The sequence below is a fragment of the Heterocephalus glaber genome, unplaced genomic scaffold (genome assembly GCF_053883595.1).
Source record: "Heterocephalus glaber isolate CG9 unplaced genomic scaffold, H.glaber_assembly_v1.0 deba00001606, whole genome shotgun sequence".
Classification (NCBI taxonomy): domain Eukaryota; kingdom Metazoa; phylum Chordata; class Mammalia; order Rodentia; family Bathyergidae; genus Heterocephalus; species Heterocephalus glaber.
The window spans coordinates 18,272,842-18,691,203 of record NW_028258377.1 but is presented as its reverse complement, the minus strand read 5'-3'; the positions used below and the strand labels follow the sequence as shown (position 1 = coordinate 18,691,203).

The 418,362-nt window shown below is 36.4% G+C and overlaps 2 protein-coding genes and 1 pseudogene across 5 annotated transcripts; all 3 read left to right on the top strand.

Annotated features, from left to right (window-relative positions):
- Nucleotides 1-13,128: 13,128 nt before the first annotated feature.
- Nucleotides 13,129-14,988, top strand: LOC110344726 (tumor protein D52 pseudogene; annotated as a pseudogene).
- A 12,919-nt stretch (nt 14,989-27,907) lies between these two features.
- On the top strand, nt 27,908-376,359 carry Ranbp17 (RAN binding protein 17). Of its 4 annotated transcripts, XM_021239677.2 has the most exons (30): nt 28,111-28,748; nt 35,769-35,874; nt 36,995-37,141; nt 40,663-40,753; nt 48,528-48,694; nt 51,328-51,393; nt 62,160-62,264; nt 64,177-64,342; nt 67,234-67,307; nt 69,907-70,026; nt 71,890-72,036; nt 72,634-72,806; nt 75,138-75,331; nt 99,450-99,555; nt 109,957-110,092; nt 249,448-249,507; nt 257,754-257,827; nt 258,818-258,898; nt 269,012-269,075; nt 269,167-269,275; nt 284,625-284,728; nt 290,627-290,715; nt 298,171-298,278; nt 308,941-309,023; nt 330,296-330,510; nt 332,832-332,970; nt 346,482-346,648; nt 371,986-372,084; nt 373,916-374,043; nt 375,949-376,359. In XM_021239677.2, the coding sequence occupies exons 2-30, from the start codon at nt 35,809-35,811 to the stop codon at nt 376,043-376,045; spliced, it is 3,375 nt and encodes a 1,124-aa protein (XP_021095336.2). In that variant the 5' UTR covers nt 28,111-28,748; nt 35,769-35,808; the 3' UTR covers nt 376,046-376,359. The 4 variants fall into 4 exon arrangements, with proteins under 4 accessions (XP_012933888.2, XP_004836445.2, XP_021095336.2 ...); XM_013078434.3 differs by lacking the exons at nt 28,111-28,748; nt 35,769-35,874 and adding an exon at nt 27,908-28,062; XM_004836388.4 differs by lacking the exons at nt 28,111-28,748; nt 35,769-35,874; nt 249,448-249,507 and adding an exon at nt 27,908-28,062.
- A 9,382-nt stretch (nt 376,360-385,741) lies between these two features.
- On the top strand, nt 385,742-388,634 carry Tlx3 (T cell leukemia homeobox 3). Its single transcript, XM_004836387.3, has 3 exons — nt 385,742-386,351; nt 386,716-386,959; nt 387,892-388,634. Exons 1-3 carry the CDS (start codon nt 385,790-385,792, stop codon nt 388,100-388,102), a joined length of 1,017 nt encoding a protein of 338 aa, XP_004836444.1. The 5' UTR covers nt 385,742-385,789; the 3' UTR covers nt 388,103-388,634.
- Nucleotides 388,635-418,362: the final 29,728 nt, after the last annotated feature.

The following is a 418,362-nucleotide window of genomic DNA, read 5'->3' as shown; positions in this document are numbered from 1 at the left end:
TATAATCACCCGGAGACTCATGTTTAAGGGCACATCCTCCACCTTTGTCTCAATTTCATTCTATTTCAACCTCATATTTCCTTCTCCTTTTCCATCCTGTTCCACAAGCAGCAAACTAAATGCTTTGAATTTACATGAATATCACTGTTCCTCTGATTTTTCAGGTGTCTTTTGCTTTTCAAATGTTAATATCTAAAATATCTCAGATTTATATACTCCTTTACATCTTACAAAAGGGCCTGCATGCACTTAGTTCATAAAAATGAGTCATTTCTAGAGAAAGAGAGAGTGAAAGGGTAGAAAAAATAGATGGACTTGGAAGTGAAATTCACCTGGGTACAAATCCTGACTCTGCTAAGAATTCAGTGTCGGAAAAATTATTATTTAGCTTCTTTGTTTATATTTTTTTGACCCGTCAAATATGGAGTATAAATAGCTGCATCATGAGCTACCTATTTAAGTTAAGCTTGAGGTTGTGGGGTTTCAAATGAAACTGACTAGCCAAGACTTGGCACCCAGAAGATACTTAATGTACCTTCCCCCAGCCTCACATGTAGCTGTTTCCTCTAATCTTACTTCACTGAGCCTGGATCTCTCAATGCACTCTGTCCTGTGATCACTGTCCTTTTTCAAGATGGCAAATGACATCAAACGCTACCTTCTCTTTTTTATCTCTAAACATTTCCAATTTTTCTGTAAAACCTGCTGCTTTTGTGAAGCACGCAGTGGTATTTGACACTTACATTTCAAGTGATCAAACAAGACCTGATGACAAATCTAAGAAAAATGATACCAGCCTTTCAAAGAAAACCAAAATCAATTCCCTTTCGCCTCTCTTCCTTGTGCTTCTCTCTTTTTCCCTGTGTTATCTTACTTCATCTATCATACTTAGACAGAAATCCATATGTGTAGTTTAAATCACTGTTTCTCAGGCAACAGCCAGGCCACTTAGCAAGAGTCTAAAGCAAGCCAATATAATATTCTGCTCAGAGTAGTATTCGGCCAAAGGTTACTGTGCCAAAGTAAGTTAATTATTCCAAGAGGACTTACTTTTACTATAATTATCGATCACTATGAACTAATAAAAAAAAGCTGCTATTTATTAAGTGTCTCTTTCTCCCCAAGAAGCTTTTACATATGTATCTCATTTCAATCTCCACAACTATTATGGCTTATATCTGGATGTTCCCCCCAAAGCCACATGAGCTCATAGGTGGGGCTTTTGGGAGTGACTGGATCATGGGTGTGATACTGGATTAGTCCACTGACTGGTTTAGCATAATTCTAGATGTGGATGATGGACTTACTGAAGAGGGAAGACCCACCCAGGGTGTGGGTGGCACCACCCAATAGGCTTGGAACCTGGATGGAATAAAAAGGGAAAGAAGAAGGAAGTCTTTCTGCTTCCTACCTGCCATGCTCATCTACTGTGCTGCCTTGCCTTGGAGCCAGCTGACTACAGACTGAAACCTCTACAAACTGTGAGCTAAAATAACTTTTCTTCCTTTAACTTGTGAGTCAGGTATTTTTGTCCCAGGAATAAGAAAGTAAGACAACAGCATTGCAATGTATTTTCCAATTTTAAAGGAAAATCTAAAATCAGTTTGGTAAAATTAGAGAGGTCACCAGCCAGTGAATTGCAGAGCCAAAATTCAAACCAAGCTAAAAGTGATTATCTGGTATTTCACTAGCACTTTTAATTTAAAATTTGCAATTAGCCTAGTAATTTGCACATGAAATGAAGGCTATATCTCCTAGAGAGGTCAGTTTCAGCCCGGAAGGGTCCCCCAGTTTCTTGGTTAGGAGATAAAACCTGGCTGCCAGCACTCTGGTCGTCCAGAAGGAAAATGGGCCTGAGGTCTCCCTGTTCAGTGGGCTATAGACATTGACTTAATCTCCTGGTACAGCAACTTGCCCCTGGCCACAAGTAAGTAAATATTGTAGATATTAAATCATCACTTTTCTTTTTTTTTATTTTTAATGAGCTACCCACAGAAGGCTCTTACTTTTTCTATAAAGTCATTTTAAAGCATCTGTTTTCAGTTCCATTCCACAACACCGTCTCCACGGGTGGAAAGAAGGAAAAAGGGAGGAAAGAAGGAAGGAAGGAAGGAAAGAAAGAAGGAAAGGGGGAGGGAGGGAAGGAGGGAAAGAGAAGAAGAATTGATGGACTGTCATTCTTTAAAAGAATTTTTAATCACACATAATAATAAACTTCATATTTTACATAATTTTTCCTCATTAATACTTCTTTGGCTTCACTATAGGTAGTAAAGAACAATTCTATTTTGACACAATAGCTGTCTTGGGATTTGGCTTCCAGAACCATCCAGGAGGCAAAATTACAATTCCACTGTCAAGTGTATAGTTGCTTTTAAACACAAAAGCTGTCCTTATAAAAGTTGCATCCCACAAGAACATTTGTGGATTCAAAAATATCCTATTTAGCTTCTCTGGACTTGGAATAGGATATCAATACTGGCTTAAAATTATCTGTGGCAGATTTTTAAATGTTTTGGAAGAGAAAGTGAGGAGAGAAGAAAAGATGAAATGGGGACTTTTTTCATTTGGCTTAAAATCAATGATTCAAGACTGGTGTTCACTGCCTGGGAAATGAAGCCTCTGGTGAGCATCATGGTGTATGTAGTCCAGCTACATGTGGTTCATGATTTGCACAGGTTTCCCCACTTTGCATCATGAGCATTGGCTGAAATTATTCAGGGAGATGTGCTAGCTATAGAGAATATGATTTAGAACTGTATTCCTGGCTTGCAAACTCCCTATCCAAGATTGTGTTGGATTGATACAACTGCTGCTTGGAACCTAGGAATGTGATTGAGAACAGCCATGTCCATGGTCAGTGTGGGCACAATCTGGCATGGTCTTGGAGGCAGAGGTGCTGACAAATGGAGAGCCATGATGCATTTGGACAAACCAGGAAACCATCTGTGGGCCCAAAGAAAAGACCTATGAGAATGCCTGCCCATTCAAGGAGCTAAACTCTCAGATGACCACCAACTTCGATCTCTCAGATGGGCATGAAACACAAAATGCTTTGTGATTCAGGTAATGCAGAATGCACAGCATTTAATGGAGTACTTAAAGAATAAAAGATATACGTCTTGCATATGTTTTTCTGTTTCTGTGAGTTAAAATGGTCTAAGAGCCTAATATCTACTTTATGGTCATAATCTGATTAAATTTCTGGATTGTTCTAGCTTTAGCAGATCTGAAAACTCTGGTGCTGTCCAGGGTTTGATTCAGTGCTCCATAGTTAAAATTACATAAGGATGAAAAAATGAACTATAATAGGGTGCAAATGTGACTTTATCAAGTAATAGTAAATATTTCTATTTACATATTTCATAAGAATAACAGAATTGTCTGTACCCCTTCTATAATTATCATGCAAAATCAGTTAATCTTTAATGATATCTAAATGGAATTAAAAGTAATAAGAAAAATACAAGGTTAAATAGCTCAATAAATATGAATTATATCTATTCTGAATTTATATTTTTAAAATTATGGACACAGTACATAATTAATTGAATGAAATTTTGCTTTGGTGTGAGTTTAAAGCTTACATCCTTTGAATGAGCCACATGCATACAGGTTGTAAATCTACATTACTTGATAAGTGAGTGAGTAGAAAAGACTTGCTATGTCAATGGGAAATCATTTACACTTATTTTGGTGCACTAAAAAGCTATAACAAGACAAAATAAAGTTCTTCTAAGGCTGCATTTTCCTTGACAGGATAAAGCAGCTAATGTAAACATAAAACTACTATATTCATTGGGAAAGATGAAGAAAAATAAAGCAATTACAACAGCAACTTTCACACAGAGTTTTACAGTCTTGTATTAATATAATTCATTCTTCAAAAACAAATAGTGCCCATTTCTTATAGATGTTCCAAAGTCCTAATACATGCTCTGTGGAGTTTCTAAACTGATTATTAAACCTTTCAAAAATTGTTCTGAAGATAACTGTTAATGAATAGGGTAAGCTCAACAGTTAGCTTGATTCCTAGACTCTACTAGGTGTTATCACATGTGCACACTCTAAAGACACATATTTCAAAATAAGGTCATTCCACTTAGCTTTCAAAAGTCCATTGGTGTAATTTTCCCTACTGTATTTCTTCTGATGAGCAAAAATTTGAGATCTCAGGAAGCAGATTTCCAGAATGAACTAAGACTTCACCAGCAATATCCCCATTATAATAACATCAAGCCATTTTAATACAGTGTTAGAGTTGTATAACTAAGCACACAGGTCTTTCAAAGCATTGAGGTACTGATGTAATAAAATTCAAAACTCACAAGAATTACATACTTTAGCAATAAGAATGTGCTCAAGATTCATGTGTTCAAAACAATATCTCAAATCAACTCTACCTATTATTATGATGGTATTCTGTTGCAAATGAGAAACAAGAGCCATTTTCTTCAGAGAAATAGAACCACAGTGACCCTTAAAGTCCAATGTCCCTGATTTATTGTCATATTTATTGTTAATGATTACTCATGAGACTAAATTCTCCCTCCAGTGCCACTTTTTCTTTAATTTTTAAACTTACTGTAGCTCTTCTGTTATCACCTTGAAATCATCAATGCTAGTTTTCAGAAATTTTCTGTATCACTTGTGTTCATTGATTTGTAACTTCTCAGTACAATTTTTTATTTCCTTGGACTGAAAAGATGGCTCTAAATGATGGATGGGTACCAATTATTTGGGAGAAAAGAATCTTACCATTCTTGATTTGGTTAACTCCTCCACACTTTCATTTCTACATGGATAATAATAGCACTATTTGCAGTTAAAGTAGAAGAAAATGAATGCAGTGAATAGGAGTTTTTCAGAATCTTGTGATAAACCTTTTTAAAAATCACATTTACAAAAGCATAGTTAACTATTACTCTGATAATTTATGTTAATACCATCCTGTAATGTTCTGGATTCACATTCATTGCAAAATGATCAATTTACCAATATAATTATGATTTTCCTGCATTCATATGAAATAATTTGCAGTTAAACACATATACACATCGGCAACAAGGTAAAATCCTTAAAAAATACTTTCAAGGCTGTATTTTATTTAAATCTGGCTCAGTGTCCTGACCTAAATAATACAAACATAATGTAGTTTAGCAGTCCAGTGGGTCCAATTTTCTTTGGGGTTTTGGCAGATACATAATAAGATAGATTGGGTTTGAACTTTTTCATGCTGAGGCTATAGAAAGTCTGTGAAGCCTTTTGTGGACAAGACAGGTAGATTTATCCTGAGTGATTTGAACACAGGTTATTATGAATATATTAAGTTTGTGAGATAAAGAGAAACCAAAAGACCAGCTTCAAAGATTATTATGTGATATTAACAGGAACAATGAAGTCAGTTCTGTTTCTTCTATCCTAGAGTGACTGATTTGTCAGCAATTTAGGATAAAGACAAATACCTTTAATTCATTTAAATCAAAGAAAAGGCTATTATTTTTAGGAATCACGAAATATCCCCCAAAAGAGGAAAAACAAAAACAAACAAAAAAACCTACTTCCAAATATTTGGAAATTTTAGCACCAATGAGGACAAAAAAAAAAAAAAAAAAAAATGGTGACTAGGAGAGCTAGGCTAACATCAGTCCTTTATGAGTTTCTTGGTGTAAACTGTACTCCCCAGTGCTGAGAAGCAACAATTTTACACCAGTCTACTTTTGTTTTATTTCTTCTCCCATTTATTTTTGATTGGATATGGACAACCTAATATGTTCAAGGCCCAAATATAGTAGTTTTGCCCTTGAAAAAGAAAATCTATGTGATTTTTGGTTTTTTATTGGTACCCTTGGCCTGAACATTCCTGCTTTCCCATGAGAAAAACAAAGATTACTTTAATGTTAAATTGACTGGTGCCCCATTCTGATATCCTGAGATTATTATTAATGAAAAAATATTTAAAAAGAAATAGAAGCTCTGGAATATAAAATTTATAAAAGGTATCTAACTTCACAGGATCTTATCAGTCATGAAATAATTATACAATGTCATCTTGTATCAATTGTGTTGTAGATTATAACAAATAGTTAAATAAGCAGGCAAGACAATTCATAGTTGGATTAAATACAGCTTGTATCTTTTTTAACCTTGGGGCATAGCAAAGTCAATTTCCAAGATATTGTATCACTTGAGATAAAATTGAGCTATGTAGCATTGATATTGCATTATTTTCAGGAAGCATTTTTAGTATACATAATTAAATATTAATTAAATACATGCATATGCATATATTTTGAATTTTGTCCTCTAAATGGATAAAAATCTTCTCTGAGGCAACTGGTAGAAGTTTACGGCATTTTTAATGTGATTTTTTAAAAGTAAAAATAACACTGAAATATAACTCACTATATTCTTCATTATATCTCTTTTCTGAATAAAGCATCTGTTTTAGATTTAGTTCCATTATTGAAATGAAAGTATAAATCTAGTTATAATACAAGGAACAAATGGTGTAATGGAAAAGTATTTTCCTTGTAGACAGACAAACCTTGTTTAAATTTGGGCTCTGCCACTTAAAATACAGTGGACCTGGGGCAAGGTGCTTAACTTCTTTGAAGTCACCTGTAAAATTAGAAAATACTTACCTTGCCAGCTGAGAGTGTTAAATAAGAAATGCACAGAGCTTAATGCATAAGTATTCAAAAATACTTTTCCTTTCTCTCATCCACATAGTAAAAATATGATCCTAGAGTAGTGACTATTTTTATCCTATACATTATGTTATGAAGAATATCCTGAATTGTTTATATGATCCTTTTTACAACAGCTTTACTGAGATAAAATTCACATGCCATGCAACTCACCAATTTAAAGTGTCCAATGCAATGACTTAAAGTATATTCACAGGGTTATGTATCCATTACCACAATCAAATTTATATTTACTACTTCCTAAAGAAACCTTACTCCTGTTAGCCATCACCCTTTAATCCTCCCATCTTGCCCAGAACCACACAATCACTAATCTACCTTCTGTCTAAAGGTTTTCCTATTTCAAACCAATTAGGTTTGGATATAGTTTGATTATGTGCCCCAGAGCTTCAAGATGTGCAAGCTTGGTCCCCAGTGTGATGATGTAGAGAGATGGTAGAACCATTAAGAGGTTGGGCCTAGTGACAGCTAATTAGGTCATTAGAGCCATTGCCTTCAGAAATGGTTAGTGCTGGTCCCAATAAGAGTTAGAATGAGTTGTTATAAAAATAGCTAGGCTGATTTCTCCCCCATCTCTGACTTCCTATCTTGCCATGTTACTTTTCTCTCCCTCTCACACACAAGATACCATCATGATGCCATCTGTCATGTTGTGACATAGCTAAGGAGGCTCTCACCAAAGGTTGAACCAGTGAGACCACCCAATCTTAGAATTCCAGCCTCCAAAACAATGAGCTAAATAAATCACTTTTCTTTATAAAGCATTGGGTATTTTATAAAACAATGGAAATGAATTAATACATGCACATTTCATATAAGTGGAATTCTATAATCCTCTGTGAATGACTAATTACACCTAACATAGTTTTACAGGCTCATGCATTATAGCATGTATCAGTACTTCATTACCTTTTATTGCTGAATAATGCTGTATTGCATGGACATCACACATTTTATTTATCCATCCATCAATTGATGGATATTAAGAGTTGTTTGCCTTTTTGTCTACTAGAAATAATTCTTCCATGAACACTCATGTTCAAGTTTTTGTTTGGACATATTTTTATTTCTCTTGGGCATATAACTGCAGGTAGAATTGATGCACTGCATAGTCACCTTAATCATTTGGGAAACTTCTAGATTGTTTTTCTTATACAATATTTTACATTTATATCAGCTACATGAAGATTTCAGTTTCTCAACATCCTCATCACCATTTGCTATCTCTGTTTTTGTTTTGTTTTTCTTCTAAGATCCTTCCTGAGGCTCTTTTCATTTTAAGATCCTGTCTGAAGGATATTTCACTGCAGTTTTGATTTGCCTTTTCTTGACTGACAAAATTGAACATCTTTTCATGTAGTTGATTATTGGTCATTTATATATCTTCATGGGAGAAAGATCTATTCAGACCTTTTGTCCATTTTTTAATTGGATCATTTATCCTTTTATTCCTGAATTGCAATAATTCTTTACATACTCTGGATCAAAGTCCTTTAACAGATATATGATTCATCTTTTCACCATTGTTTTCCTGGTTTTGCCCCTCTTCAACATCCCCAACAATTTGGTACAACATTCTTCACAGCCTCAATTTTTAAAAGGTCTTTTGGAAATTTTAACAAAAAAATTCCCATTCAAGATCATTTATATTCAATTAAATCATAGCACCTTTGATTAAAATTTGTAATATAAAGTTTCATTGTTGTTGGCACTCTCCTTCTCATGCTGCTTTTTTTTTCATGCTTTTCACCTCACTTTTTGTAGCAATTTTGGCTAACAGTCTACTGACTATTTGTGTGAGTACTGAAAAGCCCCAAATTATTTGTGCCAATTAAATTTATAAATACACAAATTGTTTTCAGATATATTTCTTTGGACATAAGAACCATTTTTGACGTCTCTCTTGTAGCTCCTGTTATTTCTTTGCCTGCTCAAAGTACAGAGAACTTCACTGGAATTAAAGTCACATTTGGTTGTGATGTTTCTGCCTATTCAATACCACATTTGAAGTGGAAGGAAGAGATAAAACATTCCTTCCTGATGATAATAGGTGTACTTCAATGCAAGTACCTGAATCATTTGCACAACATGCATAGGTATTCAATGTACTTATTAATTATGCTGATGAAATCTCTCTGCTAAATAACATTTTATAATACAAGTTTGAAATATTAAAATGTTTCCATTGTAGTTATGTTGGACAGATTATTTATATTTAATCTCATCAACGAAATCTAGAGATCTGCAAATGGTAAAACATAAAAAGAATGAAATGAAGTTATGTGTAGTATGAAATGAAGCTTGGTGCTGTGTTTCTCAGAGTGTGGCTCAAAGATTGCATGTCCCAGGATTTGATCCTTTTGATATCCTGGGAAAAAAAAAAACTACAGGGTTCAAATGCAGCCAAAAAGGATCAAGATTCAGAAAGCATGCCTCAGGAATCAGCACATTAAAATAACTGTTCCAGATAACTTCAGTTTACCCTAAAATTTGACAACCACTGGTATAAACAAAGAGCATAAATCCTCAATATTGAATTCACTGTTAGAAAATTATTTTACCTCTTTGATTTCATTTTTCATCTTAGAAATATTTTAAGATGGTTTAGTAATTAATATATGTCAATTACCTAGCACAGTTCCTTCCCAAGATTAGGCACTCAAACTGTAGTTATTAATACCAGGTCTTTTTAACCATGGCTCTGGCTTGTTCTCAGAATAACGTTTGAAGAGGACATTTATGTGGAGGAAACACGTAGGCAAAGCAGCAAAGACAATTTTGCTACACTAGTCATTGCAACCATGTAAAGTACACATAAGTGGAAATCTTAGTAGGTAAAACTTGAAAAGTAAGATGAGACTGGATAAGATTTCTCAGAGTATAGAGTTTGGATTTTTCACAGTAAGCTATGCAGTCATCAAACACTGATTTTTATCATAAGAACTGTCAAGCCTCCTCAAAGATAGAATAGTATCACGAGGCTCTCTATATCCATCACCCAGATCCAGTAGTTATCAGCATTTTGCCACATTGAGCCAGTAATCCTTTATTTTATTTTTTCTTTGCCAAAATATCTGAAAAATATCTCCAGCTTCTGTGTCCACAGAATAAAATGTGAAAAATTTTTACATAATCTAAATGCTTTTGCCGTATCTAAAAACCCCATTCATGATCACTTTCCCCCAATTATCTTAAAAATGTTTTACAGTTGGTTTTTTTAGACATCAAACGCTGTCCACACATTACAGTTGGCTATTCAATGTCTCAAGTCTCTTTAATCTAGAAAAGTGCCTTTCCCGTCCTTGTTTTTGTTTTATGTAATTGAGTTATTGCAAAATCCAGATGACTTGTTCAAATCCTAGACATTTTAGATTTGCCTATGGTCTTTAGGAGTGGAGTGATCATTTATCTTGTTCTCAGCTCTCTTTCTTACAAGTGGATGTTTGCTCTGGAGATTTGTTTAGATTCAGGTTCAACTTTGGGGGCAAGAGCCCTTTCTATATGGTGCTACAGGCTTCCTATTACATCACAGTGGAGAAGGCACACCAAGTCCGGCACTTCTAACAATGGTAATTAACACTGACCAATTGTTCCAGGCAGTGAAAGACTGATTCCTCCATGGCAGAACTCCCCACCACATTTCAGCTGATAGTTTCAGTCAGCTGATGATTATTGCCTGAATCATTTTTTTTCACTGGGAATTACAAAATAGGGAAGTTCTAATTCTAATTCTAATATCCCTTCCATGTTGATGAACTGGAATTTTTCTGTAAAAAATGCTTCCTCATCCACTCTGGCTCCTCAGTAACCCTAAATACAGTCCTTATAATAAATGAAGGATAAATACTAAATTATTTCCTTGCAGTGACCAGTTGTCAGAGGGGAGAGTTAGTGCTCTTAGTTAGTGAATGAACTAACTTGCATGGACTGAAGCTTCTTGTGGGTATCTATTTAATACATTGTTGCTGTAGAGGAGCAATGTGTATAGCATACTACTTTTAATCTGAATAAGGAAGTAAATTTTAAAAAGTAGTAGAAGGGTAAACCTAAAATGACTGGGAATTTTGAGCTATAGGGGAATAGCAATGGAATCTTTGAATGTATCTTGTTTCATAGTTTTGACTTTGGAATCATATAAATGTTAAACATAACAATAGAAACAAAAATAAAGGAAAAAAGCAATCTTTAAAATTTGAAAATATAATTAAATAAATTACTAAATTACATGCCAAGTTGGTAACTTAATAACACCAGGAAGGGTAGTTTCGAATGACTTTAGGACAATAATTTAACTATAGGGCCGGGGATTTAGCACAGTGGTTCTGGCACCTGCCTCGCAAGTGCAAGGTCCCGAGTTCGATCCCCAGTACCCAATAATAATAATAATGATTATTATTTAATTATATACCTAGTAGGCTATATCGTAAGGGCAAAAGGGTATAAATAAATATTATACTGTATTGAACATCATAATGTTAGTATTATAGTTTTGAAACATTAAATATATGTTATATGGTGAATCAATAGTGTTATTGGAAATGAAAAAATACCAATATAAAAGAGATATGTAAAAAACCTATAACCTTAAATTTGAATTGGAGGTATTAACATAAATTCATAATATAACTTTATCTTGTGAGGAAGGCGGTGGAACCACTGAGCTAAATCCCCAGCAATGTAACTTTATCTTGGAGTATTTCCTAGCACTGAGTAATGAAAAGATCTTGAAGTAATGGTCAACCTTAGCATAATGCAAAATCCCAGCACCCAGACCATGGTTTCTAAATATAATTTTCCACCAAAAGGAAACAAATAAATGGCTGATTTCTGTTCTAGAACAGGAAAAAACAAGTTGAGTCTAAATATCTTGTCATTTCAGAAAGTAATGTAATTATCAGTTCAATAGAATCCTATCAATAGGACATAGGAACCAACTCAATGGACTTCACTGGCCAAAGATGGAATGATGTAAACACTAGAAAAAAAATAAGGTCTGACATGGTCTATAATATAGCAAATAAGTTAAAAATTCATGCATTCATAAAGATACTAATACAGGGGTTAGAGAAACATGTTAAATGACACCACAGGGATATAATCAGCCGGATATGAAATGTGGGAGATTTGAGGGGCAAATAACTTGCCTTCTTCAACAGATACATTTATCTGTTGTCAAGAGAAGCAAAAGCAGGAAAGACTGGAATACATTAACAGAGACTTGAAAATCATATCAATCAAATGCAATAAGGAGATTTAGTTTGAAAATTGATTCAAATAAACCAGTCAAATATGAACTAATTGAATAAACTTGAATACTAACCAACCATTAGATATTAAGGAGTTGTGAAAAAATTTAGGGGGCTATGATAGAATTGTATTTTATATATTTTTTTAAAAATCCTTATCTCCTAGAGATCCATACTACAGTATCTATAATGTCTGGGAAATGCTTCACAATAAGCCAGGCTAAATCCTGGTGTGTTAGTCAGCTTTCCATCATTGTGCCAAAATACCTGAGAGAATCAACTTAAAAGGAGGAAGGGTTTATTTTGACTTACACCTTCAGAGAGTTTCAGTTCATGGTCACTTGATCCTGTTACTTTGGGCCTGTGACAGCACAGTACATCATTGCAAGAGTACATAGTAGTAGAAGTTGTTCACTTCTTGGCAGCAGGGAAGGAAAGAAAAAGAAAAGGACCAGGGTCTCAATATCCTCTTCGTGGGCACACTTCCATATGATTGGAACACTTCCAATTGTCCCTCACCTTTTAAAGGTTCCACCACTTCCCAACAGCTCTATGGGCTATGGCCAACTCTTTAACACGTGGGCCTTTGGGAGATCCTTAACCAAACCATAGCACCCACCTAAATCAGTCACCTATGGATGTAGGCTATGTAACCAATTAACCAATTCTATTGCCAAATCCTCCCCTGTATAAATAGACTTTTCTCCTACCTGGGACCTGACAGCCCTTTGAACCACAGCCCCCCCCAACCTTTTTCCATACTTGTCAGACTCTGACTTCCCAGGCTTAGCTAGTTCCTATGTACCCCTGAATGGATGCTTTTCTCATTCCTGTTGGCTTTCAAACTCCTGCATCAGGCCACCATCTCCCCCAACCCCATACTTGGTTATACTCTTTATACCAGTTTGGGTCCGAAAACCCACAAGAGGTCAAAATGCTGCATGAACACTGTCCTCCCCTGGTTAGCTTCAGATATTCTAAGAAGAATCATTATTGTGTATGGAAGCTTTCTTCACCCTATTGAGACTCTGATATCCTTGCAAACTGGCCCTCCACAGAAGTCTTCTTCCCTGTTTGGGCCATAGTGTTTCCTCCAACCCTCTTTTGCCACAGTTGGATTACTGGATTAGCTTACTGGATGACTTTAGGACTAGATAAAATATGTATTAATAGCTTTCCTCTTTCACTATCAAAAGTGTCCTTGGTGAACAGTAAGTTAATCTGTGTATAAGCCGACACTTAAAGCCTTTTTAGAACCAGTTTTAAAAAAATATATGCTCTGATGGTATAACTTTTATCATTTTCTGCCTCTTTTAGTTATAGAGAATACTGGTACTAGGGCCGGGGATGTAGCTCAGTGGCACTGCACCTGTCTGGCAAGCTCAAGGTCCTGAGTTCGATCCTGGGCAGAGGGGAATGCTGGTAGTTTACTTAACATTGTTCCTACACACATTATTTATACTAGTGAAAAGAATCAGACAAATGTAAGTTTCTTTCAGTGGAGTATTGATTAAAAAATAAGTCATGGTATAGCCATAAAGTGGAATATAGTGGCATTCTTAAAAATGAATGAAGTAAGTCTATAATACCGATGTGGAAAGATATTTAAAATATATTGTCAAGCAGAAAAGGCAAGGTGTAAAGTAGTATTGTAGTGTAACCTGTTTTGTTAAAAGAAAAAAATGTGCAAATAGATATATGTGTAGAGATAAAGGTCTGGAAGGAGAGATATTGAGATTTCTTATTTTTGAGGGGCTGCGTTTCTTGGTAACTTTTACTTTTGATTTTATACAATTCTGTAGTATTATATTTTATACAAAAAATCTTGAGTTTCTTCTATAATTAGAAAAAAATGCTAGAAATACCTTTAAAAAACAAGTTTCTGGAAGACAGTCTCAGTGAGCTTGCAAGGTGGGGCAAAGGGAATAAGGCCAAAGGGGCGAATGACTGTGGAGGGAGCTTAGGCAGCCATAAAGCCATGCACTCTGCCTCCGGCTGGGATGGTGGATCACAGAGACACAGACTTATATGAAGACTACCAGTCCCCATTCGATTTCAATGCAGGACTGAACAAAAACTACCTCTACCCATCCCCTAGTGGGAATTCATCTCCACCCAGATCACCTACTGAGAAACTTGGTTTGCTGAGGACAGATCCAGTACCTGAGGAAGAAGATGCTGCAGCCATCCTCAGCACCACCGAGACACTCTCGGAAGAGGAGCAGGACGAGCTGAGAAGAGAGCTGGCAAAGGTGGAAGAAGAAATCCAAACTCTGTCTCAAGTGTTAGCAGCAAAAGAGAAGCATCTAGCAGAGATCAAGCGGAAACGGGACTGGTTCACTACAGGAGCTAAAGCAGAACATTGCCAAAGGGTGGCAGGATGTGACAGCCACGTCCGCATACAGGAAGACCTCTGAAACCTTATCTCAGGCCGGACAGAAGGCTTCAGCGGCCTTTTCGTCTGTTGGCTCTGTTACTACCAAAAAGCTGGAATACTTAAAGAACTGAGATCCTTGTTATGGAACTGCTGATGGTCTGCTTTTCTCAACTGGGTTTGGGTTCATGCCTGAATTCTGCCAGAAATTCCCCAACTTTCACGTCATTTGAAGAAAAGGTCGAAAACTTAAAGTCTAAAGTAGGAGGAACCACGCCTGCTGGCGGTGATTTTGGAAAAGTCTTGAATTCAACTCCAAATGCTAGTGCCACCGCCACGGAGCCACCTCCAGAACAGACACAGGAGAGCTTGTGAGATTGCTACCTTTGTTCCACTACCCACTGCCAGATGCTGCAAGCAAGATCCAAGCACATCTTGTCAACATTCATTGCTATGGATTTCTACCAGATGTGCTTTTGTCTAGCTTTACATATTTCTTTGACCAGTTTGTGAGTTAAACAAAATGAAAATATCTTTACTTCTACTCACAGGAAACACGCTGAATGTGCATTCAAGGCCCTTTATTTAGGGAAATATTATTATACAGACAACAGGTAGTACCTGGAGACACTTGCTAGAATGATCTGAGAAGCTGCAAGTGATCACAGTTGCTTTCCTTTCAATTTTTAAAAAATTCCTCTGTATCTGAGATGCTACTTGGATTTTTGTCTTCTAGATGATTTTTTTTCCTTTGACTCTGTATATTTGATTCCTAACTCAAATTATTTTTTTAAATTTTCTGAGTCCTGGTTATTAAAAGTTTCTTTACCATTTTATTTACATTTAAGGGAAGAACTTAGCTACAAAAACTTTGTTTTTGAATAAACACTGTTTTCATATAAGGTACATATCTTGGGTGTGTGAAGATGTCAGACTAAAGTAAACAGCTTTAAATCCAATTTGTTATAGTTGTGTAACAGTATATACAGTAATTGCAACTACTGGGTGACTTGGGAGTGGGATCTCCCCATATCCTTGTTAACTGCCATTTGTGACTATAACCATTTCAGCATATTTGTTATTATGTCACTTATATCAACTTTTGACAATATTAAAATTTTAATTTCAGAGTAAATGAACGGTTGACCAAATAACAGAGTCTAGCATATCAGATTGAAATATAAGTGTGCTCATCAATGTTCAGTTCAAACACCTGAAGTTTTAGGTCTTGATAGCTGTAAACATGGTAAGATCAATCACATTAGGGGAAGCATTGCTATCTCCATTTAATCCATTTAGCACCTTTTAAAATAAGCACGCAGCTATGATTGATATAACTTGAACATTTTTATACTAAGGTATTGATTCTAACTCCTGAGGGTGTAATTTATTAATAAAAATGAATTCCTCATTTAGCTCAGTGGCTCCACTGCCTGCCTTGCAAGCGCAAGGTCCTGAGTTTGATCCCTGGTACCAAAAAAAAAAAAAAAAAAAAAGAATTCCTCATTCTCTACTTGTTTGCAATGTTAGAAATGATACTGTAGACATTGCTCCTACTTTGAAAACTGGGTGTCCAGGCTAGTGAATCAAACCCTCTGCATAGAGGCCAAGGTACTCTAGTAATTTAATAACTACTGACTTACACCACAATTTCCTTATGCTGTATGTTTATGGCCTACAATATTATCTGTTATTTATCAAATTGTGATTTTTTTTTTTGTTTATGCCAAATGTTAACTGCCAAGCTTGGAGTGACCTAAAGCAATTTTTAATAGCATGACTAGATTTACTTGAAGATAAATTCTTCTGAAAACCAAATTTGAAAAGCTACAATGTTGATTGTTATAAAATGACGTGCTGCCATTCTTGATTGCTAGAGTTTTTGTTAGCACTTTGGATGCAAATGAAACTATTCTATTACGTGTGCAAAGCTTAATAAATTCTACATATCAGTAAAAAAAAAAAGTTTCTACAATTGAAAAGGAGTTGGTTAATGTGGACATTATCATTAGTTGACCTCTCATAAGCTCCTTGGCATGCCTTAACCTAATCTTGGGGAAGGTGAGAGTGTGTCCAGCGATGGAAAAGTTTGGAGGCATGAGAGGAAAGGAGAAAGAAAAAGCTAAAGACATTGTTTTTCTTGAGCTCTTCTTAGGCTCTGTTATGACTTTTATTTAGATGTTTCCCCCAAAGCCTCACTTATAGGTGGGGCTTTTTGGAGGTGGCTGGATCTTGGGTGTATGAGTGTTGATTAAAAGAGTGATAACTAAATTAGCCATCTGATTGGTTTGGCATAGTTCTGGGTGTGGATAATGGGAAGGCCCACCCTGGGTGTGGGTGGCACCATCCAATAGGCTTTTGGCTGGATTGGATACAAATCTGGAAGGCTTCACTGATGTCGCTACCTCCTGACTGCTCTGCCATGGACTGTTTCTTCTCAGCCCTCCTCTTCCATGCCTCCTTGCCTTGGAATTAGTTGACGGTGGACTGAAACTTCTACAAACTGTAAGTGAAATAAACATTTTCTTCTTTAACTTGTAGGGGTCAGGTATTTTGTCCCAGCAACAAGAAAATTAACTAAAACAGGCTCCTTCAACTTTTTCTTTACCATATAGACTTGCCCAGTTAGCTATATATTCTCACAGTGAATCTGAAACATAACAATTAACGAAAGGATTTAGTTCTTAAGAAATGATATGCTTTTGCCTGCTCAAGTGTGTGAAGAACCTAACTGGATTTTTAACTCAAATTAATTTTACTTAAAAACAATTAAATAAGATTGATCTTACTGATAAGGCCTAAATGAATTTTATAGCAATCCTTTAGAAAAAACTGTTTGAAATACTGACATGTCCATTTCTGGGAAATAACAATGTTTATAAAATGGTGATTGCTCTTTTCAAATGCTGATTGTTCTTTTCACTGATCCTATTCTCTCCTACAGTTTATATATTTTATATACTCTATTTTAATTTAGTCATAGTATTTTTTATTAAATTTTAATTTTTATTGGTACTTTCTGTAGTGCATGATGATTACATTCCTCATGGGGAGTTTATGCATGTACAAAACACATCTTAATTCTTTTTTTTCTTTTCCTCTCCTCTTCCTCATCTGCCTCATCTCCCCCATCTCTTGGTCCACTTCTCTTTTTCAGAAGATCTCCCTATTTCCTATTATCTATCTTTTATTTTGCTCTTTATTTATATTTTTGGGTTTCTCATATAAGAAAAACCATGTGATATTTAAGCCTCTGTTTTAGATGTATTTCATTTAACAGTATGGTCTCAAGGTCCATCCATTTTCCTACAAAGGACTCAAGTTTATCTTTATTAATGGCAGAGTGTATAAATACTTCATTTTTTCATCCACTCATCTGTTAATGGACACATAGGCCACTTCCAAGATTTAGCTATTATAAGTTGTGATGCCTTTAACTTTTTTGGAGAGATACCTAGAAAGGGAATAACTGAGTTGGGTAGAATTTCTATTATTAGCTTTGAGAGAACACTCTAAATTGATTTCCACAGTGGTTGTACTAGTTTACATTCCCACCCACAATGTAGAAGCATTCCTTTTTCCTCCATAGCCTGACCAATATTTGTTATTATTTGACTTCTTGTTACTTGCCATTCTTTCTGGAGTAAGACGGAATCTCAGTGTTGTCTTCAGTTGTATTTACCTAATGGCCAGAGACATTGAACATTTTTTCATGTGTTTATTGGCTATCTGTACTTCTTCTGAGAAGTGTGTATTCAGTTGCACATTTTTTTAATTGTGTTTTTTATTTTGGGGGTCTTACTTTTGAGTTCTTTATATATTCTAGATCTTAGTCCTCTGTCTGAGGAATAGTTGGCAAAATTTTTTTCTCATTCTTTAGGTTGTCTCTTCATTCTTTTGGTTGTTTCCTTTGCTGTGCAGAAACTTTTTAATTTGATATTATCTCACTTGTTGATTCTTCATGTTATTTTTCTGTAATTGGGGTTTTGTTCAGAAAGTCCTTGCCTATGCCTATGCCTTCAAGAATTTTGCCTGTTTTATCTTCCAGCAGATTAAGTGCTTCTGTTTTAACATTTAGATCTTTGATCCATCTTGATTTTCATTTAGTATACAGTGAGAGACATGGGTCTAGCTTCAATCTTCTGCATGTGGATATCCAGTTTTCCTGGAACCATTTGTTAAAGAGGCTATTTTCCTCCAGTGTATGTTTTTGGCCCTTTTGACAAAGATCAAATGCTATTTGTGCCTGAGGTTGTTGCTTCATCCTCTGCTCTGTTGCATTTAACCACATATCTGTTTTTGTGCCAGTACCATTCTGTTTTTATTACTGTAGATTTGTAATATAACTTGAAGCTGGCTTTGCTTTTGTTAGCCATGATTGCTTTTGTTATTCTGGGTCTCGTTTGGTTCCATATAAATTTTAGGATTGTTTTCTTTAGTACTGTGAGGAATGCTATTGGTATTTTTATTTTTTATGTGTCAGATTTGGAAGTATGACCATTTTCATAATATTAGTTCTGTCTATCCAGGAGCAGGGGATATCTTTCCATTTTCTGATGTTCTGTTCAATCTCCTTTTTTGAGTACTGTAGTTTTTCTTGTAGAGGCCATTTAGTTCCTTGGTTAGGTTAATTTTTAAGTATTTAGTTTTTCTTGATGCTATTGTGAATTGTATTGTTTTCCCAATTTCTTTCTCAGTGAGTTCATTATTGGTGCACAGAAACACTACTGATTTTTGTGCATTGATTTCATATCCTGCTATCCTACTGAATTAGGTTGTTAATTCTAGGACTCTTTTGGCATAATTTTGGGTCTTCCGTGTTTTAAAAAGCCTTCCATGAATATATTTTTCTTATTATTTTATTTTCAACTGACCAGTTATAATTGACTGTACTTATGAGAGACAAAGTGATATGAATGCAACGTCCAATAATTAAATTAAGCTAATTAACAAATTTGTCATTTTTGTGGTGGGAACATTTGATATTACTCTTTCCAGAATTTTGTTTGTTTGTTTTTTGGAAAGGGGATCGGACTTGGGTCTGTGCACTTGCAAGGCAGGTGGTGTAACCATTGAGCTAAATCCCTGGCTCTCTTTCAGCAATTTTGAGCTATACAATACACTAGTATTAACTATATTCACCATAATGTGCAACTGATCTAAAAATAAACTTATTCCTGTGTAACTGAGATTTTGTACCATCCTCTTCCAATCTTCCCACCCCAGGCTCTGTAACCACTACTGCACTGTCTGCTTCTGTGAGTTTTAGTTTCCACATATAAGATTAGATTATTTTAAATTCTACATGTAAGAACTTTTTGTGTCTTTTTGTGTCTGGCTTATTTTACCTAGTATACATAAACACAATTCCTAATGCCTATAGGAGATCCTGCCATATGCTTTACCATATTGCTTAATCTTTTTAGCTTTTCTCTATTGTAAAGCAGATGAGTCATATAGAGGCACCAATAGGAAAAATTATATGAGATGTGATAAAAATAAGGTGAATGTGAAAAATTTAAAAATTATTACTGTAAAAGACACATTGTCATTAATCCCCTTTCAAAATACACCCCCTTGCTTCAAACACATTTGTTCCCTCATTCTTGCCACTTCCAAAAGCAATGCTGGAAATCTTTCATGTCTTTACACTGTTGTGGTTGCCTCAGTGTTCTGAATTGATTGAAAACATGCAGCTTTCCCAGTCATTTTGACTTTAGGGAAAAGCCAGAATGGCAAACCTGATTCTCTTGTTTTTCCCATGCTGGCTGGAGGGGACTGTGTCTTGCCAGCAGCTGTCATTCTCCTCTCTCGTTACCCTTTGGTCCCCTCACCATCATCCCCAGTGGACTGGGATAATTTGCTTAGGGGGTCCTCCCTGGCTATCTAGCAGCCACTCACTCTCTTCCACTCCACTGCAATATGAGTGCAGCTCAAATGTCAGCAAAGTGCCCCTCCTCTGCTCCCACCATTTCAGACTGAACTGTTGCCTTTTTAAAGCAGGGATGGGTACACTGGCAGGGCCAAGATTAGAGAGGGAGGGATGTGGACCCACTGTTAATATCCCCAACCCCCACAGCAAACCTTCCCAAAGATGCCCTGGTTTCAGCCCTGCCTCCTCACTGGATCACCACCATGACAAGAGAGGTTGTCCTGGAGCCCTGCACCAATCATAGGCCTGTACTTGGACCAATCACAGGCCTGCATATAAGCACCAGTTCCCCCCACCACACACATTTCTCAGGTTAGTCTAGGAGGGCTCTTCCTAGTGTACTGACCGCATTATGTTACAGCACAGGCCCTGTTAAAATAAAGATTTGCTTTGGTGGTCCTATACACCTACTCATGATATATTTCTCAGGTAATGTGGGCTCCAAAAGTCCTGTAAATCTACTTGGGATTCTTATCCGAGTAATTTGGACCCAGTGGTTGATTCAAAAAGAAAGAGCAATAAACAAGAGGGAGGGGCTATTAGCACTAAAGAGCTCCAGAGACCAGCAGCCAAGACTAGCACCTGACAGAGTCTACCTACAGTATCAGGCAGTGACCAGCAAGTGGCTGTGTCAACTGTTGGCACCTAGCATTATTCAGTCTCATCTGGCGACATCAGTACTGTTAGCAGTCTCGCTTTGCTGATTCATGATTTCAAACTCAGTTTACTAAAAGACCCAGAGGCTGATTGTCAACAGATACACCATAAAGTTTTTATTTGACAGAAATTGCCATAACTATAAACTTGTTCAGGAAGGGCCAGAATGAAGGAATAACTATGTTGAAAGTGAGGGGGACTATCTAGAAAGGGATTAATGTCAATTTGTCTTTTACAGTAATAATTTTTAAAAATTTAAACATTCACCATATTTTTATCACATGGTGGTGTATAAAGCAATATACAGAATGAGAAATGTACTCAATTTTTATTTGTCAAAATACCGACATTACTACATAGTAGTATACCTTTACTATTGCTGGTAAGTTAAAAAAATAAAACTATCTAAAAATCTTCAGTATATCTGTAATGCTCAAAATTGTGAAATAATACATATCTATATTACCAGTGGAGAAGAATTTTTTGTTATTGTTATTCTGGTTGCATACTTGATCTTGAAATAAATGGTTTCAGGTTAATCTCTTGGCAAAACAGTTGAACTCAATCAATATAAAAGAAAACCATGCAAGTAAATATGTTGTACAACTGTTGCATTTTTAAAGGGTTTTAAGTGAGTTTGAATTTTGGGGATGCATTCTCCTCCTGTTTCTCTCACTGTCCTGCTCTCTGCTGGATTCCCAAAACTTTCTGACATTTGAAGCAATCTTGTTAAGTGTATTTAAATGATTGTAGGCTTTATATTTTAGATATTAATAAAGAATTTTAGCTAGATATTTTGAAGTTTCTGTATCACAATTTATGAAATGGAAAAGCTGTTAATGTAGGTAATGTTACAAGCTTTCAAAAATTTCCCGGTTACAGAAATTGGGTGGGGTTGGGATGGGCGATGGAGAAATATTCTGCTTGCTGATAAATATATAAACCAAAAAAGCATAACATAATTAACTCTGATTAAAAATATAGTCCCATTCCATTAAAATATAAATATTATATCCAGAGAATGGTATGAACTTATTTGATAATACAGTAACAGTATTTGCATAGCACCTATTATTTGCCAGGTATTTTCTAAATGTTTCATATACATTAGCTCACTTATCCATCATAGGAAAATTATAAGATAGGCATTAATATATTTCCATTTTACAGAGGAGGAAATAGAGGTGAAATAACTTTACCAGCTAGTAAGTGATGTAGCCAATTACATCCAAATTATTTGGCTGCAGTTAGTTTTTCTAACCACTGCACTCAATTGCCTCATCTCACATTATGGTTCATAAAATTTGTTGTATTATAGACATATTGTCATTTTGATCTTAGAAGTAACAAATCAAAACTCAGAGACATTAGGAGATTTTCCTAAGGTATGAGAATTACAAATGTTAATTAAATCCCCTGAAAAAGTGCAAAGATCAAAGATCCATCTGTCTTTCTTAGAAAGTGAATTGCCATAAAGGAATATAATTCTGTAATTCCTAAGGGCTCTAAATGTCCTTCCTTTAATTGCGTTTTGTGATAGAAATGAATTATTTGATATCCTGGAGCATTTTCTGTGCTAATTTTAATAGCTGTAATGACATAATTCTATCTTTTATTAACTGGCAAAAAGAAGATATGGAGCTAAATGTGTACTTTGTTGACAGACAATCATGGGAGGGTAGGTTAATTGAAACTGAAATCTTAAATGATCACTTAAATTTGAAAGGAAAAACAATTGGCTTCTCATTTCCAGAATTACCTGGTGAAGTCACAGGATAGCAATCCTTGCCTGGTGTTTTGATCACCATCCTACTGTTGCATGTGATAGAAGGATATTCTGGAGTGCAAAAAACATCAAATGTCATTAAAAAACATCAATACTCAAATAACTGTTCCTTCCATGACCTAAGATTTGACCTGACAGAAAGGTGACTATAAAACAATATTTTTAAAAGCTGGTTGGGATTTTGAAGTTAGTCAAAAGTAGTAAACAATTATAATAATGAGGTGTTGCCCAGGAAATGTAAGAGTAGTTTAGAAAGCATCAATATTCTTTGGGATATGGGAGTCCCAAGTGTTGGAATGTGGGAATCACAGTTTAGATTGAGTATCAAAAGGCTTGAGACCTGGAAATAGAAATTAGAATATATGAATCAGAAACTTCAGGTATAAGATTGAAAAGTGAAAAGATGAGAGTATTGAAAATTTTAAGGTTTAGGAGTTGACTTGTAGGGATGAAGATTCATGGAATTTGGATAAACTATAAAAATTGAAGAATGGATGTTGCAGACCAGGTGTGGTGGCACCTTCCTGTAATCCTACTCAGCAGGCTGAGGCTGAAGGAGTACAAATTGGACACCAGCCGGGGCAACTTATTGAGACTGTGTCTCAAAATAAAGATTAATAAGGGCTAAGTTTAGTAGTAGAGCACTCTTTGTCTAACCTCCAGAAAGAAGAAGAAGAAGAAGGAGAAGGAGAAGGAGAAGGAGAAGGAGAAGGAGAAGGAGAAGGAGAAGGAGAAGAAGTTGTTGCAGTCTGGTCATACTTAAATATATTAAATTGGATTAGATTTACCATTGAAAATAATTATAAAAACAGGATAAATTGTGTGTATATTTTTATTACATATATTAATTTTATAAAACAACTATAAATAAATATATATTTAAGAGCAATTATGAACAACACACACTACATTTATATTTAACAACTAAAAAACAACTAATGAAGGCACAACTTAATTGGTCACAATCCTTGAGAGAATTAAAGCACAAGAGGCAATATCTATATTCACCTCAGGTCTTCCCACCCTGCTAAACATTTTCTAAGTGGCAGTAAGTAGTAACAGAGGTAATTAGACAGTAGCAGCCTTAATTGGCTAGAAGCAAAGGTTGGAGTTTGGGAACAAATACAGTTGGGATTTTCTAGACAGAAAGAAAAAAACTATAGACATGTGAGCCCAAAACCCTGTTTACAAATTCCCTGCAAATCATTAGCTCATGAGATCACTGGCACAAAGAGACTTCAAGAAAGCCAGTAGAACAGCAGCACCTAATGAGTTGATCAGACATTTTAGCAGGTTCACTTTGCTGGGAAGACAGAGATTAGAGTACAAGCCCCACAAGACTGAGGGGTCTTGGTAACATCTCACATTTTTAGTAGTAAAATCCAATAAGGGCCATGACTAAGAGTAAGGATAAAACTGAGATAAAAAATAAACCAGCACTCACTGAAAAGCCTAAAACCAAGCTTCAAGGGGATTGAAGTGATTTATTCTTTCTGCCTACTAACATAAGAAAACTTAACCCATGTTGAAGAAAACTGGTATTATCCACAGCCCTTCCTGCCACACAATCTGAATTCAATGAGCATGGCAGGGGGCCATCAAACAAAACATGGCCAAATACCACATACCTGAGGAGGACTCAGATGATGAGTGTCCTATTTACTTTTCTCATTGCTAAGAAAAAAATACCTGATACTCAAAGTTTAAAGAGGAAAGGTTTAGTTTGGCTTATAGTTCATAGAGGTTTCTGTCCATAGTTGGCTGGCTCCAAGGCAAGTTGGCATGGCAGAGGGGCATCACAGAGAAGACACAGCTCATGGCAGGCAGAAGATAGCAAAAGCAAGCAAGGGGGAAGACAAGCCCTTACACTGTATCCAGGCTACCTGGATTAAAGTGGTGCCAAACCAATCAGTGGACTGATTTAGTAATCGTTCACCCTAATTCTAGCATCCTTAATCCTAGCATTGCACCATGAATCAATCACATACTCTAGATTCAGCCACCTCTGAAAAAGCCTCGCCTATGACTGCATGGGGCTTTTGAGGGATATCTAGATACAAGCCATAACAATGAGATATTACAGTTATCAGTCAGGGGTGTTAAATAATAGGATTGAAATTTCAAGGAAATATAGAAAAGATAAAGAATTTTACAGGACCTTGAAATCTATTTAAAAAACAAAAGGTGAAGGGTCAAATGAGAATTCTGGAACTGAAAATATAAGTAAAATTAAGACTTCAAGAGGGATTGTATAGTAACTCAGGCACAGCAAAGTAATTCCTACCGAATGGGCAATAGGTTAGTAGGAAATATCAAACATAAAGAACAATAGGAAAAAAAGACAAGCCAGGTGTGGCGGCACATGCCTATAATTACAGCACTTAGGAGGCTGAGGCAGGAGGATCACCATGAGTTCAAGGCCAGCATGGGCTACATAGTGAATTCAAGATCAGTCTGAACTACATAGTGAGACCCTGTCTCAAAAAAAAAAAAAGAAAAAAAAAGAATGTAAGAGGTATAAAGATTATAACATAAAGTTCTAACATACATACAATTGGAGCTTGAGAATGAGAAGAGAGTTGAGAGAGAAGGGGAACAGAGGGTTAAAGAAACATTGGCCAAGATATTTCAAAAATTCACTAAAAATCAGATCACACATTTAAGAAACTTTATGAATCCAAGCAGGATAAATACACTACACACACAGATTTAGTGACATCAAACTCAGACTACTGAAGACAAAAGAAAAAATTTTTCTTCAAGTAGCCTGGGGTGGGAGGAAAAGACACATTATTTTCAAAAGGATAATGATCAGACTGATGCCTGGCTTCTCAAAAGAAATATCAGAAAATCAGAAGGCCATAGAAGGACATCTTTAAAATACTAAAGGATTAAACAAAAAGAAAAAAAAGTCAATATGGAATTTTATACCCAGCAAAACTATCTTTTCTTCCTTAGTGGCACTCCAATGGGTCGTCCAGTGCATTCACAGTGGTTTTGCAGGGTGGGCATATTCTGTATAAAGCCAGCCAAGAGGTTGAGATTCTCTGGTCATCACAATACTGTTTTAGGATAGAAACTGTGGATCTCATCACTCAGTAAACTCTTATTCATTTGTGAGAGCTTAAAAGAAAAGGAATTCCTGTCTTGTGAAAAAGTTCATCTAGATTTTGAAAGATGGATTCTGAAAAAGTAGCTCTTCTTATATTTAATTCCAGCACAGTCAGAATCCCCCCATTCCAGTCACAGTTACTATGGGTCTAAGTAACACTTGAAACTTGTTAAGTTAAAATCTATTAAGTCCCATGGAATAAATATACACTTGTGTGTTTTGGGGACCAGGCACAGGTTTCTTGTGAGGGACACTTTTCTTTAACTTATTCCTGGGATTTGAAGGGCCACAAATCAATGGTTGATAACATGGCTTCCTCATCTTGAAGCTTTCATAATAGTTTAATTTTACATGTGTTACAGGGAGAAACCCAAGTTTTGCCTCCAGAACCTTTAGCTTACCATAGCTAGTTCAGTGCGTGCTTGCCACTTTGGTTCAGGGTTTCTTGAATGAAAAGGGAAAGAAGGATGGATGACTCCTTTGTGTTCATCATCACAATTTAATGCTCTGTTCAACTCCACAGGCCCATGATAATCCACAGGTGCGGTAGAAACACACCAGTCGATACTTAAACACATGTTACAGTCTATCATTTATCCCATCTTATCCTCAGTTTTCACTCCTTTAATGGGAACTGGGAACTCTCACTTTATGTGTCCCAACTGGCAATAATAGATCCTCTCCCCACCCAAAGAAAATGAACTTTGAAAGAAGAAAGAAGCGCTGTTTTGTAAACCTTGCTGCTGTGATGGTACAGGGAAGGAGGAGGCAGATCCTTCTCTGGTACTAATTGATGCATCTCTATATTCAAGCTGTTGATGTTCATGATGCAAGACACATGCATTCCAGGTAAATTATTTTCATATAATGCTGGGCTATCTACTGTAAATCAGATGACAGCTGAGACTACTTCCTAGGCTGAAAGAAAATAGTTGTATGTACAATAAATAGGGGTTAATTTTGCATATTATTTTTGTGAGGATTTTTTTCCAGTGTAATCATTTTTCTTATGTAGAACTTCATTGAAACATAGTAAAGTTCAGGCCCAGTCACAACCAGACAACTAGTGTGAATCAGGAAAAGGTATAGGAAAGCATATGTAGCAGATAATTACACAATAGTTTAAATATAGCTACTGAGCCATTTCTGATAGGCTTTCACAGTTTAAACTTCAGTTGTAAAGATATTTCTAGTAATGTCTATTCAAACACTCTTGTTAATTTAAGTCTTCATAAAATTCTGAGAATTACAAAATATACCTATAATGGACTTGGATATAATCAGCATACCAGTGATCATACAAATAATTTATATAATCCAAATTATTATATTGAATTAAAAGCTTAATATTCATAAAAAACTATCTTTCAACAGTGAAGGTGAAATAGATTCTTTCACATTAATAAAAGCTGAATTTGTTGTCAAGAGATGCATACCATAAGAAATATTTAAGGAAATTTCCTCCTTAAATATGAAAACACAATCCCAAAGGGCAAGTGTGGAAATTCCAGAAAAATGAAGAACACCAGAATGGAGAGACTTTGTCTTCATTTAAGCGTCAATAAATTATCATTCCAATGGAGTAATCTGGTGTAAAATATAAGTTCATATTAAACAAAACTGTAGACAAGGTGAATTGAACAAGAATTTTACACCACCATGTAGACACTGTCAGTTTAATTTTAACCAAAATATAAACTTTTAGAAAGAAATAATGGAAGTTGGGCTCTGGGGGCTCAAGAGTAAAGGGCAGTTGGCATGTGGGGATCAAAGAGTATCAGTGACAGCAAAATCTGTGGAGATGCTGGAGCTGGGAGCCATGGGGGATATTGGTGTGGCAAAAGTCAGAAGTGAAGAGAGCCTGAGGTAGATTTAAGTAAAAGTTGGGGGCCACCGCTGACAGTTGGATTGGGGTAGTTGGGGCGAAGGACTGAGGTCGGAGGTCAGGACATAACTAGGTGGCAGCGGTTGAAACTCAGCACCAGGACAGTTGATGCTTGGGCCCTTGAAGACCCGCGGCCTCGCGGTCCCGCGCGCGCCGCCTCCTTCGCCCCGCCCCTCCATCCCCGCCCCTGGCTCCTCCCAGAACAGCGCTCAGAACGCGGACGCTGAGTGGCGGCGGCGCTGAGGAGGTAGCGAGTCGGCGGCGTGGGGACCCCGTGGCCCCTGCCTCCCGGGCGTCCCCCAGGGCGCTTTGGCCGGCGGGCCGGCGTCGCCTCCCGGAAAGATGGCGCAGCACTTCCAGGTCAGTGCGCGGTGCGTCGCGGGCCCTCGCTCTGCCGCCCTGGGTTCCGGCGGAGCGCTAGGGTCTGGAGACCGAGGGCAGAGGAAGGCAGCGGAGGCCGCAGGGCCGCGTGCCCGCGCCCCGACACCGAGCTCCAGGGCGCGGGTCCAGGCTGCACACCCCTGGCCGGGGCTGAGCCCGAGGAAGGAGCGGCTGGAGCCTGTGGAAGGAGGAGCGGGCGCCTTTGGCGCGGGGCTGAGCCGGCGACCGGCCGTGCGGGGCCCGCCCTTCCCGGCGCGGCGGCCAGGCAGTTGGGAGCCCGAGACCGGCGGCCGCCGAGCAGAGGAGCAGCCTTCCCGCCTTTCCGCTCCGGACTGTTGACACGGAGCTCGCGAGGCGGTCTGGGGTTCCGGAGGGAGCGGTGGCAGCGGAGGGACTTCAATTGGCCGGAGGCGGCTGGAGCTCTACCTGTAGGGAGTTGCGGAGGAGGAATCCGGGGCTGGGCGAGCGCGGGAGCGCAGGGCTCGAAGGATGGGGCGCGAGCAGCCGGAGGACGGCTCTTGTGTCCCCAGGCAGCTCTGACCACCTTCCTTCAGTTATTCACTCCACAAACATCTGCTGAGCTTCACCACTGTCTGAAATACTGTGCAAAGTTCTGAGACTAAAGGGTGACATCATCTTACTATCCCTGCCCCCATAGCTCAAAGGTAATTAATTACACGTGAAAAATGTTATGGTTGTCAGGGAAGCACAGAAAGGGGGCCAGTCAAGTATGTGAGTTGCGTGAGGAAGGAGTGGAGCAGAGAGCCGCTATGCTTTTCCACGCAGATTGCTTCTCGTTTCCGTTTCTCTACTCTTTAATTGGTTATTTAGTACTTACTGTGCTGGGGAGAGCTCCATGATTTCTTCTCTGAGGAAACTTGCAGTCTAGTGGGCCTGGGAAGAGTCGTAGATATTGGCCAGGTAAAGGGAAATGGAAGACTGTAGAGGCAGGACAGTGTGAGGCAAGGCAAAGACTTGCGAAAGAAGACTGTATACTGCAAAAAATTCTATCTGATTGGAGTATGCAGTTCATAAGAAAGGAAAGAGACCAGGGGAGGCTGTGGATTGCTTACCTTGGAGAGGTAGGCAATTTCAAAATACGGTGACAGTGTATCTGAGTATCACATTCCCTTTGTAGACTTTGGATCCCCTGTGGTCACACTAACTTATTACTTTCTTATTTATTGATTCTTCCAAATGATTTTTTCTTTCCAAGCAACCGCTTTTCTGTCACATAATTGACAGAATCAGGATGTTATAGACCAGGAGATGGTGAGGCCCACACATTACCTTTTGACTTCTACCATTTCTAAAGGTCCCCAGGTCAAAAATAACATTTATTATTGCTTTAGTAAATATACCCTCTGGGAAATTTTCACAGGAAGAATCTCACTGGGAGGATTTATGGATTGTAAATAGGTAATCAGATGTTTGTAGTGTAGGTATCAATCTTGAGGATAACAAGTATGGGGAAACTTTGGAACTTTTTAGATTTGGAAGGATGATACATAATGTATCAGCAAGTCCACAGAGAGTGCTTCAAACTTAGATACAGTTTTGGAAAAATTACATGCTAATGCGAAAACCATCCATCTCGGTTTTCCAAGATGTACTTTACATTGCAATACTATGAATACTTTAAAAGTGGAGTTGAACAAATAAAAGATCAATTGTGGTGACCAGCAAATAATTGAAACTTCCTAGTTTTTTTTTTTTTTTTCCTTATCCTGGCACTGGGGATTGAACCCAGGGCCTTGTGCATGTTAGGCAAGCACTCTACTGTTGAACTATACCCTGAACCCTTTCTAAATTTTTATTTTCAGTCAGGGTCTCACTAAGTTGCCCAGGCTGCTCTTGAACTCACAGCCTTTTGGCCTCAGCCTCCTGAGTAGCTGAGATGGCATGTGCCATCACAGCCAGCCTTGAATTTCTTTCAGCATATTGTACCATGTTGTTAGCCATTTAATTCTAGGAGCATTAATTAATAGTGTTAACTTATACCTAGTATTTTGAGTTTTCATATGCTCTTTGTAGAGTTAAGCTGTACCACTGAGGGTGTGTATATGTATTTTATTCCTTAAAAAGTTTGCATTTGTTATTTTTTACTCCAGGAGACATTGAATCTTACAACAACTGCAGTTGTTCAAGGTTACACAGCCAGAGTAGGTTTAGTAACTTATAAATTCTGTATTCTTTTCACTACCTATATCTAGGATAGCTAGTTAAAAGTTATGTCATGAAGACCACTCATAAAGCAGACTTCTCTAGGGTGAGGTTAGAGCATTGCCCTATTATCTTTTTAATATCATGGTGGTTTTGTGACTCATGACATAAAATGCTTGCAGCCAAAGGTTATCAGTGTGGATGTTCCTGTCTTAACCCTTGCTCTGGCTGCCTAGAGGGCAAGAGGTTGGACACATTCTGTGCACAATGCATTCTAGCTAGAAAATTTTGATTAGGGCATTCTGTTCCAAAAGAGATAATGGATCTGGATTATCTTTGGGGAGGCAGTCCATGTAGAGGAAGAGAGTAATGAAAAAGAACTGGGATCAAGCAAACTATACACACTTAAAGAGAACTGAAGGATTTTGATGATAATCAAGAGATAATATTAGACAAAATTTAATGGACTTGGTTGAATATTTCTGCTCTCAGGATGGTTCTAAAACCAGAGACTGGCCATACTTTTAAATTCCCAGTCAGGCTACCTGCTTTGACCTAGATGTGATTGAAAACTATAATTTTTGAACATAGTGGTAACATGATGAAAAAGCTGTGGGAAAAATTGTTTTGGCAACATAGATTTGAATGAAAGAAACTGTAGAAGATCGATACTGTCTTTTATAATTATCACTAACCTAACAATAATTATTTATAATGTATTGGGGATCTGATGTATAGCAGGCACTGAATTAATCTTTCTTTCCTGTCTTTTTCTCTTTTCAGTCCTCACAATTTTTTTTAGAAGGTAGGTCATTTCTGTCTTCAGTTTCAGCAGTGAAGCTTAGAAAGGTTAAATAATTTTCCCAAGGTCACCGAATAAGTGAATGATAGATTCTAATGCTTGTGTCCACTCCATTGGAGTATTGTTTTTAAAAATCTAACCATGATGCTTTTAAGGTCCCACTGCCCTCTATTCTCATTACTAAAGAACCCCCTGAAGAAATCCAGGATATTGCAGGCCACAGTTAGAAAATATTGTTTGATTGCTTCATTGTCTATTAATAGCATGTGGAGGTGTTGATTCTGAGTCTATATAGAGAAAGAATTGCTAGAATTTAATGACAAATTTAGTATGTACCTAAAGTTAGACTACAATTTAAGAATACAGGTCATAGGACTGTCCTTATACCAACTGAAAGTTCAGGGATTTCCCAAAACCACCCTCAGTTTTGACAGTTTATCAGCAGGATTGCTGAATTCACTGAAAGCTATCAATACTCACAATTTTAGTTCATTATAGGGAAAGCATATAGATTAAAATTGGTAAAAGGAAACAGGGCAGTTAGGGAAGGCTCCAAAACAAAGCGGTTGTTGGCCTCAGGACATGTTATTCTCTCCACATCAATGGATGTCAGTGTGCCCCATGGGTATTGAAAACTAGGGATACTCACCTGAGTTTCAGCACTCAGAGTGTTTATTGTAACTTCATTACTTTGCTAAGAGTGATTGATTGCCTGTGCGGTTGATCTTGATTTCTAGTTCTACCGATACCTTGTGACTCAAAGTCACCACCCTAAAACATATAGTTGATCTTTCTGATATGGCTAGTCCCCAATTTATGCCTATCAGTGTCTCAGTTACTTTCTTATTTCTGGAACAAAATACCTGACCCCATAAGTTAAAGGAGGAAGGTTTATTTTAGCTCACGGTTTGTAGGGGTTTCAGTCTGTAGTTGGCTGGCCCCAAGGCAGGGTTGCACGGCAGAGGGGCATGGCAGAGGAGAAAGAGTCCATGGCAAAGTAGAGCAGGCAGGAGGTAGCAAGCAGCAGCAGCTGCTAGCCTTCCTTTCCCTCTTTATTCTATTCAGGCTACAAGCAAGCCTGTTGATTGGTGCCATTCACACCCAGGATGGTCGTCTGTCTTCAGTAAATCTATTCAACTGTGAAGCATGCCAACCCAGTCAGTGGACTAATTCACTTGTCACACACCTGTAATCCATATTCACATACCGTAGATCCAGCCACCTCCAAAAAGCCTCCCTATGAGCACATGTGGTTTTGAAGGGACGTCTTAGACACAAGCCATAACAATCAGTTATGGCCAGCCTCCTAAACAACACTTCTATCCAGTATGACATAGATTATCTCCTAGAAGCCGAGGGCAAGACCAGACCTCTATTTTGGCAAGACCAGATTTTTTACTTACAGGAAGGACTAAGGAGAGGGAAAAGCAAAAGATAACATCAAGATTGTAAATCTAGATCCTTTGAAACCACTGAAAATGAGGGGGCACTTGAAATAGAAATCTGTGGGAAACACATTCAATTCAGTTTCTCATATTTGGGAGTCATTTTTAACATCTTTCTGGATTTCCAGAAGGAGAACATTTGTAGACACTGAAGATGGTGAACAAAGTTACAGTAGGATTAGGATATCATCTGTAAGTAAATCATGGCTGAGATAAAGGGTGGCAAGATGGCAGATTGTAAGGACTGTTTGGAGCATGTGTTTGTAGTCTGTAGACTTGTATTTGGTGCAGAATTGACCGTTTACATTTGATGTTGAGCAACTTATGTACATTTGAACTGTCAGCTTCAGAATTTTCATCTGTAAAATGATCATACCAACAATATATACTTTGAAGGAGTCTGTTTTTCATGATTGGTTTGAGAAAAGATAGAAATACTTTTGTAAAGTGAAAAGCACTTAAATGTTACCCAGTTTGTCACAGAAGGAAAAGTTCCAAGAGGCTCAATAATAAGGCTTCAGGGATACTCAGAAAAAGGTAGTAGGAAGAGGAAGAAAACTTGTTTGTTGGAAACGAGTAACCACAAAATGAAAGCACTTTCTATTAATAGCAGTTAAGCCTAATTTCTGAAGGCAGGAAAGATAGGGGTAATTGAAAAAACATTTAAGTTCAGTTGAAATGGGATTTTTCTGATTGGTTTGTTTTTATTATTAGAGTGTATATATAATATGTATATATTTCCTGGGACAGAAATCTTTATTTTCTTTTATTGAATATATAAAAACTTAATTGGTGTATAATTGACATAGGGAAATGGATGTATTTAAACTGCAAGGGAATGAGTTTGGCATTATGTATACATCTGTGAAACTCACCAAAATCAAGAAATTGAAAGTATCTACCACCCCCCAAAAGTTTCCTTGTGTTCTTGTGCTCCTTTGTCATTCCTTGTGGCTTCCTCCCTGTTCCCTACTCTTCTGCTGTATCCCCTACCTCCAGCCAGGAAACCACTGACCTGCTTTTTGTTACTAAAGAACCACACACTATACTCTTTTTCTTTGCCTTTTACTCACCATTCTCCTTCTAATAAATATATGTGTGGGCCAGTTAGTTGTATGTCAAGTACAAGGCCAAAAGTATGTCCAAAATAATTAGGAAGATAATCTTTATTTAGACTGCAATCAGGATTATATCATTGTGTACTAGATTATGGAAGTTGGGTGTTGTCTGTTTATATTTGATAGTTACTTTATGGGAGGTATGTGATCTCTAGTTCTCCTTGTTCTGCTTAGTATGGGCTTCTTATGTTGATAGTAAGTCTTATAGAAACTTTAATAACCCAATCCTGATTTGTCAACAAATTGAGACATCTCATGTTAACCATATGTTTAGACATCAGTCTAAGATGCAAATTTATCAGTCAGTTGTGAAAAAAAAAAATCTCCTTGTAGATAGATTCTCTGGAAAATCATGCTAATCAGAAGATTGCTTGATTTGTTAGCCTTGCCTGGATAATACCTTACCACCAGGGTAAGGGTTTTTATGTATGTATCCTTTTCTCTAAAAAGGTTTAATGTACTGGGCATGTGTTTGTTACCATTATAGTGAAATAAAACATTTTTTTCTTTATATCTTTTGTAAAAGGAAGTTCAAACTTTTCCCTTTAATCTTGTACCACTTTTCATTTGTTAATAAATTTGAAATACCTTTGGGAAAAAGGTGTGTTTGCTAATATTGTTGACTTAGATACTATTTAAATATATTTTAGTCTTGTTCTATCTTGAGGTTCATTAAATCAGTATTTAAAAAAGTTTCCACAGTGGTTCTCCTGCCTGCCTCCCAAGCACAAGGTCCCGAGTTCAATCGCCAGTACCCCAAAAAGAAAAGTTTCCAAACTCTCCCAGAACCTGGAGTACTCTACCACTGACTTATGTCTCCAGCCCTTTTAGAACATTTTTTATATTTTGAGACAGAATCTCACTAAATTGCCCAGGCTGGCCTTGAATTTGTGATCCTTTTGCCTCCACCTTCTGAATAGCTGGGATTATAGGTGTGTGCCACCACGCCCAGTTTACTTGATTTCTTTCCCTTTCCCTTTCTTCCTCTCTTCCTCTCTCCCTCTTTCTTTATTAGTTTTATCAGTTTTATAAGGCTCTTGCAACAGACTACCACACTGCATAGCATAAAACGACAGATTTATTCTGTGTTGTTCTAAGGCCAGAAGGTTGAAATCAGAGTGAAGACAGGATTGGTTCCTTCTGGAGGCTCTGAAGGAAAACCATTTTATTCATTTTCCCTACCTTCTGAAGACTTTTTTTTTTGGTACTGGGGATTGAACTTGGGTCCTTGTGCTTTCGGTGGAACCACTGAGCTAAATCCCTAGCCCTGCCTCTGATGACTTTTAACAATCCTTGACAGTCCTTACTTTATGCATCACTCCAACCCCTGCCTCCTTTTTTTTTTTGTTATCTGGGATTGAACTCAGGACCTTGAGCTTTGGAGGCAGGCCAGGCCCTGTGCCACTGGGCTAAATCCCCAGCTCCCTGCCTTCATCTTTGTATGGTCTTATCTCCTGTGTCTCTATGCATCTCAAATTTCCTTCTCTTTTTTTCTTATAAGGATACCAGTAATTGGCTTCAGGGCCCACTGTAAATGGAATCATCTTGAGAGCCTTAATTTAATTAAGAATTTGTAAATACGGTACCTTAGTTCCAAGAAAGGTCACATTTGTAGGTACTGAGAGTTAGTACTTGGACCTTTTAGAGAGATATAATTCAGCCCTTTACAGTGTTGTTATAAGGTAGCAATAATAAACAGTTAACCTTTATAATGTGTACTATATACCAGAAGTTACATGACATTAACTCATTTAATTCTCCAGACAGTCTTGTGAGGCAGACACTACTATTATTCTTTTCTTTTTGCTGCCTTTTGTTTTGTTAAACAGGTCTTGTGAGTATTTCTGGTCTACTTTAAAAAATCTTAAGGCTATATTACATTATTCTGGGTAGCATGAGTTCTAAAATTTTGTCCTTAAAATTTAGTAGATAAAGACTTCTGAAGTTTGTGAAGAGGGAAAGGATAACCCTTTTTTGTATTTCTCACCCTGGAAAAATATGAGAATTCATGAACTATGTATATATTTTCTCTGCATTTTAATATTGTAAACAATATGTAGTGGTAATTTGGGCTTATTGTGACAGTCTGGGTAGAAGGAATGTTTAAAATGTTGAGGTCCTATATTGTGATTAATCTATTTGAAACTTTACTTTTAGACTTTGATTTTCATGCTAGCAGAAAATACCCAAGTCTGGAATGCTGGGCTCTGAGCTGAATAAGAAAGTGGAAAATAACTATGGAGCAGCTAAAGAGGAGAGAGAAGTAAAAGCATATTGAGAGCTATAGGAGAGCTCATTTCAGTGATACTTGTGTATTTCTATTATAAGATGGTACAGTTTATGCATTGAGGGAATGTGTGGACCAGTGTAGCTATAAGGCTGCCACATAAAAATTCAGGCCAAAAAAGTACCAAAATTGGCATTTCTTTAGGATAGGATTTGCCTATCACATATTGAAGTCTGCACCAGTATTTTTGTCCTCTAAGGGATAATTCTCTAATTCTAGCCCAAAATGAAGTAATTTGTTCTAGTAAAATGGCTTTACCAAAAATTCTTTTAAGCTGAGAGGAATACTCATCTCATTTTTTAATTCTTTCAGATTTTTCCTATGTGCTGTATATCTTCAGATGACATTATATTTGTAAACAGAATGAATTAGTCTTTCTGCTAATTAGTTATGATTATATAGAAGCCTATGTACTAATTAGTTATTACATTGCTACAAAGACCATGAGGTCAAAAATCATGACATAGTTCACCTACAGCACTATGCACCATTAGTTTAGAAGCTCCACATCAGTATATATTTATAATTATCAATATTTTTTGTAGATGGAACAATTGAAATTTTTACAATATAAAAAGAATATAAATTGAGTTATCTTCAAAGCATGTATTATTATTTCCCCCACCCATTTCTAACCTCATCTGGTATCTCCTCCTTGCTATCTGTTTACCAGCAACATGACCTTTTAATGCCTTAATATGGCTAAATTCCATTTTATTGCAAGGCCCTAGCAAATGATATTTCTTTGCCTGGACTACCTTCTAGTCTTTTTTTCATTTGGGTCACCCTTTTAGGTTTTAGCATAAATGATACTTCTTCAGGTATACCCTTTCTAACTCCTTGGATTAGGCACATTTCCTCTTTCTGTACTCACATTTCCATTATATAACTAGTGGTTTATAAGTAAGTAATTTGGGAAGTAAGAGATGTGTCTGTTTTGTTTGCCATGGTATCCCCAAGTAAATAGTTGTGACTCAGTAAATATGTATTGAATGAATGTATGCAGACATGATATTTTCATCTCTTATTTTCTGTGGTTAAAATATATATACATCTTTTTTCATTCAAGTAAAATGTTAACTTTTTTCTTCTCAAGAGTTTGGCCGAATTGGAATTGTTATGTACTCATCTCTACGTAGGGACTGATCTTTCACAAAGAATAGAGGCTGAGAAAGCACTCTTGGAACTTATTGACAGCCCAGAATGTCTCAGCAAGTGTCAACTTTTATTAGAACAAGGAACAGTAAGTATTTGATAACATGAAAGATCAGTGTTAATGAACTCCTGTGTATTAGCAGTGATACTAATGCATTTTGCCACTTTTTAAAAAAAACTGTATTATTTCAGTGTCATAGAGATCAATCAGGGAAAGAATTGGAAGTCCAAATAAGCATATTTAGGGAAGACCCAGGAGGTAGAAGTGGGAATTAATTGAAAGAGTTTCTTGATTCTTCTTTGCCTCTTTTTACTTCATATTAGTGGGCAAAAATTCTATTTTAGAAACAGCTTTTTAGAAAACTAGGTGGTAGAGATAGATTATAAACAAAAAACATAAAAAGATTATTCAGAAGAATGCTGACTACCTATTGTCTGTCTTCTAGATAGTTGTAACTATTCATTAAGCTGTCATTTAACATATACTGTACTTAAATATAAAACCAGGCACTATACTGCTGACTTGGTTTATGTGTATGAATGAATGTTGTTCATTGTTTAGTTGCAGGGGCATAGATGTGTAAGTAAAGAGATATGAGATGGTATGGTAAGTACTACAGTAAGACTGTATGATTTAGAGCAGAGTTGGCAAAGTTTTTCTGTAAAGGGCCATTTAGTAAATATTTCAGGTTTTGTGGGCCAAGAGGCAAAATGGAGGCTGTTTTGTAAGTATGTTTATAACTAGAGAGAAAAACAAATGTCCACAAAGTTCTATTGGAAATTCAAAATATAACGATTAAGTATAGTTTTTTGTAATACAGGTCTGTTAATGAAAAGAATAGAACAATTCTGAGGATTTGGGGAATTAATTGGAGTTCAAAGTTTGTGTTTCCTATCAACATGGGTTGCAAGTTTTCATTTTAATGCTGATCTGTAATGAAATTATACATATTTCATCTTTCAAATGTCTTATGTAGATACGTACTGCCAAATACTAATATTAATCTATGAGCATATGATTTTAATTAAGCATATTCATCACTTAGAAGGCATTTATAGAATTCTATTAAATCTTCTCTAGATACTTGCCTTTCAGCATGTCGTTACATTACAGATTAATGACTTCCAATTGAAGATTAGGTGGAATCGCCTCAATTGCGCAGCTAAATGGATTTTGAAATATAGAAATTTCCTTTATACTTGCATCAAGGTCTAAACAGTGCTGCTGGAACTATAGTTGGAAGTCAGAAAATACATTGGAGAGTAGAGATCTCACCACTTGTTTTAACTTTGACAGTATAAGAAATGTTTAAAGCAGCTTGACATTACTTATGATTCAAACAATGTTGGTATTGGAATGACTTTACTGTAACATTAGTCAATTATAGTCATTTTGTATATAAGTAGTACTAAGCACTTTGTGTTTTAGGTAATTTTGTAATTACAGATTGAATTCATTAAGAAGGATTGTCAAGTTTACAGCTAACAGCAATTTCCAAAGCCATTTAGTATTGGAACAATAGAGGCTTGTTCTTTTTATCCAGAAAAATTTTATTTTCAGCCCTGAGCTAAGAGACTTAGTTTTAGCTCTGAGAAGGTATTAAGCCACTGTATGAAAGGTAGAACAGGGCAGGATAATCAGCTTCTGTATCTCACAGAAACTCACAGAACTGAAGATAAGGTAAAAAAAAAAAGAATAAAATTCATTAATAACACCCTTGATTTATTAATTCATGATAGGTTAACATATTTGCTACATAATATCCATTAATGAACAATACTAATTTCTAACAAGCTGTGTAAATTTCTCCACCTAAGCCCTTTTCGGTGTATCTACATATATACATATGTAAAAATATATGTATATATGCTGTAGTTCTGGTGATTGAGCCCAGTGTGTTGTGCATGCTAGGCAAGTGCTCTGTCATTGAGCTACATCCCCATTCCTGCTCCTTATATTTTTTACCACCAGTGCCTAGCAGATTCTACTTCAAGTTATATTGAATTAATTTTTCCTCAATTTGTTTAAAATATTCTGCTTGTAATTCCACACAGCCTATTCACAGAGGGTAATTCCTTAGTTGCCTCATATTCAGCATTGACCTGTACAATAAAATGATAGTAAATATTGGTAACATTAACAGTATGAGCAATATTAGTACCATGTGTCCACTCATTAAAAGCTAAAAATACTCTTTCCAGATCTTTGTCTGTTTTTAAACTGACTTTTGATGTTGCTCCATTGTCATCACTTCTTTGATTTTCTTTTCTTTTTTTTGGTATCGGGGAAAGTTTATTTTCTCTGCACATATAACTTTAGGTGCTACAATAGACTAAGTGGTTTTCCTTGCTTAGCTAACAAATGAGCTACTTGTAAACTTAACTTTGGTTGCAACCTCATTTTATTTTTGTAAAGAAATTCTGCTGTGATGACAGTCTGTTTCAAATTTTCTACCTTTTTATTGTCTTTCTGTGAGTGGAGAATATTGTGATGAGTACTTAGTTTGATAATAAGTATTCTTTTAGGACAGTGATAGTATACTTGCAAAAAAAAAGCACATTGCTTTGCCATCTTATTCAGTACTGTGCTTTAAAAGTTAGACATTTGAAGTCCACTTTTATCTTACTTTGTTTTGATATGATGGCTATACATTGGTAGAAATGAAAAGTACATGTCATGTCAGGGTGATACACATGATATTGTAGGCACTAGGGAGTTGCTACTATAGCACTACTGTTTATGGTGTACCAAACAGCAGTGGGAAGCAGGGAGTTCCACATTTGGTCTGTCTTTTAACTATTCTGTTCTGCCGTCATAGCTTGACAGCAACTGTAGATAGCATGTAAATAAATAGGTGTACCTATGTTTTAATAAACTTTGTAGGTGCTAAAATTTGGATTTTATGTATTTTTTTACATGTCAGAAATATATTTAATTTTCCCCAACTGTTTAAAACTAAAAAAAAAAAAAAGCCATTCTTAGCTCACAGGCAGTGCAAAAACAGGCAGGATTTAGTCCATGGACCATAGTTTACCAACCTCTGGTGTAGAGAGGGGAAAAACCAAAAAAAAGGACTATCTTGGTAACAAATTCCTAGGAGTGGAATGAATACCAACTGAATTTTAAAGGATGAATATGCATTTAGAAAGTTTGAGTATGTGATTCAGCACATTGACGGCCAGAGAGCACAATCAGACACAAGTCTGAGTATTACAGAAGTCAGGGTGGGAATGGCATTTAAAGGAACTGAAAGGTTATCATGCTCAGTAAAGAAAGGGACTAGATGAATTTGAAGAGATAGTGAGAGGCCAGGTTGTACAGAATTGTGTAAACCATGATAATATTTTATCTGAACCTGCTCGTACTCATTTTTTGTTCATTACTTTCTGTTGTTGAGATGGCTATCTCCACCTCCCTCAACTGATGATTGTGTGTGTGTGTGTGTGTGTATACATCTGTATATAGATAACTGAAATATGTTGTGCTCTTTATAAATCTACCAGTTTAGAAAACCAGAAAAATTCTCATGTTTGCTTAGAAAAAGGTTACTAACATATTTTGATTAATCTGATTTTATTTGTGATAATAAATTTAATTATTCTTTCTAGACCTCCTATGCTCAGCTCCTTGCGGCAACATGTCTTTCAAAACTTATCAGCCGAATCAGTCCTTTACCTATTGAACAGAAGATAGATATCAGTAAGTGGTTTATTATGTTTTTTAATAAATTGTGCTTTAAAAATAGTCTTCTCCTTTTACATATACTAAACTATTACCAAGCTTGCAAATTATTTGATTGTGTCATTTTTTTTTTTTGGGTGGGGGGGATACCGGGGATCAAACTCAGTTCCTTCCACTTGTGAGGCAGGCAGTGGAACCACTGAGCTAAATCCCTGGCCCTACGATTGTGTCATTTTTTAATGATAAGTAGTTGTGTCTCATTTAATCATACAGTGAAATAAATGTGATATAAAGAGCAATGTATAATCCAAAAAGTATTTGTTAATTTAATAATAATGTGCACTTTAATGTGTTTAATATTTGCTAAGGTTTGCACTCATTTTATCTTCAAAATAAATTTATTTATTATCCTTATTTTGCGAATGAGGAAATTGGATTTGATAGGCACTGTAAACTGCCCAAGATCAAACAGGTGGGAAATCGTGGAACTGTCTTTCAGACATACTCAGTCTGCCTGAAGTTCATGCTCTTGACATTATCTTAAGTTGATATGCAACTGAGTGACAGGACAATGTCAACTTTACAGCATTTCTCAGGATGCTACATCAGAATCAATTGGGATACAAGTAAAATCAAAAGCAGACTCCCACTTGTTAGGAAGATAATTTGTATATAAACAGTGCTTTGAGGTACAGAATTTGTTTTTCTTTTTTGTGTTCATAATTCAAATTGTTGACTCACTTTTGTTCTTCAGCCTCAAGATAATATAATTTATACTTGTATATCAGAAAAATTTCAATATATATTATGGATCTTTAAGCTCAAATTTGAATGATTAAAATCATACACTATTATGTCATTTGCCTCATATATTTGACTGCTAGTTCCCAAAGTACCTTGTGTCTTAGATACTTCAGAAAACCTAGAGAAGGATTTGATTCATACACATATCAATTTATTTGTTTTAAGAAAGTGAAAGAGAGAAATTCAGTTTTTAAAGTAAGTGTTCAAATAGTAAAAACGTAAGTTGTGTAACTTGTGATATTGTTTATTTGACTTTTATACACATTTTAAATGGACCTAATTTTTTAGAGCACTTTGGGTTCACAGCAACACTGAACAGAAAGTACAAACTTCCTGTATACTTCCTAACTCATGCATAGACTTCTGCACTATCACCATCCTCCTCCAGAGTAGTGTATTTATCACAACTGAATAACCTATATTGGCACATAATTGTTATTCATAGTCTGGAACTTACATTAAGGTTCACTTGTGTTGTTTATTCTATGGATTTTGACAGTGTATAATGACACATCTGCTAATATAATATTTTTTAAGAATTAATTTTATTGGAAATGTGTATATCTTTTTTTTTTGGTACCAGGGATCAGACTCGGGACCTTGGGCTCATGAGGCAGGCGGCGGAACCACTGAGCTAAATCCCCAGCCCTACCAGTATAATATTATACAGAATAATTTTACTGCCTTAAAAATTCCTGCTGGTCTGCCTCTTCTGCTTTCTTCCCCCAACCTCTAATCTTTATAGTTTCTATAGTTTTGCTTTTCCAGAATGGCATAGTTGGAATCCTATAGTATGTAGCCTTTACAGATTGGCTTCTTTCTTTTACTAATGTGCATTTAAGTTTCTTCCATGTCTTTTTATGTTTGATACCCTCATTGTTTTTTAGTTCTGAATAATAATATTTCATTGTGTGGATGTACCACAATTTATCCATTTAAAAAAGACATTTGGTTGCTCCCATGTTTTGACAGTTGTGCGTAAAGCTCCTATAAACATCTATATGCAGTTTTTTTGTTGGGACATAAGTTTCCAATTTCCTTGCATAAATACTAAGAAACATGATTGATGGATCATAAAAGATATTTTACGTTTTTAAGAAACTGTCCAACTGTATTCCAAATTGGCCCCACTATTTTGTATTCCTGCCAGCCAATGAATATGTTTCTGTTGCTCTGTATTCTTCCAACATTTGTTGCCCATATTCTGGATTTTGCCATTTAATTAGGCCTTCTTTTATTTCTTTTATTGTAGTTTTGCCATTTTCAAACATAGGTCTTATTCATATTTTAGTAAATTTATACCTATTTCATTTTTCAGCTGCTATATCAATGATACTGTTTTTTATTTCAAGTTACACTTGGTTATTATTGGTATAAGAATTCAATTAACTCTGGTATAGCAATGTTATATCCTGTAACCATGCTCTGTAATCCCTTATTAGTTCAGAATTTTTGTTATTGTTGATTCTTTTGAATTTTCTATGTGGATAAGCATGTCATATATGAGGAAAGATAGTTTTATTCCTTCCTCTCTAAATCTTAGTTACTTTTCTTATTGTTGAGACAAAATACCCCAAACACCCAAAGTTAAAGGAAGAAAGGTTTATTTTAGCTTACAGTTCGTAGAGGTTTCATTCCATAGTTAGCTGGTTCCACAGCAGGGCAGCATGGCACAGGAGCATCACAGTTCATGCCATGGCAGGCACAAGACAGCAAGCAAGGAATTAGCAAGGAGCAACAAGTGACAGCAGCAGCCCTCTTTCTGTCCTTTATGTTCCATCCAGGCTACCTGCAGGTTGTACTGACACCCAGGGTGAGCCATCCTTAATCCCAGCATCACACACCCCATATCCAGCCACCTCTGAAAACCCTCACCTATGACCGCATGAGGCTTTGGGGGCACGTCTAGGTATATGCTATGACATTCTGCCCTTGGCCCCCTAAGGACTCAGGCACATCTCTTTATGCAAAAGGCATTTAGTCCATCTATGAGGGTTGCCAAAGTCCTAACCATTTCAGCATTTCTTGAAAGTCCAAGTCTAAAGTCTCTTCTGAGATAAATTTAAGGCAAACTCTTAGCTGTGAGCCCCTGTAGAAATGAAAAGAAAATTAAACAAAAATTAAAAATTTTTGAAAATTTTTTGAAATTAAACCTTCAAAAAGGTACAAAGTGAGGGATAGAAATGTTATACTAAATCATGTGCTACTACAGAGAATCACCACCATTGTGAGCCAAATTTGAGTCCTTGTATTGTCAGCTGGCATTAAAGAGTGGCTCATGCTCAAAAGCTCTCATCGAAAAGCACCTTGTGGGGTTCTTTTAAGCATCTCATTTAGTTGGGGAGGGCTCGAGGAGAGGGGGAGTGCAAGCGAAATTTTACAGAAGCAGAACTTTGGTAAGTTAGTGGGGGGTCAGGGGAAGTTTCACATAGTTTAGTTGAAACAAAATATCACACAAGTGTGGAGTGTTCTGTTTACAAGGTTATAAAGTTAAATAGTTGCAGACTACTCTAGCAAATGGGAAAGTCACAAAAATAACATAGTTGCAGATGGCTCTATCAAACAGGATGTGGTGGTCTGTCATGTATTAACTGAGGGGACTCCCAAGGTGGGAAGAGGGAGGTGACGACCCGGAATCACTTGACTTTACACAAATGGAGTCAGGTTGGCTATCACAGAAAGAAATGGGAACAAAGCAAGACCAAAATCCAGCAGGACAAACATTAAATCCCTTAGTTCCATGTCCAGCATCCCCAGCAGTCTGTGGCAATTTGAGAACTCCAAAGAGTTTGAGTGGCTCCACCCCTTCGGAACCACTGGTGGTAGTAGCTTCTAGGGCTTCTCTCTTTGATTGGCCCCTGCACCACATAACCAGGTGCAGTCAGACAGCGACCCCACTTCTCTGGTACTAAAATTGATCAGTCAGTGCTTACTAAAGAAGCAGATTTAATGCAAGATATACAAATACATAAGAATTTACAAGATTGGCTTACAGTGGCCGCCCACAGAGTCAGGTGTAGAACAGTGTAAAAGGTCTGTGTGCACATTGGACATCTGAAGGATCTAGTTGGAAGTTCTGTGGTGACAGACTGAATGGTCTGTGCTGGAAGACTGAAGGGTCTGTTCCAGAAGCCAGGAGATGACATTCAAGCTGAAGGCAAAGACTGGAGCTTCTCTGAAGAAACAGAAGCAACCTTCCTTCTTCATTTCCCTTTTATACCATTCTGGTGACAGTCCTCTCTAGGATGTGTCTTCCACACCCAGAACTATGCTGATCCAATTTAGTTGGGTGTTTCTTACTCAAGTTGACACAATCAGTTAACTATCACACTTACATACCTTTTATTTCTTGTAGGGCTTGCAGTATATGTTGAAAAGCAGTAATGAGAGGGAACATCTTGCTTTATTCCTGATCTTAGGACACCTTCAAGTTTCTCACCATTAAATAGGATGTTAGGGTTGTTTTTCTTTTTTTTTTTCCAGATGTTCATAAAGTCGAGTAAGTTTCTTTCTCTTCTTAGTTGGCTGAGAGTTTTTATCATGAATGGATGTTTCATTTTCATTAAATGCTTTTCCCTCATTTATTGATACCATTATGTGATTTTTATTCTTTAGCCTGTTGATGTGATGTTAATTGATTTTTGAATGTTGAACCAAGTTTGTATACCTGGGATAAATCCCATTTTGTCATAGTGTTTACTTCATTTTTTTTTTTAATTTTTTTTTTTTTTTTGGTACCAGGGATTGAACTTGGGTCCTTGTGCTTGCACAGCAGACGGCGGAACCACTGAGCTAAATCCCCAGCCCTGTTTACTTCATTTTATACATTGTTGGGCTCAGTTTGCTAATGTAGTGTTGATGATTTTTACATCTTTGTTCATGAAAGCTAATTGTTCTGTAGTTGTCTTGTAGTGTCTTTGAGTATTAAGGTAATGTTGGCTTCATAAAATTGGAAGAATGTCTTCTTCTATCTATTGGAAAACATTATAGAGAATTAGTATAATTTCTCACTTAAATGTTCGATAGAGCTCAATAGTGAACCTATCTGGGCCTGTTGCGTTCTGTTTTGGAAAACTATTAAAATTATTGCTAGTTTCTTTAATAGATGCAGGCATTCAGACAATCTATTTGACTTACTTTTTTTGCGTAGTGGGGGGGGGGGTACCGGGGATCAAACTCAAGACCTTCCTCTTGAGAGGCAGGTGCAGTGCCGCTGAGCTAAATCCCTGGCCCTTGACTTACATTTTTTTAAATGGAAACTTTTTTTTAGAAGTAGGAGTACAAATGTTTCCTGCCTTATATTGACTTGACTTAATGATTTTTTTTATGTTACTATGAGGCATAAGCAATAAGCATTCAGTGGAAACCATACTTTGAGTTTTGATATTTTTCTGGGATGGTGATATGTGATATAATATTCTTTTGTGATACTGGGCAGCACCAGTGAACTGCAGTTACCAATCAGCCACGGGATTACAGGGTTAAATAAATGATGCTCTACAATGTATTGTGTTAAGCTGTGATGTTTTTTGGGTCAGGTGTATTAAATGCATGTTCAGCTTCTGGTATTTCCAAGTTATAATAGTTTTATTGGGATTTCACCTCATAAATTGAGAAGCATCTGTACTCTGAACTCTTAAAAAAGGATTGAAGTTTGGTTGAAGAAAAGAAACTAGAAACATACAAGATAATTTCAAACAAGAAATGATGGGTTTCCTTTATTGGTTTATTTAGTCTGACTTACCACTGTCGTTTCTGCAAATAGATTAGATGGTATTATACTGACACATGTCACTATAATAGATAGTGACTTAAGCAGAAAATAGGAAGAATGGCCTTAACAGCCATATTGCTTTTATCATGTCAACTTCAAAATCCTCAGTCCTTCACTATAAGGTCCCACTCTACGTAGCTTAGAATTTCTTTTCATATACTCTGTTCCTAGGTTCTCTGTGTCCATCACACTATTTTCTAACCTTATTAGTATAATTAACAATGGTTTATGATTGCTCATTTAGTGAAATCCCATTTTCTGAGCTTAGTTTTGAAATCTCTTCATGAGATTGTCATTGATGCGCCACCCTTGTATGGGTAAACTTGTCTTTGTTGGTACTCCCTGTTCGTTGTCAGAAGGTCTTCCCTTCATGCATCTCATTTCTGCATTAGTTCCCTAAGTTACTCCTCCAGAGTAGAGTGCTCTCCTTTTTATCTTTTGTTCAAGTGATAGTATAATTTGATTGTATATATAAATCTATCCTTTCTTCCTCTCTTTCCTCCTTTCAGACAGCTTTACCTATTGAGGTGTAATATACCCTACCATAAAATTAAATTGTCTTAAGTATGTAAACAGTGACTTTTAGAAAAGTTACAGTTGTATGAATATTATCACAATTTTGATGTTAGAACATTTTCATCACTCCAAAAAGATCCTTTCTGTTTATTTATACCCTGTTCTGCTCCAATACCTCCTACCTCTAGTGTGCTTTGTTTCTATACATTAATTTTTGTGGGCACTTCATACAAATAAAATCATAATGTGTAGCCTTTGTCGTATAGCTCCTTTTACTTAGTAAAATATTTTGAGTTTCGTTCATGTTGTAGCTTGTGTCAGTATTTCACTCCTTTTTATTGCAGAATAACAGTCCCTTGTGTAGCTATATGGTGTTTTATTATTCATTCATTGGTTGATAAACTTGTCAATTGCTTGACTTTTCAGCTGCTATGAATCATTCTCTTATGAACATTTACATGGAAGTCTTTACCTGTGTGGACCTATTTTTCATTTTTCTTGAATAGATACTTAGAAGTGGAATTTCTGAGTTATAAGGAAAGTTTGTGCTTAACTTTTGAAGAAATTTCTGAACTGTTTTTCTGAGTGCCTATCCCATCTTGCATTCTCATCGACAGGGCATAAAGGTTCCAGTTCTTTGCTACATCTCCACCTTATAGCCTTATCTTGATCTTCTTGTGGTTGGTTCCTTTTGGTCCATATTCCTTCTTTGTCTCTCTCTTTCCTCTTCTCTTCTTGGTTTTCCTCCTTTCTTTCCTCCCAGAGGATCATAAACTACTCCAGGAATAGATGATAGCTCATTTTAAAAAGTGCTTTTGGAATTTGGAGCCATTTCTACCAAAGCATATTTTGTTAAATAGGTCAAAACTGAATTTGCTGTAAACTTTATTCCAAGGAGTACTATTCTGCTCATGTGAGCTTTAATTTATGTATTTATTTAACATACTGTACTATTTATATTTTTATTCACTTAAACAGGATATTGTTATAGTCAGTTTCAGTATAACATGTCATATGTTCCTTAAAGTGACTTAATATACAATGTTACATAATAAAAACTACAGGTCTTATGAGAGAAGTGACATTAAAGTATTAAAATTGAGAACTTTGTTGATAGATTTTTATAGCTAGAAATTTAGTAAAAGGATAGTACAATTTCACACACATTAAGAAGTTAGGAAATACTAAGTAGTTCTGCAAATATGGTACTTTTTCTTGATAAGATCTGAAGTTTGTGCAACCCTTCATAAGAGTTACAGCTTCTGAGTTACTGTGAAGTGATGAAAGGGTGGTTATCTGGTATAGGATAGAAAATTATAACACCAGGTAAGGATGGATGTGTCTGATAATACATGAGATGAAATGAGGTAGCTAATAGATGTTTGAGACTTATGCACTTTGTGTATTGCTTGGTTCATTTGACCTGTTTGCAATTTTCTTTATTTACCTGACCTTTTTCTGTTAGATGAAATCATGCAGAACAAAGTAATGTTCCTGTTATACTCAAACTATTCCTAATTAATCAAATGCAGTGGAACAGATTTGCTCTTTGAAAACAAACTTTATAGAAGAATCAGAATGTATCTTGAGGAAGAGAGTTTACTCTGTCAAAGAGCATGTCATTGCTTCCCCTTTTTTTTCACAAGTCATGTTATGTTTCTTGAAAGTCCAAATGATCACAGAATATTTTCTCTATAGGAAACTACATTCTGAATTATGTGGCATCACAACCTAAGCTGGCTCCCTTTGTCATCCAAGCTCTTGTTCAAGTCATTGCTAAAATTACTAAATTGGGATGGTTTGAAGTTCAGAAAGACCAGTTTGTCTTCAGAGAAATTATTGCTGATGTGAAAAAGTTTCTTCAGGTAAGAAGACATTATTACAATGTCACCACTTGATATTTTAGTTTAGAATACGGCTGTTCTTAAAGCTATATGGTTTGATTTTTGGCTAAGAGTGCTATATTTAGTTAATTAATATTAACAATATAATATAATTAATTTTAATAATTATATTATATATAATTATAATATAATTAATTTATTATTTATCCTTAGATCCTTTATTATTTATTGTCAGTAGATGAAAATCATGCTGTTATGTAACTTTCACACCAGAAGGATGCAAATAATCATGTTTTCTAATTTCAAAATTTTATATTCTTTCATTTATGACAAGTAGATATATATACTCGGGTCCTTGCGCTTGCGCAGCAGGTGGTGAAAGCACTGAGCTAAATCCCTGGCCCTTCATCACAACTTTTAAAGTGAGTCTCATTTTGTAAATGAGAAAGCCAAGGTTTAGAAAGGTTAAAGAATTTACATAAGGTCACACAGTGATTTAGTACAGAAGTAGCTTTTAAAGTCTTCCAACAGGTTTAAAATAATTTTTTTTCTTTACCACATTGACTATATCATTTTCTCAAGTATTTTCAACCTAAGTTATTAAAGTCGTAGCCTTTGCATGTTTACTATTTAACTTACACAAATTCAGATATGTGGACTGGAAGGAAAGACAAGAGGAGATTAAATTGTGCCAGGGATTCCACCTGACATTCCACATAGTGATTGTATGTCCTAGGATGATATAGGGAATTCCGAATCTCCACTTGGTTCCTATATGGATCTTTCTAAGGATGACTCATATTTCAGGATAAATAATTTTTTCATACAAACACAGTTGCTAATTGCAACAAGAGTACTTTAGCTTAGTGTCCAGCTAAAGAAACAGTGATCAGTTACAATTCTTGAGGAAAAACTGGCAGTTGGTAAAAATTGGTTCAGTATTGGCTATTAGTGGGGAGGGGCAATTTGGACTTTCTGAGATTTTGTTTCTCATGTACTACAGTAATTTAAAAATTTAACCCCTATGTAAGATGTGACTCAATTCTATAATGCAGTGCAGAAAACCTGCAAAATAGTACTACATAGTTAATTCCTAATGGCTTGAACTTTTGAGCGTCCTTTTTTTCCTATTGTAGTTCTTGTGGTGTCACACTCCAAACATACTTAGGTCTACATATATACCCAGGAGACTGTCATTTAATGCAATGAGTGCTATTCACATTGCTTGTGTGCAACAAGATAAGGAGTGTGTGGCTTGTGAATGAATTTGATGCTTCATCAGGAAAGAGTTGGTATATAAAAAATGCCATCTTGACTAAACAGTATACTTAGTGACTTAGCTGTGATATACTCTGGTAGATATTTTTTTTTCGTACCACGGATCGAACTTAGGACCTTGTGCCTATAAGGCAGGTGCAGTACCACTGAGGTAAATCCTCAGCCCTGGTAGATATTTTTTGTTGCTATTGCTATGGGCCAGTACCAAAGCATTTTTTTTTTATATAAGAATCAAACTAATGGACTGCCCATGGTTCATGGATAAGTAGTTGGTCAGGGCAATTATTGACCTAATGTGCACAGAGGATGGGTGCTTCAGTGAATAGGAAATTAGGAGCTTAGTCAGGTACCCTGTTTATCCCAAAGGGTCATAAAGAATTGAAATACAGAAATTCTGGCACTATTCTTTCGTTGTTGTTCTGAGATAATTTGAACTTAATTATATCTAGTGAGAGCAGTGTTATTGGAATTCTGTGAGAGTTGAAGGGATGATCTTGAAAAGTGTATTATCTATTAATGGTTTTGTATAATTGCACTGTAATTTGATGTTACATTTATTATTTTTATACTTCTAGAGTGATTTTACAATAGGGAAATTTTTTAGTGTTGTGCATAGGAAATCTGAATTTTAATATTCAGGAAATTTTTGAGATTAAATTAGAGGATGATTAAATTAAAACATGGTAGAGGCTATGAAATTGTTCATTATATTGATAGCTATGTATTTATTCTACCGCATTGGATCCTTTAGAAGCCTTCATTATAGGTATATAACAAATCCATACACGTGTATGATTAAATAAAATTAAAAGGGCCTATGTGATCTTATCTATGACAAAGGGATTTGAATTAGTTTGTAAGCTATTTATTATGTATTGAATGCAGCTATTACAGTAAGTTTCAAGCATATTTATACAACTAAAAAGCATGTTTTGTTTGTTCTTATTTATGATCTTATAAAAACTTACATTTTGAAGGCTGGGAATATGGCTCAGTTGGTAGATCACTTGTCTGCCATATTCAGGTCCATAGGTTTCATCCCCAGTACTGCCACAAAGGTGGTGTAAAAACTCTTACATGATTTTAAGTTTAGTTTATTATATGTCTCAGGTTCTGGAAACATTTTGTAGAGTATCATGTAGTTCTGCAGGAGCATTTTTCCATTCAATTCTGTACTCAAATTTATTCTTCAAAAGAAGCTTGAAATTCTTTTACTTGTAGAACTCATAGTGATTTTTCCTACATATTTTAAAAGATAGTAAGTAAATGTGATACTTTGGTATTAATTTTTTTTGTAAATACTGTATTATTTTGTTTATACATTAAGAACCAATCACATCTCCATTTAGGCTTAAATTTGTTTATTTTCTCCAAAGGGCACTGTGGAACACTGTGTAATAGGAGTGATAATCCTTTCTGAATTGACTCAGGAAATGAATCTGGTAAGCCCTCTGTCTAATGGAGATGTGAAGTTTGCTTAAGTAATGCTATTCCTTTTACTTGTGACAAAATATGTTGTTGTCTTTGTGTAGGATAAAACTGACTAATCAAGTTTTTTTTTTTTTGGTGTGTTATCTGTTTTTTGGGGAGGATAATTAAGTAGTGGAATACTTTCATTGTTATTGGAAATAGCAGTAGTAGAAAGGACTACAAGGAACAGGGAATGAGACATGGTCCTTGTTCCATGGATGCTGGGAAAATTTTCCTTTCATCTATTGTATATATAGTAACAAGAAGACATAAATGAAATGCAAAAGAGAAACAAACCTCTGTTTACTTACAAATAGAAGACAAGTGGTTTGGTGAAGTAATTCTCAACAATGGATACACAGCAACTTTATGAAAAAACAAGCCTCTTGGCACTTTGCCACCTTCTAGCTGGAATTTTCACGCTGTACAAGGAGTGTTTTCAAAAGCTACACCACCCTCCAACAGTACTTTTATGAGCTAAGCAGCTGAACACATTGTCACCTGCTCCCATTTGCTTTGTGCATGAACAGAACCACAGCAGAAGTTAGGTTCTGTGTGAAATAGTTTTATGATAAAGGGGATTGTAGTATTTAAATTTAAAAACTCATTGTCCTGAGTGGGATGTGTGTGTGTGTGTTTGTGTGTGTGGAGAGAGAGAGAGGGAGATCTTGTATCCTTAAGACCAACTTCATTTGGAGTCACAATATAGTTATACATATCAAAAAACAAAATCTAAAGTAACTATTTTTCTATTTGTGTTCAATCAGGAATTAGAAAAATTTTCTATATTCATATGGGGGATTTCTAAATTTTTTTTATTAAATTCATTTATTGGTACATTGTAGGTATACAAGACAATTACATTTCTCATTGGGAATTGTACCTTTACATAATGCATCTTGGTTCTTATTTTTTCCCCATTCCTAGCCCTCCCTTCACCCCCTCCACCCTTCCCTATTTACAAAGACTTTATTTCCATTTTTTCCATTTCTCATCATTTTTCCTTTCCCTTCTTTCCTTTCCCCTGCCCCACCACCCCTACCCCTTTGGACCTTTTCTTCCTATTGTACATTATTGATTATTCATTCTAATCATTGGTACATTTTAGGTATACAATATAATGACATTCATCATTGGAAATTTGCACCTTTACATAGCCTCTCTTGGTTCTTATTTTTCACCCTTGCCCAGCCCTCCCTTCAACCCCTCCAGTCCTCCCTATTTACAAAGATTTTGTTCCTAGTTTTGCATTTTCTCGTATTAATCCCATTCCCTTTATTCCTTTCCCCTAGCCCTCCCACTTCCTTCCCCTTTGCCCCTTTTCTTCCTATTTCACATTACCTATTATACATTGTAGTCCTTATTTACACTTTCAGTTTCTCACACCAGAGAAACTATTCGGTATTTACACATGTGTGTCCTATTTATTTCACTTAAGAGTATGGCCTCAATGTGCATCCACTTAGCTATAAATGGCTCTAATTTCTCATTTTTTATGGCTGAGTAGTACTCCATTTTATAAAAAAGCCACATTTTCTTTATCCAGTCTCCAGTTGATGGGCATTTGGGCTGTTTCCAAGTTTTAGCTATCACAAACTGTGCCCGTATGAACATGGGTGCACATATATCACTGTGGTATGATTCTTTTAATTCTTTGGGGAAGATCCCCAGCAGTGGAATAGTGGGGTCAAATGGGACTTCCAGTCCTAGTTCTTTGAGATATCTCCATACTTTGAGGACTTCCACAGTGGTTGCACCAGTCTACACTCCCACCAGCAGTGGAGCAGGGTTCCTCTTTCCCTACAGCCCCGCCAGCATTTGTTATTGGTTGATTTCATGATAGCAGCCATTCTTTCTGGAGTGAAGTGGAATCTCAGCGTTGTTTTCATTTGCATCTCTCGAATGACCAGTGATGTTGAACATTTTTTTAGGTATTTATTTGCTATTTCTACTTCTTTGTGTGAGAAATGTCTGTTCATTTCAGATGCCCGGTTTTGGATTGGGTCTTTAAATTTGGGAGGTCTGATCTTTTTAAGTTCTTTATAGATTCGAGATAGTAGACCTTTGTCTGAGAAACAAACAGCAGGTGAAGATTTTTTCCCACATTGTGTGTTGTCTCTTCACACTGCTGGTGGTTTCTCTTGCTGTGCAGAAGCTTTCTAATAAGAAGAGATCCCACTTGTTGATTGTTTGTGCTAGTTCACGGGCAACTGAGGTTTTGTTCATAAAATCTTTTCCTACACCGATGTCTTCAAGGGTTCTACCTAACCTGTGTTCCAACTGGTTCAGAGTTTCTATTTTAATATTTAGATCTTTAATCCATTTTGATTTTAGTTTAGTGCATGGTGAGAGATACAGGTCTAGTTTTAATCTTTGGCAAGTTGAAACCCAGTTTTTCCAGCACCATTTATTAAAGAGGCTATCTTTCCTCCAGTAAGGGTGTTTGGCTCCTTTATCGAAGATGAGATGGCTGAGTGTGTCTGGCGTTGTTTCTGCATCTTCTAATCTGTTCCACTGGTCCTCAGGTCTGTTTCTTTGCCAGTACCATGCTGTTTTTATCACAATAGCTTTGTAGTATAGTTGTAGGTTGGGGATTGTGATACCCCCTGCCATGTCTCTGTTACCTAGAATTGCTTTTGCTATTCTGGGTCTCTTCTTGTTCCAAATGAATTTTTGGGTTGTTTTCTGAAGGTCCATGAAGTATGCTGCTGGGATCTCAGTTGGAATTGCATTAAATCTATATAGCAGTTTTGGAAGTATGGCCATTTTCACTATATTAATCCTTCCTACCCAGGAGCAGGGGATGTCTGTCCATTTTCTGATATCATCTTCAATCTCTCTTTCCAGAGTGCCATAGTTTCCAGAGAAGAGGACTTTGATTTCTTTCGTTAGGTTGATTCCTAGATATTTCAATTTTTTGGATGCTATTGTGAAAGGAATTATTTGCCCTGTTTCTCTCTCAGTGAGTCTGTCATTTGTGTAGAGGAAAGCTATTGATTTTTATGTGTTGACCTTGTAACCAGCTACCTGACTGAATTTGGTTATTAAGTCTAGAAGACTTTTAATGGAGTTCTTGGGGTCTTCTTTATAGAGTATCATGTCATCTGCAAATAATGACAATTTGACTTCTTCATTTCCTATCTTTATTCCTTTTATTTCTTTCTCTTGTCTAATTGCCATGGCTAATGTTTCCAGAACTATATTGAACAAGAGTGGTGATAGTGGACATCCTTGTCTTGTTCCTGATTTTAGTGTGAAGGATTTCAGTTTTTGACCATTTAGTATGATATTGGCTGTTGGTTTTTCATAGATGGCTTCTATCAGTTTGAGGTAGAGACCATCTATTCCAATTTTTTGTAGGGTGTTTATCATAAATGTATGTTGGATTTTGTCAAATGCTTTTTCTGCATCTATGGAGATAATCATATGGTTTTTGTCCTTGGCTCTATTGATATAGTGTATTACATTGATTGACTTGTGTATATTGAACCATCCCTGCATCCCTGGGATGAATCCCACTTGATCAGGGTGTATGATCTTCTTGATGATCTTCTGCATTCTGTTTGCCATTATCTTATTAGGGATTTTTGCATCTATGTTCATTAGTGAGATTGGCCTATAGTTCTTTTTTTCAGTTAAGTCTTTCTCTGCTTTGGGGATCAAGGTGATGCTTGCTTCCAGGAATGAATTTGGGAGTATTGCTTCCCTTACAATTTCACTGAAGAGTTTAAACAGTAGTGGCAGCAGTTCCTCTCTAAATGTCTTGTAGAATTCAGCAGTGAAGCCATCAGGGCCCGGGCTTTTCTTAGTTGATAAGTTTTTAATTACATTTTCCATTTCATTGGTTGATATTGGGTTGTTGAGAATTTTTAGGTCTTCTTCATTTAGCTTTGGTAATTCATATGTTTCTAGGAATCTGTCCATTTCTTCTGTGTTGTCCATCTTAATTGGTGCATAGGTTCTGGAAGTAGGTATTGATGATCCTCTGCATTTCTGCTGTGTCCATTTAAATTTCACCTTTTTCATTCCTAATTGCATGGATTTGGGCCTTTTCTTTCCTTTTTCTGATAAGTTTGGCTAAAGGTTTGTCAATTTTGTTTATTCTTTCAAAGAACCAAGTCTTGGGTTCATTGATTTTTTTTGTATCGTTCTCTTAGTCTCCATTGCATTGATTTCTCCTCTGATCTTTATAATTTCCTCCCTTGTATGAGCTTTGAGGTTGTCCTGCTCTTCTTTTTCTAGAAGCTTGAGGTGCAGCATCAGGTTGTTTAATTGGGCTCGTTCTGTTTTCCTAATATGCATATTCACTGCTATGAATTTCCCTTGTAAGGCTGCTTTCATTGTGTCCCATAGATTCCGATATGTTGTATTGTCATTGTCATTTAATTGAAGGAACTGTCTGATTTCTTCTTTAATTTCCTCTGTGACCCATTGGTTATTCAGAAGTGTGTTGTTCAATTTCCACATGTTTATGAAATTTTTTGAGTTTCTTTTGCTATGGATCTCCAATTTCATCGCACTATGGTGTGATAATATTCAAGGGATAACTTCAATTCCTTTGCACTTACTTAAACAGGTTCTATGTGTGAGTATGTGGTCTGTTTTTGAGAAGGACCCATGTGCAGCTGAGAAGAATGTGTATTCTGATTTTGTGGGGTGGAAGACTCTGTAAACATCTGTTAAGTTCATTTGTTCAAGAGTTCGATTGAGTTCTAGTATTTCATTACTTATTTTTAGTCTAGTTGATCTATCTATTTGTGACAGTGGAGTGTTGAGGTCCCCCACTACAATTGTATTAGTGCATCTATGACTTTTCATGTCCGTTAGTATTTGTTTTATATAGTTGGGTGCACTAGTGTTTGGTGCATAGATATTTATGATTGTTACCTCTTCCTTTTGGATTGTTCCCTTTACAAGGATGTAGTGTCCTTCTTCGTCTCTCTTAATCAGTGTTGGTTTGAAATCTACTTGATCTGCAAAGAGGATAGCTACTCCTGCTTTTTTTTGGGTTCCTGTCGCATGGAGTATTGTTTTCTACCCTTTAACTTTCAGTCTATGGGTTTCCTTTTGAATTAAGTGTGTTTGTTGTATGCATCATATTGTTGGATTTTGCTTCTTGACCCATTCTGCCAGTCTATTTCTTTTGACTGGTGAGTTGAGACCATTAACATTGATGGTTATAACTGATATGTATTGAGTTATCATTGTCATGACTTTTTCTTTTTGTTGCGTTCTCCCCCTTTACCTTTAATTTCTTGTCATGCCAGATGGTTTCATTCTGCTTTGCTTCCTGGGGTTGTGATCCTCAATGTCTGATCCTAGGATATTGTGTAAAATTCTTTGGAGTTCTGGTTTGGTATTCATGAAGTTCCTAAGGTGCTCTTTGTCATGAAAGTATCTTATTTCTCCATCCATTTTGAAAGATAGTTTTGCAGGGTAGATCAATCTGGGTTGGAGGCTATTTTCTTTTAGGGCTTGGAATATGTCACTCCAAGCTCTTGTTGCCTTGATGGTTTGTGTTGAGAAGTCTTCTGTGATTCTGATGGGCTTTCCTTTGTATGTGATTTGTTTCTTTTCTCTGACTGCTTGGAGAACTTTGTTCTTCTGTTGAGTTTCTGGAATCTTAACAATTATATGCCTCTGTGTAGATTTTTTTTTGATCAAGGCTATTTGGAGTCCTATATGCCTCACTTATCTGTATGTCAAGCTGTTTTCCCCTGCTTGGGAAGTTTTCTGCCATTATTTCTGTGAAGAGATTTTTATGTCATCTGCACTCTCTCCTGTTTCTTCATTGAGCCCAGTCAGTCTTATGTTATTCTTCTTTGCATCATCTAGCAGCTGCTGGATTGATTTCTCATGTTCCCTTATAATTTTGAAGCAATTTTTCTTTTCCTGATCACTAATTGCAATCTTATTTTCTATATATGAAATTCTGTCCTCACATTGGCTCATTCTGCTGTGTAGACTTTCAATGGAGTTTTTCATCTCCTGCAAATCTATTTGCATCTGTTTTCTGGATTCCATTTGTTTCTTATGTTGGGATTCCATCATGTTCCTGAGCTCCTCTCTAGATTTATTAATCATGTCTTGCACTAGGGGCAGAATTTCTCCTGTTATCTGAGATATTATTTCTGATTTCATTTTTTCCAGATCCCTTCTGTTGCCAGTTCAGTGGGTCCAGGTGTTTGAGTATTAGAGTGTTCCATCTCATTTCCCTTTGGGATTGCTGTAGGTGATCTGGAAGTCTGGTTTTGCGACTTATTTACATGTTTTCTCATTTCGACTGGGGTAGGGGGCTGTTAGCACCTGCGTGGATTACCTCCTCTGAGCTGGGAGAGGTGGGACGGGCTGGGAACTGCGGTAGGGATGGTGGCCCTAAAGCCCTTTCCTGTGGGCTAGGAGCAGCCGGAGGGATGGTGGCTGGGAAGCCCCTTCCTCTAGACCAGGAGCAGTGGGATGGCAGCTCAGAAGCCCCTACCTCTGGGCCGGGAGCAGTGGGCCGGATGGTGGCCTGGAAGCCCCTTCCTCTGGGCCAGGAGTAGCGGTACAGAAGGTGGCCCAAAAGCCCTTTCCTCTGGGCTGGGAGCAGCATGAGGGATGGTGACTGGAAGCCCCTTCCTCTGGACCAGGAGCAGTGGGACGGTGGCTCAGAAACCCCTACCTCTGGGCTGGGAGCAGCGGGACTCAGTAACTTGGTCTGGTGGTCTGATGTCCTCTGTGCCTTTGTATTGTGGAACCAGGTGGCTGCCTGTCTGCAGAGGGGTGATTTGGCATCTTCCGTGCGACTTGGGCCCTCGGTAGGGCATGCACAGACCTGCCTGTCTGCAGTGGGCTGATTCCCACAAAGTGTTTCTTATCTGTAGTACCCAGGTAAAAGGCCAATCCTTGTCTTTCCTTGGTCCTATTCTGGATCTGTAGCTGCCATTAGTGAACCAAAAAATAGACAGTCAATGAAATGAAAGTCTCCATTTTTCAGTTGACCAACATATATCATAGCCTTCACAAAACCATACACAATTAACCTCTTTCCCCTCCTCCCTACAGCCTTTGATCATAAGAGCACTCCCATATCTCTACACAGGAACTCTGCTTCAGATTCAGTTTCCAGGGAGGCTGATCTGTGACAGATGAAAGGTGGTTTCATCCCTGAAGTAAACAGTAAATAGTATCAGGATTTCTAAATTTTAAAGTGATCTCATTTGCCATGGTCACTATCTCCTTGACTTCTCTACCCCAGAGTAGCTGATTTTTCTGCTGTATGTATAATTCAATCAGGTCCTTCCTCAACCCCTTCAGGATGAATACCAGTACTGTGTTGGCTCAGATATTATGACAGACCTTGATGAATCCTAATAATTCTGTGAATATGTCTAATGAACTATAGATTTCTTTTTAAAGTATTTAATATAGTTTTATTTTAAAATTATTGTCATTATTATTATTGGTTTGAGACAAGGTCTCATTATGCTGTTCAGGCTGGCCTTGAACTCACTGTGTAGCTCAGGCTGGCCTTGAACTTGACGATGATCCTCCTGCCTCAGCCTCCCAATTTCTGGGATTACAGGCATGTGCCACCATGCTCAGCTTAAAAATAGTTTTAGTATAGACATTTTATCTCATAAAAGTGAAGAGAATATTGTGGTGACATCATGTGCTTATCATCCAGCTGTAATACCTTTTGCTAATCTTAAAACTGTAAGTTTGATTCATTTTCTACATAGCAAATATAGGAATATAGCCTGCCATGGAATTGAGAGTTTACACTGTTTAGTTTGTTACTGAAATATGACTGAATTTAATGTGGAGTTCTAATGAAAGTATAGTTTAGAGATCAATTAATTTTTTTAAACATAAACTTCAGAAAAGTTCCAAGTATGGTATAAAGAAATTTTATCTTGACCATTTGATGGTAAATTGCCAACATAATCCCCTACCTCAGGGATATTTAGTATATTTCCTTCATACTAGAACATTCTTCTACATAATCACAATACTACCATTAAAATACAAAAATTAATACTCACATGTTACTATGACCTAATTTCATAGTCTGTTCAAGTTTTATTTGTTAGCTGCCAAATGTCCTTTAGAGAAAAGGGTGCCACATTAGAATCAGGCATCATACTTAGTTCTCATGTTTATTAATCTTCAATGTGGGAAAATCCCTTGATCTTCCTTTTATTTTTGTAACCTTGATACTTGTAAAGATTAAAAGCCAGTTGCCTTGTAAAATATTTCTCATTTTGAGATTGATGTTTTCTCATTATTAGATTATTAGATTATTTCATTATTCAGATTATGTATATTTCTAAAGAATATCACAGAAATGATACTGTGGTCTTCTCATTGTATAAGGAAATGTGTGATTTGATTTATCACATCACTATGATATTCACTTTGGTCTCTTAATTAAGATGGTCTCTACTGTGCTATCTTATTGTATATTCTTTTCCCCTTTGTAATTAATAAATATTATATGGAGAGCTACTACTTTAAGACTAAAAATTCCTGTTCCCCATCAGACTTAAAATTTATCGATTTGTTTGTAGTAATACAGATTCCTACTTTCTAGTTTTACTTAAAAGGTTACAGTTCATTACTGATATTATTTTGATGCTCACCTTTTCCAACATTTGGCTATTAAGAGACTTCAAGCTGATTTTTGGTGATTCAACATTACCTTACATTCTTTGAATACTTTTGTTTCTTCTGGCACAAGATGTTCCAGGATTACCTTGCATAGAACCAAGTATCTTTGAAGAAAATCTCTAAGATCTGAAGTTTTATTTGGCTTCATATGGTGACAAAAATGTGGCTTCAGTGGAGATATTTTACTCAGCCTTAATTTTATGGCACTTTTAGTTTCAAGTAGCATTTATTAAGCATTTCTGAACCAAGCATTCTGGGGGAGATCTATAGTACATGAGCAAAATCCAATGTTATAGTTTTCAGATGTGCGCCTTATAAATTCATTCGGTGTCAGTTAACAAGATGTATCTTTTAAGACAATAATCCAAAATGTTAGAAGAGGAATATAAGTTTTCCTACTTTTTTAGAAGCCTGCTCTACTGTTGCTGGAGTATATACAGTATACAATTATCAGCAACTAAAATATCCTATGCCTAGTTGGTAGGAGGTGTAAGTGTACAGTAGAAAATGGACATGCAATTCCTCTTCTCAAAATATTGGAGATCTAAATGGTATCTCCAATTAAATAAGCATGCAAGCTTTGACAAAAACTTTGAATAAAACAGATTTGTGTTTTGGCTCTATTGCTGTCTCCTTTGTACATAATATTTCTTAACGTCTTCAGACTTACTCTGAAAAGTTGGGATGACACCTGCTTACATAGATCTCATTAAGGTCAGATAAAACTGCTAGCATAGCAAATAGTATGTAGAAGGTACTCAGTAAATCCAAGCTTTCTCTCGATAGTATGGATATGGTGGTAATAAGAGGCTAGTCTAATTTTCTCAGGTGTTTAAAAAAGGATAATATGTATCTCAAAGGTTAGTTTTGAGGATTAAGTGGAATAATATGTGAAGGGTACTTTAAAAATTGGAATTATGGTGCTGTATGCTCTTACTAATTTGTGTTAAAGAGAATTTTTCTTACATGTGGAGGAAAGTATTGTAGGAGAGACAGACTTTGAAATTTGATTTAAATTAAGGGAGGAACACTGAAAGTGCTGATTCTAATACTATATATGGATATAGATTCCAGTTACTACTCTCTGTAATTCAGACTGGTATTATGCTTTGTGTTCTATAGTAAATGAGGCATTTAAATATAATCTAAATTCTGTGTTGGAGCTTAGGAAGTGTCAGATAATCAATTTTTAGTTTACTGTTTCTTTCAAATCAATAAACATTAGCAAGGAAAATGGTTTATTTCTTTCAAATAGCAAAAAGAATAAATAATTCTGCAATAACTCTGGACTCTAGAGTTAATGATCATATGGGTATCAAACCTCAACGTTGTTTGCTTTCTTCCTATTGATAAATGAAAATTTATTAGTATTGGTATAATTTTGAATGTTATATTTTAGATGGACACTCAAGAGTTAGTCTTTTAAATTTATTCTTAAAAATTATTTGCCATTAGTTAATATATCCAGAGAGAATGTGGTATTTCTTATATAATAAATCATATTTATAGTTTCTGCTTTTGTTTCTTTGCAGAATATTAATGACATAGTATTCAGAATACCAGTGACATGAAACAGTGACATATATGGTATATATAAAAAATGTCACTTTCATATAGAATTTTTCTGTAACTTAATTCATTTGGCTGATTTACAAAATGTTAAAATATGAAGATTATCTTAGAGAATCCTCATTTTACAGATGATATCTAAGGAGTAGAGCTGTTACAGGAATAATGGGAAATATGGTGCATAGTTCAGGAGTTGTTGCTTATTTTTTGTTACCAGAGTAGTTTATACTGCTATGCTGCAAGTGTGATCTGTTCAGCCTTTTATTTTTGGTTAGTATGGTTTGTAGGAAAAAAGCTGAATTGAAACTGTCCAGAAACTTGGTTTCTAACTCTGACTCTGCCATTAACTCTTTGAGTAATCTTGAGCAAGTTACTTATCCTGGTGGATTTTTAAAAGCTCTTAAACAGTTCCTTGCAATATGATTCTTTAATTATTATTTCCTTTCTTTTACTTACTTAGTAAATTTTTGCTTTGCTTCTTGTTAGTTCTGGTTAAACTAATTACTCTTGATCTTTTCAGGTTGATTATTCTAGACCTTCAGCAAAACACAGGAAAATAGCTACCTCATTTCGTGACACTTCTCTCAAAGACATATTTGTACTAGCATGTTCTCTTCTAAAAGAGGTAAATAATTTAATAATTCAATTTACTGGTTAGAGTATTTAGGAAATTTTAAGGGGTTCAAGATAATTTAAATGGATTCTGCCCCTCAATTCTGCCTTTAAAATAATTATTATGGACAGTCTTAAATATAGTAAATTTGCACAAATCTATAAGCAGTTTCAGGAAATCGACATTTACTTACTGGGTATATAAGGTGAAATCCAAAGGAAACTTAGTAAGTTATCCTTAAATAGTAGTTTCATTGTCTTCTTACTATAGATTAATTGTAAAATCTAATTGTCTTAATTCTTTTTGCCTGCCTGCCCATACTTTGCATATAAAAAATTAAATGATGGTAAGTTTTCATAATTCATCAGTTGTCATAATTTATTCATCATTTAGCCAGCATAGTTGAGTTGATTATTTTCTTTGGGAAATGAGAATTCTGTTTTGGTTCCATATGTCCTATTGAACAGTAGTGACTACATGATTCACAATTGTTTCATGTTCTCTTACATAATACAGGGATTCCATCATACTGCTCGAGCTTGTTAGTTGGCATAATACAGCATTTCCCAAAGTATGTTCCACTAAGCATTAGTTTCTATGTACAGTGGTACCTCAGTTCACAAACTTAATTCTTTCTATTATTCTGGTCATAGACCGAATCGATTGTGAACCAAATCAAAGTCAATGGTTAGGTTCAGTGTTGACCTTATGGGGAAATTTGGTTCCGTTTGTGACCAACTCAGTTTGTGACCAGAATTGTGAAAAGAATTAAGTTCAGTGTATTTCATTTCTGTGGTAGAGCTTAAGTCTTCCTTATCCTAAATAGCTGGAACCAGATGTATTTCAGAGTTTGGAGTTTTTCAGTATTGGAATATCTGCATAGACTTTATTGGTTGAGCATCCTTGATCCAAAAATCCAAAATCTGAAATTTACAAAAATTGAATCCTTTTTGAGTGGCATATGGATGCTTAAAAGTTTAGGATTACAGTGGATTTTGGATTTGAGGGTTAGGGATGCTCAATTTGTACAGTAACATAATACTTGCCACATTAAATGAATCTAAAAGATCTGGTCTTAAAAATTTTCTTTTAGTATGGAAAAATTTAACTTGTACAGATATAAGTAGAATAGTATAATTGACGCCCTTGAAACTTTCAACCAACTGAACAGTAACAACTCATGGCTACTCTTGTTTCATCTCTATCTCTACCTACCCACTTTGTTTCTTTTTTTTGTTTTGGGGGGGTTTTTTTTGGTGGAACCGGGGATTGCACTCAGGACCTTGCACTTGCGAGGCAGGCATGGTGCCATTGAGCTAAATCCCCAGCCCCTACCCACTTTATTTCTTTGCATATTATTCTAGGAGAATCCCAAGTTTCATATCACTTTCTTTACAAATATTTTGTGAGCTATCCTTAAAAGGTATAATCTTTTCATGTTGTGGCAGAATGGACATTATTTTGGTGGTCAGGATTGTTCTTCAGAAGCTTGTGAGTGTTCTTCCACACACAGTTTTGACAGCCTTTGTTAGTCAAATATAGGTTATTCATACATAAAGTTAGCCAGGTTTTCCTTAAAGAAAGTTGTATTTTCAGTTTGTTCAAAGCATTTGTTGAATTAACAAATCCTGTAGACATACATACATGGCTATGTACGAGTATTTGTCCTCAAGTCGCCTCTTACAACTTTAGGTGACCTGCACTGCATAGTTAAATGTAAACATTTTCAGTCTCACTTTACAAAATTAAATTTGAAATAGTCTGTCATTTAAAAAATTCACCATTTTTCCTTAATATTTGGGACAATATAACTTTGCTATTCTTTTTTTTTTTTTACTACTTTTTGGCATTGAAGTTGAATATGTCAAGTTAACATTTACTGATACATTTCATAATGTTTTATTTTATTTTGAACTTCTTTCAGGTATTATCTAAACCTTTAAATCTTCAGGACCAGTGTCAACAAAATCTGGTGATGCAGGTCTTGAAATTGGTCCTCAACTGCTTAAGCTTTGACTTTATTGGCAGTTCAGCAGATGAATCTGCAGATGATCTTTGCACAGTGCAGATACCAACAACCTGGAGAGCAAGTAAGAAATAATTTTGCAACAGGGATAGTCAATATAAATGGTGCAGAAGTAAGCAGTATAGTTGCTGTGTGTATAGTCATCTCTGTTTTTTCACTAGCAATCAAAAGGATCTCAGGAGGATTTGTAACCCAAAGTAGCTGTTGTTCACAGTGTTGCAAAGTTTTCCACAATTTATAGCATAGTAACTGCCATATTTTGATTTTGAACAAAAAAAACGATTGCTGTAGAACTAGGTAGGAAAATCAAGAGCTCTTTAAATTTTCAGATAAACTGAGTAGGGAAGGATCCAATAGTTAGCAAGAAATGTCAACATATTTTTCAGGGTTATAAGGAGAATGAGTTAAGAGTAAGTAAATTAACAGAGGTGAGTTGGAACTTACTTTCCTAGAGGAGAAATACTAAGAAAAAAATAACCTGATTTATTTCCCTCATTTCCCAGAAGAATGGTAGCACTAGGGTATCTCTGAAGTTCGAGTTGGGGAATCAGTCTGAAATGACTGACAAAAAGATTATTTTTAACTTGATCTTTTCTACCACTTGTGCAGCTAGGTGATTGCCTTTTCTTATCTTTTTCATGTCTGCACTACTCCCTTGCTTCCCAAGACCAGAGCTTTTTTCCTTAAATTAAAACTGGAGATGCTTCAGATATAGGATTACATGATACAGTAGAGCACCACAGATTTTATGAGAACCTCTAATATGGAAATCAAAGACTAAAACAACAGAGACTTAGTGTTCTGTATCTTGACTGCTGATGGTTTCATGAATCAACACGTAATAAAAAATTGCAAGACTAAAAACATGCATGTATACACACATAAGTACATGTAAAATTGGGAAATTTGAATAAAATTTGTGAAATGTATCAGTGTACACTTCTTAATTGTACTGTAATGTAAGTTTGCAAGAAATTACCATCGTGAGAAACTGGATGAAATGTTGAGTCTATCTGTATTTGTTGTTGCAGCTACATTATGAATCCGCAGTTATCTCAAAGTTTAAGCAAAAAATTAAGGAATTAATATAAACAGTCAAGGTGGAGTAGAATTTTTTTTTTTTTTTTTTTGGTACTGGGAAGGTGGAGTAGAATTTTCAAAGGATATAATAATGATCCCCAGAGAGGTAACAAAAGGAAGTACATCCCTGAAATAAGAACAGGTTTTAAAAATGAAAATTCAGAGAATTGCTATATTTAAGAGACAGCTGCCAAATACTGCACACAGTAGAAGAATTAGAAGAGAAAGTTAATGAAATTTAGAAAGAAGAATAAAGCAAAGAGATGTTTGATAAGAGAAAAATTTATACATATATAAAATTAGAAGATGAAACAAGAGGTCTTGGCTCTGTTATGTGTTCTAAAAAGAGAACAGAGAAAACAAGGAAATTTGCAAACAAATATCAAAAAAGTTCACAGCACTGAAGGATATATTTTTGGATTGAAAGGGCCCCTTAAGTACCTAGCATAATGAATGAAATGTGATATGCACTGAGCCTCAGGATCATGACATTTCAAAATGTAGATACAGGAAAAAGCTGTACATTATACAAGAAAGAAAAAAGTATGTCACCTACACTGGATTGAGTTCAAGAGTGGAATTAGACTTCTTAATAACAGTATTGAAGGCCCGGGGATTTAGCTGAGTGACACCATGCCTGCCTCCCAAGCACAAGGTCCCGAGTTTGATCCCCGGTACCAGAAAAAAAAAAAAAAATAACAGTATTGAAAGCTAGAAAACAATAAAGTAGTCCTCAGACTTCTGAGAAAAAATTATTTTTAAACTAGATGCAAATGGCCAGGGATTTAACTCAGTGGTTTCCCCACCTGCCTCACAAGCGCAAGGACTTCAGTTCGATCCCTGGTACCAAACAAACAATAAAACCACAAAACAACAACAACAAAAAAAACTAGATGCAAATTATTGAGTTTAGGATAAAGACCTTTTCAGATATGCAAGTCCTCTCAAAATTTATCCCTCATGCACTTGCTGTCAAGAAGCTATTTGATATAAAAGCCAATAAAGTAGAAGAAGGGGATTTGGGAAAAAGACAAGACAATGAATAGATGTAAAAAGGAGACAGTTATATGACAAAGTTAGGGAATAACTATTTCAAGTTGAAGCTTCTGAGAGGTTTGAGTAGGAGAATGGAAATGGTAGGTTATTTGATGTTATAGATTTTGCGGAAAGGTTTTGAAGAACATTTTACAAATCTGTCAGCATTTGGAAACATTTAATGGCAGATAAATGTACAACTAAGCACTGAAAAGATGCCGTGATTAAATTCAGAGAGTGTGTGATATAATTGTACCATACTCCTAAGCTGTTAACATTCTTTACATAGCCATAGTAAATGTAAATACTTTAGAATTGATTTAATCACAAATTGTAATAATAATAGAAGGAGAAAGCATGTAGAGAGTGGTATAGATGTAATTACAAGGTGAGTGATTAGACAGCTAAAACCTCATTTACCTGAATAGGAATTCAGCTGATACCTAAAATAAGGAAAAAAATCAAATGAAGAAAGTAGTATAAAGTATTTGGAAATACAGGTATACATATTGAAAGGCACATATTTATAATGGACTATGATACAGCTTTTGTATTACTTCTTAGTACTTTTTACTTTTTGAATTTTTAAATAATGTTTATATTATAAATGAAATAGAGTGTCTTATTAAAACTGTAGATTCTACGTAGAAATAAGGACCATCTTAGCTGGTTAATTTTTATCTCTATATTGTTTCATCTTTTATGGGAAAGTGGCTAGGAATTTAATTTAGCCAAAACTAGAGTAGCTATATGTGGAGATATTGGAGTTCTCAGTTTGTGTGATAATGTCTTATCACTGGATTGAAAGTAATGGTATTAGAATATAATTTTTTTTTTCAGTTTTCCTGGAAACAGAAACATTGGATCTTTTCTTCAATTTGTATCATTCACTTCCACCACTACTGTCTCAGTTAGTAAGTAAAAGTCATCCATTGTGCCATTGAAATTATCTGTGATCTTTAATGAAAGCAAGGGGTGATAAGTATTTACTGTCAAGGATTCTACTTATGTATTCGATTGGTTTGATCTTTCACAAATAGTTCTTATATTTTCTGGGATGTATATTGCTTCAACTCTTTGTCAGATTTTATTTATTTTGTTAATAGTCCATCCCTTTTTTGAATATTGAGCTCAGAATCAGTAACTGTTGATTTTTTTTTCCTGCCAAAAGCCAAAGCCAAGACAACTTAATCAACCTCCATGTTTCTTCCTAGTTAGTTTCCACAGGGCCCATGTGCAACAGTCAGCCACACCATCCAGACCTTTCTTTCTATTACTTCTCTCTAGTACTTCCTCAACCCTATCTGCCTCCATGTATGTTTTAGGCTTGATAGCCTTCATCAGATATCTGTGATGAGAAACAAAGCGGATCTTCTTATTTGACTTGTGCTCATTACTCTTGTTCATTTATTTATTTATTTATTTATTTTTGGTACTGGGGATCCAACTCAGGACCTTGTGCTTGTGAGGCAGGCAGCAGCACCACTGAGCTAAATCCTCGGCCTGTTCATTTATTTTTTAATCAAATTTTATTGCATGCTCCAAAATTCTTAAAACTCTTTATTTATTTATATATATATATATGTATTACATTAGAGTCTGTGGGCTTCGTCTTTTTAGCATCTAAAATATATTGGCAACATTAAAACAACTGTAAGTTTAGTATCCAAATTTTGAGAAATAAAGGGGAATTCTCGTGCTATTTTCTGAAAAAAGATGTTTCAGATTTAAAATATGTGTCAGTGGTGTGCTTATATGGGTATGTTATCACTTAGAATAGAGGAACAAATTCATAAAGCTATATCCCCTTTTAAAAAACATGTCCATTCTTGAATCAAGAGTTTAGGGTAGTGGTAGTTAAACTGAATTTCACTGGGTACTCATGTTTCTAGGTGATGTCATAGCCTGTCTTTCAGCCAGGACAGTGTTGCTTTTAATTGTTTTAAAACCATAGTTTCTTATAATTATGTTTTAGAATTAAACACAAAAGTACCAGTGAGTGAAAAATAAAGTAGAAAACATCTGCTTTGTTCTCAAGATAGTAACTGACATTCATCATACTTATCCTATTACGTAGTGCTTAGTCCATAGTGGCCATGCAAGGTTACTAACACTGCCCCTAGTAGGTTGACCTAGTAAAACAAAAAACAGACCCAGAATGGCTAAACAGCCGAATGTAAGGCATCAGGCTAATATTGGGATTAAAACCCACATCTTTTGGGACCAAAAGCCCCCTGGTGTTTTGCCTTTTTTTTTTTTTTCCTTGGCAAGACTGGAAATTGAACCTAGGACCTTTACACTGAACTACATCTTCAGCCTTCTTTATATTTTATTTTGGGACAGGGTCTCGCTAAGTTGCCCAGTGGGACTTGAATTTGTCATCTTCCTGCCTCAGCTTCCTGTAAGAATGCTGGGATTAGAGGAGTTCACCACCATGCCTGGGTGGTGTTTTGCTTTTACTTTTAATACATTTAGTAGTTTCTAAGCCTGCACATCAGAGTTGACTAAAGAGGTTTTATTTTGTTTGGTTTGGCGAGGGTGTTTGGTTTTTGTTTTTTAACTGTGGGGGCTGTGGCAAACTGGACTTATCTAAAAAAGGAAATCTTTTGATTTTTCAGTTTTCATCCCAATTTTTTTTTTTCTTCTGGTACTGGGGATCAAACTCAGGTCCTTGTGCTTGTGGGGCAGGCGGCGGAACTACTGAGCTAAATCCCTGGCCCTTCATCCCTATTTTTATCCTTGTCAAAAGAGCCAGACATTCTGTATGAAGTCTCCTAATGGATAATTTAAGTGTTGACAGCTGATTTTAATTTTTTTTAAGTGGGCAAGCAGTATGGATCAAAACAAAACATAGTCTAGTTTGGCTTAAAGTTGTGAATTTTGGGCTTCTCACTTAATAAGACAGACTTCAGTAGGTACCATTAGAATTAAGAACCCAAGGAGTGAAATTGTCTGGAAACTTTAGGAAAGTAAGTATACCACAGGTACTCCTTAGGAATTTAACTCTTTTAGCAGCATTTTCCAAAATGTTCCTTAAGATACTGATGTATGATGTGAAATAGTCCTTGACCAAATAAGTTTGAGATGTGCTGGATTAAGTCAAATTATATGATTTTTACCCCCTTTCAGGTTACTACAGTGCATAATTTAGAGTATTTGAAAAATATATTATATCATAAAATCATCTTTTTGCTAGAACACTTGGTTCTTGTTTTGCAAGAATGAGACATCATAAGCAGTTGGGAGCTTCTGAACATATGTATATGCAGACCTTGCTCTGCAGAACTAGTGTATGAGAAAATATTGGAGGGGAAACAGAAATAGGAATTTTAGTGGTGGAGTAGAAGGGTTGTAGGTGGTTATAGTGGTTGATGGTATTTAGCTTTTATTATTTTTAATCTATAAATTTTTTTATCGTGAAAATGAAATGCATTGTAAGTTAAAACTTAGTAATTTTTATATGTGGCAATACCTACTTTTAAATTTGAAATGAATTTTTCTTATTGTTTTTAGGCACTTTCATGTTTAGTGCAGTTTGCTTCTACAAGAAGGTCTTTATTTAGCAGTCCTGAACGTGCCACGTACCTTGGTAATTTAATTAAGGGAGTAAAAAGGATACTTGAAAATCCTCAGGTATTTATGAAGTAATTTAATTAATACTTAGCATATAGAAATAGTATTTCTGCTCAAAGGCACATTATGAACTCATTATGAATTTATATGATTTTGGAAGAAAATATTTAGTATCTTACTCATCTTTCTTAGGTCTCATTTGTAGTAGAAATGGACAACTTTAACAAATGGGTATTTCCATAGAAGACTTCTGTGTTTCTTCTCTTTTGATTCTTTTTTTTCTTTTAGGCAAATTAGAGTAGAGGACATATATTTTATTATGCTTCTGTCTTTTACCATCGTACGGCATTTCGTTGCTTGCATTTGTTAATTTATTGAGGCAATTAATTCAGGGTTATATCTACCTTCTGAACTAGAAGATTTGATATAGTTCTAAATGAGGATACTGGAGTGACTTTAAATAATGGAATACTGTCTTTTTGCCCTCTTGTGGACAAATAAAAGTTTATAGATTTAAAAATCTACTCTGCAGTAACTTCAGAGCTTCCCTAGCAATATTCTTTTGAGAGAATTGCAAAGCCATTATTAATGAGTGATTTTGAGTGTCTAGATTAATATTCTGTTTCACTGTTTTGTTTCTGGTTTAAAATATCTTTAATTAAACTACAGATTTAAAAAGGTTATATGGTAATTTAAAGAGCTATATCTAAGCCTCTTAGTTATTGATAACTTCGGAGGGGCAGATTATATCCTTGTACAGAAATAAGGCATGATACAAAGTAAAATATTCTATAGAAAGCAGTTATTTTGTAGGTTATTCACAGAAATATCTTAATAGGTAATGCATTTGTTTTATCTTTTCAATGTTAGTATATTTATTAGTTTTATTGGTAAATAGAATTTTACCAGTATACTTCAAAATTTTTAGTTGAACTCACTGTCATAAGCCTATATTGTGGAAGATACTATGCCAGTCTCAGATAATTCTCTTAAATGACTTTCCAACATCCTCATATTGATGTTTCGCTGTGAAAGTTATATTATTTTAGAATCTCAACCATGTTATTCAAAATGTCTTCTTGGCATTTGTTCTTAATAATTACATATTATTATGTATTCTTTTATGGAGCTCCCTCAGTATTAAACTGATGCTCTTTTGAATTTTATTTTATGCTAACTACAGTATATACTGCAAAATACTGAAACAATAGTGATGATAACACATTTGCCCTATTTTCCAGGAGCTCGCAGACAACTGGAGAGAGACACTTTTTTGGTCTTTTCTTTTAAATGTATCCTCTCCTAAAAGTTACCTGTGTATCTTTTAGGTATTTTATTAAATACTGTTCCCTACATTGCAATAATTTGAATGACTGTCCATTTAGAAACAGGGAATTAACTTGAGGGCACAATGACTGTAAGTACTTGTAAGTGTTTAATTAAAAGAAATTTCTATTATGTGCCCATACACACAACACTTAAGTCTAGTTTGTATTGCTCATTTCTAGCATCCCATTCTTATTTTTCATCTTAAGTATTTTTCAAGTCCCTTGTTGACTTCTGTTTAAAGCACGATTCATTCTTTCATATTCTTTCCTTTTCGCTCTCCCTCTCCCAGTCTCCTTCTCTAAAAGGTTTCCAAAACATTATATTTTAGTCATTGTGGTCCAAAGCTTCTTTAAAACTGTAGTCTGAGTTCCTTATTTTTAATAATTGATGACAACATTTAATTTAGCAGGAATCACTTGTTTGCTTATATTGTTGTTTACCCAGTTGATCCAAAGTGTTTTAAATACCCATTGCAAACTAGGCAACATAATGAAATACTTTGGAATTTTGTTGGTTTTTATTATCAATAGGTTGGTTTGTATTATCAATAGGTTGGTTTGTATAAAATGCTTTTCTTTTTGTCTCATAATTTAGGGTTTGTCTGATCCAGGTAATTACCATGAATTTTGTCGATTTTTAGCTCGTTTAAAGTCAAATTATCAGCTGGGAGAATTAGTCATGGTGAAGGAATATCCTGAAGTTATCAGACTGATTGCTAATTTTACTATCACTAGCTTACAGGTAAGTAAAAATATAATTAATGTTAAACTGTAGTTTTAAAACAATTTTTGGCAAAGGATAGTACCACTGTTCTTGTTTTGATATCTATTAATTTGACTACTTTGTTGAATTGTGCTTTGTAGAGATTTAGGTAAAAACTTCACTGCAGCATTTATAAAAATAATTATCGAGCTACCTAAATGTCTAATAACTGAAGAATGACTTGAGAAGCAATAGTGAAATCTATATGAAGAAGAGAAGTGATAGTTTTATAGATTGTTTTATGGGAAAATTCTTTTTATAAGTTTGGGGGAGAAGTTAATCCTGTTTTCCATATGATGTCAACTCTATGAAAAATATACTCATGGAATGATTAAACGGAAATACAGTATTTTAAAAAGGTCATATCTGTGTGGTATAATGGTGGAAGATGTTGGTTTCATTTTTTGCATCTATAAAATTTGCTATATGAAGTGTTAATTACCTATATAATCAGACTAAAATTTTATTTATGTAATCAGAATTTAAATTTAAAATGTACAGTTAGTAATTTTGCTCTGTATTTCTTATTCTATAAAGGTATGATGTCATTTTGAATAACTTTTTATTTCCTTGTAGCATTGGGAGTTTGCTCCCAACAGTATTCATTATTTATTAACTCTGTGGCAAAGGATGGTAGCATCAGTTCCTTTTGTGAAGTCAACTGAACCCCACTTATTAGACACTTACGCACCTGAAATCACCAAGGCCTTTATCACTTCTCGGTTGGAATCTGTGGCTGTAGTTGTGAGGTATTAAAAAAACTAAGTGTTTCTGTTATGTTTTCATCTTTTGCATCTTGGAATTTTTTTCAGATTTGAGTTAAAATTTTAAAATTTACCCTCTTTAAAGTACAGCTCTATGACAGTATACACATCTGTATATGCTAACTACCATCACGATAGAATACTGAATGGTTCTGTCACCCCAAAAGAGTTTTTGGATCCCTTTGTAGTCAGCCCTCAGTTCTGATGATGACTGAGCTGTTCTGTTTTTCTGTAATTTTTGCCTTTTCTGGAATGTTGTAAAAATGAAATCATATAGTATGCATAGTTTTTTTTTTTTTTTTGGTACCGGGGATCGAACTTGGATCCTTGTGCTTGCGAGGCAGGCGGCAGAACCACTGAGCTAAATCCCCGGCCGTAATATGCATAGTTCTTGAAGTCTGGCTTCTTTCACTTAGCATGATTGCATTTGAGATTCCTCCATGTTGTATCAGTAGTTATTTCCATTTCATTGCTCAGTAATACTCCATTTTGTGGATATATTAGTTTGTTTATCCATTTACTTATTGATGGACATTTGGGTTGTTTCCACTTTTGGCCATTTGAATAAAACTGCTGAAAACATTGCTGTACAGATCTAAGTTTTCATTTCTCTTTAGTAAATACCTAACTATAGGATTCTTGGCATGATAAATGTGTATTTTCTAAAAAGCTGCCACCTGTTTTCCAAAATTGCTAGAGCATTTTTTTATTCTAAGATCAAATTTTTTTTTTTTTGGTACTGGGGATTGAACTCTGGACCTTGTGCTTGCGAGGCAGGCGTTGGAACCACTAAGCTAAATCCCTGGCCCTAAGATCAGATTTTACTCTGACATTTCTGAAGTGTATAAGTAGAACCAGAGTTGCCAGTATTAGCTATAAAGAGTTGAAGTGGAAATATTTAGGAAAATGTGAATCATACAAAGTGGCTATAAAATTTTGCCGACTTGCTTGACATGTAGGAAAGATCTAGTTGTTCTGCATTCTCACTAGCAGTTGATGATGATATTGTCACTTCTCAAAAATTTTAGCCATTCTAGGATATTATGATGCTTTATTGTTAATTTAATTTGCATTCCCTTAATGAGAATAATGTGGAGCATCTTTCATGTGCTTATTTACCATCTTTATATATTCTTTGGCAAAGTGCCTATTGCCTTTTTTTTAAAAGCAGGTTATTTTCTTATTGAGATTTGAGTGATCTGTATATTCTGTTCACAAGTCTTTTGATCATATATAATTTTGTCTTTACAGTATATTTTCTCTGCGTGTATCATTTTTTTCTTAAGTCTTCAGAATAACAGAAGTTTTAAATTTTATTGAAGACCAAACTGTCTTTTTCTTCTGTGTATCATGTTTTATTGTCATATCTAAAGAACTTTTTACCTTATCCAGGGTCACAAAGATTTTTTTATTCTAGAAGTTTTATAGTTTTAAAATTTATATTTAAGTCTGTGATCAATTTCAAGTTAATTTTTGTATAATATATGATGTAAAATTCAAGTTCTTTTACTTTTATAAGAATGACCAGGTAGTTATCCAACACTATTTGTGAAAAAGACTTTTTCCCATTGAATTTTCTTTACTTAGTTATAAAAATTAATTGACTACATATATGTGGTTTTATTTTTAGATTATTCTGACTAATCCATGTGTCTTTTCTTCCACTAGTACCCTATCTTAATTACTATCACTTTACAATAAATTTTGAAACCAAAGAATGTGAATTATCTAACTTAATTTTCCCTTTCAAAATGGTTTTGTCTGTTCTACTTCCTTTGCTTTTCTATGTAACTTTTAGAATCATTTTGTCAATTTCTACAAAGAATTTTCACAGGGATTTTGACTGTAATTGCATTGAATCTGTAGTTTAATTTGGGTGAATAATTGAGATGGCATCAATATGTAGTATTTCAGTCAGTGAGCATGTCTGTCTTAGCTCTTTTCTGATTTCTTTCATCAGTGTTTTATAATTTCAACCTTCAGATATTGTATAATTGAGTTAGATTAATATTTTGTATTCCCCAGAGCCTTTGTATGATACTTTTTTAAAATTTAAATTTCCAAAGTTTATTTCCAGAGTTGATTTTGTATATTGACATTGTATGCTGTGGCCTTAGCAGATTCACCTGTGAGTTCCCATAGCTTTTTTGAGAAATTTTCTATATACGTAATCATGTCATCTTCACAGAGAATTTCTTACCTTCTAATCTTTTATTTCTTTATCCATCACAGAATTATTTAACATAAAGTTTATTTGTGTGAATAAAAGTATATCATATTCTAATGTTAACTGAAAACTTTTTTGTGTGTTTGCAGAGATCATTTAGATGATCCGCTAGATGATACTGCTACTGTATTTCAGCAGCTGGAGCAGTTGTGCACCGTCAGTAGATGTGAATATGAAAAGACATGTACTCTTCTTGTACAGTTGTTCGACCGAAATGCACAGAATTACCAAAAACTTCTGCATTCGTCTTCTCGGATAACTGTGGACATGGCAATTCAAGAAGGTTAGTAAATTTTATGTGACTATTATGTGAGTAGTATAATGAATATTAAGTAGTATCATGACTCACTTTAATAATCTTACTGAAAATTGTTTATATGTATTTTCCCCAATTTCTGGTTCCCTAGTAAGCTATTAATTTTATTAACCTGGTGGGTATTTTGGTAGCTTCATAGTTGATTTTTAATTCTCCTTGATAATTTTAGGAAATACTTCTCTGTGGCATTCATATCAAGAAAAGCTGATAATGATCCTTGAGCAGATAGTATAGCATAACTGTCTTTTTGAATAATCATATTTCTTTCATTTCTATAGTTGCCTGATTGAAACCAATGCCTCACATATGCCACACAAACACTGTACCACTGAGTTACATCCTCAGCCCTTGTTATTTTTATTTTAAGACAGTCTGAGGTGCCCAGGCTAGCATTAAATTTGTGATTATCTTCCTTTCAGGTAACTAGAATTACAGGTGTGCAGTACTGTGCCTGTCCATTTTTCAACTTTTAAATAGGTATTTTATTATAAGAATGAAATTTTATTTATCCAACAGTTTAATATAGTTCCAGAATTTTTTTTCATGTTTGTTTCTTTTATTTTATGCTGGAAAGTGAGCTTGGTAAGGGATAGAATTCACATTTGTTTTCAATGACGTCCCATTCTCACATGTTGAAAATTATTAAATATTAAATATGTAGATGTTATATATATTGAGACATACAGAATAGTAGTAAAAAGAGAATCATCTATCTTAAAGAGTAAGTCACTGCCAGTATCTTTGCAGCATCCTTCGTTCGTCTTTCTCAATCTATTCTCCTTCCTGCCATCAGAATACTTAACAATCATTTCATGTTTATGAGTAGATACCTTTTCTTCAGTTTTACCGTACATCTGTTCTGAAAATAATATATGGATTTGCATATTTTTGATCTTTAAACAAATGTAATCATACTGGATCCTTATTCTTCTATGACTTGCTCTATTAGTATTTCTTAGTAACACATATGCGAGAGCTTATATTGATGCATATTCCATAATTTTTACTGCCTTGCACTTTTAGGTTGCTTAAATATGAACAGTTCATTTATGAATCCCTTTTCAATGGGTATTTGCTATTTGTTATATTTTTTGCTGATACTGTATAGTTATAGTCGCTGTAAAGATTGTTGTGCCTAACATAATAAGCTTTAGTAGATAATTTCAAACTATTTTTAAAGTAATTTTCTCTACATCTACCAATAGTGTTCGCACATTTCCATTGGTATCTATCAGGAATTGGCAACCTTGTTCTTGAAGTGTTTTAGAAGTTTTAGAAGAAGCTCTGTAAATGTTTTAGAACTCTGTTGCAACTCTTCAACTCTACTTTTATAGCTGGGATGGAGCCACATATGTATGGCTGTGTTCTGGTAAAATTCTACTCATAAAAATAAGAGACTGTGCCAGAGACTAGGTTGCTGCATTAACCTAGATTCTCACCAACTATCTCAGATTATTAGACTCAAATTTTTGACAGTATAGTTGAGATAGTATTTTAACTCCCCTGATTAAGTCAGCATTATTTCATACTTACTGTTCATGTGTCATTCTCAGTGGTATATGTGGATCTCTTGTTCGTTTCCCCTTTACTATTGGATTGTATGACTTTCTCTTACTGATTTTCAGGAGTGATATATGTAAGAGAAAGACAAACATGTTTGGGTTTGTTTCTGTTTTTGTTTTGTTTTTGTTTGGTAATGTTGGGATCAAACCCAGGGCCTCATGCATGCTGCACAAGAACTCTACCACTGAGCTATACCCTCATAACCTTTATATAGTTTTAAAACAAATCCCTTTTTTTAAAAATTGTAAATAATGTCTCCGGGTTTGTGACCTTTTTTTTTAACATATCTGCTATCTTAACAAATCACATATCAAACTTGATTTGAATTAATTCATCTAAGTTTTAGAAAAGATAATATATTTGTATTGTAAAAAAATTGTGTTCTGTTCTAGTGCTCTATTTTTTATCATCATCTTAGCAAGTAGCCATCTGTACTAGTTTTGATTTCCAAACTATACACGTATAAAGACTTATGAATGTATAAATTCTTATCTCTTCATTATTAACACAGACTTTGGCATACCACATTTACTGTTGTACTCTTTGCTTTTTTTCATTTAACAATGTGTTTTAGAACTATTTTCAAATTTGTATATAGAAAACATATTTTTTGTAGATACAGAATATTTTTAATGTATCATAATTTACTTAGTTATTCCCTCCACTGTGATAGTCATGAGTTTTTTATCGTCTTCTTAAATATATTACTGTACAGATTAACCCTGTATATATGTGTGTAGGGTTTTTGTTTTTTGGGGGCTTTTTGGGACCAGGGGTCGAACTCGGGACCTTGTGCTTGCGAGGCAGGTGCCAGAACCACTGAGCTAAATCCCCAGCCCTGTGTGTAGGTTTTTAACATAAGTTTCCAGAAGTGGAATTGCTGTTGGATAGAGGGTCAGTATATTTGTAATTTTAGAGATATTGCCAAATTGTGTTCTATGAGGGCTACTTTACTGGTTCACCAGTAATCTGTATCTGTTAGATTATTTCCATATAGCTTTCATAGGGCAACATTACCAAGCTTTTGAATTCTTGGGAATCTTTTGTGTGAAGATGATTTCTCAGTATAATTGAAGTTTAAACTGTAAGAACCAGTTGGTTTTCCCTTTTTTAAATGAACTTCCTTTGTTCATATTTCTCTTGAGTTGTTGACTTTTTTCCTTATTGGTTTCTAAGAGCTTTTGTTTGTGATCAAAGTTGCAAATATATTTTTTTCTTATATTTTGGAGTATACAATTTGATGAATTTAGCAAGTTATGCATAGCTGTGAAATTACACTACATTCAAGACAGAAAATAGTTCCTTTGTTCTAAATAATTTTTTCATCCTTTTGATTCCCCTCTTCCAACTTCTGCCCTAGATAATTACTGGTCTGATTTCCGTCACTATAGTTTTATCCTTTTACATATTGATATAATGGAAACATAGGTAGTCTTTTGTGTTTGACCTTGCTTAACATAATATTTTTGAGACTCAAATATGTTGTGTGTATTAATATTTTGTTCCTTTTTATTGCTGCATAGTTCATAATATGGCTTTACTACAGTTTGTTCATCATATTGTGAACCCTTGAATTACAATTCCAATTTTTAAGCTATTATGATGTTGCACACTTATGTGGACAAGTCTTTGTATCTAAACTTTCATTTCTCTTGGGTAGATAGCCAAGATGGATGCTCAGTCATATAACAAACATATATTTAGTGTTACATAATATTGCTATACTGTTTTATAGAATATCTGTATAAATTTGCATTTCCATTAACTGTAAGAGTTTCAGTTGCTCCACATGCTCAGTGTTATTTGATATTGTTTGCTTAAGTAGCCATTCTACTAGGTATCTAGTGGTATCTCCCTGTGACTAATTTGCATTTCCCTAATGATTAATGATGTTGGACATCTTTCATGTGTTTTTGTGGCTGTTTGTGTGTTTCTTTGTTATTTTCTCATCACTGAGACATAATACCTGACACCCACAACTCTAAGGAGGAAACGTTTATTTTAGTTCACAGTTTGTAGAGGTTTCAGTCCTTAGTTGGCTGGCTCCAGGGCAGGGTGGCATAGCACAGGGTCATGGCAGAGGAGAAAGAGCTCATGGCATGGTGGTGGGAAATAGAGATCAAGGAAGGAAGGAGGAAGCTATATCCTTCTAGGCCACATCCCCAGTGACCCACCTCTTTTGACCAGGCTTTACTTCCCAGCATCACGTTTAGCTATAAACATTTCAGTGGACTAATACACCGATTGAGTGTCAGAACCCCATGATCCGATCACCTCTTAGAAGCTCTACCTATCATCACGTGAGGCTTTGGGGGAGACATCTCGATATATACCACAGCAGTGTGCTTTTATCAGAGGGGTGGTGTGTGTGTGTGTAGTTTGTTTAGGTCTTTTGCTCATTTTTAGATTGGGTAATTGGCCTTTTTGTGTTCTTATTATGGAGTCTTAAGATTGTCTTAGAGACAATCCCCCTTTTTTATATGTTTTGCAAATATTTTCTGTCAGTCTCTGGTTTTCCTTCTTAATTGTCTTTTAAATGCCAAATGTTTTTAGTTTTAATGTTCTGTTTTGCTATTATGTTTAGGTCTGTGATCCATTTCAGGTTAATTTTTTTTGTTTTTGGTACCGGGGATCGAACTCGGGACCTTGTGCTTGCAAGGCAGGTGCCGGAACCACTGAGCTAAATCCCTGGGCCATTGCAGGTTAATTTTTATGAATGTTGTAAGTTAAGGGTCAAGATTTTTTCCCCATGAATTTAATTCAGTTGTTGTAGTACCAGCTGCTGAAAAAGACTTATCTTTTCCCCATTGAATTATCGTAACACCTTTGCTGAAAACTAATTACCCATAAAAGGCAAAGGTCTGTTACTGGAGTCTGTTCTGTACTACTGCTTTATATGTCTGTTCTTATGATCGTACTACGTTGTCTTGGTTATTTTGGTTTTATAATAAATCTTGAAATCAGGTAATAAAATTCCTCTAATCTTGTCTCTTTTCAAAACAGTTTTAGCACTTCTACATCCTTTGTCTTTCTGTATTAATTTTAGCATTAGCTTGCCATTTCTTAAAAAAAAAACTCACTGGAACTTTAATTGAGATTGCCTGATGTATGCCTTTTTGTGACATAACTTTGCTAAATTTATTAATTCTAATAGATTTTTAGAGATTCTTTAGGATTATGTATATTATCACATCATCTGCCAGTAAAGACTGTTTCATGTCTTTTACAGTCTACATACCTTTTATTTTCTTGCCTTATTTTGAGTAAAAGTGGTGAAAGTAGATATTCTCACCTTGTTCTCTGAACATACAAAAAGCAACATTTATTGAGTATGTTGTTATCTGTAGGTCTTTTGAAGATGTTAATGATAAGTTTGAGGAAGTTTTCTTCAGATTCCTCAGGGTATTTATAATGAATAGCGTATTTTTTGGTTTTGGGTTTTTAATTTTTTTTTGCACTTATTGAAGTGACCTTTTTCCCCCTTTTATAATAAAGTAAATTATATTCATTGATTTTTCACTGTTAAAGCCAGCTGTGCCTTCCAAGTGTAAGTCCTACTTGGTCATAATTTAGTGTTCCATTGTATATCATTAATTTTTAAAATTGTATTTTTCATCAGTGTTTCTGATAGATAATTGGTCTATAATTTTCTTTTCCTGTGATGATTTTGCCTGGTTTGGGTAACAGGTAATGCTGGCCTTATAAAATTAGTCAGAGTGTTCCTTCCTCCTCCTGTATCTTCTGAGTTTATGTAATACTGCTGTTCTTCCTTAAGAGTTTGAAATAATTTATCAATGGAGCCAGTGGGCCCAGAGGGTTTATAATTACAAATTTGGTTTCTTTAATTGATACGACTATCTAAACTTTCTGTTTCCCATTGGGTCAAATAAAATCATTTATGTCTTTCAAGAAATTTGTCCTATATTTAAATTTATTGGAAGAAAGTTATTCCTAATATTCCATTATTGGTCTTTTATTATCTATAGGATTTGAAGTGATTTTCTTTCATTCTTGATATTGGTGATTTTTTTTCCTCTTTTTTCTTTTCCTCTGGTTGACCAAAGTAGGTATTTATCAGTTTTGCTGTATCTTTTTATAAGATTGTAGTTTCATTGATTTTCTTTATTGTTCTTGTTCTTTTTCTGTTTCATTGAAGTTTATTCTGGATTTTCTTTCTCACTTTGGATGTTATTTAATACTCCTTTTAATTTTGGGTGGAAACTATTTTTGATTCCTGTTTTTTTCTAGTACTTAAAAACTAGAAGTTTTCCATTATGCAGTGCTTTTGTCATACAGATTTTAATGTTTTATTTTCATTACTATTTAGTTAAAATATATTCTAATTTATATTGTTACTTCTTTGTTAATTCATAGATAATTTAAAATTGTTTTTTATTTACAGATACTGAGGTTTTCCTAGTTATTGCCACTCACTTCTAATTTAATTCTACCTTGCTGAAATGTCATTTTGTTTTTCAGCTTTTCTAAATTCATTGAGTCTTGTTTTATGGATTAGCATGCGGTCTATCCTGGTAAACATACCATTTACACATGAAAAAAAATTATAGTTTACTATTGTTGACTATAGTATTTTATAAATACAGATAGAATTAAGATTTTAATAGTTATTCAATATTATGTATCTGTCTTTGCTGATTTTTTATGTCTATTATTTGCAGATTGAGGTATTAAAATCTTCAAGTGAGATGGAATTATCTGTATTACTATAATTGTTTAAATTTTTGCTTCATGTAGATATTTGTAATTGTATGTCTTTCTTATTAACTGACTTTTTTCTTTTGAAATCTCTTATATCACTGTAGCCACTCCCTTATATTTACTGCTTAAGTATATCATGCTCTATCAATTTGTTTTCCGTTTTGTGTATATACCATAGTGTCTCTTGTAGTCAGTATACAGTTCCAAAAAAATCTGTTTTGACCATGCCTGTATTTTTTTTTTTTTTTGGTACTGGCAATGGAACTTGGGACCTTGCCCTTGCTAGGCAGGCGCCAGAACCACTCAGCTAAATCCCCAGCCCTGTGCCTCTATTTTTAATGGGAGTGTTTAGTCCATTAACTATACTGGGGGAAAAGGAGCTAGTAACTTAATACCATTTAAATTATTTCCTTAGAATGAGGTTTTTCATATCACTGGTAGTCTATTTAGGCCACAAATCATATTAAGTCTACTTAGGAATTTCTTTCCTCCTCTCCACCCAGCAGTGAAGTCTAGTCAGGCATTTCTGCATTGCTTTCTCTGTCTAAGGCAGATCCTCCCTCATCCTCAAGTTTACATTTTTCACTAAGGATATAATTCCTTGCATCAGTTTTATGAATGAGCTTCTTCTTGGCCGTCTTACTTTGAGTGTATCCTGGGCTTTCTCCTTTGATCATCAGAGAAGGTCAAGCTTTGTAGTTTCTATGCCTGTTTCTGAAATTTAGCCCTTAAATAATTTTTGGCCATTGAGGATGTATTTTACCTTTTTGCCATTTTAGTGTAGTATATTTGATTCTTTTGTTGAAATTTAAAAAAAAAAGTCCCTGGGCAAGTTTAGTAGCACACTAGGTTGAACAGATTGGTAAGTAGAGGATAGGCTAGTTTTCAGTCTCTTCATTGAGTACCTTTTTGTAGATATGTGGTGGCCCTTGAGGCTTGTGTTTCATACTGTTGTTTTTGTTTTGCATGATGATACAGTCACAGCACTGTATAGTATCTATTCATATTTAAATGCTGTGTGTAAACTTCAATTATATGTTATATATACAGTAATATTGCAATTTGGATCATGTTTAGTCAGCTACATGTAAAATCATGTTTTGTTTTGTTTTTTAGTTGATCTCACGGACAAAGTAGTATTTGTTTCCTTAAAAGTAAAGAATAGCTGGGGGTAATGAGTGCACATGGCTGTAGTTCCAGCATTCTGGGAGGCTGAGGCAGGAGCATGGCAAGTTTGAAGCCAGCCTGGTCAGTGTAGCAACTGAGACCTTTTCTCAAAATACTGAATACAAAAGGGCTAAGGATTCAGCTCAGTGCGGAGGGCCTGAGTTCAATCTCCAGCATGGGCAGGGTGGTGGGAGGAGTAAGAAGTAACTTTCACTTTTGTATAGTCAACTAGGTGCTCTTAAAGGCCTTTCGGCTGTAAAGCAGTCAGATCCTGAATACATTTTAATGCATTGTTGAGCTTACAGTAAGTACATGACATTTCTTAGTTTTTTTTTTCTCTTCTATTCATCTGCTTTATACTTCTTTTCTTTGCCTCCTCTTCTCTGTCTCTGCTGACCATCTCACCTTCTCTCTTGGTCAAAAATAGAACTTCAATCAGAGTAGGGCTAGTCAGCAGGAAACGGAAGCAAAAAGCAAGGTTACTGTCAAAGGTAAATCATCAATTTCAGTAATATACTTGATGATAGATCTTTAGGCTAGTAGCAAGATAGATGTATTAAACCTAAGATTCTTTTTCAGTTGAACACTTGAAAAGAGGATAAAGCAATCACAAATTGATAGATCCCTAGCTTAGAGCAGAAGCAAATTAAAATCTCCTAAGAGTGGCAGCTATAATTTAGGGCCTTGGGAATCCTGTAGATTAAGGTCAACCAAATAAGTGCTCGTGATAAAAACAAAACAGAACAAAATAAACAACAAAAAAAAGACTCCCTCACCTTGTGCCCAAGAACCTTAAGCTGTTGAAATTGGATGGGAATATAAGATAATTATGTATGAAATATTTTTTAAAAAATGGAATCATAAATGAGCAGAGAATGGGGATATGCAGATTGAAAATGACGCAGAACATTTGAAAAAGACTTAAATAAAACTTTCTTTATTGAAAACTTTGATCTAAAATGTAATGGATATATCAGACAGTAAATTAGGCCAACTGAGGAAGAAATTAATGAACTGACAATTATAAAAAAAATTTCAAGGATGCTAAGGAATAAGGAAAACAGAAATATTAAAGGAAAGATAAAGACTGGTATGAGAATATCTAATGTGTCAGATTGATCCCAGAAAGACAAAATAGAGAAAAAGTGATAGTTAAAGAAATTCCATTAGAGAATATTTTTGAATGAAGGACGTGAATCCATGAATACAATTAATACAACATATACCAGTCATAAACAAACCATTTGACCATTTTGATCAAACTGTGTAACCCCCAATCAGAAAATCTTATAAGAAGCTAGAGAGGAAAGATGACTTAAAAAGTACTGTAAAATATACTGACAACTCACTTCTGAACAGTAAATCTGGAAACCAGAAGATTGTGGAATACCATTCTTAAAGAGTGAGACAAAAATAACTTGTATCCCATTATTGTGTATCACCAAATGGATCTTTAAAAAAAACAAAGATGGACAAAAGAGAAATGGAAGCAGAATATTTACTCCTATTTAAAAACATACCTTCAAGTAGTTTATAGATAAGTTAAGTCATTGTTAGGGAAATCTGAAAATAGGAGACAGAATTAGCAAGTAGAGTGAGCAAGCCAGGAGGTTGTGTGGCCACATCTAAGTCTGTAATACTTGCAGTGTGGCTGACCAACTGATTGAAAAGTTGATTGCAGAGTTCAAAGAGGCTTTTACTCTTTGGCAAGGGTGGTCAAAGAGCTGTACCAACGAAGGAATTGGGAAATGTAATGAGGTATCTTGGGCAGAATCCCACAGCAGCATGTATGATTAATGAACTAGATGTTGATGGTTTATGATAATGACACAATTGACATTCCTGAATTTCTGACAGTGATGGCCAAGAAATGAAAGACTCAGTGAATAAAATATTAGAGAACCATTTCATGTCTTTGATTTTCCTCCTTTATCTTATTACTGTCCTTAAACCTTATTTTAGAATATTGATTAAATAACATGTTATGTGTAATTTTCTGCACAGCTAAACTTAGATGGATGGACTATGTCAAATGAAGGAACATCCAGGTTATCCCTTTTTAACATATTTCTTTGGGAACTATCAGTACATTGTTACTGAAGTATGGAATTGTAACTCTGGACTGTGCACAGTTGACAGTATGTATTTAAAAGTACCATTAATATCCCTGGTACCAAAAAAATAAAAAAAATAAAATAAAAGTACCACTATTACTATTATTAAAATGAGTATATGATCCAAGTACTTGTACATTACTTTTTTCCTTGCTGGTCTTGTAGCAGAAACATTTTCTGTCAATACTTGCTTTTTAAACTTTGTTTAGTTTCTGTCAGAAAATCTGCTTATGATACAGTTTGCCTCAGCTGTATTCCAAGTTTTATATTGATTTTTCCAATTTAAAAATTATAGTTTAAAAAATAAATTTAAATAGAGCTATGCAGTAAGAAAAGTACAACATTTTTGGAATGCAGCAAGAGAGGTTTTTTTTTTTTTTTTTTTTTGGTACTGGGTATCGAACTCGGGTCCTTGCACTTGCGCAGCAGGCGGCGAAACCACTGAGCTAAATCGCTGGCCCAGCAACAGAGTTTTTAAAAAGAAATTTGTTGAAAACCAAGCTTGTTTAGAAAAGAAGGATGGCGATATAGCTCAGTGGTAGAGCACTTGCCCATGTGTGCAGTCCTCAGTTTGATCCCTAGCTCCATAAGAAAAAAAGAGAAGAATAGAAAAGAATAAAAGATTGTTGACCCAAGCATCTAATTTGAGAAGTTGGAATGAGAGGAGCAGATTTAACCATGTAAACGGAGAAACAAGAGCAAAAATTAAAGAAGTAAGAAACAAAGAAATCAGTCTTCAAAAAGACTGGTGAATTGTCTAATCTCTCATGAGATGAAGAAGAAAAGAGAATTTGCAAATAATATTAGAAACAAAAGGTGATTTTGGATGCAGTAAAGATAAAGATAGTTAATCATAGTATTTTCTGAGCTCAGTAAATTAGGAAACTTATAGGGGCCTGGGATATAGTTCAGTGGCACCGCATCTATCTGGCAAATGCTAGGTCCTAGGTTTGATCCCTGGTACTAAAGAAAAAAATTGAATAAATTAATAGGTATAACCTACTAAAATTGACTCGAGTAAAAATTTTATAAGGCTAGAACTGGAACAAGATATTTGCAACACACACACACACACACACACAAATCAAGAAGGATCACCATCAAGAAAAATATGGAAAGAATTCATGCAAATCAATAATATAAAAAATTCCTTAGGAAATTTTTCAATAAATCAAGCATCTGGCAGAAAAACAAACAAAAATAGTACATGTGTTTGAAAGAATGCTCACCTTCATTTGTAATACAAGAAGTGTATTTTAAAGCTACATGAAATGAGATTTTAATCCTGCTAGACTGATAAAATAAATCTTAACAGGTGAATATGCACCAAAGAGAATTCTTATACATTTCTGGTAGGAGTATAAAAGTAATCCATTGGAAATGGAATATAATTGAATTTGGCATTTCTTATAAAGTGAAATATGTAAATACTCCATGATCTGGCACTTCTATACTTGCATGTGTAAATATTTAGCATTGACAAATGATGTTACCATATTTGCAATAAATTTATATCATTGTTGTTCATAATGACAAAAAATAGAAGTAATTTTAACTCCCATCAATCTGAAGATAGATAAACAGATCATAATATAGTTATGCAGTGGAGTACTATACAGCAGTAAAAATAGACAAGGGTGAATGCCAGACATAAGATGTTTAATGAGGAAAATAAACTTTCAGGAAGCTATATACAGTAAGCAACTTTCAATAAAGATTCCAAACAAGACTAGAAACATGTTAACTAGGAATACATGTATAAGTGATAAAATGTTAAAGGAATAGTAAGCACAAGACATATAACCATGGTTATATCTAAGGTAGGAGTAGGGAGACAACCTGAAGGAAGAGTTCAGAGGTAGATACGACAGTAATACAGTGGTTCTTAAATTGGATAGATGTTGATTACACTTCATATACATTACATATATACTTTCCTATCAAATATTACGTTAAATGTAAAAAGATTCAGTTGTAAAAGATGTTTTTCTTCAGAAGGACATCGAGAATATAATGTTCAAAATTATGCTTGAGTTTAACTGAAATGATATAATTTAATAGTATTAAATAGGTCTGCATTGAGTGAATTAAATCAAACCTGATTCTTGATTAATATAAACTGAAATTTTCATACATGCACACTCTTAATTTTTTTATAGAATAATATTTCAAGATATCTAATATAATGCCTGGTACATAAAAAGTATTGGTAAATATTTGTTTTCTTTTAGTCAAAAGGTCAGTGAGAAGAAAGCTGACTGTCTTTTAAAGGTAGTGTGCTGAAAAGTAATTGTTTTAGATTACAAAAAAATGCCTGATATGGCTCTAGTTTGTATATTGTGTGTGGCAGTATTCAATTTCTTTGTGCAGAACTAAACACTTCACTGTTGAACAAAGAAAATTATATGCTCTTGTTATGTGTGCTTTAATTTAGATGCTTAATGGCTTTTAATGTTACAAAATAAGTTTATTATTATGATCTCATTTGTGTTATATTGTCTTGCTCTTTCATATTTGTGGTGAAATGGTCATGGTTTACAAAAACAATATTCCCTAAGAAATAGGTCATTAACAGTAGTTAACGATTACTTGTGATCTATGGTAATGACTGATTTCTTTGGGATTATTGCAGTTATAAACCATAATTACAGATTATTACAGCAATAATTATTTTGTTAAGGAAAAAATGTTCTCTGCTTGAACAGCTGCTAAAACAAGTGCCTTAGACATTTCAGAATAGAAAAAAAGGAAAATTATAATGAAAATTTAACCTTATTATAAGGAGATTTTAAAAATTACAGATATAAAACTCATGTGTCAGACATTTTTCATTTCTATTCCATTTCCAATGGATTATTTTTATATTCCTGCCAGAAGTTTATAAAACTTCTCTTTGACCCACATTCACCTGTAGGATTTATTTTTGCCAGCCTGCTGAGCTTAAAATCACATTTCATGTGGCTTTACAATTCATTTCTATTAGAAATGAAGTTCAGCATTCTTTCAAACACATGTACTATTTTTGTTTTTCTACTTGTTTCTTCTTTTTCTGCTTTGTGTTTGTCTTTCTGCTTGTTTGTATCTGTTGATAATTTTCCTAAAGAATTGTTTATTATTTGGAGGAATTCTTTACATATTCTTCTAGATCAGTGATAATGAACCTTTTAGAACTTCCCATGATAAACAGCCTGCTGCCACATGCCTGCCGCAAGTTCGCCACCACTGTTCTAGATGGTGATCCTTGAAATCTGTGACTTGAAAATTGTTGAGGTTTGAGGAATGATTTGCTATTCAGCAGAATAGCAAAATTATATTTGATAACTTAATGCTTTTATATTTCATTGCTCTTTCTTTTGGGTTTTGCTGTGTAGTCCAGGCTGGCCTTGAGCTCAACTGTGTAGCCCAGCCTGGACTTGATCTTGTGAAGATGCTCCTGTCTAAGCCTCCTGAGTGCTGGGATTACAGATGTGTGCCATCACACCCAGTTCTCATTATTTGTATTAAACACTAATTTTGATTCACTGAGCTTAACTTTCTAAGGGTTGGGAATACTGTGCCTGCATTCACTTGCTTTTTCAATAGAAATCATTACTTTCTAAAGCAAGGAAAGAGTAAAAGTATGTACTCTGTTTCTCAAACCAGTTTTAGAAAAATGCTTTCAGTTTATCGTGATACTTTTCAATGGCTTCTTTGATATTAAAAGTTTAATTGAAGGTTAAAATAAATGAAATTTTAAATTTTGAGAAATTCATGCTTTATGTATAATATTATGGTTTAGTATTAGACAGTAGTACTCATTACACAGCGTTCCAAACATTACTTTTTACTGCAGCTTATGTCTCTCTCACTAGGTTCAAGTCCTTGGACATGAAATCTCTCTGTCCTTTTGTCCCCGTCCCCATACATGTACATATTGAGTTATTTCTATCATGGAACATGATCCCAATTAGGTATTTAGCAGATGTTTTTCTGAGTATCTTTTACTTGGAAATTTTTTTTCCAATTTAAAGGTTTTGTTTATTTTCCCAGCAGCATTAAGAAAGTGTATGTGGCTGATTGTAACTAACTTTCATTTTAATAAGCCTCTTTGATGGAGAGGGAAAGAACATAAAAATTCTTAAACATTATATGGCTTCATTTTTTTTGAGCATCTTCTAAAGTGAAACACAAAATGAAGTCCTAAGTGCTGTATATGTTGGTATGTTTTTTGAGGTATGATACAAAACCACATGAGAAAGGGGATAGCTATTTAATAAATATATAATAGCCAACATTTACTGAGCATTTACATTATTATACATACTCATAGGCATTATTACGAATACATTACATACAAAATATTTTAGTGGTCCTCAGAACTGTATAAGCTGGATACTATTAGATACCTAGTGTAATAAATGTTTGGAGGCAAGATTTGAACCTAGGTTGTGTTCTAGGGAGGTAAATTGTACTGCTTCCAGCTCTTTGAATAAATGTCTTCCAAAAGAGAAATTAAAAATTACGTACATGATGAATCTTCATCTGTTTTCAGATAGTCTAGCTTTATTAGGAGCTAATTGGCAAACATTTTTGTTTACATTAATGAAAAGGCTCTAAAGTAAGTGTATTTTAAATTTAGCTACTTGATATCCATATGTTAGATATTCTTGATTTTGCATTAGGTGCTTTGTGAATCAAAAGAAATGTGAAATTTCTCTATAAAAATGGACTTAAAGGCTATTCCTTCTGTGCCCCAGTTTTGGGAGACAATTCTGGATTAGGGATCCAAATTCCAAATGTATTAAACACTTAAGAGATTATGGGATCAAACATACTGTGTCGAGGCCTGTCAGGCTAATTGACCACTGTGTTATTTGAGAATTTCCTCTTGCCAGGCTTGAGAGAAAGTTTAACAATAGTTTGAGAATGTACTCCTGGAAATTTTCTTTCTTTAGATTTGAATCATAGCTCTGTACTTTTTAATAGTGATTTGTGGAACAGTGCCTAGTGAATAGTTACCTTATAGGTATTTATGTTTATTTTTAGCAGTAATAAAGCTTGCTTTAAGAAAAATCTCAAAATCTGAATTGGTAAAACATAAGAGAGGAAAATATATATAAATAATATTTTCCCCTTAAACTATATACATAGTTTATTGTACGATTTTGGGGTAATTTGTTAGTATGTATTTGAAGTACAGATTTTAGTATATATTTTTTATTTCTTTTCTTTTTTGTACTGGGGACTGAACTTGGGTCCTTGCGCTTGCACAACAGGCAGCGAAACCAGTGAGCTAAATCCCCGGCCCTATTTTTTATTTCTTTTTTCTTTTTTTAGTGCTTATATTAAGAGTCTAGGCACTTTATAGAAGCTTTATTCTTTTTTTTTCTTTTTTTTAAAAAATTCTTTTATTGGTACATTTTAGGTACACAACATAATTACATTTCTCATTGGGAATTGTACCTTTACATAATGCATCTTGGTTCTTATTTTTTCCCCATTCCTAGCCCTCCCTTCACCCCCTCCACCCTTCCCTATTTACAAAGACTTTATCTCCATTTTTTCCATTTATCATCCTTTTTCCTTTCCCCTGCCCCTCCCACTATCCCTACCCCTTTGGACCTTTTCTTCCTATTTTACATTATCGATTATTCATTCTAATCATTGGTACATTTTAGGTATACAATATAATGACATTCATCATTGGAAATTTGCACCTTTACATAATCTCTCTTGGTTCTTATTTTTCACCATTGCCCAGCCCTCCCTTCAACCCCTCCATTCCTCCCTGTTTACAAAGATTTTGTTCCTAGTTTTCCATTTTCTCATATTAATCCCATTCTCTTCTATCCTTTCCCCTACCCCTCCCACTTCCTTCCTCTTTGCCCCTTTTCTTGCTATTTCACATTACCTATTATACATTGTAGTCCTTATTTACACTTTCAGTTTCTCACACCAGAGAAACTATTCAGTATTTATACATGTGTGTCCTATTTATTTCACTTAAGAGTATGGCCTCAATGTGCATCCACTTAGCTATAAATGTCTCTAATTTCTCATTTTTTATGGCTGAGTAGTACTCCATTTTATAAAAAAGCCACATTTTCTTTATCCAGTCTCCAGGTGATGGGCATTTGGGCTGTTTCCAAGTTTTAGCTATCACAAACTGTGCCCGTATGAACATGGGTGCACATATATCACTGTGGTATGATTCTTTTAATTCTTTGGGGAAGATCCCCAGCAGGGGAATAGCGGGGTCAAATGGGACTTCCAGTCCTAGTTCTTTGAGATATCTCCATACTTTGAGGACTTCCACAGTGGTTGCACCAGTCTACACTCCCACCAGCAGTGGAGCAGGGTTCCTCTTTCCCCACAGCCCCGCCAGCATTTGTTATTGGTTGATTTCATGATAGCAGCTATTCTTTCTGGAGTGAGGTGGAATCTCAGTGTTGTTTTCATTTGCATCTCTTGAATGACCAGTGATGTTGAACATTTTTTCAGGTATTTATTTACTACTTCTACTTCTTTGTCTGAGAAATGTCTGTTCATTTCAGATGCCCATTTTTGGATTGGGTCTTTAAATTTGGGAAGTCTGACCTTTTTAAGTTCTCTGTAGATTCAAGATAGTAGACCTTTGTCTGAGAAACAAACAGCAGGTGAAGATTTTTTCCCACATTGTGCGTTGTCTCTTCACACTGCTGGTGGTTTCTCTTGCTGTGCAGAAGCTTTTTAATAAGAAGAGATCCCACTTGTTGATTGTTTGTGCTAGTTCACGGGCAACTGAGGTTTTGTTCATAAAATCTTTTCCTACACCGATGTCTTCAAGGGTTCTACCTAACCTGTGTTCCAACTGGTTCAGAGTTTCTATTTTAATATTTAGATCTTTAATCCATTTTGATTTTAGTTTAGTGCATGGCGAGAGATATAGGTTTAGTTTTAATCTTTGGTAAGTTGAAGCCCAATTTTTCCAGCACCATTTGTTAAAGAGGCTGTCTTTCCTCCAGTGAGGGTGTTTGGCTCCTTTATCGAAGATGAGATGGCTGAGTGTGTCTGGCGTTGTTTCTGCATCTTCTAATCTGTTCCACTGGTCCTCAGGTCTGTTTCTTTGCCAGTAGCATGCTGTTTTTAATCACAGTAGCTTTGTAGTATAGTTTCAGGATGGGGATTGTGATACCCCCTGCCATGTCTCTGTTATCTAGAATTGCTTTTGCTATTCTGGGTCTCTTCTTGTTTCAAATGAATTTTTGGGTTGTTTTCTGAAGGTCCATGAAGTATGCTGCTGGGATCTCTCATTTGGAATTGTATTAAATCTATATAGCAGTTTTGGAAGTATGGCCATTTTCACTATATTAATCCTTCCTACCCAGGAGCAGGGGATGTCTGTCCATTTTCTGATATCATCTTCAATCTCTCTTTTCAGAGTGCCATAGTTTTCAGAGAAGAGGTCTTTGATTTCTTTCGTTAGGTTGATTCCCAGGTATTTCAGTTTTTTGGATGCTATTGTGAAAGGAAGTATTTGCCCTATTTCTCTCTCAGTGAGTCTGTCATTCATGTAGAGGAAAGCTCTTGATTTTTATGTGTTTGCCTTGTAACCAGCTACTTGACTGAATTTGGTTATTAAGTCTAGAAGACTTTTGGTGGAATTCTTGGGGTCTTCTATATAGAGTATCATGTCATCTGCAAATAATGACACTTTGACATCTTCATTTCCTATCTTTATTCCTTTTATTTCTTTCTCTTGTCTAATTGCCATGGCTAATGTTTCCAGAACAATATGGAACAAGAGTGGTGATAGTGGACATCCTTGTCTTGTTCCTGATTTTAGTGTGAAGGATTTCAGTTTTTGACCATTTAGTATGATGTTGGCTGTTGGTTTTTCCATAGATGGCTTCTATCAGTTTGAGGTAGAGACCATCTATTCCAATTTTTTGTAGGGTTTTTATCATGAATGCATGTTGGATTTTGTCAAATGCTTTTTCTGCATCTATGGAGATAATCATATGGTTTTTGTCCTTGGCTCTATTGATACAGTGTATTACATTGATTGATTTGCGTATGTTGAACCATCCTTGCATTCCTGGAATGAATCCCACTTGATCATGGTGTATGATCTTCTGGATGTTCTTCTGCATTCTATTTGCCAGTATCTTATTAAGGATTTTTGCATCTATGTTCCTTAGTGAGATTGGCCTATAGTTCTCCTTTTCGGTTGGGTCTTTCTCTGCTTTGGGGATCAAGGTGATGCTTGCTTCCAGGAATGAATTTGGGAGTATTGCTTCCCTTTCAATTTCATTGAAGAGTTTAAACAGTAGTGGCAGTTGTTCCTCTCTAAATGTCTTGTAGAATTCAGCAGTGAAGCCATCAGGGCCCAGGCTTTTCTTAGTTGATAAGTTTTTAATTACATTTTCAATTTCATTGGTTGATATTGGGTTGTTGAGAATTTTTAGGTCTTCTTCATTCAACTTTGGTAATTCATATGTATCTAGGAATCTGTCCATTCTTCTGTGTTGTCCATCTTATTGGCGTATAGGTTCTGGAAGTAGGTATTGATAATCCTCTGGATTTCTGCTGGGTCTGTTGTAATTTCACCCTTGTCATTCCTAATTGCATGGATTTGGGTCTTTTCTTTCCTTTTTCTGACAAGGTTGGCTAAGGGTTTGTCAGTTTTGTTGATTCTTTCAAAGAACCAACTCTTGACTTAATTGATTTTTTTGTATTGTTCTCTCAGGCTCCATTGCATTGATTTCTCCTCTGATCTTTATAATTTCCTCCCTTGTATGAGCTCTGGGGTTGTCCTGCTCTTCTTTTTCCCATCACATGGAGTATTGTTTTCCACCCTTTAACTTTCAGTCTATGAGTTTCCTTTTGAATTAAGTGTGTTTGTTGTATGCAGCATATTGTTGGATTTTGCTTCTTGACCCATTCTGCCAGTCTATTTCTTTTGATTGGTGAATTGAGACCATTAACGTTGATGGTTATATCTGAAACGTATTGACTTGTCATTGCCGTGACTTTTTCTTTTTGTTGGGTTTTCCCCCTTTACCTTTAATTTCTTGTCATGCCAGATGGTTTCATTCTGCTTTGCTTCCTGGGGTTGTGATCTTCAATGTCTGATCCTAGGATATTGTGTAAAATTATTTGGAGTGCTGATTTGGTATTCATGGAGTTCCTAAGGTGCTCTTTGTCATAAAAGTATCTTATTTCTCCATCCATTTTGAAAGATAGTTTTGCATGGTACATCACTCTGGGTTGGAGGCTATTTTCTTTTAGGGCTTGGAATATGTCACTCCAAGCTCTTGTTGCCTTGATGGTTTGTGTTGAGAAGTCTGCTGTGATTCTGATGGGCTTTTCCTTGTATGTGATTTGTTTCTTTTCTCTAATTGCTTGTAGAATTTTGTTTGGGTTTCTGGAATTGTACATATTATATGCCTAGGTGCATTTTTTTTTTTTTTTAATCTCAGCTAGTTTGAGTCCTATATGCCTCACTTATCTGTATGTCAAGTTCTTTTTCCTTGCTTGGGAGGTTTTTGGCCATTACTTCTGTGAACAGCTTTTTCTGTCACTTGCACTCCCTCCTGTTTCGTTATTGACTCTGGTCAGTCTTATGTTATTCTTCTTTGCATCATCTAGCAGCTGCTGGATTGATTTCTCATGATCCCTTACTATTTTTAAGAAATTTTTCTTTTCCTGGTCACTAACTGCAATCCTGTCTTCTGTATCTGAGATTCTGTCCTCACATTGGCTCATTCTGCTGTGTAAACTTTCAATGGAGTTTTTAATCTCCTGGAAATCTGTTTGCATCTGTTTTATGGATTCCATTTGTTTCCTGTGTTGGAGTTCCATCATGTTCCTCAGTTCCTCTATGTTTTTTAATCTGTGTCTGATTTATTCATCATGTTTTGCACTGTGGATACAATCTCTGTTATCTGAGAAATTATTCCTGATTTTATTTTTTCCAGATTCTCTTTCATTGCCAGTTCAGGGAGTCCAGGTGGTTGCCTATCAGAGTGTTCCATCTTGTTTCCCTTTGGAATTGTCTTAGGTGATCTGGAAGTCTGTTTTTGAGACTTTTTTACGTGTCTTCTCATTTCAACAGATGCAGCCTGTTGTGCCTTTGTTGAGGAAACTTTTTGCTCACCCAGTGGTCATAAATTCTCAGCAAGCCACCAAACTGCCTTTTCTCTGCTGCTCACCACTGTACTAATTCCTGGTTTCAGAGTGGTGGCCTTCTGGATCCCTGTGCTGTCCTGTTGTCCAGTTGGGGTTCTGACTGGGGTCTGTGCATACTTGGGATTGTATCTAGACATGCCTCTGGCTAGGGCCTGCCCTCCTATGTAGCTATTGTCTGGGAGGGCCTTACCTGGCATCTGTGCACCCCAGTCTCTGGTGTCTGGGTAGGCTTCTGGCTAGGATCTGCGTGTACCAACAGTAAGTACATGGTCCAGGCCTCTTGGTGTTGCTTGTGTGCCTGTGCAACTCTTTTCCAGGCTGGTCTTTGGCTGTGGCCTGTGGGCCCAAGGGGCTGGGTTTGGGGTGGGGCCCTGGGGACCTGCCTGCAGCCATGTTCCTCTGGTCCACACCTCATTTTGGGTGTTTCAAGATAGCTACTCTTGTTTGCTTTTGGGTTCCAGTTGCATGGAGTATCATTTTCTATTCTTTCGTTGTGAATCTGTGTGTTTTTTGTGGATGAAGTATATCTCTTGTGGTCAACATACAATTGGGTTTTGAGTATTACTGTTGAAAAATATTTATGGAATTTTGTCATTGAATTATTTTTCCTGTGCTGATTCTTTTAACTACTCTTCCAGTTAGATATATTCTTTCATTTGGCTACTTGGCTATATTGGCCTCACTGTCTTTATCTTGGATTTCCTTGAATAATTTCTGCAGTGCTGATTTGGTGGTTATTAATTTTTCGATTGTTTTTGTCATGGAAAGTATTTATTTCTCCATCAGTTTTTGTTTTTGTTTTTGTTTTTTTGGGTTCTGGGTATCGAACTTGGGACCTTCCGCTTGCAAGGCAGGTGGTGGAACCACTCAGCTATATCCCAGGCCCTCTCCATCAGTTTTGAAGAATAATTTTGCAGGATGTAGTAATTTTACCTGGCAATTTCTTTCTTTTATAGCTTGAAAATCTTTGTTCCAAAATCTCCTGGCCTTTAAGGTTTATGTTGAGAAATCTGCTATTAGTCTGATGGGTTTGCCTTTATAGTTTACTTAATGTTTTTCTTTAACAGCTTTTAGTCTTTTTTTTGTTTTGTTTTGTTTTTTCTTTGCCTTGAATCTCTGGGTTATTGACTGTGATGTAGCTTGTAGAGTTCTTTTCTGATCGTGGCCATTTAATATTTTGTATGGCTCTTTACCTGGATAGTGGGTTCTTTCCCTAGATTTGAAAATTTTTCTGCTATGATTTTGGTGAATAAATTTTTTATACCTATTGTGTCATTTTGTAATCTTTCCTTAAGTCCACTTTTTTTCAGTCATCTAGCAGCTGTTAGAGCCACCTTTCACATTGTCTTGTTTTTAGCATATCGCTGAGTACATGATATACTACATCAATCTTTCTTCAAGTGCCAACAGTCTCTCCTCAGATTGGTTAATCCTCCTGCCCATACTTTCATATCCAGGATTTCTGCTTGATTCCTTTTCACAAGCAGTAATTCTTTACTAAGGTGGACATTATGTCTTGCATTGTCTTCTTTTATTTAGTCTAATTTTTATTTATGGCTTTTTAAAATGTGGAATATTTATTAAATCATTTATCTATTTGTTTGCATCCTCTTTGAGCTCACTGACCAACTTATGCATTTGCTTATTTCTTCTTTGATCTCTATAGGCATTTTAATCATTTGGTTTTTTAGTTCTTTGCCTCAACCTTCCTCTGCTCCAGTGCCCATAAGATCAGCTTTTGGGGAGCTGAGAGTTTGTGGAGGTATATTGTTACCTTGTTTTCCCATGTACTCATATTTCTGTACTGAGAGTTGAAGATGAGTTAAGGCAGAAAACCCTTTCACTACTGTGGAGATCTTTACTTAGTGTATGTGACCTTGTTTTTAGTTACGTTTTGGTGTTCCTACACCTATTTAACCTATTCAACATAAAAGGATCAGTTCCTGTGATTGCATTGCAAGGAGAGACCAACTACCAGTTAAATCAGCATCTACAGAACCAACTATATATCAGTCATATATGGTTTTTTTTTTTCAATAACCCTGGGCAGACAATGAAAAAGGATTCATGATAATTAAGCATGATGTAGAAGACAAGGGAAAAGATAAGGAGAAAAGGCAGAAAGTAGTTGAGAAAGAAGGAAAGAACAAAAACAGAGACAGCGGCAAATGAAAGAAAGAAAAGAGATAGGATATTTATTTTCATATCTGAAATGGAGGCAGGGGAGAGGGAGATGGAAAGGTTATTTGCTGGGGCAGGAGAAAAGAAAAAGGGGAAAGGAGTTATAATTGAGGATGGAGGGAAGTTGAAAAAAGGTTGGAACCAATTAATTCAAACAAAGCTTGTGTTTGAATCTTTATTATACAACTTTTGTGACTGTTAACCTGACATGAAAGGTGCTGTATAAACTAAACCACTAATTAATTCTTATTTTCCATTTCACATATATAAACAACACACATACACACCATTTGAAAGGAAAAAACCACACACATAGACAAAGACTACTCTGGGGCTTTTTTATACTACAGTAGAAATTGAACCAATCTGCTCTTCCAACTTACGTAAAAAATAGAGAGAGACTTTGTTTGTAGCATTGGTGGGGACTGAGCTCCAGTCCTCTGGTTTGAGTGTGTCAACTGGTGTTTGAGTGGTCCTCCTTCAATGATTTATTCTCTTGCCTACCAGTGAGTGAAGAGACTGGGAGGTCTGGATGGACACTTGAGACTGTTTTTCATTCCCTCAGTAGGCAGAGCTCTGCTAGATTTCAGCTGCACTTCTTGTGAGCAGCTGGGTGTTTTTGCCTGTCTTATGATCAGACACCTTCAGTTGTATCGGAAGTGTGAAAGGGCATGGTGAGACTGGTCAAGCATCCAGTCTTCCACTGATCTCTGGAGGGACATCCTTGAGAGCTTGTTCGGAGGTTCTAGCAGGGGAGTGCAGCTACTCGTATACCCTTGACCGAGGAAACAGTCCTCCTCTATCGGGGTTGGTCGTCCTCTTCAACCGACCGAGCGCGCAGCTTTGGGAGGGACGCACATGGAGTGGTGAGGGAGGAAGGGGACACCCGCCTAGCCAACCAGATCAGCCGAATCAACCCTGGCGATCAATGCGGTGACAGATGTCGCAGCCAGATCGCCCTCACATCCTGGAGGGACATCCTTTGTCTCTGTCCCCTATTCCTCTACCTTCCATGATAATCCTTTAAGCTGCTTTTGTCTGTTCTTATTATGCCCATCTGGGGGAGTGTCCTACGGAACACCTTCTGACCATGTCTCTCCTCTTCATCTTTCTGTCTGCCTACACCAAACTTCTCTATTCACACCTCACGAAATCTATCCAGCCTGAAAAATCAGTGGCATTTAGGGCTCAGGGAGGGCCCTCTTACTTGGAATTCAGTAGCATTTGAGGGACCATGAGAGGGAGCTCACATGGGCACAGATCTCAGCAGCTTTTGATAAGTGATAGAAGGGATCCCATATAGGGGCCCAACAAGTTCTGAGATGTTTGGAAGGAGGGAGGTGGGTATGATATCATGTGGCTCAGAGGTCAACAGCTTTTGAAGGTAGGTGGGAGAGTGCCTACTCTGGCACTGCTCTAGCATCTTTTCTCCACCTTGGGTCACATCGGTCACTGCTGCTGCATGCCCTGTAACTCACTGTCCCATAGATCTCTCAGTGCCTAGTTCTGGGTCCCTGTTTCTTTGTGTCCCTAGGGCTCACCATCCTGACTCCATCACTGCGCTTTGAATAATTCTCTGGCTTGTGCTTTTCTTAGTGCCCTAATCTGAGAAGGTCCTCTCTTCAGAATATCTCACTCACTGGGCTCTTGTTTCTCAATGGGAAGAATGGAAGGACAAGTGGACACTGGGCCATGGCTACTAGGCCGGGCATCATTTGCAGCAGCCTGGCAGCTGCTGCTGCACTTGGCTTTTTCCTTGGGGGCTTAGATCTTTTCCCAAGGTGATGTGTTTGGTAGACCTGGGTTATAAGCAGTGCTGGGATCAAGAAGGGGCCCTGCTGGTTGTTCTAAACACCTCTGATACTGGAGTTCATCTGATGGCCAGCTGCTTCAAGTTGTCTTCCTAAGTTTGGTGCTCCACCCCAGCCCCTGTTTTCTGAGTACCTACTGTTTTTGGTTAGCATCTTTCAAACATAAGCACTACTACCTCTAGCCTGACATGATGCCTCTATTGTACAGTCTTGATCAACTTAAAACCCATTCTCTAATTTCTGTCAAGCACTGTGTTCATAATAGTTGGTCACTATTTGGAAGAATGCATCATTTTGCTAATTTTGGGATTTTTCTGAAAAATAAGCTTATTTATATCAATACTTTCTAAATATGTTTCTTTCTTGTTCTATATTATGTAGGTCGCCTTGCATGGCTGGTATACTTCGTTGGAACAGTGGTAGGAGGAAGATTAACATATACCAGTACGGATGAACATGATGTTATGGATGGAGAATTGTCCTGTCGGTAAGTAACAGTCATGTAATTTACAAAAATTTATGTAGTTCTAAAGAAATTTAGTTATTGAATTACTATTACAAGCTAAAGTACTGTATTTTATATGTGACCGTTTGAGGTCACATTTCCCTTTTTCATTTGGTAAGTTATTTTTCCTTGGATTGATGAGAAAAACCAAGGCTTAAGAATGATTTTAGAAGTTTAATCTCCAGTGATAGGCTCAAATATGTTTTAGATATTTGTGCAGATGATGTGCTGGAGCTTTACTTTGCTTTATATTGCTTAGGATCTGATTTACTTGTATTGGAGTGGTTCCAAAATTGGGCTGATAAGACATCTAATGTAATAGGTAGTCAATTCAGTAAAAACTTTATGATTTTTCACATAATAACCATAGCCTTATGTAAGAAGTAATTGAATTATTCTCTGTATGTTTCTGTTCTAAACTCAAGAAAATTGCTATATACAAATAAAACAACTGAGTTGATCTTCCGTATTTTATTTTTAATGACATTGTTCCTTATTACAGAGTTGTGAATGTTTTTATTGAAATCTTCAAAATACAAATGAAAATAAAAAATGATTAATTTGCTGATTACTACTGTTGTTCTGGTAGATTCTTTGAATGTTTTTAATTAATGTATGTAGGTATATGTACACCAAATGTGTGTTTATAAACTTTTATTGAAACAAAAATTATTATATTGTTTTGTAAACTAACATGGAGATAATACCTGACTCATTTGGAGATATTACAAGAATCAAATGAGTTAATAGGCTTCTTTTTTTTTTTTCTTAGAGCAGTGCTTGGCACATAGTAAACAAGTAGTAAGTGATTTATCGCACACATCTTTTTTTTTTTAAATCAAACATAGTACAGTATTATGAACATTTAGCCTAAACATGAAATATTCTAAGCTTTACCATAAATTAACTAGATCCTTGCTTTTGAAATTTTAGGTTCTCAGTTTTTCCTTATTACAAATTGCCTTTGAGTGAATATATTCTTTTAGCTATATTTATTTAAATTGAAAATTTCTGTATTTAGTCATGTGTATGTAGTATTTTAAAGGCTTAAAAGGAAGAGTTCTACCTATTGAGCATCCATAATCTGAAAACCCCAGATCCAAAATGCTCCCAAATCTGAAACTTTGAATTCAAACATTACAATTAAAAAGTTTTGGATTTTGTGTTTTCAGGTTAGAAATGTCTATCTAAATATCCTCAAATCTAAAAAAACTCCCTGAAATCTGAAGTTGTTCTGTTTTTAGGCATTTCATGTAAGGGATACTCAAGCTGTATCTGTTTATCCTCCAAATCCAAAGACTGTGAGAGTTATTTGTTTTTCAGCAGTTGAATACTAGATAATAGGATATATGTATATTTGCTAGGGGTTATTTTTGGTTTTTTCTTTTTTTTTGGTACTGGGGATCAAACTCAGGACCTTGTGCTTCTGAGGCAGGTTCCGGAACCACTGAGCTAAATCCTCGGCCCTTACAGTTGCTAGTTTTAATTAACAAAAGTCTTGTTTCATTTTATAATTCTTCATTTCTAGTGGTATTAAACAGTCTTTTCCACTCTTATTTTTAACATTTATGATTTTTCTTGTAAGTGATTTTTATATCTGTATGATTATATCATTTGGTTTTGTTCTGTTATTTTCTTCTAATTTATAATAATAGCTCAGTATATATTAAAGATGATCTTATATTTTGTTATTCAAATTGTTAATCATTTAACATGTTCTAGTGATCTGAAATACCACTTACACCTTACATATCATTCTAAAGTCTTTTTCCAACCCTTTCATACCTTTCTATTGATCTAGAAGTATGTTGTTTCAATGCTATTGTTGGGGCAAGGGAGTCGAAATGACCTTCCAGAGACAAGAGAATAGGGTAAAATAAAAAAAGTTTATTGCCAGGCAAGGACAGCCTCAGGAAACAAGTCCTTCTAGGCTGACCATGAGTTAAGACAGTTTTCCCTTTTTATATCTCTTACAGGGTAGCTTAAGTTGCGGTTTCATAGCAGAATGTGGCAGAGATGTGGTAAAGCAGCAGTAGATGGCAAGGGTAGCTTAGATAAACACACTTCAAGGATGGTTTTTAATCTCTCCAGGAACAGGCTGCCCCACAAGAGGGGGAAGGCCCACCCAGAGTTTTCGAACAGGGACAAGTTTCAAACAGGGTTTTTGGGGTAGCACACACAAAGTACATAAGCCCACACAAAGTGTATAAGCCGTGCATTATTAAAGCTGATACAGACTTCATGAACAAATATTCCACAATAATTACCCGTTTTAAGTTATGTTTGGCAGCTCTTTCCACATCACTGTCACCCTAATAATTCTTTAAAATTATTATATGTAGCTGTAATATTCTCTCTTATTATTTGGAAATATATTCCTAAGTTTGATAAACTTACTATAATTCTGAATAGAAATTTTCTTTTCATTTTATACCCTTTCCCTTCTTTAAAATATATTTTAATAAAATTTGAACCTGAATACACATAGTTTTAGTTTTTTGAAGATTTATTTCATATGTCAGATTAAATTTCTTAAAGATATGAACACTAGGAACTTGGCAGTCTTAATTTGTAATCAAGCGAAAAATTTGCCTTTATACCATCTTTTAGATAACATGGCCTATTCAGTGAAATAGAAATTAAGTATTCTTTTCATTTTTTTTAAACTTTGTCATTAAGTAGGAACATATATACTTCCTGAGAAAACGTAGGGAATAAAAACAGTTATATATTTACCAATTAGAAAAATTAAACTCATCTTTTCTGTCCTCTCCTATCCCTGACTCATTAAACTCATCTTTTCTGTCCTCTCCTATCCCTGACTCTTTCCATGTGTCTCATCATGATTCACTCAATTGCCCAAGCCTGGATCATGAAAGGTATCCTTAATTTTTCCTTTTTTTCTTTCTCCAACATCCATATACTCTTCAAATCCCATCAGATCTACCTTGAACTTATCTTACTTATTTCTATCTCCTCTGCCAGTTTAGTTGCTGTCATCTTTTACCTGGACTAAAGATTCAGCTTTTAAATGGGTGCCTTGCTTCCTCTTTGTAGCCAGAGTAATCTTTCTCAGGTACAGATTTGATTATGCCATTGCTTTACTTTTCTCTGAAATGACTTTCCATCGTTTCTCATGTTTTTTTTTCTATGAATTAAAATCAAAATGGCTTATCAGGCTCTTCATGATCTGACTCTTCTGCCTTTCTTAATGGCCTTATCTCCTGTCACTGCTTGAAAGCTATAGTAAATATTTTTGAGTTCATAAATGAGCCAGTTTTATCTTCCTTTTCTAAATGGACCCACATGATGCTTCTTCTTGACTCTGTATTAGTCACTTTCCCATTTCTGGGACAAAATACCTGTGACATTGCAGCATAAAGGAGGAGAGGGTTTTTTTTTTGTCTCGATTCTCACATGATTCCATCCTTGGTTGGTTGTCTCTAAGGCAGAAATAACATTGCAGAAGGGCACGATGAAGGAAATCTGTTTGCTTGATCAAAGGCAGCCAGGAAGCTTAGAGAGAGATGAAAAGAGCAGGGGACAAGGATACACTTTACCACGTCACACTCTTAGTGACCTCCCACCTCACTTCTGAACATGAGACTCTTCGGGAGTATTTTAGATCTAAACTATATCTTTCAACCCTAGTCCCCAAAAGGCTCATGTCCATCTCATTATGCAGAAATATATTTAGCCTATCTAATGGTCACCAAAGTCTTAACAGTTCCAGCATTGCTGAAAAGTCCAAGTCCAAAGTCTTTTCTGAGACCTGAGACAAACTCTTCGCTGTGAGCACCTTTAAAAACATGCAATATACTGGGTATACATTCTCATTTCAAAAGGGAGGAATAGGGGATAGAAAAGAATGGGACCAAAGCAAGATGAAGTCCCTTAGGCCAAACATTAAATCTTGTAGCTCCATGTACAAAACCCAAGGTATGTTGTAGTAAGATGTGAACTCCAAAGGGCTTAAGTAGCACCATCCCTATGACCTTACCACTTGCCTCTCACATATTGAGTAGGCTTTGCTTGCCGCTTGCAGTTTTCCTCAGCAGACATTCCACATTACTGGCATCTCTAACTTTCTGGAGTCTCCATTCCACCTTTTGCATTACTCACAGCTTTATACATTGCCCTCCCAGGGGCACATTGCCTGATCTCCCAGGCCTTCCTTTGAAATTTGGGTCAAAGCCTCCCTGATCCCACAACTTGAATATTGTACATGCCTTAAAAACCAGTGACATGGATGACATCAAGGACTGCCACCAGCTTGAGCAGCCGCCAGGCTCCTTTGGACCATGGTCTGCAATAGCATGGCCTCCTTCAACTGTGGCTGCAGAGGCCTCTCAGTGCTTGGATGGGTGTACTTAGGGAAATAGGTCCCTAGGTGATCCTGAATAAGCAGTGAACCCTGGGGCTCTCTTCTGAAAGAAAGTCTTTCAAATGAGTTTATGCTTTTCTGCCTTTGAGACTGCCATAAGTGGCATCTGGCCAATTCCTGAGATGCCTTCAAGTCATTTTTCCTGTTGCCCTGATGCAAACTAGTTGACTTCTTTTTAATGCTAATCTTTTCAGCAACCATGCTCTCTTTGACCCCAACTTTACAGGTACTTCCTTTTTAAAGAAATCATAAACTTTTAAATCATTCAGCTCTGGTTTTGCTTTTCCTCCTGGTTCTCACTGTAGAACTGGCTAAAAGCAGCCAGCAGTACAGAATGCCATATTGAGCTGCATTCAAATTTTCTCCACCAGATCAATTAGTCTGCCACCTTTATTTATTTAGTTTTTGTTGTATGTTTTGTTTCTTCCCTTTTTTATTAGTATATGTTTACAATACATAATAAATACATTCATTATGGGGAATTGATACATATATATTATCACATCTTGATCCTCTTTTTTTTTTTTTTGGTACCAGGGATCATCATCTTGATCCTTTTTACTTGCCCTTTCCCTTCCCTCTCTTTAAATTCGCCCTCAATCAAGTCTTAGGGCATGGACAAAATATAGACATATTTTTTGCCCGAAATAAACCTGTCCTGGGTTTTATACATGGAGCTACAACATTTAATGTTTGCCCTGGCCTCTAATCCAGTTTCCAGTACAGTCTTTATTTCCACCTGAAACCTGAGCCTGGTCTTTACTCTCTGCATTCTTCTTGGCATTCTGGCCTTTTGAGCTCCAAGCAGATCAGTGATTAAGCTCTGCTTTCAGCGTTCTGTGCCTTTTATAGCTGTCATCACCAAACCTTCCCAAACTCCTCCCACAGACTAGATCCCAAGGCTTCTAAAGCACATGCTCAGATACTGTCTTAGGAACAGCCGTACTCCCAGTACCAGTTTTCTGTATTAGTGACTTTTCTGTCACTGGGACAAAGTACACAACATCTGCAACTTAAAGGAGGGAAAATTTATTTTAATTCATACTTTAGAGTGTTACAGAAAATAATACTGAAGATGAAATATGAAATATTATATCTTCTAACCTGTTAACTGTAGGATACGCTGAGTTCTTGTTCTCTAGAAATCAAAGAACGAGTCCTAGGAACAATGGAGGTTAAGAGTAGGAAGATATTGATAAGAAAGCTCCTGAGGGGCAAGAGGGGAACAGAGTGGGTAGCCTGGGAACCCTACTTTACAGAGGAATTTTATAGGATGAGACCCATATAGGTACAATGTGGGCCACAGCCATGATCCTCCAGTAAGGTTACAAGTATAGTCATGTAGGTAATAGTGGTCTAGTTGGGAAACAAGTCACGTAACAAGTATGGATGGAAAGAACAAAGATTCTCCTAGGAAGTGGTGGGTGCAGAGGTCTCTGGTCACCCACCAGGGTGGTTGATGTCTATCTAGACTTCTTTAGGTTCAATGTTTGTTGTTTGAGAAAGTATGTAGATCTGGTCATCTTTTCTTTATCTTGAGGCCTGGTTTCCAACCAGTATGTCTCTGGTGCAGCTGTGGTGAGTTTCACCTTTATCCTAACCCTCTGGAGGACCTAGCCCTATCTGACTGCCTATAATATTTCTACCTAGCTCATCTGTCTGTAATAAGAGGATTCGGTGCTTGGTTGGTTGGCTCCATTGCAGAAACAGCATGGCAGAGCGGCATGGTGGAAGAAAGCTGCTCAATTAATGACAACCAGGAAGCTGAGAAAAAAAGGGAGAAGCCAGGGACAAGAGCACCCCCTTTCAGGTCACACCTTGTGTGACCTTTCCCCTCTGACAAGGCCCCACCTCTGAACCCCTGACTTTTAGGGTATATTTAGATTTAAACTAACAGTCTCTTTGCCAGGTTTCGTCCCAGGATATTAGTAATTCTTGCTATTTTCTGTATGACATTTACTATAGAACTTGTAATTCTTTATTCTAATTGACTTTTAAAATTCTTTCACTTGATAGATTATAGATTTCTAGAGAATTGAGTATATATATATGTCTTGCTTCCTCTTGTATTCACCTAATATACATTTGGCATATAGTAGGCCCTCAAATATTTGTTGAATTTATGGATATTTATTAAATTTAGAAGACAGTGAATGATTTGATATACATTTCTTTTTATTTGAGGTGATGTGCCTGTACTTGGATAAAAATTAATGGCTTGTCTTTATACCAAATGCTTTTTACCAAAAAATGATTTAATATAAAGGAAAAATAGGGGTAGGGAAATAAATTGAAACTGAGAATATTATGTGGGGGTTGTGTGTGTGTGAACTACACTGGTCGTAAGCAGTTGTTAGAGGTGGCTACAAGTCTTTGGAGGTCAGTGTGACAGAGACTGCTAGTTATCCACCCTTAGCTCTTCTTCCCTTCTGTTGTAGTAAAATACCTGATTGTTTTGCTGGGCAAATGCTTACTGTTAATAAAGATTACATTTACTAGACTGTCTTGTAGCTAGGTATGATTAAGTGATTATATTCCGTGCCATTGGATATAAGGGAATGCAATATATGCACTATATGTAGTATGAATAAGTAGAACTGAAGAAGCCATCTTAGACCACAAAGTGACTATGCAGACAAGTCTAACAAGATACAATGAACCTGAACCTTTGATACACCATGGAGTACCAACAAGCCCTGGAGCACTGACTTGGATTTTTGCTTGAGAGGAAATAAACACCTGTATTGCTTAAGCAGTTGTTATTTTGGATTTCAGGCACTTGCAACTGAACCTGTACAACTATCAAAACTTCTTTGACAGATGGATCATATACCCTGCTGGGAATTCTTTCCTACTCTTCTGCTGGGATATCATTGCTTCTTAGGCAAATGCAAATCACCAGCTTAATATGAGTTGTAAAGGTGCCCCAACAAACTGTTTTGATTTCACATCTTCATTGAATTTGGGAATGTGTGCTCTAAAAAGGAAATAAAAGTAAAAGAAAGTACATAGAATCAGCAAAGAACCTGAGTAGGAGAAGGGAGGTCCTACTCAATAAAGAACTTAAAGCTAGATCTAGCTTCTTTAAGTCACTTGACAAATCACCTGGATCCAGGATGAAGTTTGATGTATGTGTCTATTTTATTTAAAATTGCACCAACAATCTGTTAATTGACTAATACATAGACTTTAAAAGTCAGCTTTGTTCCTACTCCCAAAATTAAATGATAAAGACATATTCCTTAGAGAAATAACCCAAACTTGGTTACAGTAATCTAATCCTTAAATCTAATTCTTCAGCAAGTTCTCTTTCATAAATCGTAATGGTATCAAAGATACTTAGTAAGTGAAGGGTACTTAAAAAGAGTATTTTAATATAAATAGGAAATAATTACTGGGGCTGGGGATTTAGCTCAGTGGTTCTGCTGCCTGCCTTCACAAGTGCAAGGTCCCGAGTTTGATCCCCGGGTACAAAAAAAATAATAATAATTACTATAAAATGGTTGTCAAAATATATGTTCTTAACACTGACAATATGTACCTTAAAAAAATGCTTATTCTGTAATAGATTCTGTTTCTAGATGAATTTGTAGGTATGGAAAATGATAATAGGTTTCATTTAGAAATAAGAATTTATATTCAAAATGAAATCATTAAATTTGACATAGCCTTACTATACAACCATAAAAATAATACTATGGAATAATAAAATTGGCCAAGATAAATGGAAGATAAGTAAGTAATCTCAGTGCTTAAGTGAATCTAGTATATGTGAAAACAGTTATTTTAAAATGGTGAATAAAGATAGACTATACAAGAAAGAAATGGTATTGAAGCAACTAGATAGCCATCTGAAAAAACAGTATTGGATTTTTGCCTCACATTGTGTATTAAAATAAATCCAAATGTATCATAGAGTTAGATTTAAAAATAAAAACAAAACAGTGAAATAAAATCCAGGTTTGGTGACACACCATTAATCCCAGCCTTCTGGAAGGATTTTAAGTTTGAGCCTAGCCTGAGTTATTTAGCAAGACCTTGTCTCAAAATAAAAATTTTTTTAAAAGGGCTGGGAATGTGGCTCATTAAGAATGAGGATTCAGTCCCCAGTACTGCCAAAAGAAAAAAAAAAAAGGAATGCAAAATTAAATAAAATAAAAACTTCAGATTCAGATGAGAAATTACTGTTATGGAAAATCCATGAAAGTACAAAAGAGATAAAAATTTTGTACGTAAGAAAACAACAACAAAAACTTCTGGTTGGAATTTTTTTAAAAGACCATAATCAAAATTAGGCAGATCAAAAAATAAGAAAAATTATTTAAAAGGTCAAATGTAGGCAGAGTTCCATTCTCTACTGTATAAAGGACTGGAGAAATCAGTACTAAAAGGACAATCCTTTAGAAAAAAATCAGCGAAAGAAATGAACAGACAGGTTACAGAAAAGGACACACACATGGCGTAAAATATCAAAAATTTTACCCTTACATACATCAGAGAAACAAATTATCCTACAGAGAGATACCATCCCATTTTTCAGATTTCCATAAATCCTAAAATTTCATGTTATTGACCTTGTCTGTGTGTATAAACAGGCACTGTTGTGGGCTGATGGTAGGGATATATTGTTTTAATTTCTATGACAGGCAATTTTTAAATAGCTATTAAAATTGTAAAAATACATACTATGAGCTACTACGTTGACATTTAGAAATGCATATTGTAAAACTACATGTGTGAAATAACATAAAAGATTGTTAATCGTAGCATTTTTGTCACAAAAATGTAAACAACTTTAGTGTCAATAAGAGAATATTTGGAAATATAAAGTAAACTCATATAATCGAATATTATCAGTTGCAAAAGAGAGTGAGGAAACCGTGTCTGACACAGAAAGATTTTTTAAGATATATTGTAAAGTGGAATAAACTAGGCTTTGAACCATGCAAAATGTACTTCATGTATACATTAAAAGAGTTTGGAGAATATATAGCCTTATATACCTATATTATAAGAATATATTTTATAAGACTATATGTATTATAATTTTTCACCTTGGATCTTTAACTATCTTTGACTGTCTTTAATCATAAACTATTAATGATGTTTATATATTTTCAAGTATGCACCCCTAGAAGGAATGAGGTAGGTCAGGGCTGGCTAGGCACAGATGCTTTTGTGCAAATTAAAAAGGGAGCTTGCTTTTGGAACAATTTGTATTTCAGTATCTTAAAAAAATCAGTGTAATATTTGGATTTTTTTAGTGCAAAGCACTTGGCAGCTACCCACCAGAAAATTTTAATGAAAATGTTGAAGGATTTCTTTTTAGAAATTCAAGACTGAGATTTTTGCTATATTGAATTAAGCTTTTTCTGTATGGAATTTTACTTATCCTTCATGTCATTTCTGATTTTCTAATAATTAAAACAATAAATAGAAAATTTATGATTTTATGATAACTATAGTTAAGAGTTTAGTGTCAGAATGTTTGATTTTTATTAAGATTACTTGAATTTTTAGGTAAAAATTTTATAACTCATTAAGTGATTGATGTAACATGATGGGTATAATTCATGATTTTCTTTTGAATTTTGAGTTATTTGATCGTAAAATATTTAGTTATTTAGAAATGTAAAGTTAGTGATATTTCACTAAAAATACATGCATGTATTTACTTAAATCTATGTACACATTCTATATTTAAATGTATATTCCATTTGTCTACATGTTTAAAATTTTAGTAAAATATATGTATGTTTGTATACAGGGTTGTATTCATATATGTATATGTGTATATCTTAGAAAAAAAAGACTGTAAGGAATTAGACCAAATTGTAGTATCTTCCAGAGGTAGGATTTCAGACGATTTAAAAACATTAAAAAATTTTGTATGTTTTTGTTTTCCCACTTTTTACAGTGATTATATATTTTTGACAAATGTTTTAATTTTGTTTCTCTAAGTATTTGTACTGAAGCATTTTTTTCCCCTTCATGAAAAGAGTTTTTCAGCTTATATCTTTAATGGATACTGGATTGCCTCAATGTTCTAATGAGAAAATAGAGCTTGCAATTCTGTGGTTCTTGGATCAGTTTCGTAAAACATATGTTGGTGATCAACTTCAGAGAACCTCAAAGGTAGGTTTTTACTACAAGAGATTTTTAAAAAAATGTTATTAGAGATCAAGAAAAATGTACACATATAGCAACTGTTAGCTAATATAATTATCTCTACAAAGAGAAATTTAGTTGATTAATTGAACTTGATTTGGTATTGAAATATAATGTGAAATTAATTTGCTTATTTTATTCTTACATTTACCATTTTCTTGAAAGTTGATGGGAAGTAGCAAATAGTTTTTACATGGATAGTTATTAAATAGTTGAAACTGAACACTTTAATGGATTTTGCCCTTTATATTTCAAGATTGGAAACAAGATTTGCTCTTTTAGTAATTCTGAGAGGGTTTTTTGGATATTTATTTACGTGGTTTTCAGTATTTTCCACTCATTCCTTGGCATTTTTACATGGTAAATAAAGGATAGGACAATTTGGTTGTGTATTTGACATGCTGCAATCACATAGGGAAAACTCATAATATGATAATTGAAAATTTAACATCAAGAAATTTAGATGAGTTGATCTTGGGGCAAATGAGAAATAATTGAGGATATTTATATGAACCTTAAGTAAATACTTAGTTGTACACGGATCCACTATTTTCATGAGTTCTACATCTGTGGATTCAATCAAGTGTAGATCTAAAATATTTGAAAATAAAACTTCATTTGTACTGAACTTGTCATTCCCTAAACAGTGCAGTCTAACAATTATTTATATAGCACTTACAGTATGTTAAGTATTAGAAGTAGTTGAGATGATTTAATGTATTTGAGGGAATGTGTGTAGGATATATGCAAATACTACACTATTTTATTTAAGAGAATTAACCATCTGAAGATTTTGATAACAGATCCTGAGAATTGAGTATATTTATAGCCCTAAGATTTGTGAGACTTTATTGTTATTGTTTTCTTCTTTGTAGACTAGTAACTGTTTCTAAAACCACCTCTTTTTAATCTCATTTAGATTTGTTTTAATGATGTTAAAGGATTTTTTAATGGAAAATTCTAAAATAAATGTTTTATTCTCAGTTGAGCTTTCTTAATCCTAAGAAATTTAGCTTAAACTTCAGTTTACTTAAAATCTGATAATACATAAAAGCAGTAAAAAAACTTGGTTTTAAGATTATCCTTTAGTTTATTTCAGGTAAAATTTTCGTTGGTATATGATGAAGTAATATAGCTTGATACTACCATTGTCAAATACACTGACATTTTATTGCCATTTAGAATTAATATCAATAAACTCCTAGAGTTTAGCTGCTGTTGAATGAGATAATTAGAAAGAAAAAGGAGTAACTAGAAATATGTGTTTTAGATTGTCAGGACAAATTAAAACCAAACACAAATTGCATAGTGTAAAATTTATATGAAATACCTCTTTTCAACTCCCAGATGTGTTACTCGAAGATTGAATATAAATCAAATTATGATTGATTCTTACTTAATGTACTAAAAGAATTTGTTATTTTTCTTTTGCAAAAACCAACATTCTCAAAACATTACTAATCCAGAATTCATTAGTCCTGAGTCTTAAATCGGAACAATATCATGTAGAATAGAAAAGCTTTCTAGTTACTGTCCTTAAAATATTTGGGAAGAAGTATATAACATGAGACTAGTTGTTTTAGAGCAGTGGTATTTAGGATTTCTTTTTTTAAAAAAAATTTAATATATATATATAAAACTTTAAGATGATTGCAAAAAGTGAATTTTAGATGATTAGATTCTCCTTTTTTAGAAAAAGCTTATATTTGAGTAAAAGTAAACACATCAGACTGATGTTGATTCTCTTATTTTAACACTTTATAACATTATAAGATGCATGTATCTTACCCTCTTATTAAAAGTGTTTATTACTGAGATGACTTTATTTCTAAGGTAATTCTATTGCATAACCCTGAAGTAAAAATTCCCAGTTTTCTGGTTTATCTTCTGATTTCAGTTGGAATCATTTTGGGAGTTCTTAATATGTGACCTGTCACTCAGGAATTCTGTACTCTCTTTATTCCTTACACTAAGCTTGCAAGATTGGTATTACTAGTTCCATTTTACTAAAGAAAAAATAGGTTCTAAGACATTTAATCAATATTGTATATCATCAGCCAGCCATTTCCTTGGGTTCTCCTTTCATGAGTTCAACCAATTGCAGATCAAAAATACTCAAAAAAGAAAATTGCATCTGTACAGAACATGTAGACATTTTTCTTGTCATAATTCCCTGAACAATACATTATAACAACTATTTGCCTAACTTAATTGTATTAGATATTAAAAGTAATTTAGAAATGATTTAAATCATACAAGAGGTTGTGGATAGGTTATATGCAAATATTTTGTCATTTTATGTAAGTTACTTGAGCATCTGCAGATTTTGGTATCCACAATGAATCCTGTTCCCTACACATACCCAGGGACAAAAATGTACTCTGTTTTACTTTTTTTTTTTTCTGGCAGCTAACCAAGGAAGGGTAAGTGGGAATGATTTCTTAGTAGGTGTATTGTCTGATTTCAAATTGTGGTAAGAAAGAGGATGGTATTGGATAATAGTAAGTGAATAATATTTAACAATTAGAGTGCACTTTTTTTGTACTAGAAACTGTGCTAAACACTTTAAAACATTATCTTAATTTTATCATAAGAGTGTGATTTAAAAGGTTCATCTCTTCTGCATATTTTATCGGCTTTCTATTTCAGTACTTCATTCTTGCATTGCATACTTTGTGTAAATTAAACTTTCAATTTCTTTGCACAGATTTATTCTTTAATTCTGGGTATTAGAACAAAATGTTCCCTGCTTTTATAAAAAGCACTTTAAAAAAGATCCACCTCTAGCTTCTCTGCCTTGTTCTGTTAATTTCTCCTTATATTTCATATCAGATACTTTATCCACTCAGATTTCTGGGAGAATTCCTTTTGTCTGTGGTCTGTAGCACCAGTATATCCCCTATTTTAACATTTATTACAGTGCAGTATAAATATTTGCTACTGAAACATGTATGGACTGTAATTTTGGTTAGAACTGTTTTGGCCTTATGTATTTTTATCCCCAAGGTTCTGGCATGTGGTTTGTATGTTTTTTATTAATTTGATATTTAGTATATAGGAAATGGGTCTAGATCTCATGTTTAGCATTTTCAGCGTGTATTCTTGAGTTAGAATATGATGTTTATCTGAGTAAAATAAACACTCAGATATATAAATATGCTATGATATTAGCGTCTTAAAAATTTGATTAAAATCTATACATATATATATATAAATAATATAATTTATACAAATACATACTTCATGAATGAAAGTGGAATCCCTGAAGAATTCTCAATGATGTGTGTTAGAAGTATATCTTATAAGAAAGAAAATCCATAAGTAGGCATTTATTGAATAGTTTGTCCCAATAGTTTGTTCAGAATTTGACAAGCATTATCTGATTTCATTCTCAAAAAATACAGTCCAAATTGTTATAATATTTTATTAATCCTTTCCCTTTTTTAAGACATTGATGAGGCTTTGAATCATTGTGTTTAAGTGGTTGATCTTGAGTTTGAACTCAAATACCTAACTCCTGAGTCTGTGCTTCTAACCACTTTACTATATTGCCTTCCTATTTTATATTTGATTAGGAGAGGGTTCACTGGCTATTCCACTGAAATTTTGAATGAGCCCTTAAAACTCCACAGGTTCTGAAGAGGAATTTCCTGTTTAATCAACTCTGTCCCTCTACTTTTTTTCATATTGCTAATGTAGTAATCTTTTCTTCATTAGAATGTAAGAGACTATGTACTGCAAACAGGTACCAATAAAAATTTAAAAAAAAAGTAAGAGAATAATATAATGAATGATTATATACCTATTATGACACTTTGTTAACTCTTAATTCTTAATTCTGGGGCTATGTTTGCCCAGATGTATTTTTAATTGAACATTAAAGATCCTTTCGGTGTCCTAATTTTTTCACATGTTGCTCAAAAGTAACAACTATCCTAAATTTAGTGTTATTCATGATTTTTTTTGTGTGTTTCTATATATTATAAGCAAAGTATGCTATTAACTCCATATAAAAGTGCTATGCATTTTGGATGCTCAGGAACTTTTTTTGATCAGTACTTCTTTTGTGATTTATCCATGATGGTACATGTTATGGCTTGTATCTACGTCCCCCCAAAGCTTCACATGCTCATAGGTGGGGCTTTTCAGAAGTGGCTGGATCTAGGGTATGTGATGCTGGGATCAAGGATGTGATGCTGGATTTCAAAATTTTTAATTGCTCTCTTCGTTTCTATTTTGCTTTTCTCCACTCTATTTTTTCATATTACTAGTGTAGTAATCTTATCTTCATTAGAAAGTAAGAGATCCTTGAATTTATTTGTGGCGCAATGCTAGGATTAAGGGTATGAGTGCTACCTCTCCTAAGGGTGGATAGCCTGGATATAATATAAGTGACAGAAAGAGGGATGCTGTTGTTGTTGCTTGTTGCTTAGTGTTTCTTTGCTACTTCGCTTCTTTGATGCCCTCTGCTGTGCCACCTTGCCTTGGAGCCAGCTGATTATGGACTGAAACCTCTAAAAACTATGAGCCAAAATAAACTTTTCCTCAACTTTGGGTGTTGGGTATTTTGTCTCAGCAATGAGAAAAGTAACTAAGATAGTACATGCCATTCTAAATAATTATTTAATGGTATTACAATATATTACTATGCCATTTTATACTCCATTTTTTTCTGATAGGTTATTTCTAGTTTTTCAGTTTTCCAAACCATACTACAGTAAACATCCATGCATGCATGTGAAAGAGTTTTGTGAAGATAAATAACATGAATAGACTTGCTAGGCCATAGAATATATATATATCTTTAGCTTTATGAGATTATCAAGTTAAGCATTTATTTTCCCTCCCCAAGGTATGTATTTCCATTGCTCTGTATTGTCATAATACATACTTTTATCAGACCTTCAGTTTTGCCAGCCTTTGGGAAACACATTTCATCCTGTATCAGTGCTTAAACTTCTTTGTTGGTGTCACATTATTTATGAAAAAACTCCTATTTATGGTCACACTTTGTCTACCTTTATCAGCCTTTTCTTTTGATTCTTCATTCCACTCTGTAACTGATTTTTATGTACTGTATGTGCTGCTGCCTTTTCCTTCTTGTTTATTCCTACTCATTATTCAGTAGCTTTTACTAACTGCTATGTATTAAGGCCAAAAATATGAAAGAAAATAGTACGGTCCATCTCCCTGGTAAAGTTTTTAATAAAGAGGAACATGGGCAAATAAAATGATTATAAAAATGTATCCATTTATGCTTTCAAATAGAATGTGATAGAAAAGCAAGAGACAAACTGCTCAATACATGCTGGTAGATTTGATTTTCTCTACATAAAAATTTGAATTATGACTTCACACCTTACAAAACTGAATTCTGGGTAGGTTAGAGGACTCTAAATATAGAAAGCAGGAGATTTTATAATACAAGGGTAGGGAAGAATTTTTTTTAAGGTATAAAAAGCCCAAGCTTCAGATCTAAAACTTGACGAGTTGTACCCATATTAATAGTTAAAGCTCCTGTGGATTAAAATTCACAGTAAAGTAAAAGGAAAAGTCTTAGACTGGGAAAACATGCATGTAACTTGATTCATTATTCATTTATATAATTTCTATGAATAATTTCAGAGCAAACTATCTGGTATGCAAGTAGGATAAGAAAAAAGAGAGATTTCAAAACCAGTCTTAACACAATGGAAAAAGAAGAAACTGTCCCAAAAGCAAGTAGAAGAAAGGATATAATAAAGACTATGAAAATTAATGAAATGGATTCAAAAATAGTAGCACTAATCTACAAAACTCAAGCTTTGTTCTTTGTAAAGATCAACAAAATCGCCAATTAGCTGGAGTGAGAGAGGAGGAAGAGAGTGATGGAGTAAGAGAGAGGAAAAGGGGGAGGGATGGAGGAGAGAGGGAAAGAAAAATGAATTCATAGTACATGTACTGCTTGTTTAAAGACCTACCTGGTTAACGACTTGTGACCTATCTCTTTTTGTTCATTTCTATACATCTTGTTTATAGACCCCCCAAAGTCTTTTTTTGTGTCATACACCTTGTTTATATAGTACTATACTTTTTGCTGATTGTATGTACAGTACTGTAGTTTTATGTTATATATTATAGTACTGCATGCAAAAATAAAGTATAAAGTTTTATTTGCAGTACTGCATGCAAATAAAAGCATAGTCATCAAGTTGGAGTTTCCTTTGACCAATTTTTTGTTCTGAATATTGTAATGTACATACTATATGCAATTCCTCATTTAGCAGCAGATTGATTTAATGACCTAGTCACAGGAATGGAACTCGATTGTTAAACAATTAATGTCTATTAAAATTAGGAATAAAATAATGGTCATTACTACTGATCTTACCAGAAAGAAAAAGATTGGAATGGGTTGCCATAAGCAGCTGAATGTAAGTAAATTGAGTAACTTAGATGGAATGGAAAAATTCTAAGAAAAAGAAATTCCTGAAACTGACTCAGGAAAATACAGAAATCTGAAAGACATGTAATACCTAAAGAGATTAAGTTTCTAATCACAGACTAACCACAAAGAACTCCATCATTCCACATAGCCCTCCTAGTGAATTCTATTAAACACTTAAAATAAATACCAGATATTTACATGTGCTTTCTGCAAGTAGGAGAGAAGGAAGCACTTTGCACTTCATGTGCTGTGACACCAGTACAGATACATCACAAAAGATGAAGCAGACCAATATCTCTTGTTAATATAGTTGGAAAAAATATTAAAAGCTAGCAAACCAAATCTGACATCTTATAGATCACTTCTCTACTGTCATGAACAAGACAATGGTGTCTACAGTTTTGACTTCTATTAAACATTGTACTTGAGGTCCTGCCCAAATAAAATAAGCAACAAAATGAAATTAACAATCTAGATTGGAAAGGAGGAATTAAAACTATTTCTGTTCACAGATGACATGACTTTGTATGTAGAAAATCTTAAGGATCTATTAGAACGAATAAACAACATCAGTAAATATGCAAGATAAAACAACACCAGTAAGAATGCAAGACAGTAGAAAGCCAGCCAAAGTGGCACATACCTGTAATCCCAGCACTTGGGAGGCTAAGGCAAGAGGATCACTGTGAGGTTAATGCCTGCACTACAAAGCAAGAACATGTCCCAAAAACAACAACAACAATAAAAAGATAAAATGTAAAAAAAAAAATTAGGTGAATTTTATGAATTTGAAATGAACAATCCCAAAATGAAATAAAACATTCCATTTACAATAACATCAAAAAGAAATACTTAAGAATAAATTTAACAAAAGAAATGTATTCTTTACAATCTGAAAATTACAAAAGATTATTGAAAGGAGATCAAATGTTGGAAAGCAGATCCATTGATCATGGCTTAGACTTAATATTGTTAAGAAGCAAATTGATCAGTATTTTTGACACACACTTTAACAAAATCTTAGCTGTCTTCTTTGCAGGAATTGACAAGCTTATCCTAAAATTGATATGAAGTAAAAGGACCCAAAATAATCTAGTCTTGGGAAAAAAATAACTTGGAAGAGTTCTACATACTAATATCAAAATTCTTTGCAAAGCAACAGTAATCAAGACTGATTTTTTTTTTTTGGTACAGGAATCAAACTTAGAACCTTGCACTTGCGAGGCAGGTGCAGTACCACTGAGCTAAATCCCTGGCCCAGGGATTTATAACCTAATAACGTAAGAACAGGAATATATATGAAATAAATGAAATTAAGAGTACAGATATAAATCCTAATACATACATCTAGATGATTTTTTCACAAGAGTGCCAAGATAATTCAGTCGCAGAAGAACAATCTTGAGTACATGGTGGTTGGACAACTGGATATTCCACTGCAAAAGAATGAAGTTGGAACTCTGGCCCATGCCTAATATAAAAATTAGTCAAAGAGAATAAGCCTAAATATCATAATTAAAAATATAAAGCTGTTAAAAAGAAACATAGGAGCAAGTCTTTGGGTTGAACAATACTTTTGGGTTTGTTGGTTTTGCATACATTACCAAAAACACAAGCAACCAAAAAATAGATACATTGCACCTTATTAAAATGTAAAAACCTTCTGTGCTTTAAAGCACAATTTGAAGAAAATGAAAATACAACCCTCAAGAATAGGAAAAGATACTTGAATGTAGAATATATGAATTATTACAACTCAATAATAAAAATGAAAACTCAATATAAAAGTGAACAAAGGGTACTGTGGAGATGAGTCTCAATGGTAGAACACTTGCCTCATGCAAAGCCCTATGTTCAATCCCAGCACTGGGGGAAAAGAAAAAGAGAAAATACTTGAATAGACATTTCTCCAAAGAAGATACACTGGTGGCCAATAAGAATATGGAAAGACTTTAGCATTATTAGTTATCAGGGAAGATTTATGTCATACTACAGAGAGATACTACTACCCACTCACTAGGATAATTTTAATAAAAACACATCATAAGTGTTGGTTAGAATGTGGAGAAATAGGAACCCTCATATGCTGCTGGAAGGAATAGAAAATAGTCTATCAGTAATTAAAAAGTCAACTGTAAAATGAAATGATGTTGCATACCTATAATTCCAGTGCTCTAAGAAGATAAAGCAGGAGGATTGCAAGTTTAAGCCAAGCCTGGACATCTTAGCATTTTAGTATACCCAAGGCAAATGAAACACACACTTATATAAAAAGTTTACACAAATATTCAGAGCAACATTATTATTCCTAACAGCTATAAAGTGGAAAAAATCCGAATGTTCATAAACTGATGAATAGGCAAAATTAGGTATATTCTAAAATGAAATGTTGTTAATTCATAAAAGGAAATGAAGTACTAATGTATGCCATAGTATAGATGTTTTAGGAAAATATTATGTTAAGTGAAATAAGCTGGTCACAGAAAACAAATGCTAGATAATTACATTCATATGAAATGTCTAGAAAAGGCAAATGTACAGAAACAGGAAGTAGATTATTGGTACACAAGTCTAAGGTGTTGGAGGTTGGGCATTCATGGGTAAAATATATGGATTTTTTGGTGTGGTATTGAAATACTGTAAAATTGATTTTGATAATGATTACATATGTATGAATATATTAAAATCATTGAATTATAAATGCACAAATTACATAGGAGCAAAATGTTATACACACAAGTACCACCAAAATCTCACTTTTTTTTTGTACTGGGGATTGAACTTGGGATCTTGTGCTTGTGAGGCAGGCAGCGGAACCACTGAGCTAAATCCCTGACTCATAAACTCACATTTATAATGAACAAAAGACTTAAGCCCATTGAAAGAAAGCATCCAGACTTAATAACCAAATTCAGTAGAGTAGCTAGCTGGATACAAGGTCAACACACAAAAATCAATAGCCTTCCTGTACATGAACAACAGACTCACTGAAAGAGGAACTGCAGAAACAACTGCTTTCATGATAGCATCCAAAAAATGAAATACCTAGGAATCAACCTAACAAAAGAAATCAAAGACCTTTACTCTGAAAACTACAGTACTCTGAAGAAAGAAAATGATTGAAGAGGATATCAGAAAATGGAAAGACATCCTTTGCTCCTGGGTAGGAAGAATCAACATAGTGAAAATGGCCATACTTCCAAAACTGCTATACAGATTCAATGCAATCCCAACTGAAACTTCAACAGCATACTTCACAGACCTTGAGAAAACAATCCAAAAATTCATTTGGAACAAGAAGAGACCTAGAATAGCAAAAACAATTCTAGGCAACAAAGACAAGGTAGGGGGTATCACAATTCCCAACTTGAAACTATACTGGAAAGCTACTATGATAAAAACAGGGTGGTACTGGCAAAGAAACAGACCCAAGGATCAGTGGAACAGATAAGATGGAGAAACAACTCCAGAAACACCCAGCCACCTCATCTTCAACAAAGGAGCCAAATACCCTCACTGAAGGAAAGATAGTCTCTTTAATAAATGGTGCTGGAAAAACTGGGTTTCAACTTGCCAAAGAGTAAATCTAGACATGTATCTCTCACCATGAACTAAACAATTGAAATGGATCAAAGATCTAAATATTAAAACAAACACTCAACTGGCTGGAAGAGAGTTTAGGTAGAACTCTTGAAGGCATTGGTGGAAAAGATTTCATGAACAAAACCTCAGTCGCATGTGAACTAGCAAAAAGAGTCAACAAGTGGTATCTCATCTTATTTAAAAACTTCTGCACAGCAAGAGAAACCACAATATGGGGAAAAATTTTTACCAGCTGTCCCTCAGACAAAGGAATACTATCTAGAATATGTAAAGAACTTTAAAAATTCAGACCTCCCAAATTTAAAGACCCAGTCCAAAAATGGGCGTCTGGAATTAACACACGTTTCTCAGAGGATTAAGTAGAAACAGCAAATAAACATGAAAAAATGTTTAACAGTACTGGTCATTTGAGAAATGCAAATGAAAATGCTAAGATTCCACCTCACTCCAGAAAGAATGGCTGCTCTCAAGAAATCAACCAATAACAAATGCTGGTGGTGTTGTGGAGAGAAAAGAACCCTTCTCCACTGTTGGTGGGAGTGTAGACTGGTGGAACCACTGTGGAAATCAATATGGAGATACCTCAGAAAACTAGGATTAGAGGTCCCATTTGACCCAGTTATTCCCCTGCTGGATATCTTCCCAAAAGAATTAAAAGAATATACAGCGATATATGTGTACCCATGTTTATAGTGGCACAGTTTGTAATAGCTAAAACTTGGAAGTTGCCCAATTAATTGCCCATCGACCAGAAAGTAGATAAAGATTTTTTTTTATAAAATGGAGTACTACTCAGCCATAAAGAATGAGTAACTGGAGACAGTTATAGCTGAATGGATGCACATTGAGGCCATACTGAAGTGAAATAAATAGGACACACTTGTGTAAGTACCGAAGTTTCTCTGGTGTGAGAAACTGAAAGTGTAAATAAGGATCAAAATGTATAATTATGTGATATAGGAAGAAAAAGTCCAAAGGGGAAGTGGGAGGGGTAGGGGAAAGGAATAAATATGACAAGGGCGGAGGGGGAGAAAGCATCCAAATTGTCAATATATGTAAAAAATGTTTAGTAGTGTTTATCATCCTCAGAGAAATATTAAGAACTAAATGAAATATTGCACAACTGACAAAATGGCTAAATATTAAGACTGATAAAACCAAGTCCCGATGATGTGGAACATATGACTATCCTTCATTTCTGTTGAGAATGTAAACTGGTACAGCTATTGTGGAAAACTATTTAATAATGTCAGCTAGAGCTAAACATAGCCTACCTTATGTTTCATCAGTTCTCATAGATGTGTACGTAGGAGCCAGTGAGTTTATATCTCTACCAGATTGAAGAATGTTCTTAGCAGCTTCATTTATAATGTCGAAGTACTAGAAACAACCCAGATATTCAACAAATGGATAGATAATTTATAAGCATCCAATGTAATGTTACAGAGCCTTTTTTTTAAAAAAAAGAAAAAATGACAAAAAATTTGGATGAGTTTATGATGATTTATTTATCAATTTAGCTATGATGATGAATGAAAAAGTCAGACACAAAAGTGTACATATCTTCTGGTTCTATTTATTTCAGGAACAGTCAGAACTAATTTATGGTAATAGAAATCATGATGTGGTTACTTTTGAGTTGCAAGAATATATTGACTGGGAAAATAAGAGATCCTCCTTGGGAGCTTACAATATTATGATAGGGCTTGTGTGAGTGTATACATATGTAAAGATTCATGAACTCATGATGTATGCACTTTATATTATATCTCAGAAATTTTTAAAGAAGAGTTTATTAATAGAAGCTTATTGTGTAATTGTAGAAAAAAGATAGACTTGCTCATCCATAGGAAAATGGATACATTATCGTATGGCATACAATGGGATGTTGTATAGCACTGAAAATAAATGAACTAAAATTACATTGATTTTTGAATGAATCCAAGAAAGCCTCCATGATATTGTGTGAAAAAGGTTATGCAAGGGTACACTAAATATATTCCATGTGTCAAATATGTTAATATTATATGTTCATGAACTCTTGTAGTAAAAATATAAAGATCTACATAGAATTGGTAAACAGTAAATTTAGGATAATAGCTATCAGTGGCTGAGAAAAGGTTTGGGATTTGGGATTAATGCCCATTTAAACTGTATCTTTACTTTTTTTATTCTGCATGGTGAGTGTGTGTGGATGTTGATTGTACTGTATTTTTTGCCTTTTTCTGTATTTGAAATGTTTAATCTACAGAAGATGTAATTATAGGAATTTTACTTAAACATAGCAAATCCATTGTTTATATTTATCCCTCATTGTCTTGAAACTAAAGAGAATAAAGGAATAAAAGGAAATGTAACTTACAAGGAAAAAAATGAAATATTAGAAGATTCAAGACTAGTGAAGCTAGCAATTATATTTCTAAATGATATCTATCCTAATGAACGTGAGAGAGCTGAACATTAAATTCTTGTAGTGAAGAAATCCAGTGATTATCCAGATGATTTGCACTAAGAACTCTGGCAAAGCTGAGAACTTGGATACACTAGGTACTTTTTAATGCTAGGGTTCAGGATGTAGCTAAAAATAGAACTGATTTTAAATGTGTGTTAAGATTAATAAGATTCCCAAAGCCCTAACCTAATAGAGCATAGTCAGTCATTCCTTCTGCCAAGTTCTAGTAGGAGACAGGAAAAGTGGTTGTTTTTTAATGAAAATTTGAACAGCTGGGGATAAGAGACACAAGACTAAAAAACCTCTTAAGATACTTTGCAACTCTTGCCTATTGTAAACTGTTAGCTAGGTTTAAAATTCCAAACCAGAAGTTAGATGAAATGCTATTGTGAAAAGGAAACTTATTTAGAATGAGAGATCTATAAATTAAAATATGTGAAATCCTCAATTCAAATATTTTAAAAGAGTAGGAATCCTGGGAAAGAAAACACATGGTTAAGTGCAGCCCACCTTTTGACTAGAGCACTAGAAATCAAGAAACTATAGCCAATTCAGGCTACTGGTTTCTAATCCAGTTGTGTGGGTTCTTTCTGAGATACATAAATTTCTACTCAGGAGTTTTACTAATGTATAATTACAGTTAGCCAGAATTACCAAGGGATAATAAAATATAATAATTAAAATGTGATTAGTAGTTAAATGCATTTATCCTACTCAAAGTATTAAGATACTGTTTAAGACATTAAAATTCTAATATATATAGTAGAAAATTCTTAGGGTGATCAGACTTTCCTAGTACTTTTTCTTTCTTTTTGTATCCACCAGTTATTCTCTGATAGGTATTACTAGTGCTTTTTATTTCATTATGTAGTATTGGCTGCCATTTACCTTAATCTTAAATATTCTCAGTTTACTGATTGAGAACAATTTTAAATAATTATATTTTGACTAGATACACATTTTGACTTCTAAATATCTATCAAATTTGGAAGTTTTGAACTTTATTCTTAAATCCCTTTATTAATTCAAGCCAGCCATACCTTGAACATCAGTTTTGCTTTGGTTGGAAACAAAAGCTTATCAGCAAGTAAAATTTCAAAAGTTAGTTAAAAAGTGGTTTTTTTAAACCTTGGAATATATTTTCCTTTCAAAATATAGCCACTAAGAGCTATTTAATCAGTGACACTAATAAAACATATTATTAATAGAATTTGCCTAAATTCTAGATTCCCAATTCAGGATACCAGAAATGGAGAAAGAGACAAATCCGTTTTCCTTTTTTGGATTTAAAATTTTAAATAGAATAGTGTTAGAGATAGTCTCTCCCTTTTTTCACTACTGTCTTGACATTCTGTTTAGTCTGTTACCCCTAAAGGAGTTTCCTTCTAAAGTGATCTGAATCTGTTTTTTCTGTGACCACTCAACATACAGCAGCACACACACACTCTCTCTCTCTCTCTCTCTCTCTCTCTCTCTCTCTCTCTCTCTCTCTCTCTCTCCTCTCAAATTTGCTTTCAAGTACCTGGCATCTACCAGATGTCAGCTGGAAAACATTCCTTCCAGTTAAAGGACGTCATTCTAATGTGTGACTGAATTTTCCTGTGAAGGAGTTACTTTTTCAAAAGAATATATTGCTTAGTACCAAATTCAAGTGGAACAATAAAGTGAAAAAAATAAAAGGCTTTGTTGAGGTAGGCATTGGATAGGAACACTGTCTTCTAGGAGTATATGCCCATACTTTATTTTGCCTTCATTTTCCTGAATTTATTTCCTAATAATTTTCAAATTGCTTGTCAGGAAGATTCTGAAGTGATTGGGAAGGTTATAATGTCAGAGGGAGTTAAAGCAGGACAATAATTTATAAAGGGGATGCTTGTGCATCCATATTTGCCAAAGAGTTACTTGCTCACTCCTGGCAGAATTCTTAGTTAATAGCTTCACCTTCTGCTCTCAAAAGTGTACCTGTTTGGAGGATAAATTATATAATCACTTTATGTATAAATCACATTTATAAGTAGGAGATTGTAAAAATTCATAAATAGGAAATAACTGTGTTAAGAGCAAGCAGGGGATCCTCTCACTCTTTTTTTGGTACCGGACATTGAACTCGGGACCTTCCACTTGAGAGGCAGGCGTCAGCACCACTGAGCTGAATCCCCAGCCCGGGATCCTCTCACTTTGACTGTCTCCCAGTATCTGAGTAAAAGTCTTGTTTATAAATAAACATTATGAACTTGCGATCAATAAGTTCTTTGTACCCTCATAATTCTGTAGAATGACTGCATTAAGTGCCTGTTGATATATTTTCAAATTGTTTGAAATAAAATGGTAATTATCTCAATTTTTTTTTGTATTTGGACTTCTAAGTTGTTCTGTGTAATTACTCTTTCCTGATATCCAGCTTTTCTCTTACTGTTGAGTACACATATGAATCAGCAGATGGCATTCTCTCCCTACAATTGTTAGGTTTCCTTGTATACATGTTACTAACAGTTACTGTTGAATTGGGTAGAAAGCACTCAAACAATGAAACAAAAAATACAATAGTAACTTAAACAGACTGCTGTCATCATAAGTACAATCCAATGTTGGAATAATGTGTTAACTGCTGTTCCCAGGTACTTGGATATATTTTGATTCTGGATAGAACGTATCTCTATACAATATTTGGGAAGTGTTGAAGAAATTGAACTACCTGAAAACTGTTTTGTGCGTGGAATTTTTACTTTGGTGAAAAATAAGCAGCAGTTTTAAAACATTTTAAATAGTAAATATTTGAACATTTTAAATATTCTAGTGTAACAAAAACATCTTGTAAATTATAAGGAAATTTATCTGACATTGAAGATTGTATTTTGAATATTGGCTTTGCTATTTGGTTGAACAAGGGTACAGAATGTTTGTGGTTTATATATTATCTGGTAGGATGAATTAATTGGGAAGGGATGTAGAGAAATTGTCTTTGTATAAAGGACTTATCTGAATGTTGATATAAAAGATCTGTATTAGATATAGTATATGATTATTAAAGGAAAAAAATCTCTGATCAAGGAGTTTAGCAGTATAAACATTAATGGATTATAAATACTAACCATCAGGCTGGGGATTTAGCTCAGTGGTTCTGGTTCCTGCCTCGCAAGCGCAAGGTCCCGAGTTCAATCCCCAGTACCAAAAAAAAAAAAAAAAAGAAAGAAAGAAATACTAACCATCAAGAATGAAAACCTAACTAGATCAAATAATACTCTATCACAAAAAAATCTGATAATTTATACTGTATATTGCAATCTGAAAACAGCCCATGAAGAAAGTTTGAAAAGTTTTAAAACATTTAACAGAAAATCCCAAATCTTTTTGAACATTATACTTTTATAGCCAGTCTTATATTCTTCCTATCCCAACCACTATCCTGGACTCTGGAAGAATACAAAGATGATTATTCTTTGTGTTTGCTTGATAAAAGGCATGCTTAGATGAATCTTTTTAATTTGTATTTTATTTTATGACTATAAATTCTGAAACGTTGATAAAAAATAAGATGTGTGTAGAAATACACAAAGTAAAAATCCTATGTATATACATTTTCATTTTAAATGCCAGTGTTTGGATTTTTCTCTTAAATAATTAGTTTGATAATTAGTCTAAAGAAATAAAGTGGTAGGTAATAATATCTTGTGATGAAAACTTGTAAATTTTGTTGCATGTGTATTTATTCCAAACCCTAATGTTTAAAATTTTTTATCCTAAGAAATTGAAGGAATAAGAATAAATGAAATATGTGTATGCCAGTATATCATTTTTAGTTTTTAATACTAGAGAATATTCTCAATTTAAAAAACATTTTAGTTACTAAATTTTACAAATCTAATCACTGCCCTCCTTGGTTTGTAATTTTTTGTGGTATTTATTGGGTCTTGTGGAAATCATATAGAAGATAATCTTGCCCTACCAATGAAAAAGTGAGACATACAATGTACAATCTTTTCCTTGATAAAAGATTTTCTGTAATTTAAATTGTATCCATTTGTATTTATTTGATAACCCTTTCTTCTGGGGACTAGATATTCTTAAAAATTCAGAGACTCTACCAAATACCTTATTGACCTATTTGTAAGGTGGAAATGGGAAACTTTGAATATTGAAGTATTGGGGTAGACTCTGCTATCTTAAAAATATTCAGGTTGATTAAAGGAAGGTCATGTGTGAATACATGTCACTAACTTTGGTGTTCACTGTGATGCTGGTGCTAAAATTGGTTATTTTTATTATTAATGTTAAAGTAGTTAGCATTGAGAAACTCATACTGTATCTCTGAAAGTATTTTCTGTTTTTGGCTCACAATTGCTTTAAGTAAGTTGCTTGAAGGAGATCAAGATGAGAATGAATCCATCCTACTTCTGCTGCAGAAACTCTGAAGCTACTCAGTCTGTGTAAATAATCCAGCTTGTGTAAATAATCCATTTTATGTAAATAATCTATCCCATGTCTTTGTTTATTCTTTGTGATAGCTTAACCCCTACTATAAAATATGACTTGATGATTGGAAAGATAAGGAAAGTCATACTAGCTATTTGTTTGTAAATGAATATTTCCCATAGGAGTTTAGGCTTCATGATAGTGATCCGTGGGAATCAATTTTACCCCAAAACTGAATGAGGAAGATTGTGGATTATTTCATTTCTCATCATTTATTTTATAATTCTTTAGTACTTCTTATATTTGTTACTCAAGATTTTATGTACTAATATGTTGTAGTTTTTTGGTAGGATAAGTATAAGATAGTCATAGACACTATACTCAAGGCACGTTATTATTTAAAGAATAAATATAAGGCCTAAGAACCTGATATTAAGTAAACATTTTAATATGTTGGGGAGTGTTTTTTAATTCTCAAATACATACTGTTCATTTCTTATTCATGTTCTTATCTAATATCCAGTAAGAAAAATTAACAAGTTAGGGTTATTGAAAAATATATGGGGATGTCAGGCCAGAATTGCAGATTGCTTATTAACTTACATGTATTTGATACGATTCCAGTGTTGTAAAACAATACAAGCTACATTATTACCAAAAAGAATAAATATGATAAAATATTAATTTGTTGTCTAGTATTAAAACAGTGAACAATTATTTTGTTTATATTTTCAAATTTTACTGGTTATATCATACATATTGGGGAAGTTCAGTAAAGTCAGTTGGAAGTGCTTAAATATAATTATCTTTTAAGTTTAAATGGTGCCTTTGTTCAAATGAACTTTTAGGCAACAGTTTATAATATAGTAAACAGTTTATTGAAAGAATTTAAAAATGTACATAGCAACCTAGAAGACCCTATCTCAAAATAAAAGACTGGGATTTAGCTCAGTGTAAAGACCCTGTTCAATCCTCAGCACCTCCCCCACTCCAAAAAAGTACATTGTCAGTAATTACTTTCTATCTTATATTCAAAAATCTTACAAAGTTAGGCTTCATACACATAAATGTCTACAGTGTGCATTTGATTTCAGAGAAAATTGTGGTATGATGTGCTTTTTATATTTGTGCTTATTGTTTTGAGCTAGCTACCTCTAGTTAAGTAATGCCTCTTAGCACTGTGAGACAGTAAACCAGATAAATAGAAACTTTAGGGAAAGGAAATATAATAGTTAATTTTTATATTCCATCTGGTACATTTATTTTTTCTTTCCTAAAAAAAGCCCCCCCCGCCAATTTTTTTTCACCTAAACAAAGGATAAATGAGCATTCGGAATAAAGCTTTTACTGTCCTAATGATTAATGATCACTGAACACTTTTGAAAGATTAGCATTTTTCAGAGCTGCTAAAAAATATACTGTTTTATTTAATTACAAGAAAGTAAAGGCTCTTCACACTGACAGGTGGTGGAAATTAGCAGGCAGTTTTGAAATTGTGCTGTGCACAAGAAATTAGATCTCATTTTAATTCTGCTTTTCTCAACTAGCAAATGAGGTTAATGCCATACATATTCAGTTGATATGGATGAAGAAATTGATATAAAGTAGATCAACATAGCTACAGGGCTAGATTAATTTATAGGTAAAGAGGCAGTGATAAATGAAAGTAATGTAGTAGTGGTCACTAAACTCCTCTGCCATGAGGGATTCAGTAGCGTTAGTTGCTCATTAAAGGCATTGTCGGGGTGCATCAAATAGAAATTTGAAAAGGAATAGCCAACTAACCCCTAATTATCAAAATACAGAAAATACTAATTATGCCTTAATTAGCTTTTCTTTTAATGTACTGAAATTTGTTACTTTTTGTGTGGCACAAATGGATAGTTATATCAACAATAAATAGGTTGTTTTAATAACTTTCTCTTACCTCTGGGAAAACTACACTCCAATTTTTAATATGCAATAATGCTTCTCTCTAGCCTGTAGGAGATGAAAATTATTAAGTAGCTTTATTTTTTTTGAAGATTTTACAGTAGCTTTGGGAAGAATTATTTCACCATGCATCAATTACTTTTAATTGAACTGAATATTTTTCAGATTGTACCAAATGCCTCTCATTTAAGTTTAGCAGTTAGAATTTAAGAAAGCTTTATAATGAGAACTGCATATAACCTCTGTCATGTATTATAATAAGATAAGGATGGTTATTCATTCTGCATTTTGTAAAAAGCAACCTGAGGTAGGAATTATAAAGATAGTCACCTTATGTGTTCTAGTCAGTGTGGTGAAATACAGCCTATATAGTTTAGAAACTTTGGCTTGTGATTTTCTTCCCCAAAATAAAGTAGTTATCAAGAATCCAGTTAAGAAAGGATTCGTCAATTTAGAATAAAAGTGCAGCATTGCAGTGGGAAGCAGCTTGAGGTTTCAGTTTAATAGACCTCAGGGCGGCTCTATGCTCCTTAGCAACCCTTAGTAAGCTCTTACTACTCTTGGAAAACCCATTAACTTTTCTGAGTATTAGATGCCTCACCTATCAACAGAAGTGGTACCTGTGGCATACAAAATATGATTTAAAACATACAGTATGTGTTTAAGGTTTTAAAAATTTATTATAGTAAAATACACATTACCATTAATCCCCCTCAAAATATTCACCCTCGGTTCTTTTCAAACACATTTATCCTCTTGATCTTGCCACTTCCTGAAGCAGTTCTGGAAGACCTCTTTTGTGTCTTTAATTGCACTGTTGTGGCTGCTTCGATGTTCTAAATTAATTTAAAATATGTATTGATTCAAACGGTCGTTTTTATTTTGGAGAATAGCCAGAAGTTACATGGTGCCAGATCCAGTGAATAAGGTGAATGAGAGCACACAGTATGTTTTAACAACCCTGACTTTTACCTTGTTTGGCAGCGGGCAGAAGCATTCACCATTATTCTTGATCACGCTGTGTAAAGACACTCACAATAGAGGACTTAAAGTGGCAAGAACAATGGGATGAGTGTTCAAAGTTAGGGGGAGTATTTTGAGGAGAATTACTGTACTAAATGTTTAAAATTTTAAAAATATTTACCATATTTTTATCACGTTTTGTAGATATGTGTCTGTTTAATAAAATATGGCAAGTACCTAGCATTGAATTTAATACAGTGCAGATGCTTTTTACAAAAAGCTGATGTTATTGGTAAGAATAACAAGACAGAACTTTTTAAAAAGAAGTATCTGCCTATAAAGTAATGGTAAAATTCTCTTTGAGAGCATTGCATGTAATACAAATTTTGGAACATTTAATATAATTCTCAGTACATCAGTTTAACACAGATTTATTGATGATTGATTATAGGCAAATTTGTAAACCATTCATCTTTGGGGCAGATATTTACAGTGATTATAATACTAGCAGATAATCTAAGTTCATGTTGTTTCCTTACGCCAGGCCAGCCAATCTGAATCTTAACCCAATGTGGTAGAAAAAGACATTAAGTGTGACTTCTAATGTAATCATATCTGTAATTTATTTAAAAGCTTTTACCCCTACCCCTCTAGCCCCTGTTACTGCAGATTAAACTCAGGGCCTTTGCACTGAGCTACATTCCCATCTCCTTTTTAATTTAGAGACAGATTGTTGCTAAATTGCCCAGGCTGGGCTTGAATTTGGAATCTTTCTGCCCCAGCCTCCCAGAGTGCTGGGATTATAGGCCTGGGCCACTGCACTTGGCCTATTCCTCCTTTTATTTATTTTATTATTCTTTAGGGGAACAGTAGGCCATTAACTAGATCTGTGGCACTAACCCTCTCCAATTGTTTTTCTTGTCAAATAAAATAAAGAATAATAATACTCATTGCTCTTTTTCATAATTGCATCGTTATGCTGACATTTTTCATCTGTTATATTGTATCTCAGTTTTTAAAAATAAACTGTTTGAAAAGGAAAAAAGAAATGGATTGTAACCAGCCCCCTGTAGCTCTCTGGTCCTTGTTTGATGGCAACAAAGATTGACAATATGTATTTAGTGGAAAGAATAAAAGGAAAGGGCCAGGGATTTAGCTCAGTGGTTCGGCCACCTGCCTTGCAAGTGCAAAGTCCTGAATTTGATCCCTGCTACCAAAAAACCCCCAAAAAACAAAGAAAGGGGAAAAGCCCCCATTAGTCTGGGAGGCGTTTCATGAGGTGGAAAAACGCAGGATGTTTAAGTCCATTGGCATTTTATACAGTTTTGGGGCCAATGAGCAAGCTGCTTCATTTGCATTTCACTTCCTCTAGAGTCTTTTCTATGTATTTAGGGACCTTTCCTTGTCTTTTGCATTCTATCAAGACTTGATACTTTGCTTATGTTAATTTTTCAGGTCCTCTGGTATGTTAACTCACTTAAGTAAACTTTTAGTTTACTTTAGGTTACGATCTTAGGACCTGTATCCTATCAGCCTAACTTCCCCTTATGTCCTTATTTCAGAATCATCCAGAGAAGAGAGCAGAGGAGGTTTTTATAATTTATCAAAATTCAGATACTAGTACTACCTTTAAAATAAGAATTGCCCACCTGTAACAGATTATGAATGCTAAATAAATACCTGTGGAAGTTGTAAATCATAAAGCATTATACATACTGCCTTCCACCTACTTATACATTAAACAAAACATTTAAAACAGTGATTTCAAAGAAAAGAAAATAAATGATTTGTTTTTCTGAAGGGTGTAGAGGAGAGGGGTTGGTGAGAATATAAGAATGGAAGAGGTAAGAGTTTTATGTTCATTGGAAGAAACGGGGTTTTAAAGGATTCAAAATACTGAATTAGAGCAGTGGTTTTAAATTGAGGTACCAAATAGTCAGCAGCGTTAATCCTCCTGGATAAATGTTACAGATTGAAATTCTCAGGCTCTCCAGGGAAGCTACTCAGTCACATGACCTGAGGCTGGGCCCAGCAAGGCCTTCAGGTGATTTTGATGGTGACTGAAGATTGAGACCACTAAATTAGTTGATAAATACAGATTCTGTGTCTTTTTATCACGTGGCATGTGTTTCAGGAATGTTCTGTAACTCTGCCCCTTTGCTTCAGTGAGCATGCTTGCCTACCCTGTAGATACCTATATAAGGAGGTTCTCGTTTCAGGTAGAGTGCTCAGACTCCTCATCCTGTTGGGGCTCCCTGGTGTAATAAAGGGTTTTTTTTTCCCACCTCATCAACTGACCATCAGATTCTTGAGTCTTCAAATTTCCAGAGCTGTGTTCCAGAACCACCACACTGAGCTGTAAAGGTCAGCTGTCCCTCAGAGCTGTGGCACTTCACTGGAACACTGAGTTGTAACACTCAGCTGTGCCTTTGAGCTCTGACACTGAGGTGTGACACTTGGCTATAGCACTGAGCTGCTCTGCTCTGCAGCAACAGTATAAATCTCTGCCAGGGATTTAGCTCAGTGGCGCTGCACTTGCCTTGCAAGCACAAGGTCCTGAGTTCTATCCCCGGTACTGGAAAAAAACCAAAAAACCTAACCAAGATAAATCTCATTCTTCCTTTCTCTCTCTAGAAAGTAGGAATAATAGTATCTACCTTTTAGGAAAGCTTTGAGATTAAATGAAAGCATATATAAACTAGTTGGCACCGTGCACGACACACAAATGATAAGTGTTAACTGTTGTGATGATGACATGGCTGACACTTCTCTATGTCAATTTTGCCAATATATACTGCTTTTAGAGTTATAAAATAGTAGAATCCAGAGAGTATTTTAAAGTAATTTTCTGCAGATAACAAGGTCCCAACAAAGAAATTCAGTAAGTTAATAGTACTTTAAAAAAAAAAGTTATAGTTATAACAAGAAATTTTACAGATAAAAACAGTGAAAACAGATTTCAGAACTAGCTCAGCCATACTGGTTTTGTATGTACATTAGGTTTAGGTTTCTAATTTCCAACTAAGATGTACTGTTTTGGTTATGGAAACTTTTTAAAAAAGTATATCAAGTTACATTATCATTGTTGCTACTTCTTATTAGCAAAAGATAATTATTGTCTTATTTTACTAAAGAAAATAAGATCTCAGCACTCTGAGAGAGTGAGGCAGGAGTATAGTAAGCAGCCTAGGCAACTTAGCTAGTGACTTAGACCTGCTTCAGAATTTGAAAACTTTTAAATAGGTCTGGCATGTAGCTCAGTGTGAAGTCTCTAGGTTCATTGCCCAGCATTGCCAAAGGGGGCAAGAGATAGAGATGAGGTTTTCTCTTTGTGTTTCTATTTATTTTACAATAATTTCCAAAAAATTGAAATGGATCATTAGTCAAAAGAGAAACAACAAAAAATGATGACAGTTACGTCCCTAGAAACTGCATTATGGCCCTAGATTGTCAATGTGATGTGTCTAGAGAGGTGGTATACCTAAGAATCCTAGGGTTGCCAGGAGAGTTTGTTAATTAATTAATTTATTATTTATTTATTTATTTTTGTTAAATTCTTTTATTGGTACATTTTAGGTACACAACACAATTACATTTCTCATTGGGAATTGTACCTTTACATAATGCATCTTGGTTCTTATTTTTTCCCCTTTCCTAGCTCTCCCTTCACCCTCTCCACCCTTCCCTATTTACAAAGACTTTATTTCCATTTTTTCCATTTCTCAGCATTTTTCCTTTCCCCTGCCCCTCCCACTACCCCTACCCCTTTGGACCTTTTCTTCCTATTTTGCATTATCGGTTATTCGTTCTAATCATTGGTACACTTTAGGTATACAATATGATGACATTCATCCTTGGAAATTTGCACCTTTACATAGTCTCTCTTGGTTCTTATTTTTCACCCTTGCCCAGCCCTCCCTTCAACCCCTCCATTCCTCCCTATTTACAAAGATTTTGTTCCTAGTTTTCCATTTTCTCATATTAATCCCATTCTCTTCTATCCTTTCCCCTACCCCTCCCACTTCCTTCCCCTTTGCCCCTTTTCTTCCTATTTCACATTACCTATTATACATTGTAGTCCTTATTTACACTTTCAGTTTCTCACACCAGAGAAGCTATTCGGAATTTATTCATGTGTGTCCTATTTATTTCACTTAAGAGTATGGCCTCAATGTGCATCCACTTAGCTATAAATGTCTCTAATTTCTCATTTTTTATGGCTGAGTGGTACTCCATTTTATAAAAAACCCACATTTTCTTTATCCAGTCTCCAGTTGATGGGCATTTGGGCTGTTTCCAATTTTTAGCTATCACAAACTGTGCTGCTATGAACATGGGTGCACATATATCACTGTGGTATGATTCTTTTAATTCTTTGGGGAAGATCCCCAGCAGGGGAATAGCGGGGTCAAATGGGACTTCCAGTCCTAGTTCTTTGAGGTATCTCCATACTTTGAGGACTTCCACAGTGGTTGCACCAGTCTACACTCCCACCAGCAGTGGAGCAGGGTTCCTCTTTCCCTACAGCCCCGCCAGCATTTGTTATTGGTTGATTTCATGATAGCAGCCAATCTTTCTGCAGTGAGGTGGAATCTCAGCATTGTTTTCACTTGCATCTCTTGAATGACCAGTGATATTGAACATTTTTTCTTATATTTATTTGCTATTTCTACTTCTTTGTGTGAGAAATGTCTGTTCATTTCAGATGCCCATTTTCGGACTGGGTCTTTAAATTTGGGAGGTCTGATCTTTTTAAGTTCTTTATAGATTCGAGATAGTAGACCTTTGTCTGAGTAAAAGCAGGTGAAGATATTTTCCCACATTGTGGGTTGTCTCTTCACACTGCTGGTGGTTTCTCTTGCTGTGCAGAAGCCTTTTAATAAGAAGAGATCCCACTTCTTGATTGTTTGTGCTAGTTCACAGGCAACTGAGGTTTTGTTCATAAAATCTTTTCCTACACCGATGTCTTCAAGAGTTCTACCTAACCTCTGTTCCAACTGGTTCAGAGTTTCTATTTTAATATTTAGATCTTTAATCCATTTTGATTTTAGTTTAGTGCATGGTGAGAGATATAGGTCTAGTTTTAATCTTTGGCAAGCTGAAGCCCAATTTTTCCAGCACGATTTATTAAAGAGGCTATCTTTCCTCCAGTGAGGGTGTTTGGCTCCTTTATCGAAGATGAGATGGCTGAGTGTGTCTGGCGTTGTTTCTGCATCTTCTAATCTGTTCCACTGGTCCTCAGGTCTGTTTCTTTGCCAGTACCATGCTGTTTTTATCACAGTAGCTTTGTAGTATAGTTGCAGGTTGGGGATTGTGATACCACCTGCCATGTCTCTGTTACCTAGAATTGCTTTTGCTATTCTGGGTCTCTTCTTGCTCCAAATGAATTTTTGGATTGTTTTCTCAAGGTCTGTGAAGTATGCTGCTGGGATCTCAATTGGAATTGCATTAAATCTATATAACAGTTTTGGAAGTATGGCCATTTTCACTCTATTAATCCTTCCTACCCAGGAACAGGGGATGTCTGTCCATTTTCTGATATCACCTTCAATGTCTCTTTTCAGAGTGCTAAAGTATTCAGAGAAGAGGTTTTTGATTTCTTTCGTTAGGTTGATTCCTAGGTATTTCAGTTTTTTGGATGCTATTGTGAAAGGAATTATTTGTCCTATTTCTGTCTCAGTGAGTCTGTCATTTGTGTAGAGGAAAGCTATTGATTTTTGTGTGTTGACCTTGTAACCAGCTACTTGACTGAATTTGGTTATTAAGTCTAGAAGACTTTTGGTGGAATTCTTGGGGTCTTCTATATAGAGTATCATGTCATCTGCAAATAATGACAATTTGACTTCTTCATTTCCTATCTTTCTTCCTTTTATTTCTTTCTCTTGTCTAATTGCCATGGCTAATGTTTCCAGAACAATATGGAACAAGAGTGGTGATAGTGGACATCCTTGTCTTGTTCCTGATTTTAGTGTGAAGGATTTCAGTTTTTGACCATTTAGTATGATATTGGCTATTGGTTTTTCATAGATGGCTTCTGTCAGTTTGAGGTAGAGACCATCTATTCCAATTTTTTGTAGGGTTTTTATCATGAATGCTTGTTGGATTTTGTCAAATGCTTTTTCTGCATCTATGGAGATAATCATATGGTTTTTGTCCTTGGCTCTATTGATACAATGTAATACAGTGTATTACATTGATTGATTTGCGGATGTTGAACCATCCCTGCATCCCTGGGATGAATCCCACTTGATCATGGCACATGATCTTCTGGATGTTCTTCTGCATTCTATTTGCCAGTATCTTATTAAGGATTTTTGCATCTATGTTCATTAGTGAGATTGGCCTATAGTTCTCCTTTTTGGTTGGGTCTTTCTCTGCTTTGGGGATCAAGGTGATGCTTGCTTCCAGGAATGAATTTGGGAGTATTGCTTCCCTTTCAATTTCATTGAAGAGTTTAAGCAGTAGTGGCAGCAGTTCCTCTCTAAATGTCTTGTAGAATTCAGCAGTGAAGCCATCATTGCCCGGGCTTTTCTTAGTTGATAAGTTTTTAATTACATTTTCAATTTCATTGGTTGATATTGGGTTGTTGAGAATTTTTAGGTCTTCTTCGTTCAACTTTGGTAATTCATATGTATCTAGGAATCTGTCCGTTCTTCTGTGTTGTCCATCTTATTGGCGTATAGGTTCTGGAAGTAGGTATTGATAATCCTCTGGATTTCTGCTGGGTCTGTTGTAATTTCACCCTTTTCATTCCTAATTGCGTGGATTTGGGCCTTTTCTTTCCTTTTTCTGATAAGGTTGGCTAAGGGTTTGTCAATTTTGTTGATTCTTTCAAAGAACCAACTCTTGGCTTCATTGATTTTTTTGTATCGTTCTCTTAGTCTCCATTGCATTGATTTCTCCTCTGATCTTTATAATTTCCTCCCTTGTATGAGCTTTGGGGTTGTCCTGCTCTTCTTTTTCTAGAAGCTTGAGGTTCAGCATCAGGTTGTTTAATTGGACTTGTTCTGTTTTCCTAATATGCATATTCACTGCTATGAATTTCCCTCATAAGACTGCTTTCATTTTATCCCATAGATTCCACTATGTTGTATTGTCATTGTCATATAATTGAAGGAACTGTCTGATTTCTTCTTTAATTTCCTCTGTGACCCACTGGTTATTCAGAAGTGTGTTGTTCAATTTCCACATGTTTATGAAATTTTTTGAGTTTCTTTTGCTATGGATCTCCCATTTCATCACACTATGGTCTGATAATATACAGGGGATAACTTCAATTCCTTTGCACTTACTTAAACATGTTCTATGTGTGAGTATGTGGTCTATTTTTGAGAAGGACCCATGTGCAGCTGAGAAGAATGTGTATTCTGATTTTGTGGGGTGGAAGACTCTGTAAACATCTGTTAAGTTCATTTGTTCAAGAGTTCGATTGAGTTCTAGTATTTCATTACTTATTTTTAGTCTAGTTGATCTATCTATTTGTGACAGCGGGGTGTTGAGGTCCTCTACTACAATTGTATTAGTGCATATATGACTTTTTATGTCTGTTAGTATTTGTTTTATATAGTTGGGCACACTAGTGTTTGGTGCATAGATATTTATGATTGTCATCTCTTCCTCTTGGATTGTTCCCTTTACAAGGATGTAGTGTCCTTCTTTGTCTCTCTTAATCAGTGTTGGTTTGAAATCTACTTGATCTGCAAAGAGGATAGCTACTCCTGCTTTTTTTCGGGTTCCTGTAGCATGGAGTATTGTTTTCCACCCTTTAACTTTCAGTCTATGAGTTTCCTTTTGAATTAAGTGTGTTTGTTGTATGCATCATATTGTTGGATTTTGCTTCTTGACCTAGTCTGCCAGTCTATTTCTTTTGATTGGTGAATTGAGACCATTAATGTTGACGGTTATAACTGAAACGTATTGACTTGTCATTGCCGTGACTTTTTCTTTTTGTTGGGTTTTCCCCCTTTACCTTTAATTTCTTGTCATGCCAGATGGGTTCATTCTGCTTTGCTTCCTGGGGTTGTGATCCTCAATGTCTGATCCTAGGATATTGTGTAAAATGCTTTGGAGTGCTGGTTTGGTATTCACAAAGTTCCTAAGGTGCTCTTTTCATGAAAGTATCTTATTTCTCCATCAATTTTGAAAGATAGTTTTGCAGGGTTCAACAATCTGGGTTGGAGACCTTTTTCTTTTAGGGCTTGGAATATGTCACTCCAAGCTCTTGTTGCCTTGATGGTTTGTGTTGAAAAGTCTGCTGTGATTCTGATGGGCTTTCCTTTGTATGTGATTTGTTTCTTTTCTCTAACTGCTTGTAGAACTTTGTTCTTCTGTTGAGTTTGTGGAATCTTAACAATTATACGCCTATGTGTAGATTTTTTTTGATCAAGGCTATTTGGAATCCTATATGGCTCACTTATCTGTATGTCAAGCTCTTTTTCCCTGCTTGGGAAGTTTTCTGCCATTATTTCTGTGAAGAGTTTTTTATGTCATCTCCACTCTCTCCTATTTCTTCATTGAGCCCAATGAGTCTCATGTTATTCTTCTTTGCATCATCTAGCAGCTGCCGGATTGATTTCTCATGTTCCCTTACAATTTTGAAGCAACTTTTCTTTTCCTGGCACTAATTGCAATGTTATCTTCTATATCTGAAATTCTGTCCTCACATTGGCTCATTCTGCTGTGTAGACTTTCAGTGGAGTTTTTCATCTCCTGGAAATCTATTTGCATCTGTTTTTTGGATTCCATTTGTTTCGTATGTTGGGATTCCATCATGTTCCTGAGCTCCTCTCTAGATTTATTAATCATATCTTGCACTAGGAGGACAATTTCTCCTGTTATCTGAGAAATTATTTCTGATTTCATTTTTTCCAGACCCCCTTTTGTTGCCAGTTCAGTGGGTCCAGGTGGTTGAGTATCAGAGTGTTCCATCTCATTTCCCTTTGGGGTTGCTGTAGGTGATCTGGAAGTCTGGTTTTGAGACTTATTTACGTTTTTTGTCATTTCGACTGGGGAGGCAGGGGTGCTGTTTGCCCCCACCCCAATTACCTCCTCTGAGCTGGGAGAGGTGGGACAGGGGCTGGGAGCAGTGGTAGGAATGGTGGCCCAAAAGCCCTTTCCTGTGGGCTGGGAGCAGCCGGAGGGATGGTGGCTGGGATGCCTCTTCCTCTGGACCCGGACCAGTGGGACGGCAGCTCAGAAGCCCCTACCTCTGGGCCAGGAGTGGCGGGCGGGATGGTGGCCCGGAAGCCCCTGCCTCTGGCCTGGGAGCGGCGGGACAGAAAGTGGCCTAAAAGCCCTTTCCTCTGGGCTGGGATCAGCAGGAGGGAAGGTGGCCAGGAAGCCCCTTCCTCTGGAACAGGAGCAGTGGGACAGTGGCTCAGAAGCCACTACTTCTGGGCCGGGAGTGGCAGGACCCAGTACCATGGTCTAGTGGTCTGGTGTTCTCTGCGTCTTTGTAGTGTGGAACCAGGTGGCTCTACAGAGGAGTGGGCGGGGGACGGGGGTGAGAGTTTGTTAATTAACAAATAGATTCTTGTACAGTAGATCTGTGGTAGGGCCCAGAAATCTGTATTTTAACAAGCACTATTGGTAATTTTGATACAAGTGATCCCTGAGTTCAAAAGTTCTACCTTGCACTCGAGTTACTACCAAGGGATAAAGGATGATATATACAAAGTATTTCTCACAAAAATACTTCTAGCTTGTTTGATTTAGTGTGCCATTTACCTGTTTAGCTTAGTGAAGTCCTGTGTAACCCATTCTTTCACTTCCTGAACGCTAGGTGACTAAATAGCTATTTGATATCCATTTCTTTTATTCCAAACTGTTAGAAAAGCACATACTAATCTAATATTGCTGTTAAGATATTTGCTACATATAATAGGAGCCATAAAAATTTACATATCTTTTGATCCCTTAATGTCTTGTCTAGAAATGTCTTATCAGGAAGGAAATTATCCTCACTGCATTGTATTTGTAAGTAGTAAATTTTAACTAAAAAATCTATCATTACAAAAATTCTTTTTTTAAGACCATTTTGTTTGTTAGTGCATGTTTGCAGTACATAATGTTTACATTTTTTGTGGGAATTGGTACATGTACAGAACACATCTTAATTCCTTTTTTCATCCCCTTTCCCTCCCCTTCCTCTTCCTTCAGTCTATTGATCCCCTTCCCGTTATGAAAGACCCATCTCCCTAATTCTGTTATCTTTTACTTTGTTCTTTATAATTTGAGATTCTCATATAGTGAGAAACCATGAGATATTTAAGCTTGTGTGTGATTTATTTCACTTAATATTGTGGTCTCAAGGGGCATCCATTTTCCTTTACAGATTCGCAGAGTAGTATTCCATTGTGGATAAATGCCACATTTTCTTTATCCATTCATCTGTTGATGGACATACAGGCTGTACCAAGATTTAGCTGTTATGTATTGTGTTGCTATAAATTGATATGCATGCACCACTGTAATATGATGGGTATCTTTAACTTTTTTGAAAAGGTACCTAGAACAGATGTCTTAGTTACTTTTCTCTCATTGTTGAGACAAAATACCTGTCACCCAAAGTTAAAGGGGGAAAGGTTTATTTGGCTTACAGTTCGTAAAGGTTTCAGTCCATAATCAACTGGATCTAAGGCAGCGTAGCCGAGGGGCAACAGTTTATGGCAGTGGAAGTGAGCAAAAGCAAGAAGAGATCTTAACAGCATCTTTCTGCCCCTTTTGTCTTATTCATACTACTTAGGGCAGGGAGCACTCATACCCTTAATCTTAGTACCGTTGGTCCTAGCCCCACTGTGAATCAATCACACACTCCAGATTTAACCACCTCTGAAAAATTATGAGGCTTTGAAGGACATCTAAACACAAACCATAACAACAGGAATAGCTGAGTAAAACAGAATTTTTAGATACAGTTTTTTGAGGAATCTTAGAATGATTTCCATAGTGGTTGTACTAGTTCATGTTTCCACCAACAATGTAGAAGAGGGATCCTTTTTCTCTGGATCCTTGTCAGCATTTATTATTATTTTATTTCTTGATGATTGCCATTCCTTCAGGGGAGGGGGGGCGGGTAAGATGAAATCTCATTGTTGTTTTAGTTTGCATTTCTCTAATGGCCAGCAGTGTTGAACATCTCTTCATGTATTCATTGACTGTTTGTATTTCTTCTTCTAGGAAGCCTGTATTCATTTCTCTTGTCCATTTTTCAATTGAGTCTTTATATTTTAGAGGTCTAATATTTTTAGTCCATTTTATATCCTAGATTAGAGATGGCGAACCAAGTGCCCACACTGCAACCCAACACCCACTTACTTATGGTAAAGTGCCAACACTGTGAGTAAACCTGAATACTGAGGTTTTAGTTTAGAAAAAACAACTGTTATCCAATGCTTGGCTGCTGGAGTGACTTGGCCCATGGGTTGGCAGTGAGGGCTCTGTGTGTCTGCTGTGGCACATGTGGTATAGGTTTGCCACCACTGTCCTAGATTATTAGTCCTTTGTCTGTGGAATAGCTAGCACAATTTTTTTTTCCATTTGATAAGTTGTCTTTTCACTATGTTGATTGTTTCTTTTGCTGTGCAGAAGCTTTTTAATTTGATATGATAACATTTGTTGATTGTTGGTACTATTTCTTATGTATCTGGGATTCTGTTCAGAATGTCTTTCCCTATGCTTATGACTTCAGAAGTTTTACTTATTTTATCTTACATCAGATTCTGTTTTAAAATTTATTTCTTTGATTCATTTTGATTTTCATTTAGTACACGATGAGAGATATAGCTCTAGCGTTAGTGTTCTGCACATAGGTAGCTAGTTTTACCAGCACCATTTATTAAAGAAGCCCTGTTTCCTCTGATGTATGTTTCTGACACCTTTATCAAAGATGAAATAATTGATTATATTTGAAATTGTTTCTTCATTCTATATTCAGTTCCACTGATCTTCATGTCTGTTTTTTTGTGTCTATAATTGTATTTATGTTTATCTGATCTCTTATGTGCACTACTACTTATGTTATAAATTTGAGCAAGCCATTGTTCGTATGTAGTGACTATTTGACTCTTTCGGTCAGTTTTGGCTTGAATTACACTTTGTTTGAATGTAGGATAGCTATTCTTTATTTGGGGGGGTTTCTGTTGCATGTAATATGTTTTCCATCTTTTGATTTTTAGTCTGTGAGTTTCTTCTGGGGTTAAATGTGTTTCTTGTACAGAGCATACTGGATTTTTGTTTCTTGATCCATTCTTCCAAGCTGTGTCTTTTGATTAGAGAATTGAGGCCATTCACATTGAGTTATTACTGATAGGTATTGACTTATTTCTCTGATTGCCTTTTTTTTTTTTCCTATTGCTGATTTCCTGTCGTTTCCTTCTATTTAATTGCTGAACCTACCTGGCGTATTCATTTTAGTAAAGTTTTTGGCCTTGTTAGCTTCATTGTCTCTTTTTAGGATTTCTTTCAGAATTTTTTTAAGTGATGATTTGGTGGTCATGAATTTCTCTAGGTGCTCTTTCACAGGAAAATAACCTATTTCTCCATCAATTTTGAAAGAGAGTTTTACAGGATATATTGGCCTGGGTATAAAAATGTTTTCTTTTAGGACTTCAAGCATGTTACTCCATGCTGTCCTGGCATTTAAGGTTTGTGTTGAGAGGTCTGCTGTGATTCTGAGTTTTTCTTTATGCCTTTCTGAAGCCATTTTTAAGATTCTTTTCTTGGATTTTGTTTTTGTTGTTGTTGTTGTTTTGTTTGGTTGGTTTGGGGTTTTGTGTTTTGAGACATCGTCTCACTTCGTAGCACAGGTTGATCTTGAACTCACTATGTAGCCCAGGCTGGCCTTGAATTCATGGTGATCCTCCTGCCTCCCAAGTACTGGAATTACATTACCAGCTCAGGTTTTTTTTTGTTGGCTGTTTGAAGCTATATGTTTCACTTATATACATTTTAAATTCGTTCCCCTTATTAGGAGAGTTTTCTCTTATTATTGTAGTAAACATTTTTATGCCATTTGTTCCCTCTTCTGATTTTTCACAAATTCCAATTAATTTTACCTTACCCTTTGCATCATCTAGGAGCTGTTGAATCCGTTTCTCATGTTCTCTCGTGTTTAAGGAATCTCTCATTAATTAATCGCGAACACAGCCCTGTCTTTCAGGTTTGACACTCTGTTTCATATTGATTGATCTCCTGGATTCCTATTTGAAGCCTTTTTATGGACTCTTAACTTTTTTCTGCAGTGCTTATTTTATGCATCATGTTTAGCACTGCTAACTTTTTGTTAGTGTCTTCTGTAGACTGACTGATAATTTTGTTTATTTGGCCCAATATTTATTTACTTATATTTTTTGTGAATTTGATCAGTTCCTTTGTTATCTCCTCAGGTATCAGTTTGAACAGTTTGGCTGTGTGGCTTTTGGTGTCCTCCCCTTTCATACCCCATGGACTAGCTTTGGGGGAATTGGGAGTTTTTGGAAGGATTTTCTTGCCTTGTCTTCTCCTGTCTTGTTTGTTTTGTGTTGAGGCTTGTGGGTTGATTATAGCAGAAACTTTGTCACTAGTTTGGAGGCCTTTTTATGTCTGTTTTTCACTAATGACCTAGTCAAGGTGTGGCTATTGGCCTTTTCCTATGTCCCAGGATCGAGTCATCTTTGTTTACTTTGGATGGGAGGTGGTAGCATGTTTGGTCTAGTATCCAGTTCTCCAGTAATGGGCTGAAGTATTTTTAATGATCCAAAAGCAATCCAGGGATTGGCATCCCAAGAAAATCAATTAGTAGAAGCTACTCTGTCACCTTGGCTATAGTAATAAAATCAGCATTAATTATTGGGTCAGAGACGAACAGAATATTGACAAACCTTAAGGACCAGTAATATACCACCCTTAACCCTCAAACATATCTATAATTATAGTATGAACACTGAGACAAACCAAATATTGACCTACTACTGTTGACCTACAGCAAATATAAATATCTACTAAATGGAACAACTTTACCAACAATAGAACAATACCAACATTAGTAGTGTAAAGTTAACTAGCTATCTAGAAATTCATACAGCTTAGTAGGTAGAGTAGTACAGGTGTAGGACCTGGCAAATGAAAAAAGTAAAATTTGAAAAATTGATCAATGGGATATGAGAAGGAGGCAATAAAAGTGTGTGAGGTGTCCTGTTTAATCATGTTAGACAACAGTCACAGGAAAGAACACACAAGGAAAACAAGAAAAAAGTAAAACAAAGAGCAAAATAAAGGAAGAAAAAAATTGACAAAGAGAAAAGAGACTAAAAAAGAAGTCAAAAAGGGAGAAAACAAACTCCAAACCCCAAAAAAGAAAAGAGAAAAATAATAGAAAATCAAAGAAATGATAGAGAAAAAAATTCCTCTTTTTTTGAATGAGTAGTTTCTTTGCATGATCTGAAATCTGAGAATCTATAGCCAGTCACAATTTTCTCCACGTAGTTTTAGAGCCTGCTGTTTTTTGAGGTGCTCTCCCTTTACCAGAGGCCCCTCTCTCTGTTCACCCCAGGTTGTGGTTATCATCCAAGCCAAAGCATGTCCTTGCTCACATAGGTAGATGGAAAATACGATCAGCCCTCTTGTTTCTGCTGGATGTAGGTCGTGAGGTAGGGGTTCAAGTAGACTATTGGACTTAATGTCAACACTTGTGGGGTCTGATTGCTCTCTATGGAAGGCAGAATTTCTTCCTTATTTAAGGCTGCATGATATTACATTTTTTATATATACCACATAGTGCTTATCCATTCATCATGGGATAATGCTAGTATGGATATGATTGTGCAAGTAATCTTCATATAGTAATGTCATATTTTTATTCATGACACATTATACATATACATATATATATTTATGAAGTATAGGTATATTTCAGTAAATATAATGTGTAACAATCAGATAAGGAATTGGCATATTCACCTCAAATGTTTAGTTTTTATATTGGAAATACTTGAAATCCTCTCTACTGGCTGTTTTGAAGTAAACAATTTTTATCATCCATAGTTATCCTATTATGCTGTAGAACATAGAAGCTGTTGCTCCTATTCACCTCTATCCCTGTACCCACTCAGTATCCTTTCTTTGTCTTCTCTTTCTCCCACCCTTCCCAAACCTCTGGTAATCACTAATCTGCTCTCACCTTTCAGAATAACTGCATGAAAGAGATAATGGGTTAAGAAATGAAGCATTTCAGGGAAAATATGAAACCCCTGTTTTAAAAAAAGCAAATGAAAATCCTAAAATTGAAAATTAGAATATCTTAAATAAAAAAATACATCAAATGGCTATATGAAAAGAATAAGCACACATGGGGCCAGGGATTTAGCTCATTGGTTTTGCCACCTGCTGCACAAGTGCAAGGACCTGAGTTCGATCTCCGGTACCAAAAAAAAAAGAATAAGCACACAAAAGATTGGGCCAGTAACCTTGTAGACTCATCAGTATAAAACTTAAAGCACAAAGTAAAAAAATGGGAGAAAAGGAATAAACAGCACCTCCATGACCTAGGAGACAGTGTTAAGTAGCCTAACATATGTATAATTGAGTTTCTGTAACAAGGTAGAGAAGAACAAAATAATTCTGTTTCAGGAAATATTGGCCAGGGGCCAGGGATTTAGCTCAGTGGTTCTGTGAGTTCCCAAGTTTGATCCCCGGTACGAAAAAAAAAAAAAAAAATTGGCCAAATTATTCTACATTTGATTTTTTAAAAGAAACCAACCCATGAGTCTGGGAATTTCAGTCAACTCCACGCAGCACATTTATAGAACACTACACTGATCTATTTCAGAATAGACCATTTTTCTTTAAGTGTACATAGAAACAAGGTAGTTTATGAGTTTGGGCAATGAAACAAATTGCAATAAATTTGTGGATGAAACTAAAGCATTATTTACATTATAAAGGAAGAAAAATTAAAACATAAAGTGTATTTCTACCTTATGTCGCAAAAAAAAAATGAGGAAATTAAACACAAAAATAAGCAGAAGGCTCTGTTTGCCTGCAGAGCCTACCAGTGATAGCAGAGACACAGCTTGAATTGGATGTTTTTAGTTTTTTTGTTTCTTTTTATTTTTCCTTTTTCTTTTTTTTCCTTTCCTTTTTTTCCCTCCTTTTTGGCTCTTGTTTTGTTTTTTTCTTGATTGACTGAATACAGTTTCTACTTTTCTTTTGTTGTTCTGTTCTGTCCTTTTAATTCTTTTCCTTTTATTTCTTACCTGTCTTCTTCACCAGTTTCTTAAAGTTTGTCCTCCAGCCTTGCTTCTGATCTCTTCCTCTTCTTTTTGTTTTCTCCCCCTAGCCCCTTTTAAATCTTCTCTTTTAAGGGTAAAATTGCCATATTAAGTGGTTATTTATTGCATACAGTTTGTGGATTCGTTCTAGATTTTGTTGTGTAATCACAAATTTAGTTTATATTGTTAAAGATAGGAAATTAATAGTTACCACAGTTTGTCATTCTCTAGGCTGTATTTGATGTTGTTGTTATTGCTGATTATACCACTTTAGCTAATTTGACATAATTGTGCTACTCAGTTGTTCCTCCTGGTGTACCAAGACTAAGATTGCCTAAGGGTCTTTAACAAAACAAAACGAAAACCTATAGGCGAGTGCCAAAGAACTGGTAGCTGGGCCAAGTAGGTAGAAACTTCTCATACTCAATAAACTGAAGAGGCAGGATCCTGTAACAGACTCAAAATCCAAAAGCTAGGTACACCTGGAAGACACTTCTAAGAAGTAATTATTTCCTAAGGATTTTGAATACTGGCAATAAAACTACTCACCATAAATAATTTACAAGCATCAATCTAGGAATCAAGCTTTAAAAAAAAGAAGAAAGAAAAGAAAATGAGAAGACACTTTTAGAAAATACAACCCCTGCAGACTTTGAGCCCACAAAAGGCAAACCCAGGGGGCAATGAGGTAGAACAATCTGAAAGCCACCCATCTGGACTGACTGAAATGGTAACAGCAGAAGTAACAAAGCAGATGAACGAGGCTCTAGAAAAAAATCAAAACAGAAATAATCTCCCAGATAACTAGAGAGATGGTGACCAGAAGGAAAGACATGCTTAGTGACTCTAGAGCAGATACAAATTTTAAAAAAAAATAGAGGAGCTCAGGAATATAATGGAAGCCATGTACACCCAGCAAAGGAAAAAAATGGAATCTATGAAGCAGATTAAACACATATTCAGGAGATTAAAAACTCTATTGAAAGTTTACACAACAGCTTGAGCCAGTGTGAGGACAGAATATCAGATCCAGAAGACAGAATTACAGTTAGCGATAATGAAAAGAGAAATTTCTTAAAAATAGCAAGGGATCATGAGAAATCAATCCAGCAGCTGCTAGGTGATGCAAAGAAGAATAACCTAAGATTGATTGGAGTCAGTGAAAAAGCATGAGACAGTGTAAATGATATAAAAAAAGGCACAAAACTTCCCAAGCATGGAAAAAGAATTTGACATAAGATAAGTGAGGTATATAGAACTCTAGTTAGCCACGATCAAAAAACAATCTATACCAAGGCATATAATAGTCAGTATTCCAGAAATTCAACACAAGAGCAGAATATTAAAAGCTGTTAGAGAAAAGAAACAAATCACCTATAAAGGAAAGCCCATCAGAATCACAGCAGACTTCTCAACACAAACCCTTGAGGCAATGAGAGCTTGGAGTGAAGTATTTCATGCCCTAAAAGCAAACAACCTCCAACCCAGGTTGATGGACACCACAACGCTGTCCTTCAAAAGTAGGTGGAGAAATAAGATACTTCCATTACAAAGAATACCTGGAAAAATTCATGACCACCAAACTACTCCAAAATGTTCTGAAGGGTTTTATAGAGAGATAAAGAAGATTACAATTCCATGAACCTCAGTAAAATGAATCCACCAAGCAAGGCAAGAAATTAAACAAAAAAGGAAAGAAGGAATCCAACAACAGGAAAATAACATGACAGAGATAAGACAGTACATACCAGTTATAACCATCACTGTTAATGGTTTCAATTCACCAATCAAAAGAAACAGACTGGCAGAATGGATCAAAAAGCAAGATCTAACAATATGTTATATACAAGAAATATATTTAATTCAAAAACAAATTCATAGAGGAAAATTCAAAAGATGGAAAACAATATTTCGTGCTGTAGGAACCCAGAAAAAGCAGGGGTAGCTATCCTATTTGCAGACAAAGTGTATTTCAAACCAGAGTTAATTAAGAGAGACAAAGGTCACTACATCCATGTAAAGGGAACAATCCAAGAGGAAGAAATGACAATCATAAATATATATGCACCAAATTGCAGTACACCCAACTATATAAAACAAATAATAATGGACATGAAAAATCATACAAGCACTAATACAGTTGTAATGGAAGACCTCATTATCCCTCTGTCACAAAAAGGCAGATTAACTAGACAAGAAAATCAACAATGAAATATTCAAACCAAACCAAACTGTTGAACAAATATACCTAGTAGATGTCTACAGAGTATTCCACCCCAAAACATCAGAATACACATTCTTTTCAGCTGCACATGGGACGTTCTCCATAATAGACTACATACTAGCACATAGAATATGCTTAAGTAAATGGAAAGGAATTGAAATTATCCCATGCATATTATGAGACCATAGTGCAATGAAATTGGAAATCAAAAGAAACCACAAGAAGTTCATAAACACATGCAAATTAACACCCTCCTGAACAACCAATGGGTCACAGATAAAATTAAGAAATCAGACAGTTTCTACAGTTAAACAATAATGACAGTACAACATACTAGAACTTATGAGATGCAATGAAAGTAGTCCTATGAGGGAAATTTATAGCAGTGAATACCCATATCAGGAAAACAGAGCAGGCTCAAATAAACAATGTAACGTTGAACCTCAAGCTTCTATAAAAAGAAGAGCAAGTCAAGCCCAAAGCTCATACAAGGGAGGAAATTATAAAAATCAGAGCAGAGATTAATGCAGTGCAGATTAAAAAAAATTACAAAGAATCGATGAATTGAAGAGTTGCTTCTTTGAAAGATTAAATAAAATGACAAACCCTTAGGCCAACCTTGTCAAAAAAAGGAAAGAAAAGACTCAAATCCATGCAATTAGGAATGAAAAGGATGAAATTACAATAGACCCTGTAGAAATCCAGAAGATCATCAATACCTACTTTGAGGACCTGTATTCTAGTAAGATGGAAAATACAGAAGAAATGCATGAATTACCAAAGATACACATGAATTACCGAAACTGAATCAAGAAGATATAGAAATTCTAAACAAACCAATATCAGTCAATGAAATTGAATATGTAATTAAAAGCCTACCAGCACAGAAATGCCCTAGCCCTGGTGGATTCACTGCTGAATTCTACAAGAAATTTAGAAAAGACCTAATGACGCTACTTCTCAGATTCTTTAATGAAATTGAAAGGGAAGCAGTACTCCCAAATTCATTCCTGGAAGCAAGCATTACCCTGATTCCAAAACCAGAGAAAGGTCCAGCCACAAAGGAGAATTACAGCCTTGTCTCCCTAATAAACATAGATGCAAAAATCCTCAGTAAGATACTGGCAAACAATGCAGGAAATCATCAAGAAGGTTATGCTCCATGACCAAGTTGGATTCACCCCAGGGATGCAGGGATGGTTCAACATATGCAAATCAATAAATGTAATACACTATATTAACAGAGCCAAGGAGAAAAACTATATGATCCTCTCAGTAGATGCAGAAAAAACATTTGACAAGGTCCAACACCCATTCATGATAAAAACCCTAAGAAAAATTGGTATAGATGGCCTTTATCTCAATCTGATAAAAGCCATCTGTGACAAACCAACAGCCAACATCATACTAAATAGACAAAAACTGAAAGCTTTCACTTTAAAATCAAGAACAAGACAGGCCAGGGATGTAGCTTAGTGGTGCTGCCACCTGCCTTGCAAGCACAAGGTCCTGAGTTCAATCCCCAGTACCAAGAAATAAAAAAAATTTAAAAATAAAATCAAAAACAAGTTGAAGATGTCCACTGTCACCACTCGTGTTCAGTATAGTTCTGGAAACACTAGCCAGAGCAATTAGACAAGAATAACTTTATGTCAGTAAATTTGGGAGCTTAGAGAAGGAAAAAACCTTTTCAAAAATAAAACTTTTCAAAACTAGCAAAATAAAATCTGAATAGTTTATATATTAATAAAAAAATGAAATATGTAGTTAAAAATCTTCCTATAAAGGAAATTCCAGGCCAAGATGGCTTTACTAATAAATTCTGTAAAACATTAGATGAGAGGGCCAGGGATTTAGTTCAGTGGCACCATGCCTGCCTCACAAGATCAAGGTCCTGAGACCAAAAAAAAAAAAAAAATTACATGAGGAAATAACACTGTTCTTACAGAGAGTTTTAGAAAAGAGAAGAGAATTAACCTCCAGATTTTTTATCAGTCTAATAAATCTCTTATATCAAATCTTGAAATGGATATTTCAGAAAAGAAGACCATAGACTATGATACAATATTTCATTAACATAAATACAGAAATTCCCAACAATTTTAAACTTTAAGCCAATTGTTAGATCTGAAAGAAAAAAATTAATTTAGGATTAATTCAGTTAATAATAGATAATGTATTATTTTTTTTCTTTGGTTTACCATTATGTAAGAATGTGAATAAATATTGATGTTATTGCACACTTTATAATCAGAAAACTGTCATATTATAAAAGGACAGTCAGTATAGTTTATGGCTTCTCTGGTATCCATTAGTATTTCTGAAATGGGCCGTTATTTTTCCCATTATCTTTTTTATTTTCACATGAAAGGAATTGAGGTTCAGTCCATTCTTTTGTAGTAATTACAGAAACTCATTTTTTCAATTACATATTTTGAAAATTTTGAAGCCTACAGAAAAGTTTAAAGAATAATATATAAGAAATGCCTTTATATGTTACATATTTCTGCATTTGCTATGTTTGTGTATTCATCTACACATACATGTTGTGTAAACATTTTTTTGCAGAACCATTTGAAAATGCATCATGAGAGTTAACCCCTAATATGTTGCGTTTATCTCCTGAGAATAAGGGCTTTCTCATACACAAACAATACCATTATTACACTAAAATGTTACAGTGATATAAGAACATTATTTAACATATCCATAGTTCATGTTCTTCCATCGTAACAATAATGTTCTAGATAGCCTTTTAAAAAAATGTAGGCACCAAAGATATGCATTGAGTTCATTTGTTTTAGCTCATTAATCTACAATCTTTTTGCTGCCAAAGTCTAAGCTAGCTGTTTTCAGAAAGTCCTGTATTTTCATTTTCCTGGTTATAATTACATCAGTATTAGATCTTTTTAAACAGTATTGTGAAGAATACTGCATAGCTGAGAAAAGGTAATTCTTAATAAATTTTTGGAAAAGGAATATCTTGACCAGTGACAAACTATGGAGCAAATAGATAACATGACAAAAACAGCAAACCTTCAAGTTCATATGGTTATCCTGCACATGTCAATTCTGCATTACATAGTTGTTGCCTACATTTAGCAGGTCTTAAACATATAGGAAATTAGCTAATTTAAAAAATTATTCATTGAAGGTAAGATTCTACATCTTTTAAGATCCTACTCTTCCACTTATATGTGCACTTGCAGAAAAGTCCACCTGAAATTGGACTTTGAATAATTAGAATTCTGACATTTTACTAAGAGGGATGAAGACATAAGTGAAAGTAGAAATTGTTAGGTAATAAGTAGAGAAATTCTCAGTGTTTGGACTCAAGCAAATGTGTAAGAATGTGTTGTCTTGTTGCATAAATTATTATGTTCTGTTTTCTGATGATTTTAATGATAGTTTTAGATTATGGAAATCAAATTTCTAATTTGGACCTTTTCCACAGTGTTAATATTTGCATTTAGATTTGAAATTAAAAGAACACCTTTTAAAATGGCAGTGTGTACTTGTACTCCACGTATGATCAAATCACAAAGCAATTACATTTTATTTGTTTTATCTGTTTTGGTTTTTTTTGTACTGGGGATCGAACTCAGAACCTTGAACCAATTACATTTTAATTTCTTCTGTCATGTTAAGATGACTTGTACACCTGATGTGTAAAATGTGAATTTTTATTTTAGTGTTATATCTCAAAAGATACATACTATTGAGTGTGTTGCACATTCAGCTTGGAGTTTCCTCTGTAGTACTGCTAAAATTGTTTAGTTGATACTGCTTACAGTTCTTTATGAACTTGTTTAAATAAGCTCCTTAGAACTGGATGATCCCTTCCATCACCTACCATATGCCATGCATTTTTCTGCCTCAATCTTCTGCTGTTCAAACTGAAGCAGGACACTAAACTATTAACTTCTCTATTGAGAACCAAATGGCTCCCCTGTTGGTTACAACCTCATCTTTTTTTACCTTTTCATAACCAAATTTCTTAGAAATATTGTCTATACCACTTCCTTGTCCTCTTCATTTGTCAGCCTGTTAAAAGTCATTCTTTTCAGCCTGTTGTAGTTTATTCCTTTTTACGTTAAAAACATTAACTGTTAAGGTAAAAATCTGCATACATGAATGCAGTTAGATGGAGGCCTACATATACATCAAGGGATCACCATACTCAAAAAAATTCCATCTTTAAAAAGTTCTCCCTCTGCTGTTTTCTCATCACACCCCACTCCCAGGCTCAGGCCACTGATCAGCTACCTTCCTTTCACTATTGATTAGGCTTCTCTTTTCTAGAAATTCATATAAATGGAATCATGTAATATGGAATTTTGTCTTAGTATGTTTTTAAGACCTATCCATGTAATTACATACCCTCCCTCCCTGGCTGAGTAGTAGTGTCCCATTGCTTGGATATATCAAGCATTGATAGGCTTTCCCCCTTTGGGGGTATTAAAAAATGCTGTGAACATTATGTACAAGTATTTGTGAAGACATATTTTCATTTCTCTTGAGTAAATACCTAAAGTAAAATTCTCAAGTAATAGAATATAAAACATTAACTGTTAAACTTTTTGCCAAAGTAGCCACACCATTTTGTATTTTATATTCCACATTTTATATTTTTACCAGTAATGTATGAATATTCTAAGTACTGTACCTCCTCACCAATGTTGTTAGTCTGGCATTATCAGTCTTTGAAATTTTAGTCATTCCAGTAGTCCAGTTCAGGCTTTTTTTTTTTTTTTTTTTGTATTTTCCATGCATCCATTTAGGTCTTTTATCTAACTTTCTGAATATATAGGGTACATGTTATCATGATCCCTTTAATATCTTTTGTCTAGTAATTCTGTTGTATCGAATGTTCTTTACATGCTTAGGTAATTTTTCTGTTGGATTACAGTCATATTTTTGTGTTTATATGTTCATGGTTTTTTTTTTGCGTACTCATTGCACCATGAATTAATGAAATTTTCCACTGTGGCTATTAGTATAGGAAATCTTTGTGGTTCTAGGCAAACGCTAGACACTTCTAATTCTTTCAGTAGTTTTTCTTCTCATACCAGGTCATTTCTTTAAATGCATGTTCCTATTGGTAACTATTCAACTCAAGAGTTGATCTTCTGCACAGTTTTGGAGTTCTCTCTCTTTGGAGCTTTCACCTTTCCAGGGCTCTTTTTTCTACAATCTGTAGCTGTATTAGCCCTTTGGACTCCCATTTCCCTCTCTTCATTTTAGTGAATCTGCAGGGTTCAACTTCAAGGCTAGTTCCGACTGTCTGGGTCAATTTCAAGGCTCAGCTTGGTTGTTTCTGTTCTTCAAAGATCACAGATTTTTGTCTGAAAATTTTTGTCACTGACTCGATTGTCTTGAAAATCGTTGTTTATGTGCTTAAATTGTTTTTTAGTTGCATCAAGGCAAGACTAAATTCCTGATACTCCATATTGACAGGAGTCCTAGGTTTTATTTTTTCTGTCTTGCTTTTGCCCTACCTATTTATTTATGTTTAAAGTAGGTTTATTGTTGACTTGCTTTTTTTGTAATCTCACAGATATTTTAATTGAAATCTTTAGGCCAAGTATGAGTGAACTTTTCAGTAAATAATCAGTAGATAGTTTAGGCCTCGTGGGCCTTGTGGTCTCTTTCACAGTGCTCAGCTCTGTTGTGGTAGTGCAAAAGCTGACACAGATGATATGTGTCAGGCATGGCTGTGTTATAGTAGAACTGTATCTGTAGATACTGAAATTTGAATTTCATATAATTTTTTTGTATTGCAAAATATTCTTAAAAAAAAATTGATATCTGTAAGTCAGAGACCTTTGTAGCCCTCAGAACAGAAAGAAATAGGTTGCAGGCTGGATTTAACCTGTGATCTGTGGCTTGCTAACCTCTTGTTTTTAGACCAATTTTCTTTTAAAAAATTATCAGTATGGCTTTCATCTTACTATTTTTTGTTTGTCCCATCTGTCCTTTATTCCTTTTAATTAATGAGGATCTTTTATTATTACATTTTACTTCACTGTTGGCTTATTAACCATATCTATTGATTGGTTTCTTTGTAGCTTATAGTGTGCATCTTTAACCTTGTCCCCCAGTTATTATAGCACTTTGCATATAGTGTGAGAGCTTTATAACAATATACTTTCCTTAAAGCCCTTCCATCTTTTGTGCTGTTCTCATAGATTTTATACCTACTAAACCTCTGGATGTTACTATTTTTGTCTGTTATCCTTTAAAGTAAATTGAAAACTGATATCTACTCACATATGTGCTATTTGACACTTTTCGTTTCTTTGTGCAAATCTAAATTTCCAGAGGATATCTTTTTTCCATTTGTAAAAATTTGTTTAATATATCTTGTAGTGCAAATCTAATGGAAATGAATTCTCTCAACTTTTTCTTCTGGCTGAGAAGTTATTGATTTTGGCCTTTGAAAGATATTTTCACTGGGTATAAAGTCTTTAGGCGAAGTATGAGTGAACCTTTTCAGTAAAGAATCAGTAAAAATTCTAGACCTTGCAGGGCATGTGGTCCCTTTCACATCTGCTCAGCTCTGTCATGGTAGTACAAAAGCAGCTATAGACAATATGTGTAAGGCATATTGACCACACCTACACTCAGCTTATTGTCCATAGCTGCTTTGGAGCAATAGTGACAAAATTGAGTAATTGGCTCACAAGTGTGAAATATTTATTTGATCTTTTTAGAAAATAGCTTGCCAAACCCTAACATAAAGGAACTATACCACTTGTTGCTTGAGTTGAGTTCCTGTCTGTTTGTGGTGTTTACAAAGCCTGTCAAATACATACAGTATCTATTTTTATCTTAATGGACTTTTAGCAGCATTTAACATAATTGACTTCCTCCTTTAAAGATTCTCCTTCCCTTAGCTTCTCTGATACCATACTCTTAAATTTTTTTCTCTAATTTATCACACAATTGCTTCTCCACTTTTGTGCTCTGATTTTCCAGAGACTGACCTTTAATGTTACAGCTTCTTTCTTTTTTTGGGGGGGTGGGTACTGGGGATCAAACTTAGGACTCAGGACCTTGTGCTTGCAAGGCAGGCAGTAGCTCCAATCCCCAGCCCTATGTTAAAATTTCTTGAGGCTAGGCTTTGTTATGTGTCTTATCTGTTTTTCATCTAAATAGTTTGATGCACTCCTTTGTCTCCAGTTACATCTATTTGTTGTAGTTACATCTAGTTAGGCCTATCTTCTGAACTTTAAACTTGGAAATCAACTATTTCTTCACATCTGTTTGTCACCTTAAATTCAGTAAGTTCTAAACAGAATTCATTACTCTCCTGCAAAAGCTGCTTGACTTGGATTTCTCTATTTGAGCAAATGCTACCTGTTTTTTTTTTGCACTTTATTAAATTCTTTTATTGGTACATTGTAGGTATACAACACAATTACATTTCTCATTGGGAACTGTACCTTTACATAATGCATCTTGGTTCTTATTTTTTCCCCATTCCTAGCCCTCCCTTCACCCCCTCCACCCTTTGCTATTTACAAAGATTTTATTTCCATTTTTTCCATTTCTCATCATTTTTCCTTTCCCTTCTTTCCTTTCCCCTTCCCCTCCCACTACCCCTACCCCTTTGGACCTTTTCTTCCTATTTTGCATTACCGATTATTCATTCTAATTATCAAATGCTATCTTACTCATGTTGATAACCCAGAACTCATCATTGTACCCTGTTGGGTTCTAAGACCTTTTAATTCTCCATTTTAAGTATTAGAATGTGATTCCACTTTCCTACTCCAGATACCTCTTTCCATGACCTCTTCAGTTGTTTACAGTTGATCTGTGCTTATCTATTATTGTTTTCCTCAGTGAGACATACATACATATATATATATATAAATAATTTTTTTTTTTCAGTATATATTTTAGGCCTTGCAAGTCATGTGGTCCCTTTCACATCTGGTCACCTCTGTCATGGTAGTACAATTGTAGCCCTACATTACTGTTGAAAATGAAAAACAATGGCTTGTCATTGCTTTAGGATAAAGACCAAAATATTTTTAATGGCTTATAGAATCTCCTGGACAAACTGTCCTCCATCTCCCCCTCTAGCCTTATCCTATACTGTTTTTCTCGCCCCCCCCCCATTATCTAGGTATTCTGCATTTATTTTACTTCCCACATTTTCCAGGTATTTTATAGAGTCTTTGAACTTATTGCTTCTTCTACTTGGAATGATCCTTTTCTCTCTGCTTTGCCTAGTTAATTGCTATCCTGTTTTCTTCTGGCAGCTCCAGTGCCCCTCCTCCCCCAAAATTGCAGGGCCTCTAGGTACATGGTAACAAAGTACCTTGTTCTTTCTTGTTTCATTGTATCCTCAGTACCAAGCACATTTTCTGACATTCAGTAAATATTTGTGAAATGAAATAATGAATATATTATGTCTTTTAATTATCATAAATCCTTATAATTTATAATTTCTCTTTGGGAGGCTTTTAAATTCCTTGGGAGAAATTTGGTAAAGAATAATGATAATGGCAGCCATTTATTGAGCAGCTCCCATGTGCTTCCTTATTCACTATGCTACATGTACATTCTTATTTTAATACTTACAACAACCCTACAGTATATAGTTAGCCTTATCCCCATATTTTTATGTGTGGAACCTGAGATTCAGAGTGGATATTTCATTTGTCTAAGCCATACAATAAGTGGCAGAAAAGGCTCACATAATTTAATACTATGTATTGCTGCCTTCTAACCAGATTATTACTGGAAAAACAGCGATTTTTATCTTTATCACAGACCTCCAAGTAATTTTACCTATTTTTCAGTCCACTTAACTGAAGGTACTATTGTTCACCTCTGTACATACTAACTTATGTATTCATTAATAATTTATATCACATAGTGATTATAGAAATACATGTATTTCTTAGATTACCCAGCATCTGTAAAATACTGAAGAAATACTAGTAATTTGTTTCAGATCTTTGACAACGTGCTGGAATAGCTTTGCAAAAATCATACCTCAGTTACAAATGAATTTATTAGTCCATTTAACAGTTTTTTTCTTAACTGTCATTAACAAGTTTTGACCCTAAGGTAAGAAATTATTTGTAAATTCTAATTAAATAATGCATTGTTTTATATTTATTTCTGAACATGCAGTAAATTAGAAAAAAATAGAAATTTTTTTTTTCAATGATAGGAATCAAACCCAGAGCCTTGCATGTGCTAGGCAAGTATTATACTTGAGCTCCTTAGAATGGATTTTTAAGAGTCCATTTCTGGAATAGTAATTTAGTGTGTCAGCCAAAATACTGCTTTGCAGAAGTATAGCTTAACTTCATTCTGTTATGATTGCATAGTTCAGGATTCTTAAAGATTCATCTGTTAAGTGTTATGAGGAATTAAGTTTTGTCTTTAAGCTTTGTCAGAATTATTTTTTTCATGAAGCTTTTTATCTTTATAATGCTCATGAAGTATAAATGGAAATACAATGATACCTCACCTCAGTTGCAGAACTCGGTTTGTTCCAGATTCGTGTTTGAACACTAAATAGAGTTCGAGAGATATTTTTCCCAAAAGAAATAAAGGAAAACCATATGATTGGTTCTGAGGCCCCCAAATTATACTTATAAATTCATTTTTCCAGGATTTTAAGAAATTTTGCTATGATTTCTTTCTTTAACTCTATCATGGTTCTCACAGTTTTCCTCTTAGCTTTACTGCTGGTATCACTAACTTTCTTTGGAGCCATGGTTACAATATTTTACACAAATAAAGCACAAAAAAAAGCGTAATGATTAAGGTTTTAATGCACTATATGTTGTCTGGGCAAGAGCAGCCCTTAGTGACTCACTCTCCACCACTGCATGTTTTTTCAAGTCGGATTTTTGGTTTGACTATGGAGCAGATTTACAAACATTGAGCAGAGTTTTTTTTTTTAACTTTGAAAATTAAAGTTTGTAGCCATTCAACTACCAAGGTTTCACTGTATTTGTTTGGTTTTTTTTTTTTTTTTTCTTTCCGGTACCGCGGGGATCGAACTCAGGACATTGTGCTTGCAAGGCATGCGGCGGAACCACTGAGCTAAATCCCTGCCCAGTTTCACTGTATTTGTGATAATTCGACAGAGCTAAGCACTTGGCCCCTCCACTTATGAGCTCTGAGAATATTGTAGACCTTTTTTTCACATTTTCTGTCCTATAACTTTCCTTCATAAGAAACTCAACTACTTGTACATGAAAAAGGAGTTCATAAAATATTTGAAGTATTCCAGTTGCATCATATTATAATTAATAATAACATACTGTAATCCAGGCTTCCTTTGTAATAATTTCCTTTCACATTTGGGTTCAACTACTAACTTTGTAGCCTAATGTAATGATTTTCAATTCAGAGACCAATTTTTTTGTGTTTGTCTTTTTTTGAACAATATTGAAGAATATACAGACTAGTAGATCTGTAGTTCCTGGTTATTTTATAGAATGAGAAGTGAAAACTGAAACCGAGGATGAGTTTTTTATTTTATATAAAGTTGTTCACTGTTAATTAGTTGGCCTATTAAGTTTTTATAGTAGCTATAGAACTTTTGCAAGCAGTCTTATTATGAGCATTTTATTAGAGTATCATTTATCTGCTTTCTGTATCATCTTACCATATTATCTCACTTGTGTGAAATGGAATATTTTTGCTCATTGGTTATTTTAAAATAAAAATTAAATGATACCCTTACACACATAGTATTGAAATTCGAGGTTTGCCTATGAAGGAGAACATTTAAATTAATGGTACATTAAAAGGCACTGCAAAAATCAAAAATGCTTAATGAACTTTTTATTTTAAAAAGCATAAGTAGTGTTGAGGAGTGGGTAAAGTAGGTATTGTTAAATCCTGGAGCTTACTGATTCTCGAAAATAAATTTATGCACATATATAATAGACACTAACATAATATCTTTTTTTTTTGGTACTGGGGATTGAACCCGGGTCCTTGCACTTGTGAAGCAGGCGGCGAAACCACTGAGCTAAATCCATGTCAACTAATATAATATCTTAAAGTATATTTTCTGCTGTTAAAGAAACCATCAGTTTTGGAGATCAAACACAATATTTTTTGGAATCTTATTTGGAAGTTTCAGTAAGGATAATTCAGACCTATGTAAAACCTGATTAGAATAGATTATAAACATTTCAATTAGTGGCCTTTGGAATGCCTCTAATATGTGAAGATAACTTAATCATTTGGACTGATGCTAGGTTTTAAGACATCCTCATATCCAACCTTATACATTAAAACAAAAAGATGTTCTAGAGTAATTATATTTAAAGTAGTATCTTGATTATTGATTTTTTCAAAATTGAATTTTAAGGGGCCATGACAAAGATCAGTTACAACTAGCATCTTTATTATAATAATATCCATTCCAGAATGATTTTAGACTTGATACTTTGTCTCCCAACTTTGGTACAGACTTCCTTTGCCTTGCTTACAGAAAAGAGCTAGGAGCTAATGGAGAATATGCATACCAGACTTTTTTCCCTTTCCTAAGAAAGGAGAATTCCTGGCACTATAGCTTTTTTTGCTTTTCTATTTTCTCTTGCACAGAAGTCTGGCATCTTCCTTTGAAGGGCTATGGCAAACCTATCTAACCCGGGTTTCTTCTTCCTTGAGAAAATCTGATCCATCATTATCTAAGGGTCCAGGTGAGGGCAAGTCAGTCTATATGTTAACCCAATTTCTTTTCAGTCAGATAAGCCACACTCAGGCATGATCTTACTTAGCATTAGCCTTAGGTTTTTAAAAATTTCCTACTCCTGAAAAAGAGAGACACATTTGTATGCCAATTTATTCAGTAGCCCCTCTAAACTATTAATGACTTATCACATCATTTCTAAAAAATCTCTTTGCTATATCATGTGATCATTTTCAGGATACTTGCTCATCTTAAGTTCCAGAAATCTTAAAAAGAATATGTTTATGTTGAGCAACAGATATTGTAACAGGTATTTGTAGTTGCAAGTTTAGTACTGATCCTTATCTCTGTTGTTAATGAAGTGATCTTGTACCTTTATAGCTTTCATAGTTTTTAACTGTGTTTTTTAGATGGCTTGAAACCAGAAGTACACTGAGAATATTAGAACTAACATTTGTACTCATGGTCATCACAAATGTTTTTGTTGTTTTGCTGTGGATTCTTTCATTTAATATCAGAAGGATTAGCGATAAAGGACAAGACTTTTCCTGTACTATATCCAATTTCCATATGCTAGTTATAAGAAGAATTTTATGACTGCTCCTGAGGCAGATGATCTTAGCTAATTGAAATCTGGCTTTGGTCCTTAACACTCTCTTATAACTTCAGACTTAAGTCTGTGACTATGAGCCTACTTTCTCGATATCTTATTTTTCAAAACCATTTTTAATCATGGAAAAAATCTTTCTTGTATTCTGACATTTATAGTTTCCTTCAAGACATACTTGTGCATTATGTATAATTTGTTTCACAAGTGATCATTTATGTACCATAGCAAATGTTAGTCTTATTTGTTTTATTATGATGATATTGTGCACCTTTGATCATGAGGAAAACAGAGTATTATTCTAATATACCTTGTCTCTGCTGTTTGCCAATGCATAGGTAGAAATAAATTGAACTTTTATTTCCTCCTGTTGGCTTATTCTCCAAGTGACTTAAAAGCTTTAACCAAAGTTAATGTGTTTCGATGAGTTTGCTACAGTAAAATGACTCCTAGTCACTGGGGGAAAAATTGTCTTTCTAAGAAATTTTGCCAAACATGAAGCTAAGTGGTACTGTTGCTTCTATTACTTATTAGTGTCTTGAAATGCATCATTTTGTTTTTACTAAAATATTTGTACTATTTTCATCAAGATCACTTTTCTTGCCTGGAGAAGCAACTTTTTAAGAATTCACTGTTGGAAACTGCCTAATATTTTACTACTGAAACTTAAATAATTGCTTATTTGGTTCAATATCAGTACAATTAAGTTAGTATGGACGTAGACATAGATTTGTTGGGTACAAATCCACTGTTTTTATCTCTTTATGTTTCTATTCCCTATTTTATGCAGAACAAAAAAAAATTATTGGATATTAAAAATACTTTCAGTAATATCTCTCTTGGTTTTTTGTTTGTTTGTTTTTTTTTTTTGGTACCAGAGATCGAACTCGGGTCCTTGCGCTTGCAAGGCAGGCGACGGAACCACTGGGCTAAATCCCCGGCCCAGTAATATCTCTCTTAAACAGAAAAGGTACTTAACTCTGATTCAGAGTCTAATAGAAAATTATTTTCCACTAGATCATAACTATTTTAAGATGATTAAGTTCTTATATATGCAATCAATGTATGAGTATGTAAACATATCCTCACCTAATCATATGTGTGTGTGTGTATAAAGTAATTTAAATGTTCAGAAATTTGAATCACAGTTGTTAGAATCTGCATTGTAATGAACTCAGTGGCATGTTTCAAAGGGTTAGGAAGTAGCACAAATTTCCCCTAATGTTCTTGGGCTGGGCTAATGAACTACATTGTTGAAGGGTTGCCATTTTGGAAAAAATAGCAAACTATGAATGAAATGTATGGGTTATATTTGGCTTTGGAAGTACCTGTGTATCTCAGGTGTTCTGAGTTTTAGAATAATCTTCCCTGTTTTGTTCTCCTACTTTAATCCTCTTTATATTCTTACTTTGCAACCAGTAGTTTTCTTGGAAGATACACATGTGAAATTTAGACATTTAATATTTGTGGTATGAATTCATTGCAGTATCTATTCAGTAAATGAACAAACTAAAACTTAGAGACAAGATCAGTTTAAGTCTTTAAAACACCAGAGTGGGATCAACTTATAATCATCTACACAGAGATTTGTATACTTGAAATATATGTATTTAGCTTGCTGGAGATAGCATTTTCATTCTATACTAGCTAACACATTTCAGACTAGCTGGTATGTAATAATGGTCATGCTAGCTGATTTTCCTTTGACAAAACAAGGTTAGCAAGGCAAATTTGCTAAGAAAAACAAGTAACTGACGAATTATGAAACCGAATATATGACTATATAACTCTTCCATATATTGATAGGATTGATTTTCCTTTTCAAATTTAGGATTCAAGGACATGATGTTGACTCACTATAAGTGTCAAGTTACCTTTAGAGTAAAATATCTTGTGTTTGAAGTAAAGCTGTAGTCATCCAGGTATTATGGAGATGTGCTGAAGGATTCTACTTCTCATTTCTTTTTCCCAGCTAAAATTTGACTCATTGCTGTAATAAGCATTAACATTAAGATCATGTTTTACATTTCTCTGGCCCATTTTCTGTCCTTTATAAGATAACAAAACAGTAAAGACCAATGAGTGCCATTTCTTCTAAGCTCTTTTAATGCATCCAAGATTCTAGAGATAATCCTTCCCTTTCATATACAATTGTGTAAAGATTCTCTACTTAGCATTATTTTTGGTACTGCCTTACCACTAACTCAGAGAAATGAGTGTCTTACTATTATCTCTACCATGCCTGCATGTTATTGGTTAGATTGCCTGAGGGCTGCCAATGTCTCAATTAATAACCACAGAATATTTCAAAAAGGTGGTGACTGTTTCATAAAATGTATCTGTGGTTGCTAAAATCTTACTTGGCTTCAAACAATGAAATTTAGTTGACTCTAAAATTGTATATTGTTAAAATATACGGCTTAAAACAAACAAACAGTGATTTATTTTCAGTTCTGAAAATATTCAAAAAGATTTGTTATCTCTTGCAGACCTTTCTGCAAACTACTAATGGGATGAACACAATATATCACTTTTATAATAGTGAGCTATTAAAGGCAAGCATAAAGCAGTCTGAAGCCCATAAGTGCTGCCAACAGCTCCTACTTTAATGAATTCCCTTTTAGATGTCCATTAAATGCTCATGGCAAATGTACTCATAATGGAAATGGCAAATCTAAATGGGTAGATATGAATAATCCATGGAGTTTAAATTCTGTTTATGATCATCTTCACATTTAGTTTTCAAGACAACGCAGTTTAGTTTTCATTACAGTTTGGAATAAAGAGGACAGGGAGTAATTGATTGCTTCAAGCAGATTAAAATCAATGGTTTTCTTTTCAAAGAACCAGTTCAATGCAATAATTCTAACTTTAAACATTGATTTAGGGTACTCAACACAAAATGTTTTGTGCTGTGTGAACTTTTATATAGAAAGACTAATATTAATTTTATTTCTCTATATATCTATATAGTGAAATATAGAAGTTGTTAGTAGCATGTGTATGACTTAATAGTAATCTATATTAAGTCATTTTGATATTATTGCAGTCATATAATGAATCAATGAGATTCCCGTCATCACTGTAATACTGTTTGTAACCCATTAGCACAGAGAAATTACAACCCGTCATACATCATTACTGTGATTGAGGCTTTATTACCATATTCTCAAATTGCTTACTTGCCATAAAACTAAATAGACACAAGGCAACTATAGGTGGAGTAAGACTGCGCATTATTGTGCTACTATAATGAGAGATTATTGTACCATAATGGGGTGAAACTTATGAAGAAATTAACTTGGCAGTAATAGAAAACTGGAGACTGTTTTTATATTTGTTTTTATGACTTTAAAGGTCAAATATATTTGTTATGCTGAGGTTATTGTTTATATATTACCTGAATCACAGCCTCTTAATATTTTCCAAAGGTCTTTTTTTTTTCTTCCTAATTAGATTCTTTCAAAGTATGAGGTGTAACATAACTTTGAACGCTTAGGACTGAACTTGGAATCTGCATTTTTTGCCACTTGTGAGATTAGACATTTTCCTGCTGCAAAGCCTGACATTTTGTTGATGGTATAGATAGTTCAGTATTCTTTGTGTCTCTTGATTTGAAGTAAGGATATAAGTGCAACAATTTTCCAAGCAGTGAAGACAGGTAAAATATGGAACAATTCCCTCAGGCCTGACTGTAAAAGACTTGATGTTTCAAAGAGGAAAATACAAGATATACTGCAGCTCCATGAAAGAAAAAAATCTCATGACATTAAAATGTGTTAGTTCAGTCATGCTTATTATCATCTACTCTGTTGAATCTTCTGTATAACATTATTTAGAAGAATAGCCTAATATACTGACTTTTGAGATAAGGTCATTTCAAGGACTCAAAACTACGAGAGCAGAAGTGTTTCCTGATCTTAGCCTCATTACTATTTGGCATCTTGACAATTTAGTATCAAACAATGCTATAAAATAAAATGTAGCGTAAAATATATTCAGGACTATAAATACATACAGATTCTTAGCCAAAGCAATAATGACCACTTGAAAAATCTAAACAAACACACCTCATTCCCAGGTTATAATACCCTTACGCAGCACTGTTATGCTTACCATGTGGTAATTAGCACTCGCTTTGTAAAGCATGTATTTTAATTTATAACACAGTGGTTATAGTAGTATCACACCTGAATGCTTGTCCAAGTATGTCTTAACTGCGACAAGAAGTGCTGTGTGAAATGAGAGCTCAGAACTTGCTGAGGGGGGGAGCCCTGAATAATGCCTCAGCAAACTCTAGCTAGTATACTCTTAAATATAAGAAACTATAAAACCTCCTGATGAATGAGCTTCATTCTTGTCAGAGTAGACAGCCACTATGAATTATGTAAATGTTTTTGTGACTTTCTCTTGGATCTTTTCATCACTTCTTGGAAGCACCTTTCAGGTTAAAAAACAAGAAGCAATGAGCAATGTGCCAGGAATAATAGAGAGGAACAGTGTTTAAAGAAAGATGGATACATTTTAAATCTTTAAAATCATCTTTAATTTTTGGGAGAACATGAATAAAGTGTTTTTAAAAAATAGCCTAGTTGGACAGATGGCATTATGTTAATAATTTAGAAAACAAAATAAGAAAATAAGCACTACCAACAAAGATAAAATGAAATATAGAGTATAGCAGTGTTGATAGCATTGTTTTATACGTGTTATTTATGCAAGGCCTTTCTAATGAGATGACAGTTAAAAATCTGAATAAAATGCAGGAGAAACCATGATTTTTATAAGTAAAAACAAAACCAAACACTGTTCATTGGTAAACAGTATCCCAGGAACAGTGAATGCAAAGATTCTCAGACAAAAGCATGTTTTATATGTTTGTAGAACCGCAGGGCCATGTGGCTCAGCAGAGTAGAAAGGGAAAACATAATAAAGTAAAAATAACATCTTAAAGTTTTAAAAATTTATAATGAATCCAATAACAAAGTTTTCTTTGGTTAGGTTTTTGTTGTTAGAGAGGTGATTCAAAGTCAAGCCATGCTTCTAATGGCTTTCTTAAGGTACTGGAGGTGTCTTGGTTTTTAACTTTTGAATATACTTTTAATATATTAGCCCTGACTTGTATGTCATTTGTGGTGATCTTAGGTCTAGGACATGTGGTTTTGTGTTTGTTTTTTGGATAAGGCATAGCAGAATGTCTCAGAGGTGGAACCATGGGCTTTCCTCTATTATCTTAGAGCTTAAAATTGGGGACTGTTTGTATCTTTACTGCTGGCATAAACAGACCTTTAATTTATTTCTAGCACCCAGTGAAAACAAACATCATTTTATTTACTTGTCCTTCCAAAGTCTAGTCCATAGCTCCATTAAAGTTTGTGAAGTCTTATTTTACATATTTGAGTTGCTAGCAAGTGGAAATAAGTAAGATACAAAGGACAAGTCCTTCAGTTGAAAGAAGTTTTGAAAACTAGTTGCCTTCTTCTGAGATAGATGGTGAGGAACAGAGGCTCCAAACATAGTAAAACTAAGGTCGAGATGTGTCTGATAGTGTTTGGGAGCAGCTGAGCAGAATGAGTCTAGCTTAAGGTCTTCTATGAGATTTTAGTCAAGATGTTCACCCAGGGTTGAAAACTGAAAATCTGGCTAGAGTTAAAGGATCAGCTTGTAGAAATACCTTATTCACTTGACTGTTGGCAGGCCTCATCAGTTCCTTGCTGGCTGTTGACAGGAGACTTATCTTCTAGCCACATGAAGCTTCTATGTAGGGCTGCTTAATTTTTCCTCATATATGACAGCTCAATTCTCTCAAGGGAGAATGGGAAGGAAGTCACTGTACTTTTTATGATCCGGTACCGGGATCAAACTCAGGACCTTGCACTTGCCAGGCAGGCGGCAGAACTACTGAGCTAAATCCCTGGCTTTATGATCTATTCTTGAGGTCATGTTCTATTTGTTAGAAATGACTCCCTAAGTCTGTTCCATACACCAAAGGAATGGAATTTTGCTCCCCTCTTGACAGGACAGGTATAAACAAATTTAGCAACTTTATTTTAAAACTACTATACCAAAATCATTCTAGTTGATCTATATGAAGGTTGTAATACAGTGCTTTGAAGCCAATGTTCTAGAATTAAGAGGAAATATGGACATTCTTCCTTGAGGCTTCGTAGTCCACCTTTCCCTCAATCATAGGATGTAGATTTTGTTTGGATTTTAATTTTCCCAGCCTCATGTGGCTCTCAAGCAGTAGAATTTCAAGAATCAAATTCAGAAAGTCTAGTTGAAAGGAACTTTAGGTCTAAGAAGTAAGAGACATTGCAAGTTGCCTGTAATCTAGCCTGGTTTAGTATGACTCTAATAGAAATTGATGGCTACAGTTCTAGTTAAAAAAGTAATATTTTTAGCTTTGCACTTCCATTATCTCCCTATGGAACTTGTAAACATAGCGCTCATGTGTGTGTCAAGGTTCAGGAACCTCTGTAACAGGAATGATACACATGTTAATTACTAAAAACTTATATGAATCTAAGGATTGTTTAAAAACTTCTAACTGATGGGCTAATAGAGGAATGGTAATTACATAATAATGAAAATATAACAAAAATTTAAATGTAGACTATATTAATAGTTATTATACAATTCATTCAACTGTTCTGTTTGAAAAATTATACAACAAAATATTGACAGAATAAAGTCCTTTGTAACATTTCTCCAGCTATGGCTCTTCTAAATGTGTATCTATATATAGTGACAGAATATTAATTATCTTTTTCTTTCTAACCTGAACACCATATACAAATTATTGTTAATAATTGGTATCCTAGAGACCTAGTGACATATAGTTCTTTAAGTGTGTTACAGTTTAGATCTGAAATGTCCTCCAAATGTATTCAGAAATGAAACTGTCAGGAAATGATTGGATCATGACAGCTCTAACTTTATTAGTGAATTAATCCATTGATGGATTAATAATAGTATTACTGGGAGGGGTGAAGACTTAGGAGGTGGAGCCTAGTTGAAGAATGAGTCATGGGGGCAGACCTCATGGACTGTATCTTATCCCTGGTCCCTTCCTCTCTCCTTCTTTTCCTCTCTGCTTCCTGGCTGCCATGAGGTCAGAAACTTTGCTCCACCATGCTCTTCCACCATAATGTTCTACCTTACTACAGACCCACAGCAATGGAACCTGCCAACCTTGGACTGAAACTGTGTGCTAAAATAAATCTTATCTTCTCAAAGTTAATTTTGTTAAGAATTTTGTCACAGTGAGAAAATGCTGACCAACACACTTGTGTATATAGTTACTTCCTCTGACAGAGAAGCAATCGTTAGAGCTCTGGCATCCTCCTTTGTATCACTAGGGCCTGAGTCACAAAGCATATTTAAAATAGACTATCCTTATATAATAGCTGTGTCTCAGGTACTGTACTGAGGTACTTTTGTTATCACCTTGATTCATGTAAAACTCCAAAGATGAAGGAAATTACAGATGAGGACACTATGCCACAGTACTTTTGTCTCTTGGTGGTCTAGTAAAAGTCTCTTCAGTATTGAAAATCACTGCGTATAATTTTGGGTTCTAGTATGTGATTACTGTTCTTTAAGGATAGTTAATACAAAATACCTAGATATTTCATATGATCTTATAATTTCTGGCTCATGGCATCCAAAACAGTTGTGGAATTGAGCCTTATCATTTAAGAGTCAGAAATCTGTTTTAGGTCCTAGCTACTTTTTTCTTTTTGGATGAGGTCTCATTAACCTACACTGGACTTGAACTCATGGCAGTCCTCCTGTCTCAGCCTCCCAAGTGCTGGGATAACAGGTGTGGCCACCACACCTGGCATTTTTCTTTTTTTAGGTCCTGGCCACATCTTTTAAAAGCTTCATGACCACAAAGGAAATGTAATAAATAGACATTTTTTTAACCATTTTTGCAATTATTTTGTAATTCTGAAGTTAATTGAAAATAAAATATAGAAAATAATAGCTTTGTTATTTTTGTGAGCCTTGCTGTACTTAATGTATATTTGGAAATAGACTATCAGTAGTAATAACAAATATATTGAAAACCTAAAGTGAACCAGGTGTGGCTGTGCATGCTTGTGATCCCATGAGTCCAAGGCCAGCCTTGGCTACATAGTGAATTCAAGGCCAGCTTGAACTACATAGTGAGACTTTGACTCAAAAAACCAAAACCAAATTCAACCAAACCCCGCCAAAAACCCTAAAATTGAGGATTTGGATGAATGTCTCATACACTTTTACTTTTCAGCCTATTGTAGGTACTCGGTAATTTTCATGTATAGTTAAATAGGCAGTACATGTTCAGAGTGGTACATGATCTTGTAAGAAAATCCTTAATCTTGGGGGTTGTATAACTAGATTCAAATCTCAATTCTGCTGGTGATACCTTGAGCCATTGACTGAGCCCCGTCATTATTTGCTTTTTCTTATAATGGTATGTAGTGGTGCTAAGTGTTGAACATCTAGAGATATTTGAGTTATCACTTAGAAAGCTACAGTAAAAAAATCAGGATCTTGTTATATAATACTTATTAAGCAGTGAGCTATTTCAGTAATTGATACTATCCTTTTGCTTCATTTATACTCTATTTTGATTCTTCATATTTTTTGAACTATCACAGGAAAAAATGGCAAATCTCTCAAAACAAAGAAGCCAAGTACCACACCTCTTTCATAATCTATTTCACAATAAAATATGAAAAAATATTTTTGTTGATGAAAATTTTGTATATCTAGTAGAAATCATTTTTAAAGATACAATTATTGTCAAGCGTCATACTTAAAATACATTTGTTGTTTTTAGTATTAAGATATTTCTGGTAAAGGAGATAATGCTGGTGAATTGTTTGGATCAAACAGATAAGTTCTCAAGTTGCTAGTACCGATGATCAGGAACATCAAGAATGATTTTAATACAATAGCATTCAGTCATCTTTGTATTAAAAGATTCCAACTAGTGTCCTTTTCCAATTGCCTTTCTTAATTATAATTATAAATAAACATTTAAAATTACAGGGGACCAAGTGTCTTCTAAGAACCTCTTAATGACTATAATAACCCATCCTGGAGGGAGACATCTTTTTGTCAGGAAAACTAAAGTTATAGAAAGACTCCTCTTAAATTTGTGCTTTTGTAAAAAGCGAGTGTCAAGTACATGTAACAGCTACTCAGAATGTATGTAATCATTACGCAAACATGTACTAAAAAAGGGGGGTGTAGTATATATTGTAGATGTTTGGAGAAATAGTTATGTAAAGTCTTTTTTGAAGTATTTTTTTAAAGAATAAGCCTTTAATCCCAGCACTCTAAGAAGCTGAGGCAGGACAATCCCAAGCTCATCCTGGTTAATTTAATAAGAGCTTGTCCCAAAATTTAATAAAAGGTAGGGAGCAACCAGGGATGTAGCTCAGTGTGAAGGACATGTGTTGAATCCTCAGTAATGGAATAAAAAATTATAATTTGCTTAAAAGTAAATGAATAATAAGAATGTACGTGTTGGGCACAAAAGTGGATGAATCTGGAAAGATGTCTGAAGAAAAGAGATATAACTGGTGATAGATAACTGAAAAAAAGAGATATAACCAATGTTAGATACTGAGTTCTTCTGTATTTAATGTTAAACAGTTTGTACTATTCAAATATCAATCTCTTATTGTGAAATAGGAAGAAAAGGCCTAAAGGAGTAGGAGAAGTGGGAGAGGTAGGAGAAAGGAAAGAAGGGAAAGAAAAAATATGAGAAAAGGAAAAAAATGGAAACAAAGTCTTTATAAATAGGGAAGGGTGGAGGGGGTGAAGGGAGGGCAAGGGAAAGGAGAAAAATAAGAACCAAGATACATCATGTAAAGGTACAAGATCCCACTGGTGAATGTAACTGTTTTGTATACCTAAAATGTACCAATAAACTTGTTGGAAAAAAAACAATTATCAATCTCTACCAAATGACTGACTACAGTATTTTTCTGTAGATGTTCATGTAGTTACTTTATTAATAAGTAATTCTTTTTGAGGCAGATATTTAAAGTGAATTATTCTTCTTTTAAAAATATGACTAGGAACACTTTATTTTAATTAAAATATTTTATTCTGACCTTTCCAGGAATATACAAAGACATGATAGTGGTTTGAACTGACTTAAAACCAGTGGAACTGTTTCTTCAGAAGCAAATGGCTGTCACTGAAATGAGGATGTGAGATTGCGGGAATCCAGATATTCCACTGGTTCAGTTCTTCCTCTCTGTCTGATGCTCTTGAGGTATCTCTCTGGCATCCTAAGCCTCTGAAGAGCTATGAACATTTGAAGGAATTGGGAATTTGTAGGCCATATGCTATTCCTTTGGCCATTAGATGACATGGCCTTAGGCTATCCCTGAGAACCTATAGTTGTTCACAAAGAATTTTTTTTTTTTTGGTACCGGGGATTGAACTCGGGACCTTGCGCTTGTGAGACAGGCACTGGAACCACTGAGCTAAATCCCCGCCCTGCCAAGAATATTTTTATTGCACATGAAAGTTATTTAGGTCAGTGTGTTTGTCTAATCAACACTGATAATTAGGCTTATGATATGGAGTCATTTCCAATTTCCTTGTATGTAATAAGAGAGGGGCTAAGTCAAATTAGAAGCCTGGCATCTACCATGATATCATCTGATAGTAAATATTTATTGAACATCAGTGGAATCTTGAACTTTTATGAGGTAAAGTTTTGAGCCATGATGTGTAACTGAGGGATTTAAACTCAGATTGATGAGATTAAATTAGCCACCATATAACTATTGGAGATAATCTGCATTTCATTAATAAATTGAACTCTAAAACCCAAACATAAAAAAAAATTATAAAGAAAGGATTATTTTTCAACATTTATATTAAACAAAAAGACCTTTTTGAGATTTCATCCAGTTTTGGTGAACCAGCAAATTTTATATGCATGCCTTTCTTGCTGGGAACTAGTAATCAATCTTGTTGCGCTGTTACTGTCACAGTCTTATATATGATAATAGGAACAGATATAGAAAGGTGTTATTTTCTTTCTCGTGCTGTCTAGAAGTATTAATATATGTGATATTTAATACCTTCTAGAAAATCATATTCTTAGAAACAACTAAAAATCTGTATTCTTGGCCTTTTACAGGTCACATAAATTCAGCTGGCAAATGGCTTGAACATTAAGTTTAAAGTGACAAATTTTTCCTAATTGTCATGAGTACAAGTTAATTTTTTCCTATATCTGTTCTTAAAATGAAGTTTTAATATAACTTTAAGATCATGTATATTTCAGTATACTAAAGGAATAGTTTAGTTTTACATTATTAGTAGTTTTAATTTATTGACTTAATTTTTCCTTTGGTAGTAATACTGTATTTTCAAACCATTGTAAAGTTTATAGAGAATTTTATTTATTTAATATTTGACATAATACCTGCATTAGTTTTGCTTTGCTCACAAAGGTAAAAAGAATTCAAATTTACTCATAAGAAAAGTATTAGAGAAACTGTCAATAAATTTACTGTTATAATTGAATCATATGATATCTAAATTGTTGATAATATGATCTGCTTGTTAAACAATAGTGTCTAGAGAAAATGATGGATTAATTGACTGATGGCTAAAGTTTCCCTCAAATATAATGGTTTACCCAGTTTGATTTGATTTGTGTAAAATAACTTTCTCTAATAAACAATTTGCTCAGAGGCAATAGGAGAAATGAATGGTTATCAAACCAAACTTAATTAGTCTATCCTAGATTGATATTACTTGGGGAGTCTTCATTTTAATTGTGGAGTGCTGGATACAGAGAGTTTGGTTCATTATTTTTTCCTGTATAAACACTATTGTGTAACTACCTATGGAATAATAACATGTGAATTCATTTTAATAAATGCTTGTAAAGTGAATTAGCTAATTATACCAGGCTAAAAATGATTCCTTTAATTATTTTGGATATTTAACTGGTACTTCAATTTTATTATTGTTAGTCTGTAAATGTGATTTGTATTAGCTCTGCCAAACTAATTATAATGTATAACTTAACAAACAATTTAAACAGTTTTGTAATGCTTATAATGTTTTACGTTCTTGTACAAGAGAAACCATTATTTCTAGTTCACACAAAAACAAAAGTTTGACACAAATTCAGACCAAAAGGATGGCACTACATGCATAAGTAGAGAAAAACCTCTCCATATCCAACTGAATGCTTCACATAATTACTTGTATGAAAAGAATGAACGGATTCCATTTGGGAGAAATAATGCTAGTGACTTGTTAGTTTTTCTTAAGATGGTGAGAAGATTTGATTACTTTTATTTTACAAGCCGAAACAGAAAAAGAAGAGTTCTGTCCTCATTCTTAAACAGATTTATATTAATAACTCATTTTTGGTGTAAAAAATATGCTTCTTAATCTCTTCTTACTAGACTAACTCTAAATTGCTTTGGAACCAGAAATGAACAAATGAGAACAAAGAATTTAGAACTAAATACAGCATCCAAATTTTTTGAAAGAAAAGATAGCCTTGTAAGTATATTCAATCAAAATATTTTTCTTTTTAAAATTAATATATAGGAAAATTTACTTTTTATTTAAGTTTTAACTCAGATATAGATTCATATAGATACTACCACCTAAAAAAATCTTCCCTCTTGCTGCTGTACCCTCACTCTATCCTTTGCAAACAATGATCTGTTCTCACTATAGTTGTGCCTTTTTTAAGGAAGTGTAATATAAATGGACCCATACAGAATCTGACCTTTTTAAACTGTCTTTTTTCATTGATCATGCCTTTGAGATTCATCTATTTTTGTACAATGTAGTTTGTTTTCTATCTTCCCCTCTCCAAATTGAATGTAGTAACATTAATATTAGTTTTTTGAGTTAATAGAAATAATATGCCCTATATAGAATCTTAAGTTTATCCTTCAGAGTAGCCCCATCATAGCTAGAAGTTAATTTTTACCATTATTAGGGCATAGAGTTCTACCTTTTTAAAGGCTGCATTGTAATTGAATAGGTGTATTATACTTTGTTTATCCTGCATGAGTACTCACTCCATTCTGTGCTGCGGCAAGCATGTTTGTGCCTGTTCTGTAAGTATGCCTGCTCTACAATTTCTAGAAATAAAATTGCTAGGTGAAACACATTTATATTTTATGAATTACAATTTTCCTTCCAGAAAGATTGAACCATTACTCTGTCTTTCATTATCCTTCTTATATTGTAAGTCTAGTAATTGAGAATTTTAATTTTAATTTTAATTTCTATTTCATTTCTTAATTTCTGTAAGTCCCAATGAGGCTTTTGGGTTTTTTCCCCCTTTCTCTCTTTTCTTCTTTTTTAATTGGTAATTTTAATAAAATTGTAAGGTATCTTGTAGTTTTTATTTGCATTTTCTCAGTAGGTAATACAGTAATGTTGAACATTTTTTGTGTACTTACTTGCCTTCCAACCATTCTCTGAAAAAAGTGTTCATATCTCTTGCCTGTTTTAAAACAGGCTATTGGGTTTTGAAAATACTTTGTAGATTTTATATAGATTTTGTCATATATGTGATTTGCAAATGTGTTTAACCAGACCTTATCTCAAAATAAAAAATAGCTGGAGATATAGCTCAGTGAAAAGGTCTGGGTTCAATCCCCAGAACCATAAAAAAAGTAAACTTTATAATTTTTATGAAGTTTAACTTAATAATTTTTTAAAGGGATCATACTTTTGATGTCATGTCATGAAAAATCTTGGCTTAATCCTAAGCCCAAATATTTTCTCCTAAAGTTGTGTAGTTGTGCATATATCTTTGGAATATGTACTTTTTTCATCTTTTTGCTTTAAGCCATTGCACCTTTACATTTAATTTAGCTTTCTGATAAACGACACATCATTGGGTCTTATGTTTTATGCATTCACACTATCTCTGTCTTTTAGTAATAGAAACATGTACATTCAGACCATTTGCATTTAATTATTATTGATGTTTGCAAGTAAGTTTTCCCTTTTCTTATTTTCATTTCAGTTTGTTTCCTCTGCATTTAATTATTGTTACTTCTTTCCTAGCTTTTTAAAAAAAGATTATTTAAATATTTGTAGTTTTCCATTTATTACATTGGTTTTTTTATGTTATGTCTTCAAACAGATGTTTTCATGGTTGCTCTTAAGAATTATAACATACACACTTAACTTTTTTGCAGTGATGGGGTACATATTTAAATTTTAACTATCTGCTTACAATTAATATTTTACCACTTAAAGTGAAATATGTCTGTCTTCCTTTTTATATTATAGTTGCATTAGATATTACATACATTACAAATGTAGGTGATACGTACGTAACAGTTTTTCATGCATATTTTTGTACTTTGAAAATCCTTCAGATGATTTTCATAACTCAAAGCCATAGAAAGTTAGTTTTTATGTATTTTTAATGCATTCTGCTAATCTCTGTTTTACTTGGTGAATTTAATCTACATGTGCCAGTAATGAAAGACTTGGTTTTGTCATTTTATTTTATTTTTTTTTGGTATCGAGGATCAAATTGTCATTTTATTCCTTGTTTTCTACATATTTTACATCTTCTCTGTTGCTCAGTTGCTTTCATACTACCTTCTTGTTGACTGATTTTTTTTGTAGTGCCAATTTTTATTCTCATATTCCTTTTCTATAATTTTTAAGTTATTTTTTTATGGTTGCTGTATAACAGTTAACATCCTGAATTTATAAAAATCTAATTTGAATTGATGCAAAATTAATTTCAATAGCATACATTAACTGAGCCTACTCAGCTTTATCCCCACGTTACTGTCACAGATTATATGTTTATACATTGTGTTCTTATTAACATGGATTTATAATTATTGTTTTAGGCTTTGTCTTTTGAATCATATTGGAAACAAAAAGATAACCGAAAATGTAACAATACTAGCCTTTATCCGTCTGCACATAAGCATGCGCACGTGTGCACTCCTTCTATCTCTTTGTATAGCTTTGAGCTACAGTCCAGTATTCTATCATTTCACCCTGATGAACTTCTTTTAACATTTCTTGTAGGGCAGGTCTACCAGTGATACTAGAGATAGCACCTATTAGCTTGCTTGTTCTGTTTTAAATCTGGGGTTATCTTAATTTTTTCACTTTAGTTTTGAAGGAGTTTTAGTGGATATAGAATTCTTGGTTAACATCATTTTTTTTTCTTTCAGTATTTTAAGTATGTGATCCTGCTTTCTGATCTGTATGGTTTCTGATGAGAAATTGCTATTAATCCTTATATGCTTTGTGTTCCATTTTTGGAATGCCCATAATAACAAAGCATAATAGAATTTTTTCTCTTTAAATTGTTGTTTCTTGAATTTTTCTAGCTAACATGTGAATTTCGTACAAAAATTCAAAAAACTGCAACCTTTGGCATAAATGGGTGAATCTTATTAAGGATCCTTCCATATGACATATTTCTTTTCTATGACTACTTTCAAGCTGTTTCTTTGTCTCTCGGCAGTTTCATAATAATGTTTCTCATTGTGGATCTTTTTTTATGTGTCATATTGAGTATATTGAGCTTCCTGGATACATGGAACCATGTATTCTATCAAATTTGGTATATTTTCTTTCCTTTTGCCTTCTCTTTTGTTTTAATTTCCATAATAAATATTTATGTATGTTTAATGGTTTCTTATAGGTTCCTTAGGTACTGTTTTCCTTCTTTCTTTTATTTCCTTTTCTGATCCTTAGACTGAATACTTTTAATTGGCATATTTTGAAGTTCACCAATTCTTTCTTTTGCCTGTTTATATCCACTGAAGCCTGAAGTGAATTTCATTTCAGGTATTGTCATTTCATTTTATTTCAGTCATTGTACTTTTTAGCTCTAGAAATTTTATTTGGTTCCTCTTTATAATTTTTGTTTTTAAATTAATGTTCCCTGTTTCATTATTGTTCTCTTGATTTTTTTTTTTTAGTACTCTGTCCATGTTTTCCCTTAGCTTTTTGAGCATATTTAAGATCATTTAAATTCTTTGTCTTGTAAGCCAATGTATAGGCTCTCCTCAGGGATTATTTCAATTTTTTTCCATCCATGCTTTCCTGTTTCTTTGTATGCTGGCATTTCTTGTTTAGAAGTGGACAATTTGATGTTCTTTTCCCTTGAAAATTGCTGACTCTTTGTATGAAAAGTGATTTTGGATTGTATCCACATTTTTGTATTATGTGATAAGATGCTGGGTGCTGTTTAAAACCCTAGGAGAATGTTTATTTTTTTGTTTGTCTATTTGAGTGGGTACTTGACTTGGTTAGGTTCAAGACACAATTTTAACTCTTTTTACAAGGGGGAGTGGTTCCAATCTCAGTTTACTTCTGAAGCTCTTTGTGGGGCCGTTAGGATTTCCCTTGTGTTTCTACCACTCAGTGACACTTCTGGAACATGTCCAGTGTTCTAGACTCATAAAGTTCTCAAAGCTTTTGATATGCTATTAGGTGTTTGATTTACACATGTTCAGATTATTATTGAGCCTACGCATTCATATATTCCTTTATAAGATACTTTTTGAAGCCCCCCTCTTTTGTAATGAGCACTTTACTCTTTTTGGAGTCTCTGTTTAATAGTTCTTGGGCAAGAAAGTCAAAGATTTTACATTTTCCATTGTGCTGCACATTCCCAGCAACTATGTCTGCATCCCAGGCCAAGTGACATGGGGGGGGGGGTGAGTATTTGCTGTACCCTCTGAAGACCATACACCACCAGTCAGAGGGCTTTCCCAAACCCATACTGCTGCTCAGATTGTCAGAGTTCTTAGGGGAAGAAAATGCATAAAAGAGACTGAGGATTTTCCCTACTGTCATTGAGCACCATGAGTTCCGTACCACCTCTTGGGCCAGTGTATTCTCTGGTGTTTACATTTTTGATAATGAAACATTCTAATGACTTTACAAATTTAGTATTATCACAATATTTAAAATTGGTTTGACCTTCAGGTTAGATATTCAGAAACAATTCCGTCATAGATACTTAAAATGGAAACTTCCTTAAAAATCTACCAGAGTCTGACACCAAACTAGGGCCATTCCCTTAATCTACAATTCCATTAATGTTTGAATTTAGCATTTTGATGTTCTAAGTGTTGAAGTTTCTTGTGCATCTTTAGGAGACTTCATAATTCATTATGTTTTCGGGGTAGCAAGCTTTCTTTAGTAAGTCGTCTTGATTATTTATAGACTTACTTAGCAGTTTTTTCCTTCTCTGGCTATAGTACTGATATTATTAAAATGTTTCACAATTTCTTAGCACACCATTTGTTTAGCTCAGCCTTCATTGATCATTAATTTTACACAAAGCCCCATGCTGTATGTACCAGTGAAAGAGGGAATAAGATTTCGTATTTGATCCTGAGAAAAAGCTTACAGATAATTATAAACATACCACACAACAGATATGATGCCACTAAAGTAAGATATTGTATAGAGTAGAGCATAATTTATTCTGGTTGTGTCAGGCATGGGTGATAGAGTTGTGACTATCCTGTGAAGTCACAAGAGAAAATGGAGATACAGCCAGTGCAATGTAATTTTGAAAAATATTGTGATTATAGGTTGACAAGATAAGAAAAAAAAGGATTAACAGAAGTAGATTCAAAAAGTCATCATTTGGTACTCAGCTACTTTGAAATGTGTCAAATTTGGTATATAATACATTTTGATGAGAAAATTTTGTCTTGGTATTCATTGTTTGTTTGGTACTCAATGCACAAGGTAGAACTTCTTGTCAGCTGTCTCATGACTCACTACCATTTCTAGCCAGAACAATTTTTTGGTACTTGTTGTGCCTTCTGGAACCAGTTAAGGACAAGTACTGAGGTACCATTGTATTGCTAAAGCTTACTTAGCCTTCCAAAAAGAGCCTGCCTATCCTAGATCTGCCCCTCCCTAAAAGGATGTAAAATATTGTCAAGAATATAAAATACAAAAGAGAAACTCTTAGAACTTTAATAGTTATGCAGAATCTCTAAAAGATAGCCTTAAAGACTGAGCGTGTGTGCAGGGGCAGGGGATTTAGCTCAGAGGTTTCGCCTCCTGCTGCTCAGGCCCAAGGACCCCAGTTTGATCCCTAGTATCAAAAAAAAAAAAAAAAAAGACTTGAGCATGCAAGTATTTCTCCTTTCTTTACAAAAAAATAAAATAAATCTAACCCTTCTATAGATCAAACCAAGCAAATTCTATTTATTATAAAAATAAATTCTAAGAGGACATTATCTGAAAATGTTATTTATAGGGGCTTTAAATGAAATAAAGTTAATTCAGTCTCCTAATTTTACAGCTGAAGAAGCCTAGATCCTATAAAATTAATTCTGTAAAGAAAATAAATATCCCAATTGCCATTTTTTTCTTTTATTCAATCTGTCAACTGCTTTCCCTCCTCAGTAGTTCCAACAGAAACTTTTAGCACAAAATATGTTTTTTTCCTTGGAATTTTTGTTGTTGTTGTTGTTTGTGTCTGCCTGTAGTCTGAATAAATATAATGTTAAAACTTAAGAAGTTCATAGTGATCACCTGTTCTTAAGCTTTTGGAAATCAGAAATCACTTTGAGAATTGGATAAATCATTCGCAGTGTCTCATCTAATGACCACTGAGTGGCGAGTAAATAATACCTTAAAAAGATGAAGTGAACCAAGACCCAAAGACAGGAAGAGTTATTTTTCAAAATCCAAATGCAGGTCCATGTTAGAAGAAAAATTAGAATGACCTACTTTGGTATGCATTGCTTTAATAGTGAAAACCTTCAAATTATAAAATCCTGAAGTTTCCTTTCCTGTTTGTCTCCCTCTCCCCCATAGTGAACAACAGTATTAACAGTTTGCAATGGTATACAGGGTTTCTCCTAGATAGAGATTTAGTTTCTCTTTCAGAGTATCCCCCTCATAGTTAGAACTTTTTTTTTTTCACTTAATTGCGTAGGTAGTTCTACTTTTTAAATAGTACATTGGATTCCATTTTATAGATGCATTATTTGTAGTTTTTAAAGTTTCCCGTAGTGTAGAAGCTTAGTTTTTTGTTTAATTACATTCAGTACTGCAGTAATATTCTGTACATATCTGTCTGTTCTGCAAGTATATATCCTAATAGTTTTTAGAAATGGAATTGCAGGGTTGAAAACATAAACATACAAAAAATTTATTTAGATTACAGTTTGCCTTCCAAATTGTTTAAGCACCTCTCCAAAAAACATATATAGTTAGTGTTTCTCTGTAAGCTTGTTATTTTTGACCCTTTTAAAAATCTTTACAAGTCTTGTAATTAAAAATATTTTACTTTATATTTCATTAAGTATTAGTGCAGTGGAATACAATATTATTAAAAATGTCCATCCGCACTGCTATGACATATGTATAATTAAGGGTCTTGCAAGTATTTTTTGTTTAGATATTGACAAACTGTTTCTAAAATCTGTGTGGAAAGGCAAATAAACTAGAAAAGCCAAAAATAAAAATTGGAAGAGAAGAACAAGTTGAGAATTCTCCCTGTCCATTTTTGAGACATACTTCAGAGCTAGATGTATCAATCCAGTATGTATTGGCCAAAGATAAACACATAATTCAATGAGATAGACCAATGAGCCCAGAAATAGATGCATACTAATTTTGTCAACTGATTCTTGGCAGACACTAAAAAGAAACTTAATAGGAAAAAAGATAGTTTTTTCAGTAATGGTGCTAGAAAATTTGAACAACCTATGCAGAAAAAAATGAACCTCCACGTGGACCTCATGCATCACACAAAAATTAACTCTTAATTGATCATAGGCCTAAAATAAATCTATAAAATTTCTGGTAGAAAACATAGGAGAAAATGTCAACAATTTTGAGTCATAGGATGAATGATTAAATAAAAGCACTATCCATGAAAAATTTATAAATTGGACTTTATCAAAATCCGGTCTGTTGCTGTATAAAAGACATTTTATAAGAATAAAACAATATCCATGTGTTATGGGTGGTTTCCAGAAGTTTAAAAAGGCATGGAAATGGATTTTCCTCTAGAATCTTCAGAAGGTAACACTATTGCTGACATTTTGATTTCAGCCCAGTGAGACCTGAGACCAACTTCTTAAACTATGGAATAAAATAATAGATATGGAATAGAATAATGGTAAAGTCGCACTGTTTTAATCTACTAAGTTTTTGATAATTTGTTACAGCAGCAATAGGAAACCAATATACTAAAAAAAATCCAATTAAAAAAATCACGGAAAAAAGATCCAAATAGATATTTCACCAAAGAAAATACATGAATGACTAATAAGGATATGAAAAGGTTCACATCATGTATAACTACGGAATAAAAATCAAGACCAAATGAGATAGTGCTATACAGACACTTTAATTTTTTTAAATTAAAAATTGATAATACTAAACACCAACAAGGACTCTCATTTCTTGCCAATGAGATTGCAAAATGGTATAGCCACTTTAGAAGAGTTTGACAATTTCTTATATATCATTTGAGGTATTTACCCAAGTGAATTGAAAACATGTTCACACAAAAGCCTGTACATGAATGTTTATAACAACTTTATTCATAATCACTGAAAACTAGGAGCAACCAAGATTTTTCCTTAAGTGAATGGATAAATAGCTAGTGAGTGGTACATCATACAGTTGAACACTAGTCAGTAAGAAAACAGAGTGAGCTGTTTACTCATGCAACAGCATGGATAAATATTACATGCCTTTTGCTAGTGAGTAAAGCTAAAACTAAAAGACAATGTATTGTATGATCTACATATAAGTCAAGCAAAACTAAGAAGAATAGAAGACGGATTGGTAGTTACCAGGAGGTAGGGTAGAGAGGAATGGTTGACTACAGAAGGGCCACACAGAAATGTTTAGAGTGGTAGAACTATTCTGTATGTTTCTGTGTTGATGGATGGACCCATGCATTTGTTCGAATCCACTACAGAGTGAACTTTACTGGTATGAATTTAAAAATCAATAATGATGTCAGAGAATCCCAGAATGAAATAGAGACTATAACACATGACTCTAAATCTCTAAATTACAAATGCATGATATAACCTCAATGAAAGAGGTAGGGTAAGAGGAGCTTAATTACTGTTTTAACTGCATAGTGTAAGGCTAAAAACAAAAAGCTTTATGCATATATTACTGTACTTTAGTTGGTAAAAGTTTCTCATAGAGGTAAAAGTTAGCAATTTTAAAACTACGTTACGTGTATTTACAGTTAAGCAAATTGGTTAATATATTATAGATAAGATAGCAAAGTTTCTCACCATCAGAATCAAAAGCTGTAAATAAGCAAGGGAAAAAACTAGAATAAACTCTGGGGTGCTAGAGATATCTGATCAGAGATTCATGCTTATTTATTTTTATTTTTTTGGTACTGGGGATTGAACTCGGGACCTTGCACTTGTGAGGCAGGTGATGGAACCACTGAGCTAAATCCCCAGCCACATGTTTATTTTAATATATATACAAATATATAGATATAGAGCCAACTACAAATATATGTGTATAGTAGGTTACTGTACATATGTCTGTTTCCTAATCATCTACTGAAATAAAGCCGTGACACTCCAGCAGCAACAAATACATATAACAACTAGACTTTGCTTTCTGTATTCCAATTTCCAATATAAGAAACCAAGGATCCTTGGGCTAATAGCCAATTGTACATCTAGGACAGGGAAAATAAAAATGAGCCTAAGTATCTCATAAGACCTGAAAGTAAGGCGGTACTATTAAGAAGAGGAGAGGAAGAAGGGGAGAGGGAGAAGGAGCCATTTGAGCAACAAAATGTGATATTTTTTGAAAGAGTAAATATCCTTGGGTCCATACACATGTAAATAAATGAGTCAACAGATTGTTAGGGGAAAGGGACAAATCTTCCTTATAGAAGAATTTCCATTTATTACCATCCTCTTCAGGAGATGAAGCTTAATTCTCTTCTCTGTTTGAATGTGGACTGGTCTTAGTGATTTGCCTCCAAAGAGTAGAGCATGAAAAGGATAAAAGAGGTAACTTTACAGTGAAAAACGTGGTAGATTCCACTATTCAAGTGTCCAAGGTTAAAATCACCACTGATAAGTCATGTGGTAGCACATCAGTGGTATTCTTGCTGTATCCCATAATCCTAGTCTTACCATGAAAAAACATAAAACAAACCCAAATTGAAGGAAATTCTATGAGATAACTGGCTAGTACTCTTCAAACATGTCAAGGATGTGAAAAATAAGTCTGAAAAGCTATTACATATTGGAGAGACTAAGGAAACCTAACAAGTAAGTACAAATAGAATTCTAGACTGGAATCTTGAGTAGAATAAGGACATTAGTGGATAAACTGGTAAAATCCAAGCCGTGTATATAGATTAGATAATATTATTATTGAATTAATGTTAATGACTTAATTTTGACAGCGGTGCTTTGGTTATGAAAGATATTATTATCAGGACAAGCTGGGTGAAGGATATCTGGGTGCTCTGTACTATCTTTGTAACTATTCCTATAATTTAAAATTACTCCAAGATAAAATGTTTATTCAACACATGAACATTCCATTAAAGTATACATTGATTCAGTGAGCATCACTTTGTTTATTGAGCATTCTCTTATAACTTGCCTCTTACAAATCTTTGCTTTTTTGGTTGGTTGCACTATTACATGTCGTTGGTACTTGTAGTTGTACCACCTCATGGTCTTTTTTGGTCTCTTAAGTACCTGGTGTTGGCCTACTGTGCAGTTAAGAAAACTGAGACTTAATAACTTGACAAAAATCAAGTTCAGTAGACAAAAGGTTTAAATTCAGGTCTTCCTCTGGCCTCCATGTCTTGGTCTGGTCTCCTTTCTTTCCAATAAATTACCTTTCCTGCAGTACAGTAGAAAAACTTCAGAGAAATTATTTTTTAATATTTAAAATCAAATGACATGTATTTATAACACATTAAATAAAAAAACCACATCTTTGTACTTGTAAATATGCCTACTTGATTAAAGAACACATGTACTTACTATATTAGGAAAAATTAAAAACTAGATTGAACAAGTGAACAAAATAAGGAAATGCCATTGAACTAGTAATCTTTAGTTGGATGAGTTGTCAGAAAATCCATTGTATGTTATACTTTTTGTTAGATAGAAATATAGCAATAAAGAAATATACCACTGGGTTTTGAGGAATTTGAAGTTAATAACAACATGATCATTGGTTGTGATTTGTTGAATTTCAGGATAGAAAAAGAAAGACAGTATAATACCTGTATCTTTAGACTAGTGTTTTGAGATTGTGGTTATACTTACTGGTTCAAATAAAGCTACTCTTGAATTTAAGACATTTGCATTACCTCTTTGTTTTTGGTTTTGTTAGGGTTGGACTCAGGGCCTCGTGTGCTAAGCAAGTGCTCTGCCATTAAGTTACACATGTAACCTCTGTTTTTCTAAGACAATTTAGTGTAGACTTTAGAAGCAGCCATGGCTTGTGTCCCAGCTCTGCTTCTTATTTAGTTTTATTTTAGTCTCTTATTTTCTTTTTATGTATTTTAATCTCTTCTCTAGGAATCCAAAGGGGGAAAAAAAGATTTTCAGCCTCAGGAAGGGTAACATAGTGACATGATGTCTAAAAATTTGTCTTGAGGCCTAAATTCTATCTCCATCTAATGAAAGACAATCTTTATGGTTGAAAATCTGTGTTCTGAGAGAGGAGTTTCATAGGAATATACTCACATAGTACACAATCTTATCAACTAATACAAATCAGATTTTTAAAGTTAAAGAAATAAACATCAGTGTATCTGATATAGAGATTTCTAGTATAATAATATTTTTGTCTTTTGACACTGGCAGAAATTCACCTGTTTTAGATTTTAAATATTTTTCTGCAGGTGAAATATAGAAACTTCTAGGATTTTCCCCAGAAGAAGGTACTAAGCTTTCTTTCCATTAATTATTAAGAAATGACTTCAGTAATGGCTTTGACGAATTAGGATAATCTTGTATCCTCTAAGGAAGTTGAAAGAAGAGTTTGTATGGGGTTGAGAATAGGGTGTCCAACAACCTTAATTTTCATGATAAAGCCTGAAAATGAGGTTAAGTCCACCTGTGAAGAGATTCTTTGAATTAAGTGATGGTACAGACATCAGATAACACGTTAATATATGTTTTGTGTTTTCTTATGAGATGTTCAAGCAGGTGCAATCACAAAAGAACACAGGATAAGCACAGGAAAACTACTTTGTTATACTCACAGATCTTGGAGGGATAGAGCCACTGCATGCCAAGAAGGGACCGACCACTCAGCGAGCAGAGAGATAGAGTGAGAACCACTAGGCAGATGCCTTTGTGAGAAGTCAGGATGGAGGAATACACAGAAAAGGCACAAGAGAAATTCACCAGTACAGTATTTTAAATGTTATTAGATCAGGAGTGGGTAGAAAGAGAAACTTATGGTAGGAGCTGCCTTGTCACACTGGTGCTTGTAGTTGCCTTGGCAGGATGCTCACAGCACGTTTGTAAGTGTGTTGAAGCAGCAAGAAAATGCACTTTTAAAATGTATAATATACATTGTAATTGTTTTGTTCACGTTTGTTTCCCCTTTCAGACTGAGCTCTGGTATAGGATGGCTTTGTTTCTTATAAATCTCTTGGTAGCATCTAATGCTGGGCCTCTGGGTCAGTGCAGGTTACTTGTTGAGAAAGAAGAGGAAGAAAAAAGGCAGTCATTTGTGAGGAAACTAACATCATCTACAAAGATGTTTATTTGTTTGTCTTTAGAGTAAGTGATAGAGGAAAACAAGAGGAGAGATGGTTAGAGAAAATCAACCCTGAGCATCTCAGCCAAGTGAGAGGCAGTTCTCCATTGAAAATAAAGGACATCAGGCTGAAATGAAGGCATTGGGAAAATGGGGGAAGTTCTTAATTATTGCTGAGATAGTCCTTATTTCTAGGCCTTTTCAGTGGACAGAGCTAGGGTGTATGTGTTTGTTTTGTAGGTAAAATCAACGTAAAATCATACAAATAGAGATCCATTAGAAATTCATCACTTCAGAGTATTTACTGAATCTCAAGTTTCATTCTTCCCTTTTTTTCTCCAGAGCCCAAAATCCTTCCTGTTAAACTAACATAATTATTCATTATTATACCACAAAATGTCCATCCTGTAATTTTAGGAAAATATGAACTTTACCATCAGCAGTATAATTACAGAAAGTATTTTATAATTTTTAAAGTTTTGTCCTTAGGGTATGTATCTACTACAGTCAAGTTATTGTTGGATACTGGGACTATTTCAAATATTTTATCATTACAAGTAGTGCTACAGTAAATAAACTGGTGTGTATATCTTTTTGCTTTTTGAGGCACTTTGTATTTTAAACAGTTTTATTGATATATAGTTGCCAACACTGTACAATTCAGTCACTTAAATTGTTTTATTCAATGGCTTTTCAGTATATTCAGAATAGTGTGTCTTTCAGTATACTTAATTTTAGTAATTTTCAAGAGACCTATAGGTCCATCAGCAGATGAATGGATTAAAAAAATGTATATATACACAATGAAGTACTACTCAGCCATAAAGAAGGATAATTTGAGTAAGTTGCAGGAAAATAGTTGCACCTTGAGATCATATTGCTAAGTGAAATAAATCAGACATGAAAGGTTAAATATTGCATGGTTTCTCTTACATCAGAAACCCAAAATTAAATAATTTAAAGACCAAAATGAAAGATAGATGAGGGCTGGCGATTTAGCTCAGTGGTTCTGCCGCCTGCCTCGCAAGCACAAGGACCTGAGTTCGATCCTTGGTACCAAAAAAAAAAAAAGATGATAGGAAACAAGGAAGTGGACTCGGGAGATGGGAAGGGAACCTGGGGATGGTGAGTAGGCAGAGAAGGGAAGGGAAAATAAAAATGATTGAGATGTGAAATGTATGTGTACCAGTTCCCCAAGATGAATATAATTATTGTATATCCAAACAGTTACTACTAATAATAAAAAGAAATGTGAAGGCTTATTTTTGGACTCTGAATTCTATTCATTGACCTACATGTCAATGACCTACACTGTCCTTGTGCCAGTCTTGATTACTGTATCAATGAGATTTAAGTTCTGAAACTTGTTGAATCTATTCAGAGAGACTCTTTTCACTGAATTTTTAGTTAGGAAGATACAAGTCTTAAGCTCTTAGAGAATATTATATTTAGAGAGCCTACTTGAGAATGAGTGAAAGGATTGGGAAAAAAAAAAAGCACTGAGAAGGACAAAGACCAGATCATGTTAACAGTTTTTAACCTATGTGTCCCTTAATGTTTATAAGAAGACTTAGTAGTAGTTAATTCACATATTGGGTAATGGAACTTCCTCCACCTCTATTCCCACCTTTAAAACAAAAGACCATGCTGAAAATGTAGAACCAAATGGCTACTAATGATTTGGAGTAACACAGGTGACACTTTCCTCCCATCCCACCCCTATCCGAATCCAGCATGGCCTACAAATTGTGAAATAGGAAATGACAGTGAAGGTGCTGGGAGGAAGGGAGAAGTGTTCTGACCTGCTGCCAAGCCTTTTTTTCCTTCACATCTACAGTGCTTCCTATATTCTGTAATGGTCACTGCAAAACCCCCCCCCCCCCACTGAACTGTTTACATGTCTGACTTCTTGTTTGGATTTTACTTGGTGATTTGATATGAATTTTTAATGTGAAAGCACTTAGCATTAGGAGTTTGACATTTTGTCTGACCTTAATCACCAGGAGGATCATGAGAGGTTTATTCAGTGGGAAGAGAACTGTTACAGCTCTGACAGAAATGATGGGAAATAAGTAAACAGCCTTTTAAATCTTCACCAGAAATCAATAGGGCTTAAAGATGATGGACGTTGGTGTTTTTTGCTGCTTAAGGACTTCAACCTTTTACGGGAAAATATCTTCTCAACATGTCAGCAATTTTTTCCATGCGCACAATGAATCACCGCTGCAAATAGACCATTCTGCATAGAACACTTCATCATTATTATAAGGCAAAAATTGTATATGACTGGCCATGGTAATATAGAGCCTTTTGGGGCATTTTTGTATGAAAAAAGAGGGCCATACCTCACAATTTTGTTTCAGTCTTAAGTGTAATTTATATGCCAAACTTTTTCCTCAACAAAACAATAATAGCTTTTATATTCGTTTTTATATATTGAGAACTTCCATTGTACTGGACATTGACTCTGCACTGTTAAGGTAGATGATATGACTCCATTTTGTAGATCATGAAATTGAGGCCCAGAGGCTCTTGTCTAAGTTCATCTGATTAGTGATAGAACTGATGTTTAAAATCTGGATCTAAATTTGAAGCTTATGCTTTTACTACTCTTCAAACTATATCTCTGTGGCCAGGTACTATACATATTCTCCCCTTGACTATTTCTTTACTAATGCTTCTTCCTGTCTTTCTTTCCTCTTTTTCCCCTAGTCAGTAAAACTAACTTAAACAACAGATCTCCACATCATTTAATAAAAGGATAAGAGCTACACCAGAGTCACTGAATAAAGGGATATGGTCTGAAACTGCTTCCCAATATGCTCTGCAAATTTGTTTTTTATGAATGATTTATGAAATATTAGATTGATAGCATATTTTGCAGTATATTCACCATCAGCTACAATCTGATGGCCGTGTTCAGATATTAACTGAACATGTCAAGCAGTGTCCTTTGTTTCAAGGTATAGATTCATTCTAAAAATTACTTTTATTCAGAATTCTTTAAAACATGGTAACTTGACATTATAATACAGTTGATTTTCCAGCTCTTTATCTAATTCATACATACCTCTCTACAACTGTTACTCTTTAAAAAAATAAGATATTTATTTTGTGATTTGGAAATATTTTTAATCAGTCATATTACTACTGTCAACTCAATTTTGTGCTAATATATATCATGTAGCATAAAATGATAAATATAAGTTTTCTCAAAATCTCTTAATTTGATATTTTAAAATTAAGGATGTATTACATTGGTTAATTGGAATACTTATGAAGGAAACAGGAGATGCAAATTATTATAATACAAGTTAAATCTACAAATGAATGGTGCCTTCACTGCTCTTTTATTCATTGTGGAACAGTCACTTTTGTGATCCTCCATTTCTTTATTAAAAACTGAAATAAATGATCTCAGAATTCTTCTAACTCTGGAATTCTGTAGCTCTTTAAGTTTGGAATTTGAAGTCATTTTTTCCAATGACATACTTTTAATTAAGATTTTATCAGAGCATTCCTAAGTACTCTTCCCTCTCCCCCTAAAAGGTATTTTTCTAATATCTAGTGGTCTTCTTTTGAATTGGCAATACTACCAGAATATTGCTCACCTGACTTGTGTGCTCACCTCAAAGAGAACTTGCATTTTATTTTTATGTTTTATTTGAGAAAGGTACCAGTCAAAGAATGATTGATCAGTCATTTGTGTTCGCTGGATGCTAAAGTTTTCAGGCACATGATGTTTAATTCTGAGTTTTATAAAAGACTAAATTGATTTGAATAGGTAATTAGTTTCTGAGCTCTTAGGAAACAGTTGAATTGTGGATAGAAGATGATCCTCAGGTAATGTCACTGTAGAAGAGTTTGTGAAGAATGCATGCATCTCAGATAAAACTGTGGTCAACATTCCCACTGGCTTCAGTGGGGAGTTGGTTAACCAGAAAGTTCTGGGGAAACCTGTCCTCTGCTTTAAGAGTGGCAGCTGCTCTAAGAGCGTTTAACTAGCTAGCAGAGTAACCACTGTTTCTTAGAATTCTATAAGGGAGAGAAAAAGACTCTGTGTGTGTATGTTCAGCACTTACCCTATACTTACCTCTCAATAGAGAAGACGATGTCCCTCCCTGGCTGCCAAAGATGTAACTAGACGTGGCTCTCTAGTCCTTGTTTGGGGCCCACAAAGATTGAAGCTGACAGAACAGTAAACAGCAAGCAAATGTGTGTTTATTAGAAAGAATAAAAGAGAAGCTCTCCACTAGTCGGAAAAGGATAGTCCCTAAGGTGGACACTGTAGATATTTAGGTCTGTTGGGTTTTTATACAGTTTTTTGGGACAGAAAGCAGGGATACTCCTGGTTGCAGGTATGCCTTTGAAGTCTGGAAAACAAGCTGCTTCATTTGTATTTTACTTCCTCCAGAGTCTCCCATTTGGTTAAGGACCAGTTCTTTTGTCTCCTGCATTTCTTTAGGCCCCTGATAGTCTGTTTTGGTATGCTAATTTACTTAGGCCCTGACTTTTAGGTTAACTATTGAGGACCTGTGCCCTGTCTGTTTAGATTCCCCTATCTCCTGGCTTCATTGAGACAAAGACAGATAGAGTACTGCAGGCAAAGCAATAGAGAGCAGTGTCTGGTTTGGAGGGCTTCTGGTGATATTCTAGGCAATGAGAGCCTGTGGAGGGGAAGACATGGAGACAACTGCTTAGCAATGTAGGAAGCAGGAAAGTGAGGCCTCTTGTGAAAGGCGAGGAGAACCAGGAGAACTACACCACATCCACCTCTTCCCAAATCAGTTGAGGCAATGGAATCTCAAGACACTGACAGAGGCCTGCTGCAATTGGAGCACAGCTTGCTGCTAAGAGGCAGGTCGAGAGAGAGCAGCCCTCACTGCTTCTGGGGAAGCAATTGGGCAGTCTGTAAGGGGAAAATTGTTTGGCTCCTCACAGTCAGATTGTGATTCCAGTATAAAGGAAACTGAATAATGCAGGTTAACACTATAGCAACTGTGTGAAGGGTGGTATTTGTTTGTTTCCTTGCTCGGTTGTTTGGTCTTGGTTTTCTTTGTTCTTTTTTACCCCCTGGTTCTTTATTAGTATATTTTTAAATTTTTATTTTGTTTTATTCTTTAAGATCTTACCCCCTTTGTCCTGCTCTCTCTTTTGACCTCTTTCTCTTACGACTTTCCTTCCTATTTTTCTTTCTCTTCATTTTCTTGCCTCATTTTTTCTATTTAACCTTTCATAGAGCACACACATATATATATAATAGGTACTTGTATATATGCAAAAGAGAATAAGTTTTTGTTTTTGTTTTTGGTACCTGGATTGAACTTGAGTCCTTGTGCTTGCACAACAGGGAGCAAAACCACTGAGCTAAATCCCCGGCTCAAGAGAATAAGTATTAACCAATGTTTTGACTGAAATAGTACCATGTAATGCCACATTAGGGTAACCCTTTGTCAGATAAAAGGCTGAAGACCAAGACCAGACCAGGCCACAACAAGCCTTTATTAGGGGAATAGATCTGCCGAGCTGTCTCTGAACAAAGGAGAGACAAAAGCAATATGGCTGGGGCAGGGAGAGTCTTTTATAGGGACTAGGGTGGGGCTTGTAGGGGCTGAGACAGAGTTGAGTGAGGTAGTAATTAGGGAGTGGAGGAGCCTGTGATTTCACTAGGTGGTAGGAGGTGAGCAAGTATTAGGTTACTCTCTAGGCAGGAACAGGGGGATGCTGGGAAGAAGGGTTTGTTCTTTGGTGGGAGCAACCATCTTGGCATGACGTCACACGGGGGGGGCAAGGCACAATAGGAAGAGGGCAGCTACTATCCATAATAGCTGCTGAGGTAGTGGGAGACCTATCACCCTTAACAAAGTTGTGCTTAGAAAATCCTAACAAAACTAATTACAAACATATTAAGAGGCTCTGACAGCCTCATAGCCTCCCACAGTCTCTAACTACACTTCTCTTTGCATCCCTCCTCCTGTCTCCACAAATATTCTCTCAAACTAGCCCTTTACTCCAGCTTTAAAATTAATTCTAATAGAGCTTGACTTAATATTTTTCACCTAATGACATATCTCTTCCCTATCTTCTTATTGACTTATCCCCCTTCCTTTTCTACTTTCTTTCTTTCCCCCCTACCCTCAATATCCCAGACTAACCAGAAATAGCAAAATGATGTAGTCTGTAAGGGGCATTGATAAATGGGCAAAACTATCAAAACAAGTTTCATTGTTCATGATTGATGTGTATGGTTGGATCTGCTGATGCTGTTATAACCAGTAGAAATTCTCTCCTTACAAAACAGTGACTGGGGCCAACCCAATCAAACTAAATAGGTTGAAGTGGCAGATAGCATCTTTTGACATAGAAAGCCAAGATCATGTCAGTGAAAAGCAGAACCTTACTAAAGTCATCTTAATACCAACAATAAAGTTTCTTCACTCTATTTGACTTTAATGCTCAACATGCACACAAAAAATTAAAAAAAGAATGCCTCCAAAAACTCCCAACACTCCAAAAGCAGATCAGAGGGCCACCAGTAGGAAAGCAAGCACCAAATGGCTGAATTGTACAAAATGATGAAAGAAGAAGCAAAGAAACCTGTCAGGTTTAAAGATAGTACAATGAAACAGATAGTGGAATTAACAAACTTATAAATATATTTAAAGAAAAGATGGATAAAAATTTTAAAAACTAATCAAAGCCATTCAAAATATGAATGACAGATTTGCCAGAGAAATAGTGTCCATGAAAAGGTGTCAAACAGAAATCCCAGGTATAAAGAGTTCCATTGAATATTTGAGGAACACAGGCAACCAGTGTGAGAAGAATGTCCTGTCTGGAAAACAAAAATGACACATAAGACCACATACACAAGACCTTAAAAGCAATAAAAGAGCAAAGGAAGATGATCCAATAGCTACTAGATGGTACAAAGAAGACTAAGCTAAGACTAATTGGAGTTAGAGAAAAGTCAGAGGACAGTAGGCATGAAATAAAATATCTGTTTACAGAATACTTTCCAAGATAGGGAATGAACTCACCATACAGCTAAGTGAGGCATACAGAACCCTAAATAATTCTGAAAAGAAAAGAAATTCTACATGACACATCATAGACAAAATCCCAGAAGTCCAACAGAAGGACAGAATCTTAAAAGCTATCACAGAAAAAGCAGACCGTCAGTTGTAAAGGTAAACGTATTAAGATTACAGCAGACTTCTCAACATAAACTTTAAAGGCCAAGTGAGCTTGGAGTAAGGTGATCCACGCCCTAAAGGAAAACAATTTTCAACTCAGACTATCATATTCAGCTAAGCAGTCTTTTAAAAATGATGTCCAAAGAATACCCTAAGAAAATTGTGACCACCAAACCAGCACACCAAAATACTCTCAAGGGGAAGGGGAAGTAGAGGGTGAGGGAAAGGAAAAGAAGGGAAAGGAAAAAATATGAGAAAAGAAGGAAAAAACAGAAATAAAACTTTTGTAAATAGGGGTGGAAGGGAAGGAAGGGGAATGGGAAAAAACAAGAACTACATTATATCATGTACAGGTAAAAGATTCCCAATGATTTCCACCGCCTGCCTCGCAAGTGTAAGGACCCGAGTTCGATCCCTGGTACCAAAAAAAAAAAAAAAGATTCCCAATGATGAATGTGATCATAATGTATACCTACAGTGTACCAATAAAGTTAATTTTTTTAAGTACCCTCAAAGATATCCTAGACAAAGAATAAAGCCAAAAATACCAAACTCTGATGGAATGAACACATCAAGCAGGATGAGCAGGTAAACAAAAGGGGAAAATAAAGGAATCAGTAACAGAAAAATAATCCAATGACAGGAATAGTCAGTGTCTTTCAATAATCTTAATATAAATGGCTTCAACTCTTCAAATAAAAGATACCAATTGGCAGACTGAATGAAAAAACAAAACCCAACAGTCTGTTACATTCAGGAGACTCATCTAATCCAAAAAAGAAATTTATAGACTAAAAATCAAAGGATAGAAACTACATTCCATGTACCAGGACTGCAAAAGCAAGAGTAGCAATTTTAATCTCAAAGTAAACTTCAAGCTAAAACTGATCAGAAGAGGCAAAGGTCACTACATACTAGTTAAGGGAACAATTTAAAAGGAAAAGGTAACAATTATAAATATATTTACACCAAATACCAACTTCATAAACACTACTGAATATAAAAGATAAACCCTAGCATGATGAGAGTTGGAGACCTCAATACCCTACTTTCACAAATAGATCAATTAGATTTAAAAAAATCAACAAAGAAATATTAGAGCTCAATTATCCCATCAAACAAATGGACTTAGATATCTGTGGAGTGTTGTATTCTACTACAGCAGAATTCACATTCTTCTCAGCACAAAGAACTTTCTCCAGGGGGCCAGGGATTTAGCTCAGTGGTTTTGCCGCCTGCTGCTGCACAAGTGCAAGGACACAAGTTTGATCCCCAGTACCAAAAAAAAAACCTTTCTTCAAAATAGAACACATACTAGCCATTGGGCATGCTGGCACATGCCTGTAATCCTAGCACTCAGGAGGCTGAGGTAGGAGGATCACTGCAAGTTTAAAGCTAACAAGAGCTACTTAGTGAGTTCAAGGCCAGGCTGAACCACAATGCAAGATCCTGTCTCCAAATACATAGGTACGGGCCAATAAAGCTTGCTTAAATACAAAAGAATCAAAGTTATCCCATATATACTATCATATCATACTAACACTAGAAATCCGTGGCAAAGGAAACCACAGAAATTTTTCAAACATCTGGAGGTTAAATAACACACTTCTGAGTACTCACTGAGTCACAGAATAAATCAAGTAAGAAATTAAGCAATTCCTAGAATCAAACAATAATGCTAGTACAACATATCAGAACCTATGAGATACAATAAAAGCAGTCCTAAGAGGATTTTATTACTGTAAATGACCACGTTACCAAAACAATAAATAATGACATATTTATAGGTCCTAGAACTTCAACAACAGTCTAAATACAAACCCAGTACAAAGAAGGAAGTTATGAACCTCAGAGCAGAAATTAATGAAATTGAGACAAAAATACAAAGAATTAATAAACCCAAGGCCTGGTTCTTTGAAAGAATAAACAATATAGATAAATTCGTAGCCAGTCTTTTCAGTGGAAGGAAGGAAAGGACCCACACTAATGCAATTGAAATGAAAAGGTAAAATCACCATGGATACTGCTGAAATCCAGAAGATCATGACCAAGTAGGATTTATCCTGGGGTTACAAGGATGGTTCAATATATAAAAATAAATGTACAGATATTCTTTGTTTAATGACCTACCTGTTCAACAACTGTTCAGACTTACAACTGAAGCACACTGTTTAGACTTAACACCAGCCACTCAAACTTACATTCCTTTGTTTTTTTTGTACAGTTCTGTACATCTTGTTTCTAGAGCCTCAATGTCTTTTTTGGTACTCTACACCTTGTTTATACAGTACTGTAATTTTTGCTGATTGCACTGTACAGTGCAGTACTGTAGTTTTATGTTCTGTTATACATTACAGTTCTGCATGTAAGTTACACAAATGAAAGCAAAATCATCAAGTTGGAGCTTCCTTTGACCATTTTTTTTGTTCTGAATATTGTAATGTACATACTATATACAATTCCTCATTTAGCAACCAGTTCATCTAATGACTTCATCACAGGAATGTAATTTGGCTGTTAAATGAGGAATGTCTGTAATACACCACATAAATGGACACAAGGACAGAAATCATATAGTCATCTCAATAGATGTGGAAAATGCCTTTGACGAAACCCAACATCCAGTCATGATAGAAAAACAAAACTTTGAAACAAATAGGTATAGATGAACCTTATCGCAATCTGACAAAAGCCTTGTATGACAAATCCACCTCCATTGTCAAATTAAATGGAAAAAAACTGACTGCTTTCCCTCTAAAATCAAGAGCAAGACAAGGATGTCCATTATCACTCCTCCTGTTCAGTATCCTACTAGAAACATTAGCCAGAGCAATCAGGCAAGAGAAACAAATAAAAGATGTCTATAGAAAAGGAAAAGTCAGATTGTCATTATGTACACATAACATGATCCTTTACATAAGAGACACAAAAAATTCCACCGAAAAACTAGAACTAATAATTAAGCAATGTAGCAGGACATAAAATCAATACACAAAAACCAATTGCATTCCTCTACACCAATAATGGATTCACAAAGAAAGAAATTAGAAAAACAATACCATTCATAATTGATAATGCAGAATAGGAAGAAAAGGTCCAAAGGGGTAGGGGTAGTGGGAGGGGCAGGGGAAAGGAAAGAAGGGAAGGGAAAAATGATGAGAAATGGAAATAAAGGCTTTGTAAATAGGGAAGGGTGGAGGGCGTGAAGGGAGGGCTAGGAATGGGGAAAAAAATAAGAACCAAGATGCATTATGTAAAGGTACAATTCCCAATGAGAAATGTAATTGTGTTGTATACCTACAATGTACCAATAAAAGAATTTAATAAAAAATAAATAAAACAATACCATTCATTATAGTGTCAAGAAAAATTAAATATGTAGGAATTAATGTAACCAAGGATGTGAAAGACAGAAACTACAGTATACTTAAAAAAGGAGATCAATGAGGACAGCAGAAAATGGAAAGATATCCACTTCCCGGATAGGTAGAACAAATATTGTCAAAATGGCTATCATACTAAAACTGATACATAAATTTAAGACAGTCCCAGTTAAAACACCAACAGCATTCCTTACAGAACTAGAAAAAAAAAATCCCAAAATTTATATGAAACTAGAAGAGACCCAGAATAGCAAAAGCAATCATGACAAGAAAAACAAAGCAGGAGATAACAGTTTCAGATTTCAAGCTGTATTATAAAGCTACAGTGATAAAAAGGTCCTACCACAAAAACAAACGTGAATCAGTGGAACAGAATAGAAGACACAGAAACAACCTCAGGCATATTAAATCATCTGATCTTTGACAAAGGGACTAAATGCATATCCAATAATATAATAAATAATAAAAAATAACGTGTCTTTTCTTGGTGAAATTTAAATTTGAATATTTCTTGAAGTATTTTAAATGATTTCTTAACTCATGAAATGATTTAATGTGTGATAGGTCTCCACGAAGATTGAAGTTAATTTCCAAAACAACTGGAAATATTTGTTCTCTTGTCATGGCTTCTTATGCATTCTTTTATTTTAGCAATTATATTACACATTTACATGTTTCTCCTATACTCTTAGAGGACCTTTTTAAGTTCTGAGAATTCTCATTTACTTTTTATCTCTAGTTTTTTAAGCTTAATATTTGGCATTTAAGTTTACTAAATGTAAACTTTTTAAATGTAAAGTTTTTTTAACTTACAGTAATATTTTGAAGGATGTTTCAAATTATGTTGAGGCTCTAAAAATACTTGGCCAGATTGTATCTATTACTATGTTGGCAAATTCTGTTGCAGTGTTTTACAACAAAAATGTTCCTGATTTTTGACTGATGATCTGTGTCATATTTACTCCTATAATATATAGTCACCTTTCATAATAGTATCAGAATAATAAACTGAGATAAAAGGGCTTTACTGAGACCCCTTTCCTGACTATTAGGATAAACCAGGTATAAGCCTCTTCCTCCAGTTACCTGTGTGACCTTACCCTAATAAGATCTTATTTATAATAGGAGAGCTGACACTGGATTATTCCTAAGGTCCTGTCTAACTGGAGAAAATCTCAACCAGAAGAGATTAACAGTATTTGTCACCTGAATTTTTCCTGAGATATTTTTCTCATATCATACTGGCATGATCTTTCTGAAGTCCATCCAGCCTCTGAAAAAATCTAGAAAGGCTAGCGTCACACTGATAAGAGCATATTCCATCCTGAGAAGAATTGTCACTCACTTTTGATCTTTAGTCGTTAAGCCCAGAACTTGGCATATAGTGAATGCTCACTAATGTTTTGTTTGGCTTGGATTTCATATACAGTATTGGAACATACTCATCTATACATAACATCTGTACTTCCATTCATGAATTTGTGAAAATGTGAGTTATTACAAAGTCAGCTTCCTGCTGCCTTTGTTTTCTACCAACATCAGAGTCCTTAGATCTGTAGTTTAGAATGCCTCAAATTTGTTATAAAAGATATAAATACATTTTTCGGCATAGCATAGATAATATCTATTTACATATGGCTTTGTCTCCTGTGGACTATAAGCTACTTGAGGTTAGAAGCTCTCCTTTATTAATTTTTTATCTCTCTCTAGTGTCCTCCTGTGTTTATTACTAATAACCCCATATTGGACAGTCAGTTGTTTATTAAGTTAATGATTACACAAAAAGCACACATTAATATAATAGCTAAATTGTTAATTTTAAAATGCTGCCTTCATAATGTCCCCTCTCTGCTAGAAAAAAAATACCAAGAATCCAGTTGTATATGATAGGTTATATAAGAGGGGAACTTAGCACCTGCTGTCACTCTTGTACTGTATTTTCAAGAACAAAGAACAAATATAGTCACAATTGCTACTATAAGAATGCTGAACAGTGAAATGCATTTTAAACGACTCTAGAAATTTATTGCTTATTTTCACTTTAAGTTTTATCCAGTCTGACAGTGTGATCACATTAAGTGTGTTTATGTCACACTCTTTTTTACTTGTAGCAGTAATCCCCTATCTGCATCAGTCTAATTCAATGCTTTGGGCAATGGTGACTAAACCAATGCTGAGCTTGAGCCAAGATGATGAGTTGCAAAGATCCCTGGCTTTGTAATTAGATGGACCTGGATCCCCATTAATTGAGGTAACATATAAAAAATACTGAACACTGTGCCATGGGAATGTAAGTTGCTCCATAAATAGTAGCTAATGTTATTTTAGCTTTAAAAATGCTTCGTTAAAAATAGTCATTAAGTAGGGAGAACTAAAAGAGTGAAATCTGTTCCCTGGAAGTATAGTTTATCACTATGTAGTATATCTTGACATGTTAGCTCAGCACAAATATACCTATCTTAAAATGAAACTCAGTTTCTGAAACAGACCAAGAATGAAAGACCCAACTAACTCTGTAGCAAAGCTTTGTCCTTTTTTATTTAGTGGAAGATAATAGTCTTTTGGACATGATATAGATGGTGGCAGCAGACATGTGATTTTGTATGTATTAAATTATAAGAAATTCAATGCCTTAGGCATGTCCTGGATGAGCCCAACTTGAAGCTTACATTGTCTCTAGTCAAAATAAAACCAATTATACTTGTGTTGCAAACTTATTAAGAGCATTGATGATTGTGTCTCTGAAATGCCCAGTATTTGGGATTTTGTAAATGCTTCTATAAATTGAACCTTTTACTTGTCTTTTTTGTTGTTGTTTTTGCAATGAGACAGTCTCAGTAGTTCAGGCTGGCCTTGAACTCATGATCCTCCTGCCTCAGCCCCCTGAGTGCTAGGATTTCAGGTGTGCACTACCATTCATGGCCTTTTACTTACTATAATCTTCCTTGCCATCATCACCATCATCATCTTTACATAATGGTCTGTGCATTTTAAAGGTGGGTTTGTCCTTTGTGAATCCTCCCAACATTTCTGTTTCTTAGAAACAGATCCTTTGAATAACTATAAAAGTTCTCTTATGTATCTCAGAGCAAAAAGACTTTATCGTAGTCTGAACATTTTACTCTTCTCATCTAGCTTGTCTCTTATCACTAAGACTTCCGATCTTTCAAAACTGCTCTCTTCATGTAAAGGGATTTTAGAAGAGTTACTATTTTGGTGTACAATAGTATCTCCAATTTACTCATTGGCAAATTTTTGATTTCTTGTCTCTATTTCTTCTATTCCTATAATAATTTCATTTAATTTTACTTTCCCTTATTTTTCAGGCTCTGTTGAGGCCTAACATGGTCATCTGAGTGAATTCCAAATCCTTTCTCACTGAATAGTTCATAATGCCAGGGAGGTTTGTTGTTTTACTCTCCTATCTTCACTTTCTTGTCCCTAGATGTACATAATTTGATGACTTCATTCCTGTTTAGACTGGTTCATGGAGAAGAGGTTATGACAGAAACAGAAGCGTGAATAGGCTTTACATGGCTGTGTAATTCTTTTCTCTTTTATCACCTTGGAGTCAACATTATAGGACTTTTCTGCCTTCTTTAAAGAAATTAAATAAAAAGAAAGCACAGTTCTTTCGGTCTCAGATTGATAGCCTACCAAAACCAATCCATTGTTGATACTAATAAACAAATGCATGGGAATTCAGAAGTATTTTAATATTCCATTGAAGGTTGGAAAGTCATAGGCTTTCTGGGCCTTAGTTTGCTCCAGTACAAAATGGACATACTAATGCCCTTTCTATTATAGTGGATTATGTGAAGACCAGATGAAATAATGTAAAGTACATGTAAAAAGAATTTACTCATAGCCGGGGATTTAGCTCAGTGGTTCCACCGCCTGCCTCACAAGCGCAAGGACCTGAGTTCAGTCTCCGGCACCAAAAAAAATAAAACAGAATTTACTCATTATAAAACTTTTATGTACTTTGTGATTATAAAGTAAGTGTCAATGACCTTTCCTTATTTGGGGAAAGAGACTAAATGTTGGCATGTCATATTTATTAAATTATTTATGCCTGTCTTCTTTCAAAAGCAATTTTTAGTAGAAATCACTGATGAAGTCATTGAGTTGAAGGTGCTATTATTAACAAGAGAAGTGAAGTGAGAAGACATCTGAGGAGGAAAATATTTAAAATGTTGAATTTGTTTGCTTCTTGGGCAATGAATGTTTAAGTGGCATATCCTCCTAAGGAGAATAAAATGTGCAAATTAAATTGTTGATGGCAGACACTGATTTTTGAAAGATGTAATAATTGCAGAAGATCTAGAGAGATATTTTCTTTAATAAGGTAAGATCTTAACAAGATGTAAAGATTAGATATGATAAGAAATTACACATTAATTTACTTTCAGTTATTGAAGGAAATAACTACATATGGACTAAATTTTGCATCTTTAAGGAAGGAGCTAAGGTCTAACTTTTTTGAAGATCAGTGTCATAAAGGCTTAATTATCAACAGTTTTGAAAAGCTATGAGTAAAGGAGGGAGGGAGAAGAGGGTTGTTTAATTCTGAGATCCTATTAAAACTTATAAGTATGAGGTAGAAATTTTGAAAATTCATGCATTAATATAAAAAGAATTACAATGGGTTTGGTTGAAGTTGTGAAATATTAATTGTGGCCTTATAATTAAGTTTGTGACTCTTGATTTCATATTTTGTAAACTTATGCTTTATAAAAGGACTTTATTTTTACTTTAAGAATGTCCTAAAGAAACTTTCCTCCTGTGATTTTCCACCTTCAGAGCTGGAATTGCTCCAGATGATAAAAAGAGGGGAGAAATCTGAATCACTTTGTCTCTTTTTTAAAAATATATATCTCTTTTGCTTTTTCTTTTTAGTCAAAGTTTCTGTTAGATTTATAAAAATTGAACATATATCCCTGAAATTTTGATTCTGTGTAATATTCAGAAAACAGGAAAAGAAAGAAGGGAAATAATGGTCAGAGTTAGAGAAAAAAAAGAAGAGAAATAAGATCATAGAGTGCTTTTTCTATACCAAATTCTAGATGTTAACATATTTAATCTTCAGCACACCTATACTACACTATAACCTGCTTAGAGTACAGCTTTTGTTCTCTACCTGTGCAATGTCTTGCCTTAACCATGTGCTAAATGAGTTTATACAGTTGGGTAGATAAATGACTGAGTTTCTGAATGAGTCTATGAATAATTACCCTTAGTTTTAGAGAAAAGGAAATGAAGGGTCTGAGAAGTTAAGTTTATGAACAGAAGTTAGGTTTATAATAGTCCAGCTACTAATACTGTTTGCATTCATTAATATTTTATATATGTGTATTGTGAACTTGACTTTCAGTTTTCAAGTACTGCCTAAGAAGATATTATCATACAATTAGTTTTGATGTTGAAGATGAAATAGTTTTTGATATACTGAGCTTTAAAAGCTATTTACAATTCTGCCTTTTCATTTCTACCTCTTTGCCACATTACATCAATGGGTGAGTCACAACTGTGCCCCTGAATTCTTTTCTACAGACTAAAGATGACCTGTTGGTAGCATTATCTTACTTCTGAAAGATAGAAGTCAAGAAGTTGGACTCTGGAGTTAGACAAGCATCATCCCAATCCTACTACTTACCAACTCTTTTTCTTTAGGCCAGCTCCTTCACCTTTATAAAGTTCAGATTTGTCATAAGCTAGGAAAAATAACACCTACCTTTATAGGACTAATGTGAAGATTGAGATAATTTGCTTAGCACAATAACTGGTGGTACCAAAAAAGTGTTTGTTAAGAATTAGTTAAAGGGCTGGGGATTTAGCTCAGTGGTTTCGCTGCCTGCTGCGCAAGCGCAAGTTCCCAAGTTCGATCCCCGGTACCAAAAAAAAAAGAGAATTAGTTAAAAATTAGATGCTTCTGTTCTTGGTGTTGTTGCTAGTATTCTTATTATTATCATCTTTGAATATAGTCATTTCTTTTTCCCATGGTCCCCTAAATCAGAGAACAATCATTGGGAAATAATCGCAGGGGATGTGTTTGTATAAATGGTAGCCATGTATTATACATTGATAAGCCTTGCTTCTTACCATATTGTAACTTTTAAAGAGGAAATATTTTCTTTATTAAAAAATTTTCATCTTATGTCTTTAAATACAAAACACCTGTGTGTAGTTTTAGGATCAGTCTCATTAGACACTATCTTAAAGGACCAAGACAGTAGTGAATGCATTTTAATTTAGTGAATGCATTTTCAGTCATTTTCCTCCTGTAAACTGACTAGTTTTCTCACAAAATAGTTCTTCTAATTTATGGGTTGTATTATGGTACAGAAACCAGGGTTCTCTGCCATAGACCATGCTGAGGTTGAGGATATTGTTAGGGAAAAACAGTGATTAGAAGTGATACATTCTTTCATTTCTTTGTATTCTGTATGCTGAATAATCTCCCCTTCTTGTTACATTAGCCCGTCAACTGATGAGCATCTATAAGGTATAAACTGTTCCAGGTAAGCTGGGTAATCAAACTATTGAGCATACCTAATGTATTTTCTAGAAAATGGCTGACCTACAATTTTGAAACCTCGGGTATTCTTATATTGAGTAATTATCACAGAGCAGACCCATTGTGAAATAATAACTATCTTTACGAATCTTGTATTTGCTTATTTATATATCCACCAAAACTGTAGAAAGGTTCCTTTTTCTCCTCAGCCTCGCCAGCATTTGTTGTTATTTGATTTATTGGTGATAGCCATTCTTTCCAGAAAACAGTATGGAGATTCCCCACAAAAAGTAAAACTAGAAATTCCATTTGACCCAGCTATTCCCTTTCTAAGTATCTTCCAGAAAGGATCAGAGACTTCATATTATAGTGATATATGCATACCAGTGTTTATAGCAGCATAATTCATAATAACTAAATCTTGGAAACAGCCTATATGCACATCAACAGATAAATGGCTAAAGAAAATGTGGTATTTATATACAATGGAGTACTACTGCACCATAATGAAGGATAAGCTTGTGTCATTTGTAGGTAAATGGATAGACCTTGAGTCCATAATATTAAGGGAAATAAATCAAACACAGTAGCTTAAATAGAGTATGGTTTCTTATATGAGAAACTCAATATATAAATAAAGAGCAAAATAAAAGATAGATAATAGAAAGTAGGAAGATCCTTTTCAAATGGGAAAGGGATCAAGAAATGGAGGGAGAGGGGAAAGAGATGAAAAAAAAAAAAGGAGAAAGGTCTTTTGCAAATGGAAGAGGACCAAGAGATGGAAAGAAGAGGAGAAAGGGGCAGGTTGGGGACATAAAAAAATTAAGCTTTGTTATACATGTACCAGCTCACCATGATAAATGTAATCATTATGTACTGCAAACATGTACTAATAAGAAGTAAAATTAGAAAAAAAAAATCTTATATTTAGCCAGGCACTGTGGTACATGTCTGTAATCCCACCATCTGGAAGGCTAAGGGAGGAGAATTGCAAATTCATGCCCATCAACATAGTGAGATCTTGTCTCAAAATAAAAATTCAAAAAGGGCTGAGGATGTAGCTGAATGTGAAGGCCCTAGATTCAATCCCCAGTACCACAAGAAAAAAAAAAAGCCTATATTTAGTGATGAGACAGAAAAAACACAGTAAGATTGTGACTAAGGTAAACATAAGAGGTGGCAATCTTAAGAGTGCCAGGCCGGGGATTTAGCTCAGTGGTTCCGCCACCTGCCCCACAAGTGCAAGGACCAGAGTTCAATCACCGGTACAAAAAAAAAGAGGAGTGCTTTCGTCAAGCTTGAGGAGGGCACAGCAGACAAGATAGCAGTCAGAGGACTTCATGACAGTAATATTTGACTGGGTCTTAAAGGCCAAGTGGAAAGTGGCTAGGTAGCTGGATGACACGACGGGGTGGGGGGAGGGAGTAAATATTTGTACAGTAATACCTTGCTTCACAAACACACCTGTTTGTGAAAAGTTTGATTCTCAAACTCAGCATCAAGTGTCAAACAAGACCGTGGCCATCTTCCCCGCACAAACATGAATGTGACCATCTTCTTCACTCTAACATGTGGTCATGGCTTCCTCTGTCAGGATGGAGGTCACAGACAGACCTGTGCATGCTTGCGGTGAAGTGTTTTGTGTGCTTTTTAGTACATACAGTACTGTACAGTATTATTCAATCCGTCATGGCACCAAAGAAAGTGCAGAGGAAGTATAGTGGTAAAAAGAAAGTGCAGAGCACTAATGAAGATAACCAGAATGCACAGAGTGATAATGAAGGTAACAAGAATGTGCAAAACAAGAATAGTAAGAGGAAGGTTTTGAAAAAAAGAACCATGAATTGAAGAAGAAAATTGTAGAAAAGCATGGGCATGGTATTTGTGTAACTGATCTGGCATCAGAGTACAAGATGGCGATGTGTTCAATCTTGACTATTTTGAAGAATAAAGATGCCATTAAAAGAGCTGATGTGGCAAAAGGAGTAACAATGTTAACCAATCAGAGGACAAAAGTGCTGGAAGAGGTGGAAAAACTTTTGTTAGTGTGGTTGAATGAGAAACAGCTGGCAACTGATCATTTTAGTGAAGCTATGATCTGTGAAAAAGCCAAGAAATTGCATAGTGAATTACTACAAGAAAATCCTTCTACAAATGCAACAAATGAATTTAAAGCCAGTGGTTTGATAAGTTTTGCAAGAATACAGACATCCACAGTGTGACAAGACGTAATGAGACTTCCAATTCTGACAAGGCCCCTACAGAATCCTACAAGAAAAAAATTCACAAAATTAATGAAGGCAGAAGGATATGTTGTTCAACAAGTGTTCAACTGCGATGAAACTGTCCTCTTCTGGGAGAAGATGCCAAACAGAACTTAGATTACACAGTAGGAAAAGGCACTGCCAGGGCACAAGCCTACGAAGGACAGATTGACCCTTTTACTGTGTGCAAAAGCACGTGCCAATCTGAAGATTAAGGCACTATTGGTGGACCATTCCCAGGTCCTGGTGCATCCAAGGAACAGAATGTGAACAAGGCTAGACTGCCTGTCATGTGGAAGGCGAATGCAAAATTGCCTCCAAACAATAACCTCCCCCCAACCCACCTTCCTCTCCTCTATGCTGGAAGATGCCTCAAGCAAGGTTAGTGTTCTCTCTCCTCATACTGTACTATACTGTACTTTGTTTCATATTTTTGTGGTTAAAAAATGCATGTGGTTCAGAACGGATTTACATATTTACATTGAACCTTATGGAAAAATTTGATTCAGTTTGGAACCAAAATCTGTTCGCAATCGCATTTGTAGGGGTCAGAACAGATTAACTTTATTTACATTAAACCTTTTAGGGAAAGTTGATTCAGTTTTCAACCAATTCGATTCACAACCAGAATTGTGGATCACATTAAGTTTGTGAACCGAGGTACCACTCTACTTTGAGAGAGCAGTATATTTGGGGAACTCTAAGGTAGGGAAGTAAGGATGAAAATACTGGGCATTAAGAAGGAATGAGTTTTTTCCAAGTTATGACCTTTTTTGCACTATAAATTAGAGTACCTGTTTTATGAGAAAAACTAATCGTTCAGAGGAGGAAAATGGCTGAAAAATGTATTCATTAAACTAAGTATTTTATTCTGTTGACTTGGTCAGTTTTAGTAAAAACTCTTGAGCCTAATAATCCATTTTGGGCATGTATTCATTTTTGTTGTTTCTTCTTTGTAATTTGGGAAAACATTTTCACAATCCTCATGTGATTTGCAATACAGGTTACATGATACAATCAGATGAGAAGTTTTTTTAATGCTAGTGTGCATATAAAATACTCATGAAAATTTTTTAGATGTTGAATCAGGAAATAATACAAGATTGCTAAAATATTGCTAATCATTGAAGTTTGTTAATGTAATCCCACTATGTTTATATATATTTGAGCATCTGTATAATAAGAAAAGGGAAATCAAAAGAAGTTTTTCTGAGCACCCATCTAAAAATAGCCATGCTCGAGCGCCATCTAAAACAGCTAAATCAGAATTTAAGTAGGTCCCATGTGTATCTATTATTTTTTTTAATTTTTGTTTTAAGTTCAGCCTGGTTCTAGTATAAGCCATGGTTGAAAATCTGTTTTAGGAGATAGGCAAAGTAGGAATTACTCTTATTTTAAAACAAGATTCAGGAAGGCAAAGTGATTTTTTAAACGCTACACAGATAGTAGAGGACACAGCTATTATGTTGCCAACTTCATATTCTGATGCTTATCTTATTATACCACTCTTCTTCTCTTGTTGGCTCACCATCAGAGAAATGATTTTCTTGCTAGATTTTTCACATGTTCAGAACTGTGCTATCTTGAAGATATCTTAGTCACTACAACTCTATTCTAGAGCATTCCTAGTTCTTGTCTTTCCTCAAACTGGAAATTAGTACTTAATACAAACCATAAACCTTCCCAAATTACTTTGTATGAATTGATGCTCATAATTCAGCCTGATATTTTCTTTTTGTGGCCTATAAGGAAGTAAACAAGTGCAGTATAAGTATACTATAAACGAATATAAACAACTGTAAATGGAAGTGCCTCTCCAAAAGGAAAGATGCTGATATTTTTCTAATGCCCTGTGCACTGGGCAGTAAATCTACATGTAGATTAAAGATTTTGGTAACAAATTATTACTCTTATCATCACTCTTAATTTCTTATCCTGGGTATTAATTTATAACATAGTTTGAATTGACTTATTCTTATTGATTACTATATTCATTTAAATGAAAAAGGAAATCTTGCCTTTGCAAGGGAAGTATGGTTATCAGATGCTTCCTTTCTCATAGAATAAAAGGACCTGGTGAGATATAAACTGTGAGAATGACAGTTAAATTGACGTGGTGAAGGTTAATGCTTGCTTGCTTGCTGCATTGATGTTGGTGGTCCCAATCACTTGTCAGTATGTTCCTATAATACATGCAGTACGTCTTCATTAGAAAGACATATAGCAATCAGTTTCAGGTTTCCGGATGAGCCTGTGGTCAGGCCATAATTAACCTTTTGAACTTGGAATTGTAAAAGAATGTACTATTGGCTTAGGTTATCAATTATGGTCAGAGGCAGTTGATACTCAAGTGTTACTGTTGATGGGTATTATAATTTACTCATCTTCCCATGTGATTAGAAAATAAAGGTGACATGACAAAGTGTGTGTGGGTTTGGGGTGGGTATTTTTGTGTTTGTTTTTATTTTGTTTTTTGCTTTTGAAAGGAGAAGTTTTTGTAAGCCATCTTATCAAAGTTATATAAGTAATAGGGTTTTCATTGCTGTTGGGCTTTTTTAGTGTTATTTCCTGTGTCTTAAGTATGAAACAGTGCAGCTGCTAAGGAGACATTTAGAATTATATGATATGTTAAATTGGTTTTTTTGTTGTTGTTAAATTGTTTTTTAAAAGTCTCAGACAGTATATCAACATACATTAAACATAACTTTAAAAGATGAAAGTTCAGGTAAAATCACATAGTTGTTACATTTTTTAAAGATAACTGCTTAAATTAAGAAGCTCTTTGTCTTTTAACTATATTTCTGTTTACTCAATATTGACTTTTTAGTTTTCAGAACAATTTATTAAAATTAAATAATGTGGGGCTGGAGATTTAGCTCAGTGATTCTGCTGCCTGCCTTGCAAACACAAGGTCCCAAGTTCAATCCCTGGTACCAAAGAAGAAAAAAAAATTAAGTAATATGTCATGGAAGTTATTTCTAAAAAATTTGCACTTAGGTTTTATTTATAATTTTTATCCATTGCAGTCAGACGATATATGGTTTTGAAATTATCATCTATGAATTTGTCTTTAAAGAATTTTAAATTAATTATGGGTAGAAAGAACACTGCAAATATGTTTATTGCAATATTTTTGTAGCAATGATAAATTTAGAACAACATAATTATTCAACCCCAAGGCATTGATGAGTATGTTGTATACATCTGTTTGTAGAAATAGTATAGCCATTAATAGAATGATAGGATAGAATTGAATAATGAGGAAATAGTTACCTCAGATTTTAACAAGAAGGCTAAACACTGCATATTCAGAGAAGAATGGAGGGTTATTGAGGAAAAACTGGAAGGAAATAACTAAAATGTGAATAGTGTTTACTTTTAGGTGGTAGTATATATTACATGCCCTTTTTTCTTACACACTTTATTATAAAATATAGTATATAAGTTGTATTTAGAAATACAATAAAATTTTTCTGAATATTACCATTATCAAATTTTTAGTTTAAAAATTATGTATTTCTAAAAATAATGTTTTTCTAATCTGTTCATGAGCATAAAAAAATATTTAAGGCCTAACTGCCTGATTCAAATTCCAGCTGTTACTTCCTATCCACATGACTCTGGACAAGTGTTTATACCTCTCTATGTGTCAGTTCCCTCATTTATACAATGAACCTATTTATACAAAGCACCTATTTTGTAGGGTTGTTGTGAAATTAGTTGATTGATATAAATGTATTTCTTCTTTTTCTTTTTTCTTTTTTGGTACTGGGGATCGAACTCGGGACCTTGTGCTTGCAAGGCAGGCATCGGAACCACTGAGCTAAATCCCTGACCCTAAATGTATTTTTTAAAGTAAACATATAATCACATAATGCCCAGAGTTCTGCCGTCTGCTGTCTCTCTTCTGAGCATAACCCTTCCAGTGCTGTAGCACAGCACGTAGCCTGTTGCTTCATTGCTTGTTCTACAGCCCTTTAGCATCACATCTGTCTTCCTTTTCTGTAACTCCATCTGTATGTCTCATGAGCTCCACAGGAGAGGCAAAAACTTTTTCCTCTGCCTCTCGTAGGTTTTTACCTGTGGCACCATAAATTAGAATACCAAAAGCAGATTAACAGGAGAAAGATGCAGAAATTTTATTTAGTAATTTTTATATGTATATGGGAGCGCTCACAGGAAAAATGAAGATCCAAAGAAGCAATTAGGACCACAAGCTCATAAACTAAGTTAGACATAGGATGGTAAATAGTGGAAAACATTGTAAGGTTAGGACACTGGCAGTTAATTGAAGAAAAGTGGCTCAGAACTTAAGGGTTAGTTTAACAAGGTTTGTAAATTTTCCTCTGCATCTGATGCCCATGTCACTGGTGATAATAATGTCTTCCTTCTGGTGCAGGGAGGTTACCTTTCACCTAAGCATTTGATATGCTTTCAGGAGGAAAAAAGGTCAGAGTGCTCTTCTTAAATCTACTAAAGTGTCTTTAACTAAAAAGAATCCTTATGCCAAAGTGGCATGTTTTGGGGTAGCATATTCTATTACCCTTTAGTTCTTTCAAACTCAGTCATTTTTAAGATTTATCCATTTACCTTCTTCCCAAACAGCTCTCTAAATAAATGTCATTCTTACTAGTTACAAAATGAAAGATACAGCTGTCATTTGGCCTCTTCCTCTGTGTTTTTAAAACTTGTTCTTTTCCTCCCTTTAGCCACAGTTCAGACCATCTTTCTTTTTCTTTGTTCTTTCCTTTCTTTTTCCTCACTCCCTCTCTCCCTTTCTTTCTTTCTTTCATTCTTTCTTTTTTAGCAGTGCTAGGGATCGAACCCAGGGAGCTAGGCAAGCACTCCACCACTGAGCTATATCCCCACCTCTCTGTTTTTGTTTTTCATCTAACTCTTAATGGGTCCTTCCAATTCCAGTTTTGGCTTTCCATTGCCTAGCATCCTGGACAGAGCTGATAGGACATTCGTTCTGAAGTATCAGTATTTCACTGATTCATCATGCTTTCAAGACAAAATCCAGACCCTTTCAAGACATAGCTCAAGAGCAGGGACTCTAGAATATCTTATCTATCTGTCTATCTGTCTGTCTGTCTGTCTATATCTATCTATCTATCTATCTATCTATCTATCTATCTATCTATCTATATTTCCTTCTCTCATTGGCTTCCCTGAATTATTTAAAATTGTTTGAACATGCTGTGCTTATTCACTAACTTCTGAGCCCTCATGTATGTTCTTTTTCTCTGGTATGCTGTTTTTTGTGATACCTCTTGGCATTAGGTATTTCTCCAAATTAGGTTAATACAAAGTACAAAGTTCATTTATGATACTCTATAGAAATTGTTTCCTTTCCTCTGGTTTGCTTTAAGTTGTGGATCCCTTATGCTTAGAGACTAGCCTTATTCATTTCTGTATCTAGTGCCTAGAAACATCTATAACTTTAGTAAACACTGAAAGAGTAAACTTGAGAGGGAAATGAGTAACCCATTCTAAGAGCTTAGCATGATATGCAATGATTTTGAATAATATGAGCTGTGATTTAAAATATGGTGAATGTTTAAATTTTTAAAATGTATTACATTATTACCATTAACACGTTACTGCCAGTTTGAACCACCAGTGGTAGAGGCATGACTGTCCCATCGGACAGCTTGTACAAACACATCTAATCACTTTTATTGGTCTTTTTGTTAATACAATTCATAAAAAGTCTCTAAATGGACCAGATCTCATTAGTTGCTTGAATCTGAATGATTATTGCCCAAATATAAATATTAATACTATCCATACCAATTAACTTTTTTTTTTTGGTACCAAGGATTGAACTCAGGTCCTTTTGCTTGCGAGGCAGGTGGCGGAACCACTGAGCTAAATCCCCGGTCCCCAGTTAACAATTTTTACAATAAACAAATTTGTTTCATTAAATTAAAAGAAATTTACTTATATCCATGCATTTCTTTAGAACATTTTATACATAAAGGCAGCTGATTTGTGCAAAGTACACAAAACATCATAATGTGTTGGGCTTTTTTTTGCAGCCAAAGATGTACTCAGATTTTCACATAATTTTCAATAACATTCTCTACATCACTTGCATGCATTTGTTGCTGATCCTAAATAAGGTTATATAAAGTGGATGTTTTTTGAGTAATTTGTGCCAATGGCATTTCTTCACTGGCTAATAGTTTATCAATAATTAATGCTCTAAATTTTAACATGGAACTCTTACTAGTACCCTTTTACTGGTGTATTTAGCATGCATTTATAACTGCTGTACCATAAATTAGTCATATTACCATTTTTATAGCATCTTAATGTTTTCCTTAAGGAACTATGATGATGTCTAGTCTGCTAAATAATGCCTTTCTTTCCATTATTGTAATCAAAGACAAGATCAGGTTTTCTTTCAATCAAACTACAGTACATGTATGAGTTTTACAAGTCACTGACATATAAACAGTTCTTTAATTAGTCCATTTAACAAATTTTACATCAGAACAGTTTTCAAAGTTTATGATTTTTGCCACACTTTTTGCTTTGTCTTTGCTTCTACTGGTAAAAATTTTTAGTTTGGCTGTATTATGCAGCAAAAAATACGTTTTTTTAATGTTGTTTTTGTAAAAGTTCTTGAGCTAGAGGTATATACTCAAGTAATTACTATCTGCATACAATATGCAGTGTTCAAATAATAAGCTGTTCATTAATTTCAAAGCAACATCATAAAAATGCCCATGCATCAAAAGGTTTGCACTTCTTCCAGCACAGACATGTAATTCAGAGGTGTATTCATTAGGCAAACATAATTTATTTAAGTTTATCCCATATTTGTGCTGTTTTCCTATCATATGTTGGAAAAAGCACAGACATCCTTACAAGAAAATCATACTTTCATCTATCACTACATTTTTTCCAGGTTTTATTGCATTCTTGAATGTACCAATAATTTCTTCCATCATTTTTCTAAATTTATTAAGGGATCCTTGTTTCTGCGTGTGGTGAAGTCAGAGAAATGTAAACAGTTTAAAATAGCCAAAAACAATTGCATTGCATGGCATTCTTTATAGGTCCATTGGCATACATATTATTTTCAGACCAATACAGTCTTATTATATGGTAATGACATATCCCCACAATTAATAATATATGTCTAAAAATTTTTATCTCTGTAACACATTTCCACATTGCTGATGTTTTCTTCTTTTTGCACTAAAGCTACATTGTATGGGATACATATTTGTTCTTCAACTATAATTTCAAGTATATTATCAGATACAAATAATTTATTTTAATGCAAAAGGATCATTGCAATTAATATTATTAGAAATTCTGCATTTCATAGTTCTCTGTGCTCATGTTCTATCATGTTTCTTTCTATTATTGGCTGCCATTCTTCCTCTTGATCTTCTACATTTGTATCCACATCTGCACTATGTTCATTGACTGTATTGGCCACAAAATTACATTCATCTAACTCTAATGCGTCTTCATCTGAAGTAAGAGATGGACCATGACCTTATCTTCTGATGAGATATAAATACAGATTCATCTTATGAATCATCCATTTTCTGTGTTTGACACTCCAGTGGGAAAAAATTTTACAAAATTGAAATACTGTTAAAATTGAAAATTGAATATGTTATAATATACATATATGTATTTAAAATTATATATTACCTGCAAACAAATTACAAATGCAAATGAGAAGAACCATTGAGGAACAACAGGAATAATAAAAGAAAAATTTATCACTGAGCTTAATAATAATCTAGCCATGAAATAACAACTGCTTTTGTTTTAGTGTCTTATGTTAACAAAAGAGCATACACAGGCTATCTATATATCATCAGATGATTGAATTCAAATCAGAGCTGCCCGGCAGCAAGACATACGAATTACAGGCCCAGAGTGAACATGTTAATCCACCTCAAAATATCCCCCCTTGCTTCAAACTCACCATTCTTGACACTTTCTGAAGCACTTCTAGAAGTCCTCTTTTGTGAGTATCTTCAGTTGCAGTGCCTTGATGTCCTGAATCAATTTGAAACACCTTTCATGGTCAATTTGACTTTGGGGAAGAGCCAGAAGTCACACAGTGCCATATCATGTGATAAGATGAATGAGGACATACTGTAATGTTTTTTACGAGCCTACCTTTCTGTTGGATGGTACTTGGCAGCAGCATTTACCATATTTTGATCACACCTAGTAAAGATACTCACTCTTGAAAGAGGATTTCCAGAACTGCTTCAGAAAGTGGCAAGAAAGATAAATATGTTCGAGGTGAGGGCTAGTATTTTGAAGAGAGATTAGTGGCAATATATCTTCTATTATAACAAATATTTTAAATTTAAGTATTCACTTTAGATTTGGATCACCCCTTGTGATTAAAAAATTAAAATATATATTGTTTCTAAAGTGTTACGGAAATTTTCCTATTTAAAATATGTTTTCATATTAGTACATATTGCTTGTGTCTAGCACAATCTGGGACATATATGGAACATAGAAGGTACTCAGATTTACAGGTGATATTCTTTATAAACTAGTATTTATTACTGGCTGTTTTGTTCTTATATATAGCAGAGTTACCTTATAGTACAAAATGCCAAGATAGCATTATTCTGCTATAGTAGGATTAATTTTTATGAGCTACGTATTAAAAAAAGTTACAAGTAAAGCAGTTTGTGTATGAATGTTTGTATTATGACTGAGTGGCAACTAGGATATTATTACCTCCCAATATTTATCCAACCACAAAAAGTGAATATCCTATTTTCTTATATAATGAAAGGAATGAATATTTTTAATAGAATTTATCTATTATGCATTTTACAACTATGATAGAATATAGACACATTAGATGGCTTCTGAGAGAATTATTTATTTCTTTCATTTAACAGTTATCAAAGCATATGCCAGACCCTAGGCTTCAATACTAGGGTGATACAACAGATGTGGCCTCAGTTTTGAAGAATCTTACATTAATTGAGGGCCATACAAAAAAAAGAAGAAAGATATTTTTGCCAAACTACTGTAAAAATTATCAATAATAATGTTATTTTTATTCTTGATGATTATCATTAATTTTATGAAGAGAGTTGTATTCTGATGGGTATGATTTAATTAAATTTTACTCCCACTGTGAAATGGACATTGAGAGCTAATATAATGGTTAAGTATTTTTAAAACACTGACTGAATGATATATATGTATAATCCTTAAAGATTAAATGACATAATATTGTCTACTTAAAGAGCAGACCCATGATTTAGCTCAGTTGTTCTGCCACTTGCCTAGCAAGTGCAAGGTCCTGAGTTCGATGACTGGTACCAAAAAAAAAGAAAAAGAGTAATACTTTAAATTTCATAGAAGGTTGAGGAACATGTAGGGGTAGATTTTAAACATCTAGACTTCATATACAAGTGTTATAGTGTATATATACCCCATTTATACTGAAAATGGTGTTCTCAGTTTGAATTTTTGCAACTAAGAGTGCCATACTTAGTGCTCAATCTACCTATTCCAACAAACATTACTAGCTTTTCAAAGGCAAAGGGACTTTGGGGAACCCTGTATGGTGAATACCATTAGCATGAAATTTACAGGTGACAATTTGCTCAGGAACAAAGTTTAAAATCTCTTAAAACCAACTAGTAAATATTTACTACTTAAAGTTTTATTCTAATGAAGTGTGAGCCTGTAGAACGTAAGACTAGGTAACGTGTTGAGGTACACAAGATGAAGCTAACCCAGGATAATATCTGAATCCTAACCCTAACCATTCAGGTTACCTAGAGTTCCTAGAGTCCAGTAAAAATGGCTATGAACAGAGAGATGCATTTTAATGAAATTGTGGCTTTAAAGTGAATTTTGAAATGGTATGTGGATTAATGGTCAGTTTTACTAACAGAGGTAAAGGCAAGTACAAAGGCTGATCAAAATATATAGTGAATGTTTAACTTTAAAAAAATTATTACAGTTAAAGACACATTGCCATTAATTTCCCTCAGAATGCTTCCCCTCCCCTAACACACTTATCCTGTTGTTCTTGCCACTGACTGAAACAGTTCTGGAAGTCCTCTTTTGTATCTTTAAGAAGTGCATTCAAAACTAGTGAATGGTGCTTCTGAGTGCCATCAGACAGAAAAGCAGACTCATAGAAACATAATGATGTGCCCTCGTTCACCTATTCACATGATCCAGCACCATGCAACTTCTGGCTCTTCCTCAGAGTCAAAATGACCATAAAAGTAATGTTTTGAATCAATTCAGGACATTGAGGCAGCCACAACAGTACAACTAAAGACACTCACGAAAGGGAACTTCCAAAACTGCTTCAGATCGGCACAGGAGTCTTGATCTGTTCCATTTCCTACCTTAGACAACCTTGTAGTCATCTCCCCCATCTCCCATGCTCTAGAGGATGTGGAGATCAGTGTGGACAACCCCCTGATCGGCATAGTGTATTACAGTCCAGAGCTGCTGAACTCAAACCACCTCAGCCTCCTGAGTAACTGGGAATAAGTGGCAAGAATAGTCAGTAGGATAAGTGTATTTGAAGCAAGAGGGACTCTTGAAGGCAATTGATGGTAGTATGTCTTTTACTGTAATTTCTTTATTAATTTTAACATTCATTATATTTTCCAATCATACCTCATAAACTTAACATTCCTTGTCTTGATGTTCATACTGTATTTGCTACAGGGCATGAGAAACATAGAAAATTATTCAATATCATATTGCCAATATTTGGAAAATTTTAAAGCCTTTTTTATATAATAGCAATTATTGTTGAAAGAAAAACGCAAAATCCTCTTAACTGATGATGCAATACTATGAATTTTCTCTGGTAAGTTCCTCCCCCATCCTCCATTTCTACTAAGAAAATTACAGAATCTAGAATAATTTGAGAACTTTATGTTTATTAAAATAGTGACGGAGGGTAGAAAAGTGGGGAAAATATTACAAGCATGGACATGAAAAGGTTACAAAATCAATGTCACAGCCACAGTGGATTCTAGTCCTGAACGCTGGCCTGTAAATTTCAAGAAAAAGTTTTAAGATGAATTGCTGTGATGAAAACTCTACCCTCTGAACTCGTAAATGATAACACCGTATTTGCTTGGTTGTTTTTTTAGTGGTAGCAGGGTTGAACCCAAAACCCTGAGCTACATCCCCAGTTCTTTTTATTTTTCATTTTGAGACACGATCTCATTAAATTTCCCAGACTGGGCTCAGACTTGGGATCTTCCTGCCTCAGCCTCCTAGGGTTATTTATTCTTTTAACAGATATTTATTGGGTGTTTCAAAGAATACCAAAATAAATGAATTAGTCCTGCCCTACCCTCAGTGAGTTTATAATCTAGTTAAAGAAAGTAGATGTCCTATTTTGTTGGGTGTACTTCTCAAGGCCCAGTGCTGTGTTGTGTTTTCTTACACAAGTATTTTCTGCTGTTCTCTCTTGGGTTCTCCTGCATCCCTCCATCCTTCTCACTTCCTCCCTACTTTCTCCCTTCTTTCTGTGGCACAGAGCTGACCTGTATCTCAGAGGGTTGTTTTTCTGTTTTTGTTTTGTTTTTACAAATTGTTAACCTCATGGTGAAGGGAGAAAAGCTGCAAGCCTAGCAGTCCTTGTTTCTCAAAATCTGTGAAAATAAAAATGCAGTATTATCAACCTCACATAAATTTACAATGTAGGTTAGTAGGATTCAATTCATAACAATTCTATTCTCATAAATTTGTTTAAAATGAAATACAGCCCTACCTGTGCCTGACTCAGATGGTATTTCTGATAGCTGAGTCACAGTGAAGGAAAGCTTTGTGAACTTTTAACTCACCCATATCCCAACTCGTCCAAGCACCTCCACATTTACTACACTATTGTACCACAGTCGAGCCCAGAGCACCACCCAGGGGTCAGGGGAGGTGGTGCCCCTAGCTCCCCCCCCACCAAGCTTGCAGCTTTAGCCCTTTCAGAACTCTGCTCTCCATTTCCAATGCATGTCCAATGAAGTTGTGTTAGCTAGTAGCCACTGGAACTACGAATTCCAGTCAGTAAAAATTATATCAAATAAATGTTAATAGCAGATTTATAGAAAACGTTCACCTAGTAGCAATTTTTAAAAGCAAATTTATACCGGGGCCAGAGATTTAGTTCAATGGTGCCGTGCCTGCCTGGCAAGCATAAGGTCCTGAGTTTGATTGCCAGCACTGAAAAAATTAAAAATTTAAAAATTAAAAAGCAAGTTTATATCTGTGATGAAAGACAGTAATTCCATCATACATAGCATCATACAAGCTTTGTCCAAAACTTACCCAGATTCAGATCCACCCTCTGCTTTTTATATCAGTGTGCAGAGAAATGATTGTATTACTGTGTCACACAATCATATAGATTCTATAGATATAGAATTGAATGGATCCAGAAAAGGGAACCCATATTTATAGAAGGTAATGAGATTGGTTTGTGCAATATAAAGAAAGAAAATAAATTATTTTCTATCAGGGCTCTACTTTTTAGCAAAAACAATCAGGGTCTGTGGTAGAGTGTAAATCAGAGAAGGACTTAAAATTAATTAGTATATATTCTGGTTACAGCATGGTAGAGCTAAATCATTGTTGAAGTAAAACTGAGATGAAATGTTACTAAACTGTAATACTTTGCACAAGAGCATTATTACAATTTTTTCCTCTATCATTTATTGCCCACTAGAATACAAGAAACTGGCCTAGTATAGTGACACACACCTGTAACTCCTACTGGGGAGGCTGAGGCAGAAGGATGGCAAGTTCAAGGCCAGCCTGGGCAATTTAGCAAGACCCTGCCTCAAAATAAAAAATAAAAAGGGCTGAGGATATGTCTTGGCACTTCCTGGGTTCAATCTCTAGTACTGAGGAAAAAGGGGGAAGGGGGAAAACCAAGAAACCCATAAAGAACAACATTTTTTCCCCTTGAAATAAGCACAGAAGAACCTACAAACAGATGAAGACAATAAGAAATTGTCATTCATCATTTTCATTTTCTTTGGAAGTTACGCTTTTCTTCCTAAATATACTATATTTTCTTTGTCTTACATTTTAAAATATGCTCAATTAAAATACTTTTTAAGTATTCATGTGTTTGTGTATGTAAACATTTTATTTCTTAAACATATCCTGTGCTTTGTAGGAAAAATCCTTTAGAAAGTATAGATACACTATTATATTGCAAGTTGCATTATGAAGATGAAAAGTTAGTTTACCGACTAGTTTTTTGTTTTGGTAAATGGAAAGCAATTTGATACAATTTTATTTATACTAGACATGTACATATTTTTGTTGACACAGTTCTTTTGAGATATTTGTCAGTTTCATATCCCCATAGATGACTCCGTAATTCTTTTGCTAACACTTGCAGTGATAAGGGTGTAAACTTTTCACTTATACAGACTGGGATTCAAAGATAGTTCTATTACTTAGTATCCTTTGTCAAATGTTTTGAACTCTTAGATCCCTTGGTTTCCTCTCTAAAGTTAAAATAATAGTGTTTTATTCACAAGGCTGTTGAAAGGATTAAAGGAGATTATATATTAAAAATTCTCAAAATACTTTTTTCCCTATGGAATTTTAAACTTCCCATAAAAATAGTAAGACTGTGTCTTAAAGTTTCCCTGGCATTGGAAATGGTTTGTATCTGCTCTTATTTTTTTCCAGATCTAAGTATAGCTTCCAAATGAAGATATTCCTTTAAATGGAGTGATGCTAATTTATCTAGCTCTCTGCTATTACATTGTATGGCTTGGGAAATGTGATGTTTTTTGCAGTCGGTTCATTCAAATGGTTTATAAATTAAAAGCAGAGCCCTATCATGTTCTAAGATCCAGTAGTTCATTATTACAAGATAAAGTATCCATTTGTTAGACAATGATTGTCTTACAGTGTCTACAAGAGTAAACAGACCCACTCATAAGAGTAAGTGTTGCCTTCAGATTTGTACTGAAGTATGCTGAAAAGCATGTATACTATAGCTGTGATAATGAGCAGTACAGTAGAGAGAGGTGATTTATGATACCTGTTTCTGACAGCTATAGTGCAGGGATTCCCAGGGTATCTGATCACGGCATTAGCATGCTGACAGCTCAGCATTTAGAACATTATGGTAATTTATCCTGCCTATGCTGTCACCTGCACTGTCAGAGTTTCTTTTTAATGATGGTATAACTATTTTGTTTGTTTGTACTGCATTCTTTTCATTTGGCTAATGCTTTCTCATTAGATTGAACCTAGTAAATGAGAGTAATTAAGTGCTTCCTATAGCTCAGATGCAATGATTAAGTTGCAGAGCTGCTTCTGATTATGTTTTGTCATTTATCTCTATTAATCTGAGAATAATCCAGATGATAAACACATGAAATTTTTTGCTAATGTTCAATAGATGAAATTTATAGTTTCTCAGTGGAGCCAAGCAGTAAGTATATATTAATATATAAATAGTTGCTACATGTGGACTTGCTTTAAATATACATACAAGTTATAACTAAAATAAAAAGGAAAGATACTTTTAATTGACACACTGATTTTACTCTTCCTGAAATGTCCTCCTCTCTTATAAGAGAGAGAGAACAAGCAGACAAGCAGAGTTAAATTTTTATTAAGCAGATTGTTTCTTGGACTTTCCTTTCACTCATCTACAGGGACAAGACTAAAATTTGTTTTAATTCTGACATATTTTTCAATTCTTCTCATGTAATCTGATTTTATAAACTATAATTTATAATAATTGTAGAAGAAATTTTTTCAACTAAGTTATTAAATAATGCATGGGATTAATCTTTTAACAAATTAGGCTAAAGTGTGAAAATAACGTGGAGTTATATATATGTTATGCTATTTATTTGCTTATATCTGACATTATTTGCTGTAAGAAGACAGTTTCCAGAAATCTGATGTAAATATTAATTAGTTAACTAGCTTTTTAAAGTTTCTGTAAATAATGACAAAGATCTGATATATTTTATTTGCAATTAATATGCATTATATGCCAAATTCTTATGTTTTAGATAACTATTAGGCAAAGATTTACTCCAGACTCTTTACAGTTTACTTATAAAAATGCAGTTTCAATAAAATTTTAAATGTACTATGTTTAGAAATTAAATTTTTATGACACTATTTTTATAAATTCTTTTAAAGATCATAGAATTGCTCAGTCTGGCAGTATCTGTGAATATAGGCTACCTGGAATTATACAGATGGTCGGAAAACTGAAAGAAACCTAATTATTGTATTTAATTGTAGTTACTGCATTTACTTTAAACAGCATTGTTGTACTTGAGCTTTTAGCTTGCTTCCGTGCATTGTACTACATTAGGGACTGCTTTTACATTTCACTTAAGGAAAAGATCTTTTGAACTCTACATATGCAATTCCTTTATGTGCATGTTTGGATCACATGCAGAAATTTGGTTTATTAACAAATGATGTTGTCTAAAATTAAATGTTTGAAGCAATATGCTAAGCCTACCTCCCTCAGTTAATTTTAATAAATTTTTTAATGAAGACTTGCTGAATCAAATTCCTAAGTGGAATTTGATACTTTAGTAGTTCTTCATGTATTCTTTAGCTTGCTCTCTAAAACAATAGTTTCTAAAAGGTAGATTTAGACTACACAGTAGACTTCTTCCCCTTCAGGTATAGCAGTGTCTTTCATGAAGACTCAGTAAAAATTGAAGCTGTCATAAATATGGAAGATTATTAAGTTCAGTATTATTTTTCATACAATTGTAGAAGATTTAATATTTGACATGGTAGGGATAATCACCTTTCTTAGGGATCAAATTTTCAATCTTATACTTATGGCTAGCTTGAAGAAATTTTTGTTGAAATTATTGGTTATACATGAAGTGATGATTTGTTAAAAGTAGCATAGTAGAAGAATCTGCATTTTTGAAATTGTGGGAAATGTCTCTGATATCCTTTTCAGTTAACTAAACAACCAAATGCAGAAAGCCATATGTTCTAATTCAGATATTAAATATCTTTTTTTTTGTAAACTGGGATATTAGGGTGAATAATGATGAGTGTTAGGCCAGTGTAATGCTCTTTGAATGTTAAATTTAAAATGAGAGGCCCCCTCAAAAGTTTACAAAGTCGTGACAAATTTTCTATCATTTTGTACTGATTTTTTTAAAAGTAAAGATTATATAATACTTTAGGATGAGATATTTGCTAATCTAGAAGATGTTTCTCTTCAGTAGTTTGAAAGATGGAAACTCTGGCTCCGATAAACTGAAATATTTTGCTGTGAGACTATTTTCAGTATTGGATATCTGTTTTCTTTCTGTGTTCCTGAATAGTTAATTTCTAAATGCCCTCTATTAAGGTAACAGTTTTAAAAATTATAATTCTTGATTACCCCACACCCATATGCCTTGTCCCCACAACAGATAAATAAGTCTTATTTGAGTTGTTAATGTTGAAATCACAAAATAGAAATGTTCCTTTGTCCTTGGTTAAAAAATAATTATAAAAATGAGGTAAAGAGAAAATTCTTTTTTCTCCTTGTTGGTCAGTTCTGTAGAAGTAATTTAAAATACTGTATATTGAATTCTTTGATCATTTCTCCTGGGTAGATTGGGAAAGAAGTCAAAGCTAAGGCAATTGCTTCTGGGCTTTCTTTCTGTGTGCCTGGTAATGAAACACAAGGAACCTCACCAAACTACATGACTAATGGCAACCTCCAGTGCTGCCTGCAATCAAAGATTAATTTGCTTTATCAAGTTTAAAGAATACCGGGTGATAAATCATGTCAAAAAGAAATAATCAGTCAAAGGCTGATGTTCTTTTCTACATGTGAGGACAGGTGCCATGAGGCATGCACTTGCTATATACAGTTAATTTTGGTTTTAAGCATTTATGTTCATCTTAATTTCTATTTAGTTGATACTTGAATCAAATAATTTCTCTCATTAAGATCAACTAGTACCCCAACTGAAAGGCTGCTATAGTATAAATTCAGAGTAATGTTTTCCCTTTAATTTGTGCATCTATTCTCATGTGAATATTATTAATAAAAACATGAGTTAGCTATGCCAAATGAGAAGTGAATTGATATTTTCTCCAGGTCAAGATACCTAAGAATATTAACTGGGTGTTTCATATGCATAATAGATGTCTGTGTAGATATACATATTTTTATAAAAGTTTCATTTTGCTCAAATCTCACCTTTTTTGGTTTGTTTTTTTAAAGACAGAGAAAGAGTTGGAATCTCTGTAAGTCTGTCTCCTGGGTTCATAATGTAGGATTCATTTTAGATAAGATTGTATTACAAAGAGGTGATCTTCCCAGCATTTTTCAGCAATAGTGCATTTTGAACAGTATCCAAAACCAAGCTTGTATATTTTAGAGACTGTGTTGTCAGAATTCTTTTTTAAATTGAGATCTAGAGTATCATTTTAGCAGTTTCTTATTTTTAATTATAGTCATGTGAACTGGAGCTTTTAAAAATGGGATTTTTGGGCTATATGTAGACATATATTGCTTCCTAGCCTATGTCTTTTCTAGCTCACTGTGCCTTTGGAGACTGGTTAGAAATTTTAAAATTACAAATTTTTCATTTGATATACAGAGTTAAATAAAAATTCATCATTAGACGTGAAACTTGGAACTGTAGTTATATAGTTGGAGCAGTTGTAGGAAATTTTATCCATAGCATGACTGTTCATTTTTTCTCTTCATGGTTTCTCTCAGTCTTTCTGTCTGGCTATGTTGAGCCTTTTTTACTCCAGTAAATTCCTGGCAGTGCAGGAGGGCTTGGGGGTGGCTTTTGTTTTTCTTTTCTTTTGCTTCCAAAGAATTATTTTTAAATATTTATTAAGTTTTATTGTTGACATCAGTAGCCCCCTAAAAAGAAAATATCTTGTCATGTTAACTGGGATTTAAGGCTTTTTTTTAAAACTGGATAGAAGTTTAACTCACCTGTGTTACATACTTATTCCACATGAAAGTATTGTGGTCTCAGGCAAGGTAATGAGTTCCTTCCAATTTGGAAAAGTTTTTTAACCACAGACATATGTACCTATTTTGGTAGAAAATGAATTACCAGTGCTTGTTAGTAATCTATCCTGATTAATTGCTATAGCATACACTTTGTTGCAGAGTAAAAATAGGTTTAGATTTGAATACTGATCCCTTCTTTCCAAGGTCTAAATACAGTATTTGTATAAATGATAACTATATTTGTTTCAACCCGCTTTTGAAAATACTTTCCCATTTCTTAGTGATCCCTGTATGAAGCCACCTAAGAGAAATTTCTTAATTTGCTTCTGTTTGCTTAAGAAATACATATAGGGAAAAAAAAGAAATACATATAGATAGATAACTATAAAATAATATTTGTTTTCACTTTGGTCATCTTTTGGCACAAATTTATGGCTCAAGTACACAATTGTGAATAACCTTTATAATCTGCTTTCATTAGTTCTGATCATTCTCTTTCTCCCTCTCTTACTGACCTTTGCTTTATAAACTTAGTTCTCATATTTTACTCTGATTCATCTTTTAATGTCCAAATTTCTTGTATTTCACTCCAAATACTATATATGTCACTGTATAAATACATAGACTTGCCCTGATTCTATCACTAAACAGTCAAAGAAGGCAGTTCTTTTCTTTCAGAGCTTTAGTATTTTAGTGAATATATGTCCATTGGACATACTAAATAGAAACCCATTGGTGAATGGATTGGGCCAGGAATTTAGCTCACTGGTTCCACTGCTGCCTCACAAGGGCCAAGTCCCAAGTTCAATGTCTGGTACCAAAAACAAACAAACAGGTAAATGGATAAAGAAAACATGGTATTTACATACCATGGAATACTACTCTGCCATAAGGGAGATAAACTTGAATCATTTTAGGAAAATGGATGTCCCTTGAGACCATAATGTTAAGTGAAATAAATCAAATACACAAGCTTAAATATAACATTGTTTCTCTTATATGAGAAACTCAGTAAAAATAAAGAGCGAAATAAAATAGAGTAGGAGGTAGGGAGATGGATCATTCTCAAAGAGGAAGGAGATCGGGAGATGAAGGGAGGGAAGAAGAAGGGAATGGGTATGGAATGAAAAAAAGGAATTGGAAAGTGTTATATACATGTTCTGACCCCACCCAAAGAATGTAAACATTACATGCTGCAAATATGTACCCAAGAAAAAGGGAAGTGGGGGGTAGAAGTGAAAGGGGATGAAATAAGGAATTAAGATATGTTATGTACATGTATCAACTTCTCACAAAGAATGTAAATATTGTGTATTACATATGTATGAATAAACTAAAATTTAAAAATAAAGAATTAACTAGATTGCTTCTGAGACTTTTTGGACTCAAATACTAGCATTAGAACACAGGATTTCCAGTTTCTGTTTGTTGATGTAAAAAGTTAGAAAGAGCATTACACAAAACAATAACAGTAAATTTACAAATTTTCTTGAACCTGGTAAAGAGTTGAAGTTTCAAAACAATCAAATATCCATGAATCTTAGAACAGATAGTTGCCTGCTTAAGGGGGCGGGGGGGGGAAGGAATATAAGTACTTTCTTACCTAGGCCAAATCAGCAAATACTATAAAGAATAATTGGGTGACAGTAGTTAATGAATGGGTGGAGGCTACGTTGGGGATGGTAAGAAAAAGTGGAGCCTCTCTTCTGAGAGAGAGGAAGAGGGAGAAAGGGCAGGAGTCCTAAGAAAAGTATTCTTAATGAGGGGGAGAGAACAATCGTGGAACACTGGAAGGGATGCACAGCTCCAACTGAACGAAAGTTCCCTATTTCCTCTACTGGAAAAAAATGTATTGATTTGTATAATATGAAAGGCAGTCAGTGAAAATTCATTGCCATAAGAGAGGGGAATTGTAAAGGCGGAAGGTTTTGTCTACCTACAGAGAACAGCAGGGACAAGGATATGTATTGGCAAAAGTTTAGACACACAGATCACTTGATGATCATAATAGAAATCAGATATACACCCACACAAATCAAGTTTGTTTATATTTTACAAAGATGCAAAGGAAATTCAATAGAGATAGGATACTATTTTTCAACATATGGTTCTAGCTCATTTGTATGTCCATATGCAAAAATGATTTCTCCCTATATCTCACACCTTGTACAAATCAAGTTAAAGTATTAAAATGCAAGTTGCTGCCTTGGAGAGAATATTTGCAAATAACATTGATACCAAGTGATTTATACATGAAAGATATAAAGAAGCGTTGAAAGTCAACTGTAAGAAAACATCACATTAAATAAATGGGCCAAAGATCCAAACAGACACAAATGAAAAAGTTTCATGAGGGCCAGGGATTTAGCTCAGAGGTGCCGCTGCCTGCCTCTCAAGCACAAGGTCCTGAGTTCGATCCCTGGTACCAAAAAAAAAAAAAAGTTAATGAATAAGTAGTATATAAATATATGAAAAGCTCAACATTATCACCAAGAAAACATAAATTGGAAACATAATGAGATATTAAAACTATTTGAATGACAAGTTGTTAAAAAGATGATAAACTCATAATACTAAGTGTTGTAAACTATAAGACCCCAATTTTTTACTGTTAGAGGAAATATAGGTAAGGGTAGAATGAACTGGTGCAGAATCACATTCATATCAGTATGAATTTGGGTTTTTTTCTATATATGTGCATAGATACAGAATTAAATATAAATGTGTGTTAATAAATATGTTTTCTTTGTTTTTTTTTTTGGTACTGGGGATCGAACTCGGATCCTTGTGCTTGCACAGCAGGCAGCGAGACCACTGAGCTAAATCCCCGGCCCTATAAATATGTTTTCTTGCTTTGGCATTGAAAGAGCATAGAATCAGTGAAACACCAGTAACAGTCAACACACCTCAATCTCAGATCTTGATTTCTAAATTCCATTTTCTGATAAAAGGAACCAAGACTTCTTGGAGAAGTGATTGATTCCAGGGCTGGATCAGGGAAAATAAAGATAATCCTCTTGGAATGCCAGCAAGTAAGGAGGAAAGAAAGCAAGTAAAGGAGGAAAGAGAATTAATAAAATTAATAAAATAAGTATCCATCAATTAATACTGAGATACATGCATAATTTGATAATTAAATGAGAAGATGGAGCAGTTCTTCCTTGAGTGATTTCCATTCATTTAGATAGAATAAAGGAAATATAAAGTCATTATTAGGATGTCACAGTAGTAGATGTTGCAGGAAGATCCACCAATAGATATTAATATTAGGGAGCATAAATTTAAGATAAGCAGATATTTTCTTGGTCTTCACAAGGAAACTAGTATATGTCACAAAATATTTATTAGTTATAAGAAAACAGTCATCACTTTATGCTGGGAAAAATGCAGCAAGAGGTCAGGATTGACATCACAAGTAATATGATCTATTGACCTATCCCCTCTGAGGATCTTGAGAAAAATGTATAAGCTCAATCGAATCATGAGAAAACATCAGACAAATCCAAATTGAGACATATTCTACAAAATAATTGCCCAGTAATCTTCAAAATTATCTTGAAGGTCTGAAAGTCAAGGAAAGACTTAAGGAGACGTGGATTGAAGCATGGGACAAAAAAAGGGTATCAGTGGAAATTATGGGTGAAATTCAACAAATCTACAATTTATATTATTGTACTAATGTTTTACTTTTGACAGGTGTTTTACTTGTTAACAATAGGGAAAAGTACATGAATAGTATACAAGAATTCTCTCTACTATTTTTACAGCTTTGCTAGATATCTGAAGTAATTTCAAAGTGGAAAGTTTTTTATAAAAAAACAAGCAACAACCATACTCCACTTCTTTTTTTCCTTCAGCATTCATTTGAAATACAGATCATTGCCCAGTTTTGAGTAATAGGACTCTAATGGACAAAGAGAAATTTTTTTAAAGATATGGTCTCATTGTGTTGTGCAGACTGACTCCAAACTTCTGCACTCAAATGGTCCTAGAACTGAAACCTCCATGGAGATAGGTAAATTTTTTTTATGCATGCATTTGCCACTGTCTCACATATGTTGGACTGTTTATCAGGCTTACATTTATCAAATTCCGTTGAACATCAGTTAAATAAAAAAGGCTATACTTTTCTAACTGCTAGAGCCAGAAATGTGACTGAATAATATAACTGAATATACCATTTTTTTCTGCGAACAGTTTAGGTCCTAAAGAACCGATACCATGTCATTCTCCACTTTTTAATAGTCAGTGTTCTGTTTCCTGTTTCATAATAGGTCCTGCCAGACTCAACCTGAGTATATACGGAATAGGAGAGGGGTGAAATATTAAATACAATAAGGCACAAGAGAATTTTTTCTTTCAAGTGATGGAAATTTTTCTGTAGTGGTGGTTACCCATCCATATGCATTTGTTAGGGCTCATTAAACTATATACTTTTGGCCAGGTTCAGTTGTATTGTGTGTAAAGTATATTCACCTTTTAAAAAAAAATCTTAAGTGACACCTTGATCTTATCCTTAGGATAGATTTATGAAGGGCAGATCTATGTGTCATACAGATATGAAAAGCTATTCCACAACCATAATATTCTGTACTCTCTGTGTCTTTTCATTGCCCTCTATCTGTGTCTTGTTTCATGAAATTGAGTGAATGAATGAATGTATGAATAAATAACAGAAACTATTGTTGGCTATTTGATCATATTTCAGTAGCTTTGAGGTCATTCTATTCCCATGATAAGCTATCTTTACTCAAGATCAAGACAAGATCTCTTTCTGAATGTAAATGAAATATATTCATACACAAGAGTAAATAAGGTAATATTTAAAGGTGATTTATCAAGGATAAAGGAAAAAAAATCAAAGGTGTACATTTTGAGCATAAGAAATAAACTGGAAAATTGGTTAATTTAAATAAGTCTAAAATCTCAATGATTGTTTTACAGAAACATCTAACTTTTGCTACTCCAACATTGAATCAAGTCACTCAATGTTTTTGTGGTTGTATGTTTATTGAAGAATTCATTTTTTAAATTATGCATTATGTATAATACATTTAGCACAAAATAGTTGGCACATTCACCATAAGTTTATACACTTACAGTTTTTTATTAACTCCTGCTTCTTTTCTGCCTGTTCAGTGAATCATGTAAAAATGTATAATCTACATTGCTTCAGAGTAAAATCAAACTATTAAATTCATAATTTTGGTAAATTACTAATAAAAGTAAATTGCTTGAAGTATACAAAGGCTTATCATTAGTTTTATAGTCTTATACTCCTATATTTTTTTTAAATGATATTGAAAATTCTGCTTGGTATGGGCATTGGCTTATTTCTGATCTTTATTAATAATAAAGCTGTTATTTTTGGTTTCTGTGCTCTATATCTCTATAAGAGTGATTATAGAGCCTCTCTTTGCAGATAATAGGTGATTCTTAAAAGCAAAATCTGTAACTTTTTCATAGAATTTTTTCTTAAAAACTATTTTCAATTGTTCAAACTGTAATTAAGGAAAAAATACTGTTAGAAGGTAACCATACAGTAATATGTTCCTGACTGAATATTCAGTAAATATTTATCCCTGTTAGGTTATGAGGCATTAGAATCTAGATTATAATCACTTTTTATAATGCAGTCTGATCAAATTTAAATGTTCTATCCTACTACTTATAGATAAAGATATTTTACACTATCAGAAATGTGGAGCTGGGAGTGGTGGCACATGCCTGTAATCCCATACTCTGGGAGCCTGAGGCAGGAGAATCACAAGTTAGGGCCAAGCATGGCAACCCTGCCTCAAAATAAAAACATTTTTTCACAAAGTGCTGGGGATATCGCTCAGTGAAAAGGCTCTAGATTCGATCTCTAATACCATGTCAAAAAAAAAAAAAACTTCCAAGTTTATTTTTTCAGTTGTAATTCAAGTTTTAGATATATTCATTCAGCCTGCTCTCATATTAATAAATTACCAGTGAGAAGATGGCTAATTGTGAGTGAGATCCACATCCAAACAAAGACTTTTTTTTTAAGTAGAGCTCTAGGAAAGCCTGACTTTTTGTTTGTTTGTTTGTTTATTAGCATTTATTGGGGAATGAAGTAGAGGTTATTACAAAGGCTTACTATATACCAGTTAATATGTTAGATACTTCATTTACTTTGATCCTTATAACAACTATGTGAAGCAGATATTGTACTAGTTATAGAAATAAGGGAGTTAAGCTGAGAATAAAAGACTGTTGGTGATAGCTAATGAATCATGCATGTCTCAGACCTAGAGCTCTTCACTGCAGAGGTACAAAGTAATATTATAGGTGTTTACCTTTTCTTTCCAGGAATAAGTAATAAAGGCCTACTTTCTTAAAAGATTATTCAAGTTTATGTTCAATTTGAAATAAATCACAATATTTTGTACCTAATGGCAACATGTTGTGCCTAAAATTAATGAGTATCAGTCTACCTACCTTTATCTAGTAAGCTAGTAGGATAAATGACTCCATGTTTACTCAAAGATATGCAGCAGTCTAGATATAATGCACTGACAACATAGTCTACCATGGGAAGATATTATTCAAAACTGAGGATTTTGATCTGAAAAAGCAGTAGGACAAGCCAAGTGTGGTGGTGTATGCCTGTAATTCCAGCACTCTGGGAGGCTGAGGTAGGAGGATCTCAAATCAAGCCCAGCCTGCACAATTTAGCAATTTAGGGAGGTCCTGTCTCAAAAAAGTAGAACAATGGAATTTTTCCACTTAATAATTCTTAAACATCTTTTTGGAAACATTATTGAATAACATCAGGGAATTGTAGAATATTAGAACTGAAAGAATGTAGTCTAATAGGTTTTCACCTTGCTCTGTGATTTGGGACAGGAGGAGGAGCTTGGCAAGTTATGTTCCACTTTCATGAAACAGCACTGTAATCTGTTCTGTCTGCCTTCCAAGTAGATGCTTATTTGAGGAAATGGCTTCATATCTTTAATTTTTTTTCACTGTTTCCTAATTTTACAGATGACAGTTTAAGGACCAGGATAGCAGATTACCTTTTAATTGTACTTGCTGTACCCCAGTCACTATGCTTAATGCCCTTAGACTGGTAGAAGAAATGGATAAACAAGTAATTGTTTATTATAAGCACCAATTACAAAGGGAATTTATGAAATGCCATATGAAAATCAAGATGAACATCCTATGGAGGTGATTATTCCCTGCTGAGGGGGAGGTAGACCCAAAGCCAAAGAGATATGAAAGAGCTTAGGATGGTCACCCATATTGGAGAACTTGGTGGGATACAATTCTGAGAGACAGTAGCAGTGAGGGGAAAAGTTATTACTGCAGATGGAAGGACCAGGTCAAAAAGAATGCTCCACAACAAGTTAAGGGAAGGTTTTATCTTGTAGAAAATATGATGTCATTAAAGATTTTCAATTAGGTAAGAGAAGTGGTTGATCATGTATATATTTCAAAAATATTATTCTGTTGTTAGTAGCTTGGTCCAAGAGAAAGAAAAATACAAGCTATAGATTGCCCTTCAGCCATCATGTTTCTTTCACTTATTGGTATGTGCAAATAGTGCCTTCCTCACCTTCCCCAATGGCAATCAGTGGCCATTATGTCTTTGTGTTTTGTTAAAGGTGCTTTGTGTTTTATAGTATCTGCCTGCCACAGCAGAGCATGGGTCAGATTTGGAAGATCTTTTAAAAGTGAGTGTTTGACTCTCTGTGAAATCCCTTTTTGTGCTTTGCTTCACTTGAAATGACATTATGACTTAGTCAGACAGGATACTTTGTAGTTTCTTTTGTCACCATCTTCTTTGGATGTCACAGACTATGGAGTGCCCTGCACTGGTACAGAGGAACTGAAAATGGGAAAGACACATGGTTTTTATATTATTATTTCTCTTGAGTATTCTTCCTTGTGATAGATTTTGGCTCCAGGCATAAAGATGTGTGGAGAAGCAGCCTGTTGGGAGAGCATTTGATGTTTCACTTGGCTTGTCTGTGACTAAATACAGTGTTAAACGATTTGTGTGGTGCTTGCATGTTAGTAAATTGAAAGGGCTAATGTTTTATCGAGGAGTGCTTTAGCATATACTATGAAAGTTAGACATTAAATATGAGGGTTTCTGTATGTACAGAAAAGTCTATCTAAGTTTTTTAGTTTGAATTACTTTCATTACTAACCTTTGTGGTGGCCTTTAAGAAACCTAAGGTTTACTTTCTCATCAGAATCCCCAAATGGGTGGTCTTTGGGTTCTGAACTTCTTTCCTCCCTTTGCGCTACTGGGTATTGAACCTTACATCCCCAGCCCTTTCTAAATTTTGAGACAAAGTTTCACTAAATTCTCAAGGTAGGCTCAAACTTTCAGTTGTCTTTCCTTAGCCTCCCAAAGTGCTGGGATAACAGTTATATACCACCATGCTCAGCTTTTGGGGCCCATTTTTCCTGGCATTCTCTGGACTCAGCCAGCATTCTAGGTAAGCCCATAGCACACCATCCCCTTCTGCAGTCTCAAACCCACTTGTGGTTTAAAATAAGTCTACTTTTCACCTTGTCCTACGTAGAGTCATTTGTCTTTCTCTAATGAAACACAGAAGAGAATTAGAATTATTATATGGAATACAGTAGGTTTCTAGCAATAATTTGTATTCTGAAAACCCAAAGAGCTGACTTGTCCTTGCTTCTGTCCAGGCTTCTTCTGTGTCCTAGCTCTTTGTACTTTTCTCACAAGCTCTCTCAGGAATTTCTAAATGTTTTGATGCTAAAAAAGTAAAGAAATGTCTTTTAAAAAAAACCTCAGCAACAGAGAAAGATTGCATAATCAGGAAGAACTAATTGTACAACTTCAAGAAGTCTCACACCAAAAGTTACTCATGACCATGAAATTGTAAATTGGAATAGTCCCAAAGTACAGTACATATCATATCTGTTCTCGTAACAGCTACATAAATAGCTTTGTACATCATTCCTGAGAAATAGTATGTCCATAAGGTTGTATAATTCCTTACCTCTCTTTTAAAAACCAACAATAAAGGTAGGAAAAAATATAATTATTTTGATTATTTAACTAGGAAAGTGGGCATTTTGATAGCATTTTGGAGGAAACTGCATGTGGCATGTGATAAATCCCAGGAGGAAGAATAAACATTTATTTATCATCTTTTATAGGTAGTCCCAAATATTTTACATTGATTTTCCTATTCCTTGAATACCCTCATGAAATTCTACCTCTCAATATCGCAAAGGGAATGCATCCAAGGTTTGTTTTCTCTTCCTTCCATTTTGCTTTTAACTTGGTCATTGAGGGCAGATGAGCAAATAGTAATTACATCTAACAAGGATAAAGGCTAAATTTATATGACATTCATAAAAGAGTTGGAAGAACTATAGATTATAAGCAATATGTGTAAAAGATTCAGGGCATTCTGAAGAGTGAGTGAGGGTTTCTTTTGTAAAAAGGGCAGAACAAGAACACAGAATTATAGTGGATCCTCTAGTTACGACCAACCTGACATACCAACAGCTTAGGTTATGGCTGGAAGTTTAGTTTTAACTTATGAACAAAGTCTTGAGTTATGACCTGAATGCCAGTCACTTGTACTTCTAGATGTTCTCAGATACAGATTTAACCCTTAAAGAGTTCTGGAAGGAGCATTACAACATCCTTTCCTGTGTGGGGTTAACTGAGAAATCCTGGGCCAATGTCTCTCTAAGGACACTGAGATCTGCCTGTATACAAGAGAGAGACTTTGAAGCCTGTGTAGAGGAGCCTGGGTCTTCAAATGACTGATGTGAGTTACAACCAGCCCTTGGGAACAAATTGAATTCATAAGTCCATTGTATCAAAGAAGGAATTCCATGTATTGTGCAGCTTCTAAGTGCCAGTAGTGTATTCTGCCAGTTGCTGTACACATGTCATCAATTTAAGCTTCACAATAGTAATGTAGAAGTCCTCTCTTCCTCCTTTCACAGAGAGGAACCCAGGCGTCAGCATGGTTACATAATTTTCAACATCATAAATTGTGGGGACACGAATTAAACTCAGATTGTGTGTGTGACATCCTCCAACAACAACAAAAAAGTATGTAATATGTTGTATATTTTTCTGGGAGACATTTTCTGGAGGGCCAGAAAATATCACTGATCAGATTCACAAAGGAGTTTATAACCCTCCAAAACATAACTTCTGTATTATGGTATCTTAAGGTGAGCAGTGCAGGTCGGGGAAATTGGAAGTGGAAGAGCCCTGTTTTTGTATTTTCTTTATCAACTTTTTCAGGTAATAGTAGCAAGTAAAATGGGGCGGGGGTTTCTTCACAGTTGGTTTGTTGGAGAAAGGAGTATAGTGTACTGAATAAGAGTACAGAGTACCGATGTTGGAATAAAATTGCTTATGCTCTAATTCTACCACTTACTTACTCACTTCCCTCAGATACTACACCTAATTGCAGTCTCGATTCCCTCATCTGTACAACTGGAATAGTAATTGTACCTACCTCGTGATATGAGCATTAAATTAATAAGTATGTGTAAATTGCTTATCATAGATAGTGGTTCTTTGCAGAGATATTTTCACCTCCCAGAGGATATCGGAGTATATTGAAAGACATTGTTTGTTATTTTGTTATCACATTGGGGGGGGGTACCAGGGATTGAACTCAGAACCTCGCACTTGCCAGGCAGATACTGTGCCTCTGAGCTAAATCCCTGGCCCTGTTATCACAATTTAGAGAAGGAGTGCTACTGGCATCTTGTGGATAAAGGCCAGAGACACTGCTGAACATTTTACAGTGCACATGACTGCCTCCCACAACAAAACATTATCTGACTCAAAATGTCAGTGGTGTTGAGGTCAAGAAGCACAATGGCTACATATACAATTGAATAAATATTGGCTATTATTTTGTATTAATATCTAAGAAAAACATGGAAGAATAAGGGATATTATGATACACTCTTAAACACTCAAAAAAGTAAAAATTTTAGTGTCAGATAAGAAATGACTTTATTAATAGTCAGAACATTAGTTCATGTGGAGAAACCTAAAGGATGTGAATTTTTGATAAATGAATATGAAACCATATCTGAGGCTATAAGTTTTGCTTTGTAAGCAGTTTTACAATTTTATTCTATCTAGTGTTGCTATACTTACAGAGGTATCTTTTAAAGCATTTTTTATCATATTTAAAGGTAAATGGTTGAGAGTGTAGTCTTTGACATTATTCTGACTTGTGTTCAAATCCCAGTTCTGTCTTGTACAAACCATGTAACTTAATAGATACATAACTTCTCTAGCCCTCAGTTTCTTTAGTGATATTAATCTGCTTTTTAAAATTACTATAAACTTATTAAATTAGGTAAGGGATATAAAATACTTAGCATAGTGCTTCATCTTAATGAGTATTCAGTAAATGATAACTACTCATATTATCTTCATTGTTGTCATCATCCTTGTCTCTGTCACTCCAGTCCATACAGGTGAAGTGGTAAAAACTGAGGGAGTCAACTAAGCAGGAGATTGCTAGTAAAGTAACCCTGATCAGGCTATCTAAATTTACATGTGGATTTCACCAATTCTATAAAATCATCTTCACTTCCTGGCTACTCTACAAAGTCTCTTTTCTAGTTTGATGTCTACCAGCATGCACTGTCATCATCCCTAACCCTTTTGGGGATATACTGGATATTTTACACTACTCTTTTTCTCGATAGTTAAATTATGTTGATTTTTCACAAATCCCCTTTAAAGATGGGTGGGTGGGTGGATGGATGGATGGATAGATAGATAAATTTGAACAGGAAAACCCATATTCTTTTAACTTACTGTGTTTTCAGCCTCTAACTTATGTCATAATCGCCTTTCAAAACTCTAGTTTAGTTAGGGGGTAAACAAAATCTGAGGTTGTGTGGGAAATAATAATGTGTAGTTTGGGTCTGTGTGTAGAAAGAGGAACTGATTTTTGTTTCTAGAAACTAATTTATAGTAATTTCCGTTTGTTTACACTTGAACAACAAAGGTCTTAATATCCTTTTATTGTGTTCTTTTAAAAATAATTGCCCAAAAAGTAATCTAAGGAGTGTGTCTTAATTTTGAAGAAAGATGAATTTCTCACCTTTCTAAAATATTGAGAGAAACCAGTGGAAATCTCATTTTAAAATATCAGAGATCTCTTCAATAAACTTTTGATTTGCAGGATAGTCCTCATCCTCCGTAGAGCTGTGTGAAAGGGGAGAAGGCGAGTAAGGGGCGTGCAAGGAAAACTCAGCCGCTTTGGCAAACTGGCAAATGCTTTCTGTTTTGCTAAGCACCTGCTTTTTTGTTTTCAGACTGTGCAAACCATCTTTATATTCTCCTTACTCACTGCCAGCCATTTTGGAGTTTAAAAAGCTTTTAAAACAAAATCTGGTTAGGAATTTTTCACAGTAAGCTAGGATTCCATAACACTCTAAAAACCTGGGCTTTTGGGTTGGGGATTTAGCTTAGTGGTTCTGCCACCTGCCTCACAAGTGCAAGGTCCCAAGTTCAATTCCTGGTACCAAAAAATAAAAAATTTCAAACCTGGACTTTTGATTCTGATGGCTTCACTACTGAATTCTACAAGACATTTAGAGAAGAACTATTGCCATTACTCTTTAAACTCATCAATGAAATTGAAAGGGAAGCAATACTTCCAAATTCATTCCTGGAAGCAATTGTTACTTTGATTCCAAAACCAGGGAAAGACCCAAACAAAAAGAGCACTATAGGCCAGTCTCCCTAATGAACATAGATGCAAAAATCCTCAACAAGATACTGGCAGACAGAATACAGAGGGTCATCAAGAAGATCATACATTCAGACCAAGTCAGATTTATCCCACGGATACAAGGATGGTTCAACATATGTAAATCAGTAAATGTAATACACTGTATTAACAGAGTCAAGGACAAAAACCATATGATCATCTCAATAGATGCAGAAAAAGCGTTTGACAAAATCCAACACCCATTCATGATTAAAAAAAACTCTACAAAAAATTGGAATGGAAGGTCTTTATCTCAACCTGATTGAGGCTATCTGTGAAAAACCAACAGCCAGCATCATACTAAATGGTCAAAAACTGAAAACTTTCACATTAAAATCAGAAACAAGACAAGGATGCCTACTATCATCACTCCTGTTCAATATAGTTTTGGAAACATTAGCCACAACAATCAGAAAAGAGAAAGGAATAAAAGGAATAAAGATAGGAAAGGAAGAAATTAAACTTTCATTATTTGCTGATGATATGATACTTTACATAGAAGACCCAAAACACTCTGCCAAAAGACTTTTAGACCTAATTGACAGATTCAGTAGAGTAGCTGGATACAAGTCAGTACTCAAAAAACAATAGCCTTCTTGTACACAAATAACAGACTCACTGAGAGAGAAATTAAGGAAACAATTCCTTTTACAATAGCATCCAAAAAAATGAAATATCTAGGAATCAGTCTAACAAAGGAAGCAAAAGACCTGTACACTGAAAACTACAACACTCTGAAAAAAGAGATCAAAGAGGATATAAGAAAATGGAAAGACATCCCTTGTTCCTGGGTAGGAAGAACTAACATAGTGAAAACAGCCATACTTCCAAAACTACTATACAGATTCAATGCAATCCTGATTGAAATCCCAACAGTATATTTCACATAACTAGAGAAAACAATCCAAAAATTTATTTGAAACCAGAAGAGACCCAGAATAGCAAAAGCAATTCTAGGCAACAGAGACGTGGCTGGGGTTATCACAATCCCCAACTTGAAATTATACTACAAAGCTACTGTGATTAAAAAAAAAAAAGCGTGGTACTGGCAAAGAAACAGACCTGAGGATCAGTGGAATAGATTAAAAGATGCAGAAACAACTCCAGACATACTCAGCCACCTCATCTTTGACAAAGGAGCCAACCACCCTCACTGGAGGAAAGATAACCTCTTTAATAAATGGTGTTGGAAAAACTGGATTCCAACCTGCCAAAGATTAAAACTAAACCCATGTCTATCACCATACATTAAACTAAGATCAAAGTGGATTAAAGATCTAAATATTACCGAAAAAATCTAAATTTATTAAAACAAGCACCAACCTTGCTGGGAGATAAGTTAGGTGGAACTCTTGAAGACTTTGGCATAGGAAACGACTTTATGAACAAAACCTCAGTAGCATGGGAACTAGCACAAAGAATCAACAGCAGGGATCTCATCTCATTAAAAAGCTTCTGCACTGCAAGAGAAACCACGAACAGAGCTAAGAGACTACCTACAATGTGGGAAAAAAATTTTAGCAGCTGTACCTTAGACAAAAGTCTACTATCTAGATTATATAAAGAACTGAAAAAAATCAGATCCCCCAAATTTAAAGACCCAATTCAAAAATGGGAATCTGAAATAAATAGACATTTCTCAGACAAAGAAGTAAAGGCAGCAAATAAACATGAAAAAATGTTCACCATCACTGGTCATTCAAGAGATGCAGATGAGAACAAAACTGAGATTCCACCTCACCCCAGAAAGAATGGCTGCTATCAAGAAATCAACCAATAACAAATGTTGGTGGGGTTGTGGGGAGAAAGGAACCTTTCTCCATTGTTGGTGGGAGTGCAGACTGGTGCAACCACTGTGGAAATCAGTATGGAGATATCTCAAAGAACTAGGACTAGAGGTCCTATTTGACCCAGCTATTCCTCTGCTGGGTATCTTCCCAGAAGAATTAAAAGAATCATACCACAGTGACATATGTGCACCCATATTTATAGCAGCACAGTTTGTAATAGCTAAAGCTTGGAAACAGCTTAAATGCCCATCAACTGGAAACTGGATAAAGAAAATGTGGTTTTTTAATAAAATGGAGTACTACTCAGCCATAAAGAACGAGAAATTAGAGACATAAGTAAATGGATGCATATTGAGGCCATACTCTTAAGTGAAATAAATAGGACACATATTGTAAATAAGGATTATAATGATTAAAATGAATAATTGATAATTGGAAATAGGAAGAAAACATCTAAAAGGGTAGGGGAAGTGGGTGGGGAAGGGGAAAGGAAAGGGAACAGGAAAAACTATAAGAAAAGGAAAAAATTGAAACAAAGTCTTTGTAAATAGGGAAGGTTGGAGGGAATGAAGGGAGGACAGGGAATGGGGAAAAAATAAGAACCAAGATACATCATGTATAGGTACAAGTACCCAATGATAAATGTAAATGTATTATATACCTAAAATGTACCAATAAAAGAATATAAGGGAAAAAAACTGGGCTTTTATGATCCCCCCCTTTTTTTTTAGGATTTCCCTTTTAATCCTCAAGAGAATAGTTACTTTTTAATGTAGATGCATTGTGTTCTGGTATCCATTTAAAATGGTTTTTTTCCCTTCCTAATTACTTATTCTCAGACATAAAAACTTAAATTGCCTAAACAGGCCATAGATATTGCACACATAGTGATTGAATGTAAATGAAGAGTTATATATCCCTTCTCATTTAAAAAAAAAAGCCTTGCGAAACTTAATTGAAAGGTCCTAACTTTTTCTAAGCTTAGTTACTGTCTATGCAAGTTTTTTTGTCAATAAAAATGTATTTGGTATTTACAAAGTACTTATTGGGTAACAGATACTATGCTAGGCATTTTGTCTACTTTTTTTTTTTTTTTTTTGGTATCAGGAATTGAACTTGGGACCTTGCGCTTGCAAGGCAGTCGCCAGAACCACTGAGCTAAATCCCCGGCCCCTATTTTGTCTACATTAATGAAAAACTCTCCACAGACTTTTGAGGTATATGTATTATTGTCCTCATAGATGTTGAAATAATTTTTGAACAAGTTGAAAATGTTGTCCAGAGTCACACTTGAAACTGGAGATTTGAATTCTGGTTTCTCTGGTTCTTCACTGCTTTTCAAAGACGTTGTCACATCCAAGCGATGATTCGGTATGTGATAGAAAGTTCCTGCATAAGGAGTCAGAATGGTGTATTTGAGTTGGTTAGAAGTGAGTATATTATTTTGATTTGTGAAGTTCCTGGCCTTCTTCTGGCCTTTGATAGTCTATGGACATTTTAGTTTCTTCTTGTCATTGAGGAGTAATTGGCACTCTGTCTTCTGCATTTTTCAAACTTCTTAAAAATGCTTTTACTGGAAAAACAGCAAAGAAACATACGAAAAAATGTTCGACATCACTTGGTCATTCGAGAGATGCAGATGAAAACAACACTGAGATTCTACCTCACCCCAGAAAGAATGGCTGCTATCAAGAAATCAACCAATAACAAATGCTGGCGGGGGTGTGGAGAGAAAGGAACCCTTCTCCATTGTTGGTGGGAGTGCAGACTGGTGCAACCACTGTGGAAATCAGTATGGAGATATCTCAAAGAACTAGGACTAGAGGTCCCATTTGACCCAGTTATTCTCCTGCTGAGTATTTTCCCAAAAGAATTAAAAGAATCATACCACAGAGATATATGTGCACCCATATTTATAGCAGCACAGTTTGTAATAGCTAAAGCTTGGAAACAGCCCAAGTGCCCATCAACTAAAAACTGGATAAAGAAGATGTGGTTTTTTTATAAAATGGAGTACTACTCAGCCATAAAGAATGAGAAACTAGAGACATTTATAAGTAAATGGATGCATATTGAGGCCATACTCTTAAGTGAAAGACATAGGACACACATGTGTAAATACTGAAGTTTCTCTAGTGTGAGAAACTCGAGAGTGTAAATAAGGATTAAAAGGTTTAATAACTAATAATTGATACTTTGAAATAGGAAAAAGGTCCAAAGGGGTAGGGGTGGTGGGAGGAGATGGGGAAAGGAAAGAATGGAAAGGAAAAATTATGAGAAAAGAAAAAAAAATGGAAATGAAGTCTATGTAAATGGGAAGGGTGGAGGGGGTGAAGGGCGCACAGGTAATGGGGAAAAAATAAGAACTAAGGTACATCATGTACAGGTACAAACACCCAATGATAAATGTAAATTTATTGTATACCTAAAATGTACATAAAAGAATTTAAGAAAAAAAAATGCTTTTACTGGGGCCAAGAATGGAGCTCAGTGGTGCCATACCTGCCTGGAAAGCACAAGGTCTTGAGTTCAATACCCGGTACCCGGGGCGTGGCGGGGGGGGGGGGGAGAGTGCTTTTACTTTTAAAAGAAAGAAAAGGAACAAAGTATGACCTATTTCTAAAAATTTATTCCAGCTAATTTTTTAGTGTATATGTCTGTCTATTACTTACTCCCTTTAATGATCTCCCTTTAGAGATTATAGTCAGAATCAAATGGCTATTTGATAATGTTCTTTTAGGCCTTTTACACTGCCTATACTGTGGTCTGTGTAAACCAACCCCACAGAGGGAGTACATAGAACTTCATTTTAAATTATTTAAAAGTACAGTGTTAATAGGTACAACCCATATTTACATTTCACTTTTTTAGAGCAAAATTTCAGAAGTATCTAGACCTAGAAATCAACATTATGATAGCCTTAGATCTCTTTGGCCTACAAAGTTAAGTACTAAAGAGGAAAAATCAGGGTTTGTTTTTTTTTCTTTTGTTTTGTTTTTTGGGTTTTTGTTTTCTTCTTACTGGCTTTTTGATTGTTTAGGTTATTGGTAAGATGTGAACATTTCTAAAATATTTAAGTTTAAAAGTTTCCTTTAAGCTCAGGGAAAGAAAGAGAAAATTCTACTTTCTATGCTGTACAATAAAATTTGTGGAACTTTTTTCCAAATAATGACATAAACTGAAAATACAAATGGGCTTAATAAATCCATGCATTAAACATTCTCCAACTATTTAAGGAAACAAATATCTGAGCTACCTCTCTACATTTTGAAGTTAATGATTAGTGGGGTATAGTTCATTGGCACATTAAGAGGGGACAATAATGACGAGATGAGCCATTGAACTGATGCATTTTATTTTTATGTAATTAACATAGACATATATAATTAACCTTGGACTTTTATCTAGTTCAAAGAAAGACAGCCATAATTGTCACAATTTTGCCATCTTAGCATTTCTTTTCAATTCCCAGCCCTGACTACTTTTCTTCAGTAATACAGCTGAAGTGGTTAGGGGGTTCCTGTTCCACATTCTGTATTTGCTTTTGGAACTATGGATTTAGAGTCATTTGATACATACTTAATTGAACTCTTGTAAGCCGATGAACTCCCCCAAAGAATTGTATATGAGGATGGAGGGCATTCTCAGTTTAGGAATGTAGACAATAGAAATATCTAACTGAATAAATAAAGAACTAGGAAAGTTAAAAATAAAATAAATGTCCATGAAACTCATGGTGTGGGGTCACAGGATGATAAAGCCTCTTCTGTCTGACTCTGATCAGTGACACACTATAAGTAGACAAATCTTAAGCAGCACTTTTTCCATAGGGCACCTCCCACTTAAAAGACTCCCTGTTGTCTACCTCAGACCAGCACTCTTAGGCTTTTGTGGTCTTGCATTGTCTAACTTTACCTACTCCAGTTTTGGTTCCCACAGCCCTCTTCTATCATTTTGATTCTCACTATCTTAAGCTTGAATTATATTTTTCTCCCTCCTGCCCCAAGCCGCTGCCCTGATCAATATTCAATGTTCTATTCAAGCATCTGCATTTGCAGTTCTTAGTATTTGGGTCATATCCGTTAAAATTTAGTTAAATGGTAATTATACTAGCACTCATTTATTGTTTATTATGTGTCAAACACTATAATGATAAACTTTTTACAACCATTATATCTTGTAAGCCTCAAAATAATCTAAGATGGTGGTATGAACCCCAGTTTTACAGTAAAGCAATTCAAGTAAGAATACATAGGTAGGAAGTGGCATGCATAAAATTTGACCTTAGATCTGTCTAGCTCTAAGTCCATTAAATGTTGAAGTGTAATTCTGATCTTGCTTCTTAAGCATTTTATGTTACGTGTCCTTGTTAGCAAAGTTTGAGGAAAGGAACAATGTCTGTATATATCTTGTATATGTCATTACAATAGGATAGTGCTAGATCATCAACTGTTTTCATTTTGAGTGACTGCATATGGATCAAGTAGGTGAGATGGTCAGATTTTAAGGCCAAAAAGAGAGAAATTTTATTCTGATTCTAGACATTTTTCTGAATTAGGTATAGTTAATTAGAATAGTGTCTCCTTAGGAGACAGTGGATTGGAATCAGTGTCCAGTTTTTAAGAACTGCAAATTGACGCAAGGACCCAAGTTTGATCCCTGGGACCAAAAAAAAAAAAAAAAAGAACTGCAAATTGGAAAAGGCTTTTATAGTAGCTACAGCAGTGTTACTTGAGGCTAGATAAGTGTTTTTTTTTTCTTTGAATATAGAAATACTTATAATTACAAATACATTTAATTGACTACTATATGCTAAACAATGGGACACAGTATTGACTACAAAGAAAAGTAATACTATCACATACTGGTAGAAAACACAAAGCCAACAGGTTCAGTCTTTGTTTATTAATATAGTTAGCCCCATAAATGATATGCAGAACATTGGAGACATCTAATGAAATCTTAGGGAAGTGAGGAGAAGATTCCTTAAGGATATTTGAGGTTTCTTTTAGTGTCATTCACTTCTGTATAGCATAAACACGTAAGAAAGGAGTGGACATTTCATATTGGTGCAGAAAGAGACCAGAAAAGCTTAGCTTCACGTTTTTTACTTTCCCATTCAAGATTGAAAATCTGTCAGTTCAGTTCATATTACTTACCAAATTAAAAAGATTAACAGCAGAATGAATATTTAATCTTTTCTAAGGAGATAATTATTAAAACAAATAAGCTTTCCCAACCCATCTCAGTTGGCTCCAAGAACCAAGAACCACTTTTCTCACTCTGGCAGGGGCTTATTTTCCATATATTGAATGAATTAGCACCTGATAGAAAGTTTAATTTGGATTTAGTAGATTAAATGCCAGTGAATACATATTTTTTCTTTGTAGCTAGGAAAGCAGCATTGTCAAATAGTAAGAACTTTAAACAGAAAATTGAAGAAGTTATTTTACTGTGTAAAGCCAAATTTTTGGAGATGTTTTAATGTTACATATGATTTTCCCCACTTAAAATATGAAGTTAGCCGGGGATTTAGCTCAGTGGTTTCGCTGCCTGATGCGCAAGCAAAAGGGCCTGAGTTCGATCCCCAGTACCAGTAAAAAAGAGAAAATATAGTGAATGACCGTCCTTAACCAAAGGAGGGTAATCTGAGTAATTAAAGATTTAAAATAAAATATTATGAGTAAGATGAAAGAGAATAGAGAAAGTAAATGTTATTTTTCTTGGTTGCTAATTGAGAATATTATTATATAAAATCAACTACAGTTTGGGAGAAGTTGATGATTTCAGCAAACATGAGCATTTAATATTAAAAAGAGGTAAAAACAAGTTATGAAATATGCCAGGGCTTCCTACATGTATATACATATGTTATAGAATATTATTATTTATTAAGGTAAAAGTACCCTCTAAATAATTTGTGAAGATGAAATAAACTTACTTCATGAACTGTTTGAAAAAGATATCTCCCACAAATTCTTGTTATGAATCATAACAAGCTGATTCCAAAAGAGAGGGAAAAAAGAGAAATGAAGTGCTACAGAATATAATTTTTTTTTCTTTTTAGAGTAGATTGTCATCGTGAAGTAAAGATGAAATGCAGCAAATCTGTTTGTGTCTTGAAAACATAAGCATTGTTCATCATGCATAATTAAACAAAGTTGAACTTTTGTAGGTATGAAACAAGCAAGCCACAGCTATTACAGGAAATGGAGGAAATTAATAATAAAAGGCAATACATTACCTCATAAATATATTCTTACCATGAGATTAGAAGATGAAAGCATTAAGCAAACACCCTGATTAATTTAACAACTTTATCCTGGAATTGGAGTACAGATACTTAAGAATTCATTTGTACATAAACAAAATAAGCAACTTACTACCATAAAATAAGATTTAAAAAGCAGTTTTTGTAGATATCTGAAATATTTTTTAAGGTGGATTATAACCAAGCAAAACATGTTTGAGGGGAGTTTTTCCTAAATAGTCAAATTTCTATATCTTTCTTAAAATACAGTGCATACTAAGAAACAGAATTGGGTATTTTGCCTTACATCCAGTAAACTTGACTTTTGTAATTTAAGTGATACTGTGAGCTATGATTTTTAAAAGACTGTATGACACTAGGAATATTAGAACAAAACATACTTTCTTAATTCTCCGTATTAAGTTTAATCTTGATTAAAAATCTTTAAATACCTTCTTGGTACATAAAATAATTTATTGAAACATGTTTTTTAATAAATTTAGGATATTTAGAAAGTACAAATAGCCTAAGAATAGTTTTCTTGAACAGCATTTATTTTTATGTTGTGTGGACATTTGTGTATCATTTTATTATTTTTCCTGTCAGCTAGTTGGTAAAAAGTCCACAATTTGCCAAAATGGTTAATAGGACACAAATCTAGACATTTCATGTGATGTACCATGTAAATGTAAACCTTTGTAGTTACATGTTTTTGTAGCAAGAGAATTGTTTTAAAAGGCATGTAATTTATTAGCTATTGGTAGCTTCTTTATTGCCTTGCCGCACTGCAGTAATAAATAAAAGAAAGTGAACTGATTTTACAAATGGCACACAAGGTGCACATTTTGTGGGGAAAAAGTCTTTTTTTAAAGAATTGGCATTAAATCCTTTTTTTGTGATGACAAAGAGGCTAAGAGTGCAAACTGTATTTTCTGTTTATCGAAAACGTCTTTTTTTCTCCGGGGCATTTTTTCCTATGATCATCAAGGGATTTCAAAAGCAATAAAGTGTGGAATCATTGTTCGACTTGAACAGTATTAAAACTTAGGTTTTAATTTCAGTGAAGTAATAAGATTTGAACCTGTCTCACATTACAGCACTGTAAGGCATTTAGCAATTGTATTTTAAAGGAGGTTTTTAAAATGCAGCTCACTTGTAAGCTAACTGTCTGTCAGTAATTAATAGTTTTTCTTCAGCATAGGCTGTTGTGATCAAACCAAGAAGTATCTGGGTTTTAGCAACACATTATGATAACTGTGAGTCTTTATTCTTAATTAGTCTAAATATTTTATAATTTTCAGTTCTCTGAAAAAGAGAGTGATTTAAAACTACAATTCGTCTCTGGACTTTAAAAAATATGAAGGTACATGCACATGTACATTTCAGTAAGTTTTACACCCAGCAAGATTACATGTCAGTTGACTCATTCATTAACCAAGTATTTTATCCTTTAATATCATTTCCTAATTTTTAGGCATCACAATATTTGTATATGTAAAAAATATTGCCAGATAAGGTACTATATGTAAAGCTAAACCCAGATTGAGAATCTGGATTCTTCTGTACTCATTGTTGAAACTTATCTTTACATCTCAAAAATAGGTTTAAAATATGAGCATTTCTATTAGATCATGTGGCAACATACTGCCTGATGAAAGATTGTATTTACCATTTTGAATTGCTATTGAAAATAATTGCCTCTACAAAAGGAAACATCTGTATGATAGTGCATGGTTAAAGCTGCCATCAATTTTTAACATTTGAGGGTTGAGCTATGACCTTTTATGATGACTGTGAACAGTAACTGCCTCCATTAGCCATAAGTTTTGTTTCTTTATTTTAGCAGATGCCTTTGACTGTAAATATTAGAGAATCTAAAATAAATCAACATATTATCCTAAGGATACAAAATGTAAGAGCTATTTGTGGTTGGGAACCTTTGACAGATCGTTTGGATGAAGCAGATGATTGCCTGCCTAGCGTATCTGGTCTCCATTGCTATGCCTGCAGGCAGTTTAGTGCTATGGTTGTATATTGATGTCAGGGTTAGTACTGAGTGGCTAGCAGTGACAGATGTCTATAATTACAGGCAGTGCTTCCAGTATTTCTGAAAAGCCAGCCTATATTGAACAATTATCTTATTTCTGCCTTGCCAAAGAGCATGTTCCAATTGCTAGTATTAGCAATGGTGGCTATAGAGCTTCATCTGCTGCCTTGGGACAAATGTGGGAAAAGCACTTGGTAATAAAGCATAAATGTAAAATATATTTTCAGCATTTAAATTAGTTAAGTTCAATGTTTTCTTAATTTTTATTTTCCCATAGTGTTTCTGTTGAAGGAGTCTTGAAATACAAAAGCCCATTTGGCATACTTATTGGGATTTTACTTTCCCCTAGGCCCGAGTAGCTCCCCAGCATCAGTATCCCTTGGTTTACTGAATAGACATGTTTAACCAAGTTGGCTTTTAAACAAGTTTTCTCAATGTGAATTATATTTTCTGATGGGTTCCCATAACAAAATTGGAAATGCATTTTCATGGAAAATTTCTCACACCCAGTAAGTTTGGTTGGAAACTTTTAAGGGGAAAAATTATACAATAATAGAAAATGTTGAAATGTGAGAAACACCTTAGTACACTAATGGCTTTACATTTACTGAGAATTGCAGTTCTTAAGGTTGTTTTTTTTTCTTTCACCCCACCTTACCCACTTCTTTTAGCCTTTTGGCCACTTAACTGTCCTTTATCATCTCCAAGTTTTTATGGCCACTTTCTTCCATGCTTCCTCTTGGTCCATTTTACTGACTCCTTAGAAATGTTTTCACATTTAATCGTACAAATATGCAATTGTCTTTTATCTGACCATTTGAATTTATGAGACATGAACTATAATGCTAACTTGCCAGGAGGTACAGCTGCCTAACATACTCTTCAACTTTCTTAAGTTTAAGGCATTGGGTATTACAATATCTATGCTGTAATCTTGAAATTCCTTTTTTGTTCCAGGTAACATAAAATGATAAATATCTATGAAACATTTGCAAATGTAGTTTATCTTCAATCTTAATCCAATCTATATTGGATTTCTACTTTCTATTTAACTACTTTGCTGAGTTATTTATTACTTTTTCTTGTTTAGTTTTCTCAACAGTCTCCTATTTAGCAGGTTTGATTATCTTCATTTTACAGAATTTCAGAACACTTAAAAACTTGTTCAATGGCAGAACTTGAAAGTCATCCTACTTTATATCCAGTTTGCTTTCTACTATATCATAGTGCCTATGTATGTATGTATGTATTTAGACATGAGTTCAGGCATGTTCAGTTTCAGAGTGTGATGACTGATAGTACCAACATTATAAATTTCATCCCCATGTTAGCTGTTATTTCCCAAGTAAAAAGAACTCTTTTCTACTACACAGATGGGACTTCTAGTCCTAGGTAGTCCTAGTCACAAGAGAACTAAGCTAGATCTAGATATTTGATATAATCTGTCCTACAATGGAGAAGTGACTCAGCCCACAATCAGAGATCAGTAATGTTGTATTTCTATATAGAAGGCAGCCCTTTTCTGTTCTTACTATGAAAGAATGCTCCTTAGTGGCCCATCTCTCTCTTTCTCTCTCTCACACACACACACGCGCACACACACACACACGCACGCACACACGCGCGCAAATATTTTAATAATTTAAAACTAGTGATGATGTTCTGTAACCTATTGTCTGCATTAATTTAGTTTCTCAGCTCATTGATCTGAATTGGAAAAATGATAATGTATTGGACATGGCATTGTAAATCATCTACTTACCCAGTGAGTTGAAAACTTACCAGAAATATGTGAAGTAGGGACTTATGATAACTCAAAAAATAAGGATTAGGGCTTCAGAATTGGAAACCTAAGTGATACAAATGAGCCCTTGAGATAAACATCACCAGGTACCACAACCCATTGTTTTCTTCCTTCTTTCCCATTGATTTTCTTGATCCTACTTCTGTTTCTTTGGAATGCTCAAATACTAGACCCATTATATAAGGTTAGGAGTTATCCTACCTTTCGTTAGTGCTCTCTCTCCTCTAACCATTCTTTTTTAACCATTACTAAAGCTCTTTACATATGAATTTAGAAAATATATCTATTTTCCAGCATCTAATTCAAATAAAGTAGAAAAAAGGGGACTGTCGTCTTGCCACATGCCAGTAATAGCAATAGCTCACACTTAGAGAAATTTTACTGTGAGCCAGGGCTGTGCTACATAATCATCCTTTTTAAAATTTTATAAATTAGGTCCTACTGTCATCCTCAGTTTAGGAAGCTGAGTTTTAAAGAGTAATCAATGTATTCAAAATCAAAACAGTAAGTAGCAGAATCCCACTAGTCTTGGGCTTCAGAATCTATCCCCAAATACCTTATAGACTGCCTCCTGATTAATGATATATTTTTTTATTTGGCTAGTCTTTCTGTCATACAGGTAAGTAAATTGAGTCTGTGAGAGACTAACTGGAGTTACAGAATTAACTCATTAAATAAAGCTATTTATTGAATGATTGTTATCTACCACACACTGTGCCAAGCTAACAAGTGGCAGAGTGTCACTCAAAACTTCGTGTGCATTACACTACACATTACATTCTGTATTTCCTCCTAGCTGAAGTTACCTTAAATATATACTCAATAAATTTGCGCCTTTCTGTCTTCTTAATAAGAGAAGAATATGCTTCCTGAGTACAGTATTCCTCTTATTATCTTGGTCCACCTCTTGGGCTTTTGCATACATTTTAGCAAATTTTCAACATAGAAGACCAAAATGGAAACAAGATTTAGCCTATTGCTGCAAATATTGCTTCCTCTGAGTTAAAGCCAGATATTAATATTTGAAGTAGTTAATGGGCCATTAGAAGGTGAACTCTGTTTCACTGCATTTGGGGTAAGTTAAAGTTTTCATTAACTAAACTAGTGTGAAAGAGAAATTAAATGTTAGAAAGGAACAGTTTTTAGTAAAATTTAAGAATATAATGAAAATAGTAGATCTGACAGTAATAAAATATAAATGTTATTGACACCCATTTTTCATTCCTTGAGCCATTTCATCTCTTCTCTTCATGTGACATTTTTCTTCTCAGAGGGATAGAGTTGAGTATCCTTCGGAGGAAGATACAGAAGTTGTTTTAGATATAGAAAACGGTATGATTTCAGAGTGGCAATGTGGAAACAAAAAGAATTAATAGGAAGCATGCATGATTAAAATAAAGATGCTAAAAATACAATTGGGAATCTGGTAATGACCTTAACATGTCCACCACAGCAATAGTTTGCTGTGCCTTTACAGAGGGTTTGGTTGAGTGTGTATGTACAAGAATTAAGTGATGAAAGACTAAACATGATTTACTTACCTTCTGAATGACTGAAAAAATGAGTTTGTTTATGAAAGATGCATTTTTGCCCATCAGAAGATGACTTGGCCTACTTGTTATTGGTTCCCCTTGCCACACCTGTATAATGAAAGTGTCTTATGGAAAACAACAGTATTGAGGCATTCTTAAAAATAATCCTGCCAAATATTGTTTATGATTTGTTCTTTTTTAGAGATAGCCTTTAGTAATTGATCTCTTAAATTATTCTATTGAAGCAAACCTATTGTAATCCATATAAGTGTATCTAGAGTTGTATAGAACTTCACTATTCCTCTGCTCACAGGCTCTAGAATAAAATCAAAGACCCAAGAATATTTTAAGTGATAGCCAAGTAAATCTTGAGCTACTTTCTCCTTGTATGTGAGATTGGGAAGGCCTTTTGCTTTTCTCTTATCCCTGGCACCAGGTGGTAGGTCTTTAAATTCTGTGCTTTTTAGGTTGTACGCCTGAGGAGTGATGTATCCAGAGTTCCAGAGAAGGCTTGGAAAATAGCTAAGGTGAGTTGAGTTACTGGTTATGGTGGTGAAGCACCAGTCTTTATGCTTGTCTCACTACAGCCCCAGATTCTTGTTACTAAAACAGGCACATGCACAGTGATAAGTGTAGGGTGCACTGTCTTGATTCCTTTTTTTATATACTAGATAGTCCTACAGTGTGCATGTTTTACAGCCAAATGTTCAAAAGCTTATAAGCAGTATTAACTGCACAAACTCTAGTATGATTGTATCATGTGAAAAGCATCCACAGTTTCTTGTTTATAACATTTCTGAGTGGCCAATTCTAACCAGTTACTCATACCTGAAAGGGTAAAGTTTTATATAGCTACATTGACTAGCATCTGTTATTGATGCTGTCAAGAACACATGTGTCCCTTATGCCAGAAAATGTTTCTCACTGACACTTTTAAGTGGTATGGGGTATTAGAGTAAGCAGAATATTTTATTGCCTATTCCCCGCCTCTGCCATCACCCTCTTACATACCTCACCTAGTGTCAGCTATTTTATTCTAAAATCTAATCATATTGTCTTATAAATTTTCTATTACAAAGAATTATAAATGCCCCTTCAGACCCTGGTCTCAAAAGAGAGTCAAGCCTTTTTCCCATAGTCTTGTGCCATAGCCACAGTACTTTCCTTTTGAATGGGCTTGGGAAGATAATATATATACTGAAGGCTAAACTATGGCTTTATCCACAGAAGACTAGTTTAACAGAAGCTTGGCCCAAGATACAGAGTGAGTTGGCAGCCAGCAGGAGCAGAGCTGTGTCAAGACAAATGTACACTCTCCATCTTCTCTAGTTGGCTTTCAGCTGGTTGCACCACGGGAGTCTTTCTGTGGGCTGTATATCCTGTGACCAATAACTGGTGCACTCGACCCGGGTCCTTCTTGGCTAGTGAAGGCCTGTCGGGAGGCATTAGGTTCATGCTGGTGAAGATTCTTAGTCATTGGCTCCCTGAAGGAAAATGAGGCAAACAGCCAGCTTCTGTTGAACAGGTGGTAGTTAGACCTTAGATCTGGCTGGAGGTGGGAAGGAAAGAATCTCCAAAATTACCAGTCTTCCTGGTTTTTGCACTACACCTATATTTCCCTTTCTAATTAATGATTGTTCAGAAACTAATCCAGAAATATCTCTGACAGCATCTGGAGCCTTCTAACTTTTCCACCTTCCTTAGTCTGGATTTGGGCCCAAGTCAGGAATGGAAACCCCACTGGGGTGCAAGCAAAAGAGGAAACATGTTCTTAGCCATGCATCAGTGGAGGCCCCTACTGGGAGAGGGGATTATCACAAGCAGCAGGCAGCCCTGCACCCCAGCCTGCTGAGTTCGTGCTTTGTGCCACAGGATGTGGAGCGAAGGAAATGTGAGGCCAAACTGGATGCTCCAAGTTTTCTTATACAATAGCTTATTCAAGGAGATTAGGAATGCCTCTTAAGAGATTTGTTAGGTATATGTCCCCTTAGCAAGATGGCCACCACAGATGGTGGGCTCAGATATTCTAATTGATACGAAAATTTAACTTACTTATTTTATGCTTCCATAACCAGCTTTTCTTTATCAGATGCCATTCTATATTCTACTGAATATGGCAAGCAGATCCCTTGCCTTTTACCACTTAGTTTCTAATATAAATTATGGTTTTAAAATTAAATTCTGATAAAAGATTTGTCTATCTTATTTCAGTTCTGTTTAGTGATGTTATTTTAAGTGATATGGAAAAATTAGGTAAGATTAATATGAAACTATTCATGATTGTTGTTTGTGTATTTAATATGCAGCAATGATGTTTGTACTATTCTTTTGATGTGGTTGTAAGTTACTTGTGATATTCATGTTTTATTCAGCTTCATATGTTAATGAAAGAGTTCAGTGTCTTCCAAACAGTTTAGATCCAAGTCATTAAGTTCTCCCATTTCCTTCTTACACCCCTCCTTCTCCCTCTGCTACTTACATTTTTATTTTGATGGGTCTTCTATATAAAACGTACTGAATTGACCTCGATGGTCCTTGAAACCCAAGATGAAAATACAAAAATTGCTTTCTTACTCGTAAGTGCTTTCAGGTTCTGTTTTGAAATTTTCTTACTAAAGAATAAAAATTTTTTCATTATAATGTAACCTTTCCAGTGACAGGTTTGTTTTACCAAATGATAACCAGTTTAAAACCTTAATTGGTAAGTCATTGCAGTAAGCTGAAACAATACTTTAAAATTCACAGTAATTTGAGGTATTTGTGATACCAGTTTTTGTATTATTTGGTGTGAGTTTTTGAGCAGAAATTGGCTCAGGGAAAATACATATCTATGGCAGAATGTTGCTGATTTCAACAGTATTCCTAATTTTCTGTATTGAGCCTGCTTACAGTATTCTAAAGCTCTTTGAGAAGTTATAACATCTTAAACATTTACAGAAGGCCTAAGGGTATTAACTTACTGCAATTTTCTAAAAATTCATTATCCAAAATCTTAATTCATTATAACAGCTATTATGAAAGCCTATAGAATCAGTGTTTTCGCTTATTTTCTTATTTGCACAGAATAAGAGATTCATTGTTCTTTTTAATTTGTTTCATGGGGTGCTTTTGAGTACATTTCATAGAGAGCTGTTATTGAATTTCTGTGACTGTCATTATATATCCATACAACCTTTAGGAACTAATATTCTGGGTTTCCCAGTTCTGTAATCTACTTCAGCTTTAAGGATTGACATAATTAGTTTCTTCCAAGTTATAACCAGAATGTTAGAGATAGTGCTGCAGATACCCAAGACCAAGGATTAAGTCTGGAAAAAGAAAGCAATTTTAAAATTAACACAATACATGCTTTCATTCTTTATTAAGTTAAAATTGCAACTCAGAATCTTGTTGTTATTTGTATGTTTATTTCCTTGTCTGGTTTTCTTATCTGGTTTCCTTTGAAAACCATACGTAAGATCATTGACGCTATCTACAAATACAGAGGCAATACTTGTCATTTGATTAGTTCAAAAGTTAGAAAATGTATTTGGAACACTGAAACATTATGTATATATCCAAATGCTCTTCTAAAATTTAAAAGAACCTTTGCAATATAATAAATAGAAATAAAACAAAAAAATGAAAACACTTTCTTTAGGATCCATGTTTTTCTTAAGTCTATAATAATGACAATTTCTTATATTTATAACAGTTTCCTATATTTAAAGAACTAGACAGAGGTGGGTGACTGATTAAAGTGGGTAATTTTTCTAGCTTCTAAGGCAATAACTATTTAGAATTAGAAAGGATTTAGATTTTTATCATGAAATTTTGAAGAAGTTGCTTTATGCCTTTAACAATTGCAATTCCCCACACATATATAAAGATTTCAGAGTTATTAATGTAAATTTCAAGGTTTTATTTGTTTTGGTGATTATATCTATGCTGTGTGAAAATCTCCAGAAAAATCACCTTCTTACCAGTTATTTTTTATGTGAAGAGCCTTCTCTTGAAAAGATATTAGCTGATAATTTTAGCACCAGCTGTGCACAAAGTCCGTCAAAGAGGATAGCAAAGAAAGTAACTACTAAATGCCAAGCTCTGAGTTAGGGGTCATTGTTTAATATTCCCCAAAACACATAAAGTAGGTATTTATTATTATTATTACCATCATCATCATCATTTTTTTTTTACAGATTAGAACCCAAGATTCAGAGACTTTCAGTAACATTTACTTGGTGGCAGATCCAGAATTCAAATCTAGTTATCTTTGGGACCAAAATCTATACTCTTTCACCTTTGTTAAGTTTATCAAACAGTGTTCTAAGTACTGTGGAAACAGATACTTCTGCCCTCCAGGAACAAATGCTTGAAACAGTGGAGGAAACATTTTTTACTTGGAAAATTAATACAACAAGGTCATAGTCTATTCAATTCCAACAACAAGCTTGCAACAATTGATGTGCTAAAGAAAAATTTAAAGAAAGTTCTTGCTGAATCTGCAGTGAGAGCATTTCCAAAAATATAATAAATATATATTATAGCATTAAAACCCCACCTTTTTAAATAACAGATTTACCAGTGTTCACTTTCAATGAATAGAATTTTAAATATATTTTTATAAGAAAAAAAGTTCTCTGTAAAAACAAAACAAGAAAAGCATAGCTTTATAGATTGTTTTCCTTTGGTTAAAAATATTACAAATGAAATTGGCCAAAGTATATACTTTAACATTATTTTTATTCATTTAACATTAAATAATATGCATGGTTGAGATAAAAGAGTATTATCTCTGTTCACAAGAAGAGTAATAAAGAAATGCAGATATACTAAAAGAGAGGGAAAGAAGGGGGAAGAACTGAAGAGAAACAGGCAAAAACTTGGTTACAATGGGTTCATCTCTGACTATGTGAAATATATAACCAAAGGAATAATAATTTATTTACCTAATGTCATCTATTGTCCACCCTTCTCTGAAGAATGACTAATGGTTTAGTCTCATACTTCTTAGATTTTTTTTGTTCAGTTTTTATTATGGTGAGATTATCTTAATAGATTCTGAAATTAAAGATTACGAATCTGTGAACTGAGAGTGAGTTTTTTGAGTCCCTATCCCAACTCCTATGTGCTTCCTTAAAAAATGGTTACTGTGATGTGGTTTTTTGCTTTATATGATAAAAGCATTTTTGGTGAAGTAATAAAAGATGAAGAAGAGTATTAAAAACTGTGTTTTGTTAGAATTGTTTTCTCTAGAAAATTTTCTTTGACTTGTGCTTTATGATGAACAATTCTGTGGATATTTCCTCACCAAACACATTACTTCCCACCTTCAAATTTTCTTTATCTATTGTATAATTAAATTCCAAATGTTAGGAGACATTTTCATATCATCTGCATGTTCACTGAAGGATAAGGTGCCTAGGAAAATGTGAGTCTTTTAAAAGAAATGCTGTAATCATACATTGATTTTAAATGACTCTGTCACGGGAGAAAACAAATCAGATTGTTGCTCTTAATGAGCTTTTCAATTTGCTATTCAGTAGATCAGATAAGTGGATTTAAGAGGTAATGATCCTGTTTAGTACTCAAGCTTGACTGTCAGATCCTAGTAGTGGAGAGAAATCCCCAAGGACAAAAGCGTTGACACAGTTCTAGATGGGATAATGGGAATCAAAGCTAATGGATGATAAAAGGAATGGTGGGAGTTACAAGGATAATTGTGGATTAAAGCACTGCCATGTGTCAATGTTGTCTGTTTTTTAAAGTATATTACTGGTTCAAATATGGTGCTTTAAGAAACTGTTTTGACAGCAAAGCACAACAGACCTGCCTGCCTAGCTTCCCCCCCTCTCTTTAGTGCCAGGGTCACAACAGAAAAATTTCTCCTGGTAGGAACCATCAATTTTAAAAGAAACATTTTTTAAGAAAATGTTTTAAATGTTAAAAATCACATTTTAATTATTTTATTTTTATTACTCAATATGGCATAGTTAAAATGAATTGGAATTAATTCTGAGTTTTGCCATAAAGCGTAGCATTTATAGTCTGAAAATATAAAGTTTGGTTTTACAAAAGTATATTATAGTCATCAGGTGCTACAAAACAATTAACCAGCAGATAACAGAGATTACAAAATAATATAAGCCAGTTGAGATACCGACATGGTCATTTCCAAAAATCAATACATGAAAAATGGTTTATTTTATAATTTATGGTTAATTTTATTTACCTGTAAAGATGATCCTATATGTACCTTTAGGAGAATTTGTGCTTTGAGTTGTTGTAGGGCTAGTTTAAAACATATCCATTTATGTTTTCATCTTTGTTAAATGAAAATGCCTTTAAAATCCAGTCCGAGTTAAGGACACAATTTGTAGCTATGGAAAAGAGCAAAGTGGGCAGAGGAAGAGAGCAGTTGGGTATCAGGTCCCCAGTACTGTCTGATTTTATAAACTAGGCTTATTTGAAAGACCTCATTTGACAAGAACAAAGTTTAAAGATAACCATAGTAATCAATTACTAGATATTCACAGGTTAAAATAAGCTGTTCTTTGTAACTGCTTTTCTTTTTCTTGTGTAATTTATGATTCTCATCTTTTGTCTATAGAATCCAGTATGTGCGTAATAGGAAAAATCCTTCATTTTTCATTGGTCAATACTCACATTATCATACAATCCTACTGAATCCAGGCCATGATTTTCACTGTTTACACTATTAAACACACAAGTAGTAGTAACTTGACAAATACCATCTTAGATGTTGGAACACAAAGAATAATGCACAATATCACCCATCAACGAGCTCCCAGTGTAGTGGGGGGACAGACAACCAAATAATTACAGTCTGAAAAGCACCGTGATAGAAGGGGGAGGGGTCAGACATTACGGGAACATAGAAGAGGATGCAGCACACACTGCCTGAGAAAGCTCAGTAGGCCTCAGGAGATGGCTAAGAGGGAATCAAGGCAAGAGGAGGAAGAAAGACTGATTCGGGTGAAATGAGGGCTATATGAGCACTTTAGAGATCTGAGATTGCATGGTAAGTCTCAGTGTTCCCTTAGTATTTCATTATGGCTTGAAATTGAGGGAAAAGGTTGGGGGAAAGTTGTGAAGGACTTTGTGTGCCATAAATCATACCAATATCACCTTTTCCAAGGGTCCCAATTCTAGTACGCCTATCCCTGAGAGGTTTTACATCATAGTGAACTAAAGACACTTCTCTTTCTACATGTTATTCTTCCACTGAGCCCACCTTGTGCTTAAGGGTTTCTGATCATTGAAGATTCATGGTAACTGAGTTCTCTTTCCCAATCTCCACTTTTGCCCCAAACTCCTTAGGAGCCACAGTGATCACTTCACTCTTTCAAGAGATGAAGACCTACTGTCATGGGCAGTTACAGATAATCATTGAAATGCTTTTTTGTAAGGCTCAGTAGTTTACAGAAGTGGCAACGGAAAGTTGAATGTCAGTCTTTCTCTCTTTTCCTAGCTTCTCTTCACCATTCTGCCCCTCTTTCCATCTCCCTCTACTATCTCCTTTTCTCCCTTCCTCTCCCTCCTATTCACTCTACCGACCTGAAGAAGAGCCTTCCAGACATAGGACTCATGTTGAAAGCTGGAACACAAGCTTCTAATTCAAATGGTGTTTAAATCTGGGGATAGGGGAAGAGGGGTGGGAAAGGAGAAATTAAAAAGATCAAGATTTGATGGGTTTATGTATGATTTCCTCCCCCAAAAAATATATTTATTATGTATCACAAACATATACTAGTAAAAAATTCAAAGAAAAATCCAGATAAGAAATTTTTGCAAGGAACAGCTTCCCTCTTCTGTATGACCCTGTAACTCTGAGGGATGTCTTATAATTTTTACCTTACCATTGTGACTTCTGACAGTATATCAGGTTGGTATTGAAATATGAACAGGAATAAGCAAATCAGAAGAAGGTGAGAGAGCACAATTATGTGAAATCACAGAAGAGAAATCCCTTACAGCTGGTGTCTGGCAGGAAGAACCTGGAATCACACCAGAGCATCGGAGTAGAGGTGTCATCCCACCTCTCAGCATTGCCAGGCTGTTAGGGAATATTTCATTGGTTGCTGGTGGCATTTTCCCACTTGAAATGGGATATATGTTTTTAAGTCTAATGAGGCTTGGGTTGAGACTGAAATAGTCTGCACCCCAAACTCTGCAACCAACAATCCCTAATTGGAAGCTTACTGGATTCCCAGGGCTTGATGTTTTCAACAGAGAATCCCAGAGCTTGGGATTTCAGTTTCAGCATTGAAAATAAGACCTACCTCTATATTTGGGGGAAACTTTATTAGGAGATATGTGAGGAGAATTTCTATAAATTCCTTAACTTATCTTGAATTTTAGATCCTTATTTTTGTAACTGCCTTACATTAGCTTGAATTAGTTGGCATTGTATTGAAATCTGGAATATAAAGAAAAACCTTCATGGACTCTTTTGTTAAGGAACTCTTTTTGCACAAGTAGGTTACCACCGTGGGGGGTGGGGGATATGTGGTATGATGGGAATTAAAATGGGTATGTGAGTATGTTTGTGTATGTTTACATTTCAGATCAGGAGGAGTACCTCCTGGAAGGAAAAGTTAATAAATTTTAAAATGATAAGAAAAATTGTTTTTAATCTTTCATTTATTCCCTGTGCTCCCTGTTTTGGTATAGATGTAATAATGCTTTAAATCTTAATTTGTTCAATTTGAATAATGTTTTGAGAATATATGTTAATAATAAAGATTTTAACAATAAAAATTTTCTCATGCAGGTATATGCCCGTATGTCAGAAATCTTAGGAATAACAGATGACAACCATGTTCTGGAAACATTCATGACAAAAATGTGAGTTTCTGCATTGGTTTTTAATTTTTCTTCTGTTGTTTTAAATCTAATCCTCTTAGTATATTAAAATTTTTTTACAAATATTAATTTTTAACAGAATTTTTAGACTTTGCTTTAATTCTTAGGATGTTAACATTTTTTTATATTGAAACTTAATTTCACATATTTAAAACTAGACATCCAAAGAACATTTTAATTTATCAGAAAATCCATACACTTGTAGTATGCAGTATCAGAACATGGTTTTACAAGATTTATAGATGTTAACTCTTCAGTTCAGTTAGGCAGCCTTTTTTTAATTAAAAAGAAAATGCTTAATTTCAGAGACCAACAGAAGAGTTTGTGCAAAGTGGAATCACTTTGAGAGAGGTCTCATCGCCTCGAGACAGGACATTTGTTGTTTCAACAGGAACCTGTGACTATCAGAGACATATTCATGGGAATAAGACTCATGTCCTTAAATTATACGTACAATACTAGCAGAATTAACTGGTTTTTAGTCATAGATAAAACTTTGTATGTTTAGCCTAAGTTTGCATTTGGAAACAAGCTCTATTTATTTAATAGATAGCACCGTCTTGCTTGCAGAAAACAAAGCTAGATAAAAATCATGAGAAATGAGCTTTGGAGTCACAATTTGATGATTCCTTTTTGGCAATAACTATACCCTGCTATTTGACTTCTTCTGTAACTCTTGCTTTTACTCCCTGATGTGTTTATTTTGGTTACAAACTTAATATTTCTTCTGTGAAACACTTAATCTTTTTAATTTACAAAACTAGGTTATAGAATTATACACCATTTGGAAAGCAGTGTTCATTGTAATTGTATAAAATTTCGAGTGTTAGAAAAAAAATGTTCCACTGGAATTTCAACCTGCTTTTATTTTATGATTTAAGTCATCTGACTTATGTAACCATATATGTATTTCTGTCATACTCCCTATACAACCAAGTATCTTATTATTTAAAACTTTTCTTTTATATTTAGTGTTACAAACCTTAAATACTGGGGAAGATGTGAGCCTGTAATTTCAAGGACTCTTCAGTTCCTAAATGATCTTTCTGTTGGATATCCTTTTCACTATATATCTGATACTTTATATTAACAACCTAACAAGTACATTATTCTGTTATCTAGCTTTTCCCTTGCTTAAAATTTTAAGGATTTTTTTAAATAAGTCTTTTAATTTAGGCTTATCTATAAATGCTTATTTTTGAAAGATCCATAACAGGTTTTGAAAGATTATAACAGCTGTGTACTATGAAGCATTTAGTCAGAGTCATAACTGAATTTATATGGATATGTAGATTATTAACTACTTTGTTAGTACTCCCCCAGGTTAATAGATGGTTACATAAGAAAATATGCAACTACATGTGTTAGTCCATGGTTTTTCTTAATTGTCAGAAATTCTTCTTCTAAAAGAAAGCAAGTAATTTTAAGGAGGTCTAAATATTCTAAAAATATTATGTTATAAAAACTGAATTCCCAAGAGCAAATACAGTGTCCACCAAAAGTGTGTACACACTTCCGGAGAAGAAAAATTTATATTAATATTTTAATACTGAATTTATTGAGAAATCATGAGCTAATACAAGTTACCTTTGGCCTCTACAATCACAAGAGGTGCTCAAAGTGGTGGCCATGAGCTTCCAGACATTTATTACTGCGCTTGGGTAACCTTGGTCATTAAGATTGCTGCATATGAATTTTCCATTTCTTCTCTAAGGGCCAGGAGTGTAGTGGGTCTTCTGCGATATACGACATCCTCTAGGGTCCCCCATATGAGGGTAACACCATCTGTTGAAAAAACATCATACTATTTTTCTTTTCCTCAAGTGTGCATACATTTTTTTGGCGGACTCCATATATCTCTAATAGTCTCTAGTTGAAAATAACATGATTTTCATTAATTGAGAAGCATAAAGAAATAATAGGGGGAAAATGATGGGCTTTTTGACAACTTTGATTATTGGGATGACCAAATCAACATCTTATCTACTCTAAAACAAGATTTCATGTTCCACGTTAGCAAATTTTTTAACTCTAAAAACAGAAATCATTCTTTCTTAATATATTATAGTTGATAAGAAAAAACAATGAAGATTTTCTTGTAGATGTTAGCTGTCAAATATATAGATATAGTGAAAAATAAATGTTGATTTAGTTAACTACTAAAATTAGCTGATATTTTAATATGAGGACAAATTCTGAAAATGGGTAGCTTTAATGCAGGTTCATTCCAGGAATATGTTTGTATTAGTTAAGTTTAAAATTGTGTTCCTTGGCAAACTATAAAAGATTTCCAAAGTATTAGACACCCACTTTTGTGCTGGAATTTAATATGCAACTTTTTATTGGAAAATAATCGTCCTTGTCTGGCAAAATCCACCATGCAATATTTCTGTTAGTAGGTATAATGCAATAAAGACAGGGAGGGCTATTTATCACTACAAATTTTGAGGATTTCAGGATTCTTTTTATTATTTTAATATATTTCTTTGATATTAAATCAGAAAAATGATAAATTACACCTGTCTAGGCTGTTTTTCTTTTTTACTGGAAAGTGATGTACAACCCAATTCTAGTGGTCATTTTGGCTTTTTAAGATATGTATTTTTTCTTATTAAAAAAAATTCAACCTGTATTTTTTTTCTAATAATAATGCTGAAATACTCTTTATTTCTAACATATGAAGTGGTTTATAAATACTTCTCGTATTGCAAACTCCGGCCTTTTCATGATGAATTACTTTGAGAGCATATCTGGAAAGAAGCCTCGGTCATTTTATAATATATATCTATTGTTTAGATTTACCCTGATTTTTAGGTTGAAATTGATATGTAATATAAAACTAGTTTGATTTGTATTATTTTAGTGTAATTTGCATAATACCTAATTTATTTGTATCTGCTATTTAAGATCCTTTTTCTATCATGTTATACCTATTATATATTCTTTAATCCAAATATTATAATCTTTTATAAGCTGTTTATTGCTTTTGAACACTTCTTAAACGTAATTAAAAAATCACATTTTCAGAAAATTTATTAGATAAAAGTTTTAAAATTGTAATTTTTTAAACCAAGGGATATAAATAATTTCAACATGGGTACATTGATTTATATTTTTTAACAATTATTTGAGGTTTGCATATTTAGAAATATATATTAGCTCAATTTGATTTCAGTGCTCAGTTATTTGAATTATAAATCATTATGTCCCTTCTAGCTGATCAGTCATGAAATATCTTTGAATTCATTTACATAATGGAATATGTGAGGGGTGTATTTATTTCAGTTCAGTCACTGGTTACCTAATGTATGTTTTGTTGTTTCCAATCGATTTCTTTATTAGGATATATTTTTTCATCTTGATTTTAAAGCAACACATTGTTCTGTGTCAAAAAATAAGATGGCATTCTTCAGCTATAGAAAGTTATATAAGATAAAAATAATCACCTATTGGCTCCTATTAATGGAAGTCTAGTTTTGTTGTATTCAAAATATTTTTACTTAAAATATTAATGATGTATAAAAAGCATGTTTTCGTACAATGAAGTTTTAAAATATTCCTGATTTCTTTATAATGTTATCTCCAGATATTTTTGTTTTGCTTTGTGTTTTATCTGCTTTGGATGAAGCTTACTCAGTGTTTCTGAGGTCTAAAGCCAGTCTCTGAACTTTGCTGTTCTTTATCTGACCACATATTTGGAGCTGAAACTGAAAAAAATTTTCATTTTTATGAAATGCTGAGAAGCCTTCAGTTGCCTTGAAAGAATGGCTTCAAAATTTAGTGAGTATCAGAGTGTAAGTGCTTGTAAAGACAAAAATTATTAGACCAGAGCTTGAAAATTTTATCAAGCCTCAGGTGAAGTTAGCTCAGGGACTGCACTTCAAAAACTTCTGTTAGGTAATTAGAAAATAGAGCGGAGCTAGGCTTGGTGGTGCATGCCTGACATGCCAGCTACTGGAGAGGCAGAAGGATTGCAAGTTTGAGGCCAACCTGGGCAACTTAATGAGACTCTGTCTCAAAATAAAAATAAAAAAGACTGAGGATATAGCCCAGTGGTATAATAACCTTGGTTTTGATCACCAGTACAGCCAAAGAAAAAAACAGTGAGAGAGTGAGTGAGTGGAATTATTTGACCTAAACAGAAAGTCAGGTACCACAGGCGGTTCTTCATAGGACTTCGTCCATACTACAAAAAAATCAGACTTGACATTTTTAAAGATATAGTGATCTAGTTCTCTAAACAATAATGTGGGAACTGGGGAGGCTGCTATTACATGACCCCCAGATTATAACTGTTCTGTAGCCTTTTATCCTAATGTTACCATTTACCAAATTGGAGCTTTCTTAGTTGGTAGTAGTAGTGTAAATTTTTAAATCCACTGACCTTTTTTGCAAGAAAATTTATTTTCTATCAGATTCACAGGGCATATATAATATGTTTTGCAAATATATTTGAGTAACTTTTTAATGTTTTCAAATTTCTAAGATGAAATTTTAAGATGTCTTCATTCTAAATATCTTTCTAACATCCATTGAGCTAAAATGGCTCTCTGTCTAGGGCCAGCTCTCCGCAATCAGGTTCAGTACTTGGGAATCCTTCCTCTTCTTTGAAATGTTTTCTTATCTGAAATTCTAGTTTCTGTCTAAATGGTGAAGAGATGAAAGAGCAATAAAATAAATTTGCTCATTTTAAATGTAGAGAAATATAGAGGAAGGTGTTAAATCTCATCTAAAATTCTGTTAATCATTAGTTGAAGTCATTCTTACTTTGAAAAATAATTGATGAATATTTCTGCTGCAACTCATTATTCATCCAGATTTAGAGCACTATAATGTCTGACTTTGGATTTCAGATATATAATAAGAAGAAATTTCATTCTGTATCAGGCGCTGTATTGGTAGTTGTCCTTTATCACATAATGTTCAAAGGTTTGAGAAAACCCAAAATGCATTTAGCTTTTTTTTTTTTTGGTACCAGGGATTGAACTCTGGTCCTTGTGCTTGCGCAGCAGGAAGCGAAACCACTGAGCTAAATCCCCGGCCCCTACATTTAGCTTTTTAAAAACAAATCCCATGAGAAGAGTTGTGCTTTAATTCATGAATTTATCCAAACTCATTTTTTATTTTATTAATACTGTTAACTTCAAAATTTCTTAGGACTGATGACTTCTTTATGCTATTGGAAAACCACCTACATAATTCCTAGGGCCTAAGTATAAAATTTAAACTATGGGATCCCTTGTTTAAGAGAATTAAGAATTTTAAGACTCCAGCAACAGAACATTAAACCAAGATCAGACCTTTCTAAGCACCTTGCACACCTGGGAAGCTAGCCTTGCTTAACTGTGAAAAAGAAATGATTCCTTCCATTTGGCTTCAGACTAACTCAAGATTTTGCAACTATCTTCTTTCCTCCTGTACACCAGAATGTGGTGAATATAATTCCTTTCCATATGTGTTGGAAATATATTTGTCTATTAGTTTATTTCAGTTGTTTTGGTTTTTGGAAGCCAGAGTCCATTTCCTGTCAAAGCTGCTTGATCACCATGATAATTTTGTTTTTCAGTTCCATACCTTCCCTGGCTTCATTTGTCTTTGGTTCCTTCTTTAAGTGCATACTTATCTAGATTTAACATTGATTAGGAATAAAATAGTGATTTTTAAATTTAATTCCATACTCAATGACTTACTTTATCTTAGTATCTACTTTCAGTTCTACAAATACTTAGTGAACATTTGCTAAATATAGGACAAAAGGATAAGTAAAATATAAATTATGCCTTCACAGGTCTTTAATTCTAACAGAATTGACCCTAATTCTAGACTCCCTTTCCTATATTTTTTTAAGATCTTGAAGTCAAATTTTTATTAGAACAGTTTTATTTTCTTTAACTCAAATTATACACTAATTTTTGAAACTCTACACATTTAAAACAATGTGGATATGTGACATTGCTTATGACTACTTTACGGGAACCATTTTATTCGACACTCTTTAGATATAGGTTATAACAAACCAGTAAGTATAAGACTTTTTTATGGACCAAGTAATGTACAAACTAGCACATCCTTACCCTAGCCCCAGTCTTTTCCACCACTTAGGTGTGAATTCTGAACATGATGGGAGGCAGGAAAAGAATAGAGGATGAGAGATGAAACCGGTGTCTAGGATGAAATAAGAATGAAGGATAGAAGTTGTGGTTAAAATCAAGAATGACCCCCCCTAAAACACATGCTCAGCAGGGATTTTGGAAGATGATTGCATTCTGGGACAACTTTAGCTGTCTTTCTGTGGGTGGAGTGTCTAGTCGGAAGAGGTAGGTCACTGGGGCATGACCTAAGGCTGTATCTTCCTCCCCGGCTGCCTTCTTCTCCCTCTGCTTTCTGGCCATCATGATGTGAGCATCTTTCCTCTGTCGAGGCCCTTCCACCATGCCATTTCTGCTTGGAGCCAGTCGACCATGGACTGAAAATTCAGTAAGCCAATATAAACCATCACCACCACCCCCTTTTAAGTTGTAGGTGTCAGGTATTGTGTCTCAGCAATGAGAAAGTAAGACAGAAATAAAATTGGTTATGTCTATTACAGAGAAATATTTTATAATAAACACTAATTCTGCTTTTGTGAAATAATGTTAAAATGCATTGCTCTATTTCACTGAATACCACCATCTCCAGATGGTTTGTGATAATGTTAAATAAAACTAGTTTCAGCATACATCCCTCAGGCATATGTCTATTAACATTTCTCATCAAAAGAAGTGTTGGTTTATTTCTTTGCTTTCTGTCTCTACCAGCCATGGGAAGGGAGGTCACATAATTTATCTCCTCTGTTTGTTTATTTTTTGTACTAAAGACAAATATAAGAATCTGCTCTACTCCTCTACAGCTCCCTTTTTCAGACCTTTCCCAAGTTCTTCTTGATTCCCAAGATTACCTCCCTCAATCATTGCTTTGAACTGATTATTTCTCTTCCCAAAAGCACAGAACCACTTCCATTTCCTTCTTAGATCCAAGTAATATTGTTGATTTGAATTTGAGTCCTTAAATAATACCTTACTGAGTTCCCATTGCTAATTCCCTGATCCACCACATAGTCGTAATTTGTACTTTATGCTTGGGCCAAGAACATTCATTTTACCTCCCCTGACACCCTTTATTATCCTCTCCTAAACACCACATGTTCCGTTCTCCCTACTTTGAAACTTTGAGACTCAACTAGGTCCTTTTCAGATTTTCAGTTCTTGCTAAAGATTGAGTAAAGCTATCCTGAAATAGCTGTAATCCTTAGTTATTTAGTGCTTAGTAAATATTAATTGCTTTTATTTTCTCTGCCATCTTTTTTTTCTTAACGTTCCTGAACTTGTTCTTATCTGTGTATCTAGATATGGGTATAATATAGTGTAGTCTTTACTAGCCTTGTTTCCTACTACTGTAAGTTATAATTTATTAGAGATTTAGCTGGGGTTTAGCTCAGTGGTTCCGGCACCTGCCTTGCAAGCGCAAGGTCCCAAGTTCGATCCCCAGTAACAAAAAAAAATTATTAGAGATTTAAATTTTTTCCTGACCTCTATAGTTTCCAAAACTAAAAATAGTGCACATTTAAAATATATCATTATCCCTCCTGTTAAGTGAGTAAGCCTTAACTCTTGCACCTTGTAATCAATTACTAGTATCACTTAAAATACTTCATCTTGATTATACCTGTTTGAACTTTTTAGTTTAGTGGGTAGCATTCGTGAGCATAATCCTTCTTTGAAATAACTAAATTTATATTTCAGTAACCATACCTACCTAATTTCTGACATGTAATATTCTTACCTTTGAACTTTTTTCTATTAACAGGATCTAATTCTATCTGTATTTTCTGTGAACATTTGTCCCTCTTAATTATTTGCCTAGATCAGTATCACTATCCACCTTCTTGTACTTAGTATCTTACATAGCATTCCAATTCTAAAACAACTTCTCCATGTTTTAACATGTGTAAATAGGATTTATTTTATGGTTGATGGTATTTTCAAATTTTAATTTTTTCCTACTACTGCATAGGTATTTTTAAAATCAGTGACATTTTAGATTTGATGAAATGTGGCAGATAGTAAAGGTTTGATATTGTGAGTTGAAGCTGCATTTACTGCTACCATGTTGATAGGCTGCTAAAGTGTGTGGTACACCTATAACTTATGAAACCAGTTTATTCTCAACTAAGTTATTCTCCTCTTCAAATGATACAGACTTTCAGAACTTTCAGCATCTGCAAGATACACCATTCTTTTGATCTTTTCTCACCTTTGTCCCCCCCCCCTTTTTTTTTTTTGGTGCCGGGGATCGAACTCGGGTCCTTGCGCTTGTGTGTCCCCCATTTTTTATGCTCAATATCAATAAGACCATCTTCATCTTTCTGTTTTATAATCACATAGATACAGGAATTGCCTAGGAATTTTAACAGGTCAGGTCACAATTAGCTAGGCTATGGACTTTGCTTAGATGGATGTTATAGTGGCCCATTAATGAATTGATCCTTCGTAGAAGAAAAGATTTCTCTGACTCTGCTGGGACCTAGTTACAGTTTTAGTTGTATTTTGAGAAGCTAGTGACCTCTGGAGGAACAAACACTAACTTTTTTAAAATCAAGTAGATATGGTAAAGCCTAGTGAAAACAACTTATGCATTAGAGTCAAGACAGACAGACCTGGATTTGAATCTTGGCTCTACTATTTACATGTTTCATGTGTGACCTTTAAGAAACTCTTACTACTCAGGATGTCTAGTATTGTTGATATTATACTTGCTACCATTACCATGTTTATTGCTGTGAGCTACAGGCCTCTGAAATCTAACGTAGTACTGACATAATTCATCTAATGCTTCCACCAAACTTAAAATAGCACAGCCTATAATAACCTTAGTTTCTTAGAGAATAAGATGAAAGTACAAAGATCTTAAAGATGTATCCACATGATTTTTTTAACATTACAGATTTTCTTAAGTCCATACCTAGTTGGGAATAGAATTCCTATTAGAGAATGTAACTATTCCAATGGATTTAATTCTTTTCTTTATATAAAAAAGTAAAAATTCTTACTCATTTTTCTTTAGCATGTAATTAAAAGACAGTGAGGCTGGCCTTGGTACAAAGAGCACAGATGCAGTTCTACAGAAAACGTATCTTTGGCAGATGAGATTCTTCCTGTTAATGTTCTGTTTATTGCATCCATAAATATTCTATTGTCAAAACATGACTTACTGTTTATTAACATCACTGACAGGAAAATTCCTGTTAATGACAGCATTCGTATTACCTATAGACCCTGTCACTTTTGACTTTGCAATTTCAAGAGAATTGAATTTGGTAATTACTTAAGCTATTTCTAAGTTTATTGATCCCCACCCTTGTTTAACTGAGTGAACTTTGATTGACAGTTCTGCTTCATGATTAATGATTTTGGAAAATCATCAAATCTACCATCTTTAGACAGGACAAAACCTGCTACATACCATCTCAGATCTTGGTGCCCTTTAGTCTGTCAAAAGAACACAATGGATTGATTATCCCCCTGAGCAAAGCACTGAGGAAAATGAATGCATGCAGCCCCTGCCCTTAGAAAGATTATAGTCTTAAGAGAAGATAAAGTGAGCCAAATATGAATGCTTAATACACAACTGTAACGGTCACTTTGGAGTCAGAGGGACTTCACTCTAAATCATACTAATTGGCTTTTTTTTGCTGTTATTTCTTATTTCTAGTATGTTTCCTTATCTGAAAAATAAATATAATACTACCTATTTCATGAAACTGTGAGAATTAGCTTTGCAAGGTAGTACACATTGTGTAGTCTCTGTATCTTTGTATTTTCTTACCTGATTTATAATTGTCAAGACCTTTCAATCATCTGATTCTCAAGACAATCCTGAAAAGTTAGCTTGGGCATAGATTTCATCTTTATTTGTTGGAGTGGGTAGCTGAGGTTCAGAAAGGCTGAATATGTTACTCAGACTCATCCAGCTGATTGAATGATGTAGACAGCCAAGAGCCCAGGTTTCCTGACTTGTGTTCACGTGTGTTTTCCATTCTCTTACACCTCATACCTGAGTAACTGAAATTTAGAATTAGGCCTTTCGTTGCCATTGTAGAGAGGCAACTTAACAGAATTCTGAATTTGGAGATAATGAGACAGAACAGAGTCGCTGTTCACTGTAACATAAATGGAGCAATGTGCAAGTGTTACAGTCTTCGGGGAAGACAAGAGCAAGACTATGGAGCAAGACTACAGTAGAAAACACACAATTATGGTAAAGGAAGAGAAAGAGGGTCTTTGCATACCAAATAGATATGCTTAAAACCCACGTCACACTAGAAATTATTTAGGCCTTATATTCATGTTTATAATTGCTCAACTTTTATTCTCAGAGTTTAACTGTTCAAGTGATAATATGGTACACTAAAAAGTGATGGTTTTAGAAGTCAAACCAATTCAGATCTCAACACAATCAACCCGCAGCTGTATAATTTTGCTTAGGCAAGTAACTTAATTTCTCTGAGCTTGTTTTCTTATCACTACAGAATAGAAATAGTAAATAATATTTAATTGTGTAATTGTGAAGATTAGGTGAAATAACATGAAAAATGCTTTCCACATAGGCACTTGAGGAATTAGTTCTTTTAAACTGTTCTTCAGCACTTTATGCAATCTGCTGTATCTTCCTAACTGTATTCTGATTTTAAATTTGTAATTGAGCTCATTGTTTCTTAGAATTGAATAATTTCCTCTTTCTTGATAGCCTATTGTGGGTCTTTTATAATTATTTTATTATAAAATAACAGTAAGTAAAAAGAAATTCTCAAGTTATAACCAAAATGTAAAACAGGTCAGTTCTAATTTTCCACTACTAAGACTTTAATAGTAAAGGAGTTCTTGTCTTAATTATAAAATTCATTCTTCCTTTCCTTAACTGGAATATGTATAAGATGGGAAAGTAATTGCACTGGTTAATAATGGATTATCATTTCTAACAGAATGAAAGGCATTCTATAGGAATACTCAAAAATCATATTAGTCTTCATAAGTAGAAATTAATGCCATTTTGATTTGGTATTATTTTGTGATTTATTATGTATTGGTAAGACAAATATATTTTTCCAGATTCCTTAACTTCTATTACCTATATCCTTTTAAAAAAACTTGTGAAAATAGATGCTGTGAAATTCATGCTAAAAAATCACACGGTAAGTCTTACTTCCTAACTTAATGCCTAGAATTTTCTGGATAGTTTAGGTCAAGCATTAGTAACTTTGGATGCTCTTTTACTTTCATTAGAGTGAACACTTCCCCTTTCTTGGCATCAATGACAGTTACAGTCTCAGTGACTTCAGGTGCCGAACAACCTTCTACACAGCCCTCACTCGCCTTCTGATGGTAGATCTAGGTAAGGTTAAGAATTTAAGCTAAATTAATAAAAGATCAGCAGTATACAAAGTCTGTCCCCAAAAAATGTATACAGACTTCAGGAAAAGAAAAACTTGTATAAATATTTTAATACTAAATTTATTGAGACATCATAAGATTGATACAAGTTATCTTTGGCTTCTACAGTCAAAGAGGTGCTCAAAGTAGTGCCGATTAGCTTCCAGGCATTTATTAGTACAGCGAATTACTGCTTGGGTAACCCTGGTTATTGAGCTTGCTGCACATGCATTTTCAGTTTCTTCCCGACAATGTAGTGGGTTTTCTGTGATATACAACATTCTCTAGGGTCCCCCATACGAGGGTAACACCATCTGTTGAAAAAACGTCATACTGTTTTTCTTTTCCTGAAATGTGTATATATTTTTTGGTGGACTCTTATGTGAATAAAAGAATGCAATGCTAGTAGGTGTTACATTTAATTTATTAGAAATGGCCATCTTTCAAATCCTCTATACCCTTCTAAGATTTGAGCATTCACTTGTTAACATCATTGCTAAAAGACAAATTTTTAAACTTCAGGTGATATTTTTCACTTCATTTAGCACTTACCTTGATTCTTTACCTCAAAAATTATTTTGTGTATCCTTTGACCCATTAATTTCACTGTTATGAATTTAGGAATAACCTTAAGCACAGGAAGAGTTTTTTATAGTAACACTTAAACTAAGAGGAAAAATGGGAACAATGTCAATGTCCTATAGCAGTGGCAGTGAACCTATGGCAGGCATGCTGCAGCAGGCTGTTTGTATCATTAAAAGCTCTAAAAGGTTTGCCATCACCATCCTTAGGAAATTATAAAATTATGGCCCATCCACTTATTTAATGGAATGGTTTGTAGTCATTAAAAAATGATTATTTGAAGATAGGACAACGCATGAAATTTTGTGTTATATGAAGTAAAAAGACAAGTATTGTACTGTGTACATGGCATGATTACGTATATGGGGGGATATCCATAAAAAAGGCTTAAATGAAATTGTTCAAAAATACTAAATATAGCCAATTTGGAAAGCGTATGGAAGTTCCTCAAAAAAGTAAACTAGAAGTACCATATAATCCAGCAGTCCCACTACTGGTTGTATTATACCAAGGGAGATGAAATTAATATGTTGAAGAGACATCTACACTCACATATTCATGGCAGCACTGTTCACTATAGCCAAAATATGGACACAACCTAAATGTCCATCAAGTGATAAATGAATAAAGAAATTGTGGTATATATACACAACAGAATACTCTTCAGACATAAAAACAAAGAAACTAGCAGGCTTGGTTGGACAGGCCTATAATCCCAGCACTCTAGGAGGCTGAGGCAGGTGGATCATAAGTTTGAGCTCAACCTGAGTGACTTATCAATCCTGTTTCAAAATAAAAAGTGCCAAAAATGTAGCTCAGGGTGAGGGCCCTGTGTTCAATCCACACTGTCCCTCCCTCCCTCCCCCCCAAAAATCAAAGAAATCCTGCCAGCAATTGCAGTAACATCATTGAACCTGTAAGACATTGTATTAATGAAATAACCCAGGCACATAAATACTGCATGATCTAACTCATATGCAGAATCTAAAAACATTGATCTCATAGAATCAGACAGTAGAATGATAGTTACAAAGACTGAGCAGTTGATGCAGTGTAAAATGATGTTGGTCAAAGCTTTGATACAAAATTTCAGGTAGATAGGAAAAATAAAATTCAAGAGATCTTTTGTATAACCTAGTGACTATAATTAATAACAACATGTTGTATTCTTAGAAATGATAAGAAAATGGATGTTAAGTATTCTTACCACAAAAATAACTGTGAAATAATGCACAGTTAATTAGCTAAATTTAATTATTCTATATTGTATATCCCCTGAAAAACATGTTGTATGTGGTAAATACATATAATTTTATCTTTTAGTTTAAAAAATAATAACTAAAGCATACTGAATTTTGTCTTTGGTAAGTTATGGGTAATTTTCCCCACTTCTGGTTATTTGAATTCTTAAATGCATAACTTTTATAATAGTAAAAAAAGTCCTTATTTCTAGTTTTCTTAAACATTATTTTATCTGATACATAAAAATTGTGCATATTTAATTAGGTGCCATGTAATGTTTCAACACGTGTATATATTACATAATATTTAAATTACATGAAACATATCTTTTGGGGATAGGGATGCTGAGAATAAGCCCTTGGACTTGTGCATGCTAGGCATACTCTCTACCGTTGAGTTACATCCCCAGCCCAATGTTAAACACATTTGTCTCCTCAAACATTTATCATTTCTCTATGATAAAAACTTTGAAAATCCTTTCTTCCAGCTTTTCAGACTGTACAGTACATCTTTGTTATCTATAGTCACCCCACTGTGCAGCAGTAGTACACGGGAACCTCTTACTCCCATCTAACTGTAACTAGGAGTAAGAAACCCTGGTGGCTACTACACAGTGGGGTGGTTGTGCGGCCCTCCTCCATCCCACCACATACCCCCCAACCCTCACTTACCTCTGGGACCACCATTCTCCTTTCAAGTGTCTTGACATTAACTGTTACGGATTCCACATATGAGTGAGATCATAAAGTATTTGTCTTCCTGTGTCTGGCTTATTTCACTTAACACAATGATCTCCAGCTCCGTCCATGTTGTTGTAAATGATAGGATTTCATTTTTTTTCATTTTTCATTTTTTTTCATTTTTTTTAATAGTACTCCCGTATATATATATATATATACACACATATATGTATATATGTATATATATGTATATATATATGAGATATATGTATCACATTTTCTTTATCCATTTATCAGGTGATGGACACTTAGATTGTTTTCATATCTTAGCTGTTATAGATTGTGCTACAGTAAACACAGCACAGTTGTCTCTTCGACATAGTGATTTCATTTCCTTTGGATATTTAACCAGTGGGATTGCTGAATTATATGATAGACTTTTTAAAACAATTTTTTGAGAAAAGTTCAGATTGTTTCTACCAAGAGTGTGCAAGTCTCCTTTTTTTCCACATCCTTGCCAGCACTCCTCTTTAGTCTTTTTAATAATAACCTTTCTTACTATGACAAGGTGCCATTTCACTGTAGTTTTAATTTGTATTTACCTTATGATTAATGATGTTGAACATTTTTTATGTACTCATTGTCCATTTGTATGTCTTCTTTTTAGAAATGTCTATTCAGATCTATTGCTCATTTTCTAATTAGGTTTGTTTGTTTTTGCTGTTGAGTTTTTAGAGTTCCTTATATATTCTGGACATCAACTCTTTGTCAGATGAGAGTTTTCACATATTTCCTCTCATTCTGTAGGTTGTCTCTGCACTCTGTTGATTGTTTCCTTTGTTGAACAGAAACTTTTTAGTTTGATAATAAGGGGTTTTTTTGGTACTGGAGATCGAACTCAGGACCCTGTGCTTGTGAGGCCAGCACTGGAACCACTGAGCTAAATCTCCGGCCCAAAACTTTTTAGTTTGAGATAATCCCACTTGTCTGTTTTTGCTTTTGTTTCCTATGTTCTTGAAGACTTGTTCAGAAAATTTTTGCTTGCTTTTAATTTACTTTATTGTAAATCTGAAGTTAATGAGAAATAACCCTAAGTAGACAGAACCTTGGATGGGCACTTAAGGTTTTCTGTGTAACAATGTTATTCTGGATTCCTACATTTTCGATTATTTCTGGATTTTCTACATTTTAATTTCGCAGGTTATCAGTGGTTATAGATACATGAGAGGGTTCAATCAATGACAGGGTCATCCTTAGTGAATATAATACCGATGATATGTTTTTCTCTTGAAATGTGTTGATTAATCTGTCATCTTAAATATGAAGTTTTTAAAATGTGATCATACACAAGGAAAGAAGATAAATAATTTTATTTTGCACATAAAAGGCATTGAACTTTGAAATGGAAAGGTGAGTAAACCTCTCAGTGGTCCACATCCATATTATTTTCATGAATTTCAGCAGAATAAATTACCAGAAAGTCAGACAGCTAAAAAGTTGAGAGAAATGCAACTAGAATGATTAAAGAGTTTAGTGGGATTGATTTCTAAGAAAAGATTAAAAGAACCTTGTATGTATAACTTGGCTAAGTGACAAGTAGGGCTGGAGGCAAAGAGAACTGTCTATAAATATTTGAAGAGTGTAAACCAGGCATGCAAAACCCAATTGTCTGCTACCTTAGGCAAATGGGAGATCTGAGTGACGGCTTTTCATACTGCACACTGGCCTGTTAATCTCTTGGCTGCAGCCTTGGAAAGAGAAGGAGCATCCCCAGACTCTGCCACTGTCCTCGGCAATCATTTATTGGCCATAGTGTGCTGAACTCTGAGGCCAAGACAATGATGAATCAAGCATACTCGGCCCTGGCCTCAAGGAGCTTTCCTTTCTTGTTTTCTCATTGTCCATGCATTTAAAGAAAACTTTAAACCCTTGTATAGACTTAATTTATTTTACAATCCTTAAAAATACCATTTTCACACACACAAAGAAATGAGGAGACCAAAGTTAAAGAGAAGTATCTAGAGGAGATTTCCTACAAATAGGAAATGTCACACATCTTCAGAACGATGAAACGAAATAGGTCAAGATTTCCTTTTTCCTATGGTTGCCGCATACAAAAGAACCCCATCTGTCTGTAGTAGCTTTAAACAAAGGATAGACTCTGAACACAGTGAGGACTCTATTCCACAGCACTGCTGCAGTTATCATTGTGTTAATAATTGATGTTCGTTTTGATACCCCAAAAAACTCTATATTGCATACTTTTTAAAGCCAAATTTGCTTTTATTTAGTATTGCTTAATGTACTATATGAGGTATGAGAAACAGAGGTAAACATATAATTTGAATAACTATTAGGATTTTATTTCCCAGATTAGGTTCCTTTGAATTATTACTCATTTTTTAAAATAAAATTTATTTTATCCCATCCCCCCCTCTAGCCCCCTCTGTACAAAAGCTTTGTTTGTTTTTTCCTTCTATTTTCACTTTTTTTTTGTCCCTTCCTTCCTTTCTCCCTCCCTCCTCCCTTTTTCCCCTTCCCATTTGAACACTTTCTTCCCATTTCCCAGCATCCGTTATACATTTCAGTCTATATTTCCACTTTTGGTTTCTCACACCAGAGAAACAGTGCAGTAAACATGTGTGTCCTATTTGAACTATTACTCATTACAATATAAATTGATACATTTTTGATTCAAAATGATTTTCTCTAAAGGTAAATTTTTTTAGATATCTTGAATGAAACAGAGACTATGATAGAAGTCCCTGGTGCATAATAGGTGCTCAGTATGAGTCATTTGCATCTAGATTGCAGGTGAAATTAAAAACTACAGCAACTATACTCATGGAACTTTTATGTTGCTTGAAAAGAAGCTCTTTCCTTTTTTATCCATGGTTTTTACTTTATAAAAATAATTAAATATGTATTATACTTATTAAAAAGCTTCTGCACTGCAAGAGAAACCACCAACAGAGCTGAGAGACAGCCTACAGTGTGGGAAAAAATTTTTACCAGCTGTTCCACAGACAGAGGTCTACTATCTAGAATTTATAAAGAACTCAAAAAAATCAGACCTTCCAAATATAAAGACCCAATTCAAAAATGGGCATCTGAAATGAATAGATATTTTTCAGACAAAGAAGTAAAAGCAGCAAATAAACATATGCAAAAATGTTCAACATCGCTGGTCATTCAAGAGATGCAGATGAAAAAAACACTGAAATTCCACCTCACCCCAGTAAGAAGGACTGCTATCAAGAAATCAACCAATAAAAAAATGCTCTCAAGGTTGTGGGGAGAAAGGAACCCTTCTCCATTGTTGGTGGAAGTGCAAACTGGTGCAACCACTGTGGAAATCAATATGGAGATACTTCAAACAACTAGGATTAGAAGTCCCAATTGACCCAGCTATTCCTCTGCTGAGTTATCTTTCCCAAAGAATTAAAAGAATCATACCACAGTGATATATGCTCACCCATGTTTATAGTGGCACAGTTTGTAATAGCTAAAACTTGGAAACAGCCCAAATGCCCATCACCTGGAGATTGGATAAAGAAGATGTGGTTTTTCTATAAAATGGAGTACTACTCAGCCATAAAGAATGAGAAACTAGAGACATTTATAGCTAAGTGGATGCACATTGAGACCATAATCCTAAGTGAAATAAATAGGACACACGTGTAAATACCGAATGGTTTCTCTAGTGTGAGAAACAAAGTGTAAACAAGGATCAAAATGTATAATTGATATTGTGAAATGGGAAGAAAAGGTTTAAAGGAGCAGGGGAAGTGGGAGGGGTAGGGGAAAGAAAAGAAGGGAAAAGAAAAAATAGAAAAGAAAAAAATGGAAACAAAGTCTGTAAATAAGGAAGGGTGGAGGGGGTGAAGGGAGGGCAGGGGAATGGGGAAAAAATAAGAACCAAGGTACATCATGCAAAGATGCAAGATCCCAATGATGAATGTAACTGTATTGTACACCTAAAATGTACCAATAAACTTAATGAAAAAATAAAATATGTATTATAAGGATGAAGTGATGATTTCTGGTATAAATTACCACAGTGTCTTTCCATTGTTAGGAAACGAGAATTGCTTTTCCCACGTCATATTGAAAACTTTCAGGATATTGACTTTGTCTTTTCATACATTTTTCTAGCACCAAGCTCAGTGTGTCTACATTGTAAGTGCTCCCTAAATGCTTGTTGAATGAATGACAAGAGTGCAGTAACCAAGATGCCATCATCATGGCTCCTGGAATCAGCTCTACCTGTTCAGAGTCTTTCTGAAAGAATCTTTCATCATTGACCTCGCCAAAACAAAACATACCAAGTGGCTGATTACATTCAGAAATGTTTGGCTACATGTGGCCGCTCATGTGCCCTATTAGTCATCTGTTGCTACCTCTTCAAAGTGTTCTGTATACTTTATAGATGATCATCTGTTGAGTATTGGTGAACATAGTTTGTATTATTTGAAGCCTTGTCTCACAAGCTAGATTGACAGGAACATTGCTGTCAGAATTTCTGGCTTGATAGTTTTCCATTGCGTGCTTACTGTTATGGAAACAGAAGAAAAGTTACTGTTGTCAAGAGCAATCAGATCCATGTATTAAATGAATGAAGTAGAAACATTAGATAATGAAAACTATTCTCAAAAAATTTGGGAGCAAACTTTTTATACTACTAATTTGGGGTGTGGGATGGGTGTGGGCAAGAATCAAAAAAACAAAAAAGAAAAACCACCTAACCAACCTTCTTGGATGTGATTTTTGAATTGAAATATGAAGCATATTCTAGTTGAATCCTACAAAATAATTTGAACATGTGAGATATATATAATATACATTATATATATCATGCACATTGTAGTGATTAGAAAAGAGGAAAGAAGGTGGGTGTCACATTAATTGATATTTACTTTGAAATACATTTTGGTTTCTATTCAGTAATTTGCACTTAGTATGAATTTAATTAGGTTGTATGTATCCAGGGTTGTATTTCAGATGAAAATGGGAGGTTTGAGCAATAAATAGTTGTACCATTTTATCAGATTGCTTCAGCTACACTTGACAAAGTTTTCACTTGTAAGAAGAACAGAACTGAAATCATGTCATCATTAGGATGATGACTCAAAACATGTAAGAGATGTTTGGCTGTGTTCTTTTTGTAATCTAAGAAATTATCATGCAGAAAGAAATGGGTGACCAACCATATGTGCATGCATGTTAGCCCTTCCAAGAATCACTTAAGACTCCCTGGGTTATTTTTAAATTAACTTTGCCGATCTAATAAACTAAAGGAAAGAGTATTACCCGAGCCAGTAAATGAAGAACCTCCAGGGAGCTGTTCAGTATAAAATACTCAAATAAATAAAAACCTTCTGTTTTGTTTAATTCAAATGAAGGTGAATTCAGTTGACAAATATCAAAGAGGGGAACTGTGAAAATGGAGCTATTTGTTTTGTGGAGAGCCAAATATTATTAGCTGCAAGTTATCTTACAAATTTCAAGTTGCTTGATGTCACCAATCATTGTTTTTCCTTGGCTATTTCATGATTACACCTTATATTGAACTACTCAGATGAGAATCGTCTGGATAGGATTTGAGTGAGCATTGAATCTTTGGGTATTTAAACTCTAACAAGCAATATTTTTAATGATAAGGGGAATACTAATATTAAAATGGTGTTTATAGATGTTAAAAGAGAGTTCTGTCTCTTTTTAGAGTTGAAGATAGCATACTCTCCATACACTTTTGTGTTTTGTAACCAATAACTGGCACCTGAAGATATGGGTAGATTAAATTTGAAAATTTTTAAATAACAAGTAAATGATTTAAATATAAAGGGAAGACTATTCTAAAAGTAACTACTAAAGCTGGAATTAAAACTTTTCATTAATATTTATCAATTCTTTACAAATTTATAGTTTGAAAACTGCTTCTAAGTATATACTATTCTATTTGATTCTCATAACAGGCTACATTTTAGTAAATGCTGTTCCATTGTTTAGCTATTAGAAAACCAAGATTTAGGGCCAGGGATTTAGCTCAGTGGTTCCTGCACCGGCCTCACAAGCGCAAGGTCCCAAGTTTGATCCCCGGTACCAAAAAAAAGAAAGAAACCAAGATTTAGCAAAATTAGATGAGTTGCCCAAGATCAGTCATGTGACTGTTATTCATCAGACCACATATTTTCACTCACTTTTGCTGAACTGTTCTTTATCTTTCACCTTCTCAATAAGAAATCTGCTTTTTCTATTTCATTTTTCTTTGAATTGTTTAGACCAAATGATTGATTTTGGGGCATGGGAGCAGTGAGAAGAAAGGTGAAAGGGTTACTTTCTAAGCTTCTGTGAAATAAATGAATATATTAATGTTTATTATTTGTTCTATATACATATATTTCAGGTTGATAGTCAATGAAAATAAGATATAATTTCTAAAATTTATTCTTATGTCTAATAATTGAGCAAAGCATATTTCTTCTCATGGATTAAGGGCATAAAGGCAGATATCCCAAGGAGATTTAGCAAGTGAGGGGCTTGATCAGAAATAGCTAACATTCTGATAGAAAAATATACTGTTTATCACCTGTGTCCAAGACTTGGCAGACACTGTCTGGAAAATAGACAAGGGGGGGTGGGTAGAAAGGGGTAAAGAAGCAGCTGGAAATACTTAGACTCTATAATGAGATAATTAAGACTAATTAGATGGCCCTGTAGGCAGAAAGCTGCCCATTAAGTCTAGATCCAGTTTTAATAACATACCTGGTTTTGAGGGTAGAGTCCAGAACACCCAAGGGAGTGAAATGCTTCAGAGGTGAAACTTCTAGGGTAGGTTTCTTAGAAAAGGAATAGCAGTGGTCTACACTAGGCAGTGTATTTTTATTCTAAGAATTAAAGTAAACATCCTGGAGAATTTCAGGGAACCTCAGTTTTCTCATCCATTAAATGGAGATACAGTGGACCCTCAAGTTACGACCGGCCTGATATACGAACAATTTGGGTCAATTAGGTTAATGGAAGATTCATCTGCCTCTTGTTATTTATAGCATGTACCCAGGTAAAGATCCAAATCTCAGCTGTATCGACTTAGTTAGAACCAGCCCTCAGGAACTGATGAAGTTCGTAAGTCAAGGGTCCACTGTACCTACCTTGAAAAGTTGTTATGTGATTTAAATATGATAAAAGTATATGAAAGGGCCTTTATCATATAACCAAACATATTCATAGGTTCCAGTCATTAGAATGTGGATACCTTTAGGGTATTATTATTCTGCCTACTAACCTGACATGTCACTAATGCTTAAGCATTTCACACAATATTTACCATATAATAAATCCTCAATAAGAGTTGGCTGTCACTATTTAGAACTATCATAATTACTTCTATTACTTGCTTCTCCTTGTCCACTTCCCTGGGTCCCCAGTAATCCAGCTGTTGTTTGAATTCAGAAATAAATTTTATTGTTATATACATTGAAAGGGAGAGAAGGAAGAGCAAACTAGTTTTTCTTGTGATTTTTTTTTTTTTAGATTCTCATGCCATAAAACTTGCCCTTTTTAATATACAGTTCAGTGGATTTTATTATATTTAGAATATTCGCAAGGTTTCCTTCTTCCTATCCCCTGGCAACTACTAATTTACTTTCTGTTTCTATGGATTTATCCTACTCTGGACATTTGCTGTACCTGAAATCATACCGTATGTGGCTTTTAGGGCAGTAAAAGGATCTTCCTATATAGTTCAGTTGCCCTTCAACTCACTATGTAGACCACACTGGCCTCAAACTCATGGCAGTCCTTCTGCCTCAGCCTCCCAAGTGCTGGGATTAAAAGTGCCCAGCTGTATGTGGCTTTACTGTCTGGCTTCTTTCACTTAACATGTTTTCAAGGTTCATGTCTAGCATGCTTTGGTACTTCATTCCTTTTATGGCTGAATAATATTCCATTGTATGGATGTACCACAGTTTGCTTATCCATTCATCTCTAGATTAGCAATTTGGATTTCTATTGTTTCTACCTTTTGTCCATTATGAAATAATACTGTTAATGAACATTTGGTTGTAGACATGTGCCTTTACTTCTCTTGGAGTGAAATTGCTGAGTCAAATGGCAACTCTTGGAGTAACTGCCAAACTTTGTACAGTGACTGTACCATATTATGTTGTTTGTACCCTCTTACATCCCACCATTTGAGGTTTTAAATTATACAAAAAAATGAAATATCCTACAAATATGACAGCCAACATACTATTCTAATGTAATGTCTCTAGAGGAAAAATGTTTGTAATTTATAAAAATAAACTTTCTGTTCAGTCATAGCATCAGAAATCAGAGGTGATTAGCTTTGGGTTTTTAACTAAAGCCAAAGAATTCATTATTTTTCTCTATGCATAACTGAGAACTTATAATGTTATATTAGTATTTATTTCTCAATGAAGATTAGTTTGTAAATTAGTGCTTCACCTTCAAATCATATTGGTTTCTGGGTCTTGGTCTTGTTAGAAAAAAAAAGCAGCTTCAATTATTATTCATAAAATTACGATGTAAATTTGGCATACTAAATATATGACTTAATACTTAAATATGAAGCTCTAAGATAGCTCATGTTTTCTTCTTTTGTATCAGAAACAGTAAATGGTACCACTCTGTTAACACAAATGAGGAAAAAATCTTTAATATATGTCGTATAAAATTGTTTGCATTATCTAAACCAAAAATGGTCACTTCTCCAGCTTGGGGGAAAAAAAAAAAGTTCCAATAATAGAGGAACCAGTGGTAACTTAAACACAAACATTTTTCAGTAGTAATATACCAGTATCTGACATTTGCCAGCCTTAAACCCAAGTGGTTGCCTACGAATTCCATTTTTCTCACCAGGAGTTAACTTCTAATAGTCACCATACAAATATTTAGTGCCAGTTCTATTCTAGGCATTAGGATACAGTTGTGATCAAAATAGACCAAGTTCCTTCCCCAAGATGCTTCTATTCTAGTAGAGAAGACAAACAATAACTGCATAAACATGTAAATTAGTCATCATACCAAGTCCTATAAGAAAAGTAAAGCAGGTAGGTCCGGGGATTTAGCTCAGTGGTGCCGCTGCCTGCCTCTCAAGCACAAGGTCCCGAGTTCAATCCCTGGTACCAAAAAGAAATAAAAATTTAAATTTAAAAAAAAATTGTACCAGAAAAGTAAAGCAGGTTATGGTGTTGGAAAGTGATGGGGGGAAGGAACCCTGGATGCTGCTTTAGATAAATTGGTATGAGGAAATATATCCAAATACAATTGCTCTTCACATTCCTGTCTTTCATAATGCCTTGTCTCCTGTATTCCTAGTATTCATTTGCCTCAAGATTTGATTGGAAAAAGAAGTAGAATTAGTAAGTTTTTTGATCTGTAGCTCAGAATATTAAATGAAGAGTTGAAATATAAAGTTCTGAATTTGTCTTTGTTCTCTGAACCTTGGAAACCTCTGTTCTGAATTAACCTTTACCTTGGAAAAATAAACACTTTATTGGAAAAGCTTTGTTCGCAAAGGGAGGGTGCTAGGCCGGCAGTCTTGTCGTACTTTATTTGATTACCATAATCACCTCTCACTATATCCATGTTAAACTCAAGACAACAAAAATGCTAATGGCTGTCATTTATGAAGTGCCAGCAAGAAGATTTACAGATGTTTTGTCATTTAATTCTCACAGCTAAACTTTATGAAGTAACTATTATATCTCTTAATTACAAATGAGGACAGTAAGGCCTAGATGCCAGACAGCTGTCAGTAGCAGAGCCAGGATTTAAGCTTAGATAAACTTATTTTCAGGGCCTCTATTCTTTCCAATATCTATACCTGTACTCAGTTGTCCCTGCTCTCAATTATAAGTCCACATTTAGAAAAACAATAGCTCTACATTTTAAAAATATCTTAGTGGGCCGGGGATTTAGCTCAGTGGTTCCACCGCCTGCCTCACAAGCGCAAGGAACGGAGTTCAATCCCCAGTACCAAAAAAAAAAAAAATCTTAGAGTAAGAATATGTATTTCAAATGTAATGTACCTATATATTCTGTGTTTAGGATTTGATGATGTTTATTTTGGTTATTGTATTATTTTATATTAATATAAAGAAAGTAAGAACTTTTTTTAAATTGCCTTTATTGAGCAACTATTTTTCATTCAAATACAGTGGACCCTTGACTTACAAACTCAGTCAGTTCCCAGGGCCGGGTTATAACTCAAGTTGGTTGTAATACAGCTGAGATCTGGATGTTTACCTGGGTACATGCTATAGATAACAAAAGGCAGATGAATCTTCTATTAACTTTCTATTAACCCAATTAATCCAAGTTATTTGTATGTCAGACCGGTCATAACTTGAGGGTCCACTGTACATAATACAATATAATCCCAGGCACTGGTTTTGGTGCTGATACTGGTACCACCACTACTATTTATTGACCATCTTTATTTTTCATGTATTACATTTAACCTTCACAATAACTCATAGATATTTTTATCCTTATTTTATAGATGAGAAAACTAAGAGAGTGATTAGTAAAATATCTGTAGTTAAAACAGTACATGTTGCAGGAAGCTGGGGCTCTTGACTGCAAAGCCCTGCATCATTATCTTTCACAGAGAAACACAAAGATGCACAGTCTCAGTTGTCCAGAAGCTAAGTCAAAGATACTATGAATGTAAGCTAGTTAATAATTTACATATATACATTATAAATCTCTGTGTGTGTGGTGCTGGGAATTAAACCCAGGGTCTTTTATGCATGCCAGGCAAGTGTTCTATCACTGTACTTTACCCGAGTCAAGTGGGGACTGTAACCCTAATCAAATGGTGGTGGTTGTGGTATAACTTAGGTGGTGTAGCGTATTGATGGTATTATTAGATATATGCTTAAATATCTGAAATTCAAGGCAGTCTGGTACTAAAGAGTCATACAAGGGGCTAAGGGTGTAGCTCAGTGGTAAAGTGTAGAGTGTGCTCAACAAGCAAAAACAAAGCTATGGGAATTCAAAGGGAGTAAGGAAAGAACTTACATAGGAACTGGGGAGAACTTAGCTCAGATACTGGGAAAGCTATCATTTGACATGGTCCTTGAAAAATAAGAAAAGCTATGTAGTGCAAATGTACCACCAGCTAACAGAGGAGAGTGTGTCTAAAAGAACTAATTTAGTCGAATAAACAGTTGATTTGGTCTGCCTTACTCTGCACCCGAGGCCTTTACCTTTGTCTAGAACAGAAGACTCATAGTCTTTTGGCATCTCTTTGTTAACAAAGCTAAATGCCTAACTCTGTTGGACTCCTGAGACAAAATATGTGAAGTTGAAGAGAAAAGCAAAATCATAAAAAATTCAGGGTCAACCAGATCAGCCACTCCTAAAAGTCAAAGGATCTTGCCATTGATCTACTGTGTGTATGACCTTGAACCTCAGTTTCCTTATCTGTAAAATGATAGGCTAGTGATTGTCAAATGGTTGCGGGCATCTGAATCACCTAGAAAACTTAAAACAAAATTGCTGAATCCTACCCCCAGAGATTCTGATTTAGTTGATCTAGGATGGAATCTAGAAATTTGTGTTGTAACAAGTCCTCAGATAATGTTTATGTTGCTAGCTCAAGAATCAAACTTTGAGGACCTCTTATCTCTTTGTTTTGTAGTTTTTTTGTTTTTGTAGTACTGAGATTTAACCAAGGGTCTTTGCCCTGAGCTATATACTCAGCTCTTTTTTTTTTTTTTTGGCAAAAAAATTACTACATTATCCAAGCAGGGTTTGAATTTGAAATCGTCCTGCCCTAGCCTCCCAGAGTTCTGGGATTACCAACATTCGAACATGCACCACTACACCCAGCTTACTTATCCCTATCCTGAAATCTTATTTTCTCTCTGATGGCCTGTTTAAAAACTCTACTAATAGCATTTAAATCAGAAGGTCTGGACTATATAGTCCAAGTAAATGTGCTACCATAGCAAGATGTTTAATACTTCTTCGCCTGTTTCATCATCAATGAAGTGAGATTGGTGGTTCTTTGAAAGATGAATGAGATAATCCAGTCTCATTTAAAAGAAACCACTATTGAAAAGAATACTATCTAAATTATCAATTGTGCATTTTATGTGTAAAATGAAGACTATTTTGACACAATCCTTGAGGAGACTACACTTTACTTTTAAAGTGAAAAATTAATAGGAAATGACTCTATTTTTCCTCCTGTCCATAATGAAAAGGAAGATTAGCGTAAGAGGAAGCATACCTATGGAGAATGTAGTTAAAATCCAGATGACCCTTGAGGGACCCTGTCCTATTTGGCAGATAAAGATTTCCCTGCTACCTATTTAATAAATTTTTTTTTAAAAGAGCATAAATAAAAGAGAGTAATAACTTAGAGCTATCTGGGCACCTGAGTCTGTCAGCCCTTTAGGGCCTTGGCACCTAAAGGGGTGGGAGGGGCTTGTCTCTGAGGCTTAGAAAGTGGCCTTCTTTGAGACATTAGGGAAGCTCTGGCAGCCCCAGGAGCTAAAGGGCTGAGATGCCTGGGGCATCAATCCATTAGATCCAATAAAAAGCCAGGGAAAAAAAATGGCTGGTAAGTAAATTTGCTATTTCATTTGGTGCAAAAGAGAAGGCAAAACACCAGAATATTCAATGAGCTGAAGCACAAAATGTGGCATGGATAAGAATGCAGGCTGACCTCTTGTAGGGAACATTTCTAAGCCTGAATGAAACATTCAGTGCCAAAGCTGTTGAAAAGTATCATGCATTTTTTAAAAAATGGTGATCCTTTTGTTTCTCTGATAGGTGAAGATGAGGATGAATTTGAGAATTTCATGCTGCCTCTTACAGTCTCTTTTGAAACAGTATTACAGATATTCAACAACAACTTTAAACAAGAAGATGTGAAGGTGGGTTTGTTTCTAAACATGAGGAAAGACAATTTTGTTCTTTGTAGAATATCTGGAGCGAGAACAAGGTTTTACACATCTGTGCATGCTCTGTACCTCTTCAGACCTGTATTGCCAGTTGCATGTGTCTTTGAGTTGCACTTTTCATACCACCACTTTTCTAATTTCTTGCACAATTGAACTTTGAGATTGGCAAATGGTTTTGAATAGTCAGTTAATGATAAGATGGCATAGATTTGTCTCTTGTGGCAGTTGGTATCTTTTGTAGGATTTTTCTTTTTTTAAGTACCTCCCTTTAAATGTCTTGATTCCCTCATCTACCCTGCATGGTGTGTTTCTACATACCCATATGGAGAAATGCACAAATAAACATGCTAAAAAACTACATCTCTAAATATTTTTTAAACAAGAATTTATATAAATCAAGACTTTATTAAATGGCTAGGCATATATGTATAAATAGGAGCTGGTCTTGAAGTATTGCATTCTTAAACTGAACAAAGTGATTAGGATAACTGATAGCTAAATAAGGTTTTTATGTGCCTGTGGGAGCCATATTAGGATTGATTTGACAAGTCAGTTCAGCTGTGGCAACAGTCATAATATCTAAGACAACATTATGTTTTATTAGTAAAATCCTTAAGTGTAGCAAGCTGTTTGTGACAAAACAGTCCCATATTTTAATGTGGGGGATGGAAAGCACAAGCTCTGCTAAATAGAAATATTATCTCCTGAAATTATAATGTATCAGAGCTATTTAAACAGATTGACAATGATTATTATTTTTAAAAGATTAATAAAGGCACTCTAGAGAACATAGGTACCTTTGTTGTTGATGCTTGAGTCATATTTTATTATTTGAATTATGTCAGAAAATTAACCATCTTTTGCATGGTTAGTCTTCTCTCCACCAAGAAAAATTACTAGTTAGAAGCCAAATAGAAAAATGATGGCCTTTGATGATATTTGCATAATTCTGCCAAAAACTAATTAGCTAAAAAGCTACACCTTTTAACTTAAAATAGAGTTTTTAAAATAAATATTTATCAGGATGCCGTAGTCATAAAATTTTAAAACCAAAAAGGATGTCACAGATTTTTTTGGTGTTTACAGTCTTGCTGAAATTCTTTATCAGACTTTCCACTCTACTTAACTATATTTTTAGATGTCTTCCAGCTATTTTTACTGATCAACAGAGTCTTTTCAGCTTTAAGGTGGCCGTCCATTGCTGGCTTTTATCGAAAAGGAGCAGTGAGGTTAAGAAACACCATCTTTATAAAAATTACATTTGCCTCATTTGAAGATTTCATTATATTCCAAGCCTGTTTTGATGTAATCCCATCTAGTTTGATAGAAACCGTCTTCCTAGAGTCATTTTTAATGGAGTTCCAGTGATATATCCCTAAACCAGCAAGTTCTTAACGACCCTGGAAAGTGACTGCTTGATTACACTTTAACGGTATTTGCAAATAAAATCACAAGTAATTAAGGGGAAATCTCCAGGCTTTTGAGCAAGTTTGATGCATGATAACTGCCTGATTCAGCTTCATCTAGAGTAATGCTGTGTAGGCAACAGCTACTGAGATCAATAGCAACGTAATGATAGTGGCAGAATTAAGTGAGTAACCTGAGAACTGTGCCTCAGAATGCATGCAGCTGCCACGAACCAAGGCCACACAGTGCACTCCGTGCTTCCGTCCTAAATGTTCATCAAAAGACGCCCTGCAGGAAAATGGAGTTAGATGCTCTTTATTGCTGATCGTGTCTCTTGCCACATTTATCAGGGAAATTGGATTAGCAGTTGGCAGCTGCAGGTAGACAAGATTCTGCAGTGATTAAATATGCAGCTTGGCTGCATTTGTTGTGACAGACCTTTAGTAAATTCTACTGTAAGCACCATCTGTCTAATTTGTATAAAGAAAACTTGGTGCTTTAAGCTACCGATAAAGAACTAAATCTGTTGCTTTATCATAAACAAAACTTTTGCACTAAATGCTTTTAAATGTAATTTATTAGGTTAAGGCTATTTTTCTATCATGATGAATAAATAATACATGCAGAAGTGCTTTCAGGTACTTCATTTTGCAAGTACTAGAGATAAAAACAGTTCTGTTTTGTTCTTCAGTAAAGTATTTAGTATTCCAATCCACAGGAGGTGATGCTGTTAAAATATCTCTATGAAAATGCCACAGGACTGCCAAATTCATTTAATTTGCAGCCCTTACCAGGATATTCTAGCTCCCTATTTATGGACATTTTTCAAATGCAGATTTCAGGATGAACTTAAACATTATGGACCTATGTTGCCAAACTGAAATACAGTTGTGAGGAAAGGAAATGCTGCAACACTTAAATTTATAGCTTTGTTTTCTTACTTAGTTCTAATAAAATTGAAAAGAACATTGAATTTTTGTCTCAGATTTTTTCTCTCCAAAGTAAAGGGAAAAGGAAAAAAATACCTTGACAAATCCTGGCTCTGGAGTATTATTTGAAAACATCTATTTCCCCCCACCCCATAATTTTATCCATAGTAAAAAATAGTCTGATACTTCCCTGACTCAATGCATCATTTTTGATTTGGCCATGATGTCATCAGTTTTAAGGAAATGAATGAAAACTTCTCAGAGGAAGAGGAGCAGTTAAATCGGAACCTGCTATCTTTAGTCCCTTCGTAAAAACTCCACAATGTTAAATTATTTAAAATCCTTGATTTTCAGCATGCACACATTAAAAGTTTTCGCACTAAGTGCCAAATGTTGCAAACAGCACTTTAACAGAATGATTTTGCTTTGATCCCTGTAGCAGTTCCTGAATAATTTATCACAGGTTATTGCCTTAATTCTGGAGAGGGATAGAGCAATAAAGGCAGATGAAAACACTCCAGTTGAAACACCTTGGGGCCTGCTCATTCCTCTGACACGGCTCTTTTGTTGGAACTATTTAGAGGTTATTAAGATGTGTCTCCAGAATTAAGAGAATGCTGTAAGGATGAAGACAGCCATCTTAATTCTAAAGACAAAGCACAATGACCCTTCACCTCCTTTTTCTTTGTTGTTATTATATAGTAGAATTATGAGGATAATATTATAGCTGCCCCCAGTAGTGCCACTACAGTAAAGGTTCTGTCAGACTTTCCATTAGAAACCCTGTTTTGGGGGTCAGGGTGGAAGTAGCCGCATTTCAGCTGTTTCCCAGCCCATCCGTCTCACACTTGGCACTCAGACAACTGTTCACTATGCAGCCGACTGAAGCACTCAGCAATTTCTCCTTGAACTATCCAAAAGGAATCCATAGGGTTAGATCATCAGACCTACGCTGCTCCACCAAACAGCTTCACTAAAAATACAGGACCCTGTCACTTTTCAGATCAATTTAGTATTGACCAACCACAGGAGAGAGGCAACTTTGGAAATAAACCTCTTTGTATTGTTTTAAATGAAATGGTAAACTGTGGTTCCCCTTTTCCTAAATTTTAATCAGGTCACTCCTCACAAAATTATTTATTACCCTAGTGGAGCTTGTAGTTAATACTTTTCCCATCTAATACCAGTGGCTGCATGTATTTTGGCTATCAAGAAAATACTTTTTTAGTGTTTGTGTATCTGTGCAGAATTAATACAGTGCTCTCAGCTACTTGGAAATAAAAGATACTGTTTCTTTTTTTTTTTTGGTAGCAGGGATCGAACTCTGGTCCTTGCGCTTGCGCAGCAGGCGATGAAACCACTGAGCTAAATCCCCAGCCCAAAAGATACTGTTTCAACATAAGAAATCTGTAAAATATGTTTTGTGCATATACAAATCTACCAAAGTAAAACTCATATGCACTAATTTTTAAAATATGGGGAAAAAAGAAATACGTTTCTTATTCACATTAACACTATACTTTCCAGCTCAGGTAACTCTATTTAAAACTTACATTTAGTTGTTACATGCCTCCTCAGCTTTGTAGTAACATTTTCTAAAATTAACGTTGATATAATTTCATGGCCACATTTTACTGCAATAAAATAACTGTAGATTTGAGTTAGAACGCTTCTATTAATTTGCCATCTTTTAAGAGAGAAAAGAGCTAAAAATAAAATAAGTAAAATTGTGATAAAAAATTAATCTTTTGTATAATAATGATAATTTAAAATATTTTATTAAAAGCCCTTTGTATTAGGCTAAAAGAAGTAAAACTTATGGTTCTTAGTCACTAGTTTAGAGATGAATGGTGGGTTCCTTATATGATGGTGGAAGCTTCAGGTTATTTGAAGAGTAGCCTGTAACCTGTACGTGTGTACAATAAAAACAGAGCTAAAAGGCCACCTCACTGGATGGCAGAGCCAAATGTAGAATCCATAAGATTGTGTAGACTGCAGTAGGAATAGCACTGTTAGAAGAAAGCTTCTTAGACATATTTTGTTCTAGAGACTGTGAGAAATGTGGAAAGCTGATAAAAGAACAATTCCAGGTAGTGTTTTTTTTAAGGCTACATAATCAAAATGTTTTTTAAAAAATAGCAGGTCACATGAGGTAACTACAAGGAGGCCAGCTAATTATAGAAAAACAAGAACTTGTGAGATTATGAACAAAAGAGGAGTAAGCCATTTAAAGAAGCAAAAACAAATTCAGAGTTTACAGATTCTGAACTCCAGGTTACCATCATCGTGTAAACTGTTAGACAGTAGAAACTGAATATTCTTATAAGAGACATCCAGAAACATTGAGTTACCATTTAGGTATGAAAAGTAGGGAGGATATAAATTCCAGATACTCTGACAGGTAAAATATTTGCTAATTTGAAATGTTGTTTAGCCATTAAGATGAAGGTCAGATTCACTCCCTTCTTAATGATAATTTAAACTTAGGAAGTTTTCTTTTGTTAGCAAGATGTGAGGAAAGAGAAAATCTGATAAAAAGAAAAGTTCTGAGACTATTTTCTGACAGAATATTTCTACTGAAACAATATCTTCAGAAGTTAGTTTCATATCTCAGTTATCCCACCCTCTTGTTCTACAATTTATGTTTATTTGTGCTCTTTGTTATGACATTCTAGTATCTGTTCATGGGTTTTCTTTTTCTCTTCCCAAGCAACATCCAAAAGACAGCTTAATTCAAATGCCAGAGTACAAGTCAGACCTCTTTTATTCAAGTCGAGTTATTTTTTTCTTCTCCCCTCTAAATACTACTACTTACTACTGTCAGGCTCTTTGCTAAGCAATTTTATATACAAGTTCATTCCTCGCACAATCTCTGAAAGAGTCATTATTAGCTCCTTTTATATATGAAAAAACAGACTGATAAACCAACTTGTCTTTGAGTTAGTTAAAGCTGGATTCAAATTATGTCTTAGGACACTGGATATAGAACTCTTTTCCTTACATCTCTTACTTGCTTGATGAATACAGCTGCCATTCTGGGTATATAAGTAGTACACTTAGCCAGTTTTATTTTGTCCTAAGTTATCAAGGATACTCATTACAAATCTTTAAATGCCAGAGCATTTCCAGGTACTCTAAACTGTACAGTGCAACTGGATTTGATGCACATTAATGTTGTTAAGATTTGTTATTATTAAGTAATATCTAGACCCTGTGGATATTTATTTTGTGAAATTATCAATCCAGGTCTTTTTTTCTAATTTGGCAATATTCAGAAACAAGATATGTTAAGAATCTTAATGTTCCTAAGCCATTAGAATTATAACTTAGCTCAATTTATAAGAAGCAAAGTGGAGTTGGTCAACAGATTGATGGTCTGTTTAAAGAGTCTATGGTTTTCTATAAAAAGGGATCTGAGCAAGACATTTTAGCTAATGAATCAAAATCAGATATGTGGTCATTATTGCCTGATTATTACTCCATCTGCTCTGCACTAACGTGAAAATCAATTACAGTGTCTCTTTCCCACTGACAGCGTATGTTGATCGGGCTGGCAAGAGATCTTCGAGGGATTGCCTTTGCACTGAACACAAAGACCAGCTACACCATGCTGTTTGACTGGATGTATCCTTATTACACTGTGACAATACCAGCTCTGTGCACAGAGGGATGCCAGGCCCCTTGCTTTCGTTTAATAGTATGGCACAGTAGGGAAGAGGAAACAAAGCTAAATGAACTAATGTGTAATCAGCTAAAAATTACAGCACAGTGGCAGCAGTGCAGATAACTGAGCACAGCATTTGGAGACCCTCAGAGAGGTCACTTTTTTGGTGCCATTAAATATCGACAACTTAAAAATCACTTCTCCCAGATGATTGTTTATGTTGAGGTTGCAGGGATAATCTGGCTAACATCTTTACTTGGGATCAATGAATCTTACTATTTGGCATTTTCAAAGAAATTTGAATCTCTACTCCATCTCATTTAGCAGGGCGGAAAAGTGTACTTTATCTCTTTAAGATTTAACTCAAGCTACAGTTTTTTGTCGAGATGATAATATTAATGAGCATGAAAAGGGGAAAATAAATGATCAGGAATTGTCATTTGGTGTATAATTTAATACCGCTGTCAAGGCTTACTATAGAAAGAAGAAAAAAAACCCCACAGAAATGCCTCATCATATAAGAGTAAAAATGAGCTGGATTTTGGTGTCAAACACATGAGGCTTGGAATTCCAGGTCTTCAATTACTGTGTAAACCTTTCAAGTTATTTACCTCTCTGAGGCTTGGTTTCATTGTCCGAAAAGGGGATAATCCAGTGTCACGGTTGTAACCATGAAAATAGGTTAACACATTTTGTATAATGTATGGCAAATCTTCAGTCATCATAGTTATTAACATTTTTAACTTAACTGTATGAATCATCTTTGATCCTAACAGGAAGGGACAGTTTATATAAATATAAATAATGCTTTTGTGCCCTTTATACATGAAACCATTTACTTTCTAGGTTACATGGTTTCTCACTTGCTTTATTCAAATCTTTCTAGTCCCAACTTCCTTCGTAAATTGCAAAAGATAGTCTTTGAATTGTCATAAATTCTTAGTCTTCAACTGCTATGCCACAGCCATGCCCCAAAACAGCCGAGAATCGGGACATGTTTTAGAGAGAACTATCATAAAAATTTTTGAACATTAACTTAAATACTGCTTGCATTTTTAGTTACTATTAAAACATCATCAGATTTATGTGTCCAGAGAAGGATTAGTGATATTTCCATGTCACTGAGGAATCAAATACATGCTCTTTATAAGCATATAATGTAGATATATGGAGGCTATAAATTTTAATATGGAAAGTCTTATAATTCTTCTGCCTATGAAGGATAAGCTGGAATTACATATGACCCTTTTATTTCCCTAAACATAAGTTGCTGTTCCCAAAGTAAAAAACTTCCTTTAGTGAGAAAATCACAAAAATCTAGTTTTGGCATCTTAAAATTGATACTGCACTTGAAACCAAGCTATAGCTCTAGGCTATCCAGAAATTGGCATTCATATTTTCTTTTTCAACAGTTTTAACTGAGAATCAAGGTCAACTTTCTTCTCAGTGTCAAAGAATAAATTCTGCTTTCCATTTTTTTACTTAGCTCCTTTTGGGCACCTATTTGAAATGAAACTTCTGTCCAGCAGATGGCAGAAAATAGCAAATGGAAAATCTTGGACTTAAATGTTTTGTTTTGAAACAGAAACCATTGTCTTCTCTGTTTGACCATAGATGTTGAAGTTATTAGGGTCAGAAACGGAGGGTGAAGTGTCAGCTATGCAGGAAGCTGTGTTAGATTGCCAAATGCAGTGGTTTGATACTGGCCTTGCTTTTAATAATTGAGTTTCAGTAGCAAATCAGCTTCCTTGGGAAAAGGCCAAAGGCTTTTCATAATTGTATTGACAACAAAATGAATATGATAAATGGTGTTCATTCAGTTGAGACAAGATTTATAGTTTTCCTTTGGGCAAGGAATGAAGAGCAAATGTTTATAATAATAGTAAAATTTGTTTAAAAGTTACATTATTTGATAATTCAAAAAGCTTTATTAAAATATTTCAAAATACTTAAGCAGTTTCAGGTGATAAAGTACAGGTTCTTTCCCAAGTATTCAAGTAATGCAAAAATGAATAACTATATGATAAAAAAATGGGTATGAAAGTCATTTATCCTTCCTGAAATATTGATATGTCAAACCATCAGTGATGATTCCCACATTACTGCTGGGGAAAGTTTATTTGCCTTTTATCCACATAAATGTGTGTTCTTTAATTTGTTATACAATCTTTAGCATGCAGAAGATTCCTATAAGAACACATGTCATTTTAAAGTCAAAATGCATTTTATTTATGGTGATTGTTTGATAAAATGCTATTTTAGTGGTTAGCTATTTAATTCAAAAACATTTCTATAAACACTGACTGCATTAACTGCTACACAAACTACACTGCTTATCACTCTGTCCTTCTAAAACTAAATTGCCTGAAACTACACAGCAACCATCTTGATAAATTGTTTCCACAACTAGAGAATTGAAGGAGAATCACTGATACACGTCTTTGCCCCGTAGTAAAAACACAGTAGGAAAACACCTTACTTTGCAGTATATCACCCTGTTTATAACTGTTTTCCAGGTCATACTCAGTCTGAAGTATCAAGAATCTAGAGATAAACTTAAAAAAAGAAAATAAATGAATGTACATTGACATTATTTCCTCACACTCAAGTCTTTTACTTGTGATACGATCTTGAAACTTACTATTTTTCAGACAATCAGTGTTCTTTATTAATGTACATAAGCACGTTATACAAAGACAAGGAAAGATAATGAGATATGCAGAAGAACACAAACTTTAAATAGGACAGTCATAGATTCCAGTCATTAACAACTCTTGGGTCTTGATTAAGTTACTTAATATGTCAAGAATCACAGTTTTCTCTTCAACAAGGCTAATAATAGACATCTCAGTTCATGTGTAAGTAGTGTTGTGATTATGAAAAGGGCCTAACATAGTGTCTGGTACAAAGTAAGTACTCCACTACTATGGATACTTAATTTTCTAATATGAAATGAGACAAAGCAATCCCATTTGCTCATTTATTCATCATATTAGGCTTCCTTTGCCCATTATGCTAGGTTTTAGAAGGATGTAGGTTACTTAGACACAAATTCTACTCCCCAAATGAGCTTATATATAATAGAGTCAGATACCTACATAAACTACTTGTAATAACCAATCAAAAGTGGTAAATGCCATAACAAAAACACAAATAGAAAAGTGGTTGCATATAGGTAGGGGTTCAGGAAAGGCTCTGTAAAAGAGAAGATACTGCCCTGAATCTTACCAAATAAGTAAGACTGGGCTATGTAGAAATAGGAAGAGACAGGTTTTCAGTTACCCTAATCGCCAGGTTTAGAAAGGGATAGAAGAGAAGATGTTTTATTGTAGATACCACATATTTTATGGTTGGAAACAGGATTTATTTGGAACCCTTGAATGTCAAACTACAGAATATAACATAGTGTATGACCTGTGGAAAAAGGTTTGATTGACTAGTTAAAGACAGAACTACACATAAACGCATATACATACATACACACATAGAAACAACATCTTGCTAAGTTGCCAAGGCTGATCTCAAGTTCTAGTCTCAAGTGATCCTCCCACTTCAGCCTCTTAATTATCTGGGACAGTAGGTATGCAGCACCATGCCTAGCAGAACTATATTTCAAGAAGAAAGCAATTGGTAATATCATAGTGGATAAATTAAAATAGAGAAGAAAGTAAACATGAAAAAAATCACAAATCAGCAAGTATATTTTGAACATCTGTTCTGTGCCAGACACAAGGAATACATGAACAATTGCTCTTCAGAAGCTCACAATCTAGTAAATATATAAAAGCTAATATAAACAATTAAATTTCACCACCTGCTGCGCAAGCGCAAGGACCTGAGTTTGATCCCAGGTACCAAAAAAAAATTAAACATCAGTGCATTATAACAATGATGCATACAAATAGCCACGAACATATATGAAGAAGAGGTGTTCTGGGCAAAACGAGAAGGCTTCCTAGGAGAAGTGAAAGTTTTGCTAAGCTTTGAAAGGTGGATAGGCATTTTTCAGACAGGAGAGGGGAAAAGTTTCCAGGAGTAAGCTCCCTTCATGAACAAAGATCCAAGTGTTTGCATGTTCGTGGAGCACTTTTATAAGCTCTGAGCTGGTGGACTGTTTCTGTTCTGGCATCAAATCCTCAATCCTTGACCTCCTAACAGTATACAAAAACAAAACTTATATTGCTTTCTATTATATTATGATGCTTTCTCTAAAATCCTAGAAGAAAAGTATTACTTTGTACTCATTACTGATTTCTTGGGGTCCAGCATGTAGTGACTACTAACAATTGCTAAATGAATGAGTGCATGATGAATGGCTGCTTGGGTGGACAAATGCATGAATTGATAGTGGATGTTGTAAAGGAGCAAAGCTGATGCTTTTCACTCCTTCATATTTGTCATCCAGTAAGGCAGTGTCACATCATTGATGCCTTTGATTTTTCATTTAGCTGATGTGAACTTTGGGAATTCATTGAGAGTAGCAGATCTGTGCCTCATCTACCTAAAGGTTCCCACTCTCTTCCTCCTATTCATATATACATAGTCCTCACAAGGCCACTGGAAAATTAAGCTCCTAGAGTAGGTTTAGATTTTCACCCTGTAATCTGAGCCTGGCACTCTCACTCTGAAGCTCTTTTAACCTCTGCTTAGTAGACCTCTACTCTGCTTTCCAGTAATCACTCATTTTCTCTGTGGCAGTCACCTCTGTCAGGAGCATATTAGAATTGTCACCACTCTCATTCCACACAGAAAAGGGAGCATCCTGTCATACCTCCTCGCCTTATCCCATAGTGAATACAGTGTGCTATGAAAAATATGATAGCTCTAATGCCCTGAGAGTTCTTTGTAGAGGGACCTCTATTCTGCCTATAGTATTCTTAGGTTCTCAGATTCAGATCTTTTCAGTTTCCTGAGAGCCTTCTCATTAGTGATCCCTGGGTTTGTGCTCAAGAGATCTCTTTATGGGACATTTTCTCACCTGTGTTCCTCTGGCACTGCTTCAGCATTTCAGAACTCTGAACATGCAGCTCTTATGTGTCTATCACCCTGATAAAGTATGAATTCCCCCAGAAATAAAAGCCATGCCTTCCCAATTCTAGGTCCTTGGGCATGGTACATAGCATAGCAAAGTCCATCATCTATTAAAAACAGCGTCTATTTAAAAAACAGTGCATGGAAAAGGCAAAATAGTAAGTTATCTGACAATAACCTGCATAAAGCTAATCAAGTTCACTGACTATCATTTTTATCTAACTGAAACCTCACATACATGCACACTTGTGATCTTCATTCCATCTTTTTATTTTCCATTGTAGTACTTTCTACCATGTTATATACTTTTTTCTCTCTTATTAGAATGTAAATTCTATGATGGCAGGGATTTTCCTAATGTTTTGTTTGGTGTCTACAGAGACTCTAAAACAAACCTTGTTACAGAGTAGGACTTCAGTAAATACTTGTTACAGAAATTGTTTCAGTATAAATAAATATAGCCTTATCATAGTAGCTCTAGTAGGAGAAACCGTTCTTTTTTGGATTTTGTGAGGATATGCTACTCTTAAGGTTTTAGAGGACTTACTTTCGTTGAACATTGTGTAAACTACTTCCTGAAGTTTAAATGTACACTTTTAAAAAGTTAAAGAAGTAGTTCTAAACAAATATGCTGTTCCTCATTTATAGGTTTGGCTGGTTTACAAAATCAAGAATTTATTGAAATTAACAAATATTTATTGAAGTCCTAATAAGTACCTAATCCTTGGCCACAAAAAGCTTATAGTACAGATAGATAAACAAGTGCTATGATAATGCTAGTGCAGGATTCCACAGCCATACACAGGAGTTAGTCCCAATCCAGGGTAGGGTAGGAGTTGTATTGGTATCAGAGCAAGTTTTTTGAATAGTTGACACCTATTTTGTTGGAATTTTTTCCTGGCTATCCATACTTTCTTATGCTCTTTGTTTGTACTTTGCCTTACTCAAATGAGAGATACCATACTTGACACCTGTTTTGAAATCTGAGGGACAAATAGGAATTAGCAAGGAAAGGGTAGTGATGCACAGGTTTCTGCACTATAGGAATTCACTGTCTAACAAGATAGAGAGATAACACAACAAACCGACCCTGACTCACTGTTATAAGGGATACAGAGTCAAGAGAGCATATTGAACACAAATGATGGAGAGATAGGTGCCTTTTGACAAACTAGAGACTATATCCCAGGGCAGGTGAAACTTGGACTATGTACTGAAAGACAGGACTGCCTTAGGCAAAAGAAAGCAGTGTATAGAGGAATGGAGACAAGTTGGCATCAGATGATATGCAAGGAGTTAGGAATGACTGAACTATAGATAGAGTAGAAGTGTTAAGAAAAGAGGCTAGAGGTAGACAGGGGCCACATATTAAAAAACTTTGTATGCCATATTAAGGAACTTGAAATTTATTCTAAGAGAAGGGAAGAAATTTATGATGAAGTTTGTCACCATGGAGCTCAACATAAAAAGGAACACCATTCATTGATTCAGTTTAGCACTTTCATATGAAACAAAGAGCCAAGAACATAGGAAAACATCAGAGAGAAATTTAGGGATAGAGAAAAGAAAAGACAGTGACACAAAATTCTTCTGCAGTAGTTTTAGGCCCTCATCCTATATTTATATGTCTGTTTGGCAAGGAAGAGGCCAGTTGTGGGTTAAAGGACCAGGGGAGCTGAGTCAGTTTTCCAGGTTCTGCTGGTCCCTGGCATGGCCTTGCCAGGGAGTATATACTCCTTGATATTAATGAAGATGTTTGAGAAAACCTTCTTGTATGTACTTGGGAGTACCTTTTAGCAGCACTGACCTTGAGTAGATTAGTAGTTAACCAGAGCTTTTATTCAAGCTGGCATTTCAGGAGTTTCTTGGGGCTACAGGAGAACAAAGCAGAACAAGTCTACAACTTTAAAAAATGAAGATAATCTTGAAGCTGGGAGATAGATGCATGAGATTTATTGTTATAAATTCTCTCTACTTTTATATATTTTTTAAATTTCACAATAAAATTTTTTAGTATAGTGCCCAAGAAACCCTCGTAATGGTTTAAATGTTTTTATTCCTTCTAAACTAAATTTATTTTCCTTTCCTATAACATTAAGCATAATTCTTTAAATATATTACCATACTTTAAAATTGTATCTTCCATTTATATATAATACCAAGAATAAAGCAATATAATATATAGAATATGTTACATGCAAGAGCAAATTATTTGCAGTCTCTCAATAACTATAGCTGTGTAGGTTAAAAAGAGTAACTTATAAAGTTGCCATTGTGTACTAAACACAGAACAAACATGGATTTTCTTTTTTTATTTTTCCATGGCATTAATTCTTAGGAACAATATTTTTAATCCTTGAATTCTTTAACAGACTTTATAAAAGGTACCCAGCATATCTACCAGTTCTTCAGAGAGCTATTGAACAGTGGTACAGAGAGCCAGCATGTACAACTCCCATCTTGAAACTTATGGCAGAGCTGATGCAAAACAGGTAAGCAATGTAAAAGGGAATGGAAGAACAATTTACTGCTAGCAGTAATCTCCGTTCCATAGGTCAGACTCCTGCCTGTTGTGTACATACTCCAGGCTTAACAAGAGCTCAGGAGCCAAAATTTAAGGTGATTAGTGAAAATGAGAATTAGAGACATAAAACTGAAGAAGAGAAAAAGAGAAAGATAAAGGTATAATGTTTGTGTATACAAAGTTAAAAAGAGGAAAGAGGCACAGGCACGCAGGTTCCCCGCCATTCCATCAGTGAGTGTCTGCAGATCCTGGGGAGCAGCTGTGTGGCCTGGACCAGCAAGGCTGTGGGCTGATCCCAACTGGAGCTCTTCCCTGACCCCAGAGGCTCAGGCACACCCGCCCAAGCCAAAGGCCCTTCCACAAAGGGGCTGCATTGGCACACGGGCTTCAGCCAGAGGCTCACCGTACCATCAGCCACATCCAGGGACTCGCCTGGAGAAGAGCTGTACAGGCACACAAGCAGTACCCTGAAGCTCACCCTGATACCACTGATAAGTGCGAGAAGGCCTTAGCCAAAGCCTGTGCAGAGAACAGAAACGGGTGCACAGCCCTGAACCAAAGGCCCTCGCAGAAAATAACTACATAGGGGCCCCAGTGAGAGCCACACCTAGATACCATCCCAAGTGTGCTCAGGCCCCAGCCAGAAGCCCACCCAGACAACAGGTCAGCTCAGGGATCTAGAAGGCCACCACTCTGAACCCATGAATTAGTGTACTGATGAGCAGCAGAGTAAAGGCTGCTAGGTGGCTTGCTGAGAATTCAAGAACACTGGGTGAGCAAAAAGTCACCTCAACAAAGACACAGCAGACTGCATCTGTTGAAATGAGAAGACACATAAATAAGTCCCAAAACCAGACTTCCAGATCACCTAAGGGAACCCCAAAGGGCAATGAGATGGAACAATCTGATACTCAACCACCTGGACTCCCTGAACTGGCAACAAAAGGGGACCTGGCAAAAATGAAGTCAGAAATAATTTCTCAGATAACAGCAGAGATTGTGCCCATAGTACAAGACATGATTAATAAATCTAGAGCAGACATAGATAAAAAAAATAGAGGAGCTGAGGTGTATGATGGAATCCCAACAGAGCAAACAAATGGAACCCATAAAACATTTACAGGAGATTAAAAACTCCATTGAAAGCTTATGCAGCAGAATGAGCCAATGCGAGGATAGAATTTCAGATATAGACGATAGGATTGCACTTAGTGACCAGGAAAAGAAAAATTTCTTAAAAATAGTAAGGGACCACAAGAAATCAATCCAGCAGCTGCTAGATGATGCAAAGAAGAATAACATCAGAGTGATTGGAATCAAGGAAGAAACAGGAGACGGGGAAAAGAACTTGACATAGAGATAAGTGAGGCATATAGGACTCCAACCAGCCATGATCAAAAAAAATCTACACATAGGCATATGATACTTAAGATTCCAGAAATCCAACAGAAGAACAAAATTCTACAAGCAGTTAGAGAAAAGAAACAAATCACATACAACAGAAAGCCCATCAGAATCACAGCAGGCTTCTCAACACAAACCCACAATGTGAGAAGAGCAAGGAGTATTGTATTTCAACCCCTAAAGGAAAACAACCTTCAACCCAGATTGATGTACCCTGCAATACTATCTTTCAGAATTGATGGAGAAATAAGATATTTTCATGACAAAGAGCACCTTAGGAACTTCATGAATACCAAACCAGCACTCCAAAAAATTTTAAACAATACCCTCGGAAAAGACAATGAGGATCATAACCCCAGGAAGCACTGCAGAATGAATCCATCAGACATGACAAGAAATTAAACGCAAAGAGGGAGAATCCAACAAAAAGAAAAAGTCATGACAAGGATAAGTCAATACATATCAATTATAACCATCAATGTTAATGGTCTCAATTCACCAATCAAAAGAAATAGACTGGCAGAATGGGTCAAGAAGCAAGATCCAACAATATGCTGCATACAAGAAACGCATTTAATTCAAAAAGAAACTCATGGTCTGAAAGTGAAAGGGTGGAAAACAATACTCCATGTGACAGGAACCCGAAAAAAACCAGGAGTAGCTATCCTCTTTGCAGATCAAGTGGATTTCAAACCAATATTGATTAAGAGAGACAAAAAAGGACCCTACATACTTGTAAAGGGAACAATCCAAGAGGAAGAGATAACAATCATTAATATATGTGCACCGAAGACAAGGATGTCCACTATCACCACTCTTGTTCAATGTAGTTCTGGAAACATTAGCCACGGCAATTAGACAAGAGAAAGAAATAAAAGGAATAAACATAGGAAATGAAGAAGTCAAATTGTCATTATTTGCAGATGACATGATACTCTATATAGAAGACCCCAAGAACACCAAAAGTCTTCTAGACTTAATAACCAAATTCAGTCAGGTAGCTGGTTACAAGGTCAACACACAAAGATCAATAGCTTTCCTCTACACCAATGACAGACTCAATGAGAGAGAAATAGGGCAAATAATTCCTTTCACAATAGCATCCAAAAAACTGAAATACCTAGGAATCATCCTAACGAAAGAAATCAAAGACCTCTTCTCTGAAAACTATGGCACTCTGAAAAGAGAGATTGAAGATGGTATCAGAAAATGGACAGACATCCCCTGCTCCTGGGTAGGAAGGATTAATATAGTGAAAATGGCCATACCTCCAAAACTGCTATATAGATTTAATGCAATTCCAATTGAGATCCCAGCAGCATACTTCATAGACCTCGAGAAAAAAATCCAAAAATTCATTTGGAGCAAGAAGAGACCCAGAATAGCAAAAGCAATTCTAGGTAACAGAGACATGGCAGCGGGTATCACAATCCCCATCCTGAAACTATACTACAAAGCTACTGTGATAAAAACAGCATGGTACTGGCAAAGAAACAGTCTTGAGGACCAGTGGAACAGATTAGAAGATGCAGAAACAACACCAGACACACTCAGCCATCTCATCTTCGACAAAGGAGTCAAACACCCTCATTGGAAGAAAGATAGCCTCTTTAATAAATGGTGCTGGAAAAATTGGGCTTCAGCTTGCCAAAGATTAAAACTAGACCTATATCTCTCACCATGCACTAAACTAAAATCAAAATGGATTAAAGATCTAAATATTAAAATAGAAACTCTGAACCAGTTGGAACAGAGGTTAGGTAGAACCCTTGAAGACATCGGTGTAGAAAAAGATTTTATGAACAAAACCTCAGTTGCCCGTGAACTAGCACAAACAATCAACAAGTGGGATCTCTTCTTATTAAAAAGCTTCTGCACAGCAAGAGAAACTACCAGCAGTGTGAAGAGACAACACACAATGTGGGAAAAAATCTTCACCTGCTCTTCCTCAGACAAAGGTCTACTATCTCGAATCTATAAAGAACTTAAAAGAATCAGACCTCCCAAATTTAAAGACCCAATCCAAAAATGGGCATCTGAAATGAACAGACATTTCTCACACAAAGAAGTAGAAATAGCAAATAAATACATGAAAAAATGTTCAACGTCACTGGTCATTCGAGAGATGCAAATGAAAACAACACTGAGATTCCACTTCACTCCAGAAAGAATGGCTGCTATCATGAAATCAACCAATAACAAATGCTGCTGGGGCTGTGGGGAAAGAGAAACCCTGCTCCCCTGCTGGTGGGAGTGTAGACTGGTGCAAGCACTGTGGAAATCAGTATGGAGATATCTCAAAGAACTAGGACTGGAAGTCCCATTTGACCCCACTATTCCTCTGCTGGGGATCTTCCCCAAAGAATTAGAAGAATCATACCACAGTGATATATGTGCACCCATGTTCATAGCAGCACAGTTTGTGATAGCTAAAACTTGGAAACAGCCCAAATGCCCATCAATTGGAGACTGGATAAAGAAAATGTGGTTTTTTTATAAAATGGAGTACTACTCAGCCATAAAAAATGAGAAATTAGAGACATTTATAGCTAAATGGATGCACATTGAGACAATACTCTTAAGTGAAATAAATAGGACACAGATGTGTAAATACAGAATAGTTTCTCTGGTGTGAGAAACTGAAAGTGTAAATAAGGACTACAATGTATAATAGGTCATGTGAAATAGGAAGAAAAGGGGCAAAGGGGAAGGAAGTGGGAGGGCTAAGGGAAAGGATAGAAGGGAATGGGATTAATATGAGAAAATGGAAAAACAGGAACAAAATCTTTGTAAATAGGAATGGAGGGGTTGAAGGGAGGGCTGGGCAAGGGTGAAAAACAACCAAGAGAGACTATGTAAAGGTGCAAATTTCCAATGATGAATGTCATTATATTGTATACCTAAAATGTACCAATGATTAGAATGAATAATTGATAATGTAAAATAGGAATAAAAGTTCCAAAGGGGTAGGGGTGGTGGGAGGCACAGGGGAAAGTAAAGAAGGGAAAGGAAAAAATGATGAGAAATGGAAAAAATGGAAATAAAGTCTTTGTAAATAGGGAAGGGTGGAGGGGGTGAAGGGAGGGCTAGGAATGGGGAAAAGATAAGAACCAAGATGCATTATGTAAAGGTACAATTCCCAATGAGAAATGTAATTGTGTTGTATACCTACAATGTACCAATAAAAGAATTTAATAAAAAAAAAAAGAAAATAGATTCAACAAAAACATTATATATATATATATATGTGCACCAAACACTAGTGTCCCCAACTGTATAAAACAAATACTAGTGGACATGAAAAATCATATAAGCACCGATACAGTAGTAGTGGGGGACCTTAATACCCCACTCTCACAAATAGATAGATCAACTTGACAAAAACAATGAAATACTAGAACTCAATCAAACTCTTGAACAAATGAACTTAACAGATGTTTACAGAGTGCTCCACCCCACAAAATCAGAGTACACATTCTTTTCAGCTGCACACCGGTCATTCTTCAAAATAGACCACATACTCACTTATACAACATGTTTAAGTGCAAAGGAATTGAAGTTATCCCCTGTATATTATCAGACCATAGTGCGATGAAATTGGAGATCAACAGCAAAAGAAACCACAAGAATTGCATAAATACATCGAAACTGCACAACACACTTCTGAATAACCAATGAGTCACAGAGGAAATTAAAGAAATGAGACAGTTCCTTCAATTAAATGACAATGACAATACAACATGTCAGAATCTATGGTACACAGTGAAAGTAGTCTTATGAGGGAAATTCATAGCAGTGAATACACACATTAGGAAAACAGAACAACCTCAGTTGCACAACCTGATGCTGAACCTCAAGCTTCTAGAAAAAGAAGAGCAGGACAAACCCAAAGCCCATAGAAGGGAAGAAACTATAAAGATCAGGGCAGAACTCAATGCAATGGAGACTAAGAAAACCAAGAGTTGATTCTTCGAAAGAATAAACAAAATTGACACACACACAAAAATTGACAAACCTTTAGCCAACCTTATCAGGAAAAGGAAAGACAGGCCCAAATCCATGCAATTAGGAATGAAAAGGGTGAAATTTAAATGGACCCAGCAGAAATCCAGAGGATCATCAATACCTACTTCGAGAACCTATACACCAATAAGATGGAAAATACAGGAGAAATGGACAGATTCCTAGATAGGTGTGAATTGCCAAAGTTGAACGAAGAAGACCTAAAAATTCTAAACGACCCAATATCAATCAATTAAATTGAAAATGTAATTAAAAACTTAACAACTAAGAAAAGCCCAGGTCCTGATGGCTTCACTGCTGAATTCTACAAGACATTTAGAGAGGAACTGCTGCCACTACTGCTTAAACTCATCAATGAAATTGAAAGGGAAGCAACAATCCCGAATTCATTGCTGGAAGCAAGCATCACCTTGATCCCTAAAGCAGAAAAAGACCCAACCGAAAAGGAGAACTGTAGGCCAATCTCACTAATGAACATAGATGCAAAAATCCTTAATAAGATACTGGCAAATAGAATGCAGAAGATCATCAAGAAGATCATACACCCTGACCAAGTGGGATTCATCCCAGGGATGTAGGGATGCTTCAACATACGCAAATCACTGAATGTGATACACTATATCAGTAGAGCCAAGGACAAAAACCATATGATCATTTCAATAGATGCAGAAAAAGCATTTGACAAAATGCAACACACATTTACAATAAAAACCCTACAAAAATTGGCATAGATGGACTCTACCTCAATCTGATAAAAGCCATCTATGAAAAACCAACAGCCAATATCATACTAAATGGTCAAAAACTGAAATCCTTCACACCAAAATCAGAACAAGACAAGGATGTCCACTATCACCACTCCTGTTCAATATAGTTTTGGAAACATGAGCCACAGCAATCAAACAAGAGAAAGAAATAAAAGGAATGAAGATAGGAAATGAAGAAGTCAAATTGTCATTATTTGCAGATGACATGATACCCTATAGAGAAGCCCCAAGAACTCCACCAAAAGTCTTCTAGACATAATAACCAAATTCAGTAAAGTAGCTGGATACAAGGTCAACACACAAAAATCAATAGCTTTTCTGTACACAAAAAACAGACTCACTGAGAGAGAAATGGGGCAATCAGTTCCTTTCTCAGTAACATCCAAAAAATTGAAATACCTAGGAATGAACCTAACAAAAGAAATCAAAGGCCTCTACTCTGAAAACTATAGCACTCTGAAAAGAGAGATTGAAGACGATATCAGAAAATGGAAAGACATCCCTTGCTCTTGGGTAGAAAGAATCAACATAGTGAAAATGGCCATGCTTCCAAAAGTACTATATAGCTTCAGTGCAATCCCAGTTGAAATACCAGCAGCATACTTCGTGGACCTTGAGAAAACAATCCAAAAATTCATTTGGAACAAGAAGAGACCTAGAATAGCAAAAGGAATACTAGGCAATAAAGACAAGGTAGGGGGTATCACAATCCCCAACTTGAAACTGTACTACAAAACTACTGTGATAAAAACAGCATGGTACTGGCAAACAGACCTGAGGACCAGTGGAATAGATTAGAAGATGCAGAAACAATTCTAGACACACTCAGCCACCTCATCTTCAACAAAGGAGCCAAACACCCTCACTGGAGGAAAGATAGCCTCTTTAATGAATGGTGCTGGACAAACTGGGTTTCAACTTGCCAATGATTAAATCTAGACATGTATCTCTCACCATGAACTAAACTAAAATTGAAATGGATCAAAGATCTAAATATTAAACACTCAACTGGCTGGGAGAAAGGTTAGGTAGAACTCTTGAAGACATTGGCAGAAAAGATTTCATGAACAAAACCTCAGTCACCTGTGAACTAGCAAAAAGTCAACAAGTGTCATCCCATCTTATTAAAAAGCTTCTGCACAGCAAGAGAAACCACCAACAGTGTGAAGAGACAACCCACAATGTGGGAAAAATTTTTCACCAGCTGTTCCTCAGACAAAGGTCTATCTAGAATATATAAAGAACTTAAAAAAATCAGACCTCCCAAATTAAAAGACCCAATCCAAAAATGGGCATCTGAAATGAACAGACATTTCTCACACAAAAAAGTAGAAAGAGGCAATACACATATGAAAAAATGTTCAACATCACTGGTCATTCGAGAGATGCAAATGAAAACAACACTGAGATTTCACCTCACCCCAGAAAGAATGGCTGCCATCATGAGATCAACCGATAACAAATGCTGGCAGGACTGTGGGGAAAGAGGAACCCTGTTCCACTGCTGGTGGGAGTGTAGACTGGTGCAACCACTGTGGAAATCAGTATGGAGATACCTCAAAGAACTAGGACTGGAAGTCCCATTTGACCCAGTTATTCCCCTGCTGGGTATTCTCCAAAGAATTAAAAGGATCATACCACAGTGATATATGTGTGCCCATGTTCATAGCAGCACAGTTTGTGATAGCTAAAACTTGGAAACAGCCCAAATGCCCATCAACTGGAGACTGGATAAAGAAAATGTGTTTTTTTAATAAAATGGAGTATTACTCAGCCATAAAGAATGAGAAACTAGAGACATTTATAGCTAAATGGATGCACATTGAGGCAATACTCTTAAGTGAAATAAATAGGACACAGATGTGTAAATACAGAATAGTTTCTCTGGTGTGAGAAACTGAAAGTGTAAATAAGGACTAAAAGGTATAATAATGTGAAATAGGAAGAAAAGGGACAAAGGGGAATGGGAAGTGGGAGGGCCCGGGGAAAGGAAAGAAGGGAATGGAATTAATATGAGAAAATGAAAAAATGGAAACAAAGTCTTTGTAGATAGGGAGGGGTGGAAGGGTTGAAGGGAGGCCAGGGGAATGGGGAACAAATAAGAACCAAGATGGATTATGTAAAGGTGCAAATTTCCAATGATGAATGTCATTATATTGTATACCTTAAATGTACCAATACAATTAATAAAAAAATAGAAAAAGAAAGAGGTATAGAATACTTAGACATGTATGGAAACTTTACAAAATAAAAAATTGGAAGACCACACTCGCCATTACTTTAAAATATTTGAAATCACAAAATGGAAGGAAAAGCAGCTACTTTAACTATTTCACTGCTTAACTGCTGTTCTATAGAATGTTAAAGCAGGAAGGAAAGTTAGTAGCCTCTGAGTTGGGATGTTTCATTTTATATATTAGGAAACAGTTGTAGAGCAGTTCGTGGGCACACTGTTGTTTGCTTTAGGGCTCTGGGAATTTGTCCCTGCTTTTGACTTCTGAGTTACACTTCTTCATCTCAAGGATTTGGATGATTTCTGCAGGCAAAAATTTTCATTGAAATAGCTACCCCAGTACTTCTCAGAAATTGCCTAGTTGACCTTGTAATTTACATAGACCAGCAGAGATTCAAATATTCTGCATATAAACATTAACAAAGATATGACTAAAAGGAAAAAACTGCAACAAGCTAATTGTGTTTACCTCTTTAAAATATGTCATTGTGAATATGGCTTAGCACCAAATTACCTGTCACTTAGCCATCTTGTTTCGTCAATGCCTCTTTGTAAACAGCATCTTGGAAGGGAGATACCCAGACAGAGCAGGCGTATGGGTTGCAGCTCTAATTTTATCTCAGTTGCTGAGTTGTTCACAGCAATAATTTAAATTTTTTCCCTAAAAAAAGAAGTGGAAAAAGACCTGGCAAATAAAGAAGTGTGAGTATTCTTTTGAAAGCTGTTAGTTTAAAAAACAAAAATTCTTACAGATACCTTAAATATTAAGGGAAGATGGATTTTATATTTCATATTAGGAATTTAGTTTGTTTTTTCATTAAATGTCAACTTTTAACAATATATTGGTATTATATATTACTAATACGATAATACTAGAGAAAAAATAATGCATTATATATAACAAAGCATTTTATGTCTGTCATAGGCAGATAATTTGTATCTAGTACACATGTTCTAAGAATTACCTGGCAAAAATTTTTTATCTCAGAGATTATGTTATCATGTCTACATTTCACTAGATTCTAATGCAAATTATATATATATATATATATATGCATTTCTTTAATCAGGAACTGTATGCCTGTTGGCATGCAGTTGTCAATTATCAATGTATTTATCAAAAGGTCATAATATTCTTAAGACATTATCATTGTTATATAATACTAAAGTGTTTTAGAAAAGCAATAAACTGTTCTATTCCTGGAATACAGGGCTTTACTAATTTTAAAAAATATTTTTTGCTAATTTTTTTTCTACAAAGCAATCTTGAAAGCACCGCAACAAGGTGTAGCAGAGCCAGCCACAGCCAAGGTGATGCTAAAAAGCAAATGTGATGTCAGGGCAGCTCCTCCGTCCTTTACTTTGTCCCTGCCTGTCTAGACCAGGGAAGTAGAATTATTCTCAGGAGCTTCTGGCAATTATTTCTCTTAGGCGGTATGCAATAGAAACTATAACCTGTAATGTAATTTAATGAGCTTTTTGAAATATGCTTTTGAAGTATGAGATGATTCACTATGTATTTGTGTAGTATTAAAGGTACCTACATTTCCTGTCACTTTAGAATTTTTTTTTTTTTTTTTTTTTTTTTTGGTACCAGGGATTGAACTTGGGACCTTGCTCTTGAGAGGCAGGTGCCAGAACCACTGAGCTAAATCCCCAGCCCTAGAAATTTTTTTGCATTATTTTTATTTTATTTACACTCATTTATTTATTTATTTACTTACTTAGTTATTTATTTATTTGCAGTCCTGGGACTTAAACTCTGGGCCTCATTACTCTAGGCAAGCTACTTTAGAATATTTTAGGAGATGTCAAATGTATAAATCTATCTCTATTCAAGTATCTGTGTAAACTTACACATACACAATGGGTTTTTTCTTAATTACTGTTAGCCACCAATCACTTTGCATGAAAAGAGAAGGAATAAGTTATGTGTGATATAGGATGTCAGGGTATTGTATTGACAGATTAAAAAATGAACTCTGAACCAATAAATAAATGAAAATAACTCTCAATTACACAGTATCTTTACAATGAGAAAAATCAGTGTACATATTTTATTAAGAATTGTTGATTGGAATAAACTTCAAAGGATAATTATATGCTGATGTTTCTAATGAATGAAAATTCTGGACATTTTAAGCCTATGTTTGTTTTTTTCTTCCCCTGCACATACAGTCTAATTTTTTGCTGTATTTCTTAGGTCCCAGCGTTTGAATTTCGATGTATCATCTCCTAATGGAATTCTTCTCTTCAGAGAAGCTAGTAAAATGATTTGTACTTATGGTGAGTATCCTATTCCATATTTGTCTGTGCAGTATATCTTTATATCATTGGGACACAGAAAGGTATTAGTTTTTTTGTTCTTTTGAACCTTTGTATCTGTATGAATTTGTGAAATATGTAATAGATGTGCAAAAAGCCAGGTAGCTTCAATCCCCAGCACCACAACAACAGAAAAAGCCAGGATTATTTTGGCATGTCTGGCAAACTTGATAAATTTCTTTTGGATAAATTGCAATGTCAGTAGATAAAAGGAATATACTAGAAAAAACATTTGAAAGTTACGGCATATTCAAAATTGCTCACATTTACATTAAGGAGATTGCTATCTTGAGTCAAGGAATTCTTAGACCTGTATGTCACTGAAATTTGAGGAAATATCCTTGTAAAGAGCAGTAAATATTTTATTACAGGGAACTTTTAGGCACTACACCCCAGAAACAATTCTATAGTAAAGCTTGTTCTGTTGAATCACAACTCCCAAATTTTGCACTTTAAATAGCAGTTTTGGTCAAATTACCATAACCCTTAATTTTGATAACTTCATCAATAAAATTATCTGTTTTCTGAGACTTTAGCCAAAGAATGGGGATAAGATGATAAGAATCCTCTGTAATCTAATTTGGCATTCACTGATGCCCACTGTGAGCTGGGCTCATGCAGTGAATTTCTCCCTGAGAAATGTTTCCTTGTGACCTCTTTTTCTTCATCCTGTTCTGTTTCACCTGCCTGTTCTTACTTTCCCAAATCCGTAGTCAACTCTGTACATTTGACCTCAAAAATTGCCTGTGATTTTCATATTTGAGTACCTAAAAAGATTTTATAAAATTTTGTAAAGCCTCTTTAATTCTGGTTGTATATGTGTGTGTAGGAACAGCCATTAAAATCATACTACTTTTTTCAAAAGTAGAAGCCTGTTATTTTTTTTTAAATAGAAAAATAAGATTTTTACATTGGTTTTATTTATATTCAAAGCACATTCTGGGGCTCTGATCTATATACATTGTAAGCCTCTGCCAAAATGCATAGTTTTATTTGTACATTTGATTGGTAGAGCTTGAGATTGTACATGTGTGGAAATTATAGAAACCACCTAAGACAATAGACTTGTGCTCTCATTTTCATTTACCATAACTACATCGTCACAACTTTTGCATTGAAAATCATATAAAGTAGAATACTTTTGCCTTCTAGAGGTAAAAAATAAACCCCCTTTTAAATATTCTAAATATAGTTTGCCTTATTTTCAAGTGTGTAATATAGTGGTACAAATTCTGCAACAAGAATCATGGAAAGAGTTAATTTCATGAGCCAAGGTAGCATTATAATTCTCTTCAATGTCTAATCATACTATCATACTAAGATATAAGGTTGAAACTTCTTCCAAAAACAGCTTGGTATATTTTAAAGCCACAATTTTTGGAGATTAAAAGGTCTGATAACCAATCTTAGTACCAAGGTGCATCAACTCACAACCTTCACTTAAGATACTACATACACCTCTTTTTCTCTAGTTTTCTCATATGTGAAACAAGAGACAATAAATCTCTACTGATCTACCTTCCTAGTTAGGATTATCAGGCTTACTTGAGCTACTGTGGCTAAAAGGCCTGGCACAGGGGGTAACATGCAACAGGTGCTCGCTGAATATGCCTCTTTTTCATCCAAAGCTATTCTCTTCCACTTACCAAGCCACTCTTCTTTGGACAAGGCTACACAGCCTTACATCACTATTGTTCAGGGAAGCCTTCTGATTGGACCATACTAATTTGCTGCCTTCCTTCTGCCTATAGCCAGTGCTGAGTTTCTGTTCTTACTTTTTTAGATGAAATAATAATTCCCATTATGAAGTAGTACATATCTAAGAATCAGTAATCAGTAGAGCCTTAAGTATACAAATGTTAGTTTCCTGTTAACCAGTCATAGTCATTATCTTTGCTGCCCCTTTTTCTGGATAATGTAATTTTTTCTTTGGGGCTTGTTCACTACTGCAGAGGATCTAATAAGAGCAGTGACCTGTTCCTCTTCCTCTTGTTCCTCTAGGACGTGTGTACATAGGTATATGTATGTTCAGCATGTGACACCAAAAGGAGTCTCATAAAACACTGTCAAATGTATGAGGTATCTAGTCTACTCTAACATTGTCTCACATAGACAAAGGCATTGCAGCAAAAGTGGAAAAAGATAACTATGTAAAGAGGAATAAGAGGAGATAGAAGGAAAAGGGGGACAGAAAGGGAGAGAAAAGAAGCAAGGTGAAGGATACAAGGGACAAAACCTTCAAGGAATTCTTGAGAAGGAAAGCCAGTAAGATGTTCTCTTACCTTGAAGAAGGACTGAGCAATTTGAGTAAAACTTTGCTTTTCAATTTAGACTAAGTATGGGTACTTTCCATTGTTTAATCATCTATTATGTGACTGTTCCTATATTAGATCATTTATCATACATTAATTACCTTCATGAGTCCTCAAGGTAGGTATTATTACCTGCCACTCACTGTTTTTATGGCCTTGGCTAAGTTGCTTAACCTCTTTTGCTTCAGTTCCTTGTTAAATGAGGAAAATAGTATATACTTCATAAGGTAGTTGTGAGAATTAAATTAGAAAATTTACAGAAAGTCCTTAGACCAGTTAGCTACTATGATTACTGTAAGTAATGAGAAATTGAAATTGAAGCTCTTAGAGATTAAAAATCTTGTCAGAAATTACAAAGCTAGCAAGTAGTTAAATTGGAACTTCATTAAAAGGATAACTGTGGACAGTAGTCCTTCTATGAATATAAGGAATATATAAAGAATCTTACTGCATCTTGGGAATGCTACAGAATATTGTACCTTGAATGTTCATGATGAAGCACTGTTTTCTGAAGTTTGGCTGTAATCCCAAAACATAAGAGAAATCAGAGGTTCAATGGAAAATGCATACTATTCTATGTAAAGTCCATGTGTCTGTCACTGTGACTTTGACACATGGACTTTACATGGAATAATAGAAAAATGCCTCTCATCCTCCACTGATTCTCATGCTGGCTTCCATCAGTCAAGTTTATCTATCTTTATCAGAGCTTTTATCTTTTAGAGAGTCATACATGCTCATTAGAAAGAGATCGTGTGGTTCCCATCCAAGAGTCTAAAAGATGAGGGAAAAAGTAATTGCGAAGACAACAGCAGAGCCGGCATTATTTATTTCTTTGATAAGCAAAGATGAAGGAAGGGAAAACCCATGGAGGAAAAGGCCAGAATATTCTGTGATCCCTTCTGTCCCTATCCCCACTGGGTTTCTTCTCTGCTCACCTCTCCTGGGCAGTATTTGGATAGTCGAGATTCGGGTACTGCAGAGGGGGAAGGACTCATTGTCTAATGCATCTGACTTGTTATACGTTTTACAGAATACCTCCACCTCACTGCTCTGTGAGACTGGCAGAAAAATAATACTTTTGATATGCTGTTTTATTTATCTACATTCTGTCATGATATACTTTGATGTAAGTTTTTAATTTTGCCTCAGCTCTCAGCTGCTCTTGCTGTTACAGCTCAGGGTCAGCAATGAGGTTAGCCACAGTAGCACAAAACAATTTCCTGTTTGTACAGCCCAGGTAACATTTGGATGAGGATTAAATTTTACCACATTTTCTACTAGCCCAAGCCTATTATTTCTAATGAGTTTTAAATTGCTTCAAGAACATGTATTTCAAAACTTAGTGCTATGATCCGTTCAGCCCGAGCAACTTAATAAAAGAAATTTCTTTCTTAAATTTTTGGTTAAAATGTTGCATGCAGTGTAATAAATGTTATTACTTTGGAAACCTACTTCTCAGTTTTAAGAACTGGATGTTTTTTATGCTCAATTTCCATTTGTCTAATCTTTTCTTCTCTTTGCCTCTGGCTACTGGTATCTTTAGTGACATCTGTTGGTTGAAGAGTGCACAGAAGGGAGAAATAGTGATCATTTTATAAGACTGGACCAAATGGAACTGCTTTTATTCCTTCTATAGGTACCTGATTTCAGAAAGCTCAATGTGGAACTTAAAATAAATTGAGCAAGCTATAATTATTCACTGTACTTAAGAATTTACATCTTTTAAACCATTTATGTTCTAAATGCATTTAAGATATAACTTAATATGCATAAATGGAGTTTGTAAAGTTCTGTACAAGCCCCTGTTACTCCTTGTAAGCCAGATAACAGATGAGTGGCTTGTATACTGGGGTTTGCAGAGCCCTAGAGGTCTGTGCAAGTACCACAGAGGCTCTCCAGAAAGCCAGAGAGGGAGGGAGAGACCCTCTGCCACCTTGATCCAAGGTATTCAGTTACATATTTGCACTAGATTTGTTGGTAAAATGTGTCACCTGTTAAGAAAAAGGTTTTTGGTTTTTTTTTGGTACTGGGGATTGAACTCGGGTCCTTGCACTTGTGCAGCAGGCAGTGAAACCACTGAGCTAAATCCCCAACCCAAGAAAATGTTTTTATAGAATATGAAAATTACTGGCATGTACTATTACCATAGAAGCATTGTAAGAATGGAGAATTATGATCATATATTTACATTAAAATGATTACAAGAAGATAGGTGAAAACTACATTGGTCTTGAAATGACTAGGGAAAAAATGTTAGCAGAAAATAATAGTTCTTGGAATCAGATTATCCAGGAACCATGGCTATGGCCTTCGATATTACCAGAAATTTGGTTGGAGATATAGGTGGCAACAAACTACCAAAAAGTAAAGCTCACAAAAGTCTTATGGAGGCAGTGGAGTGATTATCACCTTGAGGATCCCAAACCAAGATCTGGTCACTTACAAAACAAGGCCTTGTGAAATACATTTCCACTGTGAATCCAGGAACATTTTGATGTTAGAGAATCCCTGTTATCACCTCACATGTTAAGACTTAAACCTCTTTTGCATGCAAGCAAAAAAAAAAAAAAAGACTAATGGATTCCTTCGTCCATCCAGCTAACATTTATTGAGCACTTACTATATGTCTGATACTGTGAAAGCTACAAGGGATAGGAAGATAAATAAGACACAAGAAAAAAGAATCCTACTGTTGTTTTTCCTTAAGGAACTTTAGTCCAGTAGGGGATTCACACAAACAAATGAAGAATTATGATGCTCTATGTTATGCTCGAAAAGTATTCAGAGTGCTGTGGGAGTCCAGAAGAGATTTCTCATTCAAACTGAAAGATCAGAGAAGGCAGTGTTTCTTGAAAAAATAACAATAGGGCCCAAAAGTTTGAAAGAGGCATTTAAAGCAGAGAATAGCTTTTACAAAGCACATATATATGAAAGAGTATATTAGAAAACTGCAGGGATTTCAAAATTGCTGCAGACTAAGGAAAATGTTAGGCAGATTTAGGCCATAAATTTAGAGAGATAGAGGACCAATTAATGAAATAACATTGGAATCAAGGTAAAGAATTTATCCTGTTTTAAAATAAATTGTATTACATATATATTTAAGGTATACAACATAATATTATAGGATGTATATAGTAAAAAGTTACTGTAGTGAAGCAAATTAACATTCATCATCACATAGTTACCACTGTGTTTGTGTGTGTGTGTGTATAGCGGCTAAAATCTTATTTAGCATAAATCCCAAATACAGTACAATTTTATTAGTATAGCCATCATGGGGTACATAAGACTGCTAGTGTTATTGTTTATATCTAGATATCCCCCTGAAGCCTCATGCAATCATAGGTGGGGCCTTTGGAAGGTGATTGGATTTTAGAGCATTATGGCTGGCTTATTGTTAAGAGGTATGTCCTGGCCCAAAGAAGCAGGCAATTCCCTTTGGGCATGACTCAGAAGGTTATACCTCTCTTTCTGGCTCCTCTCTTGAATCTGCTTCCTGGACTCCATGACCTGAGTACTTTTCTTCTACCAGTCCCTTCCACCATGCTGCTTCTTCCTGGAGCCATGGTGACCATGCAAGGACTGAAACTACTGAAACATGACCCAAAATAAATCTTTCCTGTAAGTTACAAGTGTTGGGTATTTTTTCCCAATAAGGAGAAAAATGACCAAGACAGCTAATTTGTTTGTCCTGTATATCTGCTACTTTGTATCCTCTGACCTATATCTCCCCATTTCCTCCCACTCCCATCACCCCTGGTGACTGCTGTTTTCTGTCTCAGTATATTTCTTTTTTTTTTTTTTCCACATATAAGTGAGCCCGTGCTGTATTTTTCTTCTGTATCCCCTCTTATCTCATCATTAGCATAATGTCCTCTAGACTCATCCTAGTTGTGGCAAAAGGCAAGACTTCATTCTGTTTTAGGACTGAACAGTATCTCATTGTATGTATATGTACCACTGATTCCCTTATCCATTTGTCCATCAACAGGCACAAGTTGTTTCCATATTAGTCAGCTTTCCTGTTGCTAAGACACAGTACCTGACACCCACAATTTTAAAGAGAGGCTTTTTGTTTGTTTGTTTTCAGTTTTAATACTGGAGATCAAACACAGGACCTTGCCTCACAACTGAGCTACATCCCCAGCAGGAGAGGTTTAATTTGGCTTATAGTTTCAGAGGATTCAATCCATTGTTGGCCAGTTCCCAAGCAAAAACATCATGTCAGAAGGGCAAAGGAAAGCAAATGCTTAGTTCATGGTGGCCAGGGAGCAGAGCCAGGAGAACAGCACCAGAGAAGAGGGACCATATGTAGTACCCAAAGTAACGCCTCCTTGACACACTCGGATACACCAACAAACATCCTTTACTAATCCCCTCTGCAGCTCCCAAGCCAATCAGGTTGACATAATTAAGCATTGCCATCACACATATCTTGGCTATTATAAATAATGCTGCAGTGAGCATGGGAATGCACATATCTTCAGGAGGTAGTGATTTTACTGTATTTCCTTTGGCTGTATCCTCGGGAGAGGGATTGATGAATCATGATAGTTTTATTTTTAATTTAGTTAGAAATCTCCATATTGTTTTTAATAATGGCTGTATCAGTTTCATTTCCACTAACAAAGTATTGAGTTCCCTTTTCTCTGTTCCCTTATCAACATTTCTGATCTTTTGACTTTGATAACAGCCATCCTAAAGTGTATTGAGGTGGTATATCTTATTAGATTTAATTAGCATTTCTCTGACGATTAATGATGTTGAACACCTTCTCATATACCTGTTGGCCATTTTTTATGTCTTTTTTTTTTTTCACTGATGAATGAGTTTGGGGTTTTTTTGTTGGGTTGGTTGGTTGGTTGATTTTTATTACTTTTTACTTTGCAACAGGGTCTTGCTAAGTTGCCAAGTCTGGGCATTAACTCCTTATCAGATATTTGGTTTGTAAATACTTTTTCCCAATGTGTATACTGCCTTTCATTTTGTTTCCTTTCCTATGCAGAAGCTTTATGGTCAAATATATTCCTGTTTATTTTTGCTTTTGTGGCCTGAAATTTTGGCGTAATATCCAAAAAAATCATTAGCACGGCCAATGTTCTGGAACATTTCTTTTCCTCTATGTAGTCTCTGTGAGTTTATAGTTTCTTGTCCTATATTTAGATCTTTTACCCATTTGTACTTGATTTTTGTATACGATATGAGATTTTTTTTAATTGAGTTTAATTTTTTTGTATATGGAAACCCAGTTTTCTCATCACCATTTATTAAAGAAACTATCTATTCTCCATTGTATCTTCTTGGTTCCATTGTCAAAAATTAGTTAACTATATATTCTTGGATTTATTTCTGGATACTCTTTTTTTCCACCAGTCTGTGTGTCTGTTTTTATACCAGTACCACACTGTATGGTTACTATAGCTTTGTAATATAATTTAAAATCAGGAAGTGTATGCCTCCAAATTTGTTTTTCTTTCTCAGAGAGATTTTGGCTATTTGAAATCTTTTTATGATTCCATATGGATGTTGGAATTTATATTTTCTGTATCTGTCAAGAATGTCTTTGAGATTTTGATAGGGATTACATTGAATCTATATATTGCTTTGGTCAGTGTGAACATCTTAAGAATATTAATTCTTCTAATTCATAAGCATGTGATATCTTTCCATTTATTTGTATTTTCTTTAATTTCTTCTATCAATATTTTATAATTTGGGGCTGGGGATTTAGCTCAGTGGTTCCGCCGCCTGCCTCAGAAGTGCAAGGACCCAAGTTCAAGCCCTGGTACCAAAATAAATTAATAAATAAATAAAAATACGATCCCAATATTTTATAATTTTCAGTGTATAAATCTTTCAACTTTGCATGTAAGAAATACTTTCCTTAAGGAAAATACAAAATGATTTTAATAAAAGTCATAGGATCATATTTGCATTTTTGCTCCAACACCTAATTCCATTATTTGCACATGAGATCACTCAAGAAGTGGTTGTGGTTGGCCGTGGTGACACATGCCTGTCATCCCATCAGTAGGCTGAGACAGGTTTGTTCACAAGTTCAAGGCCAGGCTGTGTAACTTAAGGAATATTGTAAAAATATAAAAAAGGCTTGGGATGTAGCTCAATGTTACTTGGGCTCAATTTTAAAACAAAGAAGGCCACGCATGGTAGTTCATACCTATAATCCCCCTGCACTCGGAAGGCTGAGGCAGGAGGATCGTCACAAATTTGAAACCAGCCTGGGCTACACAGTGAGTTCAAGGCCAGCCTGAACTATATAGCAAGACCCTGTCTCCAGAAAGTCAATAAAAAACAAACATGGGGCCAGGGATTTAGCTCAGTGGTGCCACCACCTGCCTCGCAAGCGCAAGGTCCCGAGTTCCTGAGAGACTAGGTAATTCAGAGAAGTAGGTCTTGAAGTTACCAGTGAACAATTGTGCATTTTATTAAAATCACATTCAGCCAGTAAAAAAAACCATAGAATGACTTTAAAATGAACCCTGTAATCTTTAAGTACTTGGATTCACTTCCTTTTCTGTTTTCTTTCAGTTATTTGGTATGGCTCCATGGAAAAGCAAGAACCATACAATGTCCACATTCTGTAACCCATATTTCTATTTTTCTTCAAAGGAAAAAACCCAAGAATAGTGACTATATAAAGATCTTTGATGTAACATTGTGTATAATTGTGAAAAATTGGAAAACAAATGCTCAAAATACCAACATGCTTATGAAGGATATATTAGTTCAGCAGAATACTTTGCAGCCATTAAAAACTATTTTAAGATTATGTAGCTTATAGAAAATACTTATATATAATGCTATATAAAAGTAGAATTCAAATTTTATGTAGGTATATAAAATATAAAACATCTATATACATAGTAATAGTTGAAGGAAAACCCAGAAATTAAAACAGTTATGTTATTTTTTTAGTATTTTTATCTCCACTAATGTACTTTTTAGTATTTTTATCTCTACTAATAACCTATGCAAAATCTTCTGTTCGAAAAAGGAAATAAAACATACTTCATCAGTTATTAAATTTGTAATTAAATTATTGGAAATTATTCTGAAAGTTTTGAAGCCAAATTACATTAATGCTGAAATCCATTTTATTTATCACTAACAGACTATGAGTTAAAGAAGGTATATCACCGCAGCAGTATGGAGCCTCTGTAAAAATATAGCCTGGCATTCACTTGTACTGCCATATCTTTTTCTGTCATGTTTTTCTGTTTTCACCATTTTTTCTTCAGCAGTAAAAATATCTTTTTTGGCCCGGGGATTTACCTTAGTGGTTCCGCCACTTGCCTCACAAGCTCAAGGACCTGAGTTCAATCCCCGGTACCAAAAAAAAAAAAAAGAAATATCTTTTTTGCCTTTTTTTCTAATTATAAAATAACACATTTAGCTAGGCATGGTGCCACATGCCTGTAATCTCAGCACTGGGGAGGCTGAGACAGGAGGATTGCCATGAGTTCAAGGCCAGCCTGGACTATGTAGCAAGACCCTGTCTCAAAAAAAAGTAAAATAACACACTCAGAGAATGAGGGTATAGCTTAGTGGTAGAGCAGTTGAGACCTTGGATTCAATCCCCAACACCATAAAATAAATAAAAAAGTATACTCATGGTGGGGTCCAGCAATCAGTCTGTAGAAATTGAAAAATCCCCCATTATGTCATGATGCAAAGATAACCATTATTAACAGTTTAGTGTATATGTGTCCATACATACTTTTTGTATATTCATATACACATATTTTTCTAAAAGTAGTGACATAATATACTTCTGTAATTTGCTGGGGTTACATATTTCGTGGCTCTTGTTCCATGTTAATACATAAATTTTTCTTATCTCTTTAAATAGCTGCAAAATATTGTTTGATGGTCATACTATTATTTACCTTTTACTGAACATCTAATCTTTCATTATTATACTCAGTCAATAACTGTACATTCAGCTTTGTGAATGTTATTCATTCTTTCAACAAATATATAATAAGAGCAGCAGGTGCTAGTCCAGGCTTTGTATCAGTGGGCAAAAAGAATTATCTTAATAGTTGGAAAGTTATAAGTGCTATAAGAGTTGGCAGGGGAAGCTGATCAGGATAAGGAATTTCTAGGTACCAGGGAGTGGTAACCTAGGAACTTTGATCATCCTTTGTGGGGATGCAGAATGCTGCAACCACTTTAGAAGACAGATCCACAGTTTCTCACAAAACTGACATACTTTCACAGTACAGTCCAGCAATTCTGCTCCTTAGTATTTACCCAGAGGAGCTGAAAACTTAATGTCCACACAAAAATCTGCACACAGATGTTTATAGCAGCTTTACTCACAACTGTGAAAATTTGGAAGCAACCACGATATTTTTTAGTAGGTGAATAAATAAATCATGGTACTTGCAGACATGGAATTTTATCCAGCACTACAGAGAAATGAACTATCAAGCCATGAAAAAATATGGAGGGAGCTAGGCATGGTGGCTCATGCCTGTAATCCCAGCACTTGGGAGGTTGAAGCAAGAGGATCAAGGCCAGCCTGTACTACATAATAAGACCCTGTCTCAGAAAAAATAAATAAATAAAGACATAGAGAAATGTTACTTGCCTATTACTAAGTGAAGTCAATCTAAAATGGCTACATAACTATATACTCTAACTATATGACACTCTGGAAAAAGAAAAACTATGGAAACACTACAAAGATCAGGCGTAGAAAGAAAGGAAATATAAAAGGCAGAGCACAGAGGATTTTTAGAACAGAGAAACTGTATGATAATATAATGGTGAATGCATATCATTATACATTTGTCCAAACCTCTAGGATGTACAACACCAGGAGGGAACCCTGAACCAAGAATAATGAGTTTTTGTGATAATGTGTTAGTATAAGTGGCTTAATTTTAACAAATGTTTCACTCTACTGGGGAATGTTGACAATAAGGGAGGCTATGCATATGTGGGAATAGGGAGAGTATGAGAAATGCCTGTACCTTTCCTGTGATCCTAGAACTCTTTTTGTGTCTTTAAAGTTTTTAAAAATGTACCAGGGATTGCAAACATGTACTATTAGAGTTGTAGAAGTAAGCTTCATTGAGATCACATTTAAGCATACTTCCACGATTATACTCCCAGGAGGTAATCATGTGGCTCTCTTGAGGAGGAACATTCCAGGCTAAGAGAATAGCAAGTTTTAGGATCCTAAAGCAGGAACATATCTGGCATGAACATTTTGAGCAGAGGAATGACGTGATCTAACTTAAGTTTTTAAAGGATCATACTGGCTACTCTATTAAGGATGGACGGTCTAAAGGATTAAAGCTACAAGCAAAGATAGCAGATAAGTCAATCATGCAGTAACACAAGCAAAGTTTGATACTGGCTTTGACCAGTTGGAGTGGTGAGAAGTGTTTGAACTCTGGATGTATTTTGAAGGTAAAGCAAATCCAATTTTTTGATGGGTTGGAAGAACAGTAAAAGAGAAAAAAATGTAGTCAAGGGACTTTGGCATAATACAAGAAAGATGGAGTTGCTGTCAGCTGAGATAAGGAAGCTGAGATGGGGAGGGGTAAGAAACGCAGGAGTCCCTTTTTGATCATATTTGAGCTTGAGATGTTGGTTGGACAGCCAAGTACAGATGCCAAGTATGGATTTGGATATATGAGTCTGGAGTTTGGAAAATAGTTCTAGACTAGAGAAACTAATATGGGAGTCATTGGCTCGTCAGTGGTACTTGAAGCTGCAGAACTAGATAAGATGACTGGGGGAGGTGGAAAGAGACCGACTTGAATTTGAGCCCTGGTATACTCCAGTGTTATGAGTTAAGGGTGAAGAGGAAGAACCAACATAGGGGAGTAAGAAAGAGCAAATGCTGAAGAGAAAATCACTAGATAAAATGGTCACCTCTATCAGAAGTTGGCAATGAATCAAGATGAAGACTGAGAGTGACATTTAGCAATAAGGCAGTTGTTAATAATCTTGAAAAGAGCACTTTGACTAGAGTGGGCCTAAAAAAGAATGAGAAAAAGTGAAGACAGTGAATACAAGCAGTTCTTTTGAGTTTTGTAACAAAGGGGAGCAATATCTAGCAGAGGAAGTAGACCAAGAGAATGTCTTCTGTTACTTTTTTTTTTTAATGGAAGAGATAATAGCATGGCTTACATTCTGATGAAAATGATCTAATAGTAACCAAGAAACAAACCCATTGCCTAGGAGAGAATAGGAAAATGTTTGAGGCTTTGGCCTTAAGCATGTAAGAGATGGGACTAGTTGAACTAGGTATTGGCTTTTGTAGAAAGGTGTAGTGTATGTGAATGCAGATGCTAATAGAAGGGATAGATGTGACAGTGCAAGTTTAAAATTAAAATATATTCCCAGAAGGGGAGTTATAAACTTCTGTATTTTAATAAAAATTAGTGACGCCCTCGAGAATAATTCTGCTGATTTTATATTCCTAACAATTTGCTTAATTTTCCACATCCTTACCAATATTGCATTGTTTGAATCTTTTGCAGTCTGAAAGGGAAAGCTATTCTCTTCCAGTCTTTACAGCTTCTGTTCTGTCCCAAACCATTTACATGTAGTCCTTTTCTGGTTTGCAAAGAGACAAGAGCAGGTTGAGTGACCTGAAGTAAAGAAATGTCAGCAAGCTTGCAGTTCTCTTTCCATAATTACTCTGATGATATATGAAGACATTCAACCTATAGAGCTGTCAGCTAAATATCAAGTTCACTTTAGAATTTTAGAGATTAAAGGTGGAAAAGAAAAGATAAATCAGTGGAATAGATTTTGTTTGTACTGTTAGTTCCACCTGGTGCAAGATGCTACATAGTATATCTTACCCCTTGTACCTTCTTCCTAAGTACTGTTTTGAGGCTGGAGGACAAACAGCCAAACTGTAGCACATGCACACACACACACACACACACACACACACACACACACACACAGCTAATTTTCTATTGAAGGAACAGAGAAAAGACAGTCAAAAGATACAGTATAGACCTAACTTTGAATTATGTAAGTGAAAGGGATTAGAGGGAAATGGCATTATTCTACACTCTACACACCCAGCTCATCTGGAGGAAATGCAGCCTTTTCCAGGTTTCAGCTTCTCCAAGTTTACACGTAAGCTATTAGAGTAGAGAAAAAAATGAACCCTTGGTACTATATATGGTCATTGTTTACATTTATTGAGCTCTGTGCCAGTTACTGTGGGTGAGCAGTTTACATATGCTGTCTCCTTTATTCCACATAAGTTCCTGGTGAGTTATAGGTATTATTATTCTCACTTTATAGATAGGGAAACAGTGACTTACAGAGGTTAATCTGCTCAGATACCCAGGTAGTAAGGAAAGAGCTAGGATTAAAACCAGGTCAATATGACTCAAAAGCCCAGACTGTTAATCACTACCATTGTACCATGTGTTTATCTTTAGTTAGAAAATTATCTTTTTCTTCAGTTGAGACCTGTGAAGTAAGGTCATACACCTTTGGTTATAGGGAGTCTCTTCTAAAGGAGAGGACATCCAGTGGTGAGTTGCACAGGGAAGAAGTGTGTGATCTTGGAAGACAGACTTTTGTTTTTAAGTAATTAAAACTGGAAGTTGATCTCAGAAAAACAGATTTTGCATCGTTCTGTATATATCCCTTTCTGAACCTAGATCTTGAGAGTTGTCTGAAAGGGTACTTTTGAGTACTGGAAGCTACTAGCAAAAACAAAGGGCATCTTGATAAAGGATGGAGAATAGGGGTTAAGAAGGAAAAACTCAAGCACTTAATATAAGCTAATAATGACAAAATATTTTAATAAGCCAAATGATCTAGCATCTTCTCTGCTTATTTCTCAGTTGTTCTCCCTTATTTAATGAGATTTCCTCTATTGCTATAGCACATACAAAACAATGGCAATTCTGTAGTACTTGTATTCCACCTTTCTCACCTTATTGTGTTTTGCTGGGCTAGCCATTCAGTTCACAGCATTGTTTCCCCTAAGCTCCAACACAGCCTCAGCATCCATTTTACCGTGGTCTAGTGTCCCGAATGTAAAAGTAAAGATGGGGTATTTTCCCCATCTGTAATTATGGCAGATGTAATCAGCAAAAAATATTAGAGATTTCCTTTTTCATTCTAGCTTTTAAAAGTCTTTTATTTCACTAAGAAAAGTGTCATTTCCCTTGGTGCTGCTACATTAGTACCAAAGAAGCAACTGTTACTGGCTACAGTGACTGCTAACCTATCAATGTCATCATTTCCCAGCAGCCCATCAGTGCAATAATAGATCTCTTCTAAAGGAAAAATTTGGGACTAGGTGAGAAATGCAGCAGGGAACACAAGGAAAATTACTATACCTAGAGAAAACCTTGAAAGTCCAAGTTAACTGCCTGCTGGGGTTTTTTGTTTTTTTGTTTGTTTTTTGTTTTGTTTTTTTTGTACCAGGGATGAAACTCAGGACCTTGCACTTGTAAGGCAGGCAGTGGCATCACTGAGCTAAATCCCCGGCCCTAGATTTTATACTTTTTGAAGGTAGTGTCTAATTTCAGAAAGTTCAGTGGTCTGATACCTATGCAATAAAGCTGAGTCAGTGTGAATAATTGATAACCTGCCCAAGCCTTCTCTTTCCTAGTCTTAAACCAGGCAGGCATAACGTTGGGTTACAACAACCCATCTCATACTTTTCTACTATAAATTTGTACTTTAGCGTAATAGTAGCCAGCTGTGCATCTCAGTAGCTGCACCTGGGGAATACAGGAACCAATCTTTGTGTTTACCTACTTGGTGCAATTAACAGCAAAGTGTGTGTACATGTACAAAAGTGTCAAATCGAGAGTTTTACCCACAGAATGCTCCGTCTAACAGGTTTTGCGTATGTTTACCTGATCATCACAGGGGGTAAAATATACCCACACCACTCTTCTCTTATGAAAACATGTATTTTATCATAATGGAATGTGGGTGTGACTCACAGTATCTGCACCTGGGGAAAGCAAAAACCCATCTGTGCATTCACCCACTTGGCAGACGAACAGCAAGGTGTGTACAGGAGCTCCAAAGCAGCAACAGGTGAGTTTTACCCATGAAATGCCCACTGCTAAATTTCTGTGCATTTAGGATTTGTTTTTAAAAAGTTTTCATTTGATTTTCCTGGTAGAAGTAGCCCAATTCAGTACAATGGCACATGAAAAACCAGATTTACAAATTCTGGAGGAGGTCAAAAATGAATCATCAGATTACTCGTGCATGGATGACGAAGATGATAATGACTTTGACATTGGCCATGTGAGCCAAAGTTCCTGTGACAGTGAAACGGAGCAAGAATCAACTGATAACCACACAGGGAATATAGATCTCCTTGATTCGGATGATGAAAAAAACAACAATGTGAGTGCATATTTGAGTAGTCACAATGTTGCAAAATGGTCATACAACCAAATGGAACAATCCAATGTTAGAAATAGGTCCAAAAATGTAGTGAAGATCTTGGGAAGGGTGAAACCTATTGGACAGAATCCCAGCACTGCCATTCTATGTTGGAAATTGTAACAGACGAAATGCTACATGATGTTATGAAACACGCAAAGGCTGAAATACAAGCAAAATATCTGTATGCACCAATAGCCATAGTCAAAAATGTATTTATGATGACATGTCACTAGCTGAATGAAAGCATTCAAAGGTCTGCTGTACTTAACAGGGATTTCTCATGGTAATCACAGGAATGTAAAAGACTTACAGAAAAGCGATGGGTCAAAATATGGCATAAAAATGTATGTCCTTGTAGATGCAAAGACATTATGCTTTCAATTTAGAAATTTATCCTGGAGCTGAGCCATCAGGTCCTTATTCCTATAGTAATAAACCAAATGATGTTGTGAACAGACTTGTTGCTCCCATCTCCCAAACTAATCAGAATGAGATTTGACAATTGGGTTACCAGTTTCCAATTGATGTTACATTTGTTAACAGACCACAAGTTGACCACTGTAGGAACTGTATGCAGGAACAAAGCAGAAATGCCACATGAAATATTGCAATTTCAAAACAGAATTGCATAGTACAGTCTTTGGATTTCAGAAAGATTTACATTGGCCTTATGTGACAAAGAAAAACAAACTGGTACTGCTGATTTGATGTCAACATTGCCTCATGATGAAAATATTGATAGAGATACCTCAATAAAACAGAAGCCTGAGATGGAAACTCTCTACAACAAAACCAAAGGCGGAGTAGATGTTGTTGATGAGATGCAGCAACTATGATATCACTCAAAAAACAAAGCATTGGCCAATGGTTGTGTTTTACTCAATCCTAAACATGTGTGGCGTAAATAGTTTGATAGTTTACAAAGAAAATAACAAGTGCAAAATACCACGGAGAAATTTTCTTAGAGGATTGGGCCTGGAACTCATAAGAGAGCATTTATAGCATAGGAAAAACAAAATGTTTTTGCCCAGGGAACTACCCAAAAAAATTGTGGAGCACGCTGGTGAGCTGACAGGGGAACAGGCAGGCACAGCATCACAAAGACACCTACTATAACAACAGGAAAACTAAAAAGATGTCAACTGTGCCCTACAAGACAGGACAGAAAAACAAAACATATGTGCTATCAGTATAAGCAATACTTGACTATAGAGCGTGCAGTTTTCATGTGTGAAGACTGCCTTCAGTGTGACAGTTGAAGCAAAGATTATTTCTATGGTAGGCTTTTTTTTGTATTTACATTATAGTTCACAAAGGTTTTTATTTCTGATGTTATCTTTTAGGTTTTGTAAGCAAGTAAACCGCTGATGTGAAAATGTTGATGTCTTCTAAGCACTCATTACATATTTGATATTTTATTTTATTGATATCTTATTTTCCTGCTAAGTGCATGTTATACAATGTAGCAGGAAGCTCTTGACAAAACAGGAAGAGAGGTGACAAGAATGGCCTGCCACATAGGAAGGGAGAGCTAAGCACATGTGCTGTCAGTGTAAGTAAGGCGTGTGCTTGGAACATGCATTTGTCATGTGTGAAGACTGCCTTGGGTCTGACAGTTGAAGCAAAGGTTATTTTTGTTGTAGAATTCTATTGGTATTGTCATTATAGTTCATAAAGGATTTATTTCTGATGTTGTCTTTTAAGTTTTGTATGCAAGTACACAGCTGATGTGAAAATGTTGATGTTTATTCTAAATGCATAATACATATTAAGAATTTAATACTTTATTTTAATTTTATGTTCCTGTTAACTACACACTGTATAATAACCTCCTGACAAAACAGCAAGACCAGCAAGATGTCAAGTATGTCCTACAAAAGGCCAGGAAAGCAAAATACATGTGCTGTCAGTGTAAGCAATATGTGTGTATGGAACACGCTGTTGTCATGTGTGAAGATTGCCTTAGGTGTGATAATTGAAATAAAGATTTTATTTTATTTTATTTTATTTTTTGGTACCAGAGATTGAACTCGGGACCTTGCACTTGCAAGGCAGGTGGTGGAACCACTGAGCTAAATCCCCAGCCCTAAAGTTTTTTTGTAGAGTGCTATTGGTATTTTCATTGTAGTTCATATAGGAATTTATTTCTCCTGTTCTTTTTTAGTCTTCGTACACCAAAAAACAATTGATGTTGAAAGTTTTGTTGCTTTTTTATAAACACTAGATAAATTCAATACTTTATTTTTGTGATTTTTCCTGTTAAGCATTCAATGTTTAATATAATAAAACTTATATAATTAAAATTAGTAATTCATCATTATAAATATTCTAAAGAATAAACATGGTATATAATACCCATGTTTATGTCTCTTTATGATACAATTAGCATTATACCCCTTAATAGTCATCATGGACTGCTGAGACACTTGAATGAAATGAAATATGGTTTCCTATTTTTAATGTATTATTCTACTATTGTAGAGTCATATTAATTTACTAATTTCTGTTTTAATTAATTCACATGTGTTAATATTTGACAAAAGAAAAGGTCAGATATGTGCCAAATTGCAGCTTTAACATGGAGATAAAAATTATGATCCTAAATAATCCTTTTTGAAATAGATTATTCATTCCTTTAAAATCACAGTGTTTCCCATCACAGTTTGTAGTCTGCCTATTTGCTCCAGAATATAAAATCTTTACTTTCCCCATAAAGACATCAGTATAAAATAGCCCCAAAATTTGCTCCTTTTGACCCTGGCCTCCACAACAAACACAAAGTGTGTGAACCCACCTCCCCCTTCTAAAATTACAATAGCTCTTTCTTTCACATGTATGTGGTGCTATTCTTTCTTGAAAAGAGGAAGGAGGAAAAATGTCTAATTTGGTTTAAATTTATTTTGAGACCAAAATAAGATACAGTGGTTGGGAATTATGCTCTTCTGCAGTACCCTTCTTCCATAGATGCTACTCTCCAAAATGTTTGCACTTAAATCTACCAAGTATACACTCTCCCTGCAAGGCCTCCCAGGGAACTGCAACTCTTCCGTCAAACATGTCCTACTCACAAAACCTTTCTCTACTGCCCTCCTACCCTCCCAAGTAAAGTTAATCTTTTCATCTGTCCCCATCTTTACATACCTTTCTGATAGCATTTGTCACATTGTACAGATTTATTTACAGTGTTTACAAATCTCCCAATCAGAATGAACTCCTTCATAGCAGAGATTTTTTTTTTAATTCATTTGTTCATTTCCCAGTACCTCACATATAATAGCTGTTGAATAAAAGCTGTCATATTGGATTGAATCTTTATGGAACTACTGTTATCTCTGTAAGGTAAGTTAGGAAAAGATCATGAAAGAGGGTACAAAATTTGCTATTGAGTAAATTCCAAGATATACTAGCCTTCCAGACAATGGTTTTGTTTTCAGATGTGTACATTATAAACAAAGCCACATGGGATTCTAAGGCTCCACAGAGGAAGATGTGTATGGAAGTGTTTTGATAAGGCAAGGGAAGGAGAGGAAACTTTCAAGCCTGTGTTTTATGCTCTTCTAGAAGCCTTGGTCATTCATAACCTCTAAGTGCTCATGAGGTTACCATAATGTATGTATTAAGCAAGACTCAAACAGAGAAAAGAAATAATATGATGTTTATGGACTAGAGAAATTATTTTAGAAATTAGACCTTGTACAATTTTGGGTGAAGATGGAGAAATGGATCTAAATGTTCAGTGGGAAAAAAAATCACAGATCAGCCCTCCTGAAATAATGGCATGGATAGACACATTAAAGCTTGCAAGGAAATCTAAAAGCTAGGCACAGCTGACTGCTGTAGTTGACCGTGAAAGGATGGGAAGTGAGAAGGGATAGAAGTCAGTAGAATGCTGTTGCCTCATTGAATGCTTGGGGTCATTGATCAGGAGGCTGGTAATTCTGGAACAGAACAGGGAAGAACCAAGGGAAAACTGTAACTAGTGACATTTCTACATATTAACTCACCACTTTTAATCACAATTTTCAGAAAGTCATTGCAGCTACTTCACTTCCACCTTTAAATCTCACACAAATTTTTCTTTTGGCCAGTTCTACTCATAATCAGGAATGGGTTCTGGCAAATTTAATTCTTGTTCAGCCAGGTTAGCACAGGATAAACCACAATATATGTCTAAATTTTATAAATTGAATTTAGTTTTAATTCTGAAAGCAGTGCTCACTTTAACAGGAAAAAGAGCTAAGAAATAGTATGGCTTTGTTTCCACAAAAATCATTCTTAGGTATTACCTAGAAACAAACCTTGGTAGCACACATTTCAGAAACAAAAATTGATTGTAAATCCTAAATACTGAAGAAAATGTTTAAGTTATTATATAACATTTCTTTGACTATATACATTTCTTTTACTTCAGTTTGATGATCAACAAAGAATATAGGTATAGGTTTTAAAGCAGCCATCTTTTGAGATCTTCTGAAGAAAGATCCAAGCAAAAAAAGGAAATAATATTTAGTTTTATTTCATATAACTCATCTACCAAACCTGTGAGTCTCCTAAACACGAAGTAACTCAAGATCATGTTCCTCTAAGAAAGTGAAATAAATCGGACACACATGTTTAAATGCCACATTGTTTCTCTGGTGTGAGAAACTGAGTGTGGAAATGAGGACTGAGATGTATAATGGATGTTGGGAAATGGGAAGAAATTCAAATGGGAAGGGGAACAAGGGGGGGTGGGCGAGGAAGGAAGGGACAAGAAAAACAGAGAAAATAGAAGGAAAAAATGGAAACAAAGCTTTTGTAGATAGGGAAGGGAGGGAGCTTGAGGGGGGGAATGGGATAAAATAAAATTTATTTTTTAAAATAAAACAATAAATTTTTAAATTCTGAGGCAAAAAAAAGTTGAAAATTTACCCAGAATTTAGAATAATTTATATCCTAGGTTATCTTTTTATCTGGCTTAGTTAGGTTTTTTGTTTGTTTTGTTTTAAGCAGGGTCTTGCTGTGTAGTTCAGGCTAGCCTTGAACTTACTGTGTAGCTCAAGCTGGCCTTGAACTCTCATGCCTCAGCCTCCCAAGTGCTGGGATTACAGACTTGCGCCACCATGCCCAGCTTAATTGGTTATTTTTACCCTACTTTTTAGAAACTTTTTTTATTGAAGGGATAACTTCTGAATAAAAGTACAAAAAGTAACCTAATCTTGAATGCAATTCAGTGACTTTTCACATATCTGTGTATCAATGTAATGTCAAAACTGTAGAACTTTTGCAGTACCCTTGATTGATTTTCCTTGGGCCCTTTGTACTTCCCAGGTAAATGCCTTATATATTTATATTTTTCATTACAATAAATGGTTCAATGTTTGGAACAATGATGGAGGGAATTGAATATTAGCAATAAATTGAAAATATTAAATAGTGTGTCCCATAACTGCTTTGAATTACATCTACTTTATGTCACTTTCTCTTTCTGCTTTTACCCTAAAACAGGTAATCAGATCCTGTCCCTTGGGAGCCTCTCAAAAGATCAGATTTATCCAATGAAACTCAAGGGCATCTCCATCTGCTATTCAACTCTCAAATCTGCCTTATGTGGAAATTATGTCAGCTTTGGCGTCTTCAAGTTGTATGGGGACAACCATTTTGACAATGTACTCCAGGCCTTTGTCAAAATGCTGCTGTCAGTGTCCCACAGTGACTTGCTAGTAAGCAATCATATACCATGGAAGTCTTTGTGTGAAACATGAAGTAACACCACCACAGGCCTGGAATTGTTATCATGAAGCCTAGGGATTAGAATATCACCAGAACATTTTATGTTTTAAGACAGCATACTTGATCTACCTTACCAAATTTGGACAACTGTATTGATGTGTTTATATAATTAAATGTGCAGGTTAAAAAGATGCAGCTACCACCTGTGACAAGTTGGTCATCTAGAATACTCCAGGTTCTGCATATAGAAAAAATGTAATTAGCAGTTTCAACTAATTACTCACAAATATTCATGATTCACAAAAGTCCTGTTTTTCCTGGAGCAGGAAATAGGTATTATGTGTATTTTCTCCTTCCCTTCACTCTACTTTTTAGACTTTTCCTGCTATTTGGCTTAATTTTCCATTAAAATTCTGATGTGAATACAGTACCAAAATGAAAGTTGAATCTGATGTGACTGTACTGTGTAAACTGCCACTCAGTAACCACTAAACTTGAACTAATGGCCTATTTCTTCAGGCTATACCTTTATAATGAATGAATTAAACTAAGTGATCTCTAAATCTTTTATCTGCTCTACCATGTACAGTGGACCCTTGACTTACAAACTCTATCAGTTCCCAAGGGCTGGTTGTAACTCAAGTCAGTTGTAAGTCAAAACAGCTGAAATATGGATGTTTACCTGAGTACATCCTGTAGATAACAAGAGGCAGATGAACCTTCCATTAACCTAATTAACCCAAGTTGTTCGTATGTCAGGCCAGTCATAACTTGAGAGTCCACTGTAGTTTCTACAATGTCAATAGTCTTGAAACTTTAAAGCCTATCAGAAACACCTGGGGTGCTTTTTGGAAATTCAGATTTTCTGGCTCCCTCATTGGCCTCTATCATCAGACATTTTAAAAATATCTCTGCCAGATTATATATAATAAACTCATATATGCCTAGCATGGTTGCAGTAATTATTTGGGTAAGTCAGCCAAATTTAACTTCAGATTAGTTCAGACTTTCCCATTTTCTTTCACCTCAAAGTTGCAAGTATGATCTGGTGGGCCTTTGTTGATCAGCCTGTATGAGAATGCTCCACAACCTTCTCTAATGAACTAGGGTACCCTCTTCCTCCCCATTGTCAGCTAATCTTTTTTTTTTTTTTTTTTTGGTACTGGGGATCGAACTCTGGTCCTTGTGCTTCAGCTAATCTTTATAGAACCACACCTCAAGCAAAAGTTGTTAACCCCTATAGTAGAATGGTTTTTTTGCCTGTATGACAAAAATTACAAAGTAAAAACTTGAGTCTAATCAGCTACATGTTAGAGCCACCTTGTTGAAGGAACTATTCACTACAGGTGAAGTTCATCAAGAAAACTAATGTCACTCTGAATTTTTTTCCCACATTTAATAGTCGAGCAAACCTCCAATTCAGTAATTCTCAAAACCAAAAATAATATAACACACTGTTTAGCATATACATTTAAAATGCATATTTTAGGGCCTTACTCCAGAGCTTTTCATTTAGTGAGTGTGGAGTGGGGATTAGGAAATTGCATTTTGAACAAGCAGCCCAAATGATTCTTATGGAGAATCTCACTTAAGAAATGCTACCCCAGCTTAATCTCACTTTAAGAAATGCTACTCCAGTTTATCTTTCATGTAACTTTCGTGCTTCTTTGATATTGGTTTGGTTTGTATTTAAAACTTTCCAGGTATCTTTTTTATACCTTTATCTTTTGCCTGTAGAATATGGTAAATATTAAGCCATTTACCAAGTAATTATTTAGTTAGATAGGTTGGCATTGTATAAATACAGCAGACTGTGATGCCAAATCTTAATTCTAGTGCATATTTTTAAATTAAAAAAATAAAGTACAGGGCCAAGGATATAGCTCAGTGGTGCTGCACCTACCTAACAAGCTCAAGGTCCTGAGTTCAATCCCCGGTACCAAAAAATAAATAAATAAATAAAATACAGTTACCTACCCACTCTTAAGCTCTTTTCATTGGTAACAGTATTCTAGTTCAGAAAAATAATTCAGCCTTCTAAATGATTTTACTTACATTTAGGTATTAGCCATGTAGGGTAAAATTGAAATAATGTACTATGCTGTAGCTTCAAATTAAGGTTTCTAGAGATCAAGAGATTCCTATTAGGACACCTTTAAATGTTTAATTGGGACTTGTCATTTGTTTATATATTTATTGACTTTGTATTTAAGTAAGTACAATCTCCATTATTACAAATGTTCATTTCCCCTGGACTGTCATGTCTTTTTCTTCACCGTGGCTTAACATTCAGTGTATTTCTGTGTTGCAGCAATATCGGAAGTTGAGCCAGTCTTATTACCCGCTCCTGGAATGTCTCACCCAAGACCACATGAGCTTCATCGCCAATTTAGAGCCTCCTGTGCTCCTGTATGTTCTCACCTCTATGTCAGAGGGACTCACAAGTCTTGGTAAGGATCATGAAGGACTTTGTTTCCATGGAGAAAACTTGACTGACTGCATCTCTTATTGTATGTGTTTATTGAAACTGATCTACAGAAGTGAAAGACTATAAACCAAATGGAAAGATTATTTTATAACTGGAATTTGCAAGTAGGAAAGTGCAATTTTTCATAGGTTAACACAGTTATTTTTAACCAGCCTATCAAAGTATCATTAATATATAATAAAATTCTCTAATTTTAAGGGAGCAGTTTAGAGAGGCCTGACAAATGTCTACACAATCATGAACCACCACAACCAATGTATAGAATACTTTGACACCACAAAAAGCTCCCACGTGGCCTCTTTAGATCAGTTCCTTCTCACTACCCTCAGCCCCAAGGAAACACAGTCTCTACCTTCTCTTTGCCCCTTCCAGAATTTCCTTTAAGAATTGAAGTTATTTGTGTCTGGTTCCTTTCATTGAACATAATGCCTCTGAGATTTTTCCATGTTGTTTTATAAATCATTTACTTCATTTCTTTCTGTTGCTGATTATTATTCCATTGTATGGATTACCACAGTTTGTTTATCCATTCACCGGCTGGTTAACAATGTGTTTGTTTCCCTTATTTCACTGTTTTGAATATGGCTACTATGAACATTCATGTACAAGTCTTTACTTGATTTTGTTTTGTTGTTTTCCCTGAGTAAACATCTATAAGTAGGGCTTCCAGGTGCTAAATTGTTTTGGTTTGGGGTTTTTTGGTTTTGGGTTTTGGTTTTGGTTTTGTTTGCAGCACTGGAAATTGAACCCAGGGCCTCATGCATGCTAGCCAAGTGATCTGCAACTGAGCTACATCCCATCCCTTTCATTTTTTTGAGATAAGGCCTTCCCAAGTTACCCAGACTATCTTTGAATTTATGATCCTCCTGATTTAGTCTCTCAGGTAGCTCGGATTGCAGGTAATGCAACCTCACCCAGTTGCTAAGTATATTTTTAACATTTTAAGAAATGAACATAGTCCCAAGGTGACTGTACTATTTTGTTCCAGCAGTGTAGGAGGGTTCCGGTTGCTTTTTACCTTCAGTAACACTTGCTATTAGTCTTTTTAACATCAGCAGTCCTACTGGATGTAAAATGGAATCTCATTATGGTTTTAATTTCCATTTCACTAATGAATCCTGATTTAATGGTCTAGTCATGTTTATTTGCCATTCTTGTCTCTTCTTGGTGAGGTATTCAAATTTTTCTCTCATTTTTTTAAATTGCTTTATTTTGTTACTGAGTTGTAAGAGCTGTTAGACATTCTGGATATACATCCCTTGTCAGATATATGTTTTGCAATTATGTTTCATCCCTATTTGTCTTTGTATTTTTCTAACAGTATCCTCTGAAGAGCAAAATTTTTAATTTAGTTAATTGTTATGGTTTACATTTTGGGAAGATTCTAAGAAATCTTTGCTTGTTTTCTTCTAAAAGTTCTATACCTTAGCTCTAAAATTTCAGTCGGTGACCTACTTTAATTTAACTTTTATATATGGTATGAGGTAAAGTCTCAAATTCTTTAATGTATGGATATTCAATTGTTCTAATACCTTTTATTGAAAAATATCCTTTACCTGATTACTTTATACCAGGAATGTGTGTCCTAATTTTATACCAGCTCTTAAAATATTATAGTATAGCTCTTAATGTAGTTTTTCTCTTTTAAAATATACTTGGCTATTCTGAGTCCTTTGCCTTTTAATAGAAATTTTAGAATCAACTTATCAATTTCTCTTGTTTAAAAAAAGAATAGGGGAATTTTGATTGGAACTACTTTGAATCTCTAGCTCAATTATGGATAATGAACACATAAAAATATTTAGTGTTCAGTTTCTGAAAATGTTATCTGTCTACTCATTTAAATATTCCTTAAGTTTTCTCAACAGCATCTTTATAGCTTTGAATTTTAGTCTTGTACATATTTTATTATATTTGTAAATAAATATTCCATAGGTTTATGCTATTGTAAATGGTGTTTTTAAATTTCCAATATATTTGCTACTGTACAGAATTGAATTTGATGCTTTTGTATATTGAATTCATACCCTGCAGCCTTACTAAATTCATTAATTCTAGCAGCTTTTGGTAGATTTCTTAAAATAGTCTATATAGATTTGTTGGTAGATAAAGAAATTTTACCTCATTCATTCCAATCTGTATGCCCTTTTTTTTTTTTCTTGACTTAACACATTTGCTAGAACCTGGGAAACTATTGAATAGAAGTGAGTGACATAGGAAACATTCTTTCTTATCATCAGTGTTAGGAGGAAAGCAGTCAGGATAATCTTAGGTTTTCTCATAGATGCTTTTTATCCTATAGAAGAAATTTCCTTTATTTTTATTTTTCTAAGAGTGTTTTCATAAATGAGTATTGAACCTTATCTAATGCTTTTCCTACATCAAATGATATGATCATTTATTTTTTCCTTTTCGGTTTGCTAATCCATTATGTTAATATAAATGATTATATTGAAGGATATTCAAATATTAAACTAGCCTTGCGTTCCACATGTGATTATGCTGTATTATCTTTCTATATTACTGGATTCAATTTGCTAAGATTTTGATACAGATTTTTGTATTTTTGTTCATGGTGAACACTGATGTGTTCTTCAACTCTTACATAGTTTTCTGTTCTCATAACCTTTCCATGTTATAGTGTCAGTCTGTTGTTCTCATAAGATGATCTAAGAAATGTTTCCTCTTCTGCTTTCTCAAAAAGTTTGTATATAATTGCTATTAGTTTTTCCTTAAATGTTTGACAGAATTCCCCAGTGAAACCATCAGGGATAGAGTTTTACTCTAAAATTTCTTTAATGGATATACACCTCTTCCAGTTATCTGTTACATCTTAAGTGTATTTGGCTGTTTACATCTTTAAAGAAATGTATCCTTTTCATCTGACGTTCCTATAACATTATTGATACAAAATTGTTCATAATTGTTATTCAATTTTATTTATATAGGATCTGTAGGGAAGTTTCCTCTCAACTCTTATAATGGCAATCTTCATCTTCTCTTTTTTTCTTCCAGTTTTGGAATTGAACCCAGGGAAGCCCTACCACAATTACTGAGCTATATCCCCAGCTAAATTGTCCAGATTGAGCTCAAACGTATTAGCCTCCCAGAGTGTTGGGATTATAGTCATATGCCATGATCCCAAGTTGTCTTTTTGGGCTTTTTGTTTGTTTGGTTTTTCTTCTTGATCATTCTGGCTATAGTTTATCAGTTTTATTACAAAGAACTGTTTTCAGTTTTCAATGATTTTTCTGTTTTTTATTTCACTGATTTCAAGTATGATCTTTATTTCCTTCAGTTTATTTTGCTTTTTCTAGTTTTCCTTAGAAGTTTAAATCATTTAGATCTTTCTTCTTTTTTAACACACATTTAATACTTTAACCACTACAATAGCTATATCTCATAAATTTAGATGTATTTTGCTTTTAATTTCAATCCAGTTCAAAAACATTTTGTGATTGCCTTGCTGATTTTTTGACTAACAGGTTGTTACTAAGAATCATTTTGTGCTAGGGATTTAGCTCAGTGGTTCCGCCTCCTGCTTTGCAAGTGCAAGGTCCCAAGTTCGATCACCGGTACCAAAAAAAAAAAATTAATTTCCAAATATTTGAAAATATTCCTGACACCTTTTTGTAATTGATTCTTGTTTTATGGAATAAAACATAGAATATTTTGAATTATTTTTATGCTTTTTAAATTTATTCACTATTCTGTGATCCTAACAATGGTAAATGGCGGACTTGAATATGTACACCATTGTTAGGAAGAGTGTCCCATAAGTGTCAATCTAGTTAGTTGATGATGTTCATATATTCTGTGTTCTGGTTGATTGGTTGGTTGCTGTCTGCTTGTTCTGTGAATTAATAAGAGAGAAGTGCTGACATCTCTATCTATAATTATAGGTTTGTCCTTTATTTCCTTTTAGTTTTAGCAGGTTTGGTATCAAATATTTCAAAGCTCTGTTATTGGGTACATGAAATTTAGAATTGTTATATTCTTTGTTGAACTTACCCTTTTGTCATTATAAATGATCCTTTTTATCTCTGGTAATATTTGTTTCTCTGAAATTTTTGTCTAATACCTTCCCCAGCTCTTTTTATTAATGTTACCTCTTTTTCCATTCTTTACTTTGAAAAAGGTGTCCTTATATGTAAAATTGATTACTTAGAGACAGCATGTATTTTGTGAAGCTCGGTGCCTTAAAACAAAGTGTTTATTTTCTTACAGTTTCATAGGTCACAAGTCCAAAAACATGGGTCTCACTGAGCTAAAACCAATGTGTCAGTGCTGCATTTGGTTCTAAGAGCTGTAGGAATGAATTCATTTTTTGGCTTTCCAGCTTCTAAGAACCTTTCTTGGTTCTCTCTAATTTGGAAGGCAACATTATACCTCTCTGAGCACTTCTCCTTTTTTTTTTTTAATAAATTTTATTTTATTTTATCCCATTCCCCCCACAAACCCCCTCCCCTCCATATGTACAGAAGCTTTGTTTCCATTTTTTTCCTTCTATTTTCACTTTTTTCTTCCTTTCTCCCTCCCTCCTCCCTTGTTCCCTTTCCTATTTAAACACTTTCCTCCCATTTCCCAACATCCATTATACATTTCAGTCCTTATTTCCACCTTTGGTTTCTCACACCAGAGAAAAAATGTGATATTTAAACATGTATATCCGATTTATTTCACTTAAGAGTATGGTCTCAAGGTCCATCCATTTAGCTATGTCTGAAGTGCATCCTTTATGGCAGAGTAGTACTCCATTGTATTAAAAAACTACATCTTCTTTATCCACTCATCAGTTCATGGGCATTTGGGCTGTTTCCAAGATTTAGCTATTACAAACTGTGCTGCATTAAACATGGGTATGCATATATTGCTGTAGTATGATGCTTTTAATCCTTTCAGGAAGATACCAAGAAGAGGTATAGCAAGAAGAGGTCGAAAGGAACCTCTAGTTTACATTCTTTGAGAAATCTCCACACTGATTTCCAAAGTAGTTCCACCAGTCTACACTCCCACCAACAGTGGAGAAGGGTTCCTTTTTTTCCACAGCCCCGCCAGCATTTGTTATTGGTTAATTTCTTGATAGCAGCCATTCTTTCTGGAGTGAGGTGAAATCTCAGCGTTGTTTTAATTTTTATTTCACAAATGACCAGTGATGTTGAACATTTTTTCATATATTTATTTTCCATTTCTAATTCTTCACCAGAGAAGTGTCTTTTTAGTTCAGAGGCTATCTTTCTTCCAGTGAAGGTGTTTGGCTCCTTTGTCAAAGATAAGGTAGTTGAGTATATCTGGAGTGTTTCTGCACCCTCTACTCTGTTCCATTGATCCTCAGGTCTGTTCTTTTGCCAGTACCGCGCTGTTTTTATCACCAAAGCTTTGTAGTATAAAGTCAGGGATTATGATAACCCCTACTTTGCCTTTGTTGCCCAGAATTGCCTTTGCTATTCTAGGTCTCTTCTGGTTTCAAATGAATTTTAGGATTCTTTTCTCTAATTCTGTGAGATAAGCTTTTGGGATTTTGATTGGGATTGCATTGAATCTGTGTAACAATTTTGAAAGTATGGTCATTTTCACTATATTGGTTCTTCCCATCCAAGAACAAGGGATATCTTTCCATTCCAATATCTTCTTCAGTCTCCTTTTTCAGAGTACTGTATTTTTCAATGTAGAGTTCTTTTTCTTCCTTCATTAGATAGATTTCTAGGTATTTCATTTTTGGGGATGCTATCATGAAAGGGATTATTTCTCTAATTTCTCTCTCCATGAGTCTGTTGTTCATGTACAGGAAGGCTATTGACTTTTGAGTGTTGATTTTGTATCCAGCTACACCAGTGAATTTGGTTATCAAATCTAAAAGTCTTTTGGTAGAGTTTTTGGGGTCTTCTATGTAGAGTATCATGTCATCTGCAAATACTGATAATTTAACTTCTTCCTTTCCTGTCTTTATTCCTTTTCTTTCTCTTGTCTAATTGCTCTGGCTAGTGTTTCCAGAACCATATTGAACAAGAGTGGTGACAGTGGACATCTTCACTTGGTTCCTGATTTTAGAGTAAAAGCTTTCAGTATTCGTTTCATTTAGTATAATGTTAGCTGTTGGTTTGTCATGGATGGCTTTTATCAGATCAAGAGAAAGACCATCTATTCCAATTTTCTGTAGGGTTTTTATCATGAATGAGTGTTGGACCTTGTCAAACACTTGTTCTGCATCAATTGAGAGGCTCATATAGTTTCTGTCTTTGGCTCTGTTAATATAGTGTATTACATTTATTGATTTGCCTATGTTGAACCATCCCTTCTGAGCACTTCTACAGATATATCTTCCTTTGACTCTTACCTCTTCTGCCTCTCTCTTCCAGTTTTAAGGACCCTTAGATTTACATTGAGCTCACCTAGGTAATCCAGGATGATCTTATTTTACTTTCAACTGATTAGCAACCTTAATCCTAATCTGTAACCTTAGTTCCCCCACCAAGTGGCTTAACATTCACAGTTTTGGGGGATTAGACCATGAACATTTTCCAACACAGGGTATAATTTGAATAAGACTTTTATATCAAATCCGATTATCTCTACCTTCTAAATAGTGTTTAAACCATTTAGTGTAACTAGTAGTATGTGTGGGTTTAAATCTACAGTATTGCTATTAATTTTATCTTTATTCTATCTGGTCTTTGTTCCTTTTTGTCTTTTTTTTGGCATTCTTATAGTTTGGACTTTTAAGTGTTTTTTATTAGTCTACCTTATATCTCTTATGGCCTTATTAATCATACCTCTATTTATCGTTGGTGTTCTAGGTGTTTAAAATATACATCTTCAAATAATATTTTCACAGTTTACTTTTGAATAATCAGTCTCCCTCTCTGCAGTTCTATTTTTTCTGGAATTATAGTTACATATGTGATATATACACCCTGCTCTTAGCCTACAACTCACTCATGCTCTGGAGGGGTTTTGTTTGTTTTGTTATTGTTTTGCTTTTGTTTTCCTTCTGTATGCTTCATTTTGAGTAGTTTCCGTAGCTATATCTCAAGTTCACTGATCTTTTTTTCTACAGTCACTAACCTATTAATCCTATATTTTTTCATTTCAGGCAATGTATTATTATTCTCTAGAAATTCCATCTTGGTCTTTTTCTTTTAAGAAGGGATAGTCTCACTTTGTTGCTAAGGTGGGCCTGAATTCCTGGCCTCAAGCAATCCTCCTGCCTCAGCCTCCAGATTAGCTGGAACCACAAGCATGTACCATTGCACCCAGCTTTAGTTTTTTGTTTTTTAATATTTCCATATACTTCTCAAGTTCATATATTTCTCTTTACCTTTATCGTATTTGTAAGATTTATAAACAACTTTTAAAATCTTTTTCTATCAAAGTCATCTCTAGATCTGTTTCTATTGATTTATTTTTCTCTTTTTTATGGGTCGTATTTTTCATTTTCTGTGCCTTGTGATTTTTTATTGGATATCAGATGTTGTGAATGTTATGCTGTTAAGTGTTGGATGGTGATTTTTTAGAAAGATATCATTCTGTCTTGCAGGTAAGTAACTTTGGGGTCAATTTGACTCACTTGAGAGCAAATGACAGCCTTCACTTTGGAGTACAGGAGCTCCACTCCTAAAGTGTGACCCCTATGAAGACACTGCACTGATTCATGCGATGTGAGGTTACTCCACAAACTATTCTCAACTTTTTGTAATCTTTAAGAATTATTTGGCCTACTGCTTTTCAGCCTTGGGGAGTTTCTCCCCACATGTTCACAGGTAATTGTTGAGACAAACACTGGAAAGGACTCCCTTACCAATCTCTAAAGTTTTCTTCTGTAGAGCCCACACTTCAGCACTATGTACCACAAGTTCTGGCTGCCTCAGCCTCCCTGATTCCAGTATCTTTCTCTTTGACTCAATGAGACCACTTGGTTTGAGTTTCCCTTCTTAGCTTGCATCCTGGAAACTGCTTTGGGCAGTAAACTTCAGCAACTGTAGCTATTACCTCATTCATTTCCCTTCTCTCTGGTTTAATAGTCCTATGCTGCTTGTTGTGCAGTAATTGAAAACTGTTATTTCATATATTTGTCCTGTTTTTTAGTTGTTTATGGCAGGAGGGCAAATTCTCATAGCAGTTAATCCTTCATGGGCAGAAGCAGAAGTCTTGTTTTTTATTATTACAGTTTAGCCTGACATTCTTTTATCTCACATCATAGTAATACTGAAGATTTTGAATTAGTTGCAATCTGCTATGTTGTTCTCAAAGTGTAATGTTAGCTTGGAATCTACATTTTTAACAAGGCTCTTAAGGGAGTCTTGACAAAGCAGCACTATGGAGGGAATTCTGAAGTTGGATTTCAGTCTCAGTGCTGCCTTATTAAGAGTGTGATGATGGACATATACTACATGCCTAATTCTGTCACATCTTGACTCATTTCATTCTCAAAATCATCCTGGATACCAAAAGTGAGTGAAGTGCTCTGAGAGCACTGTTTGTCCTTACTTGATTGTAAGTTTCTGAAAGACAGGAGCAGTGTCTTGACCACTACCTTATTCCCAGTTTCTGGTAAATAATAAGTGCTCATTAATATTTTTTGAATGAATTAACCAGGTAACATTATTTTTATTGTATAGATGAGTAAGCTGTGACTGAAAAAGGTGAAACAATTCATGTAAGATCATACAGCTAATAAGTATCTGATCCAGCAGTCTTTTCCATTCTTCACCACACCTCCCTGCTAGATCTAATAAAGGTTACAATCTTGACAGCTAGGTAACGATAGAAATGGTTTTCCTTGTATTTGTGAGTTTTTAAAGTCATGTGTAAGTTGGCATTCACACTGGGTCTCTGGCAGGTGGACTGTTTAAGAAAAACTGTTTAGAATTTTGAAAGTAAGTTGTATTTTCTCTTTCCCAGCAATGACTAAGTAACATTGACTAAGCAACTTTGGCGGGGGGGGGGGGGGGGGGGGGGGAGCTGCGCTAGAAGTAGGTCTCAGTTCAGCTATACCCTCAATGTTAAAATGAAAAAACTGAAGGAGAAATAGAAGCATTGAATCAGTGATTGAGTAGTGACTTGCCAAATATTCTAAAAATTACTTAATTAGCTTTCTTAATTTCTGACTATCTTTTTAAACACCCACTCCCTCCTTTACTCTTATAGATTATACCAACCCCACAGTTTGCAAAAAGCCTCTCTTAATAATGGCTCTCAGCTGGGGATGGTGGCGCATGCCTGTGATCCCAGAACTCAGGAGGCTGAGGTAGGAGGATTGCCACAAGTTCCAGGCCAGCCTGGGCTACATAGTGAATTCAAGGCTACCTTGAATTACAGAGCAAGACTCTGTCTCAAACAAACAAAAAATGACTCTCAACTCATTCACTCAGTAATTAATCAGTGTCCACATACTATGTACCAAGTAGTGTTCTAGACCTTAGCAGTGCTGAAACAAGACAATCCCTGCTTACACATATGCTTATGTTTTAGTAAGGAAAAACAAGCACACATATCTTAGAAAATACCAAGTTATGATAAGTGCTAAACACAGAATTAAAAGAGGGTAATGAATAATATGACTGACTGTGGCTATTTCTGAAGAAGTGATCAGGTAGTATTTCTGAAGATTAGCTGTGGCAGGGACGGGTGCAGTCCCAGCAGAAGTAAAAGACAGCACAACAGCCTAAACAAGGAAAGGTTGGACTGGTGAGTATAGCTCAGTGACAGAGTGCTTTTGGAGGAAAACTGAGGATAAGCAAAAAGTTGAGTCAACTACAAACTACCAGATCTTTTGAACACATTCTTGAATGGAATATATGATGAATGTAATATGAGAGTGCATCATTCAAGAAATACTTAGAACTTAGAGATCTTGTACATTAGTTTTTTCCCACCACAAAAATAATAGATGAGAGCTATGATTTGTGCAGTAGACCATCACGCTCAGTGTTTAAGGAACTGAAATAGCCAAGAAAGTAAGAGAGACGTGAAAAAGAAAAAAGCTGTTCTGTCATAGGTACTGTGTTACAGTTTCTACCTATTGTATTTCATTAATGTTTCACTATATGTTCCAAAGTAGGGTGGTACTTAGCACATTTTACAACAGTGCAGTTAAAGCTTAGGGAAGTCAGACACCTTAAACCTACACCTATCTCCAAAATTGCTACACCTGCCAGATAGACCTTCTGTCTCAAAAATTGCCTTTCAGGGGCCAGGGATTTAGCTCAATGGTTCTGTCGCTTGCCTCGCAAGCGCAAGGACTGGAGTTCAATCCCCGGTACCCCCACCCCCCCCAAAAAAAATTGCCTTCAGACCATATTTTTCCAAGACCTTCATCCTCCTTTCTGCTTTGGTAAGAAGCTATGAGCTGAAACCAAATTTCCCCATTACCATTCTTCCTCTCAGTTAAGCAACTCTTTCCTACACAGTTAACTTTTCAGAGCTGCTTTCGGTGGTGGGTCTTAGTAAGCAGGAAGGCTATTAATGATGCATGTGCTTCCTGTAGAGACCAGTTGCTGGAAAACACAACGTACCTAATAGACTTAAAAATTACTTCCAAATTTTTTAAAATTATGAATGTATTCCTTTCTAAAAAATCTTAAACACCAAATATTTGAAAATTCATGACACCTGCCTATTGTTTTGTGTCATTATTTATATCTCACACAATAGCTTGAGCTGCAAATAAAGAAAAGCCAATAATAATACACTAAGTCTTCAGCACTATTCATTCTGTTTTTGACCAAATACCCCTTGATCCTTATCATTCTACACTTTTAAATCTAGCTGGAAATAACATTTATCTATTTCAAAGTCCCCAACCATAAATCAGCTGTAATGGAAGCTTTCCTTCTTGCTTTTATTGCAAGGATATTTGCTCAACCTTTGAGTCCAAAGTGTTTACCTGGCTTTTTCACAGCTGACTCAGTGGATTGGAACCTTTTAATGCAACCTGCATGGCATGTGGTCACCAAATCTATCTATGTGGAGTCTTTAAAATTTTTGTATGATTGATTGTATATTGCTCTTCACTGGTGAGGGGAACCATATCTATTTCCTGCTTGCTTTTGTAGCTATTAGGTTATTTAATCTGTTTACTTTCATGATTGGGACTTCAGATGTAGAAATGTAAAGGAAAAAGAGATGTAACCATATTCCACAAAAAGATGCTTGACTCTTAGGCCTAGGCCTAAGCCTAGGCCTATGCTACCTCCAGAGTTATAAAATCAAAACTTCCTTTTCTACAAAGCAACCCAGTTAGTGGGAAGAAATAAAAAGTAAATCAACAGATTAATTAATCAACTTCTTTACATTAGGGAGAAACAAAACACGCCTTTGTTAAAAGCCTTATTGCCCTCCAGTTTTCCAAAACTATTGTCCTTGCCTGTCTTTTAGACCTTCACTTAGCCCCTCATCTCTCATGATCCTGTATCAGCTACTACTATCTTGTCTGTGTTTTAGAACTTGCCCCACAACCTCCTTTCTATTTTCCGTGATATATCTCTCTAAAAGATGTGAGAGTTTTAAAACTATGTCTTATTGTTGCTAGGTATTATTACCAAACATAACTCAAGACCTTCTCTAGACAGTTGTCCCAGAGTAGCTTCAGCTACCCATTCTTTAATTTAGCTAATATTTCACCTCTGTGTCCGACATATATGGACCTGACAATCTCAGACATGAACAAGATGAATAAGAAACTATTCCTTTACAAAGTTTATAATCTGCTTCCCATCCTTGCTTTCTGGGTGTACTTCTCTTCTGAGTCTACTGTGTTTATCATTCTTCATTGTTTCTCTTAATAATCAAGAATTCCTAGGGACTGTGTCAAAATATCATAGTTAGCCAAAAATAAATATGGACAGTGTGCTACTATATTTAAAATCATGGAGTTTGGATAAATTGCTTAATCTCTTAATGTTAGTGTTCCTTCTCTCTCCCTCTCTCCATTTCTTTCTCTCTCCCCATGCTAAGAAAATGCTCTACCACTGAGCTGCATACATAGCCCTTAGTTTTCTCATTTTAAAAATGCAAATGATAGCTAATATACAATGTAATTATTAAAATTGAATGAAATTATCCTTTTAGGGTACAAAGGAGATAATAAATGGTTATGGTTGCTTTTTCTGTCACTTACTTGCTTCAGAAACACCTCTGTTGATTTTCAAATTAAATGTAAATATCTCAGCCCACTTTTGGATGCCCTCAAGTAAGACGCCCCCAACCTACTTTGTCAACCTTCTCTTGTGACTCTTCTACACATTCTCCCACTCAGACCAAAAGTTATACTCTTTGAATATATCCTTCTTTTTGCCATAAAAGCAAACCGTGGTAACTGCAATATCTTGAATGCCCATTGTGTTTTAAGAATGATTTTAATACTTACACATATTTTTGCTTAATACCTAGTTTTAATATAGTGATTAAGAATAGAGATCCACAGTTCAACTCTATTTTCTCACTATGGCTATGCAGTGTTCTAACTATGTGTCACTGGACAAAACACCTGAAAATGATGATAATAGTAATTACTACAACACTTGTGGAGATTAAAAATTATAATCTGTAAAGTACTTAACATAGTAACTAGCACAAAGTAAGTTCTCAATATATATCAGCCATTTTTCTTACTGATAGACATATTTTCTTCTCATCCAACTCTGCAAATTATTTTACAAATGCCAAAAAGAGAAATGGCTCTTTCATAAGAACAGCACAGCAAGTGATTGAAAAGAATGAAACTTGACCAGAGATGTCTTGCTCCAAAATCCATAGCTTTCCTCCAACACTATGCCACCTTATGCTAATTTCTGTACCTGAAAAATGTCCTTTCTTTTTCTTTTTTCTTTTATTTATTTATTTATTGTACAAGGCCTCACTGTGTACTTCAGCCTGTCCTTAAACTCATGATCCTCCTGCCTTAGCCTCCCAACAGTAGGATTACAGGCACGTGTCATCACACCCAGTGAAAACTGTCCTTTCTCAGGTGTAAATGGAATAATCTTTCCAAGCCTGTCCAAAGGGGTGCCTATTTCACCAAACTCTCCTTGAACTCCATCTAACTGTGGTTTCTCCCTCAAAATTCCCACAGAAATGTATTACTCGCTTTTATATAGCATTGTACTGTAGTAACTTGTACACTAACCATGAGCTCTTTGATACCATGATGGGAGATGGATCCACTTCCACTGAAGCAGAGCCCAGTGCACTAAGTTGATACTTGATAAACAATTACTTGAATTGAACAGAGGTTGCTAAGTTCCCAAATTACCTAAGAAATCATTTTCTTACTAGCATGTCTGTATTCTAGGCCATAGTGTAGACACTGGGTTTACAGAGAGAATTAAGGTAGAATCCCCACCCTCAAGGAATTTAAAGAGTGGTGGAAGTGCTTAGAAACCAGAGAGTAATTCTTTTTTAATGGAGTCATCATAGTCAAATGAAACAAACACTTCAATAATGTAAATAAATTCTTATTTATTGTTTGTACAGATACAGTTGTCTCCTCCAGCTGCTGTACCAGTTTAGACTACATCGTCACCTACCTCTTCAAGCACATAGCAAAAGAGGGCAAGAAGCCACTTCGATGCAGAGAGGCTACCCAGGCTGGTCAGAGACTATTACAGTTTATGCAACAAAACTCAGATGTCCTGCAGCAGGTAACCTAGCTTTGGAAACAGAGTGCCCCAGAAGCTAACCTGGTCTGTGAACATCTCAACAACTCTCTTGCTAAGTCTCTGTAACAGTTACTCTAGGAGTATTTCCCCTGAAATGAGATAGGAAACTGGCCTCAGCATTATCCACCTTCAAGAAATCCTGGAGCTATTTATCTCTCTTGAGTGAAGTTAGGATTTAAAAACAGGGTAGTTCTTCCAGAGGCTTGAGAAAAAATAAGGCAAAACTGGAACTAAAAACAGTCAACCTCTGATTTCTCTCCTGGAGCCTCTGATAATGCCATCTGAAGTTTGCCTTGTGAGTACTCAGATGTACTAAGACACTAATATTTCCTGGGCTCCAGGAAAGTTGCAAGTTGTCAGGCAACTTGCTAGGAACTGTCCATCATATTATACTTAGTATCGTTCTCAATTTAAAATGAAGAATCACAGTTTAAATAGATTAGGTAATATTCCCAAGAGCATTTAATTAACTAATAAGCAATAAAGCCACAAATTCTTTCTTTTCAAGTATGTTTTCTAATTGGCTGATATGGGTTAGGTCCACATTTAATAATTTTTTAAAACTGCAGCAATATGCATAAAAATGAGTAGACATGCTAAAAATGATTCTCAAAGAGAAAAATACCATTTATGGATTTACTTTAAGTATTTCTACTTCCACTAAATTTGTAAAATGGTCCGTTTATATAGTTTTCAGTTGCTGTTTTTTTTTTACCTGAGTGTGTTTTGTGTGTGTGTGTTTGTGTGTGTGTGTGTGTGTGTGTGTGTATTGAGGATTGAAGGCAAGGCCTTCACTCCAAGCCTTGTCCCCATCTCTTTTTTTATTTTTATTTATTTATTTATTTATTTTTTTGGTACTGGGAATCGAACTTGGGACCTTGTGCTTGGGAGGCAGGTGGCAAATCTACTGAGCTAAATCCCTGGCCCTCCTTTTTTAATTTTAAGATAGTGTCTTGGTAAGTGGCTAAGTTGCAGAGGCTGGGCCTGAACTTATAATCCTCTTGTCTCAGCCTCCCAGAGCCCTGGGATTACAGGCATGTACTACCATGCCTGGCTTTAGTTGTTTTCTTTTGCCAAATTATATCCATAATAATCTGTTATTTACAAGTGTAAATCAAGACTCTTGCTGCAGTTGTCCTAGTGAGCAAGTAATAAGAGCCATAGAAAAAGTTTCCTTCCTTGCTGCCATATTTTGCTAATATTTAAATGAATTATGTAAATCTTATGTGTGATGACATTTCATTTAACCAGTTATTTTTCAGGGAGGGATGAAGGGGATTATAATTCATATTTTGAGTAATTACCAAAAGCCTATCAACCTATAACTATTTGATGTGACCCTGGAACTGTTTCAACAGGTTGACAGTGTAAGGGGAAGATTTATTACATGCAAAGTGTAGGAACCATTAAGACTTGTAAGACATACTTTCCTTAAAATGTTTCCTATCATGTGAGACAGAGACAAATAACTAACCACTTGCCTGATAATTTCATTAATATAGTGACAGCAGAGAATGACATGAGAGGGAAGGACTGTCAGAGAAGTCTTCTCATTTAGACCTCACAGTAACCTTAAAGTGCGGATATCATTATCCTCATTTTACAGATGGCTAAACTGAGGTGCAGTGAGATTAATTGAAAGTGACAGAGTTGGAATTTGAAACAACATCTGTTTAGCTCAAAAGCCTGAACCCCTTATTACTCACACCATTGGTTCTAAGAATATCTCAGATTCACACAGAATGCCCTTTCAAAATATACATTCTGCAAGATTTAGATATACCTCTGCTCTCTGCCACCTCCGCCCCCACCCAAATGCAGTAGCCATGGTAGAATAGGAAGTATGCATAATCCTCATGTGTTTTTCATGAGAGAAAGTTGACAGCCACTGATTTAGAGCATATAGCAGCTAAACAAAAGACCCATGGATTGACCAGAAGTCAGACCCAGTCCCCACCCCACCATGACAAAGGACAGGTCCACCACCAAGTCACTCCTGCCAGTATTCAGCCATAATCATATTATTGTCCCATAAACATTGGCAGAAACTTTTAAGTTGGTAGAAAATTTTAGCAAAAAAATCAATAGGCTATGAGCAAGTAATGTGATTGTGCAAGAGACCATCAAGTGTGTCTTTACTGAGAATTACTGTGCAATTGTTGGTTTAAGTAATTTCTCTGTTAATACTTGGTAATCTTTCACTTTATAGCATATGACTAAGTAGTGATATATCTTTATTAACCATAGAATACATTCTATTTATTTGGAATGTAGGCTTTCAGATAGCATTTTAAATATTAATGACTGGTCTCTGGTAGTCAGCATAAATATGATTTGCATTAGCACTAGGTTATATCATCTTGAGTGCCTCTGATGTCAACTGTTGGGTATAGTGATACCTGACATCATCTCCTTAGGTCACTGACAACTTTGACCTCTATTCTTATGCACAGTTTCTGTCGTCTCAAAAGCTCTTTTGAATTGATTTGAAATTTTGACTCTTCCCTTTATGAGGCAGTAAAATTGATAATTATTCAGATGGGAACTGAGCGCTGAGTGAAAAATCAATTCCACCCGCTCTCTGCTGCGTATAAAATTACTTCTGAGTCGGCTGGACTGAATGGATGGCCAGAGTAAAAGCAGCAGGCAGGAGTAGTGGGAAGAATTAGCTGGACAGAGCTAATAGCCTGAAGGGACAGACTTGGAAAAGAGGGAGTGGGCCAGTTGGGGATTATTATGAGCAGGGATGGGTCCCATTGATCATCTGTTTACATCAGCTTCCCAAGACCTTGTAAATCAACCCTGAAGAGCAGTAGAACCCAAGATTCAATCTCTTACCACAGGGACTTTGTATTAGATTATTCTCATTTTCACACTCAGATGAAAAGTGACCCATTGATTACTCATTGGTTGCCCATTAAATGGTGTTTTTATAGATGATTTGGCTATCACAAGGTAATGAACAAGGTTCCTGCTTCATAACTTGAGGTTTCAGTTTTCATGGCATCTGTGTCAGTTAAGTAATGCCTAACCCTATTAAAAGGAATGGGTTACAAATTGCTTAACAGTGCTGAAAAACTAGACCCTAATGACTAATTGTGCTTGGAGTTTAGAGAGGGCTTGTCAGCTCTTTAAATTGATGCAATGATATTGCAATTATTTACTAGTTTGAACTGTTTTCCCCCTAACCTGGACCTATTTTGCTGGAAGCATTACTGCATAAAAGAGAGTCAGTTCAAAACTGCAAAAGTTATCTCCTCAAGCTTCCACAGTAAATGAAGTATGAACCCACATAAAGGGTTTTCCAATATATTTACAGGCCTTTCCATTTGTATGCAGTAGCCTGAGAAAAATACTTCAATACCTGTCACCTGGAAATGTGTTTATTATGGCCTGCTGTGTGGCTTTAGATCTTCAGTGTCTTAAAAATATTCTTCAAATAAGCCATCTCCATATTTTACAAACAAATCTGATTTTGCAGACATTAAAATGTAGTCCATTTGAAGATCATTGTAATTAAGTGGACCTGCCTCACCAGTACTGCTTTGCCTTAACAGCTGAGAATAATCCAGTTTACATAAATTTGGAGGGCAGAGAATTTCCTAAGCATTTTTATGTCATTAGGAGAACATACTAAAAATTTAAGAAGAGACCAACAGTAACAGTGATCAGATTACTAATAATCACTGATTAGTAATGGATTAGACGGTGATCTGCTACAATAATTTGGAAGATAACATTTGTATGTAAAATGTTTTCAGTTTCATCACTGATCATGTTAAGTATTTGCATCTATAACCAATAGATCCGCGTTCATGTAGTTAAAATCACAGAGTGAAAGATTTACCCAAATTAGATAAATGAAGATGCATGTTTCATAGAATTAGAGGGGGCATTTCAGAGAATTGACTTAATTCTTTTTTGTATTTTGTTGTTCTTTTGGGGGGTACTGGGGATTGAACTCGGGTCCTTCTGCTTGCAAGGCAGGCAGCGGAACCACTGAGCTAAATCCCCAGCCCTACTTAATTCTTTTTGAAATGGTAAGAACACTGATGCTGAATACTTCCCTACGTCAGAATTCAAATTAAAACTAGTTTTTTTTATAAGAATAGCACCTTCCATAGAAGAACAAGAACTATGTGATTGTCAGTATTACTGATTGAATTATCCAGTTAACTTATGAACAAAGTATTTTTAGCAATTATAGTCTCTAACATGTAAATACCCTACATGGAGGACTTAGAATAGTTAGATTTGAATTTGTCTTACCCTCCTCTATCCATTTGGTTTAAGTCAGCTGTACAGAAAATCCAAAGAAGTTCTAACTATGATTTTTTTTCTCTCCTTATTTCCCTTTTTTTTTTGGTTGCTAACATGGCATTTAACTACAAATTGTGAAGAGCTGTCAGGAGCTATAAGAATCATACTTCAGTAGGGACGTAAGCTGAAAGAACATTCACCCTTTTCCTCAATCAGTCAGTCAATCAATGAAAATTGCTTTTGTATAGTGCTCCCCATGACATGCATCCCAAAGTGAATTACAGCAAAAGGAAAATCATCTGCTCTTTTTTCATTTCTGTGTTTAGACTGAAACGATATTGCTCAACATTTTGACATACTATATAAGACATCTTTCACACTTAAGATTCTATTCCGTAATACCAAGTAGGAGAATGTGCAGTCACATATATAACTGATGTTGAGACATTGGTCTGTATAACCTTAGCAAGATTCTCACAGTAGAAAACATGAAATATGGCCACATCTCTTATCGTCTTTAAAAACTAATTAGCCAGATTTTTTAATGTTAATAAAAACTATTTGTAGTGATCCTTAAATAGAAAGTGTGCCTTCCATATAACCAGTTAGTTTGTTCTGATTAATTTGCAACCTTATAAACATTCACAACTTGATCAGAGGATTTTTAAAGGAAGCCAGGAATATATCATTAGATTCTGAAAGTGGAGTATGAGAATTCATATTTCATGACAGAATTGTTGTTTACATATGCTGTTCTAATCTTGGTCTTCACGGCAGTCTGTGCATATTCCATGTATTTATTTCTGGGAGAAATAATATTGGCAAATTTTATTTACTAGGTGCAGGCACTACCTTAAGCTCTTTACATATGCATTCTCTGACTTAATCATCACAGAATCCCTGTGAACATGTATAATATCACCATTTTACAGATAAAGAAACTGAGGCAGAAAAAGATTAAATAACCCCACTTCTCACATGCTTTAACCACAGAGCTCTCTGCTCCTCAGTTTACTTGGTGGCTTCTAATGTGATCTGAAGAAGTGTGTATGTTTTGAGCACTTACAATGAGCCAAGTTGTGTATTCAGTAAGTCCCATCAAGGCCATCCTTAAGGTAAAACAATTTAGAGTGGTCATCCTATACTCCAACTCTGTGCTGCAGCCAGGATAAAACAGATGGGCAGTGACCCAAAGAGGCAGCGAGCAAAGGAGAGGGAAGTTGCTTTCCCAGCTGCTGCAGAAAAAGCCCTGTGGCTCTCACTAGCTCTGCCTGCTAATCAAGCTTCCTCTCTCATTCTATACCCATATCCAGTCGTTAATTCTACACCCAGACTTGAGGATATAAAATTTAGTAGGATATGTGTCCTTGAAGAGGTCAGCATCTAGTAGTATAATTGCTGTATGATGTGCTTTTGTGACTTTTCTTTAATGCCTATGAAGTAGCTGTTGACATTTACCTAATTTCTTGTTGTAAACTGCTTTACCTTTCTAAAGGAAATTTCTATGAGTAAGTACTGTCAGCTCTATTTGTGGTTGTGCCTAAGGTCAAAGAGTGACATCTAGGTTCCTGTGAGCCTCCTTGTTCCTTTCTAGTTGTTACCAAGTATCACAACTAAGATACCTAGGCACCCAAACAGAAACCTTGAATGAGGTAGACTGGAAGGAAACCTAAAGTTGAGTACACATCCATGTCTAAAGGGGGCAGCCTCAACACAGTTCCAGCTAATTGTTGCCTTACAAAAAGCCCTACTCTTGCCAAATATATTGAAATTTCTGGTCTGAAGAGAAGCCAAAAATTCAAATTTTTAAATGTTGGCCTCTGATTGAAAATTTGAAACAAAACAAAAAACATAAAAACAGTTGGCAGAACATCACAGTATGGCTGCCTGACAGTTTTATATCTCTATATAATATCATCTTAAAAAATTTCAGAACTGGGCCAGGGATTTAGCTAAGTGGTTTCACTGCCTGCTGCGCAAGAGCAAGGACCAGAGTTCGATCCCTGGTACCAAAAAAAAAAAAAATTCAGAACTAAGATCTCCCAGTGCATCGGTTCGTATTGTTCTCAAGTGTTCTATGTAACACTGCTACAGTCACATCATTTCCATCTGATTTTTAGGTAATTTTTGAAGCATGCTTTTTTGCTTTATTGTTTAAGAAGGATGTAGTTATTTTGGTTTTACTGAATTTTAAATTTTAATTTATTTTTCTTTTACTTTTACTATATTTAAGATCCTACTGAAACTTAAAGAGGGCATATGATCACATTTGGGTTGTATCTTTGCATGTGGAAGGTATGAAATGAAACTCAGTTAACACCTTCTAAACTTCATGTTATTTTTTAAATAACCAAGTTTGTTCAAAGCAAAAATAAAGTTCATTTTGGTTGTGTGTGTGTGTGTGTGTACAAACACAATCTGATTACGAAGGATAAAATCAGAATATCTAGGAGGACCAAGACTGAACAAAAATATCTAGGTAACAACCAGGCAATTAAAAGTCTGAAAGGGAGTACACCTCTTAACAGTGAAAAATTTATTACTGTCCACAAAGACCAGTTTAGAAAGTTAATGTTTTTAATTTTAAAAATAGAAAGATACTAGTTTCTTATTAAAATGGCATTTTATCTGGGCCAGGGATGTAGCTCAGTGGCGCCATGCCTGCCTGGCAAGCACAAGGTCCTGAGTTCGATTCCCGGTACCCCCTCCAAAAAATGGCATTTTATCTGTGATAGCCTAAAATTATTTGCTCATCTTTAGGATGATTCTAGTCCTTGTTATTATCCACATCTTTGTCATTTGGTTCTATTTTTGTTATGGGAATATTTGGAGAATGATTATTTCAACTGTAACAAAAATGGTATTCTTAAAAAAATCCTCTTAAAATAGAAACCTATTTTAAATTTATAAATCATCAAATTAATATTGTAATCATAATAATATGACTTTAAAGAATGCCTTTTAATCCCTCAAAGATTTGTATCTTGATATTTGTCCCAACCCCCAGCAGAGCCTAACACCTTGCTATGGTTAATAAATGTCTGCAAAGCAAACCCTCAAGAAATTAATTTTCAGAAATACAGTCTGCAGGCAGTGATTTAGCTATCAAGTATAGCATGTTCATAAACTACTACTATATAAAAAACCAAATAGCAATGTTAAGATTGTATCATAATGTACTATAGAATAACCCTGTTGAAATTCCACAAAAAAACTTTTATTCTAAACATCAGTGAAGAAAGAAAAAAGTACTTCAGTATTATTCCAAACAGTTAACAGAACAGAGGGTCCCCCTCCCATTTCACTTAGACATGTGTTTTTCTACCTCTAAGCACAGTTTAAGGATGTAATCCATTGATAGCATAACTTGCCTTATTAATTGAAAGGGATGGAATCCACCAGATGTAGCCCAAACCAGCAGAGAGTTGGGTGGCTAAGCAACAGCAAAGACACCATATTGAGTGAGCCAGAATCCAGTCTCCAAGTCATTTATTTCAGCCAGTGACAATACATTTAAACTCCTGTGCCTCAGCAGTGATTGATGGTTTAATATAATATATAATTTTTTTAATGAAGGAAAACCATTTAAATATGTTACCATTTGCACTGGTATTCTCCTATGTACATAACTGCATTTAATCATTATGGGGATTGTTTTTATACTTGTGTAATTTGTATCCAAGAAATAACTGTCAAACCCATATCATGCTGTTGCTAGAAATGGTACAGTGTGCTTCATACTTGAATAGATTCATTCTTCCCTGCACATAATTAAGAGTATTAGAGCTTTCACTGCCACCACATAGGAATTCCATGTTTACATTTCTAAGAAAGAAAAATTAGTCATAATGTGCTTTTTTCAGGTTCCCATTTTCCGGGGCTATGATATTTAAGTACCTCAGTTTTTGTACCAGTGTATGATTTGAAGAGTTTGACTTTAAGACTTTTCATATTAAAATACATAATAAAATTTTATTATCTAATTACAGGAGGGTTTAGCCTCTTATTAAAGTTGCTAAATCAGGCCTAGATTAGCATTATAATGGCACAGTTTGACATGGAATACTCAAAAGTCAAGTTCGAGGGAAAGGGAGGGTTTTCTGTTGTTATTTTGGGTTTTTTTTTTTTTCTGCTACCCTGGCCCCTCACACAAAATAACAAGGATGAAATGCATGTATGGAAACAAGGAGCAATTTGGGACTCTGGAGAAGGAGTGGAGGTGTCAGCCTAGGATGGTACCCTTAGGCAAGGCAGCTGGTGTGTGTAGCCTTTTGTTTATCTGCTACTGGTTTATGTAGCCTTTAGGCCGGCACCAGAAACAATCACTCCTACAGGGTCAGCTGCTGGTCAGAAGCAAAGTAAGAAAAGATTCTGCGACTAAACGCAGCAGCCATAATTTCTGTACAGCTGGCACCTGCTACTGGTGCACAGCATGAAGGTGAAAGGTCAAAGAGGCAGTTGTTCAAAACTCAAGAATGGCTTAAAGGGACTTGTAGATTAATCTGCTTTATTAACTTCTGTATATTAGATAACTATTGCTGTGAATGACAGTACATCTTTTTGAATAAGTCGCATCTCTTTCTCTTTTAAATTAGCTTTTGAGTAATGAATATTAAATAGAAAGCATTTCAGGAGTAATTAAATGAAAACAGAATGATGTCATTTTACAATTATATTTGTATGTTTATAGAATAGGGGAAATTATAATGTTTTCCAATGAGCTGCTTTTAAAAAGCCAGCTTTTCATAAAGAAGAATTTGGAATAAATAAGTTACAGATCCATTAGACTTTGTCTTTAAATAACAACAGAAAGATGTAGTTTGTGACTTAGCATGAAGATATTGGGTGCTGGGGTTTGATTTGGCATTCCCAGAGGCTCCAAATTTTTTTTTTTTGAATTAAAGTGACTGCAATCTGTCATCCTTCTTTTATCTACAGTTTAACAGTCAGTTTTACTATTAGTCTGCAGCAAACGTTGTCAGAATAGCAAAGGAGTTGTAAAAAGTGAACAACAGCTATACCTTTTCCTTCATACTTATGTAAAGCAGATAGACAACATCTCATAAGGGAAAAAAGCACAGCTTTACACAGGTTTGGCCTGATAATATTTAGACATGCTTTATAACAGACTATCACCCAGTGTGGTAAATGGCAAACAAGATGGTTTTTCCATCTTCGTTAATAGTAGCTGACATAATTGGCTATCATTATAAATTAAGAATAAAAGGAGTTCAATAAATGTATCCTTTAAAAAAAAATTTTTAATGTATTCGTTTTGAACACCTCTGCCAAAAAAATTGCTTAAAATTTTTCCATAGATTAAATACTGACACTAACTCTGAGAAGGTTTTTTTTTTTTTTGGTACCGGGGATCAAACTTGGGTTCTTGCGCTTGCGCAGCAGGCGGTGAAACCACTGAGCTAAATCCCTGGCCCAGTTTCTTTTTTTTTTTTTTTTTTTTTTTTTTTTGGTACCGGGGATCAAACTTGTGAGGCAGGCGGTGGAACCACTGAGCTAAATCTCCAGCACTCTGAGAAGGTTTTTAACAATCTGTTTAAAAGGAATAGTTTTATCTGTTGACTCTCAGTGATTTTTGGTTTTTGGTGTTTATTTAAAAGAACATACTGTAGAGAACATCTGCATTTTTACACTAATATGGTATACATAGTAGTATTTATCCATATTTCACAAACAGAAGTTATTTGAGATTTCCTTTACATGCCCAAGTTTTGACACAAATACAGTCTTTCTGCTCTGAGCAGTGTTTCCATGACATACGAAGCTGGTACCTATCATCTCCCTGCATCATACCCAGGCTGGCCCAGCACTCCTTAGAAGGATCTTAAATTTGAATATCACAAAAAGGCTGGGGACATTAACCAGAAAAGATTAAATTGAGAGTGCTTCCTCATTCTACCACTCCAAAGTAGAAGAACCTTCATATATACCTCTTTTATTGAAGATCTAGACTGCCTCCATCCTATCAGAAGTGTTACCTAAAAGGTCACTCTAAAATGAGAATACAAATAACGTTGATGATGAATTGTAATAATGAAAAAGATGTAAAAGTACCAGCAGTTACCGGTGGTAAAAACCTTGCCTAGCATTTATGAGCCAGGGATTCAGTCCTCAGCACTGCAAAATTAATTAATTAAAAATAAGCCACAGTGAATGTATTCATTATGTATCACAAACATATACTAATAATTATTATTTATACTGTGCTAAGTACCTTATTGTGGCACACACATTTATATTTAAACTTCTCTGTTAGGTATTTTTGTCTCCATTTTAATATATTGTAATTGAGGCTCTAAGAAACTCACCTAATATTATACAGCTAATAAGTAGCAGAACCTGTGCCTTTAACTTCTATACAGTACTACTAATGACCTAGAAACAGGATTGACTGGGATGAAAGAGTGGCAGAAGGAAACACATAATATTCTTTTATTCCTAGATCCCTGATTGAGCCTAGTCCTCCTTTCTTTGAAAACTGATTGGACAAAAGATAGACACTTGACCTCAGTTGGCTCGGTTAACATCTTTTATTGATATTTTTTTTCACTGTTGGGGATTGAACTCAGGGCCTCACACCTGCTAGACAAGTGCTCTACCACTGAGCTACATCCTCAGCTCTTCCTGCCTAGATTTTAGAAACTGGCACTTCAATGCTAGTTAGCCTTCAGTCCTCATTTAAGTTATAGACTTAAAAGTTTGAGAGCACTAATCCCAGATATATGCTCCAGAAAGTGGCTAGTCTACAAGGAGAGAAGAAAGAAACATGCTGAGAGGATCTCAAATGAAAGTCCAAATGGCCCCCAGAAAGAGAGACTGAGATGCTGCCAGCTTCCTTGTCCATGGTTCCAAGCCTCTGAGAGATGACTACACTGCCTAGTCTTAGGGACCCATTATAGATCGAAGTTTCTTTGAAGTAGTCTCCATCCTCACCACCTAAAGATTCTTGGCTTAAACATGGACTAATAAATAGAAAAAAAAATGTGGGGAAATTTGAAAAAAAGATTCTTGACTCAATAAAGTATTCAACAAATACATACATTTGGGTTTTCACTGTTAAAATGATACACAAGCCGGGACTGGGGATTTAGCTCAGTGGTTCCAGCACCTGCCTCAAAAGCTCAAGGTCCTGAGTTGGATCCCCGTACCAAAAAAAAAAAAATGATGCACAAGTACCAGTCACTTTTTTTCTTTGAAGAGAAAATAGCCCTGCTTTTTATACCTGTAAATGGGTAAGAACCCTTCCCAGAGAGTCTAAGACCAAGACTCCTCTTCAGGAGGTGATTTGATTTTGAAGTCCATGCCTTCAGCCAGATTGCTGAAGTCTCCTATAGTCCCATTCATGTGTTTTGCCTTTCTCAGAAGTCTTTCTGTGAACCATTCTCAAAATCATTCACTGGCAGCCTGGGGGCATAGTGTGGCATGGGTTTGACTCTTGGCCCCAGACTGACTTTTGTCTTTTTCATTCTGAGTATTTCATGCATCACATTGCAATCACAAGAATGAAAATTAAAAAAAAAAAAAAAAAAGAATGAAAATAAACCTCCTTAACTCCTTGCATTTATATAATGTTTTAATATCTAATATCCCTTCTGATTATCACAACAACCCTAATGGGTAGATAAGGTCAATATGTTTCTTTGTTTTTAAACTTGAAAATCCAGACATCAACAGTAACTGTATGGGAGAACTATGCAGAGATTCAAAGAAGTGAGATAGCTTGCCTAAAGCCCCACATCACAATAGTGATGCATGTCTACTGCCATGGTTTGAATATGGTTTGTGTCCCCACAAAGTTTTGTATGACTGAAAACCTGAACTAGTGGTGATATTAGGAGATGCTATGGAATGTTTAAAAGGTGGGGCCTACTGGGAAGTCCTTAAATCTCTTGGGGCTTAAGTAGTGCTCAGAGAAGTTGCTACTGAAAGTTCTATGCTTCCTGACTCAAGGTGCTCCCCTGCCATAATGTTATGTCGCCGACCCCTAGGGCTCACCAGAGCCTGAGCCAATAGAACCACTTGATCTTGGACTTAAAACCTTTAAAGCTGTAAGCTAAATAAACATCTTTTCTTCCTAAGTAGCCTGCCTTGGGTACTTCATTATAGAGACAAAAACTAGACTAATTTAACTAGATTGTAGCTAAGGCAGCCATCTTATCTCTTGATCTCACATAGTGTTTACCATATCAAACTTTCCCAAGGCTTTAACCTACCATTCCTTCCTGACATTTCTTCTTTCCCCTGTCCAAGTGAGAAAACAGAGTAATGACAAGACTTATCCTGCCTTCATCTCTCTGAGTGACATTGTAAATGGTATGAGAAGCCCTTTGAGAAGGACTTAATAGTATGAGAAGTCTTAAAAGAAACGACACAGTATAAATGTGAAGCTTGGCTCAATGATAGCATAATTTAGTCATTTTGCAATTACTAATGATTTTTTGGATATTTATAGAGTAACTTATGTGATTCCCAAAGTATTTTAGTGTGCCAGAGATGTGAATCCAACCTTCACATTTACTTCTGTCTCTTAACTCATAAAATGTAATCACTAGCAGTCACTGTGACTGTGAGTTTACATATTGTATTAAGGAAGACTTCTTGTTTATCTGTAATCTGATCATTATTTGAAGAACAAGGGAGAAAGAGGTTACCTAGTCCTCTGACCTTTGATGAATTAAAGCTCCCTCATGCTTTGCAGCTCAGAACTCTTGCATGTTAATTCTGTATCCTTTGTTGCCTTCAGAAGACTATAAACTGAGTGCTGCTGGACTAGTGAAATTACATCCTCTCTTCAAATTTTTTTCAATTGAAAAGTTTCTGAGTTTATTGAGGACATTGTGTTTTATAATAATTGGTGGAGACAGGTTTTGTAATCAGCATACCTGACCCCGAATACTAGTTATGCTTCTTCTGTGTCCTTGGAATAGTTACTTCACCTCTGAATATACCACCTCCTCAGCCATGACAATTCCATAGCTTGCCTGAACTGGCCCCCAAGATCAGATGGCTGAGCCACTTTTTCATGTGACCTCATGCTTAGACTCCCCAAGACTTTTTAACATTTGGCGTCTTAGATTCTCTCCCATTCCATCCTCTCAGTCTCCTCCAAGACCTGAAACATTGATACCATGGAGAAGAAAAACATTTCAGGGGCCAGAGATGTAGCTCAGTGGTGCCACTCCTGCTTCGCAAGCGCAAGGTCCTGAGTTCGATCCCCAGTTCCGCAAAAAAAAAAAAAAAGAAAAACATTTCAGAACGTGCTTTGTGAAAGTCCTGTGAATAAAGAATATCAAATAAACTTTAGGAAGGACTACAGTGGAAAGTGCCAGGCCTGAAAAGAAATCTCAGGTCCCAGGACAAACCACCAGAAAGAAAACCCTAAGCAAGAGCTCTGTTAATGCCCATGCTTATTGTGGCATCTCATTTTAGATTGGAACAAAGAAGTTCCACTCAGGGAACTAAGAGCATCAATTAGAGATAAGTGCATTCAGAGATGACCTCTTCAGGACCCTTAAGATTAGAAGGAAACAACATGATGGATGGGCAATAAGAGTTTAATAAATACATAGGTTATAGGAGCCAGGCACAGTGGTGCACACCTGTAATCCCAGCTATTCAGGTAGCTGAAGCAGGAGGATCACATGTTTGAGCCCAGCCCGAGCAACTTAGTAAGACCCTGTCTCAAAAAAAAAAACAAAAAAAACCCCTGAGATGTAGCTAGATGGTAGAGCACCCCTGTGCACAACCCCCAGTAGTGAAAAAATAAATACATAGACTGCATGAGCTCCTTAAGGCCACAGAGGCCACTTTCATTCACTCTGTAGTGGTAGTGTTTGACACAGGGTAGTAAATCGATAATTTTTGAACAATAAATAAGTATGAGAAATGAAAAGGGAGAGAAAAGGAAGAAAAAGTCCGTACTGCAGTATCTGGCCTATTGTAGGCACTCAAGCATGTGCTGCCTGTGTGCATCTAGCACATAAGGGGAGCTAATAATAGAATAGTATTGACTTGAAATGTGTGCAGGTGAAACAACCTTGTAGATCTTAAGAGGGATTCACAGTCCCTCAGAGGCCCGGCCTGTTTTGGAACCTGCAGAAGTTCCACCCTAGGTAGATGATGGACTCATACCACAGAGGGAGTAAGCCCTCCCTCCCCATCCCCATTGTTTTCCTCAGCCCCCCTGCATTAGAGAGAGGCTGGGAAGAAATTGACAGAAATCTGGAGGGAAGTAACTCGAGTGATTTAAGAGAATGGAAGGGCTGGCTTATGGGGCCAGATTAAAGAAGCTAAATATGTATAGCTTCCCTAAGTGACAACTAAATGGGGCATTTGATAAGTCTATAAATACTTGGAAGATGTAAATGCCAAAGAGGAAAGGGAATTACTTAGCATGGCACAATGGAGTATTGGCATAATGGGATAATATTAAGAAAGGGAAAATGAAGGTTGAACATCAATAAAAAGCTTCCTGACAAAGAAAACCATTCCTGACAGGGGACACTATAAAGTTATGTGCTGAGGACCAAGGAAAGTAATGTTGGTGCCATTTCTCAAGAGTACTGGCAATAGAGCCAGCAAGGAAGGAGCTGATCAGTATCCTGACTGAGGCACAGACCCCAAGCAGGTGACCTTTTATGTCTATGGCCTTCCAATCTTAAAACAGGAAGAAAGCTACTTCACAGGAGAATTCAGATGACCCAAAGGCTCGGACCCTGAGGAGAATGGTTTTACCAGCAGTTGCTACCATGTCAGTGCCAGAAAGATTCATTCAACTTTAATGATACTTCATTTCCTGCAGGATAAAGTCCACATTCTCTAGCACACATTACTAGGCCCTTCCCAAGATCTGGCCCCTGGCTACTTTGTCAGCTTCAGCTATCACCAGCATTCCATACTCATCCTCTCCAGTCCCACAGAACTGCACATCATTCCCCCAGCTCTTCACCAGACCTTTGCACTCACTTGCCCTTCTGACTACCTGTCAAACTGCTTATTCAGAACAGCCTATCAAATGTCACCTTCTCTATAAAGCCCTTCCCTGCCTGCCTCCCACTCCACCCCTCAGCAGAGTTAGGCAGTCTCTGGCTTCTCAAAGCCTCCTGTGCTGGCTTCTGTTTGTGGCACTGGACTGCCATTGTTTCTGTACCATGGCTGTCCTCCTCTACTAGACTGAGCTCTTTGAGGGCTGGCACTGTAGCTTGTTCACCTCTGTATCCTCAAGGTCCTACACAGAGACTGGCCAGAGCATGTGGTCAGCAGATGTTTGAGTAAGCCAAGGAACGAGGTCCTGTTCCCAGCACTCCTAGCCTTTATCTTTCCTTACCCTGCCCCACATCTCATTATCAGGGGAAGCTCCCAAGTCTCAGTAGTGCCTTTGAATCATCACCCTAGCCTCCTGGTCAGCAATTTCCGTGCCATTCAGACAGCTATAAATTAAAAAAACCCTCAAATCTGGAAGGCAAGATGCCATCCACTGTGGTTTAAATGTAAACACTAGACTAATAGAAAATGCTTTTGAGGGACCCTATGCATTATCCACAAAAATACTTTTTCCCTTTATACAAAAACATTTTGAACATACGTAAAATCATCCTCTTTGGTGATTGTGAAGTTTAGGCCCATCTAACCAAATCTCTTCTTAAAAATCAGGGTGAATATGGTAACAGATGAGAAGCAATGTGCCTCTGAACCTCATACTGTAAAATTACATAATATATTTGTTGTGAAATACATTATTCATTGCATTCTGCTTTGATAACTGCATGAGATGCCCTGGTGCCATTATGTATATGTTGTTCTGGTGTGAAATAGAATATTTGTTGGGATGTGTTGTGATGACTGTTCAATAAAGAGGCATCCTGTATCACACTGCCTTCCTTGATTTCGAATGGCCTCAGCGCTTACTTTATCACTGAATAGTTAATGTAAACAGGTGGTTCAGGTCATCTCTGTCCTGTATATGTATGCATACTGGCTAGGGCTTATTTCATTGGTGCTTAGTCCCAAAGTTAATTGTTTGGATGATGAAATAGCATTACCTCTGCCCTGAATATAGTATTTCTGGGGCAGTCTGGCATCCAACCACTTCTCTGCATTGCAAGTCTTGAATTTGAGGCCATGTTCTTAAACTTCTGAATTTATCTATAGTTTTCATATCAAATTGTCTTTCTTAGAAAGAACTCATTGACTGTGAAGAAAATGGGACATGCAGTGAAGAATTCTGACCACTCTCTCTCTCTGTCTGCTACCACAGCCTTGCAAGGCCCTCCTCAGTTCTCAGTGAACTTTTTGCAGTAATACGCACTACCTTGACTCCAGAACTTGCCCATAGTTGCCATTCTTCAGAACCTCAGCAGTTACTATTGTAAATGGCAAGCTTCATCATCTCACTTCCTCATTGAAAATCCTTTGGAGGCTACTCTGGATGTACTAGCCCAAACTCATCTCTGTATTTAGCATGGCATAAAAAGTCTTTTATAGCCTGGACCCAACCCAGTCTTCTGCTCCTCAACTTCATCCTACTCCCTGCCACTCCAGAGCCTCCTATATAGGAGCTATTCATTCCTCAAGCAAGATCTGTCTCCTGGGCCTTTTCTCATTTTATTTCCTCCTCTTAATATTACTCCTTACTGGATGAGGTTATGTGCATTGTTACAACTCAACTGTCACATCCTGTGCAGATTGGTCAGTCTTCTTAGAATCATAGCACAAGTGCCTTTGCTAGTCTCTCTAGCTTGGATGCATATGTTTGCTAGGTTGAAGACCCCCCGAGGATGGTATAGACTATTAGGGATTCTAGAACATGACTCTGTGTTGGTCTTTCAGGCAGTAAGTACTGTGAACTACGAAAAAAAGAACTTGAATTAAACTAAGAGGAAAATTATTTTGATGTTGAAACCTATTCCATGACACAGATTTTTCCAACATTCCTGTACAAAGGGAATTTAGATGATGTTTTTGACAAGTAATGCTTAATTTTGATATCAAATTGAAAAGTGTTCTGTTTGATGTTGGCACGGTAAGAGTGAGAGAGAGTTTCCCAAATAGTGCTGAGTGGCATCCCTGCAGCCTTCCAATGCCGCGGGTTTTCTGGTTTTATTTTAATGCAGCAAGCTGCTTTATGAGATCTGCAGCCACTTGAAATATGATTTACTACTCGTAAAAAGTTTCAAATGGATAATGAAGATTCAAGAATGAGACTCACAGTGTAGTACAGTCAATTTTGTTGCTGCTGCTCTCCAGTACATCTCTGCCATTGAAATGAATTATTTATTATAATTTATTTCAACCATGGAAAATAAAACTGTTTTTCCTTGTGATGTGTGCTGTAACATTCAGAATAGACACATTATGCACAGTACTCTCAATTAATTAATCCTGAAGTTTCATTCTAACTTTATCTTCTTTCATATAAGCCAGCAGACTGGCAGGTAATTCTTTCCCCAATAAACTGTGATTTAAATGAATGTTTTGAGAACCAGGGGTAAAGTTGGTAATGGAGAAAATTGAAAGAACAGCAAAACCAGGTTGTGTTTTTCTTTAGATTTTACATTGGATGGAAAAGTTGTTAAATATTCCAGGCAATCCATTGCTTTGAGCGAAAACATCCCCTATTTTTCCATCATAAGATGGGGTGACGGAGGAGGGTGCTATTGGTTTAGCTGTGGAAGCAGATGGTGCTAATGTAGGACCAAAGCCCACTGAGCTTACCAGTCCTGCAGTGCCTTTGAAGTAAGGAGCTTTTTTCTAATTGTAGAGCAAAGTTGACATTGTGGAAAGGCCAAGTAGGCAGCACTCGCAGATGACTCCAGAGGAGAATGGGTCACCCATAATTGATTGCAGTCTTGTTTCTTTAAAAGAGGCTCACCTCATCTTCCATTTCATTCTATTTTTTTCATTTAAAATCCTAAATACTTTTCTTATGGGGTTGCAAAAATACATGCACACATAGGAGTATGCTTAAAATTACATATATTTAAATTTTAATGTAAGTTAGATGATGGATCTTAGTTAATCCAGGAGGGAAAATATAACTAAATATATGTGTATTTGTCCATTAGGCTTATTTTTCCATAGCATTTCACTAATATCACATAGGTAGACAGCAGAGAGAGAGAACAGTTGATTCCTTTTCCCTAAATATTACCAGTATCTAATTTGATCAGGATCACATTTCAGTATCTGCTGTGCATGTGGCCTCTGGAACAGCACTTGGTAATGACAGAAACTCCCATACTTCCACAAGTGCTGAAAATCTGGAACCTCTTGCTCCTTCCACAGCATTCAGATTCTCCTTGATCCTGTTCTTGTAACCAGGGCATGGAGCTCTGGAGAAATTTCTGTAGAGAAGGGTAAGTGATTTCTCACTTTTTCAAATACTACCACACTACCCAAGAAATAATATTTCTGGGTTTGCCTTTGTTTTGTTTTGTTATTTTTGTTGTTAGGCCCAACCTTCCCTTTTCTCTATACTGGCCTTCTAAAAGGCCAAGTACATATGTCCCAAAGGATTCCAGAATCCAAGAAGGAGTCCTTGAGCGGTTGATGCATTTATTATTGGCTCTTCCTCAAAATATCACCAATTTATTGCATCCAAATCAAGGGCAATCTAGCATGGATACAGGTACACATAATCTTGTATCCTGCACCGATTAATAGAATAAGACGCCCCATCCTCCAGTAACAACCCCTGTGGGCCTAGCTCTGATCATGATTCTTTTGTTCTCCTCTCCCACTCAAGAGCTAGGCACAAGGATGCTTTGTCTTTGTTCTCTTTTTCTTTATCCTTTTAGTCTCTCCTTCCTTTGTCTAAACCAAAGCTGCCTTCTCAGCCATCCTTTCTACCACCCTTTGGACAAGGCAGGTTAATCTGTTCCCATTCTCATTTTCCATCTATCTGATCACCAGGCAGCAAAGTTAACATTGTAACTAAAATATCATGCCACCTGGAACAAAATCTGGGATAGGAAGAGAAGAGCTACAGTTCCCTAACTATATTGAGAATCTGATCCTTTTAAGACCAGAGTTCCTGTCTTCACTTTAGATTCAGTTTTGTCTTCATAATACAAACGGGGAATAGGAGGAAGGGTTTCTAATTTTTTTCACCTATTTCTTACAACTTTATGGAGTATTTCTAGTGGTATAATATGCTTAAATGTTAACAATGAAAAAAGTTTGCTTTTAAAGAGTATTATAACTCAAAGGAAATTAGCTCAATGTACTGAGGTTTTCTGTGTTAATTTAAATTCCTATATACATAATACTCTTGATGGGAAAAAAATCATTGTTTTTATAAAAATGTTCAGCAGACTACTTTCCAGTGACAACCTATCAATTAAATCTACTGAAGTTTACCTTGAGAGTCTCAAAATATATTAACCAAATTTGTAAAAGCTTTAGGTAGGAGACAAGAAGGTCTGCTATGAACTCTCCAGCAATCATTTCCCTGGATTCCAATCTCAGGAGTTTCGGTGTCTGCCTGACTCATTGGCAGGTGGCAGAGTGCCTGGATGAAAGAGGTACAGGTGGGCAACACCTCCAGGAGGTCCACTAAAAGTGGAAAAAAAGAGCCATGTCCAAAATTGAGTCTTTTGTCTCACAATCTCCAGAAGTCCACAACAGGAGCCAGTCACACTGCCTCCGTCATCACTGAGTCTTCACCTGAAGGTGGCAGCCAGCCAGCTGGCATGATAGATTCAAACAGACCTGTGCACATGACCTGGTAGCCACGATGCCTTGAATAAATTACTTAATTGCTCAAGACCTCAGATCCTTGGTCTATAAAATGGAAGGTAGCACTTATTTCCCAGGGTTAGTTGAGGATTTGTGTATGCAAGTACTTAACAGAGTGCTGAGCACCCAGAAGACCCTCCATAAATGAGAGCTATGATTATTATTATTAGATGGTAAGAAAACTCATCAAGCACAGTTTACACTCAGATGGAAATTCTTTTCATTAGAAAATATGGGCCACCCAAGAGACAACCTACAATGTGGGAAAAACCTTTTACCAGCTGTTCTTCAGACAAAGGTCTACTATCTAGAATATATAAAGAACTAAAAAAAAAAATCAGACCCCCCAAATATAAACACCCAAAAAATGGGCATCTGAAATGAACAGACATTTCTCGGACAAAGAAGTAAAAGCAGCAAATAAACATATGAAAAAATGTTCAACATCATTGGTCATTCGAGAGATGCAGATGAAAACAACACTGAGATTCCACCTCACCCCTAAAAGAATGGCTGCTATCAAGAAATCAACCAATAACAAATGCTGGCGGGGTTGTAGGGAGAAAGGAACCCTTCTCCATTGTTGGTGGGAATGCAAATTGGTGCAACCACTGTGGAAATCATTATGGAGATGCCTAAAACAACTAGGATTAGAAGTCCCATTTGACCAAGCTATTCCCCTGCTGAGTATCTTCCCCAAAGAATTAAAAGAATCATACCACAGAGATATATGTGCACCCATGTTTATAGCAGCACAGTTTGTAATAGCTAAAGCTTGGAAACAGCCCAAATGCCCATCAACTGGAGATTGGATAAAGAAGATGTGGTTTTTCTGTAAAATGGAGTACTACTCAGCCATAAAGAACAAGAAACTAGAGACATTTATAGCTAAATGGATGCACATTGAGGCCATACTCTTAAGTGAAATAAATAGGACACACATGTTTATACCAAATAGTTTCTCTGGTGTGAGAAACTAAAAGTGTAAATAAGGATCAAAATGTATAATTGATATTGTGAAATAGGAAGAAAACGTCTGAAGGAGTAGGGGAAGTAGGGGTAGGGGAAAGGAAAGAAGGGAAAGAAAAAATATGAGAAAAGGGAAAAAATGGAAACAAAGTCTCTGTAAATAAGGAAGGGAGGAGTGGGTGAAGGGAGGGCAGGGGAATGGGGAAAAAATAAGAACCAAGATACATCATGTAAAGGTACAAGATCCCAATGATGAATGTAACTATTGTACACCTAAAATGTAGCAATAAACTTAATGAAAAAGAAAATATGGGCCAGCCTTGGGCTTTTGTAACCTGAAAGCCTCCAACAAGGATTCTTCCTGGGAGTTGCTTTTTGTAGGAATAACAGTAGCTTGGAAGTGTTCTCATGCTTTGTGCATAAATTAAGATTATTGGAAATGAACAATTTATTAGTTTAGATATTCAGCCATTTCACTTTTTAGACACAGACTGAGGCCAGAACTTACTTGTTTTCTGTACAATGTTGTTTTCCCTCTTTGGCTCTTGATACATCGTTCAGTCCTTTCTTATTCATTCATTTGTTCCTTTATGTACTTGTATTTCATTCAGTTATTATTCCTAAGCCCCTGATATGTGCTAGATGCCAGGCTAGACACTAGGGATACAGTGGGAAAAATCTCAGAGTCCCAGCACTGCAGGAGTCTGTAGCCTAGTCTTGCCACTACACTTCTCGTACAGTCATCACCTTGCGCTCCCTTAAGCTGGCTTTTTACATTTTCTCAGCGACTATTTCCCCAGCCTTTGCTCACATATTAGCAGCCATCCTTCTGTAGACCCATGAGCCTCCAACTTCCTTAGGAAAGGTACATGTTTACTGTCTAGCGGTAGGGCATCCGACACAGCCATAACTGTGTTTATTCTACTTCAGCAAGATATAGAACAGGAAAAGCCTGAAGTAAGAGCATGTAAAACTGTCACGCTTTGGAAAAACTGGCCCAGCATATTTGGGTATGGAGTCTTTACTTTGTCCTTGTGCTTTACATCCCATGTTAGGGTAAAGAATAAGAGGAGCTGGGAAGTGAATACAGCTGCATATTACATAACATTGCTTTATTTTTCCAGGTCACATTTTTATGGAGTAATTTTGTGTTTTATTTAGATTACAGGAAAAGTTTTCAGAATAATAAAATCACTGTCTTTCGGGATTCAGACTAGTACATATGCCAGACCAAGTAGAGTTGCTTTCTACACTGCTTCCTACTTTAGGTTATTTTCTAAACTGCAATTCCAAATGAAATTAGATAATTGTGGAGAGGGTATAATCATTCATTCATACCTTATCAAGACATTAGTTGGGGTACTTCCTTGAGCCATGAAATTCCGCTGGGTTAAGCCAGAGAGGGTAGCCACAGTTGCAGTAAAGAAACATTATATTGCATTCCTACTATGTGGCAAGCACAGTATAAAATGTTTGAAAATGTAACAAAATATAAAGGTTATTCCTTACATCAGCCCTTCAAAGTAGTTGTTAGAGTCCCCTGTTTTATATGAAAGGGCTGAGCTCAGAGACTTGCCCTGTACCACAAGTAGTAAGGACAGATTTGGGCTCAATTCTGACTGTGTCCAAAGCCCGTTCCTATCACACCATGTTGGATTCTATCACTGAGAGAACTTTCCTGCAAACTCCTGCCAAAGCCTATGAGGAGAAAGGAGAATAAAGGAATACCTGAAGCAATATGGAGTTGAGTTTTCCTGAGTTGACCAAGTCATACAACTCCCCACCCCAGATGGGCCCATCCTTGCTTTGGCAAAATAGCTGCCTAGAATAATGGCAGTGGATAACTTGTGTGTTTTTGGACATAGGCCCTAGGGAACATAGTCAGGACTGGGCAGATTCCAAATGGCCTTTCCAGCTATCGCTGTAGCAGTGTTGGAAATGAACAGAAGTAGAAGCAGTGAAGCTCCAGCTCACAAAGCCATTCCTGCACCAAAAGCTGATGAGGTCTGGTGTCACACTGCTGGCTAGGGGGTGCAGGGTGGCTAAGAGCACCATTCTTTCAGTGTTTACTTGTGAACTTAATCAGAGACCTCCTGCTGGATTTCACACTACTCATAAAGGGACTCTGAACTTCATCACTACACCCAGAAGGCTTTGTTGTCCAGGGAGATAAGAGAATACAGATTCCAGAGGAATTTGCTCCATCGGTTGGGCTGTTTTTCCCCATAGACCCTACTCTAAGACTATTAGAAAAAATAATTTTGAAAATTGGTTGCCATGTCAATGCCATTTAAGCAGATTGCTCACTACTTTACATCCAGAAAAGTAAAAAGAAAAAATCATCCATTTTAGCCAACTTTATTTTTAGAAAAGTATTTTATTCAAACATCTCCTTACTTATTACAGACATAAATACATGCATTCAGACAAATGAATACACAAGAGGACCATATAAAGTAATTGGCACATCACTTCAGGATGCTTTGTCAGTTACTGGAGGAATTTGGTGCCTCTAACTTTAATCTTCTCCATTAAAATATCCATTGTGCCTTCAGACTGTGAAGCCCATAATATTTTAGACTGTCTCCGTGGATCTGTTAGTTTTTCTTGTCAATTTAATTTGTGGCTCTATGACTTTGGTTTGCTTGTTAGATTATATTTGGAAACATTATCTGCAAATGATGTTCAGCGTACCAGGCTTAAGACCTAGCCTCTTTCCAGGGAAACTGGACATACAACAAATACAGAATTGCCAGATTTCATTTGCAGCCAGCCTGATCGTGATGATGATGATGATGATGGTGATGATGATGATGATGATGTAGGGAATGGCAGATGTTTAGAGCTGCAAAGACACTCATTACTCTTATTATATACCTCCAGTGTCTATAGCATTTTTTCCTCTTTGCAACACTTTATAAAGACCATCTCCTTGGATTCTCAGAGTTTCCTTGTGCTGGATTATTATTTCTCTCTTTAATGAAACTGAGACAGGCGGAGAAAGGTTCAGTAACTTGCCAGAGATCATAGGGTAAATTGGATTACAAAAAAAAAAAAAAAAAATGCCAGAGGACACAACCAAATATGTTCAAAGCAAGCTGAATCACCGAAGCCCATTTAGGGTGATATATCTGGTGGTCTTTGCCACATAATTGCCATTTCTTCTGCCTTTGGGAAAAAGAGCTCTGGGACTGTGGGAACAGAAAGGCTGAAAGGGGAGATAGAGTCCAAAAAGCAGAAACAGTATCATCAACTTCAAGTACTGACTAAAACCTGCTTCATAACCACTCTCCTGGACTGTTGCAGCAGCCTCATCTCGCCTCTCGTAGTCTCGCCTGCACAGGACACATTCTGCAGGCCTCCAGAGGAAATCTTGCTTAAGTGCAACTCTGACTGTGTCTCACCTTGGCCACAAGCCCATCAGTGGCTCCCTCGCCTCCAGGATGAAGTCCTGGTTCCTCAGCATGGTCATCTAGCCTGGTCCTGAAGCCTCAGTTCTAGTTTGCCTCTCCCCCTCTCTTGCCACACTGAGTTCCTTACCACTGCAGAACCCATCATGTTCATTACCACCTTCCTTCTGCTTAGAACACATTTATGATGAACTCCTTAAATGTTACCTTCTCTGTGGAGTCTCTCTGACTACTCTTTAAAGATTCAGTGCCCATGGTCCTTTCCCAGCTGTTTTCCTTTCTCTTCCAGGTGGTCTTTCCCAGAAGGTTTCAAGCTTCCTGGTCACAGAGGTTGTGGTAGATGCCTGTGTTCTCTTATCTCCCCTACGTCCCATGCATTTTTAATTTAAGGGAAGGATGAGTATGTGTGTGTGTGTAGGTGTGCATGGATGAGTGAGTGAATTAGTGAATGAGGAATAACAAGTAGCAGGAAATGATATTCCAAGGTAACATGGAATGTATCCCATTCCACTCTGTCTCAGAGAGGTCATAAGAGATGTTGCCTATCCATAACATGACCTCATAATCAAAATGAGAGGCAGACAGGAAGGTGAGCTGGGCCTTTGCCTGGTGCTCTAGCATACAGGAAAGCATCTGAGTATTAAAAAACAGGGACTGGTCCACTTGGCTTTGTCATCTCTGACTTCTGCCCACACAGAAGGTTCTTGCCAAGCTTTTGGTGGTAGAGACTCTTCCTCAAAAGAGCTGGGAGTCTTTGCCAAACAGGCAGTTTTCTAGGCTTTCATACACAAACCTCTCTACATAGAAATCACCCCCCACCCCAGCTATTAGTAAGCTGAAAAGATTGGAAGATGAGCACATAAAAAGCCTGGTTTTCAGGGGAGCTATGAGCCAAGGCATTCCAATCTTCATGTTACTCTCTTCTAGATGATGTCCATCCTCATGAACACCATTGTCTTTGAAGACTGTAGAAACCAGTGGTCAGTATCCAGGCCTCTCCTGGGGCTCATCCTCCTCAATGAGAAGGTGAGTGTATTGTAGAAAGGTCCACAGGAAGTAGAGAAGCTATACGCCAGCTGAGCTGTGATGGTGAAGGACAGGCACAAAGCCACCTGAGTTTGAGCTGGGACCTTGACAGCTCCATAGCAAAGCCATCTTCCCCCAGAAGGCTCTTGCCCAGACCCTCACTCACTGGGGCAGTGGAAGTGTTTCAGGGTAAACCTCACTTTCCTCCCCCATAGTCCAAGGAATTCTGAGTAGCCACCCTTTTTGGCCTCCTCTTTGGGCCTCCTTTTATTTCTTGGATCCCTACTGCCCTAGATGGTGGCAGCAGTGGCCCTTCAGGGACTTGAACATACAGACGGTGCCCTTTATCTGGGGAACACACATACCCAGCTTCTTAAGTGCACTTGCCACTCTGGGCTGTCTCCCAAGCCTCTCCAGCTTCCTTTTGAACCCACCCTGCCTCCCCAGAAGTCGATAGGAGCAGTGCATTACTGCCTGGGAGAATGAATTGTCTCTACAATAAGATAGTACTGGGGAAAAAGACAGTGAGATAAGAGGCAGCTGCATACATTAAAATTCAAACTAAAATCCCAGCCTTGGAAGGAAACTAATAGAAGAAGAAAATGTATCAAAAAGAGAAGAGCTGTCTCATCATTCACCTGTGCTGAAGTATCCAATTTTAGCCACATTCAATAGCACTGTCATTCATCTTCCCTCGGTGTTATTGTGATTTAAATCCAAGCTCTATAAAAGAGAGCAGTTCTTTTAAAATGATTGAGAGGGAATAAGGGCAAATTCAGTGTTTAGAAAAAGCTTATGACATCACAATATTATACTTTACTGATGGAGGCAATATTTCATGGTTTGGGATGAAAAACTAATAATTTTCTATTTGGTGTGAGTCACTGCATCATTATAAAAGGGAAAAATAAGTAGTTTTGTGCATTCCCGATCTTGTTCAGGAAGACATTGCAGTTTAAGTGTAATGCCTCTGATATATAGTATTTAAGTATTAGTCTGACTACATATTAATTATGTGTGTTTTTTGATGTGAGCTGTTTTAATGTATGATGGAAATTAAATACCATGCTACTTGGGCTTGGAAGGATAAACACATGCCTGGCAAAATTCCTTTGTGCTGAAATTAGGCTGTTTCCAATGATTAGAAACCATGTTTAGCACCAGAGCTTGTGTTTGTATAAAAGCCCACAGACCCCAGCAGAGAAGGGCTGTGCAGTTATTTGTGACCAAGTATGACAGATATTTTTCTTAGTGCCAGCAAGCTGTCCCAGAACCAAGCAAGCCCCTCTAGTATCCTGCCTCAGCAGAGCCGACCCATTCTAACCCACAAGGACAGAGACTTGGAACACAGCCCAGAGTTGTTTGAGGAGTGATTCACTGAAGCCAGGAAAGATGATGAGGCCTGCGGGGGGACCCTTGGCCTTGCCTTCAGTCACCCAGAGTGCTCCCTGGACATCTTTATTTAAGTTTTTCCCCTCGGGCTGGGCTTTTCTTCATTCAGCCTTTCTGTGCTAAGTGGAGATGAGATTCAGGGAGACCATGGGTTCAGTCCCCCACAGAGGAGGCAAGCACTCTATCAGCCTAAGGAATGACAATAGAACAATTACAGCAAGAGATTTTTATGAGAAAGGATAATACAGTTTTATACCTAGGAATGTCTCTGTGGTTTAGGTTTTCTCTAAGGGCTTTAAATTCCATATGGACCTGGACAAAAACTCCTGTGAATATTGATGAGCCCAGAGTAGATCAGAGTTCATCTAGCCCTCTCCCTGCAGCTTTCTTCAGGTGAGGTTTGGAATCAGAGCCCTGACATGGTTCTATCCCCCAACAGTATTTCAGTGAGCTGAGAGCAAGTCTGATAAACAGCCAACCTCTCCCGAAGCAGGAGGTTCTTGCCCAGTGCTTCGGGAACTTGATGGAAGGAGTGGAGCAGAACTTGTCCATCAAGAGCAGAGACAGGTGAGCATTGCCTAGTTGGGCATCTCTAGGGGAGGCAGACATTCCAAGTTTGGGAAAATATTGGATTGTGCTTAGCATAGCTCATGTATTGATGTGGCTTCTCTGTTACACCTTGTGGTGCTAAACCCAACTCATTTTCATTCAGGACATATTACTGGGTATCTCCTTTCTCCCAAACAAAATGCTAGGCACTACACAGATGCAGAAATTAATAGAATGCAGCCTTTGCCCTAAAACAGTTTATAATCCAACAAGAGAGATATGAAAAATAACTGTAATTGGAAAAATCAAAAGAAGGAAAGCTCAGATCTGTCATGGAAGATAAGTACAATCTTCCGACATTTTAACAAGCATAAGCTTTGAGGACAGACAGACCCCAGTTAAACTTTATCCCTGCCCTTTGTAGGCTGTGTGGCAAAAAAGGAAATTAACTTCTGTACTCCTCAGTTTCTTCAGCAGTAAAATGCAGACACTGATGGTTGTGAGGTTTGAATGACAGAGGTGGTAAAGTATGGTGCATCAGATTGATGACCTACATTAAGTATTAGTTCCTTCCTTTACCTGTAAGATCGAAGTAAGAGAAACCAAACTTATTGGCTAGGCCTCAGTTCATTCATTTGTTCATTCATTCATTTATTCAGTCTACCAGACTTTATTGAGTCTAGTGTGTGCAAGCATTGAGATACCTATGGTAAACCAGTTGCTCAACCTTCTTGCCTAGAGTTTACTTTCTAGTGAAGGAGACAGACAGTAACGAATGATAGATGAAATGTGTTCAGGAAAAGCTTCCTGCACATCTTTTCATAAATGTGGTAGCATTAAAATGCTGCACCCATTTGAAGCATATGACATTCATCATCACAGTCCAAAGTATACACTGGAGTTACCAGCAACACTTTGGTAACACAGGGCCAAGTCAGGAAGGATGTGCAGACATGTTCTCTCACCTATGCATTTTATTCTAAGATCCTCTATCAGGCAGAAAGAGGCAACCTCAGAAGCTAGAAAGATAACTTGATGAGTGGGGAAATCCTTGGTGCTTAGGGAAACTATTTCACCTGGGACTTGGAAATTTGAGAGGCATTCCTGAGCTGTTCACTGAAATGGTGTAGGCAGCCCTCCCTAGTTTCATGAGAGTAACAGCCAGCAAGCACTGAGTGTTTTCCTTGTACCAGGTGCTTTGTTGAGCATCTACAGTCACGGTCTCAATCATCTCAATAAGTTCTCACCCCTACAGTCCTATGAGGTAGCTACTCATATTAGCCACCAAGACAAAAGGTTAAGTATTCATCCGGGATCACCTAGCTATTAAGTGGTGGAGTTTGGATTTGAGCCTAGGTAGTTGTAACCAGTGCCCCATCTTTTGTAACCATTAATTCAGTTTCCTCCTCTGTAAAATGAAGAGACTAATACCTACCTTTGAGAAGACGTGTGATAATTAAATGAGTGTATGTGTACATGTAAACTCAGTCCAATATTTGGCAAATAAACTTTGAATCTTTTCCTTATATTCCTTACCATCCATGCACAATTTGACTTTTCAAAAAGAAATTTTAAATAATAGAACCACAAGGGCTAGAGATTTACCTCAGTGCTTCCAGCCCCTGCCTTGCAAGCGCAAGGTCTGGAGTTTGATCCCTGGTAAAAAAAAAAAATTGAGCCACAAAATGCACCCCACATGCAGAAGTGGTTAGAGTGAATTTGGTGGGAACCTTGTCTTCTCTGGTAGGAACAGGGAGGACTGTGCTGGCAGCAGGACAGCAAAGGGGGAAGTGAAGAGAAGGGAGCTCCCCGCACTCTGGAGCCTTCCCTCTGGAGCAGGTCTCTCCCGGGTCCTGAACTCTCCAGGAGCTTTTTGTCCAGAGGTTCACACTGGCTTCAACTTACTGTTTCATCTTTCCACAGGTTCACCCAGAACCTCTCCGTCTTCAGAAGAGATGTGGCAGAGGCCTTGCGCAACGATGGCCACTCCGAACTATGTAGTCTGGACATGATGAGCTGACCTGGCTCTCCTGACCCTCTGCCGAGCAGCCATTATCAAGAGACTCGGAAGTCTGGGTCTCAAGACAGTGATGCAGGCTAGCCCAGGGGAATCTATTTTTCAAAACAAAAAGCAAAAGCCCTACCTTTTTATAAGTTTGGCTTAATTGTAAAAATTTGTAATAGTGCACAAACATAAATTCAGTCTTTGCTCTGAAAAAGCAAAACATGTGTTTTCAGTCTATCAGAGATCATTATCTGGGTTGTCATAATGCTCTGAAACTTTGTGGAAATAACATTTAACCAAAGAACATAATAAACCTGGTTTGCACCTAAGTGTGTACTAGTTAATGGTTCTGCAGTCATGGTTGTCAGTTTGGAGATGGAGCCTTCAACATGGATCTTGGATTGAGTCAAATGCCACTTGAACCCATTAAATTAGTAGTTGATTTTGTCTGGAAGATCCCATGTTAGGGACTCTGGGCTGTGGGCATTTAGAATGAGGGTGGAGTATTGCAGAGTCTCCCACAGGACTGCACACAGGCCTCTTGGCCTCAGCAGCATCTGATAAAGTTGAGAGACAGTAACACAATTAAATGACTTACAAACAACATTTGCTTTTCACTGGCATAAATCTGAAGTGGTTCAGTCTAGAAGAATTAAGCTGTGCAATTACTGCCCGCCAGAGAGAGTTCTTCAGGAGTCATGTAGCCCCTGTAGGAAGTTCTGGGTCTACCAGCATTCAGTCCATCTGGTTCTGTTTAATTTTTCAGAGAAGCTGAAGGTAACTAGTTAAAATAGAGTATTCTTGGACCACTCAAAGCAGTGTAGGTGCTAAGTTTAGGTTTTTAGACAATAAGAAACAGCTGGTTTCCATTCCTCCAAAAAAACTTTGACTACTGTTGGGATTGTGACTTCAGTCCAAACCCAGAAAATGAAGGTCTTGCAGTTTTTGATACACTATAAATAGGCTATTAATTTAAGATTGCCACTGTCAATTTTTTCTGTGTGTGTCACTATTCTGCCTTCACGGTTCAGGCTTATCACAAATATTCTGCCCTTTGTTCCTGATAAGACATGAAAGCTTCTACAGGTTCCTGTTAAATAATCTCACTTTTCAGAGTGGGATTCTTGAAACATTTCTTGATGGTTGAGCTTTGCAACAGGCTTGTCATATAAAAGCAGAGTTATCCAATTTTATCTCAAAATGTTTGTCTTTCACGTGCAAAGGAATCCAGGAAAACTGTTATAGATGGGATTATTTGTAGTAATTACTGAACAAGTAAGCCTTGGCCTTACTGTGTATTTTATTAGGAAATATAATTTTCCTTGAAAAGGCAAATGTTGAACTCTGTAAAACGGTAGCTGTTTAGAGAAGTTTAACAAGAATTTCTAAAAAATTAAAAATAAATTTAAAAAAAGAATTTCTAATTCTTGGGAGCTGTACTCATCCCACAAAAATGTGGTATAGAAGGCTTACCCTATTCTGTCAGTGTTTTCTTCACAAATGTTTAGGATTTAAAAGCACTCTGTTGTTTGCATTAAAAGGTTCACAGGAAAGTGCCAAAGTGCACTCACTTCTTTCTGCCACACAGCCAGAGGTCACCTGGGGGTTTCACAGCAGCCAAGGTAGGTCCAGGAGACTTGGCCTTGGAGAGCTACTCTCAAAGGACTGGTCAGCCTGCCCACTGCTAACTTCCAGGGCCTGCTCAGGGTCCTGGACTTACAGAGCACACCAAGAGGCAGCACACTTAAGCTGGAGAACACACTCTGCCACCCCCTTTACACACATTATCTCCCGTAGGCAGCATTAATCCCACTGTGCAGATGAGGAAACTAAGGCTCAAAGATGGCTCATAACTCACATAAGTCACATAGGCAGAATCTAAACCCAGATCTGTCTCACCTCAAAGGAATTCCTGGAGTCTTTCAATGGTAAATTGAAACCAGTTAATATTTAGGTCCATTTCCATTTGTTTCTCAGAACTCTACTGTTGCATAACAAATTACCCCAAAACTTAGTGGCTTAAAACAACATTTATTATCCCATGGTTCCAGTAGGTCAGAAATGCATGACTGAGTCTCCTGCTTCAGGGTCTCTCAAAGCCACGTCAGAGTTACTGATCAGAGATGTCATCATCTCCAAGCCTAGATGGGAAAGGACCTGCATCCTGGCTTACTTGTGGTTGTTACCAGGAGTCGCTTTCTTGTGGATTATTGCCTCAGTTCCTTGCCTGGTGGGCCTCTGCATAGGGATGTCACAACATGGCATCTTGCTTCATCAGATAAGAGCCAGAGAGAATGCTGTGGTCTGGAAGTCAGTCTTTTATAACCTAATCTTTTAAGGGGCATCCCTTCCCTTTTGCTGTATTCTGTGCAGTAGAAGGAAATCCTTGGTCCAGACCACACGCAGGAGAAAGGATTACACAAAGACTGTGACTACCAGGAGGTGAGGGTCATTGGAAGCCATTTTCAAAGCTATTTTCCACAATTTTACTTGGCCTTTGCTAGACAGGTTGATTTTGGTTAAAAGTTTCTCATTAAAACTGGGAACAGAATCTTAATTTTTCTTAGGGGGCTATATTCTATTCTGAGCCTTTCTTGAGGAAAAGAAAGGAAAGCTGGATGTTCATGAATCACATTATACTGCACATACTTCCCATAACCTATTTCCTCACTCACCCAAGCCTGGAGAGTCTGCCTTGATGGATGGGGGACAGTGAAAACTCAAGCAGGGACCTGTTCAGCCATGTGGAAGTGGTCTCTGCAAGGACCTTCTATCCCAAGATTAAAGCAAGCATGTAAGGCCATACCTAACCCTGTGGAGGGTACACAACAGACAGCTAGTACAGCTACTATACAGTATGCTCTAACCAGATTACACACATACCTGACTTACTCAGATTCAGCAACAGGAGACAGTGAACAGGGCTGGCAACTCCACCAGGCCGGACACTTCACAAACACATGACTAGAGGGAGGATGTGGGCCACATGTGCATGCCTCGCCGTTCCAACAGGATTCTAATGCACAAACATGGTTGTTCATACCATATAGGACTCCAAATCAAGCCAGTGCTCAAGCAAGAAGCAGTTTGAGGATATTTTGACTTGCCTCAATTTTTTATTTCAACACTGACTAGAACCTGGCCCTGAGAAAGCTGTATCCTGTGCTCTAGATGTTTCTGTTTTTCTGTGCTGTCCTATCAACCAGTTCTCTAGGGAGCACAGGAGGGGCATAGGATCCTTGCACTGAATGTGAAGAACTGAGGGGCCCAGAAAGGCCACTTTGGCCCCCTGGACTCCCACTGGCCTTGACGACCTAGATGCACCTTGGGGTGAGAGTAGTGGGGGCCGCATTCAGAATGTAAAACTGGACTGGCATGTAGCTATTAGCTAAGACAAGTGACCGAGTTAGCCAACTACCAGCAGAGAACTGAGCATGAAAACAAACAATGGGCAGGTTTGGTGAGGGCAGCTGGAGAAAGAGATCTGGCATCTGGAAACCTTAGGCCTATGTGAAGCAGTCAGCAGTTTGGGAAAGGTAGCATTTGAGAGCACACCTTGCCATAAGAACCAAAAAGAAGGGCAGGGGTGGAGCTAGAATTCAGGGATGGAGCACTGGTGTAGCTCAGCCCAGCCCTGAGTTCTAACCCCTGCAACACAAAAGAGAATAGAGCAGCCTACAGTAAAAAGAGAGGAAGTTAGTTTCAAAGCAAACATAAAATAATGAGACCCACTATCATTATTGAGCACCTACTGAGCCTTACAAATTACTACCTATGCTTCCCAGTAAGAATGCTGAGTATTACTGCCCCATTTTAGATATGTGAAGACTGAGACTAAATACTGACTCAAGACCACATAGCTAGAAAGTGGCCAAGGCAAGGCCCAAAGTCCAGTGTGCTTGATTCCAGGACTTACGCTTGTTTTCCAGTCGAATCTCTTGATCTAAGTCTTTCACCACTGGGCTACAGAACAGTTGGGTGGGAGAGGTGGACCTGGAACCTTTTGGGAGCACCCCACCATGGGACTCCCAGAGAAAAGGCCAGTCTAGTACCCGGGCCCTTTGTTTTGTTCTGTGGGTTCTGCACCGATTCATCCTCTTCTCTGAACTTTATAAAATCGTTCTTGAGACTTTTTAATGTTTTATTGAGGTGCAAGTTTACGATGACAGCAAACCTTTCCAACTACAGCAAGAGTAACCTGCCTCCTTGGCATATTAAAAAATAATGTTAGTGTTGGTTTTTATGTCCCATAGTTTGGATTGCTGATAAGAGCGCTTCCTTGACAAGATTCTTTTTGAGGTTTACAGAAAGCATAATAAAATATGTAAGTTACATTTCCACAAACAAAAGCTATAACATAAGTTATTTATAAGCATGAGATACAAACCATATCACAATAAATAAGCCATAAAGAGTACCTGCAACATCCATCTTAATGTAATTTGCCCATCAAAAGTGTTGAAACAAAGTCAAATTTAGTACAGAAATCTGTCAGGAAGGGAGGAAAGTTGTAGGGCACCAAGTGGGAAAAATGGCTGATGAGGGGGAAGGAAGCAATAAGGGTGTGAGATCAGGTCTGGAGGCCCCAAGACGGCCACTACATGCACTTGTCCACCACAACTGCCCAATCCCCGCCACCCTGCAAGTCACCGCTCAGTTCCCCTCTACCCCCCCTACCACTCTGCCCCATGGGGAAAGGAATCTCCTTTGCCCTCTGCTCTGACCGTGTGGCCAGCAGACTCTTGCTGCTGCCAGCCTCCCTGCCAGTCTTGACGCCCCAAAGACCAGGGCCAGGGTCTGACCCAGCTCCAGGATCCTGGAAATCATTAATTTACTCATCTGTTCACCTCCAACAAATTTCAATCAATGAGACAGATCATCTCTGACCTCATTGAGCAAGTGAGCAGGACAAACAAGATCAGTTCCCACCAGCAGTACAATGACAATGACAGAAGTAAACAGGGACAGGGAATGACTTGGGGGGGTTGGTGCTTTGGAGGATGGGCAGAGATGTGACAGCTGCCTGGGTCTTAAAGGATGCAGAGGCACCAGCCATGGCAAAAGCTAGGGGAGGTGAAGGCTGAACTGAGTGCACACAAATTTCTGGACCCAGTTCTGCACCCAGGACCCCTTTTCCTTATCTCCTTATTTGCCCTGGCTGTGTCCTATTTGGTTTAATACCATGGCCCTGGACCCAATCCCAGGACATGGAATCTGATGCCACCAACACCATTCAGCCCTAAATGAACCCCCCCCCAGGCCAGTAGGGGAAACAAAAGTGAGCTGCACCATGGGCAGCCCTCACCCCCATTCCAGGCTTCTTTACCCAGACCCTCCCTACTCAGTCTTACAACAGAAGCTTCACTTCTATTTCCTCAGAATAGAAATGGGGTTATGAAGTGAAGGGGAAAGTGGGCTTTGTAGTCCAGACAGTTCTGAGTTGAAATCCTAGCTCCATTCCCCATCCCCAGCTGCATGCTAATAGCAAGGGACTTCACTTGCCTAAACCACTGTCCTTGAAGCTCTATGACCTGTGGTGGGGGTACCTTTTCCTTCCTTTAGCTGGCAGGTTGAGTCCTCCCAGGTTCCCTAAGGCAGCCCAGGGATTGAACACGGACCTTGCATTTCCAGGCAGGCAGTGGAACCACTGAGCTAAATCCCTGGCCCTCCCAAGTCCTTTCTTTTGAGGGCAGCCATGATGAAAGACAACAGCTGCACTGCTCTATCAGGTAGGGAGACAGCCCCAAAGTCAGGACCAAGCCCAGGAAATTTGAGTAGGTCTTCACTAGATAAATATTTACTGAATGAATGAGTGAATGAATAAATTCTGGTGGGTGTCATTACAGCCTTCCATCATAAGAACTGGAAGGGCACCATAGTTCCCCTACTTAGGGTGCATGAACCAAGGTGGTGTGGGAAGGTCATCAACCTGTGGCATTGTGTGTGTGACAAAGTATGTGCATGTGTCATTTTCTTTCTTTCTTTTTTTTTTTTTTTTTTGGTACCGGGGATCGAACTCGGGACCTTTTGCTTGTGAGGCAGGTGGTGGAACCACTGAGCTAAATCCCCAGCCCGTGCATGTGTCATTTTCTATGCAAGTAAACTCTAATATTTTCGTCAGTGTTTCAGTTAGGGTAGCTGATCCAAATACACTTAGATGCCCTGATTCAATCCGTACCCCATTTTACAGACAGGGAAGTTGGATCCCAATTCACACAGAAGTCAGTGACAGAATAAATCTGGAGGAAACTGACCCTCATGTGTCTGGGGTCATGAACCAGTTAGAAATTCCAACTTCCAGCCTCTCACCCTTGAAGTCTCACCCTCTCTTACATGACCCCCAGCAAGGCTCTACCCTCTCTCTCAGCTTTTCCATTGGGACCAGTAGAGGATGTACTGCAGCCTGGAAGTTTCTGGAACCCCAGGTGTGCTGGCCCACAGTTCTCTAGTTCTTAGAATTTGAATTTTCTAATCTTTCTGTGTGTGTATGTATCTTTTTCATTGTTTAGTTGATAGCAGGTACAAAGGGGCAGCAAAAAGTATAATCTCAGGAATACCAAATACGTAGCAACGCATACTATATTTGGCCAAAGCAGTGCTCAGAGAAAAATAAATAGCCTTGAATGCAGAAAGAAGAAATTAATTTTAAAAAACAAAACATTCATAAAAGAAATGATACCAAAAAAGAGGATAATGAAATCAGGGGCATTTTTAAAGACCAATAAAAGAGACAAAGCTTTGGCAAGGTGACGAAGAAAAGGCACAAAGGGTTAAGAGAAGGTACACTGAGGGTTAAAATCAAAAGTCCTTAGTACAGCTTTAAATTATGAGAGTCTCTGCCCAAAATGTTATGATAATCAATTTGAGAACATGGATAAAACAGATAGTATTCTGGGTACTGGTTTCCCAACTTAAGCAGGCATCAGAATCATCTGGAGGGCTTATTAAGCATAGGTTCTGAGCCCTGCCAGGAATTTCAGACTCAATGTGCAAGAATCTGTATTTCTAACAAATTCCCAGGTGCTGCTGAGTCGATGGCTGGGAACACATTTGGAGAACCACTGGCCTAGTGTCCTGCTTGCCCTGTTTTGCTCCTTGTCCTGAGCTGCCTAACAGCTTCCTCTGTTTGCAATGGGAATGAAAGAGGGCTTGTGACCAGTGGCCCAAAGCTTCTCGGGTTGGACAACTGAGGACCCAGGGACCTTGGCTGCCCCCCCCGCAGTGAGGTGGTGGAGCCCTCATCCATGCCAGGCACTGTGCTTAATGCTTGTACCTGGACCAGCTGATTTAATCCTATAAGGCTGGAACAGTTGCGCTACTAGATTTTCAGGAAACTGAGGCACAAAGAGAATGGAAAATGCCACCTCTACAGCTAGCAAACTGACATGGGAATCAAATTCTTGAGCACCTGCCCCGGCCACCATTTTAACATCTTTTCCTTAACTGTGCCATACACCTCTGTAGGGTGGGCCTCCTTATGCCATTACCCATTACCCCATTTTAACAGTGCCTGCAAGTGGCAAGGGCAGGGCATGGAATCCAGGGGCCTGGGAGCCAGAAGGAAAGTGGAGCCAGTGAGGTGCCAACTCTAGCCCCTAAAGCGGGGCTCACTGGTACTCGCTGGGCCTCAGTTTCTTCAGCAGTCAAAACTCCGGGTCATTCCAGCCCTTTCTACACTGGGTGGCTGTGAAGAATAAATAAGTGCCTGGTGCACACTGAGTTCTCAGGCACTTCCGCAGATGTTCTCTCATTTAGTTCTCAAGCCCACCCTGGGGGAAGCTATTGCCCTTTCTATTTTACAAATAAGGAAAAGGCTAGTCTGACTCTGGAGGGGCAGTGAAGGACCAACAGCCCCCAGATGGCCAGCAGCAGGACTAGAATTAGAAGCCGTAGGCCCCCCAGAGCCAGAGCAATAGCATCCACCAGTTTGTGGGCCCAGCCCCCAGGCAACCTGCACTCCTCAGTTCGCACTGTTCCTCTCTCCCTAGCTGCCCTCTCACCACAGAGGTTCTGCAAGGACCAGCAACTTGCCCAAGGTCACACAAGGGGTAAACAACCTCACTCCAGACCCAGGCCCGGAGGTACCCTCTGTAAGTCCTGAGGCCTTTGGATTGCTGGGAGCAAAGAGGAAGACTTATCCTCAACCTACAGCCCCTTGCCCCTCCTGGTCTTCTAAAAACTGACCCCACTGATGGACAGATATCGCCAAGATACTAAGCCTCTGCAAGTAAAATAAAATTACAAGCAAAATAAACAAAGATGGTAACAATGATACATCAAATATCACACTGGGAGTGGGGCACTGGGAGTGGGGCACTGGGTGGGGGGGGGGGGGTGGCAGACTCCCAGCCCGGACCATGTGCCAGGCCCCATGCTCTCTGCACTTTCTCTGTCCCTCCCTCACGGCTCGAAAACATCCCACAATGCACACGCCATCGTTCCTCACCTTATAAATTAAAAACAAAAACAAAAACAAAAAAATCTAAAGAGATGGAGTCACTGGCTCAAGGTTACTCAGCTAGGAAGTGACCGCCCAAATGTGAACATACTTCTTTCTGGCCACCAGCACCTCTGCACTCCCTGGCTACTGCCCACAGACCCAGAGCTAACGGAAAAGGCCAGACCAGAACTGCAGCACTCAGAGTTTCAGCTAATGATTTTAGAATTAGAGGGGATGATTCTGCATGCGTCCCCCAGCCTGGAGCGGAAGGTGACCGCTCCACGTGCGGTCCCTGGCAACGTGCCTCTGGGCCCTTGGGGACAGTCCTTGGTGCGCCAGCAGAGCATGGCGTGGTCCCAGGGCTCCCGCAGGACTGAAGCCGGGAGGGGCTTGCTAATCGTACTTCCCAAAGAAATCCCGCTGTTTGCCCAAACATGAGCCGTCCTGCTATTGCTTCTCGGGAACCCAAGGCCCCTACACCTGGCGCACCTCGGACAGGTCCCCACGCGCAACCACAGCCCCTCTATCGTGCAACGAATTTCCAGGGGCAGGAGCCTCGCTCCCTACTGATTGACCTCGAGGCCCTATCCAGCCGAGCCCGGCACGCTTGGGCACCTGCGAGTCACGCCTTGGTCAGCCTGGCGGGAGCCAGGGACCGTCTCCAAAGTAGCCGCCACGCCGCAGCCAAAGTCTCGGCGGGGGCGAATTCTCCCCACGCGGGTCGGTGTCCTCAGTCGCATAGAGAACGCTACGGTGCTCCCCTCGGCCAGCGCGCACTGAGCGCGGAGCTAGCGCCCGGGTTGCGCCTTTTTCGTTGCTCCCGCGGAGATCTGGTGTCCAAGAGGCTTCCACAAATTCCTCAGGGTCGTTTGGGCCGCAACTCCGTTGTAATCGAAAGGATTCACTGGGTTTGGTTTTTGCTCAAATGAAAAAAAAATGGAAGAAAACGAAAACCCTCTCAGCAAAAGACAATTTCACAAACAGAGCGTCCTACCCGCGGCGCAAGGCGGCCGAGAAGCGGTCCCGGCCGGGAGGAGCGGGGAGTGTCTGCTAATTGCAGCTTCGTTAGATTTCGAGTTTGGAAGGCTGCGGTTCGGGCGCTAATATCCGCCGCCCATTATCCCGGCTAATAAATTTGACCTATTGTTCGTTTGTTAAAATGATGTCACCTTGGAACAGTCCCTAAGCTCCTATTTCCATGAATTAGGCCTTTATTGAAAGCCGGGAGCCAATGAGAGGAGAGAGGCTTGTTGATCGCAGCCAATGGCTGCGGCAGGAGAGGAATTAGCAGCGGAAACTCCAGGTTCGGTTCAAGAAAGATGACACAGAGCCTGTCGGGCCCGCGCACTCTTGGCAAAGTTTCAGTGCGACGAGAGGCGCCGGGCGCTCCATGGCTGCGCCGTAACGGGGACCCAGCCGCCTCCCCGCCCAGCCCAGCCCAGCCCTTCTGCCCGCCCAGGATGGAGGCGCCCGCCAGCGCGCAGACCCCGCACCCCCACGAGCCCATCAGTTTCGGCATCGACCAGATCCTCAACAGTCCGGACCAGGACAGCGCACCCGCCCCGCGGGGGCCCGACGGCGCCAGCTACCTGGGAGGGCCCCCGGGGGGCCGTCCGGGCGCCACATACCCGTCTCTGCCCGCCTCCTTTGCCGGGCTCGGCGCGCCCTTCGAGGACGCGGGATCTTACAGTGTCAACCTGAGCCTAGCTCCCGCCGGTGTGATCCGGGTGCCGGCGCACAGGCCACTGCCCGGGGCTGTGCCACCGCCTCTGCCAAGCGCGCTGCCCGCCATGCCCTCCGTGCCCACGGTCTCCAGCCTGGGCGGCCTCAATTTCCCCTGGATGGAGAGCAGCCGCCGCTTTGTGAAAGACCGCTTCACAGGTGAGCAGAGCAAGCGAGTAGGCGCCAGGCCTCGGCCCTCCCGGGGCCAGAGGCGCCGCGCCCTATGCGCTCCACTCCCGGAAACGAATCCAGAGGCCTGAGCATGATGGAGGCCTCTGCGCCCAAGCCGCCGGGTAGCCTTGGAGGGAAGGGTAATCGGAGAGTTGGGGGAAAATAAACCCGCGCCCTGGGAAGGAGGAAGGGGGAGGGGGCGTCTCCCGACCCGTTAGGTGCCGCTGGGGACGCACGGAAAGAGAGAAATAACGGAGCACTCGGGGTCCCACGGGGCTCCACAGAGTCCACATGAGGCCTGAAAGGTAGCGGAGCTGGTCTGGGCTTCAGGGGACCTCCTGTGTCTCTGCAGCGGCCGCCGCGCTCACGCCCTTCACCGTGACCCGGCGCATCGGCCACCCCTACCAGAACCGGACGCCGCCCAAGCGTAAGAAGCCGCGCACGTCCTTTTCCCGGGTGCAGATCTGCGAGCTGGAAAAGCGCTTCCACCGCCAGAAGTACCTGGCTTCAGCCGAGAGGGCGGCGCTCGCCAAGTCCCTCAAAATGACGGACGCGCAGGTCAAGACCTGGTTCCAAAACCGGAGGACCAAGTGGCGGTGAGAGAGGCCCGGCCGGGTCCACCTTGCACCTGCCAGGGCCGTGCCAAAGCCTAGCTCTCCCCGCTTGCCAGCGCTTCCCTCTATTTGTTCCCCCAAGGGCTTCTCCTCCCCCTCCTTCACAGGTTTTATCTCCTCCCTTCCTTCTTGCCGACCTGATGTTTTCTGTCCATCTCTCCCACACCTAGGCTTCCCTTCCATCACCAACCCTATGTCTTTTGAGCCCCTCCAACTCTCTGTGTGTTTTGTTCCACCTCTCGGACTCCTTCGGGTTCTTCTCACCTTCCCTATCACGCAAACACACATACACAAACACACGCCCCTCCCACACTCCTGCCTCCCCCATTCCAGCCTAAACTCTCAGATTTCCGAGTATCCGCGAGGGCTGGAAGTCCCCCACCAGCTCTGTTTTTATTGATCTGTTTCAATCCAACCCGTAAACGGCGAAATAAATGATCGCGTCCTGGAAAAGCGTTCAAGACAGGGCCTGTGAAAACTGGACTAGACAGACCCCGTCCAGGCACGCGGAGCTGGCAGTGCACATCCAGCCCGGCCCTCCGCTGACCCCAGTGACCCTGCTGTCCACAGAGCCCAGAGTCAGTTACACCAATGCCCAGCGTTTGCTACTTTAAGAAAGAAACAATATTGTTGGCAAAGCCACAATATCCGGGCGTGCAGGTGGGCAGCGGGCAGAGTTCCCTCCTGGCGCCCCCGGGGTGCACAACAATAACAAACGCTCCCAGCCCAGTCTCCCGACTGGAGGGCCCCGGGCGTAAATCGCGCGCAGGGAGGCAGACAGGTTCAGCGCCTGGAGCCCTAGTCTGGCCTCTGCTCCCCCCCCGGGGGGGGGCACTGGGGCCCCGCCGGTGGTCCTGCAGCGTCCGGTGCCTGACAGTGCTGTTCTTTCCCCCACCCACCCCCGCCCCGTGCAGGCGGCAGACGGCGGAGGAGCGGGAGGCGGAGCGGCAGCAGGCGAGCCGGCTCATGCTGCAGCTGCAACACGACGCCTTCCAAAAGAGCCTCAACGACTCCATCCAGCCCGATCCACTCTGTCTGCACAACTCGTCGCTTTTTGCTCTGCAGAATCTACAGCCCTGGGAAGAGGATAGTTCTAAGGTTCCAGCCGTCACCTCGCTGGTGTGAGCCACCAGCGCGCACTGTCGCCATGGATCGCCGCCCCCACCTGGCGGGGCGTCCCGAACCCCCAGCCGGGCTGGGGGAGAACTGGGGCCGAGAGGGGAAGGGACCGCCAAGTTCTAGTAGGCCCTGGGGTGCGGCTGCACACGGCCAGCCACAGAGTGGGGCTGGGCCCGGGCTCCGCGCGGCTGCACAATCCGAGCCCCCGCCCTGCGCCCCGTCCCGCCCCAGGCCCGAGCCTGACAAAGAAAGCGCCTTACGTTTCTCCGCCTCCCGCCCGCACCCCCCGGGCTGGGCGCCTGTATTATACTTTGTACTTTTGCCCAAACGTGTAAATAATAAAAGTTTTGGCTTTTTTCTTTAGACACCGGCGACCTGCTTCCCCTGCGGGGGCCGCCGGAGGAGGGGCAGCCGACCCAGCGGTTGGGGGAAGCGCCTGGGGCCGGGGACACCTTGCGTTTAGGCTGGGTTCACTCCTCTCCTTTTCCGTTCCTTTTATTTAAGTCGTTTTATTTAATAAAAAGTTAGCTATTTCACTTAACGCCGCTTTTATTTCGTTTTCGTTCCAATAATGCTTGGCGACTCCCGGCCTCGCGCCCCACCCCTGCGGCTGGAGCAGGCGAGCGACCGTGAGCGGGCGCGCGTCCGCTTTTCCAAGTTCGTCAGCGTCCGCTTCAGCTCGCACCCGGCCCGGGGCCCCGCGGAGGACGCGCGGTGCAGGTCAGTTCGTGCCGGGTGCCCGCCGGATGGGGCGTGGACGTGGGAATGGCTCCATAGGACCTAAGGCCCAAGAGCAGCCAGAGAGCCTGGCAGGGAAGGCCGGACCGGGGCCCGGGGATGGAGGGTGGGGCGTAGGCAGTTGCAAGGTCAAATTCACCGGGTGGGTGGGTGACAGAGCAGCATCGTGCTTCTTAGAGCGCAAGAGGAAATGCTGAGACCTCTCACACCCCGAAACCCGCTTTCGGCTCTTTCCTTCGGGGCCTCCTAACGGTCCGAGGCCAGACTCAGGGACTTGGATCTTGGGGATCTGGCCACAGTGTGAGCGCTGAGTCAGCACACATCCCGGGTGGCCATGTTCTGGGGACCAAATGCAGCCCCCAACCCAGGTTCCCTGGTCGCTCTTAGGTTTGCTCCAGACCGCAGGTGGAGAGTGACGTCATGTGACGTCACTGCAGCCTTCACAGCGTCACTGGACAGGAGGGGCCTGGTGCCCGGAACGTCCAGAACCCCAAGTCCGAGAGTGGCAGCGGCGTGGTCGCGTTCTCCCCAGTTTAACGTGGCCCCAAAGTTGGAAGTTTCGGGATTGCGTGATCGTGTTCAGATGGCCCCTTTCAACTATAAGCCTTTAAGTGTCCCTAAAATTTTTTCTCTTGCCCCTCTTTTGTCCTTTTATCTTTCTTTGGTCCTTTAAAAAAATTTCTTATTTTGTGCCCTCTCTTTCTACATATTCCCTATTTTCTTCGTTTGTAACTGTTGGTCTCTGCATTGCTGTATCTCTTTATTTGTTCTTTTATATTTCTCTGTATAGCTCGTTTCCTGCTGCTTTTAACTTCTCCGTGTCTTTGTCATATCCTCTCTTCGACCCTGCCTATCCCCATCTCTGACTCTTGTCCTCTTTTTCTTTTCCTTCCCGTCTCCCAGATTCTCTTTGCCTCTATTTCTCTGTCTCTTTTTCCTTCTCTCTCACTTTCCCTCCTCCAGGCCGCTCCGGGTACCTCCCTGAGTTAAACACTTTGGGGCGGCGTCCCGGAGGCCCGGAGCTGCGCCACCGGCCTGCACCCGCTGACCGCTCAGGGCCGTGCGCTACCCTGAGGCCTCGGCCCTTTGAGCCTTCGTTACACGCGGACTTTGCGATTGTCTGCGCGGCCCGGGCTGGAGGAAGCGGAGGGCGGCTAAGAATGTATGCCAGCTCCCAGCGCTCCGGCCCCCACCTCCAACTCCAAGCCCTAGTCTGGAATCACAGCCTGGGGGCTTAACACCCAGGGAGGGCTGGGGGAGTTAAGCTTCGGGTCTCTTTTGTGTTTTCCCCAAATTTAAAAAAAAAAATTTTTTTCTGCGAAAAAAACCCGATGAACGTCGTCATCGGGATGAGAAAAAATTGGCCCCTTGGCTGGGAACAGGAGGGACCGTTTTTGCCTTTGCCTTCCTCGAGGCCTTGGCATCGCTTTCCTGTAGGTTTTGTTCAGTTGCTCCATAATGCGGCCGACAGTTTTTGTAAATTATTTATGTTGGTTTTCCAGGACGATCCTCCATTCCTGGGCCTTTTGGGGGGTACACACACACACACACACACACACACACACACACACAAACACACGCTCGCGCGGCGTGTGCCTTTTTCTTTCAGGCGCCTCGCTTTGCACAAAGTGGCCCTGGCTGAGCGGGCGCCGGCAGTCGGCTTCCAGCCTGGCTGGGGACCGATCTGTGCCCAGCGGCCCTACGGGGCGCCTGGGTTGCCTCACCCGCAGCCTTGAGGCATTCGTGCCTTCCAGCCATTCGCGGTCCCGGAGTGCTTTGCCCCAAACGAGCCTCGCCAAGCCAGAGGCAGAATAGGGCGTTTTTCGTGTTAGGGGGCTGAGTCCACTCTTGTGCGGCCGTGTCGCGACCATCTGTGGCCCAAGGTCACCCAGAGCAACGTGGGTGCCCCGCAGGGGGTGGGTGTAGCGCCTTAGCGCCTCCTTTCGACGTGCAAAGCTGCGAAGCCGTCCTGACGGCCAGGCTTGTGCGCGACTCGGGTCCAAGGGAACCCTGTTAAGGGACGCTGCGCCTAATTCGCACCCGCGGAGGGCTGTGGTGTGGCGGAGTCAGGGAGTATCAGGATCCACACGGGACAGGCGACCTGGAAGCTGAGTTTAAGGAAAACGGACTCTGGAGCTGCCTGAGAAAGCTCGGCGTGGGCGCCTCCTTGGCGACGCTCTCCCAGGCTCCGGAGGCCAGCGAGTGGGTGTGGGCGCCCGGGCCCGCACGGAGGGGACTGAACACGAGAAGCCGCAGGCCTCTGGGCAGACGCGAGGCGTCATCGCTGACATGGCCTCCCTCAGTCTGGGTGCCGGCGTCTCTAAAGCTGTGTCCATATTATGAATTCAGGACAAGGAGCCCCGCTACCCGAACCGACTGGTCGCGCGTGTTCTCCCAACGCCCTGATTTCGGGGCTGCGTCCCGGTCCTTACCGGCAAGCAGGAAGGCCCGGCTCGAAGGCGAGTGCCGTGGTATGGGCATTCAGGCGGCCCGGGAGTTGCACTAAGCTCTGCTCTGCTCTCCGCAGCAGGTGAAGTCTGAGATTGGGGGAAGCAAGGGAGATCAGGCCTGATCAGAGCCCTTGAGAAAGAGGGCAGAAAACTCTGGGGCCAGCTTGTTTTTCCCAAGTGAAACTGGTTCCCCTTCTGAAGCTTCTTGTTTGGCCAGACGCTTTGGTCACAGTGTGATTTACAGGACTTGCGTACCTCGGAGGTTTGGATGCCCTCTCCCAGTTGCAGAGAAAACACTAAGCCTCAGAGAAGTTCAAAAATTAGTCCTGGGTCGCACAATGGCGGCAGCCCGGACGTTCTTGCCTCCCCCAAACAATCGTTCTGTCCTGTGCTTGGTGGGGTGAGGAGTGGAGAGGTGCAGAGGATCTTGGCATAGTGAGAGGTAGGAGGGTGGTCTCGGAGACTCTGCTGCCACAAGGTCCCCTGCTCTTAGTGGGGTAGCAGGGGCTGCGAGCTCAGGCCTGGGCTGTGGATTTGGTCTGCGGTTCCAAGGGCACCCACTGCCTCTTGCCTCCCAGGCTTGTGCGGGGGTCCACGTTTGCCATCCCTGAAGTGGGGAGCCGGCCAAGGCCACCTCAAGCTTAGCGGTGAGACCCAGTAGCCCCACTGCTTGGCTGGGCTGGACAGCTTCAGAAAGGGTGGCAGAGCTGGGGTGCGAGGCGCTTCTCCCGGTCTTTGGTAGAAAGACCTGGCCAGGCTGCCAGGCTGCCAAAAGGCACACCCGCCAAGCACTCCTGGATAGGGTCTGCAAAATGCAGCCTCTAACTTCAGGCAGAGTCCACTGGGCAGGGCAGGGACCTAATTTCAATCACAATAAAAGTTCCTGAAAATCTTGGCCAAAATCTTAATCTGGCCCTCAGCGCAACTAAATCCCAAGTGGACTGAGGCCAGAGAGCCACAGGCAGGGTATAGATGCCCGCACTGTGGAATGGAGAAGGTTCCTCAACACTGATGGCCGTTTTCCTAGAGTGAAATCCATCCCCCTCCTCCCCAGTTTCCAAACCTCCACTCTGTCCTGAGCATCTCTCCTCAGCAACACCCAAACCCAGGACTTTGCTGCTTTGGTTCAGACTCTGGCAGATTCCTCCAGGAATTGTCATAGTGATCTCTTGCTACCCAGCCAGCTGGTGACAGAGTTTACTTAGTGCTGTTCTCTTTCTGTGTGGCCCTGAGTGAGTGGCTTCTACTCTCTGTGCCTTGGTTTCTGAAACTGTTAAAGAGTCATTAAAGACTCTTTGAGGGAAAGTAACAAAGAAAAACCATGGTGTATTTACAGCTGATTATCAATTTGTCATAAAAATATAAGCATTTCAAATATATCTCCAGATAAAAATCTAAGTAAATGCCTACTAATGAAGGGGGGTTAATAAGAAATAGTATGTTTGTGTACTTCACTGCCATCCTTCCCCTCCCTGCTGCTGCTATAGACAGCGCACAATCAGCTCCTCCCCTGGCTCTGCCTTGGTCTGCTGAGGCTGGCCGGTACCCTATTACCTTGAGGTCAGAGGTTATTTCTGCCCCCGACTCCAGTTCACAGCCATGGCCAGTTACTGAGTTAGTTATTCATCCCCCTTTGGTATGCTCCCAACTGGTGTGACAAGGAGGGCAGATGGGAAAAGGAAAACCATATTTGAACAGAATATTTGAGCTGAGTTTTTTGTTGCGTTTGGTTTTGTCCGTCATCCGCTTGAATCCCCAGGACAGTTTTAGGTTCCCATCCTACAAACAGAGAACAGCGAGAAGCAGACTGGCAGGTTGGGGAGGAGAGTCACCCAGGCTCCTGAACTGGCTCCCACCTGGCCACCCAGAGGGCTGGCTGCCGGGCCTGGTCTGAACACAGGTCTCAGACAGGAAGGGCTCCATCCCCCGCGGGTTCTTTAGAGGGGTTTGTGCTGACCCACACTCCCGATTTTAAGAAGCCAAATCTTCAAGTGGAGCGAGAGTCTTAGATTGGCTTTAAAAGCTGGTTTTGGCATCAAGCTCTACTGATCGATAGATTCATCCAGGAGTCGCTGATACCCTTTAGTGCCTGGAATCTGGGTCAGCAGCATGCCCCTTGTCTCCGCCCCCCCATTCAGGAAAAAACCCCTCCTGGCCCGTCAGGGGAGAGGCCAGCAGGAAGGATGCAGGGCATTCTAGGTAAAGACATATGGGGGCGGGCGGGGAAAGTAGCCCTGACTGGCCCTACTGGGCAGGAGTCCCTGGGTCTGGAGAAGGTGGAGAAGGTGAAGTTGCTCAGCCAAGCAACCAGTATGCTAAACAGCCGCGTGTTCGCATCTGCTGTTTGGGCCGCCACAGCTGTGGCACTTTTGTTCTTAGGACCTAGTGAGACTAAAGGAGATGGGGGTGGGGAGAGCAGAAGGGAAACCCCACTCGGGGAAGACACTGCTGGGAGACGCCCCGGCAGCGTTGGACTTTATTAATACCTCCAGTTTCAAGTTCATTTGCTGGAGGCTGCGGCTGGGGCCCCTCAGAGTGGCAATGGCACGAGCGCCCAGCCCTCAGCTCTGAGAGGCCCCGGCGGCAGCCACTGCTACCCTCCCACAGAGGATCCCCAGTGCCAGCTTGGGGTGCCCAGCAGCCACGGTATGTCAAGGGCATCTGCACAGTTTCATGGGAACCTCACCTCACAACGCTTGGAGAGAGGTGCTACTGTCATCTCCATTTTGCGGACCAGGAAACGGGTTCAGAGGAGAGACAGTGACCTCCCCAAGCCCCTCTGGTGCTAGAACTTTTTAAAGCTTTTATCCACTGAGGCATTTCGAACCTCCTTGTTGTTAAAGCCACCATCTTCATGTGACTGCCATAGGGAATTCTGACCGGTTTGAATAGTCTCGTCCTTAAACAGCGTCAGATATAAACCAGAAAGTCCTGGTTTGCTTTGAAACGTTATTACGGGTGATTGTTGCTGCTGCCTCTGTCCAGCTCAGTTAGTTCTCTTTGGAGCCTCCTGAAGGCGGCGGAAGTGGCAGCTCCTGGCATTTACCTCAGAGGTTCCCCGGCCTCTGCTGCCCAGCTGGAAACAGGCTCTGTGAAGCCCTGTGGGTGGTAAAGTGACAGGGTCTGACCCTGGGCTGCTGGACTACAAAGACTTCCTGTCCTGTGGAAGGAAGATGGGTCTTAAACGGGTTTTGAGTAAGGTACCAAAATGCCCACAACCTGTGTGGAGCTTTTTATAGGCTGGGTTAAAATCCCAGCTTCTCTATTCGAGTGGACAAATCAGTTTACCTCCCTGACCCCCGGCACCCTCGTCTGCATTCTGTCAGGGTACACTTACTATTGTCATTAGCGGTAGCTGAATTCTCACAATGTAAATATTGTTCTTGTTTTCCTCATAGAGAATGGAAAACAAACCTAGCAACTCAAGTAATGAGTAAATTGCTCACAGCTAGACATATGTAGTGGGGCTGGAATGCAAACCTCGTTTTGTCCAGTTTAGAACCATGATTTACCTCACCCTGCACAGTGTCTTCCCGAAAAAGGACCTTCCAGACAGGGTTGTTGATTGATTATTGAAAGTCCAGATTATTCTAAGTAAGAGTAACCAGGCACTCTGATCGTTCTGTGACTTCGGTTTCTTTGTGATGTTTGGTACACTGTTGGTGCTCAATACATGTTTATTAAATAATAATGGTAATATTAAGTAGCATTTATAGAATACCTTCTGTGGACCAGGCAGTGGACTAAGTATTTTATACTTTTAGCCCTTAGAGCAAACTTCAGAAGTCAATAGACACAAATATTCCATTTTGAAAATGAGAGGTGTGAGGTTTGGGAATTTTAGATGACTTACTGAGGTTGTGTAGGGAATAGATTGGAATCTAGTGTTCTGACTCTGGAGAGAGAAGAAACCTTATATATGCTGTTCACCTACTATGCACCAAGTACTATACTTAGGACCTCCCGCCCTCCTCAGCACAATCTTATAAAACAGTTTTGCAACCCTAGGGCCAGGGATTTAGCTCAGTGGTTCTGCTGCCCGTCTTGCAACCCTATTTTGCAGATGACAAGACTAAAGCTGAGCAACTTTACAATGCACTTGCCCAAGGTCTTGCAGCTGTCTGAATACAATAGTTCTCTAGCCCAAGATGCTTCAATCTGCTTCAAAGGTTGCCCTTGAACTCTGCAACCAAAGCCTGGTCCTCTATGGAGAGGGGGCAGGTGTAGTTATGGGGCAGATTGTTCTCACACAAGGTATACCTTCTCCCATGAGGAGGAGGAGGAAGCCAGGCAAACCTGATATGTCTTGGACTCTCTTTGAGGTAAGGAATATCTTTTTTTTTTTTGGTACTGGGGATCGAACTCAGGACCTTGCGCTTGTGAGAAGGCGCCGGAGCCACTGAGCTAAATCCCCAGCCCAGGAATATCTTTGATATTTAGTGAGCAGGCAAAGTGTCTGGAGGCAAGAGGAACACATGGGCACAGGGCTCGGAGGCCAGCTCTGTGCTCCCCCGTGAGCATACAGCAAAGATGCTTTGCTGGGAGCTTCTCCGCCTCCCCTCCCCTCTCCTCCTGTTTGCTCCCCTCCTCTCCTCCGCCACCTCCTCATCGCACTTTTGCATCTGTTCCCATCAACCTCCAGAAGGAGCTGCCTTTCACAAAATGCCAGGCCTTTTACACAAGTCATGTTCAAAAGCAGAGGAAGGATGTCTGTGTTACTCAGGTGCATCTAAGATTTGAGAGCAAGTAAGGTGGATTGTTGTCTAGGTCCTCAAACTCAGGTGGAAAAGCAAGAGACTTTAAACCTGGAGTTATTATACCCTGAAGAGCAGGGTCTGGGCTGATGCCTTGGACTTGTTCCTTCTGCATACATCAACTTGGCCATGCACTATTCCGAACAACAAGCTTCTCCCGCAGTCCCCTAATGCTCAGCACAGCACAGTGCACTTAGTAGGTAGCTCATGGAGTCCTGGCAACTGTCTCACCCAGTGTGAGATCCACAGCCACTGGTGCTTGCTCAGTAGAGGTTGGGGTCTGAGCCTTCCCTGCAGGAAGGTTGTTTGTGCACCCGGAAGAGAAAGTTGAACCTGTACAGTATGTAGTTTAAAAGCAGTTTGTCAATGGCTACAATTTACAGAAATATATTCCTGTTGCAGCACCTCCCAGTCGCTGGGATTTATGGCTTCATCTACCAGATTTGAAAGAACACCCGCATGCTTTAGCAAATGGGAAAATGTATGAACAATTTGTTGGCTTTTTTTTTTTTATCAAGTTTCCCCAAATATGTAAACTCTAAGAGCGCCTTATTCTTTTTAAATGATCATTCATTTGTCTCCAGACTCTATCTTTTGGCACAATTTATTATTCTCTATTTCAAAAAACTTAAATGCATTTTGCATATTAGCACGTAACTCTTGTTCCTGTCTCCTCAGTTGTGGAAAGGGCTGGATTGCTTTTATAAAGAAAAAAATGGCTAATAAAATTGGCCTCAGCACCATTGCTCTGCAATTCTTATGAACAGTAAAGTGGTACTTACCGTCATTGATGTTAAAAGCTATTTCTAAATTATGGTGCCATTTATTATCTCTAGTGTCCAAAGTAAGTTTAAATGATGCTTATAATTCATGTTTTACCAAATTTCCTTTTCCCCCCGAGGATACCTCTGATTAACTTATGCACATTAAAGCGCTTTTTAAATTCTTCTTTTATTGCCATTATGCTCTGAAAATCTCAGCGATTCTCAAAAATGGGTAATAAACTTGAGATAAAATGCTGCAGTTTTAGATCAATGCTGACATATCACTGTGGTGATTTCTACAGAGCTAAAGTGATAATGCTTCATATTTACGGAATATATACTAGGTTATTACTACAGTATTACCATTTTGTTCTAAGATGAAATGAGTAATTTACCAATTTATTAAACAGTTACATTTAAGTATTGCTTAGGACATTACCACCCCAATCTGTTTACTTAGCTTGAAGAGTTACCATTAAGATACCCTGTTTATTTAGGTAAAATTTGTAATCATCATGCCTTCCATTAACCAACTTATTTTTCTGCAAGGCTAATTGTCTGGAAATGGGTTTCTTCTTATTTACTGTGCTACATTCTGCTTAGCTGGCTGAAACGTCACCCCAGCGAGAAGTGCTAGGGAAATTAATAATACATACAGAGAACAGTTTTAATTAGTATAATACCAAATGTTAATAAAAGATTTATGACACTGGTAGAAAGTTCTAAGGGAAGACATCTTAACGGCTCCGGGCTCAATTTGTCAAGAGAGTACAATGGTGGCTGCAGCCATTCGTGGGAGGCCAGACCTGGGTAATGTGCTCCGGGGAACACAGGCTAGAGATGGGGAGTTCTGCCTTTAAAAGAAGTTCCCTCAGAGCTGGACATGCTAGAGGAGGGGAATTTGAGGCATGGATGCAAAAGGCTTATGTTAACTGGTTTTCTGCAAAGCAGGTGGGGAACAACACAGGCCAGCCCCAGGCCCTTCCCAGACATTTCTTGGATCAGCCGTGATCTTTTATTATTCGAATTGGGAACGTGACTTTGAGGAAGAAGCTGGGCTGCTGTTAGTTCTAAAGCCATGGGGAAAATGAGCCACGGGCACTGGGAAGACGAAGAATGATACTCATTGAGTATCTATTGTGTGTCATTTGTGTACACACACCTTTTCATTTTCACAGTGTGGTGCTCATTTGGGGTTAAGGGAGAGAAGTCTGGGAGGGTAAGGCCCTTGTCTGAGGCTAGACAGCCCCGGAGAGGAGAGGATTTGAACCCAGGTGTGTGAAAAGCTCAGGGTACAGTGACTCCTGCACAGCAGTACTGACATGGGGAGCCATCGAGCCTGCTGTGCATCTGCAGGTTTTGTCCACTTGATGCCCACCAAGCAGGTGCTCAGATTCAGGCAGGGGCACTTATATCAGCAATTGGATGCTTCTGTTTTCATCTGGCAAGTTTTGTGCACTCCTATCCTTCTAGTGTCTGGTTTGCCCAAAGGGGCAAAATTCTCCCTTTATGTCTTTATCTTCCCTACCTTGACATGAATTGACATTTCTTTTTTTTTTTTTTGGTACCAGGGATCGAACTCGGGTCCTTGCGCTCGTGCAGCAGGTGGCAAAACCACTAAGCTAAATCCCCAGCCCTAATTGACATTTCTTACCTTCTTTAGATCCTCAGTGCCTGGCACATAGTAGGCATTTAAAAAAAAAAAAAAGATTTAGAGGACCAAAGAGAAAAAAGGAAGTGAAAGGGAAAATTGAATACAGCTTCACTTTACAGTGTTAACAGGAGAAATACTGACCCTGGATAAATGTATTGTATTGTATTGCAGAAAATCACCCGCATCCCTGCCACCAAGCCTATGCAGCACTAGCTGAAGTATAAGGGGTTATTATTGTTGCCATTTTTCCAGCCCCCAAGGGCCAGGTCTTAGGAGCAGCGGGAATCCTTTGTACAGTGAGCTGATTCTTTTTTAGCACATGCAATAAAAACTGACCAAACCAGTTACTTTCCTAACATTCTCTCCAATTCAAGAAACCCCATATCATGAGGCACTTGAGGGCTGATGGCTCTTTTATCCTACCCTTGATTAAAAGAGAGAAAAAAACAACAACAAAAGTTCTTGGATGGAAGTTTTCCAGTGTATGTGGCAAAACAGCCTGGGCCACTAATAGAAAATGAAACACCCTGCTCCTCAGGACTCCTCCTTTCGAGGAGAAGAGTTAGCCCATCAATGGGCAAATAAACACAAAGGAGTATTATTCAGCCCTAAAAATGAATGAAATCCTGCTACATGCTACAACATGGATGAACCTTGAAACCATGATGGTACAAGAAAGCAGTCACGAAAGGCCACAGATGGTTCCATTATATGAAATGTCCAGGTAAATCCATGGAGGCAGAAAGGAGACTAGTGTACCAGAAGACAGGAGAAGGAAGGAAATTAGGAGTAATTACTTAATGAGTACAGGGTATTTTCTGGTGCAGAGAAAAAGTTTTGAAACTAGGTAGAAGAGTGGTTGCATAACATTGTAAATATACCAAATACCTTTTAAATAGTTAATTATATGTGGTGTGAATGTCACCTCATTTTTAAAAAGACATTTTAGGAACACTAGCCTAACATGTAGTCTAAAGCTATCCATTTGGCCATTATCAATGGCCATAAGAGTGAAAAACAGGAAATAACCATATGTCCATCATTTAGAGATTAGTCACATAAAATCAATCATACTATGGCAGCCATCAAAAATAATGGGAAAATGGATAGATACCGACACAGAAAGATGTCCTCAATGCATTATAAAATGAAACAATTTAGTTGCAAATAATGTATATATTATACCTAATTAAAACACACACGCGCACGCACACACACACACACACACACACAGGGATACCTTACATAACAGAAGACAGATGTCTGCAAAGATAGACACCAAACTAATGATTTCCTCAGACCACATCTGAGGAGAGAAAGCTGGCATGGGAGGAGACTTTCAGAAAAAAACAGAGACCCATTATTGTGCTATCCCAACTTTTCTTCAGTTCATATGGTTCCTGAGTTTTTTGTTGTTGTTTTATTGTTTTAGAGATGGAAACCAGAGCATCACACATGGTAGGCAAGCACTCTACCACTGAGCTACACACCAAACCTCTATTGTTGTTTTAAATATGTAGGACACCATTTTTTTTAACACCAGAAACCCCTATAAGACATCAACAGCTAAAACTCTCAACTAAGCAGGGCCTTACTTCCTCTCATGTTTCTTCTGATACTCCTCACTGGGCCATTTTCCTATAATTTTCAGGATCCAGAATGGAGACACTGAACATAAAACGTTTATGAGACAAAATGGCTGTGTTACATGCACAAAGCACAAGGGGAAGACTTAGCTAAGCAACGGTAGACCACAAGTGCCCAGGGAAACCTTTTTATCTCATTTATTGGGTTGCTTCAGCAGGTATTTTTACCCTGAATGATTTGGATAATTATCTCAGTCTTTCACTTTGTTTTGACTAGCTCTGCAGCCTGATTTGAGTATCAGTTACTTCAACTAAATATGCTTTCAAATTCATAATGCCAAGTCGTAAGATTTTCCTCTTCATTTTTCCATGGCTTTTTCTCCACCACAGCCAGCATTTTCATTTCTGCTGTTTTATCCCTTTTCAAAAGATAGCATGCTTAGAATCTGGAAGGATAGAATAACTGAAGGGATGTGGAGATTTTACATGTTTCACCCACGTGTACACACACGTGTGTATGCATGTACTGTGATGGCTCTGTGTCAAATATTTAAAGCAGAAGAGAGAGCTAATTTTTCTCTCTTTTTTTCAGTGTATTATTTTCAATGGGGTCTAAATAATTGATAAGGAGGCCCTTTTCCATAATTAAAATGGATGTCCCTACACGTCAACACCAATAGCTTTTCCAGTAATGAGTGAATTGACCCACGTTAAGTACAGGCTATATTTACTCACCCTAGATGGTCGCAATACAGAGGGGCTCTGGGAGTGGGGAGAGACTGATTTCAGTGAAAGGAGCAGAGTCCTGGGAAATTAGAGAAAAAAAATCCTGCCTGGTGCCAAGAACCATCCTGGACCAGTTGGTAAGCTAGGCACAAAAAGGCAATGCAGGGGAGGAGGTTTCAAGACTAGATGTCATTTAGAATCCAGTTACCTTCTACTGCTGACAATCAAACCTAGGGCCTGGTGCATGCTAGGCAAGCACCCTACCACTGAGCTACTTCTCCAGCCCTTTTCTTCAAAGTGTTGCTATTTTGAGGCAGTATATCATTAAGTTGCCCAGGCAGGCCTCAGATTTGTGATTGTCCTACTGGTAGCTGGGATTATAGGTGTATTCCACCATGCCTGGCTCCTAATGATGACTTCCAGTTGTCCCCTTTCCTCATCAAAATTTGCTATCAAGCTCTTCCCCTGCCAGAAAAAGGGCTGCAGTTGGAACCTTCCCAGATGTATTTAACATCTTACAAATATCAAAATCAGTTTCTTTGCCTTTGGATATAATAAACTCTTCCTCTTCCCTTACCCTTTGGCCCACTTTGTGACCAGTGGCAAAGACTACAATTTAAAAAAAAAAAGCTTATGTTGTAGACTGGGGTGTGGCTCAGGTACAGCACTTGCCTAACATCTGTGAGGCACTGGGTTTAGTTCCCAGCACCATAGAGTCGGGTAGGGGGAGCCCACATTCACTGCAGCACACTTCCCAATAGCCAGGGTGTGGGAGCAACCTAAATTTTCACCAATGGATGAGTGGATAAGGAAAATATGATAGAGTTAAACAATAGAATACTATTCAGTCTTGAAAAAGATGGAAATCCTGTCATTTATGACAAAATGGATGGACCAGAAGGACATTGTGTTAAGTAAAATAAGCCAGGCACAGAAAGACAAATATTGCATGATTTCACTTATATATAAAATCTAAAATGTTGAACTCATGCAAGTAGAGCACAATGGTGGTTACCCGAGGCTGGATATGATATGGACAGGCACTGGTCAAATACTGCAGGTTTAGTTAGACAGGAGGAATAAGTTTTGAAGATCTATTGTGACTATACTTAATAATAATACATTGTGTGTTTCAAAACTGCTAAAGGAGTAGATTTTAAATCCTTTTACCACAAAAAGGATAGATAGGGTAATGGATATCTTAATTAGCTTATTTAATCATTCTTTAATGTATACATAACTAAAACTTCACATTGTAAAGATATACGATTATTGTTTGTCAATTAAAGACAAGAGAAATGAAAAAAAACATATATATGCACACATACACACACCCACACACACCACCTGTCTGGGAGGGCTGCCTGGTAGGAGGTTGGGCAGACAGATCTTTACCAATGCACAGAGACTGGGCTCAGAGGAAAGGAAGAGAGAGACATTTATCTCAGCATTTGGCCAATGTGCAGGTGCTACAAGAATGGGGAGCATGGGAGCCTCAGGGGAGGTTCTGGGGGCACTTGGGGGAATGTGCAGGAGTGATACTGCTGAGCTGCTGGGCGGGTGAAGAAGGCCCACTGGTGGTGGTGGGAGATTCCATGTCTAGAGCTAGGCTAGCCTCTTGTCAGGATGCAGCTCACTGATAGGTTTTGTACCAGAGGTGTGGGGTCAGGGTGTTCAATTCTAGGGAAGTCTTTTTGGTGCCCAAGGGGAGAAGGAACTGGAGATGAGACCAAAACAGGACCAAAGGGCCCAGGCTGTAAAGAAAGGGCTCCCAGAACAGTGACAGGAAGAGCAAGGGCTCCAGAAGCTTCCTGCAGATGGAGGCAGCTCTGCAGTGTGAGTGGGGAGGTGTGGAGGGCCTGAGTGACAGAGACAAAGGGACTGAAGAGAGTGACTTGCACTCTAGCTCTCCATGAATGCTCAAGTCACTCCTAACAGGGAAGCCAAGTGAGAATGAGATCTGGCAATGCCAGTTCAAGTCTCAACTCAGACAACTGGTAGCTCTGTGACATTTGGTAAGTTACCTTCTCTGAAGCTCACCCTTCATCTGTGTAATCTGGCCACATTGATACCAGATGTGCATCTATCTGCCAGCATCTCCCAGCTGCAGAATCAGTAGTGAATGAAGGTGATTACTGTCTAATAGTGTGACCAACTGTCCCACAAATGCATTTACAGAGGGACAAACATAGGTGCACATGACACAGAGCCCTGCTCTGGAAACCTGAGGATGCCGTGGCTCTGGGGAGCTAATCACCGAAGCCCTCTTGAAGGAGAAGACCTTGGAATAGAGGAAAGAGAGAGCCACAGACCAATCTGGATGCATTTCCAAGAAGACTGTTGTCTAAGGGGGAAAAAAGGTGGCAGGGCGTCAGTTCTGGCAGAAACACCCGAGACCACAGATGCACTTGCCCGCCTGCCCCGCTGTTCTCCCTGTCTCAATCCTCTGGCCTCCTTCAGACATCTTGGCTTTGAAACTGCCAGCTGATTCCAGGGAGGCAACAGGCAACCTGGAGAGGATGGACCTCAGGGAAGGGGCTAGAGGACAACTTTGAAAAAGGATCGCCCACTCCTGATAGACCATGTCCGTCTTTAGCTCCTAAAAACAAACAGGGCTAACGCAGATCAAAACTTTAAAGTCTTTTAGAAGCAGACTTACTGAGATGTTAAAGATGCATATCTATTTATTTGGCTTCTTTGAAACTTGTTTACTATCCAGAGATTCCCCAGGAATATGTTGCCTCTCAAAATTACTTAATCTAATACTTTAGTATCTAATACTTTCTTTAAGGAAAAAAATTAAAGGATTTATTGCTCCTACCAAAAAAAAAATGTGCACTGTTGAAGAATTGTAGGAATTGGTCACAGAATGACACTTCCCTGAAGGAGCCTGCAGGCTCTGTAGAGGGGACAAAAAGGGTGTGATTCTGGGCAGCTTATTCATTGAGAGAGCTGTTGGTGAACTGTGTGAAATAAGTGCTTTGAGTTGTAGGAGTCTACAAACAGCAAAACTAGTAAAGGGGGAAATCCTAGTGGCTATACCTCCAAAGGCCTGTGTAATCTATTGCCAGCTTGCAAAATATTGCAAAAGAAATCTAGCAAAGACTCCCGGATTTCCCATGTTGCCAGGCTACTCCTTTCCTCCTGTATCAGGCTCCCTGCTATGGTTTGAAGTGGGCTTATCCCCTCCAAATTTCATGTTGGAGTTTCATCCCCTTTGTAAGGTATTGGGAGGGTGGGGTCCAATTATGGTGTTTAGAAGTGTGGCATTTGGGGGTGGTTAGGGTTAGGTAAGGTCATGGTAGGATCCTGATGGTTTAATAAGAGGAGAGAGACCAGAGAATGCACACATCCATTTCTGTGCTGTGTCTCTGGACACCTGAAGCCGTGCATTGCCTCAGATTCCTGCAGCAAGAAGATTCACCCCCTCAACCTTGGAGGAGACTACAAGCTAAAATAAATCTCTGCTTTATAATTGACCTGGTCTGTGGTACTGTGTCATGTGCAACAGAAAATGAACTAGTACCCTCCCCCAGCCTGAGTGTCCACAACCCCTGGGGCCAGCAGGGGGTTCTATGATTCCTCCATTCATAGAGTGGTGCCAACTGTGTGGACTGTAAAACTGAGCCCCAGTAGCAAGCCAAGCTGGAAGATGTTTACTCTCCTGACTTATGACATCGTTGTCCCTCTGTCAGTGCTGAAGCGGGAGCTACTACCTTAGTGAGCTTTGTGAACCTGTCGTGGGTGACCTTTTCAACTGACAGTTGTGTGGGTTCAGGGAAGTCAGTACCACGGGGGCTGGTCATGGACATGGGCAGGACAACAACAGCTGTGACACTGCACACCTCAGGGCCTATGCCTGGGGGCTGTTCCCCTAGCCATGGGAGCACAAGCTTTCTTGCCCTCTGACCAGGCACACAGGAGGCCTGGAGAGTTATTCTTGCCCTCAACCAGTGATGGGCAGCAAGCTGGTGGTTACTACCCAGCTGCCTGGCCCTGGTGAGAAGTGTGGTCTGACATGTCCTAGAAGACCCCCTCCAGAAGTTGAGCTCCAGTCAGCCCAGTGGGAACAAGCTTGAATTGGAGTACACCTCGAATTGGCTGCTTTCCTTTCCTGTCACCTCCTCTTCCCTTCCACTGCCTCTCTGGATCACTGCCACATCAACTGCGGGCAACAAATCCTCATTTCAGAGTTGGCTTTTCAGGGGAGCCTGGACAGAATGAGAAAGGGCTAGCCACACAGACCCAGATGAAATTGTCACTAAGACCACGGCAAGTTTCTGCGGTCTGACTGATAATTCCCTGGCTATGAGCTCTGTGGACTGAGGTCTCAGAACAGCACAGGTATGATCCCTGTTAATCCCCGCATGGCCACACTGTGAAGGCTGCGTGCAAGGATGAGTTGATATTTCCTTTTTCAGGTATGCTTCTCCATCCTAATGGAAGTTTCAGTCTAGTCATTTTCAGTGCCTGGTTGATATCTGTTGCTCTGTTCCATTCTTTATGCAGAGCAGTTTCATAAGAGTGGAACCGGACCACTCACTCAGGTCTGCATGCTTATGAGAGGCTGCCTTGCCTGAACGCTGTCTGGTTGCCTTGACTTTGTTTACTTTTTGCTGTGCTGGGTATGCCACCCAAGGTCTTGTGCATGCTAGGCAAGTGCTCTGCCACTGAGCTACAGCCCCAGCCTTTAATAATTTTTGAACAAAGGATTCCACATTTTCATTTTGCAGTGATCCTGCAAATTATGTAGCTGGTCCTGCCTGCGTAATTTAGATGACCTTGATTTTGAACATTTTTCATCAGCCCAGTTTCCCTTCTCTATAAATATATAGGATGATGACAACAATCAAGAAAGGGAATATTGGGCTGGGGATTTAGCTCAGTGGTTCTACCACCTGCCTCACAAGCGCAAGGTCCCAAGTTCAATCCCTGGAACCAAAAAAAAGGAATATTATCCACTTGGCCAAGATAAATTTCTTTTATGATATACTATGTTGGCAAGAGAAGAAAAATCAGGCATCCTGTTATAGCATAGTTAATCATTTAATCTTTTGTAGTGCAACTCCACAATACCTCTCCTAATTTAAAATGCCTGCTCTATTTAACTGAATGATTTCACAAAAGAATTTTTATCTAATAGGTATACTTCTCTTTTTGTTCAAAGAAGGATGTACAAGGTAACTTACTGTGGCATCATTTTAAAATCTCAGCACTGGGAGTCTGAGATGGGAGGTTATAAAGTTTGAGCCCAGCCTGGGTAACTTAGAGACCTATGAAGACCTTGTCTTACAGTAAAAAAATAAAATAAAATAGGATAAGGGCTGGGAATGTAGATCAGTGAGAAGACCCTTGGTTCAATCGAGAGAGAGAGAACAGATTTAATGACATAATACCTATATCATGGAATATTATGTAGCCATTTAAAAAGACTGACATGGTACTATCTCAAGACCTACTACAAGGTGAAAAAGCAAGGTACAGAGTGGTGTGCATAGTATAAAAATACAAGAGGGGCTAAGTACACTTCATATATGCACAGTTCAACTCTGGAGGATGGAGGAGAACCTGGTGTCGTGACTGTTCAAGGGAGGAGAGTTGAGAAATAAGAGACAGTAATGTGAGGACAACAGATTTTTCAGTACAGTACCCACCCTTAATCTGTGGTTTCACTTTCCATGGTTTCAGTTACCTAAGGTCAACCACAATCCAAAAATAATAAATGGAAAATTCCACAAATGAACAATTCATAACTTTTAAATTGTGCACCCTTCTGAGTGGCATGACTAAATCTGATGCCATCCCATTGTGTACTACCCAAGTATGAATCATCTTTTTTCCAGTGTATCTATATTTTCTGTGCCACTGCCTATTTAGTCACTTCAATATCGGATCCACTGAGGTAGTATCGCAGCACTTGTGTTCAAGTGACCCTTATTTTATGTAATAGTGGCTCCAAAGTGCAAGAATAGTGACAAAAGAGATGGCCAGGGCATGGAACATGGAAGGGCACATTAACCATCCCAATGGGAACACTAGAAGGCTTATGGTAAGAACACAGTATGAGTGTACAGGGTTTAGTATTATCTTCTACCTCAGGGTCTTAGGCAACCACTGGGGGTCTTGGAGAGTCAATCCCTGGTGCGTAAGGGGAGATGCTGCACTTAGACCTGTTTTGGGTGTTTGACTTGTCATTATTTTCTTTTTTTCCTATGTGCATTTTAAAATTCCAAAACATTTACTACCATACTTGAAAACACAAAAAACAAAGCAGGCAGGCAGGCTAATAGAAGTCCAAGCCAACCATGTGGCCTGTCTGCTATGATTTCAGTGATCTGGAACTATGATCTGGAATAACTGGGACTCAAGAGCCATTTGCTAATCTCTGGATTGACATGCTGTCAAATTCACACTCCCCTCACACACACTGCCTCCGCCCCACTATGGCTATGATTCTGAAGTCCCAGGTGACAATTCTTTGGAATTCAGAACAGACAAAAAGCCTCTTAATTTCTCTTGATGAATTTGTATATTTTCTATGTTTTAAAAATAAGAATATAAAGTGCCTACGTAATCTTCCCCTTCCCCATCCCCTTTTGGCTGCCAGGAAACTCAGGCAAATTCTAAGCTCAAATATGTATTAGACTTGTTGGCTGTATGTTAAATGCTCTTCTGTCCTCTGGATCTCTTTTTTAATTTCTATTGCATGTTCTTTGTTCTCGCTTTTCTGTTTAGGTTAGATTGATTTTATTGTGTGTAGGCTAAAATAATATTTAGAATTTTCAATTAATTTTTTTCCTCCTTACATTTCCTTGTCCCCTGTCCTCCCCCTAGAGTCCGCCTCATTCAGTCAACAGGACCAGGTGGCATCCTTGCCTCAGGGAAGGGATGTCACAGTAGAAAGATGAGAAAAATCTTTGTGTCTCAGAACCCAAGTCCTGAGAGACTGCTGGCCTGCACTTTAGATTTGGGAGAGGAAGAACAGAATCACACAGGGCAAAGCTGGCTGTAGGTTTGAGGCTGGGAGGAGAAAGTACAGTAAAAGGAAGCTGGGAGGGAGGGAAGAGCAGAAAACCCAGACTGGGATAGAAATCTGTCCCAGAGAGGCTTGTGTCCTGCTTCCCAATCGAAGCCCAGGGAACATAGCAGACCCAGGGCAGAAATGGCTGTGTGGTCAGGCAGATGAACCCGCACTCAACTCCCAGAGTTCCCTGGAGCCCAGAAGGAACAAGGACCATCCAAAATGACTCCCAAATGCCCAAGGAGGGGTTGTGCAGAGAGAGTAAGTGAGGGGCTTTTCAGTTGAGAATAAGGACCATGTGAGAGCATCCTTACCAAGACCAAAGTAAGATGGTGGCCACCACCCCAAATGCTAGCAGCATGGACAGTGGTGAGGACAAGTGTCGGGCTTGCCTTGGCATCTTGTGACCCCCAGAATTGAGATCAAACCAGGGAAATGGCAACTTGACTGAGATGGACATTCTGCCCACTTGGTAGACTGTCACTCATGAAAGAAACTAAGTTGCCTTTAGAGAAATGGTTATATATCTTGTAAACCTGAGTTTGCCCCACATAGCATCCATACTCTGAGCCCCTCAATGGAATGGAATGAGGAAACATCAGAGCAGCAAAGAGCCTTCTAAAATGAATCCTTCCTTGGGGCCTTCCCAGGATAGACTGCCTCCTTGGGAGCCCTGGGATCATCCCTCTGATAAGGATTTAATCTCCAGGATCAAGGTGCAGCTGGATCTGTCTCCCCCATTGCAAAGGGCCAGGAAGCCCTCAGACTCACTTTGTACTTTTTCCTTGGTAGCTGATGCCTTCTGAATCAGCTGGAGCTGCCACCCAGCACAAAGGGCCTGGAAGCTTTCCAGGGGCTTCAGGAAAGAAGCACATTATATCCCAGATTTTTGGCCTTTGTAGCTAATGTCATCCTTAAATGCTATTTGAAATAACAAATTCCAAGTGTATGAACACTTGTGTGACCCTGAAAGCTTTTGCTAGTTGTAAGCCCAAGCTTTATTACCTCACTAATGAAGACTGGATCTGTTATCTGTCGCCAGTTGTTGTCTTACCATTCTGACCGTTACTTTACCTGTCTTTCAAATGAGCATAAGAATAATTTCTTCATGGGGGACTGATACTGAACAGATGTTCACAAAGCCCCATAGGATCACCGTGACAGGTCCCTCCATAGGACTGAGATTGCTGTTACATAATCATTTTTTCCTTCTGGTGTTGATTAAAAAATGGTACATGCGCATCTATGTGCACAAATGTGTCAATGCTGATGGAGACATGCGCACTGGAAATGGCGCCATACATGCAGAGTGGAAGATGGGGTCCCTGAAGCAGTACTCCTTCCCAGTACCGTGTTACACGAACGGAATGAGTGTGGGAGGAGGGGTTTCATGTTTTCAAAATTAAGATGTCTGTGTCCTTTGAACGCCAACATCTGTAGTGAAGGACACTGTGGCCAGTGCAGTAAGAGGCAGCGGAAGCTCACGTGCTGGCAAACTTGGCTGTGCTGTAGTCTCTAGTGCCCTCTGCTGTAATTTGGGAAACAAACACTTCTTCAGGGAGCCATAAATGTCTGCACAAGGAAGGAAAACAAAATGCTCTTTACTTCTCGCAAGTTTCCACCTGACTTATTTCGCTTAACGGTAATGTCCTCCACTACAGCACAGCAGGGTTACCGTATTTTATAAGAATTCATTGTATATTATTATATGAGAAACTAGGAGAGGTGACTTCAGAGGTTCCTAAAAAAAAGGAATGATACAGGTTCAAGGAGATGAGAATGTTGATCACCCTGAATTGATCGTGATACAGGTATGGGATTATCACAGGATTATATGTCAATAAATAAAAGTTTTCAGCCAGGTGCGGTGACACACACCTGAAATCATAGCACTCTAGGAGGCTGAGGCCTGAGGATGGCTAGTTTGTGCCCAGCCTGAGCAATTTAGCAAGATCTCATCTCAAAAAACAAACAAACAAAAAACTTGAATTTGGCTCTAGTACTGTTTTGAAGTTTTTGGTTTGGGGCCATGTTTCTCTTGCAACCTGGGGTATCTTGTTATATCAGTTCCAAAGATAGAACTAGGATGTCTTGGAACAAACAGGAAATAGAAGAAACACTAGGGATTGAAACCGCCAAAGTATTTTGGACATCTAAGTTGGTACTCTGATCCTCATGCTGTTGTTTTCTGAGGGTTATTTTTTCATTCTAAAACTTCCTTTATTTTTTGCCCAGCAGGCAAAAAGAGCTTGGATTTGGAATGAAGTAGGGAGCTCTTGATTGGGTTTATCCCCTCTGCCTGTGACTTTCTGTCACACCTGAGTATGGCTGAAAGATCCAGTGTTCATTTACTCTGTAAGCGAAAAGGATATTTGCCCATTAATTTCAACTCCAGCACTCCAAGCCCCATATAAGGCACAGTTAATATAATCTCACTTTAGATGACACTCGGAGGAGCAGGAAGACAATTTGTGGGGGGAAAGGAATAAGAGGCAGCACACATTTAACAGGAATGTTAATATTTACTCGATGCCACACTCGGTATCTGGGAGGCTGCATAGTCACTAAGTGGGGATTACATCCTCAATTAAGTAGTGGTAGCAGGGGATTTAGTGATGTTTCACAGAGGGAAACTACCGAAATCATACTTTAAGGAGAATAATTTTTTTAAAAGCTGCAAAAAAAAATTGAAGGAAAAGCCCTAGGGAAAAAAATAGAGGGAACATTTCTGTTTAGGGAATCCTAATATTTTGGCTGAACACATTATGTAAAATTAAATACTATTTTAAACCAAGGAGATATAATATCTAATTAAGTTTTTGTGGTTGATGGGCTTAGAGAGGATTGTGAATGTTACATCCATTGAACTCAAAGAAGTAGAAAAATTAAATAACACTGTTCTATAGTGACTTTCAGCCAGACATACGGGCAGACTTCCATATCCCACTTTTACTCTGCCCATACCTACAACTCGCTGAAGACATGAAGGAGAAAATGAGAATGTGGGCACTGAACTCATTAAACCTCAGAATGAGCCCAGGGAGTAGGTATCAAGAGTTGTCAGCCTCATTTCCTAGCTGTGACCATGGGCTCCAAGAGGCCCGGGGCCTCGCGTCCAGGGCCTTCTAGATGTGTGAGTCAAGAGGAAAAAGAACAGAACCACCATCTCCCAGGTGGATGTGGAACCTCCCCTGTCCCAGGATGCTCTGTGCTCTATGGTAAGAGGCTGCACTTTGGGAGGCAGAGGTTTCTGTCCTTGATCAGTTACTAAGAATTTAAGACTTTGGAGTTGTAGGAGAACGGCAGTGGAAGGTGTGCAGTAGCCAGAGATGTACAATTAGTTTTTAAAGGATATTGACTTTTACAATTAATTATCACTTTGAAGGCATTTTAAGTCACGTAATGAAATAATTTTTGAAGAGAAGAAATTAAGAAATCACTATGTGCTGGACAGAGCAGTGATGCAGTAGTCCCAGCCATTGAGAAGGCTGACACGGGGGCTCACCTGAGCCCAGAAGTTCAAGACCACCTGGACAATATAGTGAGGCCCTGTTTCCAAAGGGCAGGATTATTATGTGATTTCTGGTGGGTCATTTGAAAGACTCTTACCTTGAATAGTAAGTTTTCTCAAACTGAATGAAATCAAAATATCTATGTCAAAAGGCAACACAGACAATGCATACCCCATGATTGAAAACTGAATATTTCAATCATTTTCCATTGACTTTGCCCTTTCAATGGGCTGTGCTATGCAATAAAAAAATTATCATTTAAAAAATGTTTAGACTTTAGTAATATCTATTTTTCCATAGATTCTGACACAAAATAAGCAGGGTCATATTTAATACTTGAGGGGAAAAAAGAAAACTCAGGACATCTTCATATAGAGTTGAGAGAAATGTGGTCAGAAGCTTATTTGAAATTAGAATATTCAAGTTATAATTTGGCAAGAAGGAAGCAGTTTAAATAATTAAAAATGAGGAATGAGCTTCTGTGGCCATTTTTGTTTCAATTGCCACAAGCAAGAAGTACATTTTAAAAATAGATCACCAGGGCAGAGTAAGTGTTTCTGACCGTCACTTGCTGGCAGGATTCTAGAAATTCCAATCATTTAACAAATTGCACCATTAAAAGTCATAATAGGTCTAAAAGCCATTCTTAAAAGAACTTACTAAGTAATTTGACCTACATAATCATCTTGTTAAATTCATTTGATATCATGAGACAGTGAAATATGCATAGTACATTATATTAAAGAGAAAAGTACCTTTCAATTGGTATCTGATGTGCACTGTGCAATCTCAGCTATTAGTTGTCTATAAAACTCCTAGACATGATTTGATTTGATTTGATTTGATTACTGTTATATCATTTTACTTTGTAACATATAGCAGGGTGGAGATTACAGGTCTGCTATTGCTTACTAGGAAATATTTAACAAAGAATGTTTTATTTATTAGCATAAAGAGACACAGTGGATTATGGGGTGATTAAAGTGATGATATGGCTGCCATACTTGTCAAAAATATAGCTCTAATTCAATAGCAAGGCGACAGTCAGTCTCTGAGTTGATCTATGTCTAAGCAAACTGACTCTGAAAGCAGAACATTGGCTTTTTAAAATCATCTTCACAAATTCCTATAATTGCACATTATCAAAAACAAACAGCAACAACAAACCCACAAAGTGACTTTTCAATTGAAAATTTGCTATCTGTAGAAACCCTTGTGTTTTATCTTTTATATTCCTAACATCACAAATCAATAACCAAGAATGATATTTTGTGTGACTAATCTTTGTGGGAAAAACAGTATTTTCATAAGAAATAAATTGAGAAGAAAAATCAATGAAGGATGCAGACACAGAAAGGAACTAGCATTTATTGAGTACCTTCTGTATACCAGGCATTGTGCTAAGTATTTCATAAATACTATTAGTCTAATTTGTTTAATCCTTATAAAGATGCAAAATGAGAAAATAAATTTATTTATTTATTTATTTATTGGTACTGGGGCTTGAACTTGGGATCTTGTGCTTGTGAGGCAGGCGGCAGAACCATTGAGCTAAATCCCTGGCTGGAAAATAAATTTATATTAAATGAAATGAATTGTACAGGTATTTGCTTTTTTTTTTTTGGCAGTACAGGGGCTTAAACCCAGGGTTTTCACACTGAGCTATGATCCCCGCCCTTCTTTTATTTTGTTTTTGGTACCAGGTATCGAACTCAGGGTCTTGTTCTTGGAGGCAGGTGGCAGCACCACTGCCAGCCCTTCTTATTTTGATATTTATGTTGAGACCGCGTCTTGCTAGTTTGCTACAATGGTCAGGTTGGGATGGAATTTGCAGTCCTACTCCTTCAGCCTCCCAGAATGCTGGGATTAAGGCCTGTGACACCACTCTGGGATCATACTACTTTGTCCTTTTCTTCCTCCTTTGGTTAATGCTGTTCAAGTCCTATGAGTAACTTTTATCATCAGAAATACTTCACATCTGTTTGGGAAGGGAAATTTGCTAATATCATTTGTCAATGAGAACATTCACTGCAATTGCAGCGTCCATATTTTATCCACTTTTAACTCTTAAAAGAGAATACATGATCAGAATTTTACTCCGCATATGCTAGGCATAAAATACGTCTGTGCTAAAATGGCTCTTTGTTAATCCTTGTGTATTTAAAGACCTCTTATGAAATCATAAACTATATACATGTAAATCAGTAATTTGGTCTTTGTTATTTGTATTATTAGCATTTCAAGATGATGTTAGTTATATTTCAAGACAAAACATTACAGGTTCTAATTTATTTCAAATTACAAGCTGATATCTGGTGTAGACCATGAGGTATGATATCTCAATTATTTTAATATAAGCTGAAATGGATGAGCGCCTCTTAAACCTTTTCAGCGCTTGAGGAACAGTTTAGATTCCCAGCGCCCTCTGCTGTTACTCCGTGAGCTTATCACGCTATTCCAACAAAACCAGACAAAATGGGAGGAAAAGGATCGTCGTAGGTAAGGGTCGGACGATCAGCTTTTAAGGTTCAGAACTTAAATACTGTTAGGGAATCCAAGTCCAAGCTGGCTCAAGGACCCAAGTTCATTGATTGACCTCTCAGTGATACAGGGAAAAATGTAACTCCCAACCTACTAGATGTCAAATATGCTGAGTTCGTGTCAAAGAATGAATTCTAAGGAAAGACTGAGGTTAAGAGTAGGAAAATTTGGCCCGGGGACTTAGCTCAGTGGTGCTGCCACCTGCCTTGCAAGTGCAAGGTCCTGAGTTCGATCCTTGTACCAAAAAAAAAAAAAAAAAAAAAAAAGAGTAGGAAAATTTAATTGCAAGGTAGCTCCTGAAAGACAGGAGGGGACCCAAAAGTGGGTTGCCACCGAAGTCACTTTCCTAAGAATGTTTTATAGAGCAAAATCAAGAGGTACTTACAGGGCTGGGGAATTCAGTGGCACCACACCTGTCTTGCAAGCACAAGGTCCTGAGTTCAGTCCCTGGTACCAAAACAAAGAGGTAGGTACAACACGAGTCAAACTATAATCAACCAATAAAATTACAAGTATAGCTGCTTAACTAATATTGATCCACTAGAGAAGCAGATCATGTAACAAGGTACATGTAAAGAAGGCATTTTGGGGAAGGGATGGGTCTAGATGCTCTGGTCACCCACCTGGGTGACTGATGTCTAGCTGCACTCTACTGGACCAGGTGATACCAATTATAGTATAATTCCAAGTTACTGCTTAACCCTTGGGGAGGCACATAGGCCTGGACACTGTATCTTTATCTTGAGGCCTGGACTTCTTCAGATGCACCTTCAGCCACAATTCTGTTGTTTTTAATTTTTTCTGCTCACTTCCTTGAGAGCACAGTCCCTCTCTGACTGTATTAATTTCTGTCTAATTTAGTTGCCTATAATATTAGGATCTCTCTTTGTATCTTACACTCTTGTGTGAGTTCCGGCACACCTGCATCTAGTCACGTGGCAGTTTACATTTAGTACTTCAGGGCCTTTGCACTGTACCCTTTTTTATTTTTTATTTTGAGGCGGGGTCTTGCTAATTTGCCCAGGCTGGCACTGAACTTGCAATCTTCCTGCCTCAACCTCCCTAGTAGCTGAGATTACAGGTGTGCACCAATGCACCCAGCCTAACTCTCTCTACCTCTTGATTTCATCTGTCCCAGCCCAATGAACTTTCCCTCTGCTCTATTCATCTCTGTTAATGGGTCACCACTCACTCAACTGCTCACTCAGCCGCCAAAACCTGGGAGTCGTCTGAGATTTCTCTCTTTCTCTCACTGGGCACAGAGGAGGCCCTTCATGAAGATCTACTGAATGGACAGAAAAATGGACAGAGGAAGCAGAATATCAGTACATTAATTCACCAAGAAAATGGAAAATGTGTGAAAAAGAGGGTCAGGTCAACAACATGTTATCTCTGAATGGTACGTGGGAAGTGAGGGGCCAGCGGTGCTTTTCGTCATCCTGGGCCACCTTTAGCCAGGCAGGACAGATTGCTCTCAGCTCCCACAGCTTCCATCAGACAAGGCAGGGAACACAGGATCTGAGGTTAGGTTTCTAAGGTATAATAACTTTCCTTCCTTGTTAGCTGCTGCTATACACTGGTTGTAGTTCCCTGGATTGAAACTGGATGGCCCCCAGTCCTGCCACTCTGCCTTTGCAGGGCAGCTCACGATGTGATTCACTGACCTTCCCATCTGCTTTCCTGTGCTGTCCCTGACTTCTGGGGGACAGACAGGAAGTGTATCTGTGCCATATTGGAGGGGGGGGGATCTTTTAGTACCATTCACAGATGGCAACTTTTTCCTTGTTCTGGGTGCCCCTTTGATCACAAATCTTCATCTCTTAAATGTGCTAATTATTTAAATATGGCATAAGCAAAAATACTTTCTAAATTATCTTGGCTAGTTCAATTCAAACAATACTCTAATTTAAAATGTACTGAACTAAACCAGGGTGTGGGTGCACACTTGTAATCCCAGCACTTTGGGGGTGATGCAGGTGAGTCATGAGTTCAAGGTGAGCACAGGTTTGAGACTATGTCTCCAAACAGCAGCAGCAGCAGCAGCAGCAGCAAAAGTAAAAACAAAAACAAAAAATCCCAAGCCCCAGTTAATACACATTTTGTCAACACATGGAATTCAAAAAATTAAACAGGCTGAGAGTATAGCTCAGTGGTAGAATGCCTGTCTAGCATGCACAAGGCTCTGGTTTCAATCACCAACACCAAAAATAAAAATGTAAAAAATTAGCAACAGGCTAATCCCATGACTCAAAGATAACTTCTATTAACATTTCGTGTCCCTCTTATGAGCCCCTGAGCTGGCCCACACAGTGTCTTCCTTTTGGCCAACTTCCTTGTTATCATTTTTAATCCCTTATTGAGGTATAATTGACAAGCTTAAAATGTATATATTCAAAGTATAAAACTTGATGTTTTCATGTACATATGTATTGTGAAATAATCATTACAATAAAGCTAATTCACATATCCATCACCTACATATGTGTAGTGTGTAGTGTGTGTGTGTGTGTGTGTGTGTGTGTGTGTGTGTGTTCGGAGAGAATACTGAAGATCTTTCTGAAAATTTTAAGCACACTATATATATAATTAATGATGGTCACCATGCTGTGCATTAAATCTCCAGAATTTAGTTATTCTCCATAACTGAAACTACACCCTTTGAACAAGATTTCCCTACCCCCTTGCTCTGCCCCCAGCCCCTGGCAAATGCCATTCCCCTCTGTGCTTCTGTGATTTCCCTTGTGCTAGATTTCACATACAGATTAGATCATGTGGTATAGTATTTGTCTTTATGTGCCTGGCTTATTTCATTTAGCATAATGTCCTCAAGGTTCATCCATGTTGTTGCACATGGCAGGAACTCATTCTGTTTTAAGGGTGAAAAATAATATCCCCCAACACAGGCATGTATACATAGTATACGTACAGATATGTGTATACATATGTTACATTTTATTTATCCATTCATCTGTCCATGGACACTTAAGTTGATTCTGTATCTTAGCTATTGTGAATAGTGTTGGAGTGAACATGAGTCTGCAGATGTCTCTTGAAGACACTGATTTATTTACTTTGGATCTATCTATACCCAGAAGTGAGATTGCTGGATTATGTGTAAGGTGGTTCTATTTCTAATTTTTGAAGAACTGCCATATTGTTGTCTATAATAACTGCCCCAGTTTACATTCCCACCACCTGTGTGCAAGGGTTACCTTTCCTCAAACTCAGGACCTTGCACTTGAGAGGCAGGCATGGAGCCACTGAACTAAATCCCCAGCCCCTCTTGTTATCTTTTGTCTTTTCCATGGCAGCCATTTTACCAGGTGTAGGTACTGGCTCACTGTGGTAGGCTTAGCAACGTTGAGCACTCTTTCATTTATTTGTTAGCTTGCTATATATCTCTGAGAAATGTCCTTTTAAGCCCTTCACCTCGTGTTAAATTAGGTTTTTGGGGTTTTGCCACTGAATTGAATTTCTTACATATTTTGGATATTAACTATTTATCAGATATATGATTTGCAAATATTTTCTCCTTTTATGTAGTTTTCCTTTTCACTCTGTTGATTGTTTTCTTGGCTGTGCAGAAGATTTTCATTTTGATGCAGTCACATTTATCTCTCTTCTCTTGTTGCCAGTATTTTGAAGTCATATGCAAAGAATAAAAATTGCCCGACCAATGTTATAAAGCTTCCCTTCTTGTTTTATTCTAGTAATTTTGCTCCTTCAACTTTTATGTTTAAATCTTTAATCCATCTTGAGTTGATTTTGTGACTGGTGTAAAATAAAGGTACAATTTCACCCCTCTGCTTGGGGTATTCACATTTCCTACCAGCAGTAACTGGAGACTGCTGTTTCTCGATTGTGTGCTCTTGCCATTCTTGATGAAGATTGGTTGACCATAAATACATGGATTTATTTCTGATTGGTTCTCTAGTATGTTCCATTGGTCTATATGTCTGTCTTTGTACCAGTAACATGCCATTTTGATTACTATAGTTTTATGATATATTTTGAAGAGAGGTTGTGTGATGCCTCTAGCTCTGTGCTTCTTGCTCAAGATTACTTTGGTTATTCAAGGATTGTTTATTTCTGTGAGGAAAAAACCCAGTGGAATTTCAATGGGGATTGTATTGAATCTGTAGATCACTTTGGGTAGTTTGGACATTTTAAGGTATTAATTCTTTCAATCCATGAGCATGGGATGGTTTTTCTACTTATTAAATGTTCTTTAATTTCTTTTCATCAGTGTTTTATGATTTTCAGTGTACAAGTCTTTCACCTCTTTGGTTAAGTTTCTTTGTAAGTATTGTGTGTGTGTGTGTGTGCGTGTGTGTGTTACTGGGAACTGAACCCAGGGCCTTGTGCATTCTAGGCAAGCAGCTCCATTCCTGAGCTACATTCCCAGCCCCTTTCATTTTTTATTTTGAGATGGGATCTTGCTAAATTGCCTGCCCTTGAGATCTTGCTGCCTCAGCCTCCCCAAGTAGCTGGGATTACAGGCAGGTGCCACCACACCTGGC

Coding starts and splice junctions, on each gene's coding strand:
- Tlx3 (XM_004836387.3), top strand. CDS start 385,790: ATGACACAGAGCCTGTCGGGCCCGCGCACTCTTGGCAAAGTTTCAGTG. Junction 386,352..386,715: donor TGTGAAAGACCGCTTCACAG/GTGAGCAGAGCA, acceptor GTGTCTCTGCAG/CGGCCGCCGCGCTCACGCCC. Junction 386,960..387,891: donor AACCGGAGGACCAAGTGGCG/GTGAGAGAGGCC, acceptor CGCCCCGTGCAG/GCGGCAGACGGCGGAGGAGC.
- Ranbp17 (XM_021239677.2), top strand. CDS start 35,809: ATGCTGGGCTCTGAGCTGAATAAGAAAGTGGAAAATAACTATGGAGCA. Junction 284,729..290,626: donor TTAAACAAGAAGATGTGAAG/GTGGGTTTGTTT, acceptor TCCCACTGACAG/CGTATGTTGATCGGGCTGGC. Junction 290,716..298,170: donor ACCATGCTGTTTGACTGGAT/GTATCCTTATTA, acceptor ACTTTATAAAAG/GTACCCAGCATATCTACCAG.